This window comes from Anolis carolinensis, chromosome 1, assembly GCF_035594765.1.
Source record: "Anolis carolinensis isolate JA03-04 chromosome 1, rAnoCar3.1.pri, whole genome shotgun sequence".
Classification (NCBI taxonomy): Eukaryota; Metazoa; Chordata; class Lepidosauria; order Squamata; family Dactyloidae; genus Anolis; species Anolis carolinensis.
The window spans coordinates 45,038,481-45,526,067 of record NC_085841.1 but is presented as its reverse complement, the minus strand read 5'-3'; the positions used below and the strand labels follow the sequence as shown (position 1 = coordinate 45,526,067).

Sequence of the window (487,587 nt, the reverse complement as noted above, 5' to 3'; positions counted from 1 at the left end):
CGAACAGCTCTTACAGTGAGGAAGTTCTTCCTAATGTTCAGGTGGAATCTCCTTTCCTGCAGTTCAGAAGGTTGACTTCTAACAAGGTCATACTGTTTTCGACTAGTGGTTTTCATAAGGTAGTCTCCACATGTTCATGGAGATTCACATTTGCCAAACAGATAGGTAAAGGTTTCCCCTGACGTTAAGTCCAGTCATGTCTGACTCTGGGGGTTGGTGCTCATCTCCATTTCTAAGCCGAAGAGCCGGCGTTGTCTGTGGACACCTCCAAGGTCATGTGGCCGGCATGACTGCATGGAGCGCCGTTACCTTCCCGCCGGAGTGGTACCTATTGATTTACTCACATTGGCATGTTTTTGAACTGCTAGGTTGGCAGGAGCTGGAGCTAACACCTTTCGGTCTCCAGCTCAGTGCTTTTAACACACTTCGCCATTGGGGCCAAACAGATCATTTTTAGCTTTTCAATAAGGTTATGATTGCCATTTATTTCCAAAATGATATGTGCCCAGAGACTGGGTGCAGTCATTTCCAATAGTGCAGTGTGCATGGGTATTCATTCATGCTTTTTTCAAGCTATAGTTCGAAAAACTCTGCTTAAAAAGTTTGGTATGGTAGATGCATCCCAAGAACCCCCTTCACACTTTGCCATGATGTGTCTTTATCCCCATCTCGCCGCAGAGGGCTTAACCTCCCCTTCAGAAAGCCCCCCCCCCGAAGTATGGGAAACTATCCATCCCAAAGCTGCTCCGCCCTGCTCCCAAGTGTAACTGCAACCCACAGACGCCACAAGAACTCCCTGTCTGGTGGAGGAGGCTTCCTGACGTCACGGGCTGCTGGAAGCGCAAGCAAAAGCACCAGCATCATTCAGTAGCAGCTCCAAGCTGCAAGGCGCCGCGCGTTGGAAGCGGTTGCGTGTGGACTACCGAAAGCAGCCCACCGAGACGGACCTGGAGGGAAACTGCACCTGGTGCAGCAGCTCTTCTACTTCCCTGGACTGATTCAAGGGAGAAAAACAACGGGTGAGTCCCCCTTCCCTCCCTTTTTTAAAGCAATGCTACAAGCCAAGGAGAAACGGGAGGTTGAGGCTTGGCGCTGCGGTGGCTGCTGCTTCTGCAATGCAACCACTGGATGCAGTTTGACCCCACTTGGACTGCCATATCCCAGTGCCATGGAACCAGGGGAGCTGGAGTTTTAAAAAGGTCTTGATGCCTCGCCAAACTACACATCCCAGGATTCCACAACATTGAGCCACGGTAGTCAAAGAGGTCCCGAAAATGCATTCATTCAACAGTTTAGATGCAGCTACCGCAGACATGGGCAAACTTCGGCCCTCCAGGTGTTTTGGACTTCAACTCCCACAATTCCTAACAGCCTACCAGCTGTTAGGAATTGTGGGAGTTGAAGTCCAAAACACCTGGAGGTCCCAAGTTTGCCCATGCCTGAGCTACTATGTCTGTGAGGCAGTAGAGGAGAGGTTGGGAAAGGTCCAACTCTTAGCATCTTCCAGTAGCCTCGTTGGGGGATGCTGGGAGTTGTAGTCCCACACGATGAAGTCCAAGCCCAGGCTCCATAACTGGACTGTGTCACTTTTGGGATAGGCTGTACTTAGGCTTGGGACACCAGCAGAATAGAGGGAAAGGAAATCTCCCTTCCACACAGCTAAATAAATCTCACAATATCTGCTTTGAACTGGAATATATGGCAGTATGGACTCAGATAACCCAGTTCAAAGCAGATATTGTGGGATTTTCTGCCTTGATATTCTGGGTTATATGGCTGTGTGGAAGGGCCCTAAGAAGAACAGGGCTGCATGTCCCATCATCCCACTCTGCCGCCCATCATTGGATGCCCTGGAGGTTGAATCAGAGGTTTAATCATGAAGCAGCACAACTGGAGTTGAATCTACACTGTAGAATTTATGCACTTTGCTACTACCTTAAAACTGATACCTCATTGTTCTGGAATCGGGAGTTTTAGAAGGTCTTTAGTCTTCTCTGTCAAAGAGTGCTGGTGCCACAGCAAACTATAAATCCCATGCACTCAGCCCATGGCAGTTTAATTGGTGTCAAACAGCATTCATTCTACAGTGTAAATGCACCCTATGATGCTCCCCATAGTCTGTTTTCAAACTCATCCATCTGACAGCTCTCTAACAAGTGCTCTGCCAAGGGAAAGCCCGTTTCCCCTTGCCTTGCAGCAAATACGCATGGGAAATTTCCTTTCCAGTCTCCTCAAGGGAAGAGATGGTGAAATATTTTCTTGGTGAAAAGGTGTACTTACATCAGGCATGGGTAAACCTAGGCCCTCCATGTGTTTTGGACTTCAACTCCCACAATTCCTAACAGCTGGTAGGTTTACCAATGCCTGCCTTAGATTCTTTACCTCTTGTGTTAGTTTAGGAGAGTTCATTTATTGGATCACAACTCCCAGAATCCCCCATCCACCCATATGTTCTGGAGTTGTACTCCCCAAAAAGTAATTCTTCTTGCTTCTCTACGGGGGCATCTACCCTCTCAAATTGATGCAATTTGACCCCACTTTAACTGCCATGGCTCAATTTGATGGAATCCTGGGATTTGCACCTTGGTTCGGCACCAGCATTCTTGGGACTACAGACCTTATGAAACTACAGTTCCCAGGATCCCATAGCATTGAGCCATGGCAGTTAAAGTGGTGCCAAACTATTAATTCTACAATAGAGGCACACTCTGGGGGGAGGAGACAATCTCAAAAGAGTTTTCAGGTGTTATGAGTGGAGATTTTAATGGTTTTTCTCAGAGGAATGGGAACCATAAAGAGCCAGACATGATTTTTAAAAATCTGTTATGACATCCTTGTGCAATACTGATTAAAATGATATACTACTTATAAGAACAATTCTAGCCACTGTGAAGTAACATGAGCCTCTGATTCAGGAGAAGAGCAATGTTCTGTGGAAACTGGGGCTCTGCAGAAACATTGCTTCATTCTCATTCAGTTAAATCTCCAAATGGCAAAGGGCCATAGCAGAAAGACAAGAATACAATTATGATTAATAACAGAGCCCAGGTCTTACTGATCATTACCATGGGTGAGAGGTAGGCCAGCTCAAATGACTTGTCTTAGGGCAATCGTATTATCAGAACACAGATGAATGAAGAGATGTAATAAGACCGTAATAAAATTATGTCATTAGCAGGGACTCTTAAGAGTGAAAACGGACTCCTGCTGTTTGTCACGTCGCCCTCTTACGTTGTGGCCACTCATAACCCTCTCAATTGGATTAATCTGGTTGTTCATGTGACAAGCCAGATTAAAAGCAAAAACAATAGTGGGAGTATTGTCGTCTGATTTAAATCTCAGTGGGTGGAAAGAGAAAGACTTGATCCATTCCTTACGTTGTTCACTTCAGTAAAACTTATGAGAAGCAGAACCATGTTACGACTGTATATAGGATAATATTAATCGCTGTTTTGATAATTAGGTCTCTGTTCCAATGAGGCAGCCCAGTTGGAAGCTCTCCTTTGCTTTTGTTTATTTTTCCTGTTTGTTCTTTGGATTGTCACCCTCCTGTAGCATTTGAAATAAAATATTTTTTCCTTTTTTTTGTATATTCCATCATTTTGGATTGCTTAATCTAACTCCTTCAATACACACTATAAAATATAACCCACTTTGGCCAAAACCTCTCTCCTAGGAAAGCCAAAAGTCACCAAAGAAGGGAGGGAGAAGAAAAGTGAGGGTTCATGTATACCATAGAATTGATATAGTTTGATCCTACATTAATTGGCATGGCTCAATGCTGTGGACTTACGAGAGTTGCAGTTTGGTGAGTCTTTAGCCTTGTAAAACTACAAACCTCTTATGATTATATAGCATAGAGCCATGGTAGTTAACGTGGGGCCAAACTGCATTAATTCTACAGCATAACTGTAAATGCAGCCAGAGGCAGGTTACACTGCTCTGTTCATAGTGTTCCATGCAATTCGTATAGCAAAAGAGACATTTGCAAAACTGTTTATGCTTTAATGTAATCCTGTTGGGCTTCCAATATTTTGTTTTTGTGTATGGGTGTAGGTTGTTGAAAATGAGACTGAAGGTGGTACAACAAGGCTGCATTGACAGAACTCATTGAGTCTGTATAAGTTATTATAGCAGTTGTTAGAATCTCCTTCTGTGCTGATGTGGGTGGTGTGTAGAATAAATAATAATAATAGTAATATTTATTTTTCTATCCCACCACCATCTCCCGAAGGGACTCGGGGCGGCTAACATGGGGCACAGCCCAAACAGAGCAAAGTATAACAGTTTAAAACACATAAACTAAAAACAAAGATACAACAATCAAATAAAATAATCAATTAAAACATACAATAAAACATATAATGACCAAGCAAGTGAAGTAATAATACAAACATCAACCACTATGGATAAAAAGGGGGTGTGTAGAGTAATTCCTATGCTGACTAATGAAACTGGCTAAGACCTTAATGGGAAGATGTTTCAGGGCTAATCTAAGATGACCTGCACTGACCAAAACAGGCGTGTGTAGAAGGAAAATAAACCTTGATAGAAAATAATATCATTTATGTGCATGACAGATAGATGACTGACTTTGTGCACTGTGGCCCAGTGTTTTACCTGGCACTTGTACATCTGGATTTGAAAATGACTAACACAGCACTAAACATGCAATGCTGTTTTCGCAGTGAGGTTTGTTTCCAGTAAACAGTGGGCAGCCTTTCACAAAGCACCACTTTATAATGGACTACTTGAGCCAAGCTAGCTGATATCTCAAAGACAAATATTCCAAAGTAGGCCAACAGGTTGTTAACCACCAATGATATTTTCCATAATAAATCAATTTCAAAAAGATTTGAAATGCTAGTTGATGTTGGTTTAATGGATTTTCCCCTATTTGTTTAGCTCCTAAAAAGCATATAGTATCATTACTGGGGCTAGTATGAGAATTTTCGGTGTCAAGAGAATGCTTTAGTACATGCTTGAAGAGTGAATCATGTTGAATAAAAATAGAAGGATAGCAATAGAAATCTAAGTGATGTAATTTTTATTTGTCTCATAACTAGAATTTGGACAAGTTACTTTTGAGGCTATATGTGCTAGTGGTTATGATGCGTGATGGATTCTGAAAGTTGTAGTAGAAGAAGATGAATTTGTCCAAGATCTGTTAATCCCAGTTTAAGATAGACACTTGTTGAATCAGGTGTTGAATAATGAAACAATGTTGCATACATTCATTTTACATATTAGTGTTTTCTTTGTTGAATTTTTATCCCACTTTTCTCCCAAAAGGTAGCCTTCAGTATTTTTTAAAAGACCCAACTAAGATGTTAATTTACAAGAGTTAAAAGGAATTATATAAAGATACTATCCACACTCACAGGTTGCACAAATTGAAATGTATCCAGTAACACTGGACAAGCAAGGAGAAAGCTTTTATCAACTAAATGTGTATCAACTACAGGATCCAAGGGTGCATTTACCACAGTAGAATTAATGCGGGTTGGTGCTAATTTAACTGCCTTGGCTGAATGCTATTGACCCATAGGAAACATAGTTTTACAAGGTCTTTAGCCTTCCCTGTCAAAGAGTACCAGACCCTCATCAAACTACAAATCCCAGGATTCCATGGCATTTCCCCATTGCAGAGGTCAGGCAAGGGCTTCAGTGGAAGCACGTGCCAAGGTAATAGGAAATTCCCAAAAGCCATTAAGAATCCATCCAGATCCATAAATCTCTTGGGGTGAACCATCTCAATTGTCCAATTCAATGTGATTATTGTAGTTGGGACTACCAGTAGAATTATGGCCACACTTCCCTCCTCATTAATGACACCTTGATCTAATAACAATGTGTAAAGGATAGGGAGAGCCAGCATGGTATAGTAGCTTGAGTGTTGAACTAGACCAGTGGTTCTCAACCCGTGAATCCCCAGGTGTTTTGGCCTACAACTCCCAGAAATTCCAGCCAGCTTATCAGCTGTTAGGATTTCTGGGTGTTAAAGGCCAAAACATCTGGGGACCCACAGGTTGAGAACTACTGGACTAGACTCAGGGAGACCAGGCTTCAAATCCTCTCATGACCATGGAAATTTGACTGATCAAATCCTCCAAAAAACACAATTGCAACTACATGAAATTTCTTGCTTGAAAGCTTCTATGCCAGCTTCATTTTAGAGTCACCATGAGTCATAAGTGATTTGACACACAGCAACAAAAAAGCACACAAACGTAGGAAACCTTATAGTGAATAACAGTAGCCCATTTAGCTTGGGACTATCAACTCTGACAGCAGACAGATATCTGGGATCTCAGATATTTCCAAGTGATCTCCTATCCAAGTATGAACCAGCCTTGAGGCTGCTTAACTTCACAATTCAAATGAGACTGGTTGTATCAGGATGAACAATGGACATTTTGTTCTGATATATTTCTCTGTAACTGATCCCAACTTTCCCAGATCACACCTTTCTAAACATACTGTCAACCATTGCTGTCAATTTATTCTCCAAATGAGCACATCGGAGCGTGCTGACTATGATCACGATGCACTGAAACATTGTTTCAGCTGTTGGTGATTTCACTGAGTCCCTTTATTGTAAATTTGAAAAATGGGGCACAGCTGGCAAACCGGACATTTTGGCTTGCCGAAAAGCACTTTGTTTTCAGTCTCTGCTATGAGAAGTTTTACCTTCACACGTAGTCACTATAGTTTAATCAGATGCTCTTATGGCATATTATTATATAAACTTTAAGAAATCTGATCACATAATTGTTTGTTTGTTTGTTTGTTTATTTTATTGAGAATCAGTATGATATAATGATTTGAATATTGGACTATGACTTTGTATCTCTGCTTGGTTATGGAAATCTACAGGGTGACTTTGGACAAGTCACCTTCTCTCTGAGCGTTTCCAGACATACATTAAACCCACTTTGGAGTAGGTTTAAGAAACCCTCTCCAAACCGGATTTAAGTCCCCACAATTGGGGGGGGGGCTTTCCTGTGGGTTGTCCCCATTGCAGCATGGTAACTATCGCTCTGCAATGGAGTGACCCCTAAACTACCCAGAAGTTACCCCTAAACTACCCCACAGGTCCCATACTCTATTAGACCCGGGTCTTTCAGGAAGGCCTGGGCCTAAAGGAGTATCTAAATAATTCATGGCAAAGCAGGGCTTTCCTACTTTGTCATGAATTGTTCCCCTTTTACTGTAGATGTTGTTTGTACGCCTGTAAAAGTGCGAGAGCTTGCACATTTTGGGCTCTGCCTGGATGGGCCGTCAGCTTCAGAGGAAGCCAAACAACACCTCTAAACAAATCACGCGAAGGGAGATCTTAAGGGTTGCCAAAGGCTTAGAAATGATCTGAATAAAGCCACACAACATTTTGTGTAATGTTCACGCCATATGTTCTGCAGTCTTAATGTTGTTAAAATAGCTTCCTTAAGTAGTTAGTGAGTTCCTACTGGATTTGCATGCCCTCTCATCTTCCAGATGTGTCACAACTCTACTAGGCTGTTGACAATGGATGACTTCCAGAAGTTTCCTGAGAGTTTCAGAAAAAATGTAAAGTCATTTCAGGGCAGCTATGTATCCAAATTGTTGAGAAATTAAAAGATACAATTTTTTGGCAGCAAGAGTGAGAGGATAAGTATAAACTGCAGTTTCAAGACCTTGCATTAATGTGAATTCTGAACCCTAGGTCAATACTGTAGAGAGTAGTGGTCCACCAAGACTAGAACAACATGTTCCCAAACCCAGAAACAACAATAATCACCATGAAGCCTCTGTTTTTAATCAAATGAAATACATTTTATGGTTTTCTTACATTTTCCCTTCACACTACTGTACTTCATACAATTTACGTTTCCTCTCATATTGATGAAAACAATACCCCTACTAAATAGAGGCTTTTCTCCTGGCTTTCCTCTGAATTTTAATGTCTTATAGACCAATTCTGATAAGTTGGTAGTTTTAGTTTCATTTAATAGCTTGTTTGAGTCTCCTTCGGGAAAAATGAAGTGGGGTATTATTATTATTATTATTATTATTATTATTATTATTATTATTATTATTATCTGTGATTCATATGTCCCAGATTTTGTATGGCAACTCGCCAAATCCCTCAACCAGCATTTAGAACACAAAGAGTGACATGTGGCTTGTGAACTGTTTGATCAACCCTAATACAAATTCATATTTTTAAAGAAGCTTTGAGATTTTACTATTGTTCCTAAAGTTTGTTTCTCAAAGTTGACTACTCCCATCTGTTAACATAGCAGGTAAACGAAGTTTGAGATTTGGATGACTAACAGTCTCAGTGAAAAATCTGTGAAGTTCTTCTCAGTTGACCTGATAAATTTAGATTCCCATCAATTAGCAAAGTATAGCTATATAAAATCCTTCCATGGTTATGTTTGTTTTTATGACATTATTTATATAATTCCAGGTAACCATAAGATGATTATATGACTGTCTAACCACAATGTGGCACTTTTGAAGTCTTTGGAAACTTCAATTGCTCCAGAATGTGGCAAGAAGAAGTACCCATTCATGAGATCAGATTGCAGCTATTCTGCAGCAGTTCCTTTCTGGACTTAATTCAATTTGCTGTTATAGGAAAATGGTCACGTGCAGCCCAGTAGGGCCACAAAATGTGGAAAGAATCATGACTTTGTTTCTTAATCCATTCTCCTACATTAAGCATGGAGGATGTGGCTATCAACTCTTCTTCAGCGTGTATTACAATTGCTGTTCTACTCTTTATACCTCATATGCATACTATATTCCCTTAATAAGCCATTGAGTATTGTGACTTCAGGATGGCTAAGCAGTCAGTAACATATCAACATGGGGAAAATGAGAATAGATGTTGTCAATACATTATGTACTGCCACATTAAGGAAGCAGTTCTAGTTTTAATGAATATTAAATAAAACTTACATCATTTCCTTAACCTTGTCCAAGTTAGTTTACTTTGAATGACTCAGAGGACATAACTTGAAGTTTTCCGCTTGTTTGTGAACTCCCTGACAGGATAGCAGATTTAATTTAGTTTCTTTGTCATCCCTCATAGTGTGCTCTTTCTGTCTTGAAATGAACGTTGTTTCTCTGGGAAACATATTTCCTGACGTTTTCCTTCCTGAAGTTTTCCTTCATGGAGACAACCAAGAAGATGTCACAGTTGAATCTTCTGGGTGCCTTCTGTTGTCATTCTGCTCAGAAGCTATGCTATTCTGGAGAACCACCAATAAAGTCTCTTTCTTCTGGTCAGCTCTCTCACCACTTGTGATTTGGGTGGTCTCAGTTCATTTTCCACCTCTTCCTAGGCTCTCACGATTGAGCTGCTTTCTTCGCTGACCACTTCTGCTGCTCCATTTCTGTCCTGTTCTTGAGTGTCTTTTAAAGTCTTCCTTGACTTCCTTGATTGAACCAATACACCTGTAATGAAGCATTTTTGTACTGCGTATTATATTTTCTAATTATGTCTTCTCTCAACTTACATGTTCATGATTTTGGATTTCAGTGTAATTTAGTCTTTATTCATTGCCATTCATTTGTCTTTTTGGCAAGCTTTGCCAATGTTTTAAAACCTCAATTGACTGCACTCCTTTCCTGAGATATTTTATTTTCCAGTGCTACTAATCAAACACAACAAGAACTACTACAGTGCTGCTCACCACTTGCCTGAAGTTACTAAGACTAAGACTAAATCAGTAATTAACTGGCTTGACTTAATTTGTTCTGACTTACTGTCACCAATTGACTTTAACCTTGCAAGACTTTAGTGGATATTGTCTGACTGACCTTTACCTGATGTACTTGATTGGACCTAATATAACAGTGACCTGACTGATTCTATCTAATTTGCTTTGTTTGGATTTCATCACTGGATCTGTAGAAGATTACCTGCTTCTACTCCTATAGGCTCTACAACCTTGTAAGTGGAATAAATTCTCACAGTTTGTAACTACAGTAGAGTCTCACTTATCCAACACTCGCTTATCCAACGTTCTGGATTATCCAACACATTTCTGTAGTTGATGTTTTCAATACATCGTGATATTTTGGTGCTAAATTCATAAATACAGTAATTACTATGTAGCATTACTGCATATTGAACTACTTTTTCTGTCAAATTTGTTGTGTAACATGATGTTTTGGTGTTTAATTTGTAAAATCACAACCTAATTTGATGTTTAACAGGCTTCTCCTTAATCTCTCCTTATTATCCAACATATTCGCTTATCCAACGTTCTGCCAGCCCATTTATTTTGGATAAGTGAGACTCTACTGTACTTTTATTTAACTTAACTGAAGGCACTCTAATAAATCGCTTTCTCAATATTTTTCAGTTATTTTGATCTTTCTGGTTTCTAACAATAAGCCAAAAGAATATTTGTAAATTGTTTTTAAGAACTTAGCAGGTGATGGTGTTAAGAGTTGCTGCTGAAGAAGAAAAATGTAATTTAGAAAGACAGCAAGAAGCATAAGAAAGGAGATTAGTAATGGAGATTAAGGAATTGGAAAGGAAATTTATGGAGGGCAAAGAAAAACAAAGCTATAATAAAGTGATAACAAAGAAAAAAGAATTAGAAAAAGAAGAGTTGGAAAAATCACAAAGAAACTAGATTTTTTTAAAAAAAGAGACTACTTTGAATATTACAACAGGAATTCTAAAATGTTAGCCAGGGCAACACAGATTAAGAAAGATAAAAGCTTAATAAAGGTACAGTAGAGTCTCGCTTATCCAACGTAAACGGGCCAGCAGAATGTTGGATAAGCAAATATGTTGGATAATAAGGAGAGATTAAGGAAAAGCCTATTAAACATTAAATGAGGTTATGATTTTACAAATTAAGCACAAAAACATCATGTTATACAACAAATTTGACAGAAAAAGTAGTTCAATACACAGTAATGCTATGTAGTAATTACTGTATTTATGAATTTAGCACCAAAATATCATGATATATTGAAAACATTGACTACAAAAATGCGTTGGATAATCCAGAATGTTGGATAAGCGAGTGTTGGATAAGTGAGACTCTATTGTAGTTAAAGATAAAAAGGATATAAAATGTACAATAATAAAAGATAAAAAAATTCAATAATTTTATCAGGAATTAAACAAAGCAAAGGACAATACAACGAATAAGATCGAGGAATATACTAATAAAAATTGAAAAATAAAAATCCAGGAACCAGACAAATCTTATATGGAACAATTAATATCAGAAAAAGAGATTAAAGACATCATAGGCAACTTGAAAGTGGGAAAAACTGTGAGAAAAGATGGTCTGGCACCAGAATATTATAAGAAGTTTAAAACATTAGGTGGAGGAAGGCTACCTTGCTACAGGAAGCCAGTGCTATGGTGACCAGCCTAAGTCGGATGTTGGTTAGAAGGGAGAGTGTTCAGACTGATGGGGGGGAGTTGTCCAGCCGAGGAGCCCCCATTGAAGTAATTCTGGGGCGGGGGAGATACAGGAAAGGGAGACCAAAACAAATTCGGACTAGGGAACTAATTCGGCCTAAAGCGAGATTTCTGGTAGAATTAAAACAGTCTCCTGATACGATAAAGTTGGATGCCCAAGTTGGCGGATCCTCTGGATTAAGGGTGGTGCTGCTGAACGCCAGGTCTATCAACGGAAAATCGGCTATTATTCAGGATTTGATCCTGGATGAAAAAGCAGACCTGGCATGCATAATGGAGACCTGGTTGGACGAAGCAGGGGGCGTTAATCTCACCCAGCTCTGTCCTCCCGGGTACTCCGTGCAGCACCAGCCAAGATCTGGAGGACGGGGAGGCGGGATCGCAGTGGTCTATAAGGATTCCGAGACAGCCTTGGCCGCCTTAGTCGATGATCTTCGCCGGGAACTGGACAAGAGGAGTGTGTCATTGCTGGTTCTGCTGGACCTCTCAGCGGCCTTCGATACCGTTGACCACGGTATCCTTCTGGGACGACTCGCCGGGTTGGGCATTGGAGGCACTGTTCTGCAGTGGCTCCGGTCCTTCCTGGAGGGACGATCCCAGATGGTGTTACTGGGGGACACCTGCTTGGCTCCACAGCCATTGTTCTGTGGGGTCCCGCAGGGGTCAATATTGTCCCCCATGTTGTTTAACATCTACATGAAGCCGCTGGGAGAGATCATCCGGAGTTTCGGGGTCCGGTGACATCTGTACGCAGATGATGTCCAGCTCTGTCACTCCTTCCCACCTGTCACTAAGGAGGCTGTCCAGGTCCTGAACCGGTGTCTGGCTGCTGTGTTGGACTGGATGGGGGCCAATAAATTGAAACTGAATCCAGACAAGACAGAGGTCCTCCTGGTCAGTCGAAGGGCCGAACAGGGAATAGGGTTACAGCCTGTGTTGGACGGGGTCGCACTCCCCCTAAAGACGCAGGTTCGCAGTCTGGGGGTGATCCTGGACTCATCGCTGAGCCTGGAGCCTCAGGTTTCAGCGGTGGCCGGGAGAGCCTTCGCACAACTCCGCCTCGTGCGCCAGCTGCGCCCATTCCTTGGGAGGTCTGACTTGGCCACGGTGGTCCATGCTCTGGTCACATCCCGGCTGGATTACTGCAACGCACTCTACGTGGGGCTGCCTTTGAAGACGGCCCGGAAGCTCCAGCTGGTGCAGCGGGCGGCAGCCAGGTTAATAACGGGAGCGGTCTACAGGGAGCGTACAACCCCCTGCTAAGCCAGCTCCACTGGCTGCCGATATGCTACCGAGCCCAATTCAAAGTGCTGGTTTTGACCTACAAAGCCCTAAACGGTTCTGGTCCTGCCTATCTATCCGAACGTATCTCCTCCTATGAGCCCGTTAGAACCTTAAGATCTTCCGGGGAGGCCCTGCTCTCGATCCCACCTGCCTCGCAGGCGCGGCTGGTGGGGACGAGGGACAGGGCCTTCTCGGTGGTGGCTCCCCGGCTGTGGAACTCCCTCCCCAGTGATATCCGGCAAACCCCTTCCCTCCTGGGATTTAGAAGAAAACTAAAAACTTGGCTCTGCGCCCAGGCATTCAGCGAATAAGCTTACTGGCTGATGTAATTGGGTCGCAAATCTGTAATTGTAGCAGTAGTGAATGACTGAGGATGGTGCAATATCGCTGCCTTGCAGCGTTTTAATTTTTATATACTTTTTATCACGTTTTTATCATGTTTTTATCATGTTTTAATTGTTTTGTTTTATAGTATATTTGTTGCTGGTCCTCGTGGCAGAATGTAAGCCGCTCTGAGTCCCCTCGGGGAGAAGGGCGGGGTATAAATGCATGTAAAAAAAACAAAAACATTATTAGTATCAAAATTGAAATAATTATATAATAAAATAATGAAAGGTGAAATGATCCCTCAATTGTGGAAACAATCTACTGATTTTAAAACCAAATAAAGACCCTATGGATCCTAGTTCATAGACCCATATCACTGATAAATCAAGATGCAAAGATTTTGACAGCAATAATGGCAAATACAATGAATAACTTCATATATAAATATATTAATAAAGAATGATGTGGTTTTATTGCAGGAAAATTGCCAAATTTAATGGGTATTTATTTATTTATTTATTTACAGTATTTATATTCCGCCTTTCTCACCCCGAAGGGTACTCAGGGCGGATCACATTATACACACATAGGGCAACATTCAATGCCCATATCACATCAAACAGAGACCGAGACAGACACAGAGGCAATTTAACCTTCTCTTGAGGGGATGTTCGATTCTTGCCACGAGGGAGCAGCTGCTTCATCATCCACTCTGACAGCACTTCTTCATTCCAGGTCGTAAATTAGTTAAACTTGCCTCCCCACTTTTTATAAGTGGTACCTTATTTCCTACTTGATAGATGTAACTGTCTTTCGGGTTGCTAGGTCAGCAACGAGCAGGGGCTATTTTTAATTTTTAATTGACGAGTGCTCACCCCACCACAGCTGGCCTCGAACTCATGACCTTATGGTCAGAGTGATTTATTGCAGCTGCTCAACAGCCTGCGCCACAGCTCGGCTGGAGTGATTTATTGCAGCTGCTCAATAGCCTGTGCCACAGCCCGGACAGAGTACTAAATATAATTAATATGATTAAAAATTTATAAAAACAGGATTATTAGCCCTAGATATATTTAAAACCTCCAATATGCATATATAATATATTCACAGAAGTGAATATATTATATATGCATATGAGACAACACTCTGCCAAGCAGAAGTTGGGTCTGCAGTACAAACATGCATTTGCAATTCTACTCCCTTGTCTCGGATTTCTATTTTTTGACAAGGGAAGGCCAACACAAGGTAGATTTTCTTTAAACATCCTGATATTGCAAAAAGAACATAAATGCTATGCTTGAGCATTCCAACAATTGATTTAGTTCCATATTCTTTTTTCTAATATGACCAGCAATTGCATTAGGCGAAATCCACAACAAAGGCACGAGGCCATCGTTTTTACTGTTTTCTCTCACCATTATGCTATATACAGATGGATCCTATCTCTAAACCAGAGCTTGGATTTTTTTTCTGTTTAACCCTTGGCCATTCTATTGTGGAGATTTTGGAAGATATCATCCAACCTCCCAAGTTTTGCTTTAAATATGGACATTTAACTTAGTTGTCATGACTAAAATGTGAAGATCTCCTTATCTTCTTGCATTGTGTAGACCTCTCTTAGAGGCATTCTAAGCTAACCATAGGTATCACATCACCATATATCATGTCATCCAGTCCCTCTAAAATAATTATATATTATATGTGAATTCTTTTTTTAGCTGTTCTGAATCCATTGTACACACAACATAGCCTACTTTAGGATGTCAAGTACTGAATCTGAGTCATTACAGAGTACAGAACAACCAGGAAAGAAATCAAAACTAGTCTGGGGTGACAAAGGTAGTTTACAAAGGCATCAGAAATTAAAAGTGAAGGATGAGAGATATGTCAAGAAACCATTCTACTAGTTTCAGAAGTAAACAAGACACACGTAAGAGGCTAATCCAAAGGATGTGTCAAGATTGGGAAGCCAAGGGAGTGTGCAAGGAACAAGGGGAAAGAAACCTAATGGGATGAGAAGACCTACACTGAAAACAATCTCATACCTCCAGGATAGATGTTTTGTCCCAAGCTCTCTGGCAGTGCACAGTTTATGTTTTTCGATGCTCTTCTTAGCCTCTTTTGAATCAAGGGACTAACAGCTAGCCAGGTTCCAGATGTTATTTCTAGAGATGTCTTTCAAAAGGGTTAGGCAGCGCGGCCTCTGGATCTTCTTCCTAGGGATGGGATACTGGATCTCTGGGGATGTGGTGCTGGGTCTCTGAAAAAACTGTGGATGGGAAGGCAGTTTTTCACGGCCTCGTCCTTCCTCAGATGTCTTCTCCACAGATCTTCCTGACTTACTCCATCATCTAGGGCATGGCAGATAGTGCCACAATCATGTGCTAATACTTAGTATAGTGGGTCCTTGTTATCACCTGGGGTTTAGTTCTAGATCACCCCATGGATACCAAAGGCTGCAAATGCCCAAGTCACATGGCATAGTAAAATGATGTCCCATATATATAGTAACAAACAACTCAAAGGAGTGCTGGAGAAATCTTGAGGATCTGTGAAATGGTGGGAAACTAAACCAGAGTATACTTAAAGGTTAGCATAGAGCTCTGTGTATGGTCAGTTTTTTGGATGTTTTCCTCTTTAATGTTTTTGAGCCGTGGTTGGTTGAATCCAGAGATGCACAACTTGTAGATACAGAGGGCCAGCAGTACTGCAAACTAACATTTTCAATGGATTGATAAATACTACCACTTGACAACAAAACAATGTGTAAAAGTGGCATGGTTATAAATACCACCTTTTCACATGGAGCCATTGTAGGGCTATGGTTTAAGTGCTGGACAACACTAGAGACCACGGTTCAAATCCCTGCTTGGCAATAAAAACGCACTGGGTGAGCTTCAGCAAATTCTATACTTTCAGCCTCATTAGATCCTGTGATAGCCTTAGGGTCACCATAAATCAGAAAAACTTAAACGCACACAATAATAACAATAAATATTGTCAAAATTAAATGTAACATGAGAATAATTGAATCCTGAACATCTGCCTAATAAACATTTCATTAAATCCTTTGTGTTTTTTAATTGAATTGCAATAGACAATGCACTCAATGAGTTTCTGATCCAGTCTTAGAGGTTGTGGGATTTAATAGATGCACCCCTTACGTCATTTAGGGGCCTTCTCTCCAGAATTTCTCCAAAGCTTCTCTGGATAAAAGGAAGAAATTTAAAAGATTTCCCCCAGATGTTGGGAACGATCAAAGAGAAGGTATGACAGGACTGCAAGGAAGGAGAAAAGGGATGTATGTAAACATTGGATCAATATCTGGGAGTCTGTCACACCCTGCCATCAAATAAAGAAGCTTTTGCTGACTTGCTTACTTTTCCACATTTGCTAGCCTTAAAGTAGCATAATAATTCTGCCTGTAAGCCAAGATTGACTTTGAAGTTGACATTTGTTTTTGTTCAAGATCTTCCTTTTTAACTGTGTCCCGAGATGACTCAAATGCAGGCGACATACATCCTAGTCAGTGAAGATTTCCTAAGATTATTTAAATCAGGTGTAAGTCATACATTGAGCCCCAGTGATTCCTCAATTATTCCGTGGCCTTTGGGGTTTTATTTTTAATAGCAAAATCCTCTCTTTCCCCACTCTTCCCAATTCTTAAGTCATTATGTTTCTTTCTCCTCCCCTGCCCCCCTCCACCTTTCTTTGGAAAGAAAGAAAAGGCTTTTGGTTGTTCGATGATTTTCTTTGTGGCTCCTGAGGTCCTGCCAAGCTAAAATATGCATGTGATTTTTTTGGCCTTTTTGAAGACAGTAGTCAGACATTTTTCATTCATAAGACAGACTGAGGATATCTCTGTGACAAATAGATGCATGTTCTGTATCTACAGCATATTGTTTGCCTTTGTGGGAAATAAAAACAGATTGGAGAAGCTCAGTGTGAATAAACATCTATATAAAGCACCCACAAACAAACAGATCATAATTGTATAAATTATAGATCAGCAAATAAAGGTTCAAAGGCCAGATGTACCCCTCTGAGACTTTCTGAAAATATGACATTGGGGTGGAAGGAGGTAAACTACACAGTATAGCTGCCCTGGGTTTCAGGATTAAGTCATTGTTGGTTTTCTATATAGTGAGACAGAGATATGTGGGGTTAGTAAAGAATCTTCCTTGCACCTCTCAAGTGCTGGTTGCTTCATCTTCAGCCCTTCTCTTTCACTATGGGTCTGCGACCAGAATAAATTTCTGTGTAGGAGGAGAATAGTGGATCTTCCCATAAAAATGTTGAGTAATTGACCAGGATCTTAAATGAACTGGATCGCCATTGGTGTGCTTTAGGTGAATATCAACATTGGGGTGACACTTCCAGTTTACAAGGGGATCCATTCCATACAAGAATTATGCCCTCCTGGCATGATTTTCAGTGTTGGATAAAAGCCTGAGTAAGTATCTGATAAGACCATGTGATGGTTCTCAATAGTTGTTTCATACAATTATCATTTGATCTGTGATCTATTCCAGTTGGCAGATGACCTCTGCAGATGGGAACTTGCTTTCTTGCTTATGGGTTTGAGGATGATGGATCAATAGGAGTATTGTATCCAGGTAGAGTGAGGTAGTAATGCCATTCTATTTTTTGGTCAGACCTTACCTGGAATAGAGTGTCTAGTTCTGGGTACCTGAGATCAAGAAGGATGTTCATAAACTTGATCATACTCAGAAAAAGGCAACCAAGATGAGCAAAGTCTGGAAACCATGTTCTATATAAGGAATTACTTCAGGAGCTGTATAGAAGACTGAGAGATGACATGATTGTCATTTTTAAATATCTGCTGGGATGGGATGTCTAGCAAGCATGTTTTTTGCTTCTCTAGCAACTAGAACAGTGGTTTTCAATATGTGGGTCACCAGGTGTTTTGGCCTACAACTCCAAGAAATCCCAGTTTACCAGCTGTTAGGATTTCTGGGAGTTGAAGGCCAAAACATCTGGGGACCCACAGGTTGAGAACCACTGAACTAGAACATGAGCCAATGGATTGAATTTACTGTATAAGAAAAAGGTTTCCACCTAAACAGTGGGAAGAACATTTTTACCATAACAACTGTTCAAAAATGGAACACATTGCCTTGGAATGTGATAGACTCTCCATATTTGGAGATTTTAAAACAGATGTTGGATGTGCATATTTTAGGAATTGTGCAAGGCTGAGGATTGGACTAGGTAGGCCTTCAGTCCTTTCCAGCTACATATGATTCTATCATTCTGTAAATCATACTAGATGCTAATAATTTGCTTGAAATCAGCCAATCCAAAACTCACTACTACTCCAGACAGGAAATATTATTGATCTCATCCAATTTTCTTGAAATCAGGTGCATCATCACTAAGTGCAAGAGGCACAAGGAAAAGGGAATTTAAGTGAATGGTGGTAGAAAGATGCCTTTCTTCTCTGCTCTACTGCAACACTCTTGGGAAGCAGGCAAGTAATAACTACTCAAAGAGCCTGCCAGCACAGGGTATTCTCCTGCTGAGATATAATCATGCCCTCTTTACTTTTCATATTTTATTGCCCTTAAGGTCAGACATGCTGAATCATCTTGGCTCCAGTGCAAAGAACTTGACATATGACACCAAAGAAAGACCTTCAAAGCTTGTCCATAACTTTTCAGAACAGAATTATCTTCAAGGTTTTGACATCAAGCTCATGTGAAGATGTCACATGGTGTGATTAATAGCCATATCTTCATGGAGTGTCTTTTTTATCATCCTTCAGATCCTCAAAAAACTTCCTTCACCATAAAACATTGGGTTTAGTCTTTTTACCTTAATCTTCACTGAAATGAGGCCAAAATGTAAAATACTTTATTTTCTCATAGCTTTCTTTTCTATGTTTTTTAAAAAATCTTTCAATTAGAGTAAATATTCTTGTTCAATTTTTAGGACAAAGTTCTCCCAAAACTCTTCCAAGGCGACTTATATTTTATATTCTGAATTGTTTAATTTTAAAGTCTTGTCATATAATGTTTAGTGTCGTAATTTAATGTTCATAATTTTTTAATTTTTTATGATTTCTGTTTTTTTGATATTAGCATTGAATGTTTGCCTTTGTTTGTTGGAAATTGCCCTGAGCCCCCTACAGGGAGACAGGGTGGGATACAAATAAAGTTATTATTATTGTTATTGTTATATAAAATAATTAAAAACATTATAAAAAGTTTTAGAACAGCTCCTAGCAAAAAGTAGATTGAAATAAAAACATTTATTAAGGTCCATTCTACCACAAACAAATGTGATAAGATGATGAATAGTGTGTGAGAATAGCTTTGGTTTTGTTATAACTAGGTATGTTCCTGATCCAAGACCTGCTTTCTATCATCAGGGTTGGTGAAAGGTACCCCCCTCCCTGCAGCTCAGAGTAGTTGTGTGAGTCTATGTTTAACTTTCTCTAATGTTATTTTTCCCAGACACAAGCTCTTTTCACCCTGTTTCTGCATTTGGTTGTCTGGCAAATGATCCAGATGAGTTGGCCAGCAGACAAGGGTTTCCATGGAGTCATAATGGGTGTTACCACTGTTTGGCAACTACTGATAGATAGTAACCAATTAATTAAAAATGGTTGTGTTGTCAATTAAGTAGAGCATTTTAAACTCATTTAAACATTTAGAAATGTTATTAAAATAACCAACCTCAAACAGTAGATTTGTTTTATCCATGATATATAAGAATGAATGAATAGATATTAAATAATTCCCTTCTCTGAGAGGAGTGGCAAAAGGCAAGAGCTTAGTCCATCCCAGGAGAACCTAAATGAAGCCCCAAGCCCCTCTACTCTCTCTATTGTGGTGCCACTTATTTCCTTTGTGAATGGTAGGATTGAGAAATGGCAACAGCAGCCAGGGATAGCTGGTCCCCTGAAGTGGTGCTGGCACTCACCCTTCTACATGGAATAAGCCTTATCTTATTTCAGTTGCTGCCAACTGTATTCAAAGTGCAAACACTGTTGGAACTTGCTTAGCTCAGAAGAGGGAGAGAGGAAAGGGCACAGTCTTGCCTTTCCATGTAAACTCGGAGCTCTTCCACACAGCCATATGACCCAGAATATCCAGATAAATAATCCACAATATCTGCTTTGAACTGGATTATTGGCTATATAATCCAGTTCAATGTGGATTTTATACAGCTGTGTGGAAGGGGCTTCGGGCAAAAAGCAAGCTGTTGCAGTCTCTTGAGATAAAAAGAGATAAATGCAAGATACTTCACTTCAGCAGAAAAAAATGGAATGCAAAGATACAGAATGGGGGACACCTGGCTAGACAGCAGTACATGTGAAAAAGATCTTGGAGTCCTTGTGGACAACAAGTTAAACAAGAGCCAGCAATGTGATGCAGCTACTAAGAAAGCCAACGGGATTTTGGCCTGCATCAATAGGAGTATAGTGTCTAGATCCAGGGAAGTCATACTACCTCTCTATTCTGCTTTGGTCAGACCACACCTGGAATACTGTGTCCAATTCTGGGCACCGCAGTTGAAGGGAGATGTTGACAAGCTGGAATGTATCCAGAGGAGGGCGACTAAAATGATCAAAGGTCTGGAGAACAAGCCCTATGAGGAGCGGCTTAAAGAACTGGGCATGTTTAGCCTGCAGAAGAGAAGGCTGAGAGGAGACATGATAGCCATGTACGAATATGTATGGGGAAGTCATAGGGAGGAGGGAGCAAGCTTGTTTTCTGCTGCCCTGCAGACTAGGACACGGAACAATGGCTTCAAACTACAGGAAAAGGGATTCCACCAGAACATCAGGAAGAACTTCCTCACTGTGAGAGCTGTTTGGCAGTGGAACTCTCTCCCCCGGACTGTGGTGGAGGCTCCTTCTTTGGAGGCTTTTAAGCAAAGGCTGGATTGCCATCTGTCGGGGGTGCTTTGAATGCGATTTCCTGCTTCTATGATTCTATGATTCTTCTAGCTTGCGTATTCTTCCTCAGTAATTATTTTTGCCATCTTGACTACTCTCTGATGTTGGTTAGCCACACGGTTCCTAACATTTCATTTGTAAAACTTTGAAGAGTATGTTGTAACTCAACAACAACAACAACAACATTTTAACAATTATCTCCTTAAGGTTGTAGGGACTACAGCTTTCCTTAAGGAAGCATTGTCTCTGAGATCAAAAATGGAAAATGTGGCTTTGACTTATTTTCAATTGTCAGGAGAAAAAGGATCTGATGAGCAAGTGGTCCAACTGAATAAGCCATGCACAACTTGGGGTGGGCGGGGGAAGGGGGCAGAAGGAGGCATGAGGAACTGTATGTTTGGGCAACTACTCCCAACAAAGGTCATAGTCATGGAAGTACCATGAAGTCATAAATCAGCCTCTTGTATTATTTTACCCTTACCTTGTCCTCTTGTTTTTATCTTTTATCCATACTTTTTTCCTCCCCCATTTTAACATTTCAGTTTCTAACCACTTTGAGACAGGATTTACAAAGTTTGTCTTACTTTGAAAAAAAAGTAGCTGGAATAAACACAAGTTCAAATTTTTATATTGTATAGAGTAAAAGTACACAAATCAATATAAAACAGATTTATTTGCAGTGGCAACATATTTGTTTACAATGCCCCTTTCCTCTCCAAAATGCTGTGCACTTTGATGATCCTATAAAAATAAATATTAGAAGCCCATGTAGAGTTTTATGGTTCAGTTGTAAATATTCACTTAGTTCAAGCTTCTGGCTGGCCCTTCTTTTCCTTTTGTTGGTAGTTTCGCCAGAGGGTTGCCATAAATTGGAAGTGACTTGAAAGTACCCAATAAGAAATAATCCCGATTTATTGATTTTGAGCCAGGCTTGGGTCGGATGAAAATGATGAGCTTTAACCGGGATATAAAATCAATAAGATATTCCTTTCAATTTCAGTGTAAGTATGGAGCTTTTGGAGTCCTGGTTGAAAAGCTTGGAGGAATAGTCTCTCTCTCCAGAGCTTTCCCTGTAGATATGGGGCCAAGGAGAAGGCAATGAAGAAAATGCATTTACCTGAACTTCTCAAAGATGTTTGGTTTCATTTCATGCTGACTTGTGCACCACACTGCCCATCTGTTTTTACTTTATTTGAGCACCTTCGCTTCATCTCAAAAAGTTGTCTGTAAATATTTATGTCAACTTCTCTGTGGCCAAACACAGTGTCCAGGCTCAATCCTTTAAAATCCTTGGAATTTACATAACCTCCAATTGTAGCAATATGAAATGTGGCTCTGGTTAGAATAACAAGGGTTCAGGGAATGCAGGGTGGGGAGAGCTTAAACGGCAGAATCTCAAAAGGAAAACAAAACAAAATTCAGCATACTGTTTTCATTTTCGATAGCCATATGAGGACAGCCCTCTGGTCTTCAGCTATAAATAAGCCACTGCTGTCACAGAAAGATGGAAAATAATTCATATTTTTCTTCCTTTCAATTTTTATTGCAAGTCCCCCACTTTCTAGAATGAAAATAAAGGCTTCTAAAGAAAAATGTGTGTATTGAGAAAAGCTTGTTTTAAGCACAGAAAAAAATTGATGCTAGTTCTTCCTGCTGTAGGCAAAAAGTCTAAGTGCATTGCTTAGTAGTTTATAAACAATGAACACATAGTGTAGTCTGCTCCCCACTTACTACAGGTAAATCAGGCTAAGCAAGTAAAGGAGATGTTTGCACTGCTTTGGTATCTGTTATCCAGCTCAGCACAGGAGAGAAAAGAAGGGAGGGGGCCCTTACCTGTCCCAATAAACTCAAGCAAAAGCAAACTGCTGTGGCCTTTCCTAGGATATGCATTCTTCCTCATTTATAATTTTTATCATCTTGGTCATACCCTCATGTTGATTAGACACATGTCTCCTGATTTTTATCTTTGAGATTTTGAAGGATATAGTGATATATTGAAATCATGATTTTTTTTTTAGTGTCTGGTATACTGTTCAGAAGTTTTCTGAGACTCCTTCTACACTGTCCTTATATCCCAGGATCTGATCCCAGATGATCTGCTTATCCCAGATTACATGACAGTGGAGACTCATCCCGTTCATAGCAGATAACCTGGGAACCTGGGATATAAGGGTGCCTGAGTGGCATTCTAAACAGCAATGGAGAAGAGATTTATTTGCAAGCCATTTGTCCCTGCTTACTCAGGAGTTCTCATGAAGGGTCTGAGGAAAAATATAACACACAATCACCTGGAGCGCCTAGAACAGTTGTTCTCAACCTGTGGTCCTCAGATGATTTTGGCCTTCAACTTCCAGAAATCCTAACAGCTGGTAAACTGGGTAGGATTTTTGGGAGTTGAAGGGCAAAAACTTCTGGGGACCCCAGGTCGAAAACCACTAGCCTAGAACATTACTAGAGAGGTAAAGATAAATAAACTGCAGATATAGGTTCCCAGTTTACAGAGATGTTGTAAATTACAAGTAACATTTCTGTTTTCTCTGCCCCCAGTTTCCCAGGCCATTTCTTTCTGAAACCACTTCCCATCACATAAACAAAACAGGTGAATTGGGAACTTCTGCTTTCATGTCCCAGTAAATATGCTGGCTGATACTATGTTAATATGAGCAACATGATTCTTGCCATTGCTGCCATATAGTCTATCAGTACCTGTATGGACTTCTACAGAGACTTGCATTTGAAAGCAAAGTCTAGAATATCATATATAGTAGATCAAACTTATCTGAACAAATATCCTACAGTTGGCTAGGTTGAAGGAAATTTTTATTGAGTTGTAATCCAATATTACTAAGAGACCAGCCTGGGGAGAACTGATAATAGATAAAACTGGAATCTTAACCAAAACCACCATTTACAAGTAGGAAGAAATATGCTGACCACACACTGCCTTTATTTTATGTAGTTCAGCTGAGATTATTAGATAGCAAACTACTAAGGTTATATCCACCCACAACAGGTTTCATAAAAGTAAAAACTAGACATGGACTTTTTTCCTGACCCCCCAAATGGTATATTATTTATTTATTTATTTACGTCATTTCTATCCCACCTTTCTCACTTGAAGGGACTCAAGGCAGCTTACAGATCTGGCAAAAATTCAGTGCCAATAAAAACAACAATACAGTAAAAACACAAACAGTTAATAAACAGTTTACATTAGGCATCAATACACATGGAACAGTATACAAAACTTAAAACATATATGTACTCTCTTCTTCTAAACAGCAACCTATGTAAGATGAAATGTAACAAACAATTTCTAAAATAAGCATGATTGAAAAATTGTATGGTCTTTTTGGCTCGTGTCATGAGCAGCTGTAGGTAACTGATAGTGACGTGAAAGCCATCACTCCGAAATTGAATGAAATTATGCTCTATTGGACAGATTTTCATACAGTTTACCAAGAACAGCAGGTCTACGGGTAAAGCATGCTTAGTGGTTGTTGACTAAAACTTTTAGTAACTCTGGTGATTATTTTAGTGCTCACATGGAGACTGAGCTACCATGAAAAGCTAGTTCTTTTTTTTTTTTTGCAATACTTTAATTAAAAGTAGATTAAGTTTAGAATAGGTGAAGAAATCAATAAATAAGCCAGTTTGTATTGACTTTTCCCATAGTGTACTGAAGAAACTTTCTGTGTAAGAAAAAGGTCACCTTGGCATCAATTAATATATCCGTTAATCACCGTTTAAGGCAGTTGAGGGCATGTCTAAGAACAGAATTGTTTGGGGTTAATTACAAAATAATAATAGAAAACTGCTCATTAGCAGAAAATGATTCACAGGCATGATCTTGGATCATTACAGAATAATACATGTATACAATTTATCCAAAACTATGCACTATTGAAATACAAATGAAATGGAATTTGTCAAATGTGCCATTAAAATATACATGTCATTAAAGCTGGGAATAGCAATGATACAGTAGGAGTGTTGCTATCTTCGACAATGTCCTTTTACAGTGAAGGTTCTGGGTATTGCAGAAATTAAATTTGCTGTATCTTAAAAGTGCTACCTTGGGGAAAGGCTTTACTGTGATTCCTGGTTAGTAAAAAAAAGGAAGGAGGGAGGCAGAGATAGAAGTAAAGCCAACACTGAACATGGAAAGATAGGAAGAATCTGGGCCAGACATGGAGATTTAGCATAATCGGGTCAAATTTGGAGGCTTAGGAAATGAGAAAGGAACACAAAGCAAAGGAAGATCCAGTCAAGAATAGTAAAGAGAGATTATAATTCAAAAAGTTCATGGAAGTATCATTTTACGTTTGAACGGAAATGGGGAAGTAAGACCATACTGCTTGTAAATGTGTTTACGTAGCAGGAAAATAAAAGAGGCAGGCAGAGAGATAACTAAAGCCAGCACTGAACATGGAAAGATAGGAGAGATCTGTGCAGAGCAGGAGGAAGGAAGACGCATGCATAGACCACCTGACAGCAGCTGTGTTAATATGTTTGGGTGTGCATTCATCCATTTGTGTGACTTCAAAGCATCCGTTGACTTATGTCTATCCCATGAATTTCATAGTCTTCTTGGGCAAGGAACACTCAGAAGTGGTTTCGCCAGTTCCTTCCATTCTAATACAGACAACAGAATGCAGTAGACAATCAAATGCATGGAAATGAGGAGCAAAGCCAGGCTGCTTCAAGTCAATTAATGGATCACAATGTGAGCAGCATTTAATTCTGGAAACTGTTCACACTGTGATCCATCAGTTACCAACAAAGGACTTGGGTGCAATTGTATACTTCACCTCACATCTCACTGTTGCTGTTAAACAAAGAAATACACCTCTGATATTTAAAGTAATATATAACCAGCTGAATTATTAGCTGTTGATAGCCACATCCTCCATGAATTGGTCTAATCCTTTTAAAAGGCTCTATGTGTCAGCAGGTATCACTATATCTTATCTAGGTGAATATGCCAATAAAAGCTGTATGCTACCTGGAGAGGTGCTTCATTTTATCTCCTCCTAAAAATCTCCTGCTATTCACTTTCAGTAGGTGGTGCCTTGTCCTAGCTTTGTTCTAGCATTATAAGGTAGGGTGAAAGTCACTTTCCCCACACCTTGAATTGTTTTTTTCCCCTATCCTTATATGGTTTCATTTGGTCATCTTTTGTTCAAAGCTAAACAAACCCAAATTTTGTAAATGAGCCTCACAGCAGAGTGGCTCCAGCTTTTGGCAATTTTGCTTGTCCCTTTCTTGCTTATTTCAACCCATCCTTTACAAGTACGGTGACTTAGAATTGTATGCAATGATCTTACTGGGTTCAATTTTTATTTGTATTGGTGAAGGACTGCACTGGCATTTTTATATTCTATTTCTTTTTAATTATGTTCAACATTCCATTTCTCACGTTTACAGAAACTACGATATATATTGGATTGACATTTTTAGTGTCCTATCCAGTAAAGTGCCAAGAATCATTTCTCGGTCACCTTTTGCAAGGTAAAATCTCATCAGCACGCACGCACGCACACACACACATATGGGGGATATATCACCCAATATATATTGCTTTACAGTTGCCTATATTGCATCTCATTTGCCACTTTAATGCCCATTTCCCAACTTTGAAGACAAATTTTCACAACCCAAAACTGGAAGCCGATCTGAGTACCCTTGCGGGGTGGGGTAGAAATATAGTTTTTTTAAAAAGAAAAAAAAGAAAAACGCTAATTTGTTATCAGTAAACATTGTCATCTCACTACTCAACCCTGACTCCAGATCTTTTGTGAATAAAATGAAATCTGGACCCCTGAAGTGACCTGTATTATTTGTAATTTCTTTCATTTGATTCCAAATATAGATGTAATGTGGTCCATCAAAACCATTCCTGAAGCCCCAGCACAGAATCTACCAACACCTTACATTTGGGTAGGAGCATTGAAAATAAGAATCATGCTTCCAGAAGGCTCTGGGTGCCTTGTTTTAGCCCACAATGCAGTTAACTCTGATGGAGGGACTTCAAGTGTGACCCATGGAGGTCCAGAAAGGAGAATGGAGAGGTGTGGCATATGGACCCTTGCAGCTGCCCACCTCTGCTCTCTTGTAACATGTTGGCTTGAAAAAAAAATAGATCTAAACAACTATGAGCTGTTTTATACAATGAGTATGTTTTTCTCCAGCAAAATGTAAGAAGTCATCTAGTCACATCATGATGGGAACTGCCTTCCCTGCACATCTGAGAATGAAGCAGAGGAAGAGAAGCCATGAAAGCAAGATTGTTCCAATTACACAGGTCGGTACTGGCCTGGACCTGTACATAGTTGCGGTGTGATGCTAAGATGCTTATATACCTTTTAAAAATTTCTTCTGTTAAAACTATTACAGTATAAGATTATCTGTTTTGGAGATCTTTCTTGACTCACTGCACAAGGAAAAATCATTACCAGAAGGCTTCACTCTGGATTTACAATAGTAAAACAAAGCAAAGCAAACCAATACAGGAAAAAGACAAGGTGTCAGAAACATGAGTATTTTCCCTTGTCCCTTCGTAGGTATTGCTATGGATAAGGACTAAAAATAGACTGACAAATATTAAGGTGTTCATTTTGCATATGCTAAGCAGGAAATGAGTATATAAAGTGATTGTATCCTGCAAAAAGCATATTTTACCTATTGATGGTATCTCGATATAGAAAAAAATATTTTGAAAACTAGAGAGTAGCTGCCATTTGTTTTTATTGTTATGTGCCTTCAAGTCAACTTTGGCTTATGGTGACCCCATTATAATCTTCTCTTGACAAGATTTATTCAGAAGAAGTTAGTTATTGCCTTTATTTAAGGCTAAGAAAATATGACTTGCCTACCATCACTCCTGACCCATAAATGCCATGCTAAAACAAGGTGTGCAGGGACACCCTATTTAGCAGAGAACTATACATCCAGAGAGAATGTGTGGAGAACTGAACTGAACCTATGCACATAAAGGGTTGCAGTTGTAGGGCTTTTCCTGTCTATGACATCCATACCAAACATGTGGGTATTGAATTCTTGTTTATGGAGGAGCCCACACAAGAAGGTCAGGGCTTTCACTTCTGATAACTTTGCTATAATGCTAGGAGGGTAAAGAAGACAATAACATAAAGGGATCCGGGTGAGTATTCTTGTTCCCACTCTCACTGGTGATAGGAAAATCAATGGCTTTTGTGAATCTGTAAATCAGGGTTATGACTACAAGAGACTGAAATATTGTGTGTGTGTATTTGCTGAAGACAAGAGGCATGAGAAAGAACAAAAAGCCATGGAGGGATTAACTCATTCAATCTAGCAGAAAGAATGAAATATCCTAGAACCAGCCATGGATGGCTGAAATCCTGATCACTACAACATTTTGCTATATATCCCATGTTATTCTCATATGCCATTTAGTTTCATTTTTGAGCATGAGCAGCAAATGCATTAAAAACTCTCCTGGCAAATGACACAATCTGTTACGAATGTATTACTGCTATGCTCCACTGACATCCAAAATCTGTGTGCGCTCATGTAGTTGCCATTCATTATAGTGGAGAATTTTGTGGTTGATTGAGCTAAAGATTAAGATGAATACTTCAAGTTTTCACTCAGGTCTGTGAATCTACAGTAGTCCCTGGGTATCTGCTGAAGTGTTATTCCAAGAACATGTGTGGATATCAAAATCTGTGGATACTTAAGTCCCATTATATAAAAGGAGAGAGTAAGCTAATGATGTCCTTTATATAAAAGGGGAACAAGATTTGTTTTTGGGGATTTAAAAAAAAACATTTTCAAGCCATGGATGGTAGAATTAGTGTATGGGGAATACATGGATATGGAAAGCTGACTGAAATTCTATATGTCATGGTAGAGATGGAGAGGAGATATAGCCTTTGCAACTCACAATTCATAAGCCTATCAGTATTTTCTGTTTTGTGTATCTACCTTGATTTTGGCTTCACAATAGATGAGAAAGGCATGCAAATCCAACCCACAACAGCCCCCCTCCCTCCAGTATTTGGAGCCCATATGAAGGGAAAAATAATAAACAGCCTGGGAGAAGATCAAGGAAGAGAAGATACATATAGGGGAAATGGTAAACTCTTCTTCAGCTTCGTGAATCTCAGTTGAAAATATCACCAACTTTATTACAGGAGGCATAGAAACGTTATCTTTTCCATATAAAGAGTATTTTCCATCTCAGCATTCTTTATTGTAAAAGAAAAGAACCATATTTCCTTAAGGCCTTTGTCACCTCTTCAGGAATGTTAAATTTAGAGGAATTCCTGTAAGTCAAGCCAAGTCTTCCACAGGAAATAGTGTGCCACGTGCTAAGTAGGACATTTTAGTATAGGAAAGCAGGTAGTATCCAGGAAAACCAGGGTGGGATGCATATGATTATGTTGCCAAAACAAAACAATGGCCCGTGAACTGCAAATTATGAATCACGAGAATGGGTTAGTATCTTATAATCTTCGAGTTTGTGTGTGAGAGTGTTAAGGAAAGCAAGAGAGGCTTCGAGTAACAAGTAAAATGAAGCCTTTCTCCTCTTTCCTATGGAAGTTATTTTAAAGTGTCTCAGTGGCTCAACAACAAAAAAATACAATTTTTGAAAATGTATACACTGTCTTTCTCCTTAAGTGGATGTCTGCCTTCGGGTGCATGTATATTGTAGAATTTATGCAGTTTCACATCACTTTTTAACTGACATGGTTCATTGCTATGGAATCATGCACCAGCTCTCTTTGCCTGTATAACTGAAACTGCATTTATTGATTCTGTAGATATGAGGGTCATGTTACATACAGTAATTCCTCACAGTTGCAGTTTTGAATATTCATAGATTTGATTTAAAGTATTTTCTCTAGCAATCTCTAGGTCTCCCAGCGTGATTCTATGGTTAGCTAAAAGTTGACCACAGAGTCATGCTGAAAGACCCAGAAATTCCTAGAGGTAATAAAAAAATAGTAATTCCTGGATATATGTTTTTCCCCACTTTATTGGGAGGCCTGTTCTCCAAACACAAGTGAAAGTGGACGACTGACTGTACTGGATTTGAATTGGATAAAAGGATATCAACCCATCTTTACCTACTTTTCACTCAGTTGGTTCCTTTAAGTCTTGCCTTAACTTTTATTTTTTTGTTAGCAAATGAAATCTGGAGGTTTGGGGAGCAACGCACTAAATGAAAACAGATATACTGGAAATGCATTTAAACTATTGGGAAAGAGGAGACAACGTTCAGCCAGGATTGGATGTGGAATTGCTTGCTCAATCCAGATTTCAATAATGAGGAACATTCTGCTATGGTGGTATTTTTCTTCTGTAATGTTCTGTGGTACTGGAGAAGGATTCTGGAAAATAAAACATCCTTTGAACATTTTTAGGAAAGGAAAAGTAGAGAAATGTCTGATGGCTTTCAGTGAAGAACAATGAAAATAGGGCTGTCAGGTATGAAACAGACATGTAAAGGTGAGCTGTCTAGAAATTGGACTTGCGTCTTTGTTGACTCTTTAGCCACAATCTTTCCAAAAGTTCTGGTGGCACTAGATTTGGGTTTGAATGTGTACTCAGATCTGCAGCTCCCTGGGTGGTCTTGGCACATTATAGATTCACGGCACTGTTATAGGATGGTAAGACCTGGTTAAGTCAACTTAATGGCAACCTCATTTTCCATTGCATTGAAAATGTCCCAGTTTCTCTATCTTTTTCTCACTTTTCCCCTTTATCTGCTGCATACTTTAAATGTTGCAAACAGATTTCAGAGTGCAAAAGGCATTTGCAGTCAATTAACTTTGGAAGAAGTTTCCTAATTTGCTTGTTCTTTCTCATGTATAACTTTTGACATCATGATCACATTCTGATATTGCTTGGTCACATGTCCCAGTTTTCATCTGTAAAATGTTGGAGAATATGCATAAATTTTATTGGATTTTCTTAGGCAAAGAATACTTGGAAGTGATTTGCTATGGACTTCCTTTGAGAAAGAATGCTTATGGTTCTTGGTATTCCTTGGCAGTTTCCCATCAAATACTAACTAGGCCTGACAGAAGCACAAGTCCTTAAAATAGAAGGGTGCATACTTGTCTGGTGTTGACATCATTGCTCTCGTGATGCATAAGAAAAGCAGAAAATAACAAGAACATGCTCTTAAATTACACATTTCCAAAGTTTAATTGTACCATGTCCAAGAGGATGGATCATGTGGAATCATACTCCTTTGCTATGTTGAAATATAACTTATGTTCTTCATGACAGGAAGCTTACAGGAAAGAGATGGGTTATTTTGACATGCTGTTGGTACTTTAGAGAGTTTTATAAAATACTAGCTGTGCCCTGCCATGTGTTGCTGCAGCTTACGGGAATCATTTGTTGACCAGGTGGAATAGCTGTGAATAGCCTTGCAGCCTCAAAGCCTGGCCATTTTCTTCTTATGCAAATCCTTGTTTGGTGAGCTGGAATATAATGGAATAGGCTTGCTGCTTGGAAGGCTGGGTACTTGCATTCTAGGGGAATGGTTTTTGGCCAATTTGAATTGCACTGAATAGTCTCGCTGCTTCAAAGCCTGGCCGCTTTCTATATAGGGGCATCCTTCCTTGGGCAGGTTGAATGGGATCGAGTAGCCTCTTGGCTTCAAAACCTGAGGGTTTCTATCTAGGGGAAATCTTGGTTGGTCAGGTTGAACAGCACTGAATAGCCTTGCTGCTTGCAAGCCTGGCCGCTTTCTACCTTGTGGAATTCTTGGTTGGCCAAGTTGAATAGCAATGAATAGACTCAGTGCAGCAAGTATGAATGCTGCAATTAGTCACCTTGATTAGCATTTAATAGCCTGGCAGCTTCAAAGTCTGGCTGATTCCTGCCTGGGGGAATCCTTTGTTGGGAGGTGTTAGCTGGTCCTGGTTGTTTCCTTTCTGAAATGCCCCTGTTTTCAGAGTGTTGCTATTTATTTACTGTCCTGATTTTAGAGATTATATTTTTCTGTGTATATAATATTTATAATCTTATATTATCTGCTTAGAACTGGATTATATGAGGCCTGTTCTACACAACTGTATAAAATCCACACTGAATTGGATTATATGGCAGTGTGGACTCAAGATAAGCCAGTTCAACACAGATACTGTGGATTATCCTGCCTTGGCATTCTGGGTTATATAGGTGTGTGGTAGGACCTTGAGTCTACACTGCCATATAATCCAGTTCAAATCAGATAATCTGTATTTTATAGGCAGTGTGGAAAAGGCCTGAGTGAAGAAGCCCTGAGCTCCATTGTGGCTGAGTGGGTTGCTAGGAGACGAAGTGGGCAGAGCCCACCCTTCTAACTGGCAGCTAGGGAAAAAAACGGTTTTTCCTGGTCCTCTAATTTGGAATTTATTTTTCTAGGTTTTTTTGTTTGAAAGACATATTTTGGATGACTATGTCTTTTGTGGCCAAATTTGGTGTGATTTGGTTCAGTGGTTTTGTTGTTTACTCCATGGTAAAACACAGATTACTTTATGAAGGGAAACAAGGGCATAACGAAGGCCTTTTAGCAGAAGACCAAACCTGACACCATTGTTTTCTGTGTAAGCAACATACTTACTTGTTACTTTTTTTTAATCATTATGTTCCTCTCTAGGCCACTGCTTCTTAAACTATGGGCCCTGATCCCAAATGGATCCCATACCTCAATGTTGGCAAATTCTGCACCTTACCTAGAGACTGTTGTGGACATTTATACAAATCTGTTGTGCAGCTTCAGCTGTACATCATAAAAAGGCAACTCACCCTGTTTAGTAAGTCTCACCAGTGCTGATTTGTTATTAGTAAATGTTTGATTTTATACCTATTTTATTATATGTTCCTATATGCAATGTCACATAAAAACTTTCTTAAGCCAAAAGGGGCCCAGAGAAGAAAAGTTTTCAAAGCCCTACACTAGGCCAAAAGGTTCCTTTTGAGATATTCCCTCTTTGCTCCAGATAATTAAAATGTAACTACCTTTTTTTCTAATGGCAACATCAACAACTTCACTCATGAGAGGTTTCATTGTAACATGTTGCATAACTAACTGTTTTTAAAAGGAATTTTCCAAGCACTGTTCTTGATATTTCTTGATTGGACTAAGCAGATGGGTGCTACCTATTGCAATAAGAAACTCTGAATAGAATGTAGTAAGTGTTATGTCATTTAACAGATTTGCTCAGTGCTCCTGCTCTTTCACATCTGCTGAACCCATACTAAACAAATGAACACAGAGAGATATGAAGACCATTAGACAAAGAATGGCAATTTCTTCCCTATTTCCACTGCATTCTGCTACCCCATACAAAGTGTCTTCCAGTGTGTCTAATGAGTTCTATCCCATCCTACATTATCTGTTAGAGTCATGGACTGTGGCAGATCCACCCTAATACCCCTTTCAGTCTCTCCAGTGTTCAGTTTTTTCAATCATCAATCTAGGACAGTGGTTCTCAGCCTGGGGGCCCAGATGTTTTTGGCCTTCAACTCCCAGAAATCCTAACAACTGGTAAACTGGCTAGGATTTCTGGGCATTGTAGGCCAAAAACATTTGGAGACCCCAGGTTGAGAACCACTGGTCTAGGATAATTTGCAACTTGTGGTTTAGCATTAACATTTTAGATATAGCCCTATATATGCACCTCTCACAGTATCCAACAGAGTATTTTATTTCTCCCCTCTCCAACAGAAAAACCACCATAGATAGCCAGATTTGAAGATGTGACTCTGTAAAGTTCAAAAAGTATCAAAGCAAAGTTGGAGATGAAAATGGCAACTAGTGGCTGACATACAAAGGGAACAATCACTATGTTTTAATCCAAACTTTTAAAGAATTGCAGAGCCCGCTCCCCAAAACACATTAAACACAGCTGATTGTGCCTTGCAAGATAAGACTAAAACCAAGACCAGATTCAATACTCCACTGATCTTGACATTATTAACTGCTGTTGAGTGCACATATTGTTGGACTTCAGCTACCATCAATTCCAGCTAGCCAAGTCAGTGGTCAGACATGAGTAGAGTTGTAGCCCGACAAAATCTGAAGCAGCAACCTTGATGTACAGTTTGGTGTTACCAAAGGGCTGGGTTGCATAGCTCCATGTTTAATATTTCAGCCAAATTCTAGAACGGTCCAGTTCCTTGGTTCACGGTATTAGTGCAGTCTCTGGACCCCACCACTCTCTCACAATAGGCTTCCTACTTTTTATATTCTGGATTCCCTAGAATTTAGTGGATCCCCACTGAAATATCAGTGAATGGTTAAATCGGGTGAGGGGTAGGGTTAACTCAGGATATTGCTTTAATGGAATTTGTTAGCATCTGTGATTTAATCATCTGTGATTTAATGATGTTCCAGATGAAGTAAAATCTTTGCTGGCAACCACATTGTAGTAGCCAGATTAAATTCTTACTCCATCCAATTTTTGCGTGTCTTCACAGTGGTCCCTGTGGTTTGGTTGCAAGACCCCATAGATTCTAAAATACATGGATGCTCAAGGCCCATTTTATACAGTAGTGTAATAAATAGTATCCCATATTATAAAATGGTAAAATCAAGGTTTGCTTTTTGGAATTTTTGAAGGGTATATTTTCAAGCCACCGTTGCTAGAATCCTTGGATGCAGAATCTGTGGGTATGATGGGCCAATGGTATATTTTCCATGGAGGAAGGGAACATATAATCTTAGCACTAGTAAAGTAGTAAAGACGGCTGGTATGGTGTAGCAGTTAAAGCACTGGACTAGGCTAAAACCCTTTTATTCAGACAGGCCTTAAAGAAGGATGTTTTAAGATCAACTCAGGTGGTTCTATGGTTTTAGCTATAAATATGTTTTTAAATCAATTTTAACTGCTTATTTTTAATACCATTTAATTCCATTTTAATGTTTGTATATTTTTAGATTTTCAATTGTATTGAATTGATTGTACTGTAAGCTGCTTTGTATCTCTTTTTTATAGCGAAAAAGTGGGGTACTACTACTAATCATCATCATCATCATTGTTTAATTGAAGTCTCTGATGGTGCAATGGGTTAAACCCTTGTGCAGGCAGGACTGCTGACCTGAAGGTTGGGTTGCTGATCTGAAGGTTGTCAGTTTAAATCTGGGGAGAGTGCAGATGAGCTCCCTCTGTCAGTTCCAGCTCCCCATACAGTGACATGAGAGAAGCCTCCCACAAGGATGGTAAAACATCAAAAACATCAGGGTGTCTCCAGGCAATGCCCTTGCAGACAACCAATTCTCTCACTTGCAGTTTCTCAAGTCACTCCTGACACAAAAAACAACATTTTAATTGTGGGTTGCAACTGTATTTATGTTAGCAATGAAAGTAGAGTCCTATTCCCCCCTGTTCCCTGCCCCCCCAGTCAGTCCTAAGCAAAGATTAAATAGAAGATGTAAATAACCACAGTGGGTCCAATGTAAGAGACTCATAAGCCTCCTGCCTATAAATCTGGCCATGCCTCATTGCTCCATCCCTTCCATACAACATGGTGTTTAACTTCTTTGTCAGAGGCAACAGGCAGCCTGGCACAGAAACTCCACAGTCCATTCACAATCGGCACCTTTGTCCTCTGCTTAACAATACTCACATTCCTTTGTTTTGACAACTGATCTAACAAACAGTTTTGATTAGCAAGGCTGATACAGAAGCATTTGCAGAACACTCAGCGTAGAAAAACAATTCCCTTTTATGGCATAATCATAGTTTTAGAAATGTTATCCCCCTTAGGATTTTCCTACCCTACCCGCTCTTGCTGTTGGAGACAAGAATATCCAGAAGGATCTTCACTTTGCTTCACCCTTCACGTAAATTGTGCTCTTTTTAAGTAATGTAACCTGGCTTTCAATTAAAGTATTACAATATTTGACAAACTCTACATGTTTAGATTTCAGAGAGGAAATCACAACTCAACTGTATAAGAGACTATGAAATGTAGGTTTTGTTTATGTATACAGTACAGTATTGGGGCTTTTTAAAAAGGAAAAAAAACTAATTGTGCATTCTTTAATTCTTCTAATGCCTGGTGCTTCAAAGACATATGTAAGTACTTAATTCTATGAGGAGCGTATGGCTGTGCAAATCTGAGTACAGTTAAGCAGCTTGTAAATATATGTGGAGTTATGCATTAATGGTTGTGGTTTCTTAGGGCTTTCTTCAGCTAAATGTCTAGAGTATGAATTCACCCATGCTCCATTTATGTCAACAATGAAATTAGAGTTGGACTACAGCTCCCAGCATCCCCCACCAGTAGCCAGGGCTCCTAGGGATTGCAGTCCACCAACATTCTTTTTCCCTGTCAGGAGCAACTTAAAAAACTGCAAGTTGCTTCTGGTTTGAGAGAATTGGCCGTCTGCAAGGATATTGCCCAGAGGACGCCCTGATGTTTTTGATGTTTTTACCATTGTGTGGGAGGTTTCTCTCATGTCCCCGCATGGAGCTGGAGCTGATAGAGGGACCTCATCCAAGTTCTCCCCAGGTTGGATACGAACTGGCAACCTTCAGGCCAGCAACCCAACCTTCATGTCATCAGTCCTGCTGGCACAAGGGGCCATCGGGGGCACCAACATTTGGAGAACCACATACAGTGATTCCCATTTCTGATCTAGTTATAAACTAAAATACCCAATACTAGCTTAGTTAGCAATTTGTCTTACCAAAGAGCTACTATTTGAATTGAGATAAAGCCCAACACGCCCATTCAAAATGGCAGCTTGTTGTTGTTGTTGCTGCTGCTGCTGCTGCTGTGTCTTCAGGCCATTTCTGAAGAACTTTGCCACTTGGAAAAAATAAATAAACAATATGTGATGCAAGATTCTTGCAGCATCATTGAAAACCCATCAGGGAGCTTAAAAGTATGCTCCTGGATTACTGTGGTTGTGTGGAAGACCAATAGTGTACAAGAACCAATAATATATTATGACTGGTGCTTTCTTTGCAAAGATGTACCTTTCCTGTGGTTAGTTGGGTATCCATCAAGACCAGTGGTTTTTACCACTTACCTCACATTAGTTCCAGTCTGCTGACTTGTTTCCTTTTGGTTTGCAATAAAAGAGGTATCTTCTGTCATTAGGTGGGAAGATTCATTCTCTTTTCCCCCCAAAAGAGATGAGAAGCCTGTCTATTTTTGAGACTTTGAGAGAAATAAAGTTTACCATCCTCATAACTTTTCTCATACCTCAAAGAGCTTGTATTTCCACTCCTTCAGCTCTTTGCCTGCTAGAGTTGCATAAGGAGAGAAGAAAATTGTTCATGACTAATTAGGTTCAGCTTCCAATATCCACATGTCTGTTGCTGAACACTTTGCAAGGAAATTTCCTACAAAAACATTCTGCTTTGCTGTGAAAAATGGCATGGAATGAAGTTGGGGACTACAGAACTGGAAAAGCATGCTTGTCTGATTCGTAGTTGACACCAAATTAGAGAAGATCGAGGATAACCCAGAGAGAAAGAATTCAAAACGATCTCAACAGATTGTAGAGCTGAGACAAAACTAACAAAATTAATTTCAACAGGGATAAATGCAAAGTACAGCATCTAGGCAAGAGCAATGAAATGCACCAACATAGGATGGGTAACACCTGGCTTCAAAGTAGAATGTGTTAAAAGTCTTTAAGGTCTTAAAGAGTGAGATGTGGTGACCAAAAAAGTCTGCATCAATAAGAACATAGTGTGCAGATCAAGTGAGACAGTAGTGACACTCTGATCTGTTTTGATCAGACTTGGAAATGTAATACTTTGTCCAGTTCTGGATATCAGAGTTCAGGAAGGATATTGACAAACTGGAATGTGTGCGAAATGCTGCTAAAAAAAAAAGCTCAAAGACTTGGGGATCAAGTCTTATGATAAACAACTTAGAGGGCCCTCTTGGAGAAGAGAAGACTGAGATGTGACATCATAGCAAAAATGCAAAAGATGATGCAAGGTTGTTTTATGCTGCTCCACAGAGGAAAACATGCATTAATGTATTCAAACTACAAGAAAAGAGACCAAAACTTCAGGAGGAACACTTTACTGTAAGAACAGTTTGACATTGGAAAAGATTACCTGAGGGATGGCATCTTTTTCTTCTTTGGCAAAGAGGTTGGAGGCATTCCTTTCAGAGTGCTTTAGATGCACATTCCTGTATGTTGGACTAGCTGACCCTTGGTGGCTGCTTCCAATTCTAAGATACAATGTTATGGGATCTCTTGATAACCCTCTGGACATATCTTGGAGTGTGTGCTGTGGCGCTCACTCCTATTCTATTTCACAACTGTTTGGCTACTATATGACCAGAACATTAAACAAATTGGACCTCTGGTGGGATCCTAAATCCTGGGGCTGAATATTTTTATGGAGTGTTAGAAGAGCCCTGGATCTGGTTTCATTAACACTATTTTAAGAATTTGTTTTATAGTTTTGTTTTGAAGATGCTGTATTGTACTCAAAGGATTCTTTCAGACAAGGCTTTTATTGAGCAATTGTGCTACCTCACTGAGAACTTGATGGGTTTATAGAGTCCATTTGTAGGCCTTTATGTCTCCCTTTTTCATATCACAAAAAGGAGGGAAGTGTAAAAAAGTTGAGTAATGGGAAAAAGTTTTTAAATGGGTGTAGTTGGAGTTCTCCAGTAAAGAGCAGCCTAAACTTTCAGGGTAGGCAAACTTTAAAATCCTTTTTAAAAAGTAAAATGCTGTTTTTACAGAAACAAGAAAGAAAATAAAAACAGAAAAATTTGAGTAGAAGAAGCCAGTATCTAGGCCAGTGATTTCCAACCTGTGGGCTGTGGCCCAGCAGTGGGCTCCAAGAATGAAAATTTGCTCCGTGAACCTCCTTCCTCTTTATTTATTTATTTTATTTATTTTATTTCAGCTCCTTTCTGCAGAGCTGACCATTGTATTGGATAGACCACATCAATTCTAGATTATTAAATATGGTTTTCTGTGGGTGAACAGATGGCAACTACTGGATGGCATATGTTCTGTATCAGAAACTAGAGCTGATGTGGTCTATCCAATGAAATGTTCTGAATCAGCACCCCAAATAACCAAACCAAATATAAAATTGACCAAAAACTGATTTGTAACCCTTTTGGTACTAATGTTGGAGAGTGGTCCCTGGCCAAAGTGGTCTCTGGCCAAACTGGTCCCTTGCCAAAGAGGTCCCTGGCCAAAGTAGTCACTGGCCAAAGTGGGCCCTCAACAAAGTGGTTCCCGGTCAAGTGGGCTCTGGTCAAAAATGGTTGGGAACCCCTGATCTATGCCTTTCTTCCTACTGTGCAAGAAGCCAGAAGGCCAGTGCTAAGGACACTTTTGTTCTTGACTTGCCTGACCTCATGTATTACTTTGCATGGCCAGGTAGTGAGTCACAAAGTGATAGAGAAAGCCTCATGAAGGGTGTTGAGCTGACTGCCTGTTTTGTAGCCAATTGCAGTTATTGTCAATATCTGGCATTTCCCTTGCACTGGGACTACAGCCTTCACTGACCTAGAAAGTCCTACATTTTATGACTAGATTTTGTAGTATTTTTGATTTTGACCATCATGTACATTATGTTAGTTCTGGTTTAGTCCATAGTACACCACACTTTCAGGACAATGCCAACCTGTCTGCAAGTCTGCATCTCCAGATGCAGCTGCACCAGGCATGGGTAAACTTCAGCCCTCCCAGTGTTTTGGACTTCAACTCCTACAATTCCTAACAACCTACTAGCTGTTAGGAATTGTGGGAGTTGAAGTCCAAAACACTTGGAGGGCTGAAGTTTGCCCATGCCTGATCTACACTGTAGAATGAATGTAGTTCAACACTAACTGCCATGGCTCAATGCTATGGAGTCATGGGAGTGGTAGTTTTACAAGGTCTGCAGTCTTCTTTGCCCAAGAGTGTTGGTGCCTTGCCAAACTATAGCTCTCATCATTCTAAGGCATTGAACCATGGTACAGATGTACCCTGAGAAATGCAGTCTGTCCCATGGAGGTTGATTTAGGACAGGAATAGACATGGTGCCAATCTTGCCCAGGCTAAGGAAGCATTGACACTGTAGAATGAATGCAGTTTGGCCCTACCTGAACTGCCATGGCTCAAGGCTATGTTATCCTGGGAGTTGGTAGTATCACCACATATCTGGGACAATGCCAACATATCTTCAAGTTCAGATCTCCAGATGCATCTGCACTGTAGAATTAACCTTTTGGCCCAAGATATTTTTTACATGACCCCAGGTATATAGGTACATAAGGTAGGTACAAAAACCAGAATCTACTGCCATTTGCAAGACTTGTTAAACAGGCAGATTTGACAAACAGTTGAAACATCTGCAGAGTCCACTGTAAACATTACACAGCAGATTAGTGTAAATGTTTAAAACAGCCACTAGGTGAGGTTCAGAAAAAAAATGTGGGAACCCTAACATTGAGGTAAGGGGACCCCATTTTGGTCAGGAGCCACAGTTCATTAGACAACAAAGTCTGCAGTGCCTTTCATGTTCCTTGATGTAGCATAGGGAAGCTGAGGAAGAAACACAACCTACAAACTATACAGATCCACTAAGAAAATCCAACAAGTGCATCAGGATCCTCTCACTGCTGCAGGAGTCTACTGTATACCATGCAGCTGTGGACAAGTCTACATAGGGACCACAAAACCCATCAGCATTGCCCAAACACGAATCAAGGAACATGAAAGGCATTGCAGACTGATTCAGTCAGAGAAGTCAGCCATAGCAGAGCACTTGATGAATCAACGTGGACACAGTATATTATTTGAAAACACAGAAATGCTGGACCACTCTAACAACCACCATGTCAGACTACACAGAGAAGCCATTGAAATCCACAAGCATGTGGACAATTTCAACAGAAAGGAAGAAACTATGAAAATGAACAAAATCTGGCTACCAGTATTTTAAAAACCCTCTAAAATCAAAAAAGTAAATAACAACACTCTGAAAAGGGGAATTCCAGGCATGAAACAATCAGGTCCAGCTAACACTTCCCAACAAAGGATTCCAAGCAGGAATCAGCTGCGCCTTGAAACTGCAAGGCTTTTCAATGCTAATCAAGATGATTAATTGCAACATTCACACTTGCCTCCAACAGACAAGAGTTCTTTCTCCCACCATGGGCCTTTCACCAATATATAAACCCCACTTGCCTAGTTTTCAATATACCTTGCAACCTCTGAGGATGGCTGCAATAGATGTGGCAACACTTCAGGAGAGAATGCTTCTGGAACATGGCCATACAACCCGGAAGACTCACAGCAACTCTGTGATTCTGGTCGTGAAAGCTTTCCACAACAAGTGGAATACTTTGAATCAATCAGGGGCAGCTAACCACTCCGAACAAAGGATTCCCCTAAGGCAAGGCTATTAATGCTAATCAAGGTGATTAATTATAACATTCACGCTGGCATCCAACAGACAAGAGTCCTTCCCCCCACCCTGAACCTTCCACAGATATTTAATCCTCCCTTGCTTAATTTTCCAATATACCTCACAACCTCTGAGGACACAGATGTGGGCGAAACGTCAGGAGAGAATGCTTCTGAAACATGGCCATACAGCCCGGAAAATGCACAACAACCCAATGCAGTTTGACAGCCTCTTGAATTGCCAGGGCTCAATGTTTCCGGAATCCTGGGAGTTGTAGCTCTGTAGCCGTGGCAGTTCAAGGGGTGTGGAGCCGCATTCGCTCTGCGGTGTGGATGCGTCCTGAGCGGGGTGCCTGTGGGCGGGCGGGGCCGGGGCCGGTGTCCCTTTAAGAGAGCGCAGCCCTGCCCGCTCGCGGCTCGCCGGGCTCCTCAAGCAGCCGCTGCCTGGCTCAGGGACGGACCCAGTGGCCGAGCCCACGCCGAAGGGAAGCGAAGCGAAGGGCAGAAGCCACGCCAGCGCCTCCTCCTTCCTTCCCTCCCTCCCGTGTCCGTCCCACCTGCCCACGTCCCGCGTGGAGGTCAGCTTCGGGCAGCCGAGGCTTCGGACGGCTCCCCTGCCTGCCTGCCTGCTTGCCATGGGGCGGCCCTTCCCGAGCCCCACGCCCTGCTGCTGGGGAAAGCCAAGGGGGAGATAGAGCCCCGTTCGGGTAAGTCCCTGCTCTTCGGTATTTAGATCCCCTCTAACGCCCGATGAGACGTGGGATGGGAAGGAGGGCTCCTTTGGGAAGCCCTTGGTCCACCTGATCTTGCAAAAGTTACTTTTCTCCCCTTCCCAGCTTTCCCCCTTTGCAGCAGGAGTCAGGGAAAGGGCTGGAGGGAAGCTCGCACCAAGCCTCCCTTGTCTGCCGCAGGAGAGAGACAAGGACCAGCAGTGGTTGCACTCATTCACTTCTTCTTATTCATCGAGTCTTCGAATTGGACTAGACCACAAGGGTCCTCCAGCCCAACTGCCCTTCTCGTCTTCCTCTCCCCTTTAACTCAGCCTCTTCTCTACGTATGTCTACCGTATGTAGTAGTCTCTCCTTCCGTGCATCGGGTTGTGTACAGTCTAGAAATGCATGGCTTCAAGGCTCCCTCCCCTCCCCGTCCCAGGCGATTTGCTTTATTTTTAATGCTTGGATTTGCCCTGTCACTGTGTTGTGTGCTTCTCGCAAGGAGCCGGAAATGTCCCCGGGGCGGCCCAGATAAGCTTTTCGGTGAAGCTGAAGGTGATACTCCGTCGCAGGCTCAATTACCAAAGGCGATTTGGCTGCCTGTGATTTCGAAGAAGGGAAAAAATAGAGAGGAATACCTGGGTGCAGTTCCCGCCTGCGGCAGACAGAGGGCGCCGGTGAGACGTCCGACTTTCATCTGCTCTGAAATAGGCAGGGAAGTTGGTCAAATTCAGAGTGCGTCCACACCATGGAATGAATGCAGTTTGACACTCCTTTCCTTGCCATGGCTCAGTGCTATGGAATCCTGGGAGCTGTAATTTTATAAGATCTTTAGCCTTCTCTGCTCCTGTAAAGGATCGTTACCTTGTCGCGGTGCTGTGAGTGGTCTTACTGGTATTATCTCAGAGTGGTCTTACTGGTATTATTTAAACCAGAGGTCCCCAAACTAAGGCCCATCGAAGCCATTTATCCGGCCCCCACGGCACAAGGGCAAAAGGGGGTTGGGCTAAATGACCCAAGGGGTCTCCTCTTTTCTTCCAACCCTCCTCCTCCTCCTCCTCCTCCTCCTCCTCCTCCTTCTTCTTATTAACATTGAGGCTGGGTGGCCATCTGTCGGGTGCTTTGCTTGTGCTTTTGGTGCACAAAGGCAGAAGGATTGGACTAAATGTCCCAAGGGGTCTCTTCCAACCCTCTTTATTATTATTATTATTATTATTATTATTTTATTATGTCACAGCAAACAAGATAGATATGCTGGATTTCGTATCACAAAATCACAAGTCGAACACTTCCCAAGTGTCTAGGACTGTGTGATATATTTTTGGATGATGTGTGCAGATCCCAGTAGGGTGGCCTTTTGCAGTTGGCAGATCGTAATTTTTATTATTATTATTATTATTATTAACATTGAGACTGGGTGGCCATCTGTCAGGGGTGCTTTGCTTGTGCTTTTGGTGCACAAAGGCAGAAGGGGATTGGACTCGATAGCCCAAAGGATCTCTTCCAACCCTCTTTTTTATTATTGTTGTTGTTGTTGTCATTATTATTATTGCTCGGTGGCCAACTATAGTCCGGCCCTCCAACGGTCTGAAGGATCGTGAACTGGCCCCCTGTTTAAAAAGTTTGGGGACCCCTGATTTAAACTGTTATGTTTATTCATATCATGATCTGATCACCATGCTCAATATATCCCATATGCATGGGGTTATTGGGATAACAATACCAAAGGTTTGCTAGGGTAGATCCTCTCTCACTCAGACTCACCCCCCCTCGGAATCAAAATCCTAGCTACAGGCCTGACGGGAAGGTCATGGCAGAGAGGTCAAGACTAAATACAATCCCTGGGGAAGGTAATGGCAACCCACTCCAGTACTCTTGCCATGAAAACTAAATGGATCAGTACAACCTTCGTACACTCACACTGGCAACAAAGGTCTGCATAGTTAAAGCAATGGTATTCCACACAGTAAGCTATGGCTTTGACAGCTGGACCATAAGGAAGGCTGAGCAAAAGAAGATAGACGCTTTTGAACTGTGGTGTTGGTGGAAAATCCTGAGAGTGCCTTGGACCGCAAGAAGATCCAACCAGTCCATACTCCAGGAAATAATGTCCGGCTGCTCACTGGAGGGAAGGATATTAGAGGTAAAGATGAAGTAATTTGGCCACATAATGAGAAGACAGGAAAGCTTGGAGAAGAGAATGATGCTGGGGGAAAAGGAAGGAAAAAGGAAGAGGGGCTGACCAAGGGCAATGGAAGGACGGTATCCTTGAAGTGACTGGATTGACCTTGAAGGAGCTGGGGGTGGCCATGGCTGACAGGGAGTTCTGGCATGGGCTGGTCCATGAGGTCACGGAGAGTCGGAAGTGACTGAATGAATAAACAACAAGCCTTTTCTGTCTAATAATGCTGGTGCTTCATTGAACTACAAGTCCCTTGATCGCTTTTGTTGATTGAAACCAATTTTTAGGTTTCCATGGAGGAGAGAGGGGTTTGATCCTTGATCTTTTGGAATCTGATGAAGTCTAACAATCAACCCCCTCCCCCCAATGATGGCTCTTGAAGGAAAGTTCAGAAGAACTGATAATGTTGCTCACTAGCATGTGATAGATTCAAGACATGCCAAGTGGAGCTGTTGAGTGCTTCTTTGGTTTGCCACACCCGTTCCAAGGAAGTACTCCATTGCATTCCCATTCTAAAACCTTGGCCCTTTTGTGACTACTGAGCACAGAGAGCATCCTGGAGCTTTCTTGAGTGTACTTCTCCCTCTTGGAGCAGGGGAGTTTCTCTGAGCCTGTGGATGTCTTCTTCATTACTGTTCTGAGTACAGTTCTCAACAAAGGTATTCACTATAACCATAGACTATCTATTAACCCCAACAAAGGGCTGGAATTACAGCTAACAAAAAAGTTTATCCTAGTGTTATTTCAGGCTACTGGGATGGCTTGTTAACAATGTCTTCTTTGGGAGTGGGTAGGTTGAGCTGCATCTTCTGAGCAAGAGAAGAAATATAACAAATGCAAGTCTTGTGTTATCAAACCAATGGTTATCAAACCAAATTCACTTGATATTATCAGACCTGAGTGCCAAATCTCCCTGAGAGATTTTTGAATGCAGTTAAGTAAAACTCTTAGTACTGAAACATTCACTCCTCTGTGATCTTCGTTGTTTTGTACCAAATATGGTCAAGAGCAAAAGACAAAGAAATCTTGGAAGGGGAAAGAAAAAACGAGGTTCGTGTTCCTTGCTTTTGCACCAATTTTGAAAAGTTTAGACAAGAGTCTATTGGGGCTTGTGCTTATTTTCCTTCAAAGCCGGTTCAGCAATATTCATGACTGATAGCCCTACCTTTGTACTGATGCACACATGTGTGGATGCTATTGAGGACTGGAATCCATATCTGCTTAAATCTATTCTCATTGTAGACATAAATCAATTGGAATTCAGAAATGAAAGAAACTTTAGTGAATTGCTTCCATCGGCAGTAGACAAGAGAACCTTTTCTTACAGGTCTGAAGTTGTGTGCCTTCTGACTGACTTTATGGTAACCCAGTTGAATGGTTTTTTTGGCAAGATTTATTCAGAAGTTTACCATTGTCATATAGTTGAAAGACTATAACTTGCCTAAGGTCACCCACCGAGATTTTATGAATGAGAGAAGATTTGAAGCCTGGTCAGTTTGACACTAACCATTACACTAAACTGACTCATTCTGAATCTGTGCAGTTATCCCTCCCATTGCTAAAACCTGTTTCTTGAAAGTTACTAAGTTGGGAGATTTACTGACTTATTGTTGACAATTTCAGCAGATTACTTCTAGTCGGAACTGATGAGAACATCTTATGAAATATGTTCATTCAGAACCCAGGTATTTACAGTTCATTGAAGACTTTTCAAGCTAGTGTTATGGTTTGTAGCTGTTTGGTTCAAGCTGATGAAAAGATTTAAACACACACATCCTGTTAGTAGAAATTAAGGAATGTGTGTATTTCAGACCTACACAGGCCTTTCAGACATTATAAAGATGTGTGCATCTAGAATCCTCCCCTCCCCAATTATTCCGTACTTATTTTTCAGGACTGGGTAGGTAGAATAAAGTTGGAAGCAGCCCTGAGAGCTTCTGAAAGCACTATTGTGAAATACTAACTGGTTATGTTAAAATGAAATTTATAACAGGATAGGTGAAACTTAGTTTCACTTCTTCCCACAATAAATTTTTGCCGTTAAGTTTCTTCTATTTAAGTCATGGGAAAATAGTTGTTTAGGTTCTTATAAAAAGCAAACCAAATTGAGTTTTCAGTCATGTGCTCTGGGCAAATATATCAACTAGAACTATCAACATGGAAGCATTCCCTCCTTCCCAATTTTACCATTTCAACTCAGGTTGAAATTAATTTTGCAGGGGTCTAGGGTGATCTTGCTTAGCATAAGAGTCTATTGCAGTGGTTCTCAACCTGTGGTTTCCCAGGTGTTTTGGCCTACAACTCCCAGAAATCCCAGCCGGTTTACCAGCTGTTAGGATTTCTGGGAGTTGAAGGCCAAAACATCTGGGGAACCCAGGTTGAGAACCACGGGTCTATTGGTTCTAGAAGAGTTTTTCAAAATCTAAACATTAAAAATGGGTATGGGTGTGTGAAACTGATAATAGTAAACAAGGTTATCCTGTAAATAGGGAACTACTGCAAACATCTACTTTATCACAATTCAAATGTATCTGTACAAAACAAACTTCTGTGTGAGAACAAAATGTTTTGGAAAAACTACAGAAAAGGAGAAGGAAGACACTGAAACATCATGAGATGGGTAAAATGACATCTGATATTTTTTCAAAGAATATACAGATTGCTAAAATGAGAGCATGGTATCCAGATTTGGTTGTTTAGATCAGAGGTTCTCAACCTGTGGGTCCCCAGATGTTTTGGCCTTCCAACTCCCAGAAATCCTAACAGCTGGTAAATTGGCTGGGATTTCTGGGAGTTGTAGGCCAAATCACCTGGGAACCTACAGGTTGAGAACCACTGGTTTAGATGGTTTAGTGTTACATCCGTACTGTAATCCATGGTTAAGATTAAGTACAGTTAGTTGAAACAGGATCCATCTTAAACTATGGTTTGAATATAACTCATTTCATCAAACCATAATTTCTTGAGATTGGGCAAAATGCAGTTTATTATTCTGAAATGAAAGTTGATGCTCTCCAACCCCTACAGAGGAGGAGGGGTACATGTAAGTCGGACGTCTGCCTAAGCTCATTTTCAAGTACCACTAAATTGTTTTGCATTATATCCAAGATAACCAATTCTCTTACATAAAACTTTACCTTGGGAAAGGAGGACTTTCTCACCTTTAGAGTTAAATTAAAAGGCAGGCTGGAAATCTAAAGGAGCAAAACAGACATTTTCAATTATTAAGCTTGTATGCTGATTCCAGGAATTTGAACAATATATCAAGTACGGTGTATTTTCTTGCTTCTGTAAATAACCATCTTAACTAATATAGTGGGCCTTTTGTATTCACTGGTTTTGTTCCAAGAACTCCACTGGTCACAAAAATCAGTGGATGCTCTAGTCCTATTATATGCAATGGGGTAGTAACTCTTGCATAAAATGGCAAAATCAAGCTTTGCTTTTGTATTTTTTTAATGTTTCCATGTTATGGATGCAGAATTCATAGATATGGAGGATTGTATACACATTACTGATAAACTTTAGGCTTGTTTGTCCTTGTTTTCCACAATTCCATTCTAGTTTTCTTTGTCTCCTCCCTTGTGCTTCCACATCATCTGTAGATTCTACTGGTTCATTTAGTACAACTCCATTAATGTAGTCTTTGGCCTCCACCCATTGGGAGAAGTTCTGGCTTTTTTTTTTTTTTTTCAAAAAAAACAACCTCAGACTTACCTTACTGCCTTGATGGCCTGTTTATTATTATTTAAGGTGGCTATAGCAGAACTGCTGACTTGTAAAGGGGAGCTTATAGGAAATGAAATTCCTGCCAGAAGCATTCATCATGCACCATTCTCTTGCTTCCTAGCCTTTCCCTCTGGGCTCTCACATTTTGGTCTTTGGCAGGCTTGAGAGGTGTAGGTGGTTGGAAGGTTGTCCAATCCTTGAATAATCTTGTGTGCTATAATTATTTGTGCCTAATGCAATATCCATGCAGAGGAAGGTGGGCTAAGGACAGACTGGAAGAAACACTCCCTGTTTTGATGGTTTGCTCTTTTGGTGTCAGATGCATGACTTGAACCTGACGTTTTGTGGCTTCACAAATATACAGTGTGGGTGCCATGTAGCAAAATTCAGCGTGTGTGCCGAAGTGTATATAGCTCTGTGGCTGGTAACTTTACCTAGATCTGGCTACTGCGCAGTGCGATCATATTGCTGTGTTTATTTTGAAATCTGTTGAAAGCACAGTAACTTCAGTTCCCGGAGTGGAATATTTCCAGTAGTTGATGAAGCTGGAATGGTCTACCAAATGGAAATGCTCTTGTGTTATCATTTTCAGTTAATTATAAAAAAATAAACCTCTGAATCCCTGATAGAGACAGTTTTACAAATACTGTGTATATTGCTTCAAAGCTGTGCTGGCTGCCCTTCCTCAGAGGGAATCTGTTGCCAGAGCCTTGTAGCAGAACTGAGCAGGAGAAGAGGATAAGTTAATTCTCCCCCAGGTTTTAAAGTGTGTGTTTGACTAAAGCTTAAAAAGTGCCCAAAGAGCATGAACTGGAAACTCTTAGCCTCTGAGTGAATTTTTGATGGAAACATTTAAAAGGATCAATTTGATCTGCTAGTAAAGAAGCAAAACATTTTTGTAGCAACCTGATAAGAGCAGTAAAATGAGCCTGAATCTGATTGGTTGTGCCAAATTTTCATTACAAGATGAGTTTGAAAAAGCGATTGACAAATGGGGATGGACTTTTTTCTTGGTTCTCACATTGCATCCATGAAATTAAGCATGTCTAAAACTGTTTCTGTCTCATCATTTCATATGCAAAAACAGCAATAAATTTAAAATCCTGACTTCTTTCCCAGATTTGAATACATTACCGAACATGTCAAGTGCTAAGCTTTTCCCCTTTGATACGGAATATGCTTTGTCCTTGGTTAGCTGAAAATACATTTTTATAAGTTGTGCCTGATGATTCAGAAATTTGGTAGTTCTGCTGAAATGTGTAAGTGGTTTCATGCAAACTTGGTTTATTGAACCTTTGCTCTCCTGCTTTCTGAAAATGCCGATTTGTGGTGCTTGATCTAAGATAGTTCTAGAAATCAGGTTTGTGTCTGAAAGCAGTTGAGCCCAACTGTTGACAAGGTCTTTGGAGAAGAAAAAAGAAAAAGCTGCGAAGAGGCAGAAAACAAAGAGAGATTTGATTGACTTGTTTGCTTGTTTGATTGACTTGAAATTCACATTGTTGAGATTTTCTTTTAAAAAATCATGCTTCTCCTTCTCTTCATATGCAATCAGCCCTCTTTATCCACGGATATCTACCATCCACAGGGTGAAAACAATTCCCTCCAGAATAAAACTCAAAAAGCAAACCTTGACTTTCTCAGTTTATAAGGGACATCATCAGGACTGATGACTTGTAGTTTGGGTTGCTGACCTGAAGGTTGCCTGTTTGAATCCATCCCAGGGAGAGTGTGGATGAGCTCCCTCTATCAGCTCCAGCTCCATGCGGTGACATGAGAGAAGCCTCCCACAAGGATGATAAAAACATCAAATCATCTGGGCATCCCCTGGGCAATGTTCTTGCAGATGGCCAATTATCTCACACCAGAAGCAACTTGCAGTTTCTCAAGTCGCTCCTGACATGGAAAAAATATAATTATACTATTTTGGATATAACAGGACTTGAGCACCCCATAGAGGTTTGGCCTACAACTCTCAGAAATCCCAGCCAGTTTACTAGTTGTTAGGATTTCTGGGGAGTTGAAGGCCAAAACATTTGGGGTCCCACAGGTTGAGAACCATTGACTTAGTGTACTGCAATGATCAAATAAAGAAGGAGGAACCTGATTTATACCAACACTGCTGGTCCATGTCTGCAGTACTGTTTACACTTACTGGAAGTATCTCTACAAGATTTTAGGAAGCCATCTTTTCCAACTGAAGATGCTGAGGACTGAATCTGAGATAGTTTGAATGCTGATCATACACTGAACTGAATCACTTGTGAGGATTTCGCAAGCTTTCTTTAGCTCTCTATTAATGTAGAGATGACTTCTTTGCTAATTTGAATCTAAACATTCATAGGCATCACTTGCAGGACCACATTCCATTGAGTGTTTCATAGTTACCTTAGGTAAGGCCCGGCCTCTACCTTCAAACTGAATCTAAGGAATAATTTTATATTACAGAACTCTAAAGATAATCTTGCTTTTCCCAGTATCTGTTCCCTCTTAGGCACATGCAAGCTATTAAATTTCCAAAAATGAGATGTTTGTGGTATTTTAATTATGTACTTCCTGTTTCTGTCACTGAATACTAAAATAAGAAATGTATCTTCTTCTAGGGTTGGCTAATTTGTCCAGCTGCTGTTATCTTTTCTTCAGTGGTATCAAAGTATATTGTAACCAAGCTTACTATATCCAGTCCAGGATTCCTTTCTGCTGCCCTGTTTAACTTTTGTGGAATGTTCATACTTATTTTTAAAGTCATTGTTCTCTCAAGCAAAGCTTAGGAAAGATGGTCTTCTGCCATATGCAAGACCCTCTTGTAACACAATAGTAGCCCTCTGAAGCTTTGTACGGGGGTTATCTCCCATCCTTGCTTGGAGACACTAGGTAAGAATCAACGTTCTGTTGGCAGAGCATTTGCTCTAACTCTCAGATAGATAATTTTATATGAAATGTAAGGGAAACAATACTATCATAGCCTTCAACCTTCTCCATTTGTTAGGGACAGACCTACTTTTTCAACTGCTTAGAAAATGTCTCTGCTTCTTTGTCCCCCCCCCCCTTTATTCTCAGATTAATTCAGTTGTTGCAAATTGAGTTCAAATGCAAAAGTAGTTTGCATTCAGTTACTTAATCAGAGGAGAGGTGGGGTGGAATCTTACTTTTCTCAGTAGGCTTAGGCAAAAACAAACTGCTGCAGCAACTCTTAGCTTGTATGCTCTTATTTGTTGGTAACTTATACCATCTTGACTACACTCTGATGCTGCTTGACCACGTGTATCCTAGTTTCCATCTAATAACAAATAACATTTAGCCCTTGCTTTCCAGTCAGTAATCCTGTGAGGAAAGTTTGTATAGGTAAACAGCATCTGAGGTTCTTGAATAACTTTTTGCTAGGACTTCAAACCAGTTCACCCTCTGACTTTTTAATCAGGTCAGGCATTCAGGTATGTTCAGGGTATGTAATCCTGGAACTAAGTAACCTGAAGGCATTAGATTTCATCTGAACTTGGAAGGTACGCAAAGTTAGGTCTGATTAGATCAGTGGTTCCCAACCTTTTTTGACCAGGGACCACTTTGACCGGGGACCATTTGACCAGGGCCCAGTCTCCAACATTAGCACCAATAGGGTTACGAATCAGTTTTTGGTCAACTTTAGATTCGGCTTGGTTACTTGGGGTGCTGATTCAGAAAATTGCATTGGATAGACCACATTAGCTCTGATACAGAACATATGCCATCCAGTAGTCACCATCTGCTCACCCACAGAAAGCCATGCTTAATAATCTAGAGCTGATTTTCAGAGGAAGGCAGTGGCAGCCTACTTCTGAGTATTCCTTATCTAAGAAGACTGTTCATCTATTTCTCTCACAGAGAGGTGTATTCATACATAGAATGCTATGAAATTCATGGGGTTGCCATAAGTTAAAGTGTGGCACATATATACAAAATCATGAGGCTAATATTTAGCATTTAAAGTTGTTCTCCAAGCAATGTTTTACTCTGAAGAAAAACATCCCAGGATTGCCCTGTATAATTTTCTTCTTATCATTTTCTGTATTGCACTTCAGCTTGAGTGACACTGCTCCAGAGTCAGTTTATGATTGCAAGAAATGTCAGGTTCTGTACAGAGCACAGGATCCAGGCAAATCTGTAGCCTTTGGTTTTTCTGGCCTTACTATTCTTAGGGACTGCTTTAATAGAGGTATATATTTCCCCTGGCTACCTCTCAAAGGTAGCATAGAATGAGACCAAATGAGACTTTTTGGGGGCAGGATTCATGAATAAATTGAGCTTTTTCTCACTGCATATAAATCCATGAGAAACTTCCAAATTCACAAGAAGTAAGAGCATAAGGGAATTCAGAGAAGTATGGGGACAGCATTTCAAGCTAGTCACAGTTAAATGGGCTTCTGCAAGTTTTCTTTCCTCTGGTATATCTTTATTCCTTTGTAGTTTTTGGCCTTTTGCCTCCTGTGGCTAAAGGCTTTTGTTTCTTCATGCTCTGAAACAGAAGGATGAGGGTAAACTTGAACTTAAGGAAATTTATGAACTTCTCTTCATTCCTCCCCTACCCGTTAAGCCTGACTTTGCCTGGTATGATCTTTCCTTTCATTAAATTATATGCTAGCTCAGATTTGACTCTTGACAGAAGTAAAACAATATATCTTCTTACTGAATGCCAGGCAAGTGGAAAACTCTTGTTTCACAATTGCTACTCCAGTGGGTAATGTAATACATAACAAAATCTCAGTCAATTTGGATGCAGAGCAGCAGTGCTCATTGATAACCGAGTGTGTGTCTTGTGTATAAACTATAGATATTGAGAGCTTGTAAACATGTACCAACATCTGAAAATGTGTAATTAAACTAGTCTGTGGCCTCTTACATAAACTAGAAATCTTGAGTGGTCTTTCAAGATATCTGAATCTGTATTGAGAAAATCTGTATTTCAGAATAATAATAATAATAATAATAATAATAATAATAATAATTTCATTTTTATGCTGCTTTTCTCCATGGGTGGGACTCAAAGTGGCATGCAGTAGTAAAAAAACAGAAATTACATCAAAATACATTCAACTAGACATCATAAAACAACTAACACAAATATTCAATTACCTAAACCATATACAGAAGGAGGGTGCTTTGTCTTTTCCTGATTCTTGCATATATTTCCAGTTGTGGCATATGTTTAAGACTTACAATAAGCCTTTCTAAATCCAGTGAAGATGGGGACCAGAGAGTTAAGTAGCAAGTGTGGCCACTTGCCAAGGCAATGTGTTCTACCGGGGGGGGGGGGGGAATCCCCACCTGAACAGTGCCTTTTTGCAGTTCTGATTCATACAGAATATCCACTGACAAATGTAGCAAAAGAACCTAGTTCCTCTCCCCTCTTCTGTCACCCTGATTTCCAAATGACCCTGTTCCTATTTATTTGAACAGAGCATAAGCCCATCTGTTCAGAGCTGTCCTGTTGCTTTCAGCTAGGATGGGAAACTTGTTCTGTCTAGACGTGGTAAAAGAAAGAGGCAGAGCTGATTTTCATTAACATACTGATGCTTTCAAAATGTGTTGAAAAACAGGGAGTAATGAGTCCATGGATTTGCCTGTATTGGGTGACAAGAATAACTTGCAACCCTGCATTCTGTTGGGACTCAATAGGGAATTGGAACTAGCATAATGAGGTGGCGGAGGAGGTGGCGGTTGTGTACCCTTACCTAGATAGTGAAAGCACTATTTAAAATTCTCAAAAGTCCTCTTCCTTAATCATTGTCAGCAAGAATTCAATCTATAACCTTGGTATGCTAGAGAACTGTTGTCCTATGATGAACATTGTCTAATGGCAAAACTTGATTCAACTTACAGCAAAGTAACAGATTCTGGTCATATTGGATTTTGTATTCCCACATAGGTCTGCCCTAGGCTCTAAGATCTTCAGGAAAGGCCCTTCTTTCTATCCTATCACCTTCGCAGACATTTCTTTTGGGAACAAGAGGGAGTGCCTTCATCATGACTCCTCCCAGAGTTTTGAATACCGTCCCTAAAAAGATTTGGATGGATTATCCTTTGCTTGGTTTTCATCAGCAGATGAAGACTTTTCCAATAAGCTTTTAGAAAATTATTTTAACAAGAAAAGTTATTCTCATGATGCTGTGTTGCTTTTTCTCTTTGGTTTAAAGTAACATTTTACAGTTTCAATTTTGTTGTTAGTTCAATACTGTTTTAATCGCAAGTTGTGTCTGTTTTTAACCATGTGTCTTTCTGTCTTTGATAAGCCCACTTGTGTCCCAGTCTGGGAAAAAGGTGGGATATAATTTAATGCTAGGCATATTCCTATTTATATACTCCCAATTCTCTAGAAATGCATGCTTCCAAGGTATTGTTGTTGTATAATGATAGATGTTTAAGAATTTGAGGATCACTAACAGATCATTCCCAGCACTATCCTAAACTTTTCCATAAAGCTTTGAAAGTTAATATTATAAAACTAATATTACATATGTAATATAATTTTATAATACAGTGGACCCTTGATATCCTCTAGGATTTGGTTTCACGATCCCACATGGATATCAAGTTTGTATCCGGTAATATAGTAGAATGATGCACCTTATATACAATGGCAACATCAAGGTTTGATCACCGCCTCTCTTTCTAAAATTGAGCCATGAAAGAATGAATCTTTTAATGAAGTATCTATGAATATGAGGGCTGACTTTATAAGTAGGACCAGTGCCTTTCTCCACTAATGTTCTGAAATAGACCTGCGTCTTCACTATCACTCACATATATTAATATAATTATTTTCCATCTTTATTCTGTATTGATAATTGGACATTTCAAAATTTTTGCAAAGTCTACGGCATATCAAACTGTAGCCCATCTGTGAATCTTGGTGTTGTATGCCATTTTAAATCAGCTACGCATTTGATGATAAGTCTCTGAAACTTGCGGTGCTTGTCTTTTGTCCCCATGAGATGCTTATTTAGGAAGTACTTTTGACCACTGGCCCAATCTTATTCATCGCTGTGGGAGGTTACTAACTGTTGTGTTTTCCCTTCTTTTGAGCATAGTTCCTGATAGGCCATCTCTTTAAAGTGGTGAAAGCCCCAGAGCTTCCCACTCTGTTATTTCCTCCTAATTCATACAGTGCTGGCTATTAATCACAATGGCTTGTGACAGTTGCTATTACATCAGCACACTAGCAAACTTGGAATATGAGACTTTGTGGTCTCCCTAAATTGAAACAGGCAATTATCCACCCATGTGGAGCACTCCCCCCCTCTCTCGGACAGAGTTGTGATCCATTATAGAACGGTTGCAGGATTAATGGAGAAAGCTGAGCCTAAAATAGTGGTTAATTTCTATTCTTTCCTCTTCTGTACTCCAACACTGACAGCATTCTTTGCAGTCTGTAGGGTCCAGAATAACTGGAAGGTCTGTTCTCCTAGGTGAATGCTACATTGAAAACCTGCAAAGGATGCCTGCTGAAATGATGACCTGGAACTTATGGGTGTCTTTATCATAATACATTTATACAGCTGGCCTTTCATATCCACGGATACAGCAGCCATAGATTTAACCATTTATTGTATGAGCCTAAGGTGGTGCAGTGGGTTAAACCGCTGAGCTGCTGAACTTGCTGATCAAAAGGTTGGTGGTTTGAATCTGGGGAGTGGGGTGAGCTCCCGCTGATAGCCCCAGCTTCTGCCAACCTAGCAGTTTGAAAACATGTGAATGTGAGTAGATCTATAGGTACCGTTCAGGTGAGAAGGTAACGGCACTCCATGCAGTCATGCTGGCCACATGACCTTGGAGGTGTCTACGAACAATGCTGGCTCTTCAGCTTAGAAATGGAGATGAGCACCAACCCCCAGAGTCAGACACAACTGCATTTAATGTCAGGGCAAAACCTTTACCTTGTCCTGTATGACAATATTTTTTAATCAAAAAAAGAAGTACTGATTTTTGCCATGTGCTGAGTACTATGCTGATGTGTAGGCATATCTTTCTATGACCTCCCTCCATTTCACATATCTTGGGGCTCTCTCTGACACACTTTTGAATTGTTTGCCACTTTATTATGCCATTTTATATATGGGAGTAGAGCATCCATGGATTTTGGTATTCATGTAGGGTCCTAGAACCAGAATCCAGCAGTTTCTGACCATGGAGGAAATAAAAAAGCAGTTCTTTCTCCCGTTGGCATCTTTTGCCATAGTGATTCATGTATAGATTATATTTGCAGAAGTTATTTGAGATTCAACTACTTCCTCTTTTAGTTTCTAAATCACTAATTGTTGATTTTAAAAAGAGATCTTTCCTACTGGAGAAAAAGGAGACACTGGGTAATAATCCCTAGCCTCAGAAAAAGCTATTTCCAGATGTATTAGACACTGCTTAGTAAATGAGCTTTTTTTACTTATGATGCTCAACACTTTCCATTAACTAGGGAATATGGGAGAACACTCTCTGAAACATCGTTTTCAAAGAGGCTGCACATACTGTTGATGGGAGAACTGCACATATTTTTTTCAGATTTATTTGAAGATACATGATTGGAAGTGGTTTTTCGTCATCAAAGAGTTTGTGGTTTTGATTTCTAATTCTTCATTTTAATAGATGGCTTCTGCAGCCTTCAGTTTTATTGGAAAGCTCCAGGAAAATAATTTATACCAATGAAAGAGAAGACTTATCACAGGGAAAGGGCTGTTTTTGGTTCCAGCCTATGTAGCCAATAGCTTAGGAACTCAGGGGAACCATCCAAGACCCACAGCATTGCTTCAAATCTCCAGTTAATACTGTCATATACAATGAAATGTGCATAATCCCTTTCTGTTTTTATTAGAAAGCGACTGGCTTGCATTAGGAATTTTAGAAGTCCTAGGTTATTAATCCAACAGAAGCAAATGGGATGAATGCCCGCCAAAGGCTGTCTTCTTCCACCGTTAACAAATGACCTCATTGTGGTTTTGATCTGTTGGAGTTCACGAGACCATGGATTTTCCAAGATTTCTTTTGGAGGATGTTCACCCCACGATTAGGCATTTATATGCTCTACTTTTTTATGTATAAGCATATTTTGGTGCCTTGCCTCTGTAGAAAATGAATCCAAAACCATATTTTGGATTGGACTATGACTGCATGCCTGCATCATTGCCAATATTTGTGTGAAATGAGGTAGCTGAGGGGGAAATGGCTCCTGAAATCTCAGCCATGTTCCTCGATAGGCTACTTAGCCTCTCTGGATCTCTTTGCATCAATCCTTGCACACTTTCTGCAACTTGTGCTAATTATCAGTATCCTGGTTTTGCCTGTCATGCTTTCTTTATTTGTTACAGTTGTAAATCTTGTCTTCTCTCTGCTGGACACCTAAGGTTATAAAATATATTTAAAAGTCTCATAAAATGAAACAAAACAAAAAATCCAACAATAACATTTGGAAATAGCATTAAAACTTGAACAGTAATTTAAATGCCAGATGGTACAAGACAGTCTACAACACCCCTCTAAGATCATATGAGGATAGATCTAGTCTGTGTCCTTTTGGGAGGCAATTCTAAAGTTGGAAAGCTGCTACTGAAAAGGCTCTGGTTCATGTACCCACCAACCCAGCCTCTTTGTGTAGTAGGACAAGGACATAGGTTTCATAGCCTCAGCTGATTATCGTAAATTATGGGTGGATTCAGAAGGAAGGAAGTGGTTCTTCAGCTATATTGCTCCCAAATAGTTGAGGGTGTTGAAGGAAAAAAATAAAGGCAGCTCAGTCTCAAGATGAAAGTCCTGTCAAAAGCTTATGTCACAATTTTTTTCTGGAAGAGGTAGCCCCAAGCAGAGTGCATTATAGTAATGTATGAATATCTATAGCCAATCTTCCATCCTCACCAAAAGGTTCATCTGTTCCACTAGATGAAGCTAAACAAACATACTGCTGGTTATGACACTCTCCCGAGTAAAGCTGGACTAATAGCTCATGATGTAGAGACATGAAAGGACAATAGAAGATGCAAAGGTTAAGAATGGTAGAAGTGAGACTGTGGTGGCAATTTTTGGACATTGTATAAACCTATGCTTTGGTATTATACAAATGAGCCTGAGTTAGACAGAAGTATAGTGGAAGCATCCATATCCAAGTTTTAATCAACTGCAGTCTGTTACTAGTTTATTTAATAAGGACAAACCATGGTTAGCTGGAATTATGATTTGAAACTGCCTTAGAGTATGGTGGGGTCTCCTGGGTTTTAAAGGAGAGGCTGGAAGGCCATTTATAGTGAGTGCTTTGATTTTGTGTTCCTTAGGGCAGTGGGTTGTACTCGATAGCCCTTCTGAGTCTCTTTCCAACATTATTCTATGAAACTCTGGTGTTTGATGTTTCTGTTTCATGTGCCATAGTTTAAAACAAGGTTGGGAATCAGGTGGATTTCCAGATGTGTTGGAATGCAAGTCACACAGATGCAGATCCAGTGGTGAGGAACAATTTGAACTCTGCGTGGTGCCCATCTATGTTTTAAAATAACCATAATGTAGATGTAACAAAACTATAGTTAAAATGTATATGTGGAGGAAGCTAACATTTAATCTCATCTGTTTTTGCCACATGCTGTGATGGACAGGGTATTGTTTGAGCACAGTACTTGTTCAGGTTTGTTTCTATAGTAGGTAAAGGTACAGGTTTTCCCCTGACATTAAGTCTAGTCATATCCTACTCTGGAGGTTGGTGCTCATCGCCATTTTTAAGCCGAAGACCCAGCATTGTCCGCAGACACCTCCAAGGTCATGTGGCCAGCATGACTCCATGGAGTGCCGTTACCTTCCTGTCAGAGCTGTACCTATTGATCTACTCACATTTGCATGTTTCCAAACTACTAGGTTGGCAGAAGCTGGGGCTAACAATGGGAGCTCACCCCACTCCCCGGATTTGAACTGTGACCTTTCGGTCAGCAAGTTCAGCAGCTCAGTCATTTAACCCACATTTCTATAGTACCATGACTTTATTTTTGAACTGGATCTTTAAGTAACACTCCTCTAGAATTTCTAAATACTGTACATAAACAATGGATGCATTATTAGTGAATGTCACAGAATGCCAACATCCAGGATTATGCCTTTTGAAATGTTAAATGATTTGATGTCTCCTATCACATTTAGGAATACAAGCTTGGACATTTGCCCATTTGGTTTAATAGATAGAATAACTATTTTCTGACTGAGGGTTTTATATGGGAACCTGCCATGGTTTTATAAAAGTAGCTAGAGAATACTTTGTTTTAAAACAAAGTTCTTAAATTTAATGCATTTTGATTATATGCTGCTTCTTCCCGTTCCTTCCTTCAACCACACTTGATGAATCAATCCAATCTATGATGAAATTGGGCCATGAGGCACTCACTGCCTGCAATGCATTAATGTTCCTAGTAAAGTGTGTATAAGGCCTATTTGTTTTGGATGTGCATAATATATAATGTATATATGAATATGAGACACTGAACCGTCTCTGGGAACTGCATTCTTTATTATTTGGTGGTAATCGAGTGGGTTTTTTCTATGATGTAAATGGAATGATAAGCCTTATTGCTTGTTCTAGTCATTAGAAATGTTGTTCAGTGCACTTTGTTCTTGCACGTAACTTCTTGTGGATCAGAGTTGCAATCCTGGAGTTCCAATGTGGGGAATGTGCGGTGCATGTGCTGGAAAAATACTTGTATGTGAGCAGAGTATTCCTTTCTTTGAAAAGAATAGGATGTCCTGGATATGTGGAGTTTTGGCTCATAACACAGCAATCCACAAGTCTGTTGAGCTTCTAAGAAGAGGTATGATGTCATGTTTTGAGTAGGCCTTACTTTACAATCTTATGGAATATAGATAATGAACTGTTACCTCTTCTTTTATTGCTCTGCTTCTCTAAGCATCTCTTTGAAATTTTACAGTCAATCTCGCCTATAAATTGCACATTTCCCCTTGGAAGTCTCTTTCTTCCTGTAATACACAAGCATAGTTTTGAGCACATAGGGGGAAATAAGTATCTCATTTTTGTGCTGCCCTAATATTTAACAGAGCAAAACAAAATCACAAATGGGCAAAGACAAAAAGGACCTGTGCCATTTAATTTTTCATCCTCCATACTAAATATGAATGAAAAAATTCATGTTAACTGAGTTAATGTTTAGCAATGTCATTTCAAACACTCCTTTGAATTGAGTTCTGTTTGGCAAGGATCCTGAAGAATTGAGGCAGACACTGACGCATAATATCTGTTCTTAGCTGGCTTGGCAGATGTGAAATAAGTGATAGTATTTGTTTTTAAAATTATTTTTTGAAATATGTATATGCAAACTCATGCACGTACACTGCTCTTATACCAGTTTCTTCTCAATTTGGAAAAAACAAACAAATAAGCAAAAAGATAACAACACAGACCACAGGAAATCTGATTAAGCCATAACAAAAAAGCAAATAGAGATAGCAGATTGAAACATTGGGCTTCACCAGATTTAGACTAACAAGGCAGGCATTGGCCTGATACTGGGAAAGTAGTGGTCACGAGAGCTTCTATGGACAGGGCAATTTTCATAGTAGTCGCTTGTTGTTCATTTTTTCAGTCACTTCCAACTCTTCATGACCTCATGGACCAGAGCTCCACCAGCTCCTTCAAGGTCAAACCAGTCACTTCAAGAATACCATCAATCCATCTTGCCCTTGGTCAGCCCCTCTTCCTTTTTCCTTTAATTTTCCCCAGCATCATTCTCTTCCCCAAGCTTCCTGTCTTCTCATTATGTGGCCAAAGTACTTCATCTTTGTCTTTAATATCCTTCCCTCCAGTAGTTGCTACATCAGATAAATCCTCTTTCTGTTTTCCATTGATCTAATTTCCATAGTAGAGTGTCATTTGATGATCTCAAGACATGGACTTGTTGATGTGGAAGTAATGGTTCCTTTAGTTTGAATTAATTGACTTGCCCAAAGCCCATCTCTGATATGAAATCTTGAATGGAATAAGAAACATGAAGTTTATACAACACCTCTCTACCTTAATTCATTCATTATATAAACATGTTGAGTCAACATAAGAATGGATGCCACTGCCATTTTCTGTTCCTAAAGTCTAAGAACTTTTCTAGGATTCCGTAGAATGCAGTTAAAGTGGAATCAAAATGCCATATTTATGTTGTATGAAAAGGTCCCTTTCATTTGTATCTGGTGATATATACCTGTACAGAAGGGGTCTTTACCAATGCAAGTGTTTTTTAAAAATGTAAACATCATGCAAGTAAAACAAAACAAGCAACAAAGCATTTCTGGGATAAAAATCCTCATCCAATTTACTCCATGCTGAGAAAGCATTTATATGCCATCCATACTCTGCATTAGTACAATCCATTTTCCCACCTGAAGCCTTCAGTACTTCACTTGGCATGACTAGGTTTCTGCTTACTAATATATAGTGTATGATAACAGATTAATAAAAACAACCCACAGTTTGCATGCTTGGAGGCAGCCTTCTTTTCTTAACTACCTGCTCCTTTTGACCAAGTATCAAATTTTAAAGAAGTTGTCAGCTGTTTTGTGGAAAACTGGAACCAATGAAATCCTATTCTAATAAAGAAAAATATGACTGTCCATGTGAATATTCATGTTTGGCTGTTGATCACTGAAGCTGTGGGAACATTTTTGAGGATAAAATGTCCACTTAAACACATTAAGTCCTTAAAGATTGGTTGGTGATGGGTCTTGAAATAAGCAAAGTTTTTTTGAAGTTGTAGGCTTTTTTCTTATCCGTAGCATACTTGTATGATACAAGAACTATGCAATGCAACCTGGCGTTTCCTTTAGCAGTGTATATATGTTTAGAAAGAAACTTGTACATTTTAAAGCAACCGGCTGGGCTATTCCAGGGAGCCTAACTGTGAACTTTGAGGCCTAGAGAAGTTTTATTGGTTCCATCCACTAACTCACATTCCTAAGTGCTTCTGTAATTCTCATTTAAAAAGTGACCGAAGGGGGGAAATGTGATTTTTTTTTCATTTACTAAATGTCTCCATTTCATCTGCCTGATTATTTTTTAAATGTATAATGTTGGGCTGTGGCTGCTGCTACTTTCAGAGCAGGTAACTGAGGTTTACATAGTGAGAATTGCTCATCTTTGAAGACCAAAGGTTCAAAGACCTATCAGAATGTCCTCTTTCCTGCTGATGTCGCATGAAAAGATCTGCTTACATGTGTCAGCATTAATGGATTTGTTAATATTAATACAGTTAATATTTTCATCTTTGAGTAACTGAGTGTCTAACAGAATTTAAAATTCATTATGAAGACTAAATTAATTGAGAGAAGCTGGAGGCAAATTTTTGAGAGGTCTGGTGAAATGGTCTGGCAATCTCAGACCCAGTCAGAATAAACCTTTGGCTTTATTCAGATGCACATGTATGAAGTCGGTATTGTGTGATCTGAGACGAGGCAAGTTTGCTTTTGAAAGTTCGTGAGGAAATGCTTGTGTTTATAACTGCTTGTGTTTATCAGTGCTTCTCTTTTTCACACATATTTTTGAGGTTTATTGACCTTCAGTTTTTAGAATATAAACCAACACATTTGTAAAGTGTGAATGTGGCAGACATACTTGATGTATACATCTTCCAGGTGTGTTCATGAATAAACCCTAGATCCCTGCTCCCTGTAAAATGTAGTAGCCATTGGGTGGCCTATCTTTTTTTTCTGACAGCACATGCCTTTTATGACACAGTAGTTGAAGAGTATCCTAAAATGAGAGAGGAAAACCTTTCTCCACTTCAACAAGCAAGATGAATTCTGGTTAAGATTATATGATATTGATGAGCAGCATCTCATATCCTTGGGCTGTAAAGGGTATTCAGATACCACGGCATAAAGTGCTCTGTGTGACTTTGAGCATTGGTACCTTTCTTAATACAGTGGCCCATCTGCCACGTTAGACAGTTGATTCAATACATATTTTCCACTACAGCATTATGGTCCTTATAGCTTTAAAAAACATACATGATTGTGATGCTTATATTGCTATAGTGTAATTTTTTGTCAGGATATTAGAAGGGAATTATGGCCTATCTAGGTTTCCTATAGGTGATAACATGTTCTACCATGTTTTTGGCTGTCGTCATCCATACATTTCTAAGGCAGATGGCAAATTCTGCAGTTAGGCTGAAAACTCACTTAACATTTTTGCTACTGATTTATTTGGAATGGTAAACTGTGCCTCTCTTACACACATAGACACACGCTCAGTGTGTTTTTATATATGTGTCCTAACTGTATTACTCATCATTGTTTAGGAAATTTCTTAGCCATTGTTGGTTATCATTCAGTTTCAACTGTTCTTGAGGACAAGTCGTTATCTCTTTAGTGCTCAGATGTTGTTCATGACACACATCAGTCTCACTTGCCTTTAAGAGAGTTTGCATCTCCTAATCAGTCACCAAACAAACCCACTACTTTTTATGAGCCTAAAAAATTTACTGCCATGAATTTCATGGGTTAAATGAGACCAAACATATCCTCCAAATTTAATAGAAATCTGTCTAGCTATTTCCTTGTGAGGCAGTAACAGACATTTTTGTTTATATAGATATAAGTATGAAAACATTTTATCTTATTTCTCAACTTGTTGTTGACTATAAGAAATGGAAATAGCATGTATTGGTTCTCTACATTTGTAGGTTTGTCTTTTGGGATTTGATTGAAATCAAAGAACCCCAAGGCCTTCCAGTGCAAGTCTATGGTCTACTTCTACCTATGGAAGATGACAACAGAGTCATGCTGGAGAACTTGATGGAAGTTGATCATAGAGTCATGATGGAATACGCCTCCCGCGGCTTATAATTGGGCCAAGGTCAAGCTGGGGGAGCCTGAAGGTCGTTGCTTGCAATATATGATATATTTATCTCTCATCTTACCCTCCCTTATCAGTAGGTTTACTTTTCCGAAGCCTCCCTTGCTCTTAACCAAGGGAATGTTTTGAAAAGGGAAATAAGCCCTTGCAAGTCAGGAAAAAGAATCTATATATATATATATACACACACACACACACACACACACACACCCATTAACCTTATAACATCTTTTTGCCCTGAAATATTTGTTAATCTCTGCTACAGATATATAGGCATTTTCCCCTGCAAGCCTTTGCAATCCCTATGTACCTTTATCTATCTATCTATCTGTATATTAATTTTATATATGAATTTCCCCCTTATATGTTTGCAAGTCTTTGCAAAATCTATATACATATAAATATCTAGAGATTTCCATGTACCTGTATATCTGTATTTATGTATATGCATTCTTTTATATATGAAGTTTCGCCTCACATGTTTGCAAATCTTTGCAAATCCTATACAGATATAATTATCTATATATAGAGAGATATCTAGCTAGATATATATGAAAATATTGTAAATATTGCAGGGGAAATGCACACACACAGAGAGAGAGAGATTTCTAGATAGATATAAACATAAATATATAGTGCTTGCAAACATTTCAGGAGGAAAATGCACATATATAGAGAGAGGATTTGCAAATATTTCAGGGGAAATGCATATGTGAAATTAGTATATATAATTATAGTTCTATATCTAGATCTGCATTGTTTATGTAGGCATTGAATGTTTGCCTGTTACTATCTTGGAAGCTGGCCTGAGTCCCCATGGGGAGATAGGACAGGCTATAAATGAAGTTTTTATTATTATTACTGTTTTTCTTTGAAATACAGTAAATATTCAAAAACCTTTAATCTACTGGTGCCTCAATATAATTTCATTGGGATCTATTTTCATTTTGAAATTTACCAGTAACTGCTGCATTTTCCACCCTCGGCTTATACTCAAGTAAATACGTTTCCCCAGTTTTTGTGGTAAAATTAGGTTCCTCGGCTTATATTAGAATCGGCTTATACTCGAGTATATATGGTATTTGGCCTTATTGAGAGGAAAAGTTTAAAAATCCCTGAAGGCCAATTTTACTGGTATTTTTGCCCAGATGTTTTGAATTTTTATTAAGAAGCTTAAACAGCTTTGTGTATTGTGTGTGTACAGTGTTCCCTCACTACTTCACGATTCACTTTTCGCGGATGCACTGTTGTGTGGTTTTTCAATAAACTCTAAAAGACTATTATAAATCATAAAAAATTGCAATTTACAGTCTAAGGAAGGGAGGAAGGAGAAGCCAAAGGGAGAGAAAAGGAGCCCAAGCAGCAATAGGAGGAGAAGGGGGAGATTTATCAACACACCATTGGTCGATAAAGACATACAATAGTGTATAACTACTAAAATAATGTATAAATATTAAAATAAATATAGTGTCCCTACTTTGCGAATTTTCACTTATTGCGGGTGGACCTGGAACCTAAACATAAGTGAGGGAACACTACAGTATTTTCAATGGCTTTCTGAAAATCTTAGAAGCCTCCTTTCTTGAGAATATATCCAGACTATAATGAATTTTGATGTATAGCCCCACAACATTTAACATTGTTTATGTGTTGCTGCCTTATGCATCTTTCTTTCTTTGGTAAAGTTAATTTTGTGAAGTGAAGCCATGCAAATGCATATATTTCAATGCCAGCTAGGCTGAACCCTTCAGGTGGACCTTTTTATGGCTGCAAAGAAGATAGTTTTCCTAACATTTGTTCTGAATTAATAATGCAGCCACTGTGTAAGCTCTTCATTTCTCTAGCAGTACCCTGTTTTCCTCAATGAGAAGTTTTATTACTAAGGGTAATCCAGAACATTTCATGAGAGGTTGTGTACTCTCTTGTTATTTGTACAGCCAAGTACAATATTCTTACCTGTGGTTTCTTTAACTCCTCTCTGGTTTCCATTTGTATTTTCCTTCCTTTCATTCTGTGGTTGGACCTGGCATTGCTGCATGTCTGGGGGCAATGTAGACAGAGAGCCTTACAAAATGAGTCCCAGAAATAATAGCCAAGGTTCAGAGGCAGAGTTCAAGTAATGAAGAAATTGCCAGATCTCTGAAAGAACAGTGCCCCAGTATGTCTTTTTGTCGAGCCAAATGCCATTTTTTTAAAAATAAGAGGATTTTACTTCCAGTGTTCTAAGTAATGTGAATATCTCTCCTATGTTCGGTTGGTATGTTCCTGCAAGTTTTGTAATGCAACCAGCAGGTGTAGCAATGCAATCCTCAAGTATGAGAATGTATAAAACAAGCTGATTTCTTAAAATCACTTCACAGATTACAGTATACAAAGTAATGCTACCTTTGGGAACTGGAGCGTTCAGAATAAAAGAGTAACATTTCTAAAACTTGACTTTGGGTCCAGTTCATACAATACCATGTGTTAGCAAATGGAAAGCATGAAAAACTACTTCTCTATGGTTTTGCTGAACCTAGTATATTGGGTAGCTTTAGAAACTATAATAATGAGTTAATTTTCCATGCAAAAATTCTATAAAATAAAATAAAAATTGTGCAATTGGATCACCAGTGTGCTGGGAGATCAATGTGGAACCTATTGGCCAGAAATTTTCAATTAAACTGAGTCAGTGTGAAAACACAAAGTGGTAATCAAAATTACATGGGCATGGGCAATTATCTACTTCCTGCCATAGAACCCAAGAACAACAGATTGGCTGCCATGCATGAGTCCTGGATCAGGAATTGGACAGTCCGCTGCTGACTGATACAAGTTAACTATGCCAGCAGGTGCTGTTATTACTGACTGGCACAATAACGAAACACCATTACCACTGCACCCCTGCTAAGCCACTGGATGCTCCCCCCCCCCCTCCAATGGGGGTGGGGGAGGAATAAGCAAGCCAGATCCAGGGTCCATGCTATGCACCCCATCGCCAACTCTGACCCCAATGTAACCAACAAGCTCCCAACAGTCCAAACAGTCCCCAATGTGCTCGGTCCAATAGTCCAAACCGTCACCAAAGTGTGCAGTCCAATAGTACAACCAGTCCTAAAAGTGCACCATCCAATTTGCCAACATGGCTAACTCTTGTTGGCTATACCTGCCTTCCTGCTTTGCCAAAGAACTTTGTTGCCACATGCATGACCTAGTGCTCCATGTGACTTGTCCCCGGTGCCGGCAGCAGTCCCATGTGCTGTGCATGTACCTTCTCTCTTATTGTCTGAAACAGCAGCAGCCCTGTGGGAGTATAGAATCATAGAATCATAGAATCATAGAATAGTAGAGTTGGAAGAGACCTCAAGGGCCATCTAGTCCAACCCCCCGCTAAGAAGCAGGAAATTGCATTCAAAGCACCCCCGACAGATGGCCATCCAGCCTCTGCTTAAAAGCCTCCAAAGAAGGAGCCTCCACCACGGCCCGGGGGAGAGAGTTCCACTGCCGAACAGCCCTCACAGTGAGGAAGTTCTTCCTGATGTTCAGGTGGAATCTCCTTTCCTGTAGTTTGAAGCCATTGTTCCGTGTCCTAGTCTGCAGGGCAGCAGAAAACAAGCTTGCTCCCTCCTCCCTATGACTTCCCCTCACATATTTGTACATGGCTATCATGTCTCCTCTCAGCCTTCTCTTCTGCAGGCTAAACATGCCCAGCTCTTTAAGCCTCTCCTCATAGGGCTTGTTCTCCAGACCCTTAATCATTTTAGTTGCCCTCCTCTGGACGCTTTCCAGCTTGTCAGCATCTCCCTTCATCTGCGGTGCCCAAAACTGGACACAGTATTCCAGGTGTGGTCTGACCAAGGCAGAATAGAGGGGGAGCATGACTTCCCTGGATCTAGACGTTATTCCCCTATTGATGCAGGCCAAAATCCCATTGGCTTTTTTAGCTGCCGCATCACATTGTAGGCTCATGTTTAACTTGTTGTCCACGAGGACTCCAAGATCTTTTTCGCACACACTGCTGTCAAGCCAGGCGTCCCCCATTCTGTATCTTTGATTTCCATTTTTTCTGCCGAAGTGAAGTATCTTGCATTTGTCCCTGTTGAACTTCATTTTGTTAGTTTCGGCCCATCTCTCTAGTCTGTCAAGATCGTTTTGAATTCTGCTCCTGTCTTCTGGAGTGTTAGCTATCCCTCCGAGTTTGGTGTCATCTGCAAACTTGATGATCGTGCCTTCTAACCCTTCGTCTAAGTCGTTAATAAAGATGTTGAACAGAACCGGGCCCAGGACGGAGCCCTGCGGCACTCCACTTGTCACTTCTTTCCATGATGAAGACGACGCATTGGTGAGCACCCTTTGGGTTCGTTCGCTTAGCCAATTACAGATCCACCTAACCGTAGTTTTGTCTAGCCCACATTTTACTAGTTTGTTTGCCAGAAGGTCGTGGGGGACTTTGTCGAAGGCCTTACTGAAATCTAGATATGCTACATCCACGGCATTCCCTGTATCGACCCAACTCGTAACTCTATCGAAAAAAGAGATCAGATTAGTCTGGCATGACTTGTTTTTGGTAAATCCGTGTTGACTATTAGCAATGACCGCATTTGTTTCTAAGTGTTCGCAGACCACTTCCTTAATGATCTTTTCCAGAATCTTGCCTGGTATTGATGTGAGGCTGACCGGACGGTAATTGTTTGGGTCGTTCTTTTTTCCCTTCTTGAAGATAGGGACCACATTCGCCCTCCTCCAATCTGCTGGGACTTCTCCTGTTCTCCAAGAACTCTCGAAGATGATTGCCAGTGGTTCTGAAATAACTTCCGCTAGTTCCTTCAATACTCTTGGATGTAGCTGATCTGGCCCTGGGGACTTGAATTCGTTTAGAGTGGCCAGGTGTTCCTGGACAACTTGTTTCCCTATTTGGGGTTGGATTTCCCCCAATCCTTCGTCCATTCCATGTTGCTGAGGTTGAAGATGGCTTTCTTTTTGTGAGAAGACCGAGGCAAAGAAGGCATTAAGCAGTTCTGCCTTTTCCCTATCCCCTGTCACCATCACCCCATCTACTCCTTGCAGTATGAAGAAGAGCACCCAGCAGTCTCCATTCTTTCAAGGAGGAGGCCAGGTCGAATGTACGAGGCATAGGAGGAAGATTTCCAGTGCCACATTTTAAAATTATGTCCACTGGGACCCCACCTACAGCAACTGTGGAAGGTGCTCCAATCCTGAAAGTGCCTCATAAATTCGGTATGTGGGAGGCCAAGGTCCATAATGGATCTACGGAAGATGGCCATGAACTGGTACATAGAGAGGGGGCTCACATTTTGGTGTACAAACAGCAGCCCGGAGTCTGGGCCTCGGGTGCATAAGAACTGGGCCAGGGCTGGGACTGGGCAAAGCTGTCTTAACTCCCACCCGTGGAGTTATCAGAATCATAAATGGATTGTGAAAATGTCTCCATCATATTAAAAGTTCATATTCCTAGCTTTTACAAACTTATAGTCTTTATGGAATTTTAGAATGACATGTGACATATATTGGTTACCTTCAAAAATAGGTCATTTAAACTAAACCAGAAAAAAATTACACACTGGGTAAATTTTTGTGGGACAATTTTTTAAAATAAAAAACCCATATATTGTGGGAAAGTTTTTCCCATAAAAAACAAACCAACCAAAACATAAAATTGAAGATTTCTTTCTTAGGTTTTCTTGTGACATCTCCCTAGAATCAGACAGACGGAGGAGCAACTAAGAAATGCTCAGTCTGTCTTCTAGGAACTAGAGACAACATATTTTTCCCCCTTGAAGCTTTTTTTTAATAACCCTTCCACTCCTAATGTTTTAGAACTGGATTATTGAAGAGGAGAGGATTGTTTGCTATGTATGCAAATGCATGGTTTTTAATGTTGCAATATGCTACCATACATATAGAGCCATCTCTTGGCTGCTAATCTACCAATAACAAACATGGATTTGTTTGCCTCTCAATGTATAGAGCCAAGCTTAAGATAGTAACACGTTGGGTGGCTCATGTTTAGGCCATTGCAGCAAAGCGTAGCCATGGTAATGTGATCACAATGGGTGAGGTTGGGTTCAAAGGCAAATTAATCCTTCAGAGCCAAGCAACTGCTGTAACTGAGCACCACTGAGAGAGCACGGGAGAGTATATTTAGGGTCAATGTACATCTGATATGCTGTCCAACTTCATTTCATAGTAATAGAAGAATGTGAACGTGCAGAAACACTTTTATTGTGGCTGCCAGACTTTGGCTGGCAGGGTGACAATGAAGATACAAAGGATGACACAGTTGCTTCTACCAGACAACCCTTTCACAAACATATTTGGTGAGATGACCAATGGCTAGCCACAGGCAGACTCTTTCCACATATGGATAAAATCCAGACCCTTTTGCACATGCAAAAATCTAATTCAGCATGAAATGTCTTAATTGGAATGTGGAGCTGCCTGAGCAATGATTTGCAAACAGGGGAATTTCTCCAGGCATTAAAGGGCATTACTGACTGAGTAGGTTATTGGTGTTTCTTTATTCAAAAGTTTGCCAACAATATTAGTTAATATGTATGTAAACTGAAGGGAAAATATTTTGGATTAAAGTGAAATATACTGTGTTCCCCCGCTACTTCGCGGTTCGCTTCTCGCAGACTCGCTGTTTTGTGGTGAAACGGGGGTATATTTAAACATTATTTTAATTGTTATGTGGCCTTTCTCCCCCTTGCAACCCTTCCCTACCAGCGCCTGGTGGGCCCTTCCTCCGGGCCCGTCATATTGCTCTGGCTGCTTCCCTGCAGCCAAGGAAGAAAGAACGCTGCTCTAGCTGGTTGAGTGAGCAAGGGAGAGTGGGTGACAGAGTGAAGGCTGGCGGCGGCAGCAAAAGCCTGGGAGAGACAGCCAGGTCCGCTTCTGCCTTTGCTCCAGCCAGGCCACATCGGGAAACGTGGAGGACTCAGAAGAGGGGGTGGAGCGGAGGCAGAAGCCAGACCTGGCTGCCTCTTCCAGGCTTTTGCTGCCACTCTGTTACGGATTGATGATAAATGATAAATGGAAGCTCTTATGTGTGCCCGCGATCCAGAGTCATTCGCAGAACAATAACATGCAGAACAAAAATACAGGAACTTTACTGATTCCAAGAGATAAAAAACAGTAGTATTTACAATGGTCCCTCTGATCACTTACAGAAGGTCAGTCATAAATTGTCCTTTCTCAATCTACAAATCAGCTTCAGAGAAGAATACAGTCCTGGTTCTTCTCCCTCTTTTCTCAGCAGCAAACAGACCTAAAATAGCAAGGCCTCTTTCTGAGTAGACTGCTCCCTTCACTAGCAGTACTCGGTTAGCAACAGAAAACTTGTCTAAACCTGGTTCTGCAGCAGCAGAACAGAAACAGTTTCAAATCAATCCCCAGGTCTTTGCAGGCTCAGCCAATTGGCTTCATGCACTTCATTTTCTAGTTAACACACACACAGCACAGTGTCTTTGCAAACCATGACAAGCTCTAGTTTCTTAGATATGGCTGTCGTGGTTTTCTATGAATGAGCAGATGTCAGTTGGTAGATGGCATACGTTCTGAAAAACTAGATCTGAGAGGGGGAAACTGGTGCAGTTTTTGGAATCAGCAGGTCAGATATACCCAGAAACAGGGCTAATATTTGAGACCTATCAAATTTTCTGTCTGGGAAGTGGGACTTTGTTGACTCAATGACAGTCATTTTGTGGCAGATGTTCATGCCTAAAATGGAATAAAATATTATATTTATGCATATTGACCATGGCTATTATTAATAAATTATCTTTGGTATTTTTGTCATTTTTGAAATCTCTCAGCCTTTCATTCCTTAAAAACATTTACTTTTTTTTTTACTGAATCTCCGAGATCCCCCTTCCTTTTACCAGGTACTTCATGCTTGAAAAAATTGAAGTTTAAATCAGCTCAGGTGGGGCTTGCAAAAATTACAGTGACATTTTCTTTATCCTCTCTGTGGAACACAAAACATTTTGAGTTTAAAGCATGTAAGAAAGTGAAAAATCAGGAAGAAAAGTGAATATGGCCTTCTGTGGCCCCAAACGTCCAATCAACTCATGGTAGCTTCCCACTTTCTATTATAAAATATTCCTTTTTTGTTGATTACAGGTTGTAAAGATATTTACAGGCATATTAGTATGTTTCTTTGTTGTGAGGAATATGTAAAAAGCAAACCATGGATTAGGAGCTAGAATGTCATCTCCCCTTTCAAGGAGATGGGGCGGGATAGAAATAAAGATTATTATTACTATATTATTATATGTGATTTCAGAGCTGTGAAATGAAGCCAATTTACTTCCACAAACCAACTGGATAGAAGAGGCCTATGAAGGTATACCACACAATTTGGAGGATAGTTTGGCTGTAGGCTTGAATGAAGATGGGAAGAAAGATCAGAGGAACATGTTTAGCTTGAGGAAAATAACTTTTGTGGTATTCTAGGCAGATGTTGAAGTCATGCTCAGTTTTTACTGTTCACAGTGACACCAAGGAATTACAGTGTATTATATCTGCTGAATATGGGATTAAATGGTATTGAGATTAAATTTAGGAAATATTGCTCAGACATTAAGTAATAGAAGGAAGTGCTTGTCGGAGGAGATTCTGGTATTTCCTTACTTGGAGTTATTCAAGAAGAGACAGGATGGGAAAAGGCTTGCATTGAATTTGGAGAGTGATTTAGATTGTGGTTCTCAGTTCAGGAAAATAAATATATAATTTTGAGCCAATAACTTTTCCCCAGTGAAGTCCGATGGTGCGAATCGCACTTGACAGTAGAGCAGAATATTACATATTCTTGAAAAATGGGGAGAAAATAATGGACATTCTTTTTTCTTCCATGCAGAAACAAATGGAATAAAGATTTAAATGTCTCTCTTCCCCATTTGATGTCTGGTATATACTGAGCAATGGCAAAGTAGAAGTTACAGAGGTCATAGAAAAATAATGGACAGGGAAAGGGTTACTGCTGTTCAAAGAAGCACTAGGGCTTCATTACAGACACTTTGAATAAATGGAGTACCTTTAGGCTTTCAGTAGTAGAATCCTCAAACAATGAACAATTCAGTTCAGGCTGCTGGAAAGTTTGCAGTTCATAACCAAGATCTGTGATTTTGAACTAAGGTAGTAAATGAACTCATGAATAGATTGTTAACAGCTGGGTATGCATTATTTTGCCTCAAGGTCCTCTGTCATGGCGCTGGTTTCAACCACTGTGAGACTTCCAGCTGTGTTCTTAGGAGATGCGGTTATTTGCATTAGTGGAAACATGATCAAGTATTCCTCTGCACACATGACTGATGCATGCATTTGTGCACCCTATAGTAGTGGACATGTGCTGTTTTTCCTTGGCGTGGTTTCAAACCTGTGTGATCCAAATGACTAAAGCATCCTGTATTTATTTTTATTGTGTTTATGTTTATATTTTAAACTTACTGTTATAGTAACCTGTGCAGATGGCATACTAATACACAAACACAACATTTGATTTTTTTTTTACTTAAGCTGTTTTAACTGCACAAGATTGAAAGCTTATTGTTGGTTGAACCTGTTTGAATCTATCAAAGATCCTTGGAAGAAGTCTTTCTCTATCATTATAAGCCTGTCTGGTGATGATAAAGAAGAGGACTTTCTTGGTCGTTGTTCCCAAACTGTGGAGCTCTATTTTAGCATGAGTTTTCATGGATTTCTGTCACTTCTTCAGATGGCCAATTGTTCTCTATTGGGGCCTTTGTAGAAGTAGATTGAGATCTGTGAAAGCTCCAATGGAAATAAATCAATTTGCCTTAAAGTTTCTGCTGGATTCCTATCCTCTCCCCCCCTTTTTTTGCAACCAGTTATTTTTTTGCAGTAATTAACTGAAATGTAGTTATTTCTCTTGCCTATATTGGTTACAACTGTAATTCTCTACTGTTCATTGCAATGAAAATGGGTTGTCTATGTGTGCCTCTTATGGCTATGAGTCTTGGTTCAGTTTGAGCAGTGAGGGGTGGAAGAAAAATGGTCAGGTGGATGACTGCTCCATATAGGCAGAGAAGGGTTATTTTATATAGTCTAGTACATTTCCCCCTCAACTTTTCCAAAATACTGCACGCAATAGTGTTTTCAGTGATCAGAGTTATGAGTAAAGTAATTAAATACTCTAAGTTCTGGGATGAACCATTCAGTTCAGATAGTGCATATCCATCACAATATGCCGAATTCCAGCTGCATGTTTCTTTAGTCCTTGCAGGGACAGCTGTTTGCTTTCATGTCAATAGATCAGTAAAAGCCCGGGACTGTGGCGCACACGGGAGAGCAAGCCAGTGCAATTAACTGCAATGAATCACTGACCAGGAGGTCATAAGTTCGAGGCCCGCTCGGAGCTATGTTGTTGTTTGTCTTTGTCCTATGTTAAAAGGCATTGAATGTTTGCCTAATATGTGTAATGTGATCCGCCCTGAGTCCCCTTTGGGGTGAGAAGGGCGGAATATAAATGCTGTAAATAAATAAATAAATAAATAAAAATGTGTGTGGGTTTAGTCTGAAATGTACAAGTATCTAGCTGTGTAGTCAAACATATTTAGAAGGTAGGCTTCAGTACTTTGGAAGCCCATTTTACAATTCTGCCTAAAACTCAGAACAGATTCAGTGCCTTACCTGTATGGAAATCATTAATTAACAGGGAATGTTTGTTTGGGTGAAAATACTTTTATTTGACAGGGGTCTTTCATACTGGCTGAAAAACAGATTTTTTTTATTTATTTTTTTGCATCTGATTCATGTTTCTACTTACAATGGCATGTTTTACAGCTGGAAGAAGGATTTTGTGTTTCATTGGTATGAGCTTGCACATTTTTCTGCAGCTGTAAGGAAGATGTGAGAAATTCTTATTTACCCAATGCAGTATACAAAATATATTCTGTGTAACAGAAAATGAAAAGATGTTTATGAAAGTATTGATAAAAACGATTACCAAACATTCAGTATGCTATACAGTTATAAAATGTAATACATAAATACTGAATACAAGCAGGGAAGGCAAACAACTCCCCACCCCAATGATAGCAATAATGCAGAAAACAATGAAGCCTTTGAAATCAGCATTTGTTTTAAACTTGCAAACCTAGTCTTTCAGCACAAGAATCAGAATGGATTCCTCCAAAACCTAGTCTTTGAGTACAATCAGCAATAAATAAATGCATCCCTACAGGCAAAGTGAATAAAAGCCGATTAAGTCTTTATAAATGAGTCTTTATGTCTCCATGTAATTTTTTTTAAAAAGTTTTTAAGTAAGTGTCTCTGAAAATGCAAGGCTCCACACAGTCCTTCCTTATGCTTTTATGTTAAGCTGCTTTGAGTCCCCTTCAAGGGAGATAAAGTGGGGTATAAAAATCAGCTGATGACCCAAAATGCAGACTGTGCAAGAAAACCGATGAAACCATTGATCATATCCTTAGCTGCTGTAAGAAAATCGCACAGACAGACTACAAACAGAGGCACAACTATGTGACCCAAATGATTCATTGGAACTTATGCCTCAAGTACCACCTCCCTGCAGTAAAGAACTGGTGGGATCACAAACCTGCAAAAGTATTGGAGAATGAGCACGCAAAGATACTGTGGGACTTCCGAATCCAGACTGACAAAGTTCTGGAACACAACACACCAGACATCACAGTTGTGGAAAAGAAAAAGGTTTGGATCATTGATGTTGCCATCCCAGGTGACAGTCGCATTGATGAAAAACAACAGGAAAAACTCAGCCGCTATCAGGACCTCAAGATTGAACTTCAAAGACTCTGGCAGAAATCAGTGCAGGTGGTCCCGGTGGTGATGGGCACACTGGGTGCCGTGCCAAAAGATCTCAGCCAGCATTTGGAAACAATAGACATTGACAAAATCACGATCTGCCAACTGCAAAAGGCCACCCTGCTGGGATCTGCACGCATCATCCGAAAATACATCACACAGTCCTAGACACTTGGGAAGTGTTTGACTTGTGATTTTGTGAAACGAAATCCAGCATATCTATCTTGTTTGCTGTGTCATACAACAACAACAACAACAATAATCAGGTGCTTTAGTTCTTTATAGCTTTCCATATTCTAAACATCTTCAGTCTGGCTGCTTCAAGAAGTAGCGCTATTAGGTCTCTTTCTACAAGTTCCTCATTACAACCATTGAACCTAGAGAGTAGCAACAGAGCCTCTGAGTTATACATCATTTGACTCATTCTTCAACCTACAGTATATTATCAGGAACTTTTTTCCAGAAATCGGCAACTTCATAGGATTGAAGCCCAACTTTAAACACTATGTTCATTTTACTCCATCCTCTCCCACACTTCAGGGACGCTTCTTAATAAACACTATTTGATTTAATTGGGCAGATATGTCCAATACTGTCACCATGTTTTGCCAATGTTGAATGGTAGGGTGTAGAGCAGTGGTTCTCAACTTGGGGTCCCCAGATGTTTTTGACCTACAGCTCCCAGATATCGCAACCAGTTTACCAGCTGTTAGGATTTCTGGGAGTTGTAGGCCAAAAACATCTGGGGATCCTAGGTTGAGAACCACTGGTGTAGAGGTTCATATTTCACTCAGTTTTCTATCAGTTAAATTTTGATACTCCTAATACTTAGCCACCTTAGAATCTGTTACTCTAACTGAAAAGCCTAACAGTGTTTTGTACAGTTGGCCCTCCACATTAGCAATTTTTTTACTATTGAGAATTTGACTATTCATGGCTTTGATTTAAATGTTTTCTCTAGGAATCTCTTGATTCTGTGGTCAACTTCCAGTGAATATTGACCATAGAGGTGAACTGGATAAACGAGATTCCTGGACAGCTATTCTCTCAGGGAAAGAAAAATGGCAATTGTTTTATTCATGGTTTTTCACTTTGTGTCGTCTTGTGTGTCTAACGCCAGCAAATATGGAAGCTGGCTGTGTGTGTGTGTGTGTGTGTGTCTGTGTATAAAGAATGTATTGACAAAAATGGTTCATGCTCAGTGCTTGCTGTCTTATGGTATGGTAATAGCACCTCATAATTTAAAAGAGCAGTATGGCTTAGATTTGGTGTATACAACTCAACGGCAGTGATTGACACAACAGTGCAGCCTATTTATAGACTGTTAAGAGTCGATTGGGCTGCAGTCAATAGTAGAAGAGTGGCTGGGCATTCCTGCTGAACACAGAAATGGAGAGTTGGCCTCTATCTAGAACTAAAGTACCCACTGATACTTAGCACAGCCAATGTTGATGGATGATAGGCGTCTGTAGTCCTCCTGTACCTAGAAGACCAGCTGTTTCCCTATTCCTGTGTTAACTCTTCCACGTTCTACTACTTGGCTATTTAATGAACATCCTCCTCAATACTTTTCTTCCTCTAAGGAAAAAGATATGAGATATAGAGAAAAGGAACTTGGGGAAAGGGATTCTAAGTTATCAGGAGAAGTGAGACAGAGCAAGGAACCAGTCCTTCCTTAGTTCATAATGGCAGCCTGCTGTAGAGACTTTTTACCCCTTCCATTCTCTCTCTCTCTCTTTCTTGGCTCATAATAAAGGAAACAAATAAGACAGAACTTGTAACACATCCAGACATCAGATCTTGAATCTCAAATGTTACTACCACTTGCTTGTGGGCAATTAAGACAGCTGTTTGGATTTGCTGAAGGATCTCATTTTAGAGAGATGCTGTTTGGCACATCAATCAGATGTTTCTAGAAATAGTTTTTTTTATTTATTTTAGAATGGAGTCTTGTTAAAAGCTGTGACCTTTCTGATGTAGAATTGCTCAGTTGTGCTCTCATGGGGTAGGGTGGGGGGCCCAAGCCATCATCACATCACCACAGATTTTCTCCAAATAATTCTGCTACTCCACCCATTCCTAAGACCTTAGATGACAGTGACCTTTTCTGCTCTCTTTCTTTAGCATGGCACCAAGAAACCTAATTATTATTATTTTATTAGCCACTTATCACGTGCTCGTAGCTTCTGCTACGTGAAAGAATGTTCCATCCTAAAATCTATTTTCACCCATAAATGACAAAATACTGCAAGGCAAATTTTTAACACAGATTGCTTTCAGTTATAAAAATGTATAACTCCATCAATCTTCTTTCGGTGTTGTACATCGTGAGAGTGTTGACTAGGATGAGGGCAATCCAGGTCAAGTCCATACTGCGCTATGAAACCAGCAAAGCTAGTCACTACACCAAAATTGTTGGGAGGACTATATTGTGAAGGAGAACAATGTATATCTCAGTTTCAGCTGAGTTCTTGCAGCCCTGCTTCAATAACAATTCGAATAGTGTTCTTATTTAAAAGACATATTAGTCTGGAATATCAGTATGCAAAAAGATCTTATAGTAGCTTCAAGACTGTCTAGCAACTTCTTCACCGGAATTGTCACGTGTTGTGGTGAATCTGGTGACTGCCATCCTATATTCACATATAAATATCTTGAGCCAAAAGAGGTCACAAGTGGAAAGGTTTAAGAAGCAGTGGTCTAGACCAGGAGTGGAGGGATTTGTTCCCCTTAGTGGGCTGCACAGAGCAACTTTATTGAAACCACAAGTGATGTGGTGTCATGTCTGGTTACATTTCCCGTCATTTTAGTGTTTTTATTTCACAGCATTCAGAAGCTGGAGAGTGCAAAGCCATTTTGTTTTGCAGGAGTTCTGGCTTCTTTCTGGTACAGAAAGAAGATAGTCTGGTAGCATGCAAAGATATTGTGTGTCACAAATGACACAAAAAAGACCACGTGTGACATGCAGTCTCTACTTTACCCACATCTGCTCTAGAGAGGGAGGTTTGCAAAGGTGTCACTGACGACTGTATCTGTAATGGTGGCGTAGGGAATCCGATGAAACTTAAGTCCTTTAGTAGTTCCAGAAAAGGAGACTTGTGTTTTGGAGTCTCTGTGCAATGTATCTGCTCAATCTGTTTAGGCCAGTTCTCTCTGCATACTCCCTTCCCTCAAATTAGGCAAACTAGATGAAAAACAGAAGCCACTGGATAAATAGGAAAAATGTGTAGTAGAGGAAACTCTTGCGAACAGGGAGCTGTTAACCAGTTATTTCATGTCTGATTTTCTGTGTATTTATATAAAAAATGATGCCTGTTAGTTACATGAATTACTATGGCATCTGTTCTGGCAGTTTTTTCAAAAAAGCACTCTTCGCCCACCCTTCATCTTCTAAATTGACCTGTGTCTTGTGATACTTATTAATAGGAATTAATGTAAAAAACATCAAGCGTTGAGGCAGTAGGAGACTGAGGTGGGTTTGTCTGAAGCGTTGGCATCTATGTTTCCTGGATGTCACATTGCTATTATGGTTTGAATGAAGCCCATACAGACTTGCACCTCATGGCTCCCACCCAAGGATCCTTGCAATGCTAATGTTTCAGATAGTTACGGATTTCCAGATGAAAACCAACCCACCTCTACAGCACACATCCCAGGCTGTCTTGGGTGGTAGGCATCATTTTTAAAGCTTAGAGCAGATGTACCCTTACTTTCCATAGCCATTCTCTTCATGGCTAGCCTGTTAAAAGCATTTGACAGAGGCTGATTATTGCCAGCTGTAAAGTGAATCACAATGAGGATTGTGAGACCTGAAATAGATGCCTCTCAGTGATCATAAACATCTGTGGCATGACAGCAGGCACTTGTAAAGCATCCTTCTAGGTACTGAAGTGTTGCACATGGTTTAGGTCAAGTGTAAGTGACATTTTCCCATAGAAAAAAAGAGACCATTTGCATTGCAGTGTCTCTTTTATTCCCAACACAGCATGCACTGCTAAATGGCATGCTGTTAAAGAACAGAGATAGAGGATATCTAGTTCACAGGCAATGTGCCAGAGATACCACTGCTGCTATTCAGTGCAAAGATTTGGATGAAAATGAATGGTGCGTTTCATTTTGCATGTGCTTCTGTCTGTTATAATCCCTTATATATCTGAATAGGGCGTATTCCAGTTCCCTTGAGTCCCATGGCAACTCAAGGTAGGGTTGGTGTGGGAGAAGCATTCCCACTGAAATTTGAGACTTCATTAAAAGCAAATGGATTCAACCCTTTAGGGGAGGGGTCATTTTTATAGATAAATAAATTCTACTTGTACCTTATAGAATAATGTGCTTTATCGTTGGCCTTCCACATTTGCAGGTTTGACTTTTTCACATTTGATGATTCAAAAATTAGATTTAAACAGACTCTAGGAATCTTCAGATCTTTCATTGTGATTCAGCAGAACTTAATTACAATATCATGCTGGAAGGATCTTGAAATTCCTAGAAAGGTGTTTTCTTGAGTAAAACTGTTTGTTTTTGTTTGTTTGTATTTTTTTCACTTTCACAAAGGTCCTGTGTCCCTAACCTCTGCTAATGTGAAGTAATGTGACTGTATTTGGTTTTGTGAGTTGTGTCCTGCTTGCAGGTTATATAATTTTAATATGTTAAATATAATTCATATCTATCTTAATAGAGAGCATCTGTCAGTTGATCATGGAGTCTTTATTAGATGCACACATTTGAATTGATGAAAGAAGGAATTATGGTTTCTTCTATGAAAGCCCTTTGTAAAACAGTGAAGAAGGAACATTACCTATTCATTAATATAGATTTGAATCAGAATGTTATTGATCAAAGTCTGTGAAGATCTTGTAAACTGATAATGCGAATATCAGGAAGATGGGGAGAAATAAATAGCATTTCAGCATCCTGTATTTGCATCCTACTGGATAGAACAATTCAACTTCACAATGTTTATTTCCACCAAGTTGCAACTGTAAACAGGACATCTTTGAGGTGCTTATTTTGAAGCACAGGAAGTAGTTAGGAATTCTAACCATTTGTGACATGGGTTATATGCAAGATTATTTCTGAAAACTAATGGTAAAGTCTACTTTAGGCATGGCAGAGTGTCTAAAACATGACATCTAGAAATTATGGTGCAACAGAAAGAACTTGTGTTTCTCTGTGATTTCATGATCACAACATATTATGAGTAATAGATAGGGTCTTGAGTATTCCTGAAGATATATCTGGCAATGACTTTGTGAACATAATTCTTCTTTATAAAAATGCACTATTATCAATTCTCCAAAATGTTTTTAAACAAAACATACAGTAGTAAGGAAAACATATACTACACTTTCTCTGACCAAATATATTCCTCTCAGAAGTGTCATGTTCCCAGGACAGTCCTCGCACTTGGAAGTAGCTTTTCTGAATAAGTCCTTGAGCATAGTGCCTTAAAGTTAGATCTGTTAATTTAACTTCAAAAGAAGAGCCAATATATTAAGAAAAGTGGAAGATAGTGAGGAAAAGAAAATTTATTGTAGTTCGTATCCCAGCTGAAATTGAGTTTCCAGATCATTAAAACTCAAGAGAAATACTCAGAGTTTGCACATTGTGAAATACTTTTGGTAATTATTCTATGTAGAAAATTGACATTGTGTGCAACAACAACAACAACCACAATAATGTGAAAACATTATGTAAAAAATCCCCACATGTATTTCTCTGCAGAACAACTGTTTTGGAATGTGTGAATACTGGGTAATATCTGTTCAAAAATATGAATTTTCTCCCACAGTAGGGAGAAAGTTATGAGAACTTTTTATCTAATACAAGGACTAAATAGTCAAAGGTTTCTTTCCCTAATGGGATATGTGTTTATAATTATTTTTGATTAATATATATTTTAAAACCTCATCTAATTGCTATTAGTTAGAATTTTAATTGGATCTTCCTGTAGTATGGACTAGAGTTGAGTAAACATTGTGAAGCTCTTGAACAGACAGCTATCTTCCATAGTAGAAGGGCAAGTCATTGTTGGATCTTTGCAACTTTCTCTTGCCTTGTATGTCTGTTGAATCAATCAGTCTTACATAAACTGTGAAATATTTTTGGGGACGTAAATGCTACAGGAAAACAGGAAATCATTTCAATTTTTTGTCTTCCATACAGCAAGTTCATTAAGAGTTCTGCCAACTGCAGTCTTCTTCAACATCAGGGCTTATACTCTGAGAAGGCTGAGTAACCTCTTTGCTGACTTAAAGTACTGTGTTAGATCTTGGAAAAATGTGGAATAGCCAACATCCTGTGTGATATTCAACTACTTTCTTGTCACTGCAGAATATTTGGGGACCAAACATCTGAAACCTGTGTGACAAACGAGATAACAAATAATAAAAACGGATGTATTTATTATTGCAGGAGTGTGTACAGGTTGTGAGCCAATTCAGTGCAAGCCATTTTTTCTATAAATGCTTATAACATCATGCATATTATAGTAATTTGAGACGTCAACTAAAACACTGTTAAAAATTAGTTGAATCTCTGCTTAGCCACAGAAACCTATAGAGTGATGGTGGACAAGTGGACTCTTTCTGCCATAGAGGAAGGCAATGATGCTGTCTGAAAAAATTGTGCCAAGGAAACCTAGTGATCGAGGTGCCATAAGGTCAAAAGTGAAGGCCCACGACAGTAATTGATGTTTTCTGTAAATGCTTAATTGTAATGGATAAAGATTACTTGTATAAGAAGCCCCAGTGGCGCAATGGGTTAAACCCTTGTGCCAGCAGGACTGCTGACCAAAATGTTGACGATTTGAATCTGGGGAGCAGGGTGAGCTCCAATCTGTCAGCTCTACCTTCTCATGCGGTGACATAAGAGAAGCCTCTCACAGGATGGTAAAACATCCGGGTGTCCCCTGGGCAATTTCCTTGCAGATGGGCAATTCTCTGTGTTAAGTGACAAAGGTAGGTGAAAGAAGGGCAACCCTACTTGTTCCCTACTTCTAGTTCTTTTGACTGAGCATCCTCTGCCATTTGTCATCTAATCTGGGTATGACTTGGGTCCCTTTTATCATCTTCTGGTCACTTGGGCACCAATTGTGACCAACAATAAAAGCAAAGGGATTTAACATAAACACTCAATTTAAACATTCTGAAATATCAATATACCAGGGAAAATAAGCAGACTCTTAGTCTTTTCAACTATTTATTTTGTGCAACCATAGATATGCAAACACAGTGTATCCTGATGTAGAAACACAGACATGTCAATGGCTAGGCATATTACTTTAATCAAATTATATTGCATGTGAAACACCATGCATTCTTTCCATTACAGTATATGGCAGGTAAGATGTTACACTTTGATAAAGTCTTTATCTTCATTGTGTCGCATCTTTTTAGGAGGCTTTTTTTTAGCTAGCATATAAAGGAACCTTTAACTAGGGCCCCCTGGTGATGCAGCGGGTTAAACTACTGAACTGCTGAACTTGCTGAATACGGGGAACAGGGTGAGCTCCCGCTGTTAGGCCCAGCTTCTGCCAACCTAGCAGTTAGAAAACATGCAGATGTGAGTATATCAATAGGTACTGCTTTGGCAGAAAAGTAAAGGCGCTCAATTCAGTCATGCTGGCCACATGACCTAGGAGATGTTTACGGACAACACCAGTTCTTCGGCTTACTAATGGAAATGAGCATCAACCCCCAGATGGTTCACCTTAACCTATGAACCATCTGTGTAGAACACAGGTATCCAGGGGATTAATATCTCTGGGCATTGCTTTATCTAGCAGTGTCCATTACTACATCTAGAAGAAATTGGAAATATATCTACAGTGGACCTCTACTTAAGAGCATCCCAATTTAAGAGTGTTTTGAGTTAAAACTGTCACTCAGCCAGAGTTTCATTTTGACACAAGAGCAGAATTTTGAGGTAAGAGCTAGTGCAAGACAGAATGCTAGCGTGAGAGTACAGAGCTTTAGGACTTTAAGGGAGCAGCCTCCGTGCCTCGTGTCTCATGCTCTTGTCCGCTTTGGGAAATTGCTATCTGCTTTGCTCTTGTCTGCTTTGAGGAACTTTGGGCTAGTTGATTTTGTGTGGTTTTTATTCCTGGTCTGTTTGGCTTCATGAAGGGAGAGAGCAAGAGAGGGAGTGAGGCTGGAATGAGTACAGTATGAAGAAAATGATGCTTCTATCTCTTCACTTTGTGCTTCCTTGCCACAACTTTGTGCTTCTACATTTTAAAGTTGATTTTTTTATTATTGTTTCCATGTAAACTATTTATACATTATTTATTATTTATAAAGTAAAGGTAAAGGTTTCCCCTGACGTTAAGTCCAGTCATGTCTGATTCTGGGGGTTCTTCTAAGCCGAAGAACCGGCATTGTCCGTAGACATCTCTAAGGTCGTGTAGCCGGCATGACTGCATGGCGTGCCGTAACCTTCCCGCCGAAGTGGTACCAATTGATCTACTCACATTGGCATGTTTTCGAACTGCTAGGTTGGCAGAAGCTGGAGCTAACAGCGGCGCTCATTCCGCTCCCGGGATTTGAACCTGGGACCTTTCGGCCTGCAAGTTCAGCAGCTCAGTGCTTTAACACACTTTGCCACCGGGGCTCCTTTATTTATAAAGTACATATTCTTATTTTTAAAACACATAAGGAAATATGAAATGGTGGGTGGGTTGGCAGCCAGAACAGATTAATAGCATTTCAATGAAAAATTTGCTTTGAGATAAGAGGGTTTTCAATTAAGGGCTAAGTCATGGAACAAATCAACTCTTAAGTCAAGGTATCAATGTATTTTGCATTGCCTAGTTGAGGGCAGAGATTTTCTCATCTCTTATCAGTATGGTCTATCTCCATCAGCATATCTTGGGCAATTATCAGTTGGGAACAGCACAGTGACACAGGGGAAATGACACTTGATCACTCTGACTTCTATCTCTTCTTGGCTTTTTTTATATCTTAGCATAATCAGCTGAAAGATCTTGTCTAATAAAATAAAAGACACTTGCTTTTATATAAATACCCTTCTCTCTTAGAAATGATGCAGCACTGGGTACAGATGGCTGTCATCAGATGAAATCAGTCATCTGATGGCAGCAGTCATTCCCTTTAAGATACTATCTTCCTGGGTACATTATTGATCAAGTCACTGTTTAGACTATCTTACCTTGTATTTGGTTATGTTGGCATTGTGTCTGGAATGAATCTTTTGGTGACACACATTTTCTAATACACAGAGCTTTCTGCTTTATATTTGATGCCTTTTAACCATACTATCTACATTTTCAGTTCACCAAGTTTGTAAACCAGAACCAAATCAGCAAACAGCTTGTATCACTCAGGCAACATTTAATGTGGCAAATTGCCAATGTTATGTGAAGATATAACTTGTCTGTGCTGCACAAGGCCAGATAACATTGTACCTACCTTTTTGTCCAGATGGTGATAAAATATGAGGATTTCCAAAACAGCATATTTGTTATTTTTCATTTCTTGCTTACAAAAATTGTTTTACAACACCTTGAATACTTAAAGATTAATAAAGTGGTTAATATGTTCAGCTTTTGCCTAGTATTCACAGTTCCCAGAGTGTATTTCTTACAGAAATAGTTTTTGCATACAAATAGTTGGTTTGTGTGTGTGCAAAGAACACTATTTCCAGGCAGCCATGCTTTGCTATGTGCGTAAGAGTGATATCTTCTACGCAAAGTGCAACAATCTTACAAAACAGAAATCTTGCACAAAACCCAGTAAGAAAGCATAGGCAGAAGGTTGTGTTGTGCAAGATCGCTATTTTCTGTGTAGAAGTTTTGTTTTGCATAGAAAACAACAATATTATCCAAGAAACATGGCTGACTGGGAACATTGCTTTTTTGCACAAATTCCTGTAGGTCTTATGCAAAATAAAATAAAATAAATCTATTGATTGTGGGTTTTTTGCAGAATAATTTTCTGAAGCACTTGTGGAGATGTGAATATTGGGGAAGATCATTTTGGCAATGATAAGAAAATGAAGAGTATTCCCTCTGAAACTTTCCTAGCCTAAATATTTGAAGATCTGATTGCAAAGGCATGAGGCCATTTCCTGATTTCCACTGCAAACGCATTGACCCATTGCCTTTCCCTCCAGGTGGGGGAGGGAGAACAGCAAGCCCAGCAGTTTGCCAGCTGGAAGGCTGATCTTTCCTGGTTACCCTCTGCACTCTCCAATGATAAATACTCTTGTTGTGTTCAAACATTTAGTAACTTGAACTCTTTCTCACTCCTTCGAGATACTTGTTTAGAGTTGAAGAAATTGATTTCTTCAAGCAGACGTCTTCTGAGCAGTTCTTAATTGAAAGAATTCTAGATGTCCCCTCACCAAGTATTGCCAAGATTGCACTTTCTGTTATTGAATGTAAGTATCAGAACTCCTTAGTTGAGGGAGTTTTCAGCAACCATATGCCCCCACTGCATCCATTTGGAGCTCAAATATGCAGTCCTTCCTTTGGACACAATAGCATTTTACATTTAGAATACCATTCTGAGAGAGCCAACATGGTGTATTGGTTTGAGTATTGAACTAGAACCTTTGAGGCCCGGATTCAAATCTTTTATTAGCCATGAAAACTTATTGGATGACTTTGGGCAAGTCAAACACACTCTCAGCCTCAAAGAGAGGCAATGACAATCTGTCTTTTCAACAAATCATACCAAGAAAATCCCATAATTGGCTCACCATAGAAACATGATGTCAGAAATGACTTGTAGTTCCTCAACAGCAGCATCAGCAGCAACAATCTAATAAATATTGATGCAAGTGTCAAGCAAGCACTTAGGGTTTAAATATGATATCAGATTGAAAACTGGATGGAATGCTTAAATTCTGGCTATAATTATGAAATATTTCTGAGAACTAGAAGAAGCTGTTGTAAGCATTTCAGAGGCTGACTAGAAGTCAACAGACTATTGGCTTCCCTTTAACTGGTATCACATTATCAGTGTATACAGTGATGATTCTTTGTTTTGATTTAATTGCAACTTTCAGTGGCAACCTGTTTGAACAGAGAGAGAAAAATCCTTTGTTATTTATGTAAAACAAAGAAAATTAATATTTTAAAATTAAAATATAATAGTGACTGAGAAGAAGGTGATTGAAGATAATACCTTGAAGAGAATTCAACAGTATAGAAAATCATTGTCCGAAATGTTCAGTTCAGGAAGAGTAAATTGATGAATTTTAGAGCAAGGCTTTGAGAACCTTTTCCCTTCTAGATATTGTGGGCATCATTTCCCATAATTCTTTGTCACTGGTCACTCTGGATGGCAGTCATAGAAGTTGTGGTTCGAAATATCAGGAGACCAAAAGGTTTTTCATCCACAGCTTATTTCATTATTGATTGGAAGTATTTATCATCTCTCAGAGTGATGCATGATAGTTAAAACATACTTGCAGTACAGATCAAAACATTTTTTAAAAAGCTAAGATTTAGAACAGGGGTCCCCAAACTAAGGCCCGGGGGCCGGATGCGGCCCTCCAAGGTCATTTACCTGGCCCCTGCCATCATTTATAATATAATATTTTTATATCAGTTTTAATAATATAATATATTGTATATACATATGATATTAATAATAATATTATCATTTTATACAATATAATATTAATAATAATACCATATAATAATATTAATTATATTAATTATAATTAATAATATTAATTATATTAATTAACTTCTAACTGAGCTAAAGCTCAAAAGTGACATGCACAAGAAGTGGAAAAGGGGAGAAATCACCAAAGAAGAATTCAAACGTATAGCCAACACCTGTAGGGAAAAGGTTCGCAAGGCTAAAGCGCAAAATGAGCTCAGGCTTGCCAGGGACATAAAAAACAACAAAAAAGGCTTTTTTGCTTACGTTGGTAGAAAAGAAGAAAAAGGAGGCGATAGGGCCATTGCAAGGAGAAGATGGGGTGATGGCGACAGGGGACAGGGAAAAGGCAGAACTACTTAATGCCTTCTTTGCCTCGGTCTTCTCAGAAAAAGAAAGCCATCTTCAACCTCAGCAACACGGAATGGACGAAGGATTGGGGGAAATCCAACCCCAAATAGGGAAACAAGTTGTCCAGGAACACTTGGCCTCTCTAAACGAATTCAAGTCCCCAGGGCCAGATCAGCTACACCCAAGAGTACTGAAGGAACTAGCGGAAGTTATTTCAGAACCACTGGCAATTATCTTCGAGAGTTCTTGGAGAACGGGAGAAGTCCCAGCAGATTGGAGGAGGGCGAATGTGGTCCCTATCTTCAAGAAGGGAAAAAAGAACGACCCAAACAATTACCGTCCGGTCAGCCTCACATCAATACCAGGCAAAATTCTGGAAAAGATCATTAAGGAAGTGGTCTGCGAACACTTAGAAACAAATGCGGTCATTGCTAATAGTCAACACGGATTTACCAAAAACAAGTCATGCCAGACTAATCTGATCTCTTTTTTCGATAGAGTTACGAGTTGGGTCGATACAGGGAATGCTGTGGATGTAGCGTACCTGGATTTCAGTAAGGCCTTCGACAAAGTCCCCCACGACCTTCTGGCAAACAAACTAGTAAAATGTGGGCTAGACAAAACTACGGTTAGGTGGATCTGTAATTGGCTAAACGAACGAACCCAAAGGGTGCTCACCAATGCGTCGTCTTCATCATGGAAAGAAGTGACAAGTGGAGTGCCGCAGGGCTCCGTCCTGGGCCCGGTTCTGTTCAACATCTTTATTAACGACTTAGACGAAGGGTTAGAAGGCACGATCATCAAGTTTGCAGACGACACAAAACTGGGAGGGATAGCTAACACTCCAGAAGACAGGAGCAGAATTCAAAACGATCTTGACAGACTAGAGAGATGGGCCAAAACTAACAAAATGAAGTTCAACAGGGACAAATGCAAGATACTTCACTTCGGCAGAAAAAATGGAAATCAAAGATACAGAATGGGGGACGCCTGGCTTGACAGCAGTGTGTGCGAAAAAGACCTTGGAGTCCTCGTGGACAACAAGTTAAACATGAGCCAACAATGTGATGCGGCTGCTAAAAAAGCCAATGGGATTCTGGCCTGCATCAATAGGGGAATAGCGTCTAGATCCAGGGAAGTTATGCTCCCCCTCTATTCTGCCTTGGTCAGACCACACCTGGAATACTGTGTCCAATTTTGGGCACCACAGTTGAAGGGAGATGTTGACAAGCTGGAAAGCGTCCAGAGGAGGGCGACTAAAATGATTAAGGGTCTGGAGAACAAGCCCTATGAGGAGCGGCTTAAAGAGCTGGGCATGTTTAGCCTGCAGAAGAGAAGGCTGAGAGGAGACATGATAGCCATGTACAAATACGTGAAGGGAAGTCATAGGGAGGAGGGAGCAAGCTTGTTTTCTGCTGCCCTGCAGACTAGGACACGGAACAATGGCTTCAAACTACAGGAAAGGAGATTCCACCTGAACATCAGGAAGAACTTCCTCACTGTGAGAGCTGTTCGACAGTGGAACTCTCTCCCCGGGGCTGTGGTGGAGGCTCCTTCCTTGGAGGCTTTTAAGCAGAGGCTGGATGGCCATCTGTCGGGGGTGCTTTGAATGCGATTTCCTGCTTCTTAGCAGGGGGTTGGACTAGATGGCCCATGTGGTCTCTTCCAACTCTACTATTCTATGATTCTATGATTCTATGATATGTTATATATTACATATAATATTACAGTACAGTGGTATAGTTCAATATAGTAATGTATAATACTAATATTGTGCTATGCTAATAATATAATATATTGTATGTACATACAGCTGCTCTGAGTTCCCTTCGGGGTGAGAAGGGTGGGATATAAATGTAGTAAATAAATGTAGTAAATGAATAAATAAATAATTTTGGACTTGGGCTCGCCCAAAGTCTGAAATGACTTGAAGACACACAACAACAACAATCCTAATTAACCTGACTATCTCATTGGCCAGAAGCAGGTCCACACTTCCTATTGAAATCCTGATAGGTTTATGTTGGTTAAAATTATTTTCATTTTTAAATATTGTATTGGTCTTTCATTGTTATTGTTGTTGTTTTGCACTACAAATAAGATATGTGCAGTGTGCATAGGAATTTGTTCGTTTTTTTTCCCCAAATGATAATTCGGCCCCTCAACAGTCTGAAGGATTGTGGACCGGCCCTTTGCTTTAAAAGTTTGAGGACCCCTGATTTAGAATATAATAAAATAATCTTAAAATTGCTATGCAGGAGCAAATATAATCTGGAACCGTCTTAGCTCCCTGGTGAGTAAAGAAATCATAGAATCTTGTCTTTGGAAATGTCTATATTAACAGTGCGGTTTAGCACCATGTTACAGTGTTAGAGACTGATGTTAATCAGTCAGTCACGCAACCAGCAAATTAAAGGAACAGAAGCTAAAGAAGAGACTTTGTAGAGATATTGCAAAAAAAAAAAAAACCAAAAAAAAAACTTGTGTGCAGTTTTTTTTGGGACAACTCCTTTCTTGTTCTACAAAGATGGAAGGTCGATATTTATCTACATTGTGACAAGTGTATAGGAACAGAAACAAATTCAAGAATACCATTTGGTGTCATAAGGAGGTGTTATGAAGCTTAATCCTGCCCATTTTTACTTGGAAGTGAGTCCCATTGAATTCATTCCCAAACACATGGGATTGCTGCCCAACAAATTAACATGCTCAGCAGAATCACAGAATCGGTCTTTTTTTTCTTTTCTTTTCTTTTCTTTTCTTTTCTTTTCTTTTTCTTTTTTTTTTTTTGCTGGACACTACTTTAAAAAAAAGCCAGCCCAGACCTATTGGATGGGATTCTCGCCAGCTAGAAATTCTATTTAGGTTAAAAGTTCAACATTTTCACCAAGTTGTTGGCTCAAAGTCCAGAGCTGCTTGCGTAATACTGAGGTTTCAGGGTCACTGAATCCAGTTTATCCCTTGTAGAATATGCTGAATGAAAATAAAAACAGTGCAATTGAATATTGTGCTTAACCTTTTCTTAACATTTTAATATGCAAAGGGAATACAAAGTTAGGCCTGGTTTGGTAGCCAATGAAAATTGCCAGTTTCCCAAATGGTTATGCTGTACTTGATGGTGCATAGAATTCTGGCAATGTTTCTTCCAATTTGATATACAGAAACAACATCTGGAACTTTCTTAAGAAAATAGTTCTGGACAAGTAGGAGTATTTAATCCTTGCTGTATTCTGCTTGTGCTGACAAAAAGAAGTTGTGAAATCACTCAAGGTGATGAGTTTTGTCACTTAAGCTGGCAGAAGAGCCTTCCGCAACACAGAAGAGTTAATTATCAATTTGTATCCAAAACATGGTTATTGAAATTACTAATCGTCTGTAACCAAAGACTCACCAGACATTTTGGACTGATTGCTACAATTTGAGAACGTGAAATAAGCACCACAAAGCCCATTCACACAATGATTTCTGTGATCATTGTAGACGTAAATCCATTTCACAGAACAGTAAACAGGAGAGACAAAAAAGACAATATATCCAACACAAAATAACTATTTTAAACCTGCAGCTTTCTTTCCTGTAGACCACATCTTTCTAAGAATGGTGTGCCAAACATTTTCCCCAATCACATGCAAAGTTATGTTTTTCTGTTAAATAAATTCCCCTAAATAGTATTAAACCCTACTGAAAATATGCAAGCCCCTCCTTCCTGATTGCATGCACTCTATATTCAAAAACAATTCGAAATAAGCATTAGAAGGTGTTAATGAATAGCATATGAGACAGGTGTTGTAGTATGTCTGTGTAACTGTGTATGTGTTTGAGAGAAATCATGTAGATTATGAAACAGTGTTCGATGAGAAATATGTCAATACAAAGAACAGTAGGAGTGTACGGGTATATGGATGCAGGGACCAGTTTCTCCCATCCAGCCTGGCATCGTCGTTGCACCAAGTACAAGCACTTCACTTTTTTCTGTAGCACATATCCAAATTGTAACCAATTTAGGGGATTTTCAGCATGTTTTAAGGCAAAAAATGCTCTGAAATCACACCTATTTTTAATTGGCGAGGATACTAGGAGATTGCTAAGTGGGGCGGGATTCAGGAACCATAGAACTGGGGTCCAGGGAACCCAGGGAAGGGCAACCTTTTATTTACATTCTGCACTCTTCCCAACTTTGCTTTACTGTATTAGCTTAATATTGCTGGTAACTACTGAAGTGTGTAAACTTGGAATTGAGAATTCCTTGACTCCTTGTATTCTGCTGTCCTAGTTGCAAGGAAAGAGTGTTACATTTTCTTCCTCAGTTTAAAAAATGAAATGTTATTTCTAAACCCTTTCTGCAGTTTGGGATTCAATGAAGTTTACAACAGTTAAAACAAACATAGCTGACAATTCACTAAAAAACAAAAGTTAAAAAAGTAACTGAAGTATCAAAAACTGATTTTATTAAAACTTACATTATAATGTGTAACTTTAAATATATATTTTATTACTTACCATGTTTTTGGTATGCTTATAGTTTCATTTTGGTTTTAATGTTGACCTTTCTGTATGTTTTTAACTAAACTTTTTAATGTGGAAGTTTCCTTGAGTCTCAGTCTTGGGGGAAAAACAGGATATACATAAAATAGAGGCGGTAGCAGTGATCATCATAGAATCATAAAGCTGGAAGATGCCATAAGGTTTGCAAAGCTTCCTGAAGAAGCTGGATTTAGCATTACGTTTATTTTAAATCTATAGCAATGGCTCATAGCCCAGCTAATTATGTGAACAACCCACAAAAGGAGCTATCAAAATGAGCTGCAGTTGCATAAGTGTCATTGAAATAGCTCAGAACAGTAGAATGCTTTCTTATAGGGCAGAGATGGAAATTGGGCAGCCTCCAGTTGTGGAATTACAAGCTGAAGCCATGCCAGCCAGCTTGGTCAAGAGCTATCTGGAGAGATATCTGGAGAACTCTACTCTTTTACCCACAAAACCTCTAGGAAGGGTAACAAAGGTTTATTTTCAAGTTGTAGCTCTCTACCACCTCTTTAAATATATTGTTAGGGCAGGGCAATATATGCCCTGGTCTCGTGATCTGGGACTAGATTTCACATTTGGTTAGAATGGTCTGAGGAGTTTTAAGGAAACTACATGAAATAAGTTGCATTTTCTCCCTGGGCCAAGTGGAGTAGAAACGAACATGTTCTCCCTGTCAGAGGAAGAGGACGTTGCTATAATTAGATCTCCGGCAAAGATCCAGGCTCCAGCGCCTGACCTGGGCCGGTCCATTCCCTTGGCTGAGTGGGAAATAACAGGCCAAGGAAGGATGGAAATGCTACTTCACAGCAGTGGAAGGAACTTCTGTGTGTTTGTAGGAAACACCAAGACTATGTGAGCCAAGAAGATGTTTGTATGTATGGTAAACAGACTTCTGGAAGGAATTCCCATTGATTATCTCAGTGCATAATTTCCTAGATGCCTTCTGCGCTTTAAAGTGGCATTACTTTTTTGTCCTTTTTCATCTGAATGATGTTTGTCATGCAGTTTTAAATAAATTGTGTATAAAGGTGGCACAATTTATGTAAATAAATTGTTATACATTTAATTTATAAATTATATATAAATTATATAAATTTAAACAAATTTAAATAAATTGTGTATATATATAAAGGTGGGTTGGGGCCCCTGGTGGCACAGTGCGTAAAAGCGCTGAGCTGCTGAACTTGCGGACCAAAAGGTGTCAGATTCAAATCCCGGGAGCAGAATGAGCGCCCGCTGATAGCCCCAGCTCCTGCCAACCTAGCAGTTCGAAAACATGCAAATGTGAGTAGATCAATAGGTACTGCTCCGGTGGGAAGGTAATGGCGCTCCATGCAGTCATGCTGGCCACATGACCTCGGAGGTGTCTACGGACAATGCCGGCTCTTTGGCTTAGAAATGGAGATGAGCACCAACCCCCAGAGTTGGTCGCGACTGGACTTAAAGTTAGGGGAAAACCTTTACCTTTACCTTTATAAAGGTGGCAGCAAATGAGGAGGAGTGGAATTGTCAAATGTTTAATTTATAGAGGTTGTGTTTTTTCCTCCAGGGATTGCTCTTAATGATTAACATAGAATCACTTGTTTAATACTCAACACACTATAGTGTTATATCACAATATTATATTGACCTGGAATTTCTGGAAGCATCCCTAGTACACATAAGAACACCATAAGAACTGAAAAACTGACCTGAATACAATCAAAAGCCCCTTTAATCCAGCATCTTGTTGAAATATTGGCTAATAAGATGTCTATGAGGAGGATATGAACTAAATAGCATTTTCCCACAAGTGGAATCCATCTATTAATATCAAAAAGCATATTGGTTCTTTTGATTCTGGTACAAGTTAAGCATCCGTTATCTAGAAATCTGAAATACTCCAAAAATGTCCACATGGTTGTTGTGTTTTTTCCAGGCTGTATCGCCATGTTACAGAAGTATTTTCTCCTGATGTTTCACCCACATTTATGGCAGGCATCCTCAGAGGTTGTGAGTTTCTGAGCATGCCTGCCATTGATGTGGGCAAACGTCAGGAGAGAATACTTCTGGAACATGGCCATACAGCCTCGAAAACACACAACAACCCTATGATTCCGGCCATGAAAGCCTTTGACAACACAGTGTCCACAGGGATCACCGAGATTGTGCCATTTCTAATGGTTCAGTGTATTTAAACTTTATTTCACGCACAACATTATGTTAAAATATTGTATAAAATTACCATCGGGTTGTGTATATAAGGTATATGAGAAATTGAAGTTTGTGTTTGTGTTTGGGTTCCATCTCCAAGATATCTCATTATGTATGTATGTACAAATACAAGGGTTCCAAAAATTTTAAAATCTGAAATCGCTTCTGGCTCTAAGCATTTTGGATACAGCTTACTCAACTTATAGTAATATACTGGTTTAAGAGATATGTAACTTATAATAACAACTTTATTTATATTTATTCAGCAAGTTTATTCTTACTGTTCTTTTTTGTAATAATTTTTATTTGTTTTGCTGATGTGAGTACATTGAAAGTAGGAGAACAACTATTATTATAGAAAGAAAAGAGTGGAGAAGAGAAAAAAGACAAAAAGGATACACATACACACACACACACACACACACACACATATATATATAGAGAGAGAAATAAAATAAAAGAAAATAAAAAAGAAAAAGAAAAAAATAATAAAATGGTTGACTTCCCATCTGCGTTTTAGGATCTTTTTCATTCATTCCTTTGTTGTTTTGTTCTTCTTCCAGCTCTCTATTTTTAATAGTTATTTTTGTAGAGAGGACAGATCTGTCGTAAAGTCCATTCCTTTCTTTTTAACAAATTCTTTGAAGTTTGACCAGTCTGTTTTGTTTTTCCCTCTCTTATTTTTTGTGTTAAACTGTCCATTTGCATTATGTCCATTATTTTGAGTATCCATTCTTCTGCAGTTGGAGTTTTCCTTTCTTTCCATACCCTTCCCAATGCCAGTCTGGCTGCCATGCTTATATGAAAAAATATCAATTTCTGGTTCCATCCTAAATTTGGTTTTCAATATATCTTGCGTCATTTGGTGTATTGTTGTCCAACATCTTTTAATTTTTCTACAGGTTTACCATTGATGATAAAATGTCCCTTCTTTAGTTCCACATTTCCAACATAATTTTGAATTTCTCTTATTAAATTTTGCGATTTTATCAGGGTTGTCATACCACCTATACTGCATTTTATAGCAATGTTCTCGAATGTAAATTGCTGCCATGTATTTTAACTTCTTCTTCCAAATTTCTTCCCATTGATCTATTTTTAAACTGTGTCCTACATCCTTGGCCCATTTTACCATGCACCCTTTAATTTGTTCTTCTGTTGACCATTGTAATAATTATTGGTAAAACACTTTTATTATTTTTTCCCTTTGTAATATTAACTCCCAGCTTCCCTGTTCTTGATTAAATCCTCTTTTAGCTTCCTCCTTATAGCGTAGTTTTATTTGGTAGTATTGATACCAAGTTATGTCTTTATGTACTTGTTTGATTTCTGCATGTGTTTTGATTATCAGTTCTCTGTTGTCTTTTTAAAATATTTGTTGATATGTTAGCCAATTTTTGGTGCTTAGTTCCCTTTTGTGTTTTGCCTCAATCGGTGAAATCCATAGTGGCATTTTATTGTAAAATCTATCTTTGTACTTCTCCCAAACTTTTATCAATGAAGCTCTTATATAATGATTACCTTTTTTTTCAGTTTTCCTTTTATTATACCAAATATAATCACGCCATCCCGATCTAAGATCATGGCCTTCCAAGGTTAATAATCTATTTGTTTTTAGTGTACTCCATTCCTTTAACCAAATTAAGCTACATGCTTCGTAATACGGTTTCAAATCTGGTAACCCTAGCCCTCCTCTTTTTGTGTCATCCATTAATAGTTTATTTATATTTTATTTATTACATCATTTCTACCCCGCCCTTCTCACCCCTCAGGGGACTCAGGGCAGCTTACAACAAATAGTTTTACAAATAGTTTTAATTTTATCCTTGGCTTCTTGTTTTTCCAAATAAATTTCATTAAGTCCTTATTCCATTTCTTAAATAAATAATCATTTCTGATAATCAGGAGAGTTTGGAATAATTTTTTTTGGATAAAACCATCATTTTGATAATAGCAACACAACCCTTTAATGAAATATTTACCCATTATTTCCATCTTTCTAAATCCTTCCGGATTCTATCCCATAGAGTCTCATAATTATTCTTTATTAATTTTATATTATTGGCTGTTATTGTAATTCCCAAATATTTAGTGCTTTTTACTATCGTAATTTCCGTTTCTCTCTGCAGGACCATTTTTTTCTTTCATCCATATTTTTATTTATTATCTTAGTTTTCTTTCTATTTAATTTGAATCCCACTAATTTTCCAAAATTTTCATTTTTTTCTAACCATTTATTTGTGTTCTTTAGTGGGTTTACAATTATGCAAACCACGTCATTGGCATAGGTTCTAATTTTATAAGTATAGTTTCTAATCCTTATTTATTATTTATTTCCTTTATCAAAGTTTCCATTATTATAAATAGTAAGGGTGAGAGCGGGCACCCCTGCCATGTGCCTCTTCTTATCTTGTCACTTTCCTGACCATTTATGACCAATGTTGCCTCTTGATTTGTGTAGATGGCCTTCACCGCGTTTCTAAATTTGAGAAACTCTGCACTAAAGTATGAACTTCATATCCACGGGGGATGCATTCCTGGATTATATATAGTTATGCAAAGCAACATATGGTAGCATACCCTATTGAAATTAAGAACCCTTGATTGAAGAATACCTTAAAGGGCCTAGAAAATGCTTGGAAAGGACATATTTGGTCACACATGGATGAATGATACTATGGATACCACTCTCATGGGCATGGGGCCCATACTGTATGTTGTCTTTTTCCCCGTTCTCTTTCTTTGTTTATCTGTTCATGGGGGGGGGGGAGAGAGAGAGCAGGAGCAACTTTGCTCCTGCCCCTCCCGTCTCCTGGTGCATCATTTTTATGCGCCGTGAGGCCTGCTGGAGCAGCATAATGGCGACTCAATCAGTTTTTTTTTACTTTTAAGGCTTTTGGGGGGCTTGAGGGGTGCCCACTCTGTTCTCCAGGCTCATACAGCTGGAAAAACTTAGAGGGCTGGAGACTACCTGGGAGTCAGTCCCCACAGGCCTCATACCCCATTAGACTTGGGCCTTTCAGAAAGCAGGGTTTACCTGCTTTGTCCCAAATTCATTTTTTTACAGGAGACACAATTTCCAGTAAAAGCCTGACAGGTCCCCCAATTTGGAGCCTGTCTGAAAAAGGCCCTAAGTAATAGAGAATAATGCTATAAAGCTTTACTGCTTTGCTTTTGGATTAACAGTGCTACTTTTGTGCACACTGTAGTTTTCCCCTCAACTATTGGTCATGAAAAAAGTGATCTAGGTCAGATAGCTTCAGAATATATCATTTTCATGTTTTCCTTCATCTAGGTAGGAAAAACAGGGGTCAAACAAGGAGCAAGTATCACATTATATCCTACTTCATCAAACTGGGAATGGAAGATTAAGTTTATATTTGGGCTTTGAACAAACTAAGCCCATGCTAGAGCTGCTAGGACTACACCATTATTAAGTGGTCAAGAGTGCACTAGATAGACAACTTTATTTCATGGTTGTTTGGTTCAGTCAGTCAGTGGGAAATGTAGCATCCAATCTAGCACTGAATTCACACTATGTAATTTTCGAACACTTGTCAGTCAGCAATTATTCTAAAAGTCTGTCCAGAATTGGTAGAATGTCTACTGATGCTCAGAACGAAATAGTAATATTGTGTATAGCTTATCAAGGTGATCATGAAATGATGCATGATGATAATTTAGAAAAGGAGTTGTCTTTCTTTCCAAAAACAAACCTGGAGTTCTTGATACGGGGTGTTTCTGTTTCTCTGTTTGGGGCTGTTGTATTTGTTCTGAGCTGTTACACCTGTGGTACTGACCATGGTACTTGCAGCTTGAACACTTAATCAGAAAGGCCAATACAGTGTTCTCTCAATACTTTGTTGCTCACTTTTCGCTCCCTCACTGTTTTGCGGGTTTTCAATTAATATTAATGTACACATTTATCACAGTATTTTCGCTATTTCGCAGGTTTTTTGCGTTGTGCAAAGGGTTTTGGAAGGGGGGGGGAAGGGAGAAATAAAGGGAGAGGGGGGAGGGTAGGGAAGGGTTGGAAATAAAAAAGGGTTATTTAGCTTCCATTCTTCTTCTCTGCCAGTGTACTGTATATTATAACTGCTAAAATAAAGTACAAACTGCATTGTAATAAGTGGTCTGTGGTTTGCTCTCCTCCACACATAGAATAAATATAGTGTCCCTACTTTGCGGATTTTCAGTTATTGTGGGTGGTCTTGGAACGTAACACCTGCAGTAAGTGAGAGAACACTGTAATATATATTTTTAACATAATAGCTGGTATCTACTTATTGCTTTTCATTAACCAAGTAAGCAAATTTAGCTCTGAATTAAATGAACCAGTGTTTGATAGCTACGGATACAGTTTATGATTTCTGTGGATATAAGTGCAGTAACAATGCTAGACCCATCTGACACTGGAAGATAAGTAAGGTTGGTCTTGGTGAGTACTTGGAGACTGCCAACAAACCCCAGATGCCATAGGTGACAAACTTGCAAAACCTCCTTGGGGTGTTTCTTGCTCAAGAAAACACAGTGAAATTCATGGAATCAACATAAGGCAACAAGTGACCTAAAAGCACATAAATATAAAGATAGAACTGAGTTTTTAGGAAGAATCTTTTTTTGAAGATTGGTATTGACATAAAATACTATTGATGTAAAAGAGTAATTAAACCTTTTTGAGCCTGAACTCCCACATTTCTTGATCTTGTCCACCCAAGCTAGGACTGATGAAAATTAAAAGCAGTAACATCTGAAAGCCACCAGGATATAGAAGGCCAGAGTAATCTGGTCTAAAAATCTGCATTGAGTGAATTGCAGTTTTTTTTCCCAAGAATGCCCATTGGAAACAATGCAGGTTTGAAAACCTGGCAAGAAGCAACATTCTGTTTTAATTCTTGTTTTCCAACTACACATATTATGCTATTGCATAATAATAACAGAGACATTATGGATTGTTTCTGTGTGGGTGTCTTGGAGTTGCGTGATCCCATACTTAGCTAGCTTTTGACCTTTTGCACTGCAATTCCCACATTGCTAAGAATGTGTCTGAAAAACCATTGGTAACTCTTTATAAGAGCAATTTCCTGCAAATATTGAAGAAGCCAGGCACACTTAAGTTTTGTGTCTTTCTGGTAAACTGCAAAATTAATCACAAACCTTCATGAGTGGGGATAGAAGCATACAGCTGATCCAGTCTGGAAGAGGATCTAGTGAAATGCCAAATGACAGTAGCATTTAGTAGTGAAAGAGATGATTTACTGGACACGTGGCTGAATCAACGTGATATGTTCATTCTGATGCTATTGCTGAAAAGCCACTTTCTAGCCTGTGTGTTTGCTTTCTCTAAGACCACAAGGCAGCCTTGTTCAGGCAAATAAGTGAAGCAGTATGTCCCAGGGCAGGTTAGGGTGAACCAATAGCAACAGCCTGCCTGATAAAACTCAGCTGTGTTGCTGTTGATGCAACATTAAGTGAGTCTGTTCACCTGCCATCTCCAGCCTTTGTGCCCTTGTGCTCAAAAGAGCCAAACTCTTGAAAGAACCTTTAATTATTTACTTTCAAAATATGGTTTATCCTGCCAATTAAATGAAAAAGATGAATCATGGGGGGAGGGGGGCAAATAACACAAACAAACCTCCAAACTGTCAAAACAACAAGTCCCTTAAAAGGGCAAAATATGCAGCTTTGTGTGGACTGCACAGATCCTTCCTTTCAAACTCCTGGCAGGAGACTTCCTGTTTGGATGTACAACTCACAGTCAATGTTGTGTGCTAAGATCCAAGGACTCCCTCCTCTTCATCCTTCCCCGTCTCTCTGTCGGCAATCTAACTGCTTCATCCCTGAGTCTGCTCAGCTTGCAAGATCAGCGCTTTAACTTGTACACTTAAGTCCACATTTTTATCAGCACTCAAGGGTAGGAAGAAAACTGCTTAACTGTTCTCACGTTTAAAGGACAGTGCCCTGCCCTTAAAGTTGCAACTAGAAACTGAGGGTTATCTATTGCAGGCCATGATGATGCAGAAGGAAATAGGAAGTATTGCATTAAACAAATAGAGATCAGAAAATTATTTAAATACTGACATACTGAAACCATTCAAACTGAAGCAGGGGCACTTGGGTGCTCTGGATCCCAGCTATGGGTGGCTATCACATGCCATTAAATCTATTCTTCTTAAAAGTAATTTTCTAAGCTCAGGACAAATGTTCCCACAACAGTAAGAAAAGTTGTTATATTTTAGGTTTTCTGCTGGTATGGAGAACCTAGACATCATGGGTGGTGTTTTGATGGTGAGTTCTGAGGGATATGTAAGGAACTGATTTTTGGCCTTCATAGATCTTGGATAAGGTTATCTGGTAAAATTTGTAATTAGGAGATGATAGTTTACAGGAAATCCAAGTCTTTGATGGGCAACAGGGAATGTCTTCCCTTGCATTGTTGAAGTCACTACATATAGGCACAGGGCCAGGTACTTTTTACGCCTCCTTGATAAGCCATTTTGGTTTTCAGTTTTCCAGATTCTTATTACATACCAGGGAACCACAAAGGTGGGCAAGCAATGACCCCCATGGATAGAAGTGATTTTTCCTGGAGGTGCCATTTCAAACCAGGATGCAGGCTTTTATTCCTATCCATCTTTTGACTGTATGGGTTTTGTTTGGTCCACAAAGATTTTGTGATATACACATTACCTCTATGACTGTTCATGCTTTACTTACAGTTTTATTACCATTACAATAGAAAGACATCTTTCCAATGCTCCTCTTCATATGTATTCTAGTCCATACATTTTTCATTTTGGACCTTTTTTAGGATGCTTCTCGGCTCTTGTTGGTTTCCCTAAAGATTCTTTTTCAAAAATGTTTTCTCACTTTATTACTATTATGTGCCAGCAGTCTGTTTTCATCCTGGTTTGAGAGAATAAAGCCAGCCTTTTCATGACAAGGCCATGCACTTTATATGTTTGTTTCAATGTTCTTCAGTGCTTAACAAATCTAGACACACCATTATCTCCTCAATGCAGAAAGACTCCTCAGATTCTCCTACATAGGAACAGATGGCATTTCAGAGAAATCTACTTTGGTGACCCTGGCCTTCAGCCTATCTCACAACTTGAATTCAACTTTCTCAAAAGTCACAATTGAATTTTCCCATGCTAGCATAAATTACTGCACATCAAAATTAACCATAGTTTAGAGGTGAGATGCAGTATCCCCTTATTGTAATGAGAATTTATTTATCAGCTTCCAATGTGGTCATATAGGTAGGAAAAGCAGAATTCATGAATCTGAGACTTAGCGTTACTAGTGTTTATCCATGCATACTAGGCCATACCATTTTATTAGTGGTTCTCTTATCTAATGACTAGCCATCTTCAAGGCCCCCCAAATAATAATGATGTAGAGCTACTACATCCTTTCTCTCCCTCAAATTCTCGTTCCTCCCACAGGACCTCTCTAACCTGTGAAACTTCTCAATTCCCACACTTGTTCTCTTGCTACATTTGCAGAACTATCCAACATTTTGTAACATTGTAATTAACATATCAGTATTCTCTGATGGGATTTCCTCCCTTGAAATAGTTTCTGTGAACAAGAGTATTATCATTGCTAATGCTTTGCAAGAAAGAGAACCAGAAATTCTAAATGCCATTTGGCAGCTCTTTCTTTGGCATGTTCAGGCTAAATATGGGTAAAAAACCACTTGGATGAAAGGGGTTAATAACCAATAATCCATTCAGAGTTGTCAGTAATCCATATAACATACTGTATAATATATTCATTTCGCTCACATTTCTTCAAAGGTTTGTTCAGTTGTTATTCCTAAAAACGACAGCAGCATCTTGCCACACCAAAAAACCCTGTCTGGTTCTTGATTGCATATCAAATATTTTCCCTTTTGCTTTGTCTACAGATCATGACTGTTAGATAGCACCCTACATCACCATGACCATGGCTCCCCGAAAAAGGAATCGCCATGCGTTGGGGTTTCTTTGCTGCTTTGGGGGCAGTGACCTGCCTGAAATCAACCTTAAGGACAACAACCCCCTGCAGTTTTTGGAGTTCTCTGTGCCAATCCCATCACCAGAGGAGCTCAATGCCAGGTTTTCTGAGCTTGTGGTAAGTTGTATTTATATTTTTGCTTTGTGGCAGGAGGTTTCCATAAAGGCTATTCTCTAACTTTATTGTAAGAGCTTCAAACATTGCATTCAAACCTTAAACAAACTCCATTTTTTAGTATCCTGTAGGCCTTCAATAGGCAAATCCTTTACTGCAAATCCTTGGTTGAGCCTTCTGGCTCCGATACTAGGAGACGGGGTCGTAAGACTCCTCGAGAGTCAGACTCTTTTGAGGAGCGCGAAAGGAAACGGCTCCGGGACTTATTTGCAGAACCAACAGATGAAGACTCATTTGAGGGTTTTACCGAGCGAATGGAGGAAGAGATGGTTAGCTCAGAGGAGGATGACATGGAGTGGACTCGTGTAAGGGAGGATTTGGGTGTCACCGGCAATGATAGTATGGGAGACGATTGGCGGGTTGCAGGATCAGACCCATGGACAGGCTGGAGGGATGGAGCGGGATCCACAGCTGGGGATGCTGTGGGGCGTAGTCAAAGGTGTTTTAGCTCTGATGAGGATGATGATGATGAGGCACCTGGAATTAGGATAGCAGCTGACAGCGATGAGGAGTTATGAACTGGGATAAAATGGGGTTTAGGATCAATGGCTAATTGCGTTGGGCAAGGTAATCTGGACGAACGCTTGGGCTCTTGTTGGGGAACTTCCTGAAGACGGGTGTGATTCGTTGCTGGATACGTAAGTTACCAAGGACACTGGGCATAGACGGCGGGAGGAACTGTGTGGGGTTTTTCTGTGCAACTTGTGTTTAATCTTGATAGCTTGGATCTCCGTCGTCTTTTTGACGGACATTAATTACTTACTCTGGATTGACGCTGGACTGACTGACTGACTACGACCTTGGACTATCCCTTCTGTGGCTATCGGGGGAACTTGTGGAACTTTAGACGTCTGCGCTTGGCTTTCGACCTTGGACCGGATTGGGACCCTGCTGACCGCCGTTACCCTGATTGATGTGCCTGAACGTGGATTTCGCTCGTTGCACGGAGGAGTAAACAGCCTGAGTTACTCATCTGTAGCTCTTGAGTAGCAGAGAGGAATCTGCTGCCAGTTTTTTGTGTTCATTTTGACCTCTGTTTACCAACTTTTGTTTGTTTAAATTGCCAGGCTGAAGTAAGCACTTTTGATTTAATCCGGATTAAACTCCTGTTTAATCCGGTTTATTCTTTCGAACCGTTTTAATTCAAACGAAGCTGTTTCTGTTACTTTTCACACTGAAGACAAGTGTTTGCCTAGTCCTTTGTTTCCTACGGGCATTTTTTAGTTCTGTAACCTCAATAAACTGTGTTGTACTCTATTTGGCGGCGTTCTGTCTTTGACATCCTTTCTATCTGAATTCAGCTAAGATTACCAGAAATCCTTCAGTATGAGAAAGTTTGAGAAATAGATTTTCCAGATATTTAAAACAAAATGTGAGCGGACATTAGTTCAGTGGTCCCCAGTCTTTGATTTTATAGATCAGTGGTTCTCAACCTGTGGGTCCCCAGATGTTTTGGCTTTCAACTTGCAGAAATCCTTACGGCTGGTAAGTTTTATCTATCCCTTAAAAATGGACCATGTCAACCTCGCCCTGACTACTGGTTCCCGATCCCTCAATGGAATGTCAACTGTAACTATGTCTATTTTAACGGAACTGTTTTGTCTTGTTATGGTGTTGTTTATTATGGTTGCTGTGTTCAAGTTGTTGTATGTTGTTTTGACAATTGACTGTTTTGCACACATGTTGGAAACCGCCCTGAGTCCTCTCGAGGAGATAGGGAGGTATATAAATAAAGTTTTTTATATATTGTATATAAAAACTGGCTGGGATTTCTGTGAGTTGTAGGCCAAAATACATGGGGACTCACAGGTTGAGAACCACTCTTATAGATGTATTGTAGTCCCAGAAACCCTTACCCGCATGACCAATGGCCAGGAATTCTGGGAGTTAATCCTAAACATTTGGAGGATTGAATTGTTTGAGCCCCATTGAACTAAATTCTGTACTTCTGCCACTTGTTATCACATAGTTCATTCAACATTAAAAAAGTGCACTTGAGGTTTTGAAGAAAAAACATGTTTCGTATATTTTTCAGGAGGATTTGTTTTTTTTAAAAAAATGTTGCATGTCATTGTGGAAATGGAATAGAATTAAGGATAGAGAAGTATGTGAGACTGATGTCGGATAGAATCAGAATTGGAAGTCATCCACCCCAATTTAATATTAGTTCGAATATCAAACTGGCACATTCTTAGTCATTTGGATCTGCATGCAACATATTTGTGGAAACACAAACATTTTTGCTCCACTTCTCAGCGATGTTGTACGTGTTTTGTTTATACTTTTGCTGTGATATTTTCCACATAGTGAAGAAACGTGCGAAACATGCCATGCGTGAAGCATCTCCTGGATTCTATAGTAATATGAGCTATGTCCAAATGGAAAAAAGCTGTGGGTGTTTAGGGCAATGGTACTTTGGATGGAAACTGGGCTTACAGGCAGCAGGATTTGCCTCCAAGGCCAATTTGGCTTGCCCATGTAGTGGCCTCTTCTTTGTACACGTTAAAAGAAAGCAGGTTGTGTTTTGTATTGATTGGCTAGGCTGAGTTTTAATTGAATTATAAAAGTTCAGTCTGTGAGGGGGCCAGCATAAATCAATGACCTGGAAATGTTTGGGGGGAAAGCTGTGTGTTAAATATTAGCAAGTGTAAACTGGAGTTTACTATAGTGTGCGCACATATTTACACAATCTTTACATACAGAGGAGCCTTTTGAGATGCTGACAGAGAATCCCTACTGTGCCAAATATTTTTCTGGACCTCTTGAAGTATGCCCAAAGGCTACAGCTTGGCCTTTGATATTTGCCATCTGCTTTGTAAAAAGTACAATAAAACGCTGCTGCATTTGACTGCATTTGTATTTATAAAAGCCATGAGCGTATCCTTGTGCTAAGCATTGAAATGTGGGTCACTGCCCCTATGTCTTTTAAGAAGCAGTGAAACCACACATTTGCTGTATAAGAACAAGCGGACTGTCTTGCAATCAGCTTAGTAAATCTCCATTACCCTTGGATGCTTTATCTGGTTTCTTGAAAAGCATCTTGGCTACTCCACTAGTAGGATATTTTAGGGCAGTTGAATATTCTGTTGATTTTATCATTTTAATTCTCTCCAAATTTCTGGCATGGAGTTCCAACTACCTCTGTATATGATGGAAGAATTTGTTCTTTTTATGGCCTAGGAAAATAAGCTATTTTTATGAGATTTTTCAGGCAGCAACTAACATGCCCTCTTTGAATTTGGCTTTTAAAGGCCAGAAGCTAACTCCCCTAGCCAGACTTCCTAGAAATCAGCATTGTTCATCTGTAAGATAAAGGCTTCAGCATTTTGCACAACTGTTCATTTATCTATCCTTATGAGGATTTTCGAATGGGTTTCTTTATTTTCATCACTTACTGCCTTTCTATGGGCGATCAGGAGGTAAAAAATTATATCTTTGGGAAACTGGTCAACCAGATGCCTTTTCTACACAGATGTCTTCTGTGCAGATGAACTGCTGTCTCCTATTTGTCTTGATTTCCACTCTTACCCTCTGACCATTGATTTTATTTCATTTTATCATCCCCTGGGTTTCCCAATTCTTCTGACTCTCTTGTTGCTGTGTCTGTGAATGATGTCACATCACATATATCTCCCTGATTGTCTTGATGTAAGATGTATATTTAACTATAACCCTGATTTGCTCTCACCTCATCTGTCATCTTTGGCTTGTCTCATATTTCAAATTATGTCTAGTAGAAATACTGTTTGCCAGTATGTTTCATTGGAGTCTAGGAGTTTATATGTTGTAAAGTGCCTTGTCAGAGATACGACTTTGTTAATTAAGACACCAAAAAAAAAAAAAATCAACTAGCGAGAGGAAGACTATTTTCACAATTCTCATTTTTGCCATTTCCCATCTCTGCAACAGTTCTCACCTCCAATATGGGGAAAAGAGAGAATGTTTTTCTATTTGTCCCATTTTCTTTGCTTTGTGTTAGAAATACCTCCTTGCAAAACTACTGACTTTTCCCCTTGTTAAGCAAACCGTACATACACAGGAAGTGAAGAACAACTGACTGGCTAATGCCAGAAAAAGATACAAACAAATCCAATTAATGATTGTAATTGTTAACAACCAATGAAAGGGAGCAATATCCATTATAATTTTGCACAATGTTGCCATTGCACAATTGGTCTTGCAAATGTGAAAACTGTTTGAAGAGGGCAGGAAATATCTTACCATTTCTCAGGCAAAGAGAATATTTATGTGGTTTCTCATTCAGTGTGACAATAAGACAAGCAAGGATGCACAAACTTGCTTCCAGTGCTACCTGTCTGTGTGAGTGTTGTTTTTACTTGCAAGTCTTGAACCCTCCTTAGGAAAGAGCAAAACAATGTAGTCGTGTGAACTTCCTAACCCTTTTACAAGTTATCTAGTCTCTACCTTGTACTACAGAGGCTATGAGAGAAAAGTGAGCTCCCTAGGTTCTTCTTATCTGTTTTCCTATCCCTAAGAAAGAAAGGTGGAAGGCCTCCACATATTTTTGAGGATGTTGATGTGGTAGATCTGCATCCCATCAGTGGTGAACCTGGCAGAAGGCCATCGTTCCAGTCTGCCTTGGCTACCTCCCCATTTTTCTCTTCCCATTTGGCACCATGCATACTGCTTGTAATGAAGTGCTGCTGCAGTTGGTGGTCTGTGCGGCATGTGCCAAGCTGGTTGTGTGCCTGTTGGCGCTCTGAACTATTGTAGAAGCACATGCTTTTCTTTGCACAGATTTATTGACTGAACAGGAAACAGGAGAATCTGGAAGAACTCTCAATGTCAGTAACAAACCAGAGCTAGAGAGAGTTGCTCCCTAAATCCTCAGCTCCTTTCCCTAAACATTTAAAGTGGCATAAAAGGTCATAATTAGAGTTATCACGTTGTTTTCCCTGGCTTGATGAAATATATACATTTGTGGCAATAACTTGCTTTTTTGTATCCTTTAATATTGCAAGATTTACAAACTGAGTTGACAGTGTATTCCAAGGAATTGAAGTGTGAAAGCCACGTGTAGTTCCATAGATTTGAGCTGTTATAATAAGTCAATCCAGAAATGTAGGAGAACAGCACTGTTGATAAAGTGGCTGGCAAGACTTAGAATTAACCAAGGTTGGCATTAGACTGTGTGGCATTCCGGCATTCCAAATCTCTTGTATTTATAGATTAAAACTTTTTTTTAAATTAATTTAAAGACAGGAAACTTTTTAAAAATAGTAATCGACGGTGTGGCACAAGCACAAGACTTCATAAATTGTAGTTGTGGCACAACAGAACAATGAGGAAATAATATACTTTTTACAGAATTGTCATATGAGTGGCTACTATAAGAAAATACTGCATTTTCCTCAGAATGTTTTAAGATGTAATATCTGAATTGACCATATGAGAGAACCGGATGAAAGTTTCTTGTATTTTCTCCATGTCAGAAGAGTAAAAGGAAGGGTAACTTTTGACTTATCTTAATGAATCACCATCCTGGATTGCAATAACAGTAACATGTAAATGACCTGTTATGTGATGATCAGGGTAATGAGCAATGTAACTAGTTTATTTAAAAATCACATTCTGCACTAAAATAACTTTATCACAATTTTTCATAGAAACACCTATCCTTCCTCTTCCATTCTTCCATAGTATACTTTTAGGCAGAAAATTAACTGAGATGGATATATTTATTTATGATCAGCTTGTGCTGTTCTAAGACCCCTAGTTCAATTTCTCATGTACTGCTGTAAAGCCAGATGTCACTTGTCATATCTATGCATTTAATTTTTTTCTTCCTAAGTGTAATACTATACCTTTTTTCCCTTCTGAAATTTGATCTGTTAGCTTTGGTGTAGTTCTCTCATCTGTTAAGGTAATTTTGAATTATGATTCTATCCTCTGGAGCAGTGGTTCTCAAAGTGTGCTCTGCTGAGACCTTGGGGCTCTGCAAAGCATACTGAGGTGCATCATGGTTCCCTCCTCCCCCTCCCCCTCCAAGCTTTTCCTTCTCTTTCTTGCTCCTCTCCCATCTCCTTTGACACAAAAAGTCCCCCCCCCCCCCGGCGTCCCTTGCCACCAAAAGCCTTTTTCCCTTGTCTGCCTCATCCTTTCTCCCTTGCTTTGATTGCTTCCAAAACCCTATTTCCCCCTCACTGCTCAGGGGGAACTTTGATTGTGCTTTTTCTGTACCACAGAAGGGGATTGGACTGGTTAGCCCCTGGGATTGTCCACTGAAATACTGTTAAGTTTATGTTGGCCAAAAAGTTTGCTCTATCATCTATCTATCTATCTATCTATCTAACATTTCTTGGGACTTTACGAGAAACGTTTGCTTCAAAAATGCTCTGTGGCTGAAAAGTAAGTATGTCCTACATTCAACCATTCACATAATTTGTAAAGATGTTGACTTGAACTGGGCCCAAGAGAGATCCCTGTCACATCCCAATAGTCACTTCTCTCCAGGATGAAGAGGAGCTCTTGGTGAGCACATTTAAAAATACACGTAATAGTAACATTGTATAGCCCCAGTTTTTTTTAGCTTGTTTACAAGTTTATAGTGGGTAACCTTGTTGATGGCTTTATTGATAGCAAGCTATGCCACATCCACAGCATTCTCTTGGGTATAATTTATATGGTCCTGGAGACCTGTATTCATTTAGAGTGCTAGTGTATTGATGTACTACTTCTTTACCTGTTTTGCTTTTGGGAGAAGACTAAGTCAAATAATTTGTTAAGTTAGTTCTGCCTTTTCTCTGTCCTCTGTTAGCATTTTGCCAACTTCTCCATACAATTGCACTATTATTCCCTTGTTAATCATTTTGCTATGGATGTAACATAAAAAAACACTTTTTGTTTTGTTACTGCATTCCAATGATGAGCTCATCCCACCAGGTTATTATATCATATTTGTTTTACTCTGTTAAGAGTACAAGTTCATCTTACTAATTTTCCCATGCCTTGTGCATTAGTGTAGATACATCTAAGACCATGGGGCATTCCTTCTAGGTGCTTATTTAAGATTTTCCCTACCACTGCTGGCTTCTTGTATTTTTTTTGTACAGTTCTCTCTATAACAGTCAAACTGTTATCTCTAGCACTTAATGAACTCTTTCCCTTGAGAATATGTCTCCTTCCCGAGCCAGGTGAGGTGAAATCTGTCATTTATTTGTTTATTTATTGCATTTATTGCACTCTTCTCATCCCAAAGGGGACTCAGGGTGAGTCACAACAAAGGCACAATTCGATGCCATAAATACATATATAGAATAAAACAACATATACTTTAACATCACATAATTCAAACATATCAAACTTAAAACAATTACTTAAAATCAACAATCCACTTGCAAGAAGTTCATCAAACTGCAGACCACAGTCCAAGAAGCCAAATTGTTCTCAGTGGCGCCATCTGGATAGCCAGTTGTGTCGCCTTGAGTCCCCTCGGGTGAGAAAGGCGGGGTAGAAATGTTGTAAATCAATAAATAAAAAAAATCCTCAGTATTTTTCTCATTCTGAGTCATATCCTTCAACTGGAAGGAGATATTAAATGAGCAGATCCTTCAATTTCTTACCCTGTTATGCCTTTCAGTGGCACCCATGAACCGAAATGAAGGAGAAACTTTCAGTGGGTTTGCTGGGTCTTGTCAGTGACTTTGTGACTTCATGGATTTTTGTCCTGGGAGACAACACACCTTTCAAGGCACCCTCTCAGGCTTGCAAACTATTGAGTTTGTTTCCTTCACCAGGTAGTCACCTACCGCTATCACATGTCTCCACTGTGACTTCTCATTATGCATATTCAAACTACTTTAATCCAATATACTGATAATGGTCAATAGTCTTTGGATTATGAAGATAAGTAATTTATTTTGGAGAAAGATATATTACCTATATTTATATATATCTCTAATCTGATATATTGATATTCCTGATGTTACCCATTTCCCCTGAATATATTTTTCCTGATAATTTTCCTGGACACCCCTGTTTAAGTTCCAAGCTGACCCATCTGTAATGGTAATTATCCCCCTTGATATTTTTTCCTCTATAGGGGGTACCTTCCCCCTCCTCCCCACGTCGTAGGCTGTTTACTCCACAATCTACAATAATAATAATAATGAGTTATTTTATAATAACCCAAGGTAGGGAAAATATAGAGTTGCAGTCTTGAAGACATGAGTCCATAGATGATCCAGTGAAGATAAAGATCAGCCAAAATTTGGAATATTGCAGAGGGAAAGTAGAGTACCCTCCCTTTCTTTCTGTTGGATTAAATTAGTTTTCCATTATATCTGTGTTTCTTCAGCTTCTCAGTTGCTGGCAAACATGATGTACTGTTATTTCTTTCCAACAGCTGTAGCTTATTGTAAGGTGGTGTTTTGTAGATAAAACTTGCTCAGGCAAAGCTGTTACTTTTTCTAGTTCTTAACTTTGTCACAGTGAACATTAATTTTAATTGCTTTGCCTGTGAATATGATTTGATATACACAAGGCCTTCTATCAAAATCAAACTCCAATTCATGTTAATAGCCTTGGCATCATTAAAACATTCCTTGGTTGGTGTAAGTTTTATATTAACTGTATAAGGTATGTTTGAGCAATTCTCATGGGTATTCCAGAAACCAGTGATTTTTCCAAACACAAGATATTTATTTAGTTAGAAATGATAATATACTCATGTAACTGATTGACGAGAGAGGCGAAAGTGGTGGGGGAATAGCATTTCTGTTAACTTCATTGAATCAATCACCCTTGTTTGCTGTTGAACAATGAGCTGACTTCCTCTAATTGTTCAGCAAATTGCAGTGTGAAAGAGTACACATCTGGCAGAAAGCCAGTGGTTTGTTACCTAAAGCAGAATTCCGTAATTGAAGAGTGTGTGCTACTGTCCTTCCCATTGGATTGCTACTCTGTCTTTGTTTATCACACAGCATTTTACTAATTACAATGGACCTTGAGATTTCCATAATTCAGAACTCTTGATTTGGAAGTTCCAGTCATGGAGCCTTCCAGATGTTGGTGGACTACAAGCCTCAGCAGCTGTATATAGAGAATGTTGAGAAATACTGAGAGTTGCAGTCAAAATAGTTTCTGTAAAAGGTAAAGGTGTTCCCATGACATTAAGTCTAGTCGTGTCCGACTCTTGGGGTTGGTGGCCATCTCCTTTTCTAAGCCAAAGAGCCAGCATTGTTTGTATTTATTTATTTCCATCATTTCTATGCCACCCTTCTCACTTGAAGGGACTCAGGGCGGCTCACAATCTGGCAAAATTCAATGCCGGTATACAGTACAAAAGATAAAACATAAGCAATTAAAACAATCAATTTAGCATAATACAATAAATACATTTAAAACAGTACAATAAAAATACTTAAACCATTCGTCCACAAAAACCTTGCACATAAACCTTAATCCGGACCGAGTCAAAATCAACATAGTTCATTAAACGCTTGCTCACAAAGCCAGGTCTTCACCTTTTTCCTAAAACTCAGAAGGGATGGGGCCTGCCGGATATCACTGGGGAGGGAGTTCCACAGCTGAGGAGCCACCACTGAGAAAGCCCTGTCTCTCGTCCCCACCAGCTGCACTTGTGAGGCAGGTGGGACCGAGAGCAGGGCCTCTCCAGATGATCTTTGTAGACACCTCCAAGGTCATGTGGCCGGCATGACTGCATGGAGCGACGTTACCTTCCCACCAGAGTGGTACCTATTGATCTACTCACATTTGCATGTTTTTGAACGGCTATGTTGGCAGAAGCTAGGGCTAACAGTGGGAGCTCACCCTGCTCCCCAGATTCAAACCGCCAACCTTCAGTCAGCCATTTCAGCAGCTCAGTGATTTAACCTGCTGTGCCACTGGAGGCTCCATAGTTTCTGTAAGGCGTTCTTATTCCCACCATTGTCCTAATGCATGACTGAATCAGGGTGGAATTTTTGGCAGAGCTGGTAGCTTCACTGACTGTGAGTTTCCACTGTAGAATTAGTGCAGTTTGACACACTTTAACTGTGATGGCTCAGTGTTATGGAATTCTGGAATCTGTAGTTTGATTAGGCATCAGCACCCTTTAGTAGAGATGGCAAAGGCCTTGTAAAATGAGAGATCCAATGATGTCATAGCATTGAGCCCTGGAAGTTAAATTAGTGTCAAACTGCATTAATTCTACAGTGTAGATGACACTGACTGTGTTATACTGGAATGACTAAAGTGCCTTTTTACTCTGATTACACCTACTTGGGGACCTCTGGTCCTTTGCCGAGTGTCAAAGATCTACAGACTGTGAAAGAGAGAGAAGAATGGGTTAAAACCACAATCAGAGGCAGTGCTATGTCTGTCTTTAATTAGGGTCATTTAAACCAGGATCTGATGCTGATACTTCCAAGCACCTGTGGTTTCAACCATTGTTTCAAGACTATGGAGATTTTGAGTTTGAATTTGGAAGATGCCTTTTAAATTGGAAGCAGGTTTTATAGTGGTCAGCCTTTTGTAGCTACTACAAAAGATGATTAAAGCATTAACAGTAGATTGTTTCCTAATCAAGCTATCCCTTCTTTTTGTGGTTCATCACTGGTTTGGCAGGCTCTTGTATAGACAGGGGAAGCATCCATCTGTCTGAATTATTATTCTCACAAGCTGAAAGAGAAACAAGGGCAAGTGTTATCAACTGAACAAATTCAGTAGTGGACGGTCAGCTGGCTATCCTTCCCAACTAACCATGTGTATGCAGAAATAAATCCTACTGATTTCAGTGAGGAATGCCATTCACTTTATTTCTAACTTCACCTTTCTCCCAGACATGGCTTACAGGTTCAAACAAATGCAAAACATTTAAAACATACACAAGATCAGTGAAAGTATGTTCTACTGAGGCCGTTGCTCTTTAATATTTCAGAAAGGCTACAGGAAGCTCAAACATATTTGGAATTTTAACAATATTGCTGATGTTTCAAGTCAGTTACATGGAAGTATTGTGGAGATCTTTGAACAGAAAACTAGCATCTGGTGCCAGGACATCAAGTTGACAAATCTGATAGTGCTGCATTGCAACAGGGATGCCACGTGTGGATTGGCTCTCTTAATTCACTTTCAATAATTCTCATTAGCAGGGCTCTTGTCATCCCTTCGGCACTTTTACATAACATCATTAGAGAGAATTAAAGGTTAGCCAAGGCACTGTCTTGCTGTCAGAGTTTTGCTCAGCAAAGTCAATTGGATGAATAGGATGCATGGAAAGGGGACGGAGCTGCTGAGGAAGTGAGAGGGTGACACCAACGCCCTGCCCTGGAAATGCAGCTTGCTTATGGCACAGGGCCCTCACCCGGGTGCAGTAATTGTCTTCTCTCCCTGAGCCTTTCCTGGCACAGGTTCAGTGGCATAATGCTGGCCGATGTTTGTTTTGAGCAGGAAGTGATCAGAGAGGTGTGTGCCTGCCTATGTTCTTGGGCTGGAACCAGAGCACAAATGACTAGAGAGTTTTTTTCCTGATCTCATTAGCATTAGAGAGCCAAATAGAAATGACCATTGAAGAGGAAAAGGGTCTGGGTGGGGAGACCGGAAAAGTAGCAGCTATTTCCTAATAACCTTTCCCACACCTAATTTCCTTGATAGGGTCTCATCAAAAACAAAGGCAGAGGAGAGGGTGAAGGGAAACAAGAGGAGGAGAAGGGGTAAATGGAGAATAAGAACATTGAGAGGGGATTTCTGCTGAAATAGCATGTCTTCTTCTGTTATATTATTGTCCAGAGGCTCTTGGGTCAGGCAGCCTAAATTGTGTTCCTTGCTATGCAAGCCCAGTAGCATATTCTGTTCTAATGAGTTGACAAGAAGCATTCAAAAGGCAAGGGACATTCTGTTGTTGTTCGAAACCTTGGAAAAGTCCCCCTCCTGCCTTTTGAGCAAATATGAACCTTCCACTACATGGCAGCATTTCAGGTCCATTACAGCCAGGGTCCTTGCTTCTTTATCTCTGAATGTAGAATAAATGTCTGTTCCAAAGCTTTGACTGTGGGAGTTGCTGAGATATTTTGGAAGCTTGAAGCTTTCTGAATTTACAGCAGTTTGGGGGTATTTCTGGGGGTGGATGCATATGCCATGGGACTTAGTTCTCTGTCTGTAGGTTTTCTGCTGCATCCCTGCAAATATTTTGGGTTGTATATACATTTTCAAATTATTGGAAAGGATTATGTCTTTTCCCAATTGTTTCTCCATTCAACAAAAATAATTCTTACATGGTAGTGGTAGTGCTAATATTTTTTCATGGTCCTTAAAAAAAACAATCTAAAAGACTCCCAAAGTGTATGAAGCACTTTGCAATACAGTAGAGTCTCACTTATCCAACATCCGCTTATCCAACGTTCTGGATTATCCAACACATTTTTGTAGTCCATGTTTCCAATACATTGTGATATTTTGGTGCTAAATTCGTAAATACAGTGATTACTATGTAGCATTACTGCATATTGAACTACTTTTTCTGTCAAATTTGTTGTATAACATGATGTTTTGGTGCTTAATTTGTAAAATCATAAACTAATTTGATGTTTAATAGGCTTTTCCTTAATGCCTCCTTATTATCCAACATACTCGCTTATCCAACGTTCTGCCTGCCCGTTTATGTTGGATAAGTGAGACTCTACAGTATATAAAATAATAATAATAATAATAATAATAATAATAATAATAATAATAATAAAAACATTATTTATATCCCGCCCTATCTCCCCATGAGGACTTGGGGCAGTCACAGCATCAGTGGCAAACATCCAATGCCGTAAAGTGCAACCAGAAATAAAACAATCATAAATCAGATAAAGCATATTAAACAACATCAAACAATAGTGAAATATTAAAACAAATTAAAGGTAAAAGGTAAAGGTTTCCCCTGACATTAAGTCCAGTCGTGTCCAACTCTGGGGGTTGGTGCTCATCTCCATTTCTAAGCCAAAGAGCCGGCGTTGTCCGTAGACACCGTAGACAGGCCGGTACCTATTGATCTACTCACATTTGCATGTTTTCAAACTGCTAGGTTGGCAGAAGCTGGAGCTAACATCGGGCGTTCACTCCGCTCCCTGGATTTGAACCTGCGAACTTTCGGTCTGCAAGTTCAGCAACTCAGCGCTTTAACACACTGCGCCACTGGGGCAGTGTGTTAAAACAAATTAGGGAATCAAATAACTAAAAATTATGATGTAAAAATGAACATTTACGGGCAAGACTTAAAATTGGGACTAATGAAAAATTAAATCATAAAATTTGAAAGCCGGGGTAACAAGCCATTTCCAAATTCTGTTCCGTTTTGTTTATGCCAGATGTTTATATGACCTCCTCTCTGTATGTTTGAGAGCATAAAAAGGTCTTGAGCTGTTTTTCTGATTTCCTTAGGAAGGGAGTTCCACAGGTGGGGGCAACTACAGAGAAGGCCCCTTCTCTCATTCCTACCAGCCATGCTTAAGATGGGGGTGGGACCAAGAGCAGGGTCTCATCTGCCAATCATAGTGCCTGGGCAGGTTTGTATGCGGGGATGCAGTCAGCCAGATAGTCTGGGCCCAAACCATTTAAACTACTTTTAATTTCTCCCAGAAACAAACTGGTAGCCAGTGGAGTTGCAGTAACATGAGAGTAGTTCTCTCTCTGTACAGAGCCCCAGTTAGCAATCTGGCTGCTGATCTTTGGACCAGCTGAAGCTTCTGAACGGTCTTCAAAGACAGCCCCACATAAGAGAGCATTGCAGTATGGAAAGCAAATGGAATGTAACTAAGGCATGGACTACCATGGTCAGATCTGGTGTGGTATGGGCACAGCTGGTACACAAGCTTTAATTGTGCAAAGGCATCCCTGGTCACCACCGACACCTGAGCCTCCAGGGTCAATCCTGATCACCCCCAAGCTGTGGACCTGTGACTTCAGGGGAGTGTAACCCCATCCAGTACAGGTTGTATCCCTATATCCTGATCTGCCTTTCGACTGACCAGGAACACCTCTGTCTTGTCAGGATTTAGTTTCAATTTATTAGCCTTCATCCAGTCCATTACTGATGACAGGCACTGGTTCAGGTTTAGGACATCATCCTTGGCTTTTGGTGGAAAGGAGTAATAGAGCTGCGTATCATCTGCATATATGTGACACCAAAATCCAAAACTCCAAAAGTCAACTTCAAGTGGAAGTCATGCTGGAGAACCTAGTTATTTCTAGGAATATGTTCTTTTATATGAAAGTACAGCCATTTTTAATGTGGTTTTTTGCTTGTGTGGTCTCCTAACCCCTGCAAGTGTGGAGAGCTGACTGCAAATGGAATAAACATTCCCTAAAATACTTAAGGGTATTGATGCAAACACCTTCTAAGTGTCAGGTTTAAACTAATCCCAAATATTTTGTTTGGGGTGTGCTCATCACCTACTTGTAATTGGGCAAATGCACCCCACTTATGCCAAAGAGGTTGCATTTCTTGTCACAAAATGAATTCTTCAGTGCATTTGTTGCAGCTGGGCCATATGGAGTATAAAGCCATTTTAAAAAATGTTCCTGGACCTGTTTCTAATACAAGAATGCATCTGCCACTGCCAGGCATATAAATAGTTTGTTTCCAATGTGGTCTTACTCAATTCACATGTTAACACCATAACAGTTATGCTGTATTGGTTCCTATTTTGGAAAAGAACACAGCGCAAGGCTGATAATCTATTTCTTTATATCCCCTTGTTTCTATTCTTTCTCCAAGGCCAAAGAAGACAGAACTTGGTTTAGTCTACATTCATTAACCCCAAGACTGTGATAAATTACAAACTGAGAAGCTTGCTCAAGACCAGCCTTTGGGGATCCTGCTGGCAGTCTGGTAGAAAGCTGTGGGAGAGGCTTATCCCAAAAATGTTGAACAATCAAAAACAGTCTCTATGGCCAGCAGTATGCTGGATCACTTGGAAGTTTCTTAATGTTTTATTTTCTTCATTGACATTATGTCTAAGAGTTTGTTTGTTTCTTTAAAAAATTAAAGTTCCTATTCTTGATATTGCCATCCATATGCAACTGGATAATCACATTCAGGGAGGTGAGTTGGAGAAGTGCTAGGAAAGAAGAATTTCTGGAGTACCCAATTGTATTAGTTTACTCTGAAGTTGGAAGCAATCTGGGAGATCATAGGATTAAGCTTCTGTTACATGGAATTCTACCTTTTGCTTTATGGTTAGCTCCTGTACATTTTTTTTCAATATCTTCTGTAGTCTTCCACATATGGCATGGTTGTGTATTTCCATTGCAAAGAAATATGCTTGGCTATTAAGGTTGTTTGTAAACTTCTAATCTGTGTTCTCTCTTTCATTCTGATGGCAGATAATAATATGTAATACTTAGAAAAATGAAATGCTAGTACAAGATACATCTCATTACTTCTTGCCAGAAAGAAATGAATCATATCCTATAGCTTTGTTTTCAAAATTTCATTTCAACTGGAAATGTAGAATCCTGAATTCTACATTTGGGGATCTACACTGCCCTCTATCCCAGAATCAGATCCCAGATTATCTGCTTTGAGCTGGATTATATGAGTCCACACTGCCATATAATCCAGTTCAAAGCAGATAATCTGGATTTGATATGGCAGTGTAGAAGGGACACATGGTACATCTAGTCCAACCTCTTGCTGTGGAGGAATATAGAACTGTAGCATTCCTGAAATATGCCAGCCCAACCTCTGTTAAAAGACCACCAAAGTAAGAGACTCCATCATCTGCCAAGGCAGTCTATTCCACTGTTTAAGACTCTTAAGAGTAAATAATTATCTCCAATGTTTAAGTGGAATCTTTTCTTCTAATTTGAATCCACTCGTTTGTGTACTAGTCTCTGGAACAGCAGAAAACAGTATTTCTTCATGTTTTGTATTGCATCCCTTTAGATAATTATTACAGTGATCATGTTATCATGGTCTTTTTTCTTTGAGCTAAAGCTGGTGCCAATCATTTGGCCTAAATACTAGAGGAAGTTTGGCTTTGAGAGCAGAATGGGTTGTGCATGTAAAAGTCTGAGTGTGTCCCCTTTAAAATAGATGGTAAAGGATCATGCTGTTACTTTCCAGTCCACTCTAGCCCATTGCTTGTTGACCCTTCACTATGCATTGTATAAATTGAGTCCAAGAATAGGGTACTTGGGAAGAGATCCCTGCATTTCCACTGCTTCACTCTCATGAGGAGGGTTGTGTGTGCTTATTTCATTATATTGTGTACAAGGGAGCAGTGTCTACATAATAAATAGATCAACATTTGTTTGCAGTGAAGGTGGAGTGGAGACCATTATATAAATAAGGGCAGAGGGGAAGCTTTCCATAAAGGTTCTTTACTCTTGTCATGCTTGGCTTAAATATCAAATTACTGGTCCTGCTCCTTGTTATTGATTCTGCAAACCATTTCTGCATGTTCATATTTTATGTGAAATCTCTTCTGCGTGTGGCGGCTTCTATGATCGAAAAACATTTCTCTGAGAAGGGATTGAGAGAAAGTGTCAGCTCCAGGTGTTGGCAGGGGTGGAATTAGCTGTAGTCATGGCTGACTTAACATAGTTGCAGTGTGCATGTGTGATCAAATGTATAATTATTCAGAAACAGCCAGAATTTTACTATTACACTTATTTTATACTTTGTCTTTACACCTAGAAGGACAATATTTGTGATGCTGTATTTCTTGTTGGAACTGAACCCTGCATATGCCTTATGACCAGCAAGCAGATCAACAGTTCACTTCATCATACTTTTCTACTCAGTCACAATGGTCTACCAAATTGTCTCCTAGTTTTATTTCTTGTAGGTTTAATTATGATACAGATTTTCCCTTCCCAGGAAGCAATGCGGGCATCCCAGTGTGCTCTGATATTTTCTTGTTCTGTCTGTCTCCATGGGTTGACTTGCATGATATACCTAAATTAGTCCTATTCCACATGGCATTTGAGTTTGAAAATGCTCTGTTCTTACTATTTTAAAACTGAATTTTAAGATATCACTGTTTACTTTTGCTGCTTATGCATTTTGTGTGCATTTTCTCACAGTAGTTGAATATCATATTTACCATGATGAACTTTCTCAGAGGGAAACAAATGTAATAAAATAGATTACTCATTAGTTCTGTTTGGAACTAAATAATATTTTCTTGGATAATTTTCAGCATAGACTAAATGGCAGCACCATTTTTGAAAAAACAAGGCCAGACAGAGCTGCAAGCTGGAACCAGTTGAGTTTGAGACAAGCTATAAAAGTGTGTATGTTGGTGTGGAAACTCCTGGGTAAAGAACAATCTAAGCTCTGGAAAATGACCCTGCAATTATAAAAACCATTCATTAAAAGTAGAATAACTAGTCCTGTAAGTAGCTTCTTATAGCAAGACCTCTGTCAAAATCACCTAAAAATAGGAAAACCTAGACGCAAGCCGGAACACCCAACTGACCTAAACACAACATGAGTTAGTGAGTTACTATTCCTAAAGTGAAATGAAAAACATACATAACACAAACACTTTCTCAGAGCTCCCATTACTCAAGAGTTTGAAAAAAAAACCCTATGGTTGGGGAAGAATCACAAAAATGTGTCTAAAATTAGAATATTGGGTGTGTTAGGATTCTGAGAATCATGCTTGCAAGCAGCAAAGGGTAAAAATATATGCAGCAGAAGCTCATGCTTGAGTTTTATTTCTGAAACAAAATACAATCAACCTTGTATATTTGCCCATGTAACTTTTGCAGATTTGTTTATTTATGGTTTGAATAATTTATTATCTCTATGAATCATTAGGTCCTCTAGTGTGACTTTGTGATTGTTGGCCAGAAGTTGACCATACAATCACATTTGGAGACATAAAGATTCCTAGATATAACACTTCTCTAGGCATTTGTAGGTTCTTAAGTACAATTCCATGGTCAACTTCTCATGGAAGCTCAGCATAAAGTTGCACTGAAGAACCTAGAGATTGCTAGAGAAGCATCCTCCCTTGGGTCCCCACCCCACAAGGGTCCTGCATTCCTAGTCCCTGCGAAAGTGGAGGGCCTACTATAAAAGACATTGACTACAAGTCAGAAAAAACTGTATTGCACAGACTGTTTGAAACTAAGCGAAATGGCATGACCACATTATCAGACAGCTCCCATTTTTTTCAACGAGGTTTATGCAGTGGAATGTCCTGCTAAGATTTCGTATATGATGGTAGCCTAGCATTGAGCAGCTCCCTCATCCTGAACTGAATAGGCGTTGCAAACCTCCTTCCTATCTTCTTCACACAGCCACAGCTTCTTGCAGCCCAGATTCCACTTTAACTGTCTTGGCAACATCATATGAGACTTTTGTATTTACTGAGACATTTAGAAGTCTCAGCCAGAGAGTCTTAGTGTCTTACTGAACTACAAAGCCCAGGATGCCATAGGATGTTACCATGGTAGCTGAAGTGGAATCATAGTACTATTACTGTATAGTATGAAAGTGACCTCAGCGTGATAGCACTGGAGAATACTGGATTTAAATCCTTCAACCTACTTCACTTTAGAGATTATTTGTCCCAAAACTTTGTGTGGTGGTGCAGCAGGTTAAATCATTAAGCTGCAGAACTTGCTGCCCAGAAGGTCAGCGGTTCGATTCCGCAGAATTGGATGAGCTCATGTTGTTAGCCCCAGTTTCTGCCAATCTAGCAGTTCGAAAACATTCAAGATCAATAGGTATTGCTTCAGCGGGAAGGTAATGGCACTCCATGCAGGCCAGATGACCTAGGAGGTGTCTACGGACAACATCGGCTCTTCGGCTTAGAAACTGAGATGATCACACCCTTCAGACTTGGACTCAACAAGACTTAATGTCAAGGAGAAATCTTTACCTTTACATTTAACTCTGATCATCTGCATGAAGAAGAGATCTGTGAAGGGAATGTGGGCAAGAATAGTTTTGTGGATAAAACCACATCCACCTAACCCCTTGAAAGTGAAAAACTGGAAATGATCCCCTTTTTAAAATAAGAGAACACCTCAATAAGAATGTCTAGATCCTTCAGTTCAACTGAAGGATCAACATCTGGTGTGACTGGAGGACCTAGAGATCCTAGAAATAACATTTCAATAAAATCTGCAAATAATCAAATCTGCAGTCAAATCTAATATGTTTGTGTTAATTGTGTGTGTATTGTGTACAAAAAGTGTGAGAGAAATGGGTGTATGTGTGTAGACATGTGCAAGTTTGTATTAAGTGTTATAAGTAAGTACAGTCAATGTGCATGTGGGAGGAAAAAGGTGCCTGTCCTTGGAGATTGTGTGTGTAGGCGAGGGGGAGGGATAGGGTAGATGTTAAATGTCAAGGAAAGGACACATCAGCAGTATCCTCCTCATTGCTAGCATGTGTCATCCTTGCCTAATGTGCCAGCCTCTGCCACTGGAGGAAAGGAGAATCTCTTTAATACCTATTGTGCCTTGTGAGCCACCTTTTAATGCTGTTAAGATTAGCTTAGCATATATTAGCACTCTTTAATACATTGCACAGCAACAAGTCCTCCTGCTTAAAGAGGCAGAGTCAGTTCTTTAGAGGGCGAATCTATTTGATATGTACATTTTCAAACACCTTTTAAAAATTTAAAAGATTTTTTTTTAAAAGGAAATGCGGTTAGGCACAAAGCTGGGAAAATGGAATATATCATGGAACACAATGATCTATATAAACACCCAGCTCCAAGAATATTATAGATTTTTCCCATTAGATTTTGCAGTCTTTTAAACTTAAAAAAACTATTCTTGTTCAAAGTTTGGAATTAATGTATTAAAATTATATATTGCCCATAATTTGTTATCATTCAAAATGGTGATTTCCTTTGTTTTTGAGATCATGAAGAATAACTATTTGAATGAACATTAATGGCTCATGTTACTTAAGTCCATTAGTTTTTTGAGGTAAATTGAAGGAAGTATCTATTTTTAGTAATTTAAATTTGATTCTTTAAATGTTTAAAATAACACATCACTAACTTTTCCAATCTTCATAGAATCTAATCATGTCCACTGCAAATATTAACATCAATAAATCTGTGCTAAATATTAACATGTTAGCTTTATAAAAATACTATTAAAAGACGTACAACAGAATACACAGAGCTAAAATACAAGTTAATTTAGACAATTTAACACAGAAGCTGGTGACTTGGTTTTGTCTGGTGTACATTATTATTATTATTATTGACACAATGACATTGTATGACACAGCAAACAAGACAGATATTCTGGATTTCGTATCACAAAATCACAAGTCGAACACTTCCCAAGTGTTTAGGACTGTGTGATGTATTATTGGATGATGCGTACAGATCCCAGTAGGGTGGCCTTTTGCAGTTGGCAGATCGTAATTTTGTCAATGTCTATTGTTTCTAAATGCCGGCTGAGATCGTTTGGCATGGCACCCAATGTGCCGATCACCACCGGGACCACCTGTACTGGTTTCTGCCAGAGTCTTTGAAGTTTAATCTTGAAGTCCTGATAGCGGCTGAGTTTTCCTGTTGTTTTTCGTCAATGCGACTGTCACCTGGGATGGCAACATCAATGATCCAAACCTTATTCTTTTCCATAACTGTGAGGTCTGGTGTGTTGTGTTCCAGAACTTTGTCAGTCTGGATTCACAAGTCCCACGGTATCTTTGTGTGTTCATTTTCCATGACCTTTGCAGGTTTGTGATCCCACCAGTTCTTTACTGCAGTTCAGTACTGCAGTTCTCCCACCAGTTCTTTACACTAATTTCTACAGGGCTGATAAGGATAACATCTATACTTCAAATAATTTTTTATTTACTCGGGGTGATTATATATGTTCTGTTAGCAATTCACTACATTTTAATACAGTTTTATTTTTCTCTAATGTAGAGCCTGGTATCTGCTATTAGAAAAACAATACAGAACCTCAAAGCCTCCTTGGATAAGATTTAAGCACTGGATGTATATATGTTTCTGCCCCTGTCCTATCCCTGATTTCACCCTATTACTGCTGGAGAAGTGCCAGAGTATCTGAGTGTCTCATCAGAGTATCTGCAGTTTTTCACAGATGTGTTTGCCATTGTTTTGGTCTTTCTGGTATTCTGCCAGCCTATGAAAGCTCTTTCCTCCGCAATGACAATTTTATGACTGCTTGGCTAAGTTGGATTGTAACCTAAATTAGCAACAGGAGACAAACAATAGGAATAGACAATACTGTCACATTTTCTTCTGATTTTTCTATTGTTCTGCCCCCCAGTCCCACAAAAGTTTCTGATTTTGTGCAGGGGATATGCAATTGACACTTGTTTGCAAAGGCATCTCTCTTAGTAAAACCCATGTATCTGGCACATATTACAAAACATGCCCCCTCTAGGAATTTTCTAGGGCCACCATATAATTCTGTGGTAATTCTCACATCTTTTTCTAGCCTTGCATCTCATTTGTTCACTACTTGTGTTGTCACTGAGAAGGTAGGGAGAGTTGCTAGGAGGACCAGCTATAAAGGGTGCTCTCTGTTAAGCCTGGCTGTGGCTAGCTGCAGCAGAGGCAGCAGGACAAGAAAGGAGAAGGGAGGAGGGGAAGAAGAGACAGAAGGGAAAGGAGAGAATGGATGGGGGAGAGAGAGGTAGGAGAGATAGCCAATGTGAATCAACATGACAAGAACTATAAAGAAGAAAGAGAATATAGAAGGGAGGTACAAACCCAGTAAATCTCTCCCACTCTGCAAGGAAAAAAAGGGGAAGCCTCTCCATTCCAGCAGAGCGCTGCTGCCCCTATATACTCCCTGCATGAAAATGAGAAAAATAGATGACCCTTCCCTATTGTTGCTTTCAGTTTCAATGTCTACCTAAATTACACTCATGCTTATGCTCGATGCCCAATGCCATGAATTCCAGAAGCTCCATATATACTAGATGACCAAAGCTTCATATGTATCATTCACAGTTTCATCTTGGATTATAGCTGCTGTGTTCAGCCAATGAGGACAATTATGGGTGTGCTTGAAGTCTGACTTTTATATCATGGGTAATTAGCCAAGTATTCAACCTCCCTCTGTATTTGGGGCTAGCCATTTGTAAAAGAACTCTTGACATTACAGCTAAATTTCTTTCTTTTCTTTTTTTTTAAAAAAAGAATTTTATTGAGTTTTATGAGTTAAAAATAAAAAAGAGGAAGGAGGAAAGAGAATTTAAGGTCCTTCTTTCCAGTCCTTCCTGGACTTCTCCTAATTGTCCTTCTCCTTTTATTGAATGATCTTGTTGTTGTTGGTTTTATTTCTCTTTTATCTTTTAATAATATTACTCAATAAGTTTCCAATTCGTTTGCTTTATGGAGTTTCCTGAGTTTTTTTTCATGACAAAAGTTAACTTGACCATATCTTTAATCTCAAGTAGTTTATTTCTCCATTCATCTATTTCTGGTATTTCCTCCAATTTCCAATATTTCGCATATGTGATCCTGGCAGCAGTGTTCATGCACGTAAATAAAATGTCTTTATTGAGGTCAAGGGTCATTTCTTTGTTCGTTATTCCTAATAAATAGTATTCTGGTTTTTTAGGGAATCTCATTTTAAATTTTTTCTGGCATTCTTCATAGATTATTTTCCAGTAGTTCATGGCCTTTTTGCATGACCACCACATGTGGAAGAAACTCCCATTGTGGTACAGCTTAATTTCTTAACAAAATCTTATTTCAGTAGGAGTCTGTCCGTTTCTTAGATTTTTTTTTATGATATGGAGAATAAAACCCAATAAATTGTTACTTACTTTTGCCTAATAAACAAGAGAATGGCTAGGCATTTCCCTTAGTTTTGGGTGTGTGCCTACAACACTAAGATGTCCTAGCTCTTTCTTTATGTGACTCCACGTAGGACTGCTGCCAGACCAAATATCCACAACATCACTAGTACAGTCCTTTGTGCACAGCTGGCCCCTCAAAGTGTATTCCTTCCTTAAGTCCTGACATGATGCAGTCTGCCTCCCCATAACATCCCCCTAAGAATGTGTTCTTGGCTGAAGCATTTCTAATTTTGCATTGCAAAGATAAAACTTCTTGCCTTGGTTGGCTGTCCTCTTGTTCAAAAACTCACTCTAAACATTTCCACATGGTTTGTGCTCTTCACGCCTATCTCCTCCCTTTCCCCCCTCTCTTGGCTACTCTTACCTTGTGCTGTTGGCAAGGACATTGCCTTGTTACTGTTTGTATTTCTTTTGTACCTTTCTGCTGGCTGAAATCTCTGCGGGCCTTTAAATCTGTCAGCGGCAGCTACCAGACTCAGTATGCAATTTTAGCTCACTGTTTTCACAAGTTTCTGAATCCAGAAAGTTTTCCAAGTAAGCCATTGTAGGACTGTCTTAAAGTAGAATGTCCCAATTTTAGTACAGGGCTTTATTTTTAATACCTTGGAAGTACTTACAATGTCACCTTAATATAGGGCTTCCTCTCCACATTCAAGGGTTCCTCTTGTTGGACGTATCTCCCCTCATAAAACAATGCCCTCCTGAATTCTGTGGAATGAAAAAGTGATGCAGTTCAGGAAATGATGGATTTTTCTGTAACAAGAATATACTGTACACTTTTCTGTATAGAGTCACATAGAACATAATTTAACAAATACTGCTTTACAGACCAAATGAAATCCTCCATGTAATTTGTCTAAAACACATCTTAATGTATTTTTATGAAGAACTTATTTGGGAGGAAATTGGGAAATTAAAGGATGCATCTGTGCCACTTCTGTTTCCAAAAGCATTTTGTTATAAAATGTCCTAGGTTTCACATGATATAAAATGTGTGTTGGAAAGCATCAGGGAAGTGTATGCACCACATGCAGTACTTCTCACTCCCTGGCTTAGCATGTATTCAGTGAAAGGACACAATGAACCTTGCTCTACATTTTGAAATTTCATATATTTTATTGTTTTGATATTTTTTAGTGTATCTTGCTTACTATTCCAAGTTTGCAATTCAAAGTGGGGGTTTTAAACAGGAAGTTCTTGCATAGAGAGGGCAAGGTACTGCATATGCTCACATATAAGTCTAGAAACTTTAGTCAAAAAATCAACCCAAAAAACCTGAGTTGACTTATCCATGAGTCAGTGTAAGTACTGTATCTTAAGTCTTATTATCAAAAGAACAACCCATTTCTCTGAGTAAAGTGCCAGAAGGCAAAAGTTTATCCCAGGAGACTCTAAAAAGAAGCACCAAACCTTTCTATAGTCTCAGCTGTGGTGCCTCTTCTGGCCTTTTTGAATGCTTGGGTACCAGAATGGTGGGGTGACTCCCACAAAGTGGTATTGATGCTTTCCCGTGCCCGAGAAATGACCCTTGAATGTGCTGTTTGTCTGAATATTATCCTACCCAATATAAATTGTAGTATCCCCTGGCCTGTGTGATACTCTGGTGAACCACTGAATAAAATTCAAATAGCAGTAGCTGTGTGTGGAGAGAGAAGTTGTCCTTTTTTGCTTACTGTACAGGATAGGATTTTTTAAAAAGTGATCTAAAAGAATAGATTCTAAAACAGTCAGTCCAAATCTTTGTATTCAGTTTGAGCATCCCTTATTGGGAATTATGAAATCCAAAATACAACAAACTTCATTTTTTCATGTGGATTTATACAATAGTGACACCTTTCCTTTCGGATGGGTCAGTGTACACAAACTTGTTTTGTGCACAAAATTATTTCCCAAATTGTATCAAATTAGTTTCAGACTGGGTATATAAAGTATATATGCAATATAAATCAATATTGTGCTTAGACCTGGCTTCCATATCCAACATATTTCATTATGTATGTATATAAAAATACAAAAACGAAGGGATAAGGAAGACTCAACCTGTTTTAATAAGAATTGCCAATCTGAAAAGTGGAACCTTGATGTTACTGACTGAATTGGTTTATCAACAGAACATTTTGCTTCCACAGTGTTTTGACTTAGTACTCCTATAACCCCTTATTGTTGTCGATGCTGGCTTGGGGTTCCTAGAACTGGAATCCAAAACATTTGGCAGCTGTTCTTGTAAAAAAGAGAGAGAGAGGGAGAGAGAGAGGAGATGTGATGGGTATGGGTGAATCAGACTAAATGGATTTTTTTTCCAGCAAACATAGAATCATCAAATCGTTTGTTACTAAACAATACTGGAGACCAAAAGTTAGATTTATTCCCATATTAGATATGCTGGGTTGAAGAGTACAATTTATTCAGTGTCCTTAGAAACAGCTCAAGAGTTTGTTATATTGTGCAAAGATGAAGCTTTTGAAGTTTGAAAAGCTTCTATAATGTTGTTGTTCCTATTATGTTCATCATGTTTATTATGTTTATTTATACCTTGCTTTTTCTCTCTGCAAAGGATACTCAAAGCAGCTGTGTCTGTATTGAGAATGTAAGAATATTCACTTGTTTTTCATCTTCGGTGAGATGTCCTTACCATTAAAAATAGTAATTTGCCATAGGAGTTTCACATTTTGGAAATTGTTTGCAAGCAAACCACAGTATTTTCGTTGCAAAAAGAAAATCTGTTTTATGCCAAAATAATGCTTATATATGAATGATATTTTCATCAAAATGTTCCAAAATGAAAGGAAAAGAAGATGGAAACTGTATACAAATGTTCATATTAAATTGAGAGGAAAGCAATTCTTTTCAAATTCTGCAGTCTCAGATTTGAATATACAGTACACAAACATCCCTCCTGTGAATATAGGGCAAACCCTGAAAATCTATGTGAAAATCAAAATGACTAATATTATGTTTTTCTCCCTTTTTATCTCCAGGATGAGTTGGATCTCACAGATAAAAACAGAGAGGCAATGTTTGCACTTCCTCCAGAGAAGAAATGGCAGATATACTGCAGCAAAAAGAAGGTATTTATTTTATTTTAATTTAAATTTATCTCTTCTTTGGAGGCTTTTAAGCAAAGGCTGGATGACCATCTCCTATACCCAAGGTCCTAGGTTTGCAGGAAAGATGATTCTTCACCATTCTTTATACTCAGGGATCACATCCCTCCTCACTAGTAAATTCCTCCGATAGGATGAAATAGGTATGTTGTTTCAGCACCAATGTGGTCATAGTGGGGAAGAGTTTCTACTCTGAAAGTCAGTACAGATGGATTGAAATCTAATAGAACAGGGATGCCCAGGACCTCTGGATGATGAAAATATTACTGATTGGAATCATACATAAGGATAGGGGAGATTATGCTCTGTTTGGAGTGCCACGTGGGAGCATTGAAACATGGAGATCTTCCCCCACCATCTGTCGCCTGACACAGCATCATTAGCTCTTCATACTAAATGATTCTACATCCACACACTCAATTATCCACAGCTAGAAAATATTTTTTAAAAACCCTTGATATTGCTATTTTATAGAAGGGACATTTTACTACATTATTGTATATAATGGAACCTGAGTATCCACAGATTTTGGTCTTGCACAGAACACTGGAGCCCCCGGTGGCGCAGTGGGTTAAACTGTTGAGCTGCTGAACTTGCTGACCGAAAGGTCGGTGATTCGAATCTGGGGAGCTTTTGCTGTTAGCCCCAGCTTCTGCCAACCTCGCAGTTCAAAAACATGCAAATGTGAGTAGATCAATAGGTACCGCTCTGGTAGGAAGTTAACGGCACTCCATGTGGTCATGTTGGCCACATGACCTTGGAGGTGTCTACAGACGATGCCGGCTCTTGGGTTTAGAAATGGAAATGAGCACCAACCCCCAGAGTTGAACATGACTAGACTTCATATCAGGGGGAAACCTTTACCTTTACCTACAGAACACACCGCCAAATCCCAGTGGAAAGCAAGGGCTCATTGTATGCAGAAAAATGTTAACAGTTGATTTCTGATTACTGCCTGAACTGTTTCTAATTTTTAGCAGCATTATCCTTACATTTGCCCAATAATTTCCAATATCTCTCTGTCCTGCAATAGCATACATCTCAACAAAATGGGGCAGGGACAAGAAAAGCCATCAGCTTCATTTTTCTTCACATCCACATTTTGTTAAACAAAATATCTCTGTTTTCATTCAGAATATGGGATTTGTGAAGTCTCATAATTTTGTCCAAAACAAATTGAAACAGTATTCTTCCTTACCTGTGTCAACTAATTATAATTGTTGCCAGTAAGGAAGGGATTGTGTTTTATCTGACTGCCATGTAAAGGCTCTTAGGAAAAAAAGTGGTGGAGATTCTGATTCACCATTAATGTGATTAGAAATAGGTGGATTCAAACCCAGACTTTAAGAATTAATCACTGCCCTGAGCATGAATAGAGCAATATTTCAATTTCATTTTTTTTTTGTATTACAACTCCACATTTTCTGTTAGCATGGAAGGTAGCTATGCTAGCTGAGAGATTCTGGGAGTTATATTTAAGTTATTACATTTATTTACACCATTAATGTAATATGAAGAAATAGGCAAGCTTGGGTAAATTCTTATATTAAAAAAACTGAAGCAAAGCAGTCACCAAGGCTAAAAGAGTCACTGCATATTAGAAAGTTAAGAATTAGAAGTAAGCTCTCTCCTATTTTTCCCCCTTTCCTCTTCTTTCAACACTAAAAGGTACAAAAAGAAAGGGGTTATGGCATTCTCTTATAACATTTCAGCCCATCCTTTCTGTGGAGTTTAATTTAACATCTTGGGAATGCTGCCTCAGAGCATTAGGAACTTCGAGATCTCTCTCTCTGCTCAAATTATAGCAGGAACTTTATGGCTTGACCTTTCTTTACGTTGATAAAGATAGGTAGTGTTGCCAACATTTGAAGCTGTGTTTGGAGCTTTATTGATTCTTGTACTTCACATGTTAGTAATAGCTGTGCCACTGTCGCTGTCAGGGGTAACCTTAAATCCCATGTTCACCCTTTCAAATCCTTTCCCAAAACAACAATCCCAGAGAAATTTCTAAAGAAAACCTTCAGTGGATTTTCATCTGGTCTCATTTAAAGATGTGACACACCACATGAAGGTCATCTGTTTTCACAACATGCCTGTGAAGAGGTAGGATTGGGGGATGCCTAAAGGTTTTGAATATATTATATTTTGGGGATCCTGTGCCCTTTATGGGAGGATGAGGTCTTCTACTGTGTTTGTGCAGTGTTCAGCCAATGGGGATATTGAGTACCTAAATATATTGTTCACATTATTAAATTCTAACCTTTATCACTTTTAAGAAATTCTTAGATAGCTGTTGTCCCTGACTTCATGCTAAACAATTTCTTACCTGGTGATTCACCTAGGTTGTATATTCTGAACCCTGTTCATCAAGGATTTTGCTTATCTGCAAGTCCTGAGTTCTTGCATCAATAGCCAGAATGCAAAATAGCATTACAAACAACAGTGGCCAATAAATCACTATTTATTGGCCACTGTTGTTTGTAATGCTATTTTGCATTCTGGCTATTGATCTCTACAGGCATTGCAGGAGTGCCAATGTTTTTACAATGGATTACACATCAAGACATGCTGTCCTTCTCAGGAACATTGTTCGGGAGAAGAAAGATCATCATGATTATGTATCTGTGGATGCAGCAATCTTTTTCTTATATGTGTTGTCTCCATCTTTCCCCCTTGAACATTAGATCTGCCAAGAGGCAACATGCTGTTTAGTGATGTTATTTCTAATGTGTCATTCCTAATATGTCAATTCTCATTTAACTTCAGTAGGGAAAGCAGCATTGATTTGGTTAATACTTGGATGGAAAACCACCAAGGAATACCAGAAATTTCCAGGGACAGCGAGGACATAATCTTTCCATAAATCCTGGATGTGTCACTGATTCCTATATTCTTGGGTAGAATCTGAAAAACTAATCATTCAGAATACCACTAGTACTGTCTCTTAGACTATGAGACTATGACTAACAAAAAACAACAACATCATCATCATCAACAACAACAACAATATAATGTCTCTTGTCACTCTGACGATGTAGTAATTGCTATCAAACATCATACTTCTTCATATCTTATTTTATCTGGATTCAGAAAAACTCCTTACTTATTGCTAGTAAATAATCCTGCCTACTATCCAGGGCAGCTACTGTGACTCAGTGATGTGACTCAGTATGAAGCAGCAACAAGAGTGAATAGACATCCTAGAAAGCCAAGTTCTATAGGCCTTGAATTAATCATAAAATCATTGGAAAGGTCACAAAGGCCATCCAGCCCAATGACCTGCCATTCAGGAATACTTAAAAACCTTCAGAAAATTAGACTCTACCATGTTCCGAGGCAGCTTATTCTACAGCCAAACAGCTCTAACTGTCAGAAGATTGAGTTGTCAAAGGCTTTCATGGCTGAAATCACTGGGTTTTTGTGTGTTTTCTGGGCTTCTTCCCAATGTTTAGGTGGAATCCGTTTTCCTGCAATTTGAATCCATTGCTCTGTGTCCTAGTCTCTGGGGCAGCAGAAAACAAGCCTGCTCCCTCTTCCTTACGACATCCTTTCACATATTTAAACATGGTTATCATGTCCCCTCTCAGCCTTCTTTATTCCAAGCTAAACATACCCAGCTTCCTAATGATTCCCAAGCAAAATTAAAGATCTAATTATTATTCTTAGGTATCCATCTTCACCATGGTTGAAAATCAGAAGTGTTGTTATGTTGACCACCCACTGTAAAACAGTACATGTGACACATATTTTTGTCCTCAAGGTTTCATCAGTTTTTCACTGTTGGCTTGCTGACATAAAGACAGAAGCCATTTGAACTCTTTCTCATGATTCTATCGAAGTGCTGACATTCCACTGGAGAACATTCACTCTTAGATAAAACTCTGAAATGTCAACCCTATTCTGGGGAACAGCAAAAGGGATGAGAGTTCTGTTTTTGCTCTTGTGCTCTCTAACTTTCTCAGCTTAGCTCACAGTTTCCGTTATGTAATGCTGGCTTATTTGTTTATCTTAAGAATGGATGTCATGAGGGGTCAGGACCTTGAAATTATATATTTATTTTTAAACTCAAAGAATTTCTTCCTTTTTTACCATGGGAAAGGCAGAAAATATTTGTAGATTCTCCACTTTCTTCTTCTTTTTTAAAGGAACATTCCTCAGATGTCTGAGGCTATGTAGTGAGGAATAATTTAATTTAATCATCTGAAATAGGGCTATGGAAGAATTTATCTTATGAGGCTATACATCCAAACATATGCCTAAAAACACTATCACATCTACACACATTGAACATGCAGTGCATAATATGCATATAGATTAACAGTGGCTCATCCCTGCAAAATAAAATAATGGTTCAAACTGTTGATTTTAATGGCTATTTGAAGTCTCCAAGATCTGCTGCACTATTGTATCTCACTCTTATGCTTGAACTGGGATAGAAAAGTGGTTACTTTCCACATTAATATTATTAGCATTGATGGGAGAAATTGACATGATCAGTAATTCTGTTTAAATTTGTCTAGATTTGTTCCCTTAGCAATACCTGGGGTGGCCTTTTGTGACCTTGCTGGTAATGTGTAAATGGATGACATTATTTGAAGTGAAAGCTACCAGAGATAAAATGTTAAGTGTGGTCCTGACAAATCATCACTTGGCTGAATGAACTGGCATTATGTTTCTGGTAATAAGAACCTTCATGTGATTAAGGCATGGCTGGGGAAACTGTGACCTTCCAAACCCCATCAGTCGTAGTCAGTTTAGACAATTATGACGTATGTTAGGAATTGTAGTTCAGTTTGGTCAACAAGGAACAGCCCCATCACTCCTCTCTTTTAGGAAGCAATTAAAAACTAGCTTGAATTAGCTTGTGGAAAGGAGTGAAAGTAGACTACCATCAACATTTCCTAACGACAATAGTGATAACAGATAATTCTAATTTATGGAGATTTATGTTTATATTTTATATGTATTTTAACCTGTGCAATTTGTCTTAGATAATATGTTTTATATTATATGTTTTATTTGATACTAGCTTGGGGACTCGGCAGTGCCCGCGTTATTAGAAGAAGGCATTGTATGTTTTGGGATGTTATGTAATATCACTGAAATTTGGGCCAGATCCGTCGTTGGCTGGGTTCAGTGCTGTCTGGATAAGGGTGAACTACAACTTCCAGGTTCCCGAGGCAATCACCTCTAAACCCTGCCAGTATTCACAATTGGCCATGTTGGGTCTGTGTGCCAACTTTAGTCCAGATCTGTCATCAGCTGGGTTCAGGGCTCTCTGGATAAGGGTGAACTACAACTCCCAGATCCAAGGTCAGTCACCCCCAAACCAGACCTGTATGCACAGTTGGCCATGTTGGGTCTATGTGCCAAGTTTGGTCCAGATCTGACATCAGCTGGGTTCAGTGCTTTCCGGATGCAGGTGAACTGTAACTCCCAAAATCAAGGTCCATTCTCACTAATGCCTGGTGTATGTTGGTTTGGTCATGGGACTTCTCTGTGCCAAGTTTGGTCCCAGTCCATTGTTGGTGGAGGTCACAGTATCGGTGAAGGTACTGCAAGTCCCATTATCTGTGGCAAGTTTGGTCCAGATCCATCGTTGATTGGGAGAACAGTGCTCTCTGGATGTAGGTCAAGTAGAACTCTTGTAAATCATGAAGAATTCTCCCCAAACCTCTTGTTCAGTTGCTGATCGATTCCTCTGTTAACTGTGTGCCATAGGAAAGGGTAGGAAAGGGTTAAGGGAGAAGTAGTGATGGGGTCATGCAAATTAGGGAACCGTGGGATGTCCATTCTGGAGGAAAAAAGAACATCTAGGATGAAATTGTCCCCACATGAAAGCCTTCACTTGGGTGGGGGGCAGAATGGTGTTTGTGGAAGACACTGGTAGGGTTTGGGCTACATGTTCATGGCACTCACTATAACCTTCATGTCAGTGGAGGGAGGGCCATGGGTGTATCCTACTCAGTGGGAACTCTAGCTGTTTGTGGAGGCGGGAGGCTATCTGTGTAAGTGCACATCTCCTCCACATACACACAGACACATTTTTTTCATTTTTATTATGTGTATAGATTTTGTGACTGTGTACTTTTATTGTTTGTGAATTTGTTTGTTATGTTTGTACCGGCATTGAATGTTTGCCATATTATTTTGGAAGCTGCCCTTAGTTTTCTTGGGAAACAAGGGTGTGTTAAAAATAAATTTTGTTATTAAAGTTTATTAAGGTAGGCCAATAGATTTTTTGCATGGGTATAGCAGAAATGACTGTCTAAGGTCTATTGAACACCCCCAGATCCAGAGAGCCTTTTAGGAGAGTTGTTAATCTGAGACAGTTTGTTCATGTGAACTTGCTTGTTTCTCTGCTTGGTAGTGTTCTATTGTTCTATTCTGTTTTGGTGAGCTTGTGTTTGTTGGATTAAGGCTGATTAAAACCTTTTTGATCCATCCCTTTTTAGATTTGAACCCTGTTCAAAATACTTTCTGAAGGCTGCCTGGATCATCCTCATGCTTTTATTAAGCTGACCTGAGTCTGACCTCGTATTGCTCCTGTCTGTAGACCATGCATGTACTTACTTGCTATTATTAGATGGGTGTGTGTTTGTAAAATTGACACTGTAACATAGAAATGATTAAAAATGAAATGCTTTTTGGTTGGACAAGTTGTTCACCCTGAAAAACAGCTTTTGGTCCCACCATAATTGCGTATTTCTGTTTTCTATAGAAAACATGACTGTGTTGCCTCGACCACTAGGATTTTCAACAGTTCATCATATGCATCATATGAACTACACACATATGAGTACATGTCTACAAATATCTGGAAACCCTGGGAGACGAAGGTTCCCAGAACCATATATGAAAATAAGATTATCAAAAACACATGTGTGATCTATGTATGAATTGCACACTGCAGAAAACAACAATACATTACTGGTGCATGGCATACACAAGTATGTATACACAAATCATGCTTACTGTATAAAGTAATCTTTTGATACTCTGACTTTTTTGTGTAGTGGGCTCTGGAATATAAGGAAGCTTTCATATTTAAAATGTATAGCCTCGTTTGGAAACAGTTCAGACTTTCCTAAACGTAATTTTATACATTAACCTACAGAAGGTCTGTAGGAGATATAGTGATTGTAAAGTTTAAGCTTGTTTTAAACACTGCAATTACACTGTTTATTTAAATCAGAGTCTGAGGTCTCAAAAAATGCTTGGGTTTAAGAAAATATGACCCCGCTCTTCAAATTTCACATAATGTACTCAGACATTAGCTCCATCCAGATCTGGAATGCTGGACCATTTCTGATGTCTAGCTGGCTGCTAGGTAGCCCTGATTGAAAAATAAAACAGAACGATTGGGGGCTTAGATTCTCCTATATGCCAATTGATTTGAAAATGATTGAATCATAATTGTTTGATTGAGGCTGGAATTCAGAATATATAGGTACACCCATGTCTATGTGGGTATGTGTGTATAATGTTGAAAAAATTCATAACCCTTTCAACCCACATGCTCTGGAAAATGTGATGAGAAGAATGTCAAGGAGCAATTGAGATAACTGTGGGTTACATTTTAAATATTGCCACTGTATTTTGGAGAAATCTGATCGCAGGAAAAGTGACCTGATGGAATTTTTAGTCTGTCTAGTCTCTCAATCTCTGCTTTCTGTGGGAAGGCTCCATAACAGAGAAATTCGTAATTTATCCACACATCATATTTGAGTTCAGAAATAGTACAATGGCTTACACGCAGGCCTGGAATTCATTTGAAATAGATTCATTCTTGGGTTTTGTCAAGTGCTATGAGATATATATATATATATATATATATATATATATATATATATGAGACAGGATCCTATAACTTCAAGTGTAGCATTAATATGTGATGTTGTAAATGCTGAATATCATGTTAGTACAAGTGGTAATGCAGTAGACACTGTCATATCAAGCCTTGCCATTATAGAATGGTTGTCTAGCTCATAGACCATCAAATCAAAAAGGGGGGGGGGTATAGGTGGATGTGTGTGTATGTTTATGCCCTGAGAAAGCATTGCAAGTTTTTTCACTAGCATTGTGTACAGAAAGATTTAGCCATCATGGAGCTTGGCTTTATCCATATTGTGATGTATTGTATGTGAATCTGCAAAAATTCTTATCTGTCTTATTTCAGAAAGTTTAGCAGTGTGCCCCTAGGGATATGGGATCTAAATCCAGAGTTGCACTAGCAAAGTGAAAATGCTTGCCAGTATAGTACTGGCAGCCCCCGGTGGCGCAGTAGGTTAAACCGCTGAACTCCTGAACTTGCTGACCAAAAGGTTGGCAGTTCAAATACAAAGACAGGGTGAGCTCAATAGGTACCGCTCTGACGGGAAGATAATGGCATTCCATGCAGTCATGCTGGCCACATGATCTTGGAGGTGTCTATGGACAATGCTGGCTCTTCGGCTTAGAAATGGAGATGAGCACCAAGTCGGACACAACTAGACTAGCACAAAGTCGGACACTAGACTAGACTTAATGTCAGGGGAAAACCTTTATCTTTACCTATAGTACTGTTGGAAGACAACATTGCATAAGCACAAAAAGTGATATAAACATGCCATCTCTTGTACAGTCTCTTGTGTAACTACAATTTCATTGTACATTATATCAGCTTGAGCATACTCTGAAAATGTGTAACAATTAAAACAGTGAGCTAGTGCAATGGGATTCTCAGATCTAGATCAATAAGGCTGCAGTTTTTCTGGGAATGTGGGTTTTCCTGGCATTCATAGTGTGAATATAATATGTACTCTAGGTATGTGGTAAATTGACTGGTTGGTATCAAAATTCTAATTGTAGTAATATGAAGCAGTGATATGATTACTAAAAATGCACAATTAGGCATCATAAAATATGTTTTAAACTTTGAAGGTTAACTGTTCTACGTTTCTGTATTTCTACAGCTTCTCCATATTTATGGTGGCAATGAACAGTTTTGTACTCTTTTTCAAGTCACAGCATTACACCCATAGATGCATATGGCAGGAATGGGGAATGTATGATCAGTGGATCTCATGCATCTTCCTAGGGCCATCTTTGAGGTTTCAGCATGCTAAATTTTAATGCCTCCCCAGATGATAGAAAATGCCATCCTATGCCCTCTAAGGGCAATTGTTGTCTTAGTTCTGGTTCTCCCTGGCTCTGGCTACACTTTTGTTTAAAAGACAAAGTATCACAATTACCCCCAACAGAAAGACAAGATGGGTTAATGTGTTTGGCCCTCAATGTTATCTGAAGGGCTAGTTGAATCTCTGACAATTGCGCACCCACAGCCTCAAGTGCAGAATTTTCAACTTACACTGATAAATAAACATATGAAAGATTCTTCTTTGGATGTCTGCATTTTCAGCCTTTTTTTTTGTTTTGTTCCTGCTAAAAGATTGCATATAAAAGTGAGCCAGAAATTGCAACCTGCCTTATAGCAGTGTTTTTGTTCTAGAATTCTGTTATTGAGAAGGATAATAAAGTGTGTAACAGAAGTCTGAAACATTTGTCACCATTCCTTATTACTGACCACTATAAATCAATTGTTCAGAGGGCAATTTCTTCTATAAGCTGTCAATTGCATCAATGGATATTTGCTTCATTACATCCGAATAACTCAATGGAAATTTGGGTGCGATGAGGGATGAATACTGCTCCAATTGATGCCTTTCCTCTCCTAGGAAACTTTAGGAAAATACATCTTATTCCAAAAGCATCTCACAATACTTTGGAAGCACTTATCGTGCACTAAATAAACAGTGGATTTATAACCACATCTGGCTATAGAGTAACTTGGTCCTCATTGCCTATCTTGTTCCAAAACTGAACCTTCTTGTGGCCTAACTACCTTGAAAGGGGAGGTAAGCGGGTTGGGTATGTATACATAGTCTGAAAACATTGAATTTTTTTTGGCTTCAGTCACAAAACCATATTGTGTCCTAGAGGGTAGTTCTCATATTCTACACATTAATCAGAGAACACCTACCAACAAAAATGTAATCAATCGTAACACAACAAGGCATATACTCCCCCCCCCCCCCCCAGCAACCATTAGCAATGTGGTGTATATTGTAGGTTTTGTTTTTTCTTTTAAAAAGACTAAATCAGTCTATTCAAAACAGTGCCAAGCAGTGCAACAGTTGATTAAGTCTTGTTTTCTTTGTCGACTTAAACTTAAAGAAATATGGTTTTAAACAAACAGTAATTTTACAACCTTGCCAAGCAGGAACATTCGCCCACCCCTGTCTTCCAAGATTCTGGTTTAGCATCAAGACTTAGGTCAATTGAAATAAGTCTATATCCATTTCTTAATTTTCAAAATGCATGGAATATACCTTCCAATATTTCATAGATGAAAATTAGCCCATGTGGCGAAACAGCATTGCCAAGATGGTTGAAGTTAGTAATGAGAAAGAACAGACAAGCTAGGAGATGCTGCAGCAGTTTGCTTTTGCCTGAGCCAACTGGGAAGAGCAAGATTTTGCCCCCTCCTCTCTCCTCCCTCACATTGAGTTAATGGAGTGCAAGTTGTTTTTGCACTCTGGCTTGATTGATATGCCAGGAAGGGCAGGGGCTCTCATGTCTCCCAAGAATCCTGTCCACATCCTCAGACTGCACAAATTGAAACATGTCCAATGACACTGAACAAACAGGAACAATGGTTGCATCCACTGGAACTATGCCAACTACAAACTCCAGGTGGATTTGAGTGATTTTTTTTCTTCACAGTGCCATGCAAATTATTTGCAGCAAACAGTTGAATAGTCTGCATTTTCTATTTGAAAACCAGTGTAAAATACCCCTCTGATCACCCAGAACATCTCCTTGCAGGTGCAATGGTGACAACAAAAATAATTTATTTGTTGCCCATAATGCCATGGAGCAGGCCTTTAAATGTTCATGCTTGGTCACACGTGCTTTGAGTCTTCTGTCAGCGCCACTGTACTTTTGTCTCATTTCATTGCTGCCAACTCCCTGGAAAACCAGCTATTGTTTTTGGCTCCAATATGTAAGAAGGGGTTTTCAAGAATGATTAAGGCCACTATCCTGGCCAATTCTTCATTCCAGAGGTTAACCAGAGCTTCAACAGAATCACCTGCTGAGGTGATAGGAAAATCCCCAAGATCTATCAGGAATCTGGTCAGATCCACCAGCATTCTAGGTTGGACCATTGTAATACCTGCCCCCGCCCCAACTCTCTGCAGAGATTCTCAATTCCAGGGTCTAAATCCAATCAGGTAATGACCTGTCCATGACAAAAAACAAAGAACCCTGCAGAATTCCTCCACATCAAGATCACTGTCACCCCAACAGTATAAGTAGAGCAAGATACCACCCCCAGTCTCATCCAACTAGATCACTGTAATACATACTCATTCAGAATCAAATCTGGCATAGCACTTGTTTTTTCTATTCATGGACCTGGCATTCAACAGTGTTTTCAATCTAAGGAGTTGTTCATTGTAAATTTTAAGTGCACTTTTCTCCAATGTATTCTTACATAAATGGGTTTCTCGTACATTTGGTAATTGTTTCCATATATTTACGCCTATGTGGCTTTGGAGAGTAGGATCCTTACGTTCCTTTGGCATTGCCTGGAACATGAAAGTATTTTTTCACTATGCTAAGTTGTCTTGTAGCCATCTGACATAAGATTTTCCTTGATGATTGAAAACTGTTTGAAAAAAAGCTGTATTTTCTCTTTCAGTGGAGAGGAGGGAAGCTCTGTCTCCCTAGATTATAATACCAGTAATTTGTGGATATCTCCAGATACATTTTAATACTTGGGAATGGTTAAACTGCTGAGCTGCTGAACTTGCTGGCCGAAAGGTCGGTGGTTCAAATCTGGGGGGTGGGGAGGGGGAGCTCCCACTGTTAGCCCCAGCTTCTGCCAACCTAGCATTTCGAAAACATGCAAATGTGAGTAAATCAATAAGTACCTCTTAAGCGGGAAGGTAATGGCGCCCAATGCATGACGTTGTCTACAGACAATGCTGGCTCTTTGGTTTAGAAATGGAGATGAGCACCAACCTCCAAAGTCGGACATGACTGGATTTAATGTCAGGGAAAAACCTTTACCTTTATCTTAACTTAAGATTAGCTAGAATGACCACTTCTCAAATGGTAGATATGGGTACTTGAACATCAAACAATTCCAAGGTCTTCTGCCCAGAAAGTGCCTCTAATGGATTTGTCCTGTTTGATGTGGAATAACTCAGCAAAGAGTTTCAAAATGCTGAAGAAGATTTTGGTAATTAATTTTGCTTTGAATCCAATTTCATGTGAAAGTCAAAATATGAAAAGAATCAACAATTCTCAAACACAAATAATATATTTATCTGAACTGGGCAACTATGTAAGGGAAATGTATGATTGTTTCCATTTTCTGTCTTTTATACAAATTCAAGTGGAGTGGATATAGATATGGAGAAATCGATATGAAATTAAAAGGAAAAACAATTATTTATTTTATTCATGCTCTGCTATATTGAAACCTTCATGAAACCACAGGGAAAAGGTCCAAGGGGAATTCATTCAACTTTCTCCCTTAGATTAATAATGCATAGATAAAAGATTGGACATGACAGGATGAAATTTAAAACTAGCATTAGATATTTAAAGCAAATTTTACCTTAAATCAATGTGGAAGTCTCCATTTATTTGAACAGTTGTTTCACAGAATACAAATACCATGAAATTTGAGTGACATGCTATGGGGTTTCAGGAATCCTGTCATATTTAAGAAGACCAATCAACATATTTTGATCACCAAAGTATGGTTTCAGTAACCTAGTAATTAATAAATATGATAACATATAAACTTTAGCCTTCTCATTTAGCAAAGTGTAGGTTGGCTTCTGATGTTTGCTATATTAAAGCAATGGCAAGGTTATTCTTTAAAAATAAAGAGAAGTTTTATCAATTATGCATTTTTAATGTTGTGGAAAAAATGGATTTCAGGTTGAGTATATCTTCTCCAAAATGCTTGGGACCAGAAATATTTTTTAATTTTTAATATTTGCATTTACATATACCTACATAATGAGATATTTTGGAGATGGATACTAAGAAATCACTTTATGTGTATGTCTATATATTTGAAGGGGAAAAAAACATTGCATAACACAACTCCCAAACTTGAAATTTCATTTTCTTCACAAAATGCAATTTTCTGCATAGAAACAAATTTTCTTTCAAAGGAAAACAAAATTTTCTGTGCAGAAATGGAATAGCCTTCTAAGAAGTAGGATTTTCATACATTGAGAGTCAGCGTCAGACTAGAAGAGCCAGGGCTTTTATGCACTGCTCCAGCTTATGAAATGTGTTGAGTTTGCACTACCAAACCATTTTCAGACAAATCAAGTCTCTTTTTTCTTAAATAATTGCCATATAACTTTGGTTGGTTTTTCTGTTTCAGGAGCAAGAAGACCCAAATAAACTTGCTACCAGTTGGCCAGACTATTACATTGACCGCATCAATTCCATGGCTGCAGTAAGTAGTTCTTTTGTCACAGTGGAAAAATACCTTTCTTAACAGCATTAGGAATCTTGTAGGCTTCAGCAAATTAAAAACAACAAGTTAGATGTATGGCCTTATCAATTCCTTCAGTTATATATTCTGATATGGCCTTCCTTCTTTGACATATAGCAATTCCCTCCCCCACTTCCCTTTTCAATAAAATCTGAAAATCCTGGAAGTTTCCAAACCATTTTGTTTGCAGAGAGATAGAAGTGTGTGTCAATATTCTACTCAGTGATTAAGACATGAAACCAGTTTCTTGCCAGTGAATACGAAGGTACTGTAATAACTAGTGAGGTGTAGAATAAATTTCATTAATATTTTTCATACAATTAAATGTATTTTATTCCACAATATGTATTTACAGTTTGCAGTAACTTACTGCCTGTGCACTACATGGCTGGCTCTGTAATTGGTTGAATCAGTAACCCATTCTGGATCTTGAACAAAGACTTATTATGCTACTTGGTCGGGCTCTGGGAAGATTGGGTAGGATTAGGGGGGGGGAATTAATTTTAAAGGCCATTTTAGTGTATTTACTGTGTTCTGTTTTTACCAAACTGTTACCATTTAATTGTTTCTTACCTTTTGTACTGCTCTTTTTAAACTATCTAGTGTGGATAGATGTTAGCCCCATGAGTTCCCTTAGGAAGAAAGGTGGGATATATGATGATGATGATGATGATGATGATGATGATGATGATGATGATGATGATGATTTTGGAAATAGTAGATGAAAAAGTAAAGTTTCTAAGGTGATCTGCAGCTGTTCAAAGGTCAGGACAATCCTTAACTCTTCCTGGCTATGAACACAAAACAAATCAAGATTATGCCACTTACAATGCAACTGTGATGGAAAAAGGCAATAGCATGTTGTCTCAGCCATTAGTCCTGAAGCAAGACTAGTGATGGAAGTGAGCACAAACACGTTTTCACTTTTCCATCAATAAATATTTTGGATTTTATATCTCCTTCTATGATTCTGCTTGCCATTTATGATTTTTGGGGAAAGACTTTCTCTCTGTCTTGCTGCCATCACAAGTGCATTTGGTGAGGATAAGGAAGAGCCTGGTTCCAGGCATGGAATTATCACCCACGGGAAGCTCAGTCTTCTCACTTTCTGATTGTTGGCAAATATCTTTTTATTTAGACTTGGCTTTGGTGTTCTGAGTTATTGTGGCAGAAGGGGTTATTATGGCAGAACGATCCTTTTCACTGGGTATATTATAGTTATATCTTTTTACAATGTTTTAATGTGTTTTGGTTGTAATTCAGCATTTTCGTTGAACCTTTTATTTCATGCAATGATTCCCAAACTTTGTTCTTTCAGGTATTATGGATTTCAGCTCTGACAATCTCAGACCATTAGCCAAAATGGCTATGGCTCCAACTTATTAGAGCTAAAGTCTAAAAACATCTGAAAGACCAGAATTTGGGGATCACATTTTGTGTGCATCAGAAGTGACTTGAGAAACTGCAAGTAACTTCTGGTGTGAGATAGTTGGCCATCTGCAAGGACGCTGCCCAGGGGACGCCTGGATTTAATACATTTATAACTTTTGAACCAAATAGGTTTTTGGTGCATTCCATTTTTAACTTGATCTGAGCTAATGTGGATCCTATCCATGAGAAAGGCGGGATATAAAATCAACCAACCAACCAAGAAAAAACAGTAAGGTAAGGTTTTCCCCTGACGTTAAGTCCAGTCGTAACTGACTCTGGAGGTTGGTGCTCATCTCCATTTCTAAGCCGAAGAGCCGGCGTTGTCCGTAGACATCTCCAAGGTCATGTGGCTGGCATGACTGCATGGAGCACCGTTACCTTCCCGCCGGAGCGGTACCTATTTATCTACTCACATTTGCATGTTTTCGAACTGCTAGGTTGGCAGGAGCAGGGGCTAACAGCGGGCGCTCATTCTGCTCCCGGGATTTGAACCTGGGACCTTTTGGTCTGCAAGTTCAGCAGCTCAGCGCTTTAACACACTGTGCCACCACCAGGGGCCCCAAGAAAAAACAGTACTATTGCTTAATGCTATAACAGTGCATTTATGTATCAATGAACTGCATTTATAATTAATGACCTGCATCACATTCAGTTTTAGAAAAAGTGCTCCTGTGGAAATATAACTGCATATTAGTATGCATATTGGTTTTATTCATTACATGTACTGTATATCCCACTTCTCCAATAAAAGCAATGCATAAGGTGGTTAATAATAGGGGTCTCCAATGGCACAGCGGGTTAAACCACTGAGCTGCTGAACTTGCTGACCGAAAGAATCCATGGAGCAGGGTGAGCTCCTGCTGCTAGCCCCAGCTTCTGCCAACCTAGCAGTTTGAAAACATGCAATGTGACTAGATCAATAGGTACTGCTCTGGTGGGAAGATAATGGCACTCCATGCAGTCATGCCGGCCACATGATCTTGGAGGCATCTACGGACAATGCCAGCTCTTCGACTTTGAAATGGAGATGAGCACCAACCCCCAGAGTCAGACATGACTGGATTTAATGTCAGGGGAAAACCTTTACCTTTACCTTAAGGTGGTTAATAATGTTTCAGGTAATTTAACCAGAATGTAAATGAAATACATTTATCTCTATCACAAATGCCTCTGTAGTAATCCAAGTGGAATGGATCTTGGCACCTCTGAGTACTTATAAACACAAGAAAATCATTACCTTAACCATCACTGCTTTCTTTCCTCCTCTTTCTGAAATGTAAGCATGCAAATGTTTTGGTCATTCCTCTTTCTGTCTTTAGTAGTTTAAGCTTAACAACCCAAATAAACCCATTTTCTGCTTTCACAGGGAACAGCAAAGTTACTTTTGCACTACTATGTTTCTTCTGGGTACTTGTCAATATTTGCTCTCCGACTTATATTTACACTATAGAAGGGCTTAAGAAATGAAAGATTGAAGCAACTCTTTGGGAACATGGTTTTCTTGGACATATGACATGTGAGGAGGGGAAACGGTCAAAGGTCATTCATACAGCTGTTGCACATTTATTTTTTGAGGTTTGGAAGTAATTTACTTGGAGATTTATAGAGTGGAAAAGAAAATACATCTTTCTACATGCTCCACAAATGGATGTTAACTCTGTTCATGTGAATCTTGCTTCTTTACATCATCTATAAATGATGCGGATAAAAACCACAATAAATTAAGGTACAGACAGAGTAAAAGGAAAGAATGAGTGAGAGGGACTAAGGAATGTGTCTGCAACATATTCATAAGGGAAGTAAGAAAAAACAGAGTAAAAACATTTATCTTGGCCTTCTATTCCCCTGAAAAAAAGGAGGAGGAGGAGGAGGAGGAGGGGAAAGCCTTTTTTCCCTTTGGTGAGGCACGTTTTAATCTCACATGGAGATTGCTTTCAACAACTAATTCACTATGTTATATGGAAGAAACAGAGCTGCAGCATGGGTTTGTGTAGTTAGTTGCACTAAGTCTACAAAAGCACTCCTGACCACAGCAGAAATCTGAGAATCAAGACTAAGTCCAGGCATTCATCCAAATTGTGAATACAAATCTTGAGGAGTGTGAGGCCTAAATCTTGATTCCCTGATGAGTCGTTTGACTGACCAGGAGCACCTCTATCTTCTCCATATTGAACTTCAATCTGTTCATGCTCATCCAGTTCATTAGTGATTCCAGATACTGGTTTAGATCTGAAGTGACTTCCTGATAGTTAGGCAGAAAGGAGAAATAGAGTTGGGTGTCATCAACACACTGGCAGCATTCTTGAGAGCATTTTCTAGTTATTAGGCCTGTGCGATTAATGAAAAAGATGTTTCAATACTCATTACAAAATTAGGGAGTGTGAGAAAAATCGTTTATGAAGTGTTTCCAAAATTGGACAAGGTCCATATTGTAACTATAATAACTTAAGTACTTTTTTGTTACTTCATTACATAATTATGCCAATGGGAAATTGTAGGGGCTCCTTTCTCCCTTACTGTTAGAGCTACTGGCATGAAGCTTGCTACAATTATAGAACATATTTACTACTGTTAGCCCATTAAGTTTTAGAACATTTCACTCATCCATTGATTTTTGGAAAAGTTTTTACAAACATTTTTTTTAAAAAAAAGAATGACAAGAGCTATCTCCTTGAATTTTCTATACTATGATACAAGATAACAGGGGATCATTCCCCCCCAAGTTTCAGAAATATTGATACATCTAGTAATTTTGGGGAATTCTTTTTATATTTTTGACAAAACATTTTTAAAGCCACCAGCTAGCTCACTGAATGTCTTTAACCAATAGAACTTCAATTCAGGGATTTCTTCCCAGCCCAGCATAGATTTAATTACTAGTATTGAAGTAGCAGTCAGTCCTCCTCTTTGCAGATTCAACAATTTATTGGAACTCTGGCTGGCTGCTGCTAAGAGTGACAGATCTCTCTCCTATCCTAATTGGGGCTTCCTGATGCTGAGCAGAATTCTGGGAAATGTAGTTTAGGGCAGTGCCTTTCGATTCTCTGCCATAGGGCTCCTTGCCTTCCCAAACTACATATCCCAGACTTCTGTGCTCTCTCAGTCTCTTTCCCAGCTGACTCAGCTCTTCTCGCCCTGCTGCTTTCCTCTCCTCATGTCGAGAGGCAACCTATCTCTTCTTAATTTAAAGAGGAATGACAGCCTTTTTGGCTTCGCCTCACTTGCGATGAAAATGAAACTGACTTGCAAGCATTACAAAATTCAAAAGAAAAAGTATTGGCTGAGTTTTGATTCTTACGTTTTTGAGTGGGTGCCCTGTCCTGTGTTTCTTAATATCTGTTCGTATATACAACACCTATGAATTAGATATGACTTACGATTTAAAAATGAAGATTTGCACATCCTTACTAGTTACCTATCAATGTCTTTATCTCAAGGAATAATCACTCTCTCTTGTAACTAAGATACTTTGTAAAAGACACAAAAGGTATGTGGGGATGGAGGTTGAACTGATAAATCACTGCAAAAGGAGCGAGTGAATGAGTTCCAACTTATTTTGATAATACTGAATTTGCCAAAATAGAAATATGATTCTTAGAATCATGGTCATAGAGTTGGAAGGGGCCTCATGGTCCAATGAGTCCAATGCCTTCCAAGTAGTTGAACTTGTTGAGACTCTTTTTGAAAACATCCAGAGAAGGATTTACCACCTCCTCTGGAGGCAAATTCTTACATTGCCGAACTGCCCTTACTCTCAAGGGAAATGCCCAGTTCAAATCTACTCTACTGTAACTTAAAACCATCAGATATGGTCCTATTCTCCTGCACAAGGGGCAACAGAACTGTCCTATCTTCTCTGTGGCAGCCTTTGAAGTATTTAATTACCATGAACAGTATTCTGCAGTCTTCTCTTCACCAGCTCATTTAATCTTTCCTCATATGTTTTGTTCTCCATACCTAGTCAGGTCATGTAGAAAATGTCAGAAGACCATGAAGGGATAAGTTCATGTCTCTAGTTATTGGGATATGCTGGCATAAAATTAAAATGTCTTAATTGCTCTCTATTAAGAGAGGAAGTAATTTTCCTAAGGGAGTTTTGCTTCAGCATACATTTCTGTGTGCGGCCTCCCCTCCCTCAGTCAAGTTATCATCTACCTCTCTGTACCAACTATATACTTCCCCAGTTGACCACCCTGAAACGTTGACATGTGTTGAAATGCCTTTAATTACAAACACAAGGTGACACAGGAGTACTTGTAGGGAAGAGGGAATGGATGAAAGAGGCACTCCACTTAAGGAGAGATTGTGTCTGATTTGCAGTGGACGTTGTATGAAAGGGTTTGCTGTTTTAAAGATATTATTGTAAGTGCTTTGGAGTCTGCAGGTATTTCTTCAGTTTTGTTTTTGTGGTCCAGTTATTTCAAATATACCAAAGAGGAAATCAGGGGAAGCTAAACATTTTTACTCTGGTACATTATATATACTTATGAGTAAGTTGAAAACAGTGACAAATGATTGATTAAAAAAATCTGTGTCATACATGGGTCAGTGTGGAAACAGGGACCCAGTGCAAAGGGTAAAAAGCTTGTCTGCCTCTATTAAAAATGGCAATCACCATATTTTACTACAGCAGCCAGAATAGAATATGCGAAAAAATGGAAAACCAAAGAAATACCCAAAATGGAAGACTGGAATATAAAGGTTACGGACATCTTAACAAAAATCATCAAGCTGTCTCAATTAAAAAAACCGATTGGACATGCTTTAAAGATTATTTAAACTCAGAGAACAGTAAAACATTCATGTGATTATATATAAGTTATGAAGAGAGGATTACATAAAGAAAGAAGACTGTCAAGGATCTATCCCAAGAGGAAGAGATTGGAAGTCAACAATTACCCTTGTTCATTTGATCCCCTCTGTCTTTTCCTTTTTCTTCTTCTTTTTTTTCTTTTATTTTAATTTCTGTCCCTCCCCCTCTCCTTCTTCCATCTTATAATTAGTTTTATATAAAGAAGAAAAAAGAATTGTATTCCCCCCCTTTTCTCTCGTTCTTGCTGCTTTCATTCATACTATTCTATAATTGAATTGTTCCACCACTTTCATTGTAAAAGAAAAGATAGCATTTATTACTTTTTTGTTTGTTTTTTTCTTTATTATTCTTTCTCAATAAAAATGATTTTAAAAAATGGCAATCACATTCTGTTTTCAGAGAGGCTTATGCAGTAGGCCCATATAAAAATGGTATTGCTATTCCATTCCACTTCAAGCATCCAAAAGGGCAGACACACCACATTCCTAAGACTCCCCCACATTGCTACTGAACATCTCTACGGCATTAAAAATGGCAAGGAAGCAGAAAAGGAAGCAGAGCTGCTTTTCTTCTTTAGTTTTGCCAAGTGTGTGCTAATGGAATGGGACTACTTCTCACTTCTACCTCTTGTCATTGCCTTTGTCCTGAATCCCTAACAAAGGCATAATGCTTGCCTTGCTCTTTTTCCTTTGCCATTTTTCAGGTTGTGTTCTCATTCTGTTTCCTCATTTATATTTCTGTATTTATATAGAAGTAGACATTTTAAAATCAACAGTCCAATTTACAACCCTCTAGTCTAATACTCAAATAACAATCCCTTTCCTTCTCTTTCTCCTAACTAATGTATGGTTCCTCTATTCAATTTTTAAAAGGAGAAAAAAAGAATCATAGCTGCAGGTCATAGCAAAATTCATAATTTTTTCTCCAAAACTTGTTCTCAACTTATGCATGAGTATATGATGTAAATACTACTATGTCTGATGGGATTCCTATCTAGTGATTGCATTTAGAATTTAAATCATATAAAAAATGTTGTTTTTGTCCAGGTGGTGCCAGGCAGCAGCTTCAATTTAGTTTTCCAAGAACCTATTGTTGATGAATCTTGAGTTGTTTAGTACCCTCACATTTCTCTGATTTTTGATTCAGTGGTTAGAATAACTGTTTCTTTGCCTTGCCCAACCAGATGCAGACAGTGTATGCTTTTGATGAAGAAGAAACAGAAATGAGGAATAAAATAGTTGAAGACTTGAAAACAGCTCTGCGGACTCAGCCCATGAGGTAATTAGCTATCTTCTCTCTCCACATTACACTTTCCTTTGTGTCAGGAACTGAAAGGAGCAAATGTAGAGGTGTACAATGTGAGTGTGTGAGTGTGTATGTATACACACACACATACATGCACATTTTCATAGAAACAGAGAAAGTAGTTGCCATGATTGTGGAAAAAAACATTTTTTTCTGACATAATCTTTCTGGGGCAATTTGAAGTACAAAGCTCTGAATGCAGGGGGTGGATCATGTTTGACAGGATTCATGATTGGTGTGGAAACAAGATAGGGCCTCTCCGTTGCATCTCTCCTACCATATTCCCCATTATCTGCTGCACCTCTTCCAATACTCAGAATTCTTTTCATCATTTTCTACCCAAAACACATTTGCTGGTTTTTCCTCCCTTTTCCATTGCCTGTCAGGACTATTTCATGCCCAGGAAAACACTGTATTGACTTAGGAAACAAACTGAAACTTCATTTTTTGGAAACAATGTGGTCAGGCTAGAGCGGTGGTTTTCAATCTGTGCGTCCCCAAATGTTTTGGTCTTCAACTCCCAGAAATCCTAGCAGCTGGTAAAGTGACTGGGATTTCTGGGAGTTGTTGGCCAAAACACCTACGAGCCCACTGATTGAGAACCACTGGGCTAGAGAGTCCTACGTATCTATAAAAATCACATGTGGTCCTTGTACTGCTCTTTCATCACCCATCTTAAAGGGAAACTCAGGAGACATGTACATGCAATTCTAAATCTGCCACCTTTCCTACTAGAGTTTCACAATATGTACATAAGTAAATACTTCTGCCATTCTGTAGCTCTTAGAACCTCTGTTCCTGTTTTCCTGCTTGACCAAATATGTGGAGCCTTCAGCCTACAAGCCACATCTACCCTGTGGGAGCTCTTCATCTGGTTCACTAATTTTTATCTTGTCTTCATTTACAATCAATGATTTAAGATAAGAGATCCCCCCCTTTCATATATCCATGGCAGTGGCACTTTTTCGAAGCTTCAGTTTGTATCAACTGAGGGTGAACCAGTGTGGGAACTGTCCTTGCTCAGGACAGCAGACACACTACACACTTACCTAAAAATTACCCTGTCTTTATGATACTCATGGAAGATTTTAAAAAGCTCCAATGCAACATGGAAGACAGTTGTTGGGGAGGATGTGTATTCCTTCAGAAAAAAAAAAGATTTTTCAGACCTCCCCAGTCTGAAAAATCACCCTTCCCACACTGTCATTAAACATTGTGTAGGATGTAACAACAGTGAACCTGATGGGCACCCCCAAATATTTGGTACAATGGAGGGAAAAAATAATTAGGAAATAAATGCATCCTGGTAGGGATGACATATAATAGTTTTTTTTAATGTGCAGCTATGTCTTTGTTGTCTTACTGCAATGGCTTAATCAGTGTATGATGTTACTGATCGTAACCCGTAAGACTAAGAGATAAGAAGAAAAACTCTTCTGTGGTGCACATTATAATAAGCATGCATACCTCTATAGCTTTCCAGCACCTATTTCATCATGCCAGAAATGACTTTTTTAAATAAGACAAGTCTGTGGGAGTGGAGTATGGGAAATCTCATGGGTAGGTTTTTCTGCAAACAAGCTCTGACAAGAGGCATCTATTTTCTCTGTTTATAACAACTGTAATAATTATCAGCACCAACATCCACAAATTGTCACATAAAGTCTTAGCTTTTAAAAATGTTGGCTGCAGCCTTTTGGACTATTTTCTAAACCACAGCAAAGCCAAAAATGGAGTTAAGTACTCACGTCTCAACTAATTTCTAGTGACTTTGTTTGCAAGTTGCCAAATGGGCCATGTGCCAATGCCTGATAAATAAGCCAGTCCCTTCTTTAAAAGAAAGGCTGCACTACAGCAGCCCATAGCTTTGTCTTTCATGAGCAACTGGAGCTCTTCAAAATACTGTATTGGTACTGAAGCAAAAATTTTGCTGTTGTCTCTTCATCAGAATTTTAATAATAACAGCAGTCTGAAACCATAAAGACACACAGCAGGCAGAATCTGAGGTTCCAATGGCAATCTCTAGATGCTCATGTTCAAACATTGTCTGCTCAAAACTTGAATATATTTATAACTGTATACTCACCTATAAATCCTTGAATAATGATTGCCAACTTTGTATGGAGTTTATGTAGCTTGCTGACTTTATTATGATTTGGCTTGAGCATACACTGCCAAAAAAAAAAGGTGGATGGAAGGCCGAAAAGAAAGCCAAACATTGCATTAGGGAAACCTAAATTTTGTGCTTGGACTAATTATAGCAAATCAAGCACATCTGCAGAATCTGTTCTGTTTCCAAGACCACACTTTTCCAAGATCTAAGACTTATGGTAAATGGGGAGTGAGTAAGGATGCAGGTATCAATCAATATATGGAGCAGGAACTGGTATGGAGAATACACAGGGGGAAAAACACTCTCAGGTTTAGAACCAACATGGGACACCAACAGTTTGAACCTTGCTTCCTCTTTTGACTCCTTTGAATTTTGAACTCACTAAATTCTCAGATAGTTCTCTACATTTGTCCCTCTGTTTCTGAATGGTCTCCAGTCACTACTAAGTACTTATTCACTTATTTTCTGAGGGAAAGTGTCAACTAGGGTGTACCTAGGGTATAAATGGAGATAACCTTCTCACCAGAGGCCCATAGAAATCAAGGCTGGGCATACTGATTTGATAGCAACCTACCTACTACATCCTGACAACTCTCCATCTTACAACCATTCTTTGTAGAGAAACTTTGGGTGGTCAAGGGGAGACAGTATCCAGCTGCTTAGTTCAATTGCTATTCCTTCATATTCATGTAATGTGCGAGAAGCCAAAATTTGTGCTGTTTTTAAATTTGTTCTTCAAAAGCAATGGTTCTCAACCTGTGGACCCCCAGATGTTTTGGCCTTCAACTCCCAGAAATCCTAACAGAGGGTAAACTGGCTGGGATTTCTGGGGGTTGTAGGCCAAAAGACACTGTTCAAAAGGGATGAAAATAACCCTTGAGCAGACCTGTTGTGTGTGTCTTTCAGTATGTGTCCAGCACACAGCTTTAGCTGCTGAAGCATGCTTTCACTGGGAATGGGACGGAAAATGGTAGTTTGTTGACTGCATATGTACTTCACCCAACTTGTACATGATTCCCTGAACCCCATGTAGCCCTTTAATTGGACAAGTGGACAAACAACTAAAATGGGCAAAATGGATAGTTAAGCTATTTCTCAACTTCCATTCCAATGAAAAAAGAAAGAAAGAAAAAGAAAAACACATTAAAATGCCTGAGAATAAAAAGCTAGAAATTTTTGGGGAAATTTTCAGAAAGCTTTCTATGGCAGTATGATTTCTTGCACCAAAAAGGTCCCTTGCCCCACATGAGGTTACCCTCGCTAATAAACTATTAGGCAAAATTTAACCGTAACAGCCTGGCCCAATCATTTTGTTTAGGGACAAATCTGCAATGAAATGAAGGCAATGACTGTGAAATCTTCCTTATGCATTCTAACTATAAACACTAGTAACTATAAAAAATTCAGGCTACAAAAATTTGGAAAGGCTGTATTGCTTCTCTTGTTGGTTGTGGAAAAGGCAGAATACTAGTTGGGAGTGGGAGTCTAAGGAGGAGCAAAATTTAAATTTAACATTTAAATAGCTTTATATAAAAATGGAAAAGCATCTAGCTAGTAAGTTACTTTTCCTGTTACTCAGAAATATTTCATAATATTTTTAAGGACAGGCAATTTATGATTTAATTTGGCTTTGATTTGTCTGGTAGCATTTATAATAATTCAAACATTTCCGGTAGAAACATTAATTAGACCTATATGTTTAAAACAAATCTAATGAAAAGGCTTGGTTCTTCACAAATACTGTTCTCTGTGCACAGTAAACAGGATTGTTCTTTTGTTCTTGTATTCTTTTAACAAAAACTGTGTTATAGGGTTTCCTTGACAAGCTTTGTTCAGAGGAGTTTTGCCAGTTCCTTGTGTGACTGAAACTTGCTCAAGGTCATCCAGTGGGTTTCTACATTCAAAAGAGGACTCCAGCTGTGGTTTCCCTGAGTTCTAGTCCCTATATTGCAGTGGTCCCCAACCTTTGGCCCTCCAGGTGTTTTGGACTTCAGCTCCCACAGTTCCTAACAGCTGATAAGCTTGCTGGTCTTTCTGGGAGTTGAAGTCCAAAACAGCTGGAGGCCCAAAGGTTGGGAACCTTCTATATTGGGTCCTTATACTGGGAGAAAGGTGGGATAAAAATAATATTAAGTAATAATAGACCAATACTCAGACCAAAGTCCTCTTGATTATCCTTAATTCGTTTATTTTAAAAAATAACAACGAAGGAACATTCAATAGTAGATATGTGCACATAGACAAGTGATGTGTCCTCTAAAAGGTCTTACATTTCTTATCTACTTAAAAAAAGAGAACTATACTTCATTCTATTGAACAGGGGTTCAAACAGCAGCAGAGAAACAGAGTGATGGGTCAATGTACTGGCCTGATTGTATGCCACAAGAAAATCCAATTTGTTTTGTTTCATTTGAATTTGTCATAGTTACGTTACAGCATCCATGATAGCACACTGTTTGGATGATATAGACTAGTCACCACATGGGTTAAGGAATGTGTGACACCCCCACTCTCCATCTGATCTAGCAATCATTACCAATGGTCATAGTTGACCTGAAGGGTCACACATTTCCTATTCCTTTTCCACAAATGACATAGTGGCAACCCTGCCAGACACTGCAAGGAATCGGGCACTGAACCATGACCGTTTGTGTGTTTCCATTTTTCATCTAAATATAAACACCCTTATAGACCAGCAACTGAGTGTGAAAATGAAAATGTACTTACATGTAAAAGCTGCATTTCATTCCCCACATGTAGTACCTGCCTTTTCTGGAGATGAGAAATACAATAGCAGAAATGGAAGACCACTTTTTAAAACAACAGCATTTATCTTGTTGCTTATATCAGTAAAGTTGGAAAGGAATCCTATCATTTCCAGGAGGGATTAGCATATCATTGTCATTTGGTGCATTTCTGTGTAACCATTTTGTGGCATTGTGTGTTTACTCCAAAGGCTTGCATGTGCAGACCAGTTCAAACCTGGACAGATACCAAACCTCATTGTGAACCTCCTGTTACTCTGTAAGGTCTTGATTTGTCCTGGGTTCTGGAAAAAACCAATTGGATAAAAATACTAAGTTACTGAGAGGGAAAAGGAGAGAGAGATTATAAGCCAGTCACTAAATCTGGTTTATGTTCTATATTGGCTCTTACATTTCTTTTTTTGGAACCAAGAGTACATATCTCACATTTAGTCTTTGTATTATGTTTTGTTTATATAATATGGGAGTAAAAGCAAAGCTTATAAATAGCATTATTTATATCTAATGTTAAGGAGGCAGGCCAAAACAATGGGATGTTGGGAGCTTCATGATTTAATGCTGCCAAATCTCATGACTACAACAAGACACAACACAACTGCCAGAGTCTGTTGATTTTACGATCTCTATCCTTCTGAACTCAGTTATCCATTTTATTTAGCACAATAATAAATGTTAACTCAGTTGTTATTTTTGCTTAGAGTAAACCCACTGAAATTAGTGGAATTTAAGTTGCTTATGATCAGCACATTGATTTCACTGGTTTTGCTCTAAAGTAAGAGTGCTGTTGAATTTCCAAAAGTGTTAAACCTTGTGTCCTATGAGTCCTTAAGGGTTATCAGACTTTGATTGTTACCAGGCACACATTTATCACTATGGTTTAACCCATGCCTTTTGCTAGGTTGTGGAGTTAGTAGTAATAAATAACTTGTGCATTTTCCATCTATGAGCTTACAGCATACAGTTACACTGAGGGCTGTACACTACTGTAAGCATAGTACTGAAATAATGAATGCTTTCTAAGATAAAACACAAACCTGGTGGATATCAATTTACTGTGAGGAGCAACTTAGGTAGCTGGGTATGTTTAGCCTGGAGGAGAGAAGGTTAAGAGGTGACATGATGGTCATGTTTAAATGTTTAAAAGGATGTCTTATGGAAGATGGAGCATGCTTGGTTTTTTGCTGCTCTATATACTAGGGACTAAGCAATGATTTGAGAGTACAGGAAAAGGGATTCCACCTAAGCATTAGGAAGAACTTCTTGATGGTAAGAGCTTTTTGACAGTGTCTCTGTTGCCTCAGAGTGTGATGGAGTCTCCTTTTTTGGGGAAGCTTTCAAAAGAAATTGAATGATCATCTTACAAGAGTGCTTTAGTCCTGTATGGTGGGGGATTGGATTGGATGGCCAATGTGAATTCTTCTAGCTCTAGGATTCTGTGGTTCTACAGTAGGGTGACTTTCCTGGGCTGACCTAGCTTGTTATTAGCAACAGGCTCTTCAGAAGAGCACACAGACAGAGAACTGCTTGTATGACCTGTGTTCTTCAACTACGTCTTTCCAATCAGGCACATCAGGAGAGATGGAGGGGGACAGCACACTTCCTACTATATCTTCCGCAGCAGGTCCAGAGGGCATGACAGGAGGAAAGAGGCACCATATCCCCTTTATAGTACTAAGATCAGAAAGACAAGATCCAGAAATCTCTGTAGCTTTGGTCCCATGGGGAATGCACTGTTCAAAAATAAATACAAGTTGGAAAACTATAATTTGGCCAAAACCAATGTTATAGATTTTAATACACATAACTGTAGGAAATGCATTATTCACAAATGGTTGGTGAGATGGTCTTCTGAAATATTTATTTCAAGCACAGCAGAGCATTTAACCTACATTTCCTGCTAGTAAAAAACAGAAATAATACACAAAGTGTCAGGCTCACTTCAAAGGACCAGTCTGAACGCAGATCAGAGATAGCTGCTCTCAAATCCAATCTTTATTGAAGAATACATGACTTTGGAAAAGTCGAGAATGACCTAATGTTTACATACACTCATTTTTATCACCTCTGATGCAACGTAACACCATACGCAAATATCATCATCAAACCCCACCCTTTGTATCACATTTCTACTATTCCCACACACTATACCAATTATAATTGTTTATACTTTCAACCCTGAGTTCCCAGGCTCATTCTATCTTCTCCCGCCAGGTGCTTTCAGGGTTATTTATGTTATGACTCCAAGTCCAGGGCTTGGAAATCCAGCCCTGGGACTTGGTTCCATGACATGGCGCCCTCTTTTTCTTCGTCCTCCTCTTCGGTTCTTCTTTCATCACAATCCTGAAATAAATCAAACAATAAACTCTATGTGTCCATTTTGTCCAAAGTCCCCATATACTTTTTCAGTAAGCTGCGATGGAATACTGGGTGTATTTTCCCTAAACTTTTTGGCAATGCCAACTGGAAAGTTACTTCATTGATAACACCCTGTATTCTGAATGGTCCAATATATTTGGGGCCCAATTTTCTCGAAGGTAGCCCCAATTTGATGTTTTGGGTACTTAACCACACTAGATCTCCTTTCCCCAATTTATCGCCTTCCACCCTTTTTCTGTCTGCGAACGTTTTATACTTTTTGTGTGCTTCCTTTAAGGATGCAGTCACTTGACTCCAGCATTCTAGCATTTGAGTTTTCCATTTCCCTGCCCCTGTTTCTTCATTCTCTGTCCATCTTGGCAACTGGGGCAGAGGCTGTATTTCATACCCGTAAACTACTTCAAAGGGAGTTTTATTTGTTGCTGAATGTATAGTCGAATTAAAAGCTAGTTCCGCAAAAGCCAGCCACCTAGACCAGTCATTTTGTCTCATGTTAGAGTACATTCGAAGGAACTGCCCAAGCGTCTGTTGAGTACGTTCTACTGCCCCGTTTGTCATGGGGTGAAAAGCAGAACTTAGACTCCTTTCTGCTCCTAGCATTTCCAAGAATTTTTCCCAAAATTTTGCTGTGAATTGAACCCCTCTGTCACTGACCACTCTACTGGGACATCCATGAAGTTTGTAAATATGGTTTATGTATAATTCAGCTAGTTTCTCTGCCGATGGTAATTTCGTCAGTGCTATAAAGTGGGCCTGTTTAGAAAACAGGTCTAATACTGTCCAAATATAACGATGTCCTTTGCTAACCGGCAGTTCCCCCACAAAGTCCATAGCTACACATTCCCAAGGTCTGGTAGGTTCCGCTACTGTTTGTAATAATCCCATTGGCTTCCCTCCTCTCGATTTATTTCTGGCACAATCATCACATTGAACAACATGATTCTTTATGTCCTTCCTCATTCCTGGCCACCAACAATGTTTTGCTATTGCCTTTGTTGTTTTTGTAATTCCTGTATGACCAGCGCTCTGGTTATTGTGAAAACGATGCAAAATCTTAATCCTTAATATGGCTGGGATATACAATTTCTTGTTCACAAACCAAAATCCCCCCTTCTGCTCCCCCTTTTCTGCGTTGGATGCGATCCACTGATCTCCTTCATAAGACTGTTTCAGTTCTTTTCCCCAACTATTTTCCCCGTCGAGTTCAATAATAGCAGTGTTCTCTTTTTGGGTTTGCGCTCTTGTCCTGACAGCTAAGCCCCATTGTTTATCAGAGAATATTTTTCCCTCTTTTGCTGTGGTCATGCCTTCGTGTTGAGGCATGCGTGAAAGAGCATCTGCCAAGACATTCTGCTTCCCTTGGAAAAACTTTAATTGGAAATCGAATCTGCTGAAGTATTGTGCCCATCTAATTTGTTTGGGGGACAATTTTCGAGGAGATTTTAAATACTGGAGGTTCTTATGGTCAGACCAAATTTCAAATGGGATTCCGCTCCCTTCGAGGAAGTGTCGCCAGCATTCTAAGGCTTTTAATATGGCTAATGCCTCTTTTTCCCATATGGGCCAACATTTTTCAGTTTCACTGAACTTCCGGGACAAATATCCACAAGGTTTTAAGTTCCCATTTTGATCCTTTTGCAATAGTACTGCCCCGTATGCACAGTCTGAAGCATCGCAATGGATTATGAAAGGGCTCCTGATATCGGGGTGTTTTAGGATGGGTTCTTCTGTGAAGCATCCTTTTAGGGTTTCAAATGCCTTTTGGCATTCTGGCGTCCAACTCAGTTTGGCGCCAGGAGCTTTCACTTTTGCTGTCTCCCCTTTCCCTTTTGTTTTTAAAAGTTCAGTAAGGGGTGCGGTTATTTGCGCGAAGCCTTTTATGAAGGATCTATAAAAATTTGCAAACCCCAGAAATGATTGCAATTGCCTCCTTGTTTGAGGTACTCCCCATTCTTTTACGTCTGATACTTTAGACGGGTCCATAGCTAACCCTTCTGGAGATATCCGATACCCCAGAAAGTCAATTTGAGTTTTATTAAATTCACATTTGGACAGTTTTGCGTACAGCTTTGCTTCCCTTAGTCTCTGCAAAACTTCCCGGACCAATTCCACGTGCTTTTCTTTATCTTCACTCACGATCAAGATATCATCAAGAAATATGAATACCCCTCGGTACAACAATGGGTGCAGTATTTCATTTATAAGCTGCATAAAGCAACTGCCGCCATTTTTTAATCCAAATGGCAAAATTTTATATTCAAAATGGCCGAATGCGCAGGAAAATGCAGTTTTCCAAGTATCCTCAGGTTTGATTCTTAATTTATGATATGCTTCAATTAAATCAAGTTTAGTAAATATGCTCCCTTTCTTCAATACGGTAATTAAATCCTTTACTAAAGGCATAGGGTATTTATTGTCCTTAGTAATTGCATTTAAATTTCTATAGTCAATGCACAATCTTAGGGAGTTGTCTTTCTTTCTCCTAAATAACACTGAGGCTCCGAGAGGAGAATTGGATGGCTTAATAAAGCCTCGCGCCAGGTTCTTATCAATATATTTCCTCAATTCCTCCTTCTCCTGAACAGACATGGGATACACTTTTGGTTTTGGTAAGTTTGCTCCTGGGGTTATTTCAATTTCTACTTCTATATTCCTCTTGGGAGGTAATTTACTTGCCTCTTTCTGATTGAAAACATCCACAAAGTCTCTGTATTCCGGTGGCAATAGCTGTGGGTCTATTTCACCTGCTTCATCTCCCTCGTCCTCCTCTCCTGCTATTTTGCTTATCTCCCATTGCGTCTGTTGTTCTTTAAATGCTAGGCTCTTTCCTCTCCAATCTACTTCAGGATTTGCCTGTTCGAGCCATGGGATCCCTAGTATTACGTGGTATGTGGCAATAGGGGCTATCACAAAGGATATTCTTCCTTCCCATTTGCCTATTTTACATGGGACCCCTCGTATTTCCTTTGTAGACACTTCCCCAGCAGCAACTGATCCATCTAGCTGCGAAAATGCAATTGGGGAGTCAAGTAATGTCTGCTGGCATTTCAGTGCTCCTGCTAGTTCCGGAGTTATAATGTTCCTAGAACAACCGCAATCCACGAATGCCCTGCAGGTGGCCCGATTCTCTAGCCCCGATAGGCAGATTGGCACTACTAGCATGCGTTTGTCTCGACTCACCAGCCTTTCCGGAGATTCTGGGGCTCGCACCTCCTCCTCCGCTCGCCTCCCGGCTGCTGGCTTGGACTTTGAGGGTTTTGGCGGCTCCCCCTTCCGGGCCCAACATTCCGCTGCTCGATGGCCCGTCTTCCCACATACAAAGCATCCCGGCTTGGGTTTGTTGTCATCTCCTTTGAAGGGGATCCCCGGCCTCCCTCCGGGCCTTTCCTGCTTCCTCGTTTCTCCTCGACCTCTCGCCGCCGGTCTTTGCTGGCCGCCGCCGCCCCTGAAACGCTTCACCTGGGCCAGGGTGGATTCGACGCGCCCCGCTAGTTGTATCCAGCCCTGGAGTGTTTCTGGGTCGTCTCTATGCGCCGCCCAACTAAAAACCTCGGGGCGTAGTCCCTCTTTGAATATCTCCACTTTGGTCACTTCAGACCACTCTGGTACCTTTTCCGCGAGATGGAGGAATTCCTCTGCGTACTCGGGCACCGTTTTGTCCCTCTGCTTTATTCCTTTAAGCTGGTCTCGAGCCCTCAATTGCTCTAGCCGGTCTCTGAACCGGTTTTCCAGTGCGGCGAGGAAGCGGGGCACTGACCTCAGGCACGGGTCGCGTCTGGCATGTAGTTGCACATACCAGCTGGCCGCTCCTCTCTTTAGTGTGTTGCCGATGGCCCGAACCATGCTTGCTTCGGAGGGGAATGTGTGTGCATTGTCTTCTATATATCCTCTGACGCTAATGAGGAAAAAGTTCAGTTCAGATGATTCCCCTCCGTATTCCAGTTTGAGATCTTCCCTCCTTTGCATCCATTCTGCGGCCCGTTGCTGCTGTCTGGGAGGCATGGGGAAGGGTTGCATCGGGTTTCCTTGGACGGCCCCTTTGAACGGCCCCACTCCGGCGGTCGTTCTGCGCGGCTCCCGAAATTCTGCCGCTGCTGTCGGCCCTTCTACCCATCCGAATGCGGGCCTCGCTGTAGCCCCCGCACCTCGCCTTCCCTCGTCGTACGGCACATCCTCCTCCTCTTCCTGGATCTCCGGCTCCTCTCCGCCTTCGTCCGCTAATCCACTGGACCCGATCCCTGGCCTCAGTGGTCTTTCCACCCCGACGCCCATTCGGGGGGTTGGAAGTTGGGTTGGAAGTTCTGTTGGAGTTGGCGGCCTCAGAGTTCCCAGAGCTTGCTGGCGCTCCACTTCACGCGCCATTCTGTCTCGGAACTCCAGTTCCTGCCAGTATTCTTCATCCCCCTCGCTCCTCGCCGCCACGGGGCTCTGCGTTGAGGCGCGCTGGCCCCTCTGGCTCCAATCTTTTTCCTTACGTGGCTCTGTCTCGGCGCCATATCGGGTGGGCTCCTTCTGGAGATTCTCTTCCAATAGTGGCACCAACCTCCCCACGGTTTCTGACAGCCTGGATAGATTCGTTTCCAGGATGGATAACCGCAGGGCCACGGTCTCCGGCATGCTTCCTCCAGATCCCCAACTGGTTTCTGCCGCCGCCGAAACGCCTCTTCCTCCTCTGGGAATCCTCTGGGTCACGCCGTTCGGCTTGGGGTACCCCGTAGAGGAAGCTATGGCTTGCAGCGTCTCTTCCCCCAACGGCCGGGCCCCTGGCAAAGGCCTCTCTGCTCCATTAGGGCTTTGATCTCCTTCTCCACTCATTATCACTTCACTGCGAATTCGCAGGAGGGTGAGAACGGGATTCTCGACTTAAATGTCAGGCTCACTTCAAAGGACCAGTCTGAACGCAGATCAGAGATAGCTGCTCTCAGATCCAATCTTTATTGAAGAATACATGACTTTGGAAAAGTCGAGAATGACCTAATGTTTACATACACTCATTTTTATCACCTCTGATGCAACGTAACACCATACGCAAATATCATCATCAAACCCCACCCTTTGTATCACATTTCTACTATTCCCACACACTATACCAATTATAATTGTTTATACTTTCAACCCTGAGTTCCCAGGCTCATTCTATCTTCTCCCGCCAGGTGCTTTCAGGGTTATTTATGTTATGACTCCAAGTCCAGGGCTTGGAAATCCAGCCCTGGGACTTGGTTCCATGACACAAAGTATGCTGGAAATTCATGTAATTTTCATCTCAACAAAGAAATAATAAAATAGCCCTTGTCTGGTTTTCAATTTGCATATGATATTTCTGTTATGGGTCAATATAAGGCTACCTTATAGCCCCACTGTGTTATAATGGTTAGTTATTGGCCCATAGGAACATTATTCAAATATACCATACATGAAAAAATATTGGAGAAATCCAGATCCTATGAGAAAGGCAAAATAACCAGAATTGCTACCAGTGGGAATAGAACATAAAGCACCCCTTGAATTTATTCATGTAGTAATTGTGTTGTATACTTTGGGGACCATTTCATACAATTGTAGCTGGAAAATATGATGTTGGACTCATGTTCACTTGCTTCTATCAGAAGATGTGTATGTGGACTACTTGTGGGCTGCATTGATAAAATCCCTGCAACAATGTCCGGTCACACACATGGTTCCTTAAGGTTCCCCTAAGCTTCTTTTAGAAGTACTGTAGTATGGAAAACACTTATTTGTCCCATTGACCTGAGGCCTCCTAAATAAGATGCCCTGGTCTTAATTTCTACCTCTCTCTCTATTCAGGTTTGTCACAAGATTCATTGAGCTGGATGGTCTGACCTGCTTGCTGAATTTTCTGAAAAGTATGGACTATGAGACCTCAGAGAGCCGCATACACACATCCGTTATAGGGTGCATCAAGGCTCTGATGAACAACTCCCAGGGACGGGCACATGTCCTGGCCCACCCAGAAAGCATCAATATAATCTCTCAGAGTTTACGGACTGAGAACATCAAAACCAAGATTGCTGTACTGGAAATCCTTGGAGCTGTTTGCTTAGTGCCAGGAGGTCACAAAAAAGTTCTGCAGGCCATGCTTCACTACCAAGTCTATGCAGCAGAGAGGACAAGATTCCAGGTAAAATCATCATCATATGCAAACAGTTCCTAAGCTACATTCCTTTTAGAATGGGTTCTCATTTCTTTTATTTTCTTTGTTTTATGAGACAGAATGAACAATAGTCAACTGAAGTGAGACATACCTGCATTGTTTCACACATTCTGTACTGTGCTTTCACTTGTGTAAATATATTAGTATACATATTTTAAAACCAGAAAAACCCAAGTAGAGTGTAAAATCATAGGTAAACCAGATGAACTAAACTTTACTACTATACAGGTATTTTAGGCATATCATGTTTCAACTGTTTGTATCATTGTATAATTGTACCCTACAATTTTGTTACAGCAAAGGGCTATTTCATATACTGTTAATATTTCCATTAGTTCATGTACTTATTCTTAGTGTTGTTACTACAAATAGGTCTAGCAATAACTATAGCTCATTAATTGGTATTTCTCAGATAATTAACTTAATTGGTACTTCTGAGAGCAGTGGTTCTCAACCTGTGGTCCAGCAGTGGCCCAGCAAGGTCTGCAAACCTCCTTCTTCTTTATTTATTTATTTCATTTTATTATTTTATTATTATTATTTTATTTATTTTATTCATTTTATTAATTTTATTTCCACTCCTTTCTGCAGAGCTGACTATTGAATTGGATAAACCACATCAGCTCTAGATTATTAAATATGGTTTTCTGTGGGCAAGCAGAGGGCGATTACTGGATGGCATCTGTTCTGTATCAGAAACTAGAGTTGATGTGGTCTATCCAATGCAGTTTTCTGAATCAGCATACCAAATAACCAAACCAAATCTAAGGTTAACCAAAAACTGATTTGTTACCCTTTTGGTACTAATGTTGGAGAGTGGTCACTGGTCAAAGTAGTCCCGGATCAAAAAAAGGTTGGGAACCACTGTCTTAGAGAAACCAAACAAAAGGCAGTTTTACCCAAAGCATAGTTTATAACCTAAAATGGGGTAAAGGAAGAGGAACATGGATAGCTTCAGTTATGCATTTTTTAACTTAAATTCAATATGGACAATGATTTAAGCAATTCTTCACAAAATAGGACTTTAAAGCATGGATTTGAACAACAGGAAGTGTTTGTGGAGGCATCTCTAGCAAGGCAATTGGTCAGCAAGGGGGAAACAAAGGCTGCCTGAAGTCATCTTGTTTGTTGGAATTAATTCTGATGTGTGGATAATTTCATTTGGAGGCAGAATTTCATCTAAATAATTTATCATATTAAATTTGAGAGTTCTAGTGGTGGTGTTGTAATAAGCCATCACACCAGCTTCAACATCTGATGTACAAGATACTTGTACATCAGTCTTCTTCTTTTCCTGCTGTTCTCAACTTTAGGAAGCATTACTGTCTTTTTCAGTGAGTAATGCCATCCCATTATATGTCTGACATTTGGGTGTCACAGACTGAATTCAAGGCTTGAAGAACCAACTGGGTTCATCAGTTTTTTCCCTATTTAGGAAAATAGTTAACCTGCATGATTTACAATTTCCTTGGAATTTTCCCAGTATGCAAGAACACCCAATCTTGCAAATATAGAATGCAAGCTGATCATTTGATTAGATTTGATTTCAGGTTAATCCTTCTCTGTCTGACACTGAATTGCATATCATTAGAAACACATTTTTGTGTTTTGGATTACATAAACTTTTGGGTTCATAAGTAACAAAGAGTTATTCACCTTACACAACCTTGCAACAATCTCTAGCAAAATAGATTATCACTAAAACATAGGTTCTAGAGTCCTAAATTTCAGTCACTGTGGCTATTCAGTGGCAAGAAGTTATATGCCATTCTAAGCATATATTATCAAACAAGTTTGCTTGCTTAACAGAGTAACAAATAAAACCTGAACAGATTATATTAAATGTAGTTTCATATGTATAGCCGTAAGACTGTATGTCCTTATCCAAGTAATCATTGCAGGCAGGATTATATTCTGACCTATTTATTTATGGCATTGTAAAATGTGCTGGGATTTCTGACAAGTTGGATTGTGAAAACAAAGATTCAATACTATGGTTCCCACTGTGCTCTACCAAGATGTTCAGTGACAAATCCAAGTGAAGGCCTTGCTTGATTAGCTCATTTTAGCCATTTCAAGAGAGAAAGAAATCGTATTTATGAGGAAGTGGGATTGTGAGTGTCATTGATAGTAACTTCAGCTTCTTCAGAACCCAAGACTATTGGTTAGTCCCATTTAGTGTTGAATAATGATTAAACACTGTGGTTCAGTGGATTTAAAACTAACCACAGAATTTACACCTCAGTGTGTTTTAAATCAGTACCTTAATCAAGAATTACATCAGAATAATTGAAAATAGAAATGATACTTTTAAATATCTCATCCTGTCCTTTATTGTGCTATCATAAATATCCAGTTACTAAAAGCAAAGAATCTAGTGTGATTTTGTCAGTTTTTCTGTAAACTTCTGAAATCTATTTATTATGATACTTTTAACTTTGAAACCCTTATAGATTATGCTTCTCTGAGAAGAAATTCTTGAAAGGAAGCATGTTGTAAAGATGACAGAAGTAGCATTTAGTATCAGAAAAAGAAAGTTTGTGTGCAGTATATGTGTATACACATGCACACATACAAAAGCAGGAAGCACAAGACAAGAAATATTAAATGATTATATCAAATTCAATATAAGCAATCACTAAATCAGTGGTTCTCAACCTGGGGTCCCCAGATGGGTTTGGCCTTCAACTCCCAGAAATTCTAATAGCTGGTAAACTGGCTGGGATTTCTGGGAGTTGTAGGCCGAAAACATCTGGGGACCCCAGGTTGAGAACCACTACACTAAATGATCCTTTGCAAATTTGAGTCATATGTTTTGTTAGTAATATAACTTTTCTGGTTGTTTTGTGGCAGCTTGTATGAACATTTGTAGGCAGAATATGACAAGGTCTCCTATGTTTCATGCAATGTGCATGAATTAAGTATTATTTCAGCTGCATATGTGTGGTCTCTGTGCCTTAGAGAGAGAATTCCTGGGATGCTTTGAATTTCAGGAATGAGAGCAACATTAGGCATAATTGGACAGGGAAGATTGAATATCATATATTTTGTAATTATTATTCTTAGTGAAACCTGCATGAAATTTCACTCAAAATTTGCCAGTGAGAAATAAAAAAATTCTGTGATACTTCTAATGCACACTGCATTTTGACAAAATTTGTTATCAAATATAAGCCACATTCCATATATTTTATAAATAAATGTTCAGCTGATGCATTAGCAGAACAAGAATGTTTTGAAATTAGAATACATAATAGAGGCAGGCACTAGAATTCCAATGTCTTAATGAGGAGTTTATGGACATGGTTGTGTTTACAGTATGGGTAGGTGGGAGAAATATAAATTTTAAAAATGTAAATTGTTTCCTTGTGATTATAAGGGAATGTATCTAAAGCTTGCCTTTGTTTTGGAATGAAGATTGCTCAGGATGACCTCGTCTCCTTGTCAGGGATTTTTGATAATGCTTAACTCTAGGAACATTCAATTAGATTGTAATCCCTTTGTCCCAATTGGACTGGATTGCTATAATGAATAAATCCCTATGCTGGAAGCATAACCTAACTCAAGTACAGTACTTTTCTCCTACATCATTGCGTGATGTGCTTTGAAAGTATAAAAATCTGAGTGAAAGTAACTTGGGAAATGGAGAATTTTTTAATCAGTATAGACTAGCACAGAGAGCCTCATGGTGTTCTGGTTTGAGTGTTGGACTACAACTTTGGAGTTCAAAGTTTGAATGCCTGCTTGGCCATGAAAACCCACAAGTCACATTATCTCAGTCTCAGAGGAAGGTAAATACAGACCCCTTCTGAAGAAATTTTCCCAAGAGAAACCTATGGGAGGTTTACCTTGGAGTTGCCATAAGTCAGAAAATCTTGAAAGCAGGCAACAATAAGTAGCACAGTTGGTAGCATATACAACCAGGTTTTTGATATGCTGCTGTTAATTTTCTGCAGAAGCTTTTATGAGGCTCAGGGGAACCAATGTATTATTTCATCCCTGTCAGAATGTTTTTGTATAATGGAAAATTTAAGATGAATGTTTGCCTCCCTGTTTTCTTAAGAACAGTAAAGACATGCTCCTGTTTCAGTTTTCTTTTCTGATGTTTGTGTCCAAATGTCTTTGTTAAAATGCCAGAATTGTCGTTTCCACAATGTTCCTTCCAAGACATTAAAGTTAAACTCATCCAGAGTAACTTGGATGCCTCCAACATTTCTTTCTGTCTTTCACTGTTGTCATCAGAAATGCTGAATTTAAGCATAACAGATGTGAGGATTCAATGCAAGTCTGGGCTGATACTTGTCTTTCTGAAGGTTCCTATCTTTATCATTATTGTCAGAGTGTAAGTCTAAAGTACTGTAAGTTTCCCAGCAAGATGACCCATCCCAAATTCAGAAGAGTGCAGAAAATTTATCAGGTACTCTTTTTTTTTTACTAGATAAGATTACACTTTTAAAATTGAGATTTTAAATCCATGCCCCACAACATAATTCAGAAGTATGGTCTTATAAATAGTTGAGAAATTGACTATATTTTGGACTGTAACACTAAGAATCCTCCCAGCCGGCATGACTTCATAAGGGGTTATAATGGCTATAATTCCCAAAGTAGCCCTTTCCACTTCTGTTCTTATATATGCACGTCAGGAAAAGGAGAATATCATGAAGCTTAATTGCATTGTACATCTGACACTTTTACTAAGTTGCTTTTAAAATATGGGATTCTGCAGAACGAGCCAATGACTACAGCTGTGTGCAAATGTTCTTTCAAAATTCCTTTGAGGGGATGTTAGGGAAATGTGGGTGGCATTTCAACCTAATTTCTTCATGAGCAATGACTTTTTTCCAACAGTTTATCACAGGTTTCTAAAGTTTTGCCCCTTTCCTTGCTGGTACCAAAATGTTGGCGGCCTGGTCATCATTTTGTATGTTCCATAAGTCATGTGTAGTAATTGTAATGTGCCTAGTACTGGTCCGTAGTCTAGCGAGTGACATTGGTCATCATGGTGCTGAGAAAGAGGACTCCTTAACAAAGAACGCGGGTTGCCCTGCATCCCTCAGAAATCTGGAGTTGCCACTGTTCCATAGTACCCTGGACTAAGTACTATTCCTGAATAGTTGAATGAAAATTAAAATAAAGGGACATGAAATCCATGAGGAATGGAACGCAATTAATTCCACTGCTTACCAGAAATCAACTCTCTAAATTTCAGTTGCAAGGATATGCATTCTAGGACCAAGCTACCCTATGATCCTGTTTACTAGTAATATATTATGTTGTATTACATAATATTAACATTTAGCGTGGGTCTGGACACATATAGCCTTCCGATGTTTTTCACTTATAATCCATACACAGGGTTACTGGTGAGGGAAGGAGTGTAGGAGTTAAGGTTCAAAACATCTGGAGATGAGTACCTATGCCCATCCTGACTTAATAAGGCTTTTAAAAAGAGTATCACAAACTGTAATTGCTATAGAATATGGTGCATCTTAGTGACATCACATGCTACATATTACTTGTGTTAACATCCATATTTGTAATTTTTCTCTGTTCATATACATTTTACAAGGATAATGTCCATGTTATTTTCCTTCTGTAGTTGTGATGAATTGATATAAGACTATCAATGTTTTCCAGTAATTTCAAGAAAACAATAAGTATAACAGTGAACATTTGAGTCCTTCTCTTCATGCTTAGATATTTTCAGAGTGACAGGTGTCTTTTGTATTAGCATGCTTTTCAAAATAGTGAAAAATTTAACAGGAACAGAATTGACCTTTGGAATCTTTCTTTCTTGCTGTTCCTCCATCTTGCTGAATCAGACACTTTTATTTGAATAGCAGTGTTTTGAAGTAGTTTAAAAAGGGGGGAGAAGGGAATGACAGCTTGAAGAAATGGTTGTAGCAAATGAGAAAATATTGAATTTGGTTGAGGACCAAGTAACCTGGGTCTGAGGTAGTTTCAGATGGCAGTGAACACAAAGCTCACACTTGTTCTTGGTTGTCTGAGGAATATAGAAGGAACATTCACAGTTCTTGGAATGGAGTTAGAGATGAAAACCTGCTGTAGCATGGAAGTGAAATGTAGCATGTTTCAAGTGTGATAAATGTATTGAGAACAGCTTGACACTGTATATTAAAGCAGAATTTAAAACGAACTAGCCTAGTGCCATTCAGCAAACATATTGAGAGAATGGTTTATCTTATTGTGGCCTGCCTTTATGGCTCACCACAGAGAACATAATTTGTCAGATACACTGGATGCTTCTAGCCTCTAGTGCCAGGGAGGCTTCTGGAGTTTTCTTTAATTTCCCCCTAAATTTGAGGATTTGAAATGAGCTAGGATCTCATCATATTGCTGATGTCCCCTGTGCCAATTTGCCAGCTTGTGTAACGAATCGGTGAGGCAGCAGGGCAATCCTGACATCTGGTGCCCTGACTCAGCAGCAATGACATTTCCCCATCACATGTGGGGAAGGGCACCACACAAGTTCCCCCCGCACTAGCCCCGTTGTTCCTAACAGAGCATGGGAAAACTCCTGTGTTGCCCATGCAGTGCTGTAGGATGCATGTGGCCCAGCTGGGCCACGGAGTGTGTCATTTGATGGGCAGCATGGGACTCTATGGTTCTACTGTGGCAAAAGCGTCCTAGGACCCGAAATTTATCATGCGATGAAGTCCATAGAGAGGTACCATTGTTTGGAGTTTCATTTTAGAATGTTGTTCTCTTTCACTGCTTCTTAAACTGTGGCTCCCTACTCCCAACGAGGTTCCCTTAGCTCAGTGCTGGGGTCACAAAAAAATTGGCAGCTATAAAAAGTTTCTGATCACCCCGCTTTTACGCAAATCTGCTAGTGGCATCATGCAGTGTTTACGGTGGACTTTGCAGAAAATGCTTCAACTTTACTCCACAAAAAGGAAAATCGGCCAGCTTAGCAAGCTTGCAAATGCTGGTTTATTATAAGTAAATGTTTTATTTGTATACTTATTTGATATACCTATATACCTGACATCACATAAAAGATTATTAGGTGGATAGGAGTTGTGTCTGGAAACAGTTTAAGAAGCCCTGTTCTATTTTGCTGTATTTTTCATTTTATTTGGTTCCTTTGTCTCTTTTTGCCAGTGCTACATTACTGATTTGTGTCAGATGATAAACCTTCAACCAAAAAAGGCTATTTTTGTAATTACTGGATATATCAAGTTGCCGTCTATCCTGATTTGTAATTGTTTTTATCAGTGCACATAAGTGCAACAGTAGTGTGTGTGTGAATTTATACATGTCTTCATGGAGATGATAGTCAAATAAAACCATAGTACACACATCATTTTCAGAATTTATGTTAGAAATGGTCTCAATTTAACTATGTTAAATAATGGTAAATAGTGCAGAGTAAAAAAACAAAAAAGAAAGAAAGTGGAGGGTTTTTGTTTGTTTTTCCTCATCTAAGTTATTGGCTACCCTGTCCTAGCTGCCAGTTTTCTCATCTGGTTCACTGAATGTTGAACAACAAAGTCTGACACCTCATGTGTATAATCTTTAAGGGCATGAAGTATGAGTGAGAAGTCTGTTCTTCCAATATCAGATCAGTTGAAATTGCTGGCTTTGATTTAGCTTTGATTTAGTGTTGATGTGACATTCACCTCCTTTAATTTCCATTTATAGCTCACTGCAGTTTAGCATTATATTGTGGATAATCTTAACAATGATTTATTGACTTCTGTCAGAGATAACATTATGCCAATCGATGTAGCCTTATTTGGGATTCAAAGAGTGTTTTGTTCTCATTTTAGATTAATCTCCTTTGACAGCAGAGTGTGAAAAGAAGATACTGTATTGCTTTTAATATATAAATATAATGCAGAGAAAGTATCTGTTGTATAGTCAAGCAGAAATCACCTTCCTTTGTTCACAAACCTTTCTTCTCACCACTGTTAATTTTGGCCTCAGCATTGTAGCTGATATTTTCTTTGTATGTATTGCAGGGCAGGAGCTTATAGAGAAGTGACAATATTATGATGATAGCATGCATTACTTTCTCACTCCTTTTGCTTTACAGTCATTACTCAATGAACTAGACCGAAGCATGGGGCAATATAGAGATGAAGTGAATCTCAAAACGGCCATCATGTCCTTTATTAATGCTGTTTTGAATGCAGGGACTGGTGAGGTGAGTTTCTTTGTGGTTGGGTTCATTTGTGCTAGTTCTTCCTCCTCCACATACACTGACAGAAATCACAAACTGTAGTACACTTTGTAGTTACTGAATATACTCTATCCTACTAACAGATACACGGCAACTTAGGCTAGATTGCATCTCTCACCATCTCCAGTGAAGGCTAGTATCTCAAGGTCCACAATTATCTGTTCTCAGCATAGTCACTTAACTGTTTGCCATAAACATTCTGATCTGTTTTTGCCCTTAATTCCAGCAATTTTGGCATAGATAGCTGATCTATCAATGTTAATAATAGCAATAGTTGTCCTATATTACATTTCATTAAAATATGAGCTTGGCCCACCAGTACCCTGATAGTTAATTAGAGGTGCTGGAGATTTTCATATATTTTTTTCTTTCTCTCAGGATAATTTGGAATTTCGATTGCACCTACGATATGAATTTCTAATGTTGGGAATCCAACCTGTAATTGATAAACTCAGAGGACATGAAAATGCAACTCTGGACAGGTAAGCTATATTCTGCTTGTGTAATACAAATAAAGTGAGACATCTGTGCACCAATATTTAGAGATAGGTATATTCCTATGGTTGTGCTTGGAACACATTAACAAATTTTGACATGTTTGAAGAAATGTAATTTCTACCTGAGGTAATCCATGTGTGTAACAGCTAAAACACTATCTTGGTTTTATGGCTAGCAGAGCCTACACTGCTGTGATAGTGTAGCAATATGTTACATAAATGTGAGTGAAGGTCAACATATTGAAGATGCATGAGTTCTTCTTTGCATGTCTTGGCTGTTTTATGTTACTGCATGCAATCCCAACAAACCCTTACTGCTGGGAAGGCAACCTGATGCCTTCCGAATATTTTGGTTTACAGAAAGTAAAGACTTTCTGTATATACTTCAGATTTCAATATTAATGTAAAAATATGTAGTATGATTTTACATAGGATTTGTCACTATTTATGACTACAGCTAAGATAGATGGGGTCAAACATCTTTGTTTCCAGAATAACTGAAGAGCACTAACCTGGCCATTTCTTCTTTTAGATTACCTTCCTTAATTTATCATCTGTTGTCCATTCTGATGTTTTCTGAGGAGGTTCCAATTCTAGCTGACATGATAATTCTACTCTTGCAATACATTATCTGTGTTGGGTTGTTGTGTGTTTTCCGGGCTGTATGGCCATGTTCCAGAAGCATTCTCTCCTGACATTTTGCCCACATCTATGGCAGGCATCTTCAGAGGTTGGGTGAAATGTCAGGAGAGAATGATTCTGGAACATGGCCATACAGCCCGGAAAGCACACAACAACCCAGTGATTTTGGCCATGAAAGCCTTCAACAATATTATCTATATTGTATTAAAGTCCAAAAACATTTAGAATATTCATATTGTGAGAAGGCTATAGTCGCAGAAGTTAAATTCTAATATAAAGTGATAACTTCAAGTTTTTTTTAATCTTTTCACTCCACTGTAAATATAGTTTTCCCCCTCCTGTTCAGCTTGCACCACTGTGATCAAGGGACGGATTATAAGTATAGATTTATTTATCTCTTTCTTCCAGGCACTTAGATTTCTTTGAGATGGTCAGAAATGAAGATGATTTGGAACTTGCAAAGAGATTTGAAGTTGTGAGTAGAAATGTTACTATTGTTAAAACTGGTCTTTTGGCTTCTTTGTATAAATCTTTATGCTTTGTGCATGTGGAACTAAACAGAAATGAGACACTGTTAATTTACAGACTACACAGTATAAGGGGGAACAGCAAGGTCTGGATTAAATCATGGAATTAGGTGAAGTCTGACAATATGAAGATTCAGTCTCTCCAGTGGATTTTCTTGTCATGGATGACTTAGAATGACTTTGTCTAGTCTGTTAATCACTTCATTGCTTCCTTGGCTGTTTGAAGTATTTAGCAGGACTCCTGGGCTCTTTCACACTACGCCATTCTAGTACTATTTTTCTGCTCTAACTGCCATGACAACGTCCTATAGACTCACAGGGTTTGGTGAAGCATTAGAGCTTTCTGGCTGAGAATTCTGAATACCTCTCTCTATAGCCAAATACTCTGAAGATACTAGAACATGTCTGATCTTGGAAGCAAAGCAGGTTCAGGCCACCAATACATACAGCAGTGGTTCTCAGCCTGGGGTCCCCAGATGTTTTTGGCCTTCATCTCCCATAAATTCGAACAGCTGGTAAACTGGCTGGGATTTCTTTCTGGGAGTTATAGACCAAAAACATTTGGGGACCCCCAGTTGAGAACCACTGGCATACAGGGTTCTGTAGACTGTGTTCCAGAGAAAAGAAACTACATTTGCTCAAGAAAATCCTATACAGTTCATAATATCATTATATGTTGAAAGCTGACTTGAACATATACACACATAAACTGTCAATCCCAGATTTCCTTAGGATTTTGTCATGACAGTTCAAGTAAAATCATCGCTATTTAGTGTGTAAAGGCCACTGAGATGCTTGGACCTCTTGGGGTACAGGGTCTTGTTGGCTTGGTTCATTTGATTGTTTTTTATCCATTTTTATTCTACTTGGTTTGTCTTCCTCTTGAAACTACATTCTATCTATATTCTGGAGTACAGTTCCCCTGTTTTACTTGGACTTTTCACCTACCAAGAGTGTGAAGGTGGTCTATTGTGGGATAAAAGAGGTGTTCCAAGAAAGTATGTGTTTGCAGTGGCACTACTCCAATCTTGAATTGGCTTGGCTCCACAATGAAAGCTTCAGTCAATTAACCCATTGGAGATGAACTCCAGGTTTTTAAACTTTAGGACTGTTGCTGAATTCAGCACCATCAGTTCTAGGATCCCAGTGGACAGCTCCCTGCTCTTTGTCAAAGCACCTGCCCCAAATTAACACTTGAGTTTTCAGAGCAGACAATTTTTATAAGACTCTTTAACAAATCAGCACATCAAAATCCTCCCCTTACTAATTTTAGCATTTTAGCTCCTTCTAGAGTTGTTAATATGAATGGATGCACTGCCACATCCAAAATAGCTGGAATATTAGCCCGTCTTTTAGACAGATGCATTTTTTAAAAAATAAAACCGTCTAGTGCAAGGGATCAGCTTTTTAGGATCTTTTTCTTTTCAAATCATTCCAAATCTACTGTATAAAAAGTGAAAGATAACATCACTTTATGATGCAAACTTTCACAGGTTACAGAGACTTATCTCAAGTAGAAGTAAGAATGAAGTGACTCAAGATAATTAGAATAATAAAGGCTTCGTTTCCTTACTTTCCCCCTTATCACTTGTTTCCATGTAACTTGATAACTGAGCATGCATATATAAATTGTGTCTTTGTATAGTTATAATTTATGCTCTTTGGGAATATTATATATGTTTGTAGGAAGGTTAGTACTTTAAAAATTTTGTATATCTGTACAACTCAGATCAATTATCAATTACTGAAATAAACTACAAAATTAAATAATATGATTACATAAAACTATAATTTAAGGATGAGGTCAAAAATTAAACTGAAAACATGAGTTTGAAATTACTGGTTAAAGTTTCTGCTAAGTCACAGCCTGCCAAAACTGTGACAGAGAGCACAGGAGATGATTGGGTTTCACTGCACATAGGAACCACTGTGTACAACAATGATGGGTGGCTTCAGTGGGGACCATATTCTTACCACAAATTATATTAGCCATTTAATAATAGTGGAGTTACCAAAAGATAGCCACCTTAGTAGCCAAAGCAGGGTGGCATGGGATCTTGCCATAAAGTGACTTAAATGCCACTGTGGGCATCGCTCAGTCTGCTTTTGTGTTCTAATTGTGTTATGCAAGTACTGTCTGTGCTGCTAAATGTTTGCAAGAGTTTATCTTGTGGGGTGAAGGATAAAGGTATTACATCCTCAGATAAGGATTCTGCCCCACTTGCATTATTTTTTTTCCTTCAGACCCCAAATATCTTAACATTGTCGTAATGTAAAATTTCACTTGGGTATTTAGAAATATACCTTAGGACAATCAAAATTAACAAGGGCCTGAAAGCAAATGTTAAGAGTTTTAGGTGTGAACAGTTTTGGCTATTTCACTCTTTGCAATGTTAGGCCTTTGGGGATGAAGACTGGTTCAATTCTGATGGCAAAACATCCTTATTTGGAGATACAATGTCCTTCTTTCTCTCTCCCCCCTCCCCTAAACCGGGAATATCAGAAGGTTCATTCTCACATCCAAAACAAACTGGTGTAGACAATAAAGTATGATGGGGTGTAGTTACAATAGCCCAGGGGTGTCAAACTAATTTTTATTGAGGGCTACATCAGCCTTATGCTTGCCTTCAAAGTGCAATTGAATTCATGGAGGGATAATCCATGGATACAGAGGGCCAATTATAACTTTGTAAAAGTGGTTGATGCTCCTTTAGTTTTTACCAGATTTGTGTCCCCAGATGTTACTGAATGGCAACTCCCATCACTTTTGATTATCTGCCCTGTGGACTGGGGATAATGGAGATTGCAATCCAGTTGCACTTATAGTTCTGAAATTGGGGAAAGATGAAATGACATTTTAAAGTTAGACATCATATCCACAAGCCTTGTATCTAAATTCAAACCCCACGATCCTGATTAAACAGAACAGCAGCCTTCCAGATACTTCGGTCCAGATTTGGACTTTGAGTTTGGCACATGTGCACTAGTCCTATGTCTTGTGCTCATTGAAGCCCTTAGATTTTGGTATCTCATTGTCACTACAATAATCTGTCTCCATTTGTCCTCTTCCCTTCTTCACCCTGAATATATTGTGTTGGATTTGGTTGAAGTTACATTATAAGAACAAGGAGATATTTCATGTTTTATACTATGTTGCTCCCTCCACCTTTTCTTTTGCCATAGGTGCATATTGACACAAAGAGTGCATCTCAGATGTTTGAAATGATTAAGAAGAGATTGAAGCACACTGATGCTTATCCATATTTACTATCTGTTCTCCAGCACTGCTTACAAATGCCTTGTGAGTATTGGACTACTTCTTCAAATGGGAGGATGCTAGGATATTCTGTCAATGCTTTCTTGTTTTGGCTACAGAAATCTAGGTTTCCTCAACCATCTCTCTTAGGTTTTAGACACTTGGTGAACATCACAGTCTCCTTCTTGTTGATTCACACAGATTTTCTATACCATCTTTTCCCATGGGTTACTTAGAAATAAATGCTGTATCTATTTTCTAGTTTTTCAGGAGTGTGGGGGTAGTAATGGAGAATATCAAATCCATATTTGTTCGGTTTGCAAAGCAAATCTCCAGTTCCCAAGGTTGGAAATATGTTTGAAAATTTGGGAGCAGCAGAGGTAGCATCTTTCCCAATATTCTTGAAAATCTATGGAATTTGTAGAGAAGGGTATATGTGAAAAATTTGCAAACGCAGATTGTGTAGCACTCTGTCCTTTTAATCTTTTCTTTTGTAACTGTGATAGCTGTTCACTTGGCATTCTGTTTGTTACTGGTTTTTGCTGCCAGACCTACTCATTATTTATGATGGTGCACAGTATTTATTTGTGATCTATTTAGGCTGAATATCAGGTATACCCTAAGACCCCTTCTACACTGCCATATAAAGTCCAGATTATCTGCTTTGAACTTGATTATCTGGCAGTGTAGACTCATATAATCTGGATTATATGACAGTGTAGAAGGTGCCTAAACAACATTTTTTTTTTCAAAATAAATAAATATAATGAAATCCATGCAAAGTTATTCAAAGTACTAAAACAATACCATACATATATAATAAGAAACTACACCTCTAACGTGAATAGTTTCTGGAAATCAATCCTGGGTATATTATTATAATTGTTGGTGAATCTGATCTGTTAGGCTCAAAATAATCCTCAGGTGGGCAATTCCACCAAAATATAGCAGAGTACTAGGAATCAACTCCTTAACCAGTGAGATGAACTGGGATAAGCTTCTATTTCTTAGGATGGTTCAGGATTGCAGAGTCAATACTGTGGTTCAAAAATATTTATTGAAGTAAAAGAAATACATTCTTGATAGAAAAGGTCTTGGAGCTAACTTACTAAGTCTCATCTTCTAAAGGAGGTAAAAGGCAAAACTATCCATGCAGCTACATTTTGCCTGGAGAGAGTCAAAATGTGTCCTTACTGGAAGGAAGAAAAGGCAGAAGAGAGCCGAAAATGGAGGCAACCACATGGTCAACCCAGGGCAGTTTAAATGGAAGAGGAAGTTCTCTCACAGAAATTCCATTGATAAATCATCAAAGGGGAGGAGACAGTGCTAGCAGTGAAGAGTAGAGACAAAGCCTTTTTGGGAAACATGCATAGGAACATGGGGGAAGCAATCCCTCAGCTTTGCCCTGTCTCTAGCCTAGCTACTCATCAAGGACTGGAAACTTGATGACACAAGAAACTTGTGCAGCCCGGGGATGAAACCCAACAATAATAAACGACATCTTGAATTCCTTTTGATATGTGCTACTGATATATCAGTGATAGTAGAATTTTGTTTGAGATGCTGATGTTAGTTGGTGATTTGAAAGTGGAGACTGCTCCCATGCAGTGAATCAGAGATACAGATCCACATTTCAGTCCTTAGAAGAAATTAATGATTTTGTTTCAACTTTCTATGGAGCTGGGAGCTTATAGGCTGTGGCTATACAGTGAACATTTTCATGGGAGTCACTGTCTTCCCACAACCACAGGATACCTAGGGTTATGTTTATGTTGATCTTAGCTCAGAATTTGAACTGACATACAACTGGCAAATGTTTCTCATGACACATTTCCCCCTGTTTTCATTTAACATCCCCAATCATTAAGGTTTTTGTTTTTTTGTTTAACTAGCAGCAATCATCATCATCATCATTGTTGGATGCTTTGGAAACTTTGGAAAATTGATTAAATTATTTGTTTTTAAAGATACAAAAAGACAACATTGTGTTGTCTTAGAAACAGGTGCTATTGTTAATCGACACAGGATAAGGGCTTTGTTGGTTTTTCTTTAAACTGATAGTCAAATGAAAACTCTTATTACCATTAAAGGAAAACGTCCCAGAAAGTATTTCATTTTTTCTGGCACCTCACAGGAATGAAGAAAAAGAAGGTTCTCAAGCTCTAATTGGAAAATCAAATTAGTAGATACTCTTCATGCAATATGAGACATATTCAGGAATTTTAAGCCTGAATTTTAAGTAGATTTAAGAATCTACTGTCAGCAAGATAATTTATTACCTGCCAGTAGTGCAAGGCAAGGGCTTGTATTAAGATCATTACCACATAGACATGTTCAGCCATGGAATTAAAGAGTTGGAAGAGACCACAAGGATGATTCAGTCCATCCCTTGCCATGCAGGCAATCTCCAAGATATATAATTATAATTACAGGTATTCCAAAATCTGAAAAAATCCAAAACACTTCTGGTCCCAAGTATTTCAGATAAGGGATACTCTACTGGTACCACAAGTTATCCCATATTATATTTCAAACACAATGTGATATTTTTTACTATTAGAAACTAAATTAACTGTACTGAATTATTTCCTAGTTAGTAACTTATATATATGCTTCAAAGTTTCTTCTCTCTGCATCCTAAGTTCCAAAATCATCACATCGAATAATATTCCAATAACTGGTGAAATGTAGAAGTTACAATTTAGAAATTGTTTCAACTACTTTTATGGCAAGAAGAATTTAAAAATTAAACAGAGTGGGAAGTGTATTTCCACATGGATAGTGTTAACATTCAAAGAAAAAACATCAGAGTTGTTCAGTAAACACAGTCAACGCCATTTGTGGGCAGTTCATTCCATAATTTTCTTACTGACATTTATCATTGCAGATAAACGAAGTGGGGGAACTTTTCAAAAATGGCAGCTGTTAGACAGAATACTACAGCAAATTGTTCTTCAGGATGAGCGAGGGGATGATCCAGATATAGCTCCTCTAGAGAACTTCAATGTCAAGAACATCATTAAGATGTAAGAAACATGATAACTATCAATCATTCATGCAATATATTAAACATGAAGACCTCTTAATACATGTGCTATTTCAACTGCATGGACAAAAACTTAGTTTAAGGGGAAGGACCAAATTTCTATCTAGTAAATCAGCATTAAACTCATACTTTATATATGACCTTCATTAGTAAGTTAATAATCATGTAGACAATTACAGCAGAAGTTAGCTACCTTTTGTTCTCCTAGAAATTTTTGTGTGTAATGACTTTGGAATGGATCTCTTGCTTTATTTCCATTTAGGTTGGTAAATGAAAATGAAGTGAAACAGTGGCGAGATCAGGCAGAGAAATTTCGAAAAGGTATGTGACCATCATGAGCTACGAAGGAACAAAATACAAGCATGTTTTAATCATTTATTGCCAGGTAATCCTGGGGAAGACAGAAATTACTATTTGTTTGTATTGTTATATGGGTTGCTATTATTAATGTTATGTGAATGGAGAATGGTGACTGAAGGATACTTATTTGGTCAAATGGCTCAATCTAGGTGAGCTAACCTTTGAATACATATTAGTTTCCAGATTCATTTTAGGACACTTCATTCTCAAGAAATATCTACTGATTTTTTTAATGTACCCTATATATTCACGTATAAAGCTAGAAATGTTCTTGGTAGACTTATCCAAGAGTCAGTATGTGTACTCAGGGGTGGTTCACCCGTAAGGCAAACCAGGCAGTTGCCTGTGGCGCAATTCTCTTGTGAGTGCATTGAGGAGCTCCCGTGTGCGCGTGCACCCCCACCTTCTCCTCCCCCCAGGGTCACGATCCTCACCTGAGGGATGCATGTGTGCATGGACCCCCCGCCTCCTTCATCCCCCAGGGTCACATCCTGATCCTCACCTACTGCAGGCACCTACTGCAAGCAGCTGCCGACTGTTGCCACTTTGGCATTTCCCCTTCTCTCCTATCCTCCTCCCCACACGTGGGTGGGCAGTGCCACCCCACTGGCTGCTGCTTTGCCTTCCCGCCTTCCTTCCTTCCTTCCTTCCTTCCTTCCTTCCTTCCTTCCTTCCTTCCTTCCTTCCTTCCTTTCTTCTTTCTCTGCATCTCTCTCTCTCTTTCTTTCCCCGCACTACCTTTCCGTGATTTCTTTTTTCTCTTTCTCACCCTCTCACTGTCTCTTTTGCTCCTTCTCCTCTCCCTCTCTTACCTTTCCCTTTTCTCCTTTCTCTCCTTCCTTCTTTTCTCTTGCCTTTGCTTTTCTCTCCTTCCTTTCCTCTCCCCTTCTCTTTATCCTTTCCCCCCTTTTCCAACATCCTTCACTTTCTCTGGTCCCTTCCACACAGCCATACAGAATCCAGATTATCTGCTTTGAACTGCATTATATGGCAGTTTGGACTCAGATAATCCACTTTAAAGCAGACAATGTGGATTTTTGGGTTGTCGTGAGTTTTCCGGGCTGCCTGGCCATGTTCCAGGAGCATTCTCTCCTGACATTTCCCCTACATCTATGGCAGGCATCCTCAGAGGTTGTGAGGTCTGTTGGAAACTAGGCATGTGGGGTTTATATATGTACCTATGGAATAATGTCCAGGGTGGGAGAGAGAACTCTTGTCTGTTTGAGGCAAGTATGAATGTTGCCATTGGCCACCTTGATTAGCATTGAATGGCCTTGCAGCTTCAAAGCCTGGCTGCTTCCTGCCTGGGGGAACCCTCTGTTGGGAGGTGTTAGCTGGCCCTGATTGTTCACTGTCTGGAATCCCCCTGTTTATTGAGTGTTGTTCTTTACTTACTGTCCTGATTTTAGAGTTTTTTAAATACTGGTTGCCAGATTGTATTCATTTTCATGGTTTCCTTCTTTCTGTTGAAATTGCCCACATGCTTGTGGATTTCAGTGGCTTCTATGTGTAGTCTGACATGGTCAGGGCCAGCTAACACCTCCTCTGCTTTCCTTCCTTCCTTCCTTCCTTCCTTCCTTCCTTCCTTCCTTCCTTCCTTCCTTTATCCTGCCATTTCTCCTCTTGACCTGCACAAAATAATAGAGGCTGGGATTCCACCAATATATGCTATCTGATCATTAAATGCCATTTACTTTCATATGAGTGACTGTTTTGCTTCGTGGAGTGGAAATTTCTCCAGTTGCAATGTGTTTTTAAAGGTCTGGAATGGCACTTGGGTCTCTTTCAGCTGGTCAGTTGGCGATTTTTGGCCTAATCAGGTGGGCAATTTGGAGATTTGCCCAAGGGAAGGGTTTGTCCTTCTTTTGCATTGGCTCTCTAAGTGGTCTTGACCTGTTTGGAGATATTGACATGGCATGGTAGATTTTTTTCTGTGGTCCCTTTGACAGTTTTGTCCCTGAATATTGTGGTTTTATATCATTTCCCTTTGCATTATTATTATTATTATTATTATTATTATTATTATTATTATTATTGTTAACAACGACAAAAAGACATAGTATGACACAGCAAATGAGATATATAGGCTGGATTTTGTATCACAAAATCACAAGTTGAACACTTCTGAAGAGTTTAGGACTATGTGATGTATTATTATTATTATTATTATTATTACTTGTATGTTGAACATTTCTGGACAGAACTAAATGCTAGATGGTGAAAGGGGGCCTTAATTCAAAAGTTGAGTCTATCGTATCCTGAAATGCTTGCTGGGACTACAGGTGTTTTGGATTTCAGATTATGGAATACCAGCACACACACACACACATATATACATACACACACAAAGAGTAGAGTCTCACTTATCTAACATAAATGGGCCAGCAGAATGTTGGATAAGCGAAAATGTTGGATAATAAGGAGGGATTAAGGAAAAGCCTATTAAATGTCAAATTACATTATGATTTTACAAATTAAGCACCAAAACATCATGTTTTACAATAAATTGACAGAAAAAGCAGTGTAATACACGGTAACATTATGTAGTAATGACTGTATTTACAAATTTAGCACTAAAACATTGCAATGTATTGAAAACATTGACTACAAAAACATTGATTACTAAAGGGCAGACTGCATTGGATAATCCTGATTTTCAAGTTTTTTAAATACCGGCCAGATTCCCTTTTGGTGGCCTTTTATTTCCTATGGATTCCTAAGGACCCTCAGGGCTCTTCCACACAGCCATATAACCCAGAATATCAAAGCCCACATGACCCACAATATCTGCTTTGAACTGGGTTATTTGAGTCCACACTGCCCTATATTCCAGTTCAATGTTTGGTGCTAAATTCGCAAATATAGTAATTCCTACATAACATTACCATGTATTTAACTGCTTTTTCTGTTGATTTGTTGTAAAACATGATATTTTGGTGCTTAATTTGTAAAATCCTAATGTAATTTGATGTTTAATAGGCTTTTCCTTAATTCTTCCTTATTATCCAACATTTTCGCTTATCCAACGCTTTTATCTTTCAGTGATTGGTTTCGGGGGGGGGGGGGGCGCCAAAATTCTGTTCGCTTACATTTGAAAATTACCTAGGGCCAGCCCTGTGTGTACTGTATCTTAATTCATCCTGGAAGGCCTTAAAAAGCACTGATCCCTTTTGCTATCTCTACCATGGCAAAACTTTTGGACTTTTTGAATGCCTGGGCAGGACAATGGTGGTGATGGACAGGATGGCTGGCCCCCTGAGACAGCATGGGTGCTTCATTTCTCCACGGAATGATTCTCAACTCATGCATGGTTAATATCAAATTCTGTAACTTTGTCCTGAAAACCTCCCTTTGACTTATATGTTAAGTCAATTTATACATGAATATATATGGTAAATCTTTGCTACATTTGTGCATATTCCCTCCACCAATATGAAGTTTGTAGTATATATTATCAATAAACCATTTGGGAGCTAAGTCAAATCTCAAATGTCTGAAACCATACATCATGTTTCCCCCTACTTCTCTGCCCAGAACATGCTGAGTTGATGAGTAGGCTAGAGAAGAAGGAAAGAGAATGTGAGATAAAAACCCAAGAGAAAGATGAAATGATGAAGACACTGAATAAAATGAAGGATAAGCTACAGAAAGAATCTCTGGAGCTACGTCAAACCCGGGACCAAATGACTGACCTTGTAACGCAAATCAATGAGTTCTCGGTAAGTTATAAAATCTTTTCTTTTCTTTCCATGATCCTCAGAAGCAAAGAACTGGGATTTTGCCCACCTGCCCTTTTTCACAGGGAAGACAAATAACTTTATAGATAAGAATGTACTTGTTAGAAAAATTCATGAATTATCTGATGTACTGAATGAGTTGCCATACAGTCAATGCATCTCATTCTTTAATTTCAGTTTTATTTCATGCATTGATTTCAGGGCATGTGTGTTTTCTTGTACTATAGGTAAATTGCTTAGATTCAGTTTTAATAAGTGGTGGGAACTTTGGAGAGATAGGACCAGATTTCACCCCATCCCTGAATCCCATGAGCTGCATATGTTTAAAATTGGTTGGTGGAACAAAAACAAAACTGGAAGTCAATCTTGGAGACTTTTCACACTACACCCGTGGTTCTCAATCTGGCCTTCAACTCCCAGAAATCCCAGCCATTTTATCAGCTGTCAGGATTTCTGGGAGCTGAAGGCCAAAACATGTGGGGACCACAGGTTGAGAACCACTGCACTAACAGTTAATAAATTCTAATTTGACTTCAACTGTCATGCCTGCATCTTATGGAATATTAGGGTTTGCAGTTGGGTGAAATTCTTTTTTAAAAAAAATTAAATTTTTATTGAATTTCCAAATAAAATTTACAAAGAAAGTGTGAGAACAATTGGGTTTCTAGAGAAAGAAATGAAAAAGGTGAACATAGAGAATAAGAAAAACCTAGAATATAAGAAGAGCGAAAAGGGAAAGAGAGAAAAAAATATATAAAAATAAAAATAAAAAAGAAATAGGATTGACTTCCATCTTTTACACAGTTACTGTATAAAGATTTTCTTTTCTACTTTTTCTCCTTGTTTCTTTATTTCTATTCTGGATACTTTGGTGTCAGTATCCTCTTTACCTTTGGTTTGTACCTACAAACCATCTGTTAGGATTAAATTAACACCTTCATTTGCATTTCTACCATGTAATTTTTTATCGGGTCCGCAATTCGTTTGTTTCTTTGGAATACCATAGTTATTTCTTAATAGATATGTCAATTTATCCATATTCATTATTTCCAAAACCTTATTTAACCAACAGCTTGATTCTGGAGTTTCCTTCTTTTTCCAATATTTAGCATAGGTTATTCTTGCTGCTGTAATAAGGTAATTGAAAAGGGTTTCCTTATTTTTATCATTTTTGATATTAAGCATCCCCAGGAGGTAGTATTTCGGGTCCAACTCAATTTTAATTTGCAACATCTTTTGTATTGTTTGGTGAATTTTTTTCCAGTAATTCTTCGCCTTATTACACGTCCACCAACAGTGGAAAAATGTTCCCACTTGGTCTTCGCATTTCCAGCATTTATTTGAGATTTTTTTGTAGTAATTTGATAACTTTTGAGGGGTCAGATACCAGCGATAAAACATTTTGATCCAATTCTCTTTCAATTCAGTGGCATAGGTGACTTTTAATCTAGAGTTCCAAGCCTTTTCCCATTCTTCTAAATAAATTTCTTTTCCAAATTCTGAATACCTCCCGAAATTAAGCAGTTTCATAAGTTATTACCATGGCAATTATAGTAGAATCATAATGCTGTTTTTATAGTTTGTATCAATATGCAATCTTTTAACTAATTGGGCCTGGCTGTGGCTCAGACTGGTTAGTAGCCAGCTGCAATAAATCACTATGACCAAAAGGTCATGAGTTCGAGGCCAGCCCGTGGCAGAATGAGCACCCGACCATTAAAATAAAAAAAATAGCCCTGCTCGTTGTTGACCTAAGCAACCCGAAAGATAGTTGCATCTATCAAGTAGGAAATTTAGGTACCACTTATATGTGGGGAGGCTAATTTAACTAATTTACGACACCATAAAAATCATCCAGCAACATTTGGAATGGGAAGTCGGCATCACAGTGGATGATGAAGCAGCTGCTCCCCCTGTGGCCAGAATCGAGCATCCCCTCAGGAAGCTGGAAGCTGGAGAATGTTAAATTGCCTCTGTGTCTGTCTCTGTCTCTGTGTTCATATGGCATTGAATGTTTGCCTTGTATGTGTACATTGTGATCTGCCCTGAGTCCCCTTCGGGGTGAGAAGGGCGGAATATAAATACTGTAAGTAAGTAAGTAAATAAATAAATAAATAATTTTAATGGAAGAGCTAGGAGCTCACCAGAGTAAGGGTGATCTCTATATTATTGATCTCTATATTATTGCCATCTTTCCACCTGTTACCATCTTTCCTTCAACTTTGGTGCAATGGTAGTGATCTTTCAAGCCATAGCTTCTTAAACTATGGGCCACGGCCCAGTTTGGGATCCCCTAACTAAATTTGGGGGTCATGAAAAATGTATGCTTTTATTTCTGATTGCTAACACATTGCTAGTTAAAAAGCCTAGAGTTGAAATATTCTCTTTCCTTTTTTCAGCAAGGGGGCAGCATTTCCTTCCAACCTCCTCCTCAACTGCCTCCTGGTGGCCCATTTGCTCTCCCCTCTTCTTTACCGTCATCGGACTCCTTACCGCCCCCTCCACCACCTCTTCCATTCTCCAGCTGTCCACCTCCGCCAGCTCCACCTCCTCCCCCAGGAGGACCTCCTCCTCCACCCGGAGCACCACCATGCTTCAACATGGGAATACCTCCACTTTCCTCCACCACAACCTTCAGTAGCAGCAGCAGCAGTGGGACCAGTCTAAAGAAGAAGTCAATCCCACAGCCATCACATCCACTGAAGTCTTTCAATTGGTCCAAATTAAATGAAGTAAGCAACAGGAGTGTTACTTTTTTTACATACCTTGCGCCATTGATTAGAATATCTGAGATTACCAAATTAGAATCTTAGAGATAATTGCTATTAAAAAGAATATGCAAGAAGCTGTTGACCAAATAGCTTTCCAGACATAAATACTGGAAGATATCATGTTCGTGTTCATAACAAAGATATCACGTTCATGTTTTTGAGATGGTTCCACCTTCAATAGTGATGTTTATTGGATTTTAGAATTCGACAAATTTTGAAATTGGGTTCCATTACAAGTCCAAAGCTGGGGCCTGGTTGATTACAGGATTTCTGCTAACTCTTTTTAAACAAACCAAACCAACTGAAAATAGAGATCTTATGCTTAAAACCTGGATACACTAGGTCCTCCCCAGGTAATTTTATTTTGACAGAAGGCTAACCCTTTCTTCTTCTTCTAATAGCAGAAGAAAATGTTTCTATTCTCAGGAATCCTTTGCATGTTTTCTGGCTTCTTGATAACACAGGCATTTTATTGTTGGGTTTTGAATTGTGTTTGTGTTCATTTAATTTCATTTTGATATTGTTAGGTACCTCGAGTGTCCTTTCAGGGAGAGTGGTATAACTCTTGTGTTTTATTTTTAAAAAACACCTAACTCAATTTGAATCTGCTAGACTTGTAGCAGAATGGGAATGTGCTTGTCTTTTTAAATGTAGTATTTGTCAGTGAACTTTCAGGCCCATTTTAAAGTATTGTGATCCAGTTTACAACACTGAAAAGCACACTAATAGGCACATAGTAAGATGAGGTTCGCAAAGAAGTAATGATAGGAAACACAAAATTACATTGTGTTTATAATGAAAAAAATATGCAAACAGTGTGCACACTAGTAAAAGTTGCTAGATAGGTCATATGAACTGAACACATAAAATTGTGAGTACTGGATTTTTGACAGATTTTGCTGTGCTTGCAAGCCAGTATGAATTCATGCAGAAATAAATGTTACAGTGTGAGAAATTCAGTTAAACTCAAATACGTAGATTCACCACACCCCTTACCATCTGCTGGATAAAGCATACAGCAACATACAGAGCCTGTGTTTAACAGCTCACAAACTTACATTGCCTCATTCATCTTAGTTTTTCTGTGATATACGGCTCTTAGATCTCAGGACTTGGCCCATCTTCTCCAACTCTCAGGGTAAAATGGAGAAATCTCTGACAAGAGCACTTCCTTGAAATGTTTATGTAAATATTAGAATTTGTTTTTTATTTGATCAGGATATTTTGTGCAGTTGCACTTGATACTTGAAGATATTATCAGGGCCCACCCTTTAGTGACATCAGAAGGGGTCATTCTTGGATCTCAGATTTTGACACTGATGTCCAAAGGCCTAGGACATAGGAAATATGGAACCGTCACTGATACTTGCTTTCCTGTGTGGGCGTCTCTTTATCATTCCTTTCTGTTTTAAAGACATACCACCAGAGAAGGAAACAGGGTCCTAATCCAAAAAGAGTGCAAAACAGAGATGTTTTGGGCATGACATAGAAATTAGGACAGATATTATGTGACCTGGCATAAGCCCAATGCATTATGGCCAGGTCATCAATGAGCTGTGTCCGCTGGGGGTCATTGAACTCCAACAGATAATGGCTCTTGAGGCAGACATGGAGAGTAAGGCACTTGGCACTTGGCACTGGGCTGCATTTTTGAGGCAAGGTGTTGTACTCAGTTGTGTCTAGTTGTGCTGCCAGAGAGTGATGGGCAGTAAATGGAGCAGGGTGAAGAGGATGCTGCCATCTTGAAGGGCCTGGAATTTTCTTGACTTGATAGACATATTATGAAAGTTGGATTATCAACAGGACAATTGGAGCAATATTTCTGTATTCCCAGTAACCATGCATTGCTTTTTTCCCCTCTTCTGCACATGCAATCATTCAAGCAGGCAAGCATTTAGCATCTGCCTTGGACCTGCTCTCCAGCAGAAATGGGAGTACAGATGAAATGTTGGGATTTCTGTCCCTGCTCTCTCAGTCATATCAACTGGCAAATAAATTTAGGGGATGTTCCCAAGTCTCAAATACTCAGGAATGTTCCTCTTTGTCCAGCACAAATCTAATTCACTGAAGTGCAAAGGCATCCCTCCAACTGTGTATTATGGGGGACAGCTCTAGGGACCCAGCCACTATAATATTCTGTTTGTATGAATTAAAGATAGAACATAAATGCATGAAATTCACATTTTCTGAACCAGTATGCAAACCTATCTGTAGTTATGCTTTGACAATCATATATTTTATGCATAAACAGTCATAGTTGTGGTGCACATCCTTAGCAAGAAACCTATGCACATTAATGATTATACTTGTTAACATAATGTACAAAATGCATTATGTACATGGAAGTTGTTTGCAGATATTAGCATAACGTGCACACACATTAATATTTAGAAATAAATGTCTGAACGCAGTGGGATTTTCCTGCATTTTAAAAAAAGATTTCATGGTGGTACAGAAATAGGATAAAACAAATTTAAGTATGAAAAAAACTAACAAAAACAATTGGGATGAAATGAAAAACAACTGATTTGTGCACTCTTAATTCCATCATGACCAGGAATTGTTTCAGCTAATATGTTGACAAATACATACAACTGAATAAAAATCTTCAGAAAGATGCATATAGATTAAGAAGAGCTTTTTGACAATGGCTACATGCAGAAAAAATGTCAATAACTTTCACTTTAGAATAGTTGCAAAGGAAATTGGGAACAGGTGTGCAGAATTGATAGCAGCTTATTCATAGAACATATATGTAAAAATTTTATCCCCTTTTTTCTAGTTAAATTCTTTGTCATACAGACCTGATGAATACCCGGGGTATTCAATCTCTCCCCACCCTTGTATTCCCTACTACCCTTATTTCTTCTTTAGTTGCATAAAAATTGCAAATAGAATAGTGTCTGTGTTGGATTTGGATTGCAGCCTAAAAATCCACACTCTTTTTTAGACTCAGGGCTCAGCTCAGGCATTTGGAATGAGTATCCTGGGACCTCTGGAATGCCACAAGAATTTGCTCTCACACTTTCCTTTTCTTTTAAAAATAAGATGAAGTAAAATATCTGCAACTCCGCCTGTGCTTGTCTGTTAGAGCCACGTGGAGCAGTGGGAGAGAATGAAAGGGAGGGATTTATTTTCATTTTCAGAACATAGCACTTAGTGCTTTGCAGAAAAGATGTAACAACTACATACATACACAGGGAGGGATTGCAAAGAGAAACACAGGTGTTTCTGCTTAGCGTACCACAGACTTATCCTTCCCTCTGGTTAAGAGTGGAGGCAGCTGTGCTAATAAATGGGGGCTTGGGAGTGAATAAAATTCTGCTTGGGGCCTGAAGGTATAGTTTGGGTGTTTAAGAGGAAGTATATGATAGAGTTTGAGGTTTATTAATATTTTTCTGGCTAATGAATACTTTGTAGTTTCCCAGGGTGCCTCATTAGTTAAAACGTAGCCACGTCTGGGATATATATTGTACCGTGAAGCTTCTGATTATAGCGAGAGGGTTTTTCATTATACCTCGATCCATGGATTCTAAGGAGGTTGTGGAAGTTTTGAAGAATTGTAACTGCATAGTTGTGGAGAGGTTGAGGGCTAACCAGCTAAGGCAGTGGTTCTCAACCTATGGGTCCCCAGGTGTTTTGGCCTACAACTCCCAGAAATCCCAGCCAGTTTACCCAGCTGTTAGGATTTCTGGAAGTTGAAGGCCAAAACATCTGGGGACCCACAGGTTGAGAACCACTGAGCTAAGGTTTGACTAGTTGTAGTGGTTGCCAGTTCAGGTTCAGTTCAGACTTTAGACCATAGCTAGTTTGGAACCAGATTGAGATCTACCCGCATCTATCCAACATAACCCAACCATTGGGACTGGCTTCGTTGGTTTTGTTTTCTCATTCACTGGGAAGGGCCATTAAGTTGTGAAGGATATAAAACATGACCCTTTGGATGATTAGCCCATTGTTGTTGCACTACTTGCCATGGAAAATATTTTTGCTGCTTCCTTGTGTACTTATAGATGGATTTTAGAAATGTCTTTTTAGATTTACTGATTAGTATAAACTGGTTAAATAGGGTTGTTAAAATTTACTCTGTCTTGTTGTATTCTAGCTGGTATATTACTGAGGGCTTTATGTTGACCTTGCATTACATGATTTATAGTAATTCTGTTGCGTGAACTGTATGGAGCACGTTGCATGGTCCTTACATATCAATGTAAAAAAAACCCATCACATGATACTAATTTTCAAATTGCTCAACCCATGCTTTTCTTGGCTTGCATTCTTCATTTTACTTGGTTCATGATGGGTTTGAAAACTCCAGCCACTTGATTGCTCTCTAGAGACATTCAATACTGTTCGTTACGAAGCCTTGGCACCCTGGCCCCATCACAACAGAGGAAAGGCTGTTTCTTAATAGATCCATGACTCAATTAACCCATTCTTTTTGTACCATTTCCCCATTCCTCACTTAAATTGTGTCAATACATGCATCCCTGCTCTTTCAATGAGAAATAACTGTGTAAGCAGTTTGGAATGGAGCAATGACTGAGACAATAATACAGAGGTGGAAAAAAAACTTCTACTACAATCTAGCTGTTTTGAACAAATTTTCAGTTTCCTGAAATTGCATTTTAAACATGAAGACAATCATCATAATCATCATGAGAGATCATAGAATCATATTGCTGGAAAGCACTCAAGGAACCATGTAGTCTAACTCTTATCAGTGCAGGAAGGTATTGCAAAAGTGCCCATGAGAAAGGACCACCTAACCTCATTTTAAATGCACCCAGTGAGGGAAAATCAAAGGTACAAACTTTGTTGAATAGCTTGTGCTATCACAAAGCACTCACAGTCTTCTTTATTGTAATTTGAATTAATTGAATTGTTTGCTCACTCCATCTTCTTAAATGCCATATACCATATTTTATCCCACTTTTTTTTTTAAAAAGGGGGGGGGGCAGGTGTGACTATTATATGAGGGGGAAATCCTCTTTTTTTGTTCCAAAACAGTATTTTTTTTAATAAAATGATGTTGAAAACAACTTGAGAGCATATCTAAGAGTGTTCAGAAAACAAATTTACATTGTTAAACATTTTAATCTTCCTTATCAACAGACTTCAACACTGCCACTGCTTTTAGCAAGGGCACTCAATCATGCATTTGTCTGCCCATCCATTTACCTGCCCAAAGACCCATCCTCCCTCCCACTCAGAAACACAAGCATGCACTCACTAACTCACCCACACACTCTGTCATTCACTCACGCAGTAGCCCATCAATTCACTGACCAATGTTTTCCAAGAATCCCACTTCAAGCAGCGTTTCTAGAAGAGAGTGGTCAGAGGATGGATAGACAACTGAGTGACTGAGTGATTGTATGAGTGGGACTTTGAGTGAGTGAGTGAAGTGGGCAGGTAGGTCTTTGGGTGGGTGGATGGGCAAGTGGATGAGTGTGACTACTATGTGAAGAAAACTGAAATACTGAAACTGGGACCCATAAAATAGGGGTGCGACTATTATGCAATGGTGACTATTATGCGATGAAATATGGTATATATCAAGTAGTTTGGCCTCATGCACAGAGGAAGAACAATTTAAAGCTATAGACAATGCGGTCATTGTTGCCCGTTTCTGTTCTAAAATTATTTAGCCACTTGTGTTCCCTCAATTTTATCAGTTTTATATTTGCTTATTTATACAATGCTTTTGACACTAAATAAAGTTTGGCCTTCACAGATACTCAACTTTCGTAATATGAATTGAATCAGCTATGTTCATTGGGCATGCTAGTATCACTCTCAGGGATGGAAAAAGTTAATATTTGGGTCCCAGCTTTCAGAATACCCTAGTTAGCTAGACCAGTGGATTTTAGGACGTGTCATTCAACTTTACTTATGGATATCAGGGCAAATGTATTCCTTTCTGTTTTTTGAGATTCTAGGGTATAAACCAGCCCCCCCCCCAAACTAAGGCCTACAGACTGGATGTGGCCTGCCAAGGTCATTTACCTGGCCCCTGCCCTAAGCTTCCGATTTAGAGTCGCCCTTAGTCTGAAACAACTTGAAGGTACACAACAACAATCTTGATTAACTTCATTAACTTAACTATCTCATTAGCCAAAAGCTAACGCTTCCTATTGAAATACCTATTGAAATATGTGCAGTGTACATAGTAATTGGTTTGTGTGTTTTTTCCCCAAACTTTAGCCAGACCCCCCAACAATCTGAGGAAACTGGCCCTATGTTTAAAAGGTTTGAGGACTCCTGATATAAAATGAGATCTTGTAATCCAGATTTACTGAAGCATGCTGCTAATACCGTGCTTCAGTAATAACATAATCATAACTTTATTCTTATATCCCACCCCATCTCCCTGAAGGGACTCGTGGTGGCTTACATGGAGACCAAACCCAGTGGAACAAAATTAAAATACAACACCATAAAATACATGCACATTGCAAAGCATAACCAACATAAAAACAGGTAAAGGCTAGGCATGATAATTATTGGTTGCTTTTCACTCCTAAAGTCATTTGAATTTCTCTCTTGACTTTGGATTGTAAGGCCTTATTATATTAATCTTTCAACAAAGAAGGAAAATTTAGCTACATTGTCTGCTTTAAGCAGGAGGAAATATTTTTCAGTTCTTGTTGATAAAATAATGTACATCCCCTCCTTCCCTCTGGGGCCATTCAAGCGGGAAACCAGAATGCTTGGAAGGAAGATGCTTCTGTTTTAGTGAGGAAACTACAACAGTTCACTAATTTCCTTTGCGAAACTTATGTTGCCCTTATTTGTGAGAGATTTTGCATGGTGAAACATGAGGTAGAAGCATTGTGTTGATGAGCATATGATTACTTCTTCCTCTTCATATCTGTTAATCAAAAGTTAAATGCTTCAATATTCTGGACTATTTTTTAAAATGTGTGTGTTACATTTCTTTGCAGAAAGAAATGTGACACTCACATTTCAGTTCCTTGATCACAAAATAAGTATAATAGCCTTCTGGTCAGTCCTGTGATGGGGAGATGACTCAAAGGAATGTGTTTAGGACCATAGACAGAGGTAGATGGAGTCATAGCCAGAAATATGCAGAATTTGTAACTCTAGATCAAGGGTCCCCAAACTTTTTAAACAGGGGGCCAGTTCACGATCCTTCGGACCATTGGAGGGCTGGACTATAGTAATAATAGTAATAATAACAACAACAACAACAATAAAAAGAGGGTTGGAAGAGACGCTTTGGGCCATTGAGTCCACCCCCCTTCTGCTTTTGTGCACCAAAAGCACAAGCAAAGCACCCCTGACAGATAGCCACCCAGCCTCAATGATAATAATAATAATAATAATAATAATAATAATAATAATAATAATAATAATAAAAGAGGGTTCGAAGAGACCCCTTGGGCCATTTAGTCCAATCCCCTTTTGCCTTTGTGCACCAAAAGCACAAACAAAGCACCCCTGACAGATGGCCACCCAGCCTCAATGTTAATAATAATAATAATAAGAAGAAGAAGAATAAGAATAAGAAGAAGAAGAAGAAGAAGAGTTGTAAGAGAAGAAAGGACCCCTTGGGTCATTTAGGCCAACCCCCTTCTGCCCTTGTGCTGTGGGGGCCGGATAAATGGCTTCGATGGGCCGCATCCGGCCCCCGGGCCTTAGTTTGGGGACCCCTGTTCTAGATCCTGGCTCATCTTCGTCTGCCAACCAATATGCCATGATTTATGGGTTGCATGTGTTTATCCCATGGACCACAGATTTAGGCGAATTCTTCATTACAGTGAAAACCACAGATCATAATGGACAGAATCAAATTAGTAAAGTGATTCTGAGTGAAAACTTTGGTGTCATGTGTAGAATGGTTAGTTCTCCTGAACAGGAAATCCTTTTTTTGGGTTTTATTGGGGCTTGTATAAAGCCTGATTTGTCTTAGAATCATCGAATAACAGAGTAGGAAGAGATCACATAGGCCATCTAGTCCAACACCCTGCTATGCAGGAAAAGCACAATCCAAGTACCCCTGACAGGTGGCCATCCAGCCACTGTTTAAAATTTTCTAAGGAGCTTCCACTACACTCTGAGGCAGAGTGTTTCACTGTTGAACAGCTCATATGGTCAGGAAGTTCCTCTTAGTGTTCAGGTGGAATCCCCTTTCCTGTAATTTGAACCCATTGCTCCTAGTCCTAGTTTCAAGGGCAGCAGAAAACAAGTCTGCTCCCTCTTGCCTTTGATACCCTTTCACATATTTATAAATGGTGATCATGTCTCCTCTCAACCTTCCCTTCTGCAGGCTAAACATACCCAGTTCTTTAAGATGCTCCTCATAGGGCATTGTCTCCAGAACTTTTGATCATTTTAGTTCCCCTCCTCTGGACACCTTCCTGCTTGTCAATATCTCTTTTGAACTGTGGTGCCAGCGCTTTAACACACTGTGCCACTACCAGGGGCCCGCCTAGAATTGGACACATTATTCCAGGTGAGGTTTAACCAAAGCAGAATACAAAGGTACCATGACTTCCCTCAATCTAGACAATATACTCCTTCTGATGCAGCCCAAAATCCCATTGGCTTTTTTAGCTGCTGCATCACAATCTTGGCTCATGTTCAACTTTTTATCCATGAAGACTCCAAGATCTTTCTCACATGGACTGTTGTCGAACCAGGCATCACCCATCCTATATCTTTGCATTTCATTTTTTTCTGCCTAAGTGTAGTATCTTATATTTATCCTTGTTGAAACTTACTTTTTTAATTTTGGCCCAGCTCTCTAATCTGTTTAGGTCATTTTGAATTATGATCCTGTCTTCTGGAGTATTAGCTATCCCTCCTAATTTGGTGTCATCTGCAAACTTGATAAGCACGCCCTCTAAACCTTCATCCAAGTCATTAATAAAAATGTTGAACAGTACTGCCCCAGAACCGAACCCTGCGGCACTCCACTAGTCACTTCTTTCCAGGATGAAGAGGAACCATTGGTGAGCACCCTTGGGTTTGGTTGCTTAACCAATACCGCCTAATAGTAGCATTGCCTAGCCCACATTTGACTAGTTTGCTTGCAAGAAGATCATAGGGGACTTTGTTAAAGTCCCTACTGAAATCAAGATATGTTATATACATCCACAGCATTCTTCTTGAAAAAAACACAGGTTCCTCCTATTTTTCCAAACTTTGCCTGGACTAAGGGATGTACAGCCCTCCAAATGTTATTAGACTACAACATTTGAAGGGCTGTACATTCCCCAAAAGTATAATCCCTGACTAAGGCTAAGGTTAATAGGAGTTTCAATACAAGAACATTTGAGGAGAACACATTCTTCCTTCCTGTCGTAGGAGAACTTTTAAATGGGATTTATATGGTTCTTGGCTGGAGAAATGGCTAGCAGCATAATGAAAAAGTAACAACTTGGCAGTGAGTGTATCCTCAGTCTCCAATATTTTCCTAAAATGAGATGGAGTTAATGAACAACTTTCCCTGTTACATTCTATGGATCATAAAATAGACTTGTATCCCAATGCTACATGGTTCTTCAAAATTTCAGGATTTTACTGATCTCGTTTTCACAAACTTACGGGAGCCTATTCTATATTTAGGCACTAACCATAGCCCATTATGATGGAGTTTGGGAATAAGAAGTCATAGCTGGGAAGAAAAAGTACTGATTTCCATTCTTTGTGCTGAACCTATTTCTGGCTTGTCTCACACTGACTGCACTTTATGTCAAGTATTTAAGTGCAAATGACACAAGTGTGGTGGGATTATAAAATACATTTAGGAACCAAATCCTTTCCAAAGGGACAGTTCCTTATAAAGATGTATTCAGCCTAATTGTGTGTGGATGTTCTTTAAATACTTTCCCCTCTATGTCTTAGGCAATCTCTGGAGAACCCTGGGAAACATTGTTCACAGGTCTTATTTCTCATAATGGGCTACAACTTTTACATAGCAGAGAAACCAGATAACTAATGTTAAGAAGATTAACTTGGAACAAAAATCTCTCATTAAAAAAGAAAAAATAGAATGATACACAGATGAAATGACCTTTTAAAGTAACAGTGAAAGAACAAGAATTTTGTTTTACACTGCTGATAAGGGACAACAAATACGTTTATGAAGCTAAGGAAAGCATATGTCTGGGCGAGGAGACTTCATGAATCATTGTCTCTTTTAGAATACTCTGTCTTTTTGGTTGAAGGCAAACAACTATAAGTAATATAGAGCTGAACAGCTATGGAAATGGTTTGACAAAACTAATCAATTTTTATGCCAGGGAAAAAGGATCAGTGCCAAGAACAGGAATCTCCCTTCCATGGAAGGTTGTTCACACACAACTACAGACCGTTCAGGGGTATGAGATACAGCCTAAGCAGACAGAATGAGCTAATTTATTGTAATGCACATGAGCTGCAAGTACCCTCTTTTCCCCACAATGCCTGTTTTGGGATCTTCCTTGTTTTCATATAAATACAGCTTGTTTCATATTTGCCGGTGATTGTGGTTTAGCAGTAACTGTGACCAGTTTCAAAACAAGCCCACTTGAAAAAATGATTTATAACTAATCATGGATAGCATAAATTACACACTTTTATGTCATGGCACAAAAATACTGAAATACGTTTAAAAGCATTTTAAATACAATTTAAATGCTTTTAAAAGCATTCATGTGGGGAAGTTTATGCTTAAGGGTCTGGCACTGAAGTGGGAGTATCCTGACTTTACCTTCCAGTAAGTGACTGAGCAAGGAATCAGACAGTTGAAAGAGACCCCAAGAGCCATCCAGTCCAACCCTATTTTGCCATGCAGGAAGGCACAATATAAAAACTTCGACAAGATGGCCATCCAGCCTCTGCTTAAAAACTACCAGAGAAGGAGCCTCCACCACACTCTGAGGCAGCATATTCCATTGCTGAACAGTTATCACCCTCAGTATGTTCTTTCAAATGCTCAAGTGGAATCTTGTCCCCTGCAAGTTGAATTCATTGCTCCATATTCGGGTCTCCAACGCAGCAGAAAACAAGCTTGCTTCCTTCTCGTTGTGACATCCTTTCAAATATTTAAACATGACTATCATGTCTCCTCTTAGCCTTTTCTCTCTCCAACTATTGCAAAACTGTCGCCAAAGGGAAAGCTAAGGAGTAGACATCTGACCACAACTGTACCTACATCATATTGCTCTCCCCCTTTTCTTCTTTCAGGTTCAATTAACTTAAATAGGATATAGGTCAAAGTGGCCCTTATTTGACCTAACTTTCTGTGCCTAGTCTCATTGTTCCATAATTGGTCCTCCTTCAGATGTGTTTCAAGCCTCACAAAGAGTTCTGCAAGATAGCCTCTTACGAAAAGCAACAGTAGTGCAAAAATACAGTATGGTGTATTCCGTAAGCCATTGAAACCATCAGGGGTCTTTGTGATACTTGATTCTGATACACAGCATAATTTGATATGCTCAAAAGTCTCTTCAAGGGAGTCAAAAGATATTTCTGTTATTGTTCTTTTTAATTGCTAGGCACTTCCTGTCATTTCTGCCTCTTCCTTTGAACTTTCTTTCCCTTTCCCTACCCCCATTATCAGATCTACTTGTTGCTCTGAGCACTGACTTGTTCCTTGACTGTTTTAAAAAATGACTGTGTGTGGGAAATTGAGGCTGTTTCTAATTACTTCACTAGTGAAGTGTTAATACACTTTGCTGCCTGAGTGCACTTCTGGAACTTCAGGCCAGAAGGCTTTGAAAGATCCTTTTGCAGCCACTTGGTAATCCTTTCTTCTGGACCACAAGACACCACATGCTGTGAAGGTCTTCAGCTTTGTCGCCAATGTGATGGTTTCCTCCAGCATTTTCCCCACCCTCTGGTCTCTTTGAACATTTAAAAATGTATTTTTCTTTGGCATAAAATGAACACTAATAAAAAACTATTTAAATAGTGCCTACATTTATGTCAAACTTGGAAAAGTTCTTCTTTTGCCATATAGCTCCCAGAATTCCAGTGCTGTAATCCAAAATGACTTTTTCCAAGCTTTGCTCAGGAATGTTTTTAAATAAAACAGTAAAGGCAATTAATTTTAAAAGCTCGTTTTTGAATGTGGAAAGGGGAAGTTGTAAAAGCTGTGGAGAAAAAACTAGACCTTCAGGTGGATGATGGAGTAAAGATAAACTCCACGAACTTGCAATTTCAACATGATGATTTTCATGTGTGTCGCTACAGTGGCAACACTGACAACATATTTGAATCTGTTTGGATTTTAGGAAAAGATACATGGCACAATTTGGCATGAAATTGATGATTTAAGGGCTTTCAAGATGCTTGATTTGGAGGATTTTGAGAAGATGTTCTCAGCTTATCAAAGACACCAGGTAAGTAAATCCCCTCTTGTTCCTATCATTATGACCTTTCAGTCCCTAGAATATCTCTGTATAATTGATTCTCATGTCTGGTGTGCCAGTGGACTGGAACAATTAATATGTTTGCTGTTTCAAAGCAGAACTTAGAAAAGTTACTTTTTGGAATTATGACTCCCAGATCCCCCCCAGGTCAGTGGGAATTGTCATCCTAATAAGTTCCAAGTTCTGCTGTCAAAGAGAGCTTTTTGAAGATCCCTATTTTCTGTTAATCTACCCTTGGGTTACCTGTTGGTGGTTGTGACCACAGTATGCCACTTTGATTGCTGTAGTGAGCACCCATTGATGCAGTGGGCTAAACTCTTGTGCTGGCAGGACAGATGACTTGAAGGTTGGGTTGCTGACCTGAAGGTTGCCAGTTTGAATCCAACCTGAGGAGAGCACAGATGAGCTCCCTCTTTCAGCTCCAACTACATGTGGGGACATAAGACAAGCCTCCCATAAGGATGGTAAAAAACATCAAAACATCCGGTCGTCTCCTGAGCAACATCTTTGCAGACAGCCAATTCTTTCACACCAGAAGCAACTTGGAGTTTCTCAAGTCGCTTCTGACACAAAAAAATTGTTGTAGTATTCCAAGGAGAGCTCAATTGAACAACCATTTTGATTTCACACAACTTGGTGCTTAGACCAAATCCTCTGGTGTTGTTTGGAGACCAGGACCAGTGTGTGTGTGTGTGTGTGTGTGGGTAGGTGGGGAGAGAATGCACAGTGAGCAGCTCATGTCAGGCCTCGGAACTAACACTAGTTCTGAAGCTAAAGATAAAGCACAATAAAACAACTGTGTTATATTACTTTGGCTTCAAGTCAGACCTGGAATTGAGTCTGCCCTTTATTTTTTGGTTTTAAAAAGTGTACTCCAGAAGGAAATACTCCTGTGTCATCTAGAGTTCTAGTTGTTTAAAACTTTTGATCTTGGGATCTAATGCTGCCAATTTTATTTCTGTCTCTTTCTCCTGCCCTTGCAACCCAACTCCTCTTGAATAAAATGTTGCAAGCAATTGCTGAGTCTGGAGCTGTGAGATTAGATTAGCTCAGCATTCAGTTTGTCTCAGCTTGCTTTCTTTTTCTTTGTTCTAACAAATAAAGATTATAACACTGGCAACATATTTTAACAGCAGCTATTTATTAGAATGTTTCCTCTCTGTTTTCTTGGAAAGCAAATTACCTGTATTTTGTCTGCCTCTGATGAATGAAATTCAGCTGGATGAAAGCTGCGGCGTCTTTTCTCTCCTTTCTAAATCCTTTCTTAACTATTGGAATGCAATATGAAAACATGGCCTTTTTTTAGCTTTTTAAAAGCAGCCTGCTGCTGTTCAGATGACAGCACAAAGCTGTTTAGGAGCCTAAATCTCTTTTATCCGATAATACAAAATTGTGAAACCAAATGAAAGGAACTTGTTACATCCTCAGTTTTTCTTTTAGCGCCTGTATTACAAACAGGTTACAATCAAAGCTGTTTCTAATGGTAAACCTTCTGACATTTTGTCCTGTGTCAACCACTACTATATGGAGCCAACAAAAGCTTTTAGCGCATGACTCCAGAAACTGGCCTGACTACAACACCTTTCAGTTCCCACTAGAACTGGGCCATTTCAATTTTGTGCTCCTGGTAAGACTCAAAATGCACTTTTGAAAAAATAAAAAGCACCATCAAGATTTGGCTGGTTGAGTTTGAAGTAATATACGAATCCTGACTCCAGTTCAGTTGTAGATCTTCCTAAGTTTCTGGGTTCTCATAGGTTCTACTTCTCAGCACTTTCCACTAACTGTGAATGTACATTTACTAGATTCTGAAAACATTGGTCTTAAACCAGTTTAAAAGAGTATTTTAATATCCTACCTCATTTTCAATCTATTCACCATAGGTTTCTTATTTAAACGTAACAAGAAACGTAATTGAGAACTTGTCAATAGACAGAGGTGGCACTAGGAGTGTAATCATAAAAAGCTTGTCAATATTTCCACCTATCAAACTGAGGCATGATTGTCTATTCTGGACAACCATATTCTGGACAACAATAACTTACCTTGAGTTTGTGACTTTCAAGTATTATTCCAAACACTGGTCTTTTGTCCATGGAGCTCAGAGTGTACAAGTGAGTGAGGAGTGTGTGAGATTGAGATACTTTCTTTCTCCTGCTATAATTAATATAATAATAAGTCTCTCCTTCTACTAGTTTATTTCATTTCGAACTTCTCCTGCTTTCTTTGAAAAGGCAAAGTGTTTGTTCTCCCCTCCCTAACAATGCATCTGCTCTTAGTTATGCAGAGATGAGGCAATATCATTCAGTGACTTAGCGTGAATAGAGGTTACTTTAAATTCTCACTAAACCTTATAAAGATGTTCCAAATGCATTTTCCTTGTTCTTAAGATTGTCTCAAATGGTGATGGGATACTTAGACCATAGTCATTGTAATACGTCAGACCTATTTCTGAATAGATATGCAAAGGGTTGGCATGTTAAGTGTTAGTTGTGGATTCTGTGCACAAAAGGAGCCTACTCAATGTTTTCACTTCGCTGACATGGAGGGGAGAACAAACTTTAATATATTTCCTCTTTGATTCTTAACAGCCATGGCATTTTAATTACTTAGAAAATCAAGTACTATTGCTTTGGTAAACTCAGTACCTTTTATTCTTATGGCTAACTGTTGGCATGTTTCCTTCTCTGTCATCTTGGATTTGCTGCCTGAGTAGGACCTGCTAACTAACCCTCCTTCTTCCTGTAAGCAGGTGAGTATTACTGTCTGTCCCCTGTTCTGACTTATTGGAGTTCTTTTAAAATATTTATATTAAGAAACCCAGCAGAAACACCAGGACCCAGGCTGTTTACTGTATGTGTAAGACTCCTTTTGTCTTAATTTTTGAGGACTTTGTGGACTAGTATTTTATGGCTTCAAAAGTTGCTGTCCTTTTGTGTAGCCTTCTATACCTTCTGGAGGCCACTCTGCTCCTGAAAGTATCCTCACATACACTCATAAACAGAAGCAACAGGGAACACGGTGTTGCTTTTGTTTTGGGAAGGATGTTGGAGGGGGCTTCTGAGGATATTTTGTAGATTTCTTTTGGCAAAATGGAGGCTTCCAGGTGTGAGAAATTATTTACTGTTCCACAAATATTTTGAAAGCGAGGCTACACATGGTTTAATATTTCAAAAGTACCTGAGGATCACTTTCCACATTGCTGTATTCATTGCTCATGAGTAGGGAAGGAAGGAAATAGCACTGAATTCAACAGTTGGAATGGATTTGTTTTTGGTGCTGAGTAAAGATACTGTAACCTTAGTCCTATTGCTAAGCCTGGCAAGTATAGACCTGTTGAATTGATTTAAGGTGTTGATTCATTATTCACCAGTTGATACAATGGGCTTGCAATATGACCTCTGTATCCCAGGGGATGTATTCCTGAACCTACAATCGAAAAAGGGAACTCTAGATCAGTGGTTCTCAACCTGTGGGTCCCCGGGTGTTTTGGCCTACAACTCCCAGACATTCCAGCCAGTTTATCAGCTGTTAGGATTTCTGGGAGTTAAAGGCCAAAACATCTGGGGACCCACAGGTTGAGAATCGCTGCCCTAGATAACAACAGATCAGTGGTTTTCAACTGCAATAGATCCTGTTGAAATTAAGTTACCATAGAGTCACACTTGGGGTATTCTCCTAGGAATTTTCTAGGTCTTCCAGGACAAATCATAGTAACATCAGGTGGAAACAAACTATAGAACTCCAGGACAACCTAGAAAATTCATAAAGAGGACATGTTTTGTCAGATGCAGATAGGTGAAATGATGGATACAAATCCTGTAGATATGGGAGTCATGTATAGTTGGGAATATTGAGAGATTATTGGGGTACACTGGAGTATGAGGCATGGGAGTGCTACAAAATAGGATGTTTTACGAGTGTGGGCAATCCTGTTTACAGCTGTAAGAATAAGATGGGAACCAGACATAGTACAGACACACACATGCACATACTATCCTCTTTCCATGTGTGTGTGTGAGCTTGGAGAGAAAGAAACTACTTTAAGCTTCCATAAGTTTCATTTAATTTTTGTCTTTATATTTCTGCATCTTGGATGGATTTTTTCAAAAATCTTGACATTTGGAACTCTAATTCCTAGCTACTTAATGGCCTTCTCTGTGTTACATTGTTTAAAGAATGAAGAAGAAAAATACATGCCACTGATTTTTTATACTTTTTGAAACCATTTGTAGAAGGAAATGGGATCAACTGAAGATTTGTATCTATCCAGTCGAAAGGTTAAAGAGCTTTCTGTGATTGATGGCAGGAGAGCTCAAAACTGTGTCATCCTCCTTTCAAAGTAAGTGTGGTTTAATTTGAATTTACTTTACATTTCTTTTTTGGGTATGCAAAAATGATGCAAGGAAACTTCCTATTCAAACACTGTCAACTGAAAGGGAATGAGTAGATTGGGGACTGAGAGAGGGAACAGAAATCTGCTACATCCATTTTGTGCAAGTGAATTCTCAAAATCCAAGCAACTAAATTTGTTCAAGACAAAAAATCACTGGAGAATATCATGGCAAAACCTCTTTGACTGAAGTGGTGCATAAACCAGTGACTTCGGGCCCTTCCACACAGCCATGTAACCCAGAATATCAAGGTAGAAAATCCCACAATATCTGCTTTGAACTGGATTATGAGTCCACACTGCCATATATTCCAGTTGAAAGCAGAAAATGTGGGATTTTATTCAGCTGTGTGGAAGGGGCCTTGACTGATCAGAATGAATCTGGGATGAGAATTCATTTTTGACAATAGACATCTCATTGCACTACTCCCCCATTTTAGCAAAAGGCAACTTTTAAATACAATATATTTAAGTTGGGGTGCAGGCAATAATATAAGGTAATTTTGCCACCCATGCCCTGCCTCGTTTTGCTCACTCCCAGTCTCCTTTGGATGGGCACTGAGATTTCATAGTCCGAACCAAAGCAAGGAAGACACTTACACCTACCCTTTTCCAAAACCCCTTTTGAATCATATTCTGCATGGTGAACTATTGAACTTTGTGAAAATACAAATGTGTAAATTAGGGGAGACACCACATAAAACCTTGAGCATCTCACTCTGCTTTTGGGTTGTTCCCTCTCCTTCTCCACAGCTGTTTCCAATTGACTGTAACTTTGCATATATCCTTGTAGTTTATCCCCTTTCTGTTTACATTGGGTTGTCACGCCCTTTAACATAAAATGGCTGTATGAAGGGTTTTCCCCCTGCTTCTTGAAATGTTTTTGTTTTACTAACACTGTCTTAGAAAAGGTCAGGTGGGGCTCATATATCCTAGAGCTGAAGAATCCAAAAGCTAGCTGAAGTAGGAAATAACCATCTCTCTGTCTCTCTGCCTTGTCTTTAGAAAGGCTATGGGGGAAGGGATTAATTGGTGGAGATGAAAATTGGATTATGTGCTAGTCTATGCTGATGCTGAGATGAATTTGTAGCTTTTCTTCACAGTTGCTTTTATCTTAATATCCTTCTTTCCTATAGTTGGGAAGTCTGCCTATCATATATTCTGCTGTCAAAGGTGTCCTTTTGCTCTCAAGTGTATTTTTTTCTCATCCTATGGCATATATCATATCATTGTATCAACTTCAGCCCCTATGATGCCAACTGATCTTTACTCCTAGTGCTTTTAAAATAAGACTTGTATCTATTTAAAAATGTTTTTCAGGATGCATTCCAGTGGAATATTTAAAAGAATTGCTTTTAATTCCACAGTAGTGGGAATTAAGTTTAGCCCTGGGTCCCTATGTAGCTGCCTTTTGTTCTTATATCAGTAGAAAGGCAGGATAAAAGTAAAGTAGATAAATAACCCTCTCATTAAGTGAGGATTCCTATTTGCACACTTGTGGAGTGCATAGGAAAGATGTATTGTAGCTTTCTAAATGTACAGAGCAAGCAGCTTTCTATAGCATGCACTGCAATCCTTTCTGAAGCAGGCTTGTGTTTTCCTAATTACATTTGTCACCTTCTCTATGTGCAACAAGCATTGGGCAGGATGTAGCCAGTGAAATTTACATTACATTTTTAAACGAATTTTGGGCCTGTCCATGTGTCTGTCAGGTGCTAATAAGAAATGCTGAGAAATTTCCAAGTCAGGAAGACTTGAAACTGAGAATTGTTCTTTGTCAACTAAAAACATGTGGCCAACCTACATGAAAGGTTTGAGCAACTATAGTCAAAACTTTGAACTAGGTAGAGCAATGGTCTGACTCAGGATAAGGCAACTTTCTGTGTTCATGTTCTGTGTAGCATGTAGAAATGGGAGAAGAACGTGGGCATGAGATGGACTTTCCAAGTTCTGGGGGAGCAATAATTAATATAACTCCAAAGAGAAGGTGGAACAAAAGTCGTGTGTGCCTTGATGGCTCAGCTCCATCACCTGAAAGATGGATTTATTAATAGTGTATTTGTCCTGACCTGAAGGAGAATCATCTTTGATATCTTAAGCAAACCAGGTTGTTTCACTGAACATCCAGCAGAAGGTGCCTCCTCACCTCATGCACTTTACTTCAGAAATATTTCTTCTGTCCTTCTTCTCTTCATGAATGCTATTTAAGATCCAAGCCCTTAATGACATAGAATTTCAGAGAACAGTGGAATTTCTCTTCTAAGAATAGATGAATAAAATGAATATTTTGTGCATGCCAAGTGTGCTAACTAGAAAGCACTTGATATGAACTCTACTCCTTGTAGGCATCTGCAAAGGGGCGTGTGTGTGTGTGTGTGTGTGTGTGTGTGTGTGTGTGTGTGTGTGTGTGTATGAGTATGTGTGCGAGTGATAAATGATGTTACCTTCAGTTCAGTGTAGGATAATCTTTCTAGTTAAATCAAGCATGTCATGTGGAGTTTTCCCATCTTAAATCTTCATCAGTAGGCTGTGTGCTGGTTTCAACATTTTATATATCACAAATCTGCAAAGTCACAGCAAAGAATGACAGAGGATAGAAAACAAAATGAGGGAAGCTGATTTTTAAAGTTATTTTAAAAATAATATATTAAATACAAACGAAATTTTACTAAAATAAAGTTGAATAATAAAATAAAAACAAAGTGTTGGAATATGGCCATATAGCCGGGAAAACTCACAGCAACCCAGTGATTCCGGCGATGAAAGCCTTCAACAACAAAGTGTTGTCTGGTAATGACTAGCCATAAAATGAATCTAGTAAATAAACTAATGGAATCTGTACCAGGTATGTGTCAAAAGAAATATTTTAACCAGCAAAATGCAGATTGGTGGGAATGTTGCAATACTAAGAAAACAAATATCAACATTTTAGTGGCCTGCCTCCCTCCCTCCCTTCCTTCCTTCCTTCCTTCCTTCCTTCCTTCCTTCCTTCCTTCCTTCCTTCCTTCCTTCCTTCCTTCTTTTTTCATTTAAAATCTGACGACTATTCTAGAAATTGATTTATTGAAATATTTAGAAAGTATATCAAAATATTATCATAATGTTTAAATATCTTAAAGGCAGGAAGAAGCAGCAGCTTGTTTTCTGCTGCCCTGGAGACTTAGGACTTGGAAGAATGGGTTCAAATTACAGGAAAGGATATTTCACCTGAACATTAGGAAGAACTTCCTGACTGTAAGAGCTGTTTTGCAGTGGAACGATTTGCCTCAGAGTGTGGTGGATGCAGCTTCCTTGAAGGCTTTTAAACAGGCTGGGTGGCCATCTGTCAGGGGTGCTTTGATTGTGCTTTTCCTGCATGACAGGGGGTTGAACTGGATGGCCCATATGGTCTCTTCCAATTCTATGATTTTATGTTAAGGCAGGGAATAACACACATGAAATTTGAGTGGCACAAGTCAGTTTCAAAACATTCCGTAGAACAGTTGGGCCAGCTTAAAGTGCACAAGCAAACAGACAAGTATTTACCTGGCACTGAAATGACTCCAGAGTCAGTGTTAATTGAACCTCCCTGGTGGAGGGTGTGTTTCAGGCCAGCTGCTCTTTTCCTAGCTGTTCTGCAATGCATAAAAAGCATCTAGGGAAGAGTTTCTCCTGCAAATCTAAAAAGGCAAGGCAGTTGAGGTGATGATGATCTGGAGCAGGGTACCCCAGACAAGTATCTCTGGGTGCTACACCCCAAACCCTTGAACTGTCCATCAGCTGAATGGTGTTGCTTGCCTGGAACCCTTACCTTGCCTTCCTCCCTGATCTGCCCTTTGCAGTACCACTGGGCATGAAAATGGAGCTGGACACTGCTTGACATTTAGTGTTATGATATCTAGCGTGGCAAAGTAGGGAGGAGGAATTGCTCTCACATCTCCCCATCCTTTCTGAAATCGTCTTGGCGCTCTGCATATGTCACTTCTGGTAGTAAGCAATATGCAGTTCCATTTTCTGCCCAATGGGCACAGCAAATAGTTTGAGAGGGGGGGGTTAAGTTGGTGCCATTCCCTGCGCTGTCCCAAGTCTAGAGAATGCAGGATCACAGTGTAACCAACTGTGTCTGCTTCCCAAATAGGAAGCAACACAATTGATTACACATACCTAAAGTTGCAGGTTATTCCACAGCTGTGAGAAGGTTCCAGAGTCTCCCACAATTTCTGTTAATGTGATTGATGGCCGTGTTATGCAAAATCAACTCTGTGAATCATGAAATTGTGTTGAATTGCATATATTTGGCCCCACTTTGGCTTTTGTACCAATGAAGAGAGCAAGGAAGCAATGAGTACAGCTCCTTTTAACAGATTTTATGAATAATTATTTTTCTTCTGTTTACTCATAGGGTGGCTCATATGTTTTATTTATTCATTCATTCTTTTCTCCCTGCACAAGATTTGAAGTATCTTATATCTTTGATTTGAAACAATGCAGTTCATGCAAAATGTGTGTGTGTGTGTGTGTGTGTGTGTGTGTGTGCGTGCGTGCGTGCGTGCACGCGCGCGCACACGCTTGTCTGTGCATGTGCATAGGGAGTGTAACACATGAATATTACCTATTCTCTGTAGAGCCAGGGCTTGGAGGGAAGAATTGAAGAAGCAGTAAATTGACTACTGTAGATAGGTGACTCTGTTGTGTGATGGGTGAGTGCTTGGTTTTGTAAAGTATTGCCTCTTTGCCAGTAATAGTAATATCTGTGGTTTTTGTGTTGCTGAAGAGGAATGTACTAGGCTTTATTTCACTCATCTTCTCCTCTTTCACAAAATATCCTGTGCAGGCTCAATGCCAGCAGGGGAAAGACAAGGTATTAAGCATCAATGACATTTTTGTCCTATTTATCAAGGCGCTATATTCTTGTCTGTCTGACCTTCTGCTTAGTCATTCATAAGTGGTCTGAAACAAGGAAGCATTTAATTGAAGAAGATAGTAACGTTTTTGTTGAATAACTATGATATGATTCATCTAATTCTTGCCCCGTGGATAGTTTGGTCCCCTTTCTGCAATCTGTCAAACTCCAACCGCATGCCTACTCTTCTCTGTAAGATGAACCAAGCTATATCAAATTGGGAACGTTAAGAATGCATTGAATTAGCAATTCAGGGCTCTTTGTTTCTTTACCCAGCTTCCTTGTGCAGCTTTTATATCGTCTGGGGGAATGAAATGAAACAGATAGTACTCATCTGCAACAGTAAGCAAAGCGACATTTGGCATATTGTCATTTAATGACTCATCATTGCAAAGTTAAGAGAGAATGCGAGAGTGAAAATGAAATAGATAAAAATGATAGCAGAGGATGTAAGACTGCTTTGTCCTTTTCTCTTTGAAGATCTCCTAGTTTTTTCCTTTACACTTGTATATTTTGACCTTAAAATAAAGGATTTATATGGCATGAAGGATTTAGTATTAAAATATGTCATGAAGAAAATTTTGCTTCCTCTGTGGCACAGTTCAGCATCTAAGCCACCCCTTCTCTGCTTTCAGAAGCCAGACATTCAAGGAGTAAGTGGCTTGGAGTTGCCACCAGCTGTTTCTTTTGTTCCTTTCCACAGCCATGAGCAATTGGAACTGCCATTGTATTTCCCATTTGTCTTCACCTACACCAGTAAGACTGTTAGCACCCTTGTTATGATAACTCTAATAGGTAAAGGTTTCCCCTTGGCATTAAGTCTAGTCATGTCTGAATCTGGGGAGAGGGGTGTGTGCTCATCTCCATTTCTAAGCTGAAGAGCCAGTGTTGTCCGTAAATGCCTCCCAGGTCATGTGGCTGGCATGACCGCATGTGGCTGGCATGACCGTTACCTTGCTGCTGGAACAGTGCCTATTGATCTACTCACATTTGCATGTTTTTGAACTGCTAGGTTGGCAGAAGCTGGAGCTAACAATGGGAGCTCACCCTGCTCCCCGGATTCAAACCGCCAATCTTTCAGTCAGTAAGTTCAGCAGCTCAACAGTTTAACCGACTGTGCCACCGGGGGCTCCAATGATAACTCTACTATATATTTATCTGTTCATCATACCTCCTGAACATTATAGGGCTTCATAACTTATTACAGCACATTAAATTACTCCCAGAAACGGATAAGCATATGATAACTCCACTATATACTTATCTGTTTTTGGGAGCAATTTAAAGTGCTGGTAATAAGGTATGAAACCCTATATAGATAATGTTCAGGCTGTATGATGATCCTTGTGTTCCTCAAGGTGGAAGTTCTTCAGTGGGGGCTCTTCTCTTGAATCAAAAGTATTCACAGATGAATGGCTATCTGTCAGGAGTGCTTCTATTGTGTATTCCTGAATGGCAGGGGATTGGAGTGGATGGTTTCTCCCAAATCTATGATTCAGTGGCTGATTAAAACATGGGATAGCAGCTTTTCAATGGGCCCATCATCATTTTGTTGGCTGCTGGAAACATTTCTGTTGCATGAGACGCCCATTTCTTTAAAAAAATGATTTGAGAACATTTTGAGAAATTGATAATATCAGAATTTTGTATGATTTCAGTGTTCTTGTTCCTTGGCAAACCAAGGGATTTGTAAAAGAAAGTATTTTTCATCCACACAATTCTTCTTTGTGGTTGTAAAGGCATCATAATGGTTTTTAAAACTGCTGGCTGTAAAATAAGTGGTCCAGGCAAACATCTGTGATAGTACCTTTTTAGCAATGCTTTAAAAATGTAGCAGGATATCAAGTTAGGTCTTTTCTGTAAGAAAGCCGATTAATGCAAAGTCACAGATTTATGCACAAAAATTGATAATATCTCTCAGGACTGTGTGAAATAACAGTCTTTATGTTTTCTCCCTTCTCCCTCTGTATGATTGCCAAACAATAAAGTATTTCATGACTAGTCTTCTGGTATTAAGTCAGCTGAGATGTCTGGAAAGGCTGGGGATGAATCAATAGGGAACATTTATATGTCCTAAGGGGGTGAGAGGGGAGGGAGGTTAAATGTCATATTAGAATTGATTTGATGGCTGGTAATCAATCTGAGTTGGGCATTTTGATGCCTTCACTCCTTTATGACTGATTGTGGTGGTGAAATGCCATGGTAGCTCTTGGTTTTCAAGCCCAGGGAAATATCTACTATAGGTTTTACTTGAAAGGAGCTATCTAGGGTGCTGAATCCTATTTTCCCCAATACATTCTGCATCTTGGAGAGTTCCTTTGAAGTTCAGAGAAAACCCGACATGGAAGCTGCCAACCACAACTGGTGTGTGTGTGTGTGGGGGGGGGGGGGATAAGAGAAGTTTTCTACTTGATGTACTGGATGCCCAGACTCGATCTAGAAATCAGAGAAGTAGTGAATATATTCCGTGCTTTATCTATAAAAGCTCTCTATGGGGTCTCAGTAAGCAGATGAAAACAAAATCATTAGTATTGGAATGTGGGGAGACTGGAGAGCAAGAGGTCTAGAAGAACAGATCCCAGCTGTATAAAACTAGACCTCAGAGAAAAGTGCTTTTGCAGATCTTGGAGAACAGCTGTGCAAACTACAGAGAGAGAGAGGAGAGAGAGTTCTCCCCTTTCTCAGACTATCTATCTTCAGCAGCTGCTAGCTTCTTCTGTAGGCTGCTGGTGACAATCTTTCTTTTCTTAGAAGCCAAACTGGTTTTGAATTAGTGCTATACTGGGACTTGCCCTCACTTACATGATTCACTGAAATGAGAACTTTGCTCCCATATGTATTTCAATACATCTTGAGGTAGTAAAACATCCACCAAGCACAGCCATAGACATTGTTTTTGTAAAAGTACACTTCGTTATGCTTACTTGTGTCATGGGGCATTCTTTATGACATTCGAGACATTTATTATACTAGTAATTTAACTATGGTAAGCAGGAAAAGTTCCCCAATGACAAAAAAAGCAATAGATTTGTGGAGGTTGTTGCTTTTGGTTGTTTGGCCTTTCCCTCTCTGTTTTCAGATTTCCTTCCTTGGAGTAATGTTCTGTAGGATTTTGTTACTATTGTTGATGATATATTAGCTAGATTGAAAAAATTCTATAAGCAAGGTTTCACTTGTGGAAATGTGGAATGCAAGCATATACCTTTACAACTAAGTAGCTAAAAGTGTTAGTAGGTAAATGATATGACAAAAGATGTTATTTGGTTCTATTAGGTGTTTATGCCTTGATTATTCTAAACATGAATTATTATTAAATTAATAGTAATGTTATTAAATGAATAGTAATGATGATCAAGATCTTACATCCTCTACTTAGCTAAATATATTATAAATCAGTAATGTCTCTTCCTCACAAAAACCCCCTTTCATTGCAGTCAGCAGCTAAACTGAGTGATAGAAATTTCTTCTGCTTCCAATTAGGACACAGCAGCCTGATGCTTACAGTACTTTCTTGCTAGCAAAGTAGGACTCCTGTTACAGTTTGTTCTCATAGTGTCATTCAATGGTGTACGAATCCTGCCATTCATGTACGAATCCTGCCATTCACCCTGCCCTGGTGCCCCCAATAAGTATAAGCTGACTCGAGTATAAGCCAAGGCACCTAATTTTACCACTAGAAAACTGGGAAAACCTATTGACTCGCATATAAGACAAGGGTGGGAAATGCGGCAGCTACTGGTAAATTTCAAAAATAGAAATAGATATCAATAAAATTACATTGATTGAGGCATCAATAGGTTAAATGTTTTTGAATATTTACATAAACTGTAATTTAAGATAAGACTGTCCAACTCTGATTTCTGTATATATTCAAGTATTAGCTGGTCAGGACCCTCAGTTGAGTATAAGCCGACACAAATATAAGGCAGCCAGGACCCTCACTCGAGTATAAGCCAACCCAATATAAGCCGGCCAGGACCCTCACTCGAGTATAAGCCGACCCAAATGTAAGCTGGCCAGAAAAGTCTACTGTCAGAAAGACAGCCAGGAGGCAACTGAAAGCAAGGGAATTCCAGAACCCAGGAACAGCATTTGTTGTTGTTGTTGTCGTTGCTGTTGTATTCCCACCAGAAATGCCTTTAAAGGTGAGAGGACTGAGTCTGGATTTTTTTTTGATTTTTTTTTGCATGATTTGGAATTTGACTGTGGATTGGCTGCCAGAGTAGGAAAGGTATTCCTTTTCTGCTTTAACATGCTTAATATTCCCTTTTGGACTTTCACATTGATACTTCCAGGAATGGAATCTAACTTTTAAGTATGTTTAATGTTAACATTGAGGTTAGGAAGCATTATGTGCCTTGCTGAATGCTATTTTTGGACAAGAAGTGTTCAGAAGTATCCATTAATTGCATCCTATTTTATATGTCATCAGCAGAAATACTTAGTTTGGTCATGCTTCCATAGTCTTTGTAAACAAATATGAAGCAGAAATGATGGTATTTGAATAATGTATGCCATATCAGGTTTGTCAGTATTTCAGCCAGGAGGAAAAATCTATTTTGGGCCCTTGCTGAACCACTAGGAAGATCAATGATGACACCTTTCCACCAATATGATATCATTTAGTGTATGTCCTCTGACCACAATCACATTTTAATGTGATTCCGCATTGCAGCCAAGACTGTCCCCCTTTCCAAGTAGTCATCCTCCTTCAGCCCAGAGTGGAAAGATTTTAGGGATCTGTTTTAGCTTGCAGTTCAACCAGTACACCTGTTTTTACTTAAAAAGCATCACATCTGCTTTATGTTATGGTAGGCTATTTTAAGATCCACTGCCTGGTTAATCAGAAGCTTTGAAAAAAACACCCAGAATGAGAATACTTGATGAACAGCTCTTTGGCACAGTTGCTCATCCAGCTCCTAGCTCGGTGTTAATAACACATTTGTAGGAGTGTGTGCTGCAGGTTGTTATTGAACTGTTCCCTCTAGTGTGTTAGGATAGCAAAATGAGATTGAATGGATCTGCAGTGATCTTTGAGGGGCCACCTCAGGTATCATTCATGTCTAACACCTATAAACTTCAAAATAGACACGTTGATTTGGGTCCCCAAATTCTGTGTGAAAGGAGTACATGTCACTTGAGATACATGTTTCCTCACTTGTTGCTTGACAAATATAAATAAATATTTGAGTTTCTACACTACACCTTTGGGCATTTTGTATCAGGGCAACTGGACAAGATGCCGAACTTGATGAGGCCAAAAATGTATTACTATAGCTAGAGGCAGTACACTTTTCTCTTGGGTGTCTTGTTTAATTCTCCTAAAATGTGTGTCCAAGGCAACTTCTCTTGGGGTGTAAGAGAGTAATTCATTCTCTATAGCCTATTTAGCTTTTGGCTTTTCCAGTAAAACTTGTGCCAGCTGGAAGAATGAGGATTATATTTTTCCATGCACAAAGACGAGGCATTAATCCAGTCAGTATGAATTGTGTGCATTTATATTTAGATGAGAAATGGCAACATACAAGGAATAGTGGAATCTCTCTGCAAGGTTAATCCTATGCTTCATTGTTTGGTTGCAACAACGTTTGAGACTCAGATATGACTTGTCTTCTGATTTCATCTTTTGCATTCAGGCAGTTTTTGATGTATTTAGGGGATTTCACATATGTATTCATATATTTTTGAATGCTAGAAGAATCAGACAAAAGTTAAGTAGGGTACTTCTAATGTCAACTTTTCATTTTTTTAAAAATCGCCAATTCTTGATTACATTTGACTGTGATAAATGTCTCAGATTTAGTACCGTTTCAGGTCTGGAAATGATTAACATGTGTTTGTTCACCATTCCAAAACTAAAACAAAAACATAGATGTGCAAATGTTGTTTCCTATGGCAAAGCATTCATTAGAACTTTATCTGTAATGCATGTCCTCTAGAGGCTTTTTGTGCATTTTGATGGATCTTAAATCTAGAACTGGATTGGGCACTTGGACAGATTCAGGAGATTTCTGATGCAAAATGGGATTCCTGTAAAATGGGCTAAGCTAGAATCAAAACAAAACTTGTTAGTGATTTGGAGTGACCAGATAATGCATCTCTAAAAAGTATATTCATTTTATCTCATGCTCCTCATTTTAAGAACAGACAGGTCACTTCCAGAGATATTACGTATTTACATGCTGAATTGAGGTGGCTCTATGATGGACCTCTGAATGTTTGACTAATGTCCTGTAGAAGATATGGGACCATTTCAACATGTTTAGGTCCACTCAGCTTTTTTCCCAAAACCCTTTCTCCAAAACATTTTCAGAACTTTCAGTTTTGAAAAATGACCTCCACCCCTCAGTCCAAACCAGAGGATGAAACTGTTGTAGAATTTCCCTTGTGGCTTAAACTAGAGGGTTTGGGATCCTTTTAATTGTATTTTTGATGCACAGTGGTACTAGGCCAGACCCTGGGACCCTGAAATTGCAGGTGATCCATGGAAGACTGCATTCTTCCACCTCTGGACAGGTTTAAAGTACAGTTTTGTAGGAGTCTGAGAGAAGAATACAGCTATAAAATAGAGTAACTGAATGCTTTTTGATTGTTTTCTCTCACAAGAGTAGAATTGTTCAAAAACTTCTGGTGCAGATTCTCTGTTACCTTGGAGAAGATAACATTGACTATATGCATGGAAAATCCAGGATGTCCAAGACTGTCTGGCTTTGCTACTGTATGTTCCACATCTATCATCTACCCGGGGGATGATGTGTGTTTCGCTGCCAATGAACCTGAAAACAAAACAAAAAACGTTTACCTTTTGCACTTCGTGTGACTTGGGTGCCAGAACAGCAGAATTTTTTTTTAAAAAGAGTTTTAAACTGTTTTTCATTCATCATAACTCCCTAACCTCTGGAGCTGTCCTTCTGAAATACTGCAGATTTCCTGTCTAGAGAAACATCTATGATACAGGTCATTTTCATTCAAACTGCTTTGAAAAAAATCTTGCTAGTGGTACAGACTCTCAAATCGGAATACTTCTCTCCTGTCTCATTCTCTATCTGATTATTAATCTCGACTTTCATAATTGTCCACAGGGGAAAACTAGGTGGTGGTGGGGTTTTCTGTGTGAAAAGCACTAGATAATAAAGGCTGTTCTTGCACAAACTCTCTGCTTTTCTATTCTTCTGAAACTTTATCTCCCCAAGATTACGCTTCTCAGAAGGGACTACTATCTATGTAAATAGCATTCTACCAAGAAATAGAAAAGTTACACAACCGGTTTTCTCTCCCATCCCACTATTTTTCTTAGGAATTTGTCAAATGTGATTTCAAAAAGAGCTACTATCGCTGCAAATTCGATCAAATATGATGTCTTGGTGTTTAGGCCTGTTCCTGGGGTTATTTGTGGCACCAATTTAGAAAATTACATTGGATAGACAGCATCAGCTCTAGTTTCTTAGATATGGTTATTATGATATTCTATGAGTGAACAGATGGCGACTCATAATTACATTTGTCCTGTACAGGCAGTCGCCAAGTTATAAACAAGATAATTCTGTAGACTTGTTCTTAAGTTGAATTTGTGTGTAAGTTGGAACAAGTACATTTTAAAGTGTAACTCCAGCCAAATATTCTTAGCTTTGGATAGCATAGGGAAGGTGTAACACCCCTGTGGTGTTTGTTTTGCTGTCTGTGCCCCAGTTCAGAATATTTCACCTCATTTTCTGTCCCTGTAATAATTGGATTTTGAAAAAAATGGCTTGTTATGGAAACAAAACTTAATGATAAAGCTTCAGTAGAGATACCTTTTCTCCATGATAACTCTTTCAAGTGTAAATTTCCTAAGGGCAGATTTCTCTCACTTTCTGTTGTATCACCCCCATTCTTAACTATGAGTTGTTTGTAAGTCAGATGTTTATAACTTGGGGACTGCCTGTTTCTCAAAAACTAGAGCTAAAAGGGGGAAACTGGTGCCATATTTGGAATCAGAGGGTCAAATATACACAGAAATAGGGCTAACATTTGAGACACCAAAATGTGTATTGGCCAGTGATACGATATGAGTTTTCTTTGATGGATGTTCATGTTTTGGTGGTCTCTGAATGCACAATAGATACAGCACATATATCCAGAAATAATGTATGAGGAGGCATGAAGCTTAATCTTTCTGAACCAAGGTTCAGGCCCAAGTTCAGTCAATCAGCCCTCAAGCTGATCAAGCTGACCAGGATTGTTTTCTGGATCTCCAGATCCTGTGGTTGATTCTTCAGGCACTATGAATCTGTGAAATAGTGTATGTCTTCATTATAAGTATTCACTCTTTACAGTGGAGAAATATTGATGCAAGCTGCCCCATGTCTTAATTTCTATGACCTAAAGGAATTTTTTTTGCAACACCATACTGTCTGAAATTTCAAACATTTCAAATTGATGGACAAATATAGCAATGGAGCATTTTCTTTATTTTTAAAGGTTGAAACTATCCAATGAAGAAATCAGACAAGCGATCTTGAAAATGGACGAAGAAGAAGATTTGGCTAAAGATATGTTGGAACAGGTGAGCAGCTCTGTGATATCTACTAGACATGCTGATCAAGATGGTAAAAAGAAGAGACATCATACTTTTCAATCACTCAAAGCCATCAGACATTAGCTCACAGCTATGTTTTGTTTTGGGTACATAATTTCTTGACCTGACTATCCACAATGTAAATTCTACTATTTTTCCCTGAGTAAATGCAATCTTCATTATTGTTCACATCCCAATAATGGATGTCAGGTACACTTGCATTAGGAAGATTGCAGTTTCAAAAGTTAGCTAAATTGTGTTGAATAAAAATAATAAAAATCAGAGCATGATCATTAGAGAAATCAGAGCATTACAGCAGAATAGGAGAGAAAATCTTTGTCAGTTGATATATGTGAGGGAAGTAAATTGATATGGCTCTCACTTGTCTCATAATTTTGCTATTAAACATTTGAATAGTTAAACATTGTATTGTCTTAAATAATAAAATAGGATTTGTATCTACCACTAGGCACTGTAGGGTCACTCTGAATGTTGCAAGTAAATTGAAAAGCAGGATATAAAACTGCTTCAATAAATAAGTATTCCAGAACTTCCAAAGGGAGATGATTTAGTTTGCCTATTATGTATGTTGGCTGAGGAACATTTTTCTATGCGTTGTTTTTCTGTTTTTATTAACAGTGACGACTCCCTTTGCTACTATTATCTTGTCTGTGGGATATTAGCATTGGAAATGCTCCTTAGGGGAAGATAAGGTGTCCATAAAAAGCAGACACATTGTCTGATATTTCTGTAGGAGCTTTTTGCTATGATGATGGAACATGGGCATTTGTATACTCACTTGGCCATGGGAAAGCATTCTTCCCACTAGATATGAAAAAGCAATTTGTGTTTTAAGTTCATCACATGAATAGAAGCCTTTACTGAGCAATCTTTTCAGTTATTCATTGTCTCTCTGAAGCAAGACCATTTTATAAGAGGGGGATGAGCTAGGCACAGTTTTTGTGTGTTAGAGGGTGAGGAGGACCAACACATCTAGTATTTCATTTGCATCAGAATACCCTCTGTAATACTTCTGGCTATTAAGGAAGTTCTTTATTGAATGTCAACAATGTACCTTGCCAATAGCTGTTAGAAATGGGAAATCCTATATGGACTGTTAAAAGTTTGTACTGGGGTCATGGAGGGGAGGATAAAACCAGAGAAGCAACCAGATGTTTCAAAGAGGTCACTGCAGCTGTGGTTCTTTGAATGGATGTTCACAGAGGGAATTCAGGGTAGCACTTTTAAACAGTAGCAACTCTATTAGGCCATCTGCTTCCTTGCCCTTTTTGGCTTCATCATGCTGTGTGTGCTAATTTGCTTTTTGCACCTGTTTGCTTGTAGCTACTGAAGTTTGTTCCAGAGAAAAGTGATATTGACCTGCTAGAGGAACATAAACATGAAATTGACCGAATGGCTCGGGCAGACCGTTTTCTATATGAAATGAGCAGGTATACATGTGTATCTATGACTTTGTATGCATGAGAAAAAGAGGAAGGGAGAACCTTCAATGTCTCATTTTTAAGTTGTTGCAGGTTGGACTGATATTTTATTTAATGGAAATTGTAGTACTTTTCAGGGTAAGGACAATTACTGATGGTCCATTTCTGCAAGGACTTCTGTTTTGCAACAAAGTTGGATAGCTTCCAACTACCCTGTTTTCCCCAAAATAAGACAGGGTCTTATATTAATTTTTGTGCCAAAATTACTAGGGCTTGTTTTCAGGGGAAGTCTTATTTTTCCAAATTTAATTTTTAAATTCACTATATTTAGGGCTTATTTTTTGAAATAGGTCTTATATTTCGAGCATCCTCAGCTGAAAAATCATGATAGGTCTTATTTTCGGGGTAGGTCTTATTTTGGGGGAAATTGTATTTCTAGCCATCTAACGGCATCTTCGCCTACTTTTGTCTATATAGTTTGACTCCTCTTGCTTTTTTTGTTTAATCTGGAGTCTCACTGGTTCCTTGAATAAAACGGTAATTGCGGACAGTGATTCCTTGGCATTTTACTTTGTGCACAAGCACCATTATAATAATCTGGTAAGGATCTTTATAGAGTCCATTCATAGTGATTTTAAAACATCCTCTAGTTATATCACGCTCTGCCAAATCCTAGAAAGTTTTAATAATTATATGCTGAGACTATCCAAAACTGAGCAGTATTAGTTAATGCTCTGGGATTAGGCTTTACATAAAAGTGAGTTCTGGATGCTCTCTTTTTTCATGAGATTCTCAATGAAATGTAATCCAAGTTCACTTTCCTTCAGGATTGATCACTACCAACAGCGACTTCAAGCATTATTCTTTAAGAAGAAGTTTCCAGAGAGGCTTGCAGAAGCCAAGCCAAAAGTGGAAGGTAAGCTAAAGCCTCCACAAAAAAGATCATAGCACAAGTGTAGGACTTTAAGAAAGACAGTGTGCAGTGAGGTGTTCATTTGAAGTCAACCATCAGTTGTTACGCAGCAATGTAGCTATGTATTCCTCATCATTCAGTCTAAATCTTTTCTCTTCCATTACCCACACAAACATCTTATGCCCTGTTGCATCCTTCTGGAAAGTAAGTACCAAAGTCCTTCTACACCCCACAGGTCAAGATCAACCACATGCTGTTTTTCTTAAATCTAAGACCAGTGTTGAGAATAATAATCACAAATGTCCTACATACATCACTCTAAACTTTTGCATTTTTCACCAAAACTTCTTTAGTAATACTTCTGAATCTTGGAAGAATATATGCACTAAACTGAAAATGAACAAATCATCATCGTGTTTCTTGCATGATTTCCTCCAGAAAAGAGAAAATTTTTCTGTGAGAGCTAGAACTTGGATAAGTTGTCCACCTGTCCACACTATTGTTTGATGTTCAGATATCACAGCTATGCTACTTTAAGAATCTTCTTTTTTTCTTTCAGCCATTCTTCTTGCATCCAAAGAGCTTGTCCGTAGCAAGCACCTCAAACAGCTCCTGGAGGTTGTCCTAGCCTTCGGCAACTACATGAACAAAGGCCAAAGAGGAAATGCATATGGCTTTAAAGTGTCAAGCCTGAACAAAATAGCAGACACCAAATCCAGCATAGACAAGTAGGTTTATTTATTTGTATCAATTGTTATACCATTCTTTATTGGGTATTAAAAAAACCTGCACAGCAATTTACATAAAAGAAAATAAAAATGCAATTGAATTCCATTTTGTGTCATATGAATATTTTTATCTATAAGCACAATTAGGCAACTTCTTATAGAGCAACATGCACCCTAGGGGTACATTTACCCCCCCCCCCCCGGATGTTTCTCAACTTCATGAAATCTCCAGAATCCCTTTGTTTTCATCTACCTTCAACTAATAGCGACCTTAAGGCAAATCTGTAACAGAGTTTTATTGGCAAGATTTGTTCAGCTGAATTGGCCCTTGCCTTGCTCTGAGGCTAAAAGGTCATTACTTTCTATTGTCATCCAGTGCGAAACATGTTAATGACTTGGAAAAATAGAAAGGTCTTTGTCATGTGATAAAAGATAGCAAATCAGGTAGCAAGTAGATCATGCTAAGGAGAAAGTATTTGAAATATATAACTTTTAACAAGGGAGGGATTCTTGTATTCATTACAATATTGGGTTGACTGTCGTGTCAGTCAGAGAACATTAATAGGTTTTTGAGATTTAGAGGAAAGTTGGGCTGTTTGAAATACAGGGTGTTTGAAAAAGAACTCCCTAGTTTTAAGTATAGTTACATTAAAATGTACAAATACGTGAGGGGAAGTCATAGGGAGGAGGGAGCAAGCTTGTTTTCCGCTGCCCTGCAGACTAGGACACGGAACAATGGCTTCAAACTACAGGAAAGGAGATTCCACCTGAACATCAGGAAGAACTTCCTCACTGTGAGAGCTGTTCGACAGTGGAACTCTCTCCCCCGGGCTGTGGTGGAGGCTCCTTCCTTGGAGGCTTTTAAGCAGAGGCTGGATGGCCATCTGTCGGGGGTGCTTTGAATGCGATTTCCTGCTTCTTAGCAGGGGGTTGGACTGGATGGCCCATGAGGTCTTTTCCAACTTTATTATTCTATGATTCTATGATTCTATGAAAACTAGGGAGTTCTTTTTCAAACACCCTGTATTATGGTTCATTTTTTTTCCTTTGGTACTTTTAGTTTGGAAATATAATTCCTGATATTTTTCTGAATCTTACCTGGTTGGTTATGTTATGACATGCATAGCAAGGGTTGGACTAGATGGCCCTTGTGGTCTCATCCAACTCTATAATTCTATGATATGGCACCTCTACTGACTGTTGTGTCCCTCTCTCCACTTCATATCTCTTTCTTTTAGGAACATTACATTATTACACTACTTAATTATGATCTTTGAAAAGAACTACCTAGATATCCTAGACATACAGTCTGAATTACAGTATCTTCCAGAAGCAGCAAAAGTCAAGTAAGTGGAAAAGGAGCAAATGGAACTTAATATTAGTATGGTGCCCCATAACTGTGTTGATGTTCCTTTATACTGTCTCAATTGTAGTCTTCAACAAAGTTGTATTGAACAGGCTATGCATATAAGTTACTATGCTATATGTGATGAAATATACTTTGTTATTAAATCTGCTACATGTTACAGAGACCTGTGATGTTACCGTCCTTTGAGTTAGAGAACTAATACATTTTAAATGAGTATTATATAACTCACAACAGGTTTATGACATGTAGACCCAGGTCCCTTCTGCACTGCCATATAAAATCCAGATTATCTGCTTTGAACTGGGTTATATGGCAGTGTAGACTCACAGAATCCATCTCAAAGCAGATAGAAGGGTAGTCATACTGGAGATCAGAAAAGGCTATATGTACCGAGTTAGATGGATGGATGGATGGATGGATGGAGACACTTTAGTTACCATATATGAAGTACCTATAATGTAACTGTTAGCTATAATGCTATAAAACAATTGCTACTCTGGTGTTAAGTCCTTACCTGTGAGCTAAGCAGTTATTCATTTATCAATTAATTAAATTTCTATCTTACCTTTCCATTCTGACAGACCCCACCTGGACATGGAAAGTGCCTTAAATGTATATTTAAATGTATAATTATGTATATTTTTAATCTATTTTCTTAATTTTATTGTAATTTTTAATCTCGGTGATTTTTAAATTTGATGAAAGCTGTTTTTTGATGTGTACGTTTATATTGTAAGCCGCCTTGAGTCCCCTGATGGGTGAGAAGGGCGGGGTAGAAGTGATGAAATAAATAAATAAATAAATAAATTCTATGTGCCCAAGGAAGCTAATGATAACTTAATAATACTAGCATTTTCTCAATATGTAAACACAAACACATGAGAACACACAAAACACCAGTTGTATACATTTTTAAAAGCAGCAGATAGTAGGAAAACGGCACTTAGATGCTTTGTCTGAACTTGATCATGTGGCAAGCACGTCATGCTAAAAATCTGGATGGTGTTCACAGGTCTGCTAGCCTGCTTCCATTTTGTCTCTCTCATGCCCAGACTAAAAGGCTGGCTTTGTGCTGAATAGCATGGAATCCTTTATGGAACTACAAGCTGTCTAGGGTCTGAAACTCCCCATTAGAAGTCAATCAAAATCAGAATGGACCTTCTTCCCTCCCTTCAGAGCATCTGGTGTGGGCCCATTGCCGGAGGCAGGATGCTCGATTTGATGGACCAACAATCTTTTCTGCTTCAGCAATTCTTGTATTCCTATGCAACACTGCCCTTTTTGTCTTTAAACTTCCCTGTGTCTCCTTGCAGCCTGGTGGAGCTAGAGAAGGAAGTTAACAACATAAAGGCTGGATTGAAAGCTGTTGAAGCCGTAAGTATGTCACAGTCTCCAAATTTCCACTTTAAAATGTCCCACTTGGGATCTGGGGCCCTGTGTTTTTGAGCAGAGAAGAGTGGGCTTTTCTTCCTTTTGTCAGGCAGACTCTGTTTCCTTAAGGCTAGTTTTTCTTTTTAAATGTTTCCTGTGAAGGCTGAACTTGACGATATTAACAGATGTACCCCTTAAAAACAACCTTGTTTGATCAGCCACTGTGGAGGAGAATCGGACTTTGACAAATGACATTTATAAAACACTGAACGATTTTATTCCTCTTTTTACAAAAAAAATTGGTCTCCAAGCAGGTGTTTGATGTGACCCTATGGACAGGTTGATACAGGTGGGGTTTGGCTTCTACATTAAGGCATTTATTACCACCAAGAACAACTGTCAAGGAGAGCAGGCAAGGCAGAGAAAGAGATGGTACAATGCTAAAACAAGCAAAACAGGCTGTGTTACACCAGGCAATCACATCACTGACCTTTGTTTAATTGCTTCTAGAAAGAGATTCTTCTTATGTTATGTTAAGTGTGACAAAGGCGCCATTTCCAAGACTAAAATAAATTAACTCTTCTGAATAAAGTGATCTTGAGACACATAACAGTAATAGTCTGTTTCAGCATTAAAAACAAAGTAAAGGAATCCTTTATTAGCTTTGAGGTGGAGGGGAAAGAAAATTTGATTTATTTCCATTTAAAAAAAAATGATGAGCAGTCCACTCTTAAGTCTTTGCTGAGACTATTTTACTCTAAAAAACTTCGGCCCTTAAAGGAATGTCTCTGCCCAAGAACTGGGATCTGCTGCTGGGAACAACAAATCATGCAGCAAACGTGGGAGAGAGACTTCTCACTTGTGGCATCTGAACATAACCTAACAAAAAAAATCTTGATGTTTTGGCTTTTAGGCCTATTTCTATGATTATTTGGGGCACTGATCCAGAAAATTACATTAGATAGACCACATGAGCTCTAGTTTCATAGAGATGGTTATCATGATTTTCTCTGGGCGAGTGACTGCTATATCGCATGTGTTCTGTATTTGAAAAACTAGAGCCTAAATCAGGCATAGGCAAACTTTTGCCTTGGGGCCACATTCAGGGCTCAGCCGGGTGGGGTGGGCTGGGCCAGGAGGGGGCAGGGCAGGGCCTGGGTCATCCTCAGGTTGTCCTCCCAACTGCTCGCCTCATCTTTATGCAGACTTCCCCGTCCCTCCTCCCTAATCCTTGGGTTGTCCTCTTAGCATTATGCTGGGAGGAAGGCAAGACAGGTGGCGGCTGAGAGTGCCATCCTTCTAGCATAACGATGGGGCTGCTCACACCATCCTTATGCCGGGGGGGGGGGGGGGGGCGTGGAGGACGACAACAAAAAAACACACGGTGGCTGCTAGGTGTCTTCCTCCCCTATCCTTTTGACATAAGGACATGATAGGCCATTGTGTCATTCTGCTAAGAGGACAAGGAAAATGAGGAGGGCCTGAGGTAAGCACTCAGGGAGCCGCATCTGGCCCCCGGGCCTTAGTTTGCCCATGCTTAGTCGAAATGGTCTCTTTCAAGGATTAAGTTAAAGCATGGCTTTTTATTAAAGGCTTATTCATTCTTAGTGGACTTGCACATTGTTGTAACTGTTTTTGCCTCTTCTGCTCTTTTAGTAGGATGAATTATTTAAGATGATATTATTCTGTTTAAATTACTTGGCTGGTTTTAATTTGGAACTCTTTCAAAATGTTTATGTTGTTTTCATTTTTTGGTGCCCTGGGAGCAGAGTAAAAATAGTTTAATAAAAATAAATAAAGATAAATGACTAGGCAATAGGGAAGACATAGATAATATGTCAAGATGTTTAAAAGGTTTAAAATGGTACTTCTTTTGTGCTAAATGCTGTTCCCTGTGCATTTAGAAATCTGAATTCCATGCGGAGTTGAGCACTGGCTGATGCAGGGCCAGTTTTACATGATAATGTTGAGAACTTCTCAAGATCTGGCTTTAGTCCTTGACAAGTTCACCCCGCCTTCAGTGGCAAACACAGTTTTTCACATGATTAGAAAGGCTTTCTGTGCCCCAGCCTGTCCGTGTTGGCTGTTTCACCCAACCAAGAAATTATCCCAATGCTTGCAGCTGTCAGATGATAAACCATGGATTTGCTTTGCTTTCAGCTTTCATGTTGTTTGCCCAGTGTCCTTGTAGTACCTCCGCTTTCCTCCTCTTGGGCATGATGACTTTCTCATTCATACAGCAGTTCTCCCTCCTCACTTTATTATGATTATGAGTATTATTTTTTTTCCCAGCCTTGGCAACCCTTCCTGGTTTGGCTCATTCATTTCACCTTTTTTTGGCATGTAAAAGTGCAACTCTGTAGCTACACTGGAAGACCATTTTAAGGAGGGGACTAAAGGGAGAGGGAAAGAAAAAAGAAGGTGCAACCCTTGACTCTGTGCCAGCCTGTTCTCGCCACAGCTCTGGTCTGACAGTTGAGAGGGTTTGTCAAGGCCCCTTATTACAAACACAAGACTAAAAATAGGTTCACATTCAGCTGCTCACACAGGCACTTTGTAATCCTTCACTTCCCAGGGCTGGCAGCACCGTTTAGAAAGGAGACGTGAGGCCAAGTTTTGAGAAACTTCACAGAGCAAAGCTGTCAGTGCAAAATATATTAAAAATGGCAACACTATAAACATTTGTGCTTCTTTATGAGCCCTACTGCCAGGCACAGTTTGGAAACTTTTCTGTTTGGGGAGGACAACTCCAAGAATTCCCCATTTTCGGTGGGGATTTTGAGCACTGTTTTCTGAAAAAGTAACTTTTGCAAACTCAGTGGCAGAGTGCTTTCCTTGCTGCCAAGAACCTTGTTAGCAGGATTTTAAAGACCTTTCACTTCAACTCTGGAGTAGAAAACTTTTGAATGATCTCTATTTGGCTCAGACCATTGCTATAAAAAGTGGATGTCTGATATTTTCCTCTGTTAAAGAGTGAATAGGCAGTGTCCCAGAAGATCCCAGTGTAAGATGTTGTTTTGTTTGAAGGAAGGATGAATCAGTAAGCCAGTATTGTAAATAATTTATCAACATGCCTGAATTGTCACAGTTGAAAAGAAAGATGAATTTCTACTTTGAAGAGTTTGCAGGTTATATATAGAATGGAGAAGAGACTGGAAGAGAGGAGGGAGATACAGGGATGATGACTGCACACTGAGAAACACAGTTATGTAACTGAAGGAAAGGAACATAGTTTATTAACTAAAGATGCTCAGGTTCAATTTGTGGGATTGCCAGATATGACTCAGAAAAGAATTTCATCTGAAACCTCAGAAAGCTGCTGCCTACCCATAAGCAGTGCTGAAATAGAGTGACTAATATTTGAACTGAATCTTGGAAAGGTTTATGCTGTGGGGCTCCAGATTTGGAAGCTGTAATAAAAAATGGTAGACTAGTAATGGCTCTTCAGGGTAGTTGTAGTCCCCTCCCCCCCAAAGTAACCTTTTCAAGGCTTTGGCCTCACTTGGTATGTCACACAATCCCCCCCCAAAAAAAAGAAACCCCAGTAATCCCCTCCTGTATTGGGCTCCTTGTTATTTCTTGGATATCCTATTTTTATTTGAAGGAACCCATGGTGGCATACCTAGTGTTTGTGCCTCCTTATACTGTCAACAGTCTTTTGAGGTAGATTAGATTTGAGAGATTTTGATGGGTCTAAGACCAACTAGAAAGAATGAACTTTAATGTAGGGCTCCCTTGTCTACAACATTAAGTTACTATGGATTCAAAATTCAGTCCACACTCTCTGAGTTGGGAACATAATTACTCAGGCTTAAAATATTGTTTTCATCAAATAAGTCATTTTAGGCAAATGTAAATGGTAAAAGTGTGTTCCCCTGACATTAAGTCTAGTTGTGTCCGACTCTGGGAGTTGATGCTCATCTCCATTTCTTTGCCAAAGAGCTGTCGTTGTCCTTAGACACCTCCAAAATCATGTGGCTGTCATGGCTGCATGGAGTGCCATTACCTATTGATTGAGTCACATTCACATTTTTTCGAACTGCTACAGTGGCAGAAGCTGGGGCTAACAGTGGGAGCTCATCCCACTCTCCGGATTTGAATTGCTGACCCTTCGGTCAGTAAGTTCAGCAGCTCAGTGGTTTAATCCCCTGCACCACCGGGGCTCCTAGCCAAATGTAGTCCATTTTTATTAGTTTTTAACTCAGAAATCAGATAACAAGACTAGTAATTGCAATCCCCATATCAAATGAAGATTAACAAAAATCCTACAAATGGGTTTTTGTTTAGTCTTTACTTGGTCTGGAGACTGCAAAATTGGGGTACTGTACTGAACTCTGCATGAAGAGAGCAAAACATCTGGAGGTGAGAGCAAATGTCAAGCATACATAGTTTTCAGGTTGGGATAGCAAGCGTTTCAAAGTGAGGTGGTTGGCTGTAAGAGCTCTTGAGGTTGTCCTTGACTGACCTCCTGAGGTCAGTCAAAGCACTGACAAGTTTCTTAGGAAAGGAATTTAATGCCCCTTCCCATCACATAAGCATAGGAGCTTTCACTTTCACTGAACTCACTAAGAAAAGTGAAAGAGACTTGAGACTGAACACTACTGTATTTATCGTTTTGATATGCTGGGAATGACCCTCTTATGTGGCATTATTAGCCCCTGCCAAAAGAAACAGGAATCTCTAATTTTGTGAGGAACACATATAGTGTAACAGAATGGAAGGAGGTGGATCTTTTATTCTTTAATAATGACTAAGTCATTTTTCCATCTGTCATTTATTAGGAGCTGGCATTGTAAGCATCCCCATTATTTTTCATATGCCCCTTTGCTTCCTTCTCTGTCCCAGGCCTCCCTTAACTCCCTCCTTCACCAGCACTTTGCTTTTCACATAGAGAACAGCAGCCATCCAGATAATGAGTGACTCTTAACTCCCATCAGCCATAAAAAGAATGGTATGTAAATAGGAAAGATGTAAAAATGGAGTTCAACAATATTTATGCATATAATATATAACCATGTAGAAACAGGCATCAATCTCCTCCATGACCGGACTGAAGAATTAGAAACCTGATCTTGGGGATGCAGTGAAAGTGGACTTTAAATGCAGAGGCATGAGCCTGAACATGTCGATCTGCTTTATAGAAGTGTTTTGGCTGCTCCAATTGGCCTCCACCCATAATAGCTTACCCTTGTCTATTATCCCAGGAATTTTGAAATTAACATAAAATATCAGTTTCACCATCATGTATAACTTTGAGTTTCTTCTCCAGAGTTTTATAATGGTATAAGAAGCACCACCACTTCTGCTTCCTCCTCCTTTTCGCTCTCCTTGGTTTGAAACATCTCATCTTGCAAAGAATTAATTAAACTTAGCATAGCTATACCAACTGTAATAATCCCACCAGAACATCTGCTGCAAGTACTCTGTTCTTATTTCTCCCCCTTTTTAGGAGCTAGAGTACCAGAAGAGACGTGTGCGGGAAGCAGGTGATAGGTTTGTCCCTGTTATGAGCGACTTCATTACTGTAGCCAGTTTCAGCTTTTCAGAGCTGGAGGACCTTCTGAATGATGCAAGGGATAAGGTAAGCAGAAATATTTTAATAGACATTTTGCAGTGTTGCTATCTCATAATCCTGTAATTCATTACACGAAGTAATGCATAAGTACACAGGGCAGTGGGTCACGTATTCAGAGGATGGCAGGGTATAAATGAACTAAACACAATAGTAGCATTCTTCTTTTTTTTTTTTTTTTTGAACAGGCATATATTCATGTTTTGCATTGGAAAATTAATGTAATCAGCATGCCATTTTTCCTTTTGAGGAGCAATAATAGGGAGGAGGGAGGGAGCTTGTTTTCTGCTGCCCTGGAGACTAGGATGCAGAACAGTGGCTTCAAACTACAGAAAAGGAGATTCCACTTGAACATTAGGAAGAACTTCCTCACTGTGAGAGCTGTTCAGTAGTGAAACCCTCTGCCCCAGAGTGTGGTGGAGGCTCTTTCTTTGGAGGCTTTTAAGCAGAGACTGGATGGTCATCTGTTGGGGGTGCTTTGAATGTGATTTTTCTGCTTCTTGGCAGGGGGTTGGAATTGATGGCCCATAAGGTCTCTTCCAACTCTATGATTCTAAGATTCTATTATGATTCTTCTTAATATAGAGAGAGGTCTTGCTGCAAACTGGGTGACCTGTCTGTTAGAAGAGAAAAACCTTGTGAGAGAAAAGTAAATTGAAATCTTATACAGAACTAACATTTTTCTCTTTGGAATATGCTCCATCAGTTTGACTGCAGACCAGACACTGAGAAGCAAAATGGACATTATAGTACAGATAGTGGAATTCAGGTTGGGACATTCATATGCTTAGTTGTCCCTTCTGTGTCCAAATGTGCCTTTTTTGGATTCTGTGGAGGTCAATATGTCTGCCATTTCCACACAGTACCCAATACTCCTCCCAATCTGAGGCCCTGAAACTACCTCTTATGGGGCATTCAGTGCCTAGATGTGAACAAGCAGGTTTGGAGAAGACTCCAGCAACCCATCCTCCCAAACCAGATGCATAATGATTACAAAACCACTGAGACCCCTGGCAGACCCACAGATCTCAGTGCTGATGGGGATGTAACTAGGCCTTCTCCAATTCTGCCTGTTCCTGCTGCAGTGTAGAATATCTGTATGAGGGAGTTTGGGGGGCTTTTAAGTAAGTTGCAAGGATGGCATATGTGTCAGCATAGTGTTAGGTCTATATCAGATCCTGAGAGGATTTGACTTGAGCTTCTGTGCGTACATTCATATAGCTACCAAAATACAGGAGTAATACAATTGTTCTTTCTGGGGAGGGGATATCAATATAATAAAGAAACTGAAATGGTGATTTCATGTCACACAAAAATAGTAATTAGACATTTAAAGTTGCAGAACAGCATTTCCTAAACTGATAAAGTCTAGACATGTTGGACTCCAGCAGATCTTTAGGGCATTAGGCTGCTGATAGTAGACTTAGGTCTCCTGTGTAAGGCACCTTCTTGAACTGGAAACCTTTGAGAAAATCTGTTTCACACAGTACTGGTTTATTATTATTTGGTGTTCTAGGGTTTAAAGAATGTGGATGGTTCCAAATAGAAGAGATTCACCATTAACAGTTAAAAGAGACCATGTTTCATGTTTGCCAATTCCTCTTTAACAGACTTGGTGTTGTGAGGCAGGGGAGACAGAAACAGTGGTGGGAAAATACAAGACGCTTACAAATGGGACTCATTGTCATCTAGACTTCCAATAAAAATTGGGAATATGGCAGGGGCTGATAATAGTGTTTGAGATGACTGTCATGTGAAAAAATAATGAAGAAGATTAGAGAGGAGCTTGATGGAGGTAATCTTTTGCTTGGGTTCATTTAGCTGGACAAAGGTTATTTTAAAGAAGGTCTTCTGTGATTCTGGAAGATACTACAAGGACCATCCATTCCAACCCCTGTCATTCATATTTCATGTCTTTTTGAGCTGGAATTCTGTTGTTTGGGTGACTTTTGCAATGATTTCATGTCAAGTCCTTGGGGGGGGGGGGGGAGTTTTGACTGAAGATCCAGATAAAAATGCTTTAAACAAATAACAGATAGTGCAGCAATACAAATGTTGCTGTTCCAACCCATTCCAATGACTGTAGTGAGTGGCCTTATCTGTTCCAGGATTCATGTGTTGTAAGCTGGGGCAGATATTGACTTCACAATGTATCCCATGAAGGAAAAGAGACACATCTTTGTTACATATGACTAATGTTAGCATTTATAAAAAGCCTGTAAGCTATGTCCCCAAAGGTAGCACATAAAGAAACGTGCAAAGTTTAACGTTCAGCATATTTGTTCTTGACTGTTAGTTGGCACTGAGCCATCGTTTTCTTGGGTGGGGAATTAAAAATTGTTATTAAGGCATGAGAAGGTTTAAAGGAGAATAAATCACAATGTAAACAGGGTGTAACAATAGCAAACCTGTTCTGATAAAAGAAGGTAATAGCACCACGTATATGTTCTACCTGATCCAAGGTCTTCCTTCATGTCAGTAGCTTGAAAAAGAAATGAGGCCTTTCTGGCATTATAGTTGAGCACTGCTTGAATTGCTAGTTTTCCAAGACACGTTACATGGACCTTGACTTTCCTCTCCAGAATGTTCTTATTATGTATCTTATCTATAACATAGGAAGCGTTTCTCTATCACACTTGTGTTATACAGTTGTCAGGAATCCTATGTTCAGTTATGTTACAGAGGTCTGGAGTTGACACGTGCCTTCAAATCATTATTTACTTACAGTGATCCTAAAATGAACGTGTTGTAGTGTTGTTGGTTTTTGTTGTTGCAAGATTGAGTCCCAGAGGGGTTGCTATTGCCTTCCTCTAAGGCTGAGAGGCTATGAATTGCTCAATATCACCCAGCACTTTCTATTGCTAAGTGGATGTTCAGACCCTGAGTCCAAGTCTACTACTCAAAGCAATATGTGCATTAGCATTTATTTATGACATTGGAGAATCCCACAGTAATGTACTAGCCATGGAATTGTACATGCTACACTGCTTACCCTCTTCTGTATTATATGATAGAGGGTCAGTCCCACACATTTTGCTGCTTGTGTCTCTCCTTCTCTCACACACACAGAAGCCATTTGGACTGACAGTAGACACAAGTACTGGCTGCTACCATCAGACAACCTAGCTTGATATTCCTGGGACAGGTTATGTGGTATGTACAGCTTTGTCCTGAAATAGAGTGCAATTGTTAGTAAATTCAGAGGAAATAGTTGGCAGGCTACCACTGCTGAACTCCAGAATTCTTCTGTCTGAGGCAGTGATATGATTCTGACCAGTGGCTGGACTGGTCTTGATCTGACATGTGCCTCTGGGGTTCCCCACACCTGACCTACTATCAACTTTCATTCAGCTTTTTTCTGCACACCAGGAGAATTTGGAAACATGGTACCACCCTTCTGCCATGGGTTGAAAGAAAAGGCAAAGGCTTTTGAGCTGGGATTAATTTTTGGTCAGCAGGACAGCTTCACTGTCCACCCAATGTTGCTTGTGGATAATTACACTTCTACATGAGCCCCGAGTTGACCTGATAAATACAGCATATTTGGCCAGCTGTTTTACCCACACGGTTCTCTTGTATCATGACACATGCCAGGCCTCATGTCTGGGTTGTGTTGTTAAAAATGTTGCCCCACGGCTCTCGTCTGAACTTAGAAGTTATGACCATCTCTCCTATAGCTAAAACGGTTCGCCTCACAGTATAAAAACCACAAGGTCACTGCAAATGTGAACAGGAATTTTAATTTTGAAATGGGGAGATGAAAATGTTATAAAAATGAAATACATAGTGTATTGCCTGGCTTGACTCAAATTTAATGACTTTTATCTTAAAATAACAAGCCTGTTGTTTTAAGCTGTCAGATTCTGTCTTGGAACCCAGGGTTAATATAGGATTGGAGATTGGTGGTATGTACTGCTTTGCTTTCCAGACCCTTCTATTTCTGTTTGCTTTCTCTTCATTAACAGAATCTTTGTTCTTGGGTTATTTTCCCGCTTCTATTTCTGTCTGGACTCAGTGGCCCCAGTGAATAAAATATATAATGAACAAGCAAAGGGGGAAGTTAAGGGAAGTTTGCCAAAATTTACAATCCCCTGAAAAGGCCTGAAGATTTTTTTGGTTACCTGTTGACTGAGCTCATTTTCTAGGAAAAGGGTGAAGGAGGGGGATCCATCCCTAAGAGGCAAACCTCTACAGGCAGGTTTAAATTGCCTTGGTCCCTAGGACTTGGTGCCATGGACTGAAGCCTCATTTTGTTTGTTTTTTAGTAGGTCACAGATAGAGATGTAGATTGGTTTCTCCTTGTAATCACACTGTGGACCTACATCACTGCAGTAACATAAATGCTCATCCTTTCATGCGTCATAGTCCTAATACTGAATCTGGCCTTCTTAGGATCTCCATTGAGCTCTCGGCAATTATTCAGCTATCTTTCTTTTCCCCATGGCACCATGATTTCTTTATGTTTGTGTTGAGTTTTCTGCTAATTTTAAAAGGCTGAAACGCTTCTCCTGAGACTAAGGTCCCATCTACACGGCCATATATAATGCATTTTGAACTGCATTATATGGTCAATGTAGACCAGGCATGAGCAAACTTTTTTGCCTTGGGTCCGCATTGCAGGTCCAGCTGGGAGGGCTGGGCCGGGAGGGACGGGCCAGGAGGAAAAAGAGCCTGACACACACTGGGAGAGGTGGGGTGAGCCTGGGAGAAGCCAGGGCCAGGAGGAGGCAGAAGGTTGTCCTCCTAGCATAAGGATGAGGCTATTCGTCCCATCCTTATGCCAGGAGGAAGGCGGGACATGCGGTGACTGCTCTGATCCTCCCCCTCCCCAATTTCCCCCTCCCCCGATCCTCAGGCTGTCCTCTTGGTAGTATGCTGGGAGGAGGGCAAAACAGGTGGTGACTGAGAGTGCTTTGGAGGGCACAGCCACCACGTGCCTTCCTCAAGTCATCCTCCCAGCATAAGAATGGGGTCGTTTGCACCATCCTTATGTCAAGAGGAGGAGGAGGAGGAGGGCAAGACACACGGGGGCTGAGAGTGCGCCAGATCATGCCTTCCTCCCTTGTCTTTTTGGCATAAGGACACGGCAAGTCACCGTGTCCTTATGCCAAGAAGACAGGGAAAATGAGGAGGGCCTAAGGTAAGTACCAGAGGTCCACATCTGGCCCCCAGGCCTTAGTTTGCCCATGCCTGATGTAGAATAATAGATTTTAGATTGAACTGCATTGAACTGGGCTATATGAGTCTACACTGCCATATAATTCAGCTCAAACTGCATTATAATGCCTGTGTAGATAGGGCTTTAGTTGCTGGAAGTAATCGTTGGTAGCTAAAACATGCTGTTATCTTTGACCCTGCCTGCCTGCCTGCCTCAGCACACATGAAAGCATCTTCCAAGAACATCTCAGAAATTGAAGCTGGGCATTTGGCTAAAAGAGATTATTCATCCTTATTTAACTTTTCCTCCTAGATTAGAGTGTAGGTCCTGCCTTTTTATTATATGACAAATAATTTGCCTCTGTATTTGAGTTCTGGATAATTTATATATACTTCTGAAACCCTGAGTGTTGTTTACATTGCACAACATTGAATTTAATCCAAAAACGAGAGTATTGCACCTATTTGTGCTAGTACAGCATGAGGCAACATCTTCCATCACTCCTTGCCATTGCGTAATTCTTTCTTACTGGAGTTGTATAGATGAAGGATTGAAGGGTTATTTTCATTCAGAGTAGGATTAATTACACAGGAAAAGGAAGTGGATGTCCTTGTTTCTGATGGGTTAATTGAATAATGTTTTCACAGCAAAGCCAATCATCTCTGAAAGTGGTTGCCTTCATGCTTGTCAATATAATGCTCTCAAAAGAGATGTTTAATTCTAATTGCTATAACATATCCCATCAATCTTTCATTTCCTCATGATTTCTAATAACATGTACAGTACACACCTACTATTTTGAAAAAGTTTTTTTTCAGCTTTTACTAGAGGAGGTCAAAGCTTTTACTCCTCATCAAGCCCACGAGTTCCTTTTTGGAGCAAGGGATCGGAAATTTTGCCCTTAAGAGAATTGAAGCTATTTCTCATGCTCACTCTGTCTTTTGTTCCCTCCCTCCTCCTTCCCACTCCTTTATAAAACTGGATAATGATGATTTTTCTTAGAAAACCAGATGTGTTTCCCTGGATTGTTAGTGGGCTCTCTGTGTTCCTTGTAAGTACTGTCTCTACCACAGAAACATCTTGGAATTAACCAAGGATTCAAGCCAGAATAGATCAAAATTTTACAATAGCATTCCTCTTGATTTTAGCAATAAACCACCCACCAATTTAGCTTCATCAAACTGGAAAGCAGGTCTTGTTTTTTAAAGTTTGACCATTGTACCAAAAACAATGGCAACCATTACAATTAGATATGGTTCAATGTATGAATGTGTGTGCAGAAGCCTTCAAATCAATTTATAGTGACTCCACTCATTTCACATGGCTCTCTTAGGCAAGAAATTATCCAGAGGCAGTTTGCCATTGCCTACTTTTGAAATATAGCATAATGCAGTATTCCTTAAGAATTCCTCATCCAAGCATTAACTAGGCCTGACTCTACTTAGTTTCCACAGTTAGACAGTACCTAGTGCCTTCAGGCTTTTTAGACCTTTACCAGGAGAAAGGCATTGTTCTCTGGAACATTTTGTTTAAAATGAGAACGGGCAGGAATCTGATAGAAAGACTGCTTGCAAGCAACCTTAATGAGAGATGGTATCTTAACACCTTAAGTCATTTCCTCAAAGAAATGGTCAATAGCCTTGAATTTGTTGCACATTGAGCCTCATTTTGCAGAAAAAAATCCCTGAAATATATATTATTGTGAAAATATATTATTATGCAGGAAAACATTAGAGAGAGTTGCACAAAATTATGTTTTGTAAAAACAGGGGTTTTTTAGTAATCATTTTTAAAGGTCCTGCAAAATCAGAATATTATCAAAAGATTCATAAAAACTGATATAGTATTGACCAAAAGAGATAATTTTAAAATATATATATTCTTCATTCTTGCATATGAGAATGAAATAAAGAAAGACTGGCATGTCTATTAGGAAAACATTAAAATTCGCACTCACCAAATGTCCAGACCCAATGTGTTAAACAGCTTATTGGATAATAGCCATCTTCAGGAATATTTGAGCACATCAGAACTAAAATCATGAGGAGGTATAAAAGCACATATTCCCATATACTGAGGTTCTGCTTCAGACTTCTGTATGTTCACTGCAAAGGTCTATAGAGGGTTTCTAAGTGTGTTCATTTGAACACTAAAGGCTATATACATTTGGGATCCCCTCATATGTTCATACTCCCTGAATTCTAACCCTTGTGCATTTATAGAATTTATGGGACTGACTAATTGAATCTCTCCTAGTCAGTAGTGGGGAATCTTGGAAGTCCAAGCCATATTTCTGATTTCAACTCCCAGAAGCCTAAAGCAGCATGGTCAACAAGAAAGGGGTTCAAAACATCTGAAGGGCCAAACTGAAACATTATGTACATTATCAAATAGCTGGGAATAGAACATAGGTGGTACAGGTCTATGTGGAATTTGTACATCTGGTATTGGTTTTTGATAGTTCATTTTGCCACCAAGTTACAGTTGTGAATAAGTCGCATTTAACATGCAGCTGTTTGATCCACTCTTGTCATTCCAGCTTAACAGTGAACAGTATAATAAATGTACACTGACCTGCACACAGCTGTGTATGCCCAGAAGCAAGTATACAACCCTCACCAACTTTTGATCATATTCAAGAGGTGGCCCTGCACATTTATGCTGCAGATCTTCAATCCTTTCCTATTTCTTCTGGGTGGCTACTTCTATAAACTGTTGATTCCATCTTTCACTTATACCCTGCAATACCAGATAACTGTATCTGCACAGCTCACCTGTTGTGAAATATCCTTGGGTCCAGCCACCTTCTTCCACCCTATAGTCTATGACAGAGATACAGTCAGTTTGCTTGGACAGGATGACGTGTCATTTTGAAGTAGCAAAGGGAAAAAATAACAGCTGAGCACGCTGGGACTATTTCTGTCTTGACTTTTTTCTTCCAGTTAGATTCCCCATCCTCCTGCCCACTTGCCATCTCTAATGGAGTCTCTGCAGCCACTTAATTTTATTGGCAGGAGTAGTAGTGATCGTGTGCTGCTGTTCCACTTTCCATATCCTTGTTGAAACAACTTTTACAAAATAAACAATTGTCTAAGCTATTTGCTTTGGCTGAAGGGGGAATTTGTGGAAAGTTTGGTAGTAGGAGGAGTGTTGGCACTAAACTGTGCAGGGCTATTATGTCATAAGATGAAAGAGTGATTACTTGGGGAAAATTATTTATTTTAACAAAAATAGATTTACCACTCCTGTATTACAAAGCTGAAAGAGGAATGTATTCCATATTGCTGTGCTGCTCTTTTAGTCCGTGGGAAGGGGTGTGATAGCCAAATCAGGCAAAAAAAAATCTACATAGTAAGAAAAGGCCCTTTGTTGGAGCAAAACAAGCAGTCAAGGAGGAAGACATGGTTACAGCAAGTAGAGATTTCAGAAAAGAACCAAAATGTCCACGAGTGCAGAGGAACTGTATTAGTTGGCTGGAGCCAATGAATATGGAAAAGAGGTCTTTAGATTTAAGGAAGTGCCAGATGGATTGTCACCAAACCTAGAGCTGCCAGTATAAATCCTAATAACATAGATTTACTTGAAGATGTGCTGGAACCAACAACGTATGTGAACCAGTGGTCCATTTGACGTGTCCCCATTGCCGATAGCAGTCCCGTGTGCTGTGCGTGTACCTTCTCCCTCCTTTTCTGGAGCAACAGCCCTGTGGGGATATATACGAGAATTCCCGTCAGACTCTGTTCCCTCGAGGAGGCCCAGTCGAATGTATGAGGCATTTTTAAATGATGTCCACTGGTACCTCACCTACAGCAGGCATGGAATTAGTACAGATGAAGTCTGTTCTGCGGTACAAGGATTAAAACCCGAATAATATTGGGCTCTACCCAGTTATTGAGACAAAGTCTAACTTTCCCTCCATAATTTTCCCAACATTATCCAGCTTTCAAGAATAGTAATGCCTAGTCATGATGGTTTTTAGTAGAGGTGTCATGTCCCTACATTATCTTTGCTCATGGCTTCTGTTGTATGATACTCTGTTGTTTGGTCATATGAGAGGGTGAAAGCTGCAGGCATTATCACTCTTAACATAACCTTCCTCTGTATGTCAGGACTGGACAAATGAGAAAAGAAGACAAGGAGCTCAATGAAGCTGTTGGAAACAGTTACTATTTTCCCCTTGGGCTGTTATGGCTCACAAACTCAAATAAAATTAGTGTCATGTCTTGTTAAGTCTAGAACTTTGAGTAAAGAAGATGTCAGAAGCTGGAAGCATAAATACAGGCTTCATTTGTGAGGCACACACATGTACAAGGTTAATGGCCAGCTGGTGGCAAAATATGCCGGAATAGTTTTTCTCACTTAACAATGAGGTCCATTGAGGTGGTGATGGTAGTGGTGTGTCACATGATGTTTGATCATTTTCATGACCTAAGCTGTTACTAGTACAAAACTCTGTTGTAATTTACCACATGATGCTTGTGTGCTTTACATATTGGAACCAAAATCCAGAATTTGAATTGTTATAAAGGAGAAAGTCTTAAGAAAGGGGAAATAATTAACATGATTATCAAAAGATACTAAGTTTTAAAAAGAAAGTTCTAAGTGAAGAAATACATTGGAATGCAGTAATGGACCCTCTAATCAAGATGAACTTTGACTGTAATTTTACTGGAGTTCCATGCTGACTTGGTTATTCGCTGAGTTAAAATCCAAGAAAATGGTTTCTCCAAGATCTGCAGTTGTCATCATGTGTGTAGCTCTATGGTCAGCCTTTTTTATTGAAGGAAGTTGCTGATCTCACCTTGAGGAGACAGTGGGAAAGCTGAAACTGAGAGGGAAATTGTTGAACTGAGAACAAGAATATGTAAAGAGAGGGGTCATGTCAAGATCCAGCCAAAGATAGTAATGGAGTCTAATCTACAACATTATTATCTTCATGAATTAACTGTTCTGTAACTCTAATATCTCTAATATAGTTCCTCATGGACTGTTTCTTACTTGGCTACCAGTATTTGAACCTTCATTATAAGGAACAGGGTTTTAAGATCTGAGGCATCATTCCTGTCCAAAGGCCTTGTTTAGTCATGGTGTTATTATGATTGAATTTAAAGGAAACCTATCTTGCCCAAGAAATAAGCAGCAGGTCATGGTTACTTTGGGAGTTTCACTGTTGAGGGATATAGTTATTTGTGTCTTGCATTTATACAATTGCTTTTTGCTGTTTTACTCCTGCAGCTTTATGGTTTTAGCTTATTTTGTAGCTGCATTGAGTGCCTTTGAGTGCAAGGCATCAAATGCCATAAAATGAACAAAAATAGATTTCCATTCTTATTCAACCCAAGTTTCATTCCTTATATGCATCAAAGCTGACTGAAGAATTCTGTTGTTGATTTATGTCCTATTACAGCATTTTTAGGGTTTGATGAGAAAAAGAAATAACTGCTATGCTTTCATGACCTCTAAACTAGGTCTGTATCTGAGTGATGTCTGCAAGTTGACTTTTTTTTTAACCTGCATTTTCTCTTTCTTAAATTATATCAATTTCAAACATTTCATTTCTCTCATCATCGCGGGAGTACTTCCTTTGCCAAATAACCCATCAGACACATGACCTGTTCTTAACTTAGGAATCATTATCATTTTTGCAAACAGCTGGGGAGGGGGAGAATAAAACTGCTCAGACCTCATGAGTTGCTAACATGAGAGTCACGTTTCTGATCATTGTTAAAGTCTACTGAATTTCATCACATAATAGTCACACACCCTCTTTAATAAAAAAACCCAGGGGAGCAACTATTATTTTGGTTTTTTAAAATAAAATGCCTCACCTCCAAAAAGGGAAGAGGAGGGATGATCCAGCCTCAAACAAACAGCTTTGTTTCTGTTTGTTTTGAACTGTAGATCCATTTGAGGCTGATCTTCCCTTTCTTTCTTCTTTCTACAAAGTCAAGGTAGTTTAAAAAAACCCTATAAAATAAAGGTCTCTGGAGCTGTACTCTTCTCTCCTCCCTTCCCTCTCTGAGGCAAGACAGTTTATAAAACCTGGAATGGAGTTCTTTGGAGGAAGGAGGGAAAATATGAGTTGCAGAGACCTCCACTTCAGATTTATTAAACTGCCTTGCCTTGGAGGAAGAAGGAAGGAGAGAAGAGTGGACCTCCATTTTGTAGTTTTTTTTTAAAAAAAACTGCCTTGCTTTTTGAGAAGGAAGGCAGGAAAGAAGAATCAGCCTCAAATGAGGTGTGAAGAAAACAAAAATACAATTTTGGCACCCCAATAATGGATGTGTGACTATTATGCGGTAGTGACTATTATGTGATGAAATACAGAATACAGTATCTCAAATTCCTTTTGAAGTGGCTATTTCTTTTATCTCTGGAAATACATGGAAATGATGTAGCCACCGATTTTAGTTTGTTTATTTATTGTGGTTATAAGCTAGCCACTGGAACACAATTTCCTCTGTGCCACTGTAGTCACCATTTCTTCACTGCACCCAGGATGACCTCATCAGTAAAGATTTCAGCCTTGGCCTCTTGGTTCTATGGGTTCAACTAAAGCTCTCTAAACTCAGGAAATAATTCCAAGAAACAGAACTGAAATGACATATACACTTCCTTAATCTGAAGGATATTGACCTAGAGTTGCACTGACAGTAAAAAGGCAGCTGTAAAGCCAGTCTGGTGTAGTTGTTTGAGCATTGGTCTATAACTTTGGAGACTCTGAATCCCTGCTTGAACATGGAAACTGACTGAGTGACTTTGGGAAAGTCAGACTTTCTCAGCTTCAGAGGGAGGTAATAGCAAAGCTCCTCTGAATAAATATTGCCAAGTAAACACCATAATGGGGTTGCCTCAGGGAATAAATTATTTGAAGACACACAATTACAACAGCAAGAAAAACTTAGGCTTACTTCAGCGCTGCATTTTCTCAATGTTTAATGTGTTGATGGTAATGTAATGCAAGAAACAATATAAATTATATTTGTGGGGGAAATTATCAAAATAATTATGCTCTTTCTATATTATCTGCCTCGTCTTCGTGCTACAAATGTCATTCATACATACCTTCATTCATTCTTACGTACCTACTTCCCCTACCAGTATACAAAGGCACTGAAGCATTTTGGAGAGAATGAGGGTCGGATGCAGCCAGATGAATTTTTTGGCATCTTTGACACCTTCCTTCAGTCATTCACAGAAGCCAAGCAAGATCTGGAGAATATGAGGAAGAAGAAAGAAGAAGAGGAGCGCAGGGCACGTATGGAAGCTATGGTGAGTATTCAACCCTTGTTCTTCCCTTCAGGTGGTCATGTTCTTTAAATACCCAGTTTATTCCAGATGAATGTGAACATCTCATACACCTTTCATTGCTGCATTATTTTAAGTGTCAATGCCTATTCATCTAAATATACTGGCTGTTTCCAAGAAATATGGAAGAGAGCAAAAGTGAGGAAAATCCTATGAAGGAGCTGGCCTCCTTATAATAAGAAGTTAGAGGAGTAATCAGGATGAAAAAAAATCAAATTAATTAGTTGTTTCCAATCTGAAAACTGCTACTAATTTAAATAATGAGTTATTTGAACATTTCTTTTTTAAAAGATTAAAAGATTTCATTATAGGATAACAGAGGTGGGTATGCTAATAGGTAATATCAGGGAGGAATGGAGAGGGTAGGGGAGGTGTTTTCAAAGAGGAAGGAAAGGGGGTGTGGAGAATGGGATGGGGTGTCTAGGTGGGGGGAGGGGAAGTGAGGGAACAAGCAAATGGGGAGAAGGAAGGTCAAAAAAGGGGGAAAATAAAAAAGAGAAAATAAAATAATAATAAAAAGATGATATGCTTCCATTCTTCCTTGTGATGGTTTTATATTTAAAAGAAGTTCAGAGTAAAAAAAAAAGTTCTGTAAAGTCCTTCCTTCTGACTATACTCGGTGGTGTTTCAGTCTTTTCTTCTGGTTCATCTATATTAACATCTTTATTTTGTTCTCCTTCAACTATTCTCTGAATGGGGTCTAGTCTGTCATTTTAATCTTAGTACTTTGCGATTTGGAGACTAAAGAGGTCAATTTGTCCATTTTCATAATATCTATAATTTTCTCTATCTAATCTTCTTTTGATGATATAGCTCTTTGTCTCAATACTCTTGCAAACACCATTCTTGCCGCTGTTGCTATATAAGTAAATATTTACTTACTTGAACATTTCTTAGGCCAAATCTTCACCTTTGCACTAGAAGTGAAACCTGCCACAAAAAGGCTTATATATCAGTACTGGAGAGTTGTGTATATGATTGTATAGTTCCAGGTTAGATTTTTTTGTGTTTAGCATTAACTCTTCTTATTTTGGGGAATTGTAGTCTAAAATATCTGGTGGGTACAAGTTTGAAGGAAGCACTTCTAGTGGTTATTTTGCATATAAGAGCCCATTTTGTATATTGTTGATGCATAGCTAAAAATCTTCAAGTTATTTCCCCATATAAATTACATATATATTGTTATCTGTATTATTTCTATGATTTATTTCATTTGCATCTTAACTTTCATCCAAGGTCTTCAGTAGATGTCACTTTCTTTGCAATCCTCATTTTATTTACAACAAACATGAGGTAGGATTAGAATGACAACCATTGGTTTCAGGGGCATTTTGCATGTTGGAAATATTAGATGATAGTCTAAAAAACCAAAGATTAAAAGCAGATAATTCATAAGAACGATGTGTATAAGCAACTGACTTGAACTGAAGAACTGACTTGAATGCTTTCCACTTTTTAACAATGGACATCTTCCAACTTCACATTTTCATAATTAAAAGGGCACTGTAAAGAAGTATGATGACAGGGATGGAATCTTTTTGGATCCCACCACTGCCACCAAATTGCGAAGGATTCAACTTCTACCTCTATGTATCCCACTTTTCAATGTTGTCGCTGCCACCACCTTTGAAAGATGCTTTGCTCAAATAATAAGCAACAATTGAAGGAACAGTAACTTGTTTATTTATAGCACAAAGCTTGATGGTCGCAAGAATGTTATATCTTGAGTTGAACGATGTTACTTCTGCACAGTAAGTGTTGCAAGATTTCTCAATAGTTTCTCTGAGCTTAGTATGGTATCAGCTTTATATGACTTGTTTCTTTCAGTTAGGAATACTGTCCTTCTTGAACTTAGTTGATCTGTACCCGATCAAACTTGGACTGGGGAGTTTAACTGGTTAACCCTAGTCCCCCTTGACTTAGGGATGTAGCCTCAGCTCTTTAGTTATCCCTACGAAAGGCTCAGCAACTTTAATTTTAGCCCTTCTCCGCTAAAACTCTCTAGCTGCTCAACTTCCTCCCACAATCCCTTCTCTCGATCTCACTCCTTTCCCACTGAACAGAACCAACTGCTCTGGCCAACCGTCAAACTCCAACTGCCCAATTCCAACTGCTAAATTTGAATTCTAAGGCTTCCACCAGCAAGGTGAAGCCACGCCCCTTTTCCTGGCCATGCCTTAGAGGCTCCCAACTTCTGTATAAGAATAGCTGAAATATATAACCTTAAACAGTCAACCTAAACATAGCAATCATGAATAAAACACAATGATCATGACATCTTTACATACCTTCCAACCCGGAAAGATTATTTTTGCTTTTTCTAAACCCAGAATAAGCAAAAATAATAGAGAGTAACACAAAATACATATCTATACATAAACATAACATCATACCTTAAACTCTAAATACAAACCTGTGAGTCTTCCGATCAAGGTGCTCTGGATAGAGCATCAGCTACTACATTACATTTGCCCTTTATATGTTTAATATCAAATGTAAAGTCCTGTAATGATAAACTCCATCTCAATAATTTGTTATTGGTCCCTCTTACATTATCCAACCATCTTAGGGGTGCGTGATCAGTTTGTAACGTAAACTTCCTTCCCCACAAGTATGGTTTCAGTTTCTTTATGGACCAGATTATCGAGTAACATTCCTTCTCGATTGTGGACATGCTAAGCTCATTAGAATGCCACTTCTTACTGAGGAATAGTATGGGCCTATCCTCCCCATCTTCATCAATTTGACTTAGGACTGCTCCTAGTCACAAGTTAAAATAAATGGGCCATCAAAATTTGGGGCTTTTCCAATCCTTTCTAGTAAATCATCCAAACGGGGCATCGGATACATGTCGTTTTGGGTGATTTTATTTAACCGCCGGTAATCTATGCAAAACCTTACGGTTTTGTCTGGCTTCTTTACTAACACTATGGGCGAAGCCCAAGGGCTGTTAGATGGCACGATTATATCCAAATCTAACATCTCCCTGACCTCTTTCTCTATGCACTCGCTTATCTTACCCGTTACCCTATAGGGAGGGGATGCTATCGGTGCGGCGTCACCGGTGCATATTTTATGTTGCACTCCCTGCACTCTCCCGGGTAAATCCGAAAACATGACTTTATACTTAGCCAAGATTCCTTTAACCTCTCTTTGTCGTGATGGAGATAAGTCTGAATTTATGGATACTTTATCCAAGTTTCTATGTATCTCCCTATCACCTTCCCAAAATGAAAAAGGACCTGTATCTTCCTCTGATACTATACAGTAAACATTTGCCGACCTATTTACATACGGCTTAATCATGTTTACATGCACCCGTTTCTCAATCCCCAATCGTTCATCTAGGATGTCACAGTTCACATGGTTCTGCTTCCTGACGATCCTCCACGGTCCAGTCCAATCCATCTGTAGTTTGTCATTCTTGTTTGGTGTTAAAAACAGGACCTCATCTCTGACATTGAAGTCTCGGGGTCTCGACGTTGCGTCGTACCGGGTCTTTTGTTGCTCCTGGGCCGTCATAAGATGTTCCTGGGCGATGTCCCTGGCCATCTTTAATGTTGACTGAAGATCTTTGATGTAGTTGTCGACAGGAACAGGATCTGGCGTAGGGCTTGCTTCCCAGTGCTCTCTGATCAAATCAAGGGGTCCACGAGCCTTCCTTCCGAATAACAATTCAAAAGGCGAGTAACCAGTGCTGTCCTGTGGGACTGATCGATATGCGAATAACAGCTGCTGCAACTTGGTGTCCCAGTCGTGGGGTCTCTTCTGGCTATAGGCCTTGATCATTTTCACTAGTGTTTTGTTCAAGTTTTCTACTAGGCCATTCGTTTGCGGATGATAAGGTGTGGACGTTAGGTGTTTAATTCCACACAACTCTAATAACTTCTTCATTAGCCGCGAGGTGAACTGAGTCCCCAGGTCTGACACAAGCTCTCTGGGAAATCCAGTCCTTCCCCAAATTCATAACAGCGCATTGGCTATGGTGGAAGTTTCAATATTGGTCAAATCCACTGCATCTGGATACCTGGTTGCATAGTCTATTACCGTGAGGATATATTTGTATCCTCTCCGACTGGGCTTATACAAAGGACCAACTAGATCAATCCCTACTCGGAAAAAGGGTTCCCCAACAACCGGCATGGGAACTAAAGGTGCTTTGGTCTTATCTCTCCCCGTGCTAAACCTTTGGCAAGTATCGCACGACCGGCAAAACTCCTTGATATGTTGATACATGCCAGGCCAGAAAAAGTTCTTTCTGATTCTTTGGGCGGTTTTTCTAACCCCCAAATGCCCTCCTTGTGGATTGTCATGGGCCACATCTAACAGTTGTTTCCTGTAGTTTACAGGTACCACTATTTGGGTACGTGTTTCTGGTTTATTCAAAGTCTTATGGCTTGTACTTTTCCTGTACAAAACTCCCTCCTTAAGTACGAACTTAGGAGTTTTATTTTCTTCTGTTCCTGTGGCGCTCTGAGCTTGCAAGAACAGAGGTTGTAATGTTTCATCTGCTAGCTGCTCTCGCAGTATCTCTTGTTTTCCCTCTATTCCGCTGACCAACTCAGTGATGTTCGAACTAGACTCAGGAAGTTGCTCTGAGCCAGCTTGGATGGTCAAACACTTGGCTTTTGGAGTGTGGACCTCCATGTTGCTTTCATGTTTATCAGCTTCTTTCTGCCAATTCCTAACTTTTCCATTTAAATCATTCCCAATCAAACATTTGTATGGGATATCCGCGCAGACCGCGAAGTCCCATAATCCTTCCCAGCCTTTGTACTTGATGGGTAAGGATACTACAGGGGTTGGTATCGACGGACCTATCCCCTTTAAATTTATCTCTGAAGAGGGATGTTGGTATCTCTGTGGGACCGCTTCAGGACGTATAATACAGACATCCGACCCAGTGTCTCTCCATCCCTGCGTGTGTATCTCATCTATGACAATAGATTCTAAATAGTCTTCAGAGATTTCTCTTGAAAGGATAAATAAACATTGTTTTTATTTTGGCCTCTCATCAGGGCTTCTAGACTTAACTTCAGGTTCCACTTCTTGTTCTATTGGAGCTCTATTTACAAAGAAAGTAGACCTGTCTTTCCTGATTAAGTTACATTGATATCTAAGATGCCCTGGCCTTCCACAATGGTAACATTTTATCTTTTCCTCAGGCTTGGCTTGGCCTGCAACTGCCTCATGCTTCCTATAGGCGGTGTTTTCTCCTGAACCTCCCCTTTGCATCTGTGTGCGTGAGTGAGGGTAAAACGTCGGCTTTAGAGTTTTTTTCTCTTTTGGTTCTTCCTCCTTCCTAAAGCCTTCTTTCAAGGTAATTAGCTGGTCAATCATAACTGCAGCTTCGTTGGCTGTCTTTGGGTTTCGGTCTTGAATTAGCCATCTGTATTCTGAGGGAACTAGGTGAAAGAGCTGTTCCAGCTTCAATAGTTCCTTAAGTTGCAGAAAGGAATCTACTTCAGAAGTCCTCACCCAGCTGTCAAAGTATTGAGCTTGCTTTGAAGCAACTTGCGCAAAACTTTGGTGTCTGTCCCTCTTTAAAGTTCTGAACTTTAATCTGTAAAATTCAGGCGTCAACTGAAACTTTTGTTGTACCTGCAGTTTAAACATCTTATAATCTCTGTGAGTGTCTTCAGCCATATCACTATATATTTCCAGAAGCTTTCCACTAATTTGTGTCCTCAGATATAACATCCATTTGTCTTCACTCACTTCAAAATCTTTACAGCACCTTTCAAAGGATATAAGGAACTTTTCTATATCATCTTCCTTGTTATATCTGGGAAACCTTTTTAAAATTACATCAGGTGCTTCAGCTCTCAAATCCCCTTCTTGGGTATCAGCTTGAGGTTGAGAGTGTGTCAATCTTTGCTTCTCCAAATCTATTTCCATTCTCTTCAACTCTAATTCTGCCTGTCTGGCTCTCTCCTTCTCTCTTTCCTCCATCTTTTTCATTTCCAATTCAGCCTGCCTGGCTCTCTCTCTCTCCTCAATCTCTAATTTCTTCATCTCTAATTGATACTTGAGAGACATTTCAGACAAGGTTACTTGTTCTGAATCTGAGGAGGAAAGCTCTTCCGCCTCCTCTGCCAACTTTTTCTGTTTCCTGGTGGCCATATCCAGACAGGTTTTACTTCAGTCCTTTTACCTAAAGCTGATCTCCGGCACCAAACTAACCTTTGCCAAACGAATTTCAGGCACTGAATCAGTTTTTGTTACACGGATCCTAGGCACTAAATCAGTCTTTGTTACACGGATCCCAGGCACTAAATCAGTCTTTCTTACACGGATCCTAGGCACTGAATCAGTCTTTGTTACACGGATCCCACCGCTGCCACCAAATGTAAAGAAGTATGATGACAGGGATGGAATCTTTTTGGATCCCACCGCTGCCACCAAATTGCGAAGGATTCAACTTCTACCTCTATGTATCCCACTTTTCAATGTTGTCGCTGCCACCACCTTTGAAAGATGCTTTGCTCAAATAATAAGCAACAATTGAAGGAACAGTAACTTGTTTATTTATAGCACAAAGCTTGATGGTTGCAAGAATGTTATATCTTGAGTTGAACGATGTTACTTCTGCACAGTAAGTGTTGCAAGATTTCTCAATAGTTTCTCTGAGCTTAGTATGGTATCAGCTTTATATGACTTGTTTCTTTCAGTTAGGAATACTGTCCTTCTTGAACTTAGTTGATCTGTACCCGATCAAACTTGGACTGGGGAGTTTAACTGGTTAACCCTAGTCCTCCTTGACTTAGGGATATAGCCTCAGCTCTTTAGTTATCCCTACTAAAGGCTCAGCAACTTTAATTTTAGCCCTTCTCCGCTAAAACTCTCTAGCTGCTCAACTTCCTCCCACAATCCCTTCTCTCGATCTCACTCCTTTCCCACTGAACAGAACCAACTGCTCTGGTCAACCGTCAAACTCCAACTGCCCAATTCCAACTGCTAAATTTGAATTCTAAGGCTTCCACCAGCAAGGTGAAGCCACACCCCTTTTCCTGGCCATGCCTTAGAGGCTCCCAACTTCTGTATAAGAATAGCTGAAATATATAACCTTAAACAGTCAACCTAAACATAGCAATCATGAATAAAACACAATGATCATGACATCTTTACAGCACCAACTTGAACAATTTTGTTGCTTTTTAGAGTACCAACTTAAATATATGATTCTGCTTTCTTTTTACATAGAAAAGCATTGCAGATATCCATCTTGACAGCTGAAGTAGGCAACTTACTGTTATCTTCAAGGAGGTTAATGATACCTGCCATTAATCCAAAGACAGATTTTTCAAACTGCTATCTTTAGAAATATGGCCACAGTCAGCTATCATATGGCTATGTGAAGCTGTTTCTTTTAGTCCTATGACCCAGCTTCTTCCCTGTCCTAAATCTCCAGCTGGAGCTCTGATGCGTGGATCCCCAGGGCTTCCTGTGAACCAACCTCTCTCTGTAACCTTGTTTTTTTCCCCAAGCCTGAGAACAGCTCCTCGGCATTCCATTGGCCTCTTTCATGTTGCCACTGTTTTAACCCTAACAGCTACAGTAAACTCCAGCCTGGCTGAGAAAAGAGTTACTGTTCTTTCAGTTTGCCTTTCCTGTTTGAATCAGCTTGAAATCTGAACGAAATCGGGTGAGGAGGGTGGAGGAGGTAGAGAGATCTGTTTCAGAGAAATTCCACAGGTCTCCTTTTACATTGAATGCCCTCACAATGGTCTACATTTTAAAATGTCAGGATGTGGCTTTAGCTTGTTTACTTCACAGAAATAATGAACCATTTTATAGATTTTGTAAGAATGATTTTCAAGCAGGCAAGACTAGTTTGTTCCAAATTATTATTTATTTATTTATTTATTTACTGCATTTATACACCGCTTTTCTCACCCCTGGGGGGACTCAAAGCGGTTTACAACATAATGGCAAAATGCCAACCATACATTAGAAAACATAACAGACTGATCACATCATAAACAATAAAATGAGCAACATCAAGTGTACTTATCAAACAACTCAAAAATAACAAAAATAGAAATTTAAATATATAAATCAAACATTTAGGACATGTTTACTAATAGATCTAATATTAGTAAACAGTTAAAAAATTAAACGTAAAAAGGCAATTAGGAAGTGTTAGCTGGATGCTGTACTATGAACTAAAGAAGGGGAGCGCTATTGGTGAAGAACAAAAGAAAAACTCATTGTGCAAGGCAAAGAGAGCAAGTGGGCAGGGGAAGTATGAAAAGACTCTAGTCAACCCATGGTCCAAAAGACATCTTATTTTGCAGAATATTCTAAGATGGTGTTTGAGAATTTCTGTTCAGTGTCTTCAGCAATCCCTTTTCCTCTCTTAGTCACACCTGAGTTTTAATCCATGCATATGTGTATATTTCCCAACAGCTTAAAGAACAGAGAGAGAAAGAACGGCGGCAAAAGAAAGCGAAGGCTGGTAGTATCTCCGAGGATGGAGGAGGTGAATTTGATGATCTTGTGTCAGCATTGAGGTCAGGAGAGGTCTTTGACAAGGACTTAAAGCTCAAGCGTGGCCGTAAGCGTTCAGGGAACCAAAATTTGGAGACAAGCCGGGAACGGGCAGTGACAAAGCTCAATTACTGAAGGAGGAGGATGCACAATTAACAGAAGATGACACAACAAAGAGTAAATTGAGAAGATGGAGAATTTGTCTAGCCCATGGCTTTGTTTACTGTTTCCGGGATGAACATTGCTCTCCCATGTTCCTCTTTCCCATATATCATAATCTGGAATGGTTGTAAAAGTGCCTCTTTAGAGCCCAAGGGATTCCTCTCTGAAACACTGCTTTTGAGCAGTGGTTTGCTTCTCAACATTTTCCAACCAAGTTCAGTTAGGTCTTAATGGTGGAACAGAAATCTTTGGGCCTTCCGCACAAGATGGAAAGATGGAGGAGAACATGACTAATTCTGTGCCAAAGTGAATGCATTCAAAGAAGGAAAGAGACAGTTCTCTGTCTTTCTAAAAAATCAAGACAGTCTCAGGCTGGTTCTGAATCATCGTGCTGCCCCTACGTTACAGTTTGGCTCAGTCTTCAGGAATGAGTGAAGGAGTGGTTCTACAGTATTGCAGTTCTGTTCTTCCACTGGGTTTACAAAATGCCATTGATTGAACCCTGAAAATGTATTATTGTTGTTTTTAAAAATCAAGAACAGTTGTTTATTGGCTTGTAATATGCAAAGCAAGTGATGTTATGTCAGAGGAAGTAGATAGACCTGCTTTCCTTGAGGGAAGAATAATCTGTTTGCAGAACTCAATTTTTTTTCAGGAATTGTTGGAGTCTTCAGGGATGTGCCAAAGAAAATGGGGGAGAGGGAACTACCCGATAAGAGTAAACACATTTGTGCTGAGCCAGACCAATAACAGGGAAAGGTTGGGAGATAAGAATAACCCAACACCAGGTCCACATAATATTAGCTGCACAATAAAATATTTACTAGGACTGGCATAGGTTGGGTGGAGGGTTTTTTAATTCAAATAAAGGCAAATGGAGTTTGGTTAGCAGCTTTCAGCATTTAGCAGCCACTGAGATAAACTGGAGATTACATTTTAACAGAATGCACTTTTTAAAAGGCATCCTACTCCATTCCAAACAAGCACTGCAGGAGTTACTAATAGTTATAGTAATGCAATGCATCAGTAGGTAGCTAGAGCAGTCAAGGACTATTCCATCAAGAAAGAAGTGATGGAGAAAGCTATATATGGGGCCCCCAAGTTGTACTATACTTTTGGGACTTGGAAAGAGTTCTAGAAATCACAGGCGATCACTCCAAAGATAAGTTGGTGTTACACAGTGTAAACTATCACATGCACACAGCTGAAAGCACACACAAAACAGGGAGACTATTAATGTCTTCTTGTTTTACTCCATGTTTATGGGTAATGAGCAGAAAGCCTCTGTGATACAAAATTTGTTTTTCTTTCTTCAACTATTAACAGTTTACCAGTATCTTCTGGAGATAAAAAAATAAAAAGTATATCTTAATTTTACATGCTGCATTTTGAGAGTCCCAGTTCTGAATTCTCCTATTCATGATATCCTAGAACCCAGAAGTTCTGAATTACACGAATGATAAAAATGTGTTCTTATGAGAACTCAGTGTATTACTATCCATTTAGGAGAGCTGCTTTTGATCCACTTTTGTCTCTGGTGGTCTCTTTCAAAAGACAGCCCAGTGCACATAAACTCAGGTGCTTTTAGAAAAGGACTTTGATTTCTACGTTTACAAACTCATACCTTTAAGGGGATTTACCTTCTTGATAAAATAGATTTTGTAGGAAGAATATGTAAATGCTGTTTTCAGCTCCTTGCTGCTCTCTGTAGTTGAGATGTAGTATTATGCCATATATATTGTACTGCAAAAGCCATATGAGACCGAAGCAATACGTTCCTACAAGTGAATCTCATTTGTGTAAATTGCAGATCCCAAGCAAATATTTTATAATGTGAGCCTTGTGTATTGTAAGGTTGCTTTTCCTTTCTTTCTTTCTTTCTTTCTTTCTTTTCCGTTTTGCTTACTTCTCAGCAAGAGAGTACTTACGAGTAATAAAGCTTCAACTCAGAGGCCAAAATGCAGGAAAAGGGAAAAATTTGAAGAATTTTTTATTTAGTAAACTAATCCTACAATTTCAGAATTCTCCAGCCATGACTAAACTGATTGGGAGAATCAGGAAGTGGTTGTCCAAAAATGAAACATCCCTAAGCTAATATGTGACTGTGCTAATTTCTCTTTCTAATACCGTAACCTATTGTTTAGGGCAGTGGTTTTCAACTTGTGGGTCCCCAGGTGTTTTGGCCTACAACTCCCAGAAATCCCAGCCAGTTTACCAGCCAAAACATCTGTGACCCACAGGTTGAAAACCACTGGTTTAGGGCATTGTCAGTTCCAATATATGGTGGCCTTGTTGTGGTGCCCTCCCCCACATTCTTGTTGGTTCGTGTTGATAGCTGCAGCCCACAACTTCATTAAATATTCCCCACTCTGGCTATGTAGCATAGGACAGACTTTTATTTCTGTTATCAGTCATATGAAAAAACGTAGAGTAATTGCATAGCTTTTCAGATGTACATAGCGGTTTGGATCATAACAGCTACATTGAAGATATCTCTGCAAGTTTTAGAGAACTGTTCTATGGCATATTCATTTAATATAGACATTAATACACTATTGTATTAGTTTCAAAAATAATTTCAGTTTGTCATGCTGTTTCACCTTAGATCAGTTTACTGTAGGTTCTGTAGACTGGAAAGTTAGTTTCATTCCATTTAATGCATCAGCAATTTAAAAGTAGTGGATGATTACTGTTACTTGGTGCAATAGGAAAAACATGCTTCATACTGTCTGTTAATTTTTAATTATGTTAACAAAATTCTTAAAAGACAAAAACACTGGCATAACATTTCAAAACCTTCTATCACAATCCCTTATTACAAAGTACAGTGAATTCACTGCTCCTTATTATGTTACTCTCAAAGTTTAATCTTACACATTCATTGCAGCCTTATTTTGAAAAGGTAACTCATTGCAGATTACATCACTTGTAACTTATTACTTCCAGACACTGAACAAATGTGCATGATAAAATGTTACTACACTAACAAAATGATTCAGTCTTTTTGTAAGAAAGTTTGTTCATCTGGGAAAATGTCAATTGGCACCAACTGCTTATGAAATCAAGCAGCAACTTGCGGTGATTTCTAATATCTTTTTCAGATTGTTAGAAATCTTAAAAGAGGTTACAGCTGAGTTCTTTAAATCAGAAAGGGTATGATATTGCTACGCTGCTCATATTTACTGCAAAGTAAATTGCACTAAACTCAATGCCGTTTACTTGCAAATAAATATAAATAAGGACTGTGGCCTGTTTTTCTCCAGTGAGTGCAGCCAAACTGGTTCTAGCATTTTGAGTTGCCCAAAAGATTTTTTTAAAGTGAATGTATCTGATTGTGCTCTGAAAGGTCAGAATAGTGTACATTGATAATTTGGGAGGGCCTGTAGATGCAAAGCACAAAGCAGAAGTCCTAAAATAAAATGTTAAATAAAAACAAGTGAATCAATCTTGACTCAGTTTAAATCCAAATGATTTCTCTCATGGCCACATACCAGAAGCTCTTTAGTCAGACTTTGTAGCTTTTCCTTTCTCTCTGTCAATTTTGCCTTTTAACTTACTTCATTGAAAACCATTTAAACCAATTGATTTGCTTATGTCTAGACATCATAGACAAATAATATCTTACCCCTCATTGCCATTACATTTCAATGTCTAGGTACTACTTTTATTCAGTGGTCTCATAATAGCACGCTTTGCTTATTTTTAAGATATGCATTTGCAATATCAGTCTAACATGTGGGCCCCCAACCTAGAGGCAGGTTGTATCACATGATTCTTCAGAATTGCCCATGCAGATATTCATCTTGGGTAGACATTCTCACATTCCTGTCCACACCTGTAGTTTAGTCTGTTGAATTCATTATAATTGCCAGTTTTCAATTCACTGTGGAGAGTATCAGTAGTCTTACGTGTACTAGAATGCATGCAAGAGGTCAACATGACATTTGCAATTTTTCGAATATGGAAGCTGGTTCTCTTTGCATATAGTGGCAGCGGCGATGGAATTAAGGCACACAAAATGAGAACTAACCTGCCACTTCTGCCGCCATGCAGATAGCAGCAATAAGGTTTTATTGCTAAAAAAACCTTATTGCTAAAAAAAAGGATGCAAGAAATTTTGCATCTACAAAATTTGATCTGAGAAAGAGCAAATCCTGCTTGAGGAGACAGGCATGGAACTGTTTTTATGTGCCTTTGGTTTATGGTAGCCCTACCTTAGGGTTTTTTTGGCAAGCTTCCTTCAGATAAAGTTTCCCATGCCCTCTTCTAAGATTATAGAGAAAGGGAACCTTCCTGACTGAACCTTGGCTTCCATGGTCAACATTCAAACCACTACATCATGCTGGCTCTCCTAGCATGAAGACGTAAATATGCACAAATAGGCTTCTCAAAAGAGCCAATGGTGAGAAGGGAGATCCCATTGGGTAAATACCAGTTTATGGGGGTATTTCTCCCCCTGAAACAATACATCTCAGCAAAGTTCTCAGGAAATGAAAAGGCAACAGAAACTCACTGCCTATTGCACATCTTAGCAACATCTTATGTCAAGGCAGCTGTTGGCCCATGTTTCTGGAACAACCAAAGAATGAAGCTAGTACTTGAAAACTGGGTTTCTATTACCTGATACACATGGACTGTGATCCTACATAAATCAGTGTAGTGTACTACAGAAAAGTATACTATACTACTCTGAGCCATTTACCACGGTTCCCAATCCTGTAGTATGGCTGCTGAAGTTCCCAACCATGGCCATTCATTCCTGGAGGAAAGGAGGAAGGATCATAGGGGTATATGGCTATGTCTCCTTAGCCAGATACTAAGTAATAATGCACTGAGAACTCAAGGTAGGCTTTGTGGAAGTAATAGGACTCTTGCATTATTGGAAAATGATTACTGCTATAGCTGTTTGTGGCACAGGTTGAGGTTTCTAAATTTCTCACTACTTAAAAATGTTTAAGAGCAGAAAGACATGACCCTTCTTGAGTTGAAACAGTTAATAAAGCAATATTTTGCATGTTTTTTTCAAAGTACTTTGGTGATGGTTTCAGTGTTGGAGGAAGAAAACAAAGGCAAGAGAGGAGGTTCTTGTAAGCAAGAGATGTGGTTCTACATCATCCCCGCATCTTTTTTTGGACAGACTTTTTTTTCTTTCCAAGCTGTAGCACAATTACAGCTAAAAGAGGGCTGATTCATGAGTTTTCATGAAGGGAAGAGCTGAGTTGTACAGTTCTGTTATGTACATGATGTATGCAATTGTTTGTTTTGTTGTTTTTAAAAAAATGATTTAATAATTAAACAGATTTAGGAATGTTTTAGGGAAAAAAACTGTAAATGCCACACCTCTATTTATTTTGCCTTATTTTAGTTTTTGTGTATTGCTCATTTTATGTATACACTGCGTACATGCAGCCGTGACTATTGAGACTTCACCAGGGCATTATGAGCAAGCCAAGTGCTGAACTTGGCACTTTTGGGATAGACTAGGCAGCACTGGGCACATTTCCTTTCACTTTTATGACACCGGGAGGAGACCACATTTCAATAAAGGGGCACGCTATCCTGCTCAGAAGGGCTTTATTCCCCCATCCCATTCAGCAGATAAGTAGTGGTTAACTTCATTTGCTGGACATCAAGTCCAAAGTGTGGGTTGGAGCCAGTCCAGCACACACACACATACACACACACACAACCTCTCAGTGCCTTGGTGTGTGGGATAGAGGAGCTAAAAGATAAGGCAGCTATCCCCCACACAACAAACATGCCCATAAAGGCTGTATCTCTGAATTTTCCAGGGCAACTATGCTTTCTGTTTTCCCAGAGTTGGAAAATGTTTTTGAGTTACAAGTCCAGCAGTTTCCCCAGCATTGGAAGAGAGATTCCGGGAACTGTAATCCAAAACATTATTCTTCAAGGATTGTAATGTCTGAATCATCCTTGTGAGGTGTATATACACAGCCACATTTTTATTAAAGCTAAATTATTCTGGCTTAACTAATACCTCATGCTCAAAATCAGTAACATATATTGGCTTTTGCTGTTTTACATATTTAAAGGTGAAAGCTCTGCGCTCACCCCATTTAAAAGATAACTAATTTGCCTTAAGCAATCTTGGCATGTGGAGCTTGGGAAATGTCCCTGCCTGCATCTAAGAAAGACCTAACTCTTTAACAGGGCAGGATAGGAAGTCTGTCTTGCTCCTCTAATGCTTTGGTGTCTCCTCATTTGTTGGTCAATTTAAAATTAAAAATGAATTAAATGTACAAAACCTGTAGCATCCTTTTTATCTGCACCTTTTTATAAGAAGATAATGTAATACTAAAAAAAAATAAAGATATATTGTCCCTATTTTGTTCTTTGGATTTATTGTTAGAGAAGCTAAATCATCAGTGCCAGGATTTGCTAATTTATCGTTCTTCCTCTCACAGCATAACACCTTCATGCATTCTCTACCTGCAGTGAAGATAATGCCATCAATATATGAACTACAGAGTAAGGGAGAAGGGGGGAAAGATGCTACTTTTTAGGTGACTATTTTTCTCAAATCCAGTTCTCTTGGGTGACATTACCCATAATTTTGGAGAAGACCACAGAGCCCTTTAGAACTGATGTCAATTTATGTGGTAGGTACATGTTGCCAATTGGTTACTTGTAGTGTGGAATGTAGGTTCAGCTGTGTCACCAAATACATAGAACTTGAATTCATTATGTTACCATTGATAGCAATATCACTTTAAGACACAGGTAAACTGGAATTGTTCCCATCAGCAATGTGGATATGACAGGGTACTCCAAGTATTCCGCCTGGTAAGAACATAGCCCAATTCTAGAAATTTTCTAGCATTCTGGAATGACTGAGTTTAGAATGAGTTTATGTAAATGTCTTCATGTAGCCTGTTAACTTATGGCAACTGCTTGAATTCCATTGTATTTTTTAAGTTAAGGAATAGTCAAAGATGGTTTGTGATTGTCTTTGTTTGAAATTCAGTCCACAGCATCTGGCATTTCTTGGTGGTTCCACAACACAGAACATTAAATCCAATGGACTGTTGTTGAATGTTGCACATAGTGACATAGGCAGACATAACTGAACATTATGCTTGCATATATACCTGTTTGGTCTTGGTAGATGGAAGAATCTGTTGCTAACTGCTACCTTGAATTCCTAGAGACTGGGTGTACACCCATAAACATTCAGTGAGCAGAGGGAATAAATGGGAGGCTCTGTGTTCCTGTAGCCATCTTCAGAAAACAACAAGCATTCTTCTAGTGGTCTTTAGGAGAATCAGTAGAATGAAACCACCTTTTTGCAAGCTGGAGGAAATTGGAAATACATTGGTGTGGATGATTCTGACTTCAACATTAAATGCTATCTTTTTACATCTGAAGATCTTATATAGTTGCTTTATAATGCGCTTTGAAGTCCTTGTCTTCTGATCTTTCATTGAATTCTCCATTTTGATTAAAAATTGATCCAAGGTACAGAAAATATTTTATCATTTCAATGTCTTCATTAACTACTTTAACGTTATGAAAGTCATCTAGGAGGAAGGACTCTATAAAGATGTTCTTGGAGATATCATGCAAACACAGTTGCATTTTGCAGACCCCACCTTACCACAAAGTGCTCATACTAGTATAACTTTGGATATCTGCTTTTCATTAGTTTCTCTTTTCCTTCTGTAACCCTCTTCATTAGATCCTAGTTAACTGGAACAGTAAACTTTATTCTTTATCATTAGTTTAGTTCGCCTAATATAGCTCAAATGCAAGCAACATTTTTGATCCTCTCGTAGACCCATCATTCACAACTAACAAGCATACACTTCCAAACTTTGTAGAGAAAAGAATGAACCCACTTAGCTTCAGTATGTACCATAATACCACATGTCCTGTTCTCTGAATGTAGCAGTCTGTGGTTTCAACCACAATCAGCTTAAATTCCTTTGGCAAGCCCTATCTCTTTATACCAATAGCCAAATCTCAGTAGTGGGAGTCAGTCAACACAACTCCTAGTTATTGGCTGAAGGGCTGAAAGGAGAAACTCCAAACCTTCATTTTTTATAAACAAGGTTGTTTCTGCAAATGCTGCCAACTCCTAACTATTCTCCATTAATCTCACCACTGCCCCATTCCAATGATGGCTTTCAACAGAAGATGTGAGGAGTAGCTGGAGAACTGAATCTCTCAAACCATTTCAGCTTTCTAGGTTTTGACCCACCCTATATCCAGATAATTCACAAAGACCCTGAAAGCCAAATAACTTTCTCTATAGTGTCATAGGCATCAGGACTGTCTTTCAGGAAACTGCCACAGCTCCTTAGATTCCAAGTCTAAAATCAACTCTTGAGGCCATATATCACTATGCTCTAGTATACTTCTTGTTAAAACGGTGGGTCCTATCCACAAATGGGGTCCCCTTAGCTCATTGTTGGGGTCCTGAAAGATTTGTTGACATTAAAAGGTTTCTGAATGCCACCCATTTACACAAATCTGTTAGCAACAATGTGCAGTGCTTACTCTTCAGAAAATGCTTTATCTGTATTCTACAAAAAAGGAAAACCAACCTGTTTAGCAAATACTGATTTATTAACAGTAAATTCTTGGTTTTTATACGTATTTTATAAACATACATACTGAGGTCATGTAAAAATTTCTCAGGTGGAAAGGGGCTGCAAGCAGAAAAAGATTAGGTAGTCCTGCTCTAGTATACTCTTGACATTGATTCAAGGAGGTACTGCCTCCCAAACTAAAGACAGGTGGTGTGGGGGAGCTGTAAATGGAACGTCAATTAGAAAATTATCTAACTTGATGACTTCTTAATCCTCCCATATTCACATCATAATCTGAAAGCATACCATAATAAACCGAGTCCAATTATGTTTGGACATGGAATTGTTCTTTATTATAAAAGGTAGAACAGGATATGCACACATGCACAAAATTCCATCCCAAGTATCCCCATAAGTCTATAACTAAAAAACTGATCCAACACATGGCAACATATGTTGTGATCCAAGAGTTTTCATATCGTGCTGTTTTGGCACCGAAACATGTTTTTAACAACTCCGTCCAAAAAGGGATAAAACATTCTTGCCAAACCCATTAGCACAAAGGCTATGAATTCACTCAAAGAAAAACATAAGGACAATTTTATTTTTCAGAAAGCTTATATACATACCCTGTTATGAATAGCTGTGCAGATTTTTCAGAAATCAATACATCATATTCAGACCCAGCATTTTAAAAGCCTCTTAATTTAAAGCCCTTTTGAATGAAATCATGTCAGTGCATTTAGGAAAGAAACCAAAAGTCCCAGAGAAGACAATTTTCATAACTTGCCAAAAAAAAAAAAAAGGTGGGGGGTGGGGGGAAACTTAATATTTGATACATGGACGTTGGTACTATGACACTCAGTTTTCAATGTGATAAGCCTGCATTTGCAAGTAGAAATATTGCTCAAGGTATAAAAGTCAAGACAAACAAACTCTGCTCCCAAATGGAATGCCTTTTATTGCTAACCTCAAATAGGATTTGAATATCAACCTACCACTCCAATCTGACTTCCAACAGCAGCAAACCACTGTCTTTTATTATAGATAACATACTGAAAAACATAGTTCAAACAAGCCTCAGCTATAATCTTGTTCATCTGAATAGTTTCACAGAGAGATACAGAAGACATTTTTGGCACCTCCTACAGATTTCTAATCAATATCCTACCTGGAATATTTGTTTTCTGGTGCACAAATGCCAGGATACTGGCAACTAAATAAGAAAAATAAAACTGCAGTACTCTTATCTCTACATGCCGTTTCAGACAGTACACTTTTTTCTACATAAAAAATGACTACTCCCATGTAATGTCAGCCATATACCAAGGGGTGAACAGTTTTTGGATTGCTCACAAGGTCTGCTGTCTGCCCTGTGGGTTTTGCTGTCACACATGTATGAGCAATGTGGGCCACATAAAACCACTAGGGACAATCATATATAGCCATAAACTGTTGAAATCTGATTAATATTTTTTTCTTACAGCACTATTTAGCTGCTGCTCCCCCTGTGGCCGGAATAAAGCATACCCTCAGGAAGCTGGAATATTGATGCAACTATGTAGTTCTTAAAATGTGCCAAATGAAAAAGAAAAATGATATGTAAGCAAAGAGAAACCCTTCCATCTAAAGATTCATTCATGATTGCTGAAAAATGGAGCGATGACATATCGTTTGATCCGCTGCTGTATGCAGTAGTTACTTTAGAAAAAGAAGATCTTAAAACTACATCTTGGAATACTATTTTGCTATACAGAAAATTAGTGGGTGGGGGAGATCTCTCTGAAAGAGACTGGAAGGAATAAGGTGGGTGGGCAGCGGCAGAAAGGACAGTGGCCATTTCCTCCTTGTTGCTCCCACTCAGTATTATGCAGCATTGTATTTCAGCACACCTAAAGTGATGGGATGTCACTTCTGGCTGTCATTTTGGCTAGCTTTTCTTTTATCTTTTTATTATCTAGTTTGAAAAGTTTTCGGGGGAAGGGTTTTAAAGAATTTTTTTAAAGGTTTGGGGAACAAAAATCACCCCCAAAATCTAACCAACAAAAAAGTAAACATTGGAGACATGTAGGGTATTAGAGGGGCTCCTGGGGGATTGCCAAGAGCTGCATGAAGCCTGTGGGTCACACTTTGCTCACTTTAAATATAAGTGCACATAAAAGCAAATGGCAGGTTACAATTTCAAATTCTCTACCCAATCCAATGGGGTGGGAATTTACTTCTCATTTCTGACTTGTTTCCAAAGCCCAAGGCATTCTGCTTCACCTTTGTTCCCATCCCTCTCCCATCCCAACTACTCGTAATTTTAAATTCTGAATTGGAAACCCAACATAATATAACAAGAACATAGAAGGGTTAAAATGAAGCCTCACCCACTGAGTTTAAATCATGCCCAAGGGAAAAAATATTTTAAATCTTGAGGTTTTCAAAATTTAACTTTTGAAGTGTAACTTTTTGGGACACCTTTAATGTGATCTGGTCTCATGTTGAAATGGCAGCTATGACGGTAGGGTGATCTGGCATGCGTCTGAGAAACAGCACAGTTAGGTGAGATGTAAAAGATGCCATTTAATCTTTATGTCCTCTTCAATCTAAGGCAATAATGCTCTGAATTAACTTGCCAGTGTGAAATTTCTTTGGCTTGCACCTAAAGTTGTTTTTATCCCTCTGTATTTTTAACTAACACTGTGGGGGGGGGGGGTATTTAGAAGATAAACTTAAACTTATGAGAATTTTTATTTACTTACTCTTGTTACAATTCTAGTCCCCTTAAAATAGAATATCACTAATTTTAATGCTACAATGAAGTAAATGGCAGGAAGAAACATCAAGGAGACTCAGAATAAAAAGTCAAATTGTTTCGGAGTGATGGCAGAAAAAGACTTTACAGGTGTCGTTTCAGAACACGAGTAGAAGTAGCCAAGTGCAATACTTTTGGAATCTTGAAGATGAAAGATAAGTCTAGAGCATTTCTAAAAAGAATCAGTTTTCTAGAAAGGCAGTAAACTAGAAAGTGAGCTATGCTAGTCCAAATTTGGTAGTGAATTATTTGTGCATAATGTGTCCAACAAATATTCAACATCACCATGAATTAAAAAACCCAGAGCAATGATTAGGACTAGGTTTTGGGACATATCAGTTTTTCATTTTCAAGGGTAAACTGAGGCTTGCTCACTGACCCAAATTCTATGCGGGCCATAAGCTCTAGGAAGTGATCAGATAAGCTCACAGTTTATATTTTCCAGTGTTAAGTCCATATGTGCTATTTGTTGGTCTGAATTTCTACTTCTAGACCAGAATAATCTTAAGCAGTCTAATTTGTTGTGCAAATGTTTACCGTATTTTTGTGCTGAGGAAAAATTGCGAATGACTGTGAACTCTGGAGATGGCAGTCTTCTACGCAATCAAAAAAGTTACAGTGCTCATCATAGCCTACATTTTATCAAGGCTATAAACAAGGTGAGAACTAAGAAACTCTTGGCAAGTAGCTCTTTGAGATGATTGTCACCAAAACCAACAGTTATTTAAACAGCTGTCAACCCAGAAGCAAAGAGGCCAGCAAGTCAAACTGCTTGATCCCTAGTAGTTGCAACCGCAATTCCTAGAATGCAAAAATGTTTTTTTTATGCAGATGACACTTGATTTAGAACTTTTAGCCTCTGTCTTCAGTTACGGTGGAAGTCTTCTCTTTGCCCTCCTTCCTTGCTGAGCAGTTTCACCTCTTCAATGACCATGTCACGAGTGACCGATTTGCACATATCATACACAGTCAGGGCAGCAAGACTGGCAGCGGTTAATGCCTCCATCTCCACACCTGTTTTGCCATGGGTGCAGCACCTGGCCTGGATAACCACAGCATGTCTTTTCTGATCCAGACTCAGATCAATGTTCACCAAATTCAGAGGGATATTGTGACAAAGTGGGATCAGCTGACTGGTCAACTTAGCTCCTTGAATCCCTGCTATCTGGGCAACTGCCAGCACATCGCCTTTTTTCATTTGGTTTTGCCGCACCAATTCAAAAGCTTTCTCACCCAAAGTGATCACAGCGTTAGCCACTGCAGTCCTTTCTGAATATGGCTTATTGCCCACATCTACCATTGATGCACGGCCATCCTGGCCAACGTGGGTTAGACAGTCAGAAGCACCAATATGTTTGGCTGTGGGAAGACACATTCCACTCCTTTCCCCTGCTTGGTTATTCATCACCCCAGAATGAAGGCCTCTGATCATGTGAGCAGTTTGCTTGAAAATAATTCCTGTCCAAAGGCACTTTGTATCCAAGCTGGAGCTCATGATTTTTTGGAGAAGAAAACAGCTACTGAGCTGAGCTTGCGGAATTCCTGCTGCAAGCTGTCGTGCTGAACAAGATCCTGGCAAGGCATCATGTCCTGTAAACACATTTTTCTTAAATGTTTTCTCCATCTGTTTGTATAAACCTCTTCCCAAAGTCAGCCAGTGATTAAGACTGTGGCCCCAGTCACTTAAACTTGGTCGGTTCTGCAGGGCATCTTGGAGCAAGGAGAGTGACCTTGATGTTGCCTCTGGGAGAAAAACAAAGAAAAATAAAATGTAAAGCTAGCTAGCTAGAAAGAAAAAAAGAACAGTAGTGATTTTATGCAGTATTCTATAAAATCCCATGAACCACTGGGGATAGATAAGTAACATCAAAACTTTGCCATACTTTTCGGCAATTCTTAGAATGTGACTGCCTGAGGACAGGAAAGCAAGCATCCAGGAACTAACTTAATGTAAGGCAGAACTTTGTTCTTGTTGTTTTAAAAAACACTTTCCTGTGTCACGAGGAAATTTACAATTGATAAAAAAATTACTGGTGTGCTAAATGAACACTGTATAGGAATCAATCAAGGAATGGGAAAAAAATACTTTCATAATAGATTTCCCACAGCATCCCTTAAAGTAGTTTCAGCTACAAAACTGACCAATTCTGCAAGAGATCTTGGCAAAGGAGTACAAAAACAGGACTGCTTCTCAACTATTTTGTGATAGATGTATATATTCCCCAAGCCATTATTAAACCATAGTCGTTTATTCTCTATATTATAACTAAAAACAAGAGGCACCTCATTGATTATCTTGGATTCTCTTCCATATTGCGGCAGGGATCCTATTAGGAACATATGTACACATGTTTCCCTTACATCTGTAAACTGTTTTGGGTCATTGCAGGGGGTAGGTATTCCTTGTTTTTCCCCACAGTGACAAATTCCCCCTCTACCTATTCCATACCATGTGGGGAGTTGGGCTGGATTACTAAAGCAACTCTCCACAGCCAGATGTAAAATGATGACATCAGTGCTGAGATATACATGGGATATATATTAAGCCTTAGCAAAATACTTCCGTGATTCTGCCTGCTCCCCATGCAGCAAGGAATGGCGCACACGGAGGGCAGGCTTCAGAGGCTATTCAGTAAGAGGAGAAGTATAGGATTTAGCCTAGCTAAGGCACACAAGATAGCAAAATTTATGCAATATTATTTTTCACTTTAAAAACACTTTTTCTGTAATCATGAGAACCAATATTTTCTGACTGTAAAATTTAAATAGCGATAACAGAAGTCCTCGGCCTAAATCGAATTGCTCTTTCTACCTAGGAACTACTGATCTGTAAGTCTATGAATGCCATAGGGACTAGCAATTGGATTGAAGCCTGGGAGATGTTACACAAATTATGTAGCAGATAGATCATGCATAAACCTAGTTCCCTGCATCCTCTGATACTTGAGAACATTATAGGTGTTAAATCACATAACTTTTTAGAAAGCATTCAGGCATTTGCAATATTGATTGAACCCACCAAACACCAAGAGAAAGAAAACCAGGATGGGTTTTAGAAAATATATCCTGTGAAGACAGGAAACACATAATACATACAGTTTGTAAACAGAAAATGAAATAAAATGTTTTCAAACATCAAACTGCATCAAACATCTAATGGCTGCCATGTAAAGGATGGGGCTGAGCTGTTTTCTGTAACTTCAGAGGCCAGGGCTAAAACTGATAAATGGAAGTAATAAAGCAGATTCTAGTTAATGTTAGCTGACATGTCCTTATGTTAAAAGCTATAACCTGTTGGAATGGATGCTAGGTTCTCCTTCACTGAAAGTATTCAAACAATGAGTAGCTGCAATAAATCACTCTGACCAAGAGGTCATGAGTTCGAGACCAGCCCGTGTCGGGGCGAGCACCCGACAATAAAAAATAAAAAATATAGCCCCTGCTCATTGCTGACCTAAGCAACCCGAAAGATAGTTGCATCTATCAAGTATGTGGGGAGGCTAATTTACGACACCATAAAAATCATCCAGCCGCTGTTGGAATGAGGAAGTTGCCATCGCAGTGGATGATGAAGCAACTGCTCCCCCTATGGCCGGAATCAAGCATACCCTCAGGAAGCTGGAGGTTTAAATTGCCTCTGTGCCTGTCTCTTCTATGTTCTATGGCATTGAATGTTTGCCTTATATGTGTACAATGTGATCCACCCTGAGTCCCCTTCAGGGTGAGAAGGGCGGAATATAAATACTGTAAATAAATATATAATAGATACAGGATGCTATTAAGTTGCATGTTTGCTCAGAGGCTGCTCAGTAAGTCAATAATTTAATTACAGCTCTTAAAATTATCAAAATTGGAACACAAACTGCCAAAACTCCTAGCTTTTAGAAACTTGATTTTCTTTTTTGAAGTCCAATGCCAGTCATGGGTGTGGTTGCCTAAATTAATTGGGAAGACCCTATTCTCCATCTCCCTTCCATTAGGTTTCACTAACATTAAAGGGGTATTTTTGAAAGCTACACTGGGACAAGTATTGGGGAACCTCATATTGGGGACTCCCTGCCAAAGCCCTTGAGGTTTATAAGGCCCTTTAATAATTTTACTTGAGATTTTTAAAAATAACATCTATCCAGATAAGAAACCTCAAATTACCAATCAGTAATAAAAACAGAGAGAAGCAAATAAACTGGATGAGAACCTCCCATCAGCCTTACAGGCTAGGATTTCCCCATAACTGTTGCAGCCCATTGGCAGATTTACTTGTAAGATAACTGGTCCTCTGCCCATTGCCATTATTCTTTTTTTAACACATTCCAGGATTTAGGAGTGAACTCTTGCAGCAGCATCTCATTAAATGGAACTGAGAACAAGTACAAGACATTTCATGACTGCCTAAGTCCGTTATACGATTCAGCTCTCCTCATTTGGAGCCATAACCAAAGCTTCAAAGAGGGAATAATCTCTTCTGAGAACCTGAAGTGGGAATGGGCAAGCACTTTTAAGTGGCAAACAAGAAAGGAGCTATACTTGCTATCGCTTGCCAGCCATTGCTGTGTTAACAGACATGTCATGCTTGGAGTTCTGCTACTGCAGGTTCAGATTCCCTTGGAGAAACACGTTACCTTTGCTCCGGCTGGGAGCTTTGCCAACTTAAGCTCGGAGTCCACTGGGAACTGGACCTCTCTGGCCTTCTCATTAATCCCTTGGCTATGGCAGTTATGGAGTCCACTGCCAAGGACGAAGTCAAAAGGAGACTGTTAAACATAATGGGAGCAATTCTCTTTATGAGTGAGAGAAGAAGGGGAGGGGCAGAAGACGCAAAGAGGCAGCCAAATCTCTCTTTAATGATGTGAAGGTTGAGCACAGTCTTCTCCATTTATCTTTTTTCCGTCACTATGACATTTCCGTTCCCCCAGCAGCCCTAATTTATTCCTAGCATTTGAGAGACAATGAGAAATCGAACACAGCTCAATGCATAGATCAAAGAGAATTCTTATAAAGGTTCAGTGTATGTTCATTCCACAGGTGAAAGTATCTATTTTCTACAAGGAAGGGAAGCATTTTTGGGCGTAACCAAACAATTCCTGAGGTACTCAAAGCACTGGGGAACCCAAATTGCTATCTTCAGTCAGAGCTTAACGTTTTCTGTTCGACTTTTCCCCTAGAACAATCATCACTGTTCTTGCAGAGAAAGGAGGAAAAATTAAGAATTACACCCTACAAAATAACAGGTCAATTTGGGATGCGAAGGAAGGATTTTCTTGTCTTTGACTTATTAGAAGGGATGAAGATATTTTTCTTTTTAAGAGGGGTGCAGCATCTCTTGGAAAGACAGACAATACATCTAGAGCGGGACACTTTTCAAAGGAGGCTGACACCTGGGAGAATATGACATACAGAAACAGAACTATCAAGAAACACATTATAGGTTTTCCCCTCATCAGTGTTTATGAAGTCCACAGACAACTACTTCCTCAAAAAGTATGCAGGCAACCTTGTAGGGTTTTATAAATGGAAAGGTTCCTATCAATTCTCAGAAGAAGAGGAGACATATGGTCATAGTAGATGATTCCTTAATGACAGGAACAGAAGCAGTGCTGTGAAGGTGTGATAAGATAACCCAAGAGCTGTGCTGTCTCCCATAGACAAACATCCATAAAGCTAACATTTATCAAACTCCACTATAAACTACCCCTTCCACCTAATCTAAGTTGCCACAATTGATACTGCAAGATGTAATTTTCCAGGGACTATGAGGCTCTGAATAGGAAGCTAAATGACCTTGGGGCACAGATGGTAATTTCATTGCTCCTTCTTGTTGAAAAATGTGGCCCAGAAAAAGGAAGAAAAACACTAGAAACGAGAAGGTGCTGTTAAGGACAGATTTGGCTTTTTGGATCATGTCCTTCATTTTCACAAAGAGGGATTTCTTGCAAGATATGAGTTGCACTTTACAGCAGTTGGGAAGAACATATTTCAGAAGTGTCATAAACATGAATGAGAGGGCTTTGGATTGAGTTACATGGGGAAGGGGGGAGGGGGATGAGAGATCATATTCCAGAGGGCAAGATGTTTTTAAATGTATGTTGGATGGGCATCTTTCAGGAGTGCTTTAGCTGTGTATATCTGCATGACAAAGAGGTGGATTAAATGGCTTTTGTGGCCCCTTCTGCGATTTTATGAGTGTAGTCTGATCTGAACCATATTCTACAGGACTACATTTAAGATTTAGTTTAAGGAAAGGCTATATTAAAGCCTCTTTATAATCAGGCTAATAGCCTTACCATTTATGTGCTGGTACACTTCTTAGTTCTTTACATCTCAAAATATATAGTGGTTGGTTTCTCCTGATACATGACTCAGGAGGAGTTGCTAAGCAATCAATATTTGGAGGGGGGAAATGAAAATATTAACTAGTTCGGTGCATAATTAAATATTATCCAACCTGAAATGGGCAAGGGGAGCTGGCCCTATGACGGCATAGATGCAAAAAGAGAAACAAGCATGGCATACAAATTAAGGCAATGTGGGAGGTTCCATTCATGATTCAGAAGGCAGTGGCAATATTTTATAATCTGATACCACTCGTTCAAAGAAGTTTTCACTGATGTCAATGCTGCAAAAGCCTTCACTGAGCACTTTTTGTCATGCATATCCTGCTAAATTTCTCATTGACAGTGAAAGAACATGTATCAAAGGAAAGAAAAAAAACTAACAACTTGAAAATAGATTACATTTTAACAGAAGCCTGGTAAATTGAAACAATGAAGGAGAACATGACAATCTGCTTAGACAGAAGAACTATGCAACTGTCCCTTTGCATAGCATTCACTCTGTATGTAGTGAATTTTATTCTCTTAAAATGTAAAAGTAGCTTTATATGTCAAAAACAGTTACGTTGCAGAAGAAATGCAAGACTGTAATCCGGGAAACCAGCTTGAAAGCATCTGGATAAGAATCAAGGGAACCGGGACTCAAAAAGACCTTGTCGTGGGTGTCTACTACAGACCTCCGAGTCAGGATGAAGGACTTGATGAAGCTTTCTGTCAACAGCTGACCAAACAGGCACAAAGAAGAGATATAGTAGTCATGGGCGATTTCAATTATCCCGATATCTGCTGGAAAACAAACTCGGCCAAGAGTACAAAGTCCAACAAATTCCTTACTTGCCTTGCAGACAATTTTATGTTCCAGAAGGTAGAAGAGGCAACAAGGGGAACAGCAACTCTTGATCTAATCTTAACAAATGTGGAAGACCTGATCAATACAGTTGAAGTGGTTGGATCCTTAGGGGCAAGTGACCATGTGCTCCTGCAGTTTGCAATACAAAGGAATGCTGAAACTAAGACAAGTCAAACACGCATTCTGGACTTTAAGAGAGCTGACTTCCAAAAAATGAAGGAATTACTGAGCGGCATCCCATGGACGTCAATATTAAAAAACAAGGGAGTTAAGGATGGATGGGAGTTTTTCAAAAGTGAAATACTCAAGGCGCAAATGCAAACAGTGCCAACAAAGAAGAAAAATAAGACAAATGCAAAGAAGCCAGAATGGATGTCCAAAGAACTTCTAACTGAGCTAAAGCTCAAAAGTGACATGCACAAGAAGTGGAAAAGGGGAGAAATCACCAAAGAAGAATTCAAACGTATAGCCAACACCTGTAGGGAAAAGGTTCGCAAGGCTAAAGCGCAAAATGAGCTCAGGCTTGCCAGGGACATAAAAAACAACAAAAAAGGTTTTTTTGCTTACGTTGGTAGAAAAAGGAAGAAAAAGGAGGCGATAGGGCCACTGCAAGGAGAAGATGGGATGATGGTGACAGGGGATAGGGAAAAGGCAGAACTGCTTAATGCCTTCTTTGCCTCGGTCTTCTCACAAAAAGAAAGCCATCTTCAACCTCAGCAACATGGAATGGACGAAGGATTTGGGGAAATCCAACCCCGAATAGGGAAACAAGTTGTCCAGGAACACCTGGCCACTCTAAACGAATTCAAGTCGCCAGGGCCAGATCAGCTACATCCAAGAGTATTGAAGGAACTAGCGGAAGTTATTTCAGAACCACTGGCAATCATCTTCGAGAGTTCTTGGAGAACAGGAGAAGTCCCAGCAGATTGGAGGAGGGCGAATGTGGTCCCTATCTTCAAGAAGGGAAAAAAGAATGACCCAAACAATTACCGTTCGGTCAGCCTCACATCAATACCAGGCAAGATTCTGGAAAAGATCATTAAGGAAGTGGTCTGCAAACACTTAGAAACAAATGCGGTCATTGCTAATAGTCAACACGGATTTACCAAAAACAAGTCATGCCAGACTAATCTGATCTCTTTTTTCGATAGAGTTACGAGTTGGGTCGATACAGGGAATGCCGTGGATGTAGCCTACCTGGATTTCAGTAAGGCCTTCGACAAAGTCCCCCACGACCTTCTGGCAAACAAACTAGTAAAATGTGGGCTAGACAAAACTACGGTTAGGTGGATCTGTAATTGGCTAAGCGAACGAACCCAAAGGGTGCTCACCAATGCGTCGTCTTCATCATGGAAAGAAGTGACAAGTGGAGTGCCGCAGGGCTCCGTCCTGGGCCCGGTTCTGTTCAACATCTTTATTAACGACTTAGACGAAGGGTTAGAAGGCACGATCATCAAGTTTGCAGATGACACCAAACTCGGAGGGATAGCTAACACTCCAGAAGACAGGAGCAGAATTCAAAACGATCTTGACAGACTAGAGAGATGGGCCGAAACGAACAAAATGAAGTTCAACAGGGACAAATGCAAGATACTTCACTTCGGCAGAAAAAATGGAAATCAAAGATACAGAATGGGGGACGCCTGGCTTGACAGCAGTGTGCGAAAAAGACCTTGGAGTCCTCGTGGACAACAAGTTAAACATGAGCCTACAATGTGATGCGGCAGCTAAAAAAGCCAATGGGATTCTGGCCTGCATCAATAGGGGAATAGCGTCTAGATCCAGGGAAGTCATGCTCCCCCTCTATTCTGCCTTGGTCAGACCACACCTGGAATACTGTGTCCAATTTTGGGCACCGCAGATGAAGGGAGATGTTGACAAGCTGGAAAGCGTCCAGAGGAGGGCGACTAAAATGATTAAGGGTCTGGAGAACAAGCCCTATGAGGAGCGGCTTAAAGAGCTGGGCATGTTTAGCCTGCAGAAGAGAAGGCTGAGAGGAGACATGATAGCCATGTAAAAATATGTGAGGGGAAGTCATAGGCAGGAGGTAGCAAGCTTATTTTCTGCTGCCCTGCAAACTAGGACACGGAACAATGGCTTCAAACTACAGGAAAGGAGATTCCACCTGAACATTAGGAAGAACTTCCTCACTGTGAGAGCTGTTCGACAGTGGAACTCTCTCCCCCGGGCCGTGGTGGAGGCTCCTTCTTTGGAAGCTTTTAAGCAGAGGCTGGATGGCCATCTGTCGGGGGTGCTTTGAATGCGATTTCCTGCTTCTTAGCGGGGGGTTGGACTAGATGGCCCATGAGGTCTCTTCCAACTCTACTATTCTATGATTCTATGAATCTATTTTCAAGTTGTTAGTTCCCTCATTCTTTTCTTGGTGATTTCTACCCAATTTCTTCTGTCTTTTCACATGTGATTTGGGTTCCCTGGAAGCATGCAATCAGTTTGAAGCCTAAATTAAGAAGCTGTTGTTGTTCATATGCCCTCAGCAGTCTGTGTGTCACTATAAAGCTGGCTCCTGGCTCATGGCAAGAGACCATGCTGTTTTTGTGCTCAGAATGCCAGTGGTTAGTTTTCCCAAGATGTAGAATGCATGCTTGTCAAATTCAATCTAGTTCTTAGCAATGCAACATGTTGAAGGCAGCCAGGCTGCCATTCCAAAATCAGCTGGAGGGATCCCATCTTTACATCTAGCTTCCCCTCAGATGTCTTGTTTAATTACAGGCAAGCCCCAAACATAACTCAACAGAGCGCCATTGGGATGGCTACTGGTTTACCACACAGATTTTCCCTGCTGTGGAAATGCTAGTTGTTAATTGTTCTCATTTTCCAAATTATCCATATCCAGGCTAGACAATTCTGATAACACAACTAATTGTAAAGCTAAGAACACAGAGAAAAGAGGCCCAGTGGCTGAAGCGGAAGCAGGAGGGGAGCTCTGCTTGGGGAAGGCCTTGTTTCTTGGATAGTGCTGGAGGCTGTGTGTTTGTTTCCTGTTTCATATAAAGGCTGGGTGCTTGTTTGTAAGGTGATACATTTATTTTTAAGGCTGTTTGGAGGTTATTGTGTCTAGTATGTTGGTTCGTTTGAGGCCAGGTGTTTGAGGCCATATGTTTCATGGTGTGTTTGAGAGGACAGAGCTTCAGCTGAATTACTTGACCTTTCTGGGGGAGAAGCCAGTAATGTTGATCTCTGAAAAACAGAGAAGGTAATAAGCGATAATTTTTGAGGATAGAGACAGAATTCTCTGGCAATTCTTTCTAGGAATCTAAATAATCAGAATAAAGGAACAAGGAGAAGCATTTGCAGTCACCTATAATGATGAGTCCTACCAGCTGTGCTACAGCCCGGGCTGGGCTGTAACACAGTGGGTTAATTGCCAGCAGCAACAGATCACTGTTGACCAGAAGGTGGCAAGTTTGAAGCCTGAGTCGGATTGAACACTTGACTATTAAGTCTAGCTTACTGTCCACCTAAGCAATTTGAAAACAGCCAAGCTGTGAGTAAAGAAATTAGGCACTGCTTAAAAAGCGGGGAGGTATTTTATGACACTATAAAAATGCCGGCAATCAAAGAACAAGGAGGAAATACTACGATCAAAAGGGTTCAGCATCATAGTGGATGAAGCAACAGCACCCCTGTATCCAAATTGAGCATAACCTCCAGGTGCTGAACTTGGAAGATACCAAAATATCTCTATCTGTTTGTCTGTCTTGTATGTCTAAAAACGGCATTGAATGTTTGCTGTGTACGTGTGCATTGTGATCTACCCTGAGTCGCCTTCAGGGTGAGGAGGGTGGCATATAAATACTGTAAATAATAATAATAATAATAATAATAATAATAATAATAATAATAATAACAACAACAACAACATCACACAGTCCTAAACGCTTGGGAAGTGTTCGACTTGTGATTTTGTGATATGAAATCCAGCATATCTATCTTGTTTGCTGTGTCATACTATGTTGTGTGAATCATCATCATCATCATCATCATCATCATCATATAATTGAAATGTAGTAATGGAGTGATATAACTTATTTGAGAGAAATAGATCAAACAGGAAAGGGGGTGGAGTAGCATTATATGTCGAGGATATTGACACTTGCAAAGAGATGCAGGACTTAAATCCTGGCAACTAGATCAAAAGCATTTCGATACAAATTAAAGGAGTGAGAACTGAAAAAGCTATAGTTGTGAGGGGTTTCCTAGAGACCTCCAAGCCAGACTAAAGACTTGGATGAAGCCTTTTCTTTAACAGATGATCACATATGCAGAAAGATGAGTTATAGTAGTAATGGGAGACTTCAAGTATTCTGATTTGGAAAAACTCTGCTAAGATTACAATGTTCAACAAATTCCTCATTTGCCTTGCAGACAATACTTTTGTCAATTAAGTGGAAAATGCAATAAAGGGATCAGCTATTCTGGATTTGATCCTAACCAACACTGAGGGTTTGATTAGTGGAGTGGAAGTGATGGGATCCTTAGGTGGGAATGACCATGTTCTCCTGGAGTTTGTGATACAGAGGAAAGTGGAAACTAAGAGAGGTCAGGTATGCATTCTAGACTTTAGGACAGCGGATTTCAGGAAATGTAGGGAAATACTGAGCATGATCCCATGGACAGGAATACTAAAAGAGAAAGGAGTTAATGATGGATGGCAGTTTCTGAAGGCACAATTGCAAACAGTGCCAACAAGGAGAAAAAATAAGGGAAGTCTAAAAAACCAGACTGGATGATGACCAAGCAAATTTCAACTGAGCTAAGATTTAAATTGGAAAAGGGGGGAAATCACCAAAATGGGAATTCAGATAAATAACCAACATATGTAGGAAAAAGATCTGAAAGACTAAAGCAATAATGAGCTCAGGCTTGCCAGAGAGATTTAAAAACAATAATGAGGGGTCTTTGGTATACCTCAGCAATATGGAGGGGACAAAGTATTAGAGGAAATGAAATCCAAAATAAGTAAAGATGTAATCAAGTAATACCTGGCTACTCTAAACAAATTCAAGCCTCCAAGGCCAGAAGAACTACATCCAAGGAACTAGCAGAAGTAATTTCAGAACCACTGGCAATAATCTTTGAGAATTCTTGGAGAATAGGGAAAATCCCAGCAGAATGGAGGAAGGAGGGAGGGAGGGAAGGGAGAGAGTGAGAGTGAGAGCGAGAGCGAGCGAGCGAGTGAAAAAAAGAGGGCACATAACGGAGTGGTGGATCAACTCAGGGTTTCAGAAGAAGAAATTGGGAAAATCACCTCTGAGTATTCATTCCTTGCCTAAGAAAATTGTACAATATTAATGAGGTTGTCATACATAGACTTCAAAGCACACATACACTCTCCATGGTGGTGAATCTACTTTGTGGTCAGGATTCTACACCCTAAGTAGCTCCTTAAAAGTTCAGACAAAAACAAAGTTTCAGTCTCCATTGCTTATACACATTGATAATATTGGACAACAAGGTTGTGATTTCTGTTTTAGATTGATTCATCAGATAGGCTACATATCCATAGTATTATGGAGTTTATTACGTACTGATTGGTCACCCACCAATGAGAATCATTGGTCTGTTCTTCATCTGGGAAATGTTGAACATGCCTGGGAATAAAAGAATGAAAAGAGAAGAATTAGAGAGTTTTGAAATTTTTACTCATCTAGATAGTTTTTCTAATCAAGAGGCATTGTATTTAGAAGATCACTGCTAAAAAGACATAATTTATTCCAATACAGAATATTTTAGCCATTATTCTTCAGTCAGCAAAAAGTAGCTGTAATAAAAAAGGAATCAGACTTCCATGCCATTATAAGATATACAATTAGAGCATTCTTGGACATATATTGGCAGAAGGTAGATTTAGATCTACTTAACTATTAGAAGGAATTCCTTCCAATTGGTTAATAAGAGCAACAATAAAATGCCAACTCGCCTAGCTTCATAGCTGAGTTGGAAGGAAAAAAGTAACTTTATGAAGGATTATATACTTTGATGTAATACACAAAATAAAACCTACATCTTTCACAGAATACTCTTGATTAATGAATCTCAGGGTCAAGTAGCAACAAAAAATATGCTAGATTGAAGGCTGCCTGCCCCTTCTTTGGAATATCTTGATTGGCTTTGTGTGCTATGAAATTGTTCAGGTATCCATTTGGAAGTTCACATTATTGATTAAGGACCGCAACAGTAAGACTAAGGGTCTTCTGGATGCAGAATTTTAGTGGTTCTTAAAGTTCTGATGCCAATGCAATAAGCAGACCTTTCTTGAAATGGAGCCCCCAATGGCGTAGTGGACTAAAGCCTCGTGACTTGAAGGTTGGATTGCTGACCTGAAAGCTGCCAGGTTCGAATCCCATCGAGGAGAGCGCGGATGAGCTCCCTCTATCAGCTCCAGCTCCATACAGGGACATGAGCGAAGCCTCCCACAAGGATAGTAAAAACATCAAAACATCTGGGCGTCCCCTGGGCAACGTCCTTGCAGACGGCCAATTCTCTCACTCCAGAAGCGACTCAAGTTGCTCCAGACACGAAAAAAAAAAACCTTTCTTGAACACCCACATAATTAATGGTTAATGAAATTTTGCCAGACTACATTTTTAGCCCTTGATCAAGAAAAATATTGCGTTTTCTTGGGGATGGAGCAATTACAAATGCAATGCTTGCTTTTCAAAATAGCAGGACATTAACAATATTTTTGGTTACTAGATAGGATAGTTTTTTTTTTTAAAAAAAAATAATGATAAAAGCAAATGAAGTGAGCAGTTGCAATTTATGACAAAAAGCATGCAACACCTTCAGCATTCTTTCATGTGAAAAATTAGCAAGATCCCAGAAAAGATGGATACAATATCTGGCTTAACCCATACATTCAATTTCAGATTGGATAACTCCGTGGGATGTACATTGCAGCCTACACTTGTGGGAGGCTATAAAGTACCTGCATGTTGCTTCTTTTTCCTGCCAACAGCTTCACCAATAATTTGAACTAATTCTTCTTCTGAGGCATTAGATCGTAAATGATCTCGCAAGGACACTTCTGAGCTTCCAAAAAGGCACACCTGAAAAAAGGAGACCAAAGAGGATGCTAGTAGAGGTGAAAGCTGGAACAATGATTGCACTAAGAACTTTGTACCCATGGAAGCTGATAATCAGGACCACAACTGTAGTCCCCTTTTTTTCAATTTTTTTCTTGCCTGATCTATCTTTCTTCTTGTAGACTGATCCCCCTTTTTCCAATTTTAGATGGACCTCCTATCATAAGAAAGTTGCTTTTTTGAAGGTGAAGTTTTTGTTGCAAGATAACTGATATCACCTTCCCAGTGCATCAGCTTTTATTGCTTTTAAGTGGCAGTAAATGCTACATGAACATAAGCAGCCAAGCCAATTGCTGGTGAATTTTGTTCAGCTTTGGTGATAGCCAGTGTGGTGTAGTGGTTTGAATATGAGACTATGACTCTTTCAAATCCCTGCTTAGCCATGGGAACACAGCAGATGACCTTGAACAAGACACACATTCTCAGCCTCAGATAAAAGCAAAGGTTGAGATAAGTCAGAAATAACTATAATGCAGAAGCAGAAGCAGCAGCAGCAGCGATTCTAAATCTTTCACCTAACTTTGGAGAGATGCTTCTGAAATAGTGTCAATCGGCAACAGGACAACTTCTGTTGTTACTACAAGAACATGAGTGCCAACACTAATCTCACGCTACTTTTAATTACAGAACAATGTGGCATAGAAAACAGATCCACCACTCAGAGCACATACACACACACAAAATACATTTCTCAGTCTCAGTTTAGTTGCTCAATCTGTGCAACACATGCCTGATTTGATACATCAAATCAGACCTCTGCAGTGAAATTGGATACTGGAAAAGTAGAAACACCAAGCCCTCCCCAGTCCCCAGCCATACTGCTTGGAGTAGTTTGCCAATTTAAGATGACAAAAAGCTGAATAATGTGTTTATCTTCACAAGCTTTTCACCAATTAATTTTACAGCTCAAACATATCTATGAAGAAAACGAGATGAAGGAAAAACATTTCCAAGTCACAGCAGATGAGCCAAAAGGGACAGCTGCTGCTCCTTCAGGCACACTTTAAAAATGTAAATGTAAATGAATGACTAAGAGTTATAATTTGATTTGTTGTTCATATTTAGGGATCCTTCACCCCATGGCCTTTTGATCTGTCTAGCATACAATACTATCTCTGCCTGTGAGGAGTTGATGAAGTTCTATATAATCAATCAAATATGTACATCAGTTATTGAGCAATATGATGACACTACCTTCAGATTCCCATCAGCTGTGATTCTAAGTCGATTGCAGGAGCCACAGAAGTGCTCAGACATCGAGGTGATGAAGCTGACCTGTCCCTCAAAATGTGGTACCTTATATGCCTGACATATCCAGGGAGCAAAAAAGAAGAAACATAAAAGCAGTCACCATGCACAATCATTACTATGTCATGAAAATTGGATATAACATGGTATAAAAAAATGGAAGAGTTCAATACAAAGCCCTAAATCAGTGGCTCTCAACCTGGGGTCACCAGATGTTTTTGGCCTACAACTCCCAGAAATCCCAGCCAGTTTACCAGCTGTTAGGATTTCTAGGAGTTGAAGGCCAAAAACATTTGGGGACCCCAAATTGAGAACCACTGCCCTAAATAGTTCAGGACCCATGTACTTAAAAGACTATCCTGATACTGTCCCCAGAAGCCCTGATAGTGGAGTATACAACCCCTCTGTCAGCTCCACTGACTGCTACCGAGCACAATTCAAAGTGCTGCCTTTGGCCTATAAAGCCCTAAACGGTTCTGACTCAGCTTACCTGACCACATGCATCTGCCTCTATGAACCATTTCGGAGTTTAAGATCGTCTGGGGAGGCCCTGCTCTCTGTCCTGCCTTCCTCGCAGGCACTATTGGCAGGGACAAGAGACAGGGCTTTCTCAGTGGTGGCCCCTCAGCTGTGGAATTCCCTCCCCAGGGATATTAGATCACCTCCTCCCTTCTGATCTTCCATAAGAGACTGAAAATGTGGTTTTGTGACCAAGCCTTTGGAAATCTTGTGCAATAGACTTATATGGAATGATGTGCAATGGCCTTTGGAATGGCCCAGACTATGCTTGTGGATTACATGATTAATTGTGAATGTGTTGTTTTTAAATGTTTTAATTGCTTTAATGTATTTTATAATTTTATTTCCATATCCATTTGAATTGTACACTGTTTTTAAGACATCAAATAGTTGCCTATGTGTAACGTTGAGAAAAGTGGGGTAGAAAATGTCGTAAATAAATAAAGATGTCTTGGAATACTAAATGTAGCCTATGGGGCTTTCTTGGTGGTGAGACCCCAGATATGGAACTCTTGTCTATCAAAGATCTACTTCTCCCTTACACTTTTGTCTTTTGTGTGACAGCTAAAAACTAACCCATTTGTACCAGGTGAGAAAATAAGCATATACTTTGTCTTTAGTGCTTCCACTATGATCAGTTTCACTGTATTTTAGGCAATATTTTGCAATTCATGGTTTTAGAAATTTTCAACTTAACATAAATGTATCTTGTGATTTCTGATGTGTGATCTTAAGCATTTGTAATGTGCGCTTTTAACTGAATTCTTGGGCGGAAAGGCCAGATTTCAATCAAATCAGTCAACTACTGCTAACACTGGCCAACACACATTTTGGTGCCTTAAATGTTAGCCCTCTTTCTGGGTATATTTGATTCCAAAAATGGCACCAGTTTTCCCCTATCAGCTCTAGTTTTTGAGATACAGAACATATGCCACCTACCAGTTGCCATCTACTAGCCTGTAGAGAGCAATGATAACGATATCTAAAAAACTAGAGCTGATGTGGTCTATCTAATGCAATTTGCTAAATAAGCACCCTCCAAAATTCCAAGAGCAGGCCTAAAAACAGACATCAAGAAAAATAATTTGTTTTGTTGGGCTCTGTCGTGTATGGCATATGTCTATCTGTAGGCTGTATGTAACACAGATTTACAAAAACAAATGCCAATGCTAGAAAAAAATGTAGTACAATTGTGTGTGAAACCAACACATTTTTCTTTTGTGAAGAGATGTCCCTATTGAACTTTGTGATGAGAATTTGCTTATGAGGTATAGAAAGAGGAAGGTCTTGTTACTATTTTCCCCGAAGTTCTGCAATAAAAGAGGACTAGATCAAACTACAACATTTCTATATGAAGCGTGCTTCTGTGAAGGAAATATCATGCCAAACATATGTGGATCATGTGTAAGAACTGGACATATCTATATTTAGTCTTGTGTACAAATTCTGGGAAACTACAATTGGCCATGAATTCTTTGGATCTGTAAACCATATGTATAAGCAACAAGAATATAGATAAAATTTTCTAGGACTACTGATACATAAGAAAGAACATACTTATTGAAGGATATAGATTAAGGACTTTCTCTAAGTATATCTATGTATAGCATCACCTGGGAAACTGCTTTTAGCTCACACTTAAAAGTACTCTGTGATGATTCCAGTTATTGTGTTATACTGCCTTCTCTGTCTTCATTTCACCTTCTCTGAGGGCTACCATATAACCTCCTGCTGTGGTTTTAGAGTAACTAGATTCCAAATGCCTTCTTTCAATGAGTCAGCATGCAAACAACCAGAGATATCCTTCCCTATCCAGAGGACACATATTTTCTCTACCATCCCACTGGTAGTTTAGGAGTTAGAATCACCTAATCAGGTGATTGTTCCAACTGCTGATTTACCAATACTGCTCCCCTTTTGTTAATGTTAACAATCAGCTTACTCAATATATAGTCATACCATCTGCCTACCAATACTCCTTGATTCAGTAATCTATAATGATGAACCTTTTGGTGATTATGGAAGCCATAATTAAGACTGCTTTATGGTAGGAGATCTAATGTGACAATTGCAGTTGTGCATTATTCTTTTTGACAGTTAACAGAATTGGCAAAGGCATGATACACGTTTAAACATGTCTGAAACTTTGAAAAGCTTTAGGGGGCTCCCCGATCATGCTGTCAACTACCTTGGCAGTGCTAGAGGCTTCTTCACATGGCAGTTTTTCTAGCTCTGGCCATCTTTGCTTGATTGTATCCACCATCTCTTTGTAGCTTACCATTTTCTTAAAGTTCCATTTGTTGCCTAGCATGAGAAGGACACAAGTATAATTGTTTAATGAGTCACAGCCATAGGGTTGAATGCAGACAAATTACAAACACATAGTATGATTTCCAGGATGCATGAAGGCATCCTAGAAGTCATAGTACATACTAAAGGCTATGAAATCTGCTGAAAAATTTGCATTAGGATGGTACAGTGTAGCTTAGCATGCTTTTGTTTTTGTTTTCTGTAAAGCTACAGAAAAAATGAAGGTCAGCTGTGAGAGAACTGCAGCTGTTAATAAGAACAATGAAGAAAAACTGCAACAATTTCTCAGATGCCAATGATTATCTTGTGGCTCACAGCTGCAATGATAACCACTCTGGGAATATTCCAACTTGCCACCTACAGATGGAGACTTCATTTGAAGACTGTTTACAACAGATAAGAGAAGACTTAAGTGTCCTTGAGATTACAGTGAAGTATTGAAAGGAAGTATAAAAAGATGTGCAAATAGAGAAATATCAGAGAAATTCCAAGTTTATAAGGACCCAAGAAAAACTATGTAAGGAGAAATTTACAAGCATGTGGACAATTTTAATAGAAAGGAGGAAACCATGAAAATGAACAAACAAAATCTGGTTAACAGTATTAAAAAAACACCAGAAATAAGACAGTTAATAAAGAACACCACTCAGAAACAGGGGAACTCCAGAGAGCAAACAATCAAGTGCCAGTTAACACCTCCCAAACAAAATATGCCCCCAGGCAGTAACAGCCGGGCCTTGCAGACTACTCAAATGCTAATCAGGCTGGCTAACTGCAGCATTCAGACATGCTTCAAACAGACAAAAGTTCTTTTTCCCACCCTGGACATTCCACACACACACACACACACACACACACACACACACACACACACACACACACACATATATATATACACACCCCACACCACATCATTTCCAACAGACCTCTAAACAAACCTCTAAGGATGCCTACCACAGATTCAGGCCAAATATCAGGAGAGAATCCTACTGAAACATGGCCATACAATCCAAAAAGCTCACAGCAACCCTATGTTAGGTGACATCCCAAACTCATGAGGAAAAAATGTAAGACTTGCCATTCTTATCCTCTAATTTAATGCAGCTCTTAGTCTCGCTCTCTTTTATTTGCTATAGCTAAAACTTCAGCTTTACTCCTTTCTCATCCTCAAGTGGTTACAGAGTCACAGTTATGAGGATAATACCGAAGGCCACCTAAACCAATCTCCCTACTTCACAGGGCGTTCTTTACATAAAGACCTCTAATGAAGGATAGTTCATTTTGAGGTAGAGTGCTCCGTTGTGAAACAGTTCTCATTAACAGGAATGTCTTCCTAATATTAAGAGGAACCTCTGCCGTTGCAACTGAACCCACTGGTTTGCATACTAGTCTGTGGCACTGCAGAAGTCAATCTTGTTTCATCGTGTACAGGCCACATCTTCACATTCTTCACATAAAGACTACTATTATGTAGTCCCATAATCTTCCATTCTGCAAGGTAAACGCAGCTACAGACAGTCGGTCATTGCTACTGGAATGTTTGGGGGGGGGGGGGCTTTGTGTGTGTATATGGTGAGTGGATATAAAGCCAAAGGATTGTCTGTCAAACAGATAGGATGACTCAGGACTAGAGAAATGGTGAAGTTTAAGAATATTGCATGTCTTCATTTCAAAGACACATTTCTTCCTATATAAACATCTCTGAAAACATGGTAGGTCTTAGAATTGCAGATGTATCTTATGTATTTTTGGTGGTGGTAGCACTGAAATTAGGGTGCGTCTTACAATCTGAATCCACAAATGAAAACATCTGCTGCTCCAGTACAGTGGTCACCTTGGGATCCAAGTACCAAATCCTGGGAGAGATGTCAAAGGTAGGAAGGCAAGGTGAGTGATAGGAGCCCAAGGGTTGGAAGAGCAGTGCCAAACTAGAGAAGGGATACAACACAGTTGTTGAAGAGGGAATGATTGTATATAGAGTTGTTTAAATGTAATTAAGTTATAGTGTTGCAATGTGAGCTGGAGATTGCATCATGCGCTGTCTGCTGTCCACTATGCGAGTGTGTAAAGAGTTAACTGTGTATTGCATCAGACAGCAGAGGTGATTATAAATAGCTCCCTGTGTTATCTGTCTTCCCCTCTGCCCTCTGCCCTCTCTGCCTCTTTGCACTCTGTCTGTATATATCGTCTTGAGAGTTTTCCGTTTGTTAGTAAACCTATTGTAGATAGCCAAACAGGCTTCAGCCTCTTTATTGGTGCCAGTGATTCTTCGTTGATCTTCTGCTGCATGTGTGTTTATCCAAACCGCGCGCTCTGACAACAGTCACCTTCCTCTGGCTCTAAAGCAGCATGTCTATTTAACTTATTTTCATTGAATCGACAAAAGGTTATGAAAGCCTTGACACTTAGGCTCAGTTAGCTCTTTTTGTAGCTAACTTTAACTCTTTTTTCTGGAGTAAGGACTTAGGAAATGTTTGGAATGTGTGAATTACAGAGGTTCAAATAAAATTAATTTGATTGTATGCCACCCCAAGATCTCATGATGAAGGGCAGAATGTAAATATGGAAAGAAAGAGCAGGTAAGCTAATCTTGATTTTTGTAATTGAACTCTTATCAGCCCCATCCATTTTGGCCAAACGCTGGAGATGTAAGCCATCTAGGAGGGTCACTAGTTTAGCAACATCTTGTACAATGGGAAGGAAATTACCAAACTTACAATGAAGTTGTGAAAAGAAATCAAAGACTTTTGCTTCATTTATCACTGGCACATGGCATCCAGAAGTTTCAAGGATATGTGGCCCTTGTATGGAAAAAAAAGATTTTCCTAAAACCGAAATCTACATTACGGAATTATCCTTCCACTGATGGAAAAGAAAATATTGTTCCCCATGTAGTCACAAGTGGGGAGCCCTGGTTGGGCTGTAGTCCTTATAAGCCAAGGGCAGGCTCCCAATCTGGATCTTGTGGGAAAGAGCCTCTGCCAGGAATTCTGGAGAAGATTGGGCATTTCTTCACAAGCAAGGAATCATAAAAAGAAGAATAAGCAGAAAAAGGAGGAGAAATGAAATAAAGATAAAATTCAGAACAAAATATTATGCAGGCTTAATATGAGGGAAAGTCATCTAGTATATAATTTGATATTTAAACTTTTGATTCTATAAATCTGTGAAATCACTTAGAAAGCATTTTTCATTTACCACCAACCATGTTTCTAAGATTAAGTCAAGATACCCTCCAAACAGAACATTTTGAAATCTATAGAATTGATAATTATCTTGAATCTTCAAACTTCCTTGGGACCACCCCATGAAAAATGTGGGGTAGTAAATACATAGTAGTTGTAGAATGCCTTTATGCTGTTTCTAATTTAAGGGAAACCTATCAAGGGCTTTCTCAGCAAGATTTTTCAGAGGGCATTTTCTATCACTTTCCTCTGAATTAAATAAATTCAATTCAATTCTACCACCCTCTTCTAAAGAAATGGGAATTGTCTGGTTTTAGTACAATCATTCTCTCAAGCACAGCACAGGAAGGAGCAGAAGTACTCGCCATCGAAGGGCATGTATTCTATGAAGCGCACATCGAGGGGATATTTCTCTGTAAGTGCCACAAAATCCACCAACTCATCTTCATTGAGGCCTCTCATAACCACACAGTTCACCTAGAAAGAGAAAAACACCAGGATGCTGATTAAATCAACTGGTTTTACAATAATATACTCAGCATCAAAGAACAACATTTAGAATCATAATACAACTATCACTGAAACGGGCAATTGTTTTTCCTCGAAAGTAGTAACTTTGGACATGGTTGCTAGAGATGGGAACTGGAGTATATTATTGAGAACTGTGGTTTTGGACTAAACTTGTCAAACTTGATAGCCATGCTACTAGATCAGATAACACTACACTCATTTCTTTTTTCCCTTCTGTAAACACAAGGAAAGAAGCTTGAAGAGTGAGCTAACTTAAGGGATGAACTATTTTAATGCTGTAAATAGTGACTTCTATTTTAAGTTACCTTTTCTCTGTTTGTAATTGTCATGCTCTTTTAAATTGTAAACCACATTGTCCAAATTTTAGGAAACAAGATATAAATACATGATAGAAGAGGTGATTTAAGAAATGTATTTATTTGAACACATTTTGTAATAAAATTAGAGAAATAAAACACATAAGAATTAAAATACCTCTAAACCTACCAAGACATATTCATCATGAATAACCTACAATGTTAGAGATTCTCACCTTGACAGGATCATATCCAAGTTCAAGGGCTTTATGAATGCCTTCCATCACCTTGTGAAAACCTAAAACATAAACAGAAATCATTCTAATTATGAAAAGAGTCACTTTTTAAGAATATAACCTACATTCAATACAAATGTGATAACCTCTACACTTCATGTAGTACATATCATGGTTACTTTCTAGCACATAAGAGGAAAAGCTCTCAGGCAAACAACCTGAAAAAAAGTTGAAAGGTTCAGATAAATAACCAGAAATTATGCAGTAACTGCTTGATGTCTAAACTAGTTAACTTATCTACCTTACGCCTCAGAAAACCTGTGACATCAACTGCAATTTTTATCTTGCTGAAATGCAGCTACAGACTAAACAGCAGCTGGGAATATAACCTATGGTGATAAACATATCAGTAATAGGCTTGAAAACTGGTTGGAAAGATGAGGACATTTATGTGAGCTTAGGGAAGTCAGAAGTTATTTTGGAATCAAGAAAAAAGTAACAAAAAAACAAGCATCCATAATACAGGACAAACACACCAGGCACACAAATATGTCAGGAACATTCTGACCAGCCCATTTGTTTTCTTAGTGGTGAATTTCAGGGAACATCTGGAAAGAGGAATAAGCCCAACCACATCGTGAGATATCTAGGAGTCTGAATTATCCTTCCCATATAATAATTACTGACGATAAGAAAAAGTAGGGTACTACCATTATGGTTATCTCCAATGGAGGCAGATCATATGAGAGAAATCCCAAGGGAAAAATGGCTGACCTACAAATACTAAAAACAGACAACCAAGATGTAAGGCTAAAAACTCAGGAAGAGATCAAAGTAATTGATCCGACAATGACGTGGCTGAACTACTGGCAACTAAAAGAGAGCTTCACCGAGCATAAGAAGATAGGATTTCAAAAAAAGGACACATGTTGGGACAAAATCCTAAAGACGGAAACAAAGCTAATAAAAATATTATATCAACAATTATTAATATGGGAGACAGAAGATGAACAGGTAAAGGAGGTGATGGTAAAATGGGCTAGGGACGTAGGCCACACGATAACCATGACAGAGTGAGAAGAAATATGGGTAAAGAAATTCAAATTCACATACTCAGCTGAATTGAAGGAAAACTGGTACAAAATGTTTTACAGATGGTACCTAACACCAGAAAGATTAGCCAAATTCAGTAAGGGAAAAAATAATGGGAAATGCTGGAAATGTGGAAGACACAAAGGTAATTTCATACACGTGGTGGAAATGTAAAAAAAGTTTTAAAAAAGTTCTGGCACAAAGCCCATGGAAAAATGGAGAAAATACTACCAAAAAATTTATTGTAAACCAGAATATTTTCTTTTAGGAATTACGGATTTTCAAATGGACCAAAATACAAATAAGCTATTTACTTATTTAGTTATTGCTGCAAGGAGATGCCTAGCTCAACTGTGGAAAACCCAGGAAATTCCCTCTACCGAAAAATGGATTCTAAGAATCCTAGACATCAGGAATAGGGACTTACTGACACAAATATTGGCACAGAACAGCTCACAAGGGCAAAAGACAGACTGGAATAAATTGTGACTCTTTTTGAGGAAAGAGAAAATAGATCTTTATTGAAAATGGTTATAAAACATCCCACGGACTGTCAGGTAAAAAATCCAATGTCAAAAATGGGCAGATATAAAGAAAACTTGACCCACAACACAGAAGATCTGTAAGTGCAGTAGTAACAATAACTTTTTTCTTTTTCTTTCTTTTTTCATTCTTTTCTTCTCAATTTTTCTCTCTTTCTTCTTTTCCATCTAATTGCCTGTTGGTTTTTTTTTTTGTTTCTTCTTCCCGATTCTTTCCTATGAGTAATACTTGTTCTCCCACTTTTAATGTAACTCGAAAATTATAAATAAAAATTATATTAAAAAAGAAAGTAGGGTACTAAACAACTACCTTACTTGATCAGAACAAAGACCTATCAAGTCCAGTTTCATACAGTGGCCAGAGTGGTGCTTACAGGAGATTCACAAGTAGGAAATAAAGTTGTTAAAACCCATTTAGAAGTCATGAAGGTTTGTAGCTGTCACCACATCTTCTAGTTTAAAAAGCACATGGAAAAGATTTGTCTCTAAAAATTAAATAGCATGGAGTCCTGTTTACTGAATATGTTACGACTACTGTAAATCCACTTACTAGTTCCTGCTAGTGTAGACTCAATAAGGCTTAAAATCTGTACCAGTCCCAGCTAGAGTAGGATCAATGAATTCATGAAACTTACATGATTTACTAAGTCTCACTCATGTATGTATGTATGTATGTATGTAAATTTCATTGATTCATTGATCCTACTCTAGCTGGGATCAGTACAGATTTTAAGGCTTAATGTTGAAAGAACTTAATCTAATTAATTAAACTGTCCAACAAATAATCACACCCCCAACTTTGATATTATTCTAAATTTCCTGGGCATTAAACTTAATTGTTTATATTCGCAGTGGACCAAGAAAAACATGTTCGTTTTTTCCAGACTCATAAATGAATGCAATAGGATTTCTAAATCTTGATACATGGTCAAATGTAGGCCCTCAAAAGATTGGTCTCTCCAACAGCTCCAAAATTCCCCTACATAGCTCAATCCATATTTAGAAACAACTAAAGATAACACAAAGAAAATGTGCAAACATCTTGAACCTATTAAAGCCATTTTTATTGGCTGCTCCGCCCCCCCCCCAGCATGAATACGATTCAATGTACTAAAGTACCATCTAGTGGTCACAGGTGGCATTTTCTCAAAACTGAGACTACTTAGCTTTCAATGTGATTTAGGATTAAAGCTCTAGTTCAGAATTCCGTGCACATGTGACAGATTGCACTGATACAACATTAGTCTTGTTTTCATGTTGCTTAGCACCATTCTGGTGCTGTGAAACCATAATTTGCTTATTTAAAATAATAAATAGCATTGTGCTAAATTTTAATACTTCTGTTGGGAAACTCCACAAGAAATTCTAATCACATCTGCCAACAGAAACACAAGTATATTGGCATGCCTGTTTGAAGTAGAATAGTTGTTCCTCCTTTCAAATGACATTCTTCTCCCCCATGAAAAGAGAAAGTATGCATAAATGTGTGTGCTTGAGGGCTTTTTGGCAACCTTTACATGAGTAAAAACCCAGACTCTTATGGAACTTTTAAAGACTAGCCAGTTGTATTTGGCATGGATTTTTGTGGACTGCAGCCCAATTTTATCATGATGCACAAACACACACACACACTGAACAATACACCTTTAATGTTTTAATCACATCCTTCTCTTTCAGTAGGGGCAAAGGACTTACAATTGTAAGAGGAAGAAGAGCAAATACATCATTTGAAAGAGCTACCCAGTTGAATACAAAACAGCACTCCTGTTTCTTTAATATTCAGAAGATCCTTGCTTACCACAACATTTCCTCTGGAGGAACCTTTCTCTCTTCACTTCCTCCAAATCTGTATTTTAACCAATGCCGTACTCCCCTTGCAAAAAACACATCTGGTGAAAAGTGGGTAAGGGCAGCAGAGATGAATTATTCATCTCTGTTTTTGTATGTCAATACTCCCAATGACATTATCCTTGAAGATCTAGGAAGTTACAGAAGATGCCTGTTTCTTTGTGTCCATTTACAGAAATGGAGTGGGTCACTTTCCTTCCATTCTTCCCCTTCCCTGGGTGACTTTCCACAAGCAAGTAAAGAGTTGAACAGAGGAAGTTGCATCAGCTGAAATGTTTCTGTTCGGCAGGGAGGAAGGTGTGTGATAAAAGAGAAGAGGTGCCATAGTTCCTCCTGAAAAAATTTCCTGCATGGCAGGGGTTTGGACTAAATGGCCCATGCAGTCTCTTCCAAATCTATGATTCTATGTCTTTCTTTCCTAAGAATCTGCTAAATGCTAAAACAATTGAACCTTTGCCATATTCAGCCTGGGAACCTTATGACTCTATTGAGAGTAAAAACTCTAAAGCCTACATTGTTCCTGGAAAAACTCAAAAACCTACCTAGCAAGCCAACTTTTACTGCTCTCCTAGTCTTTGTAGCTACCCTTGAGCTCCTTCATTGACAGAATGAAGTGAGGATGTCATATCCTAAATAACCTTGGATTTTTATTTTTCAAAAAAAAAGAGAAAAAAGCAAGGGTTCAATTCTAATCAGTATGCATAGCAATATAAATAAACAGTGGCATTTATGTCATCATTGCACATATAAAAGCACAATTGTTAGAAACTTTTATTATTGTTAGAAACTGAGATAATGTCTTCTGCAAACTTTAGAACACAAAATGTTTCCAGCTGCAATGACAATATATCTCTATATATTTCCCTAGCTGTGCCCGGCCGCACGTTGCTGTGGCAAGGTATGGTGGCATGGGAAATAAAGTATTGAGGAATTGGTGGTAGTTAAGGTAAAGGGTAAAGGTTTTCCCCTGACATTAAGTCCAGTCGTGTCTGACTCTGGGTGTTGGTGCTTATATCCATTTCTAAGCCGAAGACCTGGTGTTGTCCATAGACTCCTCCAAGGTCATGTGGCATGACTGCATGGAGCACCGTTACCTTCCCGCCGGAACAGTACCTATTGATTTACTCACATTTGCATGTTTTCGAAGTTCTGGGTTGGCAGAAGCTGGAGCTAACAGTGGGGGCTCTCTCCGCTCCCCCAATTCGAACCTGCAACCTTTAGGTCCACAAGTTCAGCAGCTCAGCGCTTTAACACACTGCGCCATCAGGGGATATTATTTCCTAAAGCTTATGAATATACAATATTTCTGATTGTTCTTTCTTTTTTTTGTTGGAGGAAAGTATGAATGCTGCAATTAGGCAAAATAATTAGCATGTAATGGCCTTGCAGCTTTAAAGTCTGGTTGCTTCCTCTCTGAGGGATTTTTTTTTTGTTGGGAGGTGTCAGCTGGCCCTGATTGTTTCCTGTCTGGAATTCACTTGTTTTCAGAGTAGTGTTCTTTGCGATATTTTATGTGCTTCTACTGTCTGTGTAGATGAAGAAGTACCCATATGCAGTGCTTGAGTGCATACAGTAAAAAAAAAAAAAGGCTGTGGCTCTCAGAAAACAGAGGATTTGCAGACTTTGGTGATGGAAATACTGTGTTTGGAGGTGTTATCTGGCTCTGATTGTTTCCTGTGTGGAATTCCCCTGTGTGGAATTTTCAGAGTGTTGTTCTTTATTTAGTGTTCTGATTTTAGAGATTGCGTTGTTCTGTTTTATTATACCACAGTAATTGTTATATATTTTTATTTTAGTGTTTTTGAATATTTGGAGCGAGATTGTGTTCATTTTCACACTTCACAGCAACACAACAACAACAACAACTATAATAGTAATGATAGTAATAATAATGACTTCGGTAATACACACTGCTTCACTCCCTACTCAGCTTCGTTTCTGGAAGAATCCTGTCTTGGGAGGTGTTAGCTGGCCGTGATTGTTTCCTTTCTGGAATTCCCAATTTCCCTGCTTTCTGAGTATTGCTCTTTATTTACTGTCCTGGTTTTAGAGATTATATTGTTCTTTATTATTCTACTACAGTAATTATTTCATATTACAGTAGAATCTCACTTATCCAACATTTGCTTATCCAATGTTCTGGATTATCCAACGCAGTCTGCCTTTTAGTAGTCAATGTTTTAAATTCATTGTGATATTTTGGTGTTAAATTTGTAAATACAGTAATTACTACGTAGCATTATTGCACATTGAGCTACTTTTTCTGTCAGATTTGTTGTATAACATGATGTTTTGGTGCTTAATTTGTAAAATCATTACCTAATTTGATATTTAACAGGCTTTTCCTGAATCCCCTCTTATTATCCAACATATTCACTTATCCAATGTTCTGCCAGCCTGTTTATGTTGGATAAGTGAGACTCTACTGTATATTTATAATCTTATATTAACTGCTTAGAATATGAGGCCCCTTCTACACAGCTGTATAAAATGCACACTGAAGTGGATTATATGGCAGTGTGGAGTCAAGATAATCCAGTTCAAAGCAGATAATGTAAGATTATAAATGGGTTATATAGCTGTGTGGAAAGGCCTTGAGTCTACACTGCCATATAATCCAGTTTAAATCAGATAATCTGTATTTTATAGGCAGTGTGGAAGAGGCCTAAGTGAGGCCTAACTCTGCCTGTGCCCTGGGCTGGGTGGGTAGCTAGGAGACCAAGTGGGTGGAGCTTAGCCTTCTAACTGGCAGCAATTGGGTAAAAACAATTATTCCTCTCCCTTTAATTAGGACTTTATTTTTCTTTTCTTTTTGTTGTCAGAACCTAGGAACAAGGCCACTGGATTGTGCTGCCAAGTTTCATGGTTCTGGGATGTGTAGTTTTGTTGCTACCTTCACGGCGGCCAGTTTTTTACTCTTTTATATATATAGATTACTTAGCAAACCTCATTTATGTGACAGAAAATTACTTTGGAGAAAATATTTTTGAGAAGATTTCAAACAACATAGAAGCTCCAATCAAACCTCTATGGCACAAAAACTAATTTTGCTGCTTCAAACATATGTTTTTCCTAAATGTTTTTTAACAAATAAAGAGCTTGTTGCTAAACTGGAATTTAAAACCAGCTGACATATATCTTCATTCCAAATTATTCGATCTTAATGGCTACTAAGAAAGCACTACTTGGATATTCAATGATGAAAATTTTATGGTCAGTCCTAGAACATTAAATTGATTTATTTTGGTCTAGGCTGAAAACATCCCTCACATGACTGAACTTTCTTGACAGTATTAGGCAATACTGCAGTGTGCTTTTAAATTTAAGAGACTGTATCTGCAGTCAGGAAACCAGTGAAGATGTACACTAATAATGAAATAAACCAAATGTAGCTTGTCAAATTGGTCCAATCCGTACACAGAATCTTGGGTGAGTTCATTCCCAAAGCTCCACTACTAAGATATCATGCATTTATTTCTGCAGATAGACCTTCATTTCAGATTTTTAAATTATCATTCTTATTATGATTGCTATTTATATCTTTCTAATCTCTAAAAAGAGAATACAAGTGGCTTATAGTAAAACCAATAAAATACAATTTTAAATCTAAAAATATACAAATATTAAAATAGAATTAAATATTAATGGTATTAAAAATACATAGTTAAAACTCTTAACCAATTGAAAAGTTAATCATAGCTAAAGCCACAGCACCCCATGACTTGTGTTATGGTTGAGCCTTCTGGCTCCGATACTAGGAGACGGGGTCGTAAGACTCCTCGTGAGTCAGACTCTTTTGAGGAGCGTGAAAGGAAACGGCTCCGGGACTTATTTGCAGAACCAACAGATGAGGACTCTTTTGAGGGTTTTACCGAGGGAATGGAGGAAGAAATGGTCAGCTCGGAGGAGGATGACATGGAGTGGACTCGTGTGAGGGAGGATTTGGGTGTCACCGGCAATGAAAGCATGGGAGGCGATTGGCGGGTTGCAGGATCAGATCCATGGACGGGCTGGAGGGATGGAGCGGGATCCACAGCTGGGGATGCTGTGGGGCGTAGTCAAAGGTGTTTTAGCTCTGATGAGGATGATGATGATGAGGCACCTGGGATTAGGATGGCAGCTGACAGCGATGATGAGCTTGAACTGGGATAAAATGGGGTTTAGGATCAATGTCTAATTGCGTTGGGCAAGGTAATCTGGACGAACGCTTGGGCTCTTGTTGGGGAACTTCCTGAAGACGGGTGTGATTCGTTGCTGGATACGTAAGTTACTAAGGACACTGGGCATAGACGGCGGGAGGTACTGTGTGGGGTTTTTTCTGTGCAACTTGTGTTTAATCTTAATAGCTTGGACCTCCGTCGTCTTTTTGACGGACATTAATTACCTACTCTGGATTGACGCTGGACTGACTGACTTCGACCCCGGATTATCCCTTCTGTGGCTATCGGTGGGACTTGTGGAATTCTAGACGTCTGCACTTGGCTTTCGACCTTGGACCGGATTGAGACCCTGCTGACTGCCGTTACCCTGATTGATGTGCCTGGACCCGGATTTCGCTCGTTGCACGGAGGAGTAAACAGCCTGATTTACTCATCTGTAGCTTTTGAGTAGCAGAGAGGAATCTGCTGCTAGTTTATTGTGTTCATTCTGACCTTTGTTAATCCTCTTTTGTTTGCTAAATTTGCAGGCTGAAGTAAGCACTTTTGATTTGATCCGGATTAAACTCCTGTTTAATCCGGTTTATCCTTTTGAACCGTTTTAGTTCAAACGGAGCTGTTTTTGTTACTTTTCACACTGAAGTCAAGTGTTTGCCTAATCCTTTGTTTCCTACGGGCATTTTCAGTTTTGTAACCTCAATAAACTGAGTTTTACTCTATTTGTTGGCGTTCTGTCTTTGACAACTTGATCCTAAAAACTTCATTCTTTAAAAGCCTGCCTGAATAAAAAGGTTTTAGCCTGCTATTAGAAGGATAGCAGGGCCATTCTGGCTTCCCTGGGAATGAAGCTCCAGAGTTGTGAATTGTACACATTTGCTCTTTGAAAGTATCTATTATTTATGAAAAATTGTTACGTCTGAGACTAATACACTGAACAATCAGAGTCTTTTCTGATCCCAGATTAATTTTACTAATAATTCCTCCCTCCTCTTTCTCTAGGTCATTATCACAAGCTTTCTTTATATATCAAAAATTCAAATTAATTCATTGCTTTTATTGCACAAGGGCTTTCACCCTATGGTCCTTATTTATGTCTGCTTGTTTTGCTTGTGTGCCCGACTCAATAGAAACCAATTTGACCTCTGCCCCTCTTACTTCAAAATTCCCTTTGAAAATCAGGATTATTATTTCTCTGCAACGTCTTTTCGCTACACCACAAAAAAAGTCTTTTGCAACTTCTTTGTCTTTCTACAGTATTTTTTTTGCTTCTACAGGTGCCCTCTCTCTTTATTGTAGATAATAGGCTGCTTCTGCCAAACAATGAATCTTTAATTACAGAAGAGTTCACACAAACGCTGAATGATCCAGAGTTTAAATCATGTATATTAATATCTATATATATTGATCTGCAACAAATTAAATAATCCTGTTTATGAAGGACACACTGAAATAGGTCATTGTACAAGCTACTACATTATCCCCCAGATTTCCATTCCACATTGTCTGCTAATCAGACAAACATTATGCAGGACATAATTATGAAAAATACCAGAGACATAATTATGGAGCTAGTTTCTAAAAAGTACCAAATCCCTCTGAATAAATTTTACAGGAATACAAAATTGTGCTGAAGATATGCATTCTTTTGCTATAAAAATGAAAATTTTCAAGCCCTGTACTGAAGTGATGTAATACATTTTGATAGTTTTGATCACTGCATAATATTCTACTCCTTGCTAACAATGTCCTCCCACCCATAATTCATTTTTCATTTCTTTTTTGGATTTGGTAGCTTTTAGAAACAAACTCCACAATTGTAAAATGCACAATTGCTGTACCTTTTCGACGGACAATGAATTCAAATTTTGCTGGGACCAATGTGTCTAAGCTGATGTTGATAGCATTTAGGCCAGCCTCTTTGAGCCGAGGCAAAAGTCTGGCTAGGCTGATACCATTCGTTGTGACAGCGATGGTTTCCAGTCCTTCTAGTTTGCGCATCTGAGCTGCGAATACATAACAGTGAGAAAAAAGAGAAACTTGCAAAAGAAATGATCATGTCTCAAAAGTATTAGATACACCATTAAGAGCAAGCAAGATGCGTGCAAGAGAAAAGCAAGAGAGGGAGAAATGGGAGATGGAGGAAACGGGCCTTGCATAAATTTCACTTATGATATTTGCACAGATAATTATAAAAAATCTTTGTGCATCAATATGTTATTCACCCTTTAGTTTATAACTGAGACTTTCTGGGTAGACAATACTGTAACTATCTATCTCCTTCAGCTTTCAAAACAATGCATTAAAACATAGGAAGCACCATTTGGCTCAATATTGCTATCCAATATTCTCTTTATTACATTCAGACCAATCTTTTCTGAACAGAATTTCATGTTTCCCATTGGTCACTGAACGAAGGTAGTCCCGGCCCACATTAGTCTAGGCTAACTTCATACTTTACTATTACTTTCCCAGATCTTTTTCTATGTATGAAAATGCACGTGCATGATTCTATCCTACAGAACGTGGATTACGACAAAACTGAGCCGCCCAAAAACAAAATGTTGTTACTGACAGTGTATATACTTTTTTCCTACAGAGATGTTATTATTTGAAAGTGCAAGATGCAAGGTAAAATGCAGCACATGAACAAGCAACAGAAGCATGCTGTTTTATTGAGAAATAATTTGAATTATCTAAAGGAATGCTTCTTAAACTGTGGGTCACAACCCTAAATGGGGTCCCTTTAATGCAATGGTGAGGTCTAGAAAAAAATTGCAACATTGAAAGGTTTAGGAATACCACTCATTTACACAAATCTGTTAATAACAACATGCAGGGTTTATAGTAGATTCTGCAGAAAATGCTTCACAAAAAAGAACACCAGCCTGTTTAGCAAGCCTTGAAAATACTGATTTATTAACAATAAATATTTGGTTTTTAGAAACCTATTTTCTACACCTATAGATATGGGGTCACTTAAAAATGTGTAAGTTGGAAAATGGTCAAGAGAGGAAAAAAATAAGAAATCTGATTTAAAGTATATATACTGACAAGTATGCTGGATAAAAACACTTCATATAATAAGGAAATTAACTTCCTTTTTAGCTTTTGGAATGTTGGAAAATAAATAACTAAACCTCTAGAAATGCCTAAAATGACAATAAAGCTGAATAAATGTTCATGGTTCAGATTAATTGCAAATGATCTCATATATATATGTTTGTGGTGAGCTCAGTTCTGAGTCCATTTTATGTTTTTGAAAATGTATAACATACTATCTACACATGCATATGAGAGGGACCCTAATAATGGCAGAAGTCCATAAAGTCTATCAAAAAAACAAAACAAAACAAAACAAAAAAAAACCCTCCCTCCCCCCCCCCCCCCCCGCCAATTCAACCAAATCCTTATGAGACAGCACCACTATCCACATTCCAAAAAAAGCTGAGCTCCAAAAAGGGAACTGAGCTAAGTAAACATGGAATACTGACTGGCTACTAGGCAACAGATTGAAAATGACAGTGGGCAGCAGAATTGGTTGGCCTGCAATATTGTGTTTCAGGTTTCTTTTGAATTCCTCTAAGCCATTTTACTTTGTGCCCAACAAGGTAGTTCTATGGGTTTATTCTCAAAGTACTCTGCGCAACTAGCAGGCTTTGACATGATGCCACATTCCCTTGAGATTTTCAGCAGATGATTTCATAAACATTATACACACAGCATACCTATGATGTCCACTACATCAGGCCGGATGAGAGGCTCTCCTCCAGTCAATCGGATCTTGTCCACACCCTCCTTCACAAAAAGTCCAGCAAGAGTGATGATTTCCTGGGTGCTCAACAGTTCTGATTTGGGAGTTAACTGAACTCCCTCCTCTGGCATGCAGTACTGACCTAAAACATACCACAAAGGGAAATATAATCCCATTTAAGTTATTTAAATCTTTCTTCCAAACATTTATCAAATACAATCAGACCTCCCCATTTGCTGGAGTTAGTGTCACAAAAAATAGTTGCAAACAAAGTAACACTTTTTAAACCTGAGAGAAAATCTCTCTGGAGTCTCTAGGATCCTCCAGCACAATTATATGGATTGGTCAATTTTTTGCTGGAAGTTGGGGGACCTTACAAGTGTTCAGTCTAGGAATCTCTATGTACCCTAGCACAAATCTATGGTCAACTTCTAGCAGGATTTGACCAGAGTTATGTTGGAAGACAGAGTTTCAAATCAAATATGCAAAACTGAAACCTGTAAATGTGGAAAGATGGCTATACATGCAAATGCATTATTTACTACATTTTTTAAAAAAAAACACTTTGTTTGGCTGAACGTGTAATAACAATATACATAAGACTGTGTGTTTTCATGTATTTTTTCAAAATACAAAATTATTTTCCCTTGGCAAGGAACTGCTCTTAGAATGTAATAAGCATCCACTAAGGAGAAATATTTTTTCCCAAAAGATTTGGGATCTCGATGCAAACTTGCTTTCCCTCTGAATCAAGCATCTTCCTTTACCCAATGGCTTGATCATTTCTGGCAGGGGTAGGAACCATACCACATTCTAGATGACATCCTAATGTGAGACAATGCAGGCACCAAATGCTTGGTAGTTGCCTAGGCATTACTGGACTGCAACTCCAAGTAACCCTAGCCATCATAATCAATGCTGTGGAAGTTGAGATCCAGCAGTAATTTGAGGGCTACATGATTATAATCCCTCACTTATGATCTCCAAGAGAGGTCTGGCTGTTATTTCTTTGTTGCATTTGTGTGTCGCCTTTCTCCGGGAGTAGGAAAATAACAATAAAATAATAAAACTTTATTTGTATCCCACCCTTTTCCCCCAATAAGGACTCAATAGGGCCACCTCTGTGTCACATTACATCATATCTAACAGGCATAAGTAAAGGTTTTCCCCTGACGTTAAGTCCAGTCATGTCTGACTCTGAGGATTGGTGCTCATCTCCATTTCTAAGCTGAAGAGCTGGCGTTGTCCATAGACACCTCCAAGGTCATGTGGCCAGCATGACTGCATGGAGCGCCGTTACAGGCATATGGTTTGTCAAAGTATAAAATTATGGGGAATCAGGCTCTCTGCTTATTAGGATGCCATCCACAGACATCACCTTCATCACCTAACAATCATTTGAAAGTACAGCTTTAGAAAGGCACTTTTGCTTATTGCCCAGTTACCCAATGTGGTTGACATGTGTATATTAATTTATAACTGTGAATGAGAGATCCTGAAGCCGGTTTTGGGTGGCAACCTCGCAGTTATAATAATGCACTAAATGAGTCTTCAAACAAGTACAGCATGTTATAGAAGTTTGCAGTAAGAGATGGTTATCAAAACAGAGCTATGAATATTATAAACATGCTCCTAACCAGAGCAGAAAGACTTACATCTGAGGTTGCATTTCTCAGTCAGTGAGATCCTTAAGTAATTATGCTGGCGGCCAAAACCATCAGTCAAGAAAGCAGAGAAAGGGGCAGCATGTTCACTTAGAAATCCTTTCCTTCTTGGATTTGTAAACTCCTGTATGTCAAATAAAATTATTTTCACTTTTAAAATTAGACATATATATGTTGTGGATAGGTTGGAAAAAAAAGAGGAAAATGTGTCAGCAACTACCTCAAGGGCTCAGCCAAATCTATCTGTCATCATTTTCCCACTCAGGCATTCAAAAAGGCCTGGTACACTATATTCTCAGTTAACTGGCACCCATGGGGATTGGCAGATGCTGGATAAATATTTTGTGGTTGCTTAAGAGTTACTATTGCAAATAAACCTAACTAATACTATATCCCATACTATACTCTAAATTCTGTATTAACCTGATATTAATACTGACATACAGTAATTAAATGCAAATGAAGACAAAACTGCAATTTAGTATAACACCATTTTACTATATTACAAAAACAGCTTTGTGAATCCTTAGCAAGGTCAGTCCTGGTTAGTACTTGGATGGGAGTAGAAATTAGTATCAAATGCTGTATGCTATACCTTAGAACAGGCCTGCACAACCTGTAGCCCTCCAGGTGTTTGCCACCAACTCCCAGAAGCTCTAGCCTGCTTGTCCAATAGACAGGAATTCTGGGAGTTGAAGTCCAAATCACCTGGAGGACTAGTTTGCTTTAGATGAAGAAACTGGCAAAACAACCTCTATTACTTGCTGTGGAAATTCCTATGAAATTCATATGATAACCACAAGTTCACAGGTGACTTGAAGGTGAGTGTGTACTCACATGGGACAATGGAAAACACTGCAGTTTTATTCCCAAACAGTGTGCTTGTATTTGTTTGTAACTTATCTGTCGATTATAGCGGCTGCCATGAATTTCATAGGGCATTCATAATAAAACCTATTAGCAATGAAACACAGAGAAAACAACAATATTATAATCTTCTGTCAGAGGTGAACAACATATGGTCCTATAGCTCTTGTTGTGACTTGAAGTTGACACCAACTTATTATCAAGAGGTTTGCCACTGTCTTTCTCTATGATGGGTTTGCACATAAAACTATTTACATGGAGTACAGTGTTTTGGAGATAAACAGGTCTGACTGAATGGAACAACATACAAGAGCACTATTTGCAACATGTTCTTGTAGATCTCACTTGTTACACTCAGCACACTACATTGTTTGGATAAACAACAAAAACACATTTCCCTAAAGGATATTTGAGGACAAAGCTATTTTTTTGCAAGAGCAAGCAACATGGGGGGAGGGGGAGATGCAGCTTTCTGAGGTTTCCTAATGAGTTGTATGTCTTCCAGTTATTCACCTCATCTCAATAAAAGAAAAACAAACTATCCAAAAATAGTTTCTTAATGGCAAGGAAGTGTATCCCTGGTTCAAAGGACATCAGTATTAAGAAAAGAAAAATTCCAGTTCTCAGAGTACAAAGAGCATGAAAGGACAGAAAGATGCTAAGCAATGAATGTGGCCGTTATGATTTGCTGGCAGCTTTGAGCATTACTGAGACATGCTTGGAAAATCAATTAATTAAAAACAATTATGAGTTTATTTAGTTATTTATTCAAAACATTTATATTCCGCCCTTCTCACCCCAAAGGGGATTTGGGGCAGAGCACAACATATATATGGCAAATATTCAATCCCGGAATATAAAATAAACTATAAATATACATAAACACTATGCCTCATAGTAATACAATACTTAGGATTAGCATTTAGCAGTGCTCCTCGCTTTAAAAAATCACCAGGTGCCTTGAGCAATTTCTGCTCCTACATCATGAAAAAAATGCAAGGCTCAAGCACTTCAGCGTCCCTGGTTGTCATTCAGCGATAACAGTTATTACTGCTTTTCAAGAATATCTACTACTATTCTTGTGATTATCAATTACAGATATTAAGTACAAATCCATCAAGCACTTTGCTTTCAAAAAGATAACATCTGAAATAGTTGTGCCAGCCAGTTCCTAGCAGGATAAGCGCTGCTGCCTATCAAGTAGTACACAAACCAATATATTTGGGTGATAGTGTGCATGTTTCTATGGGGCACTACTCTATAACTGGAGATTATACAATATGGAGAGAAACACCAAAGGTCAGAATGAATAATCAGTGAAACCTATTGTTAATATATTAACTAGTTGATATATTAACTAAGGGATGACATTGGATGTAACACAGAAAACGGCATAAGAGACTGTGCAGTTTTCTAATAAGTAAGCCTTATAAGACCACCTGTTTAATTTTGATTTAAAACACTGAATAATTATGAACATATCTGATTTTTATTAAGTTACATTATACATTTTCAGTTTCTCAGTTTATTTGTTTGCGTTTAATTTTATACCAGTTATCTAGTTGCTACATAAAAATCCCTGGAGGAGGAGAAAGACCCACTTGAGGGCAAGAGACATCCATTTCCACAATTTGTTTACATTTTGACTGTGAAAGCTACACTGAAGACAAAATGTAGCCCTGTGATTCTAATACAGTAGAGTTTCACTTATCCAACACTCGCTTATCCAACGTTCTGGATTATCCACATTTTTGTAGTCAATGTTTTCAATACATCATGATATTTTGGTGCTAAATGACTTTTTCTGTCAAATTTGTTGTATAACATGATGTTTTGGTGCTTAATTTGTAAAATCATAACCTAATTTAATGTTTAATAGACTTTTCCTTAATCTCTCCTTATTATCCAACATATTCGCTTATCCAACATTCTGCCGGCCCGTTTACGTTGGATAAGTGAGACGCTACTGTAAATAAATAAATAATCTGTAGAAAAGTGAAGAAGTTTGAACAGCCCTAGTTTATTAAATTATCAACACAACTCTCATTCCCTCTGATCACGTGAACTGAATATATGCTTGAATTCTAACCAACTACTGAAAGTTAGATTCCTAGAAGTAGTTAGAGACACCCAGTTATCTGGAGAAGAGATAATCTAGTGTTTCCCAACTTGTTGCAAATAAGATTATTTCGCAAACTTCACACCTACTGTTTTACACACAGTGTGCTGCAATACCTTAAATGCTTCAGTGGCAGTTTTCTGGAAGCATTAAAAGTTATGCAACAGTTGTTGTCAACATTTTTTTTTGTCAAATACAGAACATACTTTCCAACATTCAGTCTTAAATTTATGGAGAAAAGCAAGATCTTGGTGTGTTACAATGTTATCTAAAGTGTTACAGATTATGAAATGCAGAATTATAAACTGTATTTTCCATGTGTACAACAGACATGTTCAAGACATAGTTCTAGATTCAAACAATATAATAAATCAGTATACGTAACATGTTTCATGCTCTCCAAATCAAACACACCAGATTTTTTGGAATCCTACTCAGAAGTAGTTACATTAAAATCCTTGACAATATCTACTACAGAACACAATGTATTTTCTTAAATTGTACACAGATGTGTAAGTTATTCCAATAATACATTACACACAATATATTCTATGAAGCTGAGAAACATCAAAGTTCTTTCAGACAGATATTTATATTATCTGTTCACCTTTCTGAATCCCAACCTGATAACTTCTAGTGTCAGCATATATGGAAATATTCTTAATGTCACAATAGCTATACATTAATGATAACAATCTCATGCAAGAAGACACACATGCTGAAGCTGCAATGAGTAAGTACATGTTTATTAGGAGATTTTTTAGCACAGATGCTATGGAAGACCTTAGATACAATGTATTTTCAAATAAAACTTAATTTTGCTATTGTTAGCTATTATAAGCCAGTCTAGATCTGATAAAAAAAGTACTTTTGGGGAAAATGTTACACAATGGAGTCTTATGATAGAATCTACCCACCATTTCACATTTCTACTAAGAAGTAGCTCCCACTATTTTCTATGGGACAAACTCTTAGAAAGTGGTATAGTATTTCATCCAGTTTATTTGCTTCACATAATGTACTCTGAACAACCAAGAGCAATAAACCTTCTTGAAGATAAGAATGTTTCAACAAAAATAATCTGCATATACCAGTTTCTCGCGCCTTTTTTTGAATTTTAATACAGACTGACTAACAAGGCCTTTAGAAATATACCGGATGTTTCATGTTCTATACAGAATCTCTGCATTAAATGCTTAGTAGGCAAGAGGTAAAATAACATGTAATCACTTGCCTTGAATAATCCTTCATTATTTTCCTAAACTTTATAAACTATCTAGATTGCTGTTACTAATCTAAGTGGTGACTGATCTTTAGTTGCATCAAACACAGTGTGTAGAAATGGCCTGGTGCATGTACAGATTGGATTTCCCTTAAGACCTTTCCCAGAATTAGGGGATAACATTTCCAGATGAGAAAAGAAATCATGTAGGTCCATTTCCATACTACTTTTTTGTGTATGTCAAAAGTCATCTATTCTGTTTCAAGGAAGCAGGGTTGGGTTTTTAGGATCCAGGAGAATTATAACATGCAGATTAGAGCTATGCATGTCTAATTATAATTAAGTAAATATGTACAAGGAACCCAACCAACACTTACATAGAAACTGAGTGGGGGGGGGGGGGCAGAATATTATTTATTTATTTCTATCATTTCTATCCCGCCCTTCTCACCCAAAGGGACTCAGGGCAGCTTACAAAACTGGCAGAATTCGATGCCAATGCACAACAATACAAAAGAATAAAACATAAGCAGTTAAATACAGATTTAAAACAATACAAAATACTTGAGCCATTCATCCACAAAACCTTGTACATAAACCTTAATCCAGACCGAGTCGAAGCCAACAAAACTTATTCATTGAACGCTTGCTTGCATAGCCTCACTTTCTTTCTAAAGCTCAAAAGGGATGGAGCCTGCCGGATGTCACTAGGGAGGAAGTTCCACAGCCGAGGAGCCACCACTGAGAAGGCCCTGTCTCTCGTCCCCGCCAGCCGCACCTGAGGCTGGCAGGACCGAGAGCAGGGCCTCCCCTGAAGATCTAAAATGACGTGGTAGGTCATAGCAGGAGACACATTTGGATAAGTAAGCTGGGCCGGAGAATACTTAGTTATGTCAAAACCTGTTCTAAATGCCAAGGATTTGCTTTCCAATTACCTGGAATTTTTTAAAAAGAATCTTAACAAAATTGAGTGAGGCGTGTTTTCAAGTAGGCGCGTAACAGAAACCAGATTTACACATATCTGAAAATTGAGGGCAGAGAATCCCATCAAATTTTCAAGTGTTCAAATATATTCCAAACCCCAAGAGTGAGCTACTCAACTACCTTGCTCTAAAAAAAAAGAATCCCACAGTATTCTTACTCCCAAGTAAATGTGTCCAGGAAACTTGATCCAAACCAAAGTGTAAAGGGGGGGGGGGGGGTGGTGACATCCCAGTATATTTTTAAGCAGTCTCTAAACTTCTACTACAAACCAAGACCTGGGGGACATCCTACTAAATCAGAAGGGCTTACTCTCAATTTAAGTGTGAACAGAAGCCATATCTATTTGGATTTTTTGGGGGTAGGAGGTGGGGCGGGATCCTACTAAATTTTAGTTATTTCTAAACGTTTTCTAAATACTAAAACATGAGGGAAATCTCAAAACCCATCTACATTGCCATATCATCCAGTTTCTTAATCCAGATTGTCTGTTTGGAACTAGATTATATGACACACTCATATAATCCAGTTCAAAGCAGATAATTTACATTCTGAAACTAGATTATATGGTTTTAGGTCCAAATAAGTGTATATAGGATCCATATTTACCTGGACAATTTGGGTCGGGGGGGGGGGGGGGGAGAGAACGGGACAAAATTTCTAGTTATCCCTAAACTAATACAAAGATATGGGGGAAAGTCCCACTAAATCAGAAGGGCTTACTCCATAGTAAGTGTATACAGGATCTATACATACCTGGATTTGGGGGGGGGGGGGGCATCCAGCATTACCAGGCTTCACATATTTTAAGAGGCAGGCCCTTATTTCAAGTAAATGTGCTGTGTCCCATTTTCTTGCTCTTCATGTCCCAGATTTTGGGCGGTACTGCAGTACCAGCTACACATGCCTGCCAGCCCGGACCCCAGGAGTGCCTTCAGGCCAAGCACAGAGACACCAAGGCCTGCTCCTGCCCTTCCAATCTACCCTTTGATTAAAAGGCAGGGGTGAGTTTGGCAAAGCACAAGGCCAATGGTGCTCATCTGTCTGGCAGCAGGCACATGACCGAGAAGGGGGGGGGGGCTGTGGTTGCAGCAGTGGTTTTCCTTGGCAACTACCATGGAAGTCTCACCCCCAGAATTTCCCAAATTAGACCAAAGGAAGTATATACTAGTACATGACCCACACTTAAAGTGGTGTTTTTTTTTTCTCCTGAGGGGTGAATTCCCACCAAATTTTGAGTTGTTTCCAAACTTATTCCAAATAACAAGACTTCAGGGGGGAGGGAGTTCCACTAAGGCTTTATCTACACCATTGAATTAATGCAGGTTGACACCATTTTAACTGCAATGGCTCAATTCTGTGAAATCCTAACAGCTGTAGTTTTACAAGGTTTGTAGATGGTGCCTGAACAAACAACAAATCCCATAATTCCATACCATCAAGTCATGGCAGTTCAAGTGGTTCCAAACTGCATTAATTCTGCAGTGTAGATGCACCCTAAATCATAAGAGCTTTTTCTCAAGAAAGTGTATACGTGAATCATACCAACCTGGATTTATTTTGGAAGGGACCCTACTTAAGTTTTAGTTGCCTCCAAATCTATTCCAAATATCAACACTTGGGGAGAAGGGACTACATCTGAGGGACTCACTCCCAAGTAAGTTTGTACCGAGTTTGGGGGGGGGGGGGGGGGGGGCACTGTTGTTTCTAAACTTATTCTAATTACTAAAACCTGACAGGAAATGTTACTAAATCAGAGGGGTTTAGTTCCAAGTGTATACAGGATCCATACTCACCTGGATTTTTACCGGGGTTGGGGTTTGGAGGCAAACAATATGTTGGTCTCCAAAGATACTATAAATATCAAGACCTGGGAGAGAAATCCCACTAAATCAGACAGGCTTACTCCTAAATAAGTATGTACAGGACCCATACTTACTTGAATATATTTGGGTGAGGAATCCCACTATTCCAGCTGCATCCAAAGATATTCTAGATATCAAGACCTTGTGGGGAGGGTTGTCCTACTCAAATCAGAGGGGCCTACTTCCAAGTGTTTATAGGAATCATACCTACCTGGATTTACTTGGGAGGGGGACTCCTCTAGATATTTAGCCATATCTAAACATATTAAATACCAAGCTGTGAGGGGGAAAATCCCACCCAATTGGAGAGTCTTACGACCAAGGGCCTTCCAGACAGGCCCTATATCCCAGATTTTCTGTTTATCCAAGATTATCTGGCAGTGCTGACTCATATAATCCAGTTTAAAACAGAAAACCTGGGATCAAATTCTGAGATATAGGGCCTGTTCGGAAAGGCCCCAAGTCAGTGTGTACAGAATCCATGTCTAACTGAATTTGGTAGAGGAATCCGAGCTGTATGCAAACTTTCTCTAGATAGGAAGACCTGGGGGAAATTCCACTAAATCAGAGGTAAGTAAGGCCCTTTCTACACTATCAGATAACCCAGTTCTAAGCAGACAATCTGGATTTTATATGGCAGTGTGGAAAGGACCTTAGAGTAAACACATAAGTGATCCACAACTTAATTATTATTTTTCTCCTGAGAGGGACAATCCTATTAAATATTGAGTTGTCTTCAAACTTATTCTCCATCCCATGGGGAGAAGAAATCCCTCTAAACCAGAGGGGCTGATTCTCAAGGAAACTTGATCCAACAGTACCTGTGAATGGGAGAAAACCCAATACATTTCAAGCTGTCTCCAAATTTATTCGCAATATTCTTAACTTTGTTTTGTGCATTTTAAACATATACATTTGTAGAAATACATTTGAATGTGTATTTCAAAATATTTATATGATGATTAAGTCTTTTTAGCTATGGCATAACCTGCATTGAGAAATATTATTTTTGTGTTGTCTAAAGCTTTCATGGCCGGAAATCACTGAGTAGCTGTGAGTTTTCTAGGCTGTATGACCATGTTCCAGAAGCATTCTCACCTGACATTTCACCCACATCTATGGGAGGCATCCTCAGAGGTTGTGAGGTGCTGAAAACTAGGCAAGTGGGGTTTATATATCTGTGGAATGTTCAGGGTGGTAGAAAGAACGCTTGTCTGCCTGAGGCAAGCGTGAGTGTTGCAATTGGCCATCTTGATTAGCACTGAATGGCCTTGCAGTTTCAAAGCCTGGCTACTTCCTGCCTGAAGAGTTCTTTCTTCCACCCTGAACATTCCACAGATATATAAACACCCCTTGCCTAATTTCCAACAGACCTCACAACTTCTGAGGATGCCTGCCATAGATGTGGGCGAAACCTCATGAGAGAATGCTTCTGGAACATGGCCATGCAGCCCTGAAAAGTCACAGCAACCCATTATTACTATTATTATTATATACCAGACCTTGGGGAAAATCCCACCAAACCAGTGGGGTTTAACCCAGGCATGGGCACACTTCGTCCCTCCAGATGTTTTGGACTTCAACTCCCACAATTCTAACAGCCTATAGCCCTAGGCTGTGAGGAATTATGGGAGTTGAAGTCCAAAACACCTGGAGGGTCGAAATTTGCCTATGCCTGGGTTAAACCCCAAGTAAGTGTTTACAAGTCCAATATAAACTGAGGGGGCAAATCCTACTAAATTTTGAGTGGTCTCCAAACTTATTCCAAATGGTTAAAAATTCTATTAAAACTTTGGGAAACATGGGAACCCTTGCGATCATTCCTCTCAGCCGTCAGGCCTCCAACAAACGGCCCTTGAGCCGAACCTGGGCCTTTCCCCTCCTCCTCACCTGAGCGACGGGGGCTGCCACGGCTTGCGGGTGTTGCTGTTGCCTCACCGGCACCCCGGAGCGGCACCCTCGGCCCGGCGGGGCTGGGAAGGCCCTTCGCAGCAGGAGCCAAGGCCAGCGGCCTCGCTGAGAGACTGTGGCCATAGCTGCCATGGGCCCCAACCAAACACAACACCGTCCCTCAGCTGCCTCCGGCCGCAAACTAAGGAGAAAACAGCCAACGCTAGAAGAGCTGTAGAGCCGGCCAGAGTGGGCGGGGCAAGCAGCGGCCAATCACACTCCGAGGGGAAACCCCTTCGCATAGCATGCTGGGAACTGCAGTCCTCTCCTTCTCTCTCAAGGCCTTGCCTCTTTGATCTCCATTCACGAATTGTGTCGTAGGGAATATCCACACAGAATGATTCCTTGCATAGAAATCACAGTTCAAACAGGCCCTTTATCCCAGGATCTGATTCCAGGTTTGGTTCCACTCTAGGGGCCCCTCCAGACAGGCCTTATATCCCAGGATCTAGTCTCAGGTTTTCCATTTATCCCACATTATCTGTCAATGCGGACTGATACAATCCAGGTTAAAACAGAAAACCTGGGATCAGATATAGGGCCTGTGTCTGGAAGGGCTCCAAGAGTGGAACCAAAGTGTCACAACGTTGCAGTGTTTCTGGGTGCCTCTAAACCAGGCATGGGCAAACTTCGGCCCTCCAGGTGTTTTGGACTTCAACTGTTAGGAATTGTGGAAGTTGAAGTCCAAAACACCTGGAGGGCCAAAGTTTGCCCATGCCTGCTCTATATTGTTGAATGAATACAGTTTGACACCACTTTGTCACCTTCCACACAGCTGTATAAAATCCACATTGAACTGGATTATATAGCAGTGTGGACTCGGATAACCCAGTTCAAAGCAGATATTGTGGAATTTTTTTGCCTTGATATTCTGGGTTATATGGCTGTTGGAAGCACACTTTAACCCAATGCTATGGAACTATGGGGCGTATAGTTTGGTGGGACACTATGCACCCTTCCACACAGCCATATAATCCAGAATATCAAGGCAAAAAATCCCACTATATCTGCTTTGAACTGGGTTATCTGATTCCACACTGCCATATATTTCAATTCAAAGCAGAAAATGTGGGATTTTATTCAGCTGTGTGGAAGTGGCCTATGCCCACACTGCCATATCATCCAGTTCCATGTGGATTTTATACAGCTGTGTGGAAGGGGCCTGAGACCCCCTTTACACTGCCATATTAAAATCCAGATTATCTGCTTTGAACTGGATTGTATGGCAGCGTAGACTCATATAATCCAGTTCGAAGCAGATAATGTAGATTATCTGCTTTGATAATTTGGATTGTATGGCAGTGGAGAGGGGGCCAGAGAAGACTGAAGGCCTTGTAAAACTACAGAATTCCATAGCATTCAGCCAAGGCAGCCTGAAACTGTATCAAACTTCATTCTTTCTGCAAAGTAGCTGCACTTCCTGTTTGTGGAATTGAAGTCCAAAACCCACACCGCTCTCTCTGTGGTATTTATTAGAGAGAGAAGAAGAAAAATTAGAATTTCTGTCTGCTATTTTCTTTTAATGTTATTTAACTTTCTCATGTCCTTGGATGTGGTTGTTCAAAGTTTCTTCCAAACCAAATACACCTGCTTTTCCTTTGTAGTAATATACAAAGAGCAAAACAGTGGCCTTTGCCAATTTTCTATGCCTGAATCGGCCTCAGAAAATAATTACAGCCACAGGAGTTTGGCCTGTGGAAGGAGAAAGGTTGCCCTTGCTTTTCCCTGCCAGTTTGGCACAGTACCAGCCTTCCTTCCTATAAGCTGGTCAGTGTTTGATTTAAAGGTTTAGTTCATGTAGATTTGGCTGCGGAACCAAGGAGATGACAGGAGGGGAAAGACCAAGTGAATTACAGAAGTTTTCTGTTTGCCTCTATGGGTGCATCTCCACTGGAGACATAATGCAGTTTGGTACCACTTTCATAGAGTTAGAAGAGACCTCGAGGGACATCCAGTCCAACCCCCGCCAAGAAACAAGAAAATTGCATTCAATGCATCTCCAGGAGATGGCCATCCAGCCTCTGTTTAAAAGCCTCCAAAGAAGGAACCTCCACCACACTCCAGGGCAGGAAGATCCACTGCTGAACCGCTCTCACAATTAAGAAGTTCTTCTTAATGTTCAGGTGGAATCTCCTTTCTTGTAATTTGAAGCATTGTTCCCCATCTTAGTCTCCAGGGCAGCAGAAAACAAGCCTTCTCCCTCCTCCTTATGACTCCCCCTCACATATTTATACATAGTCATCATGTCTTCTCCCAGCCTTCCCTTCTGCAGGCTAAACATCCCAGCTCTTTAAGCTGCTGCTCATAGGGCTTGTTCTCCAGACCCTTGATAATTTTAGTCACCCTCCTCTGGACACATTTCAGCCAGGTTACAGTTCCCAACAAAGGTATAACTTGGAGGAATGTTTGTAATGCTTTTTGGGACTTACTGAATCACTTGCTTCAGAACTTACAAAAAGTAAGTTCCTGGCTGAGAGCCTACTATGCTTGTCTCTTTGCACCATTGAAGAAATCTCCTAAGAAGATGCATGAATTTAATGCAAAGAACTTTATGTGAGTTTTGTTGCTTCAGATGGACTGAGTTATTTTGAAGCTGGAGGTTTTGTGTTTTTGAAGCTGCTTGTGTAATTTTCTCCTTGACTCTGTTACTTAAGAGTAAACTTTGATTTTTCCATTTTCCTGGCTTGTTTCTTTTGCTCATTGTGGATGCAGGAAAGGGCTGGATAAGTCTGGACAGGACTGCATGCAGTTTGTTTTTCCACAAACCCGTAACAAAGTGCAACATTCACAGTCGCCTCAGAGAGAGAAGAGTTGTCCCATCATGGATGTCATTCCATAGATTAATAGAAATCAATATCCCACTTGCCGGGTTTCTGATTGGTTGCCCTCAAGAAAGATGGTGCCGCTGGGATTCTGTATTTGCCCGATGGGGGACTCACCCAAGATGGAGGTAGAAGGACCCGGATCCAAGATGGCGGTGGTGCCCCTTGACAAAATTGCGAGCATTGAGAAGCGGCGTCCGTCTCTGGCTGTGGTGGGAGGCACCCCAAGCCGGGCGGCGGTGGTTGGCAATGGAGTCCCTGGCGGGCACAGCGTGGCCTGCTTCTTCCTCGTAGTTGGCGTCACGGACATGGTCCTTGCGTCTTTCCTGAAAGTAGTCAAAGCCAGGCCGGAGGAGGCCTACTTTGAGAAGCTGGCCCAGAGGAGAGGCGAGGCTGACGAATCTGACGCTGGGGATGGTGGTAAAGATGGATGCAGCGGCGTTAAGAGGCGGGAGCGACGTTTGGGGGGTGTTTGCTGGGCGTGCGCCAGTTCGTGTTTGACACATGTGCGGATCGATTTTTTCTGTTTTTTGGCTTTTTTGGGTTGGGATTAGGTTCCTGATGTTGGGTTTGTTTGTATGAACCTAGAGGCAAGGCTGTTGAGTTCTTTTGGCAAGTTTCGTGGTTCTGGGGCGTTTAGTTTAGTTGTTTAGTCCTAGGCTGCTATTCCATTACCTATATATATATATATATATATATACCCTTTCTGCTCAGGACAAAAAAAATATGTAAAGGCTATTTCATTATAACTGAGATAGTTAGCATGCTATGAGTGCTCTTATTTTGAAAATGTTGAGATTTTGAGTAATTAAATGACCGAGAGCAGGGCCTCACCAGATGACCTTAGGGATCTTCCTGGCTCATAGAGGAGATACGTTCGGACAAGTAGATTGGGCTAGAACCGTTTAGGGCTTTATAGGTCAAGACCAGCACTTTGAATTGGGCTCGGTAGCATATCGGCAGCCAGTGGAGCTGGCTTAACAAGGGGGTGGTACGCTCCCTGTAAGCTGCCCCAGTTATTAATCTGGCTGCCGCCCATTGTACTAGTTGGAGCTTCCGGGCCGTCTTCAAAGGCAACCCCACGTAGAGGGCATTGCAGTAGTCCAAACGAGCTGTAACCAGAGCGTGGACCACCGTGGCCAAGTCAGACCTCCCAAGGAACGGGCGCAGCTGGCGCACAAGTCTTAGTTGTGTGAAGGCTCCCCTGACCACCGCCGAGACCTGGGGTTCCAGGCTCAGCGATGAGTCCAAGAGAACCCCCAGACTGCGAACCTGTGTCTTCAGGGGGAGTGCGACCCCGTCCAACACAGGCTGTAACCCTATTCCCTGTTCGGCCCTACGACTGACCAGGAGGACCTCTGTCTTGTCTGGATTCAGTTTCAATTTGTTGGTCCTCATCCAGTCCGACACAGCGGCCAGACCTGAGCAGCCTCCTTAGTGACAGGTGGGAAGGAGTGACAGAGCTGGACATCATCTGCGTACAGATGACACCGCACCCCGAAACTCCGGATGATCTCTCCCAGTGGCTTCATGTAGATGTTGAACAACATGGGGGACAGTACTGAACCCTGCAGGACCCCACAAGTCAATGGTTGTGGGGCCGAGCAGGTGTCCCCTAATGACACCATCTGGGAACGACCCTCCAGGAAGGACCGGAGCCACTGCAAAACAGTGCCTCCGAGCCCAATCCCAGCGAGGCGCCCCAGAAGGATACCGTGATCGACGGTATCGAAGGCCACTGAGAGGTCCAGCAGAACCAGCAGGGACACACTCCCCCTGTCCAAATCCCGGCATAGATCATCGACTAAGGCGACCAAGGCTGTCTCGGTACCATGCCCCGGCCTGAAGCCAGACTGTGCCGGATCCAGAAAATCGGTATCTACCAAGAATGCCTGGAGTTGTGCGGCCACCACATGTTCCACGACCTTGCCCAAAAAGGGGAGAATGGAAATAGGCTGAAAGTTCTCCAATTGAGTGGGGTCCAGTGATGGCTTCTTCAAGAGCGGTTTGTTCACAGCCAATTTCAGGCTCGCTGGAAATATGCCTTCCCGAAGGGAGGCATTCACCACCACCTTCACCCACTCGGCCAATCCCCCTCTGGCTTCTCTCACCAGCCAGGATGGGCAGGGGTCTAGGATGCATGTGGTAGCCCTCACCTCTCCAAGCACCTTGTCCACGTCCTCAGGCTGAACCAATTGAAATGAATCCATCAAAATAGGACAAGCAGGTGCTCGTGTTACATCCTCGGAGGAGTGATTCAGAACTCTGTCTGACATCATCGCTGGTTGGCTCTTTGTGTTGGCCGGAAATTCAGTAAACTTCTATTGGAGCATCTTAAGTGTCAATCTGCTTAATGATCCACCTCTGAGAGGGGTACCATCAGAAAAGAATGGAGTGTGGGTCCATGAGTCTGTGATGGGCTTAACAATTTGGCTCCAGTGGGCATAATATAGGCCCCTTCCAAAGCAAACAAAACCGGTTGTGACATGAATTTTGTGTGAAATTTCTGTCTGTTCTATTTCCAAATTGTTCAGGACCAAACTAGACATGATACTAATCTACATACTCTAAAATGTAAATTGTTGCTGTGGCAAAACCAAAGAAATTTCTCATCTTTGCCTATCTGAAGATTGTGTTGATGTAGTATAAAGACTAATCTTACTGGGTTTTTTATAATCAAAGCAGAAAAAGACAAGTGGTTCAAATTGCAGTAAAACAGGTTTGCATAAAACGCAGGGGAAAGTTCTTGTAAGCACAATTAGGCAAAGACGTTATAAAACCCTGACAATGATTTAAAGAAATGGATTCAGCTTTGTTAATGTTAAGGAAGTTAAAATGATTTTTTGCTGTTTCTCAATTGAGTTATCTATATATATAAAAGAGTGATGGCATCACGGCGACCGACAAAACAACAAAACTACAGGCCCCCCAACCTCGAAATTTGACAACACAACCCATCATCCACGCCTCTAGGTTGATACAACAAAAAGAAAAGAAAAATAAAGTCCTAATTAGAGGGAGAGGAATAATTGCTTTTATCCAATTGCTGCCAGTTAGAAGGCTAAGCTCCTCCAACTTGGTCTCCTAGCAACCCAATAAAAAAAAAAACACTAAAAATAATTAAAAACACTAAAAGATTAATACAATAAAATACTATAATAACAGAAAATAACTAAAAATAATACAAGAAAATAATAAAATATAATAAATAAAAAGATAACCTACAATAAAATTAATTAAAAAATACAAATAACGTCAAATAAAAATTACACAACAATTTTTAACCAATACCACCACCACTTTGCCACAGCAACGCGTGGCCGGGCACAGCTAGTTATTATATAATAACTATATATATATTATATGTATTATTACATAAAGCTGGGACTCAAGTCATCTTGAGCCTTAATTTCGGGGAAAATATGGGACATTTCTCTATTAATTTAGAACATTTAGACCTAGACCTTTAGCCAAAACTGCTCCCAGAGCAGTTTGGAAATGGTTAATTAACAATTTTAAAAAGATATAAAACAGAAGGAAAAAAGGGGAACGGACAAACTCCATAAAATGCTAGCTGCTTTTCCCTCCCTTGGAAGCCACAGCAGGGGATGTATCTACACCAGGTCTGCACAACCTGGTGTAAAATAGGTTAAACCAGGCATGGACAAACTTTGGCCCTCCAGGCAGGCATGTAGCGGGATGGGGGGGGGCTTGAGGGGCTTCAGCCTGCCCTGAAATTCTCAGAGTGGTCCGTGAGGAGGCCTTACTGGTATTATTTAAACTGTTATGTTTATTCATATCATGATCTGATCACCATGCTCAATATATCCTATATCCATGGGGGTATTGCGATAACGATACAAAAGGTTTGCTAGGGTAGATCCTCTCTCACTCAGACTCAGCCCCCCTTTGAACCTCAATTTCCACAATTCCTAACAGCCTACTGGCTGTTAGAAATGGTGGGAGCTGAAGTCCAAAACGCCTCGGCTAAAGCTATTCAGGATTCATATAGGTTTTTGGGATCTCACTTTCTAAGTAAAGGTATAGTTAATGTTTAAACTATTTTGCAAGCAAACCATATTATTAAAAAAGTAAGTTTCAATTAATAGCAATAAATTACACTTAAGATTTTTATTATGAAATTCTGCCCTATCTCCGCCCTACATGAATGTGAACAAATTATGTTGTTAATTAACTAAATGTATACAGTAAGAAAAACATATTCAAGCTTGCACTGCTTAGCAGTCATAAAATTATAGTGCTAACTATGAATACTTCTAACAATTAGTATTAGAAAATGCATACCTGGACAATGCCAGGTATATAAGCTAATTATTAATTAATGGTTGTCTTGAGTGAGTCACACTCTCTCAGCCTTGAGTCACAGTCTCTACCTCAGAGAACGGTGCAGACAATCTTTTCTTCTATCAACACTATTGGACGACACAGGCATTGTTTGCTTTAGGATGTTAGGTCATATCACTAAAGTTTGGTCCAGATCTGTCATTGGCTGGGTTCAGAGCTCTCTGGATAAGGGTGAACTACAACTCCCAGATTCCCAGGGCAATCACCCCCAAACCCTGACAGTATTTGCAGTTGGCCATGTTGGGTCTGTGTGCCAAGTTTAGTCTAGATCCATTATTGTTTGGGTTCATAGTGCGCTCTGGGTCTAGGTGAAGTCCAACTCCTATCAATCACTCCAAAGACCTTCAGTATTTTTTGTTCATCATGAGGGTTTTGTGTGCCAAGTTAGTTCCAGGTCCATCATTGATGGGGTCCAGAATGCTCTTTGAGTGCAGGTGAACTATACATCCCAGTACCTATAACAACTGTAAATCAAGGTGAATTTCCCCCAAACCTCTTCAGTATTTTTCTTTGTTCATGGGGGTTCTGTGTGACAAATGTGGTCCAGGTCCATTGTCAGTGGGGGCCACAGTTCTGTGTCTTGATGCAGGGTGAACTACAACTTCCATCAAACTCTTCCAGTATATTTAGTTGCTACTCAGTTCTGCTCTGTTTGTTATGCAGACAGTTGAAAAGACTATGAAAGGGTGAAGGGAGAGGCAGTGGGAGGGGTCATGCAAATTTCACAGCAATGGAGAGAAAGGAACCCTGGGAGGTGTCTTTGGTGGAGAAGAAACAGAAAATGATCCCCAAATGATCCTTCACTTGGGTGGCGGGCAGGATGGTGTTTGTGGAGGACATTGGCAGGGCTCTTGGACATGTTCATGGTGCTCACTATAACCTGCCATTTCAGTGAACGGAGGGCCACGGATGGCTCCTGTTTAGTGGGAACTATAGCTGTTTGTGGAGGTGGGAGGCTGTCTGTGTGAGCGGACACCCCTGCCACATACACACATACAGATTTTCACTTTTGTTATGTGTATAGATAGATTACTCCAGGAAATAAAGCCTGACCGTTCACTGGAAGGAAGGATATTAAAGGCAAAGATGAAGTACTTTGGCCACATAATGAGAAGACAGGATACCTTAGAGAAGATAACGATGCTGGGGAAAATGGAATTAAAATGGAAGAGGGGCCGACCAAAGGCAAGATGGTTGAAGTGACTGACTCAACCTTGAACGAACTGGTGGTAGCCACGGCCAACAAGAAGCTCTGGTGTGGGCTGAGGTCAAAGAGTCAGAAGCGATTGAACAAATAAACAACAAAAACATAGGGAGATGCCTTGGAGATGGGACCCAAGGCTAAAAACAAAATTCATTTATGGTTTATACACATTATACATGTCGGTTGAAGATAATTTATCAGAATATTTTTAAACTTTGTGCATGAACAAAAGGTTGTGTAGATTTAACTACCAGAAAGCAGAGATGTCACTATCTCAGCCATGCGTGGGGACAATTTTGGAACATTTTGGAATTGGGATAAAGGATGTGTTATTATTGTTGATGTTGTTATTGCCCAACAATTGCAAGGGAACAGAACCTATATTTGAAAAATCTTTATACAACAAAAAAGACGATCCCCATATATAAAACAAATCAACCTATAATTCTATACCCACTTTGCCTCTGAAACATTTTGATGTAGTATGTATTGATGAAATTCCAGTACTCATTACCTAGCATACTAAAGGAATGAGAAAATGAGAAGCTGTAACAAATATGAATGCGTATGTTGGATTTTATTGCATTTTATGGGATGGCATTGGCCACTTATATATAAAATAACTACACACTGAAGACATCTTTGCCAGTTTCAACAATCTTTGGATTCTTTACAATAAAATAAAAATAAATAATTCAGCTAATGTTATATTTGATTGAGCCCCCTTCCATACAGCTGTGTAAAATCCACATTGAACTGGATTATATAGCAGTGTGGACTCAGATAATCCAGTTCAAAGCAGATATTGTGCATTATCTGCCTTGATATTCTGGGTTATATGGCTGTGTGGAAGGGCCCTAAATTAAAATTTAAGCTTGTAACTGCAAGAATTGAAAATCATTTCTTTCCTCATTTTTATTTTTTTACAAGAAAATACTAAAAAAAAAAAGCCTAGAGCTCGTTTTAAAGGAAATTTCTGTTGCTACGTGAAAGTGTGATGTATTTTCAAAATTCAGAGATCTTCTGGTGAAATTCAAAGGTATTCTTTTCATCGGTCAATTAGAGGCTGTATTTTACTTTGGGTCTTTTTCATCCAGCAGAAAATATGTTTATCTGCAAGTACAAACTGTCGCAGTTCTTAACAGGAGTCCAATGTCTTGATAGCCATAGGGCTGTCACACTGAAGTTTCCTTTGGTCACATGTCTTTCACATGACATTGAAGTTAATCTTTAGAGTGCTGCTTATGGTGCAGTTTGAAGGAGAAATGGAAAAGAAACAAAACAGAACGTAGATTAGAGTGGGCTGTATTAATTTTTAACTGTCACTATAAGACAGCTAGCCATACTTGACAATAACCCAAATAGACTAGAATGTGAGATATGAACTCTTAATGACATTATTGGTTAGCTTCTGCATTTGTTGTTAACTGCCTTCAAGTCAGCTTTGAGTAATGGAGACCCCATAAATGAGGGCCAGCCTGGTGTAGAATCAGAGAATTATAGTAAAAAAAGACCACAAGGGTCATCAGTTGAACTCCCTGCTGTGCAGAAAAATATGATCAACACACTCTCCACAGATGACCATCCAATTTCTGCTTAAAAACCTCCTGAGAAGGAGCCCCCACCATGTTCTGAGGGCCCTGATCGGGGTCAAAAAATGGAGCCACGGGCATACAAGTGGCTTAAGGGAAGCACAGTTGGAAAGCAGTTAGAACTCTGTGCAACTGTTCTTTACATCTTTATAATATTAAACAGAGCTTAAATTTGAAGTTGGGTGAAGAGAATAAGAAACCCGCTTGGGTGTGCTTTAGGATCTCTGCATGAGCGCATATGAGGTCCAGTGCATCTCAAAGAGATTTAAAAACAACAACAACAAAACTTCCGCCAGTTGCTCCCTTTCCACTCTCCACCATGATCTGCCTCAAAGGAAAGCGTAAGGACAGTGGGGGAGCATTTCCTGGGACTGAATGGTCTGTGTGTGGACTTTCTGTTAGGTCCCTGGATTTTTTGCCCCACTTTTAAAACCTGCAATTTGACATTGTCTGGAAGTGCTCCAAAACAGCATATTCCACTGCTGAACTGCTCTTGCCATCAGGAAGTTTTCTTAATGTTTAGGTGGAATCTTTTCTCCTGCAATTTGAATCCATTGTTCCCTGTCCTAGTCTTCAGAGAAGCAAAAATGTGACATCCTTCCAAATATTTAAACATAGCTAGCATGTCCCTTCTCAGCCTTCTTTTCTCCAAGCTAAACACACCCACCTCCCTCAGCCATTCAGCATATGGCTTGGTTTAACAAACTCGATTGCTCCCAGGTTAAAAGGCTGCCTGTAACCACCCAAAGATGTATCCTATTTGCAATCCATCATTGGCTTATGAGAGTTTGAGATTCTCACCAAAACAGATGATTAAAAATGTGCATTCCCTAGCAATTTAGGTTCATCACTTTTTCATTCTGCAGCTGAGTTTCAAAGTAGATGAAGACTTCAAAAGAGGAATTGGTAACTACTGGTAATTCATTCATTTTTAAACTCCTTTTGAAGTCATTCTGATATGTCCTATAAGTGATTAATAAATATTTACAGTTAACCATTTCAATCACAATAAATGTAATGCTAGATAATAAATTTAATTCCAAAGAGGGTTTTTTGATATGTCACTTGAATTATTAATACCTGCTTCTGCCAGAATCTTCAGACTGGAGTTTTAGTGTTGAGGTTTCAAATATCCCTTTTAAGTCGGCTTCTAAAAAATCAGAAAAATATTATTTTTCCTCATTTCAGGAGTTTATTTTGATCTTTTCCAACAATGAAGAGGAGAAAGCTTTACAGTACTGTACATAGTTCTGATTAATCCTTTAAAATGAATTATAGGTCTGAGAAAAGTAAAGTATATTTATTTCTGTACTATTGGAATAAATGTGTAGTAATTAAAATATCATAGGAGGATGGCAATGTTTGGAGAAACACTGTAGTCCTGCTAAAGGTTAATATGAGATTTTTTGTTGACCAGGGGGTGTATCTATGCTGTAGAATGAAAACAGGTTGATTCTAGGGGTGTGCACAATATTGTTTTGGTGTCCTGGATTATGGCAATTTGGGGGATTTGGCTGCCGAATGCATGAAAATGAGCCTGGTGGGGGGCAGTTGAAACCTTAGCTGATATGGACCATAGCAGTCAGATCGTTTCGGCTAATGGGGGCTAATAAGGGCTAATGGGGCTGAGTGGCACTCTACCCCCTCCTAAGGGATACTGATCTATTTCTGCACTTTATTTTGCTCCTGTACTGGAGAAAAACCTGACCTCATATCCCAACCCAAATTTGCACAGAGAACACTTTAGCACTTTGTCTAGGCACTTTTTATAAGGGTCCCATAACTATACATAACGGCACTTTGTCTTGACCGCTCCCACCCCATTTTAACCATTAGTGAGGAAGTTGTAGTATGTCATAGTATAAGACAAATATCACTTAATTAAAATAAATATTAAATATTAAATAACCAAAAATAAATAATGTGTAAACACTAAACCATCACTGGACCCCACTCCATTAGTTAACTTTCAACCAGTTTCCAATCGCTCCTTTTGGGGCAAGGTCATGGAATGTGTGGTGGCCTTGAAACTTGGAAGAAACAGACTATCTTGATTCAGCGCCATTTAGATTTAGGTCGGGACATGGAACTGAAATAGCCTTAGTGGATTATCTATGCCAGGAACTGGACAGGGGGAGTATGTCCCTGTTAGTTCTCTTGGACCTCTCAGCGGCCTTCGATTCTGTAGTCCATGATATCCTTCTGAGATGTCTGGGAGGTATTGTTCTGCAGTGGCTCCAGCCCTTCCTGGAGGGTTATTCTCAGAAGGTGTTGTTGGGAAACACTTGCTCGGCCCCCACAGCCTTTGTCCTGCGGGGTCCTGCAGGGCTTAATATTGTCACCCATGTTGTTTAACATCTGCATGAAGCCTTAGGAGAGATCATCCAGAGTTTTGGAGTTCAGTGTAATCTGCACACAGATCATGTCCAATTCTATCACTCCTTTCCACCTGCTACTAAGGAGGGTGTTCAGATCCTGAACCGGTGTTTGGCCACTGTGACGGTCTGGATGAGGGCGAACAAATTGAAATTGAATCCAGACAAGACAGAGGTTCTCCTGGTCAGCCACAAGGACGAACAGGGTATAGGGTTACAGCCTGTGTTGGATGGGGTTACATTCCCCCACAGCTTGGGAGTTCTCCTGGATTCATTGCTGAGCCTGGAAGCCCAGGTTTTGGCAGTGGCCAGGGAGGCTTTTGCACAATTAAAACTTGTGTGCCAGTTGCGCCCGTACCTTGGGAAGTCAGACTTGGCCACGGTGGTAGACATTCTTGTTCCATCTCAAATAGACTACTGCAACACACTCTACATGTGGTTGCCTTTGAAGACAGTTCAGAAGCTTTAAATAGTCCAATGGGTGGCAGGTTTCTAACTGGAGCGGGGTATCAGCTCAACTGGCTGCAGTCTGCTACCGAGCACAATTCAAAGTGCTGGCTTTAGCCTATAAAGCCTAAACCCGTGGTTCTCAACCTGTGAGTCCCCACATGTTTTGGCCTACAACTCCCAGAAATCCTAGCCAGTTTACCAGCTGTTAAGATTTCTGGAAGTTGAAGGCCAAAACATCTGGGGACTCACAGGTTGGGAACCACTGCCCTAAACCATACTGGTTCAGATTACCTCCCTGAATATATTTCCTCCTATGAACCATCTCAGAGATTAAGATCGTCCGGGAGGCCTTGCTCTTGATTCCACCCCCTTCGCAAGCGCTACTAGTGGGGACGAGAGACAGGGCCTTTTTTGGTGGTGGCTCCTTGGCTATGGAACTCCTTCCCCAGGGAAATTAGATCAGCCCTCTCCCTCCTGACCTTCAAGAAGAAAGTTAAATCCTGGTTGTGGGACCAAGTGTTTGCACAGTCATTCATAATGCAACAATTGATATCTCAGTGCAATAACGAACAATTATAGATGACAATTGGAATGGCTGCTGACATATGTTTTCAGATTGTGGGATTTTAAGCAATTGTTGTGATTTTAAAGTATATATTGTTTATGTTCATATGTGTTCAAGGCATTGAATTGTGCTCTTGTTGTAAGCCGCCCAGAGTCTCCTTTGGGGTGAGAAGGGTGGGATATAAATTAAAAAAATAATAATAAACTGAATTATATGTGTCTACACTGTCATATAATCCAGTTCACAGAAGATAATCTAGATTTTATATGGCAGGGTAGAAGGGGCCTGAGTTGTGAATCTACTATGAAGTGGAATTACATGATATTCATATATTATACAGCACTAACTACTTGAAAGAGCATATGAAATTCATTAAGAACTTCATAATGTGCCTGCTTCGGCAGGCTTAGTTACCTATTATAAACTTCTTTTCTGCAGTAGTTTCAGACTTTTACATTAAAATGAACACTGTGTCCAGTAATGACTGAAGAGTGTGACAGGACAGGTTACAGAATGAAAAGGCAAGTTTCTAACTGTGTGAACTGTCAATACAACCTTTCAGGTGCTGCCATGACTGAAAAAAGATTCTGTTCTTCAAAGAAGCAGTTTTATATGATGATGGAAGCAACTCTTACACTTCTACCTTCCAAAGGACATTGGATGACAAATGTCACCACTGTGGGAATTAGCCCAGGAAGCCTAAATGGGTGGGAGATAGGCAGATAGATATGCACACATATAATCCATTTGGGTAGAATCCTAATTGGGACCTGCTGTTTATTTTACATTCTTCTAAAATGTACACATAAGGCATGCTGCTTAGCTATAAATTATTAGATATGGGAAGTGGTGTGGCAACTGATTGAAAAGAATAAATAAATGATGATACTGAAATCCACTGAAATTAATGGGGCTTAAAGTTAATAATGAACACTAATCCATGATTAAAGTCATGACTGTTAACTTACTGTCTCAGGCCCCTTCCATACTGCCATATAATCTAATTCAATCTGGATTTTATACAGCGGTGTGGAAAGGGCCTCACTGTGCATTATGCTGCAATGCTTGGATTCAACTCATTGGTTTGCTGTCTTTATTGGAATGCTACTGTGTTTACTTAGGCCTCTTTCACACAGCTGTACAAAATCCACATTGAACAGGATTATATGACAGTGTGGACTCAGATAATCCAGTTCAAAGCAGATATTGAGGATTATCTGCCTTGATATTCTGGGTTATATGGCTGTGTGGAAGAGCCCCTAAATGCAAAGGTCACTTCTCAGAAAACTGATTTCTACTTGCTCCAGCAGAGACCATTCAAACACATCACCAATGAGCTACGACCATTTCTGGATAATAAAATAGCCCTCTCACAAGCTGCGACAGCCCTTCATTGGCCTGCAGACATCCTCCAAATCCTTAATACTATTCACAACAGGATATATAACATAGACGGCAATAAAGGAACAAGACCATGACACAAACCCAGATGCCCATTGCCCACTCTGTCTTCATATCTATTCTGGAAGCAATATTATAAGGGCCAATAACATTGCATATAATATCAGAGGTACATTTATTTGCTCTTCCTCCTATGCCAGCAATGCCCTTTATGCTGGACAAACAGGCTAGTCTCTACACAAGAGGATACATGGGCACACATTTGACAGTAGAAATTGGAATAATCAAAATTGCAGAACAGTTCAACCTTCCTGTACATTTAGAAAGATTAGAAATGAAACAGATGAATTAAATTATATTCACAAATTCCAAACCACTATAAGAGGTATGAACAAAGGTAGTGTTTCATGGCAACACTAAGCATACAAACTCATAATACCCACTATTGCACATATAAGAAAAAGAATGTTCTCATACATTATTTTGAACCAAAGCAAAATGACCTTTTGTAAGAATAATTATTACTTTCATTACTTTTGGAAGAGACCACCATACAATCCTGACCTGGTTCTCTGTGTTTTATCTTTGCTTAACCTCAAAACCCACTGCAACAGACATCATTTTGGGATAATTGAAAACATCCAGGCATCTGTAACAAAACCTTTGAACAACATCTCAAGTGAAGACACAGACCCCTTTCACACTACCAGATTATCCAGATTATCAAAACAGTTAATACATATTATCTGCTTTGAACTAGATTATATGAGTCTATATTGTCATATAATACAGATTATAAAAGCAGATATTCTGCATTATCTGCTTTGAACTGGATTATATGAGTCTACACTGCCATACAACAGTTCAAGGCAGATAATCTGGATTTTATATGGCAATGTAGAAGGGGCCTGAGAAAATCTAATCCCCTCATTTCCCCTTGCTCTATCAACTGATCCTTTAGCTAACATTTCTGTTGTAATGTCTAATAAGGAAAGGTATATTCTATGTAGAATGTCAAGCTGTGTGAAACTATGTTTGGAACTTAATAACACTGAATGTCATCACCTATTCGAGGGTCTGGCAACCATAAAGCCTGGGACACACTTGAACTGGCACCCCTATGAACAGCTGTGACTGATGTTTAACATATCAAGCTCAAAATATGAACAAAGGGCATCCCTAAATCTAAACATTTGGGCCCTGAAATCTCAGAGTCATGTTACACATGACCTAATAACTCTACTTGGATAACCAAGATATTCACTGTTATGATATTTCTGATGTGACTTCACTTTTGAACAAATGAGATCCTTGGAGGATGCAGAGACCCATGTGTAAGATTGCTGGGTTGGGGCTGCTTGAAAAATTTGAGATCTAGGGATGGCTCTTTTGTGATGTTAGGGCAGTTCTCGACAGGGGAAAAGTCCAGCCTCACCCAGGTTTAAAAAGCCCAGGTCAGGCAAGACTTCTGTCTCCACACCAGTAAAAAAACATGCACTTTCCTGGTGTGTGTGTCCAGATGCTCTGCCGGACCTTCCGGCACGGCACCCAGACACCAATTACCCCCCCCCCCCCCAGTCTTAAAAAGTAAAAATTGCTTACCCTGCTGGCATTACCTTGCTGCCAGCCCTCTCCTAGAGCGATTTCCCCCCCTTTTACTGATGCATCATTTCTATGCACCCAGAGAGGGCCAGCAGCAAGGTAGTGCCAGTCAGGTAAGTACTTAAAAAAAATTAAAGGCTTTTTAAGGGGTTTTGGGAAGGTGTGGGAGTTGTCTTGGGTCTTTCAGGATCCAGGAACCCAAACATTATGCGACAGCTGTGTCGATTAGGATTGGAAGTCGTGCGATGTGATCCCCAGGCCCAATCCACACAACACCCATAGCTGGAAAGATTTCCAGGTGTCAAACTAATTCTGGACAAAGCAGGGTTTTCCTGCTTTGTCCCGAATTAATTCATTTTTAGTGGAGGCATTGTTTGGATGCCCCATGTAAAAACGTGGGAGCTCGTGCGTTTTAGACGCAGTCTGGATGCACCCTTAGAAGCCCCTTCTACACAGCTGTATAAAATCCACATTATTTGCTTTGAACTGGATTATATGGCAGTCTAAACTAAGATAATACAGTTTGAATCAGATAATGTGGATTTTCTGCTTTGGTAACTTGGATTATCTAACAGTGTAGAAGGGGCCACAGAGGCAAGATTCTGTGATTTTATTATGATACCTTAAGCAGCCACTGCAGTTGCTCAGATCATGCCAACAAATGAAAAACAATTCATATACCTTTCAAGACAGTGCTTTCACCTTGAGACTTCCCCCCTTGCTGTGAGGGATGGAGAAGAGTAGACAGATTCTGAGATCTATCAATCCTGACTAAATGTTTGGTTTTGTGTATTAGATCAAGTACGACTGTGCAGTGTCAATGTTCAAATCAGCAAAAACCTGTTTAGCAGCTAGATGGAGGCATTGGCCTGTAAATCACAACATAGCTTCATTGCTTTTTTTTTTTCATCCAGTAAACTGGGAAATTAATGTAATTCAAGTGATAAGTATAAACACCTAAAAAGGAAAGGAGGGTGATCTAATATCACCTTTAAGACAGATTTATTTTAGCATGAGCTCTCATGCAAAGTAATAAACACATTCAGTATGTGATTAGTTATATAGCATTAACAACTAATATATTTATGCAGAGGTGTTCTGGAGTGAATAGTAGGCCAATAAGTCTAAATAAAAGGACATATTTATTTTGCCTAGAGATGCCTCTGGCCTGTAAAGATGTAAGTTTCTCCTTCACCCACCTTCTCTCTTTATCCTTAGTGTGCATCAATTGATGCAAATCATTTGCACAGTGCAAAAGGAGGTTGTATTCATTTGATGCATTAGAAGGAGTAAAAAGTGGTTTGGGTAAAATTCTTAGTAGGCACAGGCAAAAGTAAGTTGCTGTAGTTTCTTCTAGTTTTTGTGGTCATCCTCCTTAATAATCTTTTAAATTGATAATCTTTGCCATCTTGGCCACACACTGATGTTGCTTTGCCACACATATCCCAGTCTTGTCTGTGAAATGTTGGAGCACATGGTCAAGAGGTGGAGATGTTGAGCTCTTGTTACGTATATTTTATTTTTCTGGAGCAGGTTCAGAAATGTCCAGAAAACTGCAAAAACTGGATCTTAAAACATCTTAAAGTTACAACCCCTGTCCAGTTTCTTAGGGCCTGTCCAGACAGTACCTTTATCCCAGAAGCTCCCGCATAAAAATGGAGGATGGCCAAATACTGTTCCCTCAAAAATGTGGGAGGAATCGTTGCAAACTGCAAAAACCGCAAGATTTTCAGGTGCGAGAATAAACCTGCAATTTGGTGCTGTCTGGAAGCACCCTTAGCTATCATGACCTATTGTACCAGCTTCAATAGAATAAGTACTGTACATAATGAAAATAGAGTTTAGTATTTGTGGTATAAATTGCAAACCCACTCTGAACAAATTTTGCCCAGAAAACCATTTGATAGGTTTAGTTTAGGGCCATTAGAAATCTGAAATGACTTAAATGTACACAAGAAAGAACAAGTAGGGATTAGGACTCTTTTTGGGAGGCTGTCTTTCTCTGTCACAGATATATTCATTGGACACTATGGGGGAAACCATTCTCAGTAGCTAGTCACAGGTTCTGGAATAGCTTTCCTAGAAATAAACTGATACATGCCTTGTTATCCTTATATAGACAGGTGATGGTTTTTGTTGTTCTTTTTAGCAGGCCTTTGCAGGTTGCTTGCTTGTGGAGAAAAAGCCTTTAAAATATTCTACACTTGTCCCTGCTAGGCAGGGATAGTACCACATTCAAAGGACAAAAGTAGTTTGCACTCAATTAAGGAGGAGGGGGGTCGGAATCTTGCTTTTCCTAGTTGGTTCAGACAAAAGCAAACTATTTCAGCCGATCCTAGTAAAATCAAGAACTAAGAGACAGTACAATCAAGAAGAACTGAACAAGAAACAGAGGTCCTCCAACGGAGATCCCTTCTACACTGCCATATAATCCAGATTATCAAAGCAGATTTTTTTTTTTTTTTGGTCAGGAGCGACTTGAGAAACTGTAACTGGCTTCTGGTGTGAGAGAATTGGCTGTCTGCAAGGATGTTGCCTAGGGTTTACCCGGACGTTTTGATATTACCATCCTTGTGGGAGGCTTCTCTCATGTTGAGGAGCTGGAGCTGACAGAGGGAGCTAACCCACTCTCCCCAGATTAGAACTGCCAACCTGCTGGTCAGCAGGTTGCTGGCACAAGGTTTTAACCCATTGCACCACTGGGAGCTCTATCAAAGCAGATAATCCACATTATCTGCTTTCAACTGGATTATTTGAGTCTACACTGCCATATAATCCAGTTCAAAGCAGATAATCTGATTTTGATATGGCAACGTAGAAGAGGCCTGAGTCCTAGTGTTGGCTGTGCTTCGATAAGATTTGCGAGAGGAAGAAGAGAGAGGAGAAGTGAGGTGACCAGGTAGACCCCATGGGGGACCAACAGCAATGATTCCAAAATTGTAAAGGTAGAAAAGGAGAACAATAAGTTTTTTTAAAAAAAATTGGAAGGCATCACTTTCACTCTGAGATTCCTTTCCTCATCTCAGGAGAAAATGGACCACTTTTGAGAATGTGGAGAATGTTTCACATTTCCTGAAATAGACAAAACAAAACCATGTTCTAGAATCATAGAATAGTAGAGTTGGAAGAGACCTCATGGGCCATCCAGTCCAACCCCCCGCTAAGAAGCAGGAAATTGCATTCAAAGCACCCCCGACAGATGGCCATCCAGCCTCTGCTTAAAAGCTTCCAAAGAAGGAGCCTCCCACAGTCTGGGGGAGAGAGTTCCACTGCCGAACAGCCCTCACAGTGAGGAAGTTCTTCCTGATGTTCAGGTGGAATCTCCTTTCCTGTAGTTTGAAGCCATTGTTCCGTGTCCTAGTCTGCAGGGCAGCAGAAAACAAGCTCCCTCCCTCCTCCCTATGACTTCCCCTCACATATTTGTACATGGCTATCATGTCTCCTCTCAGCCTTCTCTTCTGCAGGCTAAACATGCCCAGCTCTTTAAGCCGCTCCTCATAGGGCTTGTTCTCCAGACCCTTAATCATTTTAGTCGCCCTCCTCTGGACGCTTTCCAGCTTGTCAACATCTCCCTTCATCTGCGGTGCCCAAAATTGGACACAGTATTCCAGGTGTGGTCTGACCAAGGCAGAATAGAGGGGGAGCATGACTTCCCTGGATCTAGACGCTATTCCCCTATTGATGCAGGCCAGAATCCCATTGGCTTTTTTAGCTGCTGCATCACATTGTTGGCTCATGTTTAACTTGTCCACATGGACTCCAAGGTCTTTTTCGCACACACTGCTGTCAAGCCAGGTGTCCCCCATTCTGTATCTTTGATTTCCATTTTTTCTGCCGAAGTGAAGTATCTTGCATTTGTCCCTGTTGAACTTCATTTTGTTAGTTTCGGCCCATCTCTCTAGTCTGTCAAGATCGTTTTGAATTCTGCTCCTGTCTTCTGGAGTGTTAGCTATCCCTCCGAGTTTGGTGTCATCTGCAATCTTGATGATCGTGCCTTCTAACCCTTCGTCTAAGTCGTTAATAAAGATGTTGAACAGAACCGGGCCCAGGACGGAGCCCTGCGGCACTCCACTTGTCACTTCTTTCCATGATGAAGACGACGCATTGGTGAGCACCCTTTGGGTTCGTTCGCTTAGCCAATTACAGATCCACCTAACCGTAGTTTTGTCTAGCCCACATTTTACTAGTTTGTTTGCCAGAAGGTCGTGGGGGACTTTGTCGAAGGCCTTACTGAAATCCAGGTAGGCTACATCCACGGCATTCCCTGTATCGACCCAACTCGTAACTCTATCGAAAAAAGAGATCAGATTAGTCTGGCATGACTTGTTTTTGGTAAATCCGTGTTGACTATTAGCAATGACCGCATTTGTTTCTAAGTGTTTGCAGACCACTTCCTTAATGATCTTTTCCAGAATCTTGCCTGATATTGATGTGAGGCTGACCGGACAGTAATTGTTTGGGTTATTCTTTTTTCCCTTCTTGAAGATAGGGACCACATTCGCCCTCCTCCAATCTGCTGGGACTTCTCCCGTTCTCCAAGAACTCTCAAAGATAATTGCCAGTGGTTCTGAAATAACTTCCGCTAGTTCCTTCAATACTCTTGGATGTAGCTGATCTGGCCCTGGTGACTTGAATTCCTTTAGAGTGGCCAGGTGTTCCTGGACAACTTGTTTCCCTATTTGGGGTTGGATTTCCCCCAATCCTTGTCCATTCCATGTTGCTGAGGTTGAAGATGGCTTTCTTTTTGTGAGAAGACCGAGGCAAAGAAGGCATTAAGCAGTTCTGCCTTTTCCCTATCCCCTGTCACCATCACCCCATCTTCTCCTTGCAGTGGCCCTATCGCCTCCTTTTTCTTCCTTTTTCTACCAACGTAAGCAAAAAAACCTTTTTTGTTGTTTTTTATGTCCCTGGCAAGCCTGAGCTCATTTTGCGCTTTAGCCTTGCGAACCTTTTCCCTACAGGTGTTGGCTATACGTTTGAATTCTTCTTTGGTGATTTCTCCCCTTTTCCACTTCTTGTGCATGTCACTTTTGAGCTTTAGCTCAGTTAGAAGTTCTTTGGACATCCATTCTGGCTTCTTTGCATTTGTCTTATTTTTCTTCTTTGTTGGCACTGTTTGCATTTGCGCCTTGAGTATTTCACTTTTGAAAAACTCCCATCCATCCTTAACTCCCTTGTTTTTTAATATTGGCGTCCATGGAATGCCGCTCAGTAATTCCTTCATTTTTTGGAAGTCAGCTCTCTTAAAGTCGAGAATGCGTGTTTGACTTGTCTTAGTTTCAGCATTTCTTTGTATTGCAAACTGCAGGAGCACGTGGTCACTTGCCCCTAAGGATCCAACCACTTCAACTGTATTGATCAGGTCTTCCACATTTGTTAAGATTAGATCAAGAGTTGCTGATCCCCTTGTTGCCTCTTCTACCTTCTGGACCATAAAATTGTCTGCAAGGCAAGTAAGGAATTTGTTGGACTTTGTATTCTTGGTCGAGTTTGTTTTCCAGCAGATATCAGGATAATTGAAATCGCCCATGACTACTATATCTCTTCTTTGTGCCCGTTTGGTCAGCTGTTGACAGAAAGCTTCATCAAGTCCTTCATCCTGACTCGGAGGTCTGTAGTAGACACCCACGACAATGTCTTTTTGAGTCCCGGTTCCCTTGATTCTTATCTGTTTCCCTTTGGACTCCTGATGGGAGGGAGGACTATTTGAAGATGAATGGGATGAATGAGCCCTTTATACATCCAGTCCCCAAATTGTTTATAGCCCAATAATTACTAATTTCTTGACAGATGGTGGTTTTACTGGTTGGACTAGTAATGCTTCTTTGTTGGCAGTCTCCTGATTCAGACTTGGCACCCACTTCCACATTCCCATTGCCACAGACACATTTGCTTGTTACTTGGTTACATTTGCCTGTTGCTTGGTCGCAGCTTTATTTCGGAGTGCTAATAGATTGCCATCCATTCTAATTATATATGATGCCAGGCCTGTCCTCCCTAATTTCTGCTAGAATATCTTGCCTTTTGCCCAGCCAGCTCTTGTTTTCTTGAAGCATCAGATTTTTCTTGATTACTTTGTCCTTTGTTGTTCCTAGGTGATAGGACCACATGCTCAAGAGTGATGGTGCGAAGAGAAAATAGCCTGCATCTGTTACTCCTTACAAATTGCAGACATCAAGGGATGCTTAGTGGCACAACCAGCTATGTAAGAGAGCGTTCATCAAGATTAGAAGCTTCATTATATGTATCGCATACAATTCAGGAAGGTCAACTAGATTGCAAACTGAAGATAGCAATGTAACACATCCGTTAGTTTGACAACCCACTATCAAGATAAATTTTCATAGTGTATTTATAATACTGGATCATACTATCACTGAGCATGTGATTTTTTTTAAAAAACAACAACATATGCCTCCTTTACTGTGGCAATCTAGTACTTTTTATATAGGCAGAATGGAAGAGAATGTACAAAATGAGTTGGTTAGAAAGAAAGAACAATTGGATAGTTTTTATAAGAATTAATATAATGGCATTCTGAAGCTATTCATAACTGAGCAGCAGTAAGGTGATGATCTGGGTTCTATGGTATCACCCTTATTACTGTTTGATTATGGACCATTTTAAGATAAGATGGTAATTGTTCCTGGCTACTGGTGGGGACAGGACAGAAGTAGGTGTCCTGTATGAAGAGACTTGTTCTCACAGACTTAAATAACTGCAAAACTATTACTACAACATGGAATGGGTGGGAAATGAGAAAGGAGAGCAGAATACTGAGAGATATAGAAATACTGATATAGAAATATTGTTACAAATTCACAACTTTTTATGCCTAGACCTATTAGTTTGCATGCTTTCAGACTTATTGTTTGTTTACTTTTGCAAAATCTCTCTTCTTGCATTACTTGCATAACCAGAAGCTATCGTTCTCTTCTCTCTCTCTATCCTAGGATCTTATCACAAAGGCCTATGGATTCGCCATGCATGGCTAACCCATGAAGTCCCAGAGGGAGGTGTAAAGAATCTGTCACAGCCTGCCCCACATCGCCCGACTTACCTCTACCCCCATTATACAGAGGGAAGCTTCGCTGCCTGACTTCCCCCCATTGCTCCAAAAGCAACACAGAAAACCACTTGTGTTGCTGCAGCAGCAGCGTGTACCACTTGCTCTCCCCTTTCACCATGGAGTCTGGCCAGGAGTCGCTATGAGTCATGTAACTCCATGGCGAAAAGGGAGAGGAAGTGGTGTACTCAGGGCAAATCAGTCCATCTGATGAGGTCACTAGATCTGTGTTAGACTACACACAAATATTTTGTAAGTAGTGCTACTTTTATGTGTTTTTACAAAGAATATTGAGTTTATGTTTTCCCTGCTAAACTCTGTGAATGGGTGCCTTGCAGTGATTCTGGTTGTTGTTCAGCTTCTGCCTTGCAAATTTGAATCCTCTCCTTAGTGATACGTTCCTATTGCTCACATTTTCTACAATATTTGACTGTGAAAAACCTATAGTACAAAATATGAGCATCATCAAACATAAAAACATCAGAGTCTTATCATCCATAATAAACTCCTTTAATTCTTACATCTGCTCAGAGCCTGGAAAAGTTGCTTTTGGGTGATAACTCCCAGAATTCCAAAGAAACGTTTTCAAACTCTGTATAGGTGATGTTCAGAAAGCAGATGCTGAACCTGCTACTCATCAAATGCTTAAGAAACATGAAGTAGGAGGGGAGTAAACTACAGTCAAGTGCCTCCCATATCATATACTTTGAACTGGACTTTTTGTGAATGGTAGCGGTTTCGCTCTGTTACCTTTGTTGTGATCCCATTCTCATAAGACACAAGGAGCCATTTAAGAATTGATAATTGCATATTTAGGTAACTGCTAGGTATTGTTGCTTTTGTGTGCCTTTTTAGCCCTGTTCAGGTGTTATGTGAAACAAGGCATATAAATGGATGTAAGAGACACAGGACCATGTATGCTGACCAAACTTCTTATTCTAAGATGTAGCAGTTTACCAGGGCAGGGCTGACAATCAGAAAATGGACTTTACGGGCTTCCCTCATTTTATGATGCCTTGCTTTTCAACAGCTCGATCTTTCAACAGATGTAAATTACAGCCATGTGAAAGCAGGGATCTCACCCTCCCCATTGAAAAACCAAATTCTCTAGAAGTCAGAAACTGTCTCCTCTCTTCTTTCTGCTAAGATGCATCACTTTTGACCTTGAAAATAACAAGCTAAGGGATGATCCAATACAGAACAGTGTATATTAATTAAAAGAACAAAAGACACATAAAGAGTGTAAAATATTAATGATATGTATGATGTATTTTCACCTTTTGAACTTTTGACTGATCATACTGGACATTAACTCAAAGACATTGACATGGGGGTGCTTTACCTTGTTTTACTTATAAAAGTAAATGTAACTGCGTCATTAATTGTTCCATCTCTCCTAGCACCCACTGGCTAGTGTCTTCCATTTCTATTAACTTTTTTTGTATTTTACTTGTTTTTCCAAAATAAACATTTTATCTTGAGATCAAAAACTGCTGACCATTGCCTCTTTGGGTTCAAAAGCTACATCTTTGAGAGGTTGAGGTGACACGTGTACTGCACTTTTGATCTTTGGTCCACTCTTTCGACCTTTTTCCCCTGTCTGTCAATAACTTAATACCATCTAATGCTCAGTTTTGATTTGCAAGCTAGAAGAAGACTGAGTTCTCCTTGTCAACCAGTTTTTGATTGCAACCTTCTCCTTAAACTGTCAAATTAGTGAGAGCAGCCTATATTCAGTCTGCCTTGAATGTGAACTGATCATACTTTATTATGGTCTCTTTGTGGAAGGTTTGTGTGTGTTAACATGAGAGTAGATATCTCCTTCAGATCTCTATGCTGAACATGAGATGTCTAGGACTGATGGAAGGAATCAGTGTGTACAGAATAGCTGTGGGACAAAGACCAAGGAGATGCTTAAATATACATTTATTCCTTTTAGGCAGATCCCTTGATGAAGTTAAAGTTTCAGATAAATAACCTGCCAGTTGAAAATTTGCAATCAGGACATGTACATAGTGATACCCTGCTTTGCACTCCATATTTAATAACAAAAAATAATTAAAATGATCACATTTGATACTGCTGATTTTATCATGGTTATAGAAACCAATAACCCTTGCATCAATCTTTCACTGAAAAAAATGGTGCAAATTGATTACAATTATACCCAAGGGTACATTGTAATTCATTTACATTTTGCAGTGAAAGAGTATAAGGGTAAATAGATTGAAATAGATATCTGGAAAAAATTGATGGCTAGATGTAACCAGATGATTAGCTTTGCTTAATACAATATTACCTCCTTCATCTACTTCTTCAGCATACTTAAGTGGAAAAAAACACAAAAATTGCTGTATAACTCAACATACTGAGGCACAGATATGAAGAAGTCAGTGACTAGTCCATTAAACACAATCCTCATTTTCTTCTTTGACCAACAGTTCAAAAAGTTGGGAGATTCCTTGAATCCAGTATATAGCTGCCCCGAGTCTCTTTGGGGAGAGAGGGCAGGATATAAATATATTATTATTATTATTATTATTATTATTATTATTATTATTATTATTATTATTATTATTTCTCTATCAAGAAAGTATTCTCTAAAAGTAGAACTGTCATAATACAATGAGTGTAGGCTGGTTTCAGTCAGCATAACAAGGCTGTGGTTGAGCACGAGGAAAATTATATAGGGAGTCATTGAGTGTATCTATACTATAGAAATAATGCAGTTTGACACCATTTTAACTGCCATGACTCAATGTTATGATATCACAGGAGTTGTTGTTTACATGGTCTTATTCTCTGCCAAATAATGCTGATGTCTCACCAAACTACAACTCCCATGATTCTATAACACTGAGTCATGACAGTTAAATTGGGCCCCTTCCACACAGCTGTATAAAATCCCATATTATCTGCTTTGAACTGGCTTAAATGGCAGTGTGGACTCAGATAACCCAGTTCAAAGCAGATATTGTGGATTATCTGCCTTGATATTCTGGGCTATATGGCTGTGTGGAAGGGCCCTCTGTGTCAAATTGCATTAATTTTATTGTGTAGAGGGAAAACAGCTCTTGGGCCAGAATGAGCTTTCTTTTCCATTCCCTATTACTACTGAACACTGCTCCAAAAGGGATGTCATGCTGCATTTCATGGAGTATTTGTACTAATATAAGTAACCAAGAGAGTTCAAAGTAATGTTTTTAAAATGCTTTGCATAGGGTCACCAACATTTCATAAGCAAAAAAGAGGACACATTTACTGACTGACTACTTCAAGTCTCTGATCAGTCTGATAGCTCTCTGATGATTTAAATGCCCCTAATATATAAACTGTAATCAATATTCCTGGAAATATTTCTAATTCTCTTTGTATTTAAATAGCAACAAATGTAAATTGTTTATTTAGCAATATTTAATAATACCAACACTTGACCTAGGTACAACTGAATTTCCAATTCTGTAAAATGAAGTGTGCTCAAAGTATCACAAATAAGACACTTCAAAACATATTGCTAAATGAAATTATCCATTTCTACAATTAAAAGCTATGACAGTGAGACCTTGGCACCCACAGGCATTTGATTGCAGGACACATATACACACCACCCTGTGGACACAAACATCTGTGAATGCTCATGTTCCATTATATATATGGAATAGTAAAATGGTGTACCTTATATAAAATGGCAGAATCAAGGTTTGCTTTCTGATTTTAAAAAATATTTTCAAGTCTTGGATAGTGAAATCTGTGAATCCAGAATCTGTGGGTATGGAGAAAACTGACTATATCTTATGGTCAGTTTCTTTTAGTCACACTTTACACTTCTGAGTCCAAGCATAGAATCATAGAATCATAGAATAGTAGAGTTGGAAGAGACCACATGGGCCATCCAGTCCAACCCCCTGCTAAGAAGCAGGAAATCGCATTCAAAGCACCCCCGACAGATGGCCATCCAGCCTCTGCTTAAAAGCCTCCAAAGAAGGAGCCTCCACCACGGCCCGGGGGAGAGAGTTCCACTGTCGAACAGCTCTCACAGTGGGGAAGTTCTTCCTGATGTTCAGGTGGAATCTCCTTTCCTGTAGTTTGAAGCCATTGTTCCGTGTCCTAGTCTGCAGGGCAGCAGAAAACAAGCTTGCTCCCTCCTCCCTATGACTTCCCTTCACGTATTTGTACATAGCTATCATGTCTCCTCTCAGCCTTCTCTTCTGCAGGCTAAACGTGCCCAGCTCTTTAAGCCGCTCCTCATAGGGCTTGTTCTCCAGACCCTTAATCATTTTAGTCGCCCTCCTCTGGACGCTTTCCAGCTTGTCAACATCTCCCTTCAACTGTGGTGCCCAAAATTGGACACATACTTCTCTGTAGAACATTTATCAAGCCTCTTCAACCTGTGGCCCTCCAGATATTTTGGACTTACTGAGGGTCCAAACACCTGGAGGATCGCAGGTTGAAGAGGTCTGGTGTATAGTTTCAAAAACTGCTTATATCTTAAGAAATAACTAATAAATTCCATTCTACATCTCCCCCATCTCTTGTGACAGCCGTCTCACCTGAATGGACTCCCTACAGACTGAGTGGCTGCTTTGGAAACTTCCTTCACTCTGCTCTCTCATCCTCTTCCTCCTCCCAGCAGTAGTACCCGATTGTCAACTTCCTCCAGTTCAGATCTCTAAGCAAACCTGGACATGTTAAAAAAGAGGATTTTTATCTCTGGAAATATGGACATATCTGAGAACAAGAGAGTTTACAATGACCTTATCTTTGCAGATGTATATATATCTCAGATGTGCACAGAATCTCTTTCTCTGCTTCTGTTTGATTGTTTTAAAACCCATTCTCATGATTTTAGTGCTAAAATGTTTTTATATAGCACATGTTTCAATTCCCATAATTAAGTATCCTTCAGAATTACTATAGCCATTGACTATGAGCTTTCATATGGCCTGGGCTCTGATCTCTTTCATTTTTGATATAAAACTATTATGGAATGCTTTTGTTTGCAGGGCTCCTCCAGCTCCTGGCATACTATGTGTATTCTGGTCTGTTAATTCATTCACAACATCCTCAAAGTATGTAATTATGTTTCCCTTCTGCCTTTCAAAATATTGAATCTCCAGGGAGTGGGAAAAAACCCTGCCTTTTAAAATGTTCTTGCATCAGAATTTCCTCCGTTTAGCCAGGATTTCTGTTTATGAGCAGATACTGTAGTATGATGGAAACATCACCTGCTCTTGTGATACTGTCTATATTAGCTCAAAGCAATACTTAAAAAACCTACAGCTCTCACAACTTAATAATGAATGGGAAAAGGGGTTTTGTTGCACTGTGGAAAAAGTCGTGAATTTGTATGAGCTCAAATTTTGATTTGCATAAACAAAGCTAACCACGGCCTTTACCTACTGTCTGGGCTCTTTTCAGTGACTAATTTTAGCATTGCTCGTTTCGCATATATCTCTCTTTTTATATTAGTTTCTGAGACGTTGTCATGCCCTGTGAATGCAATTATAATCCCATGTTTTATTTATAAGAGAGGCAAGAAAACACTTTCCACTATATTATCTCAGCTGGACTCACTCACTTTGCTTCACGCCTGGTTCCTGTTTCTCTTCAAATGTTCATATTCTTTCTTGTCTCTGCTTTCGGCAGCTCTTCCTGATCATGTCTACTTATGCTTTAATCCTAGCAAAATACCAAGCAGTCTAAATTAGGCTTAACAGGAACACCTTAAAATCTTATTATGATATGATTCTAAAAGCATTTTCTGCATTTTCAAATTTCTGATTTTAATGCTTATTTAAAAATGTGGTGAGGCGACCACCTACTGTGGTTTAAATTTTAACTAATGCAGAAGGAGCAATACCACTTTCTCCCTTCCCTTTGATTTCTTTCTGTTAGCCATTGTTTTTAATCCATGCTTTATCCCCTGGTTGTGAACCATAGGTTTTTTTTTGTTTTATTTTTTAGGTTTTTCCAGTTTTGGTGAAAGCCAGGAACAAAAGAAGGGCTTCATCACCAGGGTTGAAGTACAGGAAATTGTTTTCTAAGCCAAGATAGACCTAAAATCTATGGAGCCCAACACATTTTGTAGTATTAGGGTGACAAATAAGTGCTTCACAACCTCATATATAACCAGACTCATGATAGAAATCTAAAGGATAGCACCCTCCATCACTGGAGAGATGGATCTCTGGTTACTCCATTCTTGCAAACAAAAATAACAATTAAATGTTCATTTTATATTTGATGAGAATTTTTGCACATTCATGGATGCTATTTTGCATTTTGGGAGCAATTGTGTTTTTTCCTGCATGAAAAATGCAGAACAAGCATTGTATTTAACAAAAAACAAAGTGGAAAAAATAAGGTGTGTCTTAACATACATCTGAAGATGGTAGATTAACATGTTGTTGTTTATTCATTCAGTCGGTTCTGACTCTTCGTGACTTCATGGACCAGCCCATGAAAGAGCTCCCTGTCGGCTGTCACCATGCCTAGCTCCTCCAAGGTCAAACCAGTCACTTCAAGGATACCATCCATCTATCTTGCCCTTGGGCAGCCCACCTTCCTTTTTCCTTTCATTTTCCCCAGCATCATTCTCTTCTCCAAGCTTTCCTGTCTTCTCATTATGTAGCCAAAGTACTTCATCTTTGCCTCTAATATCCTTCCCTCCAGTGAGCACTCCTGGAGTATGGACTGGTTGGATCTTCTTGCGGTCCAAGGCACTCTCAGAATTTTCCTCCAACACCATAGTTCAAAAGCTGCCTTAAGTCCCCTTGGGTGAGAAAGGCAAGATAGAAATGACGTAAATAAATAAATAAATAAATAAATAAATAAATAAATAAATAAATAGCAAGCATCTATCTTCCTTCACTCAGCCTTCCTTAGGGTCCAGCCCTTGCATCCATAGGTTACTATGGGGAATACCATTGCTTTAACTATGTGTACCTTTGTTGTAAGTGTGATGTCTCTACTCTTCACTATTTTAAAGAGGTTGGTCATTGTTCTCCTCCCAAAAAGTAAACATCTTATAATTTCCTGGCTGCAGTCCATGTCTGCAGTAATCTTCACACCTAGAAATACAAAGTCTGTCACTGCCTCTATATTTTCTTCCTCTATTTGCCAGTTATCAATCAGTCTGGTTGCTACAATCTTGGTTTTCTTGATGCTTAACTGCAACTCAGCTTCTGCACTTTCTTCTTTCACCTTGGTTATAAGGATCTTCAGCTCCTCTTTGCTTTCAGCCATCAACATAGCCATTAACACAGCAGATCATTTTAAAACAAATACTGCATTGGAGAGGTGGTAGTAGGGTATGTAATTATGAAAGTCAGTGCATACAGTCGTGGGGCCGGGCTGTGGCGCAGCTGTTGAGCAGCTGCCTTAAATCACTCTGACCATGAGGTCATGAGTTCGAGGCCAGCCCGTGGCGGGGTGAGCACCCGTCAATTAAAAATAAAAAATAGCCCCTGCTCGTTGCTGACCTAGCAACCCGAAAGATAGTTGCATCTATCAAGTAGGAGATAAGGTACCACTAAAGTGGGGAGGCAAGATTAACTAATTTACGACCTGGAATGAGGAAGTGCCGTCAGTGTGGATGATGAAGCAGCTGCTCCCCCCTGTGGCCAGAATCGAACATCCCCTCAGAAGAACGTTAACTTGCCTCTGCGTGTGTCTCTCAGTCTCTGTTTGATGTGTTTATGGGCATTGAATGTTTGCCCTATGTGTGTTATAATGTGATCCGCCCTGAGTCCCCTTCGGGGTGAGAAGGGCGGAATATAAATACTGTAAATAAATAATAAATAAATACACTGTTGCATGTGCAGCTGTATTGCATGGCACAGACCATTAATGCATTCAGGGGCTTTAGGTGACAGTGATGTCTGTGCTGTGTTGGAATGGAAGATTTATCATCTAAGCCAGGTGAGCAATAACTCAGCTTCCCTATGCCAGGCGACCAACCTAGGAAGAGGTTTAGTCAGGGAAAGTAGCTAAGAAGGACTAATAATTTTCTCACCTAGCATTTGCTGGTTGGGGTAGCTGGGTCATTAATTTCATTGTTTGACTATGTATGGACCATTAATTACATTGTTTGACTATTTTATGCATTCCCTACATATCTGCATTAAATCTTGACTCAGGGTGGTGTATTGGTTGGAAGGTTGGACTAGGACTATGGATACTCAGATTTACTTTCCCACCCAGCCTTGAAGTTATACTTGGGGCATGTCCTGAATCTACCTTATTGAGAATCACATCTGGAGTGTAAAGAACCATGAAACTATCTCAATGTCACTACAGGGCATGCAATAGGATGGCTATAATAATTTGTTTTAAAGATAATTTCCTTTCCTTTCATAGCACTCCAGATAGGCTGGTAGAGGAGTCCACTCAGATATAACTCTGAGTGATGGCTTGTAAGATTCAAAACTCCTTGGGAGCTGAACGAGGAAAAATGCAACTGCCTGTCAAAACTCTTTCTCTGCTAACTATGGTGAAGGTGAATGGGTAATATTGATAGTGACAAGATATGAATGGAAGGCAAAGAACCTGAATTAATGCTGGCAGGTTGGAAAAAAATAGACTGCAGAAGACTACAGTGTCTTTTGTTCCAAGGAAATGGTAGAGTAGACTATCAGATGCTTTGAGAAAAAAGCAGTTTGAACATACTTTTCTATCTAATTGCTCTCCTAAGGTCTCTGTAGCATTTTTATATTTCTTTACTTTCATTTTTATTAAGTGTTTTGATGCTTTATCAAATGCTTTTCTAACATTTTCTATGTTTTCATTTAAATTTTCATTTAAATGAAAAAGTAGCAATCCACATTGTAAAGAAGGCATCTGAACAATGCATTTCTTTTTAAAATGTCCAGCTGGCAATCAGAAATGGGTTGGAAGACGTCCAAATCATTTAACTTTTGAAATTAAAGCTATACACGAATACATGTAGAGTGAACATGAAATTGCTTGAGTCCAGGGTCTTAGACAAGTCTCATATAATAAGGAGAAGGAGCAGCAGGAGGAGATCAGATATTTCATAAGAATCGGAGGAATTCCCCATGCATTTCTTGTTTTTTGTTTGAAGGGCAAAGTTACTCATGGAAATAATACATGGCAACCTATACCCACTCACAAATCTTTGCCTTATATGTTGTTATTGCTTCTGCAAGGTTGGCCCATGTGAAAATGCAGAAGGGCGTGCATTTTGAGTGCTGTCTAGATGCATCCTGAGTCCACGCTGCCATATATCCCAGTTCAAAGCAGATAATGTGGGGTTTTATTCAGGAAGGGATCTGTGTTTTAAGAACAAGAAAAATTGTGAGTTTTTCTATTGTAATGTGGAACCTGTCAAAAATGGTGCCGTTTATTTATTGCCGGAACCGAGCACAGGCTCCAAAGATGCCAAAAGATGGGAAAGCCTATATATACCTCTATCTTTTGTCAAAAAATACAAATTAAAATGGACATTTAAAATCGAATAATAAAATACAATTAAAACAATTAGAGACACTTAAAAACCATACAAAAACAATTAATCACAGGATCCACAAGTACAATCTGGGGCGTTCCTATAGTCATTACACATCATTCCATATCTATTTATTGCACAGATTCTCCAAAGGTTTGGTTACAAAGCAACATTTTTACTCTCTTACGGAAGATCAAGAGGGAAGGGGCTGATCTAATATCCCTGCGGAGGGAGTTACGTAGTCAAGGGGCCACCACTGAGAAGGCCCTGTCTCTCGTCCCCACCAATCGTCCCTGCGAGAAAGGTGGGACCGAGAGCAGGGCCTCCCCGGATGATCTCAAACTCTGCAATTGCTTGTAGAGGGAGATACGTTCGGACAGGTAAGCTGGACCAAAACCATTGAGGGCTTTATAGGCCAAAGCCAGCACTTTAAATTGTGCTTGGTAGCAGACTAGTAGCCAGTGGAGCTAACGTAACCGGGGGGTTGTATGCTCCCTGTACGCTGCTCCGGTGAGCAATCTGACTGTTGTCCATTGGACTATTTGAAGCTTCCGAGCAATCTGCAGTCGACCCACGTATAGTGCATTACAATAATCTATTCGGGATGTGACTAGAGCTTGGACTACTGTGGTCAAGCCTGACTTCCCAACATATGGGCACAACTGGGACACAAGTTTTAATTGAGCAAAAGCTCCCCTGGCCACTCCCAAAACCTGGGCTTCCAGGCTCAGCGATGAGTCCCAGATCACTCCCAGCTGTGAACCTGCATCTTCAGGGGGAGTGTGATCCCATCCAACACAGGCTGTAACCCTATACCCTGTTTGGCCTTGTGGCTGACGAGCAGTACCTTTGTATTTTCTGTTTACAATTTCAATTTATTTGCCCTCATCCAGGTCTGATTCAACACATGTATATACTGCAGGTTTAGTGCAGTTTGATAGCACTTTAATGGTCATATCTCAGGGCCCTTCCACACAGCCATATAACACAGAATATCAAGGCAGACAATCCACAATATCTGCTTTGAACTGGGTTATTTGAATCCACACTGCCATATATTCTAGTTCAATGTGGGATTTTATACAGCTGTGTGGAAGGGGCCTCAGTAATATAACATCATGACAATTGAAGTTTTACAAGGTCTTTAATTTTCTCTGACAAAGAATGTGGATGCTTCACTGAATTACAGATTCCAAAAGTGCACAACATTTTTTTTTCATGCCAGGAGTGACTTGAGATTGCAAGTTGCTTCTAGTGTGAGAGAACTAGCTGCAAAAACGTTGTCCAGGGGATGCCCAGATGTTTTATGTTTTTACCATCCTTGTGGGAGGCTTCCCATTCCACAGCATTGAGCCATGGTAGTTAAAGGGGTGTCAAACGGCATTAATTCTACAATGTAGAGACACCTTTTTTAAAAAATAATCCATTCCACCTCTGTCCCAGTTTTCCATTTCCTCCATCCCAGCATTCACCTCTTGTGTGTAATGAGTATGCTTAGTACACATTCAAACTCAACACCGGCCCCATTGCTCTTCTTCTCCAACATACATAATACTATAAATATACTGATATTTCTTTCTTCTCCCATAAGTGCTGTCTACACTGACCATATAATTCAATTTCTGAAAACAAATTATCTGATTTAAACTGGATTGTATGAGCAGGGCTGTAGCCAAGGTTGGGGGGGGGGGAGGGGGTTCAACCTCCCCCCCATTTTTCAGGTTTTTTTCAGGTTTACTCATGAATTTTAACTAGTTAACCAAATCCCCATAAGTGTCCACTGAAGTTTATCTGTCTTGAGTGTCCCTGAAGTGTATTGATGGAGCTTGAATTCTAAATTATTTTGTGCTATGGAACTACTCTTCATGGTTTGCTAAAAAAGTCCCCCCCCCCAATTTTTTTTCTGGCTATGGCCCTGTGTATGCGCCTACACTGCCATATAATCCAGTTTAAAGTAGATAATCTGCATTCTGCAATTGGATTATATGGCAGTGTAGATGGGGCCTTAGTGACTATTTTTTAAGCTATAGAGTCACAGGAAAACAGCACCACTTGCCACTACTGTGCTGAATACATTAGGGAGTGTGAATCAAGAATGTATACATGTTTTTACTTCCATTATCATTTCTCCCATGCTATGCTAATCACTCACTGCCTTGGTTCATTAAGTGACTCAGTCTTAACACAGTGTTGTTAAACCCATGCTGTTATATGCCCTATTTGACCAGAATGTCACTTCTGTTAGTCATTGTATCATGCTGTGAAAAAAGGCATGAATTCCCAGGCATGTTTCCCCCTTGGATAAACAAATGTTTAGCACAGTTCTTAAACACACAATTACAAGCTTGATCCTGATCTCATGTTTTCTATAACAGGAAATGGAGGAGTGACTCCATCAACATAATATAAAACTGAGAGAGACTTTATCACAGAAAGCTAGTAAACTGCAATTACAGCAGGATAATAGCACCTAGGGCTTGTACATAATACATGACGTCTTGTTTGTCCTGCTGCATTTAAATAATTGGTAAATGCTTTTTCATTTACGGGGGGAAATTCCTCAATGGCTCCTAATATCACTGCTTAAGTGAGTGCCCATGATTTTCCTCCTCTTCTCTCATTATTCCTAAGCAGGGTGAGTTTGGTTTTAGATATGAAAAAGTGAAATATGAAATAAAGTCTCACAAGATGGACTAGTAATCATTTCAAACTGACCGTTGTATGGTTAACCCGATTTATCTCTCATGTAACATTCTGATGATCAACAGAGTTGAATTCAGTAAAACATTAGGAAAAACAATATGTATAATTAATGATTATAGCACATGCTAGTTATAAAATAGATTCTGAAAGTTTTTCTCCTTACTGTACTTGTTGTACAGAAAGCTTTTTTTAATGAATGAAGCATCTGCTGGATTTGTGTTTGTAATACAAAATATACAGTATGAAGAATTTGCCTATGCAGGTGTTTCACTTAACAGCTGTTGTACTTATGCCTCTACTTTCCTGATTATATTTATTTACTAATTATTTAGGCTACATCCATACAAACTGTCTCCCTAGGATAAATCATAGAATTACTGGGAATTACTGCTGCTTTTCTGTAACACATTTTTCCTACATTCTGTTCCTAACCAGAGCTCTTGTTTACTGCACAGTTATGATTGAACTTTATTCCATGACAACATCCTACAAAATGCTGGGATTTGCTGTTTAAAGAAGGGTATTTAGAATTATTATTCAGAGAGCTCTAGAACCTCATCAAACTACAAATCCCAGGATTTCACAGGATGTTGCCATGGCAGTTAAAGTGGACTCATAATGATATAATTGTGTAGTGGGAAAGATGCCTTTGGTTATTATAACTGTAATTCAAAGCTACATGACAGACAAGGCTAGTCCTGCCATTAGGTGTAATGAGGCAACTTATCTCAGAGAACAGCTTTTGGATGGCATAAAGTGTGTCTGCTGTGAAATGACAGCAAATTATTAATTATCTTATTTGTTGTTGTATTTTTACTGACGAAATTATGGCAGGATTTTCTGCTTCAGCTGACAAAACAAATTTGCTGATACTGTGCAGTGGTGGATAATGACTCTCTTCTCCATGGGGTGATCAAGCTACTCTGGGTTTCAATCCAAACTTTCCAACGTGTGCCATTGTTATTATAAATCGGTGGTTCTCAACCTTCCTAATGCCACGACCCCTTAATACAATTCTTTATGTTGTGGTGACCCCCAACCATAAAATTATTTTTGTTGTTACTTCATAACTGTAATTTTGCTACTGTTATGAATCATAAAGTAAATATCTGATATGCAGGATGTATTTTCACCTATATCTAGAGAGCACTGTGGACTCAAACAATGATGTATCAGGACCAAACTTGGCTCAAATACTCTATATGCCCAAATGTGAACACTGGTGGAGTTTGTGGAAAATAGACCTTGACATTTGGGAGTTGTAGTTGCTGGGATTTATAGTTCACCTACAATCAAAGAGCATTCTGAACGCCACCAACAATGGAATTGAACCAGTCTTGGCACCCAGAATCTCTTTGACCTACAAGAAAATACTGGAGGGATCTGGGAGGAATTGACAGTGATTTAGGGAAGATGTAGTTCACCTACCTGCGGAGAGCACTGTGAACACAAACAACTATGGATCTGGACCAAATTTGGCACAAATACCTGATATGTCAAAATTTGAATACTGGTGGAGTTGGGGGAATTGATTTTGTCATCTGGAAGTTGTAGTTGCTGGGATTTATAGTTCATCCACAATCAAAGAGAATCCTGAACTCCACCAACAATGGAATTGAACCAAACATGGCACACAGAACTCCCATGACCAACAGAATATACTGGAAGGGTTTTGGAGTTGTAGTTCACCTACATCCAGCCTTCTTTGCCAAACGGGTTCCTAAGACCATCAGAAGTATGTATTTTCTGATGGTCTTTGCAGTCCAACAATATTTAGAGATTCACAAGCTGTCTATCCAGTGTAAAGAAATAAAAGCGTGCTGCCTTTTTAAGTATTTGAAAACAGCTTCTTAACCATTGTACCACGAGAATGTCTTATCTCTGCCTTCCAATTACAATGTCAATGAAATGTTGACATTCTTAGTCATAGAGTAGAACAAACAAATTTTCCTGTGGCACATGATTAATTATTCATCACTTGTTTCCAGGCCTTTAGGGCAACAGTAGTCTCAGGAAATTATAATTTACTGTATGCGTGAGAAAGGTGTTCTGTGTCATCGTGAAAGCTTAAAGATTAATATGGAGGCTCTGCAAACATTAAACCAATTGCCTTCTGAAGTAAATACGGCTTTGCCAGTTACAGAAGGTAACTGAGTCACAGAAAGACCCGGTGAGGTGACATGGCAAGGTCAATTCCATGAATGGAAGCACATCATTTTATAATTTTAAGGCCGGGCTGTGGCGCAGCTGTTGAGCAGCTGCCTTAAATCACTCTGACCATGAGGTCATGAGTTCGAGGCCAGCCCGTGGCAGGGTGAGCATCCGTCAATTAAAAATAAAAAATAGCCCCTGCTCGTTGCTGACCTAGCAACCCGAAAGATAGTTGCATCTATCAAGTAGGAGATAAGGTACCACTAAAGTGGGGAGGCAAGATTAACTAATTTACGACCTGGAATGAGGAAGTGCCGTCAGTGTGGATGATGAAGCAGCTGCTCCCCCCTGTGGCCAGAATCGAACATCCCCTCAGAAGAAGGTTAACTTGCCTCTGCGTGTGTCTCTCAGTCTCTGTTTGATGTGTTTATGGGCATTGAATGTTTGCCCTATGTGTGTTATAATGTGATCCGCCCTGAGTCCCCTTCGGGGTGAAAAGGGCGGAATATAAATACTGTAAATAATTAAATAAATACTTTCAAATTAATGCATTTTATGAAAAAATACTGACATCGTTGGAGAGAGGGAAATACATTGTTTTTATTCTTGAGTGCATGTCAAAAAACAAAAACAAAAAAACAAACAAAAAAACAACAACCCCAGGGTTAGACTCCATAGAAACTAGTGGTTTCCATGTCAATGAATTTGCACTTGGTTTAAATCTGGACTTGAAAGGAGCTGCTCAAAGTGCTGAACCATCCCCTCCTAATAATTGCTTTAAAGTTTGAGCTAAAACCTAGAATGAGTTCACAATTCCACTAGTGTGGATGCAAAAACTGCCAATGCCAGAATTTGCACCAGTTAAAGGAAAATGGAGCTTAAAACCTTATGGAGAGCTACCCTGCTGTGAATGGTCTGATGGTTTGCCCACTTTTGCCCATCTTCTGGGCAGAGAACAGCTTGCAATAAAGCACACACATTGCATCCGGTGGCGCTTCCACTAAAATAAAAGATTTTACTCCTATAAAGAGAGAAGCAGAGTTTGGAAAGTTCTCAGCTTGAAATGTGGAATCGACCCTGCCAGTTAAATTAGATAGGCCATTGCCATAAAGTAGCTTCATATAAGGCAGCTTCATGTGCCATATTAATCACACACCAAACTGGCTAAGTTAGGAAGCTGGATGTTCCCAACAGATGTGATCCAAGGAACTGTTGATTACTAAAAACTCTGAACATGCTGCAATTATCATTGCTTCTCATATGTAAAAGAAAACAAGGGTGTTTTTATTTATTATTCCAGTTGAAAAGTAATAGAGGCTATACTGTCAATAGAAGAAAGGGATGTATTCATCCAGCCAGTCAAATCTAAAAGGAGCGATTTATCAGCAAGGCCTGCATGACTGAATAGAGGAAGCTAGCATCCTGTTAGTTACTTACACAGAGATTGCTGCTTAGTTACGCCTGTGTATGTAACAGAGTTATGGGTGATGGAACAATTCTATACTGTTATCTGCTATAACTCCCTCTCCATGCCATCTACTTATTTCCATCTGATTGCTTCTCTCCACAGCCAAAGGGAATGGGAGAGGGGAAGAGGGGCAGTCACATAGTAATCATCTGCATTCAGTCATCCAAAGGAAGAAAAAGACATTCTCCACGTCCACTGAAGAGCCAAGGCAAGGACATCTTTCTATTCATGGCTTAAGGAATTGATCCAGCAGGCTGACCTCTGTTGCTCATATCTTCCTCTAGCCTCTGAATGGCCATGAAGAATGCCAGGCAGGGAAGAAGTAGGTGGGACATACAGGGAGAAGACACACAGCCGTGCTTGGGGAAACTTTCCAATTTAATAGATCAGTTGTTCTCAGTCTGGGGTCCCCAAATGTTTTTGGTCTACAATTCCCAGAAATCCCAGCCAGTTTACTAGCTGTTAGGATTTCTGGAAGGCCAAAAACATCTGGGGACCCCAGGTTGAGAACCACTGTAATAGATGATAAAGAGCAGGGCCTCCTTCATAACCTTTAGCAGTGCTTGGAGTAGGAGAGGGAAGAGTAACAATGGCAATCAGTATGCATCTATTAATGCTGCACATTACCCTAGCAGATTGTAGAATCCCCCTCATGATAACAGACAGGAAAGTGCTTGGTTCACATGCTTTGATTAAGATGTAGAATCTTTCCTCGGCTTCTAGATATAGTGAGCCCTTGGTATCCACTGGGTTTGGCTCCTGGATAATCTGTTCATGTACCATTATGTACAATAATATAGTAAAATAATGTCCCTTATATAAAATGGCAAAAAAAATTCAATCCACTGATGGTTGAATTTGTGGATACAGAGGGCCAACCGTATCTTCTTCATTATGTACAGTGGGAAAACTCTCCATTGCTTATAAATGTATAAAATTGTTTTACACAGTTGCTTTGCATTTTCAGATGTAATAGGCTTTTCTAAAGGGAATAAAGAATGTCAGATATGAAGAATATACATGCTATCAAGCAGGAGAGGTTGTGTTTGACATCTTTTAAACCTGACTTAAAAAGAGATGCCCTATCTCTTCTGCAGTTTATAGCAGTTTGCATAAACAGAAAATGGAATGTGGAAATGCCCACAGGTAGGATCACTGCAGTTTCCAAATGAATGGTGACCGTACTAAGTAAGTTATAAATAAAGATCAGCATTCAATCCATAGTTTAAAAAATTATCTCAATTCAGCTAAAAAAATACAGGCATTACTGCTGCAACACAGCTTACTGTGATTACAGGTTGAGTATTCTTTATCTGAAATGCTTAGGATCTAAAATGTTTTGGATTTCTGTAATTTTTATATTAGGAAAATGGATTTTTACTCTTTTTGTCATACTAGTTTTTCTTATGTCTGTTTGTAGATTTTGTGTTAGTTTATTCTGAATCAAAATTATTTACAAAAAATGTTTTGGATTTGAGACTATTATGGATATATATATATATATATATATATATATATATATATATATTAAACAAAAGGGGTGGGGAGGGGGGCAGGGGAAAGAGGAAAAGAGAGGGGAGAGGGGAGGGATTTTTTTCTATTCCAAGTAAAGTGTGAGAACAATAAAGTAATAGGATAGTAGGAAATTCATAAAGAAAGATTAAGAGAAAAGAAAAAAAAACCTGATGTTGACTTCCATCTAGTCTTTTGCATCTTTGTTTTTTTGCTCTTCATGAATGTTCTTTGTTGAGGGTAAAGATTTTTAACCTTAACATAAAATAAATGGGCTCTTCTTATTTCTCAGTTAGTAAGAGTAAGAAAAAAAATCCAACCTTTATGTGCTGTTTATTTTCCCTTTCTTTCATATTCCTCTACCTCGGAACAGTCTGTATATCTAATCAGATTTCCTGAGTTTTTCTTTAATAGAAAGGTTAATTTATCCATGTCCTTGATCTCCCTTATTTTCTGAATCCAATCCTCTGTCTTTGGTATTTCCTTTGGCTTCCACTGTTTTGCATAGCTGATTCTAGCAGCTGTGGTCATATAAGTAAATAAAATATTGTTGTTAAAGTCTAATTGTATATCCAAATCTGTTATACCTAGTAGGTAATATTCCGGTTTCATGGGGAATTTAGTCTTAAAGATATGTTGGCATGCTATATGTATTTTCTCCTAAATTTTTTTACTTCTTTGCAAGTCCACCACATATGAAAAAGCTATCCTCTTGATCCTTACATTTCCAACAGTTTTTTGTGTGTTTTTGTACATTAAGATTATTTTTGATTTTGAAATACCTATATATGCATGTACATATATAATGAGCTACCTTAGACATATGGCCAAAGTCTAAACATGAGATTCTTTTAGGTTTCATGTATACCTTATAAACAACTTGAAAGTAATTCATACAATATTTTAAATAATTTTGCACATGAAGCAAGGTTTTTGTACACTGAACCATTAGAAAGCAAAGGTATCACTATCTCACCTATAAGGGCAATTATATATTTTGGAGTGTTTCAATTTTCAGAATTACAGGTAAGTGATGCTCAATCTGTATTCTTTACAAGCAGAAGTCACTGCCTGCAAAGAATTGCACACTTGAAATGTGTAGGTTATTTTTTCAGGTCTATGGAGGCTATTTGGAAAGTTCATTCCCAATCAGACTGGCAGGTTTTCATTGTTACCGCTTATCTTTTTGTATCACCTCGGCTTTACAACGAGAAGGCTCACTAGTCACAACATGGCATTTCTTTCACTATTTTGTTTCAAGCGGGAAGATGGATCCCAGAGCAAACATCCACTATCTCTCTTTCCCCACTTTTTCCTTCACTTCTGGCTTCCTGGTGGACTATAAGTTCCATAAGTATAACATGCACATGAATATCTTTGTTCCAGGTCAGTGAGCCCTGATGCTAGCTGGAAATGGATGAAGGTAAATGGGGAGACTGTCACTGGTTCAGGGGCCACATTGCCCCCCAAGGAGAACTTAAAAGGCTTAAACCCATTTTTGAGATCCCCAAAACAAAAAAAGTGTAGTCCAGTGCCCTTTAGTAGATAAAGTTGCCAATTTAACCATGCTTTGGAACATCATTTTAGAAAAAAGGGTTATATTGAGCCTAAAATATCCTTATGGGGATGAAATGTGGTGCAATGTGGCACTTCTAAAGCGTGCAGAGAGGTAATTGGGGGCAATTCTGTAAAACATGTTTTTTCAAAAAATTCTGGATCCTGGGGCGGGAAAGCCCTGGGTGACAAACTCTTTCCATCCTCCCCTCCCCCCCACCATTCACATATGCTTTAAAGTAATACAATAAATTATTAAGAGCCATGACTAGCACAGCAGGTTAAACTGTCAGCTATAAAAAATCTAACTGACCAGAATGTTGGCAGTTCAAGCTGCAGGTCAGAATGAGCTCTCATCGTCATCCCTAGCTTCTGCTTACCTTGCAGTTCGAAGACAGCAATGTGAGTAGATAAATCGTTATGACCTTGGTGAGAAGGTAAAAGGCGCCCTGCAAAACATGCTGGCAATTCAATCAGGAAGGCGTCCATGGACAACAGACTCCCCAACGTGGAAAGGTGGACAACAGCACCTCCCCATGGCCGAGTCGAGCACAGCCTCCATATGCCAGAAATGAAAAAGAGGGAAGCCTTGCCTCTGTCTATGTACAGTCTGTCTTTGTTGTTAACTGTATAATGGCATTGAATGTTTGCTATATATGTATTCTGTAATCCGCTCTGAGTTTCCTTGGGGAGATAGAACAGAATATAACAAAAGTGTGTGTGTAATCCGCTCTGAGTTTCCTCGGGGAGATAAAACAGAATATAACAAAAGTGTGTGTGTATATATCACACAATAAAATCAAATTTTAATCTCATCTAGTATCACTTGCACTGCAAAAAATCCCAGAAATTCCCCAAAACTTCATATTGTGATGTAAGAACTGGCAACTCTAGTTCAAACATCTATGAAAATGGGCCACAAGAACATAATCTGTGGCCAGATTTGTTCCAGTTTGCTCCAACTGAATAACTTTATTTTAGTGCTTGTTTCATTATGTTCAAAGAAGGAGTATTTAGTTTGGATTCATGCCTTAGCCAAGGCATTTTTCCAGCCTTGTACAATTGCATATATCCATATCAGCAATATTAAGAAAAGGCAAACTATAAAATTGGCAGGCAAGAACAGGACTTCAGAATAGCTCCTGTAAATCTGAAGAAGAGATGTCATTTAATGGTCTACTATACATCGTCTCTAACCAGTTGGAATTTTCTGACACTATTGAGTGTCATTTGTTCTGGATCTTTGTGTGTGTGTGTGTGGGGGGGGGGGGGGGAGATAACAAAGCAAAGTATGTAGAAGAATCCTCCTGAGAGAATAAAGTAGGATCATCTAACTTCTGTTGGACAGAGGAACGCTGAAGTCTGGAGCCCGTCATTTACTTTTTCATCAGGTTCTGTCATTCATCTGACAAGAATTGCTGATGCCTTCTTTAGTTCTGCTGTGGGGACTTATTAAACCGCCTCCCTTTAGTGCGGTTGCTAGATAACCTTATGATCCTACACCCTGCATGTTATTATCAGCACTTCCACACATTTCCAAGAAAGTGGAGACCTTTAGAAATCCACAGTAGACACAGTTTATGCTATTAAAATACAATGGAGGTTGGAGAAGGATATGATTTTCTTATGGAAGAAACAAATTCATATTAGTCTTGTAGAACCAAAGCTGCTGTCAATTACATTCATTAAAAATAAGGACAAAGCTCAGGAGAATGTGAAAAAATCAGGCACTGTAGTAGTAAATTGTCATTTAACTCTATGCTTATGGTTTTTTGCATTTATGTAACAATGAAATGTGTGGGACTTTATCACTGGTAATGTAAGTGAGAATATAATACAGTTAATGTAATTTACATCTCACTGATATCTGTAAGATTGAACTGCAAAGGTAGGTCATCATCTTTTTGGAAGATCATTAGCACTAGTTAACTTTCTGTAGTATCTGTAGATTAGTTCACTTGCTTAGCCATTAACATTTTCAGGATGCTGTGCATGGATTTCTTTCCTCATACTTTTTCATGAAAGGATTTATTTAAATTCCATATTACAGGACCAAGCTGGAATTAAATAATATTTTCCTTTGAAAAAGAATTAAAAAGGGAGGTGAGAAAGTTGGAACTAGGAGCATTTATTTTTCATTGCATAGATATTTTACATTTAGTAAAATGTACGTCACTTATGGTTGTTTGTAACTTTTGCCTTGTAAATGCATTGTACCTGGTATACAGACACCCTTAGGGAAATAAAATGTGAAGGACAACTAGAGCACAGATGGCAGAAAAGTCAACTTTTATGTGACAAGACATGGTATAGAAGGCACCTCTGCTCCTATAAGGTGACAATATGTGCAGCGAAGAAAGCTTTCTATTCTGCACACATTGCGTCTACAGATTCATTTCCAGCTGAGCTGTTCAGAGTGGTACCCTCCCTCTGAACCCATTATTAGAACCTTCTGTAGTTCACTGTGATGCTTTTAACAACCTTTTCGCAGATTAAAATCTCTCACATAAGAGCCGGCATATATGCTGTTGTTGGAGTAGAAGCCAATAATGAGATGTCCAGCAACTCAGTAAGTGGGGTTACACTGGATCAGTTTTAATTGGTGAGTATTGTTGATGTGGACAAGCTGCTGGGGCAAGCAAGGAAGACAACCTGCTTTCCTGATCTCTGTCCCTCTTGGCTGCTTATCCAGGGAGGAGATGTAATTCATTCTCAAATATAACAAATTATTAACATCTCTCAGGGAGGGGAATTTTACATTCTGTTTTAAAGAAGCAGTAGTTGGACTACTGATTAAAAAGGCCCTTAATAAATACAGACTAGTGTCTAAAATACCTCTTTTGAGCAAGGTGATTGAGAAGACTGTTGTCCTTCAACTCCAGGCAGTCTTGGATTATACATATTTCCTTAACCCATTTCAACCCAGATTCAGAGCAGGATACGGTTGAGACTGCTGTGGTCACCTTAGTGGATGATCTCCATCTTAGCACGGGCAAGGAGTGTGGGTCTCTGTTGGTGCTTCTAGACCTCTTATTGGCTTTTGATACCATGGTATCCTTCTATAATGCCTGGGGGTGTGAGAACTGCAGGCAATGTGCTGCAGTGGTTCCAGTCATACTTCTCAGGCAGCTTCCAAATGGTGGTGCTTCGGGATAGCTGCTTCTCAAAAAAGGAAGCTGTTATGTGATATCCCACAAAGTGCCATTCTATCCCCAATGCTTTTTAATATTTACATGAAACCTCTGGGAGAGAGCATCAGTAGGTATGAGGCAGGGTGTTATTAATATGCTGATGACACCCAAATATATTTATCCATGCCTTCAAAAAGCTCCCTTAGCTAAGGATAGCATGTCTTATCTGAGTGAATGCCTGAAGGAGGTAATGTGCTGGATGAGGAAACACAAATTGGAACTGAATCCAGACAAAACAGATGTGCTTGCCATCAGGGGTCCTAATCTGGGGATGGAGGTATGTCAACCAGTCCTGGATGGGGTTACACTCCCCCTGAAAGACTGTGTTCGCAGCTTGGGAATGCTCCTGGATCAGTCTTTAAAAATGTCAGCCCAGGTAGATGCGATGGTCAGGAGTGCTTACTATCAGCTTTGGCTGATATGCCAGCTGTGCCCTTTCCTAGATTTGGAGGACCTAAGGATGGTAGCGCACATGCTGGTAACTTCAAGATGGGACTTCTGCAATGCATTTTGTATTGGGCTACCTTTGTACCAAGTTCAGAAATCCAGTTGGTTCAAAATACAGCAGCCAGATTGGTTACAGGAACATCCAGGAGTGAACATACTACATCCATACTAAAGTCACTCCACTGGCTGCCAGTTGGTTTCCAGGCAAAGTACAAAGTGTTGGTTTTGACCTTTGAAGTCCTACATGGCTTGAGTCAAAGTAACCTACAGGATAGAGTTCTTAGAAAGTAACTGTTGTTGTTAATTGCTGTCAAAACAGCTTCATTTTATGATAACTCTATGAATGAGAGAGCAGAAAATCACTGTCATCAACATGTCTTACAAACTCTGGGCCAAAATTCCTTGATTGAGCATATTCACATGGAATTAAGCTTTCCTATTTTCCTATTGTCTTCTACCTTACCCAGCATTATTGCCTTTTCTGGTGAGTCATGTCTTATCATGATATGATCCAATTATAGCACTCTTAGTTTAGTCATCTTAGCCTCCAGGGAGAATTCAGGCTTAATTTGCTCCAGATCAATTTATTGATCTTTTAAGCAGTCTTTTTAACAGTATATGTAGGACTCTTCTCTGGCATCATCCTCTGTTAAAATGGCATACTTTAGAAGAACGGTCTAAAATTCTGAACTCTCTCCCTCAAATAGATTCAGCACTTCAGCTATCCCCAAGTTTAGACTTAAATTCAAAGTAGATTCAGTAAGGAAGCCACCAGCTGCTCCTGCTTAAAACCATTTATATTTATGAAATATTTAATAAATATTCCTGTTGATATATATTAATATGTAGTAGCAAACATTTGGGGCATTTTAAAAACATTTATTGGCATTATCATGGATACTGAAAAATAGTGATTCAATAGTTGGAAGGATGCTGTAACGGAAAGCCTTATTTTATTGGTGATTTTTGTCTATGTTATTTAATGTTGATTCAGTGATAAAGGTGGGCAGGAGTTAGCTACTGCTGATTGGCTATGTGTCACCATGGTAACGTAGCTGCTTCTGTAGAAATGTAACTATTTTGAAGCTAGCACGAAAGGGGCGGAGCTAGCTGGATGAAAAAGGAGGGAATGTTTTAAAAAGGAGTTGAATTAGATTCATGTTACTAGTGAGGGAAGCTAGAGGAAAGACTTGTGTATGTCTGGGGTTCAGTTATGAAAGTTCTCTAGCAGGTGAGTTAGGAAGAAGTCTGAAATTCAGTTAGTGAAGTTCTCTAGCCGGCGAGCTAGGAAGAAGTCTGAAATTCAGTTAGTGAAATTCTCTAGCCAGTGAGCTAGGAAGAAGATGTCTGTAGTTCAGTTAGTGAAGTTCTCTAGCCAGTGAGCTATAGAAAGAAGATGTCTGAAGTCAGTTAGGTTTAGGTTTCCAGTGAGATAGAGCTGAGGAAAAGGAATACAAAGTTTCAGTCAAGTGGTTGATGTTAAAGAATGAAAGATATTATCTATATTATGTACAAATGAAACTAAAGAAGTAAACCTTTGCAACAAGTTACACTTTTTGGACTAAAGAAACCATAAATAAATAATTCTTTGTTTTTAATAAAGACGGTGTTCCTGAGTGGTGAATTGCTCTACCTAGAGTCAGTGGAAGATTTGTCTCACATACTTCCCCTCAGTGTCACATCATCTCATACATGCACACGCACAGACTCAAGTGTTTATAGCTGGCAGTGGCTGGGATCCTGAAAGAAGGATTGCCCCCTGTCATAGTGGGATTTAAGAGATCCCATATTAAAAAGGCGTGGCAAAGGTGTGGGATATTAAGAAGATTCCCTTAGCCTCAATGTAAAGGGGCTTTGGGCAGGGTGTCCCACATTGAATAGTGGCAGTGGTTGGGATCTTGAAAGAGAGATTTCCCCTGCCTATTTGAGAAGACACTCTTGTGCCTTTTTAATGAAGTGAGCCTTGCAGATGCATCTGCTGTCAACAATCTTTATAGTAAAAATAGGATCCCTTAGTGGCGCATTGGGTTAAACCCTTGTGCAGGCAGGACTAATGACTTGAAAGTTGGGTTGCTGACATGAAGGTTGCCACTTCAAATCCAACCCGGGGAGAGCGTAGATGAGCTCCCTCTATCAGCTCCAGCTCCATGTGGGGACATGAGAGAAGCCTCCCAAAAGGATGGTAAAAACATCAAAAAACATCCAGGCATCCCCCTGAGCAACGTTCTTGCAGGCGGCCAATTTTCTCACACCAGAAGTGACTTACAGTTTCTCAAGTTGACATTAAAAAATAGTCAAAAATCCCCCTACGGCCCCATCTATGCTGCCATATAATGTAGTTTGAAGCTGCATTAGATGGTCAGTGCAGATCCATATAATGCAGTTCAGTGAAGTATAGATGGGGTCTTAGTCCTGGACATTTCAGTCTGGGTTCCTCATGCTTACAGTGAGTAAAATTCATGAAATATATAAAACAAGAGATTTTGTAGCCACTTTTTTAAAAATAGCAGTTACTGTTAGTGGCCTTGACCATATGAGGGCTACAGCTGGGTCTATACTGCCATATAATGTGCTTTGAATTGCATTATTTGGTCAGTGTTGACCCATATAATGCAGTCTGACTTGCATGAAACTGTATTATATGGCAGTGTAGATCCTGCCTATGGTACAAGTCAATTCAATGTCTAAACATTTTTCCTCACGCCATTTGTCTACAGAGAATACTCCACAACCTGCTAATTGGAAGCACTCTTTCTCCTGATATAGAATTTGATGGAAAAAAAGCAGAACCTGGAATGGCACTATAAATAAGTAATTAGAATTCTAGTTCCAAGTCTCCTCCCCTTAATCCATCCTTAATATTTCTCTGAATTTAGTAAGCATTGTTCAAGCAGATTTTTTTTTTATTTCAGAAGCTTTCAGCTCAATGAATTGTGCACAGGACTATATCTGATCAAAAGGAAAGGTCCCTGAAAAGCACAACTTGTTGAAATGCAGGGCCTCTTACAAAACCATGAGAGACAGGAAATTTAAAAAATGGGTTTTGGTATTATCTAAACTCACCATTCCCTTTCTGCCTTTTTTTTTTTTTTTACCCTTGTAATGCTCAGCCGCATACATGTTCTGGAAAACATGAGCACAAAAGAACTGGCAGAAAACACAACACAAAAGAATTTGTATCAAAACAAGAATGAATATTCATAGGGATTTCTCCAGCTTTGTGCGACAAACAAAAAAGGAGTGCCTCTTAGTGGAGTTCATGAACAAGAGGTTAGCTTTGACCTCAATTTAAGCTACAAAAAACTGAGGCTTAGTACTCTATTGCAACAAATTGGTGGAAGTGAAAGTGAGATTGCATGTGTCAAGTATAACTATTTCTGGATGACACAACACAAGGGTGCAAATGCACCTTTTTTGATTTCTCAGCATTGTACCTGGGGCTGCCAAAGAAGATGTCTTAAATGTTGCAACTGATTCATAGCTGAGCTGGGCTGAACATTTTCGCATCCCCAGTAGCCATCGATTCTTAAAGAGGCAGTGAATCTGCTCCATGTTATGGAAGCTATAAAAGTGAACCCAAAAGAAATTCAGCACCTTAGACAGTTCATCTACAGCTTAGATCCAGGGTGAATGTGGAAGACCCCAGCAAACAATAAAGGGATTCTTCTAGTACAGTGGTTCTATTCCTAAAGCTGCAACCCTTTAATACACTTCCTCATGTTGTGGTGACCCCCAACCATAAAATTATTTTCATTACTACTTCAGAACTGTAATTTTGTTGTGTAATGTAAATATCTGATATGCAGGATGTATTTTCATTCACTGGACCAAATTTGGCACAAATACCTGATAGGCCCAAATTTGAATACTGGTGGGGTTGTGTGTGTGGAGGAGGATTTATTTTGTTATTTGGGAGTTGTACGTGCTGGGATTTAAAGTTCACCTACAATCAAAGAGCATTCTGAACTCCACCAACAATGGAATTGAACCACACTTGGCACACAGAACTCCCACTACCAACAGAAAATACTGTTTGGATTTGGTGGGTATTGAACTTTGAGTTTTGGAGTTGTAGTTCACCTACATCCAGAGAGCATTATGGACTCAAATAACGACGGATCTGGACCAGACTTGGCATAAATACTCAGTTTGTCCAAATGTGAACACTGGTGGAATTTGTGGAAAATAGATCTTGATATTTGGTAGTTGCTGGGTTTTATAGTTCATCTACAATTAAAAAGCTCCTTGAACCTCACCAATGATAGAATTGGGCCAAACTTCACACACAGAAACCCCATGACCAACAAAAAATACCGGAGGGATTTGGGAGGAATTGACAGTGATTGCGAGATGTAGTTTACCTACAGCTGGAGAGCACTGTGAACCCAAAAAATGATGGATTTGGACCAAATTTGACTGAGAGATCTTCAGTCTTCTCTGCCAAAAGAATTCCTAAGATCATAAGAAATATGTGTTTTTGATGGTCTTTGGCAATCCCTCTGACACCCCCCTTGTGACCCCCCCCAGGGGTCCCTATTCCCAGGTTGAGAAATGCTATTCTAGTGAAAACCCAATGGCAACCACTATTGTGGTCAATGGAGCAATTTAAAATTCCTGAGACAATGATGTTAGATTGTTATGTAGTATTCCAGGAATGATGCTGGGCTACTGAGAGGAGACTGTTTTTAATATAAAGCAATGGCAAGGTATGTTTTGTTAATATGGGGAGGAGAAGAATACCCTTTTATGCTTTGGTCTTCTGGAATTTCCTTCCACAGGAGGCTGGCCCTCTCCCTTCTGTCCTTTCAACAGCAGGTAAAGACATTTTAAAATGTAAGCAAACATAATGAAAAAACACATGGTTTTGTATGGGATTTGTTTTATGTATTTAATAACTTTTGTTTGTTTTAATTGGTTTTGAAATGTATGACATGTTTTAATTGTCTTTAGAATGTATGAGAAATGTTTTAATTTATTGTTTCTGGGAGCTGACTTGGGTCTTTCTGGAAGAAAGTCACATAGATAGATATGATAGACAGATAAATAGGAAAATATGTACTGTATATACTTGAGTATAAGTCTAGTTTTTCAGCCCTTTTTTAGGATTGAAAAAAATCCTTCTTGGCTTATACTCGGGTGAGGGTCCTGGTGGGCTTATATTCAGGTTGGCTTATACTCAAATATATATGGTATATTTATTACTTTTCTCTATTATTATTGGTATTGTTACATTTATTATTTTACTCTATTATAATTATTACATTTATTATTTTACTCTATCATTGTTGTTACTTTTACATTTATTTTACTGTGTTTTTATTATTATTAATACATTTATTATTTTACTCTATTTATTATTACATTTATTATTTTACTGCATTTATTATTATTATTATTATTATTATTACATTTATTATTTCACTCTATTATTATTAAAAGGATACATAAGCACATTTACATTGAAGAAGATGAAAATAATGATTTAATCAGTGTTGAACAGTCATATCTTAAATTACAGTTTGATGTAAAGAATAAAAAACATTTAAACTACTGATGCCTCAATTAATATAATTTTATTGGTATCTTGGCTTATACTGGAGTTAATGTTTACCCAGTTTTTGTGGTAAAATTAGGTGCCTCGGCTTATATTCGGGTTGGCTTATACTCGAGTATATACGGGTATGTATTTTTGTAATTCAAAGGCTCTTACATGGCTTGATGGATCTGGGCCAAACTTTGTACACATACCCTTTATGGTTCAATTTAAAATACTAGCAGGGTTTTTAATAATCCACTCTTTTAATTTGTTGCCCTATATTTGAAACAGTCTACATGTGAAAGAGATCTTAGGACGTCATCACATGCACTCACCCCCCTCCCCCCCCCACATCATGGAGTCCATCAAATAACAGACAGACTTCATGATTCACATGGAAATAGGAAGAAGCAGGGAAAAACACATGGCATGGAATCTGTCAGATTTACAATTGTTAAATCGCTTCAGTGATGTGGAGTAATGGGTATTCCAATGGGTGGTCTCCTACCAAACACTGTCATTTATCTCTAAAAATCCTGCTTCATGAGTCTGGCATGGTAATTTTTAAAAAATGATTTATTCACTAGAAATAGCACAATTCCAAGATATGCTGTGGTGGTGCAATGGGTTAAACTGCTGAGCTGCAGAACTTGCTGGCTGGAAGGTTGGTGGTTCCAATCCACGGGATTGGGTGAGCTCCTGCTGTTAGCCCCAGCTTCTGCCAGCCTAGCAGTTCAAAAACATGTAAATGTGAGTAGATCAATAGGTACTTTTGCAAATAAAGTATTATTATTGTTACTATTATGGTTACTATTATTATTACTATTATTATTATTGCCACTTTGTATTCCTGTTATTTCTCCTTCACAGTAATCTTGGCTTTCAAAATTGCACTACTGCGCTAACTTTGTTTTGGGCTTCTGTGATTGAGAGTAGTGTGATTGGGAGAAACAGTGAGGAGACCGGAGAAATGGGGTCTGTCTTAACAATGAAGCCTCCTTTCCCCTTGAGAGTAGCGGCATTGGGAGGGGTAGCAGAGGAACTCATGGAGAGAAATGGTGTAAAATGATGCTTCCTCTCTTCTATAAGCAAATGGTTGAGCTGGGAAGAGGTGATCCTGTGTGATGGGGGTAAGATAATTCTCTGTCTTCTTTAAAGACAGAATGCCATACAAAGATGATAAGGGCCTAGGAATCTCTTTCAGAGGGACAGAGGCTTGCCATGGAGACGTTCTAAGGGCAGCTTTCTCAGAGTGATAGGTAAAGATGGAAGTGTGCTGAAAAAAAAAGGCTAGAAATGGTAAAAATAATAAAGGAGTCCTTAAGCTGACAAAACTTGGGTAATAATAATGTAGTTCTTAACAGAATCCTATATTCAGAGTAGTGTATTGTTATGGATGGAAAAAAAAGTTAACCCAATATAGTCTGTACTGAGAAGCTGAGTACTGAAACTTTTATAAAACACCAGCACATATACCCCACATTGCCCTGGTATGCATTTTCTAATAGGACCATTTATAAAACCGTAAAGCTAACAATGATTCTTTCTAATAAATAGCATTAGAAAATGCATAGCCAGGCACCATTGAGCACATATGCTGGTAAATAAATAAATATGGTTGTCTCTTCTAAAAATAATGAGAGACTCCTAACCTCCAGAGTCAACCAAGTCTTCAGGGGCATTTTTATCTTACTCTTAGAATCATAGAATAATATAATTAAAACAGACAACAATCCCCTGCTGTGCAGAAAACTCCCTGATATTTTGAAATCATGTGAACCCCAGTTTCAACTGTGGCTGCTGGGATGTTAATTAGGACAGCTCATTGGGAAACTGCAAAAGCTCAGTTGTTTGGAAAAAGGTCTCTGAGCTCTATTCAAGGTGCTAATTTTGTTCCCCTTTTATATGCTGCTCCTTCAAGAGCAGGGTCCAGGAAATCTTAGAGCTAGAAATCCATGGTACCTTTTTCTTTGGGGAAGAAAATAAGATAAGTAGTTGTAGCCTACATTGTTTCCTAAGAGTCCAGGCCAATCATGAGTATGTTTCAGTCAAGCCTAATATTTCTTAAAATTAGATTTTTGCTCTCTGTTCTGAGAAGTTTAGTAAAGATAGCTGTGCTTAATGCAGTTTCCTGTACTTGGAAGCACAAGACTCAGGTGGATGAGATCCTTCATCATTAGATGTGGCTCATTTTAGAAGCCAAATTCAAATATCTTGGGTGGGAGGAAAGGGGGGAACCAGCAGTGAGATTGCAATAAGCAATTTACAATGACTAAAACAATGTAATCAATAATTAAAATAGTTTAAAGCAATTTAAAATGGTGCACACAGTTCAGTACACAATAATACAGAGATACATACCAGATGAACCAAATTATGATCACTAAATCCCAAATCTTTGATGAAGAATTGCAGGGAGGGCACAAATGGAGTGTCATAGCAATGAACTTGGGGGGTTGGTGTTAAATTAGCAATCTTTGCATGCCTATATTCACTAATTGCTAATTAACATTATGGTGCCTTCCTGTTTGTTCGCTTTTCCACACCACTTTCTTTCTGCAGCCATTTTCCTCTCCCTTCTCTCTCCTAGATTTTTTTTTTCATGTGAGGAGCAACCGGAGTTGCTTCTGGAGTGAGAGAATTGGCTGTCTGCAAGGATATTGCCCAGGGAACGCCCAGATGTTTTTATATTTTACCATCCTTGTGGGAGGCTTCTCTCATGTCCCCGCATGGAGCTGAAGCTGATAGAGGGAGCTCATCCACACTCTCCCCGGGTGGGATTCGAACCTGGCAGCTTTCAGGTCAGCAACCAAACCTTCAAGTCACGAGGCTTTTATCCCCTAGGCCACCAGAAGCTCATCTCTCCTAGATGTAAAGAAATGTATAAGCAAATTTACTTTTGTATGTTTTACAAAGAGGATTAAGCTTATTTTTCTCTCCATCACTTTTAGACCCTGTATATGGGGCTAGGTTAATTTAAGACCAGTTGTTCAACTTTTGTTGTCCAGCTTCTGCTTTGTCAATTTTATTGTACTGGAGAGGTTCATTGTCATTATTCATATTTCACAACAGTAAGGAAAGCAACATATATTTTCTATTGCTAGCTATTCCTTTTGCCTTTTCTCTAGATTTCAGTCTTATATCAAATTTCTCTTTTCTCTGCTTCTAAGGTCACTTGATAACCTTAAACGAGCCACCAGGCAGTAGACTCAATTCAAACAGCAGCAGCTCTGCTTAACACCCAGGAGATTTTCTCCAAATCATTAGAAATGACTGACAGAATAAATTTGAAGGGTACATTTCGATTGATTCATACATTTAAAAAATAATCACCTGCTTTTCAGGAGTTTAAAATGGTAAAGAGTCATTGTAATGGAAAATTACCAATAAAAACCAATAAAGCAAGATTGCTATCTATGCTATATAAGCAAAAGAAACCCAGTCAAAAGCTTCTTGAAGAGAGCAATTTTAATTCATTAAAAACCCAGGGAGCATTTTGTTTTATTGCTATAAAAAAACCAAAATTTAGGTCCACAGTTAGAGGGCTATGAAGACCACGGGGATGATACTGCAAGAATTGCCAGTCCTTTAGATCTCAAACGGTACCTAAGATTATACAGGGATAAGTGATATGCTAGTTTCAGGATGTACAGGACAAGAGGCAATGTAATGCAGATTCTGAAAAAAAGGGCTTACCCTTGGTGTGAATGCTTGTCACTCATACTGACATGCACTCACAATTTGTGCCAGTTCATCTATTAGCATGCTAATGCTATATCCGCCCTTACTGTTACTCATTGAAATTGATCATATACAAATAGCCTAAACATGACTGGTGTGTGTGGAACATTAACATAATGAACCTGTGATCCAGAGACACCATATCAATATCCACATGAGCTCCAAAGGACCTAGTCCCCAGGTTGAGAAACCAAGAACAAAATCTGTCTGGAGGTCCTGGACTCAGCGCTCAACTGTCAGTGGTGGCTGGGAGGGCCTTTGCACAGTTACAACTCATGTGCCAGCTACAACCATACCTCGAAAAGCCTGATTTGGCCATGGTGGTCCATACATTAGTTTCATCTAGAATGGATTATTGCAATGCACTTTTCATGAGACTGCCTTTGAAGATGGTTCAGAAACTACAATTAGTGCAAAGTTCGGCAGCCAGGTTACTAATGGGGCTAGCTATAGGGAGCATATCACGCCCCTTTTGAAGCAACTTCACTGGCTGCCAACAAGTTTCTGATGCCAATTCAAAGTGCAAGTTATTACCTACAAAGCCCTACACATGCAAAACCTTTGCATTAGGTGAAGTCTTAGATCTTGTCTTCTCTCACAAGAACTCTTCTGAGCAAAAACATTTTTCACTCCCCTGATCTACTGTTTATATCTGATTATGCTGATAATGCATAAGAGCAAAGGGCTTTTATAACCATTATGCTCATCTATTTACTGAAAGACCAGCTTGGTTTTCTGTTTGTAGTTTGCTTTTTCACTTTTCAACAGAACTCTAATGCTGAAAAGAAAGATGTGATTCATCCTTCTACAGAAATCAAAGGCTAGTTCTGATGGTATACTAAATCGTGATCCATTCTTAATCTTGTACTTCTCCTGCTTCCATAGTTGCATGTAATCCTATAGTAAAGATAAAGGTTTTCCCCTGACATTAAGTCTAGTTGTGTCTGACTCTGGGGGTTGGTGCTCATCTCCATTCTAAGCCAAAGTCCCAGCGTTTTCTGTAGATACCTCCAAGATCATGTGGCCAGCATGACTGCATGGAGCACCATTACTTTCCCGCCAGAGCAGTACCTATTGATCTACTCACATGTACATGTTTTCGAACAGCTATGTTGGCAGAATCTGGGACTAACAGCAGGAGCTCACCCCGCTCCTTGGATTGTAATCTTATAGGGATAACTCAAGGTTTAAATAATGTGGATTAAACTCAGGCTTAGCTAAAATTTGGGAACGGTACCTAGTTTTGGCCACATAGGTCCCAATCAAAATTTCCAGTCTACCACAGTTATGTTAAAGTCTGGTGTCATCTCTACACATAGAAACAATGCACTCATAAAATGTGATTTGAACCAGGCCAAAGGTAAAATGTTTTTGATCTTTTTTAAAGTGCATGATTATGCTCTATCACACCAAATTTTCTTGCTCAACCTATCCGCATAGAAAGAGTGATGAGAACATTTCAATCTACCATTTCTTGCTCTGCAGCTGGAAGATAGAAAATGTAGTTGTTGTAAATCATGCTTCGGGGAATACAATTAAAATAAATCAAACAGTCCTGGGAACATGAAGCTGAACACTGATGATAGAACAACCACCAGGCAGAGGGATGTGAAGACCAAAAGTCAGAAAAAAACTTTTACCAAGAGTCACTGGGCTCAAAGCTGAAGTTATTAGAGCTGGGGAAACTGTCTCCAAAAATTGCTTCCAGCATTCATGTTGTGCATCATTACACCTTTCCTGCAGAGGCAAGAAGCCCCGTGGTGCCACAGATGTGTGTGCTCAGTGTCCCCCAAACATACATGCATGGGAAAATAATAAGTGGGCCATTATTAAAATCCACTTTCACTGCTTCTCTGCTGAAAATGTCCCTTTCTCAGAATAAAACTGACAGTTGTTACACAACTATGGACCCATCTACACTGATCATTTAATACAGTTTGAGGTTAGTTTCAAACTGTGATGTCCAGACAACATACACCCATAAAAGTGTCCAAAAGAAATCTCACAAGGCACACAGTGTTCTGTGGTTTGTTTAATCACCATCTAGGCCTCAAATTGGTTCCAGGAATTCCTGTATAATTATCTTCACAGTAAAACCACTGCATTAAATGGTCAGTGTAAATGACCCCATAGTCCTGAATTCATTTATTAATCCAAGTAATAGTATTCCCATTTGATCATTGGGATTTTTCAGTGTGTTGGCTAACCATACAAAATGGATCTGCTCGGTTTATGTTGTTTATTCGTTCAGTCGCTTCTGACTCTTCATGACTTCATGAACTAGCTCACACCAAAGCTCCCTGTTGGCCATTGCCACCCTCAGCTCCTTCAAGGTCAAATCAGTCACTTCAAGGATACCATCCATCCATCTTACCCTTGGTTGGCCCATCTTCCTTTTTCCTTCCTTTTTCCCCAGCATCATTATCTCCTCCAAGCTTTCCTGTCTTCTCATGTTGTGGCCAAAGTACTTCATCTTTGCCTCTAATATCCTTTCCTCCAATGAGCAGCCGGGCATTATTTCCTGGAGTATGGACTTGTTGGATCTTCTTGTGGCCCAAGGCACTCTCTAAATTTTCCTCCAGCAACACAGTTCAAAAATTTCTATCTTCCTTCGGTTCCTTATGGTCCAGCTCTCACATCCATAGGTTACTACAGGAAATACCATTGCTTTAAGTATGCAGACCTTCGTTGTCAGTGTGATGTCTCTACTCTTCAGTATTTTATCGAGGTTGGTTGCGTTCTGCAGTAATCTTCGCGCCTAGAAATACAAAGTCTGTCACTGCCTCCACATTTTCTCCCTCTATTTGCCAGTTATCAATCAGTCTGGTTGCCATAATCTTGGTTTTCTTGATGTTTAACTGTAACTCAGCTTTTGCACTTTCTTCTTTCACCTTGATTAAAAGGCTCCTCAGCTCCCCCTTCTTTCAGCTATCAAAGTGGTATTATCTGCATATCTAAGGTTGTTAATGTTTCTTCCAGAAATTTTAACTCCAGCCAGTTCCTTAATCCCTCCCTATTATCCAACATTTTCGCTTATTCAGCGTCCTGCTGTCCCGTTTATGCTGGATTAGCAAGACTCTGCTGTAGCCAAATTCCAATCTGTCACTCTTTGAAAGTCACCAAAACCTGAAGTAGTAACCAATGCTGCTACCAGTTCCAATGAATTTCAAAGGGAAAGATGAGAGTGTGCAGCTGACTTAAGTACACTAAACACAGGTTACTCCACTTCACTCCAGAGTTACAGTGAAATTCTTTCTGGCCATTCCTGGATGCCAGCAAATTGATTTACCCCACCTTCATTGCTTTATGGTGGGGGTAAATGTGCATATCTATGTCCACTCGAAAACAACCCCCTTTTTAATTACTGGATCATAGTCACAGATAAAGTTGAAACCTGAATATTAATTGATGAAGTCAGGTGGATTTATTTATTGGATCTTTCACAGGGGTGGGGAGGGCAATCTTTTGTTGGTTCTGAACCTTTCTACTATTTAGCTAGGTGTCTTAAAGAAGTGGGTTCTTTTTCTCTAACTAGTGATTGCTTTCCCATCATTTATTTTCTATCTGATTCTAAGGAGCATCCATTCCCATCATTATTCTGCATGATGCTTACTTGCTTCCTCCGTAAGTTAATATTTATTGATTGTCTCAGCTCCCGCAATGGAAGCTGCTATTGACAGTAGTTTCTTTCTCTTTTTTCCTCTGCGTCAAGACTCTATTTAAATACTTCCGTCACACAAAATAATTGTCTCTGAAAGTGTGCTCAATCACCCTTGACTTTTCTATATTGTTACTCTGCAATTTCTGTCAAATGCTGTCTCTTGAGATTTTGAGAAGGTTGGGTGCCTCCGTGCCTTCATCTATTTTTATGGCTTTTGTGGAGGGGCAGAGCATGACTTAAAGGGGACATGTTTAGATGCAGCAGTGCTTTCTTTGTAGAGGTCAATGTTATTGTACAAGATGATTACCTAGCTCAGAATCAAAAGGACTGAGAGCCTGCATTTTTTTCCTTGAGTTTCTAGTAAACGATTTCTCTGATAATGATATTCTAGCCAATCCCTGAGCAGTTGACATGCATTTTTATTCAGGCAGACTTTTTAAAAAGCAAGTTTTAAAGGGCAGGCCAGGGGATGCTGTATGGTATTTTGATTCATTAACAGTTTTCAAGTGGTTACATGATTTTGATTGACTTGTAAGTTTAATTATATTTTAATATGTGTAAGTTGTGAACTGTAAATTAAAATTTTCAATGTTATCCGTGACTGTGCATCCCAGTCAAGAGATAAATTTGATAATAATAATAATAATAATAATAATAATAATAATAATAATAATAATAATGGGAGGTTAAAATACAACAGTGCTTAGTAGAGTTGTGTGTGAAATTCATTCTTACCGTTTCTACTGTTTTTTGTGTCTTCAGTTTCATTGGGAGCATAAAGCAGTAGGCCTCCTCCCTGCACGAAAATCTGCTCGACACAAAAGCCTGTTTCATTTGCCTCCTTGCCTTGGAAAGTGTGTGTGTGTGTGTGTGTGTGTGTGTGGTATGGCGTGCAGGCAGGCCCAGAAAACATGCATGGCTGCTCAACTGCAGGCACTGGCAGGGATGTGCACTTTCTGGACCTGCCTGCATGCCACGTCTCACACACACACACATTTTCCACGGTGTTATCTACTACTATTCAAGGTGCAGGTGTTGACCTACAAAGCCCTGAACGTTTTAGGACCCACTTACCTTTGTGACCTCATCTCCCCCTACGAACCCGCACAATCTCTTTGTTCGTCGGGGGAGGCCCTCCTCTCGCTTCCGCCTCCGTCACAAGTGCGGTTGGTGGGGACGAGGGAGAGGGCCTTCTCCGTGGTGGCCCCCCGGCTCTGGAACATACTCCCCAGGGAAATTAGGCAAGCTGCCACCTTGGAAGTGTTCAGGAAGAGCCTGAAAACCTGGCTCTTTGCACAAGCTTTTGAATAAGTACTGCCCATTGTACGTTAAACCCTTATACTAGTGGTTACTTCTGACCAGTTGTACCTATTGGTTAACTCTTCGATATAGCCACAGGGTTCACCCCAGTTTAAGGTTCTCCCCGTGATCTTATAGCACCTTAACTTCCTTCATGTTTACAAGTTTCACTCAGTGCACTTTGCCCAGTTCATCTTATGATTTCATTGCTGTGTTTTAACCTGTGTTTTGCAATGATTGTGATTTTATTTTATGCCTTTTAATTTTATTTATGTGTTTTTCTGTATTTGATACCATTGCATGCTTGTTTTATATTTGTAAGCCGCCCCAAGTCCATTATTATTATTATTATTATTATTATTATTATTATTACAGCCAGTGCCAAGGTTCTAATAGTAGCCAACTAGATCCAAATAGCCAACACCGCAGAGCAGCCCTCTCTGCCGACCACAATGCTGCCCTCGCACCCCAACTCCCTCCCTAACCCCAACTAACAACCCAAAGTTGATAAGACTAAGCACAATACATAACAGATATAACAAAACTCTTATGACTTTTGACCCTCTTACAATTTTTATGCACAACCCTAATAGATGGACGGACGGACAGACAGACAGACAGAAATATTAGCTTTCTGGCAGCTACACCACATTATAAGTAAGCAATGGTAAAATTCCTTCAATTTCACCCACAAGGGAATATGATTTTAGTGTTTCATTAACTAGAAGAAATTGAGATAGCTCACACTTATATTGTACAAAATACAAAAGACATCTCACTTACTTAAAAACCTTTTCACACTGTCTTTCAGTTCAACAGTAATGAATTAAAAGTACAATACAGTGCCACAGATAATGGCACATATTTCTGAATTGTGTTAATGGCTGAGTATATGAGTTCCATAACCATCAAGGTCTCATATGCAATGCCATTCTTGATTCGATCTGCAGTCTATCAGTTCTTCCCTAAGAGTAAGCTTCAGTTAATGCAATGGGTTTTCCTTCTCAGTAGAGCTGTACAGGATTGTTCTATAAACCTTTTTTTAAAAAATCATTTTTATTGAAGATTTTTTAATACATAAATAATAAGAAAAAAAGAAAAAAAGGAGAAAAAGGGGAGGAAAGAAACAAAGAAACAAAAACAAAAACAAAAACAAAAGAAAAGTGCAGGGGGGACAGAGGTATGAGGAGGGTTTGTGAGGTAAGTTTCTTTGTTGGTAGAGATGTCATAAAGTTCCTTCCCACAATTCTTGATTTTTGAGGGGGGATAATTACAGTTTGTTTGTTTTTTTGAAGAAGGGATGATTGCAGTTTCTGATCTGGGGGTTTCTCCTTTCTTCCTTGGGTTTTCTAGCTCTTATTTTCGCTACCTATGCTTGTATCTTTTCTTGTTTTTAGGTAATCTTCTAGGTTTGACCAGTCTGTTTCTTTTATTGGTTTGCCTTGGTGGTTTCTCATCAAAAATGTTAGCCTATCCATGTTCTTTATCTCCCGTATCTTCGTTGTCCATTGTTCTGTGGTTGGTATCTGGGATGATCTCCATATTTTGGCAAAAACAATTCTTGCTCCTATAACCAGATAGTTTAGTATCTTTTCCTCGTTTTTATTTAACTTCATGTTTGTTAGACCAAGGAGATATAGTTATGGACTCATTATAAGTTTCATTTTCATTATTTTCTCGCATTCTTTATGTATTCCAATCCAGTACCTCTTTGTACCTGTTTTGTTTTCCAAAAGTCACAAAGTGGGTTTACATGGCTGAGTAAACCCTAGTATGCACAGTGCTAGAACAATGTTCAAACCATTACACCATACTGGTTCTCTCTAATTTAACAGGATAATAATACCTTACTTGTAGCTCTTATTTATGTGAACATTAGGCTTGTCCGATCGATGAAAAAAATGTTTCAATTCTCGTTTCTAAAGTAGGAGGTGCCGGCTCTTCGATATAGAAATTATTTCTTAATGTTTCACCCAAAATTTTTGGATATTTCTGAAAATTCGTAATGTTTCTAAAATGGCGGACGCGCATGCGCAATCGCCAAAAAACAGGAAACCGGGGGGGGACTTTTCTGGGGTTCTCCCGCCCTCATTTCTTGAGCTATTCTCATCAAATTTGGTACAGTGGGAGAACACATTCCACACTCTTTGCTCAACAAATTGCAGAATGTTTCCTGTCTCCTATGATTTTTGGCGAATTTTCATAACTTTTTATAATACACTATTTTTTGTCAGGACCCAGGCTGCAGAGCACCAATAGCCATGCGCAGAGACCAGAATCTATCTAATATCTTTATTAAAGGATTATATAAAGTCAATAAAAATAAGTGAAGAATAAAGTTCAGAAATAGACCTTTCAGGAAAGGTCAAATATAGTCCAAGAAAATAATGTCCAATAGGAGATATTAAGGTCCAAAGTTATAATCCAATAACCGAAACACACACTCTGCCGAGCAAAGTGTGGGGAAATGACAAGGTCCTTTAGTCCATTGAAGCTTGACAACAGGGCTGGAAAACAAACTAGATTCTTGGCAAACAAGACTTGATACAAGGCAACAAAAAGCAAGAACAAGGTCCGTGGCGAGGTCCAGGGAACAAGGCAGGCTTGGAACTAGAACAAGGTCCATGGCGAGGTCCGGGGAACAAGGCAGGCTCGGAACTTGGTCCTGGAAACAAGGAACTGGAGTAGCGTAGTCCACACACGTTCTCACTCCTCAAGCTGACGAATTGACTCCGCAAGGATCTCCTTGCGGTAAAACACCTATATAGGATCTTGTTTTCCCGCCAAGGAACACTTTCCCTGGAGAACAAGAAGTGAAACCCAAACTGTGTCCAGATGCATGACTCCTTAGAATTTCCCAAGGGAAACAGGCTTAATCAGCTAATTGTCTGGCAGCGATTCTGGCGCTTTGGCGATTCGCCTCCCTAGCGCCTCTATCTCTATTATAATTATCCTTACGAGAGAACGGGGGAGAATTCTGCTTGTTTGGCTGACTTCTTGAGGGCAAACATCCTGCAGGTGCAGGGGCTCCGATTCTGGCTGAATCGGTGGGAAACCCAAGTTTTCCTCTTCGTCTGCCACAATAGTACTAGGAACGGGACTACATGGCCCATGAGACATCACATTTTTCAATATTTGAAGAAACCTGTTCCTGGTTTGAAAGTCTTATTTCCTGTTCAATTGGGTTCTTATCACTGTAAAAGTCCCTCTTCTAGTTGTGTAGACTTTGGATTAGAAATGCAGCACACGCCAAGCAATGCCTTGATAGGATTGGCAACGTCCTTTGGAAACTATAAATTGCCTTTGAACCTTTTGATCAATGGTGCCACTGGCTGACCTTGTGATTGCAAAAATGAAACTCTGGCTGAGGACTTTGGATTAGAAATGCAGCACACGCCAAGCAATGCCTTGACAGGACTGGCAATGTCCTTTGGAAACTATAAATTGCTGTGGACCCTCTATTGAATCAAATCAATGTCTGACTTTGTGATTGCAGAAATAAAACTCAGTCCAAGGCTTGGGAATAGAAATGGAGCGTGAGGGAAGCAATGCCTTGGCGGGTGCCCCACGTCCTTTGGAAACTATTTCTTTCAATGTACCCTTTAGGTTTGAAAACAATGTGTGTCTTTGTGATTGCTGCAATAACACTCAGCCCGGGGGCTTGGGATTACAAACGGAGCGGGAGGGAAGCAATGCACTTGCAGGAACACAGACGTCCTTTGGAAACTATTATTTTCAAGTCCCCCCCCCCTTTCAGGATTGCAAAGAAGGGCTGATGTGGTGATTGCTAAATTCCAAAAAAGAAAACAGAAAGGCAAAAGGTCTCCCTCAGGAGTAGATGGAAAGCACCCCAAGCTCAGCACTAGCAGGGACGCAGACGTCCTTTGGAAAAAAAAAAGTTCCCTAAAGCCAGCCACAGCAAGGACTCTGCCCCAAGCCCCCAGCCAATTCCCCCCAAAAAAACACAATATTGAACCAGCAACAACAGAAACACTCTACCCCCAGTCACTTAGCCCTCTCTCCCCCAAGCAAGCAATCAGCTTCCCAGCGTGCGCGAAACACCCTCTCTCCTCGGTATCCCAACCCAGAATGGCTTGGCTCAGTTGGGGAGGGGATTTTTATAGAGATCCTCCATGTGGACGCGGAGGATGCTAGCCCCCACCTTTTTCAGCCATTGTGGAAGTCTCTGATTGGCCAGGGAGCGGTAGCCATGTTAGGCTGCGCTAGGCTCCCATTCATGTTAGGTTGCAGAAACAAAAAATAATAATTTTTTTAAAAAAAATATTTTTAAAAAATTTGGAAGGAAAAAATTTAATGAAAATTTTAAGAAACAATTAGAGAATGGGCCAACGATGGTTCGAATTACATTGCCAGTTGCGCCCAGGGAAAACGTTTCAATACTCGTTTCAAAAAACGAGAACAATCTGAAATAATTACGAAACGAGAAACATAACAAATATTTGGACAACCCTAGTGAACATGCTTGCAGACGGCCGATTCTCTCACTCCAGAAGCAACTCCGGTTGCTCCTGACACACACACACACACACACATACACACACACACACAAAAGCTTATTTATGTGAACATTTCCTACTATGGACCACTAGATGTCCTGAGAGCTCTTTGACTCTTACTATTTAGGGCTGGGAGCCTTTTATGATTAAAAACCCTCAGCTCCACAAAACCATTGCTATGTATGAAAGGATCTTGGCTGCTGGGGCATAGTTTTAAGACTATAACTAATATTTACTGAATGAATGTATTCCATTTAAAAGCTGAAAGAAAGTGCGGTGATAATGGGGAACTTACTGATAATGGGAGATCTGTATCAAAAGGAAGGAAGATAAGTTGCTCAGGGCCATGCAGATGGAAGCTAGGAAATTAATATTACAGAGATGGAAAGTGTGTGATTACTCCGAAGAATAATAGAAGGGTTGCACAGTATCAACGAGAGGCTTAGCAAACTCATGAAAAATGTCCTTCAAGCTCTGGAATAGGATAAAAGTTCTGTTTGATGAGGGATGTTTGCCATTTGGGTATTGGCGGCGGCTAATGCTAGCTTCCATTGCAAGCTAGCCCCAGTGGCACAGAGCCCACCTGTCTTTTTCAGTGAACTGAGGGATCTAGAATTTGGAGTCTACCACTCCGTTACTGTTATTAGTGATAAAGGAACAAACTAAAGTATGGGATAACACATATAGTCATATAAACTAAGAGTACATCTACACTATAGAATTAATGTAGTTTGACACCACTTTATCTGCCATAGCTCAATGCTGTGGAATCATGAAAATTGTAGTTTTGCAAGGTCTTCAGCCTTGATAATCACAGAGCACTGGTGCCTCACCAAACTACAACTTTCATAGTCCATAGCAGGGAAAGTAGGGAGGGCTCACAAAACAGGTTGATGATCAGACTGAATCCATTTTCCTTTAACAGTGGTCTCCATTGATATGCCTTGAAAAGTGATTGGTGTCTGTTGGAGATGTGTGGCTTGCCTGCAAACCTCCACAGGCTGAGCCTCCATGGTCTGGATTAAACTGGTGTACTGGAGGTTCCATTCCTTTCCCCTCTGATTTTGAATATTGTTAGTTACTGCTAACATTCTGTGGTTACTGAATCTAGTAGGTTTTATGGATGGATAATTATAACCTGTTTCTTTTGAGCCTATTCTGTTCAACAACTAGCTGCTTTTGCTGCAATTTTAGGTTCTATCAATACATCCTCATTATGAGTGAGTGAGGTTTATGTGTTCTTTTTTGCCTCTGTCCCATTTCTCTAATGTCTCAAAGTGGCTGCTGGCTTTATCTTCAGGATTTTGAAGTTGTTGTTTTTGTGCTAGTGTCAGCACTTGCTCAGTGATAATAATACTTGTCAAGGTGATCATTCTCAAAGTAAAAGGAACCCTGTTCCCCTGAAACAACATTCTCTTTCATCAAATATTTGGGCTATCTAGGAGATCTAGGAGGAAGGCTTACATGGGGACAAGCCCAATCCAACAAAGACTAAAACCAATCAAAGATTAAAACATATCTCAAGAAAATAACGACATTACAAGAAGACAATAACATAAAAACAGCACTATCAACAGCAATGGCTTGTTCTGTGTGATGCTTGCCAGGCAGCAGTTCAGACAATAAGCATTTTACATTGTCAAAGTATTAGAATGGAGAGTTCTTTGAGGAGTTCTGTTCCATGGCTCTAGTTCACATAGTTTAATTGAACACTCAGTCAGAAGCATTTATTATTTACCAATGCAACCCAACCCATTTTTTCCAATCGTTTCATTATTTGGAGTGATGCCATTAATGGCATTATGCTAAATAATGAAATGATTGGAAAATATTTTTCAAAAGTTTAGAAAACCTGATGAGGAAAATCTTGGACAGATGAGAATTTTTACACAAATTTTTGAGCACAGAATTTGTGCATGATGATTTTCTGCACAAAACATGTACTGTGTAGAAATGTTTATGCAAAATACTACTTGATATACATAATTTTTTCCTGTATCCCCCAAACTGCAATTAGCTGCTTAATCTCTGCAAAGTCCATGGTTTGCACAGAAAACAATGCTGACAACATGCTGTTTTCTGTTCAAGATAACCATATGCAAAATGTACATGTAATATGTCTTGATATATGCATAAGAAATGCTCCTGAAACTGCATGTTTTTGGGGAGTTCCTTAAAGGAGGAAAATTGCTAAAACTAGTTATTACTTCCTTTGAGAAGAAACTGGGGAAGAGATACATTCCTAAATCAAGGGCTGCTAACACTCCTCCTGCCCTTTTACCCTCAATCTTTCTGGGTTTGATACTCAGGCCTCTATACATATAGAAGTGAATGCACTGAAAAGTGCATTTAAGAAAGATCTAGAAACAGCAATTGATGCCTTAGGGCCCATCCACACAGGGCCCATAATGCGGGAGCTCCATGGTTTTACCAGAGACATCCAAACAATGTCTCTGGTAAAACTGAATTATTTTGGGACAAAGCAGGAAAGGCAGTGGATTAGAACCAGATCTTCCTGAAAGACATGGGTATGATCCAGTATGGGCCCTGTGGGGACTGCCCTCTTGGTAGTCTTGAGACTACCGAGGGGGCAGTCCACACATCCCTCTCATATTTCATGGACGGAATCAGCTTAGAATACCCAGAGGGCTGTAACCCCATTTCCAAAAACCCACCAGAACAGCCTTAAGAATAAAAACATTACTTACCAGGCTACTACTAACGTGCTGCCAGAGTCCTCCTGGCACATAGAAATGAAAATCGCTCCTTATCCCCTCTTCTCCTGGCGTGTCATTTCTACACTCCAGGAAGACTCCAGCAGCACATCAATGGAAGCCAGGTAATTTTTTATTTTTAAGGCTTTCTGGAGGGGGGGGGAGGTGAGGGTTCTTTGGTGTCTGGGACCTTCTGGCAGGGCATTTAGACACCCACCCCAGGAAAGTGCAGGTTTTGGGGGAGGTGTATGGACTTCAACCTGTGCCCAATTGGGTGGGGTTAACGCCTGTCTTGAAATACAGCAGCATACAGCAGCATTTATATTCCGCCCTTCTCACCCTAAAGGGGACTCAGGGCGGATCACATTACACATATAGGCAAACATTCAATGCCTTTTAACCTAGAACAAAGACAAACAAACATAGGCTCCAAGCGGGGCTCGAACTCATGACCTCCTGGTCAGAGTGATTTATTGCAGTTAATTACACTGGCTTGCTCTCCCGCCTGCGCCACAGCCCGGGAACTGGCCTTGGTTACCATCCAATTAGACTACTGTAATGCACTCTGCATGGAGTTGTCCTTTAAAAGTGTTTGGAAGTTGCTACAAAATGGGAGAGCCAGCAGTCAGACATGAATTTTGCATTGGTTTCCTATTTACTGCTGAGCTTAATTTAAGGTGCTGGTATTGACCTATAAAGCTCTAAATGACTTGGGACAAATGTATCTGAAACATTGCCTTCTCTGATATGAGCTCTCCAGAAATTTAATTTAAGATGAGGCCCTGTTGGATGTTTGTGAAGGTAGGTTGGTGGGTACATATAACAAGACAATGTCTGTAGCAACAATGTGACTGTGCTACCCAAGAATATTAGGCTGGTTCTATCTTTTTGAAGCTTCCAGTAGGCAGTTGTTTGAATCTGGAGTTTTAACTATTTTTAAAACTGTACTGTAAAGTTGTTTTTATACTGCTTTTAGGAGTGTTTAAGGAGTATTTCAATGTGCTTTAAAATGTTTTATCTTAATATTGTTTCCATTGCTTTTTATTTGTTCCCAAGGCAATGAACAAATAAAGGAGATACAGAAAAACTTTAAATCAATAATGCATGACCAAATCCTCCTAATCGATTCTTAAATGAAAACATTCAGAGAGAGTTGTAGAAAATAAATCCAGTAAAGGTTTCTTATATAGGAAATAAAACGAGTGCCTGACATAACTTTATGCTGGTTCCACACACAATCAATAGTACATCTCAGTTTTAAACAAATTTAAACTTATTTCTGAACATTTTTCCAGGTATTCAGTTCATCTAAACCATCTTCAGATTTTTCTCCATTGTCCTTCTCTGAAGTGGCCCTCGTTCTATTCTAAACTCACCCCAATTCATTTTATACCTGGTCTTATTTAACCAAGCATTAGGCCAGCTTCAAGGTTATATCCTGATTATTCAGACACACCTCACATTCCATGAGATATGGGCTGGATCTACACTGCCATCAAATCCAGTTTCCAGAATGCAGATTACTGCATTGAACTGCATTATATGGCACTGTAGACTCATATAATCCAGTTCAATGCAGTTAATCTGCATTCTAAAATTGGATTGCAATGCAGATCCAGTCATGGTTAGCTGACTCTAAGGATGCATCTATACTGTAAGATTTATGCAGTCTGACACCACTTTAACTGTCAAAACTCCATGCTATGGAATCATAGAAGTTGTAGTTTAAAAGCCTTCTCTGCTAAATAGTGCTGGCGGTTCACGCCTCGTCAAAGTGCAAATATAAGGACTCCATATTATTGAGCCAAGACAGATAAATGGGTATCAAACTGCATTAATTCAACATTGTATTTGTATCCTAAATTGGAAACTATTTGAAGGCATTAATAACAGGAAACAACAAGACAGAATTACCAGGTTTCTAATGTCACAGTGGCTTTCAGCACATCCATTGGCAGCAAATTCTACACACTCTGTAAACATATATTCCTTTTGTCTGACCTGAATCTCCCACCATTTGCATTAAATAAGCAAATCAGTATTTTTGAAATCCATCATTCGACTTTCCCACATCCTTCTGTAATGAATACAGCTCAAGCTAGCATAAAGTCAATAGCAACGTTATAGCACTGTTGGCCATAGCAGGTGACCCTGAATGAGAACAAATATAGATTATTTTAGTTGACAGACAGATGGTGACTTTTCCTGTGCCAGATGTGACCAATGAGACATCAGTTACTAACACAGAGCATGTATTAAATATTCCATATGCCTGCCTGAAATTGCTTATAGTTACCTCCTTTACCTGTTGACTAAAGGTAGCAATTGGCTTGAATAAAATACATCAAGACACACCCGGTTTTTGTTATAAGGAGAAAAACTGGAATCTGCCATTTTTGGATTAATAAATTTGTGCAGTTCTTAAATTTGGTGATGCTGTCACAGATTTGCCATGCTTCCATGGCAACAGTTCTGATTACAGAAGCACATTTGGAGAAGATATGTGGCACTGAAAATGAAAATGGTTAATATGGCAAGAATAAGAGTTACAGAATCATAGAATCATAGAGTTGGAAGAGACCTCATGGGCCATCCAGTTCAACCCCCTTCCAAGAAGCAGGGATATCATATTCAAAGCACACCCAAAAGACGGCCATCCAGCCTTTGTTTAAAAGCCTCCAAAGAAGGAGCCTCCACCACACTCCAGGGCAGAGAGTTCCACTGCTGACCAGCTCTCATAGCTAGGAAGTTCTTCCTCATGTACAGGTGGAATTTCCTTTCCTGTAGTTTGAAGCCATTGTTCCGCATCCTTGTCTCCAGAGCAGCAAGCTGCCTCCCTCTTCCCTATGACTTCCCCTCACATATTTATACATGGTCATCATGTCTCCTCTCAGCTTTCTCTTCTGCAAGCTAAACATGCCCAGCTCTTTAAGTTGCTTCTCATAGGACTTGTTCTCCAGACCCTTGATCATTTTAGTTGCCCTCCTCTGGACACATTCCAGCTTGTCAACATCTCCCTTGAATTATGGTGCCCAGAATTGGACACAGTGTGATTCCAGGTTTGGTCTGACCAAGGCATAATAGAGTGGTGGCATGACTTCCCTGAATCTAGACACTATACCCCTATTTATGCAGGCCAAAATCCCATTGGCTTTTTTAGCTGCTGCATCACATTGTTGGATCATGTTTAACTTGTTGTCCACAAGGACTCAGATCTTTTTCACATTTACTGCTGTCGAGCCAGTGTCCCCCATTCTGTATGTCATGTATCTGGGATAATTGCCATGGTAAAAAAGTTGCTGAATTTGTTTTGTTTCTTGAAATCTTTGTATTTCATTAAAAGATCTTGCGAAGACTGCTAGGCCAATGCCCCTTAATTGACCAACTGAAATGCCATTCGGAGCAGTTGACAGTGATAAAATCTAATAGAACCAATAAAACAAATTAGCAACACAAGAAAGAAACCCACCCTGTTAAACCTTTTTTTTCCAAAGCAATCCAACTTAAAGCTGGCAATCTTCACCTGCTGGCAGAAGGACAACATGACCCTGGAACTCCCTGCTCAGGGAAGCCAGAATGGCCCCCTCCCTGCTGTCCTTCTGGCGGCAGGCTAAAACCTTTTTATTCAGACAGCCTTTTGTAGAACAAAGTTTTTAAGATCAAGTCAGGAGTCATTGTGGTTTTCAGTTTGAATATGTATTTATTGATTTTAACTATTTTTTAAAATACCAATGATATATAATTCTGTTTTAATGTTTATATAATTGTATATTTGGAATTGCACTGAAATGCTTTTAATGTTACCTGCTTTGAGTCTCCTTGGGGAGAGAAAAATTGGGGCATAAATAAACATAACAACAACAATAACAATAGGAAAGAAAAAAGCAACATCACTTCCTTTGGCAGGAACTTCTTGGAATATCCTCCCTGACTGCTTCTTCCCTTGTTATTATTGAATCTCAATTAATATGCATTGTGGTTTTTTTCAAAGCTTTTGGGATTTTAGTTTTTTGTTTGAGAATCTTCTATATTTTGATTACATGTATTGGTCAGTTTGCCTTGTATTACATTGTATGTTATGTACTTTATCTGGATAAGTTGTTTTACAATTATATTTTGTATACTGATCCCTTAGTATATGCTGGGAATTGGCTCCAGGACCTCCCATGGATACCAAGATTTATGGATGCTCGACTCCCATCATATGCAATGGCATAGTAAAACGATGTTCCTTATATAAAATTGCAAAATCAATGTTTGCTTTTTGGAATTTTGTTTTTGTTTTGAATAGCTTCAAGCCATGGATGTTGCAATCAATGGATGCAGAAATTGTGGTTGACTGTAGATCTATATTCTTTCCTTGCCTCTGTGTATGTATGTTTATACACATTTATTTTAACTTCTGTGCCTTTGACAGGACTCACTGTTTTGAGTTGTTTTACTTCTAAAGTGCTGTCTACATTGATGGTACTAGATAAATAATGGATAACAGTTGGGTAACAGCCTGACCTCAAGTCATATAGACCTCTATATAGAGCATAATCATCACTTTGAATTTCTCAAGTTTTTTTAACCAATTGTGTATTTTGACGTGATTTTATTATGTTCTATATGGATTGCTTTTACTTAGATGTGTTTTTACTATGATCGTAATCACCTGGGCTTGGCCCCATGTAAGCCGCCCCGAGTCCCTTCGGGGAGATGGAGGCGGAATATAAAAATAAAGTTATTATTATTAATTATTATTATTATTATTATTATTATTATTATTATTATTATTATTATTATTATTATTACTCAGAAACAGGTTTGAGGCTACCAAAGGTGTTATACCAAAGGATAGGGTTACCATATTCCATTTCTGCAAAGCTGGGCATCTAATATGCATATTAGTATTGCAGTATTCACTAAATTATTCTGTTACTTTGTCAACAGTTTATGTGAGATTTATTTTGTCAGTTTCTGTAAGATACTTTTTTGCTTCCATCTGATGTTAATTGTGAGTAAAAAAATCTGAAAAACTATAAAGTTTTAAAATAGATCCTTCTCACAGAGGTCTGCAATGCAGATTCTCCCCAGAGGCCTGGAATTATTACTAGATAAAGGACCTGACATGGAGAACATGAAATGTGAAGTTTGAAAAATAGAGCCTGAAATATCAAGCCCTAAATGTCCTGGGGTTATCTCTCTCCATGTGAACCTGGGTGAAATGTTAGATCTTCAATGGAGATACTCTTAGGTGGACTGCATGTGTATATACTTGGAATGTGGCAGAGCTCCCCCCCCCCCCCCCCAATTTTACACCACCATTCCAGGGAAGCTGCATTATTTTAATTGACCTCTAATTTTTAAAGTTAGGAGTCCCTGCTCTGGTTGTTTCAAAGCTCTTTTTAAAGTCAAGTTTTTAGTTTGCTTTTATACGTTTTCATTTTGGTATTTAATGTTGCAAATGTTTTTCTCCACTGTTTATAATCTAAGAGGCCTTGGTGAGTTGGGAGTTAGTATACAAATAGCATAAATATGTTAGCCAGCTACTATTTGGTGCAAGTGTTCCTCTGTAAGCTATAGAAGAAGTGTGTAATCTTTAGAGCCAGGTCACATCTTTCTACTAGCAATTTAAATGCAGTTTATCATCAAGACAGTCTGTTCCCTGGATCACACTTTCATTTTCTTCCAATGCTCTTTGCCAATTCATCTCTTGCAAAGCCCATTATAGTCATCTTCAGCATCACGGTTTAGTACTAGCACTAAAAGCTACTCTAACTTTAACTGGTTTAAATAGGAAGTTATGATAAGTTGTTTGATCAAAAATATCAGTAACTTCCGTTTCATTACATTCTGGATGAATGTAATTTAATTTTTCTCTCTCTCATCTACTACTTGCATTTTTATTCTTACCATGGGTTTAGTTGGGCTGCAGTCCAACAACCTGAAATTGTCCTGTCTCCATCTTTTGGTGATTGCTCAAAGGTAATTGGCCTTTAAATAAGCATTTACAAATTATTGACTAACTTTGTCAGCTCCCTGGATGCTGTTATTACCCTTGAACATACAGAGATACTTTAGGTCTAATTCCAGCTGATTGTCTCAACTAGAGTACATTCACTGAAAGGCAACTTGGTAAGTCAGTATTTGAGTTCTATAAATCTTTGTCATAATATTGAATTTATACTCCAATGTACCAGGAAAAAGGGGGGTTAGGAATTGTCTTCCATGTTCTTTTGTTATGGGAATTAATCAAAGTATACACTGTTCTCAATATGCATTCTTAATATGTGTTAAGAACTTGATATTTTTGAAAAACTGACTGAAGAACTGAATCTGACAGATTCATCAATCCAGCTGCATCAGGTTTTGAGTGTTCTACTTGGGTTTTAGGGTGCATTTTCACTGACACTTTACAAGGGGGGTGCTGAATCAGTTTTGTGGTGGTTTCATGATGCACAGAGCTGATTCAGCTTAATGTGGACCAAGGTCACTTCATGTAAGCTTGAACCGCATTAACAGGTCACAGGATAACTACGGAACTTTCTCAAACTGCCAGAGTAACCCGTGACTTTGAGAGCATGTAATCGGAAGAAGTCACAGTTGTTTACACTGTCATCCCACTTCCTCTAGGTTTGGATAGCTCAGGGATAGGGGATTGCACCTATTTTGCTGTCTTGATTTGCCTACTAGGAATTGAATATTTTGCTGTTTTACATTTGGTGTCTGAAGTGATGCTATGCAGAGTAATGAGGCAACTGGAGAAGGTATTGCCTCGCTGTTCCCTTCTCTTGCTTTGCCTTGTTACTCTGGACATTATCATATCTGTTGCTGAGTGACAAACAGCACCATTTTCATGCCCAGTGGAATGAGAGATGTGGGCAAGTAAGGGTTGCAAGTGAGTGGCACCAAACTGGTTCCAGTGTCATCTGGCCATGCAACCAGCCTCCATCTGCTGGAACAGTTCAGGGCTTGGCAGTCTAGCCTCCATCCAGCTCCGGGGTATGATGTGTACCCTACTTCAGATCAGGATTACAGTTTCTACCTCACACCTCTGAGGATGCCTGCCATAGATGTGAGTGAAACATCAGGAGAGAAAGCTTCTGGAACATGGCCATACAGCCTGAAAGACTCACAGCAACCCAGTGATTCCGGCCATGAAAGCCTTTGACAATACAATTTCTACCTTATCAAGATGCACACCTACTTTGAATCTGCATGCATTCAACCATGTTAATTTCTTATTTAGGGCTGATACTTATGCTTTCTTTCCTGAGAAGATCCCAGTCTTTAACAAACGTATGGGAATGAGGTGTAAGATGGTAGTAGCTTTTGGCTTTCACTAGTGTAAATAAGGAGGATTTCTTTGTACATATGGGAGGGAAAGTGCTTGAATGCAGATGAAATCAATACTTTTCTCCCTCAGCCCTACCTAGGATCCAAAGCAGGGAAGCTGCATGGTATCAGAACAAATTGTAAAATGATATTTCCACTTTATATTCCTGGTTATACAACTATTTTATTGGACATGTGGCTTAGAATCTGTGAGCTTTAGTGTTGTTAAACTAGAACTGCTGTAATCTCTACCCATTTACCATACTGACTGAGTCTAATAGGAGTTGGAATTCAAGACATCTGTATGATTACAGATTCCACACTGTCTTAAAATGAAGGAAGGATTGCTTACTGGCATTTACAGAAAAATATTACTCAAAACTACATTTGCCTTATTTCTGCAATGTACTACAAGAGCTGCACTTCTATAGTACTGACATTTCTATCCCACCCCATATGCTTCCAGCATTATTTTCCAGTTACTAAAATATGTTTATGTTATTTCAGGAATAAAAAATGCCTGAAAGTCTCAAATGATTTCAGAATACACATTTTCAAAATAGAAAGTAAACATAATTCACTATTTCAGGAACTATATTGGATCACAGTAGTGGTAATGTTAAAATGCAAAAAAGGTCATTGTTATGCTATCATTATTACAAAAAGGTAATGCTGTCACTCTAATAAAGTGTAATGTTTCCCTAAGTTTCTATGCATGATATTTTGTTGCTATTGAATTCAGAAATGTGAATAAATTGTATCAAATTGACTTTTTGACTGAAATGTCACTTTTGTGCATTTGGGAACAAGAAAATGACTTTACTTTAAATGGTAAAATATGCTGAGTAACTTAATATTGACCAGATGCTGGATTGTCAGTGGATATTACACCAAAGGTTCCATTGAGACTCTTTTGTTGTTTGTGTAAATGTGAATTATAGTCACGAAGAACTGGAGAAAGAGAGTAGAAAAGGGGGCTGTTAAATAGCATTGACAGCACAGGCAATTTAAATGTCACTTTCACACTACACACATGAGACAGGGAAAAAGAGATTTAACCTCTCATGCAAATAATTAAGGATGGGATAGGAAATGTATGGCCCTCCAGGTATTTTACGAACACAACTGCCTTCAATCCTACCTAACAGAGCTGCTGGTAAAGAATGATGGGTATTGAAGTCCAACAACATTTGGAGGGCTGCATTATTTCTACCCTGATTTGAGAAAATATATTGGCCACAAGGAAGTCCTGCCCTTGTCTAAAGAACTGAGAAAAATGCTCAAGAATAGTGATTAAAGGCTCCAGAGACAATTGTGAGGCACTTATATCAAAGATCAGGAATGTTAATAATGTTGGAAATCATACAATATTGAGGAATTCCAAACTAAACCTATAGAGCCAAGCACTGCATACAGGAGTGAGGTGAAAAGGTGAAGGTGTTTAATGGGAGAGTTTGAGGGGGAGGTCCAGAGTTCTGTCCTGTTTTCAACTTAAGATTGCTTAAAAAAATGGATGATCAGGGAGTTGCTGTAGTCACCTGCAGCACCTCAAGTATGTGTGTGTTCTTTCCTGAGGATGTGAGTCTTTATACTTACAGTAAGTGCATGTTAGAGAAGAGAAGGTCAAGAACCTTGAAGTCATCATATCCATACTCTAGCATATTAGAGAGCAAGGTGTTTTCTTGGGCACAGCAGATCTCTCATGGAAGAGAAACATAGAGGGGTCATCTCTGGCTAGATCTACAGTGTCATATAATTGAGTTTCAGAATGCAGATTAACTGCATTGAATTGGATTATATGGCAGTGTAGACTCATATAATCCAGTTCAATGCAGTTAATCTTCATTCTGAAACTCAATCATATGATAGTGTAGATCCAGACCTCATCAAATTAGAGCATGGATCCACTTTAAATCTGGGTGCTGTCTCCTGCAGAATTATGGGGTTTGTGGTTTAGGGAGGGGCCTAAAGTCCTGGGCTACACTACAAATCTGAGAATTCTGCAGAAGGCAGCAACCGGATTTAAAGTGGATCCATGCTCCAGTGCAATGGTTCTCAACCTGTGGGTCCCCAAATGTTTTGGCCTTCAACTCCCAGAAATTCCAACAGCTGGTAAACTGGCTGAGATTTCTGGGAATTGTAGGCCAAAACACATGGGGACCCACAAGTTGAAAACCCTGCACTGTGATGAGGCACTGGGCCTCACAACTAAAACACAGAAAGTATACACTTGGAGGAAAGTGACACACAGAAATAGACGTACTAGACATTATTCTGTGAATCTATTAAAAGCTCTATCCAGCATCAGTGAGATGATAATGATGATGATGATGATGATTATTATTATTATCATTATTATTATTAATACCCTGCTTTATCTCTCTTGAAGGGGGAGATGATATGGAACAGAAAGGAGTGCAACTGTACTTTTCCTCAGGAAAAGTAAGTACCCCTAGAAGAGGCAGTACATAGAAAGGACCCTGACAAACCTCCAAGTAAACTATGGTGGTGGTGGTAGAGGATGACCTGCCAAGATAAAGAGAAACAGGTCAGACAGGATGACTCAAGAGGTGTGCTGTCTCTTTGGAGCAAAAAAAAAATCCACTAAGTAACAGAGAAGCTGATAAAGCTTGTCAAGCCCATGTCAGTTACCCCTTACTTTTACTCCATGTTGGAACAAATGACACTGCAAGAACTAAACTTTGGAAGTTCACACTGGATTACAAGGTTATAGGTAGGAAACTGAACTTCCTTGATGCACAGGTTATCATTTTGTCTGTCCTCCCAGTTCAAAGACTCTGCCCAGGAAGGGAGAGAATGATAATAAATGTGAAGTACTGGTTTTGCAGATGGTGCTGCCGGGGACCATTTGGATTCCTGGACAATGTTCAGAGAATAAATGAAGTTGGTCTGCTGGCAAGAAATGGATTGCATCTCACACAACTTGGCAGGAATACTCCTTTCTATGAGTCTCTTCAAAAGGTTATGTATCCAAAAGATTATGTGTTCAAAAGGTTATGAATACCTTTTCCAAAAATTTATGGGTCACAGCAACACTAGCCTGTTACTATATCCTCAACTCAAGAATGGAAAACGGAATGTTGGTGGACAGGAAAAGATATTTAAAGATGGGCTTAAAGCTAACCTTAAAAACTGTGGCATAGACACTAAGAACTGGGAAGCTCTGGCCCTTGAGTATTCTAACTGGAGGTCAGCTGTTATCAACAGTGCTGTAGAATTTGAAGAAGTATGAACAGAGGGTGAAAGGGAGAAATGTGTAAAGAGGACTGCCTTCCATCTGGAAACTGATGTCCTCACGGAAAAAAGAACATGAATATCAAAAACAGCAACCTATGGACCCACCACCAAAATCCTACAATTGGAAAGCTATCATACTTGGATACAAGGGATCACCAATGGTGATCATCAGGAAATAATATCCCAACTCAGCAATGAAGGGGAAAAACTTTGAGCAGCTAGAGGGAAGGTTCATGGTCTTTGGTGCCTCCCCACTAATGCAGAGAGCATGGGCCACAAACAAGATGAACCTAAACAGCAAAAGCAAAGCAAATATGATATAATCAGCCTCACTGAAATCTGATGTGATGACTCTCAAGATTAATGTAACGATAGAGCAGTATAACCTATTTCCCTGCCAACCTAGCAGTTCGAAAACATGCAAATGTGAGTAGATCAATAGGTACCGCTCTGGCGGGAAGGTAATGGTGCTCCATGCAGTCATGCTGGCCACATGACCTTGGAGGTATCTATGGACAACGCCAGCTCTTCAGCCTAGAAATGGAGAATAGCACCAACCCCCAGGGTCAGACATGACTGGACTTAACGTCAGGGGAAACCTTTATCTTTACTATAACCTATTTCTGAGAAATAGACTAAACAGGAAAGCAGGAGGAGTAGCATTATATGTCAAGGATGTTTACACCTATGAAGAAACCCATTGCATAAATCCTGGAAGCCAGATCAAGAGTATATGGGTAAAATTAAGGGAGAAAAATTAACAGGGACAACATTGTGGGGGGTGTGCTACAGACCTCCATGACAAACTAAGGACTTGGATTGTAACTTCCTGAAGCAGATGACTACACATTCAGAAAAGAGAGATGTAGTAGTAAAAGGAGATTGGAGTGTATGGAAAAACGGAAGATATGAGATTCTCCTAGGAAAACAAGTTATACCAAATGATGTTTTTTCAAAGTTCCTTATTGGGGAAATTTTATAAAAGGGTATATGGGCTGGAAGTTCGAAGGGCCACACAGGCCCAAAAATAGTTGAATGGCTCTATTCTCAAGACAATGCAGGTACGCAGTGAAATAGTCACATTTTCTTATTTTCTTTTCTCCTTAAATGAGACCCTGGTGTTAATTTTGCCTATTATATAGTTTAGAGACATTTCTCACTGCTCCTGCCTCTGTCCCTTTTCTTTCTTTCTTGCTCCATTACAGGTAGAATAGATGCAAAAGCTTAGAGCAGCAACCTACAGCTCTGGTGCCAGATGCTGGGATGAGTAAGATGAAGAGATGTTTGGTTCTAGCCCTTTAGCTGCCCTGAAGGCTACAGTTCCTTGTTGATCTCCTTGTTGCTTAAAGTTCTCAGTAAGATCTGCTTTGGACCAGTGCTCCTGCCTGAGACACTGTGAAAATGAAAGCAACAAATGCAATACCCTGCTTTGCTTTTTATTCTTTTTTAAAAAAAGAAACAGTCAAGTTTTTTTATACCCACATTTGAGATCTATTTGAGCATTTATTGTGCTCAGGCTTTTCTTGCCCATCTTGGGTTTTAAAAAAGAAAGGAAAAGGACAGGACAGGACAGGAAGTGCTCATTTAAAGCCTCAAATGGTAGAGCCCCTTTAAATAAAGGCTTTTTAGACCTGTCCAATCCTCCTCCTTTATTGCCCTTAGTCTATCTGGGTGTCTTTCTCAAAGCAGCACCAGCACTGGGTGGAAAGCTGGAGAAACACAAGGTAGGCAAACTGGCGTAGCTGGACTGTCACCAAAAGTTAATGGTTCTTTTCACACAATGTTGTGTCCATCCTGTTACTGTCGTGTCTCTCCCCCCATGATTCTCCCATTCTCATGATTCCCCCATAAAACCTGTCAATTCCACAACATTCCCACTAGCTTATTTTAGTGCAATGTATCCCCTTTAACTTCTATACAGACAGCTCCCAAGTTACGAACAAGACAGGATCTGTAGGTTTGTTCTTAAGTTGAATTTGTATATATGTCAGAACCGGTATGTTGTCAAATGCTTTCATGACTGGAATCACTGGGTTGCTGTATGGCCATGTTCCAGAAGCGTTCTCTCCTGTTGTTTCACCCACATGTATGTATGTATGTATGTATGTATGTATGTACACACACACACACACACACACACAAGCTTTAGATAGCATAGGAAAGGATTAACACCCTTGTGCATACTTTCACCCTCCCTATTCAACTTGTACGCAGAACACATCATGTGACATGCGGGGCTTGAGGAATCCAAGGCTGGAGTTAAAATTGCTGGAAGAAACATTAACAACCTTAGGTCTGCAGATGATACCACTCTGATGGCTGAAAGTGAGGAAGAGCTGAGGAGCCTTATCACCAAGGTGAAAGAAGAAAGTGCAAAAGCTGGGTTGCAGTTAAACGTCAAGAAAACTACACCTATAGATAACTGGCAAATAGAGGGAGAAAACTTGGAGGCAGTGACAGACTTTATATTTCTAGGCGTGAAGATCACTGCAGATGCAGACTGTAGCCAGGAAATCAGAAAACGTTTACTTCTTGGGAGAAGAGCAATGGCCAACCTTGACAAAATAGTGAAGAGCAGAGACATCACACTGGCAACGAAGGTCTGTGCATAGTCAAAGCAATGGTATTCCCCATAGTAACTTGTGGATGCGAGAGCTGGACCATAAGGAAGTCTGAGCGAAGGAAGATAGACGCTTTTGAACTCTGGTGCTGGAGGAAAATCCTGAGAGTGCCTTGGACCGCAAGAAGATCCAACCAGTTCATCCTCCAGGAAATAATGCCTGGCTGCTCACTGGAGGGAAGGATATTAGAGGCAAAGCTGAAACATTTTGGCCACATCATGAGGAGACAGGAAAGCTTGGAAAAGATCTTGATGCTGGGGAAAATGGAAGGAAAAAGGAAGAGAGGTGACCAAGGGCAAGATGGATGGACGGTATCCTTGAAGTGACTGGGTTGACCTTGAAGGAACTGGGGGCGGCGATAGCCGACAGGGAGCTCTGGCGTGGACTGGTCCATGAGGTCACGAAGAGTCGGAGACGACTAAATGACTGAGCAGCAGCAGCAGCAGCTGTTTGTTTGGCTGTCTGTGTCCCTGTTCAGAAGATTTCATCTCACTTTCTGTCCTTGTGATAATTGGATTTTGGATTTAAAAAAATGTGGCTTGTTGTGGAAACAAGGATTGGTGCTAAAGCTTCAGTGGAAACACCTTTCTCCCATGATAACTTCCAGAAGTGGATTTCCCTTCCTAGGGGTGGATTTCTCACACTTCCTGTTGCATCACTCTCATTCTTAACTGTGAGTCATTTCAAGTTGGATGTTTGTAATGCATGCCAGCAGTTACATAATGTCATCATGTGGAATATGATCTGGATTATGTGATTTTAATTGATACTTTAATGTTATGTTTTTAATTGTTGGATTTAAAGCTTCTGTTTATTTACTGATGTATTTTATATGTGGCATCAAATTGTTGCCTTTGTAAGGCTGCCCTGAGTCCCCTTCAGGATTGAGAAGGGCAGGATATAAGTGTGGTAAATAAATAAATAAATAAATCAGTGGGTGTAGGCAAGGTAAACAGCGGCTGCCCCCAGAATCCATCATCGAGCAAGTGTGAGCAGCAAAACCGAGAAAAAAGAAAATAATAGATAAGCTTGACTCACTAATTACCCCCAATATGTTAAAAAGTATAGATCTGCAAGTTATTCCATGAAAAAGGAAATCATAAGAAAGATGAAGATTGGTGAAAGAACAAGGCACCCCAAGGTGGTTTTTGGAAAAAAAAAATGGCCTTTAAATGATCTGTAAAAGGCTCAAAACATTTTTGTTTGCTTTTGCAAGGATTACTTGACTTGACATAATTGTACATCTGCACATTTTTCTGAATAAAACGTTTGGGAAAAACATGTTGAACCCATCTTTTAAAAATAACCTATCCCTATTTTTCCCATGTTATTTCTGACTCAGGTACTGAATTTCCTGATAAAAAATAAAGCCTAGGATGACATACAGGTTATTAATTGAGGCATACATGTACTTATAATTCATGCCAACTCTAGGACTTGGTTTCTCAAGGAGAGAAGGAAAGAGAGAGAGGGAGGGGGAGGGAGGGAGAGAGAGGGAGAGATATTGATTCTGGGACTCAAGTCTTTCTGGAATTCATGCTCTCAGACTTGCAGGCCTATTGCTCTCAGACTTGCAGACAATTGCTACCCGACTCCTAAAACCTCCATCTCTACACACTTTAAATACATTTGTAAGATGGAGTCCCATGAGGAATGGCTGGATGTAGCTTTGCATCACATGATGGGCTCTGTGGGAATTATTTATTTATTTATTTATTTATTTATTTATTTCAATCATTTATACCTCGCCCTTCTCACCTGAGGGGACTCAGAGCGGCTTACAAGTGGCAATTGATGCCGTTACACTGATATACAATGAACTAAAACGTTAAAACAGTTAAAACAGTTATAAAATACAATATACAAAGTTTAAAACAATGCAAAGTGCTTATGCCATTCATCCATCAGACCTTATACAAGAGCCGTAATTCAGACCGCGTCGAAGCCAACACATGCTTATTCTTCAAATGCCTGCGTACATAGCCAGGTCTTCAGTTTTTTTGAACCCCAAAAGGGATGGGGCCTGCCGAATGTCACTGGGGAGGGAGTTCCACAGCCGGGGAGCCACCACCGAGAAGGCCCTGTCTCTCGTCCCCACCAGCCGTGCCTGTGAGGGTTCTCGTGGGCTCATAGGGGAAGATACGTTCGGACAGGTAAATTGGACCAGAACCGTTTAGCGCTGTCTTTAGGGCTGTCTTTAGGAATGTCTTAAAATGTTTTTAAAGTGTGTAGAAATGGGGGGAGGGGCTGTATCTGATGAGGTCCTTAGAATTACTTTATCACAGGAAATGGATTGCAGCTCACAAAAAAGTCTATGTCACAATAGATTTCCTAGTTTTTAAGACAATATAAACCTTTGTCACCTTGTTTGTTGTGCCTCTAGGCCTAAATGTTTGGGGCAGGTGCTGTCAGATTAAGGGTGACTGCTTCCCCCTTCAGATTACATTGTTTTGTGTGCCTGCATTTTTGTTGTGCAGTTGTTCTAAGCAACTTGTTTTTCTTCCATGTTAGCCTGTAATCAAATCTCAGAGATATGTCTAGAGGAAGAGAAAGGATGAAAGGCTTGGAGGCAGCGCTGACATTTAGCAAGGTTAAAAATAAAAAAGGGAGTGTTTCATAATGAAGACCAGAGTAGAAGTGACAAGAGGTCAATCACTACAGTGTTAGAAAAGTCTGCACTTTAGATATGGTTAGGTGAATACAACAACATGCCATATTGGCTTCTGGATGTGGAAATATCTTAACTAACTTTCACTGCACTTCTCTGAATCCCCTTTGCATTTTCGTTCCATTTTTCTTTTTATCATATTTATGAGAGTTTGTCCCCTTTGTACTTTTTTGAAACACATTTTCCTTAATGTGCACATTTATTTGTGCATTTTACCTAATGCACACTCCTCACTGACTAAATCATGTTTGTGTATATTACTTACATTGTATACCTTTTAAGACTATATGAAAACATTCATGTGGTTTTGTATGCTCCTTATTCCTCCTAAAGTCGTCAGAAATCTCAAAGAGGCATGTTTTCCCTCTCATTGGCTCTTGAGAGATATGGAAGCACTGCTTTAAAATTCTGAAATTCAGCAACATTGTTTGCTTTCCTTACTCTGCTACACCTCTCTCACACATGTTCAGCCTTCTACAGAAGCTGTATGGGAAGATGACTTACAGTACCTGAAATCTGGACAGTACAACTGTACCTTTCACAGTGATGCTGAATATATTGCTTGCTGTTACTCTATGCCCTACACGCTTCATTCCCAACTCTAACCAGAACTATAAAGGAGGAACTATAAAGGCTAGCACATGCCTGAAAGAAATTGTCACTCAATGGTTTATCTTGTTCCATGTGGACTGGTCCATATGGTCTGGCAGTAGCTCTGTTGTGACAGAATGGCAGGAAATGTTGATGGAGCAGCCAAAGCACTGCTGTTATGTATTTTTTAGACACCCACCATTTTGATCTTTGCACCAAGCATCCTTTTGAAGCACAATGGGCTGCTATCTCTATGGCACAGCACATAGTAATAGGCCTGCATGTGGGCCTACATTAGGTTGGATCATATACCATCCCTAGCTGGCTGAATAGCACCTGAAGCTCTGTACAATCATTCCCTGAATTGTGGGAAGGAGGTTGAATCATGAAAGCATATGGATACCTCCCCATAACCAGATGTGAAATGATCACAGAAGTCCTGAGACATTCTTGAAGCCTGGAAGATCTCAGCAGTTGTCATCATTTTTCTTATGACCATGGTGAGATGCTCCTGAGATTTTGCTCTCTCTCTCCATGAAGCAGGGAATGATTGTGTAGGGTGGAGGAGGGCCTTCAGAGGATTTTCAGTACATTAGAGTGGGCTTCAGGTGCTGCAGAGAAAGGAATACCAACCCCTACAGTGCTAAAAAAAATATTCAACCATAAGGAAAAACAATGTGTGCAAATGCCATGTGAGTGTTAAAATAGCACAGCCCAATTTTCTTATTCAGGCCCCGTGGGCCCGGAGAAACAGAGAGGGAACCTACCCCTTCCCCAAATTCCTCCCTAAATCCTTTAAAATAAAAGAAAAACTTACCAGGCCACCATAGGCCTCTCAGTGATCCTACCTTCCATGTTCTGTGACTTAGATATCCTCAAGCCACTTCCTGACAGCAATTTATCACAGGAGAAAACAGCTTAAAGTAACCCATTGTAGCACTAAGAGATGGGGGGGGGGAATAATTCCTTCTCTCTCTCTCTCTCTCTCTCTCTCTCTCTCTCCCCCCCCCCCCCCCCCGTCCCTTAGTGCTACATTGGTACATTCCAGGAAGCATGTTGAGAAGCCTAATGGCAGCCCAGTAAGTTTTTCATACATTTTAAAGGTTTTAGGAGGGGATTTGGGTTGTCCCCATTGTAGCGTAGTGCGTTACTGGGGACCAGAGGCGGTTCTACCACCAGGCAAACTAGGCATTTGCCTGTGGTGCCATGTTGTTGGGGGCGCCATCAAGGCAACTCCTGTCTCCTGCGGCAGGAAGGAGCCGAGGTTGCCGCTTTGGGGAGCAGAGAAGCTCCCCAAAGCAAGATGGCACCGGCGGTGGGGCAGGGCCTGGGCTTGAAAACATGGCGTAAAACCCAACACCGCATTCCCAGCCGCGGCCACTAGGGGAGATCTTGCCAGAAGCAGGAGCTTGCTTTTCCAGGCCGGTGATTGGCAGCTCCCAGAGCGAATCGGAGCTCTGCTTTTGGAGAGGCCCAGCCAAGGAGTCCTGCCTCCTCGGGGCTTCAGCAGTTTGGGGCAAAGTTTCCCAGGAAAAAATGAGGCCGTTGAGTTATGGGGGCGAAGAGGCCTTCACTTTTGGCCCCATTTATGAGAAAGGAGGGAAATTGTTAATAAGTCCTAGTACCTTCATTTATAAGTAGATTTTCCCAAGGATTAAAGTTGTAACACCTGCATGCATCTATTTAGTTTAGCAGAGATATAGAATCTACACTTTCTAATGGATGTGCAAGGCAGAAATGGAAGTAATGAATGTCCAGCACTTCTGGAAAATGTCAGTTTGAGAAAATCTGACATACATTGTCAGAAATAGTTGTACTGATTCAGACTACTGGGTCATCCAACTCAGCCTCCTCCTCCTTCTCTGTAGGAAGTCTAGGAAGCAAGGCAAGTGGGGCTTCCTCCCTGGGGGCATCCTTGGTTGGGGGGGGGATGCTAGTTGGCCCTGATTGCTTCCTGTCTGGATTACCCATTTTCAGAATGTTGTTTATTTAGGCTTTTCCTTAATCCCTCTTTATTATCCAACATTTTCGCTTATCCAACACTTTTATTTTTCTGTGATTGGTTTTTTTGGGGGGGGGGCACCAACATTTCTGTTTGCCTACACTTGAAAATTACCTTGGACCGGCTCTGCTGGGGACAATGCACAGGAAAGTCCACTTCTTTTGGGTGTCCTTGTGGACAGCAACACGGGAGAAAATGGGTTACTTTTACCTGTTTACTCCTGTGATAAATTGCTGTTAGGAAGTGGCTTGAGGAGATCTAAGTCACAGAGCATGGAAGGTAGGATCACCTTTCAGAGGGACTAGGCCTTTGACAGCTCTCTAACTATACCAGGTGTTGCTGCCAGTCCTAAAATTGCAATTGGTGCATCTTCTTAGAATTTAAAAAGGATGGATTTTAAAGATTGCCTCTGGTGATGAATTGCCTTGTTATATTCCTACTCCTTAGGAAAAATTATTATCCCCAGGGCCGAAGGGTAGGTAAGAATTTGGACTGATCACCTGTCTTCAATCACTAACAATGCCAATGTTTTAAAATAGACCCTCCCTCTCAAAATTCTGGTTAAGTATTAATTCCACTGGCCCATATCCCTTCCTCCTTCTTGAATTTTAAATGCTTTTTTAATTAGCTTGAGTGGCACTCCTAAAATGACAGTTGGTAGGAAGAAAAGGAGAGGAATAGAGCTGGTGTCTCCCTGGCTCCTAATAGTATGGTAAGAATGACTGTTCCACCACCACCCTTATTCCTGCCCCAACATGTTTGTGCTCTCTCTTATTAAAAGCTAGCACATTTATTTTTCTTTAAATGTGCTCTATTAGCCATGAACTATACTTCCAAAGAGGCAGAAAGTACAAATTTGCAGTCTATACATGATCATTAACTCAGAGTAAACCTAAAGTTCATCAAACAAACAGACAGATATTAAGAGTCAAGCCAGTTTCTTAAGTGCATTATTAAAGATATAAATATAGTAGATAAATGTATAGATATAAAATGCATATTAAATATATTATTGTGTCAAAGCACTATATATATGTAGAAAAGGAGCTGTATTTATAGTGTTCTACAATACATACTGTATTAATATACTGAAAATTAACTACTTTTCTAAACTTCAGTAGAGGTTATCTCAAGACCTTTTGCATCCATTTCACTTTCATTTCACCAGCTTACACTGATTGACTAGGAATGGGCTTCACAATGAGGTATGAGGTGCAAGGACAGCTTTATGGTTTTGTATATTTTCATTAGAGAGCCAAAGTGGTGTAATGACTTCATTCTTGGACTACAACTATGGAGACCAGGATTCAGTTTCCCACTTGGCTATTGAAACCCACCTCTTGACTTGAATGAGTCATACATCTCAGCTATTCAACCGCATCAGACGGGCTGATCCTTCACTACTTCTCACCTTTCACCATGGAGCCCTTCCCATGATGCACACCAACTTCCGGCTGGTCTCCTTGGTGAAAGAGAAAAGGGAGGGGTGCATGCCACTGCCATGGCGACATGTTGCCTTAGGAGCAATGGGGGAAGCTGGGCGGTGACGCTTCTTCCCATGGGATAAGGATTGGGGTAAGTCGCATGTTGCGGGGTGTAGAGTGACAGGTTTTCCACGCCCCTCACCAGGACCCCCATGGATTCGCCACATTGTGTGGTGAATCCTTAGCCTAATATGATAAGGTCACAAGAAAAGCCTGTGATAAGTCTGCCTTAGGATTGTCATATGTCAGAAACATCTTTAAGGCACTCAACAGTGAGATTTAGGACCTCATCACACTACAGCATGGATCCACTTTAAATCCAGTTTCTGCCTCCTGCAGATTTTGGGGCTTGTAGTTTAGGGAGGGGCCTTTAAAATGTTCAGCCAGGCAGGCCTCACTAAACTACAAACCTCAGAATCTTTCAGGAGGCAAAAACTAAATTTAAAGTGGACCCATGCTCTAGTGTGATGAAGCTATACAGAACTTTTACAGCTAGAAAATAAGGAAAGTACATCACTTAGTTTAGTGTTTCTATACAATAGGTATGGGCCACCTCCTAAGGACTGTGGGTGATCTTTGAGAGTTGCATCTCTCCAACATCTGCCATTCCTTTGGGAGAATAAATGTACTGTAGGATTTAGAGGAGCTGCCCAAGGTGACGCCCATTCCAAAAAATATGTTCAAAACCTCAGGCCGGTTCCAAACATTGGGTGCGGATTAAAGTCCACATACCTCCCCCAAAACCTGCGCTTTACTGGTGTTTACATGCCCTGGAGGACCTTCCGGCAGGGCACCCAAACACCAAAGAAAACTCCCAGGAAAAGCCTTAAAAATTAAAAATAACTTATTTGGCTGCTATTATCCTGGTGCAGGAGTCCTCCTAGCATGTCATTTCTACATGCCAGGAGAGCTTCGCCACCAGGGTCATGGTGGCCAGGTAAGTTATTTAAAAATTTTAAGGGGTTTGGGGGAGGTGGTTACAGTCCTCTTGGTTTTCCAGGCTGATTCAGCCCTGAAAACGTTAGAGGGCTGTGTGGATTACTCCCTCAGAAGTCCCAAGACTTTTGGGAGGGGGGGGGGAGGCAGTCCAGCAAGGGTCCATACTGGATTAGACCCGGGTCTTTCAGGAAGACCTGGGTCTAATTCAGTACCTAATTAATTTGGTACAAAGCAGGGTTTTCCTGCTTTGTCCTGAATTAATTCACTTTTACCGTAGTTGTAGTTTGGATGCCTCTGATAAGAATGCGCAAGTTCATGTGTTTAGGGCCTTGTGTGGATGGATCCTCAGATAGTTGACAATAATTCTAGTTATTACAGTTCCCAACAACTCTAGCCAATGCAGGTAATGATGAGAAATTATTGGAGTGACTGTTTTGAGGGTAATGAGTTCCCCATTTACATTTCAATTACTGCTTTTCTAAAGGTTTTCTGATCAGCCTTGTTTCTATGAGATGGGCAAAAGCATGCCAGGGATTTGAAGGAACAGTAGCCTGGGTAAGGATTTGCAGAGGAAACTAAATTTTCCAGTGCCATCTCTTCACAGATCATCACTTCTGCTTCTAGCACCAAATGTATAGTTCTCCTTTATCAGGACTACAATGACTGCAGTGAGGCCAAAACAGTAATTTCCAAATTAGTGTGGTGCTGGCAGCATGGGAAATTTGAAAGCGTGAGGGATCTTTAGTCCTGAATCAGACCACCTTTTGCATCCATTTCACTTTCATTTCACTTTTTATTTAGCTTGTTATCTCATTTTCCCCCTGGCAAAGGATCTTTGTGGGTGATTTGGATTCCCTTTCCCACCCAATTTGGAAAGAATAAAGTGCAGGAAAAACATTCCAATGAAAGTTTGTTACTCGTGCATATGTACATGTACATGCTTCAAAGGTTCTGTTAATCTGGGTCTTCTTCAAACCTTAAGGACTAAAATATCCATAAATCCTGGCCATTGATTTATTTAGCTGAAGCTGATGGGAATTACAGTTGAAAATGTAACAAGGTCATCAGGTACCCTTTGACACTGCTTGGTTATGGTGCTATAAATCCACTTTAACTGACATAGATGGATCCTATGGACTTCTGAGGTTTGTAGTTTTTTGAAGCATTAGATCTCTCTGGCTGAAAATTGCAATTGCTTCTCCTTAAACTCCAAATCCTACCATCCCATAGGATACTGCCATAGCAGTTAAAGTGGTGTAATGTATAACACGAAAGAGACACAATGACAATATGACAATAAAATTTCTAGCTTCTAGGTCTTCATGCACACCATCAATGTTGATAGTTGTGATGGCATGCCCCAGCCTTTGGGAAAACTATCATGTCTGGCTTTACTCGGGGGCTAACTGTATACCTTCTTTGCAGGTCTTGACCTATAAAGCCCTATACAGCTCGGGCCCTGCCTATCTCTGTGATCGCATCTCCCCCTATTAACCAGTGTGGTCCTCTCGCTCCCGCCGCCCCCCCAAGCGAGGTTGGTGGGGACAAAGGAGCGGGCCTTCTCAGAAGTGGCACCCCGGCTCTGGAATGCCCTCCCTAAGGAGATTGACCCCTACTCGGCATTCCTTTCGTAAGGAGCTCAAAACTTGGTTGTTTCAGCAGGTGTTCAAATGAATCCATTCTGGTTAGCCCACCAACTTTGACCCGATATATACTGCATCTTTCCTGATTATGGACCATGTTTAACCTATAGGATTATGGACCCTTGCCCCCCAATTGGAACCTGTTGTGATTATCATTGATTGCTATTTTTAGTGTAACATTTTATTTTGTGTAATAATCTGTTTTTATATTGTTATGTCTTGTATGTATTATATATTGTATGCTGTGTATTACTGTTGTAAACCACCTTGAGTCCCTTCTGGGAGATAGGGTGGTATATAAATAAAGTTTTATTATTATTATATTATCTTTTAAGATCCAGCAAGCCAAGCCTGCGATAGTGACGGGAATGAGAGGAGGGCCTCCCCTGATGATCTAAGAGATTATGCAAGCTCATAGGCGGAAAGGTGGTCACGAATTTAGACGGGTCCTGAACCATACAAGACTTTGTAGGTGATTACCTGCACCTTGAATTGGGACCGGAAAGTGACTGCTATATGCACAGATGTCTATTATATACAGCAAAGTGACGGGCAGCCAATGGAGCTCCTTAAACAGGTGGGTTGACCACCCCCTGTAAGTTGCTCCAGTTAGCAGTCTGGCTGCCGATCATTGGACTAGTTGTAGTTTCCAGGCCGTCTTCAAGGGAAGCCCCACGTAGAGTGCATTGCAATAATCCATCCTGGAGGTAACTAAGGCATAGACCACTGTGGCCAAGTCCCTGAAGCTGGGACAGTGTGGCTTCGTGAACAGCGTTAAGGTCTCTTTTTTGCTCTGAGCATCAAGCAATAGTGCTTGCAGCCTTGCATGAGCTTCATAATTGTTGATGTTTTTAAGGATTTGCTGTCGTCTTTCTATTAGGGTCCTCCATTGTAAAAGACTATCTTCGAGCTCTGCTTTACGCAAATGCGCTGCTATTTTTTCAGAGCCTCTGGAAGTTGGTAATATGTGCATGACATACTGCAGGTGCTTCCAAGCATCTTCAGCCTTTGCAATCAGGTGGCTTTCCTGTTCCAACAACAGTTGAAGGGCCTTTTCCGTAGGGTGTCTATCTCTATGCAAGCGGGTGTTGTGTAAATGTCTGTCTGCACTTTCCTTGGACAGCCTATCCATTCTAGCTGCTCACTGGTTGCCTAAGCAACAACTCTGTGTGGATGAAGAGGGCTGAGTGTTGTAGTGCTGAATGTACTTACAGCCTGCCACATTGCTCCAACTCTCCTGCTGTCACCACCTTTGCTATTTCAGTGCTGCAACAATGAACTGGAATCAGTTCAAGAGTCTTCTAGCTCATTTCCTCTGATGTATGCAAGAAACAGACACAAAACAAACTTTATTTTGCTCTTTAAAACTATATGCATTAATACCATCCGAGTCTATGGAGATTAGTGCAGACAAAAGCTTTGGCTGCTTCTATAGTGGAGATCTGAAAATGCTGGACATAAAATGGCCACTGCAGATTTTCATAGACGTTTTTGGCACCAAAACACTTATCTTCTGCGAGGACTCACAGCTGCAAGCCTCGCCCTTTGCTTAGGATGTAAGGGAACACTGCACCTTTCTCTCACACATACTCCAGGAAGCAGCCTTTATCTTTGTCTTTCTATTGGCAATCCAAGCGGCGAGGCTGAAAAGTCCCTTAGCACTGTGATGGCATGCCTGAGCCTTTGGGAAAACTATAGTGTCTGGCTTTACTCAGGAGCTAACTGTATACCTTTAGGCACTTTAGGCAAGGTGAAAAGATAACCAAATGAGTTTACTGAAAACAAGATGAATAAAGGGTTAACTCCATCCGGGACTATTATAAGATAGCTTAGAATGAAAGGATTGCTGGTTGCAGTCATGTCTCTGGAGTCTTTGAAAGTCTTTTGCATCTGATGCAAAGCAATGGTTTACAAGCTGGAGCTCATAAACTGTCTCAATCTTCTTTCTTGTGAAGCTTAAGTTGGTCAAAAGCTTCTGTTGTCTCTGGGACTGATGATATATGAATACTGCTTAAAGCGGAGTTTAGTGCTAAGTATTCCTGTTTTGGAATGCTTGGGCCTAGGATTACTAGGCAATGCCCAGGCCTCTGGTGACTGTAGCTCTGCTGCAGAAAAAAGAGGAGTCTAGCAAGAGAGCTCTGTGCAGGCAAATGGAAGAGACCAATGAAGGCTGGCCTCTAGGGTTTTTTTTTATGCTCCACTCAAAACTAATACAAATGGAGGTTTTTTTTTTTCGTGTCAGGAGCAACCGGAGTTGCTTCTGGAGTGAGAGAATTGGCCGTCTGCAAGGACGTTGCCCAGGGGACGCCCGGATGTTTTGATGTTTTTACCATCCTTGTGGGAGGCTTCTCTCGTGTCCCCGCATGGAGCTGGAGCTGATAGAGGGAGCTCATCCACACTCTCCCCAGGTGGGATTCGAACCTGGCAGCTTTCAGGTCAGCAACCCAACCTTCAAGTCACTTAGTCCACTACGCCATCTGGGGGCTCCACAAATGGAGGTATTATTAGGGAAACCTATAAACAGGGGGAACTAAAGCAAAGGAGAGGAAAAGGCAGGGCGAAGACTTCACAATAGTTATGAAACTGGAACCCAGATAAAGGAAATTCTGATTGAGTGGCCTCAAACTGAAAAAAAATTGAGAAGCTTTAGATTGAGGTGAGATTGAGAAGATGGTGCACATGAGTAATAGACAACAGTGTTCAAAAGAAAATAAATGGCTCATTCAATATCTATCTTCATCTGAAATGTCAGGAAGGATAATGCAGCATGCATGCAAATGCACACAGAGGTCGGAGGAGGTGATGATAGAATTATCAGGTTGGGGGGCATTTTGTGTAGAGATAAGGAAATCATTGGTTTTGTAGGAAAGTACAGAGTAAATCAATGAAAAATTATCCCAAGATTTGAGGGATGAGTCAGGGAAAGCTGAATTGATATAGTCTAGAAAAAGTTAAACACATATCCAGAAGACATGATGGGTCTTTTGCAGCCCTCCCCCTTCACCAGCTCAATGGCTGGCCCAAACGCCCACTGAACAGAGAGGTTTCCTCTCCCTTTGGCGGGCGCTTGGACCCAGGGAAGTGGGGAGCATGCTGCTTCCCTGGCTCCAAGTGGCCGCCAAAGGGAGAGCAAGCCTCTTCGTTTGGCGGGTGCTTGGAATGAAGCGCCCGCTGAATGAAGAGGCTTCCTCCCTTTTTTGGCCACTTGGAGCCAGGGAAGCGGGTGTCGCTTCCCTGGCTCCAAGTGGCCGCCAAAGGGAGAGCAAGGAACCTGGTAATCCGAGTGATCCGGATTGACCAAGCTGAGGTCCGCCCGTTTAACTTGGACTACCGAGGTTCTACTGTAGTTATACACTATTTTAAGTCTTTATCAACCAATCTTGTGTTGATAAATCGCCTCCTTCTCCTCCTGTTGCCACTTGGGCTCCTTTTCTCTTCCTTTGGCTTCTCCTTCCTCCCTTCTTTAGGCTGTAAATTGTAATTTTTATTATTTATAATAGTCTTTTAGAATTTATTGAAAAACTGCAAAACAGTGAATTGGCGAAAAGTGAACTGCAAAGTAGTGAGGGAACACTGTATATCCAAGTTACATAAAAATTTATTGGGAAGAAAGGGACCATGAGTGGAAAAAATGTAAGAAGTTATGGAATGAATCACTCAACTAATGCTTAAGATCTGAGTTATGGGCAAAACATATTCCTTCAGAAGCATCACTACCAAGGTAGAGATGTACACATGTTACATTGCTCACAACCCAAGGCAACGTTATAAAATAATAATAATAATAATAATAATAATAATAATAATAATAATAATAACAACAACAACAACAACAACAAAAACAACAACAACAACAACAACTTTATTCTTATATCCTGCCCCATCTCCCCGAAGGGACTCGGTGTTGCTTACATGGGGACCAAGCTCAACAAAACAAAAACTGAATATATCAGCATAAAATACACTTGAATTACAAAGCATTAAATGCATAAAACATATAAATCATCATAAAAACATTAACTCAACAACAAATTGATAACCAGTAGTCAAGCATAGTAGGTGTGGTTAGAGCTGACAGAGTGAGCCAGGGTTTGTGCAATATACTACAGGGGCAGTGCTGGTAATAAAGCGCAAAGGCTAGGTAGGACTAGAAGGGTCAAGTCAAATTGTTGAACTGATTAGCCAAAGGCACATCAGAACAACCAAGTTTTCAGGTCTTTCTGGAAGGTGGCCTGGGTGGGCGCTAATCTAGTCTCTCTAGGGAAGGAGTTCCAGAGCTGGGGGGCCACCACATAGAAGGCCCTCTCCCTCGTCCCCACCAACCGTATTTGTGATGGAAATGGGAGCGAGAGAAGAGCTTCCCCAGCAGATCTTAAAGTTTGCGCAGGTTCATAGTGGAAGATGCAATCACAAATTTAGGCTGGACCCAAACCATTTCATTGGAAAAGTGTTAGAAAAGGAAGACCAGGACATGAACCAGATGCCCCTCATCTTAAATCATCTTAAGGTGCTTAGAGCTTTGGAGAAATTTGAGTCTCTTTATACAGGAGAATGAACTTCCCTGTTAGCTTAGCCATACTGTTGGGTCTAGATAAGTCCTCACTGTGGCCAAAAGCAGTTTCTTTTAGGCCTGGGGCAGTGGGAAGCTCTGGGCATCCTTCTGTCTATGTCCCAGCTTGGACAATAAAGGACAGAGTTTCAGAGGCACTCATTCCTGCATGCCACCCATGTCTTCACTTGCATGACCATGAGAAAATGAATCTCAGAGGGCAATAAATGCTACCAGTTCTTGAGTGGCTATGAGAGAAATCTACATTTGCCCTCTTCCCAGGAGTCCTTCTCTTTGGACAGTGTTACATTACAAGCTGTAAGCCAAGATCCTATTTGCAGAGGTGTGGCATAAATATCCCAACCACTTCTGCTAAAATGTAAAATTAGTCAGTTTCAGTGAGGTTTACTTCCAGGTAGATATGCCTGGAACTGGAGACAAGAAACAGCATGAGAAACAGAATGCTAACTTGATAGATTCCTGGTTGGAGCTAATCTGTTAGAGCTCTCTTTATGTTTTTATCTTTTTTTTCTTTAGAAAAGCTGAAAAACACTTCAGAATTGCATTACAACAGAACTGGAGAACTGTTAAAAAGCATTGCCTTATAGTTCTCTCTCCACCCCCTACGCTCAACCTGATGGCTTTGCCTGGGGTTCGAATAGCAATTACATTGAAAGAAATCTAAAAGCAATTTTCCTAAGTGCATAGAAAAAGATACATCCCTATGAAACTATACTACCAGTATCTAACACTATTGCAAAGTAAATTGCATTTGAAGAAACCCAACTGTGGGGAAAGGGCTTCCTTATACAACTGGGACAGTGCATAAGCATGAACTGTTGATTGACGATCAGGTAAAAATTTGACATAAAAAACTGAGGCAGCTTTGTAGAGATCAGTGCTTGTAGGCACTGAAATGATGTTTAATTGGCAGTATTCTTATGGTTTGGTATGACTTAAATTTCCATGTGTTTCCTAAGCCTTCTGCTTAAGAAGTGATTGCACATTTCTCATTTTATGTTGCACAGTATGATATATTTATAAAGGCATACAGACATACAGACATACACACACACACTTGTACATGCTGTCTTTTGGGCTTCCAGTTGTCTCACTGAAACATTTTGACAGCTGAAAATATGGAATTGGGGTTTTATTTTCTTTTATTCACTAATACATATAAGAAGCCTCAAAAGTGAGCCACACAAGAAACAAAATGAGGCCACAATAAAACAATATAAAGTTTTCAAAAAGCAATCTGTGTCCCAGAGTTTCATGCATGGTTTTTTTTTTCTTTTCTTTATTGTTTGTGCAAATCCGGTGAAGTTATATCCTGGGCAAACCATCTAGCTCTCCAGATGTTGGACGGCCACGTCCAGTATTCCTTACCATTAACTTTGCTAGTTATTGTTGCTAGGAGCAGCAGTCCAAGATCTTATGAAGTGCCACATAATTCCCACCAGATTCCCCATTATCTTGTGCTGTAACCTTCTGATTTTTCAAATATGTGCATTAAATTTGGAGACTAGGGCTGCATCTATACTAAATGCAGAATGATGCCACTTGAACTGCCATGACTCAGTACTATGGTATCACGGAAGTTGTAGTTCTACAAGGCCTTCCGCCTTCTCTGCCAAAGAGTGGTGGTACCTCACCAAACTACAAATACCAGCATTCCATAGCATCGAATCATAGCAGTTCAAGTAGTGTCAAACTGCAAATGCACCTCTGGAGGCCTCTCATTCATAGGATTGCTATAAGTTAATTTGGGACAATATCACATTAGAGCTCCAAAGCACAGGTCTGTGTTTCCCACTGCCTAGTTTGCTACTGCAAAGGTCTGGGAGATGTAGTTTGGTACAGAGCCTTTGGAATTCTCAGCCAGAGAGGTCCTCACCTTCCCTAAACGACATTTCCCAGAATTCTGTAGGAGCAAACCAGGTGATAGGGGAACTCATATCTGCGCTTTAGAATTCTAATGTGACATCGTCCTTCACGAAAGTTAACAACAGCAATATTAAGGTGGCCATATATGCCACATCTGCTGTCAATGGTTTTTTGATATTTGAGTGCAATTGCATAGCCCTTCAAAAGCTGAAGTTTCAAAGTGATCCACACACAAATCAAACTAGGGCTACAATAAAATAATATACCTCCAAAAAACAACAACCAGTGAACACAATCTGTGTTCCAGTGTTTCATGTATAAAGGTAAATGTAAAGGTTTCCCCTGACGTTAAGTCCAGTTGTGACCGACTCTGGGGGTTGGTGCTCATCTCCATTTCTAAGCCGAAGAGCCGGCATTGTCCATAGACACCTCCAAGGTCATGTGGCCAGCATGACTGCATGGAGTGCTGTTAACTTCCCGCTGGAGCGGTACCTATTGATCTACTCACATTTGCATCTTTTCGAACTGCTAGGTTGGAGCTAACAGGAGGCTCTCATTCGGCTCCCGGGATTTGAACCTGGAACCTTTTGGTCCGCAAGGTCAGCAGCTCAGCGCTTTAACACACTGTGCCACCAGGGGCACCAGTGTTTCATGTATAGCTTTCCAAAATAAAAACAAGGAACAAAAAAGTAATAGAAACCAGAACTTTATGGTCTTTTTCGTCAGTTTGGTTGTGCCCAAAGTTCCACTTCGTGTCAGTTGGTCTATCAGGGAGCAACTCCATATTATCCATGAAAACCCAATTCATAGGCCTCATCTAGACTGCCATATAATGCAGTTTCAGAATGCAGTTTAACTGCATTATATGGCAGTGTACATAGAACCATAGAAAATGTACTGTCTTGACTACAACTTCCAATATTCATGCTTGCTAGGGAGTGCTATGAGTTGTTATCCAAAAATGAATTTGTCCTTATTCTGTGAAAATCCTGCACAACCCCTGACCATAGGGCTCATGCTGTGTTCATACCTGATTATTTGGACTTCATGGACCAGAAAGCAAGAAAACGAAAAACAATTGACTAATAAAAATGATTGACAACCAGATGAACATTTCTCCCATTTGGTGAAACCTTGCCCCATTTTCCGAAGTAAGATGTGTGACACATTAGCCAGCAAAATATATGCTATATACAGGCCTGAATAAACCCACTCTATCAAGTGTTAAATAGTGAGTCCCACTGATTTAATAGGTCAACTTTAGTTAGTCTCATCTAAAGTAGGCCCATTAATTCAGTGGGATTTAGGTATGTATTGATTCACTATTAAACTGTGGATTCAGTGAGTTTTCTTCTGCTTTGTTCCAACAAAACACAGGTTTAGTTATTTGTTTCTTATTATGGAAGCTTCTTAGTGACAAAACATTTATTTGTAGTTGGGGTATTATCTGTTGCACTTAGATAGTTTATGGCATGTAGTATAGTGGATTTTTGTGTGTGGTTATTTGAAAATGAATTTGGAACCTTTCAATGTGATATACACATTTGTGAATCTCTCCTAAGAAGATATGTATAATTTCATCACTGCTGCCGTTTAAGTCTATAGCATAAGGCTACAGTGTTGAAGGATAGAGGAATGATATTATTTTGAACTCTCCAACATATCCAGATAGACTCTTGCTGATTGTGTGTCATGACCCATCCCCGAGTACAAGGAATCCAGCAAAGAGGGGTCTAATTTGGAAAGGCCTCTGGCTTCAGATGGTGGCTTTCTTCTCAGATTTGAACAGAAAAGGCAGCTGATGAATAACACCCACGAAGTATGTGCTGTCCCAGGCAGAACTGATGAACATTGAGGAGACATGCCCATGTGGATAGGAAGAGCAGCCAAAAGGAAAAGAGAAAGGCAGCATTACATGTAATTACATGGCCTGACTCTGATCTTGCAGGCTCTGGGATGTGGCTTCCATGACAGAATCCCTGAGTCTGCAAGACCAGAGTCAGACCATTGATGATAGGATGATTTGAGGTGAATATATATGGTATAATTCATTCAGATTAACACCACTTTAACTGCCATGGCACAATGCTATGGGATTATGGAAGTTGTAATTTTATATAGTCTTTATACTTCTCTGCCAAAGAATGTTGGTGTCTCACCAAATTACAAATCCCAGGATTCCATAGTACTGAGCCATAGCAATTAAAGTGGTGTCAAACTGCATTCATTCTACAGTGTAGATCAGTGGTTCCCAAGTGTTTTGGCCTACAACTCCCAGAAATCTCAGCCAGTTTACCAGCTGTTAGGATTTCTGGGAGTTGAAGGCCAAAACATTTGGGGACCCACAGGATGAGAACCACTGGTGTAGACGCAACCCTAATATCAAAATTTTACATACACATGTTTATTACATACATGTGATAAACCAAAATGTTACATTAGTTTTGATTTATTTTCTCTCACCTTTTGGTATAATGAGAGACCTTTTGTATGATTTATTTATTTATTTATTTATTTACAGTATTTATATTCCGCCCTTCTTACCTCGAAGGGGACTCAGGGCGGATCACATTATACACACATAGGGCAAATATTCAATGCCCATAAACACATCAAACAGAGACCGAGACAGACAGACGCAGAGGCAATTTAACCTTCTCCTGAGGGGATGTTCGATTCTGGCCACAGGGGGGGAGCAGCTGCTTCATCATCCACTCTGATGGCACTTCCTCATTCCAAGTCGTAAATTAGTTAAACTTGCCTCCCACTTGTATAAGTGGTACCTTATTTCCTACTTGATAGATGCAACTATCTTTCGAGTTGCTAGGTCAGCAACGAGCAGGGGCTATTTTTTATTTTTAATTGACAGGTGCTCACCCCGCCACGGGCTGGCCTCGAACTCATGACCTCATGGTCAGAGTGATTTATTGCAGCTGCTCAACAGCCTGCGCCACAGCCCAGCCCCTATGTTCAAATCTAAGAGAAATGTTCAGATCTAAGAGAAGAGCCATCAAATTTTCATCCAGTAAAAAAAAATCAAAAAAAATCTGGAAGCACCTTTTGCGTTTCTTGCTCATCCATGAATTTAGACTCTTGATTTATGGACTAACTTGAGTTTTATGTCACTTGTTATTTGACTACAGATTTCTTCTGGCAGATTTTAGATAGTCTGGTACCTGATTACTTTGTCTACCTTCTGGCTCAATTAACTCCTTTCCTTACCTTTATATGACCTGGATTGACTTGACTCACTGTAACCCCTTCCCCCTACTGTAGCCTAGCTACCTTTAGACATAGGGCATAAAACAGAAATATTATAGAAGATGATAGTAGGTTCTTCAACCCTACCATAGAGCTTATTTCGTACAGTGAATTAAAAAAAACAGTTGGAAGGAAATATATTAGAAATGTGCAGCAATATATTTCGGTTTGGTCCTGATTGAACCAGTGTCACACACATCCATTGTCAGAACAGTTCCTAATTTAGGGAATAGCTGTGATGTCTCATGGGCCATGTAGTCCCGTCCCTAACACTGTTGTGACAGATGAGGAGGAAAACTTAGGTTTTCCTCCGTTTCAGTCAGAATTGGAACTTTCTCAGCCAGAACTGGAACCCTTGCACCTGCAGGAGATTTGCCTTCCAGAAGTTTGCCAAACAAGCCCTGAGCCAAAATCTCCCCCTTTTTCTCGCCGTGATTATTGTCAACAACAGAGAGGAGCTCAACAGGCTAATCTCAGAAGCCTGAGAATCGCGGCCAAACAAATGGTTGATTAGCCTGCTTCCCATGAGAAACTTTAGGGAGTCATGCATCTGGACCCAGAGAATGGCTTTCGCTTCTGGTTCCCCAGAGAATCTGCTCTTGGCGGGAAACCGAGACCCTACTTAGGTGTTTTGCCCACGAAGGAGTCTTGCGGAGTCAATTCGTCAGCTACGGGAGTAGGTTGTGTGTGGACTACGCTACTCCCGCGGTCGAGTTCTTGTTCCTGTTTCCAGCCCTGCCTTGTTTCCCAGGACCTTGCCTTGCTCCATGGACCTTGCCTTGTTTTTGGACCTCGCCACGAATTTACCACGGATCCTGTCCTTGCTCCACGTTCCTTGTTGCCTTGAATCAAGCTTTGTGTACCAAGAATCAAGTTATTTCCTTGCCTTGCCTAAGTTTCATGGACTAAAGGACCTTGTCATCTCCCCTCACTTTGCTTGGCAAAGTGAGTGTTTCGGTTACTGGATTACAACTTTGGACCTTACTATTTCATATTGGACATTGTTTTCCTGGACTATATTTGACCTTTCCTGAAAGGTCTTCTTCTGAACTATATTCTACATTTACTTTTATTGACTTTACATATTTCCTTAATAAAGATATTAGATAGATTCTGGCCTCTGTGTATGGTTATTGGTGCTCTGCAGCCTGGGTCGTGACAATAGCAATTACTTTGGAAATCTCAATGGCATGTCAGGGCAAGAAAACACACTTTGGACCTCTTCACACAGGGCAAAAATGCCCCGTTTTGCTGCTTTATTTCATGGCTTGGACAGGGCCTGCCTTGGGTCATCACATGACGCACGCAGGCCCCACACACTTTCCTCCCAAAGTGGAGGCAAAACTACCCTCACTTTCCTCTCCAAATCCCCATGTGATGGCAGAAAGTTGCTGCCCTTTCTGCCATCTGATGAGGAGAGGGAAAGGTTGCCAAAGGACCCTCTCTGTCCCCTCCATATGATGAGAAGAGGAGAGCAGGCACGTGGGGTGCCACAAGCCACCTGCGCGCCTTCCCTTTTGTCGGCAAAATGGCACAGCCCGAAAGGGCCATGTGACAAGGTTGTTAATCCCTTTCCCCAAGACGTGGCCATTATTAGGTATTATCCAGGATTCTAGAAGATGAATCCTTTGGCCTTTGTGCCTTGGGATGTATTCCTGGAATTACATGATCCCTGCCATCATCAGCAGCATTATGGATAGTAGTCATATATTCATATTATTGTATTTTTACAGCCTTATAACTACCTTGTGAAGGCGAAGGCAGTGCACACTTGGAGATGGGTGAAAAAAAAATCCAACATCTTCATAGTGAAAAATAAATAAATAAATAAATAAATATAAAAATATTCACCTGCTTTCTTCTCTTGGAAAATTGCTTAAGAAACTGCAAATAAGATCTTCAATATTTATCTTATGTCCTTTCAACTTGATTGTATTTGATAAAACTCCACTGACACCATACTATTCTGTGATTGATATCTATATCTATAGTTATATCTATATCTATATCTATATATATCTAGTGTGATCATTATTGATTGGACCACTACAACTATATGGTTTTAAGAAGCCTATTTAGAGTCCGAACGCAGGACACGTATTTAGGTAGTGGATAAATTCTGCCAGTGGATAAATTCTCCCATGTCTTCCATTTGAAATCACCAGAATCCCAAATGCCCCTTTATATACTGCTGCATTCACAGGAGTCTCCCCTTTTTGACTATTCTGCAAATACAGTAGAGTCTCACTTATCCAACATAAACGGGCCGGCAGAACATTGGATAAGCGAATATGTTGGATAATAAGGAGAGATAAGGAAAAGCCTATTAAACATCAAATTAGGATATGATTTTACAAATTAAGAACCAAAACATCATGTTGTACAACAAATTTGACAGAAAAAGTAGTTCAATACTCAGTAATGCTATGTAGTAATTACTTTATTTATGAATTTAGCACCAAAATATCACAATGTATTGAAAACATTGACTACAAAAATGCGTTGGATAATCCAGAACGTTGGATAAGAGAGTGTTGGATAAGTGAGACTCTACTGTATATAGTTTCATTTTCTTTGTGTGCCTGCAATCACTCTTCCTATTTTTTTGTTTCTTCGACCATGTGGCTGCTGATTTTCAAATCCCTAAAGCCAAAACCTCTCAGAATAATGGAAAATATTTTTTAGGGAGTTATTACATATTGCTGTGGTATTCTGTTATGTTTTCACTACAAGCTTCATTTTTAACCACAATAGCCATTACAGTGAACCTGCTGGGCGATAACAAGTTGCTAGGAAGGCATATCTTTTACAGGGCAGGCAAACTTGTTTTTTACTAATAGTATTTAAGGGTAACAACACCTGAGGAAAACGAGTGATGTCCTGAAAGTATTGATGTAGATGGAGGAGAGGGAAAGCACAGATGATAATACAGCTATGCTTCTTTGGTTATACAAGAGATAGTTGAAAGGTGCAAATTGTGCCTTTATAGTCTAAGCTGTTTCTCTTCACAACAAGCCCCTTTTCAAACATTTCTAAGGAAATGGTTAGTGGGTGTCCATTTTCTCATTCAAAAAATTTATGAATGTCGAGTTCTCTGTTTCACACAATCCTAACATTCAGACTGAGGTGGAATTACTTAAAAACAAGTAACCATGGTGTAACTCATGTTGCAAATACATTTACACATTTTTTCATTCAAATAATTCATGAATGCAAGGTGCTCTGCTGACATTCAGAATTAAATGGGACTGGAGTAACTATCATGTTGCAAATAAATTTGCACACATTTTTACTCTTGAGGACTTAGTTCATTCTACATGGACATTTGCTTCCAATGGGAGCCCAAAAAGTAGGTCTGGGTGTTGATTTGGAAACATAAGAACTACTTTACAAATTGTACATTTTCTTATGTTAAATTGGAAATATTTGAATAGAAGAAGTACTACACACATGGGCTTCTCTAAATTCCAATCTGTGTTAATGTTAGCTGTGTTAATGTCAGAATAATTGTCAATGACAGGAAAAATATTATTTTATATAAAATACATTATACATAGCTAAGAAATATTCTGCTTACAGAGGCATTTGTGTTTTCTCCCTTTTGAATAAATTTCATTATCTTAAGGTCTTCCTAGATATTATGAATTTCCTAAGCAGATGGTGCTGCTGTCACCAACTCACCCAGAGGAGTACTTACCACAGCAAGAGTTCTCACTCTTTGCAAATTGTGATTTCCCCACAGTAATTGCAGGTTTTGTAAAACAATAAATCTTGACCCAGGAAACTAACTCAATTGTTGGGTATATTTTTAGACATGGAAAGTGTAGTACATATCTAATATATTTAAAATAACAGCCCTTACCCATGAGTATTCACCACAGGCAAGACTAGTACAATTCTTTTCACAGGGATGGAGATATTGTCAAAAACCAAACATGTACAGAATCCAGTCTGTTTCCAGATCCAATGCAATATCTTTTTCTCTCTCTAATATAGGGTTTTTGGTGTCTAGAGATTTTCTGTAGATTTCGTGATTGGGATGATTAGACTCATGAAGTTAAATGAGGTTAAAAAAGGGGGGTCTTCTCAGTTTTTGCACCCAATTCATACTTTGAAGGGAGTTGGATTAAAGGTTGTGTGTGTATCGTACAAGTTGAATATCCCTTATCCAAAATTCTTGTGATCAGTAGTGTTTTGGATTTCAGATTTCTCCAGATTTTGAAATACTCACATTGTAGGCATGTGCGATCCAGAAAAAAATGGTTCTAAACTCTCTTTGAAAGTAGGGGGTGCTGGGTCTTTGTTTCTAAAGTCATTTCTGAATTTTGAAGGCAAAAAGTTTGAAACTTTCCGAAACTTCCGAATATTCGTAATTAATTTGTTAATGGCAGACGCACATGCACAACAGCGAAAAACAACACTGGGGGGACTTTAGGGGATTCTCCCGCCCTCAGGTGCCCCTTCAACAACACACCAGGCAGCAAGACCAACCAACTACCCTCCTCCCACTTCCAGGCCAGAATGAGGCTCGAGGCATGTGGGAGGGGCTTTTAAGGAGGACGTCCTAGACCCCTCCCCTTACAGGAACATCCACACTAATTGGCTAAGGAGGCAAGCCCAGGCTAGGCTGCTCCTCCCTGCAAACAAAGTTTGGTTGCTTCAAAAATGCTTTGTCATATATCTAACGAACTTATGAGTCCATTAAATCAATGGGCTCAAACGCTTGGAAATTCAAAGTGTATTCCGAAGCGCCAAACTGTGTTGGAACCCCATTCAGTACCCTTAATAGATCTGATTTTAATCCAATTTACAATTATTCCGAGGAATTCACACATGCTTATTACATAGGCATATATGACATCTTTGAGATGAGGCCCAAATCTAAAAACAAAGTTTATTATACTCATGAAAGTAATTTTATACATTTATTAGACTTTAAAATGACCCCAAACCTCATATAGAGGATACTGACTAATTAAAGGTGCACATTTCTTTTGATTTACAGTCATTAATGGGCAGAGATAAATCCATTTTGAATACAAGGCAGCACATTTTCCTTCAAAATCTCCTTGACAAACTGGTCAGAGTTGGACCTTCTGTCCACCGCTAATTTTGGAATCTATACTAAGTGGCTTGTACTAGTTTACTCTTGATTTCCAGTCACTCCTCAATAGATTTTATGTATTTCTCATATGCCTCTTCACTCATGAGTTCATCACATTCTGAAAGATTATCCACAGTCATCTTGATAAGCCAGCCATCTTGGTAACAAGATTTGTTGACAAGTCCTGGATTATCTGCAAGGGCAGTGTTAATTTCTGTTACTTCTCCAGTGAGTGGGGAGTAGAGTTCACTAGCTGCCTTCACACTTTCCAAAGCACCAAACTCATCTTGTTTGTTCAACTTTGTTCCAATTTCTGGAAGACTACAGTAAACAACATCTCCTAATGCTTCCTGTGCAAAGTTGCTGATCCCTACAGTTCCAATACTGTTTTCAACCGATACCCATTCATGCTTGACTGTGAATCTGCGGATGGCGGCGAGCTGCAAGGCGGCGCTGGTGCTGAGCGGCTGGGCCCGAGGCAGTGGGCAGAGGCCACAGAAGGCCTTCGGGGGCAAGGAGCCCGGCAAGGCCCGGTGCAGCGCCTGCCAAGCCGCCGCCACTGCCATCACGGGCCGGTCCAGAGAAATTTTATACAACAATTTTAATAATTTTGTATAAGAAACAAAGTTTGGGTATATTGAACTCTATATGTCTATACAGTAATTCCTCGTGGCTGAGTATGATTGCCTTCCAAGAGTAAAGTCTTGGTGACGGGTCTGTAAATGACTGTAGAGAACTATTCTGTATCCACATGGCCTATCACAGTGAGAACATGGGTTTCCAGTGGAAGGCGGTCACAACAAGGGTTTGCTTGACACGCCTTCCTCTTGGCATGTTTCTCCCCTGTGCCTCTTCAAATATCCATGGCACTGTTGGTAATAGCTGACCTCCAGTTAGAGCATTTGAGTGCCAGGAATTTCTAGTTCTTGGTGTTGATGCCACATTTTTTAAGATTAGCATTAAGCCCATCTTTAAATCTCTTCTGTTGTCCACCTACATTCTGTTTTCCATTCTTGAGCTGAGAATAAAGTGGCTGCTTTGGCAGATTGTATTTTGAACTATCAGAAAGCAAATGTATCACTATCTCAACTAGCCATACAGACAACTTTTGATGTTTGAATATTTTTGAATCCTGCACAAGAGATGCTCAACTTATATTTCTTATGCTGATTAGTGGGGTTCAGTGTGTGCTGTTGTTTTTATTTCTTTGTCATGTCCTTGTCCCCTTCACTCATGTTTGAGTGGACTAAAAATAAACAATCAAAAGATGAATATTATCATAGTTAGAGGACACTGTGTATAAAAAAGTTATAGACCTTGACACATATATGTTTTTTTTCTTTAAGTTTAGGAAAAATACATTTTGAGCCTAAGATTTCAATGGCTATTGCCAGATCAAAACCAGCAGATTGAACCTTTTAAGTGTTAGACATGCTGAGCTGTGGTCTAAAAGAAGCAAGAATTCCACGAGTCCATGACCAGAGGGGATTTCTTGTTGCTATACTGAGATAAGAGAAAACATTGCATCTTTTTCCAAGTAACTACTGGAGTTAACCCAGTGGAAACAGCGAATAATAATACAACTGATGAAGTTGAGCTTCTTTTTTTAAAGCGTTACAATACAAGTCTCTAATGTTAATCATAATTGTAATGATAATGCTGGTCTAAAATGTGATACAGACTGAAACACATTAAGGTTACAGTCCACTAAGCACTTAAGAAATGTACATGCCCTTTGGGGCTCATAACACTTGATGAGACCTTGATGGGGCCAAGGAACAGAGCTGTTGCATTTTTAGTGTGGCCACCTGCTTTTCATCTGACCCTGCAGCAAACTCTGCTTGCTGAGAACAGATTATCTGAAAGGTAGCATGAGCTTAGATTGCATTAAGACAAACCACCACTCAGATCACTGTAAAAGATGTGTGGCCTCCCTTACTGGCATGATAAATTGCAGCTTGAGCTTGTGATGAATGATGCACTTGTAGATTTGCCAAGAACAAAAAATCCATTTATTCATTTGTCGAATGCAATTTTGAACTGAGTTTAAAGTTTTCCAAACACAACTTTGGGTTGAAATTTGCAGTGGTTTCTGGAGAATAAAGAGAGGAGAATTCTTTGTCAGAGAAATTTGGGTAATTGGATTTGCCCTTAGTATCCCACATCCACAACAAGAACTTTAATCTCACCAACAACATACCACAGGAAAGGATTTCTCTCCACTAGCCAACTCCTAATCTCAAAGGGTGAGTATATGAGGAAGGACTTCTGAAGAACCTAATTTTTGCATGGAGGAGAAAGCATTATTTTAGCATTTTCAAAAAAGTTATGATAGCTTTATACATAGCCATATGATCTGATATCAAATCAGTATAAAACAGGGATAACTCCTGTTCTGAAAGGAAATGCATGCTTCATCCAACCATCCCAACCCACCACACTTCCTAATCCATATACTGCAGGTATATCTATATTCTACGAACAATATATAGGAATCAAAATGGTCTCTTCCATTGTCACATTCAGATATTTTGAGTGACATTCAATTTTTTGTCATTGGTGAATTGAATTGGAATTATAAAGACAGATTCCCTTATCTCCTTATATTCCCTTTCCCTACATGCCATCAAACTGTTTCAGAAGGTCAACAGACTGCTGAAAGCTCATATTCATGGGATTTTAGAGGTCGGAAGAGGGAAGGAGGAAAGTCCAACTGCATGAGTGGATTTTCATTTGTATTGCAGTGGCATCCATCTTCTCTTGAACACTGTTTTTGTTACAAAGTATGGCCAGTATTCAACATCAGCAACTTAGTTATGTTCATGCTATGAAATATACTGTACTTAACCAAGGTTACTTAACTAAGTATACATAACCAAGTAACCTCTCTTGGCCTGTTCACCCTCAAACTTGATGAACATCATTAATTATGCTTTGACTTCATTCTCTCCATGCAGCTGACTCCTGTAATTTGGATTCAAATTACAGGAAAGGACATTCCACTTGAACATTAGGAAGAACTTCCTAACTATAAGAGCTATTCAACAGTGGAACTTTTTGCCTTGGAGTGTAATAGAAGTTCCTTCTTTCGGGGTTTTTTAAACAGCGGCTGGATGTCCATCTGTCGGGGGTCCTTTGACCGTGCTTTTCCCGCATGGCAGGGGGTTGAATTTCATAAATTCATAGAATAAGATAGTTGGAAGAGATCATATGAGCCATCTAGTCTATTTGATGATCTGTGTGGTCTCTTCCAACTCTATGGATCTATGATTCTGTAGGTTGTGAGGTTGGAGGGGAATTTTAATTGTGGTGATAGTGTCACAGTTGTCACTAAGTAGCTATCATGATATGGAACAGTTACTATATGTATATTATATGTATACTTAACTAAATGACTGGTTCAAAATGCTGGCCTACATATCCAAAATTTCATTGTTTGCTCACGCCAAATTTTGTTCCAGCCCGTAAATTTATATGTTCATTTCTCCCTCTTAAATTAATTCATGCCAAATGACCTGAGTAAGAACCTTACATTCTAGACCACTGGGAAGTCAACAAGGCTGAAGAAGTCTCAGGTTGGTATTCCAATAGAGTGATCTTACCAAATCTCCTCTGAGTTTCCACAGTAACCTCAGAAACCAGTTGCCAAAACTGGATTGCTTATTTACATGTGTAAACATATTTACTTCAAAAACATGTTTACTTCAAAAAGAAAGCAGGACAATTACTATATCTCTATTACTATTTCAGCACCATCATAGGTGAGTGAAAAGACGGAAATGTCCAGCATCGTGACTCTTTTCTCCAGAGTAGTACCCTTCAGATGCTTTGGTTTTCTTTCCCCATAACCTTCATCACTCATAAAATCAATTTCAGTCTAAAACATTCAGAGACCAGCAGGTTTAAGTAGCTGCAGGGGCTTCCCTCCCCAAGCCTTTCTCCTTCCTCTCCCAGTAGATCATCCCAAAGCTCAGAGACACAGGAGAAACTACGCCTGTTTTCCTCCCTGGCCATTTCCTCTCCTGCTTCCCAACTTGGGAATCAGAGGAGAAGGGCACCCTCCCCAAGCCATTTCTTCCTTTGTCTGGAATTCTCAGATTTGTAGTTTGGAGAGGCATCAGCCCTTTTTGACAGAGGAAGGCTAAAGAGCTTGTAGAATTACAACTCCCAGGATTCCATAGCATTGAGCCAGGTTAATTTAAAGTGGTGTCATGTCAAGCTGCATTAATTGTACAGCATAGATTCACCTATGGAAGCTGATGCAGGATAAACAGGGGAGACTCCTTGAGGGAAGGGTTATCCATTTCCCTGGTTTTCTTTTCAGTTGCTGGAAGAATTGGTGCCCTAACACTTTGGTTGTTAAAGAAGCAGCTCTAAGCAGGCAGCAACTGTAATTCACATTTTCCTTTGGCCAAATTTCAAAGAACACACTGTTTGCAGTTGCCAGCAAATATGTTTTTTGGTTTCAGGGTTTTGAAAATTGAGATGCGCATTACATTCAATGGTGCACTTGACTTGAGTAAATACGGTATCTCAAAGAATCACATGAAATGCTTGAACACATAGAAACATCTTGACCTAGAATTTAGAATATTGTCGTGTCAGCATCAGATGAAGATATCTCTCTTTGCTTGATAGTAATACTTCTCCTGGCTGTAGAGTTGTATTGTTTTATGACTTTCAGTTTTATTATGCTCAATTATGTCATATTTATGACACTGCTCTTGAAATGTTGATTTGTTTTTTTCTTTAAAAGTCTTGGACACCAACTTGGAATCAGTTTTTTGAATAGTGGTCCTGAAATGTTAAGAAATATAAAAAGTAATAAGAGCTGATGCTTCTTATGGGTGATCAAGGAAGATAGGGACATCATTCCCCTTGTAGTTGATGTTTATTTGTGTCCTAAATTAACCTGTAAGTAGTTTCCTAGTTACTAAGATACAACTGAAATAGCACCCAACCCTTCATGGCACATGAGTCAGGAGAGCAGTTGGTGTAGTTTAATGATCTTTTGAAATTACCAGTGGCCCAATAAAATATATTCAGCTACCATATCAATATCCTCATAAAATTTCCAACTGATTATGTTATTCATGAACAGTTTATTAACCAGACAGTAATAAAACCTTTTGCAGCCCTATATGCTAATTGGCAGATGTCCCAAACTGCCACCCAGAGAGATTCAGAAATACAAGGATTTCAAAATCATGTAATATGGTTTTAACACAAAAGGATTTTTGCTGTACCTTTCTGCTTCCAAACAAAAGCCACTTCTGTCAGATGAAATTGGTTTAGCAGTTTGAAGGATTTTCCTAGATAACAAAGCTTCTCTCTACCTTATTCTCTCACATCAGACGAGGCAGATGTGACAAACTATCAGTTCCATAACATTTAATGAAACCCAAGTTTGGCATTTCAAGTCTCAACTGTTGAATTTCTCTATTACCTACTCAGAGGTAATGTGGATTATGTCCAGGTTTATAGGTGAGATTGAAGCCAGTAATAAATAGGAGGGAAAGCAGGCCATGATTTCCATGTGCCTACAATGAGGAATCCATTCTGTGTTTTAGTCAAAATTTTAAAGCGGCTATGCAAGGTGGGAACAGAATTTAGCATTTTCATACTGAATCATCCCACTAAGTCACCAGCTGATACTGCTCTCTGTTTGCTTGATGACTCCTTTCCCAATATATGATATGTAATATGAACACCAGGAGAAGAATTAAACATATCAGCAGCCTAGAACTGAGTTCTATTTATTGTCTTGACAGATTGCAGCAGAGAGAAAAAAAGTTCATTTTGCTTCTGAGGAGGGGGTTATTGAAGTAATTGACAACTGCAGTATGTCCTGAAATATCTTTCTGCTGTTTCCTCCTTCTCTCCTCTTTCTCTTCTTTCTTGTGTTAAAGGCAAAAGCTGCTCCAAATAGCAATCAAACATGTTTATTGTTGCAGAATTTGAAAAATAGAGATAGAGAAGAATGTTACTGGAATGACATGATCTCAATGGAGTGTTTCATTGCTATCCCTTCCACTTCTATTGCTATTCATGGTCACATCACCCACGACTTCATCATAGGGGCTAAATTGCCCATTGTATGTCTGTTCTTCCTCCCTTTTGCAACAGAGCCTGTTGGCTTCCATCCCATGACACACACCTACTTTGAGCAGGGCTGCATCACAAAAGGGAAGAAGAACTGGTGTATGCCACCTTGGGGGCAACACGGAAGGCATAGAGACCAATGGTGGACGCTTCCCTCCATGGGATGAGGTAAGGGGGAAACTGGGCGATGCGGAGCGTGGAATGATGGGTCCTCCATGCTCCTCAACAGCCCCCCACGGATGCATCACAATGCGTGCGAATCCCATTGCCAATGTGATAAGGCCCTTAGAGTAAGGAAGCACCACAGCATCCCAGCACTTTCAGTTTATTAAGACACCGGGGTTGGATGCTTTTGTTAGTTACAATCATCCTGCTATTGCTCTTTGAATATTGTGCATTTTACTTACTGATAGACTTAGCTAGGATTTTTTAATCTCTTGCTGTGTAGCATTTCTCTGTTGTTTTCCAGAGAAATTGACACTTTCATGGTGAAAAGCTATTTCAGGACATACTATCATTTTCAAGACCCATGCACAGCAGACCTTCCATTGTAACAATGTCCAGAGGGGTATTTGTGTTAAAGTGTTGCAGAAAAATGAACAACAACAGTACCAATAACATGTAATGGCAGAAGAGCCTTAAGGGTTCTTGGCAGAGCTGATGGCTGCATTTGAGAGAAATCAGATAGTTTAAGGAAAAAGCTATCTGTAGCATTTCCAACAAACTGTTGAGTGTTACTCTCCCACAACACTGAATAATTTATTTTTAAATATTGGGCTCACTTCATCCTTTCATTTGCAATTTTGCATGATCTTATCTTGGAATGATTTTGATGGCTTTTAATCCTGCTTAAGGTGAATGGCCCCTGAGGAAGAAAGTGCAGGTTGGCCTGCTGAGAACTTAATAAGCTTCAGGAAAAGTTTCTGTAAAATATTATTTAGGGAGCCAAATTTACATTTTTTACCCATTTTTAAGATTCATCTCTTTCCAGTAATCCATGCCAGAAATACATCTGTTCCAGACCTATCAGAGCAAGGATGTGAATTATGCTTTAAAGTCTGAATACGTAATAGAGAGGGAGTCAACGAAAAGAGTTGAGAGTAAAAATTGCAAACCTCACATGAATTAGCATATTTCTAAATAACTACTTGTGTGTGCATTGATAGGGCTAGTCATACTATGTAAATCTCACATGCTATTTCTTGATATCTTAAACTTACTTAAAAGTTATCCCTGAGCTGCTGAGAAATAGCAATAATATAAATTACTCTCTTTTAAATCTAACTCATGTTTATTCAGGAACCACATTCTCTGCTAATAATAGAAAACAACATGGTTCCAAAGGACATCTGTATTAAAGAATGACAGTCTTTAGAGTGGTAATACCCAGTCTTTTGAAAATTAACTTTTTAGATGATAAATATCAGATTCCCACAGCCAACACATCTATTGCTGTCCATGCTGGTTGGGGTTCTGTGTGAGTTAGTTCAATTGTTATTCCCCAAGCTCTGGTCATAATAAACAGTATAGAAAAATGCAACTGGTTTTTCTATCAATTGGATTTTGTTATTATTGTTAACTACCACCAGCTTTGACTTATGGTGACCCCATAAATGAGATGACTTTCTGTCACCTTATCATCAAAGGCCCTGCTCAGGGCCATAGTTTCCTTGATTAAACGGATCCATCTGCAATATGGTCTTCTTCTTTTCTAGCTGCCTTTTTCCTTACCAAACATAATTGTCGTTTCTAATAAGTCATGTTTCACATGATATGACCAAAGTACTCATACAATAATTGTAGTTTAGTTATAGTTAGTCATTTATTTATTTATTTGCACTATTTATATTGCACCCTTCTCATAGAATCATAGAATCATAAAATAGTAGAGTTGGAAGAGACCTCATGGGCCATCCAGTCCAACCCCCTGCCAAGAAGCAGGAAATCGCATTCAAAGCACCCCCGACAGATGGCCATCCAGCCTCTGTCGGGGGTGCTTTGAATGCGATTTCATCCCGAAGGGGACTCAGGGTGGATCACAATGTACACATACATGGCAAACATTCAATGCCATATGAACATAGAGACAGAGACAGAGAGGCAATTTAACTTTGCCCAGCTTCCAGCTTACTGAGAATATGCTCGATTCTGGCCACAGGGGGAGCAGCTGCTCCATCATCTATTGTGACACCGAGTCCTTGATGAATACTTCCTCATTCCAAACACTTCTGGATGATTTTTATGGTGTCGTAAATCAGTTAAATTAGCCTCCCCACATAAGTGGCACCTAAATTTCTGTGATACTCTAGGCTGCGTGAGCACTGGAAACCAAGCACCAAAGCCAATAAACAATCTAATATCTTTATTAAGGAATTGAAGGAATAAAACAAAAATAAGCAGAATATATAGTTCAACAATAGACCTTCTGGGAAAGGTCAAAAATAGTCCAGCATTATAAGGTCCAATGTCCAGTATTAGAGTTTAAAGATAATAATCCAGTAAACTGAAACACACTCAAACTTCCAAGCAGTTTGAGTGGGGAATAATCCAGGTCTTTTGCAAGAGTCTCAAGAAGTCAGTCCAAGGCAAGGAGTTCAAGGCAAGGCAAGGAAAGGAAACAAGACAAGACAAGACTGGAAGTAGTGGATCCAAACGTGGTCCAAACTTGGCTAGAAGGCGAGGCGCTGCACCCAGTCTACTCGAGAGTAGAGCGCCACAAGGACTAGAGGCGACGTTGATGCTCCAACTGACACGTTGACACCGCGCTGGCTGGCCAGCGCGCAGAACTTTTAAGGGACTTCAAATCTCCCTTTCAAACAGGTGTCCAACACTTTTCCCAGGGGAAAAAACTGACTAGAGACAACATCTTCACCAGATGCAAGCCTCCCTGGAAACTCACAAGGGAAACTGTTTAATCAGCATTCTCTCTGGCAGCTAATCTCGTGCTTCTCCTCAGACTGGTCTTCTCTGAGCGGCTCGATTCCCAAAACAGCCTCCTTTGAAAAGGAGGGGAAACGCAGAGAACAGACTCGGCTTCAAGGACTCTTTTAATGAGCTCTGGGCTTGAATTGTCAACAGGGAGCATCTGGAAGGAAGCGGACTCTTGCTTAGTCGGCAAAATTCCTAAATCCTCATCGCTCTGGTCCGCAACGAGCACAGGGTCATGACCCGAAGGTCTCTGTGACATCACAATTTCCTACTTGGTAGATGCAACTATCTTTCGGGTTGCTTAGGTCAACAATGAGCAGGGCTATATTTAATGGTCGGGTGCTCACTCTGACACGGGCTGGCTTCGAACTCATGACCTCTTGGTCATAGTGATTTATTGCAGCTGGCTACTAACCAGCTGTGCCACAGCCCTGACTGCTCCCTAGAAGCCAAATCATCTTGGCTTCTAGGGAACAGTCAGGTTTAGATTTGCACTAGGATTCATTTATTGATTTTTTTTTTTGGTAGACAACATTATCCTCAAAACCCTTCTACTGCACATTTCAAATGAGAATAACAGCTTTCTTCACTGTACATAGAAACTGTCCATGGACAATTTTAACTTTAGTATTCAATGTTATATCTTTACAATTTAGCATCTTGCCTAGTTCTTCGTACCTTCCCATCCAAAATCCCAGTTTTCTTCTGCTTTCTTGACTATTGTCTTCATTCTGATTAATGACTAAGAGAAGATATGAGAAATCTTCTCTCAGTGACTTCGTGTTCTTTTAAAAAGAATGCTGAGCATTACTCTGCTCACAATGGAAATTAATGCAATGATCCTATGATCACTGCAATCTCTGGTGTGCCCTTTTCTGAGGACCACAATATATATTGAAACTTTGCAATTTGTGGGTCATGGTCCTGTTTTCCATATTTGTTGACAGATTTTAGGAAGAATTCAAGGTGACTCAGCATAGCATGAAGCAACCCTATTTTTCCTGTTGAATTATTTCTCCTAAGTGCTCTCAGTCCAGCTTCTTGTCCACTTTCTAAAATTGAAGGTTAGTCTTCAAATGGTTCCTGTTTGAATAAATTGGCTAGATAGAGATCCATTTTTTGGATTAGCTATTGATCTCATTGGATGGTTTGGGACAAGTAATGGTTTCCAAGCTAGTCTCCTTATGTCTTTCATACAATTGTTATGGGGCAAACCTCCCCACTGCACTGAACTTTTTGGACTAAGGGGAAAATGCAGTTGTCACAGACACAGTGCGTATGAGCTAAAGAATTTCAGATTTTATTCCACAGACCTTGTAGTCATTGTGCTTTTGCTTACCTTCTATCATGCATAAAAAGGCCAAATGATGTCCTAAAGCAGGTTATGATGTTGCATGGAGGAAAGAAATTCACACATCTTATTGTTTGGCATACTTAAAGTAGCCAAAGCTTGTTGTTGAGTAAGGATTAGGTCTCATAATGATCATCTTAATCCAATGGACGCATACATCTGTATTATTTTATTTTGCAGTGGTCATTCATGTGGTTTACACAAGAAGTGGGCTAATATCCAATCTGGAGAATGTACTTTTTAAAAATGAGAGACTTCTGATTCCCTAAGTAGAACTCTGTGTAAAAGACATACATGTAGCTGAATCCTGTCTGCTAGAATTTGCTATCAGCACCAGCTGGCTCTGAATGAAGCTCATAAATCTTTCGCACAAAATCCAATCCTGGAATGATTGGATTCTGGAATGACTTGATTATCTTAAATTCTGCAACACAATTTCAGGAAACTGGAAATGTGGAAAATTTCATAGAACCATAGAGTTGGAAAAGACCTTGTGGCCTATCCAGTCCAACTCCCTGCCAAGAAGCAGGAAAATCACATTAAAATCACCCCAATAGATGACCATACAGTCCCTGCTTAAAAACCTGCAAAGAAGGAGCCTCCACAACACTCCAGGGCAGAGAGTTCCACTGCTTAACAGCTCTCACAGTTAGAAAGTTCTGCCTAATGTTCAGGTGGAACCTCCTTTTCTGGAGTTTGAACTTGAAGCCATTGTTCTGCGCCCTAGTCTCCAGAGCAGAAAACAAGCTGCTCCCTCCTCCCTATGACTTCCCCTCACATATTTATATATTTGTACTATAATTCCCAGAGTGTATTTCTGAGAGTCCTGGGAGCTGTTTTCCAGGAAGTAACTTTTCTAACCTCTGAATCTAGGGCAGCAAATAGTATTATTTTATTGTTGTTACTGTTTGAAATCCTAGATTATCTACTGCACATTACAAGCTCTATCTTCTGTCCACCTTATTACATTAGACTGCAATGAAGCCACTGCCTGTATATCACTTCAAAGTCTTGACTATGTTTAGATTTATTACTTTTCAGTCTTCATCATAGTGTTGGAAAGGAAACTGGAAAATAAGTTTAACTTGCATTGGGAGCACAGCCCTCTGTTTCAGTTCAAGCTGGCAGTGTACCAATTGACAGCCAAAGCCCTCAAAGGAACCCTAATTCTAGAGTAGGTAGTTTAATTATTGCTGTGCTCCTATTTATAATTAGATTTCTGTTAGTTCAGTCTGAAGCTTGATTTCATAATAATGAAAAAAATTACAAATTCCTGTGGGAAGATGGTCTGTAAATTAATGCTGTGGACTTTGATGAACTGATGCTTTTAATAGACTGTGGTATTTGAAAAGAATCTAAATCAAGGCAGGGGCATTACTGTCCCATAAACGTCGAGGCCACAATGTGATAAATCTCTTTAAAAGGAAGAGAAATAGCTCTTGGATGGAATCTGAAAAGAGTGAGTAACTTGGACTGTGAAAGAAAAAGATTAATTTCCAATAGCTGCAAAAGTTGCAGTGAGAAGGTGGTAGCATGCAAGTAAGCCCAACAAAACCAAATGTGATTTTGGCACTGGCAGATTGTTGGGAAAACCAATAATCAGGATATGTTCCCTGTTGCTGTTCTTGGCTGATAAAACAAGAAAGTGGCAGCTGATGGGCTAATTCAGAAAAAAGGGTACATTTTGTAATGTTATCAGAAACGTTTCTGTAAGGTAATATGAGTAAGAATTGGATAGTATGTATCACTTCTTTGAAGCATAATCGTCATTACCATCATACTTTTTTTTTTACCTATCTCTCCTCAAAGCAGCAAGAATATTGTTTGCTCACACTTGGAAATGTATTAAAGCTCTGATGATGGAAGATGGATTGCAAAGGTAGATTCCATGTAATGGAAAGAAGTGTGGGGAGCCAGGAATCAGGAAGATAGATATATATATATATATATATATATATATATATATATATATATATGGAATTCCTTCCAAAGGAATTCCAAGGCAATCTCTTAGAAGCAATGGCAATATGGTATCATAGTTTGGTTGAAATCCCAAGGTGCATCATAGTCACCAAAAATCCTAATAGATATCGGAGGAACTGTGGCCAAATACTGGGCACAGATATAGCTATAAAGAACCCTTTACTGTAGAGTTCATTACAGCCAAAATATGCAAAATGTGAATAGGAGTCCAACTGATTTACAATTGATTGAAAATTAATTTGACTTCCAATTGTTTTAATAGTGACAACAGAGGAGCCCTTACTTCTTCCTAAATTGTTGAAATTAAGGAAGTTTTGGTGTAAGCAGGAGAAAATTAATTTATTGAAGGATTTGTGAGTGAACCCCAGAAAACAAATTCCCGAGTTGAGAACTTTGTATCAAAGGCATTACAAGTTTGTAATATATTGTGTGAATATTGGTAACTATGCTTGAAGTGCAAGTTTAATTGAACCTGGCTTAATATGTGTCTCTTTTGTGACTCAGAAGCCTAAAGTAGATTTTTTTTTTAAAAAAAGTCATTGTTTTGTGTTTTGAGAAGTTAGAAGCTGGAATCAAACTACCAGCCAATTATGTATATGCACAAACACATCTTATTATTGTTGTGTTTATTTCATTCTCGAGTTGAGACTATGCAACTTTTCTACATTTTTGATGTTTCCTCCCCTCAGTGTGGAACTTCTTAGGTTTTAAAAGTGAAATCATTATATTTTATCAAATGCAAAAAAGTTCCAACATTTTGCAGAAAACACAAACAAAAAACAGAAAACAAATTATCCCACAAAATACCAGACTTTTTCAAAGAGATATAAAATTCTGCAAACGTTGACAATTGTTTGAATAATGCTTTTTATTCTTTAATACTGAAAATGACTTTAAAGGATACTATGGGGGAAATATCACTAAAAAAGGATAATAGAAGAGACTGTACATGTATACCGTATATACTTAAGTATAAGCTGAGTTTTTCAGCCTTTTTTAGGGCTGAAAAAGCCCCCCTCAGCTTATACTTGAGTGTGGGTCCTGGCCAGCTTATATTCGGGTTGATTTATTCTCGAGTATATGGGTAATCAGAGCTGGACAGTCTTATCTTATTAAAGTTTTATTATCTTAAATGACAGTATTATATAAATATTCAAAAACATTTAACCTACTGATGCCTCAATTAATGTTATTTTATTGGTATCTATTTTTATTTTTGAAATTTACTAGTAGCTGCTGCATTTCCCACCCTCGTCTTATACTCGAGTCAATACGTTTTCCCAGTTTTTCAGGGTAAAATTAGGTGCCTCAGCTTATAGTCATCTTATACTCGAGTATATACAGTGTGTGTGTGTGTGTGTGTGTGTGTGTGTGTGTGTGTACACACACACACACATACATATCGAACATCAAGATGTATCAGAATTTAGCAAAGCTTTTTGGTGGTCATCCAAATTACTGCCATCCAGGACTTGATTCTGGATAAGTATGCTGATCTGATTTGTATCACAGAGACCTGGCTGGATGAGACTGGGGGAGTTCATCTCTTTCAGCTCTGCCCACCCGGATTCTCTGTGCCACAGCAGGTGAGGCCTATGGGCAGGGAGGTGGAGTTCCATTGGTCTGTTGTGATTCCATCCCCTGAAAAGGTTCCCCATCCCACAGTCAACAACGTTTGAGTGTATTTAAATAAAGGTGGGTAACTGGAACAAAATAGGGATTCTGTTGGTGTACCACCCCCCCCCCCCCCCACTGCTCAATAGTCTCCCTTCCTGAGCTAGCCGGGGTGGTCTTGGGGTTCGTGTTAGATTCTAAACGGCTGATAGTGCTGGGAGACTTCAACATCCCTGCTGAGATTGTCCTGTTGGGGATGGCTCAGGACTCCATGTTCTCCATGACAACCTTGGATCTGTCCCAAGTGGTATCTGGTCCTACTCATGCTGCTGTGCATGCTTTGGACCTTGTCTTCCGTGCAGGCTGGGATTATGATGATTGCAGTTTGGAGGAACTTGTCACAGTTCCGTTGTCATGAATTGATCACTACTTGGTCAGGTTTAGACTTGCTGGGACTCCAAACCTCTGCAGGGGTGCGGGACCTATTAAGATGGTCTGCCCCAGGAGGCCTATAGATCCGGATGGATTCCTGACAGCTCTTGTGGATTTTTCTGTCACCTTGGCAGGCAATGCTGTCGAATCTCTGGCTGTCCTTTGAAATGGGGAAATGGCCAAAGTGGTGGATACAATCGCTCCTGAACATCCCCTCTCACAGAGCAGAGCCAAACCAACGGCTTGGTTATCCAAGGAGTTGGTGGTAATGAAGCAAGTGAAATGGACATCAGAGCAACATTGGTGGAAAACTTGAATCTAATCTGGCGAGCACAGGATGGAGCGTAATTGAAAGCCTAATCTGGAGACAGCAGAGAAATCGTTCATTGCTGCCACCATTGCATCTGCAAGGAAGCGTCCACCTGAGCTGTTTCAAGTGGTTAGAGGGCTATTATGTACTGGTCCTCAAAGAGACATCCCTGACCATTTAGCAGCTCACTGTGAAGAAATTGTAAGGCAGATAAAGTCACAAAGAATAACTCTGACTGATGCTGTTATCAATAGAGTTACAATGGATGTAACTTTGGCCCCTGCTTGCCTAGTATTTATTGATAGTTTTCAGTTAGTGTAGTTCAAGAACATGAACAGGGTCCTTGGAGAGGTGAGAGCTACCATGTGTATTCTGGATCCTTGCCCTTTCTGGCTGATGAAACAGGCCATAGGGGGACTGGCAGAATGGGTGATGGTGATGGTCAGTGCCTCCCTGGAACAAAGCAAAGTTCTAACTTGCCTAAAGGAGGCAGACCTATATTAAAAAATCCATCCCCGAACCCCTTCATAATGGACAACTATTAGCCAGTATCCAACTTTCCCTTTCTGAGCAAGGTCTTGGAGCAGGTAGTGGCCTCCCAAGTCCAGAGATTACTAAATGAAACAGATTATCTAGATCCATTTCAACTGGTTTCAGGCCTGGCTATGGAACAGACAGCTTTGACCTCCACAGAGAGCTAAACAGGGGGAGTGTGTCCCTGTTGGTTCTACTGGATCTCTCAGCGGCTTTTAATATCACTGACCATGGTATCCTTCTGAGTTGTCTCACTGGGATGGGACTGGGGTTTTTACAGTGGCTCCAGACTTTCCTGGAGTTCCGTACCCAAAGGGTGCTGGGAGACTCCTGTCTGGACCCTTGACTTTTGACCTGTGGAGTTCCTTAGGGTTCTATTTTGGCCCCCGTGCTTTTAACATATATATGAAACAGCTGGGAGAAGTCATTATAAATAAATATAATCATAAGTTTCAGTTTGAAATTTACTAGAAACCAAATAGGAAGGACACTATAATTCATCAGGATGATGGGCACTTTGAAATTTGACAATGTTTTGACTGTCATCCAAATTGTAGGGATGAATATTAAGTCAAAATTCCAAACAAGGAAGTTCCTAGGATGGATCTAGACCAGGATTTCTTAAACTGTGGATACCGACCCAAATGCGATCCTTTTACCACAATACTGGGGTCACAAATAATTTGGCAACAGTAAAATTCCCCAACGCCAAACATTTACAAGTATCTGTTAGTAACTTGTACAGTGCTCACAGTGGACTATGAAGAAAATTATCAAATGCAGAAAATTGTCCTGTTTAGTAAGCTGTGGAAATGCTGGTGTATTATTATTAACGTTTGACTTCTATACCTAGGGTCACATAAAAATTCCTCAGGCAGAAAAGGGTCACAAGTGGAAAAAGTTTAAGAAACCCTGATCAAGGATGTAGAACTAATGCAACTTGAGACCATTTTAACTGTCATGGTCCAGTGTTATGGAATCATGGGAGTTGTAGCTCTGCAAGGTCTTTGCTGCTAAAGAGTGCTCATGCCTCCTCAAACTAGAAAATCCTAGGAAACCATAGCATTGAGCCCTGGCAATTAAAGAGGCATCAAACTGTGTTAATTCTGCTATATAGATGTACCTGGAAGAGGAGGAAGGAGGAAGGGAGAGGTAGCATGATTCAAAGGGTAATTTTATTTTAAAAGATCTAGAAAAAAATAGAGAACTCTCCGAGATATTGCTGATCAGTTTCTTGTGATTAAAAAGCAGGAGAAGGAAGACAGTAGAACCCATGGATTCTTTGGGTGGATTAGCTACAAGACCAGGCAGGAATCTGTACACTTTGGCCACTAGTAAATTAAAGGTTCACAAAGGACCTAATCAGATGGGGGGAATTTAGCATCCTAGGATGTTTTCATCCCTTCTAATGGATGTACATTATCACATGATGTCGTGTGAGTTTAGGTGGAGGCCCTGCCCACAACCAGGGTGAAAGCGTTGCTGGACACTTTCCCCACAACACAGGAGGCTTCCCATGTTGTGCTGACTCCAATGGAGCTAGCACGGTGCCTTGCTAAGAGGGCAATGCTTCCTCCATGTGATGGAGAAAGTGTTGTTGAGAGGGAGCTATGAACGGAATGACAGAATCACCCAGCTCCCCCTCTCCTTTCTTGGAGAAGCTTTTGTGATGAGACCCATGGTCAATTTTCACATGATCTAGCTGTGGATATGATCTTATGGGGATAGCAGGCATGAGGCAAAATGAAATATAATCCTCAGTCATGGTTTCCTAGTCCTGCTGACTGATATGTCATACATATTAAGTTTATACATTATTTATAATTTTGAGCACAAGGTTGACAGTAATATATATAAAACCTATAATCAGTCGCACATTCAAATGATGTTTCAGTTCCCCAAATCCATCTTTAATTTTAAGCTATCAAAGGTGTGCACAGGTTGTTAGTCTGACAAATCTATCAGGAGAAAAATTTCTGTAGATAGAAAAAATGTATATATTCATTTGCACGTGCAAGTTCAGCCTGAACACAATAAACAGGACACACACAGATGGGAGAACAAGGCCACAACTTATTTATTGGTTACAGCTGACATAGGGTTGACAAACACACGGGTCACTGCATCAGACAGCCTGCATGCTATATCGATAACCCAATGTAGGGGCCTGACTGAAAAGGAGAAATCGATAGTGAGGCGTACTGCAGGCTCCCTTTCAATACCGCTCTGGGGTCTCTGTACTACCCTGCTCCTCAACACCTGATAGATCCCTCAGCTGAGGGAGAAAGATCCAAAACCAGATCTAGAGCCCATGCAAACTGCCCCCAAGTTGGGACATAAGAAAAAACAAATAGCAACAGCCAAGTACATAGGATGGGAAGCACTGGAAGGCAGCTAAACTGGAAAGCAGCCAGGTTGGCTGTATAGCGAGTAGATGGACTGGAGTGAGGAAGGCTTTACTCCAATCTGTCTGTAGCGGTGGGGGGAAGGGAAATAATGTACGAACCTAGAGGTTCACTCTGAATGGTTGGAGCTGATGTGCCCAGGAAGAGTGAACGTTGGCTCTCAGAAGTGGACGGATGTCATAGATGGCAGTCAGGAAAGCACCTGCAGCCTCAATCTCCCTGCCCAGTAAGTTGGGCAGGGCTTTTATTACTGAATACATTGTTTAGGTATCGTGTTATGTTCTTGTTTTCAGTCAAGATTGGTTCCCAAAGTATCTAATAATTAAAATTCACACATAGGTATGATATTTTAATATGGGAATACAGAAGATTAGTTTCTATAGTTTTATTTCCCAAAAGCCCCAGTTACCATAGGCTATTGCCTATGGGATTAATGTAAGCTAAGGTTCAAAACATGTTGAGGGCAAAGATTGCTTTTGATGGAGATACATTCCAGGACTTTGTATGGATTCACAAACATGTGAAAATTGCAAACCCTATTGAAATGAAGGACTGCTGGGCCAAGAATAGCATAAGTCATTCTGCAGGGCTTAAAAATGGCTAGAGATAACATATTGGCCCTATGGACAAGGAAGTCACATCATGCTTCATTTTGCCCCCCAAACCAGGATTTAAGCAACTTCTGCATGTTTTAGGAAGATGCAAAGGTGTTTTTTTTTGTGGCAGCATATTCTCTTTCAATTCATGATATATTTAATGTTCCAAGCTGGACACTTACGGTTAGCAACAATAATAAATACATCTTAATTTATATCCTGCTTTTCTCCCACAAAGGGACTAAAGTGCCTTCCAACATATTAATATCATACAAAAACAATCCAAACGTATATATAAAACAAATAAAACAATCAATGAACATAAAAACCATTTAAAAACAATATACATTAAGGTGGTATCTTGTTGGGTTATATTGTACTTCGCTCTAGTCAATAGAACTTTTGGCATTTCCTGACAATATTAGAAAAGGCTATAAGTAAGCTGAAAAGCCACCTGAAAGTAGATATCATGTGTAGAAGGAGATTTTCCATTAATTTGCAATTTTCCAGAAATACCATAATTCTGAGCTTGGGAAGAGCTGATTACAAATATAATTTCTTCAGTTATTGTAACCATGGATGGAAGTAACTAAAAGAAACTCTTTATTTTGGGGAAAAGAAGAAAATAAAGAGATATTTTTAGAACACTGTAATCATAATTGCCTCAAACTCCTGTTTTATCCTTGGAACTACAACTTAATTAGATTTTTTAAAAATATGTTCCTTGCTTTGAAGTAGAAAACAAGACAATTTTGCTATTAGAACGACTAAATGTGATGGGCAAATTTCAGGTTAACAATTTTTCTCATTCCCCACAAGTAAACATGACAATGTTGTATTCAATTCCACAGAGTCCACTTATAGTGTAGTATTAATGCAGTTTGATGCTATTTTGGAATCATAGCAATTGTAGTTTGGCACCAGCACTCTTTAGCAAAGAGGGTTAAAGATCATGTAAAACCACCACTCCATGATTCCATAGCATTGAGCCATGGAAGTTAAAGTGGTGTCAATCTGCATTAATTCTATAGTGTAGATACAACCTTTGTCTCCACATTAGCAATTTAGGATGAATCTACACTGCTCTATATTGCAGGATCTAATTCCAGATTATCTGCTTTTCCCAGATTATCTGGCAGTGTAGACTCATATAATCCAGTTCAAAGCAGATAATCTGAGATTAGATCCTGGGATATAGGACAGTGTAGATCCAGACTTAGGGTCCTTGCACCCAGGTACCCAATATGCTATGTTAGAGCACACTTTGGCTGAAGGACCACCGTTGCTTGTGTGTAGGAGAATCTGCCTGTGTAAATCAATCCTACAAAATGATGTTGATCTCTTCCTCCATTGTATTTTTCCTCAGCTTCTGTTGCTGGTTCATGAGGTCAGTTATTAGTTCACCATGTGTTCCTTGAGGATTGAGCTATTTGCCCTTCTCTTTCTATCTGGGTTCAGAAAACAACTAAGATGAAGTCAACGCCTCCTTCCAGTCTGAAACACAGAAGTTGTCACCAGTGTACCTGGCTGATTGCTTTCCCCCTGAAAGGTTCACATGAGCTGCTCTTTTAGTCTACAGTGCCTCCCATAACAGATAAACCAAAACCAGTGAGCTCTCCAGCACCTTTCAAACATGTCAGCTCAATTAACATGCACAAGATGAATCTTTTACAAAAACGATTTAACATTTTGCTGGTCCAGTGAGCAATTTAATTCTGTTAAAATGTGCAGGGAAGGCAATTGTGTAGAGTTTACAATCAGAGAAGACCTTTATAAATAAATAATGGGACCACCAAAGGCAAGTCCTACCCTGACCCCATTCGTATTCTTCTTTTTTTCCCAGGGAGGAGGATATGTAAAATAAATCCCTCTGCTTTGCTCAGAAATGTAGTTGTGGTAGTAGCTACCACAAGATACATATGACTTTGACATTTTACTTGACTGTTTGCCTGCCTTGCCTACTTAGTTTATAAATCCTTTATGGCAGCAGAGGTTCTACCTTTCTAAACGTTGCATCAATATATCCTGTAAACCCCCAGTGAGTTTTCTTTCAATTAAAACACACTGATTGTAAATTCTGCACAATTTCCTTGTGTGTTCCTAAGACCTGCCTAAGAAGTATGGAATTCATCATTTATAGGGAAATTCAGTTAATAATCTCAAGGCGCATTCACTAAATACCACCTAGGAATTTCCAATGAATATAGCACAATGATAGAGCATTTGCTTTGCAAACAGAAAGTCCCAATTTCAGTCCTTTGCATCTGTATATGTCCTTGGGTTGCCCTAAGCGAGGGCTGGCTATAGCTGTTTCATCTAACATAGCTGTTTCCAATTTAACAAATCTCCCACCATTGGCGCAAGCAACCAGAAAAATAGTCCTTGTTAACACCTATATTCCAGGTAGCCTGAGAAAAAATGAAACAGTTGGTCATTTGGATAAACTAACATCTTAAGTCTGAGAATCCCTTTTGCAACTTCATTATAGTGGGTGACTTTAATGCAAGGGTAGGGTTTAGTTTGGTTAATTTGTTGAGAGAAGAGGGCCTGGATGAAGATCCTTTCAACTCTCTATTGACACCAGAAGCCTGACACTCTAAGGACCAAGTATGCAATGAAGCCAGAAAGTGCTTGATCAAAATGGCCACACAGCTCAACCTGTCCTGGCTAAATGGACTTACTCAGTTCCCTAACTCTGGAAAATATACATTTGGTTGTTGTATGTCTTTCGGGCTGTGTAGCCATGTTCCAGAAGTATTCTCTCCTGACGTTTCGCCAACATCTATGGCAGGCATCCTCAGAGGATGCCTGGCATACCTCACAACCTCTGAGGATGCCTGCCATAGATGTGGGCGAAACGTCAGGAGAGAATACTTCTGGAACATGGCTACACAGCCCGAAAGACATACAACAACCCTGTGATCCCGGCCATGAAAGCCTTCAACAACACAAATATATATTTGTTTCATCAAAGGGCTCTAGTATAATAGACTATTTTCTGATTTCACCCTCCATAGCTAGCAAAATTGATTTATTTGCTATAGACAATTACTTGCTAAGTGATCATCTTCCATTACCCTTACCCTGGATTTGGAGAGAAGCAGTATTTCCCCACCTGAACAAACCTACCCAAAATACACTAGACTGAAGTAGAATGTTAAGGCGAAAGGGGTGTGCCTAGATATCTTAAACTTTTACGCAGTGCTCTCCATGGAAGCTATGATAATTAAAAACCCAGATTTCGATGAGGAGGCATCTGTAGGTGTAAAGGCTCAGGTAGTAAATGAGGTTAATGATCATGATGGTAGCTTAGCACTGAGGTTATCAATTTACTATTCATCCATAGCTGCTCAGTATTCTGCATTACTGTAAATCTTATGTCAATGCACCGCAACCCATCCTAAAATCCAGCAGGTGGATTGGGTAAAAAAGGTCCACTTGATTTCCAATTGGATCACAAATAGAATGACATTTTCTCCTACCAATGAGCAAAGACACAATGATCAGAAGCAAGATGCATATCTCAAGCTCTTGTCATAGCCTCAGTCTCTTGTGGAAGGGACTAGAAACATAACACAATGGAAGCTGCATGGGTTTGCTTTCCCCTATTCCAGTGGTTCTCAGCCTCTGGGTCCCCAGGTGTTTTGGCCTACAACTCCCAGAAATCCCAGCCAGTTTACCAGCTGTTAAGATTTCTGGAAGTTGTAGGCCAAAACACCTGGGGACCCACAGCTTGAAAACCACTGCCCTATTTGGTTGCTGGTTCTTAACGTGGGCAAGCAGAAATCAGGCCAAGTGGGGTAACTAAGTAGCCAATGTAGAATTGGCAACAGTGAATATTTATTACCTGCCCTTTCCTTCTGATCAAGGTGATAGTGTCTTAAAACCTCTGATGCATAATTTCTCAGGCATCAATTTTTGACTCAAAAACATGACAACATTTTTTTTCTCCAAAACGTCTAGCAGAGAACCTGGGAAATTGTGGGCTTCTTCTCTAGCATGGCAAACAGAAAGTCTTGGAGAACTTACATTCCAGGCTCAACACAGTGTTGAGAAAGGCTGCGAAACAAGGAGAGGACATGTTTATTTCAAATAATATGGGCAATGATTAGTAGCCCTTCCCATGATGTCTACTGTACTCTTAAATACTGAATACTACTCTATTTCTCTGCCAAGAAGGTTTGTCTTGTAAACCGTTGCTGCTCCTGCCAGGTTCCATAAAGACTAGCAAAGCTATAAATGGTGAATGGCTCATCTTTTTGGATTACACAAGTCCAGTAGCCATGAGGCATTTTGTATTTCAAAAAGTAACTTCCAAACTTTAACAATCCTGGAAGCACTCACCAGTGATAGGGGCTTTTAGTTTTGATAACACACACATGCACATGCACACACATCTTGAAAGACAAGTCCAATGTATGTTACATGAAAAATAGCTCTAATTTACTGGTTCCATTTTGAGACCTTGGAAAGTGTTCAGGCTCATAGATCATCAGGGACAAGACTAAAAGGGTTCAGCAGCAGGGGCTTCCTCCCCAACAAGAACAGGAAAGAATTAGTAGGTGTGCGTGTATTCTACCCTACCAAATTCAGCAAAGAAAACCTCAGGATTGCTCATGGAGCAGCTAATCAATATGTGCATTACTTTGTTTTAGTACTTTGTAAATGATTTACATCTTTTTCTATGCCCTGAATCTCCAAGTTAAATTAAAAGAACTACTGAATGATTCACAGATCATAGGGATTTTATATTAGGGGGAATGAATCAGCAGAAAAACAAAGAGAATTGTTGCATCAGCAGGATTTCTTTTCCCCTCCCCAAGGGACTTTACAAGTGATAACAGGAAAGTAAAATAATTCAAAGTAAGCAGAAAGAAAGCACTACAATCACCACTGTGTCAGACTCACAAACAACCTCAAGGCTTTTTTGTTTCCCTTTTGATTATGGGGACAAGACTTCAGGCTGATTGGGCTGTTTCTACATGGAAGAATTTGACACTACTTTAAGTGTCATGGCTCAATGTTATGACATCATGGGAGTTGTAGTTTGGTAAGACAACAGCATTATTTGCCAGAAAAGACTGAAATACTGGGTAAACTGCATGTTCCATGATCCCACAACATTGAACTATGGCAGGTAAAGTGGTATCAAACTGCATTAATTCTACAGTGTATTCTACGCAGTTTACTGAGTTTACTGAGATGATATCAGTGCTTAGGGGTGATTTTACACCGTATAAGTAATGCAGTTTGACACTGCTTTAACTGCCATGGCCCAGAACTATGGAAATCTGGAATTTTCAGCTTGGTGAAGCACCAGCACTCTTTGGCAGAAAAACCTACAGCTTCCATGATTCCATAACCTTGAGCCATGGCTGTGAAAGTGATGCCAAACTCTATTAATTCTATATGTGTTATCAAAACATTGACCCACTCTTATTGGAAATTCCATAATCTATTGGAAATAACTACACCCAGTCTCTGGGCACTTATCCCTTTGGAAATAAATGGCAATCATAACCTTACTGAAAATGAAAAATGATGTCATATTAGTTTGACAAATGTGAATCTCCATGAACATGTGCAGGCCACCTTTTGAAAACCACTAGTCAAGAAAAGCATGGCCTTGTTAGAAGATAACCCTTTGAACAACTGGTATTCACAAGCATTCATATAATGGCACACAGGTAGCTCAGCTGTTCAACTGAAGAACCATGTCTTTGAACTGCCAAGGACAAAGACATGCCACTACAAAAACGTATTTGGTTAGCAGAGGATGGTTGTTTCTTTGAAGTTGAAATTTGCAGTTGCCGAAAAGATATACACTCCCTTGAAACCTCTTAGTTTAAAATATGCATACAGAGAGGGTATTTAGAGGGTATGGAGTTGAACTGGAAATAGTTCAATATGCATATCTGACAAGACTGTATAATTATTATTATTATGTTTGTGTATACTCCACTTTTTCTCTCCACCAGGAGACTCAAAGCAGCTTACATTAAAAGCATTTCCACATAATTTAAAATCAACAAATATACAAACATTAAAACCTCTGTTGATTTGAAGAAGCCATTCAAAGACTTTATGAATTACAAACTCTCCCTATCCATGTTGCAAACTGCAGACGGACATTAAAATTCCAGCCTAGTGTATACACAATTCTACTGAAATTATATTCCATCATTGCACATGACACAATTCTGCTGAAATTAAACAAGAATCTGACTTCGAAGATGCTTGGATGGAATGCCATCTGGGATCCAGACAAACAGCATGGAGCTTTTGGCATGATGAAGAGAGTATAAGTTAATATAATCAATCCAACTTTGCATAGAATATCTTCTTAACTTTCCGATACAATGGAACCTGTCCACACATTTCCAACTGCCAGTCATCATGTGTAGAATAATCAAGTGCTATAATGGGATGTTCAAACAAGTACACTGCCTCTTAAGTATTACCTTGGTTCTATTTCTCTTGTATCAAGAGATGCAATTCTCATCATTTCTTACAGGGAAGCATAATATCACAATAATACAATTTCTGCTCTCCACACTCATCTCTTTCTGTATTACTGCAGTCAGGAGTGGCACCTCTTGAACTAGAAACCACATCTAAACAGGCAGCTTTACAAAAAAAGAAAGGCGAACTTTTGACATTGCTACTCAGAGATCCCTTGAAAAGCAGGTTCAGTGTGCTGCTTTAGAAAGGAGATGTCTTTGATCATTCATTACAAATGTAACAATTTCAGAATTAGCATCTGGAAACAACTGGGGGGGGGGGGAGAGAGAGAGCTCAAATGAAGAGGGGAGAGCTGTTGAAAGAGCAAGAGATGTAGTTTGTTTACCAATTAAAATGGAATCTTTTTGCCTTCTCATTTACTTCAATACAAAAAGGATAATACAGAGAGAGGACAGCATGCTATTGCTGTCATATTGTTCACTATTGTGAAAAGATCAAATTTCTAGTCTTTCAATTCCTAGTCCTTTCCCTTTTGTGATGACCCTTTCACTTTTGTTCTAGAGGGCTAGAGATGTATTCTGATTCAAAATCTTCCCTATCCACGTCTTCCTGAATATTGTGCCTATTTTAGGAATTGAGAAATCTGTTTATCTTGCCTCTTCCTGCATTCTTACAGAAATGAAATATCTTCTGGAGTGCCGCAGGGCTCCGTCCTGGGCCCAGTTCTGTTCAACATCTTTATTAACGACTTAGACGAAGGGTTAGAAAGCACGATCATCAAGTTTGCAGACGACACAAAACTGGGAGGGATAGCTAACACTCCAGAAGACAGGAGCAGAATTCAAAATGATCTTGACAGACTAGAGAGATGGGCCGAAACCAACAAAATGAAGTTCAACAGGGACAAATGCAAGATACTTCACTTCGGCAGAAAAAATGGAAATCAGAGATACAGAATGGGGGACGCCTGGCTTGACAGCAGTGTGTGCAAAAAAGACCTTGGAGTCGTCGTGGACAACAAGTTAAACATGAGCCAACAATGTGATGTGGCAGCTAAAAAAGCCAATGGGATTCTGGCCTGCATCAATAGGGGTATAGCGTCTAGATCCAGAGAAGTCATGATCCCCCTCTATTCTGCTTTGGTCTGTCGGGGGTGCTTTGAATGCAATTTCCTGCTTCTTAGCAGGGGGTTGGACTGGATGGCCCATGAGGTCTCTTCCAACTCTACTATTCTATGATTCTATGATTCTATGATTCTGAATCTGCAAATTTTGATAGATCCTTCAAAAACGATTAGTCATTCAGCACTGGCCAGTTTCAATAACTACTCCATATTTCTACTTGCAGTATGGGGAAGGACATATTGTTATGATTGAGCCTCATGGCTCTGCTTCTGGCAGACGTGGACGTAAGACTCCTCGAGAGTCAGATACTCTCGAGGAGCGAGAAAGAAAGAGGCTGCGAGATATCTTTGCAGAACCATCTGACGAAGAGTCTTTTAAGGGGTTCACGGAGAGAATGGAGGAAGAGCTGGTTAGCTCGGAAGAGGATGAGATGGATTGGACTCGGGTAAGGGAGGAGTTGGGTGCCACTGGCAATAATGGGATGGAAGATGAATGGGGACCTTCAGGATTAGACCCATGGACAAGCTGGAGGGATGGGACGGGATCCACAGCTGGGGATGCTGTGGGGCGTAGTCAGAGGTGTTCCAGCTCTGATGAGGAAAGTGATGAGGAAACGCCCGGGTTAAGGAGGGCAGCTGATAGTGATGAGGATTTGTAACTGGCATAAAATGAGGCTTGGGAGCAATTGCAAATTGCGTTGGGCAAGGTAATCTGGACGAACGCTTGGGATCTGTGTGGGACGCTTTCCTGAAGACTGGTGTGTTTTCGTGTGCTGATACGTAAGTTGTTTTGGAATTTGGGTTCAGACGGCGGGAGGAATTGTGTGGGCTTTTGTTTGTGCAAAACCTCTGCTTAATCTCAATAGCTTTGACCTTCCGTCGTCTTCTTGACGTACGCCATCTGCTACTCTGGATTTACGGACTGAAAACTGACTACGGGCTCGCTTTCTCCTATTGAACTTGGAAAAACTGCAAACGTCTGATTCTGCCTCTCGACCTACGGAACGAACTGGGACTACGCTACTGCTTCAATCCTTGGCTGCTGAGTTTGTATTGGAAATTTGCCTTGCTGTGTGAAGGAGTGACTCCTAGTTACTCAAAACATAGTGCTGGCAGCAGAGAGGCATCTGCTGCCAATTAGTTGCATTCTTTTGAACTCTTTGTTTCCCAGCTTCTGTTTGTTTTTCCCCAGGCTGAAGCAAGCTGTTTTGATTTTACCCGGATTAAACTCCGGTTTAATCCGGTTTATCTTTTGAACGTTTTTCTTGCCCCTTTTTGTTTTTAAAGGCTAAAGTTGCCTTGCCCTTGTCTTTTACGGGCATTTTGAGTTCTGTAAATCCAATAAACTCTGTTATCTTTGATCTTGTGGCGTTCTGTCCTTGACAGATTGCCCAACGCCCATAAAAAAGTTTACTGCAGTAATAAATCTCGTCAGGAAGACGATGGATGAGTTAAAGGCTAAGTTTGACCAATTACAGGCGGCTTTTAATGTCAGTCAAGCAGCCCATGCTGTTAAAGGACATGTTTTGACCCCTGAACGCTTTGACGGATCCAGGTGCAAACTGCCAACTTTTTTGGCACAAGTTGAGCTTTATTTTTCTCAGCTCAGTGCTCATGCTTACCCTACGGACACTAGCAAGGTGGCATTTATTTTGAGTTTGTTGACTGGTCCTGCAGGACAATGGGCCACCAATTTGATTTTGGGAAATGACCCAGTCAAAGACAATTTGAATAATTTCAAGAAGCTTCTAACTGATACTTTTGGGGATCCCCTCCGTACGGAGAATGCTGGGTTGTCTCTGTATCGGTTGAAACAGGGAAAGGGGACTGTTTTGGATTACTTAAATAAGTTTAATTTGTACCGTCACCAGCTGGATTGGGGGGAAAATGCATTCATGCTTTTGTTTACTGCTGGTTTAAGTGATTACCTCCAGGACGAATTGGCACACTTGGAGCCGGCTGAAAATTGGGATGCCTTAGTAGCTAAAGTGCTGCGTTTGGACGCCAGGTTCGAGTCCCGTAAGCACTCAAAAGCAATGTGTGCGCCACCTATGCATGTAACCAAGGCACCTGTGGTGATGGGGGAAGAGCCTATGGAGCTTGGGGTCTTTAAAAAGCTGTCTACTGAAGAAAAGAACCGTAGGAGGCAGCTGGGGTTGTGTTTGTACTGTGGGAATGCTGGGCATTTTGCCAAAAACTGTAATGTGAAACCTTCCCAGCTGTCGGGAAAAGGCCAGCCCTAGTGCGACGTGAGTCCAACGCATTAGGGCTTCTAAAGCAGTCAGCTGAGGGGAAGAAGCATGTTTTCGTACCCATTACGTTATCTGTTGGGGGAAAAGAACTTGTTTCTACTTTGGCACTGCTGGACTCAGGGGCTACGGTCTCTTACGTAGATATTGAGTTTGCTAGGAAGCATGGCATTCCTATAGTGCGCAAGGCATGCGACGTGTGGGTGGAAGGTGCGGATGGGAGACTATTGGAGACTGGGGTGGTTAACCATGAGACCTCAGCAGTAATGTGGGAAGTGCAGGGAGTAACGGGAACATTTGTGTGGGATATTACGAGCTTGCCCAGATACGATGTGATCTTGGGGATGGATTGGCTAGCCGTAGTAAATCCACAAGTGGATTGGGTGGCACGTAAGCTGACCTTAAAGAGGCAGGGTTGTTGTACTCTGAATACTACTCAGCCTGATATGGAGGGAGTGCCTGATGAGTATGGGGAGTTCGCTGATGTATTCTGTAAAAAGGAAGCGGACAAGTTACCGCCGCATAGGCCGTATGATTGCGCCATTAAACTAGCGGAAGGTGCAAGATTGCCAGCGGGAAGGCTGTACGCCTTGACTGTACCGGAAAGGCAAGCTTTACGAGAGTTCCTAGATGAGAATTTAGCCAAGGGGTTTATTCGCCCATCTAGCTCTCCAACTGCGGCGCCGGTATTCTTTGTGGCCAAGAAGACTGGGGACCTTAGGTTGGTTTGCGACTATCGTATCCTTAACAAATACACCATTCGGGATAGGTACCCGCTACCTTTAATCTCGGAACTGCTATCAAGGGTGCAAGGGGCTAAGGTCTTTACCAAGCTTGACCTGCGGGGGGCGTATAACTTAATCAGAATACGGGAAGGTGATGAATGGAAGACGGATGCCACGAGTTCCGAGTCATGCCTTTCGGACTTTGCAATGCGCCCGCGGTCTTCCAGAGGTTCATAAACGATGTGTTTAGGGACCTAATTGATCAATTTGTGGTAGTTTATTTGGATGATATCTTGATTTTTTCTAAGGACGAGAAAGAACATCGTCAGCATGTCAAGCAGGTTCTGCACCGCCTGCGGGCTAGTGGGCTCTTCGCCAAGGCTTCCAAGTGCGTCTTTCATGTGCCTGAAGTGGAGTTCCTAGGTCATGTAGTGTCAGGTAGGGAACTTAAAATGGACCCACATAAGGTTGACGCCGTCAACTCATGGCAGGAGCTCAAGACCAAGAAGGATGTGCAAAGGTTCTTAGGGTTCGCTAATTACTACCGGGAGTTTATCCCGAATTTTGCCAAGCTCACGGTGCCTTTGACGCAGCTCCTGCGTAAGAAACAGCCATTTGTGTGGGGGCGGGAAGCTCACGACGCGTTTTTGCAACTAAAATCTAGCTTTCAATCAGACAACATACTAACACACCCTGATGTAGACAAACCGTTCGTGGTAGAAGCGGACGCTTCTAGCTATGCGTTGGGGGCTGTATTGTCTCAGAAAGATTCTTCAGGGACCTTGCGTCCCTGTGGATTTTATTCACGGCAACTAACACCATTTGAGCAGAACTATACCATATGGGAGAAGGAGTTGTTGGCGATTAAGGTGGCGTTTGAGGTGTGGCGGCACTGGCTAGAAGGGGCGCGACACCAAATCGTGGTCAGGTCTGATCATAAGAATTTGGAGCACTTGCAAACAGCTAAAAAGTTAAACCAGCGTCAAATCCGATGGGCTTTGTTTTTCTCCAGGTTTAACTTCAAGGTGCAATTTGTGGAAGGGAAGGCAAACTTGCGGGCCGATGCCTTGTCCCGCAAGCCGGAGTTTAAGACCAATGAGCAGGTAGTATGTCAAACCATCTTGCCTACTGCCTCTCTATGTGTTGTAGATAATGAGCCCGGGTTACATGACCAGATCATTGAAGCTCAAAGAGAAGATGTGTGGACTCAGGAACAACTCATGCTGTTGTCAGCAGGTAACCGTACAATACTGCCTCACCTACAAGACCAAGACGGAGTATTGGTACGCAGGGGGCAGGTCTATGTACCAGTGGGGGCCCTCAGGTTAGAGGTAATTAGAGCCCACCATGATGAACCCATGGCTGGGCACTTTGGCAGATTCAAGACCGTGCAGCTCATTACCAGGAGCTACTGGTGGCCAAAGATGCGGCAAGACATTCTGCGCTTTTGTGACAGCTGCGCTGTTTGCCAGCAGAGTAAGACGCCTGTTGGGCGCCCTAGAGGGTTGTTGTCGTCTCTACCTGTTCCTGAGAGGCCATGGCAAATCATTTCCATGGATTTCATTTCAGATTTGCCTAAGTCTGGGGGTTATACTTGTATTTGGGTGGTGGTGGATTTATTTAGCAAGCTGGCTCATTTTATTCCTTGTTCGACCATTCCGGCGGCCCCTACGTTGGCCTTATTGTTTACTAAGCACATCTACCGTTTGCACGGAGCTCCTGAGGTGATTATTTCGGATAGGGCTCCACAATTTGTGTCACGCTTTTGGAAACACTTCCATGAGTGCTTAGGTACTAAGTTAAACGTCTCTTCAGCGTTTCATCCGCAAACGGATGGTCAGTCGGAACGGGTTAATGGGCTCTTAGAGCAATATTTACGTTGTTTTTGTTTAGATCAACCCACTGCTTGGGTGAAGTGGCTACCGGTGGCGGAGTTTGCTTACAACAATGCGGTGCACACGTCTAGTCAGCATACGCCATTTGAACTGACTTATGGTTTTCACCCACGGGGAGGTGTGGCGCCGTCGACCAATGTGGTCTCTTCTGACCCTGTGTACCGCTCCTCGGAAATGGCTGCGTTGCATGATGTTGCCCGTCGCTTACTGTTGGAAGCTAAGGCAACGCAAAAGACTCAGGCCGACCGCCGCAGGCAGGCAGGGGAGGAGTTGGAAGAAGGGGATTTGGTGTGGTTGTCTTCCAAGCATATTAAACAGGCTGGGGGTAAGTTCGCGCCTCGGTATTTGGGTCCCTTTCCTATAGTTAATAAGATCTCTTCCGTTGCGTTTCGTTTGCGTTTACCGTCTAGTTTAAAGGTCCATCCAGTGTTCCATCGTTCGCTGTTGAAATTGGATACCTCCAGTCGTCGTAATGCTATAGCGGAGGATATCACTGCCACCTCTCCGCCTTCGGGGGAGGAGGCCTTTGTGAGAGGGGATAGTGTTATGATTGAGCCTCATGGCTCTGCTTCTGGCAGACGTGGACGTAAGACTCCTCGAGAGTCAGATACTCTCGAGGAGCGAGAAAGAAAGAGGCTGCGAGATATCTTTGCAGAACCATCTGACGAAGAGTCTTTTAAGGGGTTCATGGAGAGAATGGAGGAAGAGCTGGTTAGCTCGGAAGAGGATGAGATGGATTGGACTCGGGTAAGGGAGGAGTTGGGTGCCACTGGCAATAATGGGATGGAAGATGAATGGGGACCTTCAGGATTAGACCCATGGACAAGCTGGAGGGATGGGACGGGATCCACAGCTGGGGATGCTGTGGGGCGTAGTCAGAGGTGTTCCAGCTCTGATGAGGAAAGTGATGAGGAAACGCCCGGGTTAAGGAGGGCAGCTGATAGTGATGAGGATTTGTAACTGGCATAAAATGAGGCTTGGGAGCAATTGCAAATTGCGTTGGGCAAGGTAATCTGGACGAACGCTTGGGATCTGTGTGGGACGCTTTCCTGAAGACTGGTGTGTTTTCGTGTGCTGATACGTAAGTTGTTTTGGAATTTGGGTTCAGACGGCGGGAGGAATTGTGTGGGCTTTTGTTTGTGCAAAACCTCTGCTTAATCTCAATAGCTTTGACCTTCCGTCGTCTTCTTGACGGACGCCATCTGCTACTCTGGATTTACGGACTGAAAACTGACTACGGGCTCGCTTTCTCCTATTGAACTTGGAAAAACTGCGAACGTCTGATTCTGCCTCTCGACCTACGGAACGAACTGGGACTACGCTACTGCTTCAATCCTTGGCTGCTGAGTTTGTATTGGAAATTTGCCTTGCTGTGTGAAGGAGTGACTCCTAGTTACTCAAAACATAGTGCTGGCAGCAGAGAGGCATCTGCTGCCAATTAGTTGCATTCTTTTGAACTCTTTGTTTCCCAGCTTCTGTTTGTTTTTCCCCAGGCTGAAGCAAGCTGTTTTGATTTTACCCGGATTAAACTCCGGTTTAATCCGGTTTATCTTTTGAACGTTTTTCTTGCCCCTTTTTGTTTTTAAAGGCTAAAGTTGCCTTGCCCTTGTCTTTTACGGGCATTTTGAGTTCTGTAAATCCAATAAACTCTGTTATCTTTGATCTTGTGGCGTTCTGTCCTTGACACATATTGTATATTATTTGTTTGTTTGTCATTCATTCATTCATTGCATGCTTTCCTTTTAGGAGTTAAAGAACAGGAAGCCATTTAGGCAGGTAGTAGCATCTACATGGCTGAATATCCAGCTTTGAGAGGAAGATAGGGTTTTTTTTTGGTAAAGTCTGATGAAACCTGAACAGGGTTCTCAGTTTTACTAGCTCGGTTTGTTGAGATTGCTTAAATTTAGATCCAGACCCAGTATCTGTGGAGCCCCCAGTGACACAGTGGGTTAAACCTCTGAGCTGCTGAACTTGCTGACTGATAGGTCTGTGGTTCGAATCCGTGAAGCGGAGTGGGCTCCCACTGTCTGCTCCAGCTTCTGCCAACCTAGCAGTTCGAGAACATGTAAATGTGAGTAGATCAATAGGTACCACTCCAGCGGGAAGGTAACAGCACTCCATATAGTCATGCTGGCCACGTGAGCTTGGAGTTGTCTATGGACAATGCCGGCTCTTCGGCTTAGCAGTGGAGATGAGCACCAACCCCCAGAGTCAGACATGACTGGACTTAATTTCAGGGGAAAACCTTTAACCTTTACCTAATATCTGTAAATCCTTTGAAGCAATGGGAAGATTGGGATTTTTATCCCTTGCCATTGTAAATGCTGATTTACCATTTTGTGGATTCAATGAATCTACTATAGCTGAAACAGCAATTGGATTTAAACCTAAATCTTCATTGGAAGAAAATATTCTGAGCCATTGTTCTCCATCACTCGGTTTGCTCAAATTGTTTATACAGATTCACTGTCTCCATATGAGAGTTTTCTCTTAAACTTGGCAGGCAGCAGCATTTATATTTCCCCTTTAAGGAACTGGTTTGGGTGAACTTGTCCCAATCTCCTGCTACATTCATTATCTTGCCATTTCATTTGTTCATACTTTCTTGGCTTTTTATCTTTGAGAAGTGATTTTAATATAGTTTTGCATTTCTTTGTAGATGGTATAAATATTTTTCTCCTTTGTTCCCTATTTTGCATAATAAAATGGCAAAATGTGTGTTATATGGAAGAATAGACCTGATATGTTTATTGCTATAAACAGGAAGTTAGTGCCACAAAAATAATTTCTGTCTAATGTTTTCTGAAATGTAAAACACTCCCCCACTGACCACTTTCATTGTTGATACTTCAGAAGTTCTCCACAGACCATGGTCTATTCTTCACTACCTTCAAAGGCAGATTGGTGGTGTTAACTTTAACTGCATTACCATCTTGATGGCTCTAGTTCCTGGCTTTCATTGACACTGAACTTCAACAAATGGACACTCCTGTCTATCACTGGCAAGCTGCCTCTCTGAGTGGTTCGCAGAGTCTACCAAGGTCAATCAGAGGATAGCTTTTGCTTTTCAAGATCAAACAAGATCACATACTTTGCACATTTCTTTAGAAGGAAAGACAACAAACATTGGGATCCCAAAAGGGTTGGCCTTGGTCAGGGTGAGATGGTGGATGGGAGAGAAAAAGTGGACCCCGTATTGCCTACTTCTGATGTATAATCCTAGAATCCTAGAGCTGGAAAATACCCCCAAGGGCCATCCAGTCCAGCCCCCTGACATGCAAGAAGGCACAATCAAAGCACTCCTGATAGACAGCCTCTGCGGAAAAGCCTCCAAAGAAGAATACTTCACTACACTCCAAGGCAGCCTATGCCATGCTCCAACAGCTTTTACTGTCAGGAAGTTCTTCCTAATCCTTTCAGTTGAATCCCTTTTCCTACCATTTGAAACCATTGCTTCCTTGTGCTTTGGTCTCTAGAGCAGCAGGAAGTCAGTTTCCCTCTCTCTCCTCCTCAATGGGACACACTTTTAAATCTTGAAACACGGTTCTCATGTTCCTTCTCTACCTTCACTTCTCCCAGCTAAACATCCCTGTGACGGCGCGAGTGGCGCCATCTATATGTTGGAACTATAAGTTTCAAGATTTGAATTGTTGTATCATGCCTGATTTTGCCCTTACCCTGTAAATGTAGTTGGATTGGTTATTTATATCTGTCAATCAATGTTGTTTGTACCTGTTATATTGCTCACTCAGCAAAACTGTTTGGCTCCACCTCTTCCTGGAGTAGGACTGTGTTTCCTCCTTTTCATTCCATCAGCAAGTTCTTTATCGGATGGACGTGAAAGAGAGGCTTGGCTCAAAAAGCCCTTCAAAAGTTACCTCTCAGCACCAATTCTGAGGTTCTTACCCTTGGGACTCACACTTCATGTTCAGGGCCAACCTGAACAACGTTGAGGAGTCTCAAGCGCCTTCACATCAGTCCTTTGGCAACAGAGGAAGACTCTTGTCTTCAGATATAGGTCATTGGACTGAGGCTGAGTTTGCTCCGGCATTCACAGCCAGAGAAAGAGGGATCTGGACAAGCTTCATGGACTTAAACAACCAAAGACTGTAATGTATATTTTCTTTCACCCCCTTTGTGAAGAATAAACCCAGTTTTTGAGTTAACTACAGTGTTTTGGTCCTTGGGAGTTCCAGTTTCCCTAAAGGAGGGCAAGAAGCAATCCCCTGGGGAAAGATGTCACGTCCATGCCTCTTTCACTAAGAGTACAGCCCCAGGGGCGACGGCACAGTCCCCGTGAGGAAAAGAGGAAGGAAAAAGAGAAGGAAGGGAGAAAGAGAAGGACGGATGGAAGGAAGGAAGGTAGGAAGGAAGGAAGGAGAAAGAGAGAGAGAGAGAGAGAAGGAGGGAGGGAGGGAGGAAAGAGGGAAGGAAGGATGAAAGGGTGGAAGGGAAGGTAGGTGGGCGGGAGAAAAAGGAAGGTAAGGAAGGAAGAGAAGGAGGAAAGAAACAGAGAAGGAAGGAAAGGTAGGATGGTGAGAGAGAGGAGAACCTGAGAAGAGAGCCCAAGGGGCCACATCCGGTCCTTGGGCCTAGGTTTGCCCGTACCTGGTCTAAGGATAAAGACTCAGCTGCTGTGTTTGGATTGGTTGTGGCTCAGAACTCTACAGATTTGCCTGATTCACCCTTCTCAAGACCAGAGCTATATGCTTTCTTGGTGGATTTTGACTGATTATTCTGAAAGCAAGCACATGAAGGTACTCTTCTTAATGCTGAAAGTCTTGAAAAAAGTAATTAGTGAGGGAATCAGGCTGCTTCTACTGCATAGAATCAAGAGTAATTGAGAACAATGGTTGCAAGGGACTATTGTGACTCTCCTTTTATGTTTCTTGCACCATTGTTTTGTGACATGATCTTCAGTAACCAATAAAGAAATGGAAAGAATGTTTTGTTAGGTAACTCAAGATACACCTCTTTGTCATTTCCATTTTATTGTGAAGAGGTCATTTTGAGGTTTCTGGCACACAAGATGCAAAGGTGTTAGTTATTCCTACACTACACTAGAAACCCATAGTTTCACCCAAGGAACCTTGACGCCAATCCAATGTAGAACTCAGGAAGCACTAAAAGAATGGCAGTTCCCAGCTTTCTCTGAGCAGCCACAGCTGTAGGACTAGTTTTAACCTAATTAATCTGTGCAGTGAAGATACAGAGTGAAAGTGCTGGATTCAGAAGATGATATCCAGTGATAGCATGGATTACTATAGAATTGTAAATGTTACATGCTATTTTTTTATAATGAGTCTTATTTTTGGTTTAAATATGGATCTGCGAGGGTTTGGGTGTGATGGTTATTTGTCTATGTGTTTTTCTTTTGTATGGCATTGAATATTTGCCGACTTTGTTGTTCACAAAGTTGGGGAGACAGGACGGTATATAAATAAAGTTTTTTATTATTATTATAGCTATTGACTTCTGTGGCAGTGGTGTAGTAAATCCACTCCCAGGTGTTAATGGAGCTATATTAAAGGAGTGCTGATCCCTCCACTTCAAATAGATTCAGCATGTTGGATGGATCCTTCAGACTAAAACAGCCGATGTACTTGTTACCCAGTGGTGTGGGCATCACCAGCTGCCAGAGATGGCATCATACAAAGGTGGGGGTGGCATTGTCAAACCATTTGGAGTACATGTAAAAAGGTAATAACAAATAGCAATAAAAGACAGCCGCAAAGCATTGTGCCAGGAAGGATTATGTTAAGTAGTTGTTGGCAGCGTTGCTACCACTGTTTATAAAAGGTGCTGTCTGTATGTGTTTCTGTCCCCATCGTTCATGTTCATTCCAGCACTAAAGTCTCTCTTTAATATTAACATTTTAAAAATCAGCACAAGAAGCTTTACACATGCACATTCAAAATAAAAACTGACAGCGTACAACCTTCTGCTTTCTGCTGATCATTTGTTGACTTGTTTTTGTCCATTGAAATGCATACTTCAGAGTAACTCATGAGGGTCCCTTTGTCTTTTTAAACACGCCTATGTGTTTTAACAGGGCATGATATACAGAGGGTGGTCTGAAAAATTCTAAACAAGCTCAATGTTATGTCATATGAATCAGGCAGACCCCCACTGTTCATCAAAGCAAAAGGTTTCCCAAGATGCCATCAGCTAAAAATGATAAAATGTATTTAGCAGTTCCTGCACTGACATTTATTGCCTTTTGCCTTTCACAAAAATAAATAGGGAGCAGGGTCTTGAATGCTTTATTTATTCGTATTCGGGTGGTTGTAAAATTTGTTCATTTACCTTAATGCTTGACAGACTAAAAATGAAAAGTGGACCTTCTGATGGAATCTGTCCTGGAGACCCCTTCCCCAAAGTGATGCAATTTGAGGTCTTATGTTTCTCTTCCTTCCCACCTTAGGCCTGACTTTTGGTCCTGCCTGGCCCATCACATCCCATTATTATCTTTTCCTTTCCTTATTGGTGATGGCTTGATGAGAAGTGAAGAATTACAAGTATTCCTGATAATTTCAACAAGAGAGTCAGGTTACTTACTGAATGTCAAGAAGAGATATATGCAGTCTGTTTCAGAATATCTGTTAGCACCAGAGTTTAAGACTTTTGGGCGTAAATAAAAGGATTTTGCCCAAAATTTTGTTGTTTGCCCTAACTAGAATTGAATCAATAGAACTTAACAAACTATTTCTATCCTAAATAATAAGAAATTATGAGTTCAATTTGATTTAATATGTTTGTTCTCTAACTGGGACTAACAATTTAATTTAGGCTGATATACATTTTAATTTGTGTCTTCTTGGAATAATTATTTATTTGATTTGTGAAAACCGCCTATATGAGGAGGACTGAATTGAACAACTAAGAACTACAATCAGTAGTTACTTTACAACAATAGTTCTCAACCTGTTGGTCCCCAGATGTTTTGGCTTTCAATTCCCAGAAATCCTAACAGCTGGTAAACTGGCTGGGTTGTAGATCAAAACGCCTGGGAACTCACAGATTGAGAACCACTACTTTACAGGCATTGGAACAGATCTAGATAAACAAGCAACAGTTGTGTCTGGTTGTCCCTTCAGTTTGATTCCTTTATATTTTTGGCAGTCTTTACTTGTCTGAAATATAAGGTGTGAAAGACTGATTAGTAATATCTGTCTGTCTGTCTGTCTGTCTATCTATCTATCTATCTATCTATCTATCTATCTATCTATCTATCTATCTATCTGTTGATGGATCTATCAATCTGTCTTTCTTATCTATCTGTCATCCATCTACCCATCTACCCAAGGAAAAGAGAGAGATGTGTTTCATCTTTCCATGTAAATATCTGCTTGAGCATGACCAGGATAAGTTTCTGCCAAGAAAATCAAATTTCTTTTCATATTCACATACAAACTACCAATCTAATTTGCATCCAGTGTGAATCACAAAACAAAACAAAATTCAATGGGATGCAGTATCCTTATTAAGGCCAACAACAATTTAATAATAAAGTTGAAGCTTTCAGGGTCTCAAGAGTTCTTCATCATGAAAGTTAGTAAAATAATAATAATACTGGAAGGGAGCAAGATGAAGTGCCAAACATTTTTCAAGCTGTTTTAATTATGATTTCTGAAATGGGGAAGGTAATTCTGAATAATGGAAATTTTAATGCCTGAATGGGGGAATGGTTGTTGTGACTAGGGTTATCAAAGTGTTTTTCATTCTCCTCACTCAGCCTATCCATAAGTCATTTCAAAATCCATAACTTTTGCTCCAACCCTGCCCTTCGCTTATACATGAGGCTGGCTTGTACATGACTACCGTATTTCCCAGCCTATAAAACGACTTTTGAAACCAGGAAAATCCTCTCAAAAGTTGGGGGTCATCTTATATGCTGGGTGCTGAAACTGAGCCATGGAAACCGGGGAGTTGGAAGATGAAACAAAAGGGGCTGGCAACAGAAGTGCTCCTCAGTCTCTACTTCTTTGGTGCGCTGTACTCCGAACGCCGCACGCTGTCTCTATGGTAACCAGCTCAAGAAGGTGGTAATCTGTCAGGAGGAGGAAGAGGCAAGTGGCGGGGAAGGAGCTGGGGTGCCTCTGCGGCTCCAGGCCCAGGCTTGGGAGAAGTGCCACTAGGCCCCAAAGTGGCACAAGAGGAGGTGGAGGCACCATTACTTGGAAACACACCCTCTCCCTGCTCTTCCTCCCTCTCTCATATAAGGAGGGCTTTCGGTGAGGATGAGGGCCCTCTCCTTTTCTCCTTCTGGCTCTGAAGGTGGTGGTGGCAGCAGCATGGAGGCCAAGCCCGGCGCTGACCAGAAACGCCTCCAGGCCAAGCTGGGCGAGAAGCCTGTGGTGGAGTGGGGCCTGGAGGCAGTGCTCTTTGTTGTGATGTTGAAGGATTTTATGGCCGGAATCATTGGGTTGCTGTGAGTTTTCCAGGCTGTATGGCCATGCTCCAGAAGCGTTGGAAGAAGGGTAGTCTTACATAGTGAATATATCCCAAACTCTATATTTTGACTGAAAAAGTTGGGGGTCATCTTATACCCCAGTCATCTTATAGGCCAGAAAATATGGTATATACAGAAGTTTAGCTTTGGAAGCACAATGTTTTTATACTTAAGGCTAATGTCACATCTACAATAAGTTTGTTAATTATTGATAGATTTCCTCCCTTTGGAGAACTAGGGGTTTCCTCAGATAATTCATGAAAGATTTATATGAAAGGATTTCCCAAATAGCTGCATAAGAAAATGGAAAGATTTGTATCTAAAGTTAAGATTTTGTTTATCCCAAGAGATGTTGAATATGGGTTACATTTGCTAAAGGTTAGACCAGCCTTATGCTCTGTGGTGAGGCTATCTTTGAAGATGGTAGAAACAACAGCTGATGTTCCAGAAATTCTGCTACTGTGTTTCCTATCTATTGTTTCATTTAGAGCTCAGTTGAAATTTCAAAGACATTTGGAAATGAAAAGCACCTCTTCCTTTTTTCAACAAGTTTTCAACAGAACTTGTAAAATAATGTGTTGTTCTGTCTTGCTGTTTCTCTCAGTGGGCATTGTTTGTACTCTGTGTAACTGTCAGACTGCCAATACAACAGGCTATATAGTATCTAGCCAGCCATTATTATATTCATTCAGAGTGATTTGATGGAATCTATATGACTGATACAGAAGGTGTTGTCTTCAATCTCAGGCGGTTTCATTCTCCCCTCGCTGGTATCATTATGATTTGCTGCATAGCATTGGTAGCATGAGATAAAGATGTCCTCTCTTTTTGTAGCTGGGTTTTCCTATACAATTCATTTCAGAATAAGGAAAGCAAATGACAGAAGGCAGCAACGATGGGGAAGCAATTAAATTAAACAACATGAAAGAAATACCTCCTGAGAGTTTGGTTTAAAAACTTTGGAATTAAAACTGAAAAGAAGTTGGAAATTACATTACAATGGGCAACTTCCCTGTGTACTGGGATGCTTATCACTGTGTACAACAAGGAGGAAGAAGCGAGAGGTAGATGGACAAGGGAAGCAGCCCATGCATATATTTACCAACTTATGATTTAGTGAGGAGGTGACACAAGCTGTAGAACATAACAATACAGTTTTGGATAATTGCTAACAGCATGCTGTACCACTGGAGCTGCCCACTGTGTGTAAAGAAAGTAAATGGAGATATGTGTATGGATAAAATTAGTTTGAAGACAACTTGCTTAAGCTGAAAATGTTCACTGAATATGTTTTGGTAGTTCACAAAACAAGGTGGCTCTGGAAACAAAGCTGCAGAAAGATAGCTTTCAGTGAGTAAAATATTGGTGCGAGACTGACTGAAATGAAAAGACAATATAAAAACACACACATTTTTCTAGATACACATTTTAACATTCCTATAATAGGCAAGTTTCCACAACTCAGTGCTGGCACATTAAAAAAAAACCTAAAAAAACAAAAACCTCACGTTATGGTCACACACTACTTTTTTTGCAAAAACAAAAGGCACAAAATCTGTGACAGTTATGTGGTGAAATCCAGTATCTTGGGGATGAGACCTGAGTCTTATCACAAAATTAATTATATACTTTATACCAGTGGTTCTCAACCTGGGGTCCCCAGATGTTTTTGGCCTTCAAATCACAGAAAGCCTAATAGCTGGTAAACTGGCTGGGATTTCTGGGAGTTGTAGGCCAAAACATCTGGGGACCCACAGGTTGAGAACCATTACCTTATACACATAGCCTGAAGGTAACTTCATACTATATTTTTAAAATATTTTTGTGTATATTGAAACATCAGAAAGCAAATATGTCACTATTTCAGTCACTTGTCTAGACAATTTTGGAATTTTTGGATAAGGGATACTCAACATGTATAAGGGTAAGTATTTGGGGGGGGAGGGCTTGAAACTTCAATTTCTTGGGGGACCTCATTTAAAGAAATAACTTTTCAAGTACTGATTTCTTTGATTTCTAAACAAATATATACTTTTATGTTATGTTTGGGTTTAAACAAACTGACTATAGGTAATCAATCATACTATTCGAAGGAGGCTATCCTGACCCCAGACTGATTGGATAAAGTCCCAAATCCTATTCATAAAAATAAATCTGGATAGCTTTCTCACACTGACAGTAGTCCCAATTCCAAAATCCAAAGAGTTCCCGAATTTCATTATTAGCTCTGGGGTCAATATTAAAGGGAAAGTCTTGTTTCACTGATTTTACTGTGAAGTTCTGATAGAATGGCAAGATTAGTAAAACACTGATTAAATGCTTCAGTGATCCATAATGAAGCAAAAGAGTATGCTTTTATCAGTTCCAAGCTGTTTCATTTCAAAAGTGGTGTTGAAATGAAAGAATAAGTGGTATGCACAAACTGCCCAGATTTACAAGGCACATTTTACTAGCTATATTGCAGAGACTCCAGTTTTGTGTTCCTTTTTTCTCAGTCTGTGACTTGCATTCTACATATACGCAATAAAGTCCTGGGTTTTTCGACTGAATTGGAAACTCCTGAATTTTTTGTATCACCTCACTCCTCTCTTGCTTTCATTAAATGGTTCAAGTGCTTAACTTCCAGCAGTTTCCCATCAGCTTCTAAAATGACAACATCATAAAAGAAAGATTTCTGAATCTTCAATAAAAATGATAACTGCAGGACCTCAATCCATATGGAATCGATAACAGTCCTTTTTACTTCATCACATTCAGGACATGAACTACGTACTTTATTATAAGCCTTAGGACTCAAAGAGCACTAAGTTAAAATACATGCATTATGGCTCAGTTGGGGAACAACTCTTCAAAATATAATCAATGCCATTTAAATCGCAAACATGCACACACTCATTATGGCAAGACAAACCTGATGGATGTCCTAAGTTGTTCAATAACAAGACAGGGGATTTGTTCTCCCAGATGTTAGCCTAAGGCCTGTTCTCTTGAACTACTAGATAAGGGTTATTTAACAGTATTTGTGTCTCAATGTCATATTTTGTATCATAAAAACAGCTTTGGGGTGAGATGGAGCCATTGTGAGTACGGAAGGTAGGGAAATTCTAAATTCTCCTCATTCCAATCCAGATATAGTGGAATTGTAGATAAGTGCTTGGGATTCAAAAATTGTTTTGAAGCCTTTGGTGAAAAGTAGTTGGGACACCAGGAAAAGTTTGTAAGGGAAAAAGTTAGTAGCTCTTTACATATGCTCCTGTACCATGTGCTACTTCACTCAAGGATTCTTATAGCTATAGATAATGCTCAGTTTGATAAAATATAATGGCTTATATTCCCAGCTCCTCTTTTTCCCCATCCTCTATCTAGCTTGAAGATTTTCTTTAGCAGCATTATTATTATTATTGGGAAACCAGCCAAAGAGGGCTGGAGAAGCACAGATCTTCTATGTCAAATTGTAGCAGCACGCCTGAAGTTAACAATGCAACAATGTTAAAACAGCAAGTTTCTGTTTAAACTGATTATATTGTAGCTGTGTGTGCCAGCCTAAAACAGGCAGGGAAAACAGCTCCTTACCTCCAGAATCCCTTACTGACCATGTTTCAAATTAATAGACAAAAGGGGAAAACAGATAAACTTGCGTCCCCAGCTTTCTTCAGCATGTTGAAAAGTATATGAGATTTATATTATACACATGAAAGAGTAAAATGGCAAAAGAAAAGGAAATGGGCAACAGAAAAAGTCACAAAGTCATTCAATTTGAATAGTAAAAGAGGAAACATGTAGACAGATTGTTTTTATTGGAAGAGAATACTGTGGGGCATGTTACAAATACATTGAAGTGGGTGGAAAGTCCAAAGGCAGATAATACACATTGATTTTATTGGGGCAATACAACCTTTCCTTCAGTTTGAATTGCCTCAGATCATTTTCTATAAGAGGATTTTCTCAATCAAGGATGGCATGATTGTCTTAATCAAGGATTGGGGGTCTCTTATTCAGAGGTTACCATAAATCACAGTTAAGAGTAAATAAAAACAACAGCCAGCCTTTCCTTCTCATGATCTGAACCAAGAATGAAGAAATAGAGATCTACAACACTCTACACTGCTTCAAAATTTGGAACTAGAAAAAAAGAACAAAGGAACCTATCAAGAGCACCAGCTTCATTTTGGATACAAGTACACCTAATTCCAAATTCCAAATCAAAGGAGAAATCTAACAAAGAAAATTACAGAAGCATCCTTAAGAATAATGCATGAATCTTTCTGATTCCATTGACTGAGTCACAGCTGTCCTATAACAAACCTTCTATTATAGTTTGTAAAATCATCCATAATTGCTCTAAGTACATAGTTACATAGTTGCCAAATGAAGTGGAAATCTATTGAGTAAAACATAAATTTACTTAATTTCATATGCACTGCACTGAGAATAGTGATACCAGTATAAATAAAACTGCTTAATTGCCATGTTGACCTTGTTTCAATAGTTTGTTGACAGATGAGTTGATAATTTGAAATTGCCATCTTTCTTGATAATTTAATTATCTTCATTTAAATAGATAAAGCATTGTAAGACCCAGTACTAAAAATCTGTTAAGTCATTCTGTTTTAGCAACCAAACCACCCAGCTTCTTTTATGAAACCTGAACATACTATATAAGTTTGCGAGCTCAATTAAACTCGGCAGGAAACTGATTAAATGCTGACATATAGAACAAAATATCCTATGATGGTGCATTCTCACATGTTTTGCTACATGCTGACACTGCATCCAGATTTCCTTAGGGACGTAAGGGAGTGGAAATGCTGGGCTTGATCAGAGCAGGCCTCAGTATTGGCCAGGGAGTTTGAGCTCAGACCACTGACTCAGTCAGCATACTTTCTTCCTTGATTGCTCATTACCCTATAATGAACTTTAACCACACATTATTGTTCTCCTGTTCTCCTGTTATATTCCTAAATAATATGCAGATTAAATAATTAGAATAATCAGATTGAAGATAATTAAAGACTGGGGCAGTTTGGTAGTGACTTGAGCTCTAATTTGCAGCTTCAGAAGGACCTATCATTTATATATAGACAAGGAGTTAAGTTTATGAACTGGAAAAGGTTTGTATGCCTCAGAGCTGTTTCAGTGGGGAAATAGGCAAGATTGAAATCTGGACCTTCTGACATGCCCTTAGCCCCACACATTATTGGAACGTATCTCCCCCAAAAAACCACTTCCAATTTGGAACGGAACCCTTGGCAAGAAAGAGGTTCTCCCTCCAGTTAATGTGGTATGATTCAAATGCATTTTCACTTTTTCTGTATGGGAAGAAAAAGTCCCCTTAGAATCCACAGCTTTGTGAGGTAGTGATGCGTGTGGCAAAGAAATTAAAGGAGCAAAGGTGCTTACCACTATGAGAAGTATGGCTTGTTCCCTTTCCTCTTTCAGAACGGACTTGTCTCATCATTCCTTGAAAATCCAATGAAGTGCAATGAATTTCTGTTTCATTTACAAGCACTACCCTATTTCTTCACCAAATGTCAGTGCTAATTGCTCTCAAATGTTAGCACTACCGACATTTCAAGGGGACGTTGGCAGGCAATAAGGATTGCAGTTTGGGAAGCTGCAAGCTAATCTTAACTCTGTTTGCTTTGGGATACAACAAATGGTTATGATAAGTAGCACTTTAGGTCAAAACAACTTTGTAATCCCCTTGATTTCATTAAATACCCAAATAGTTAATATGCTCCTTTATTTCTTTTACTGGCTATAGTTCACTCGAGACATCTGAGGAAGATTGAGAACTTTGTTGCACAAGGCAGGCAAACTAGCACTGAATCTGGTTCCTATTGCACAACACCATGCACATCCTGCTTTCAGTCTGCTTCCTCCCCACCATGTTATCCATCCTTTGTCCATCAAAACTCTCAGTCTCACAACATTAATAATAATAATATGAACCTCTTGCATACTGATATTCCAGATCAACATGGCTATGTCTTTAAATTTCACTGGACTTTGCTTGAGATGAAGCAACATAAAGATATCAGTAGGGTGCATTCCTTCACTTTTAAAAGGTTCCCTACCTAATACAGTTTTGTAAAACATCCTTCACAAATGGGCCCAATTGATAAACAATAACAATAACAGTGGGGCCATTTAGCAGAAGACCTCAGGACATACCAGCACAGCAATGCTTTCAATACGTCTGACAGCCTTTCCATCAGGTGGTAATGAATTGTGCTACATGCTCACCTGAATAGGCTATGGCTTGGTTTGCTCTGTTGCCACCCTAATTTCAATGGGAGATCTCCTGCTAGAAAAGGTATGCCAATTGAGAAATGACCTGCTACTAGAGGTGTGAGCAGTATTTGTTCCATTTGTTTCATTTGGGTATTTGTTTTGTACCGTCCATTCAGATGGCACGAAATAAAGAGCCCGTTTTTAGACGAAACAAAAGGTGAAACGAAAGAGAAAGTTGCATGGTTCCCATTTTTTTGTTTGGTTTTAGGGCCGCGTGGCTTTTCTCACGCAGCCCAGGGAGTTCTTCCGCATGTGTCAGAGGAGGAGGATGTGATGTTTGGGGCTTTTGGCCAATCAGAGGCCAAGGAAACTGTGAAGTTGCCAGGGTATTTAATGGAGTAACCACCCCCAAAATACCTGTTGCGGACGAATCCTTTGCTGGTGCTCGCTCAGCTCAGTCTCTCTGTGCTAGTGTGCTTGCTTGCTGCCTTGTTGCGTTGCTTCTTGTCTTGCCTGCCTTCCTTGCCTTGCTGCCAGGGGAAAGAGATTTGTTTGTATTTTATTTTTTCCCCCCAAGCTTGGCTGATTGGCTTCCATTTTTTTTTCTTTGAAGGGAAGGGGGCTGGGATTTTTGAAGGGGTGGGGGGTGGGGTGGGTTTGGCTGAGGAGTGTGTGCGGGGCTTTGGTGCTGAGGGAAAGAAGGGGATCTCTGTAGTTTCTACTTGCTGTACTGCAATATTTTAAAATCTTTAAATCTTTTATTCTTAATTCTTTGTTTTCAACCTCCCTTTTTCCTCCTCCTGGGGAGTATTGGTATATATATATATTTTTAAAAAACAAATATCTTTCAAAGGAAAGCAATTATTGGGCTTCTACCTTCTCTATTTAGAAATTTTTTTAAAAGTTGGTGGGCTAAAAGAGGTTGATATGCCCTCCATGTATGGTGATTTTCACCCCTCTAGCTGTAAAACTGAGGGGAGGGTGAGCCTTGGAAGCCTTCCCAGTGCCACCAATGGTTCAAAAATGTTTGTTATTTTGACACGGAACAAAACTCCCATTCTGATAGGTGTCCTATTTTTGGAAGTGGTAAACGAAAAAGAAAATGGGTGAAATGAATGAAGCAAAACAAAATGGATCGCGATTCCATACAAATTCACAAGACTACCTGCTACCACTATTTATCCCCTTAGCACCCCAATCCTCTCTGGTTTCTTGGGATGCTAGAGTCCTGCTTATCCTCTGTATTGCAAGTATATACTGGTGATCACATTATTCATGTTATAGATATTTCCAAAATTGTTGTGGAGATGAACCATTTCAATTTTGATTATAACTTAGTTGATTGCATTATCCAAATCAAGATGGCAAACAATGAAAAATGGACACTGAGAGCATACTTAACTGATCTCCCAGAAATGCTTGAATCCAAGGTGGATATCTGATATGGGAAGGCCTTTACAGTTGAATTCTTGTTCAGAACCTTAACAAGAGGCATTGTGTCAGAGTGAGAGGATGGGAGGGGAAAGAGTCTGAACAAATCAACAGAAGCTCTTCTCTATATAAAAACTGAAAAGCTGCATTTGTTTTGGCTCCTGCTGTTGGCTTGAAAATAAGCAACAGCTGGAGCCCAGCAACACGAAAAACTCCAAAGAACTGTCATCCTAGTTTAGTTTGCAGTTTGAGCTTTAATTAACTTCATCATCCTCTTATTAAAATCAAGCTCATTTAATGGGGCTTTTGCCTTCCGCTTTTTTGTTCACAGAGCATTGATCCCATGGAGCCTTCCTTGGAAAGATCAATGAAATTGGAGATTACCTGGATACCTCTTGACACTGATGCTCTGTAATTCAAGAGAGTGTTCTAAAGCACAGTTAGCTTTCCAAAAGCCACAACATATGGCCCTGCCTCAAAGGGAAAAGAGGCCGCTTTTTTGTATTTGAAATGTGGGGGAAACATTTTTGTAGGCAATTTTTTTAAAAAATTAAGGCAATGCCTTTTGTTCAAAGAAACCCACACTTACTGATTACCTAACAGTCTTGGATTCAAATTTCACACACACACACTCATCTCAGGGGTGTTTGTGCAGGGGAGCAGAGCACCATTTTTCACATCTTTATCAGCTGAAACCTGTGTTGTTTTTGCTCTGTGTGCATCTTGACATGCATGTGAAACTTCAAAGGCTCTCCCAATGGGTCCCAAGAGATATACTGAATTTTTGTTTAGTTACAAACATTAATTTAAGCTTACTTCCATATAATGGATGTAAAGAATGTTTGGGAAAAAGTGACATATCTGAACAACTTGTCAAGAAAATGGTCAACAGCAGCAAAATTTTTCAAGACTATGTTCCCTCCCCCCTCCTTTTTTTTGTCAAAAAAGAAGAATACCAGGCTTGAGCAAATTTTTCGTTAGTTCGTTAAATTCGTTTAAAATTCGTTTCATAATTACTTTTGAATTGATATTGAACTGCCTTACAAATATTACGAATTTGAATAATAAAAGTACCTTTTTTTCGTTTGTTTCTGATGTCTTCGGATGTAGCTGTAGCCCCTCTGAGAGGAGAAGCCATGTTGGCATGCCTCTCAGCCAATCAGAGCGGAAGAGGGAGGAAGGGAGAGGCATGGCCATCGATTTTCTAGCATTTTAAAAATGCCATTGAGACGCGGCCCCGTAGAAGCCTTCCGCATTGCTCTCTTCCCTTCTCTCTCTCCCCTGCTTCTCTCTCTCTCTCTCTGAGAGAGAGAGAGAGAGAGAGAGAGAGAGAGAGAGAGAGAGAGAGAGAGAAAAGCAGGGAGGGAGGGAGGGAAGAGAGAAGAGACATGCCTGCCTGCGCTTGGCCTTCTCTCCTCTGGAGCCGCGTGTTTGGTTTTGCTTCTTTCCAGACTTTCCAGCCACTGGCTTAAAGGGGAATACCAGAACCAGGCTTGCCTTCCTAAACGGAATCCTTAGAGCCAGAGGATATCCCTTTAAGAGATATCTCCACTGAGGAGATCTCCCGGAAAGGATTATGGCACCAGCTCAATTGCAACAGATTCAGTGCCATGTAATCATGTGAGCTGTAGTTTTACAAAGTCCCTAGCCTTCCCTGCAGAAGAGAGCCAGTACCATGCCAAACTACAACTCCCAGTTTTCTGTCAAATTGTTTTGGATTTCAACTCCTACAATTCCTAACTCCAGACATGGGCAAAGTTTGCCCTTGCCTGGTATAGAAGCATTCTATTCTTCTTCTCCAGACATGCCAACAGTATTAAGTGATGAAATCTTGGGCATTTTTTCCTTTAATGCTAAAAGTTCATAGGTTGTTCAGCAACAGCCTACTGGCTGGGTTGCTATGAGTTTTCCGGGCTCTATGGCCATGTGCCAGAAGCATTCTCTCCTGACGTTTCACCCACATCTGTGGCAGACATACTCAGAGGTTTTGACATCTCTGCGAAGCTAGGCAAGTGGGGTTTATTTATATATCTGTGGAAGGTCCAGGGTGGGAGAAAGAACTCTTGTCTGTGGGAGGCAAGTGTGAATGTTGCAATTGGTCACCTTGATTAGCATTGAATAGCCTTGCAGCTTCAAAGCCTGGCTGCTTCCTACCTGGGGGAATCCTTTGTTGGGAGGTATTAGCTGGCCCTGATTGTTTCCTGTCTGGAATTCCCATTTTCTGGGTGTTGTTCTTTTACTGTCCTGATTTTAGCTTTTCTGTAGCTAAAAATGCATATAAAATTGATTTTATAGGGAGGATAAATGATTGGATTTCAACTCCTACAGCTTAGCTTTCTCTGCCAATAATGGTACCATACCAAACTAAAGCTCCCAAGACTCTGTAGCAGTGAGCCATCTTGGATATTGTAAGGGATTTATTATTATTATTATTATTATTATTATTATTATTATTATTATTATTATTATTATTAGACCTTGCTCCCAGGAAGGTGCCTTCGCTGTGGCTCCCAACTTATCTATCTACCTTTCCACATATTCTCCACATTGTGTGTATGTGTATGTATATTATATATACATGAGCCCCGATGGCGAAGTGTGTTAAAGCACTGAGCTGCTGAACTTGCAGACCGAAAGGTCCCAGGTTCAAATCCCGGGAGCAGAGTGAGTGCCCGCTGTTAGCTCCAGCTTCTGCCAACCTAGCAGCTTGAAAACATGCCAATGTGAGTAGATCAATAGGTACCGCTCTGGCGGGAAGGTAATGGCACTCCATGTAGTCATGCCGGCCACATGACCTTGGAGGTGTCTATGGACAACACTGGCTCTTGGGCTTAGAAATGGAGATGAGCACCAACCCCCAGAGTCAGACATGACTGAACTTAACGTCAAGGGATACCTTTACCTTTACCTATACACACACACACACACACACACACACACACACATATATATGCAGGGACTCTCTCTCTCTCTCTCTCTCTCTCTCTCTCTCTATATATATATATATATATATATATATATATACATACATACATACATACACACAGTATATATCACACACACACCAATTTAACAAAGTTTCAGCCACAAAAACAAAGTTTCTGAAGTAGAACAATGACTTTCACAGTAAAGACAACCCAATTTAACAGGAAATAAGACTTTCAAACCAGGAACAGATTTCTGCAATTATTAAAAAATGGTTTATTATAAAAGCTATGAAAATTCACCAAAAATCAGAGGATAAGGGAAACGTTCCAAATTTTGGTGAGCTATCAGTGTTAAATGTGTTCTACCACTGTACCAAGTTTGAAGAAGATCACTCAAAAATGAGGGCGGGAGTGTCCTGTAAAATCTCCCCTCGTGCTGTTTTTTTTGGCCACTGCGCATGCGCGTCCGCCATTAACGAATTACTTTTTAAACTAACGAATTTTCATTAATTTCGAATTTTTTGGGGGGCAAAATTCGGAAATGACATCAGAAACGAAACGCTGGCACCCCCTACTTTTGAAACGAGTTTAGAATCAATTTTTTCATGGATCGCTCAAGCCTAAAGAATACAGTAGAGTCTCACTTATCCAAGCCTCACTTATCCAAGCCTCTGGATTATCCAAGCCATTTTTGTAGTCAATGTTTTCAATATATTTTGGTACTAAATTCATAAATACAGTAATTACAACATAGCATTACTGCATATTGAACTACTTTTTCTGTCAAATTTGTTGCATAACATGATGTTTTGGTGCTCAATTTGTAAAATCATAACCTAATTTGATGTTTAATAGGCTTTTCCTTAATCCCTCCTTATTATCCAAGATATTCGCTTATCCAAGCTTCTGCCGGCCCGTTTAGCTTGGATAAGTGAGACTCTACTGTAGTTCATTTATAAACTTGTCTTTTTTCACAACTTCAAATGTTTTCCCCCAAAATATCGATATAGTGTGTGCAAAGATTTTTTTCAACAACAAAACCCAAGGTGCCACAACAAACCCATCAAGAAATGTAACCCTAATTTACAGGTATAGATCAGGATGGCTTGTGTATATTTCTTACATCTTGAAGAAAGAGGGAGGGAGGTCCATGGGGCAGGTGGTACATTGGAGAGGGAGAGAGGTAGCCAAGTAGCACAGACATCCAGACATGCCTGATGCAGCTCAGGCTGGATCTATACTGCCATGTAATGTAGTTTGACTGTGTACATCCAGCCTGTGTTGCAGCAAGCATGTCCGGATGTTCGTGCTTCCTGGTTGCCTTAGATAAGACATAGTAAGTAGTGTAGAATGAATGCAGTTTGGCACCACTTTAACTGCCATAGCTCAGTGCTATGGAATCATGGGAATTACAATTCTACAAGTCTTCAGCCTTTTCTGCCAAAGAGTGCTGGTGCCTCACCAAACTCCAACTCTTTATACCATCGAGCCATGGCAGTTTAAGCTATCATCCAACTGCATCAAATCTGTAGTGTAGAGCCAGCCATTGTTTTTCCTCTGCATCTCTATATATTGAACTGCAGTGGGACAAGAGGAAGTCCCCACTGCTTAGTCATCAACTCCCAGTGTAGCAGCCCCATGGAGCTTCTGGAGTGGTTTAGGATGGGATGCAAAATCTGTTCTTGAACATGGACATATGAAAATGTAATGGAAATAACAAGGGCCATCTAATCCAATTCTGTCATAAAGATATACATCTAGAGTGATGACTATTCAACTTTTATTTAAAGACATCTAAAGAAGAGTCCACTATCTTACCTTTTTTATTATGCTATCTATCTGGGTCTCTGAGTGTTGAAGTGTAGACTTATGGCTGTATTCATACTGCTGCAGTCTGGGCCAAACAATTCACATTTTCCTAGCACATAAGTATTTGGAAAAAGAAAGGAGTCACTAGGTGAAGACTGGTGATAAAAGAAACAGAGGAATCAGTGAATAATTTATGAAATCCAGCACATGAATGCACTATTTTGTAGTTCACACCAACCAATCCAATATTCATTCTGATACATGAATATAACCATAGAGTATACAGCAGAGAGTTCAATCCAGATACAGAATAATACATGCTTCACAAAGCAGCTTCAGAACTAAAAAAAAAAAAAATCAAATTTTTGTTTCCATAAAGATCTGGCTCTGTCCCAGTAGCCAAGTGTGAAACAATTACATCAGCTGCTGAAACATCAGGGAAACTCTGGCAGACCTAAGTGGATAATGTAATCCCCCCATGGAATAGCAATGCAGAGGGGGCTTCAGTAGCTTTATATCAGGTCCAGGGGACGGTAAATGGTGTAGCATTGCATAGTTCCGCTTGTAGAACTACTACAATATACTCAGCCATACAGGACTGCAGTGTTATGTGGATAGAAAAAATACCAAATTTGCAAGCATTTCTCCACTGAGCTATTTAATTGTTTCCCGTAAAGCAGCATCATTTAGAATCAAAGTGTGTTTTTTCCTTGACAGTGCAGTTCAAGTACTTGTGTGTGGTTGACTGCTTTTTAAAGCAAGACAATGAAGGAAAGCAAATCACCATTCTTGTGGGTGCCAATGATATCCTCTCTTTTGCCCCAAAGCGTGGGTGCATTAATGAAAGGAATTCATTGCTTTGGCTTGGCACAATATGATCTGATTGGATTTCTTTCTCTAGCCGCTTGCTATGGGCAAAGAATAAAGTGGAAAATAAAAGGAACACCTTGTGCCTCAGATGGAAGGCAGTATATTTAAATTAGAGTCAGTCCACAAATTAGATCATGCATGACATAATTCTGAGCAGAGATTAAATGTTAACATGGTTCACTGCTGGTTGTATGCTTCAGAAATGTTTGAAAGGCCTGGAAATGGACTGAAGCACTGATGATAGAAAAATGGATTGTTAAGGTTGATGACTTGGTCCAAATGGCCAAATTAATGTGGGTTGTAAAGGATCAGCCAATTGAAGACTTTTTAAAAAATTGAAAACCATTTATGGACTTTTTGAGTCATGTAAAATCTAATGATGTAATGATCTGTGATTATGGTTATTAGTAATTTTGGCTAGATCTTTAATGGTTGAACAATTTTCCCTTTTTGGTAGAATGATTGAAAATGTAACTTTTGTTAAAGTCAGGATGGAATAGGGAAGACTCACAATGTATTTCAATTATGACTTTTTTCCTTTCCATTTCTTTCCTTTCTTCTGTTTTCCTCTCCTTTTCTTCCCTCTCTTTCTTTAGCTTTTCAGTGTATATAATTTTGTTTTAAATTAGATGTTAGTGTTAAAATCAACCAGTCATTATTCAGTATTAATAATATTTGAAATGTTCTGTATTTAAATACAGTTTGGGAAGGAGGACATCTCTAGCTTTGGCTAGTGTTAAAGGGTAAGGACACTAGGATTTAAGAACAAATGCAGGAGTTAGTATCAGGGATTTCAGAGGGACTTCTCTAAAAGAGGGTTGTGAACATTGCTCAGTCTTAGGGCCCTTCCACACAGCCATATAACCCAGAATATCAAGGCAGAAAATCTCACAATATCTACTTTGAACTGGGTTCTCTGAGTCCACACTGCCATAGATCCCAGTTCAAAGCAGAAAATGTGGGATTTTATTCAGCTGTGTGGAAGTGCCCGTAGGCTGCATCATGGTATACTTACATAATGCAGTTCAATGCAGTTAAACTGCATCGTATGGTACACTGACCATATAATGCAATTTTGCATTTTTATTATGTTGATGGGGTTTCAGTGATAACAGATAAACCAGCTCTGAAAAAAACAGCTTTGACAGTTTCTTTGTTTCATTCCCTCTTTGCAATAAAGTTCTCAGACTTGTACTATTATGAAAAAGGAAAGAAACTTTGAAAAGATTGGCAACATAGCTCTTCCATGAATATTACATCACTAAAGATATGAAAAAATCTCCATGTCAGTCTTTTTAGTTTTATCTATATGCCACATTCTTGTATCTTATCAAGTTGTAAGACTTGGTGTTTTTCCCACACTCCATTTAAATGTTGTTTTTTTAAAAAAAGATATTGGCCTAATATGTGCATTACTTTGAACAGTTTACCTAAATAATCCAATAGGTCATGCAGTGTTTTCCCATTGGCTAAAATACATTTCTGTGTATTTTTTTTCAATATGCATTTTCATTATCCTCTTTTAAATATATGCACATTGATTTGTGTATATTTTATTCCCCATAAATACCCTGTAAACTTTGCAAATATGTGAATGCCAGAGTGAGGCACATGTTTCCTTAAGACTAGTCTTGGGAAGTATAAAATGGCATTATATTTTTTGTTGAGACTGTTGATTGCCCCCAAAATTTCTTCCCACTCTATTCACAAGTATGCATGTCTGGGGTTGAAGATACTTACTTTCCTATACAATGGTCAATTTAGAGGTATAAAGTTGGCAAACAAAGCAAGTATAGAGTCTCTGGCATGCTCAGCAATTCTATTGTGAATAGCAAGTCATGATCAAATGGAGTAAGGTTACAGTCAAATTAAGGTTGCAGATTTCCAGTACAACCTTGACCATCCTTATGAAAACTTAATTAACTTTGCTTCAATGATAGCATTTTGATCATTTCAAAGTGTGATTCTGTGCAACACCACATCTGCACTGAACTCCTTGTTTTGTCTTCAATTCTGGATAACTATCAAAGTAATATCAATATTTTTTTATAGATGTTCTGAACAAGGAACAGAGTCAGTGAATTGGGAATCTTTTAATTTCTTAAGTTATCTTCTGTTTCAAGGAAAAATAGCCAGATTTATGGGTGCAGTTTTTTTGTTGCTCTTCTACATCTCCAAAGAATGTGAATCAACAACCAGTCAAGTCTTTCTATCATTGTCAGATCGCTCTGAGAATTATTTCTAGTGAGATCTGGGCTGTGTATGGATCCGTGCACTTGGCAAGCAAAGAAGCCTGAAATGTGAAATGTACCAAGTGAAGAGAAGCCATCAAGGTATTTTTTTTTAATCAACTAAAAGTGATGCCAGCCTGCGATAATTCACCAAAGGAGGCTGAGATACAGTACAGTGCAAAACAGGCATTTTTATACAGATCACATTCAAATTTCCCACTTCTGCCCAGCTGCACCAGCTCCACCATGATTGGCTGAGCCCCGATGACATCAGAGGAGGTTCCTGGCGAACGCAGGAGCTTGGCTCCTGATGGCCAATGGGACAGCATGCCTTGCTCTTGATGTAGATTTCCCTCTGCCCAATGACAGGAGAGGGACAGGCACTCCAGGAAACAATGATGCTGAAAATGATCTTATAATTGGAGTATAATGGTCCCAAAATGGGATAACAAAGGACTATATAGGCTCCGAAAAACCTTTATTAATATAGATACGTAGGTGATTGCTTTGCAACGCCCCTGGCTTGTCCATAGCAGGGAAATATTCTTCATTAAATGAGTCCAGGGTTGGGAAAATGATGAAGGGGAATGGTATTGTCTTTGGAAGTGGGGCATAACTGCCCCTCCGGAAAATGTGTTATGGCAATAGTAAAAGCAGCTTTGCATGTCCATGTGGCTTATTCAGGGAGTCGGTGGACTTTCTGGGGACCTGTGACTCTCCTTTCAGCCCAGTCTATGAGTCATATGTAGATGACTGATGTAGTGATTAAATGCAGATGAAGACCAGAAAGATTGTTGACTCACCTTTTCATGGCAGGAAAAATGTAGGCAAAAAGTCACCTTCAGTGGCTGGCATCAGCAATGCTTTTTATATAAAGACATAAGCATAGTATTATACATATACATACACATGGATCCCAATGAATTGCGGGGGGAACCCCAGAGTGGGTTGCTAGGAGACCAAGTGGGCAGAGCTTAGCCTTCTAACTGGCAGCAATTGGATAAAAACAATTATTCCTCTCCCTCTAATTAGGACTTTATTTTTCTTTTCTTTTGTTGTATCAACCTAGAGCCGTGGATGATGGGTTGTGTTGTCAGATTTCGAGGTTGGGGGGCCTGTAGTTTTGTTGTTTTGTCACTGACCTGATTCCAGATTTTGCACCAATATTTTTGCAGGAGCATGGTTGGGGGTAATACAGTTGTGGGAAATTTGGGAGGACTGTGAAATCCCCTCATGTTGTATTAGGCAATAGTTATGCATTCCTCCTTAACTTTGGGTACACATGCAGTGTAGAAGAAATGCAATGTGATACCAGTTTTAACTGTTATGGTTCAATGCTATGGAATCATCAAAGCTGTAGTTTTACAAGGTCTTTAGCCTTCTCTCCAAAGATTGCTGGTACTGCATTAAACTCCAAATCCATAGGATTGAAACTTGACAGTTAAAGTGATTTCAAGCTGCATTGATTCTGCAGTATAGACACACCCTAGACTCAAAATTCAATGAACATATGTAAAAACCAAATAGTTATAGCATTTGTGGTTTACCAATATGACATAATGGAGGGACAGGGAATCTGGGGTTTTTAATCTGAATACACAGTTGAGGTCTGAATCAGATTGGATTAGGTCTGAGCTAATTCAAAGAGCATCAAACACAGATCGAAATCACCAAATTTGGTTCTGGATCACATCAGTGCTATGAAAAAAAAATGAAGACTTGTTGTTATAAAGTCTGTCACATTTTAAGTCTTACCCTTAAAAATAGAAGAATGCCCTTATGAAAGAGATTATAATTCTGAAGTGCATTCTGAGGAAGTTATTTTTGCCAAGCTGCAAATCAGTCAGCATCTCTCCTCTGGTGCCAAATTGCTGCCTCAAACATGCCAAAAGGCTTTGGAAAATACCCTGCAGGGTATCAAGTGTTTTTTAAAGCAAATAATCCAAATAACAACAAACAAACAGAAAATAGCCAGCTGTGCTATTTGAAAACCAACAGGTGTTTAGAAGATAATCTGCTTTATTATGCTATACAATTATAACACTTGCATGCAAACTATAATGGTTCCTTCCTGTGGAATTCTATGAGAGAATTTTATTAGAGAATCAGAATTGTTTGTTACAGGTAGAGAAACCTAAGTCACTCTGCAAACTACAAATCCCAGGATTCTATTACATGTAGGCACAACAGTTAAGCTGGTACAATTGTGTGATGCAGAAAAATGGTAGATATTACATGTCTGTGTGGTAGACAATGAGCTCCTGGCCCTAAAGAATCATATTTGTTTTCTTGAAGCCAAGGTTGTTGACTAGTCAAAGCTGAAAGAAGCAGAAAGACCAATGTCTTCAAGGCCCTGGCAGTGGCATTCCAATCCCAGAGTCACCACAACTCTGATGTCTCAGAGAAGGGCACCAAGGAAGACGGGCTGATCCTTTAGAAGGTAGCAATCTTTCATGGACAAGAAAAGTGTTTCTTTGAGATGCAGGTGGAAGCCAATGCACTAGTAGAGCTTCCAGCCATAAGAAGCATAGACAACTTATTCTGTGACAGGCATATAGATCACATGGATACATATCTGTTTATGTATAAATATAAAAATAATCCTGTGAGAGTACTGGCAAACCATTTTCAGAAAGAGCTTTGGGACAGTGAGGCATACAGACTATATTGATAGGAGAATGTCATCAAATCCATTCTACTAAGGTTGATTCAGGAGATGTCTGTGGATGGGGTACTGCCTGAAATTAAAACTTCATGTGCATTGCTCTGAACCATACAGATGAAAAGTGGAGTCACAAGTATAGTAAGCAAACAAATATATACTGTGACTGTCACCATATAACATAGGCCTTAAGGGTAGGTAGCGAATAATTACACAGGCGGGTTCCCCAAGAAAGAAAAGTTAGGTTTTGCTCTCTTTGAAGATGTGCATATTGCTTGCATTTGCATTCTTCCTTCTTTGGAAAAAAAAGAACTTTGAGATGTTGTATCTGGAGGCTATTCCCTCATTATAATTCTCAAGGAATCAGAGAACAATAGACCTAGAAAGAATACCGAGTGCCATCTGGTCCAACCTTCTATCACGGCCAGAATCCATGGCTAAAGCAATCCTGACAGGTAGACATCTAATCTCCCTTTCAAAACTTCCAGTGAGGAAGAGTTCTCCACTTTTAGAGATGTGTCAATTATAATATTAAACAACTCTAACTGTCTGGATGTCCTATTTGTTGCAATCATATCCATTTGTTTAGGTTTTATCTTCCAGGGAAACAGAAAACAAGCTTATTCCATCTTCTACATAACAGATGCTTAAAGATGGCTGTCATCATTTCACTTCTCAAATCTCTCCTCTCCAGAAAAATCATACTCGGTTCCCTCATTTGCCTTGGTTTACAGATCTCTTATTATTTTGATCATACTTCTTTGAACACATTCCAGCTTATTGATATTTTTTGTAAACTCACTAGAACAGTTTAAACATCTTAATTTTTCCCCAGAATAGGACACAGTATTCTGGGTGAGCTTTGACCAAAGTAGAATAGAATGGTACTATAACTTTATGGTTAAATATTTAGATTTGGTTAGGGTTACTACTAGAGAGCATTAGACTGTGACTCTAGAGATTGGTGTTTGAATCACAAAAACCCATAGGATGGCCTTGGGAAAGTCGCACACTCCGAACCTTCAAGGAAGTCAAAGGCATCCCTTCCCTGAACAAATCTTGCCAAGAAAACCCCATGCTGATATTGTCTTAGGGCCACAATAAGTCAGAAATTACTTAAATGCAACCAACAGCAATAAAGGGTTACACAATCAATTTTGTGAAGAAATTGAGACTGCAACCCCTTGGTCCTTTTGGTTTAAGACAGACACAATCCATTACTACATTTGCTGGATCAATTTCATAGCTGTCCCATCAGAGATCAAATAATTCAGAACACTAAGCAACAAGCACCCCCATCCAAAGACTGGGGAACTCTCATTGCAAAAGAAAATGAGGTTCTATATTACTTTCTGTATTAGTCTCCAGTGTAAGATTCAAATGTGTAGACAGCATCTTTGACCTCCCTCACATTTCCTCAGCTGACTTTCTAATCAAGCTGTGCCCATGAGATTGATGAGAGGCACTACTCTGCCTGTGAAGGTTACTTAGGGTGAAGGGATTTAGCATATTTGCCTCCCGCACTGGCCTGATTTGATTTGCTGTGACATCAAGACCCAGCTCCACTTGTCATACCTCTAGCACTTCATGTCACAAATGCCACATTCAAAAGCAAATACAGACCCAGAGGTTAATTGGATTATGAAGACAAGTGGCAATTTTTTGCATTATTGTTATTATTATTGACACAGCAGCAACAGTGGAAGTCAGACTAGAGGGATGAACTCAGAATGCTAGAAAAATCAGCAGCAAAGAAAAATAACTGTGGGATAGAGAAATAAATGGTAATAAAGCAGAAAATAATGTTATCGTAGTTAGTTTCTACAGATCCTAAAACACTTATTTCAATATTTCATGGTTCCAAACCTGGTTATGGAGATGAAGACAGCTTCAATCATCTTGGTGTATGACTTATGCAGGGTTCTTAACAGTGGAAATGTATCCCTTTTGGGTCTACTGTTTCTCTTGGCAGTTTTTGATACCATCCAACAGTGGGGTTCCCTCACTGCATGTGACTTGGAGGCATTATTTAATAATGCCCTTGTTCTCCCCCAGAGGGACACTTTGAGAAGATACTGCTAGGAAATTCCTATTTGATTCCAAGACAATTGGCCTCTGAAGTACCTCATGGTTTTGTTATGTTCCCTTTATTATTTACCATATCCATGAAAGTGCATTAAAAGATTTTCTATCATTTGGGGCCAGTTGTAACCAGTATACTGGTGATATCCATTTTTATTGCAGGTTTGCAGTTTGGGGATACTCTTAGATTCTGCTCCGAGTCTGCAATCACAATTCTGTGGTGAGGATGAAAAACTAGGAGAAACACTGTTTTTAGATTACAACTTCCAGAATTGGTAGCATCCAAGTAAGTCTTTGTAACCCAGCCTACCTCAACTCAGAAACTTTCAGCTGTTTTGGTTCACAATTCCCTAGCCAGTATGGCAAAAAGGTGCAATCCAAGACTCATATGGCTGGGAGGAGAAATTATTTTCTTATAATAATATAGACACATGTGTGTGTAGGCTACAATCCCATATGTACTTTATTGGGGGTAAATACTATCAGACACATTATGAATTCAAGATTGTTGCATTGTTACTGCAATTACACTATGTTCAATGGGGTTTTCTCCCTGATATGTTTAGGATTGCAACCTAGACATGAGTTGCATAGCACAATGAAAGGACAAATGAGCTTGCTTATGCGATTCTGCTTTGACAAAAGCTCTTGCTATTTTTTATTGGACCCTAATAGAAGGAATAAAATACCTCCAAGCAGCTATTGATCTCTGATGAGAAGCCAGCGAACCATATCAGATGAGACTAGTTTGCCAGCTGGTGCTGAGCAACAAATATTAGTCCCTAAATGTCATGTTTCTCTCCCGGTGTCTCATGAAAGGAACCGTCACAGTGTCACTTGACAGCCGCCTTCAAGTCTCATTTAGCCCCAAGGGGCTCCACAAGGAACTTTCTGCTTGCAAGCAGCAATTAAGCATTGTGTTCAGAGAGCCTTCCCCATGGAATGGAGTGAGAGAAGTTATCAGTATTAGAGGCCTACAAATTGTACCAGATCTTTCTGCAAGCCTGTATCACTTGCAGTCTTTGTTGCTTGAGTCTGTGAAGTCACTAAGAACAGAATTGTAGTACAACAGAACAAAACACTGTATAACAAAGGAGATCCCTGTATTACTTTTGGGAAGGGGGCGGGAGGGCAGTTATGTATCCATTCAAGACCAGAACAATGAACAATGAACAATGACATTTGGAATGTGATAACAAATGCACAATTACTCATGCTTTAACAAATATTCATGGTTTTGATTAAAATATTTAAGTCATAATCACTGATTATGACTAAGTTTGGTTCTTAGGCTGCAACCCTAGCCTCCACGGTACCTGAGGGATTTTATAGGTGGCAGTCCAAGAAAGTAATGTTTCTAAGCTTCATGCTTACTTACATTTTCTTTGCTACTCAGTTTTTGATTCTGTTTAAGATAGGAATCAATGGTGTCAATTTGGAAGTGCCATTAATCCATATGGACTTTTCTTCCACAGTGGAATATTAATAAGTTCTGTACAACATGCTGAACGTTTCTAAAAGTCTGGAATAAAATAGAGAACAGAATTAAAATAGCTAAATAAATCATTTCTTCATCCGGTGTGTATTTTGTATGGAATTTTTTTTAATAATCATTTGTTCCCAAATTGTAAGGTTTTTTTTTTTTTAAAGGGCAAACAAGATTCTTGACTGGTAGGAAAGAATAACAGACTGACCAGTAAAAAATTGTTCAATTTTATCTTGGCATTTGAATGTCCTGAAATGTCGCAAAACAAGAAATAGGTGTTTGCTTTTTAATTTTGCACACAAAACCTGTTTTTTTGCCTTAAAGCACTCTTTCCTGTATATAAAGCTTGTCTGCTGCTATACAGAAAATAGATGGTTTTGTGCTCAGTTTTCCACAAAATCACTTTTTTCTTTTGCAGAATGTTTGAAAACCAGGAGAATGCTATGGAGAAATGCTGATTTTCTTTTGAAGTTGAGAGAAAACTAGTGTAATTATTCAGTATGCAAAAATGAAATAATTGAGGATTTACATCACTAAAGTGTATACATATTTACTTAAGCAATTAGAAAAAGAACTTAAAAATATATATCATGTACAAAAAATTCAGTTTCTGCCTTCTTCAGCTGCCAAAAAGGAAACTGAGTTGCATAGTAGGTGGCAGTTTAGAACACACTGATGTCCCTTGCGCAAATACAAAGTTCTGGCAGTGTAATAAAGTTTTGCCATCTTTTTGTGACAGAACTAATGGAAGTGACAATTATCAACCAGGAACAAAAATAATAGCACACCATTAAACCACTCCCGACAGATGCCCATCGGCCTCAGAATAAGGAAATCTGTTCTTGGCTTAAAAGTGTTATTTCCTGTTTCTCATGGCTTTTTGGGCCCGAGAGTTTGTGACTTGAACCCTGAGGGCTTGAACCCAAAGAAAGATTCAGCTATGTGTAACGTGGCCAGGGTCCCCAGACCTAGGACACACAGCTAATTTGGCTTCTGTGAGTGATGGGACACGCAGTGCCTAGAGGAGGGCAAACAAATTAACATAAAATAAGCCCTTTCCCCTATACCACCAACCCCCACTTTAAATAAAAAAATACTTCTTCTACCTGCTTGATTTTAAAATAAAATGTGTCAGATATTTAAAAGTACCTTCACCCTACCATCAACCCCTTTTCTCCAAAAATAAAAATTTCTACTTTTACTTCTTTATTTTTGAATTTTAAAAGAAAAAATAACCCCCTTTCCCACCCTACCACACCCCAAAAATGCCTTTTCTCCTTTCTTAAGAATAGAGTTCTTCTTTCAATGGCTGCCCAGTGCCTCTTCCAACAACAGAGGCCAGGCCAGGCGGGCGGTTAGTGAGTCACACAGCAAAAGACCAGCTGGCAACCAGCACAGAAAGCCAAGCCACCCTCTCCCTCTCCAACTCCCCAGCAGAATGAGCCTCGTGGCTTGCAGCAGGCACTTTTATGGGAAGATGTCTAAACCCCGCCCCTTGATGAACGTGCACAATGATTGGTCAGGGAGGCAAGCCCAGGCTAGGCTTCTCTCCCTGAAAAACAAGTTTGGTTCCATCCAAAATGCCTCCTCATATATCCAATCATATTTTCGAGGCCATTGAATAAATGGGCTCCAACGCTTCAAAATTGTGGTTTAAATACGACGTGCTAACGCGCATTGGAACCCCAGTCATAAATCGGATTAAATAAGATTCTAATCCGATTTACGATGATTCCCATTAATTTGCCCATGCCTAGTTCAAATTGACTATCATATGAGGCCATACAAAAATCATCATATAAATAAAATGATAGCTTCACTGAAATGGAAACTACCAGCTGCCTCTAGATGGAACACCCTATTTCTGAAAGAGAATGGATGTTGTGGCCATGTTTGTGATTTACACAATTCACTTCTGAAGTATTATGTAGAGTTTTACCTGGAAGCCGCCAAGAAAATGAACCTACCTTCCTGGCTACTTTTCAGAAGTAATCTCATTTTATTGGTTCCTAAAATTCCAGAAAGACAATAAAGTTGCTCCCTTCCCAAGCAGAGTTAGCTCATCAGTTTACATGGAAGCCTAGGTTAGAAGGGAGTTTATAGGACTGGTTTTCAAGACTGACTGAAAATGTTGTGCTGCCAGAGGAGAACAACTTGGTGCACCTCTCATTACCTGTTTAGAAGAAGACCTGAGTGGCTGATTGGTGAACATCTTATGTGTCCAAGCACATTGGCTAATTTAGCAGGTTCAGGATAAGCCATGGGGCATCCACAGCCACATTTTTAACATCTCTCCACCATTCCCTGCTGTGCCTAAGGAAGATTAGTAAGGCAAATTAGTAGAATGAACATGCCAACATTTCAGGGTAATTCTCCGAATTGGAATGTTTATTTCTGGTATTTAAAGTACAGGTTTGATCTCAAATGAAAAGGAAAAAAAATTGCCATGTCTTTTTTTCTTCAAATAAGAGTTGAACAGAGATACAGTCGTGCCTGGTGCATCTGACATTGGTGAGATGATATAACTGCTCAGGGTTTTAGCCCACAATGCAACAGTAGTTCATGAAAGCAGAGGAGTCACATTAATAGAGACTGGTGGCTCCCAAATTAGGAAGGAACAAATCTCTTCTGGATTTTAATTCAAATTTAGCTAATAAGCTTTCCAAGGTTCTGTATCTACCCCCAAATAGGTCGACCACCTTGGATAGTTTCTTTACAGTTCAGACTAAAACCCAGCCATTAGAGCCACCACAGCAGAGAAGCATTCAGTTGTGAAGAAATTGCTACAAGAATAGAGCATATCTGAGTGCGTAGAGCAATTCTAGTCTTTAAGTTTGGTATACTAATGAAAAAGATGGATAAAGGGCATTTGCTTTTGTCACATTGAAAATAAATTATGGGAGGAAAGGCTCAGACCTTCTAGCAAAAGGAGCCATGAACTAGAGTTAATTAAGGAGCATCAACGATACTCCTATTAATATAAGGTGATACTTATCACCCTAGAAGCCTTTTCCCATAATGGCCTATGCTATGATTTCTTTTAGCAGTCTTCTCACTCTCAAAGAAGTATAGCTTAAGATAACATCATTAACAATGATGTATGCTGAATGTATAGCATTAGTGCTTTTCATGTAATGGCCACATATCTTTGAATACTTATTGCTTATGGTATGGGGTGAAGAAGCAAATTACAAATATATGATCTGTGAGAAAGATTTTTTATATGGTGTTTGGAAACATTGTGCTGCTGGAGAATTGAGGCATTTAGGGAAGATTTACCACTATTTAATGTATACCATGTATTAAAATATATATCCTGCATTACTATTCTTCCACTATCCAGATTCTTGCTGAAGAAAGCTAACAACTGTAACATCTAAATAAAGACAAATACAATGTAAAATTAGAAACAACTTGAAATAAAATTGGAACCATGTGAATCCTTTTAAAAATATCAGAGGGTTGTTGTACGTTTTTTGGGCTGTATGGCCATGTTTCAGAAGTATTCTCTCCTGACATTTCACCCACATCTATTGCAGGCATCCTCAGAGGTTGTGAGGTCTGAGGCTCTGAGGATGCCTGCCATAGATGTGGGCGAAACGTCAGGAGAGAATACTTCTGGTACATGCCCATACAGCCTGAAAAACGTACAACAACCCTGTGATTCCGGCCATGAAAGCCTTCGACAACACAAAAATATCAGAGTTTGAATGCAAAAGACCTATTTAGCCAACACCTTTTTTCCATGCAATTACAAAGCAAAGGCCTGATTAAAATCAAAGAACAAATACCAGTGGGCCAGTGGGCACCACACAATCAATTAACTATCAAAAAGTTTGATTTTAGACATATCATGAGACAATGTGACTTACTGGGAAAAGACAACGATACATGGCTGAATGAACAGCAGCAGGAAATGAAGACTGCTTTGAAGGTGGATTGATTCAGTCAAGAAAGCCAGAGCACTGAGTTTGCAAGACTGGAACAAAAAAGTTGATAAAACTGTTGTGTTTCTTTACATTAAACTTTATCATTAATTGCCAGCATGATCTCTAAGATGTGGTGAATTAATAAATTAAAATTATAAATATAAAGATGTTATGATTTTTAAAAAATTCCATGGTTTTTATAGGCCAAGGTTGCTTGGGAATATCTCCTATAGCAGAACTTTGCATGAACTTTGAGATTACAGCATAGTCAAAGCATATGTTGTGGCTGCGCCTTCGGGGATTATGGTTGATGGTGATGGAATTCGGAGAGGAAGAAAAAACCCTCGTGATGAGGGTTCACTGGAGGAGTTGCGCAGGAAGCGACTTAGAGAGCTATATGGGGGATCTTCTGAGGAAGATTCAGATGGGGAGATGGATGCTGAGGAACAGGTGGTAGCTGGGGAAGCGGGCACTGAATGGGCACAGCCACCAGAGATGTCTGGGGATTTGGGGCTTATGGATACTTCTGAACCTGGGGTTTCTGCAGGAGCTGATCCCAATTGGGATGCTTGGAGAAGGGAGGATGGTTCTTTAAGTGTTCATGGGGCTAAGTGTGGGCAGGATGATTGGGACTCCGACGAATTGCTAGGTACTCCAGATCCACGAGCTCTAGCTGTGTGGAGTTCAGACTCTGAGTAGATTTGGGACACCTGGTGTTTGGGTGTGAGTGTTTGGTCACCCAGGAGGAAGGGGAATAAAATGGGAATGTTTGGCCACTGCACTTTGCGTGTAGCAAGGTGTTGCTGAGGCGCCATTGGGATCTCTGTGTTTCTGGACTTGGACTGTGATTCGGATCTGCTGATACCATCTGGCTTGGCTCTCGCTGTGTCTTATCGTGGACCCGTTTTGGATGACTGCACCCTCTTCGGACTTTGGATTGAATTTGACCTGGCTTCTGTCTACGCCCTCTGACTGACGGCTACTCCCGGCTTCTGACTATTGGTTTGTCTTTCGGAATTTCTGCTGCCTCCTGACCTGACCTTGGATTCTTATGACGACGGCTATTCATCATCCCTTTGAGGCTCTCAGCTTATCTGCACCGTGGAAGCAGCTTTACTGCTTTTCTAGTTTGTTTATTTTCCAGCAATTAACTCTATTTGTTTTCCAAAGCTGAATTGAAGCGTTATTTAGTTTTTTATTGAATGCCAGCATGGGAAATTAGCGTGGCTCGTTTTTGAGTTATTATTGTCCAATCTACTCTCAAAACACTGAAAAGTGAAGTGTTTCAAGGATATTTCCTGTGTTTATGTTATTTTTTGGCTTATCTTCGGAATAAACTTTTTTTTTGTATGTTAACTGGCGTCTGACTCGACAGCATATGATTTTTTTTTTTGAAGAGGTCAACTAGAAATGTGAGATAAAAGTAATGGCATTTCTCAGTGTGATAATGCATACATAAAATGCTATAGTGTACTCACATCAGGGGCAGAATGATGCCAGGCTGTTGTACTGGAAATCAAACTGGAGTATTAATTAATTGATTGATTAGATAGCAGATAGCATGTTTCAGAATCAATCGATTAGTCAGTCAATCCATTTATTTTTTTCTGGAATATTCAATAGTTGATAGTGTCTTGGCTTCAGGGAAAATTAAAAAGTATCAATTTTTTCACAATAAAGGACAAGTTCACAAATGAAAATCATCATACCTCCCCCAGCCTCAATTGATAAGAGCATGCTGCTTCATATTTACACATATCCTTTTAATTCAGCGAGCTAAAAATGGTTTGGGAAATGGCAGTTTCACCAAAATGCTCCTTCGAAAGCATGGGGAGCAATGTTCCATCACCATCTTCCCCAATTGTTAGACAATAAAACATAAAGCACTACAGCGAGCCTTGCCATTACATTGTCATGTTTCCACTGGTGCTATCATCACACAGTTCATAAATTCTTACAATAAAAAAGGCACACTAAACTGTCTATATGGAGAATGTAAAATTCAATGTGTCACTCTCAGTTTCATCTCAATTAGCAGCCGCTAAACGGTTAGGGCCCATTTTGCTTGCTTGTTTTTGCTGCTTCCCTAATAGCCTGATTTACATCAGCTGCAGAAGAACAGAAACTTAGTCAATTGAACCTCCACTATCTAAATGGCACTTTGTTTTCCCAGCAAAACAAACATGTGTTTATGGGAGTTTAAGTAAAATTGTTAAAGTTAGTGAAATAGCACCTAATGCTGACTCATGCTGGGAAGCATTTCTGCAATTGAGAACACCTGCTGGAACACAAAGCAAATTACCATCAGACCACAGCACAGACAGCAGCAGAGACTCCAGCAACACTTGAAATGGTGGAACAGATTGAAACAATAGACATTGACAAAATCACGATCTTCCAACTGCAAAAGTCCACCCTATGCTGGAACTCAATCAACAGACCCAGTTTTCTGAACTGAACATGCCTACCTGTATTTTATAATGTGTTTTATGAATACTGATGTAAGTTAATAATTTTTAACTGATTTATATTGCACTGTATAATTTTTATATATGCGTTTTATTGTAAGCCGCCCTGAGTCCCCTGTTGGGTGAGAAGGGTGGGATATAAATGTTGTAATAATAAATAAATAAATAAATAAATCTGCACGCATCATCCGAAAATACATCACACAGTCCTAGATACTTTGGAAGTGTTCGACTTATGATTTTGTGATATGAAATCCAGCATGTCTATCTTGTTTGCTGTGTCATAATAAAATAATAATAATAATAATAATAATAATAATAATAATAATAATAATAATAAAATTAATAATAATAATTACTAGTGCTAGTACTAGTATGTAGAGGTGTGTTAAATGTCTGAAATCTGGCTGATAATTCGATTAGTAAATATTCAAAGGGGTTTCATTCCAATTAGTAATCTGAATCTCTAAAGATCCCTAATTGCTTTAAGATTAGTTCCATTAGCAGCAATAGGGAAAATTGAAAGGTCATTTTCTCTGTTATTTTTACAGCTATAAAGATTAAAACTAGCAGACTTGTAGGCAGCATTTGCAGCTTTAAACCTGCCAAGTTTCAGAATATTTCGATCATTCACTGATTTTTAGGAATTTAAAAAATGTTTTTACAAATACTTTTTATTAAAAAATTACAAAAAGTATCCCTTTGAATTTCTGCATAATGAGACAATATAAGCAGGACATAAATACTGCTATGTTTCAGATAAAACATGTTCAGCTACTAATTTCTAGGGATTTTTTTAAAAGGTCAATTAAAATTATTTTTTAAATAACTACAAGAAGTGTCCATTCAAATTGTGTCACAGTGAAACAACATGAGCAGAACAGCAATCATTCCATCCATTGATTTGAAAGATTTTTTTTTTCAATTTGAGTACATGTGATTAACCTACAATGGGGCTTGAACCCTAAATTACTCAACCTCATATGCTGGAATTGTTGCTGCTACCATTGTCACTGTTTGTGCAAAGCAAATTATTGTCATACTTTGAGGAATCATGTGGCATTCCATATTCTTCCCATTGCCGATACGAGAACCGCAGTCCCACAAATCTGGAGGGCAGCACCATTCCCACATCTGTGGTTCATATGGTGGCTGGAGTTGGAAGACATTCTGTTCCATCTCTTTGGACTGTACTACACTACAGGAGTTGCAAGTGAGGATGGAAATTACAGAATTTTTATTGGACTGCAGTGCAGTACAATTACCGCTCAGAGACATTCCAGTGGTGAAGGTGACAAACTTTGCTTTCTGCTTATGACCTTCTCACTGGTGACAGGAGGTTGTGCAATAAATAATGCCATTAGCAAACGAGAAGCATCTTTTTCATACTGATGTATGTGGTCTCATTTAGTCATAACCCACACTGAATTTCGACAGGCCTTTGTTGTGGCATTAAATCATCGTCTGGCTGACAGCTGGAATCAGTGCTGTGCACAGAATAAAATCAAGTTGTTTTAAAAGTTTTTCTATTATCCTGACTCTTTATTCTTGTTTTCTTGTAAGCAGTCCTTGTGATCTAAGTGGAAATGGATGAATAAAAACTCTACTGTATGCAATAAATAAATCTCAAACCAGACTGTTATTTTTGCTCTCTGGTGACAAAGCACTGGGAAGGAGACCACATCACTAAATGGAAGAAGAAGAATAAGCTTGTCAGGAGAAGTAAACCTGTCTTTAATTTCTTATTCTCTGTTACTATTGTTTGGAAAGATTGTTTCCCTTTGTTAGGCACTTTGAAAAATAAAAAAAACAACTAAGAATTCCTCAATTTGATCACCCACCCCTAAAGGTATTCAGGATCAGGTGTTCAAAAGGCTTTCTTGGACAATACTGATATCCAAGATGCCATAACAGATTTGGCACATCTTAGGTTCCCTTCTCTGATTCTATTCCTTCAAAGGCTGATACATGGACAGCACCTTTTCCCTACCCATTGTCAAGTTCATTGCCAAGACAGAGGGGGTTTGGATTGCAGAGATCACTTTGGATAATCCTAAGCATTTGTCCCCCTAAGAACTTCTTTGGAACATGTGTGTTAATGACTTCATGCTTATGCATAAATTAATTCCCCCTATGTGGAATTATGTAACTTTCATAATCAGATTTCCTCATTCAAAATCAGAAATCTCTCCTATCCTCCCAAATGAAATACAGTAGAGTCTCGTTTATCCAACCTTCGCTTATCCAACATTCTGTATTATCCAACACAGTCTGCCTCCTGCCTGGATCTACAGCTGTTTCTCTAGACAGCAACACGCAGTGGGCCAACATGCCCAACAACAACACAAGTGCAGCCACATTTCCAAACAAGTGGGAGACTTGTAAAACATGATGTTTTGGTACCTAATTTGTAAAATCATAATGTAATTTGACATTTAATAGGTTTTTCCTTATTCCCTTCTTATTATCCAACATTTTCGTTTATCCAACATTCTGCCGGCCCGTTTATGTTGGATAAGTGAGACTCTACTGTAACACATAATTTCCTTTTGCATTCGATATTGTGATGTGAGAGCAAGACTGCAGTGGATTGACCTTTAAAAATCTATCAGTTCTATCTACCAGTATGGTCTTTTATATCACTCATATCTAAACATTCCTTAGTGGAATATGTAAGTCTAAAGGTTTTAGTGAAAAAACAACCCCCAAAACTGGCTTGATTTGGGTCAATGTAAGCACTGTATCTTAACTCTTACATTAAAAAGGAACCATCTCTAACTAGAGTAGTGGAAGGCGGAAGCTTAGTCTGTTCCATGAGAAGCACCAATTCCTCAATTTCTTCACCATGATATTGCAGGTGGAAAGTGGTCAAATTACTAATATAATTTGATAGACATGTGAGAGACAAATTTTATTTGTTCCTTTCATGCTTGTAGTATTTTCATCCTACTGAATGTGGCTTTGGTTTTCTTCCATTTCTTCCATATACATTCTTGTGGAAGTCTATATAAGTTATATTGCTTTTTACCATGGGCTTATGTTTCAGTGTTTTCAAAATTTACTACAGTAAGGAGGACAAGGAGGAGGACAAGCCCTATGAGGAGCCGCTTAAAGAGCTGGGCATGTTTAGCCTGCAGAAGAGAAGGCTGAGAGAAGACATACTGGCCATGTATAAATATGTGAGGGGAAGTCATAAGGAGGAGGGATCAAGCTTGTTTTCAGATGCACTGGAGACTAGGATGCGGAACAACGGCTTCAAACTTCAGGAAAGGAGATTCCACCAGAACATTAGGAAGAACTTCCTAACTGTGAGAACTGTTTAGCAGTGGAACTCTCTGCCCAGAGTGTGGTGGAGGCTCCTTCTTTGAAGGCTTTTAAGCAGAGGCTGGATGGCCATCTGTCAGGGATGCTTTGAATGCAATTTTCCTGCTTCTTGGCAGGGGGGTTGGACTGGATGGCCCACAAGCTCTCTTCCAACTCTATGAGTCTATTACAAGCAGGAGGAGGCAGCAACCCCCCCCCCAAACAAACATATTATTACAACTTCCCTATCTCTAACTCTGTAAAGTGCTGGACAATCCCCATGTCCAACTACTGCAAAGATAGATAAAATAGTCCTGTTTAACAGATGGTGCTCTGAGGCTAAATGGCCCCTACCCTGAATTCATTTTTCTCTGAGCCAAAGCTAAAGACAGTCAAACCTATGAGAAAACCCAGCTTTAAAATGTATAGTGTAACCTCTACTTAAAAGTGTTCCAACATAAGAGCCATGGCTCAGTCTGGAATTCACTTTGACATATGAGCAGTGTTTTGTGTTAAGAGCTAGTGCCAGAGGAAGCGCTAGTGCCAGAGGGAGTACAGGACTTTAGGGCTTCAAGAGAGCAGTCTTCATGCCTCGTGTCTCATGCTCTTGTCTGCTTTGGGAGATTGTTGTCCACTTTGGTCTTGTCTGCTTTGAGGAATTTTGGGTTAGTTGATTTTGTGTGATTTTTTATTCCTGGTACAGTATATTTGGATTCATGAAGAAAGAGAGGGAGAGAGAGCAAGAGAGGGAGGGAGGCTGGAATGAGTACAGTGTGAAGAAAATGATACTTCTGCCTCTTCACTTTGTGCTTTCTGCTTCCTTAACACAACTTCGTGCTTCTACCATTTTAAAGTTGACCTTTCTTTTTTATTGTTCCATGTGAATGTGCAGGTTTTGCTTTGCTGTTACATTGGCCAACACACATTTTGTTGCCCCAAATGTGCTTCCTTGCCACAAATTTGTGCTTCTACTGTTTTAAAGTTGATCTTTCTTTCTTTCTTTCTTTCTTTCTTTCTTTCTTTCTTTCTTTCTTTCTTTCTTTCTTTCTTTCTTTTTGTTCCATGTGAATGTGCATTTATACACGTAACAACAAATATTGGGAGGGTTTTTTTGGGGGGGCAGAATGGAGTAATAGCATTTCAATGGGAAAATTTGCTTTGAGATAAAATAAAAGCAATTTGAGTTAAGAGCTCAGTCACTGAACGAACTAAACTTTTAACTCAATATATCACTATATGCAGTCTTAGAGTACAGCTCTGGAACACCCAAAGCAATAAATAACATGATAGTATTTAAGCATGTGTGAAGTGCTGTAGAGACATCATCTATATTAGCCTCACCTCACTAGGGATGTAAATCATTGACCTCTCTAGGAATGAGTAATTACTACAGTCTTTATGTACTGCAGGAGAAAACCAATACTCATATTTAATTTTCACCCAGTATCCAAATGTACCAAAAAGGTATAGAGAGATTATTTTGAGGTGAGATGCATATCAGGGTTGTTGTTGTTGGGGGAGGGGGGGATTGCACAAAAAGCCTGTTTGTGTAAAATAAACCTTTTTCTCTGTGCAGAAATAGGTGTTTGTTGTTTTGTGCAACCCAGCTTCCACATACTATGAAGAAATGCAGACAATTATTCTCTCCAATGAGGTCTCACATGAGTTTGAAAACTTTTTTAAAAATCTGGGAATTAATAATAATAATAATAATTTTTATTTCTACCTTGCCACCATCTCCCTGAAGGGACTTGGGTGGCCAACAAAATACAGCAAATTATATAGATAATACATAAATCTGAAACGATAAAAACCACAGAATTACAACCACACACATACATAATTACAATGTAAAACATTAAAATTAATAAAATGCAGTCATAGCTGCAGATAAAAACAAGTTGTTTAAATTTACATACTCCAGTGCCGACGTGATGCTCCCAGTAAATCCCCGGATTAATCCTTAAAAGCCTATGTAAGATCAAAGGCTTGCTTAAAGGACCATGTTTTTAACCTGTAATGGAAGACTTGAAACGAAGGTGCTAGTCAGATCTCTCTAGGGAGGGCATTCCAGAGCCGGGGTGCCACCACCGAGAAGGCCCTCCCTCTCATCCCCACCAAACGTATTTGAGACAGTGGTGGGACTGAAAGAAGGGCCTCCCCAGCACAGCTCAATGCCTGCGCCGGTTCATAGAAGGAGATGCGATCTTGAAGATAGGTTGGACCCAAAGTGTAAAGAGCTTTATAGGTAATCACCTGCACTTTAAATTTGATCTGGAAATTTGTCGGGACCCAATGGAGCTGCTTTAGGAGGGGCATGGTATGCTCTCTAAAGCTTGCCCCAGTTAGTAATCTGGCTGCCAACCTTTGCACTAACTGGAGTTCCCGAATCGACTTCAAAAGCAGCCCCACGTATTGTGCATTACATTAATTCATTCTGGTGTGGAGAACCGTGGCCAAGTCAGGCTTTTTGAGGTATGGTCGCAGCTGCCGCTCAAGTTTTAATTGTGCGAAGGCCCTCCTGGCCACCACTGACACCTGAGCTTCAATGGATGGATATTCCATTCCTAAACCCTGCATCTGGGATTTGGGATAGTAGCTGCAGTAGATCAAATAATACAGCTTCCAGAACCATTGAAGCATAAAACCTTGATAGAAAAAAAATCAAGTCACGGCTGTTAGTTAATCCTTATATCACAGTTCTTAGGTTTCTTACCTAACTTGACCTTGGCTAAATAGCTGGAATGATTAAGAAACCAGCCATTGATTACTGTTCTTTTGTACAAAGAAAGAAACAAGAAATGGATGTGAGTGCTCAAGAGCAGAATGTCAGAAGGGCCCAAAAATAGATTTACAAGTTCCAGCTCTCCCTAAGATAGAAAAATGGGCAATGTGAACAGGTAAACAAATTAGTTGCTATAACGCCAGCACGAAGCATTCATAAATATTCAAGAGGTCTGCCAGTACCACCTGTGAGAGGAAAAAGCACAAGCTCCTTACTAAATCAATGACCCAGAATAACATGGGGATGCTAGGAAAGATGCGGATAAATTTCAACTTCTCAGGTCGACGGCTAGCATTGACCTTCTCTCTGGCATTTCTTATCAACAGATGGAGAAAGTGACACAGTGAAACCATGTGCAAAGAAAGAGATGCAGGGAGGGGGTGTTTTTGACTTTCCCCTGTTACCCACTAATTAGCATCCATAAACTGAATTTATTATTTCAGTGGTGAAAATCTGGTCTAACTTCATAGACTGTTCAACTGTGTCCAAGTACATTGGTGCAGTCTGAGGTTTCCTTAAGTTAGTGAAACAGTTGCTATGGCTGTAAAGTAAAGGTGAAGGTTTTCCCCTGACATTAAGCCTAGTCATGTCTGACTCTGGGAGTTGGTGCTCATCTCCATTTCTAAGCTGAAGAACCAGCGTTGTCTGTAGACACCTCCAAGGTCATGTGGCTGGCATGACCGCATGGAGTGCTGATACCTTCCCACCAGAGCAGTATGTATTGTGGGGTTTATATCCACAAAAGCTCATGTGGTACTGCCATATTTCTTTCTTTCTGCTTCCTATTTCTTCCTGCTTTTTATTACTTGCTGGCATATTTGATCAGGAGTTCTAGGAGGCTGATGGCAGCAATTTAACCCATCACATGAGAAAAATGTCCCAATACATTCTTTGCCAGTCAATAGTCTTTCCTGAGGTATGTGATGCTTCCTTGAAGAAACCATTGTAAATTAAAGCACAGGATACCTCCTTGAACGAGGGTTTGTGTTACTGTTATTCACCAGGAGGCTTCTGGACATAATATTTAATGAAGACTTGCTAAAATCTCATCAGAAGCACAACCATCCAAATATCATTTTGACTTATTAGCTTATGTTTAATTCAGAGATTCAGAGAACTGCAGATTTGGAAGGGACTCAAAAATCAGACTAATTCAATCCAAGGCCAATAAAGGCAATTCCTAGCCAAAGCATGAGCCATTCAATCTCAGCAACAAGGGGTATTCTTCCACAGTAACCTATTCCCATGTTGAACAACTCTTACTGCTAGACATTTTTAATGTCCTAGTATTCAGTTCACATCTTAGTTCTTGTAATTAGAACCTGTTGGTTTCCATCATCCCCTCTGGAACACCACATGGTCCTTCCACATGTGACCCTTCATATATTTGAAGATAGCTATCATCATATAATCTCTCCCAGTCATCTTTTCTTCTATCTTAGTTTCCATATCCTGTGCCATCTTTCTCATTCTTTTCTGGATACATTCCAGCTTGTCTATAGAACTGTGCAGAGGTAAGCAAATGGCAGCTATGGGAGAAAAACCTGGCTCATGGCCAAGTGTAATAGGTCTGTCACTCATCTGTAGTCAAACAGAGCCTTTCAACCTCAGCTAGCTTTCTTTCACTGGCTTCAAAAAGAAAAACAAGACAGCTCACAGACATACCAGAAGCATTATACTCCAGTTTCTCTGGAAAATTATTGCTTTTCTACTGTTTCAGCATACTATGGGAAGGAATTAACAGATTCAAAATCTTTTTGGTGTCTTATGGATATGTACATTCTCCTTTGAAATTAACATTTTAATATTATGTTCAATGTCTTCATTCAGTTAAAAGTTGTGGAAGTGATTTTCCTGGGAGGATTGAGGTGACTACTGATGAAAAAAAGGAATGAGGTGGTCCCTAAGATATAATGGTCCTTGGCCATTTCGAGCTTTAAATGTCAGGATCAGTATCTTGTAAGAGATCTGATGTTCTATTGGTAGCCAATGCAGTTGTTTCAGAATCGGTGTAATATGGGATCTTATAGATGATCCTGCTAGCAGCCTGGCCACAGCATTTTGGACCATTCGGATCTTCTGGGTTTTTGTCTTCGGAAGGCTGGCATATAAGGCTTTACAATTATCCAACCTAGTAGTGACTGTTGCATGGATTACCGTTGCCAATGCTTCTGTCGAAAGGTAGGATGCCAATTTCCTTGCCTGGTGAAGATGAAAAAAGGCCTGCTTACTTATTGCAGTGATCTGGGCCTCCATTGTCAGCGATGAGTCCAACACAACCCCAAGGCTTTTAACAGTAGCAGACGGAACCAAAACTTCCCCATCAAAATCAGGCAGTGACTGGATTAACTCTGGTGGCTGGCCGGGCCAGAGTATCTCAGTTTTTGCGGGATTCACTTTTAGTCTACTCGCTCGCAGCCAACTCATCACTGCTTCCAAACACAGCTTAAAGTTCTCAGGAATCGTGGTTGTCTCAGGTTCAAGACACAAGAGTAGCTGGGTATCATCTGCATACTGTTAGCACTCTATGCCAAAGCTCCGCACTAGTCCAGCAAGTGGTCAGACGTAGATGTTAAATAACAGGGGCAAAAGGATAGCACCCTGGGGAACTCCACAGCAAAGGCAGGAGCTCTCAGAGCTTTGGCCTAACCACTCCACCCTCTGTCTCCAGTCCCGGAGAAACGAATTGAACCACTTAAGAGCTAAATCTCATACACCAGACATAGCCAATCGATGGATCAGCAAGTCATGGTCCACGGTGTCGAATGCAGCTGTAAGGTCCAAGAGTACCAATAGCGCTGATCCGTCCCGGTCTAACTGATGACGGATTTCGTCAGCAATAGCTACCAGTTACATAACATTCAGTTACATAACATTACCATTTAGCACAATGGCATGTAGCACAGTCAACATGAAGAAAATGATACTGCACCGTAGCATCTGTTATCTGTGGTCACTATCTCACATTAATAGTAATAGTCCTAAGGCTGTGCATGTGTGTGTGTGTATGTGTGCGTGTGTGTGTGTGTGGGGGGGGCTTTAATGGATAATTGTGTACAGCCAACTCTTCCTTGCCCCTTCTTCATCTTCCTTAACTATTTCTTTAGATGTTAGACTTTGATTTGTTTTTGACTTTGTTGCTGTTGTTTTTGTTTTCAAGTCATTTCTGATTTATGACAACCTAGGGCAAACCTTTCACAAGGGTTTCGTTTCAGAATTTGTTCAAAGAGGGTTTTTCCTTGTCTTCCTTTCAGGCTTTCAGATTTGAACCTTTTTCTCCCAATGTCCTAGAGTAACACTCACATGGCTCTCTGACTACAGAATATACCGTAGTACAGTATTTGCCACGTATTAGTCACATCATTCATCCATTGATGACATAATTTCCCCCCTCAGATTCATTAAGTATTCAAATTGGCATCATAAATGTCATTTTGCCAATGGTCCCGTATTTTCTAATGGGTTTTTGATCCCAGTTTAAACTGTTTTGACAGGATTCCTGTGTTATCATGATCTACACATTGCTAGAAAGGTCTTTTCTCATGGAATTATACCACTTTGAGAAGTACTGGATGTAAGCTGTAAGCTCTTGCACATAATGTTTAATTTGGTACAGAAGAACTGCAGCTTAGTTTTGTACTGTGAGATGTCAGCCATTCCTATGCATAGGCTTTTTGATGAGAGACAACACAACACATCATTCTTGTCCACACACATTCTAAAGTACCACAGACCTATCATAAGACTGATCTGCATGCATGCCTATATCAGTGCTGTATGCAAAATATAAAGATTTTAGAGGTGCTGAATTTTTATTTGTTTTTAATGGTTTTAATTTTTATTTGTTTTTAATTTTTATAAATATTTTAACTTTTGTATACTTAGAATGTTTAAGTGAGTTTGTTTTAACAATTAGGTGCTGTCTTGAGTCCAAAATTGGGAGAAAAAATGGGATCATCATCTTCTTACAGTGGGCCTTTGGTATTTCTGGGGTTTCATTCCAAGACTCTTTGTGAATACCAAAATTCGTAGATGCTCACATCCCATCATATACAATGAGATAGTAAAATGGTGTCTTTTATATGGAATGGAAAATCAAAGTTTGATTTTACTGTTTTACGAGTTGTATAGGTTTTTAATTTTGTTTAATAATGTGTATATTGTGCTGCTTATGTAATGTATGTTGCTGTTTTTATGCTTGTAAACCACCCTGAGTCCCTTCACGGAGAGATATATAAATAAAGTTTTACTTACTTACTTACTTTTAGCACTTTTATTTGAATATTTTCAAGCCATGGCTGATGGAGTTTGTGAATACAGAATCCATGGATATCAAGGACCAATTGTAATAGTCGATTATGTGTGCATTTGTGTTCCAGTTTATGCGTATAAACAGATAATGGATTGCAAGGAAGCTGAAACTGATGTTTCCCACTGCCGTATGCTAGTATTCCAAAGCAATGGGATCCCATCAGCTGGCTTTTGCAGGATGTTTTTACTGTGTTAAGATTCATTTCTGGCATCCTGGTTAAGTAGCCAGTGTCAAGCCAGTCACTATAATTTTGCTGTATTTTGGGAGCAATTCCAATTTTTATTACAAAAGTATTCTCAGCAGGCGATTAACCTAAGAGGAAATGTAGTGGTAGTGAGAACTCAACACAGCATAAAAGCTCCAGGTTACTGACTTCCAAACCATGTCATGTACTCCATATTAGGGAAGAAGTAAAAATATGTTGCTGTTTTGAGCAGGGGGAGACAGAGAGAAGAAAGGAAGG

At 39.7% G+C, this 487,587-nt stretch overlaps 4 protein-coding genes and 1 long non-coding RNA gene across 9 annotated transcripts; 2 read left to right on the top strand and 3 right to left on the bottom strand.

Moving 5' to 3' along the window:
• Positions 1 to 862: 862 nt before the first annotated feature.
• Positions 863 to 329,637, top strand: daam2 (dishevelled associated activator of morphogenesis 2). Of its 4 annotated transcripts, none has more exons than XM_062973528.1 (26): positions 863 to 1,019; positions 102,233 to 102,438; positions 128,248 to 128,337; positions 141,827 to 141,901; positions 149,368 to 149,462; positions 162,549 to 162,882; positions 170,978 to 171,088; positions 171,503 to 171,606; positions 172,672 to 172,738; positions 175,974 to 176,091; positions 178,934 to 179,072; positions 179,355 to 179,413; positions 182,987 to 183,171; positions 185,589 to 185,921; positions 198,206 to 198,313; positions 201,060 to 201,095; positions 202,579 to 202,685; positions 216,079 to 216,163; positions 217,520 to 217,626; positions 218,445 to 218,533; positions 219,090 to 219,258; positions 220,497 to 220,604; positions 221,941 to 222,001; positions 227,448 to 227,579; positions 239,830 to 240,000; positions 248,446 to 255,033. In XM_062973528.1, exons 2-26 carry the CDS (start codon positions 102,265 to 102,267, stop codon positions 248,659 to 248,661), a joined length of 3,273 nt encoding a protein of 1,090 aa, XP_062829598.1. In that variant the 5' UTR covers positions 863 to 1,019; positions 102,233 to 102,264; the 3' UTR covers positions 248,662 to 255,033. The 4 variants fall into 4 exon arrangements, with proteins under 4 accessions (XP_062829598.1, XP_062829602.1, XP_062829592.1 ...); XM_062973522.1 differs by lacking the exon at positions 863 to 1,019 and adding an exon at positions 41,757 to 42,053; XM_062973532.1 differs by lacking the exons at positions 863 to 1,019; positions 239,830 to 240,000; positions 248,446 to 255,033 and adding exons at positions 41,755 to 42,053; positions 328,035 to 329,637.
• Positions 156,300 to 160,782, bottom strand: LOC134297045 (uncharacterized). The gene is made up of 2 exons (XM_062973547.1): positions 159,924 to 160,782; positions 156,300 to 156,707 (listed from the first exon to the last, which is right to left on the bottom strand). Exons 1-2 carry the CDS (start codon positions 160,758 to 160,760, stop codon positions 156,600 to 156,602), a joined length of 945 nt encoding a protein of 314 aa, XP_062829617.1. The 5' UTR covers positions 160,761 to 160,782; the 3' UTR covers positions 156,300 to 156,599.
• On the bottom strand, positions 257,256 to 304,876 carry mocs1 (molybdenum cofactor synthesis 1). Of its 2 annotated transcripts, none has more exons than XM_008125908.3 (11): positions 304,646 to 304,876; positions 295,693 to 295,825; positions 294,012 to 294,179; positions 292,125 to 292,289; positions 282,648 to 282,709; positions 281,950 to 282,061; positions 278,278 to 278,393; positions 275,517 to 275,627; positions 274,166 to 274,286; positions 272,781 to 272,828; positions 257,256 to 261,780 (listed from the first exon to the last, which is right to left on the bottom strand). In XM_008125908.3, the coding sequence occupies exons 1-11, from the start codon at positions 304,796 to 304,798 to the stop codon at positions 260,903 to 260,905; spliced, it is 2,067 nt and encodes a 688-aa protein (XP_008124115.2). In that variant the 5' UTR covers positions 304,799 to 304,876; the 3' UTR covers positions 257,256 to 260,902. The 2 variants fall into 2 exon arrangements, with proteins under 2 accessions (XP_008124115.2, XP_008124116.2); XM_008125909.3 differs by having other exon boundaries at positions 261,641 to 261,780; positions 272,766 to 272,828; positions 304,646 to 304,875.
• LOC134297046 (uncharacterized) lies at positions 285,197 to 291,005 on the top strand. Its single transcript, XR_010003782.1, has 2 exons — positions 285,197 to 290,391; positions 290,476 to 291,005. It is a non-coding gene; the product is annotated as an uncharacterized LOC134297046 (long non-coding RNA).
• A 79,618-nt stretch (positions 329,638 to 409,255) lies between the features above and the next one.
• LOC100565290 (glycine cleavage system H protein, mitochondrial-like) lies at positions 409,256 to 410,014 on the bottom strand. Its single transcript, XM_008125911.3, has one exon. The coding sequence runs from the start codon at positions 409,998 to 410,000 to the stop codon at positions 409,491 to 409,493; it is 510 nt and encodes a 169-aa protein (XP_008124118.2). The 5' UTR covers positions 410,001 to 410,014; the 3' UTR covers positions 409,256 to 409,490.
• Between the last annotated feature and the right edge of the window lie 77,573 nt (positions 410,015 to 487,587).

Coding starts and splice junctions, on each gene's coding strand:
- LOC100565290 (XM_008125911.3), bottom strand. CDS start 410,000: ATGGCAGTGGCGGCGGCTTGGCAGGCGCTGCACCGGGCCTTGCCGGGC.
- daam2 (XM_062973528.1), top strand. CDS start 102,265: ATGACCATGGCTCCCCGAAAAAGGAATCGCCATGCGTTGGGGTTTCTT. Junction 201,096..202,578: donor CTCCTTCTTCCTGTAAGCAG/GTGAGTATTACT, acceptor AACCATTTGTAG/AAGGAAATGGGATCAACTGA. Junction 202,686..216,078: donor TGTGTCATCCTCCTTTCAAA/GTAAGTGTGGTT, acceptor TTATTTTTAAAG/GTTGAAACTATCCAATGAAG.
- LOC134297045 (XM_062973547.1), bottom strand. CDS start 160,760: ATGCAACCCTTCCCCATGCCTCCCAGACAGCAGCAACGGGCCGCAGAA. Junction 156,708..159,923: donor CAGAATCTCCGGAAAGGCTG/GTGAGTCGAGAC, acceptor GATTTATTTCAG/GATTGTGATGAAAGAAGAAC.
- mocs1 (XM_008125908.3), bottom strand. CDS start 304,798: ATGGCAGCTATGGCCACAGTCTCTCAGCGAGGCCGCTGGCCTTGGCTC. Junction 295,826..304,645: donor TGGCAGCCCCCGTCGCTCAG/GTGAGGAGGAGG, acceptor TTTGACATACAG/GAGTTTACAAATCCAAGAAG. Junction 272,829..274,165: donor GAAAAAGAAGCAACATGCAG/GTACTTTATAGC, acceptor TTTTATTCCCAG/GCATGTTCAACATTTCCCAG.